This window comes from Leuciscus leuciscus (assembly GCF_965113295.1).
Source record: "Leuciscus leuciscus genome assembly, chromosome: 1".
Lineage (NCBI taxonomy): Eukaryota > Metazoa > Chordata > Actinopteri > Cypriniformes > Leuciscidae > Leuciscus > Leuciscus leuciscus.
Genome location: NC_138725.1, coordinates 26,061,680 through 26,474,179, shown reverse-complemented (window position 1 = coordinate 26,474,179; position 412,500 = coordinate 26,061,680). Strand labels below are relative to the sequence as shown.

Sequence of the window (412,500 nt, the reverse complement as noted above, 5' to 3'; positions counted from 1 at the left end):
GATCAAAACACTGTCCATTTTAATGACAAAACTTCAAATAAGAGAGAAAGTGACAAATATCGGTATCAGATTGTTTGTTCAAATTGTTATCGGCAAAACAAACAAAAAATTCTCTCAAAAAAATTCTCAAAATATCTTGTGTGTTCGACAGAAGAAAGAAAGGAAGTCACACAGGTTTGGATTATCATCTTTCACTGGTTTAGTGTCAATTCAGTTGAAGTTTATTAGTATCGCGCTTTTCACAATACATATAGTTTTATAAGAGCTTCACAGAAAATGGATGTTTCTGTGTTTCCGGGCCCAAATAAATCGAGCATTAAATCTAGAAATCGCCTTTAATTAGCCAGGAGTGGAAAACTCTGGTTTGTTTATATCTCAGTCTTCTCATGTTTCCACTTTAGTCTGATGTTAAATTTGAAATCATATATTATGTATTCATTTTATTTATTGAAAGGTTCAATACTTATTTGAATTTTAGAGAACATTTGAGTAATTCAAACTCTTTTATAATGGCCATTATGTTGTGAGCAGATTCATTTGTGATGTTTGTTTATGCAATTTTAATTATTACATTATTTTTGTTTTATGTAATATTTTGTCTTCTTGTAACTGTACAGTATGAAAGCTTGTTTCTGCTGATTTTTTTTTCTCTCAATTCTGACTTTTTTCCTCACAATTCTGAGTTTATATCTCACTATTTTGACAATTAACGAGTTTACCTCACAATTTAGATTTTTTTCCCCTCACAATTAGTTAAATATCTTACAATTTTGACTTTTTTTTCTCACAATTCCAAATTAATCTCACAATTTTGACTTTTTTCTTGCAATTCTGAGTTAATATCTCACAATTCTGACTTTTTCTTGCATTTGTGAGTTCATATCTCACAATTTTGTCTTTTTTTTTTACAATTCCGAGTTAATATCTCTCAATTCTTTTTTTCCTCGCAATTCAGATTTTTTTTCTTTTAGCAATTGTGAGCTCATATCTCACTGCTCAATGTGATATAGACTTTGAATTGCGAGAATAAATAGTAAAAATATATAGAAGACAATTGCATCTTTTTATCTCGCAATTCCAACTTTTTTTCTCAGAATTGTGGGATATAAACTCGGAATTGCGAGAAAAAGTCAAAATTGTGAGGAAAAAGTTGCGATTGACCTTTTTAATTTTTTTATTTCATGGCGAAAAGCACATCAGTGTTCTTGTAACGGTACAGAATGAAAGCTTTTTTCGGCAGTTTTACAATTCTAAATTTATATCTCAGTATTTTGAGTTTTTCTTGCAATTCCGAGTTTATATCTCGCAATTCACACTTTTTCCCTCACAATTCCGAGTTTATATCTCACTATTTCTGTGATTGTTCTGGTGTGTGTCTCCCTCTAGTGGTCATGTTGAGTGTTTGCGCTCTGCTGCTGCTGGCAGCTCCGGCGGCCCTCGGCTCCGACTCGGACACACCGAGACACCGACACGACTCCAACCTGGAGATCTGTATCCTCCTCACACACACCAGTGAGTGTGTGTGTGTGTATGAGTGTGACTGTGTGTGGTTGGTTGTCCTGAACGTCTCCCTCAGATAAGCGTCTGTTCGAGACCAAGAGGAAAGATCAGCTGAAGGCTCTGAAGAACCTGGTGGAGCTCAACGACATCAACCAGCAGTACAAGATCATCGACATCATGCTGAAGGGCCTCTTCAAGGTGTGTGTGTGTGTGTGTGTGTGTGTGTGTGTGTGTGTGTGTGTGTGTGTGTGTGAGAGCCTCAGTCTGATGAAGAGCGTCTGATCGAGTCTGATCTCTGTGTGCTTGTGTGTGTGTGCAGGTGCTGGAGGACTCCAAAGCTGTTCTTATCGCTGCTAACATGCAGCCGGACGATCCGTTTCCACTCGACGACAAAATCAAAGAAGGTGAAGAGACTCTTACTGATATTACACTCGATTATCACTCATCACTTTACACTGATGTGTGAACACTCAAAACACACACACACACACACACACCCTCTGAAATCATGTCATTTATTTGTGTAGCGCTTCATGCTGTTCAGAAATAGACAGGAAAAGCATGATTCTTCAGTCACTCGTTTCAGTCTGAACTGCAGAAGAGAATACAGATGAAACTGTCATTGATCAAAAACAAGCTGATTGTGATTACACTCGTATATCAGTACTTGCTGAGCTAAAGTCCCCAAATCAGCTCAAAGACATCATCATATTCATCAATATACGGTTTCATTTCATTATAGACTGACATCTATCAGTGTATAAACACAAGAACTGCTGTGTTCCTATGATCAATACATGTAAATGTAATATTGAGATTAATATCAACTATATAGACACACCACTGGACAAAAGACTCTCTTGTGCATTTATTTGATCAAAAACACAGTAAAAACTGTGAAATATTATTATGATATAGATCAGCAGTTTTCTATGTGAATATACAGTACGGTGTAATTTATTCCGGTGATCAAAGCATCATTACTCCAGTCTTCAGTGTCACATGATCCTTCAGAAATCATTCTAATATGATGATTTGATGCTCAAGAAACATTTATGATTATTATCAGTGTTGAAAACAGTTATTTACATTTTTATTTCAGGATTCTTTGATGAATATGAAGTTCAAAAGAACATCATTTATCTGAAATATAAGCTTTTGTAAACATTCCCGTTCAAAAGTTTGGGCTCAGTAAGAATTTATAAAAAAAATTTGGGGGAAAGAAATTAAATCAAGGATGAATTAAATTGATCAAAAGTGACAGTAAAGACATTTTATAATGTTGCAAAAGCTTATATTTCAAATAAATGCTGTTCTTTTGAACTTTTCATCAAAGAATCCTGAAATAACAATGTAAATAACTGTTTTCAACACTGATGTGAAACACTGTGTGTGTGTGTGTGTGTGTGTGTGTGTGTGTGTGTGTGTGTGTGTGTGTGTGTGTGTGTGTGTGTCTAGCGTACTCTCACGTGGTGGAGATTTCTAATAATATTTGACCGAGTTGAGTGTGTGTGTGTGTGTGTGTGTGTGTGTGTGTGTGTTTTCTCTAGCGTACTCTCACGTGGTGGAGAACACGGCGTTCTTCGGGGACGTGGCTCTGCGGTTCCCGCGTATCGTTCATCATTACTACGAGCGTCACGCGGACTGGAGCGCTCTGCTGCGCTGGGGCCTGCGCTTCTGCAACCAGACCGGCGTCTTCAGCGGAGGAGCGCATCAGCACGTGCTCACGCTGGTCAGCGCTCGGCATCATGGGAAATAGTAGCATGATGACATTATTCAGAGTCAATGAGCTTTACTTGTGTGTGTGTTTTCTTCAGATGTCACAGGAACTGGGCATCACCGAGAAATCTGCTGACTTCCTCAACCCGTATCGCACTGAACGAGACGACGTGAGTCTCTCACACACACACACATAGATGGATATTATATATTATAATAATCTAATAATAATTATATGTTATAGCGTTGATGTGATTGTCATGTTTATGTCCACTGGATTTTGTTAATAATGAAATTGGGGATTAACCAATGTGTTTTTCAGTCACTGTATAAATTAACATGTACATTAAATGTAATACTGTTGTTTTTCTTTATAATTTTATTATTTATTATTTCATTATAGCTCAAATTGAACTCAATTTAATTTCAGCATTTTCATTTTTAAAAATATTCTAAAAACTTGTTTCCCAAATATTTGAAAACATTTACAGTCTAAACTTGATTTAAATTAATTAATAACATAATCTAACCAGCTAATCAAAAACTTGATTATTTTTAATTAAATTATAATAAAATCAAACCAGTTAATAAAACAAAATAAAACATTTTAAATAAAAATTATGTTTTATATTGCAGTTCATTTATGGCTAAAATGTTATTTTCATTTAAAAAAAAAAAAATTCTAAAAAACTTTTTCTCATTTTACCTAAATATTTGAAAACATGTACAGTCTGAATAAAAATTCATATATAAATTCTAAATATGCAAAAAAAAAAACTCTCAATTAACTCAATATTTGATCAAAATGTAGTCTTAATATACTCATTTTAAATTCAATTAATAAAAATATCTAACTTTAAAAAAAACAAAAAAACATTTTAAATAACCAAAAAAAATCTAATGTATGAAAACATGAACAGTCTGAACTTACTCATTTTAAATTAAATTGATAACAAAATCTTAACTAATCAATCTAAAATGAGTTTTAATGCACTTTATTCACTCATATAAAAATATTAAAGTATTTATTGGACAAAATCAGTGTACTTGATGGGCTGTAGTGTGTAGATGGAGCCAGTAGGTGTCAGCACAGATGTTGTTCATCAGTCAATAAGATAAACTCAGATTGTGTTTAAAGTAGGGCTGGGGGAATTAACGCGTTAATCTTTGCGATTAATTTGAAATGTTTAACGCGTAAAAAAAAAATAACGCAATTGACGCAGCACTTTTTTTTTTTTCCTCGTTTTAATGATTTCCTGTTGCGTCTGCTATTAAAAAGGCCGAAATATGCCGTCCCGCCCCGGTCAGGTTTCATTCTCGGGCAGCTTTCATGAGCGGGTCTTGCGTGTGTGTGTGTGTGTGTGTGTGTGTGTGTGTGTGTGTGTGTGTGTGTGTGTGTGTGTGTGTGTGTGTGTGTGTGTGTGTGTGTGTGTGTGTGTGTGTGTGTGTGTGTGTGTGTGTGTGTGTGTGTGTGTGTGTGTGTGTGTGTGTGTGTGTGTGTCGGCGCCTCTGTCGTTAACGGCCCAAAGGCTTCAATCATGTACTAAGCACTGGAAAAGTAAAGTCCACTCAAGTAACGTGAAATTTCTCTGTTGACTTCTGTTTGCTGAGCTGGTATAGCCATGCTGGGCAACAATGGTAAAATGACCTGCTCTGATCACATGCTCTGGTAATAATAGCTTTGTAGGACTATATTTTGTTTTAATAATTAATAAAATAATAATAATAATCTGTTAAATTGATTATGTTGATTGATTATTGAAAAAGAATAATATATTGATATATTGATGTTTAATATTTTAATATAGGGCTATTTTCTGTTCCCTTTTTTTCCTGTGTTGTTTAATTAGGTGATTCTAAGTTTAAATATTGATGATTACAAGCTTGGGGGAAGCGCAATTAATTGCAATTAATTACAGAAATTGTGCAATTAATTAGTTAATTTTTTTTATCGATTCCCAGCCCTAGTTTAAAGACTTCTATATATTCTCCTGTTAAATTATCAATCAATAAACCGTAATAATAATTAGCCATGAGATTTATAGTGACTGTTTTGCTTTGGTTTCTACTTGATTGTTCTACAGTGTACATGTTTGTTCATGTGAGTCTGTGTGTGTTTCAGGTGCTGCACACGGCCGAAGCCTTCCAGAAGATTCTGCGTGAGGAAGAGAAGAGGAGGAGGAAGGAGGAGAAGAGGAAAGAGATCCGCAAGGGCCCGCGCATCTCTCGCTCTCGCAGCGAGTTGTAGAGGCGGGAGAAGCTCACACTCAATCAGGGAGCCTGTGCTGGATCTCTCACGGGCCTCGACGTGTTTACAGGTTTCACAGCGAGTCTCTGAACACTTCTGTGTTCAACTCTGTTTGATTGAGGAGGCTCTGCGTTAGATCCACTGCTGGTAATGTGTGTGTGTGGTTAAGTGCTGTAGCTCTGTACTGGGGTTAAGGGGGAGGGGTCAGATTAATGGGGTAGGTAAGAGTGGGAGGAGTTATTTGATTGGGTGGGGTCATGCCTGTAAGGGTAGCCCGAGTGGGTGTGGTCATGTATAGTGGGTGGAGTCATCAGTGGGAGAGTTAATAGTGAGTGGGAGTGGTCTAAGTGGGTGGAGTCTTCTTTGCCAGAGTGGGCGGAGTCTGTTGAGTGGGCGGAGTCAACGTGGGTTTGTGTCTCAGATGAAGGTATTTTGGACACTGCAGTGGCAGATTATTTCGATATTTAACACAAACTTGATACGTTTTGATAATATAAAGTCAGAAATTGTTTCCACACATAAAATCCATTTGTTTAGATTAAATATAAATGCTTTATTTGGGGATACCTTATAGTCTAATAAGAGAATTGTTGGTGATTTAATGTCTTTCTGCTTTCTTTTGAAACTATTATTGATTAAAGATTTGTATATTTAGCCCATTGTCTGTGTGGACGGTGTGAAACGGACAAGCGTTAATGATCTGACCTTAGATCAGAGCTGCACTGCCAGAGAAACTCTTTAACCATGAATCTGAATCAAACTGATGTCAGTGTGAATGCGGTTCTGTGCTGATTCGCTTCAGTTTGTCCGGCTGCTGGAGGGGTTTCAGACGATCGACACGCTTTCATACAGGCTTTATCGATCTGATCATGTGACTGTTAGTGGAATAAGTCTGTTCAGCATCTGTGGGAGATTATTACTGACAGATTTAATAAAATGTATTGAACAAACTCTTGCTGTTTCTCGGTTCATTTGTGCTGAATGTCTCGTGATCGTTCTTGCTCTCAACTACCAGTCAAGGATCTTTTGTAGACTGTTGTTATGTTCCCAATTTAGTCTAGGGGGTTTAAAGAGGGAGTAACAAATGATGTAACAAAAAGAAATAAATAAACGTGAGAAATCTCCTTTCCGTCTATCCCAGCTCTAATTACTTTTCACATTTATAACCAAAAGGCTACACAAGACCCATTGATTTACACCTTGTCACAAAAGGAAACTGAAAGAGTATGCTTAATAAGTTTTTCCTTTATTAAAGGCTTAACCAGTATATTTATAAAACAAACAAAGATCAACAAACAGGCAAACAAATTTAAATAATAACCAGATCGTCAGGAGAGGGCTAGGCCAAAATAACAAACAAAACAAGGGCTTCCTAAAGTTTAAACCCAGATAAATGACCTAACAAAAGAAATCAAAACTTAAAGACAGTTATCTTACTTTCTCCCTGACTAGTGAGAAATAAACAGGAGAAAAGTTTAGGGGTGGATAATCTAAATAAATTGGCGCCCGTCTCCCTACACGGTTTAATAATTTAAACTCACACAGTATAAATGGTCGTTGTACTCGGACAACAGAATTCACAACAGAATATAGGCCTAAGTTTTCTTTTCAACAGCAGTTCACACAACAACGTCTGGGATAGCTGGAGAGGGATTCCTCCTGATCACAGTTTCTTTGCTGCTTTAGGCTACGTTTACACGTGGCCGGTTATTTTCATAAACGGACATTTCACCCTCTCTGTTTTCAGAAAAGTGTTTGTTTACACAAACCCGTGTATATGCCGTCAAGAGCATGCCAAACCTGTTGGTGGCAGTGTAACGAGAAGCTCAAGCCCATGTTAGCCAATCAGAATCCCGAAAATATAGGTCGCACCTTTGACGCAGTGCAAGTTCTGTCGCATACTGTGACGTCGACTGCCTAAAACTGTTTTTCTCAGTTTACATGTTTTTAGAAATAATCGTTTTCAGAGGCGCATTCTCCGTTTGCGTGTAAACGAGGGGCACAACCGAAGGGAAATGTCTACGTTTTTCAAAATAACCATGTACGTGTAAAGTGGGCCTTATACAGGCTGCCAACAGAAAGCCACGCTCCTGCTAATTAGCATCAGCTGCGGACGATTTGGAGTGCTGCATGAGAGAGAGAGAGAGAGAGAGAGAAGGAAGGGAGAAAACAATCACTAGCACAATATAAACACAAGACTACGTCACAGGATGTAACACCCCCACCGTTAAGATTATAAATAACAAAAGTTAAAAAATAATAATAAACAGTCACCAATTCACTTTCACTATTAGATAATAAAAAAACGTCTCGGTTACGTATGGTAACCCTCGTTCCCTGAGTCCAGGGAACGGAGACGCCTCGTCGGGGGAGTTCCCCTGACGAATTGGGATCGGGCTAGGGAGACCAATTGCCTTCGAGTGAATTAAAACGAGCCAATGAACATTGGCATGCAACATTTGCATTCCGCAGCCCGCCTACTAGTGCGGGTATAAAGGCGGAAGCAAGCGCATACACAAATGCTTTTCGCTGAGGAGCCAGACGTTGTCCAGTCCTCCGCGAAGGTACAGCAGCATGGCGACGGGACGAGGTGTCTCCGTTCCCTGGACTCAGGGAACGAGGGTTACCATACGTAACCGAGACGTTCCCTTTCGTCATCAGGGAACTCCGACGCCTCGGAGTTCCCCTGACGAATTGGGATCCCTACCAAAACGCCATGGTGCTGGCCCCTTCCAGCGCCCAGCTAAGCTACAGCCCTGCAGCAGTTTCCAGAAATTTTGCGGGAGCTAGCTAGGGAATCACACTGCTGTTCCGCAAGACCCAATCAGTGGATATTGGATAACACTGGGAAAGCGTGCCCGTCCCCAAGGAAAATAATAATTGGGGGGGAACGCTGCGGAAGCTGGGGCAGCCTAGAGGAAGGCCCTCAAATACACACATGTACTAACCACGTAGGGTAGTGAAACATATGGCAGTCCTTGAAGGTAGTCCCAGTCCGGAGGAGTGAGGAGCGTACTCAACAGGGACGACAGAATGAGTCTGTCAAAGGGAAGACACGGCTGAACTGCACGTGGCAATCATGGGTCGCCGCAGGGACCACTGGAAAAAGGCACCCAGTCTACTAGCAACTCCTTACTGAAGGTAGCAGACCTGGTGCCGGCGGTCCGCAACGCCTGGCACCGGAGGGGGTGGAGGAGGAACTCACGAGGTTAGCCGTTTGCTGGGTAACCAACGGAGCAAAAAGACGCACGTATCCACTCACGGAATGGCGTCGCAAGCCGACACACCTATTCCCTCTAATTACTGGCCGTAGCGAGTACTCGGGAGGAAATAGGTTCCACACGTAGGCTATAAAACCTAGCGAACGTGTTCGGTGTCGCCCAGCCCGCAGCTCTACAATTGTCTGTTAGCGAGGCGCCTTGTGCCAGAGCCCAAGAAGCGGCAACACTCCTAGTGGAATGAGCCCGCAACCTGGGTGGGCAGGGCTCACCCTGGGACTCATAAGCCCTGGTGATAGCATCCACTAGCCAGTGGGCTAACCTCTGCTTGGAGACAGCCTTCCCCTTCTGCTGGCCTCCATAACAAACAAAGAGCTGATCTGAGGTCCTGAAGCTTTGCGTTCTGTCTATATAAACCCGGAGGGCCCGGACGGGACAGAGAAAAGCTAGGGCTGGGTCTGCCTCCTCCTGGGGCAGCGCTTGCAGGTTCACTACCTGGTCCGCGAAGGGGGTGGTAGGAACCTTGGGCACATATCCGAGCCGGGGTCTCAATATAACATGAGAAAGGCCAGGCTCGAACTCTAGGCACGATTCGTCGACCGAAAAAGCCTGCAGATCCCCTACCCTCTTGAAGGAAGCCAATGCTAACAGGAGCACTGTCTTAATGGACAGGATATTAAGCTCCACTGTCGTCAAAGGCTCAAAAGGAGGACTTTGGAGAGCTCTAAGCACTAAAGTTAAGTCCCAAGAGGGTACAGGGTGCAAATCGCAAGGTGGCTTTAGCCTCCTAGCACCCTTGAGGAATCTGATGACCAGGTCGTGCTTCCCCACGGACTTACCGACAACTACATCGTGATGTGCGGCTATTGCGGCAACATACACTTTGAGAGTGGAGGGAGACAGCCTTCGCTCCAACCCCTCTTGTAGGAAGGACAGCACGACTCTGACCGGGCAAGTTCGTGGGTTCTCCCCGTGGGAAGAACACCAGCCGACGAACAGGTTCCACTTCAGAGCGCAGAGGCGCTTCGTAGAGGGGGCTCTAGCTGAAGAGATGGTATCTACCACTGCCTGTGGCAGGCCATCTAGAACCTCCGCGTCCCGTCCAGGGACCAGACATGGAGTTTCCAAAGGTCTGGACGCGGGTGCACTAGGGTGCCCCTTCTCTGAGAAAGTAGGTCCCTCCTCAGAGGAATTGGCCAAGGAGGGGCTGTCGCGAGGAGCATGAGTTCTGGGAACCAAGTCCGGGTTGGCCAATACGGGGCCACCAAAAGGACCTGCTCCTCGTCCTCCCTGACCTTGCACAGGGTCTGTGCAAGAAGGCTCACTGGGGGAAACGCATATTTGCGTAAGTCCCGGGGCCAGCTGTGTGCCAGGGCATCCGTGCCGAGAGTTCCTTCGGTCAGGGAGTAATACCACTGGCAATGGGTCGTGTCCGGAGAGGCAAACAGGTCTACCTGTGCGGCTCCGAAGATTCGCCAAATCAGCTGGACCACCTGGGGATGGAGTCGCCACTCTCCCGGAAGGGGAGGCTGACGTGAAAGCTCGTCGGCCACATGATTGAACTCCCCAGGGACATGAACGGCACGAAGCGACCTCAGATGCTTCTGACTCCATAAGAGGAGGTGGGAGGCGAGTCGCGACATACGACGGGAGCGTAGACCACCTTGTCGGTTGATGTACGCAACGGTCGCAGTGCTGTCCGTACGGACCAGTACGTGCTTGTGTTTGAGAAGCCCTTGAGGCGACACAAGGCTAAGCGTACTGCTTGCAACTCTAGGCAGTTGATGTGCCAATGCAGTTGGGGCCCCGTCCACAGACCCAAGACTGCATGCCCTTTGTACGTGGCCCCTGAGCCCTTGGCAGAAGCATCTGCGAATACCACAGCATGCCTGGAAACCTGGACTAGGGGCACTCCAGCCCGTAGAAACACAGGATCCGACCAAGGGGTGAAGGTTTGGCGACAGTGCGGGGTGACTTTGACCCGGAACGTGCCGCTCTGCCACGCCCACCTCAGGACTCAATCGTGAAGCCAGTGCTGGAGCGGTCTCATATGCAACAGGCTGAGCGGCGTTACTGCGGCTGCGGCTGCCATATGCCCCAGGAGCCTCTGAAATTGTTTCAGTGGGACCGCTGTCCTGCCTCAAAGACCTGAGACAGGTGAACACTGACTGGACGCGTGAAGACACGAGTGACAGGGCCAGCCCGAAGGGTAGTACCTAGTACTGATATGCTCCACCCTCGAAAGCAAACCGAAGAAATGGTCTGTGTCGGGGAAGAACCGAGACATGAAAGTACGCGTCCTTCAGGTCAATCGCTGCAAACCAATCCCAGGGACGAATGCATTCGAAAATGCATTTCTGCGTGAGCATTTTGAACGGGAGCTTGTGCAGGGCCCGATTCAATACTCGCAGGTCCAGGATCGGCCATAACCCACCGCCTTTCTTGGGTACAATGAAGTTAGGGCTGTAAACCCTGACCTCATATCGGCTGGAGGGACCGGCTCGATCGCGTCCTTCGCCAGCAGGGCGTCAATCTCTTTCCGCAAGATAGGAGCATCCACTGGACGCACACGGGTGAAGTGGATGCCCTTGAACTTGGGAGGCCGGTGTGCAAACTGAATTGCATAGCCGAGCCGGATGGTGTGGATGAGCCAGTGCGACGGCCTCGGGAGCGCTAGCCAGGCTCCAAGAAACTGCCGCAACGAGCCCACCCACACCGCCGGCGTACCCGCGGAGGGGCAGCGAGGCGGAAGGCAGGGACACGGCTCCGGTGGCATTGTAGCGGTGTGGCCTGGGTGTGTGCTTGGACAACACCTACCTGCTTCCACCGGGGGACAGACGGCAGAGAAGACCCTAGTACGGTGTACATTTTAGGACATCCTCAGACCTCAGACATATGAAGACAAGGCATCATGCCTCAGACTAAAAGGCTTCAGTCATTGGACAAAACGGCATCGCGCCTCAGACTGAAAAGCTTCAGGTCTCAGGAAAAACAATGTCAGGTGTCAGGTCTCGTACAATTAGGCATCAGATGAAACAGCCTCAGACAAAAAGGCATCAGACATAAAGGCATCGGACGAAACGGACTCAGACTAAAAGGCATCGGACGAAACGGCATCAGACAAAAAGGCATCAGACATAAAGGCATCGGACGAAACGGACTCAGGCATAAAGGCATCAGACAAAAAGGCATCAGACATAAAGGCATCGGACGAAACGGACTCAGACATAAAGGCATCGGACGAAACGGACTCAGACATAAAGGCATCGGACGAAACGGAGTTTGGAGGTTCGCATTGCCCCGCCCCATGTGACATCACATGTACGCGATTCATAGCTCGAAAGAACGCTTTACTTGATACATTTCTAAAGTCTCTAAGGTTGATTAAAAACAAGAAAAGTTACAGATTCTTGAAATATTATGATGACAATACCACTGATGCATGTTTCCTCTGTGTATGTCTTTCATTTATTTATTTTATATATGTGAAGCTTTACATACTTGATATAATTTAATTCCTGTAGAAGTTATATGTCCTTTATATCCGCTTGTTATCTGATACATATTCAATAAAAGAAAAAAGAAAAAGAAAAGAAAAAAAGAACGCTTTACTTCATGATAGTTTGCCAACATACAAGCTAGCTAGTTGAAATATGTAATCTAACTTTTTAAACGTGCAAATAAAACTCGTGAAATGCATGTTCTCTTCTGTATACAACATAATTAGTGTAACATTTAATTAAAGCATATATATATATATATATATATATATATATATATATATATATATATATATATATATATATATATATATATATATATATATATATATATATATACAGTATAGGCCAAAAGTTTGGAAACATTACTATTTTTTATGTTTTTGAAAGAAGTTTCTTCTGCTCATCAAGCCTGCATTTATTTGATCAAAATGTAATATTGTGATATATTATTACAATATAAAATAATTGGTTTTCAATTTATTATACTTTAAATTATTATTTATTTCTGTGATGCAAAGCTGAATTTTCAGGATCATTACTCCAGTCTTCAGTGTCACATGTGACATCCAGTCTATCACATGATCCTTTAGAAATCATTCTAATATTCTGACTTATTATGAGTGTTGGAAACAGTTCTGCTGCCTAATATATTTGATGAATAAAAGGTTAAAAAGAACTGCATTTATTCAAAAAAAAAAAAAAATTCTAATAATATAAATCTTCTGTTCTTTACTATCACTTTTTATCAATTTAACACATCTGCTTATTGCTGAATAAAAGTATTGATTTATTTCAAAAAAAGAAATAAAAAAATGACTGACCCAAAATTACTGACCATTGTATATTGTTGTTACAAAAGATTCATATTTTTAAAACATTTGCTTCTTTTTTTTTTTTTTTTTTTTTTTTTTTTTACGTTTTATTCATCAAAATATCCTAAAAAAGTATCACAGATTATGAAAAAATATTAAGCAGCAGAACTGTTTCCAACTTTGATAATGAATCATCATGTTAGAATGATTTCTAAAGGATCATGTGATAGACTGGAGTAATGATCCTGAAAATTCAGCTTTGCATCACAGAAATAAACGATAATTTAAAGTATAATAAATTGAAAACCAATTATTTTAAATTGTAATAATATATCACAATATTAAATTTTTTCTGTATTTTTGATCAAATAAATGCAGGCTTAATGAGCAGAAGAAACTTCTTTCAAAAACATTCTCTCTGTCCTAGCGTGTATCCCATATTGTAAAGGGTTAAAAACTTTTTTTGTTAAAAAATAATTATTTTTTGTATATGTTTCCAAACTTTTGGCCTGTACTGTATGTATATATGTATGTATATATATATATATATATATGCTTTAATTAAATGTTACACTAATTAAGTTGTTTACAGAAGAGAACATGCATTTCACAAGTTTTATTTGCACATTTAAAAACTTAGATGCCATATTTCAACTAGCTAGTTTGTATGTTGGCAAACTATCGTGGAGTTAAAGCGTTCTTTCGAGCTATGAACCGCGTACATGTGACGTCATATGGGGCGGGGCAATGCGAACCTCCAAACTCCATCTGAGTCCGTTTTCGGCCATTCCTTTTAGTCTGAGTCCGTTTTGTCCGATGCCTTTATGTCTGAGTCCGTTTTGTCCGATGCCTTTATGTCTGATGCCGTTTCGTCCGATGCCTTTATGTCTGATGCCTTTTTGTCTGATGCCGTTTCGTCCGATGCCTTTATGTCTGATGCCTTTTAGTCTGAGTCCATTTCGTCCGATGCCTTTTAGTCTGAGTCCGTTTCGTCCGATGCCTTTATGTCTGATGCCTTTTTGTCTGATGCCTTTTTGTCTGATGCCGTTTCGTCCGATGCCTTTTAGTCTGAGTCCGTTTCGTCCGATGCCTTTATGTCTGATGCCTTTTTGTCTGAGTCCGTTTCGTCCGATGCCTTTATGTCTGATGCCTTTTTGTCTGAGGCTGTTTCATCTGATGCCTAATTGTACGAGACCTGACATTGTTTTTCCTGAGACCTGAAGCTTTTCAGTCTGAGGCGCGATGCCGTTTTGTCCAATGACTGAAGCCTTTTAGTCTGACGCATGATGCCTTGTCTTCATATGTCTGAGGTCTGAGGATGTCCTAAAATGTACACCGTACCCTAGAGTGTCCTGCTGCGGGCTGTCGCCTGGCGAGAGAAGGGGAGGAGACGAGGAGCGAGGCCCAAGGGCGGCTGCTGGTCTCCGTACCTTCCCGCCCAGCGGCAGACAGGAGTGACGTGACCGGGGTGGCGCCACTGCTATCTGAGAGCTGGGGAGAGGGGAACGAGAGCGGCGCAGCTCGGGGGCGGCACGCACTGCCATTCTGACCCTCTCGGACGGAGGAGACTGGTCTTATTTTACTGCCAGTCTCGACCGTGAGGGGAAACGAGGAGCGAGGCCCGGGGGCATCGAGTCCTGGTTTCCACCTCACCCAGCGAGAGACGAGAGTGACGAGGCCGAAGCCCTCACTGCCATCTGAGCGCTGGGGCCCGTGAGCGACTTAGAGGAAGTGGACTGCTCAAACTTTGGGTACCGCTGACTGGATGACCAGCGGCGGAACAGAAAGAAAATTCTCCACCCGGCCCTCCCCCGGGGGAAGGAGTGGTGATGACACGCACTCCCGAAGAGCAGAACGTCACATACTCTGGTCGCTTCTCTCAGAGCCATTTCCCTTCCTTTTGCTAGGGGGAAACAAACTCTGAGCGGGCTGGTTTTGAGGCGCTCCTGGACCACTAGTGTGGACATCGTCTGACCGAGGGCCAGCGTTGTGACTAATCACGGTCAGTCACTAAGCGCAGCTCCACCCCGAGTCAGAACTACCCACGTGCAGTGAAAGTGCAGGGGTAGTGAGAGAGGAAAAACTTCTGCAGATTTAGGCATGTTTGGCTTGCCATATTGGCACCAAAAAGCTTCCGTACCACCAAAATTTTCCACACACATCCAGGCACTTTAGAATAGCCCAGGAAAGTGTGGCTGTCAAGTCTGAACCTTCAGCATGAGAACACACCATTATAGTAGGAACTCAGCATCATTTTCAGAGTATAACAGCCCTCTCTCCGATGTAGCAATCGACATCTGTCCTCCCTGGAGCCCCGAATGAAATGCTCGGTCCCTCATGAGAAGGACCAGAACCCCATTCGAAAGCCTCGACGGCACACGGCACGCTGAGCGGCTGAAGTCTTTACGAGAAAACACACACACACACACACACACACAGACACACACATACACAAACACACACACATACACACACACAGACAGACATGCACATACTATTACTTTTTTTAGGTATATACATAAACACGCAATACAGCCAAATTACTCCACGTCATTTATTTTTGTGGAAAGCCAGTGCAGGCCTGAGCGGCGGTCATATTTTGTACCGCGATGCGGTACATCTAGTTTTTACATTCATACTCCATATTTTCTGTCTTTTTCAGGGATGTCAGCGATCAGCTTCAGTACAGATGATCCGGTGATCCGGATCCTTCTGATGGGCAGAAACGGTTCTGGGAAAAGCTCATCTGGAAACACTATACTGGGAGAAAAGAAGTTTAAAGTTAAGAAACATGAGTCTGAAGTTTGTGTGGGTAAAACACAGATCGGAGAGAAGCAGGTGTGTGTGATTGATTGTCCAGATCTACTGGATCCAGATCTGAATAAAGATAAGCTGGAGATGATGAAGGAGCAACTGGTCTCTCGATGTTCAGAAGGTCTCAGTGCAGTTCTGCTCACTGTTCCTCTAGAGGAACCTGTGGAAAATGAGGAAGAGATCCTGGATTACATTAAAGGTTTATTTGGTCCTGAAGTTCAGAAGTTCATCATGATTCTGTTCACACATGGAGACGAACTGGAAGATCTGGACGAGACCATTGATGAGCATCTACAGAAGAAAAAACATCTCCAGCAACTGGTGACTGAAGGTGGAGGAACGTTTCACTGTTTTAATAACAAGAGTAAACATGGTGATCAAGTCCCAGAACTACTGCAGAAGGTCAAAGGAATCATGATGGAGAACAGTGGGAAATTTATCATGGAACAAATGAAGAGGAGAGCAAGCATGGATGATCCTGGTGTCAAGTGTAAGTTATTTTATCTTTATAAACTACTTCAGTATTACAAACAAATGGCGGTTTGTTCACTTGTAAAAATCACTAGTATTTCATCGCACTGATCTTAAGGGAAGAATCCATACAGACTGTTCTAAAAGTATTGATCTTTCTGCTGTAGTTTCAGGAGAGTCTCCATCAGATGCGATTCCTGAGAGGAAAGATCTCAGGCTGGTTCTGCTGGGAAAAACTGGAGCTGGAAAAAGTGCCACTGGAAACACCATCATCGGCAGAAACCTGTTTGAATCTTCAGCCAGTTCAAAGTCTCAGACGAAACAGTGTCAGTCAGAAACTACAGTGAGGATTGGTAAACAGATCTCAGTGATCGACACACCTGGACTTTATGATACTGAACTTAATGAAAAGGAGGTTATAGCTGAAATAGCAAAATGTATAACGTTATCCTCTCCTGGACCACACGCTTTTCTCATCGTCATTAAAGTGGGTCGATTCACTGAGGAGGAGATAAATACAGTGCAGCAACTCAGAGAAGTGTTTGGAGAACAGATGGAAAAATACACCATGATCCTCTTCACCCATAAAGATCAGTTAGAGAAGAAAAAGCAAACCGTTGAAGAGTTTTTACAGCTCTGTGATTCAAATCTTAAAAAACTCATACAGAATTGTGAAAACAGATTCTTTTGTCTGGACAATGAGTCTTCCGGTTACCCACAATTCAAAGATCTCCATAGCAAGATAGAGAAGATGGTGAAAGAAAATGGAGGGCACTTTACAAATGACATGTTTGAGGGAACAGAGAAAAGCATTCAAGAGATTCAGAAGCAGAAACTGGATGAGAAAGTGAAGCAGCACAAACAGGAGCATAAAGGAGGCATTTTAACAGAATGGCAGAAAATATACTGGAGTTTAGTAGAGGAGTCACGACAGGAAGCTGAGCGGATTATTTTTGCTGAAGTATACATAGCTGTAGCCAAAATCATGGGGAAGTTAATGGTGACTGATGAAGAGAGAGAGAGTGCCATAAAGGAGGCTGAGAGCAAAGGAGTCAGTCGTACAGAAGCTGTTCAACTTGCAATCAGAGCCACGGGGAAACTAGCAAAACAGAAAATATGTAGAGTTCAGTGAAAAACATCAAACACACAAGACTGACAAGCTCAACTTTTTAATGTTTTTTTAATTTTTATTTTTACATATATATATATATATATATATATATATATATATATATATATATATATATATATATATTCAGATCTCAAATTGACAGTTTAATAGTTGAGCGCGAGCCTCCGTTACTAAAGTCTAAAACGTCATTTAAGAACTAGTAACGAAGGAACGTTGAGTCGCTTCATTGATGCTTGTCGTATTATGTAGAGTACAGTATTATGAGAGATATCGGCTAAACGAGTGTATTACCTGCATCTGATATAGCATTAATTTTACAGGTCGATGTCCATAATATTATATGTCCATTGAGGAAAGCGTTATGTTCGTCTTTGTTCTTCTCATGACAGCGCTAAAACAACTTCCTTGTTTCTTGTTCTGACTCACTCATAAAGACAGGCTTTGCTGCCATCTAATGGCGTAATAATGTAACTTTCACTGAAGTCCAAATCACAATCACTAACGGACCAATTTCCTAGTAGCCTCGTACATTTCATTTGTACAGAGAGTCGGGCCTCTCTCCATTGACAAGCGTTAACTTCCTTGAAGGTGGGTACTCTGTTGAAGTTAAAAACTATTGGATCTGCCCAGAGTCACTCTGGATCTGCCATAACCAATCGCTAGCGTTCGCCTTAGTCAACACATTCACCACTAACGGAGCAAGCTGGAAAATCGAACTTTTCCCGAACCCCGTGGGGAGGAGGGCCACAACATCATGGCCACCAACAAAACTCAGCAAAGACTGTTCTTGCTCCGGCTTTAACTTCTGGATATTCGGCAGCGTTGCCACAACGGACCGAATGGCTTTGGTCGCATCTTTCTCCGCCGCCATTACTTAACTACAACTCAAACTAGCGCACGACCTCAACGTCATCTTTCTCAGCCACTCCCTCTTTTCGCTGATTGGACAGGTAAAAATTGGCCAGAGAAAACCCTTGAATATACCGCAAACCCAGACGACGTATACTGAAGGAAAATTAAAATTGAGCGGAAGTACATAGGAGGGCAGAGCCAGGCTAATTCTTTATACCAGTGGTTCTAAAACTTTTTAGAGTGATGTACCCCAGAGGCATTTAACATCCTTCTGTGTACCCCCTCTCTGCAGTCACACCTTTTTCAGTAAGTATTTGCTCCATTAAATCGATTTTTCAAGTGCATTATTTCCAGTGCACCTTTATAAATACATTTATAAAATATATAATGCTAATAAATAATTTTGAAATAAAAAAAATCTTCAATAGAGAAATATGCAATGATGTTAAAAACTAAGTGATATTTTTAAATATTAAATTAAAACCACCAGTAGGTGTCAGTAAGTCACTGGGCCCTATTTTTATGATCTGAAACGCAAGTATCAAGCGCGAAACGCAAGTAACTTTGTGGGCGGATCTTGGGATCTTCAAATCTAAAATGGGTTGGTCTGAAGTAGCTTCATTATTCAAAGGTGTGGATTGCTATTATAACGGCGGATTTGCCAGGCGCGCGCCAGTAGCGGTTCACAGCCGAGGAGACCGACGTTCTCGTCAGGGCTGTAAAAGACAGAGAAGTGACATTGTATGGGGATGAGAGAAACCCACCCAAATTAGCTTCGGTTAAACAGGCGTATAAAAATTTGGGTAAATGTGTAAGCTAGATTCATGCCTATTTTTTCACATCTTCATGGACACAACAATGATTTCCCTCATGTGTTCATATTTTTCCTTCTAATAATGCATGGTTTTCTAAAAATGAAAACTGCTGCGTCTGTGTGTAGATGAGATAAGCAAAGTGCATGCGCGTTGTGCACACGCTACATTGATTATGGCCAAGCATGCGCCCTTAAAATAGCATTTTGGAAGAAACCGTACAGCACCTTAAAACATCAACCTGCGCTCTTGACACACTTCCCACATCGTTTTTCAAAAGTGTGTTAAACAGTTTAGAAGCAGATCTTCTAGAAGTGGTAAATGCTTCACTTCTCTCTGGGAGTTTTCCAAACTCCCTAAAAACTGCAGTTGTCAAGCCCCTCCTGAAAAAGAGCAATCTGGATAAGACCATATTAAGCAACTATAGACCAATCTCAAATCTTCCTTTCATAGGCAAGATCATTGAAAAAGTTGTCTTCAATCAGCTGAACAAATTCTTATGCTCGAATGGATACTTTGACAATTTTCAATCTGGTTTCCGACCGCACCACAGCACAGAGACAGCGCTCATAAAGATAATAAACGATATTCGCTTAAATACTGACTCAGGCAAATTATCAGTGCTGGTACTACTCGACCTCAGTGCTGCATTTGACACTGTCGATCATAACATACTTCTGGACAGGCTGGAAAACTGGGTGGGGCTTTCTGGGATAGTCCTAAAATGGTTCAGGTCATACTTAGATGGGAGAGGTTATTATGTGAGTATAGGAGACCATAAGTCTGAGTGGACATCCATGACATGCGGAGTCCCTCAAGGCTCAATTCTTGCGCCACTCCTGTTCAACCTGTATATGCTCCCAATGAGCCAAATAATGAGAAAGAACCAAATTGCTTACCACAGCTATGCAGACGACACACAGCTGTACTTAGCCCTATCGCCTAACGATTACAGCCCCATTGACTCCTTGTGCCGATGCATTGACGAAGTCAACAGTTGGATGTGTCAAAACTTTCTTCAGTTAAACAAAGACAAAACTGAAGTCATTGCGTTTGGAAACAAAGATGAAGTTCTCAAGGTGAACGCATACCTTCACTCTAGGGGTCAAACAACCAAAAATCTAGTCAGGAATCTTGGTGTGACACTAGAGTCAGAGCTTAGTTTCAGTAGTCATGTCAAAGCAATAACTAAATCAGCATACTATCATCTGAAAAATATTGCAAGAATTAGATGCTTTGTTTCCAGACAAGACTTAGAGAAACTTGTGCATGCTTTCATCACCAGCAGGGTGGATTATTGTAATGGACTCCTCACTGGCCTTCCCAAAAAGACTATAAGACAGTTGCAGCTTATACAGAACGCTGCCGCTAGGATTCTGAGCAGAACCAGAAAATATGAACATATCACACCAGTCCTCAGGTCTTTACACTGGCTCCCAGTTAAACTTAGGATTGATTTTAAAGTATTACTACTGGTATATAAATCATTCAATGGCCTAGGACCACAATACATTGCAGATATGCTCACTGAATATAAACCCAACAGATCACTCAGATCATTAGGATCATATCAGCTAGAAATACCAAGGGTTCACTCTAAACATGGCGAGTCTGCTTTTAGCTATTATGCCAGCCGCAGCTGGAACCAGCTTCCAGAAGAGATCAGATGTGCTCCTACTGTAGTCACATTCAAATCCAGACTCAAAACACATCTGTTTAGCTATGCATTTACTGAATGAGCACTGTGCCAATGTTCGTCCGACTGTTTGTACTGTATTTTATTTTTTATTTTTCTAAACTGTTTTAATTATTCTTATTAGGGGTTCAAGCATGAAATGCTGAAACCCTATTGTAATTGTGCTGATTTTTATTATTAGGGGTTCAAGCACGAAGTGCTGAAACCCTATTGTAATTGTGCTGATTTTTAGGGGTTCAAGCACGAAGTGCTGAAACCCTATTGTTATTGCCCTGATTTTTATTATTATTATTATTCTTCCCTAAAACGCATCGTGCAGCCCAAACCGTAAGACCTAGAGACTTGAAACTTGGCCAGATGGTAGTAGTATTGCTCGCTACTCAGATACACGGACTGAGCCCAATCGGCCCATAGGTGGTGCTATAATGACCACATTTACTAAATTGGTCATAACTCCTACATACTTTGTCATAGAGGCTCAAATTTAGCAGCACTGTGATCCCTGGCTCCAGACGAACAACCTGGCTAAAAAAATTTATATGGCCACTTTTGTCCAAAGCCTACTTTGGCGAACTAGTCCCTGGTTTTTGGTCCAATTGGAACCAGACCAGTCTAGGACAATTCTCTGGACTCTCTAGATAAATAATTATCAAAAAAAAGTTGAACTTTGGCATTTGCCTGGCTGTAACAGGGTCATTTAGGAAAGTGGATGGACAAAAAACACTCAAAAGCCTATACAACCTAAGGGAAAACACCAAACTTCACAAAAATCGATGGACATATGTGTCCTAACATGGTGAAGAAGCATGCCAAGTTTCGTGAAGATCGGACAATTTTTATTAGGGGTTCAAGCACGAAGTGCTGAAACCCTATTGTAATTGTACTGATTTTTATTATTATTAGGGGTTCAAGCACGAAGTGCTGAAACCCTATTGTAATTGTACTGATTTTTATTAGGGGTTCAAGCACGAAGTGCTGAACACCTATTGTTATTGTAAGGATTTTTATTATTATTATTTTCCCCTAAAACGCATCGTGCAGCCCAAACCGTAAATGCTGGAGACTTGAAACTCAGCCAAATGGTAGTCCTCAATTTGGGGAGAACCTATCAAAGTATGACAACGATTGGCCAATAGGTGGCGCTACAGCAAGCAAAAGTATGAAATCAGCCATAACTCCTAGACCGTTTGTCATAGACTCAAGTATCTTATATCACTGTAATCCTTGGCTCAAGACGGACAAAATGTATATCTCCGATTTCATTTCCGCCCGGAAAAATTTTCCGCCATTTTGAATTTTGTCCAAAACCTACTTTTGCGAACTAGTCCCTGGTTTTTTGCCTGATCGGAACCAAAAAAGTGCATACATGTTCTCTGGAGTCTGGTTATCAATAATTATCGAAAAAAAGTTGAAATTTCGATCCACGGTTGCTAAGGGGCGTCAAAACGTTTGCAAGAGGCGGAGCTCATTTTACTAAAATGGCTATAACTCGTGAACGAAATGAGATATTTTCACCAAACTCGGTACACATGTGTAAGAGGTCAATCTGAGGTCACAGTAAAAAAATAGCGGCGATTGGCCACATGGTGGCGCTATAACATGAAAAAAACATAAAACAGGCTATAACCACCTGACCGTTAGTCCGATTGACTTGAAAATTGGTATGCAGTGTCTTGGTCCAAGGTGTCATGTATGTCTGTGAGGACATTGGTGTATCTCAAAAAACATGGCCGCCATCGGCCAATGAAGTTTGAGCACCTATTAGACAAGGTTAACGGTGGCTGATTGAAACAAAACTCAGTGGGCATGTTCGACTCATGGCCCTAGAGGTCTGTAAGAATTTTGAAAGAAATCGACCACTAGTTGGCGCTAACAAGGTTTACGCCCTCTGTAATCACGTGGTGTTGCACACATCAACACAATATGCATATCATTTGATAGATCTGCTCATGCTGAACAACTTTGCCTCAAGAGCCACTGCTGTCAATCAAACCGTTCATTAAATATTTGCAAACATGTTAAAAACCTACTTTTGCGAACTAGTCCCTGGTTTTTCGCCCGATCAGAACCAGACCAGTCTAGGGCAATTCTCTGGACTCTCTAGATCAATAATTATCGAAAAAAAGTTGAACTTTTGCATTTGAATGGCTGTAATAGGGTCATTTAGAAAATGGGCGTGGCAAAATACACTAAAAAGCCTATAAATCCTTAATAAAAACTCAGAACTTCACAAAAATTGATGAGCATATGTGACATAACATGCTAAAGAAGCATGGAAATTTTTATGGAGATCGGACCATAGGTGGCGCTATAACTGTTAAAAAGCTTTAAAACCATATATTTCCCATGGTAAACTACCTGTATTGGCTGTAAATGGTCTTTTCCGTCTATTATGTCATGCTTGCTAAATAAAACGTAATAACTTTTGATGCTTTTGTGCTTAAAGGCCTTAATTGCTTGAACCCCGCTAAATGCTGCTTGCAGCTTTAATTAGGGGTTCAAGCACGAAGTGCTGAAACCCTATTGTAATTGTAAGGATTTTTATTATTATTATTATTATTCTTCTCCGCTAAAACGCATCGTGCAGCCCAAACCGTAAGAGCTAGAGACTTGAAACTTGGCCACAAGGTAGTATAAAAATCGAGGAGAGGTTATCAAAGTATGAGCCCGATTGGCCAATAGGTGGCGCTATAGCGCAAAAAACAAAAAAAAATCACTATTTTGCTCATATCTCAATAACCATTTGTCTCAGCTTCAAGTGTCATACATCATTGGAATCCTTGGCTCAAGCCGAACAAGAAATATAGGAGGTATTTTATTTCCGGTATGCAAATTTTTCCGCCATTTTGGATTTTGTCCAAAACCTACTTTTGCGAACTAGTCCCTGGTTTTTCGCCCGATCGGAACCAAACCAGTGCAGAAATGTTCACAGTAGTCTGAATATCAATAATTATCGAAAAAAAGTTGAAATTTCGATTCACGGTCGCTAAGGGGCGCCAAAACGTTTGAAGAAGGCGGAGCCTATTTTACTAAAATGGCTATAACTCCAGAAGTAAATGAGGTATCTTCACCAAACTCGGTACACATGTGTAAGAGGTCAATCTGAGGTCACAGTAAAAGAATCGCGGCGATTGGCCACATGGTGGCGCTATAACATTAAAAAAACATAAAATGGGCTATAACCACCTGACCGTTAGTCCGATTGACTTGAAAATTGGTATGCAGTGTCTTGGTCCAAGGTGCCATGTATGTCTATGAGGACATTAGTGTATATCAAAAAACATGGCCGCCATCAGCCAATGAAGTTTGAGCACCTATTAGACAAGGTTAACGGAGGCCGATCGGAACGAAACTCGATGGGCATGTTCGACTCATGGCCCTAAAGGTCTGTAAGAATTTTGAAAGAAATCGGCCACTAGTTGGCGCTAACGAGTTTTATGGCTCTGTAATCACGTGGTGTTACACTTATCGTCACAAAATGCATATCTTTTGATAGATCTGCTCATCCTGAACAACTTTGCCTCTGGAACCATTGCTGTCAATCAAACCGTTCATTAAATATTCATGAATATGTTAAAAACCTACTTTTGCGAACTAGTCCTAGGTTTTTCGCCCGATCGGAACCAAATCAGTCTAGGACAATTCTATGGACTCTCTAGGTCAATAATTATCAAAAAAAAGTTGAACTTTTGCATTTGCCTGGCTGTAACAGGGTCATTTAGAAAATGGGCGTGGTAAAATGCACTCAAAAGCCTATAAATCCTAAATGAAAATTCAGAACTTCACAAAAATTGGTGAGCATATGTGACATAACATCATTAACAAGCATGCCCAATTTTGTGGAGATCGGACCAAAGGTGGCGCTATAACTGTTAAAAAGCTTTAAAACCATATATTACCTATGGTAAATTGCCTGCATTGGCTGTAAATGGTCTTTTTAATCTATGATCATATAATTTTCATATAATAATGTTCAAAACTAGTGCAGTACAATTCTCTGGACTCTCTAGATCAGTAATTATCAGAAAAAGTTGAACTACTTCATTTGGATGGCTATAATTGGGTCACTTCAAAATGTGGCCTTGACCAAGTGTCCCCGAAAGCTTATATCTTTTAAGATGCTCAGATCTTCTTAAAAACAAGTCAGAACATGTGAAATATCACTCTGAACAAGCATGAAAAATTTCAGACAGATCGGACAAAATTTGACTCTATAACAGTTTAAAAAGGTGAAAATAATATGAATACAATGGCATATTAAGCCAATAAGTGGTATTTTACTGCCCCCTGCTGTTTAAAATAGTTATTTTGTCATATTGTTTCTATAATTCATATTTAGACTTTATAAAATCATTATTTTAACATTTACAATTACATTTAGTCAAAATCCATCTGTAAAAGTATTAGTGTGTGTGTGTGTGTGTGTGTGTGTGGGTGTGTGTGTGAGTGTAAGCATGCATTATGGAGTTAACAACTGATTAAACTGATTAAACTGAAACTGAGCCAATAATGGTATTCTAGTGCCCTCTTCTGGCCATTCTACTTATTAATGAAGTCTTTTGACATGTGCTTTTAAATTCATAATTAGACATTAAAAAATCACTTATATAACAATTACTATTATAACACAATCAGATTTTGTCAGTGTTCATCACTTCATTTGCACTGACACTTCACATACTTGCTATTAATGTGGTAAATCATGGTAAATCACGCTAGAAACATTGTAAATCATAGTAAATAATACTAGAATGTGGTTTATCAAGGTAAATCATGCTAGAATCCTGGTAAGTCATTCTACAACGTGGCATATAATGGTAAATCATGCTAGAACATGGTAAATCATGGTAAACTATGCTAGAACAGGGTAAATCATGGTAAACCATGGTAAATCATGATAAACTTTGGTAAATCATGCTGGAATGTGGCATATCATGGTAAATCATGCTAGAACATGGTAAATCAAGGTAAACTAAGATAAATTCATGGTAAACTATGCTAGAACAGGGTAAATCATGGTAAACCATGGTAAATCATGATAAACTATGGTAAATCATGCTAGAATGTGGTATTTCATGGTAAATCATGCTAAAACATGGTAAATCAAGGTAAAATCATGGTAAACTATGCTAGAACATGGTAAATAATGGTAAACCATGGTAAATCATGAAAAACTATGGTAAATCATGCTAGAATGTGGTATATCATGGTAAATCATGCTAGAACATGGTCTTTTCCATCTATGATGTCAGTGGTTACATGCTTGCTAAATAAATCGTAATAACTTTTGATGCTTTTGTGCTTAAAAACCTTAAAGGCCTTAACAGCTTGAACCCCGATAAATGCTGCTTGCAGCTTTAATTATTATTATTATTATTCTTCTTCTGCCGTAAAACGCATCGTGCAGCCCAAACCGTAAGGGCTAGAGCATTGACACTTTGCCAGATGGTAGTACAAAAATCGAGGAGAGGTTATCAAATTATGACCCCGATTGGCCCATAGGTGGCGCTATAGCAACCAAAAGCGCGAAACAGCTCATAACTCATAGACCGTAAGTCGTAGACTCAAGTGTCTTATATCATTGGAAAGCTGGACGCCTGACGAACAAAACGTATATCTCCGATTTTATTTCCGTCATGATAGATTTTCCGCCATTTTGAATTTTGTCAAAAACCTACTTTTGCGAACTAGTCCTAGGTTTTTTGTCCGATCGGAACCAAACCAGTGCAGAATTGTTCTCTGGAGTCTGACAATCAATAATTATCAAAAAAAAGTCGAAATTTTGATTCATGGTCGCTAGGGGGTGCAAAATGAACGTTGTGGGAGGAGCCTATTTTACTAAAATGGCTATAACTCAAGAATTAATTGAGTAAACTTCACCAAACTTGGTACACATGTGTAGGAGGTCAATCTAAGGTAACAGTAAAAAAATTGCATCGATTGGCCACATGGTGGCGCTATAAACAAAAAAAAACGTATAAACACCTGACCGTTTTTCCGAATGACTTGAAATTTGGTATGCAGTGTATTGGGCCAAGAGGCCATGTATGTCTAAAAGGATATTGGCATATCTCGAAAAACATGGCCGCCATTGGCCAATGAGGTTTGAGCACCTATTAAACAAGGTTAACGAAGTCCAATTGTTTTATGAGTTTTATGGCTTTGTAATCACGTGGTGTTGCACACATCCACACAATATGCATATCATTTGATAGATCTGCTCATGCTGAACAACTTTGCCTCAAGAACCATTGCTGTCAATCAAACCGTTCATTAATTATTCGCAAATATGTTAAAAACCTACTTTTGCGAACTAGTCCTAGGTTTTTCGCCCGATCGGAACCAGACCAGTCTAGGACAATTCTCTGGACTCTCTAGATCAATAATTATCAAAAAAAAGTTGAACTTTTGCATTTGGATGGCTGTAATAGGGTCATTTATAAAATGGGCGTGGCAAAATACATTAAAAAGCCTATAAATCCTAAATGAAAACTCAGAACTTCACAAAAATTGGTGAGCATATGTGACATAACATCATTAACAAGCATGCCAAATTTTATGGACATCGGACCAAAGGTGGCGCTATAACTGTTAAAAAGCTTTAAAACCATATATTACCTATGTTGAATTGCCTGCATTGGCTGTAAATGGTCTTTTGAATTTTGTGGTTCAGTGGTTACATGCTTGCTAAATAAAACTTTATAACTTTTGATGCTTTTGTGCTTAAAAACCTTAAACACCTTAACAGCTTGAACCCCGATAAATGCTGCTTGCAGCTTTAATTATTATTATTATTATTATTCCGCCCTAAAACGCATCGTGCAGCCCAAACCGTCAGAGCTGGAACCTTGACACTTGGCCAAATGATAGTGCTCAATTTGGGGAGAACCTATCAAAATATGGCCCAGATTGGCCAATAGGTGGCGCCATAATGACCACATTTACTAAATTGGTCATAACTCCTACATACTTTGTCATAGAGGCTCAAATTTAGCATCACTGTGATCCCTGGCTCCAGACGAACAACCTGGCTATCTCCAAATCCCGATTTGAGCAAAAAAAAAATTTATATGGCCACTTTTGTCCAAAGCCTACTTTGGCAAACTAGTCCCTGGTTTTTGGTCCAATCGGAACCAGACCAGTCTAGGACAATTCTCTGGACTGTCTAGATAAATAATTATCGAAAAAAAGTTGAACTTTGGCATTTGCCTGGCTGTAACAGGGTCATTTAGGAAAGGGGAGGGACAAAAAACACTCAAAAGCCTATACAACCTAAGGGAAAACACCAAACTTCACAAAAATCGATGGACATATGTGTCCTAACATGGTGAAGAAGCATGCCAAGTTTCGTGAAGATCGGACAATAGGTGGCGCTATAACTGTCCAAAACGTCTCTTCTTATTAGGGGTTCAAGCACGAAGTGCTGAAACCCTATTGTTATTGCCCTGATTTTTATTATTATTATTATTCTTCCCTAAAACGCATCGTGCAGCCCAAACCGTAAGACCTAGAGACTTGAAACTTGGCCAGATGGTAGTAGTATTGCTCGCTACTCAGATACACGGACTGAGCCCAATCGGCCCATAGGTGGTGCTATAATGACCACATTTACTAAATTGGTCATAACTCCTACATACTTTGTCATAGAGGCTCAAATTTAGCATCACTGTGATCCCTGGCTCCAGACGAACAACCTGGCTATCTCCAAATCCCGATTTGAGCAAAAAAAAAATTTATATGGCCACTTTTGTCCAAAGCCTACTTTGGCAAACTAGTCCCTGGTTTTTGGTCCAATCGGAACCAGACCAGTCTAGGACAATTCTCTGGACTGTCTAGATAAATAATTATCGAAAAAAAGTTGAACTTTGGCATTTGCCTGGCTGTAACAGGGTCATTTAGGAAAGGGGAGGGACAAAAAACACTCAAAAGCCTATACAACCTAAGGGAAAACACCAAACTTCACAAAAATCGATGGACATATGTGTCCTAACATGGTGAAGAAGCATGCCAAGTTTCGTGAAGATCGGACAATAGGTGGCGCTATAACTGTCCAAAACGTCTCTTCTTATTAGGGGTTCAAGCACGAAGTGCTGAAACCCTATTGTTATTGCCCTGATTTTTATTATTATTATTATTCTTCCCTAAAACGCATCGTGCAGCCCAAACCGTAAGACCTAGAGACTTGAAACTTGGCCAGATGGTAGTAGTATTGCTCGCTACTCAGATACACGGACTGAGCCCAATCGGCCCATAGGTGGTGCTATAATGACCACATTTACTAAATTGGTCATAACTCCTACATACTTTGTCATAGAGGCTCAAATTTAGCAGCACTGTGATCCCTGGCTCCAGACGAACAACCTGGCTATCTCCAAATCCCGATTTGAGCAAAAAAAAAATTTATATGGCCACTTTTGTCCAAAGCCTACTTTGGCGAACTAGTCCCTGGTTTTTGGTCCAATTGGAACCAGACCAGTCTAGGACAATTCTCTGGACTCTCTAGATAAATAATTATCAAAAAAAAGTTGAACTTTGGCATTTGCCTGGCTGTAACAGGGTCATTTAGGAAAGTGGATGGACAAAAAACACTCAAAAGCCTATACAACCTAAGGGAAAACACCAAACTTCACAAAAATCGATGGACATATGTGTCCTAACATGGTGAAGAAGCATGCCAAGTTTCGTGAAGATCGGACAATTTTTATTAGGGGTTCAAGCACGAAGTGCTGAAACCCTATTGTAATTGTACTGATTTTTATTATTAGGGGTTCAAGCACGAAGTGCTGAAACCCTATTGTAATTGTACTGATTTTTATTATTAGGGGTTCAAGCACGAAGTGCTGAAACCCTATTGTAATTGTCCTGATTTTTATTATTATTTTTCTTCTGCCGTAAAACGCATCGTGCAGCCCAAACCGTAAGAGCTGGAACTTTGAAACTTTGCCATATGGTAGTACAAAAATCGAGGAGAGGTTATCAAATTATGACCTCGAATGGCCCATAGGTGGCGCTATAGCGACCAAAAGCGCGAAACTGCTCATAACTCCTAGACCGTATGTCGTAGACTCAAGTGTCTTATATCATTGGAAAGCTGGATGCCTGACGCACAAAACGTATATCTCCGATTTCATTTCCGCCATGATAGATTTTCCGCCATTTTGAATTTTGTCAAAAACCTACTTTTGCGAACTAGTCCCTGTTTTTTTGCCCGATCGGAACCAAACCAGTGCAGAAATGTTCTCTGGAGTCTGAATATCAATAATTATCGAAAAAAAGTTAAAATTTCCATTCACGGTCGCTAAGGGGCGCCCAAATGTATGTTGTGGGAGGAGCCTATTTTACTAAAACGGCTATAACTCCAGAAGTAAATGAGGTATCTTCACCAAACTCGGTACAAATGTGTAAGAGGTCAATTTGAGGTCACAGTAAAAAAACCGCGGCGAATGGCCACATGGTGGCGCTATAACATGAAAAAAACATAAAACGGCCCATAACCACCTGACCGTTAGTCCGATTGACTTGAAAATTGGTATGCAGTGTCTTGGTCCAAGGTGCCATGTATGTCTATGAGGACATTGGTGTATCTCAAAAAACATGGCCGCCATCGGCCAATGAAGTTTGAGCACCTATAAGACAAGGTTAACGGACGTCGATCGGAACGAAACTCGATGGGCATGTTCGACTCATGGCCCTAGAGGTCTGTAAGAATTTTGAAAGAAATCGGCCACTAGTTGGCGCTAACGAGTTTTTTTGGCTCTGTAATCACGTGGTGTTACACTTATCGTCATAAAATGCATATCATTTGATAGATCTGCTCATGCTCAACAACTTTGCCTCAAGAACCACTAATGTCAATCAAACAATTAATTAATTATTCATGAATATGTTAAAAACCTACTTTTGCGAACTAGTCCCTGGTTTTTCGCCCGATCGGAACCAGACCAGTCTAGGACAATTCTCTGGACTCTCTAGATCAATAATTATCGAAAAAAAGTTTAACTTTTGCATTTTTCGCATGGGTATATTGGGTCATAAAGAAAATGGGCGTGGCAAAATGCACTCAAAAGCCTATAAATCCTAAAGGAAAACTCAGAACTTCACAAAAATTGATGAGCATATGTGACATAACATGCTAAAGAAGCATGGAAATTTTTATGAAGATCGGACCATAGTTGGCGCTATAACTGTTAAAAAGCTTTAAAACCATATATTTCCTATGGTAAATTGCCTACATTGGCTGTAAATTGTGTTTTCCATATGATCATATAATGTTTATAAAATAATCTTAAAAACCAGTGCAATACAATTCTCTGGACTCACTAGATCAATAATTGTCAGAAAAAGTTGAACTACTTCATTTGGATAGCTATAATAGGGTCACTTCAATATGTAGCCTTAAAATGAATACCATATTAAGCCAATAAGTGGTATTTTACTGCCCCCTGCTGTCATTTCATCATACTACTCCCTAATATTGTTATATAATTCATATTTAGACTTTATAAAATCATTATTTTAACATTTAACATGAAAACGAAAGTAAAACGGCATTTAGGCCACGCCCCCCCAGTACAAATTCACTCATAACTCGAAAACGGAAAGTCGTTGCGCGCTCAAATTTTTATGGTAAGGTCCTCTCCGGGCTCTTGATCGAAACGTGTCGTCGCGGGCCTCGGGAGCGCGCCCCCCCCGCGGATCGCCAGACCGCGGGACCCCCGACTTTGAACGGCCGTAGCTCCCGACCCAGACCACCCTGAACCTTGTGTGAGAGCTCGTTGGAAAGGGCCCGTCCTTGGCTAGCTTCGATTCAAATGTGGTGTAATTTGCCCTGGGCATTCCAGAGATAAAAGCCTCAAAAGACATGCCTTTGAACAGTCATAACTCCCGAACCCAATCGCCCAAAAACACCGCGATGGTCTCATTGAACAGGGCTCCTCAAGCACTATCTATGCTCTGAGGTTCAGAATTTTTCGCCTTCTGGTTCCCGAGATATAAGTGAAAAACCAAATTCCCATTCATTCATTCAAACACTTCAACTGTAAGATGTAGGCTGTAATTCCACTGTTGTCAACTAGAGGGAGCAGCAGTATTACACATAGTATTTAATCTTTTTATCAGCTTTCAGCTTTGGCCAACAAACAAATGGTTAAAGCTATTTTTTTTTTTTTTTTATTGGACTGATAATATAGATCACAATGAAATATATGAAATGGTTAGACCATTAAAATATTTTTTTCACAATAACACATCCTAAAGACATTGAAAACATATTTGTGTGTGTGTGTGTGTGTGTGTGTGTGTGTGTGTGTGTGTGTGTGTGTGTGTGTGTGTAAGCATGCATTATTGAGTTAACATGGAAAACACTTATATTACAATAACTATTATAACACAATCATATTTTGTCAGTGTTTATCACTTCATTTGCACTGACACTTCACATAATTGCTAGTAATGTGGTAAATCACGCTAGAAACATGGTAAATCATAGTAAGTAATTGATGGTCTCATTCAACAGGGCTCCTCAAGCACTCTCTATGCTCTGAGTTTCAGAATTTTTCGCCTTCTGGTTCCCGAGATATAAGTGAAAAACCAAATTCCCATTCATTAATTCATTCAAACACTTCAACTGTAAGATGGAAGCTGTAATACCACTGTCCACTAGAGGGAGCAGCAGGATTACGCATGACCTTTTCATTAGTTTTCAGTATTGGGAAACAAACAAATGCTTTAAAAAGCAATCTTTTTTTCTTTTTTTTTCTTTTCTTTTTTATATTATTAGATCAAAAAGGAATTCTAATAGACCAATAAATATATTTTCTCAATAACATATTCCAAAACATTAAAAACATATGTGCATTTGTGTATGTTTATTTCTGTGTGTGTGTGTGTGTGTGTGTGTGTGTGTGTGTGTGTGTGTGTGTGTGTGTGTGTGTGTGTGTGTGTGTGTGTGTGCGCGTGTGTGTGTGTGTGCGTGTGCGTGTGCGTGTGTGTGTGTGTGTAAGCATGCATTATTGAGTTAACATGGAAAAACTGGTTTGCTTTAGTCCAGAAAACTGGTGAAAATCATGAAGTTTAAAGTGAAAGTGAACTAATAAGTGGTCTTCTTCTGCCCTCTGCTGGCCATTCTACTTATTAATGAAGTCTTTTCACATGTGCTCACATTCATATTTAGACTCTAAAAATCACTTATATAACAATAACTATTATAACACAATCAGATTTTGTCAGTGTTTATCACTTCATTTGCACTGACACTTCACATAATTGCTAGAAACATGGTAAATCATAGTGAATAATACTATAATGTGGTGTATCAAGGTAAACCATGCTAGAATCCTGGCAAATCATTCTAGAACGTGGTAAATCATGGTAAACTATGCTAAAACAGGGTAAATCATGGTAAACCATGATAAACTATGGTAAATCATGTTAGAATGTGGTATATCATGGTAAATCATGCTAGAACAGGGTAAATCATGGTAAACTATGATAAATCATGATAAACTATGGTAAACCATGCTAGAATCACAGTAAACAATGGTAAATCATACTAGAATGTAGTATATCATGGTAAATCATGCTAGAATATGGTAAATCAAGGTAAACTAAGATAAAATCATGGTAAACTATGTAAATCATGCTAGAATCATAGTAAATAATACTAGAATGTGGTAAATTATTGTGGGAGGAGCCTATTTTACTAAAATGTCTATAACTCAAGAAGAAAATGAGATATCTTCACCAAACTCAGTACACATGTGTATGGGTTCAATTTGAGGTCACAGTAAACAATTTTATGGAGATCGGTCCATAGATGGCACTATAACTGCTATAAAAAGCTTTAAAACCATATATTTCCTATGGTACATTGCCTGTATTGGCTGTAAATGGTCTTTTCCATCTATTATGTCAGTGGTTACATGCTTGCTAAATAAAACTTAATAACTTTTGATGCTTTTGTGCTTAAAGGCCTTAAAGGCCTTAACTGCTTGAACCCCGATAAATGCTGCTTGCAGCTTTAATTATTATTATTATTATTATTCTTCCGCCGTAAAACGCATCGTGCAGCCCAAACCGTAAGTGCTAGAGACTTGAAACTTGGCCAGATGGTAGTACAAAAATCGAGGAGAGGTTATCAAATTATGACGCTGATTGGCCCATAGGTGGCGCTATAGCAACCAAAAGCGCGAAACTGGTCATAACTCCTAGACGATAAGTCATAGACTCAAGTGTCTTATATCATTGGAAAGCTGGACGCCTGACGAACAAAACGTATATCTCCGATTTTATTTCCGTCATGATAGATTTTCCGCCATTTTGAATTTTGTCAAAAACCTACTTTTGCAAACTAGTCCCTGGTTTTTCGTCCGATCGGAACCAAACCAGAGCAGAATTGTTCTCTGGAGTCTGAAGATCAATAATTATCGAAAAAAAGTCGAAATTCCGATTCCTGGTCGCTAGGGGGTGATAAATTAAGGTTGTGGGAGGAGCCTATTTTACTAAAATGGCTATAACTCGAGAAGTAAATGAGATATCTTCATCAAACTTGGCACACATGTTTAAGAGGTCAATCTGAGGTCACAGTAAAAAAATTGCGTCGATTGGCCACATGGTGGCGCTAAAAACCAAAAAAAACATATAGACACCTTACCGTTTTTCCGAATGACTTGAAATTTGGTATGCAGTGTCTTGGCCCAAGGGGCCACCTATGTCTAAAAGGATATTGGCGTATCTCAAAAAACATGGCCGCCATTGGCCAATGAGGTTTGAGCACCGTTAACGAAGTCCGATCGGAGCGAAACTCGGCGGGCATGTTTGGCTCAAGCCCCTAAAGGTCTGTAAGAATTTTGAAAGAAATCGGCCACTAGTTGGCGCTAACGAGTTTTATGGCTCTGTAATCACGTGGTGTTACACTTATCATCACAAACTGCATATCATCTGATACATCTGCTCATGCTGAACAACTTTGCCTCAAGAACCATTGCTGTCAATCAAACAGTTCATTAAATATTCATGAATATGTTAAAAACCTACTTTTGCGAACTAGTCCCTGGTTTTTCGCCCGATCGGAACCAGACCAGTCTAGGACAATTCTCTGGACTCTCTAGATCAATAATTATCGAAAAAAAGTTAAACTTTTGCATTTGGGTGGCTGTAATAGGGTAATTAATAAAAGGGGCGTGGCAAAATACACTAAAATGCCTATAAATCATAAATGAAAACTCAGAACTTCACAAAAATTGGTGAGCATATGTGACATAACATCATTAACAAGCATGCCAAATTTTATGGAGATCGGACCAAAGGTGGCGCTATAACTGTTAAAAAGCTTTAAAACCATATATTTCCCATGGTAAACTGCCTGTATTGGCTGTAAATGGTCTTTTCCGTCTATTATGTCAGTTGTTAAATGCTTGCTAAATAAAACTTAATGTCTTTTGATGCTTGTGTGCTTAAAGGCCTTAAAGGCCTTAACTGCTTGAACCCCGATAAATGCTGCTTGCAGCTTTAATTATTATTAGGGGTTCAAGCACGAAGTGCTGAAACCCTATTGTAATTGTAAGGATTTTTAGGGGTTCAAGCACGAAGTGCTGAACACCTATTGTAATTGTAAGGATTTTTATTATTATTATTATTATTCTTCTGCCGTAAAACGCATCGTGCAGCCCAAACCGTAAGGGCTAGAGCATTGAAACTTTGCCAGATGGTAGTACAAAAATCGAGGAGAGGTTTAGAGATTATGACCCCGATTGGCCCATAGGTGGCGCTATAGCAACCAAAAGCGCGAAACAGCTCATAACTCCTAGACCGTTTGTCGTAGACTCAAGTGTCTTATATCATTGGAAAGCTGGACGCCTGACGAACAAAACGTATATCTCCGATTTCATTTCCGCCATGATAGATTTTCCGCCATTTTGAATTTTGTCAAAAATCTACTTTTGCGAACTAGTCTGTGGTTTTTTGCCCTATCGGAACCAAACCAGTGCAGAAATGTTCTCTGGAGTCTGAAGATCAATAATTGTAAAAAAAAAGTCGAAATTTTTATTCATGGTCGCTAGGGGGCATAAAATGAACATTGTGGGAGGAGCCTATTTTACTAAAATGGCTATAACTCAAAAAGTAAATGAGATAGCTTAACCAAACTTGATACACATGTGTATGGGTTCAGTCTGGGGTCACAGTAAAAAAATTGCGTCGATTGGCCTCATGGTGGCGCTATAAAACAATAAAAACGTATAGACACCTGACCGTTTTTCCGAATGACTTGAAATTTGGTATGCAGTGTCTTGGCCCAAGGGGCCATGTATGTCTAAAAGGATATTGGCGTATCTCGAAAAACATGGCCGCCATTGGCCAATGAGGTTTGAGCACCTATTAACGAAGTCCGATCGGAACGAAACTCGGTGGGCATGTTCGGCTCAAGCCCCTAGAGGTCTGTAAGAATTTTGAAAGAAATCGGCCACTAGTTGGCGCTAAAGAGTTTTAAGGCTCTGTAATCACGTGGTGTTACACTTATTGTCACAAAATGCATATAATCTGATAGATCTGCTCATGCTGAACAACTTTGCCTCAAGAACCATTGCTGTCAATCAAACAGTTCATTAAATATTCATGAATATGTTAAAAACCTACTTTTGCGAACTAGTCCTAGGTTTTTCGCCCGATCAGAACCAGACCAGTCTAGGACAATTCTCTGGACTCTCTAGATCAATAATTATCAAAAAAAAGTTGAACTTTTGCATTTGGATGGCTGTAATAGGGTCATTTATAAAATGGGTGTGGCAAAATACACTCAAAAGCCTATAAATCATAAATAAAAACTCAGAACTTCACAAAAATTGGTGGGCATATGTGACATAACATCATTAACAACCATGCCAAATTTTATGGAGATCGGACGATAGGTGGCGCTATAACTGTTAAAAACCTTTAAAACCATATATTACCTATGGTAAATTGCCTGCATTGGCTGTAAATGGTCTTTTTAATCTATGATCATATAATTTTCATTATATGTTCATTATATTATAAAAAATATAAAAAAATCAGTAATTATCAGAAAAAGTTGAACTACTTCATTTGGATGGCTATAATAGGGTCACTTCAAAATGTGGCTTTGACCAAGTGTCCCCGAAAGCTTATATCTTTTAAGATGCTCAGATCTTCTTAAAAACAAGTCAGAACATGTGAAATATCACTCTGAACAAGCATGACAAATTTCAGACAGATCAGACAAAATTTGACTCTATAACAGTTTAAAAAGGTGAAAATAATATGAATACAATGGCATATTAAGCCAATAAGTGGTATTTTACTGCCCCCTGCTGTTTAAAATAGTTATTTTGTCATATTGTTTCTATAATTCATATTTAGACTTTATAAAATCATTATTTTAACATTTACAATTACATTTAGTCAAAATCCATCTGTTAAAGTATTAGTGTGTGTGTGTGTGTGTGTGTGTGTGTGTGTGTGTGTGTAAGCATGCATTATGGAGTTAACATGGAAAGACTGGTTTGCTTTAGTGCAGAAAACTGGTGAAAATCATGAAGATTAAACTGAAACTGAGCCAATAATGGTCTTCTAGTGCCCTCTGCTGGCCATTCTTCTTATTAATGAAGTCTTTTGACATGTGCTTTTGAATTCATAATTAGACATTAAAAAATCACTTATATAACAATAACTATTATAACACAATCAGATTTTGTCCGTGTTTATCACTTCATTTGCACTGACACTTCACATACTTGCTAAAACATGGTAAATCAAGGTAAACTGAGATGAATTCATGGTAAACTATGCTAGAACAGGGTAAATCATGGTAAACTATGGTAAATCATGATAAACTATGGTAAATCATGCTAGAATGTGGCATATCATGGTAAATCATGCTAAAACATGGTAAATCAAGGTAAACTAAGATAAATTCATGGTAAACTATGCCAGAACAGGGTAAATCATGGTAAACCATGGTAAATCATGATAAACTATGGTAAATCATGCTAGAATGTGGAAAATCATGGTAAATCATGCTAGAACATGGTAAATCAAGGTAAACTGAGATGAATTCATGGTAAACTATGCTACAACAGGGTAAATCATGGTAAACCATGGTAAATCATGATAAACTATGGTAAATCATGCTAGAATGTGGTATATCATGGTAAATCATGCTAAAACATAGTCTTTTCCATCTATTATGTCAGTGGTTACATGCTTGCTAAATAAAACTTTATAACTTTTGATGCTTAAAAACCTTAAAGACCTTAATAGCTTGAACCCCGATAAATGCTGCTTGCAGCTTTAATTATTATTATTATTCTTCCCTAAAACGCATCGTGCAGCCCAAACCGTAAGACCTAGAGACTTGAAACTTGGCCAGATGGTAGTAGTATTGCTCGCTACTCAGATACACGGACTGAGCCCAATCGGCCCATAGGTGGTGCTATAATGACCACATTTACTAAATTGGTCATAACTCCTACATACTTTGTCATAGAGGCTCAAATTTAGCATCACTGTGATCCCTGGCTCCAGACGAACAACCTGGCTATCTCCAAATCGCGATTTGAGCAAAAAAAAATTTATATGGCCACTTTTGTCCAAAGCCTACTTTGGCGAACTAGTCCCTGGTTTTTGGTCCAATTGGAACCAGACCAGTCTAGGACAATTCTCTGGACTCTCTAGATAAATAATTATCGAAAAAAAGTTGAACTTTAGCATTTGCCTGGCTGTAACAGGGTCATTTAGGAAAGTGGAGGGACAAAAAACACTCAAAAGCCTATACAACCTAAGGGAAAACATCAAACTTCACAAAAATCGATGGACATATGTGTCCTAACATGGTGAAGAAGCATGCCAAGTTTCGTGAAGATCGGACAATAGGTGGCGCTATAACTGGCAAAAACGTCTCTTCTTATTAGGGGTTCAAGCACGAAGTGCTGAAACCCTATTGTTATTGCCCTGATTTTTATTATTATTATTATTCTTCCCTAAAACGCATCGTGCAGCCCAAACCGTAAGACCTAGAGACTTGAAACTTGGCCAGATGGTAGTAGTATTGCTCGCTACTCAGATACACGGACTGAGCCCAATCGGCCCATAGGTGGTGCTATAATGACCACATTTACTAAATTGGTCATAACTCCTACATACTTTGTCATAGAGGCTCAAATTTAGCATCACTGTGATCCCTGGCTCCAGACGAACAACCTGGCTATCTCCAAATCGCGATTTGAGCAAAAAAAAATTTATATGGCCACTTTTGTCCAAAGCCTACTTTGGCGAACTAGTCCCTGGTTTTTGGTCCAATTGGAACCAGACCAGTCTAGGACAATTCTCTGGACTCTCTAGATAAATAATTATCGAAAAAAAGTTGAACTTTAGCATTTGCCTGGCTGTAACAGGGTCATTTAGGAAAGTGGAGGGACAAAAAACACTCAAAAGCCTATACAACCTAAGGGAAAACATCAAACTTCACAAAAATCGATGGACATATGTGTCCTAACATGGTGAAGAAGCATGCCAAGTTTCGTGAAGATCGGACAATAGGTGGCGCTATAACTGGCAAAAACGTCTCTTCTTATTAGGGGTTCAAGCACGAAGTGCTGAAACCCTATTGTTATTGCCCTGATTTTTATTATTATTATTATTCTTCCCTAAAACGCATCGTGCAGCCCAAACCGTAAGACCTAGAGACTTGAAACTTGGCCAGATGGTAGTAGTATTGCTCGCTACTCAGATACACGGACTGAGCCCAATCGGCCCATAGGTGGTGCTATAATGACCACATTTACTAAATTGGTCATAACTCCTACATACTTTGTCATAGAGGCTCAAATTTAGCATCACTGTGATCCCTGGCTCCAGACGAACAACCTGGCTATCTCCAAATCGCGATTTGAGCAAAAAAAAATTTATATGGCCACTTTTGTCCAAAGCCTACTTTGGCGAACTAGTCCCTGGTTTTTGGTCCAATTGGAACCAGACCAGTCTAGGACAATTCTCTGGACTCTCTAGATAAATAATTATCGAAAAAAAGTTGAACTTTAGCATTTGCCTGGCTGTAACAGGGTCATTTAGGAAAGTGGAGGGACAAAAAACACTCAAAAGCCTATACAACCTAAGGGAAAACATCAAACTTCACAAAAATCGATGGACATATGTGTCCTAACATGGTGAAGAAGCATGCCAAGTTTCGTGAAGATCGGACAATAGGTGGCGCTATAACTGGCAAAAACGTCTCTTCTTATTAGGGGTTCAAGCACGAAGTGCTGAAACCCTATTGTTATTGCCCTGATTTTTATTATTATTATTATTCTTCCCTAAAACGCATCGTGCAGCCCAAACCGTAAGACCTAGAGACTTGAAACTTGGCCAGATGGTAGTAGTATTGCTCGCTACTCAGATACACGGACTGAGCCCAATCGGCCCATAGGTGGTGCTATAATGACCACATTTACTAAATTGGTCATAACTCCTACATACTTTGTCATAGAGGCTCAAATTTAGCATCACTGTGATCCCTGGCTCCAGACGAACAACCTGGCTATCTCCAAATCGCGATTTGAGCAAAAAAAAATTTATATGGCCACTTTTGTCCAAAGCCTACTTTGGCGAACTAGTCCCTGGTTTTTGGTCCAATTGGAACCAGACCAGTCTAGGACAATTCTCTGGACTCTCTAGATAAATAATTATCGAAAAAAAGTTGAACTTTAGCATTTGCCTGGCTGTAACAGGGTCATTTAGGAAAGTGGAGGGACAAAAAACACTCAAAAGCCTATACAACCTAAGGGAAAACATCAAACTTCACAAAAATCGATGGACATATGTGTCCTAACATGGTGAAGAAGCATGCCAAGTTTCGTGAAGATCGGACAATAGGTGGCGCTATAACTGGCAAAAACGTCTCTTCTTATTAGGGGTTCAAGCACGAAGTGCTGAAACCCTATTGTTATTGCCCTGATTTTTAGGGGTTCAAGCACGAAGTGCTGAACACCTATTGTAATTGTAAGGATTTTTATTATTAGGGGTTCAAGCACGAAGTGCTGAAACCCTATTGTAATTGTCCTGATTTTTATTATTATTTTTCTTCTGCCGTAAAACGCATCGTGCAGCCCAAACCGTAAGAGCTGGAACTTTGAAACTTTGCCATATGGTAGTACAAAAATCGAGGAGAGGTTATCAAATTATGACCTCGAATGGCCCATAGGTGGCGCTATAGCGACCAAAAGCGCGAAACTGCTCATAACTCCTAGACCGTATGTCATAGACTCAAGTGTCTTATATCATTGGAAAGCTGGATCCCTGACGAACAAAACGTATATCTCCGATTTCATTTCCGCCATGATAGATTTTCCGCCATTTTGAATTTTGTCAAAAACCTACTTTTGCGAACTAGTCCCTGGTTTTTTGCCCGATCGGAACCAAACCAGTGCAGAAATGTTCTCTGGAGTCTGAATATCAATAATTATCGAAAAAAAGTTGAAATTTCCATTCACGGTCGCTAAGGGGCGCCCAAATGTATGTTGTGGGAGGAGCCTATTTTACTAAAACGGCTATAACTCCAGAAGTAAATGAGGTATCTTCACCAAACTCGGTACAAATGTGTAAGAGGTCAATTTGAGGTCACAGTAAAAAAACCGCGGCGAATGGCCACATGGTGGCGCTATAACATGAAAAAAACATAAAACAGCCCATAACCACCTGACCGTTAGTCCGATTGACTTGAAAATTGGTATGCAGTGTCTTGGTCCAAGGTGCCATGTATGTCTATGAGGACATTGGTGTATCTCAAAAAACATGGCCGCCATCGGCCAATGAAGTTTGAGCACCTATAAGACAAGGTTAACGGACGTCGATCGGAACGAAACTCGATGGGCATGTTCGACTCATGGCCCTAGAGGTCTGTAAGAATTTTTAAAGAAATCGGCCACTAGTTGGCGCTAACGAGTTTTTTTGGCTCTGTAATCACGTGGTGTTACACTTATCGTCATAAAATGCATATCATTTGATAGATCTGCTCATGCTCAACAACTTTGCCTCAAGAACCACTAATGTCAATCAAACCATTAATTAATTATTCATGAATATGTTAAAAACCTACTTTTGCGAACTTGTCCCTGGTTTTTCGCCCGATCGGAACCAGACCAGTCTAGGACAATTCTCTGGACTCTCTAGATCAATAATTATCAAAAAAAAGTTGAACTTTTGCATTTTTCGCATGGGTATATTGGGTCATAAAGAAAATGGGCGTGGCAAAATGCACTAAAAAGCCTATAAATCCTAAACGAAAACTCAGAACTTCACAAAAATTGATGAGCATATGTGACATAACATCATTAACAAGCATGCAACATTTTATGGAGATCGGACCATAGGTGGCGCTATAACTGTTAAAAGGCTTTAAAACCATATATTTCCTATGGTAAATTGCCTGTATTGGCTGTAAATAGTGTTTTCCATCTATGAACATATAATGTTCATATAATAATGTTCAAAACCAGTGCAGTGCAATTCTCTGGACTCTCTAGATAAATAATTATCAGAAAAAGTATAACTTCTTCATTTGGATGGCTATAATAGGGTCACTTCAATACGTAGCCTTAAAATGAATACCATGACATATTAAGCCAATAAGTGGTATTTTACTGCCCCCTGCTGTCATTTCATCATACTACTCCGTAATATTGTTATATAATTCATATTTAGACTTTATAAAATCATTATTTTAACATTTAACATGAAAACGAAAGTAAAACGGCATTTAGGCCACGCCCCCCAGTACAAATTCACTCATAACTTGAAAACGGAAAGTCGTTTCGTGCTCAAATTTTGATGGTAAGGTCCTCTCCACGCTCTTGATCGAAACGTGTCATCGCGGGCCTCGGGAGCGCGCCCCCCCGCGCATCGCAAGCCCGCGGATCCCCGACTTTGAACGACCGCAACTCCCGACCCAAACCACCCCGAACCTTGTGTGAGAGCTCGTTGGAAAGGGCCCGTTCTCTGCTAGCTTCGATTCAAATGTGGTGTAATTTGCCCTGGGCATTCCCGAGATATAAGTGAAAAACCAAATTCCCATTCATTCATTCAAACACTTCAACTGTAAGATGGAGGCTGCAATTCCACTGTTGTCAACTAGAGGGAGCAGCAGTATTAGATATAGTATTAATCTTTTTATCAGCTTTCAGCTTTGGCCAACAAACAAATGGTTAAAGCTATTTTTTTTTTTTGACTGATAATATAGATCACAATGAAATATATGAAATGGTTAGACCATTAAAATATTTTTTTCACAATAACACATCCTAAAGACATTGAAAACATATTTGTATATGTGTGTGTGTGTGTGTGTGTGTGTGTGTGTGTGTGTGTGTGTAAGCATGCATTATTGAGTTAACATGGAACACACTTATATTACAATAACTATTATAACACAATCATATTTTGTCAGTGTTTATCACTTCATTTGCACTGACACTTCACATAATTGCTAGTATTTATACCCCCCAAATTTGCATTTTCCAGTCCATGTTCTAGGCCAGGCAGTGTTAATGTGGACCTGCACAGCCGAATCAGCAGAAGATCTGCAGGTATTGTGAAGAAGCAAGCAAGGACAATAGTGAAAATGGCAGATCATGGATATAAATGCTATGTCTGAGGCTGTGCTGCGGATTTGAGAACTTTTCATTCCTTTCCCACAAAAGAGAACTGTCAACAGGCATGGTTGATGTTTACAACAGGATACCTCACCATTTTAATTCAAAGCTGTTAGTTTGCTCTTAACGGAGGCCGATCAGAACGAAACTCGGTGGGCATGTTCGACTCGTGGCCCTAGAGGTCTGTAAGAATTTTGAAAAATCAGCCACTAGTTGACGCTAACAGGTTTTACGGCTATGTAATCACGTGATGCATATCATTTGATAGATCTCCTCATACAGAACAACTTTGCCTCAAGAACTACTGCTGTCAATCAATTTGTTCATTAAATACTTGCGATTATGTTAAAAACCTACTTTTGCGAACTAGTCCTAGGTTTTTCGCCCGATCGGAAATATACCAGTGCAGTACAATTCTCTGGAAACTTTAGATTATTAATTATATAAAAAACTTTAACTTTACCCATTGGGTAGCCATAACAGGATCATTTAGAAAATGGGTATGGCAAAAAACACTCAAAAGCCTGTAAATCCTAAACAAAAACTCAGACAACTCACTAAACTGCCTTATGTGCTTAAAGACCCTAAATGCTTGAACCCCGCTAAATGCTGCTTGCAGCTTTAATTAGGGGTTCAAGCACGAAGTGCTGAAACCCTATTGTAATTGTACTGATTTTTATTATTATTATTATTATTATTCTTCCGCCGTAAAACGCATCGTGCAGCCCAAACCGTAAGTGCTAGAGACTTGAAACTTGGCCAGATGGTAGTACAAAAATCGAGGAGAGGTTATCAAATTATGACCCCAATTGGCCCATAGGTGGCGCTATAGCGACCAATAGCGCGAAACTGCTCATAACTCCTAGACGGTAAGTCGTAGACTCAAGTGTCATATATCATTCGAAAGCTGGACTCCTGAAGGTCAAAACGTATATCTCCGATTTCATTTCCGATATGCACATTTTCCGCCATTTTGAATTTGGTCAAAAACCTACTTTTGCGAACTAGTCCCTGGTTTTTTGTCCGATCGGAACCAAACCAGTGCAGAATTGTTCTCTGGAGTCTGAAGATCAATAATTATCGAAAAAAAGTCGAAATTCCAATTCCTGGTCGCTAGGGTGTGATAAATTAAGGTTGTGGGAGGAGCCTATTTTACTAAAATGGCTATAACTCGAGAAGTAAATGAGATATCTTCACCAAACTTGGCACACGTGTTTAAGAGGTCAATCTGAGGTTACAGTAAAAAAAATGCGTCGATTGGCCACATGGTGGCGCTATAAAACAAAAAAAACGTATAGACACCTGACCGTTTTTCCGAATGACTTGAAATTTGGTATGCAGTGTCTTGGCCCAAGGGGCCATGTAAGTCTAAAAGGATATTGGCGTATCTCGAAAAAAAATGGCCGCCATTGGCCAATGAGGTTTGAGCACCGTTAACGAAGTCCGATCGGAGCGAAACTCGGTGGGCATGTTCGGCTCAAGCCCCTAGAGGTCTGTAAGAATTTTGAAAGAAATCGGCCACTAGTTGGCGCTAACGAGTTTTAAGGCTCTGTAATCACGTGGTGTTACACTTATCATCACAAAATGCATATCATCTGATAGATCTGCTCATGCTGAACAACTTTGCCTCAAGAACCATTGCTGTCAATCAAACCGTTCATTAAATATTCATAAATATGTTAAAAACCTACTTTTGCGAACTAGTCCCTGGTTTTTTGCCCGATCGGAACCAGACCAGTCTAGGACAATTCTCTGGACTCTCTAGATCAATAATTATCGAAAAAAAGTTGAACTTTTTTAATTTGGGTGGCTGTAATAGGGTAATTTATAAAAGGGGCGTGGCAAAATACACTAAAAAGCCTATAAATCATAAATGAAAACTCAGAATTTGACAAAAATTGGTGGACATATGTGTCATAACATGGTGAAGAAGCATGCAGAGTTTCATGGAGATCGGACCATAGGTGGCGCTATAACTGGCAAAAAGGTTTGAAAACGACATATTTCCTATGGTAAATTGCCTGTATTGGCTGTAAATGGATTTTTCCATCTATTAATTCAGTGGTTAAAAGCTTGCTAAATAAAACGTAAAGTCTTAAATGCTTATGTGCTTAAAGGCCTTAAATGCTTGAACCCCGATAAATGCTGCTTGCAGCTTTAATTATTATTATTATTATTATTCTTCCGCCGTAAAACGCATCGTGCAGCCCAAACCGTAAGAGCTGGAACCTTGAAACTTTGCCAGATGGTAGTACAAAAATCGAGGAGAGGTTATCAAATTATGACCTCGATTGGCCCATAGGTGGCGCTATAGCAACCAAAAGCGCAAAACTGGTCATAACTCCTAGACCGTATGTCGTAGACTCAAGTGTCTTATATCATTGGAAAGCTGGACATCTGAAGGTCAAAACGTATATCTCCGATTTTATTAGCAGTAGGCAAATTTTTCCGCCATTTTGAATTTTGTCAAAAACCTACTTTTGCGAACTAGTCCCTGGTTTTTTGCCCGATCGGAACCAAACCAGTGCAGAAATGTTCTCTGGAGTCTGACGATCAATAATTATCGAAAAAACGTTGAAATTTCGATTCATGGTCGCTAGGGGGTGCAAAATTAACGTTGTGGGAGGAGCCTATTTTACTAAAATGGCTATAACTCGAGAAGTAATTTAGTAAACTTCACCAAACTTGGTACACATGTGTAAGAGGTCAATCTGAGGTCACAGTAAAAAAATTGCGTCGATTGGCCACATGGTGGCGCTATAAAACAAAAAAAACGTATAGACACCTGACCGTTTTTCGGAATGACTTGAAATTTGGTATGCAGTGTCTTGGCCCAAGGGGCCATGTACATCTAAAAGGATATTTGCGTATCTCGAAAAACATGGCCGCCATTGGCCAATTACGTTTGAGCACCGTTAACGAAGTCCGATCGGAGCGAAACTCGGTGGGCAGGTTCGGCTCAAGCCCCTAGAGGTCTGTAAGAATTTTGAAAGAAATCGCCCACTAGTTGGCGCTAACGAGTTTTTTGGCTCTGTAATCACGTGGTGTTACACTTATCGTCATAAAATGCATATCATTTGATAGATCTGCTCATGCTCAACAACTTTGCCTCAAGAACCACTAATGTCAATCAAACCATTCATTAATTATTCATGAATATGTTAAAAACCTATTTTTGCGAACTAGTCCCTGGTTTTTCGCCCGATCGGAACCAGACCAGTCTAGGACAATTCTCTGGACTCTCTAGATCAATAATTATCGAAAAAAAGTTGAACTTTTGCATTTGGGTGGCTGTAATAGGGTAATTTATAAAAGGGGCGTGGCAAAATACACTAAAATGCCTATAAATCCTAAATGAAAACTCAGAACTTCACAAAAATTGGTGAGCATATGTGACATAACATCATTAACAAGCATGCCAAATTTTATGGAGATCGGACCAAAGGTGGCGCTATAACTGTTAAAAAGCTTTAAAACCATATATTACCTATGGTAAATTGCCTGCATTGGCTGTAAATGGTCTTTTTCATCTATAATGTCAGTGTTTACATGCTTGCTAAATAAATTTTAATAACTTTTGATGCTTTTGTGCTTATAAACCTTAAAGGCCTTAACAGCTTGAACCCCGATAAATGCTGCTTGCAGCTTTAATTATTATTATTATTATTCCGCCCTAAAACGCATCGTGCAGCCCAAACCGTCAGAGCTGGAACCTTGACACTTGGCCAAATGATAGTGCTCAATTTGGGGAGAACCTATCAAAATATGGCCCAGATTGGCCAATAGGTGGCGCCATAATGACCACATTTACTAAATTGGTCATAACTCCTACATACTTTGTCATAGAGGCTCAAATTTAGCATCACTGTGATCCCTGGCTCCAGACGAACAACCTGGCTATCTCCAAATCCCGATTTGAGCAAAAAAAAAATTTATATGGCCACTTTTGTCCAAAGCCTACTTTGGCAAACTAGTCCCTGGTTTTTGGTCCAATCGGAACCAGACCAGTCTAGGACAATTCTCTGGACTGTCTAGATAAATAATTATCGAAAAAAAGTTGAACTTTTGCATTTGCCTGGCTGTAACAGGGTCATTTAGGAAAGGGGAGGGACAAAAAACACTCAAAAGCCTATACAACCTAAGGGAAAACACCAAACTTCACAAAAATCGATGAGCATATGTGTCCTAACATGGTGAAGAAGCATGCCAAGTTTCGTGAAGATCGGACAATTTTTATTAGGGGTTCAAGCACGAAGTGCTGAAACCCTATTGTAATTGTACTGATTTTTATTAGGGGTTCAAGCATGAAATGCTGAAACCCTATTGTAATTGTAAGGATTTTTATTAGGGGTTCAAGCACGAAGTGCTGAAACCCTATTGTTATTGCCCTGATTTTTATTATTATTATTATTCTTCCCTAAAACGCATCGTGCAGCCCAAACCGTAAGACCTAGAGACTTGAAACTTGGCCAGATGGTAGTAGTATTGCTCGCTACTCAGATACACGGACTGAGCCCAATCGGCCCATAGGTGGTGCTATAATGACCACATTTACTAAATTGGTCATAACTCCTACATACTTTGTCATAGAGGCTCAAATTTAGCATCACTGTGATCCCTGGCTCCAGACGAACAACCTGGCTATCTCCAAATCGCGATTTGAGCAAAAAAAAAATGTATATGGCCAGTTTTGTCCAAAGCCTACTTTGGCGAACTAGTCCCTGGTTTTTGGTCCAATTGGAACCAGACCAGTCTAGGACAATTCTCTGGACTCTCTAGATAAATAATTATCGAAAAAAAGTTGAACTTTAGCATTTGCCTGGCTGTAACAGGGTCATTTAGGAAAGTGGAGGGACAAAAAACACTCAAAAGCCTATAAAACCTAAGGGAAAACATCAAACTTCACAAAAATCGATGGACATATGTGTCCTAACATGGTGAAGAAGCATGCCAAGTTTCGTGAAGATCGGACAATAGGTGGCGCTATAACTGGCAAAAACGTCTCTTCTTATTAGGGGTTCAAGCACGAAGTGCTGAAACCCTATTGTTATTGCCCTGATTTTTATTAGGGGTTCAAGCACGAAGTGCTGAAACCCTATTGTAATTGTAAGGATTTTTATTATTATTATTATTATTCTTCTCCGCTAAAACGCATCGTGCAGCCCAAACCGTAAGAGCTAGAGACTTGAAACTTGGCCACAAGGTAGTACAAAAATCGAGGAGAGGTTATCAAAGTATGAGCCCGATTGGCCAATAGGTGGCGCTATAGCGCAAAAAACAAAAAAAAATCACTATTTTGCTCATATCTCAATAACCATTTGTCTCAGCTTCAAGTGTCATACATCATTGGAATCCTTGGCTCAAGCCGAACAAGAAATATAGGAGGTATTTTATTTCCGGTATGCAAATTTTTCCGCCATTTTGGATTTTGTCCAAAACCTACTTTTGCGAACTAGTCCCTGGTTTTTCGCCCGATCGGAACCAAACCAGTGCAGAAATGTTCACAGTAGTCTGAATATCAATAATTATCGAAAAAAAGTTGAAATTTCGATTCACGGTCGCTAAGGGGTGCCAAAACGTTTGAAGAAGGCGGAGCCTATTTTACTAAAATGGCTATAACTCCAGAAGTAAATGAGGTATCTTCACCAAACTCGGTACACATGTGTAAGAGGTCAATCTGAGGTCACAGTAAAAAAATCGCGGCGATTGGCCACATGGTGGCGCTATAACATGAAAAAAACATAAAATGGGCTATAACCACCTGACCGTTAGTCCGATTGACTTGAAAATTGGTATGCAGTGTCTTGGTCCAAGGTGCCATGTATATCTATGAGGACATTAGTGTATCTCAAAAAACATGGCCGCCATCAGCCAATGAAGTTTGAGCACCTATTAGACAAGGTTAACGGAGGCCGATCGGAACGAAACTCGATGGGCATGTTCGACTCATGGCCCTAAAGGTCTGTAAGAATTTTGAAAGAAATCGGCCACTAGTTGGCGCTAACGAGTTTTATGGCTCTGTAATCACGTGGTGTTACACTTATCGTCACAAAATGCATATCATTTGATAGAGCTGCTCATCCTGAACAACTTTGCCTCTAGAACCATTCCTGTCAATCAAACCGTTCATTAAATATTCATGAATATGTTAAAAACCTACTTTTGCGAACTAGTCCCTGGTTTTTCGCCCGATCGGAACCAGACCAGTCTAGGACAATTCTCTGGACTCTCTAGATCAATAATTATCAAAAAAAAGTTGAACTTTTGCATTTGTATGGCTGTAATAGGGTCATTTATAAAATGGGCGTGGCAAAATACACTAAAAAGCCTATAAATCCTAAATGAAAACTCAGAACTTCACAAAAGTTGGTGAGCATATGTGACATGACATCATTAACAAGCATGCAACATTTTATGGAGATTGGACCAAAGGTGGCGCTATAACTGTTAAAAAGCTTTAAAACCATATATTTCCTATGGTAAACTGCCTGTATTGGCTGTAAATGGTCTTTTCCATCTCTGATCATATAGTTTTCATATCATAATGTTCAAAACTAGTGCAATACAATTCTCTGGACTCACTAGGTCAATAATTGTCAGAAAAAGTTGAACTACTTCATTTGGATAGATATAATAGGTTCACTTCAAAATGTAGCCTTTACCAAGTGTCCCCGAAAGCCTATATCTCTTTAATGAATGACTCAGACCTTCTTAAAAAGCCAGTGAAATATCACTCTGAACATGCATGAAAATTTTCAGACCGATCGGACAAAATTTGCCTCTATAACAGTTAAAAAGGTGAAAATTATATGAATATAATGGCATATTAAGCCAATAAGTTGTATTTTACTGCCCCCTGCTGTTTAAAATTTATAAAATCACTATTTTAACATTTACAATTACATTTAGTCAAAATCCGTCCGTTAAAGTATTAGTATTGACAGTTTTATCACATCATATATTTCAAATGTCTGTATCTACAACATAATGTGTTTGTGTAGTCTTAGGTTTCTGAATAAATTCTGAATCTTCTGATTAATAGCTAACAAAGACTTTGTGAAATGTTTATAGACCATTCAAATATATTTTCATTATGACATATCCCAATAGCATTGAAAAAACAACAACAACATTTGTCTTCGTGTGTGTGTGTGTGTGTGCATGCATGATTGAGTTAACATGGAAAAACTGGTTTGCTTTAGTGCAGAAAACTGCTTAACTATATAGTTATAACTATAAATCCTAAACGAAAACTCAGAACTTCACAAAAATTGATGAGCATATGTGTCATAACCTGCTAAAGAAGCATGGAAAATTTTATGGAGATCGGACCATAGTTGGCGCTATAACTGTTAAAACGCTTTAAAACCATATATTTCCTATATGGTAAATTGCCTGTATTTGCTGTAAATGGTGTCTTCTATCTATTATCGTATAATGTTCATATCATAATGTTCAAAACCAGTGCAGCACAATTCTCTGAACTCTCTAGATCAATAATTATCAGAAAAAAAGTTTAACTTCTTCAAAAGGTGATTTTATATGAATATAATGACATATTAAGCCAATAAGTGGTATTTTACTGCCCCCTGCTGTCATTTCATCATACTACTCCCTAATATTGTTATAAAATTCATATTTAGACTTTATAAAATCATTATTTTAACATTTACAATCACATTTTGTCAAAACTCATCTATTGGAGTATTATTATTGACAATTGTGTCACACTGTCTGTCTGAGATATGGAAATTGAAAATGAAAGTAAAACGGCATTTAGGCCACGCCCCCCCAGTACAAATTCATTCATAACTCGAAAACGGAAAGTCGTTGCGCGCTCAAATTTTGATGGTAAGGTCCTCTCCGGGCTCTTGATCGAAACGTGTCATCGCGGGCCTCGGGAGCGCGCCCCCCACGAATCGCAAATTCGTGGGACCCCCGATTTTGAACGGCCGAAACTCCCGACCCAGACCACCCCGAACCTTGTGTGAGAGCTCGTTGGAAAGGGCCAGTTCTTGGCTAGCTTCGATTCAAATGTGGTGTAATTTGCCCTGGGCATTCCAGAGATAAAAGCCCCAATAGATATGCCTTTGAACGGTCATATTTCCGGGCTCCAATCGCCCAAAAACACCGCGATGGTCTCATTCAACAGGGCTCCTCAAGAACTATCTATGCTCTGAATTTCAGAATTTTTCGCCTTCTGGTTCCCGAGATATAAGTGAAAAACCAAATTCCCATTCATTCATTCAAACACTTCAACTGTAAGATGGAGGCTGTAATTCCACTGTTGTCAACTAGAGGGAGCAGCAGTATTAGACATAGTATTAATCTTTTTATCAGCTTTCAGCTTTGGCCAACAAACAAATGGTTAAAGCTATTTTTTTTTGTATTATTATTATTGGACTGATAATATAGATCACAATGAAATATATGAAATGGTTAGACCATTAAAATATTTTTTTCACAATAACACATCCTAAAGACATTGAAAACATATTTGTATATGTGTGTGTGTGTGTGTGTGTGTGTGTGTAAGCATGCATTATTGAGTTAACATGGAAAACACTTATATTACAATAACTATTATAACACAGTCATATTTTGTCAGTGTTTATCACTTCATTTGCACTGACACTTCACATAATTGCTAGTAATGTGGTAAATCACGCTAGAAACATGGTAAATCATAGTAAATAATTGATGGTCTCATTCAACAGGGCTCCTCAAGCACTCTCTATGCTCTGAGTTTCAGAATTTTTCGCCTTCTGGTTCCCGAGATATAAGTGAAATACCAAATTCCCATTCATTAATTCATTCAAACACTTCAACTGTAAGATGGAAGCTGTAATACCACTGTCCACTGGAGGGAGCAGCAGGATTACGCATGACCTTTTCATTAGTTTTCAGTATTGGGAAACAAACAAATGCTTTAAAAAGCAATCTTTTTAAAAAAAAAATTTTTTTAATATTATTAGATCACAAAGGAATTCTAATAGACCAATAAATATATTTTCTCAATAACATATTCCAAAACATTAAAAACATATTTGCATTTGTGTATGTTTATTTCTGTGTGTGTGTGTGTGTGTGTGTGTGTGTGTGTGTGTGTGTGTGTGTGTGTGTGTGTGTGTGTGTGTGTGTGTGTGTGTGTGTGTGTGTGTGTGTGTGCGTGTGTGTGCGTGTGTGTGCGTGTGTGTGCGTGTGTGTGCGTGTGTGTGCGTGTGTGTGCGTGTGTGTGCGTGTGTGTGTGTGTGTGTATTGAGTTAACATGGAAAAACTGGTTTGCTTTAGTCCAGAAAACTGGTGAAAATCATGAAGTTTAAAGTGAAAGTGAGCCAATAAGTGGTCTTCTTCTGCCCTCTGCTGGCCATTCTACTTATTAATGAAGTCTTTTCACATGTGCTCACATTCATATTTAGACTCTAAAAATCACTTATATAACAATAACTATTATAACACAATCAGATTTTGTCAGTGTTTATCACTTCATTTGCACTGACACTTCACATAATTGCTAGAAACATGGTAAATCATAGTGAATAATACTATAATGTGGTGTATCAAGGTAAACCATGCTAGAATCCTGGCAAATCATTCTAGAACGTGGTAAATCATGGTAAACTATGCTAAAACAGGGTAAATCATGGTAAACCATGATAAACTATGGTAAATCATGTTAGAATGTGGTATATCATGGTAAATCATGCTAGAACAGGGTAAATCATGGTAAACTATGATAAATCATGATAAACTATGGTAAACCATGCTAGAATCACAGTAAACAATGGTAAATCATACTAGAATGTAGTATATCATGGTAAATCATGCTAGAATATGGTAAATCAAGGTAAACTAAGATAAAATCATGGTAAACTATGTAAATCATGCTAGAATCATAGTAAATAATACTAGAATGTGGTAAATTATTGTGGGAGGAGCCTATTTTACTAAAATGGCTATAACTCAAGAAGTAAATGAGATATCTTCACCAAACTCAGTACACATGTGTATGGGTTCAATTTGAGGTCACAGTAAACAATTTTATGGAGATCGGTCCATAGATGGCACTATAACTCCTATAAAAAGCTTTAAAACCACATATTTCCTATGGTACATTGCCTGTATTGGCTGTAAATGGTCTTTTATGCCATCTATTATGTCAGTGGTTACATGCTTGCTAAATAAAACTTAATAACTTTTGATGCTTTTGTGCTTAAAGGCCTTAAATGCTTGAACCCCGATAAATGCTGCTTGCAGCTTTAATTATTATTATTATTCTTCCCTAAAACGCATCGTGCAGCCCAAACCGTAAGACCTAGAGACTTGAAACTTGGCCAGATGGTAGTAGTATTGCTCGCTACTCAGATACACGGACTGAGCCCAATCGGCCCATAGGTGGTGCTATAATGACCACATTTACTAAATTGGTCATAACTCCTACATACTTTGTCATAGAGGCTCAAATTTAGCATCACTGTGATCCCTGGCTCCAGACGAACAACCTGGCTATCTCCAAATCGCGATTTGAGCAAAAAAAAAATGTATATGGCCAGTTTTGTCCAAAGCCTACTTTGGCGAACTAGTCCCTGGTTTTTGGTCCAATTGGAACCAGACCAGTCTAGGACAATTCTCTGGACTCTCTAGATAAATAATTATCGAAAAAAAGTTGAACTTTAGCATTTGCCTGGCTGTAACAGGGTCATTTAGGAAAGTGGAGGGACAAAAAACACTCAAAAGCCTATAAAACCTAAGGGAAAACATCAAACTTCACAAAAATCGATGGACATATGTGTCCTAACATGGTGAAGAAGCATGCCAAGTTTCGTGAAGATCGGACAATAGGTGGCGCTATAACTGGCAAAAACGTCTCTTCTTATTAGGGGTTCAAGCACGAAGTGCTGAAACCCTATTGTTATTGCCCTGATTTTTATTAGGGGTTCAAGCACGAAGTGCTGAAACCCTATTGTTATTGCCCTGATTTTTAGGGGTTCAAGCACGAAGTGCTGAAACCCTATTGTAATTGTACTGATTTTTATTATTAGGGGTTCAAGCACGAAGTGCTGAAACCCTATTGTAATTGTCCTGATTTTTATTATTATTTTTCTTCTGCCGTAAAACGCATCGTGCAGCCCAAACCGTAAGAGCTGGAACTTTGAAACTTTGCCATATGGTAGTACAAAAATCGAGGAGAGGTTATCAAATTATGACCTCGAATGGCCCATAGGTGGCGCTATAGCGACCAAAAGCGCGAAACTGCTCATAACTCCTAGACCGTATGTCGTAGACTCAAGTGTCTTATATCATTGGAAAGCTGGATGCCTGACGAACAAAACGTATATCTCCGATTTCATTTCCGCCATGATAGATTTTCCGCCATTTTGAATTTTGTCAAAAACCTACTTTTGCGAACTAGTCCCTGTTTTTTTGCCCGATCGGAACCAAACCAGTGCAGAAATGTTCTCTGCAGTCTGAATATCAATAATTATCGAAAAAAAGTTGAAATTTCCATTCACGGTCGCTAAGGGGCGCCCAAATGTATGTTGTGGGAGGAGCCTATTTTACTAAAACGGCTATAACTCCAGAAGTAAATGAGGTATCTTCACCAAACTCGGTACAAATGTGTAAGAGGTCAATTTGAGGTCACAGTAAAAAAACCGCGGCGAATGGCCACATGGTGGCGCTATAACATGAAAAAAACATAAAACGGCCCATAACCACCTGACCGTTAGTCCGATTGACTTGAAAATTGGTATGCAGTGTCTTGGTCCAAGGTGCCATGTATGTCTATGAGGACATTGGTGTATCTCAAAAAACATGGCCGCCATCGGCCAATGAAGTTTGAGCACCTATAAGACAAGGTTAACGGACGTCGATCGGAACGAAACTCGATGGGCATGTTCGACTCATGGCCCTAGAGGTCTGTAAGAATTTTGAAAGAAATCGGCCACTAGTTGGCGCTAACGAGTTTTTTTGGCTCTGTAATCACGTGGTGTTACACTTATCGTCATAAAATGCATATCATTTGATAGATCTGCTCATGTTCAACAACTTTGCCTCAAGAACCACTAATGTCAATCAAACCATTAATTAATTATTCATGAATATGTTAAAAACCTACTTTTGCGAACTAGTCCCTGGTTTTTCGCCCGATCGGAACCAGACCAGTCTAGGACAATTCTCTGGACTCTCTAGATCAATAATTATCGAAAAAAAGTTTAACTTTTGCATTTTTCGCATGGGTATATTGGGTCATAAAGAAAATGGGCGTGGCAAAATGCACTCAAAAGCCTATAAATCCTAAAGGAAAACTCAGAACTTCACAAAAATTGATGAGCATATGTGACATAACATGCTAAAGAAGCATGGAAATTTTTATGAAGATCGGACCATAGTTGGCGCTATAACTGTTAAAAAGCTTTAAAACCATATATTTCCTATGGTAAATTGCCTGTATTGGCTGTAAATTGTGTTTTCCATATGATCATATAATGTTTATAAAATAATCTTAAAAACCAGTGCAATACAATTCTCTGGACTCACTAGATCAATAATTGTCAGAAAAAGTTGAACTACTTCATTTGGATAGCTATAATAGGGTCACTTCAATATGTAGCCTTAAAATGAATACCATATTAAGCCAATAAGTGGTATTTTACTGCCCCCTGCTGTCATTTCATCATACTACTCCCTAATATTGTTATATAATTCATATTTAGACTTTATAAAATCATTATTTTAACATTTAACATGAAAACGAAAGTAAAACGGCATTTAGGCCACGCCCCCCCAGTACAAATTCACTCATAACTCGAAAACGGAAAGTCGTTGCGCGCTCAAATTTTTATGGTAAGGTCCTCTCCGGGCTCTTGATCGAAACGTGTCGTCGCGGGCCTCGGGAGCGCGCCCCCCCCTCGGATCGCCAGACCGCGGGACCCCCGACTTTGAACGGCCGTAGCTCCCGACCCAGACCACCCTGAACCTTGTGTGAGAGCTCGTTGGAAAGGGCCCGTCCTTGGCTAGCTTCGATTCAAATGTGGTGTAATTTGCCCTGGGCATTCCAGAGATAAAAGCCTCAAAAGACATGCCTTTGAACAGTCATAACTCCCGAACCCAATCGCCCAAAAACACCGCGATGGTCTCATTGAACAGGGCTCCTCAAGCACTATCTATGCTCTGAGGTTCAGAATTTTTCGCCTTCTGGTTCCCGAGATATAAGTGAAAAACCAAATTCCCATTCATTCATTCAAACACTTCAACTGTAAGATGTAGGCTGTAATTCCACTGTTGTCAACTAGAGGGAGCAGCAGTATTACACATAGTATTTAATCTTTTTATCAGCTTTCAGCTTTGGCCAACAAACAAATGGTTAAAGCTATTTTTTTATTTTTATTATTGGACTGATAAAATAGATCACAATGAAATATATGAAATGGTTAGACCATTAAAATATTTTTTTCACAATAACACATCCTAAAGACATTGAAAACATATTTGTGTGTGTGTGTGTGTGTGTGTGTGTGTGTGTGTGTGTGTGTGTGTGTGTGTGTGTGTGTGTGTGTGTGTGTGTGTGTAAGCATGCATTATTGAGTTAACATGGAAAACACTTATATTACAATAACTATTATAACACAATCATATTTTGTCAGTGTTTATCACTTCATTTGCACTGACACTTCACATAATTGCTAGTAATGTGGTAAATCACGCTAGAAACATGGTAAATCATAGTAAGTAATTGATGGTCTCATTCAACAGGGCTCCTCAAGCACTCTCTATGCTCTGAGTTTCAGAATTTTTCGCCTTCTGGTTCCCGAGATATAAGTGAAAAACCAAATTCCCATTCATTAATTCATTCAAACACTTCAACTGTAAGATGGAAGCTGTAATACCACTGTCCACTAGAGGGAGCAGCAGGATTACGCATGACCTTTTCATTAGTTTTCAGTATTGGGAAACAAACAAATGCTTTAAAAAGCAATCTTTTTTTCTTTTTTTTTTCTTTTCTTTTTTATATTATTAGATCAAAAAGGAATTCTAATAGACCAATAAATATATTTTCTCAATAACATATTCCAAAACATTAAAAACATATGTGCATTTGTGTATGTTTATTTCTGTGTGTGTGTGTGTGTGTGTGTGTGTGTGTGTGCGTGTGTGTGTGTGCGTGTGTGTGTGTGCGTGTGTGTGTGTGTGTGTGTGTGCGTGTGTGTGTGTGCGTGTGCGTGTGCGTGTGTGTGTGTGTGTGTGTGTAAGCATGCATTATTGAGTTAACATGGAAAAACTGGTTTGCTTTAGTCCAGAAAACTGGTGAAAATCATGAAGTTTAAAGTGAAAGTGAACTAATAAGTGGTCTTCTTCTGCCCTCTGCTGGCCATTCTACTTATTAATGAAGTCTTTTCACATGTGCTCACATTCATATTTAGACTCTAAAAATCACTTATATAACAATAACTATTATAACACAATCAGATTTTGTCAGTGTTTATCACTTCATTTGCACTGACACTTCACATAATTGCTAGAAACATGGTAAATCATAGTGAATAATACTATAATGTGGTGTATCAAGGTAAACCATGCTAGAATCCTGGCAAATCATTCTAGAACGTGGTAAATCATGGTAAACTATGCTAAAACAGGGTAAATCATGGTAAACCATGATAAACTATGGTAAATCATGTTAGAATGTGGTATATCATGGTAAATCATGCTAGAACAGGGTAAATCATGGTAAACTATGATAAATCATGATAAACTATGGTAAACCATGCTAGAATCACAGTAAACAATGGTAAATCATACTAGAATGTAGTATATCATGGTAAATCATGCTAGAATATGGTAAATCAAGGTAAACTAAGATAAAATCATGGTAAACTATGTAAATCATGCTAGAATCATAGTAAATAATACTAGAATGTGGTAAATTATTGTGGGAGGAGCCTATTTTACTAAAATGTCTATAACTCAAGAAGTAAATGAGATATCTTCACCAAACTCAGTACACATGTGTATGGGTTCAATTTGAGGTCACAGTAAACAATTTTATGGAGATCGGTCCATAGATGGCACTATAACTGCTATAAAAAGCTTTAAAACCATATATTTCCTATGGTACATTGCCTGTATTGGCTGTAAATGGTCTTTTCCATCTATTATGTCAGTGGTTACATGCTTGCTAAATAAAACTTAATAACTTTTGATGCTTTTGTGCTTAAAGGCCTTAAAGGCCTTAACTGCTTGAACCCCGATAAATGCTGCTTGCAGCTTTAATTATTATTATTATTCCGCCGTAAAACGCATCTTGCAGCCCAAACCGTAAGTGCTAGAGACTTGAAACTTTGCCAGATGGTAGTACAAAAATCGAGGAGAGGTTATCAAAATATGAGCCAGATTGGCCAATAGGTGGCGCTACAGCGCAAAAAACAAAAAAAATTCATATTTTTGCTTAAATCTCATTAACCGTTTGTCACAGACTCAAGTGTCTTATATCATTGGAATCCTTGGGTCAAGCCGAACAAAAATGGCCTCAAGGATTTCATTTCCGGTATGCAAATTTTTCCGCCATATTGGATTTTGTCCAAAACCTACTTTTGCGAACTAGTCCCTGGTTTTTTGCCCGATCGGAACCAAACCAGTGCAGAAATGTTCACAGGGGTCTGAAGATCAATAATTATCGAAAAAAAGTTGAAATTTCGATCCACGGTTGCTAAGGGGTGTCAAAACGTTCGAAGGAGGCGGAGCCTGTTTTACTAAAATGGCTATAACTCGTGAACGAAATGAGATATTTTCACCAAACTCGGTACACATGTGTATGGGTTCAGTCTGGGTTCACAGTAAAAAAATCGCGACGATTGAGCACTAGGTGGCGCTATAACATGAAAAAAACATGAAAAGGGCTATAACCACCTGACCATTAGTCAGATTGACTTGAAAATTGGTATGCAGTGTCTTGGTCCAAGGCCCCATGTATATCTATGAGGACATTGGTGTATCTGAAAAAACATGGCCGCCATTGGCCAATGAAGTTTGAGCACCTATTAGACAAGGTTAACGGAGGCCGATCGGAACGAAACTCGATGGGCATGTTCGAGTCATGGCCCTAGAGGTCTGTAAGAATTTTGAAAGAAATCGGCCACTAGTTGGCGCTACCGAGTTTTATGGCTCTGTAATCACGTGGCGTAACACTCATCCACACAATATGCATATCATTTGATAGATCTGCTCATGCTGAACAACTTTGCCTCAAGAACCATTGCTGTCAATCAAACCGTTCATTAATTATTTGCAAATATGTTAAAAACCTACTTTTGCGAACTAGTCCTAGGTTTTTTACCCGATCGGAACCAGACCAGTCTAGGACAATTCTATGGACTCTCTAGATCAATAATTATCGAAAAAAAGTTGAACTTTTGCATTTGGATGGCTGTAATAGGGTCATTTATAAAATGGGCGTGGCAAAATACATTAAAAAGCCTATAAATCCTAAATGAAAACTCAGAACTTCACAAAAATTGGTGAGCATATGTGACATAACATCATTAACAAGCATGCCCAATTTTATGGAGATCGGACCAAAGGTGGCGCTATAACTGTTAAAAAGCTTTAAAAACATATATTACCTATGGTAAATTGCCTGCATTGGCTGTAAATGGTCTTTTTAATCTATGATCATATAATTTTCATATAATAATGTTCATAACTAGTGCAGTACAATTCTCTGGACTCTCTAGATCAGTAATTATCAGAAAAAGTTGAACTACTTCATTTGGATGGCTATAATAGGGTCACTTCAAAATGTGGCCTTGACCAAGTGTCCCCGAAAGCTTATATCTATTAAGATGCTCAGATCTTCTTAAAAACAAGTCAGAACATGTGAAATATCACTCTGAACAAGCATGAACAATTTCAGACAGATCGGACAAAATTTGACTCTATAACAGTTTAAAAAGGTGAAAATAATATGAATACAATGGCATATTAAGCCAATAAGTGGTATTTTACTGCCCCCTGCTGTTTAAAATAGTTATTTTGTCATATTGTTTCTATAATTCATATTTAGACTTTATAAAATCATTATTTTAACATTTACAATTACATTTAGTCAAAATCCATCTGTTAAAGTATTAGTGTGTGTGTGTGTGTGTGTGTGTGTGTGTGTATAAGCATGCATTATGGAGTTAACATGGAAAGACTGGTTTGCTTTAGTGCAGAAAACTGGTGAAAATCATGAAGATTAAACTGAAACTGAGCCAATAAGTGGTCTTCTAGTGCCCTCTGCTGGCCATTCTACTTATTAATGAAGTCTTTTGACATGTGCTTTTGAATTCATAATTAGACATTAAAAAATCACTTATATAACAATAACCAGGGCTGGACTGGTAATCTGGCATACCGGGCAAATGCCCGGTGGGCCGACGTGCTTTTTGGGCAGATACATCTCATACTTTTTTTTTTTTTTTTTTTTTTTTTTTTACGGCCCATAAAACTCATACATCGGCGGCCCATTCGTTTTGTTTTGTTTAATGGACGGCGCTGGGTTAGTGCCGGTGTAATGCATTGGTCAAAAAAAAAAGTAAGCGTTAGTTTTTTTTTTCCACTGACAGACCGGCCCATGAAACGCGTAGATCAGCGGCCCATTGGTTGTTTTCTTGATTGACACTGGGCTGGCCCAATCACATCTTTAAACACCTCCCCCTTTGGGCTTTGAGTGAGCGTGCAATGTCAGTGTGTATCTGTCAAAACAGTCTGAGACATGGAGAAGAAACGCAAGGAATGTGCAGAGAAATAGCGTGAAAAATAGATACAGGCCCTTCAAGCAGACGCTGTAAAATGTGTCAAAATATATGTTTTCTGCAGCAGCAGGACCTTCATCAGCTCCCGTGGCTGATGAGGAGGAAAGTGAGGAGGATCAGGAGAGAGATGAGAAAGGGTAGAGTCTGCGGTAAGCAGAACTACGTTCAAAACACTTTGGCTATGAGTGTAGGAACCCATTACCCAGTTACGCATTATTTCCACATCTGCATAGTTGACGATTAAAGAAATTTACTAGAAGTTTAAAGAGACGCGTTTTTATCCATGTTTTCCGCCAAAATAAAAGCTTGATGCAGTTACCGTCAAAATAAAAGATCATGTGCTTATCTCTTTCAAGTTTAGAAATTAGCACAAAACTAATTATGAAAGTTTTCTTTATTTTTCAGTGCATTTGTTTTACAATATATGGCTATTAGGCTACTCTCATGAGATTAATATTATAATTATTATTATGTAGTAGTGTAATATAAACAGACACTGTTACTGTTGCCTTTGGCTTGCTCAGTTGGGGATATTTTGGGGATATTTAATTTAATTTTATCAATCAATAAATTCCTCTTGAAACAAACTTTGTTGTATTATTTTAATTTAATACTGTGAAGCTGCTTTGATACAATCTGTATTGTGAAAAGCGCTATACAAATATACTTGACTTGACTTGACTAAAAAAAGTTTGATTTTTTCTTTGTTTAATTTGCACACTGAATATGGGTTGGAGCTTTTAATTTCGAACCCTCAAACTTCACCAGATTGATGAATATAACATTAAAATGCACAAAATTGTCTTAGGGGGTGCCTGCCCCCAAACCCCCCTAGAAGGACTGAGGTCCACCCACCACAGTTTTACCAAAAATCCTGTGAGAAACACTGGTATTGCTATGCCAATGCAGCTTATAGCTTGTTTTTTGGATGCATCACTGTGGAGTATAGTTCAATTGTATTAATAAATTACAATTTTGTACTTATTTCATCTGTTAACTCTCACTCGTTTACTCACTCATTACATGGCATTAGTGGTTTTAATGAATAGGAGTTGAACAAAAACATATTCAAGGGCGTGCAAAGATGGGTGGTGTTTATGATCATATGTAGTGGGCCAGTCTGGGCCAAAATGCCAGGGCCGATTTTCTGTCCCAGTCCAGCCCTGACAATAACTATTATAACACAATCAGATTTTGTCAGTGTTTATCACTTCATTTGCACTGACACTTCACATACTTGCTAGTAATTTGGTAAATCATGGTAAATCACACTAGAACATGGTAAATCAAGGTAAACTGAGATGAATTCATAGTAAACTATGCTAAAACAGGGTAAATCATGGTAAACTGTGGTAAATCATGATAAACTATGGTAGATCATGCTAGAATGTGGAATATCATGGTAAATCATGCTAAAACATGGTAAATCAAGGTAAACTAAGATAAATTCATGGTAAACTATGCCAGAACAGGGTAAATCATGGTAAACCATGGTAAATCATGATAAACTATGGTAAATCATTTATAAAAATTTATATGGCCACTTTTGTCCAAAGCCTACTTTGGCAAACTAGTCCCTGGTTTTTGGTCCAATCGGAACCAGACCAGTCTAGGACAATTCTCTGGACTGTCTAGATAAATAATTATCGAAAAAAAGTTGAATATTTTCATTTGCCTGGCTGTAACAGGGTCATTTAGGAAAGGGGAGGGACCAAAAAACACTCAAAAGCCTATACAACCTAAGGGAAAACCTCAAACTTCACAAAAATCGATGAGCATGTGTGTCCTAACATGGTGAAGAAGCATGCCAAGTTTCGTGAAGATCGGACAATTTTTATTAGGGGTTCAAGCACGAAGTGCTGAAACCCTATTGTAATTGTACTGATTTTTATTATTAGGGGTTCAAGCATGAAATGCTGAAACCCTATTGTAATTGTAAGGATTCGTAAAACGCATCGTGCAGGACAAACCGTAAGGCCTAGAGACGTGAAACCTGGCCAGATGGTAGGCCTCAATTTGGGGACAACCTATCAGAGTATGACCCCAATTGGCCCATAGGTGGCGCTACAGCAACCAAAAGTACTAAATCGCTCATAACTCTTAGACCGTTTGTCCCAGGATCAAGTGTCTTATATCGTTGGAATCCTTGGCTCAAGGCGGACAAAATGGCTATCTCAGATTTGGACGTAGGCAGGGAAAATTTTCTGCTATGTCGGATTTTGTCCAAAACCTACTTTTGCGAACTAGTCCCTGGTTTTTGGCCCGATCGGAACCAAACAAGTCTAGGACAATTCTCTGGACTCTCTAGATCAATAATTATCGAAAAAAAGTTGAACTTTTGCATTTGGGTGGCTGTAACAGGGTCATTTAGAAAAGGGGCGTGGCAAAATACACTAAAAAGCCTATAAATCCCAAATGAAAACTCAGAACTTCACAAAAATTGATGAGCATATGTGTCAGAACATGGTGAGGAAGCATGCAGAGTTTCATGGAGATCGGACCATAGGTGGCGCTATAACTGGCAAAAAGCCTTCATTCTTATTAGGGGTTCAAGCATGAAATGCTGAAACCCTATTGTAATTGTAAGGATTCGTAAAACGCATCGTGCAGGACAAACCGTAAGGCCTAGAGACGTGAAACCTGGCCAGATGGTAGGCCTCAATTTGGGGACAACCTATCAGAGTATGACCCCAATTGGCCCATAGGTGGCGCTACAGCAACCAAAAGTACTAAATCGCTCATAACTCTTAGACCGTTTGTCCCAGGATCAAGTGTCTTATATCGTTGGAATCCTTGGCTCAAGGCGGACAAAATGGCTATCTCAGATTTGGATGTAGGCAGGGAAAATTTTCTGCTATGTCGGATTTTGTCCAAAACCTACTTTTGCGAACTAGTCCCTGGTTTTTGGCCCGATCGGAACCAAACAAGTCTAGGACAATTCTCTGGACTCTCTAGATCAATAATTATCGAAAAAAAGTTGAACTTTTGCATTTGGGTGGCTGTAACAGGGTCATTTAGAAAAGGGGCGTGGCAAAATACACTAAAAAGCCTATAAATCCCAAATGAAAACTCAGAACTTCACAAAAATTGATGAGCATATGTGTCAGAACATGGTGAGGAAGCATGCAGAGTTTCATGGAGATCGGACCATAGGTGGCGCTATAACTGGCAAAAAGCCTTCATTCTTATTAGGGGTTCAAGCATGAAATGCTGAAACCCTATTGTAATTGTAAGGATTCGTAAAACGCATCGTGCAGGACAAACCGTAAGGCCTAGAGACGTGAAACCTGGCCAGATGGTAGGCCTCAATTTGGGGACAACCTATCAGAGTATGACCCCAATTGGCCCATAGGTGGCGCTACACCAACCAAAAGTACTAAATCGCTCATAACTCTTAGACCGTTTGTCCCAGGATCAAGTGTCTTATATCGTTGGAATCCTTAGCTCAAGGCGGACAAAATGGCTATCTCCGATTTGCTCGCTCTTCGGGCGCCAATTTCGAGTAAATTGCATTTTTTGGAAAAACCTATTTTTGCGAACTTCTCCTTGGTTTTTCGACCAATTGGAACCAAACCACTGCAAGAATATTCTCTGGAGTCTGACAATCAATAATCATCCAAAAAATTCAAAATTTCAATTAACGGTCGATGAGGGGAACCAAAATCTTTGATGGCACCAGGGCCACTTTTACTAAAACGGTTATAAATTGTGAACAGAAAGAGATTTTTTTGCTAAACTTGGGACACATCTTCCTGAGCTCAATCTGAGATCACTTGAAAAAAATCACAAAAATTGGCCACTAGGTGACGCTATAAAACGGTTATAACTTGTGAACGGAAAGAGATATTTTCGCAAAACTTGGGACACATGTTCATGAGCTCATTCTGAGGTCACGTGAAAAAAATCACGGCAATTGGCCACTTGGTGGCGTTATAAAATGGTTATAACTTGTGAGCGGAATTAGATATTTTCACTAAACTTGGGACACATGTTCATAAGCTCAATCTGAGTTGACATGAAAAAAATCGTGAGAATTGGCCACTTGGTGGCGCTATAACAGTGAAAAAATCATGAAAATAGCTATAAGCGCACCCAACCGTTAGTCTACTGAAAATTGGCACGCAGTGTCTTTGTCCAGGGTGCCATGATATGGCGCTTTTCCACTGCATGGTACGGTACGGTTCGGTTCGGTACGGCACGCTTTGGCGCTTTTCCACTGCATGGTACGGTACGGCTCGGTTCAGTACGGCTCACTTATGACGCATTTCCACTGCATGGTACGGTACAGTACGGCTCGCTTCGGCTCGCTTTAAATGGTACCACCTCTGTTGAGGTTCCAAGCGTACCGTACCGATACTAAAATGTGACGTGAAAACACTGCAGATCAGTGATTGGTCAGACAGAATCATCACTACCAGCGTCATTGTATTTACAACACGAGACACTAAACCCGCTAGATTTAAATAGCCAGTAGACAACAGCCAACGCTGTAGCGCCTGTTTTAAAAGTATTTGATTCAAAAAAAGAGTATAAACTTAAAAAAATAAATGGCTGAATCGTGGTCAGTGGACGAGGTGCAGACGTTCCTCTTGTTGGTTGCCGAGGAGCGGATGGGGAAACCCGGAATGAAAAATTCGCATTTAATATGATGATGTCATGGCAGTAGAGACGGCAACTATAACGATCAGTCACACCCACTTTGAAGTGGTACTAACTGCAGTGGAAAAGCAACCGAGCTAAAGCGAACCGAACCGTGCCGTACCGAGCCGAGTCGTACCACGCAGTGGAAAAGCGAAGCGAGCCGAACCGTTCCGAACCGAGCCGTACCATGCAGTGGAAAAGCGCCAATAGTCTATGAGAACATTGATGTATCTCAAAAAACTCAGTATACGTCATTGGCACAATGCCTTGAAGGAGCCTTAGAAGTTTCAAGCCCGTGTTTTTTTCACAGGAGTGACCTCCTAAGACTCCTGAATCCTTGCCGAGTCCAACAATACCAAACATGCCAGGTTTCGCCTTATGGTTTTTGTAAGTGTCATTTAGAGCTTTAAAAAATTGTGGTTATCTTCAAAGCCGTTAGTCCGATCGAGACAACAACAAAAAAACAAAGGAAATTTGAAAACATAGGTAAATAGCTAAACAATAACGCCAAAATGTTAAAATTATGATAGGAACTGAAAAAAAAAAAAAAATTTAATCCAATCAATTTCACCCATGAATCATTTTGATGCTCTCACATGTTTGAAACGAACAATGATGGATTGTGATGAAATTTGTTTTGAATTGGGACTGGCAAATCCCCGTCCATACTGTCAATGACCGTTCGCAAAGACCCGCCCACTTTAGTTACTGTTGATATGTCTGACAAGCGACGCCACTCTCACACCACACCAAGTTCTCACACAGTGAAAAATACATTGCGGATCAGAGAAAAGACTGCGCGCTGACAGACAAGTACTTTTGATATGAAACAAAGTCTCACCTTTCAAATGTAGTAATTTTTTAGAGACATTTAAACAATAAATACCGTTTTGTGACTCTTTAATGTGTCTGACAGATCGCTGTAGACTCGAGGCTCAGTTAAAGCTGCTTGTGAACTGATCATCTCTTCCTTCTAGTTAATTTATAGCATTAAAATAAACATGAATGAACATAAAAGGAATGTTGTTTTAAAGTGCTAAGACGTCAGTACACTTTGTTTTTCAAATTTAAATCCTCCAATGTTAATCTACTAACTCTCCTGACTGCTTTGTTGGACAAAATGGCGGATTATGTTGCACAAAGGAAAGCTCGGAAAATCCCGCTATAATGTAAGAGAGCATCTTTTTTATGTATTTGGACTTAGGCCTAACAATGTGTTATGGTGCGCTGTCACCAGTGTTTTTTTTTGTTGTTTTTTTGTTTTGTTTTTGGTGAGCGTAGGCTACTCCTGATTTTGTTTATATGACCACTATTTATATGAAAAAAATTTATATGGCCACTTTTGTCCAAAGCCTACTTTGGCGAACTAGTCCCTGGTTTTTGGTCCAATTGGAACCAGACCAGTCTAGGACAATTCTCTGGACTCTCTAGATAAATAATTATCAAAAAAAAGTTGAACTTTGGCATTTGCCTGGCTGTAACAGGGTCATTTAGGAAAGTGGATGGACAAAAAACACTCAAAAGCCTATACAACCTAAGGGAAAACACCAAACTTCACAAAAATCGATGGACATATGTGTCCTAACATGGTGAAGAAGCATGCCAAGTTTCGTGAAGATCGGACAATTTTTATTAGGGGTTCAAGCACGAAGTGCTGAAACCCTATTGTAATTGTACTGATTTTTATTATTAGGGGTTCAAGCACGAAGTGCTGAAACCCTATTGTTATTGCCCTGATTTTTATTATTATTATTATTCTTCCCTAAAACGCATCGTGCAGCCCAAACCGTAAGACCTAGAGACTTGAAACTTGGCCAGATGGTAGTAGTATTGCTCGCTACTCAGATACACGGACTGAGCCCAATCGGCCCATAGGTGGTGCTATAATGACCACATTTACTAAATTGGTCATAACTCCTACATACTTTGTCATAGAGGCTCAAATTTAGCATCACTGTGATCCCTGGCTCCAGACGAACAACCTGGCTATCTCCAAATCGCGATTTGAGCAAAAAAAAATTTATATGGCCAGTTTTGTCCAAAGCCTACTTTGGCGAACTAGTCCCTGGTTTTTGGTCCAATTGGAACCAGACCAGTCTAGGACAATTCTCTGGACTCTCTAGATAAATAATTATCGAAAAAAAGTTGAACTTTAGCATTTGCCTGGCTGTAACAGGGTCATTTAGGAAAGTGGAGGGACAAAAAACACTCAAAAGCCTATAAAACCTAAGGGAAAACATCAAACTTCACAAAAATCGATGGACATATGTGTCCTAACATGGTGAAGAAGCATGCCAAGTTTCGTGAAGATCGGACAATAGGTGGCGCTATAACTGGCAAAAACGTCTCTTCTTATTAGGGGTTCAAGCACGAAGTGCTGAAACCCTATTGTTATTGCCCTGATTTTTATTAGGGGTTCAAGCACGAAGTGCTGAACACCTATTGTAATTGTAAGGATTTTTATTATTAGGGGTTCAAGCACGAAGTGCTGAAACCCTATTGTAATTGTACTGATTTTTATTATTATTATTATTATTATTATTATTATTCTTCTGCCGTAAAACGCATCGTGCAGCCCAAACCATAAGAGCTGGAACCTTGAAACTTGGCCAAATGATAGTGCTCAATTTGGGGAAAACCTATCAAAATATGGCCCAGATTGGCCAATAGGTGGTGCTAATAATTATCGAAAAAAAGTTGAACTTTTGCATTTGGGTGGCTGTAACAGGGTCATTTAGAAAAGGGGCGTGGCAAAATACACTAAAATGCCTATAAATCATAAATGAAAACTCAGAACTTCACAAAAATTGGTGAGCATATGTGACATAACATCATTAACAAGCATGCCAAATTTTATGGAGATCGGACCAAAGGTGGCGCTATAACTGTTAAAAAGCTTTAAAACCATATATTACCTATGGTAAATTGCCTGCGTTGGCTGTAAATGGTCTTTTTCATCTATAATGTCAGTGTTTACATGCTTGCTAAATACATTTTAATAACTTTTGATGCTTTTGTGCTTATAAACCTTAAAGGCCTTAACAGCTTGAACCCCGATAAATGCTGCTTGCAGCTTTAATTATTATTATTATTCTTCTGCCGTAAAACGCATCGTGCAGCCCAAACCGTAAGGGCTAGAGCATTGAAACTTTGCCAGATGGTAGTACAAAAATCGAGGAGAGGTTTAGAGATTATGACCCCGATTGGCCCATAGGTGGCGCTATAGCAACCAAAAGCGCGAAACAGCTCATAACTCCTAGACCGTTTGTCGTAGACTCAAGTGTCTTATATCATTGGAAAGCTGGACGCCTGACGAACAAAACGTATATCTCCGATTTCATTTCCGCCATGATAGATTTTCCGCCATTTTGAATTTTGTCAAAAATCTACTTTTGCGAACTAGTCTGTGGTTTTTTGCCCTATCGGAACCAAACCAGTGCAGAAATGTTCTCTGGAGTCTGAAGATCAATAATTGTCAAAAAAAAGTCGAAATTTTTATTCATGGTCGCTAGGGGGCATAAAATGAACATTGTGGGAGGAGCCTATTTTACTAAAATGGCTATAACTCAAAAAGTAAATGAGATAGCTTAACCAAACTTGATACACATGTGTATGGGTTCAGTCTGGGGTCACAGTAAAAAAATTGCGTCGATTGGCCTCATGGTGGCGCTATAAAACAATAAAAACGTATAGACACCTGACCGTTTTTCCGAATGACTTGAAATTTGGTATGCAGTGTCTTGGCCCAAGGGGCCATGTATGTCTAAAAGGATATTGGCGTATCTCGAAAAACATGGCCGCCATTGGCCAATGAGGTTTGAGCACCTATTAACGAAGTCCGATCGGAACGAAACTCGGTGGGCATGTTCGGCTCAAGCCCCTAGAGGTCTGTAAGAATTTTGAAAGAAATCGGCCACTAGTTGGCGCTAACGAGTTTTAAGGCTCTGTAATCACGTGGTGTTACACTTATTGTCACAAAATGCATATAATCTGATAGATCTGCTCATGCTGAACAACTTTGCCTCAAGAACCATTGCTGTCAATCAAACAGTTCATTAAATATTCATGAATATGTTAAAAACCTACTTTTGCGAACTAGTCCTAGGTTTTTCGCCCGATCGGAACCAGACCAGTCTAGGACAATTCTCTGGACTCTCTAGATCAATAATTATCAAAAAAAAGTTGAACTTTTGCCTTTGGATGGCTGTAATAGGGTCATTTATAAAATGGGCGTGGCAAAATACATTAAAAAGCCTATAAATCCTAAATGAAAACTCAGAACTTCACAAAAATTGGTGAGCATGTGTGACATAACATCATTAACAAGCATGCCCAATTTTATGGAGATCGGACCAAAGGTGGCGCTATAACTGTTAAAAAGCTTTAAAACCATATATTATCTATGGTAAATTGCCTGCATTGGCTGTAAATGGTCTTTTTAATCTATGATCATTTAATTTTCATATAATAATGTTCAAAACTAGTGCAGTACAATTCTCTGGACTCTCTAGATCAGTAATTATCAGAAAAAGTTGAACTACTTCATTTGGATGGCTATAATAGGGTCACTTCAAAATGTGGCCTTGACCAAGTGTCCCCGAAAGCTTATATCTTTTAAGATGCTCAGATCTTCTTAAAAACAAGTCAGAACATGTGAAATATCACTCTGAACAAGCATTAAAAATTTCAGACAGATCGGACAAAATTTGACTCTATAACAGTTTAAAAAGGTGAAAATAATATGAATACAATGGCATATTAAGCCAATAAGTGGTATTTTACTGCCCCCTGCTGTTTAAAATAGTTATTTTGTCATATTGTTTCTATAATTCATATTTAGACTTTATAAAATCGTTATTTTAACATTTACAATTACATTTAGTCAAAATCCATCTGTTAAAGTATTTTTTTGTGTGTGTGTGTGTGTGTGTGTGTGTGTGTGTGTGTGTGTAAACATGCATTATGGAGTTAACATGGAAAGACTGGTTTGCTTTAGTGCAGAAAACTGGTGAAAATCATGAAGATTAAACTGAAACTGAGCCAATAATGGTCTTCTAGTGCCCTCTGCTGGCCATTCTACTTATTAATGAAGTCTTTTGACATGTGCTTTTGAATTCATAATTAGACATTAAAAAATCACTTATATAACAATAACTATTATAACACAATCAGATTTTGTCAGTGTTTATCACTTCATTTGCACTGACACTTCACATACTTGCTAGTAATTTGGTAAATCATGGTAAATCACGCTAGAAACATTGTAAATCATAGTAAATAATACTAGAATGTGGTGTATCAAGGTAAATCATGCTAGAATCCTGGTAAGTCATTCTACAACGTGGTATATCATGGTAAATCATGCTAGAACATGGTAAATCTTGGTAAACTATGCTAGAACAGGGTAAATCATGGTAAACTTTGGTAAATCATGCTAGAATGTGGCATATCATGGTAAACCATGCTAGAACATGGTAAATCAAGGTAAACTAAGATAAATTCATGGTAAACTATGCCAGAACAGGGTAAATCATGGTAAACCATGGTAAATCATGATAAACCATGGTAAATCATGCTAGAATGTGGAAAATCATGGTAAATCATGCTAGAACATGGTAAATCAAGGTAAACTAAGATGAATTCATGGTAAACTATGCTAGAAGAGGGTATATCATGGTAAATCATGCTAAAACATGGTAAATCAAAGTAAATTAAGATAAAATCATGGTAAACTATGCTAGAACATGGTAAATAATGGTAAACCATGGTAAATCATGATAAACTATGGTAAATCATGCTAGAATGTGGTATATCATGGTAAATCATGCTAGAACATGGTCTTTCCATCTATTATGTCAGTGGTTACATGCTTGCTAAATAAAACTTTATAACTTTTGATGCTTAAAAACCTTAAAGACCTTAATAGCTTGAACCCCGATAAATGCTGCTTGCAGCTTTAATTATTATTATTATTCTTCCCTAAAACGCATCGTGCAGCCCAAACCGTAAGACCTAGAGACTTGAAACTTGGCCAGATGGTAGTAGTATTGCTCGCTACTCAGATACACGGACTGAGCCCAATCGGCCCATAGGTGGTGCTATAATGACCACATTTACTAAATTGGTCATAACTCCTACATACTTTGTCATAGAGGCTCAAATTTAGCATCACTGTGATCCCTGGCTCCAGACGAACAACCTGGCTATCTCCAAATCGCGATTTGAGCAAAAAAAAAATTTATATGGCCACTTTTGTCCAATGCCTACTTTGGCGAACTAGTCCCTGGTTTTTGGTCCAATTGGAACCAGACCAGTCTAGGACAATTCTCTGGACTCTCTAGATAAATAATTATCGAAAAAAAGTTGAACTTTAGCATTTGCCTGGCTGTAACAGGGTCATTTAGGAAAGTGGAGGGACAAAAAACACTCAAAAGCCTATAAAACCTAAGGGAAAACATCAAACTTCACAAAAATCGATGGACATATGTGTCCTAACATGGTGAAGAAGCATGCCAAGTTTCGTGAAGATCGGACAATAGGTGGCGCTATAACTGGCAAAAACGTCTCTTCTTATTAGGGGTTCAAGCACGAAGTGCTGAAACCCTATTGTTATTGCCCTGATTTTTATTATTATTATTATTCTTCCCTAAAACGCATCGTGCAGCCCAAACCGTAAGACCTAGAGACTTGAAACTTGGCCAGATGGTAGTAGTATTGCTCGCTACTCAGATACACGGACTGAGCCCAATCGGCCCATAGGTGGTGCTATAATGACCACATTTACTAAATTGGTCATAACTCCTACATACTTTGTCATAGAGGCTCAAATTTAGCATCACTGTGATCCCTGGCTCCAGACGAACAACCTGGCTATCTCCAAATCGCGATTTGAGCAAAAAAAAATTTATATGGCCAGTTTTGTCCAAAGCCTACTTTGGCGAACTAGTCCCTGGTTTTTGGTCCAATTGGAACCAGACCAGTCTAGGACAATTCTCTGGACTCTCTAGATAAATAATTATCGAAAAAAAGTTGAACTTTAGCATTTGCCTGGCTGTAACAGGGTCATTTAGGAAAGTGGAGGGACAAAAAACACTCAAAAGCCTATAAAACCTAAGGGAAAACATCAAACTTCACAAAAATCGATGGACATATGTGTCCTAACATGGTGAAGAAGCATGCCAAGTTTCGTGAAGATCGGACAATAGGTGGCGCTATAACTGGCAAAAACGTCTCTTCTTATTAGGGGTTCAAGCACGAAGTGCTGAAACCCTATTGTTATTGCCCTGATTTTTATTATTATTATTATTCTTCCCTAAAACGCATCGTGCAGCCCAAACCGTAAGACCTAGAGACTTGAAACTTGGCCAGATGGTAGTAGTATTGCTCGCTACTCAGATACACGGACTGAGCCCAATCGGCCCATAGGTGGTGCTATAATGACCACATTTACTAAATTGGTCATAACTCCTACATACTTTGTCATAGAGGCTCAAATTTAGCATCACTGTGATCCCTGGCTCCAGACGAACAACCTGGCTATCTCCAAATCGCGATTTGAGCAAAAAAAAATTTATATGGCCAGTTTTGTCCAAAGCCTACTTTGGCGAACTAGTCCCTGGTTTTTGGTCCAATTGGAACCAGACCAGTCTAGGACAATTCTCTGGACTCTCTAGATAAATAATTATCGAAAAAAAGTTGAACTTTAGCATTTGCCTGGCTGTAACAGGGTCATTTAGGAAAGTGGAGGGACAAAAAACACTCAAAAGCCTATAAAACCTAAGGGAAAACATCAAACTTCACAAAAATCGATGGACATATGTGTCCTAACATGGTGAAGAAGCATGCCAAGTTTCGTGAAGATCGGACAATAGGTGGCGCTATAACTGGCAAAAACGTCTCTTCTTATTAGGGGTTCAAGCACGAAGTGCTGAAACCCTATTGTTATTGCCCTGATTTTTATTATTATTATTATTCTTCCCTAAAACGCATCGTGCAGCCCAAACCGTAAGACCTAGAGACTTGAAACTTGGCCAGATGGTAGTAGTATTGCTCGCTACTCAGATACACGGACTGAGCCCAATCGGCCCATAGGTGGTGCTATAATGACCACATTTACTAAATTGGTCATAACTCCTACATACTTTGTCATAGAGGCTCAAATTTAGCATCACTGTGATCCCTGGCTCCAGACGAACAACCTGGCTATCTCCAAATCGCGATTTGAGCAAAAAAAAATTTATATGGCCAGTTTTGTCCAAAGCCTACTTTGGCGAACTAGTCCCTGGTTTTTGGTCCAATTGGAACCAGACCAGTCTAGGACAATTCTCTGGACTCTCTAGATAAATAATTATCGAAAAAAAGTTGAACTTTAGCATTTGCCTGGCTGTAACAGGGTCATTTAGGAAAGTGGAGGGACAAAAAACACTCAAAAGCCTATAAAACCTAAGGGAAAACATCAAACTTCACAAAAATCGATGGACATATGTGTCCTAACATGGTGAAGAAGCATGCCAAGTTTCGTGAAGATCGGACAATAGGTGGCGCTATAACTGGCAAAAACGTCTCTTCTTATTAGGGGTTCAAGCACGAAGTGCTGAAACCCTATTGTTATTGCCCTGATTTTTATTATTATTATTATTCTTCCCTAAAACGCATCGTGCAGCCCAAACCGTAAGACCTAGAGACTTGAAACTTGGCCAGATGGTAGTAGTATTGCTCGCTACTCAGATACACGGACTGAGCCCAATCGGCCCATAGGTGGTGCTATAATGACCACATTTACTAAATTGGTCATAACTCCTACATACTTTGTCATAGAGGCTCAAATTTAGCATCACTGTGATCCCTGGCTCCAGACGAACAACCTGGCTATCTCCAAATCGCGATTTGAGCAAAAAAAAAATTTATATGGCCACTTTTGTCCAATGCCTACTTTGGCGAACTAGTCCCTGGTTTTTGGTCCAATTGGAACCAGACCAGTCTAGGACAATTCTCTGGACTCTCTAGATAAATAATTATCGAAAAAAAGTTGAACTTTAGCATTTGCCTGGCTGTAACAGGGTCATTTAGGAAAGTGGAGGGACAAAAAACACTCAAAAGCCTATAAAACCTAAGGGAAAACATCAAACTTCACAAAAATCGATGGACATATGTGTCCTAACATGGTGAAGAAGCATGCCAAGTTTCGTGAAGATCGGACAATAGGTGGCGCTATAACTGGCAAAAACGTCTCTTCTTATTAGGGGTTCAAGCACGAAGTGCTGAAACCCTATTGTTATTGCCCTGATTTTTATTAGGGGTTCAAGCACGAAGTGCTGAAACCCTATTGTAATTGTACTGATTTTTATTATTATTAGGGGTTCAAGCACGAAGTGCTGAAACCCTATTGTAATTGTCCTGATTTTTAGGGGTTCAAGCACGAAGTGCTGAAACCCTATTGTTATTGCCCTGATTTTTATTATTATTATTATTCTTCCCTAAAACGCATCGTGCAGCCCAAACCGTAAGACCTAGAGACTTGAAACTTGGCCAGATGGTAGTAGTATTGCTCGCTACTCAGATACACGGACTGAGCCCAATCGGCCCATAGGTGGTGCTATAATGACCACATTTACTAAATTGGTCATAACTCCTACATACTTTGTCATAGAGGCTCAAATTTAGCATCACTGTGATCCCTGGCTCCAGACGAACAACCTGGCTATCTCCAAATCGCGATTTGAGCAAAAAAAAATTTATATGGCCAGTTTTGTCCAAAGCCTACTTTGGCGAACTAGTCCCTGGTTTTTGGTCCAATTGGAACCAGACCAGTCTAGGACAATTCTCTGGACTCTCTAGATAAATAATTATCGAAAAAAAGTTGAACTTTAGCATTTGCCTGGCTGTAACAGGGTCATTTAGGAAAGTGGAGGGACAAAAAACACTCAAAAGCCTATAAAACCTAAGGGAAAACATCAAACTTCACAAAAATCGATGGACATATGTGTCCTAACATGGTGAAGAAGCATGCCAAGTTTCGTGAAGATCGGACAATAGGTGGCGCTATAACTGGCAAAAACGTCTCTTCTTATTAGGGGTTCAAGCACGAAGTGCTGAAACCCTATTGTTATTGCCCTGATTTTTATTATTATTATTATTCTTCCCTAAAACGCATCGTGCAGCCCAAACCGTAAGACCTAGAGACTTGAAACTTGGCCAGATGGTAGTAGTATTGCTCGCTACTCAGATACACGGACTGAGCCCAATCGGCCCATAGGTGGTGCTATAATGACCACATTTACTAAATTGGTCATAACTCCTACATACTTTGTCATAGAGGCTCAAATTTAGCATCACTGTGATCCCTGGCTCCAGACGAACAACCTGGCTATCTCCAAATCGCGATTTGAGCAAAAAAAAAATTTATATGGCCACTTTTGTCCAATGCCTACTTTGGCGAACTAGTCCCTGGTTTTTGGTCCAATTGGAACCAGACCAGTCTAGGACAATTCTCTGGACTCTCTAGATAAATAATTATCGAAAAAAAGTTGAACTTTAGCATTTGCCTGGCTGTAACAGGGTCATTTAGGAAAGTGGAGGGACAAAAAACACTCAAAAGCCTATAAAACCTAAGGGAAAACATCAAACTTCACAAAAATCGATGGACATATGTGTCCTAACATGGTGAAGAAGCATGCCAAGTTTCGTGAAGATCGGACAATAGGTGGCGCTATAACTGGCAAAAACGTCTCTTCTTATTAGGGGTTCAAGCACGAAGTGCTGAAACCCTATTGTTATTGCCCTGATTTTTATTAGGGGTTCAAGCACGAAGTGCTGAAACCCTATTGTAATTGTACTGATTTTTATTATTATTAGGGGTTCAAGCACGAAGTGCTGAAACCCTATTGTAATTGTCCTGATTTTTAGGGGTTCAAGCACGAAGTGCTGAAACCCTATTGTTATTGCCCTGATTTTTATTATTATTATTATTCTTCCCTAAAACGCATCGTGCAGCCCAAACCGTAAGACCTAGAGACTTGAAACTTGGCCAGATGGTAGTAGTATTGCTCGCTACTCAGATACACGGACTGAGCCCAATCGGCCCATAGGTGGTGCTATAATGACCACATTTACTAAATTGGTCATAACTCCTACATACTTTGTCATAGAGGCTCAAATTTAGCATCACTGTGATCCCTGGCTCCAGACGAACAACCTGGCTATCTCCAAATCGCGATTTGAGCAAAAAAAAATTTATATGGCCAGTTTTGTCCAAAGCCTACTTTGGCGAACTAGTCCCTGGTTTTTGGTCCAATTGGAACCAGACCAGTCTAGGACAATTCTCTGGACTCTCTAGATAAATAATTATCGAAAAAAAGTTGAACTTTAGCATTTGCCTGGCTGTAACAGGGTCATTTAGGAAAGTGGAGGGACAAAAAACACTCAAAAGCCTATAAAACCTAAGGGAAAACATCAAACTTCACAAAAATCGATGGACATATGTGTCCTAACATGGTGAAGAAGCATGCCAAGTTTCGTGAAGATCGGACAATAGGTGGCGCTATAACTGGCAAAAACGTCTCTTCTTATTAGGGGTTCAAGCACGAAGTGCTGAAACCCTATTGTTATTGCCCTGATTTTTATTATTATTATTATTCTTCCCTAAAACGCATCGTGCAGCCCAAACCGTAAGACCTAGAGACTTGAAACTTGGCCAGATGGTAGTAGTATTGCTCGCTACTCAGATACACGGACTGAGCCCAATCGGCCCATAGGTGGTGCTATAATGACCACATTTACTAAATTGGTCATAACTCCTACATACTTTGTCATAGAGGCTCAAATTTAGCATCACTGTGATCCCTGGCTCCAGACGAACAACCTGGCTATCTCCAAATCGCGATTTGAGCAAAAAAAAATTTATATGGCCAGTTTTGTCCAAAGCCTACTTTGGCGAACTAGTCCCTGGTTTTTGGTCCAATTGGAACCAGACCAGTCTAGGACAATTCTCTGGACTCTCTAGATAAATAATTATCGAAAAAAAGTTGAACTTTAGCATTTGCCTGGCTGTAACAGGGTCATTTAGGAAAGTGGAGGGACAAAAAACACTCAAAAGCCTATAAAACCTAAGGGAAAACATCAAACTTCACAAAAATCGATGGACATATGTGTCCTAACATGGTGAAGAAGCATGCCAAGTTTCGTGAAGATCGGACAATAGGTGGCGCTATAACTGGCAAAAACGTCTCTTCTTATTAGGGGTTCAAGCACGAAGTGCTGAAACCCTATTGTTATTGCCCTGATTTTTATTATTATTATTATTCTTCCCTAAAACGCATCGTGCAGCCCAAACCGTAAGACCTAGAGACTTGAAACTTGGCCAGATGGTAGTAGTATTGCTCGCTACTCAGATACACGGACTGAGCCCAATCGGCCCATAGGTGGTGCTATAATGACCACATTTACTAAATTGGTCATAACTCCTACATACTTTGTCATAGAGGCTCAAATTTAGCATCACTGTGATCCCTGGCTCCAGACGAACAACCTGGCTATCTCCAAATCGCGATTTGAGCAAAAAAAAAATTTATATGGCCACTTTTGTCCAATGCCTACTTTGGCGAACTAGTCCCTGGTTTTTGGTCCAATTGGAACCAGACCAGTCTAGGACAATTCTCTGGACTCTCTAGATAAATAATTATCGAAAAAAAGTTGAACTTTAGCATTTGCCTGGCTGTAACAGGGTCATTTAGGAAAGTGGAGGGACAAAAAACACTCAAAAGCCTATAAAACCTAAGGGAAAACATCAAACTTCACAAAAATCGATGGACATATGTGTCCTAACATGGTGAAGAAGCATGCCAAGTTTCGTGAAGATCGGACAATAGGTGGCGCTATAACTGGCAAAAACGTCTCTTCTTATTAGGGGTTCAAGCACGAAGTGCTGAAACCCTATTGTTATTGCCCTGATTTTTATTAGGGGTTCAAGCACGAAGTGCTGAAACCCTATTGTAATTGTACTGATTTTTATTATTATTAGGGGTTCAAGCACGAAGTGCTGAAACCCTATTGTAATTGTCCTGATTTTTAGGGGTTCAAGCACGAAGTGCTGAAACCCTATTGTTATTGCCCTGATTTTTATTATTATTATTATTCTTCCCTAAAACGCATCGTGCAGCCCAAACCGTAAGACCTAGAGACTTGAAACTTGGCCAGATGGTAGTAGTATTGCTCGCTACTCAGATACACGGACTGAGCCCAATCGGCCCATAGGTGGTGCTATAATGACCACATTTACTAAATTGGTCATAACTCCTACATACTTTGTCATAGAGGCTCAAATTTAGCATCACTGTGATCCCTGGCTCCAGACGAACAACCTGGCTATCTCCAAATCGCGATTTGAGCAAAAAAAAATTTATATGGCCAGTTTTGTCCAAAGCCTACTTTGGCGAACTAGTCCCTGGTTTTTGGTCCAATTGGAACCAGACCAGTCTAGGACAATTCTCTGGACTCTCTAGATAAATAATTATCGAAAAAAAGTTGAACTTTAGCATTTGCCTGGCTGTAACAGGGTCATTTAGGAAAGTGGAGGGACAAAAAACACTCAAAAGCCTATAAAACCTAAGGGAAAACATCAAACTTCACAAAAATCGATGGACATATGTGTCCTAACATGGTGAAGAAGCATGCCAAGTTTCGTGAAGATCGGACAATAGGTGGCGCTATAACTGGCAAAAACGTCTCTTCTTATTAGGGGTTCAAGCACGAAGTGCTGAAACCCTATTGTTATTGCCCTGATTTTTATTATTATTATTATTCTTCCCTAAAACGCATCGTGCAGCCCAAACCGTAAGACCTAGAGACTTGAAACTTGGCCAGATGGTAGTAGTATTGCTCGCTACTCAGATACACGGACTGAGCCCAATCGGCCCATAGGTGGTGCTATAATGACCACATTTACTAAATTGGTCATAACTCCTACATACTTTGTCATAGAGGCTCAAATTTAGCATCACTGTGATCCCTGGCTCCAGACGAACAACCTGGCTATCTCCAAATCGCGATTTGAGCAAAAAAAAATTTATATGGCCAGTTTTGTCCAAAGCCTACTTTGGCGAACTAGTCCCTGGTTTTTGGTCCAATTGGAACCAGACCAGTCTAGGACAATTCTCTGGACTCTCTAGATAAATAATTATCGAAAAAAAGTTGAACTTTAGCATTTGCCTGGCTGTAACAGGGTCATTTAGGAAAGTGGAGGGACAAAAAACACTCAAAAGCCTATAAAACCTAAGGGAAAACATCAAACTTCACAAAAATCGATGGACATATGTGTCCTAACATGGTGAAGAAGCATGCCAAGTTTCGTGAAGATCGGACAATAGGTGGCGCTATAACTGGCAAAAACGTCTCTTCTTATTAGGGGTTCAAGCACGAAGTGCTGAAACCCTATTGTTATTGCCCTGATTTTTATTATTATTATTATTCTTCCCTAAAACGCATCGTGCAGCCCAAACCGTAAGACCTAGAGACTTGAAACTTGGCCAGATGGTAGTAGTATTGCTCGCTACTCAGATACACGGACTGAGCCCAATCGGCCCATAGGTGGTGCTATAATGACCACATTTACTAAATTGGTCATAACTCCTACATACTTTGTCATAGAGGCTCAAATTTAGCATCACTGTGATCCCTGGCTCCAGACGAACAACCTGGCTATCTCCAAATCGCGATTTGAGCAAAAAAAAAATTTATATGGCCACTTTTGTCCAATGCCTACTTTGGCGAACTAGTCCCTGGTTTTTGGTCCAATTGGAACCAGACCAGTCTAGGACAATTCTCTGGACTCTCTAGATAAATAATTATCGAAAAAAAGTTGAACTTTAGCATTTGCCTGGCTGTAACAGGGTCATTTAGGAAAGTGGAGGGACAAAAAACACTCAAAAGCCTATAAAACCTAAGGGAAAACATCAAACTTCACAAAAATCGATGGACATATGTGTCCTAACATGGTGAAGAAGCATGCCAAGTTTCGTGAAGATCGGACAATAGGTGGCGCTATAACTGGCAAAAACGTCTCTTCTTATTAGGGGTTCAAGCACGAAGTGCTGAAACCCTATTGTTATTGCCCTGATTTTTATTAGGGGTTCAAGCACGAAGTGCTGAAACCCTATTGTAATTGTACTGATTTTTATTATTATTAGGGGTTCAAGCACGAAGTGCTGAAACCCTATTGTAATTGTCCTGATTTTTAGGGGTTCAAGCACGAAGTGCTGAAACCCTATTGTTATTGCCCTGATTTTTATTATTATTATTATTCTTCCCTAAAACGCATCGTGCAGCCCAAACCGTAAGACCTAGAGACTTGAAACTTGGCCAGATGGTAGTAGTATTGCTCGCTACTCAGATACACGGACTGAGCCCAATCGGCCCATAGGTGGTGCTATAATGACCACATTTACTAAATTGGTCATAACTCCTACATACTTTGTCATAGAGGCTCAAATTTAGCATCACTGTGATCCCTGGCTCCAGACGAACAACCTGGCTATCTCCAAATCGCGATTTGAGCAAAAAAAAATTTATATGGCCACTTTTGTCCAATGCCTACTTTGGCGAACTAGTCCCTGGTTTTTGGTCCAATTGGAACCAGACCAGTCTAGGACAATTCTCTGGACTCTCTAGATAAATAATTATCGAAAAAAAGTTGAACTTTAGCATTTGCCTGGCTGTAACAGGGTCATTTAGGAAAGTGGAGGGACAAAAAACACTCAAAAGCCTATAAAACCTAAGGGAAAACATCAAACTTCACAAAAATCGATGGACATATGTGTCCTAACATGGTGAAGAAGCATGCCAAGTTTCGTGAAGATCGGACAATAGGTGGCGCTATAACTGGCAAAAACGTCTCTTCTTATTAGGGGTTCAAGCACGAAGTGCTGAAACCCTATTGTTATTGCCCTGATTTTTATTAGGGGTTCAAGCACGAAGTGCTGAAACCCTATTGTAATTGTACTGATTTTTATTATTATTAGGGGTTCAAGCACGAAGTGCTGAAACCCTATTGTAATTGTCCTGATTTTTAGGGGTTCAAGCACGAAGTGCTGAAACCCTATTGTTATTGCCCTGATTTTTATTATTATTATTATTCTTCCCTAAAACGCATCGTGCAGCCCAAACCGTAAGACCTAGAGACTTGAAACTTGGCCAGATGGTAGTAGTATTGCTCGCTACTCAGATACACGGACTGAGCCCAATCGGCCCATAGGTGGTGCTATAATGACCACATTTACTAAATTGGTCATAACTCCTACATACTTTGTCATAGAGGCTCAAATTTAGCATCACTGTGATCCCTGGCTCCAGACGAACAACCTGGCTATCTCCAAATCGCGATTTGAGCAAAAAAAAATTTATATGGCCACTTTTGTCCAATGCCTACTTTGGCGAACTAGTCCCTGGTTTTTGGTCCAATTGGAACCAGACCAGTCTAGGACAATTCTCTGGACTCTCTAGATAAATAATTATCGAAAAAAAGTTGAACTTTAGCATTTGCCTGGCTGTAACAGGGTCATTTAGGAAAGTGGAGGGACAAAAAACACTCAAAAGCCTATAAAACCTAAGGGAAAACATCAAACTTCACAAAAATCGATGGACATATGTGTCCTAACATGGTGAAGAAGCATGCCAAGTTTCGTGAAGATCGGACAATAGGTGGCGCTATAACTGGCAAAAACGTCTCTTCTTATTAGGGGTTCAAGCACGAAGTGCTGAAACCCTATTGTTATTGCCCTGATTTTTATTATTATTATTATTCTTCCCTAAAACGCATCGTGCAGCCCAAACCGTAAGACCTAGAGACTTGAAACTTGGCCAGATGGTAGTAGTATTGCTCGCTACTCAGATACACGGACTGAGCCCAATCGGCCCATAGGTGGTGCTATAATGACCACATTTACTAAATTGGTCATAACTCCTACATACTTTGTCATAGAGGCTCAAATTTAGCATCACTGTGATCCCTGGCTCCAGACGAACAACCTGGCTATCTCCAAATCGCGATTTGAGCAAAAAAAATTTATATGGCCACTTTTGTCCAATGCCTACTTTGGCGAACTAGTCCCTGGTTTTTGGTCCAATTGGAACCAGACCAGTCTAGGACAATTCTCTGGACTCTCTAGATAAATAATTATCGAAAAAAAGTTGAACTTTAGCATTTGCCTGGCTGTAACAGGGTCATTTAGGAAAGTGGAGGGACAAAAAACACTCAAAAGCCTATAAAACCTAAGGGAAAACATCAAACTTCACAAAAATCGATGGACATATGTGTCCTAACATGGTGAAGAAGCATGCCAAGTTTCGTGAAGATCGGACAATAGGTGGCGCTATAACTGGCAAAAACGTCTCTTCTTATTAGGGGTTCAAGCACGAAGTGCTGAAACCCTATTGTTATTGCCCTGATTTTTATTATTATTATTATTCTTCCCTAAAACGCATCGTGCAGCCCAAACCGTAAGACCTAGAGACTTGAAACTTGGCCAGATGGTAGTAGTATTGCTCGCTACTCAGATACACGGACTGAGCCCAATCGGCCCATAGGTGGTGCTATAATGACCACATTTACTAAATTGGTCATAACTCCTACATACTTTGTCATAGAGGCTCAAATTTAGCATCACTGTGATCCCTGGCTCCAGACGAACAACCTGGCTATCTCCAAATCGCGATTTGAGCAAAAAAAAAATTTATATGGCCACTTTTGTCCAATGCCTACTTTGGCGAACTAGTCCCTGGTTTTTGGTCCAATTGGAACCAGACCAGTCTAGGACAATTCTCTGGACTCTCTAGATAAATAATTATCGAAAAAAAGTTGAACTTTAGCATTTGCCTGGCTGTAACAGGGTCATTTAGGAAAGTGGAGGGACAAAAAACACTCAAAAGCCTATAAAACCTAAGGGAAAACATCAAACTTCACAAAAATCGATGGACATATGTGTCCTAACATGGTGAAGAAGCATGCCAAGTTTCGTGAAGATCGGACAATAGGTGGCGCTATAACTGGCAAAAACGTCTCTTCTTATTAGGGGTTCAAGCACGAAGTGCTGAAACCCTATTGTTATTGCCCTGATTTTTATTATTATTATTATTCTTCCCTAAAACGCATCGTGCAGCCCAAACCGTAAGACCTAGAGACTTGAAACTTGGCCAGATGGTAGTAGTATTGCTCGCTACTCAGATACACGGACTGAGCCCAATCGGCCCATAGGTGGTGCTATAATGACCACATTTACTAAATTGGTCATAACTCCTACATACTTTGTCATAGAGGCTCAAATTTAGCATCACTGTGATCCCTGGCTCCAGACGAACAACCTGGCTATCTCCAAATCGCGATTTGAGCAAAAAAAAATTTATATGGCCAGTTTTGTCCAAAGCCTACTTTGGCGAACTAGTCCCTGGTTTTTGGTCCAATTGGAACCAGACCAGTCTAGGACAATTCTCTGGACTCTCTAGATAAATAATTATCGAAAAAAAGTTGAACTTTAGCATTTGCCTGGCTGTAACAGGGTCATTTAGGAAAGTGGAGGGACAAAAAACACTCAAAAGCCTATAAAACCTAAGGGAAAACATCAAACTTCACAAAAATCGATGGACATATGTGTCCTAACATGGTGAAGAAGCATGCCAAGTTTCGTGAAGATCGGACAATAGGTGGCGCTATAACTGGCAAAAACGTCTCTTCTTATTAGGGGTTCAAGCACGAAGTGCTGAAACCCTATTGTTATTGCCCTGATTTTTAGGGGTTCAAGCACGAAGTGCTGAAACCCTATTGTAATTGTACTGATTTTTATTATTATTATTATTATTATTATTCTTCCGCCGTAAAACGCATCGTGCAGCCCAAACCGTAAGTGCTAGAGACTTGAAACTTGGCCAGATGGTAGTACAAAAATCGAGGAGAGGTTATCAAATTATGACGCTGATTGGCCCATAGGTGGCGCTATAGCAACCAAAAGCGCGAAACTGGTCGTAACTCCTAGAAGATAAGTCATAGACTCAAGTGTCTTATATCATTGGAAAGCTGGACGCCTGACGAACAAAACGTATATCTCCGATTTTATTTCCGTCATGATAGATTTTCCGCCATTTTGAATTTTGTCAAAAACCTACTTTTGCAAACTAGTCCCTGGTTTTTCGTCCGATCGGAACCAAACCAGAGCAGAATTGTTCTCTGGAGTCTGAAGATCAATAATTATCGAAAAAAAGTTGAAATTCCGATTCATGGTCGCTAGGGGGTGATAAATTAAGGTTGTGGGAGGAGCCTATTTTACTAAAATGGCTATAACTCGAGAAGTAAATGAGATATCTTCACCAAGCTTGGCACACATGTTTAAGAGGTCAATCTGAGGTCACAGTAAAAAAATTGCGTCGATTGGCCACATGGTGGCGCTATAAACAAAAAAAAACATATAGACACCTGACCGTTTTTCCGAATGACTTGAAATTTGGTATGCAGTGTCTTGGCCCAAAGGGACACCTATGTCTAAAAGGATATTGGCGTATCTCGAAAAACATGGCCGCCATTGGCCAATGAGGTTTGAGCACCGTTAACGAAGTCCGATCGGAGCGAAACTCGGTGGGCATGTTTGGCTCAAGCCCCTAGAGGTCTGTAAGAATTTTGAAAGAAATCGGCCACTAGTTGGCGCTAACGAGTTTTATGGCTCTGTAATCACGTGGTGTTACACTGATCATCACAAAATGCATATCATCTTATAGATCTGCTCATGCTGAACAACTTTGCCTCAAGAACCATTGCTGTCAATCAAACAGTTAATTAAATATTCATGAATATGTTAAAAACCTACTTTTGCAAACTAGTCCCTGGTTTTTCGCCCGATCGGAACCAGACCAGTCTAGGACAATTCTCTGGACTCTCTAGATCAATAATTATCGAAAAAAAGTTAAACTTTTGCATTTGGGTGGCTGTAATAGGGTAATTTATAAAAGGGGCGTGGCAAAATACACTAAAATGCCTATAAATCATAAATGAAAACTCAGAACTTCACAAAAATTGGTGAGCATATGTGACATAACATCATTAACAAGCATGCCACATTTTATGGAGATCGGACCAAAGGTGGCGCTATAACTGTTAAAAAGCTTTAAAACCATATATTTCCCATGGTAAACTGCCTGTATTGGCTGTAAATGGTCTTTTCCGTCTATTATGTCAGTTGTTAAATGCTTGCTAAATAAAACTTAATGTCTTTTGATGCTTGTGTGCTTAAAGGCCTTAAAGGCGTTAACTGCTTGAACCCCGATAAATGCTGCTTGCAGCTTTAATTATTATTATTATTATTCTTCCCTAAAACGCATCGTGCAGCCCAAACCGTAAGACCTAGAGACTTGAAACTTGGCCAGATGGTAGTAGTATTGCTCGCTACTCAGATACACGGACTGAGCCCAATCGGCCCATAGGTGGTGCTATAATGACCACATTTACTAAATTGGTCATAACTCCTACATACTTTGTCATAGAGGCTCAAATTTAGCATCACTGTGATCCCTGGCTCCAGACGAACAACCTGGCTATCTCCAAATCGCGATTTGAGCAAAAAAAAATTTATATGGCCAGTTTTGTCCAAAGCCTACTTTGGCGAACTAGTCCCTGGTTTTTGGTCCAATTGGAACCAGACCAGTCTAGGACAATTCTCTGGACTCTCTAGATAAATAATTATCGAAAAAAAGTTGAACTTTAGCATTTGCCTGGCTGTAACAGGGTCATTTAGGAAAGTGGAGGGACAAAAAACACTCAAAAGCCTATAAAACCTAAGGGAAAACATCAAACTTCACAAAAATCGATGGACATATGTGTCCTAACATGGTGAAGAAGCATGCCAAGTTTCGTGAAGATCGGACAATAGGTGGCGCTATAACTGGCAAAAACGTCTCTTCTTATTAGGGGTTCAAGCACGAAGTGCTGAAACCCTATTGTTATTGCCCTGATTTTTATTATTATTATTATTCTTCCCTAAAACGCATCGTGCAGCCCAAACCGTAAGACCTAGAGACTTGAAACTTGGCCAGATGGTAGTAGTATTGCTCGCTACTCAGATACACGGACTGAGCCCAATCGGCCCATAGGTGGTGCTATAATGACCACATTTACTAAATTGGTCATAACTCCTACATACTTTGTCATAGAGGCTCAAATTTAGCATCACTGTGATCCCTGGCTCCAGACGAACAACCTGGCTATCTCCAAATCGCGATTTGAGCAAAAAAAAAATTTATATGGCCACTTTTGTCCAATGCCTACTTTGGCGAACTAGTCCCTGGTTTTTGGTCCAATTGGAACCAGACCAGTCTAGGACAATTCTCTGGACTCTCTAGATAAATAATTATCGAAAAAAAGTTGAACTTTAGCATTTGCCTGGCTGTAACAGGGTCATTTAGGAAAGTGGAGGGACAAAAAACACTCAAAAGCCTATAAAACCTAAGGGAAAACATCAAACTTCACAAAAATCGATGGACATATGTGTCCTAACATGGTGAAGAAGCATGCCAAGTTTCGTGAAGATCGGACAATAGGTGGCGCTATAACTGGCAAAAACGTCTCTTCTTATTAGGGGTTCAAGCACGAAGTGCTGAAACCCTATTGTTATTGCCCTGATTTTTATTAGGGGTTCAAGCACGAAGTGCTGAAACCCTATTGTAATTGTACTGATTTTTATTATTATTAGGGGTTCAAGCACGAAGTGCTGAAACCCTATTGTAATTGTCCTGATTTTTAGGGGTTCAAGCACGAAGTGCTGAAACCCTATTGTTATTGCCCTGATTTTTATTATTATTATTATTCTTCCCTAAAACGCATCGTGCAGCCCAAACCGTAAGACCTAGAGACTTGAAACTTGGCCAGATGGTAGTAGTATTGCTCGCTACTCAGATACACGGACTGAGCCCAATCGGCCCATAGGTGGTGCTATAATGACCACATTTACTAAATTGGTCATAACTCCTACATACTTTGTCATAGAGGCTCAAATTTAGCATCACTGTGATCCCTGGCTCCAGACGAACAACCTGGCTATCTCCAAATCGCGATTTGAGCAAAAAAAAATTTATATGGCCACTTTTGTCCAATGCCTACTTTGGCGAACTAGTCCCTGGTTTTTGGTCCAATTGGAACCAGACCAGTCTAGGACAATTCTCTGGACTCTCTAGATAAATAATTATCGAAAAAAAGTTGAACTTTAGCATTTGCCTGGCTGTAACAGGGTCATTTAGGAAAGTGGAGGGACAAAAAACACTCAAAAGCCTATAAAACCTAAGGGAAAACATCAAACTTCACAAAAATCGATGGACATATGTGTCCTAACATGGTGAAGAAGCATGCCAAGTTTCGTGAAGATCGGACAATAGGTGGCGCTATAACTGGCAAAAACGTCTCTTCTTATTAGGGGTTCAAGCACGAAGTGCTGAAACCCTATTGTTATTGCCCTGATTTTTATTAGGGGTTCAAGCACGAAGTGCTGAAACCCTATTGTAATTGTACTGATTTTTATTATTATTAGGGGTTCAAGCACGAAGTGCTGAAACCCTATTGTAATTGTCCTGATTTTTAGGGGTTCAAGCACGAAGTGCTGAAACCCTATTGTTATTGCCCTGATTTTTATTATTATTATTATTCTTCCCTAAAACGCATCGTGCAGCCCAAACCGTAAGACCTAGAGACTTGAAACTTGGCCAGATGGTAGTAGTATTGCTCGCTACTCAGATACACGGACTGAGCCCAATCGGCCCATAGGTGGTGCTATAATGACCACATTTACTAAATTGGTCATAACTCCTACATACTTTGTCATAGAGGCTCAAATTTAGCATCACTGTGATCCCTGGCTCCAGACGAACAACCTGGCTATCTCCAAATCGCGATTTGAGCAAAAAAAAATTTATATGGCCACTTTTGTCCAATGCCTACTTTGGCGAACTAGTCCCTGGTTTTTGGTCCAATTGGAACCAGACCAGTCTAGGACAATTCTCTGGACTCTCTAGATAAATAATTATCGAAAAAAAGTTGAACTTTAGCATTTGCCTGGCTGTAACAGGGTCATTTAGGAAAGTGGAGGGACAAAAAACACTCAAAAGCCTATAAAACCTAAGGGAAAACATCAAACTTCACAAAAATCGATGGACATATGTGTCCTAACATGGTGAAGAAGCATGCCAAGTTTCGTGAAGATCGGACAATAGGTGGCGCTATAACTGGCAAAAACGTCTCTTCTTATTAGGGGTTCAAGCACGAAGTGCTGAAACCCTATTGTTATTGCCCTGATTTTTATTAGGGGTTCAAGCACGAAGTGCTGAAACCCTATTGTAATTGTACTGATTTTTATTATTATTAGGGGTTCAAGCACGAAGTGCTGAAACCCTATTGTAATTGTCCTGATTTTTAGGGGTTCAAGCACGAAGTGCTGAAACCCTATTGTTATTGCCCTGATTTTTATTATTATTATTATTCTTCCCTAAAACGCATCGTGCAGCCCAAACCGTAAGACCTAGAGACTTGAAACTTGGCCAGATGGTAGTAGTATTGCTCGCTACTCAGATACACGGACTGAGCCCAATCGGCCCATAGGTGGTGCTATAATGACCACATTTACTAAATTGGTCATAACTCCTACATACTTTGTCATAGAGGCTCAAATTTAGCATCACTGTGATCCCTGGCTCCAGACGAACAACCTGGCTATCTCCAAATCGCGATTTGAGCAAAAAAAAAATTATATGGCCACTTTTGTCCAATGCCTACTTTGGCGAACTAGTCCCTGGTTTTTGGTCCAATTGGAACCAGACCAGTCTAGGACAATTCTCTGGACTCTCTAGATAAATAATTATCGAAAAAAAGTTGAACTTTAGCATTTGCCTGGCTGTAACAGGGTCATTTAGGAAAGTGGAGGGACAAAAAACACTCAAAAGCCTATAAAACCTAAGGGAAAACATCAAACTTCACAAAAATCGATGGACATATGTGTCCTAACATGGTGAAGAAGCATGCCAAGTTTCGTGAAGATCGGACAATAGGTGGCGCTATAACTGGCAAAAACGTCTCTTCTTATTAGGGGTTCAAGCACGAAGTGCTGAAACCCTATTGTTATTGCCCTGATTTTTATTATTATTATTATTCTTCCCTAAAACGCATCGTGCAGCCCAAACCGTAAGACCTAGAGACTTGAAACTTGGCCAGATGGTAGTAGTATTGCTCGCTACTCAGATACACGGACTGAGCCCAATCGGCCCATAGGTGGTGCTATAATGACCACATTTACTAAATTGGTCATAACTCCTACATACTTTGTCATAGAGGCTCAAATTTAGCATCACTGTGATCCCTGGCTCCAGACGAACAACCTGGCTATCTCCAAATCGCGATTTGAGCAAAAAAAAATTTATATGGCCAGTTTTGTCCAAAGCCTACTTTGGCGAACTAGTCCCTGGTTTTTGGTCCAATTGGAACCAGACCAGTCTAGGACAATTCTCTGGACTCTCTAGATAAATAATTATCGAAAAAAAGTTGAACTTTAGCATTTGCCTGGCTGTAACAGGGTCATTTAGGAAAGTGGAGGGACAAAAAACACTCAAAAGCCTATAAAACCTAAGGGAAAACATCAAACTTCACAAAAATCGATGGACATATGTGTCCTAACATGGTGAAGAAGCATGCCAAGTTTCGTGAAGATCGGACAATAGGTGGCGCTATAACTGGCAAAAACGTCTCTTCTTATTAGGGGTTCAAGCACGAAGTGCTGAAACCCTATTGTTATTGCCCTGATTTTTATTATTAGGGGTTCAAGCACGAAGTGCTGAACACCTATTGTAATTGTACTGATTTTTATTATTATTATTATTATTCTTCTGCCGTAAAACGCATCGTGCAGCCCAAACCGTAAGGGCTAGAGCATTGAAACTTTGCCAGATGGTAGTACAAAAATCGAGGAGAGGTTTAGAGATTATGACCCCGATTGGCCCATAGGTGGCGCTATAGCAACCAAAAGCGCGAAACAGCTCATAACTCCTAGACCGTTTGTCGTAGACTCAATTGTCTTATATCATTGGAAAGCTGGACGCCAGACGAACAAAACGTATATCTCCGATTTCATTTCCGCCATGATAGATTTTCCGCCATTTTGAATTTTGTCAAAAATCTACTTTTGCGAACTAGTCTGTGGTTTTTTGCCCTATCGGAACCAAACCAGTGCAGAAATGTTCTCTGAAGTCTGAAGATCAATAATTGTCAAAAAAAAGTCGAAATTTTTATTCATGGTCGCTAGGGGGCATAAAATGAACATTGTGGGAGGAGCCTATTTTACTAAAATGGCTATAACTCCAAAAGGAAATGAGATAGCTTAACCAAACTTGATACACATGTGTATGTGTTCAGTCTGGGGTCACAGTAAAAAAATTGCGTCGATTGGCCTCATGGTGGCGCTATAAAACAATAAAAACGTATAGACACCTGACCGTTTTTCCGAATGACTTGAAATTTGGTATGCAGTGTCTTGGCCCAAGGGGCCATGTATGTCTAAAAGGATATTGGCGTATCTCGAAAAACATGGCCGCCATTGGCCAATGAGTTTTGAGCACCTATTAACGAAGTCCGATCGGAACGAAACTCGGTGGGCATGTTCGGCTCAAGCCCCTAGAGGTCTGTAAGAATTTTGAAATAAATCGGCCACTAGTTGGCGCTAACGAGTTTTAAGGCTCTGTAATCACGTGGTGTTACACTTATTGTCACAAAATGCATATAATCTGATAGATCTGCTCATGCTGAACAACTTTGCCTCAAGAACCATTGCTGTCAATCAAACAGTTCATTAAATATTCATGAATATGTTAAAAACCTACTTTTGCGAACTAGTCCTAGGTTTTTCGCCCGATCGGAACCAGACCAGTCTAGGACAATTCTCTGGACTCTCTAGATCAATAATTATCAAAAAAAAGTTGAACTTTTGCCTTTGGATGGCTGTAATAGGGTCATTTATAAAATGGGCGTGGCAAAATACATTAAAAAGCCTATAAATCCTAAATGAAAACTCAGAACTTCACAAAATAATTAAGCTGATCTAAGAAGTCCAGAGAATTGTACTGCACTAATTTTGAACATTATTATATGAAAATTATATGATCATAATGGAAAAGACCATTTCCTATGGTAAATTGCCTGAATTGGCTGTAAATGGTCTTTTCCATCTATGATCATATAATTTTCATATAATAATGTTCAAAATTAGTGCAGTACAATTCTCTGGACTCTCTAGATCAGTAATTATCAGAAAAAGTTGAACTACTTCATTTGGATGGCTATAATAGGGTCACTTCAAAATGTGGCCTTGACCAAGTGTCCCCGAAAGCTTATATCTTTTAAGATGCTCAGATCTTCTAAAAAACAAGTCAGAACATGTGAAATATCACTCTGAACAAGCATGAAAAATTGCAGACAGATCGGACAAAATTTGACTCTATAACAGTTTAAAAAGGTGAAAATAATATGAATACAATGGCATATTAAGCCAATAAGTGGTATTTTACTGCCCCCTGCTGTTTAAAATAGTTATTTTGTCATATTGTTTCTATAATTCATATTTAGACTTTATAAAATCATTATTTTAACATTTACAATTACATTTAGTCAAAATCCATCTGTCAAAGTATTAGTGTGTGTGTGTGTGTGTGTGTGTGTGTGTGTGTGTGTGTGTGTGTGTGTGTGTAAGCATGCATTATGGAGTTAACATAGAAAGACTGGTTTGCTTTAGTGCAGAAAACTAGTGAAAATCATGAAGATTAAACTGAAACTGAGCCAATAATGGTCTTCTAGTGCCCTCTGCTGGCCATTCTACTTATTAATGAAGTCTTTTGACATGTGCTTTTGAATTCATAATTAGACTTTGTAAATCATAGTAAATAATACTAGAATGTGGTGTATCAAGGTAAATCATGCTAGAACATGGTAAATCATGGTAAACTATGCCAGAACAGGGTAAATCATGGTAAACCATGGTAAATCATGATAAACTATGGTAAATCATGCTAGAATGTGGAAAATCATGCTAAATCATGCTAGAACATGGTAAATCAAGGTAAACTAAGATGAATTCATGGTAAACTATGCTAGAACAGGGTAAATCGTGGTAAACCATGGTAAATCATGATAAACTATGGTAAATCATGCTAGAATGTGGTATATCATGGTAAATCATGCTAGAACATGGTCTTTTCCATCCTTTATGTCAGTGGTTACATGCTTGCTAAATAAAACTTTATAACTTTTGATGCTTAAAAACCTTAAAGACCTTAATAGCTTGAACCCCGATAAATGCTGCTTGCAGCTTTAATTATTATTATTCTTCCCTAAAACGCATCGTGCAGCCCAAACCGTAAGACCTAGAGACTTGAAACTTGGCCAGATGGTAGTAGTATTGCTCGCTACTCAGATACACGGACTGAGCCCAATCGGCCCATAGGTGGTGCTATAATGACCACATTTACTAAATTGGTCATAACTCCTACATACTTTGTCATAGAGGCTCAAATTTAGCATCACTGTGATCCCTGGCTCCAGACGAACAACCTGGCTATCTCCAAATCGCGATTTGAGCAAAAAAAAATTTATATGGCCAGTTTTGTCCAAAGCCTACTTTGGCGAACTAGTCCCTGGTTTTTGGTCCAATTGGAACCAGACCAGTCTAGGACAATTCTCTGGACTCTCTAGATAAATAATTATCGAAAAAAAGTTGAACTTTAGCATTTGCCTGGCTGTAACAGGGTCATTTAGGAAAGTGGAGGGACAAAAAACACTCAAAAGCCTATAAAACCTAAGGGAAAACATCAAACTTCACAAAAATCGATGGACATATGTGTCCTAACATGGTGAAGAAGCATGCCAAGTTTCGTGAAGATCGGACAATAGGTGGCGCTATAACTGGCAAAAACGTCTCTTCTTATTAGGGGTTCAAGCACGAAGTGCTGAAACCCTATTGTTATTGCCCTGATTTTTATTATTATTATTATTCTTCCCTAAAACGCATCGTGCAGCCCAAACCGTAAGACCTAGAGACTTGAAACTTGGCCAGATGGTAGTAGTATTGCTCGCTACTCAGATACACGGACTGAGCCCAATCGGCCCATAGGTGGTGCTATAATGACCACATTTACTAAATTGGTCATAACTCCTACATACTTTGTCATAGAGGCTCAAATTTAGCATCACTGTGATCCCTGGCTCCAGACGAACAACCTGGCTATCTCCAAATCGCGATTTGAGCAAAAAAAAATTTATATGGCCAGTTTTGTCCAAAGCCTACTTTGGCGAACTAGTCCCTGGTTTTTGGTCCAATTGGAACCAGACCAGTCTAGGACAATTCTCTGGACTCTCTAGATAAATAATTATCGAAAAAAAGTTGAACTTTAGCATTTGCCTGGCTGTAACAGGGTCATTTAGGAAAGTGGAGGGACAAAAAACACTCAAAAGCCTATAAAACCTAAGGGAAAACATCAAACTTCACAAAAATCGATGGACATATGTGTCCTAACATGGTGAAGAAGCATGCCAAGTTTCGTGAAGATCGGACAATAGGTGGCGCTATAACTGGCAAAAACGTCTCTTCTTATTAGGGGTTCAAGCACGAAGTGCTGAAACCCTATTGTTATTGCCCTGATTTTTATTATTATTATTATTCTTCCCTAAAACGCATCGTGCAGCCCAAACCGTAAGACCTAGAGACTTGAAACTTGGCCAGATGGTAGTAGTATTGCTCGCTACTCAGATACACGGACTGAGCCCAATCGGCCCATAGGTGGTGCTATAATGACCACATTTACTAAATTGGTCATAACTCCTACATACTTTGTCATAGAGGCTCAAATTTAGCATCACTGTGATCCCTGGCTCCAGACGAACAACCTGGCTATCTCCAAATCGCGATTTGAGCAAAAAAAAATTTATATGGCCAGTTTTGTCCAAAGCCTACTTTGGCGAACTAGTCCCTGGTTTTTGGTCCAATTGGAACCAGACCAGTCTAGGACAATTCTCTGGACTCTCTAGATAAATAATTATCGAAAAAAAGTTGAACTTTAGCATTTGCCTGGCTGTAACAGGGTCATTTAGGAAAGTGGAGGGACAAAAAACACTCAAAAGCCTATAAAACCTAAGGGAAAACATCAAACTTCACAAAAATCGATGGACATATGTGTCCTAACATGGTGAAGAAGCATGCCAAGTTTCGTGAAGATCGGACAATAGGTGGCGCTATAACTGGCAAAAACGTCTCTTCTTATTAGGGGTTCAAGCACGAAGTGCTGAAACCCTATTGTTATTGCCCTGATTTTTATTAGGGGTTCAAGCACGAAGTGCTGAAACCCTATTGTAATTGTACTGATTTTTATTATTATTAGGGGTTCAAGCACGAAGTGCTGAAACCCTATTGTAATTGTCCTGATTTTTAGGGGTTCAAGCACGAAGTGCTGAAACCCTATTGTTATTGCCCTGATTTTTATTATTATTATTATTCTTCCCTAAAACGCATCGTGCAGCCCAAACCGTAAGACCTAGAGACTTGAAACTTGGCCAGATGGTAGTAGTATTGCTCGCTACTCAGATACACGGACTGAGCCCAATCGGCCCATAGGTGGTGCTATAATGACCACATTTACTAAATTGGTCATAACTCCTACATACTTTGTCATAGAGGCTCAAATTTAGCATCACTGTGATCCCTGGCTCCAGACGAACAACCTGGCTATCTCCAAATCGCGATTTGAGCAAAAAAAAATTTATATGGCCACTTTTGTCCAATGCCTACTTTGGCGAACTAGTCCCTGGTTTTTGGTCCAATTGGAACCAGACCAGTCTAGGACAATTCTCTGGACTCTCTAGATAAATAATTATCGAAAAAAAGTTGAACTTTAGCATTTGCCTGGCTGTAACAGGGTCATTTAGGAAAGTGGAGGGACAAAAAACACTCAAAAGCCTATAAAACCTAAGGGAAAACATCAAACTTCACAAAAATCGATGGACATATGTGTCCTAACATGGTGAAGAAGCATGCCAAGTTTCGTGAAGATCGGACAATAGGTGGCGCTATAACTGGCAAAAACGTCTCTTCTTATTAGGGGTTCAAGCACGAAGTGCTGAAACCCTATTGTTATTGCCCTGATTTTTATTAGGGGTTCAAGCACGAAGTGCTGAAACCCTATTGTAATTGTACTGATTTTTATTATTATTAGGGGTTCAAGCACGAAGTGCTGAAACCCTATTGTAATTGTCCTGATTTTTAGGGGTTCAAGCACGAAGTGCTGAAACCCTATTGTTATTGCCCTGATTTTTATTATTATTATTATTCTTCCCTAAAACGCATCGTGCAGCCCAAACCGTAAGACCTAGAGACTTGAAACTTGGCCAGATGGTAGTAGTATTGCTCGCTACTCAGATACACGGACTGAGCCCAATCGGCCCATAGGTGGTGCTATAATGACCACATTTACTAAATTGGTCATAACTCCTACATACTTTGTCATAGAGGCTCAAATTTAGCATCACTGTGATCCCTGGCTCCAGACGAACAACCTGGCTATCTCCAAATCGCGATTTGAGCAAAAAAAAATTTATATGGCCACTTTTGTCCAATGCCTACTTTGGCGAACTAGTCCCTGGTTTTTGGTCCAATTGGAACCAGACCAGTCTAGGACAATTCTCTGGACTCTCTAGATAAATAATTATCGAAAAAAAGTTGAACTTTAGCATTTGCCTGGCTGTAACAGGGTCATTTAGGAAAGTGGAGGGACAAAAAACACTCAAAAGCCTATAAAACCTAAGGGAAAACATCAAACTTCACAAAAATCGATGGACATATGTGTCCTAACATGGTGAAGAAGCATGCCAAGTTTCGTGAAGATCGGACAATAGGTGGCGCTATAACTGGCAAAAACGTCTCTTCTTATTAGGGGTTCAAGCACGAAGTGCTGAAACCCTATTGTTATTGCCCTGATTTTTATTAGGGGTTCAAGCACGAAGTGCTGAAACCCTATTGTAATTGTACTGATTTTTATTATTATTAGGGGTTCAAGCACGAAGTGCTGAAACCCTATTGTAATTGTCCTGATTTTTAGGGGTTCAAGCACGAAGTGCTGAAACCCTATTGTTATTGCCCTGATTTTTATTATTATTATTATTCTTCCCTAAAACGCATCGTGCAGCCCAAACCGTAAGACCTAGAGACTTGAAACTTGGCCAGATGGTAGTAGTATTGCTCGCTACTCAGATACACGGACTGAGCCCAATCGGCCCATAGGTGGTGCTATAATGACCACATTTACTAAATTGGTCATAACTCCTACATACTTTGTCATAGAGGCTCAAATTTAGCATCACTGTGATCCCTGGCTCCAGACGAACAACCTGGCTATCTCCAAATCGCGATTTGAGCAAAAAAAAAATTATATGGCCACTTTTGTCCAATGCCTACTTTGGCGAACTAGTCCCTGGTTTTTGGTCCAATTGGAACCAGACCAGTCTAGGACAATTCTCTGGACTCTCTAGATAAATAATTATCGAAAAAAAGTTGAACTTTAGCATTTGCCTGGCTGTAACAGGGTCATTTAGGAAAGTGGAGGGACAAAAAACACTCAAAAGCCTATAAAACCTAAGGGAAAACATCAAACTTCACAAAAATCGATGGACATATGTGTCCTAACATGGTGAAGAAGCATGCCAAGTTTCGTGAAGATCGGACAATAGGTGGCGCTATAACTGGCAAAAACGTCTCTTCTTATTAGGGGTTCAAGCACGAAGTGCTGAAACCCTATTGTTATTGCCCTGATTTTTATTAGGGGTTCAAGCACGAAGTGCTGAAACCCTATTGTAATTGTACTGATTTTTATTATTATTAGGGGTTCAAGCACGAAGTGCTGAAACCCTATTGTAATTGTCCTGATTTTTTGTACACGGACTGAGCCCAATCGGCCCATAGGTGGTGCTATAATGACCACATTTACTAAATTGGTCATAACTCCTACATACTTTGTCATAGAGGCTCAAATTTAGCATCACTGTGATCCCTGGCTCCAGACGAACAACCTGGCTATCTCCAAATCGCGATTTGAGCAAAAAAAAAATTATATGGCCACTTTTGTCCAATGCCTACTTTGGCGAACTAGTCCCTGGTTTTTGGTCCAATTGGAACCAGACCAGTCTAGGACAATTCTCTGGACTCTCTAGATAAATAATTATCGAAAAAAAGTTGAACTTTAGCATTTGCCTGGCTGTAACAGGGTCATTTAGGAAAGTGGAGGGACAAAAAACACTCAAAAGCCTATAAAACCTAAGGGAAAACATCAAACTTCACAAAAATCGATGGACATATGTGTCCTAACATGGTGAAGAAGCATGCCAAGTTTCGTGAAGATCGGACAATAGGTGGCGCTATAACTGGCAAAAACGTCTCTTCTTATTAGGGGTTCAAGCACGAAGTGCTGAAACCCTATTGTTATTGCCCTGATTTTTATTATTATTATTATTCTTCCCTAAAACGCATCGTGCAGCCCAAACCGTAAGACCTAGAGACTTGAAACTTGGCCAGATGGTAGTAGTATTGCTCGCTACTCAGATACACGGACTGAGCCCAATCGGCCCATAGGTGGTGCTATAATGACCACATTTACTAAATTGGTCATAACTCCTACATACTTTGTCATAGAGGCTCAAATTTAGCATCACTGTGATCCCTGGCTCCAGACGAACAACCTGGCTATCTCCAAATCGCGATTTGAGCAAAAAAAAATTTATATGGCCAGTTTTGTCCAAAGCCTACTTTGGCGAACTAGTCCCTGGTTTTTGGTCCAATTGGAACCAGACCAGTCTAGGACAATTCTCTGGACTCTCTAGATAAATAATTATCGAAAAAAAGTTGAACTTTAGCATTTGCCTGGCTGTAACAGGGTCATTTAGGAAAGTGGAGGGACAAAAAACACTCAAAAGCCTATAAAACCTAAGGGAAAACATCAAACTTCACAAAAATCGATGGACATATGTGTCCTAACATGGTGAAGAAGCATGCCAAGTTTCGTGAAGATCGGACAATAGGTGGCGCTATAACTGGCAAAAACGTCTCTTCTTATTAGGGGTTCAAGCACGAAGTGCTGAAACCCTATTGTTATTGCCCTGATTTTTATTATTATTATTATTCTTCCCTAAAACGCATCGTGCAGCCCAAACCGTAAGACCTAGAGACTTGAAACTTGGCCAGATGGTAGTAGTATTGCTCGCTACTCAGATACACGGACTGAGCCCAATCGGCCCATAGGTGGTGCTATAATGACCACATTTACTAAATTGGTCATAACTCCTACATACTTTGTCATAGAGGCTCAAATTTAGCATCACTGTGATCCCTGGCTCCAGACGAACAACCTGGCTATCTCCAAATCGCGATTTGAGCAAAAAAAAATTTATATGGCCAGTTTTGTCCAAAGCCTACTTTGGCGAACTAGTCCCTGGTTTTTGGTCCAATTGGAACCAGACCAGTCTAGGACAATTCTCTGGACTCTCTAGATAAATAATTATCGAAAAAAAGTTGAACTTTAGCATTTGCCTGGCTGTAACAGGGTCATTTAGGAAAGTGGAGGGACAAAAAACACTCAAAAGCCTATAAAACCTAAGGGAAAACATCAAACTTCACAAAAATCGATGGACATATGTGTCCTAACATGGTGAAGAAGCATGCCAAGTTTCGTGAAGATCGGACAATAGGTGGCGCTATAACTGGCAAAAACGTCTCTTCTTATTAGGGGTTCAAGCACGAAGTGCTGAAACCCTATTGTTATTGCCCTGATTTTTATTATTATTATTATTCTTCCCTAAAACGCATCGTGCAGCCCAAACCGTAAGACCTAGAGACTTGAAACTTGGCCAGATGGTAGTAGTATTGCTCGCTACTCAGATACACGGACTGAGCCCAATCGGCCCATAGGTGGTGCTATAATGACCACATTTACTAAATTGGTCATAACTCCTACATACTTTGTCATAGAGGCTCAAATTTAGCATCACTGTGATCCCTGGCTCCAGACGAACAACCTGGCTATCTCCAAATCGCGATTTGAGCAAAAAAAAATTTATATGGCCAGTTTTGTCCAAAGCCTACTTTGGCGAACTAGTCCCTGGTTTTTGGTCCAATTGGAACCAGACCAGTCTAGGACAATTCTCTGGACTCTCTAGATAAATAATTATCGAAAAAAAGTTGAACTTTAGCATTTGCCTGGCTGTAACAGGGTCATTTAGGAAAGTGGAGGGACAAAAAACACTCAAAAGCCTATAAAACCTAAGGGAAAACATCAAACTTCACAAAAATCGATGGACATATGTGTCCTAACATGGTGAAGAAGCATGCCAAGTTTCGTGAAGATCGGACAATAGGTGGCGCTATAACTGGCAAAAACGTCTCTTCTTATTAGGGGTTCAAGCACGAAGTGCTGAAACCCTATTGTTATTGCCCTGATTTTTATTATTATTATTATTCTTCCCTAAAACGCATCGTGCAGCCCAAACCGTAAGACCTAGAGACTTGAAACTTGGCCAGATGGTAGTAGTATTGCTCGCTACTCAGATACACGGACTGAGCCCAATCGGCCCATAGGTGGTGCTATAATGACCACATTTACTAAATTGGTCATAACTCCTACATACTTTGTCATAGAGGCTCAAATTTAGCATCACTGTGATCCCTGGCTCCAGACGAACAACCTGGCTATCTCCAAATCGCGATTTGAGCAAAAAAAAATTTATATGGCCAGTTTTGTCCAAAGCCTACTTTGGCGAACTAGTCCCTGGTTTTTGGTCCAATTGGAACCAGACCAGTCTAGGACAATTCTCTGGACTCTCTAGATAAATAATTATCGAAAAAAAGTTGAACTTTAGCATTTGCCTGGCTGTAACAGGGTCATTTAGGAAAGTGGAGGGACAAAAAACACTCAAAAGCCTATAAAACCTAAGGGAAAACATCAAACTTCACAAAAATCGATGGACATATGTGTCCTAACATGGTGAAGAAGCATGCCAAGTTTCGTGAAGATCGGACAATAGGTGGCGCTATAACTGGCAAAAACGTCTCTTCTTATTAGGGGTTCAAGCACGAAGTGCTGAAACCCTATTGTTATTGCCCTGATTTTTATTATTATTATTATTCTTCCCTAAAACGCATCGTGCAGCCCAAACCGTAAGACCTAGAGACTTGAAACTTGGCCAGATGGTAGTAGTATTGCTCGCTACTCAGATACACGGACTGAGCCCAATCGGCCCATAGGTGGTGCTATAATGACCACATTTACTAAATTGGTCATAACTCCTACATACTTTGTCATAGAGGCTCAAATTTAGCATCACTGTGATCCCTGGCTCCAGACGAACAACCTGGCTATCTCCAAATCGCGATTTGAGCAAAAAAAAATTTATATGGCCAGTTTTGTCCAAAGCCTACTTTGGCGAACTAGTCCCTGGTTTTTGGTCCAATTGGAACCAGACCAGTCTAGGACAATTCTCTGGACTCTCTAGATAAATAATTATCGAAAAAAAGTTGAACTTTAGCATTTGCCTGGCTGTAACAGGGTCATTTAGGAAAGTGGAGGGACAAAAAACACTCAAAAGCCTATAAAACCTAAGGGAAAACATCAAACTTCACAAAAATCGATGGACATATGTGTCCTAACATGGTGAAGAAGCATGCCAAGTTTCGTGAAGATCGGACAATAGGTGGCGCTATAACTGGCAAAAACGTCTCTTCTTATTAGGGGTTCAAGCACGAAGTGCTGAAACCCTATTGTTATTGCCCTGATTTTTATTAGGGGTTCAAGCACGAAGTGCTGAAACCCTATTGTAATTGTACTGATTTTTATTATTATTAGGGGTTCAAGCACGAAGTGCTGAAACCCTATTGTAATTGTCCTGATTTTTAGGGGTTCAAGCACGAAGTGCTGAAACCCTATTGTTATTGCCCTGATTTTTATTATTATTATTATTCTTCCCTAAAACGCATCGTGCAGCCCAAACCGTAAGACCTAGAGACTTGAAACTTGGCCAGATGGTAGTAGTATTGCTCCGCAACATAATATAGAATTCATAGACAATTGGAAAAGCTTTTGGGGCAAACCTGACCTGTTGAAAAGAGATGGTATTCATCCCTCCTGGGATGGTGCTGCTCTTCTCTCTAGTAATATGGCTCATAGTCTTAGAGCTCAAACATGACAATCTGGGGCTCAGGTCAGGAAGCAGACAGACTGGCTAAACCGACCGTCTGCTAGCGGCCTCGCGTCACCCAGGTCAGATAAATCACATCACATAGAGCCTCTTTCACCTAGCTATCATCATATAGAGACTGTGTCTGTTCCCCGAATTTGGAAATCCAAAAAACGTTTTAACCCATCTAAGGTTAAAAATTTAATTGATGTTCAACAAATAAAAAACAGCTATAATACAGATGAGCAAATGCTAAAGCTTGGGTTGCTGAATATTCGATCGCTTACTTCAAAAGCACTCATTGTTAATGATATGATTTCAGATAATAACCTAGATGTGCTGTGTTTGACAGAAACCTGGCTAAAACCAAACGATTACATTACTTTAAATGAATCAACCCCGCAAGATTACTGTTATAAACATGAGCCTCGTCTGAAATGCAAAGGAGGAGGTGTTGCTGTAATTTATAGTAATAGCTTCAAAACCACTAAGAAATCAAGTTTTAAATATAATTCTTTTGAAGCATTGGTGCTTAATGTAAAAATATATAGTGTAAACGATAAATCACGTTTGAGATTTGTGCTGGCTACTGTATACAGGCCACCAGGGCACCATACAGACTTTATCAAAGAATTTGCTGACTTTCTATCAGAATTAATATTGACTGCAGATAAAGTACTAATTGTTGGTGATTTTAATATACACATCGATAATGAAAAAGATGCATTGGGATTGGCATTTAAAGACATTGTAAATTCAATTGGAGTTAGACAACACGTGTCAGGACCTACTCATCGTCGTAATCATACTCTAGATCTAATATTATCACACGGAATAAATGTTGATGCCGTTGAAATTCTGCAGCAGAGCGATGACATCTCAGATCATTATCTAGTCTCGTGTAAATTACATTTAGCCAAGGCTTCAAAGCCGACTCCGTGTTTCAAATATGTGAGACCTATCACTTCTGCTACTAAAGATTGCTTTATTAATAATCTTCCTGATCAGTTTCATCATCTCAGCATCCCGGATAGCTTAGAAGAACTTGATATTGCAACAGAAACTTTTAACTCTCTCTTTTCCAGCACTTTAGACACAGTTGCTCCGTTGCGCTTAAAGAAGATTAAAGAAAATAGTCCAACGCCGTGGTACAACGAGCACACTCGGGCCCTTAAGAGAGCAGCCAGAAAAATGGAGCGCAACTGGAAGAAAACGAAACTAGAGGTATTTCGCATTTCATGGAAAGAGAGCTCGATTACTTACAGAGAGGCTTTAAAAGCTGCTAGATCTGCTTATTTTTCAACCCTATTAGAAGAAAATAAACATAATCCTAGGTATTTATTTGAAACGGTGGCTAAACTAACGAAAAATAAATCTTCAAGCCCAGAAGTTTCCAAGCAACACAGCAGTAATGACTTTATGAACTTCTTCACTTATAAGATTGATAATATCAGGGACAAAATTATAACTATGCAACCGTCTACTACAGTATCGCATCAGGCAGTGCATTGTAGCCTCCCTGAGGAAAAATTTGATTCGTTCGTTGCTATAGGAGAGGAAGAATTTACTAAACTCATTAAATCATCTAAATCGACAACATGTATGTTAGACCCTATACCGACTAAGCTACTGAAAGAGATGCTTCCAGAGGTCATAGATCCTCTTCTTAATATCATTAATTCATCTTTGTCTCTAGGATACGTACCAAAAAACTTTAAGCTGGCTATGATTAAACCGCTTGTTAAAAAAACGCAACTTGATCCTACAGAATTAGTCAATTACAGGCCGATCTCTAATCTACCTTTTCTGTCAAAGATATTAGAAAAGGCAGTATCCTCACAACTGTGTTCCTTTCTTGAAAGAAATGATATCTGCGAGGATTTCCAGTCAGGATTTAGACCTTACCATAGTACCGAGACTGCTCTCGTTAGAGTCACAAATGATTTGCTCTTATCATCCGATCGTGGTTGTATCTCGCTATTAGTGTTACTCGATCTTAGTGCTGCATTTGACACCATTGACCACAACGTTCTTTTAAATAGATTAGAACATTATGTTGGCATTACGGGAAATGCACTAGCATGGTTTAAATCATACTTATCTGACCGTTATCAGTTTGTAGCAGTAAATGATGAGATGTCTCATCGATCACAAGTTCAGTATGGCGTACCACAAGGCTCAGTACTAGGACCGCTGCTGTTCACTCTGTACATGCTACCCTTAGGAGATATCATTAGGAAACATGGAATTAGTTTTCACTGTTATGCTGATGATACTCAGCTGTATATTTCTTCAAAACCTAACGAAACTAATCAATTCACAAAATTAACGGAATGCATAGCAGATATAAAAAATTGGATGACTCGTAATTTCCTACTTCTAAATTCTGAAAAAACAGAGTTTCTAATTATTGGACAAAAAACGTCCTCACGTAATAACCTAGAATACTGTCTAACACTCGATGGCTGCTCTGTTAAGTCTTCGTCGTCGGTTAGGAACCTGGGTGTGCTCTTTGATACCAATCTTTCATTTGAAAGTCACGTGTCTAGTATCTGTAAAACTGCATTTTTCCATCTTAAAAATATATCTAAATTACGCTATATGCTCTCATTGACAAATGCGGAACAATTAGTTCATGCGTTCATGACCTCAAGGCTAGATTATTGTAATGCTCTACTGGGTGGTTGCCCTGCACGTTTAATAAACAAACTACAGCTGGTTCAAAACGCAGCAGCTCGAGTTCTTACCAGAACCAGGAAGTATGACCATATTAGCCCAGTTCTGTCAAAACTGCATTGGCTCCCTATTAAACATCGCATAAATTTTAAAATATTGCTGATTACTTACAAAGCACTAAATGGTTTAGCTCCGCAGTACTTGAGCGAGCTCTTAACGCATTATAGTCCTTCACGTCTATTGCGATCTCAAAATTCCGGCCAGTTGATAATACCTAGAATATCAAAATCGACTGCTGGCGGTAGATCCTTTTCCTATTTAGCACCAAAACTCTGGAACAGTCTTCCTACCATTGTCAGGGAAGCAGACACACTCTGTCAGTTCAAAGCCAGATTAAAGACACATCTCTTTGACCTAGCATTCACATAATACATTATAGACTTCTATAATTTAATGTTAGGCTGCATAGATTAGGTCAGCCGGAACCGGGAACACTTCCCATAAATCCTGATGTACTCGTTACATCATGAGAAGAATGGCATCTACGCTAATTTTAGTGTCTGTGTTTATCCCGAGGTTTTCCTGCAGCCTGCCGGATCCGGGCCGTATCCAGATCTGACGATGGACCTTCGCCTGGACCCGATGACAACGCAGTGCTGAAGTTTCAACTAGTCTGTCCCTATGGAGGATCCCTCTACCACTCTACAGATAAGGCGTTGTCGGGAAAATTCGTTTCGCGTTCCTACCCCTAAGCGACAAAATAAAATAAAATTCTTTATCAAAATTTATAAGGAAAGACAAGTACTTTTACTTTGGCTTTTAGGCTTGGCTTGTAGGGAAAATCCAAACCTGCGTAATTTCAAATGCACATAACTATAGAACCCATTCTAAATGCGCATGTGAACGCCATCAGCGTTTCTCACAGGTTCGCGTTTAAAGTCTGTGTAGAGGGAATGGTGTCGTCTTAGCGGCCCCTAATTTAAAAACAAATGATCGTTGCGACGGAAGCAAATCAATCAAAACTAACTTTAGATGGAAAATAACTTAACTCTGCTATAAAGCCAAAACAATCTCTGTTACCTTAAATTATACGCTTATCTCTGTGAAGCTGCTTTGAAACAATCTACGTTGTTAAAAGCGCTATATAAATGAAGATGACTTGACTTGACTTGACTCGCTACTCAGATACACGGACTGAGCCCAATCGGCCCATAGGTGGTGCTATAATGACCACATTTACTAAATTGGTCATAACTCCTACATACTTTGTCATAGAGGCTCAAATTTAGCATCACTGTGATCCCTGGCTCCAGACGAACAACCTGGCTATCTCCAAATCGCGATTTGAGCAAAAAAAAATTTATATGGCCACTTTTGTCCAATGCCTACTTTGGCGAACTAGTCCCTGGTTTTTGGTCCAATTGGAACCAGACCAGTCTAGGACAATTCTCTGGACTCTCTAGATAAATAATTATCGAAAAAAAGTTGAACTTTAGCATTTGCCTGGCTGTAACAGGGTCATTTAGGAAAGTGGAGGGACAAAAAACACTCAAAAGCCTATAAAACCTAAGGGAAAACATCAAACTTCACAAAAATCGATGGACATATGTGTCCTAACATGGTGAAGAAGCATGCCAAGTTTCGTGAAGATCGGACAATAGGTGGCGCTATAACTGGCAAAAACGTCTCTTCTTATTAGGGGTTCAAGCACGAAGTGCTGAAACCCTATTGTTATTGCCCTGATTTTTATTAGGGGTTCAAGCACGAAGTGCTGAAACCCTATTGTAATTGTACTGATTTTTATTATTATTAGGGGTTCAAGCACGAAGTGCTGAAACCCTATTGTAATTGTCCTGATTTTTAGGGGTTCAAGCACGAAGTGCTGAAACCCTATTGTTATTGCCCTGATTTTTATTAGGGGTTCAAGCACGAAGTGCTGAAACCCTATTGTAATTGTACTGATTTTTATTATTATTATTATTATTATTATTCTTCCGCCGTAAAACGCATCGTGCAGCCCAAACCGTAAGTGCTAGAGACTTGAAACTTGGCCAGATGGTAGTACAAAAATCGAGGAGAGGTTATCAAATTATGACGCTGATTGGCCCATAGGTGGCGCTATAGCAACCAAAAGCGCGAAACTGGTCATAACTCCTAGACGGTAAGTCATAGACTCAAGTGTCTTATATCATTGGAAAGCTGGACGCCTAACGAACAAAACGTATATCTCCGATTTTATTTCCGTCATGATAGATTTTCCGCCATTTTGAATTTTGTCAAAAACCTACTTTTGCAAACTAGTCCCTGGTTTTTCGTCCGATCGGAACCAAACCAGAGCAGAATTGTTCTCTGGAGTCTGAAGATCAATAATTATCGAAAAAAAGTCGAAATTCCGATTCCTGGTCGCTAGGGGGTGATAAATTAAGGTTGTGGGAGGAGCCTATTTTACTAAAATGGCTATAACTCGAGAAGTAAATGAGATATCTTCACCAAACTTGGCACACATGTTTAAGAGGTCAATCTGAGGTCACAATAAAAAAAATTGCGTCGATTGGCCACATGGTGGCGCTATAAACAAAAAAAAACATATAGACACCTGACCGTTTTTCCGAATGACTTGATATTTGGTATGCAGTGTCTTGGCCCAAGGGGCCACCTATGTCTAAAAGGATATTGGCGTATCTCGAAAAACATGGCCGCCATTGGCCAATGAGGTTTGAGCACCGTTAACGAAGTCCGATCGGAGCGAAACTCGGTGGGCATGTTCGGCTCAAGCCCCTAGAGGTCTGTAACAATTTTGAAAGAAATCGGCCACTAGTTGGCGCTAACGAGTTTTATGGCTCTGTAATCACGTGGTGTTACACTGATCATCACAAAATGCATATCATCTTATAGATCTGCTCATGCTGAACAACTTTGCCTCAAGAACCATTGCTGTCAATCAAACACTTAATTAAATATTCATGAATATGTTAAAAACCTACTTTTGCGAACTAGTCCCTGGTTTTTCGCCCGATCGGAACCAGACCAGTCTAGGACAATTCTCTGGACTCTCTAGATCAATAATTATCGAAAAAAAGTTTAACTTTTGCATTTGGGTTGCTGTAATAGGGTAATTTATAAAAGGGGCGTGGCAAAAAACACTAAAATGCCTATAAATCATAAATGAAAACTCAGAACTTCACAAAAATTGGTGAGCATATGTGACATAACATCATTAACAAGCATGCCAAATTTTATGGAGATCGGACCAAAGGTGGCGCTATAACTGTTAAAAAGCTTTAAAACCATATATTTCCCATGGTAAACTGCCTGTATTGGCTGTAAATGGTCTTTTCCGTCTATTATGTCAGTTGTTAAATGCTTGCTAAATAAAACTTAATGTCTTTTGATGCTTGTGTGCTTAAAGGCCTTAAAGGCGTTAACTGCTTGAACCCCGATAAATGCTGCTTGCAGCTTTAATTATTATTATTATTCTTCCCTAAAACGCATCGTGCAGCCCAAACCGTAAGACCTAGAGACTTGAAACTTGGCCAGATGGTAGTAGTATTGCTCGCTACTCAGATACACGGACTGAGCCCAATCGGCCCATAGGTGGTGCTATAATGACCACATTTACTAAATTGGTCATAACTCCTACATACTTTGTCATAGAGGCTCAAATTTAGCATCACTGTGATCCCTGGCTCCAGACGAACAACCTGGCTATCTCCAAATCGCGATTTGAGCAAAAAAAATTTATATGGCCACTTTTGTCCAATGCCTACTTTGGCGAACTAGTCCCTGGTTTTTGGTCCAATTGGAACCAGACCAGTCTAGGACAATTCTCTGGACTCTCTAGATAAATAATTATCGAAAAAAAGTTGAACTTTAGCATTTGCCTGGCTGTAACAGGGTCATTTAGGAAAGTGGAGGGACAAAAAACACTCAAAAGCCTATAAAACCTAAGGGAAAACATCAAACTTCACAAAAATCGATGGACATATGTGTCCTAACATGGTGAAGAAGCATGCCAAGTTTCGTGAAGATCGGACAATAGGTGGCGCTATAACTGGCAAAAACGTCTCTTCTTATTAGGGGTTCAAGCACGAAGTGCTGAAACCCTATTGTTATTGCCCTGATTTTTATTAGGGGTTCAAGCACGAAGTGCTGAAACCCTATTGTAATTGTACTGATTTTTATTATTATTAGGGGTTCAAGCACGAAGTGCTGAAACCCTATTGTAATTGTCCTGATTTTTAGGGGTTCAAGCACGAAGTGCTGAAACCCTATTGTTATTGCCCTGATTTTTATTATTATTATTATTCTTCCCTAAAACGCATCGTGCAGCCCAAACCGTAAGACCTAGAGACTTGAAACTTGGCCAGATGGTAGTAGTATTGCTCGCTACTCAGATACACGGACTGAGCCCAATCGGCCCATAGGTGGTGCTATAATGACCACATTTACTAAATTGGTCATAACTCCTACATACTTTGTCATAGAGGCTCAAATTTAGCATCACTGTGATCCCTGGCTCCAGACGAACAACCTGGCTATCTCCAAATCGCGATTTGAGCAAAAAAAATTTATATGGCCACTTTTGTCCAATGCCTACTTTGGCGAACTAGTCCCTGGTTTTTGGTCCAATTGGAACCAGACCAGTCTAGGACAATTCTCTGGACTCTCTAGATAAATAATTATCGAAAAAAAGTTGAACTTTAGCATTTGCCTGGCTGTAACAGGGTCATTTAGGAAAGTGGAGGGACAAAAAACACTCAAAAGCCTATAAAACCTAAGGGAAAACATCAAACTTCACAAAAATCGATGGACATATGTGTCCTAACATGGTGAAGAAGCATGCCAAGTTTCGTGAAGATCGGACAATAGGTGGCGCTATAACTGGCAAAAACGTCTCTTCTTATTAGGGGTTCAAGCACGAAGTGCTGAAACCCTATTGTTATTGCCCTGATTTTTATTAGGGGTTCAAGCACGAAGTGCTGAAACCCTATTGTAATTGTACTGATTTTTATTATTATTAGGGGTTCAAGCACGAAGTGCTGAAACCCTATTGTAATTGTCCTGATTTTTAGGGGTTCAAGCACGAAGTGCTGAAACCCTATTGTTATTGCCCTGATTTTTATTATTATTATTATTCTTCCCTAAAACGCATCGTGCAGCCCAAACCGTAAGACCTAGAGACTTGAAACTTGGCCAGATGGTAGTAGTATTGCTCGCTACTCAGATACACGGACTGAGCCCAATCGGCCCATAGGTGGTGCTATAATGACCACATTTACTAAATTGGTCATAACTCCTACATACTTTGTCATAGAGGCTCAAATTTAGCATCACTGTGATCCCTGGCTCCAGACGAACAACCTGGCTATCTCCAAATCGCGATTTGAGCAAAAAAAATTTATATGGCCACTTTTGTCCAATGCCTACTTTGGCGAACTAGTCCCTGGTTTTTGGTCCAATTGGAACCAGACCAGTCTAGGACAATTCTCTGGACTCTCTAGATAAATAATTATCGAAAAAAAGTTGAACTTTAGCATTTGCCTGGCTGTAACAGGGTCATTTAGGAAAGTGGAGGGACAAAAAACACTCAAAAGCCTATAAAACCTAAGGGAAAACATCAAACTTCACAAAAATCGATGGACATATGTGTCCTAACATGGTGAAGAAGCATGCCAAGTTTCGTGAAGATCGGACAATAGGTGGCGCTATAACTGGCAAAAACGTCTCTTCTTATTAGGGGTTCAAGCACGAAGTGCTGAAACCCTATTGTTATTGCCCTGATTTTTATTATTATTATTATTCTTCCCTAAAACGCATCGTGCAGCCCAAACCGTAAGACCTAGAGACTTGAAACTTGGCCAGATGGTAGTAGTATTGCTCGCTACTCAGATACACGGACTGAGCCCAATCGGCCCATAGGTGGTGCTATAATGACCACATTTACTAAATTGGTCATAACTCCTACATACTTTGTCATAGAGGCTCAAATTTAGCATCACTGTGATCCCTGGCTCCAGACGAACAACCTGGCTATCTCCAAATCGCGATTTGAGCAAAAAAAATTTATATGGCCACTTTTGTCCAATGCCTACTTTGGCGAACTAGTCCCTGGTTTTTGGTCCAATTGGAACCAGACCAGTCTAGGACAATTCTCTGGACTCTCTAGATAAATAATTATCGAAAAAAAGTTGAACTTTAGCATTTGCCTGGCTGTAACAGGGTCATTTAGGAAAGTGGAGGGACAAAAAACACTCAAAAGCCTATAAAACCTAAGGGAAAACATCAAACTTCACAAAAATCGATGGACATATGTGTCCTAACATGGTGAAGAAGCATGCCAAGTTTCGTGAAGATCGGACAATAGGTGGCGCTATAACTGGCAAAAACGTCTCTTCTTATTAGGGGTTCAAGCACGAAGTGCTGAAACCCTATTGTTATTGCCCTGATTTTTATTATTATTATTATTCTTCCCTAAAACGCATCGTGCAGCCCAAACCGTAAGACCTAGAGACTTGAAACTTGGCCAGATGGTAGTAGTATTGCTCGCTACTCAGATACACGGACTGAGCCCAATCGGCCCATAGGTGGTGCTATAATGACCACATTTACTAAATTGGTCATAACTCCTACATACTTTGTCATAGAGGCTCAAATTTAGCATCACTGTGATCCCTGGCTCCAGACGAACAACCTGGCTATCTCCAAATCGCGATTTGAGCAAAAAAAAAATTTATATGGCCACTTTTGTCCAATGCCTACTTTGGCGAACTAGTCCCTGGTTTTTGGTCCAATTGGAACCAGACCAGTCTAGGACAATTCTCTGGACTCTCTAGATAAATAATTATCGAAAAAAAGTTGAACTTTAGCATTTGCCTGGCTGTAACAGGGTCATTTAGGAAAGTGGAGGGACAAAAAACACTCAAAAGCCTATAAAACCTAAGGGAAAACATCAAACTTCACAAAAATCGATGGACATATGTGTCCTAACATGGTGAAGAAGCATGCCAAGTTTCGTGAAGATCGGACAATAGGTGGCGCTATAACTGGCAAAAACGTCTCTTCTTATTAGGGGTTCAAGCACGAAGTGCTGAAACCCTATTGTTATTGCCCTGATTTTTATTATTATTATTATTCTTCCCTAAAACGCATCGTGCAGCCCAAACCGTAAGACCTAGAGACTTGAAACTTGGCCAGATGGTAGTAGTATTGCTCGCTACTCAGATACACGGACTGAGCCCAATCGGCCCATAGGTGGTGCTATAATGACCACATTTACTAAATTGGTCATAACTCCTACATACTTTGTCATAGAGGCTCAAATTTAGCATCACTGTGATCCCTGGCTCCAGACGAACAACCTGGCTATCTCCAAATCGCGATTTGAGCAAAAAAAAATTTATATGGCCAGTTTTGTCCAAAGCCTACTTTGGCGAACTAGTCCCTGGTTTTTGGTCCAATTGGAACCAGACCAGTCTAGGACAATTCTCTGGACTCTCTAGATAAATAATTATCGAAAAAAAGTTGAACTTTAGCATTTGCCTGGCTGTAACAGGGTCATTTAGGAAAGTGGAGGGACAAAAAACACTCAAAAGCCTATAAAACCTAAGGGAAAACATCAAACTTCACAAAAATCGATGGACATATGTGTCCTAACATGGTGAAGAAGCATGCCAAGTTTCGTGAAGATCGGACAATAGGTGGCGCTATAACTGGCAAAAACGTCTCTTCTTATTAGGGGTTCAAGCACGAAGTGCTGAAACCCTATTGTTATTGCCCTGATTTTTATTATTATTATTATTCTTCCCTAAAACGCATCGTGCAGCCCAAACCGTAAGACCTAGAGACTTGAAACTTGGCCAGATGGTAGTAGTATTGCTCGCTACTCAGATACACGGACTGAGCCCAATCGGCCCATAGGTGGTGCTATAATGACCACATTTACTAAATTGGTCATAACTCCTACATACTTTGTCATAGAGGCTCAAATTTAGCATCACTGTGATCCCTGGCTCCAGACGAACAACCTGGCTATCTCCAAATCGCGATTTGAGCAAAAAAAAATTTATATGGCCAGTTTTGTCCAAAGCCTACTTTGGCGAACTAGTCCCTGGTTTTTGGTCCAATTGGAACCAGACCAGTCTAGGACAATTCTCTGGACTCTCTAGATAAATAATTATCGAAAAAAAGTTGAACTTTAGCATTTGCCTGGCTGTAACAGGGTCATTTAGGAAAGTGGAGGGACAAAAAACACTCAAAAGCCTATAAAACCTAAGGGAAAACATCAAACTTCACAAAAATCGATGGACATATGTGTCCTAACATGGTGAAGAAGCATGCCAAGTTTCGTGAAGATCGGACAATAGGTGGCGCTATAACTGGCAAAAACGTCTCTTCTTATTAGGGGTTCAAGCACGAAGTGCTGAAACCCTATTGTTATTGCCCTGATTTTTATTATTATTATTATTCTTCCCTAAAACGCATCGTGCAGCCCAAACCGTAAGACCTAGAGACTTGAAACTTGGCCAGATGGTAGTAGTATTGCTCGCTACTCAGATACACGGACTGAGCCCAATCGGCCCATAGGTGGTGCTATAATGACCACATTTACTAAATTGGTCATAACTCCTACATACTTTGTCATAGAGGCTCAAATTTAGCATCACTGTGATCCCTGGCTCCAGACGAACAACCTGGCTATCTCCAAATCGCGATTTGAGCAAAAAAAAAATTTATATGGCCACTTTTGTCCAATGCCTACTTTGGCGAACTAGTCCCTGGTTTTTGGTCCAATTGGAACCAGACCAGTCTAGGACAATTCTCTGGACTCTCTAGATAAATAATTATCGAAAAAAAGTTGAACTTTAGCATTTGCCTGGCTGTAACAGGGTCATTTAGGAAAGTGGAGGGACAAAAAACACTCAAAAGCCTATAAAACCTAAGGGAAAACATCAAACTTCACAAAAATCGATGGACATATGTGTCCTAACATGGTGAAGAAGCATGCCAAGTTTCGTGAAGATCGGACAATAGGTGGCGCTATAACTGGCAAAAACGTCTCTTCTTATTAGGGGTTCAAGCACGAAGTGCTGAAACCCTATTGTTATTGCCCTGATTTTTATTAGGGGTTCAAGCATGAAATGCTGAAACCCTATTGTAATTGTACAGATTTTTATTATTATTATTATTATTCCGCCGTAAAACGCATCGTGCAGCCCAAACCGTAAGTGCTAGAGACTTGAAACTTTGCCAGATGGTAGTACAAAAATCGAGGAGAGGTTATCAAAATATGAGCCAGATTGGCCAATAGGTGGCGCTACAGCGCAAAAAACAAAAAAAAAGCATATTTTTGCTTAAATCTCATTAACCGTTTGTCACAGACTCAAGTGTCTTATATCATTGGAATCCTTGGGTCAAGCCGAACAAAAATGGCCTCAAGGATTTCATTTCCGGTATGCAAATTTTTCCGCCATATTGGATTTTGTCCAAAACCTACTTTTGCGAACTAGTCCCTGTTTTTTTGCCCGATCGGAACCAAACCAGTGCAGAAATGTTCACAGGGGTCTGAATATCAATAATTATCGAAAAAAAGTTGAAATTTCGATCCACGGTTGCTAAGGGGTGTCAAAACGTTCGAAGGAGGCGGAGCTTATTTTACTAAAATGGCTATAACTCATGAACGAAATGAGATATTTTCACCAAACTCGGTACACATGTGTATGGGTTCAGTCTGGGTTCACAGTAAAAAAATCGCGACGATTGAGCACTAGGTGGCGCTATAAAATGAAAAAAACATGAAAAGGGCTATAACCACCTGACCATTAGTCAGATTGACTTGAAAATTGGTATGCAGTGTCTTGGTCCAAGGCCCCATGTATATCTATGAGGACATTGGTGTATCTGAAAAAACATGGCCGCCATTGGCCAATGAAGTTTGAGCACCTATTAGACAAGGTTAACGGAGGCCGATCGGAACGAAACTCGATGGGCATGTTCGAGTCATGGCCCTAGAGGTCTGTAAGAATTTTGAAAGAAATCGGCCACTAGTTGGCGCTAACGAGTTTTATGGCTCTGTAATCACGTGGTGTTAAACTTATTGTCACATTATGCCTATCATTTGATAGATCTGCTCATGGTGAACAACTTTGCCTCAAAAACCTACTTTTGCAAACTAGTCCCTGGTTTTTCGCCCGATCGGAACCAGACCAGTCTAGGACAATTCTCTGGACTCTCTAGATCAATAATTATCGAAAAAAAGTTGAACTTCTGCATTTGGGTGGCTGTAATAGGATAATTAATAAAAGGGGCGTGGCAAAATACACTAAAATGCCTATAAATCATAAATGAAAACTCAGAACTTCACAAAAATTGGTGCGCATATGTGACATAACATCATTAACAAGCATGCCAAATTTTATGGAGATCGGACCAAAGGTGGCGCTATAACTGTTAAAAAGCTTTAAAACCATATATTTCCCATGGTAAACTGCCTGTATTGGCTGTAAATGGTCTTTTCCGTCTATTATGTCAGTTGTTAAATGCTTGCTAAATAAAACTTAATGTCTTTTGATGCTTGTGTGCTTAAAGGCCTTAAAGGCCTTAACTGCTTGAACCCCGATAAATGCTGCTTGCAGCTTTAATTATTATTATTATTCTTCCCTAAAACGCATCGTGCAGCCCAAACCGTAAGACCTAGAGACTTGAAACTTGGCCAGATGGTAGTAGTATTGCTCGCTACTCAGATACACGGACTGAGCCCAATCGGCCCATAGGTGGTGCTATAATGACCACATTTACTAAATTGGTCATAACTCCTACATACTTTGTCATAGAGGCTCAAATTTAGCATCACTGTGATCCCTGGCTCCAGACGAACAACCTGGCTATCTCCAAATCGCGATTTGAGCAAAAAAAAATTTATATGGCCAGTTTTGTCCAAAGCCTACTTTGGCGAACTAGTCCCTGGTTTTTGGTCCAATTGGAACCAGACCAGTCTAGGACAATTCTCTGGACTCTCTAGATAAATAATTATCGAAAAAAAGTTGAACTTTAGCATTTGCCTGGCTGTAACAGGGTCATTTAGGAAAGTGGAGGGACAAAAAACACTCAAAAGCCTATAAAACCTAAGGGAAAACATCAAACTTCACAAAAATCGATGGACATATGTGTCCTAACATGGTGAAGAAGCATGCCAAGTTTCGTGAAGATCGGACAATAGGTGGCGCTATAACTGGCAAAAACGTCTCTTCTTATTAGGGGTTCAAGCACGAAGTGCTGAAACCCTATTGTTATTGCCCTGATTTTTATTATTATTATTATTCTTCCCTAAAACGCATCGTGCAGCCCAAACCGTAAGACCTAGAGACTTGAAACTTGGCCAGATGGTAGTAGTATTGCTCGCTACTCAGATACACGGACTGAGCCCAATCGGCCCATAGGTGGTGCTATAATGACCACATTTACTAAATTGGTCATAACTCCTACATACTTTGTCATAGAGGCTCAAATTTAGCATCACTGTGATCCCTGGCTCCAGACGAACAACCTGGCTATCTCCAAATCGCGATTTGAGCAAAAAAAAAATTTATATGGCCACTTTTGTCCAATGCCTACTTTGGCGAACTAGTCCCTGGTTTTTGGTCCAATTGGAACCAGACCAGTCTAGGACAATTCTCTGGACTCTCTAGATAAATAATTATCGAAAAAAAGTTGAACTTTAGCATTTGCCTGGCTGTAACAGGGTCATTTAGGAAAGTGGAGGGACAAAAAACACTCAAAAGCCTATAAAACCTAAGGGAAAACATCAAACTTCACAAAAATCGATGGACATATGTGTCCTAACATGGTGAAGAAGCATGCCAAGTTTCGTGAAGATCGGACAATAGGTGGCGCTATAACTGGCAAAAACGTCTCTTCTTATTAGGGGTTCAAGCACGAAGTGCTGAAACCCTATTGTTATTGCCCTGATTTTTATTAGGGGTTCAAGCACGAAGTGCTGAAACCCTATTGTAATTGTACTGATTTTTATTATTATTAGGGGTTCAAGCACGAAGTGCTGAAACCCTATTGTAATTGTCCTGATTTTTAGGGGTTCAAGCACGAAGTGCTGAAACCCTATTGTTATTGCCCTGATTTTTATTATTATTATTATTCTTCCCTAAAACGCATCGTGCAGCCCAAACCGTAAGACCTAGAGACTTGAAACTTGGCCAGATGGTAGTAGTATTGCTCGCTACTCAGATACACGGACTGAGCCCAATCGGCCCATAGGTGGTGCTATAATGACCACATTTACTAAATTGGTCATAACTCCTACATACTTTGTCATAGAGGCTCAAATTTAGCATCACTGTGATCCCTGGCTCCAGACGAACAACCTGGCTATCTCCAAATCGCGATTTGAGCAAAAAAAATTTATATGGCCACTTTTGTCCAATGCCTACTTTGGCGAACTAGTCCCTGGTTTTTGGTCCAATTGGAACCAGACCAGTCTAGGACAATTCTCTGGACTCTCTAGATAAATAATTATCGAAAAAAAGTTGAACTTTAGCATTTGCCTGGCTGTAACAGGGTCATTTAGGAAAGTGGAGGGACAAAAAACACTCAAAAGCCTATAAAACCTAAGGGAAAACATCAAACTTCACAAAAATCGATGGACATATGTGTCCTAACATGGTGAAGAAGCATGCCAAGTTTCGTGAAGATCGGACAATAGGTGGCGCTATAACTGGCAAAAACGTCTCTTCTTATTAGGGGTTCAAGCACGAAGTGCTGAAACCCTATTGTTATTGCCCTGATTTTTATTATTATTATTATTCTTCCCTAAAACGCATCGTGCAGCCCAAACCGTAAGACCTAGAGACTTGAAACTTGGCCAGATGGTAGTAGTATTGCTCGCTACTCAGATACACGGACTGAGCCCAATCGGCCCATAGGTGGTGCTATAATGACCACATTTACTAAATTGGTCATAACTCCTACATACTTTGTCATAGAGGCTCAAATTTAGCATCACTGTGATCCCTGGCTCCAGACGAACAACCTGGCTATCTCCAAATCGCGATTTGAGCAAAAAAAATTTATATGGCCACTTTTGTCCAATGCCTACTTTGGCGAACTAGTCCCTGGTTTTTGGTCCAATTGGAACCAGACCAGTCTAGGACAATTCTCTGGACTCTCTAGATAAATAATTATCGAAAAAAAGTTGAACTTTAGCATTTGCCTGGCTGTAACAGGGTCATTTAGGAAAGTGGAGGGACAAAAAACACTCAAAAGCCTATAAAACCTAAGGGAAAACATCAAACTTCACAAAAATCGATGGACATATGTGTCCTAACATGGTGAAGAAGCATGCCAAGTTTCGTGAAGATCGGACAATAGGTGGCGCTATAACTGGCAAAAACGTCTCTTCTTATTAGGGGTTCAAGCACGAAGTGCTGAAACCCTATTGTTATTGCCCTGATTTTTATTATTATTATTATTCTTCCCTAAAACGCATCGTGCAGCCCAAACCGTAAGACCTAGAGACTTGAAACTTGGCCAGATGGTAGTAGTATTGCTCGCTACTCAGATACACGGACTGAGCCCAATCGGCCCATAGGTGGTGCTATAATGACCACATTTACTAAATTGGTCATAACTCCTACATACTTTGTCATAGAGGCTCAAATTTAGCATCACTGTGATCCCTGGCTCCAGACGAACAACCTGGCTATCTCCAAATCGCGATTTGAGCAAAAAAAAAATTTATATGGCCACTTTTGTCCAATGCCTACTTTGGCGAACTAGTCCCTGGTTTTTGGTCCAATTGGAACCAGACCAGTCTAGGACAATTCTCTGGACTCTCTAGATAAATAATTATCGAAAAAAAGTTGAACTTTAGCATTTGCCTGGCTGTAACAGGGTCATTTAGGAAAGTGGAGGGACAAAAAACACTCAAAAGCCTATAAAACCTAAGGGAAAACATCAAACTTCACAAAAATCGATGGACATATGTGTCCTAACATGGTGAAGAAGCATGCCAAGTTTCGTGAAGATCGGACAATAGGTGGCGCTATAACTGGCAAAAACGTCTCTTCTTATTAGGGGTTCAAGCACGAAGTGCTGAAACCCTATTGTTATTGCCCTGATTTTTATTATTATTATTATTCTTCCCTAAAACGCATCGTGCAGCCCAAACCGTAAGACCTAGAGACTTGAAACTTGGCCAGATGGTAGTAGTATTGCTCGCTACTCAGATACACGGACTGAGCCCAATCGGCCCATAGGTGGTGCTATAATGACCACATTTACTAAATTGGTCATAACTCCTACATACTTTGTCATAGAGGCTCAAATTTAGCATCACTGTGATCCCTGGCTCCAGACGAACAACCTGGCTATCTCCAAATCGCGATTTGAGCAAAAAAAAATTTATATGGCCAGTTTTGTCCAAAGCCTACTTTGGCGAACTAGTCCCTGGTTTTTGGTCCAATTGGAACCAGACCAGTCTAGGACAATTCTCTGGACTCTCTAGATAAATAATTATCGAAAAAAAGTTGAACTTTAGCATTTGCCTGGCTGTAACAGGGTCATTTAGGAAAGTGGAGGGACAAAAAACACTCAAAAGCCTATAAAACCTAAGGGAAAACATCAAACTTCACAAAAATCGATGGACATATGTGTCCTAACATGGTGAAGAAGCATGCCAAGTTTCGTGAAGATCGGACAATAGGTGGCGCTATAACTGGCAAAAACGTCTCTTCTTATTAGGGGTTCAAGCACGAAGTGCTGAAACCCTATTGTTATTGCCCTGATTTTTATTATTATTATTATTCTTCCCTAAAACGCATCGTGCAGCCCAAACCGTAAGACCTAGAGACTTGAAACTTGGCCAGATGGTAGTAGTATTGCTCGCTACTCAGATACACGGACTGAGCCCAATCGGCCCATAGGTGGTGCTATAATGACCACATTTACTAAATTGGTCATAACTCCTACATACTTTGTCATAGAGGCTCAAATTTAGCATCACTGTGATCCCTGGCTCCAGACGAACAACCTGGCTATCTCCAAATCGCGATTTGAGCAAAAAAAAATTTATATGGCCAGTTTTGTCCAAAGCCTACTTTGGCGAACTAGTCCCTGGTTTTTGGTCCAATTGGAACCAGACCAGTCTAGGACAATTCTCTGGACTCTCTAGATAAATAATTATCGAAAAAAAGTTGAACTTTAGCATTTGCCTGGCTGTAACAGGGTCATTTAGGAAAGTGGAGGGACAAAAAACACTCAAAAGCCTATAAAACCTAAGGGAAAACATCAAACTTCACAAAAATCGATGGACATATGTGTCCTAACATGGTGAAGAAGCATGCCAAGTTTCGTGAAGATCGGACAATAGGTGGCGCTATAACTGGCAAAAACGTCTCTTCTTATTAGGGGTTCAAGCACGAAGTGCTGAAACCCTATTGTTATTGCCCTGATTTTTATTATTATTATTATTCTTCCCTAAAACGCATCGTGCAGCCCAAACCGTAAGACCTAGAGACTTGAAACTTGGCCAGATGGTAGTAGTATTGCTCGCTACTCAGATACACGGACTGAGCCCAATCGGCCCATAGGTGGTGCTATAATGACCACATTTACTAAATTGGTCATAACTCCTACATACTTTGTCATAGAGGCTCAAATTTAGCATCACTGTGATCCCTGGCTCCAGACGAACAACCTGGCTATCTCCAAATCGCGATTTGAGCAAAAAAAAAATTTATATGGCCACTTTTGTCCAATGCCTACTTTGGCGAACTAGTCCCTGGTTTTTGGTCCAATTGGAACCAGACCAGTCTAGGACAATTCTCTGGACTCTCTAGATAAATAATTATCGAAAAAAAGTTGAACTTTAGCATTTGCCTGGCTGTAACAGGGTCATTTAGGAAAGTGGAGGGACAAAAAACACTCAAAAGCCTATAAAACCTAAGGGAAAACATCAAACTTCACAAAAATCGATGGACATATGTGTCCTAACATGGTGAAGAAGCATGCCAAGTTTCGTGAAGATCGGACAATAGGTGGCGCTATAACTGGCAAAAACGTCTCTTCTTATTAGGGGTTCAAGCACGAAGTGCTGAAACCCTATTGTTATTGCCCTGATTTTTATTAGGGGTTCAAGCATGAAATGCTGAAACCCTATTGTAATTGTACAGATTTTTATTATTATTATTATTATTCCGCCGTAAAACGCATCGTGCAGCCCAAACCGTAAGTGCTAGAGACTTGAAACTTTGCCAGATGGTAGTACAAAAATCGAGGAGAGGTTATCAAAATATGAGCCAGATTGGCCAATAGGTGGCGCTACAGCGCAAAAAACAAAAAAAAAGCATATTTTTGCTTAAATCTCATTAACCGTTTGTCACAGACTCAAGTGTCTTATATCATTGGAATCCTTGGGTCAAGCCGAACAAAAATGGCCTCAAGGATTTCATTTCCGGTATGCAAATTTTTCCGCCATATTGGATTTTGTCCAAAACCTACTTTTGCGAACTAGTCCCTGTTTTTTTGCCCGATCGGAACCAAACCAGTGCAGAAATGTTCACAGGGGTCTGAATATCAATAATTATCGAAAAAAAGTTGAAATTTCGATCCACGGTTGCTAAGGGGTGTCAAAACGTTCGAAGGAGGCGGAGCTTATTTTACTAAAATGGCTATAACTCATGAACGAAATGAGATATTTTCACCAAACTCGGTACACATGTGTATGGGTTCAGTCTGGGTTCACAGTAAAAAAATCGCGACGATTGAGCACTAGGTGGCGCTATAAAATGAAAAAAACATGAAAAGGGCTATAACCACCTGACCATTAGTCAGATTGACTTGAAAATTGGTATGCAGTGTCTTGGTCCAAGGCCCCATGTATATCTATGAGGACATTGGTGTATCTGAAAAAACATGGCCGCCATTGGCCAATGAAGTTTGAGCACCTATTAGACAAGGTTAACGGAGGCCGATCGGAACGAAACTCGATGGGCATGTTCGAGTCATGGCCCTAGAGGTCTGTAAGAATTTTGAAAGAAATCGGCCACTAGTTGGCGCTAACGAGTTTTATGGCTCTGTAATCACGTGGTGTTAAACTTATTGTCACATTATGCCTATCATTTGATAGATCTGCTCATGGTGAACAACTTTGCCTCAAAAACCTACTTTTGCAAACTAGTCCCTGGTTTTTCGCCCGATCGGAACCAGACCAGTCTAGGACAATTCTCTGGACTCTCTAGATCAATAATTATCGAAAAAAAGTTGAACTTCTGCATTTGGGTGGCTGTAATAGGATAATTAATAAAAGGGGCGTGGCAAAATACACTAAAATGCCTATAAATCATAAATGAAAACTCAGAACTTCACAAAAATTGGTGCGCATATGTGACATAACATCATTAACAAGCATGCCAAATTTTATGGAGATCGGACCAAAGGTGGCGCTATAACTGTTAAAAAGCTTTAAAACCATATATTTCCCATGGTAAACTGCCTGTATTGGCTGTAAATGGTCTTTTCCGTCTATTATGTCAGTTGTTAAATGCTTGCTAAATAAAACTTAATGTCTTTTGATGCTTGTGTGCTTAAAGGCCTTAAAGGCCTTAACTGCTTGAACCCCGATAAATGCTGCTTGCAGCTTTAATTATTATTATTATTCTTCCCTAAAACGCATCGTGCAGCCCAAACCGTAAGACCTAGAGACTTGAAACTTGGCCAGATGGTAGTAGTATTGCTCGCTACTCAGATACACGGACTGAGCCCAATCGGCCCATAGGTGGTGCTATAATGACCACATTTACTAAATTGGTCATAACTCCTACATACTTTGTCATAGAGGCTCAAATTTAGCATCACTGTGATCCCTGGCTCCAGACGAACAACCTGGCTATCTCCAAATCGCGATTTGAGCAAAAAAAAATTTATATGGCCAGTTTTGTCCAAAGCCTACTTTGGCGAACTAGTCCCTGGTTTTTGGTCCAATTGGAACCAGACCAGTCTAGGACAATTCTCTGGACTCTCTAGATAAATAATTATCGAAAAAAAGTTGAACTTTAGCATTTGCCTGGCTGTAACAGGGTCATTTAGGAAAGTGGAGGGACAAAAAACACTCAAAAGCCTATAAAACCTAAGGGAAAACATCAAACTTCACAAAAATCGATGGACATATGTGTCCTAACATGGTGAAGAAGCATGCCAAGTTTCGTGAAGATCGGACAATAGGTGGCGCTATAACTGGCAAAAACGTCTCTTCTTATTAGGGGTTCAAGCACGAAGTGCTGAAACCCTATTGTTATTGCCCTGATTTTTATTATTATTATTATTCTTCCCTAAAACGCATCGTGCAGCCCAAACCGTAAGACCTAGAGACTTGAAACTTGGCCAGATGGTAGTAGTATTGCTCGCTACTCAGATACACGGACTGAGCCCAATCGGCCCATAGGTGGTGCTATAATGACCACATTTACTAAATTGGTCATAACTCCTACATACTTTGTCATAGAGGCTCAAATTTAGCATCACTGTGATCCCTGGCTCCAGACGAACAACCTGGCTATCTCCAAATCGCGATTTGAGCAAAAAAAAAATTTATATGGCCACTTTTGTCCAATGCCTACTTTGGCGAACTAGTCCCTGGTTTTTGGTCCAATTGGAACCAGACCAGTCTAGGACAATTCTCTGGACTCTCTAGATAAATAATTATCGAAAAAAAGTTGAACTTTAGCATTTGCCTGGCTGTAACAGGGTCATTTAGGAAAGTGGAGGGACAAAAAACACTCAAAAGCCTATAAAACCTAAGGGAAAACATCAAACTTCACAAAAATCGATGGACATATGTGTCCTAACATGGTGAAGAAGCATGCCAAGTTTCGTGAAGATCGGACAATAGGTGGCGCTATAACTGGCAAAAACGTCTCTTCTTATTAGGGGTTCAAGCACGAAGTGCTGAAACCCTATTGTTATTGCCCTGATTTTTATTATTATTATTATTCTTCCCTAAAACGCATCGTGCAGCCCAAACCGTAAGACCTAGAGACTTGAAACTTGGCCAGATGGTAGTAGTATTGCTCGCTACTCAGATACACGGACTGAGCCCAATCGGCCCATAGGTGGTGCTATAATGACCACATTTACTAAATTGGTCATAACTCCTACATACTTTGTCATAGAGGCTCAAATTTAGCATCACTGTGATCCCTGGCTCCAGACGAACAACCTGGCTATCTCCAAATCGCGATTTGAGCAAAAAAAATTTATATGGCCACTTTTGTCCAATGCCTACTTTGGCGAACTAGTCCCTGGTTTTTGGTCCAATTGGAACCAGACCAGTCTAGGACAATTCTCTGGACTCTCTAGATAAATAATTATCGAAAAAAAGTTGAACTTTAGCATTTGCCTGGCTGTAACAGGGTCATTTAGGAAAGTGGAGGGACAAAAAACACTCAAAAGCCTATAAAACCTAAGGGAAAACATCAAACTTCACAAAAATCGATGGACATATGTGTCCTAACATGGTGAAGAAGCATGCCAAGTTTCGTGAAGATCGGACAATAGGTGGCGCTATAACTGGCAAAAACGTCTCTTCTTATTAGGGGTTCAAGCACGAAGTGCTGAAACCCTATTGTTATTGCCCTGATTTTTATTAGGGGTTCAAGCACGAAGTGCTGAAACCCTATTGTAATTGTACTGATTTTTATTATTATTAGGGGTTCAAGCACGAAGTGCTGAAACCCTATTGTAATTGTCCTGATTTTTAGGGGTTCAAGCACGAAGTGCTGAAACCCTATTGTTATTGCCCTGATTTTTATTATTATTATTATTCTTCCCTAAAACGCATCGTGCAGCCCAAACCGTAAGACCTAGAGACTTGAAACTTGGCCAGATGGTAGTAGTATTGCTCGCTACTCAGATACACGGACTGAGCCCAATCGGCCCATAGGTGGTGCTATAATGACCACATTTACTAAATTGGTCATAACTCCTACATACTTTGTCATAGAGGCTCAAATTTAGCATCACTGTGATCCCTGGCTCCAGACGAACAACCTGGCTATCTCCAAATCGCGATTTGAGCAAAAAAAATTTATATGGCCACTTTTGTCCAATGCCTACTTTGGCGAACTAGTCCCTGGTTTTTGGTCCAATTGGAACCAGACCAGTCTAGGACAATTCTCTGGACTCTCTAGATAAATAATTATCGAAAAAAAGTTGAACTTTAGCATTTGCCTGGCTGTAACAGGGTCATTTAGGAAAGTGGAGGGACAAAAAACACTCAAAAGCCTATAAAACCTAAGGGAAAACATCAAACTTCACAAAAATCGATGGACATATGTGTCCTAACATGGTGAAGAAGCATGCCAAGTTTCGTGAAGATCGGACAATAGGTGGCGCTATAACTGGCAAAAACGTCTCTTCTTATTAGGGGTTCAAGCACGAAGTGCTGAAACCCTATTGTTATTGCCCTGATTTTTATTATTATTATTATTCTTCCCTAAAACGCATCGTGCAGCCCAAACCGTAAGACCTAGAGACTTGAAACTTGGCCAGATGGTAGTAGTATTGCTCGCTACTCAGATACACGGACTGAGCCCAATCGGCCCATAGGTGGTGCTATAATGACCACATTTACTAAATTGGTCATAACTCCTACATACTTTGTCATAGAGGCTCAAATTTAGCATCACTGTGATCCCTGGCTCCAGACGAACAACCTGGCTATCTCCAAATCGCGATTTGAGCAAAAAAAATTTATATGGCCACTTTTGTCCAATGCCTACTTTGGCGAACTAGTCCCTGGTTTTTGGTCCAATTGGAACCAGACCAGTCTAGGACAATTCTCTGGACTCTCTAGATAAATAATTATCGAAAAAAAGTTGAACTTTAGCATTTGCCTGGCTGTAACAGGGTCATTTAGGAAAGTGGAGGGACAAAAAACACTCAAAAGCCTATAAAACCTAAGGGAAAACATCAAACTTCACAAAAATCGATGGACATATGTGTCCTAACATGGTGAAGAAGCATGCCAAGTTTCGTGAAGATCGGACAATAGGTGGCGCTATAACTGGCAAAAACGTCTCTTCTTATTAGGGGTTCAAGCACGAAGTGCTGAAACCCTATTGTTATTGCCCTGATTTTTATTAGGGGTTCAAGCACGAAGTGCTGAAACCCTATTGTAATTGTACTGATTTTTATTATTATTAGGGGTTCAAGCACGAAGTGCTGAAACCCTATTGTAATTGTCCTGATTTTTAGGGGTTCAAGCACGAAGTGCTGAAACCCTATTGTTATTGCCCTGATTTTTATTATTATTATTATTCTTCCCTAAAACGCATCGTGCAGCCCAAACCGTAAGACCTAGAGACTTGAAACTTGGCCAGATGGTAGTAGTATTGCTCGCTACTCAGATACACGGACTGAGCCCAATCGGCCCATAGGTGGTGCTATAATGACCACATTTACTAAATTGGTCATAACTCCTACATACTTTGTCATAGAGGCTCAAATTTAGCATCACTGTGATCCCTGGCTCCAGACGAACAACCTGGCTATCTCCAAATCGCGATTTGAGCAAAAAAAATTTATATGGCCACTTTTGTCCAATGCCTACTTTGGCGAACTAGTCCCTGGTTTTTGGTCCAATTGGAACCAGACCAGTCTAGGACAATTCTCTGGACTCTCTAGATAAATAATTATCGAAAAAAAGTTGAACTTTAGCATTTGCCTGGCTGTAACAGGGTCATTTAGGAAAGTGGAGGGACAAAAAACACTCAAAAGCCTATAAAACCTAAGGGAAAACATCAAACTTCACAAAAATCGATGGACATATGTGTCCTAACATGGTGAAGAAGCATGCCAAGTTTCGTGAAGATCGGACAATAGGTGGCGCTATAACTGGCAAAAACGTCTCTTCTTATTAGGGGTTCAAGCACGAAGTGCTGAAACCCTATTGTTATTGCCCTGATTTTTATTATTATTATTATTCTTCCCTAAAACGCATCGTGCAGCCCAAACCGTAAGACCTAGAGACTTGAAACTTGGCCAGATGGTAGTAGTATTGCTCGCTACTCAGATACACGGACTGAGCCCAATCGGCCCATAGGTGGTGCTATAATGACCACATTTACTAAATTGGTCATAACTCCTACATACTTTGTCATAGAGGCTCAAATTTAGCATCACTGTGATCCCTGGCTCCAGACGAACAACCTGGCTATCTCCAAATCGCGATTTGAGCAAAAAAAATTTATATGGCCACTTTTGTCCAATGCCTACTTTGGCGAACTAGTCCCTGGTTTTTGGTCCAATTGGAACCAGACCAGTCTAGGACAATTCTCTGGACTCTCTAGATAAATAATTATCGAAAAAAAGTTGAACTTTAGCATTTGCCTGGCTGTAACAGGGTCATTTAGGAAAGTGGAGGGACAAAAAACACTCAAAAGCCTATAAAACCTAAGGGAAAACATCAAACTTCACAAAAATCGATGGACATATGTGTCCTAACATGGTGAAGAAGCATGCCAAGTTTCGTGAAGATCGGACAATAGGTGGCGCTATAACTGGCAAAAACGTCTCTTCTTATTAGGGGTTCAAGCACGAAGTGCTGAAACCCTATTGTTATTGCCCTGATTTTTATTAGGGGTTCAAGCACGAAGTGCTGAAACCCTATTGTAATTGTACTGATTTTTATTATTATTAGGGGTTCAAGCACGAAGTGCTGAAACCCTATTGTAATTGTCCTGATTTTTAGGGGTTCAAGCACGAAGTGCTGAAACCCTATTGTTATTGCCCTGATTTTTATTATTATTATTATTCTTCCCTAAAACGCATCGTGCAGCCCAAACCGTAAGACCTAGAGACTTGAAACTTGGCCAGATGGTAGTAGTATTGCTCGCTACTCAGATACACGGACTGAGCCCAATCGGCCCATAGGTGGTGCTATAATGACCACATTTACTAAATTGGTCATAACTCCTACATACTTTGTCATAGAGGCTCAAATTTAGCATCACTGTGATCCCTGGCTCCAGACGAACAACCTGGCTATCTCCAAATCGCGATTTGAGCAAAAAAAATTTATATGGCCACTTTTGTCCTATGCCTACTTTGGCGAACTAGTCCCTGGTTTTTGGTCCAATTGGAACCAGACCAGTCTAGGACAATTCTCTGGACTCTCTAGATAAATAATTATCGAAAAAAAGTTGAACTTTAGCATTTGCCTGGCTGTAACAGGGTCATTTAGGAAAGTGGAGGGACAAAAAACACTCAAAAGCCTATAAAACCTAAGGGAAAACATCAAACTTCACAAAAATCGATGGACATATGTGTCCTAACATGGTGAAGAAGCATGCCAAGTTTCGTGAAGATCGGACAATAGGTGGCGCTATAACTGGCAAAAACGTCTCTTCTTATTAGGGGTTCAAGCACGAAGTGCTGAAACCCTATTGTTATTGCCCTGATTTTTATTAGGGGTTCAAGCACGAAGTGCTGAAACCCTATTGTAATTGTACTGATTTTTATTATTATTAGGGGTTCAAGCACGAAGTGCTGAAACCCTATTGTAATTGTCCTGATTTTTAGGGGTTCAAGCACGAAGTGCTGAAACCCTATTGTTATTGCCCTGATTTTTATTATTATTATTATTCTTCCCTAAAACGCATCGTGCAGCCCAAACCGTAAGACCTAGAGACTTGAAACTTGGCCAGATGGTAGTAGTATTGCTCGCTACTCAGATACACGGACTGAGCCCAATCGGCCCATAGGTGGTGCTATAATGACCACATTTACTAAATTGGTCATAACTCCTACATACTTTGTCATAGAGGCTCAAATTTAGCATCACTGTGATCCCTGGCTCCAGACGAACAACCTGGCTATCTCCAAATCGCGATTTGAGCAAAAAAAAATTTATATGGCCACTTTTGTCCAATGCCTACTTTGGCGAACTAGTCCCTGGTTTTTGGTCCAATTGGAACCAGACCAGTCTAGGACAATTCTCTGGACTCTCTAGATAAATAATTATCGAAAAAAAGTTGAACTTTAGCATTTGCCTGGCTGTAACAGGGTCATTTAGGAAAGTGGAGGGACAAAAAACACTCAAAAGCCTATAAAACCTAAGGGAAAACATCAAACTTCACAAAAATCGATGGACATATGTGTCCTAACATGGTGAAGAAGCATGCCAAGTTTCGTGAAGATCGGACAATAGGTGGCGCTATAACTGGCAAAAACGTCTCTTCTTATTAGGGGTTCAAGCACGAAGTGCTGAAACCCTATTGTTATTGCCCTGATTTTTATTAGGGGTTCAAGCACGAAGTGCTGAAACCCTATTGTAATTGTACTGATTTTTATTATTATTAGGGGTTCAAGCACGAAGTGCTGAAACCCTATTGTAATTGTCCTGATTTTTAGGGGTTCAAGCACGAAGTGCTGAAACCCTATTGTTATTGCCCTGATTTTTATTATTATTATTATTCTTCCCTAAAACGCATCGTGCAGCCCAAACCGTAAGACCTAGAGACTTGAAACTTGGCCAGATGGTAGTAGTATTGCTCGCTACTCAGATACACGGACTGAGCCCAATCGGCCCATAGGTGGTGCTATAATGACCACATTTACTAAATTGGTCATAACTCCTACATACTTTGTCATAGAGGCTCAAATTTAGCATCACTGTGATCCCTGGCTCCAGACGAACAACCTGGCTATCTCCAAATCGCGATTTGAGCAAAAAAAATTTATATGGCCACTTTTGTCCAATGCCTACTTTGGCGAACTAGTCCCTGGTTTTTGGTCCAATTGGAACCAGACCAGTCTAGGACAATTCTCTGGACTCTCTAGATAAATAATTATCGAAAAAAAGTTGAACTTTAGCATTTGCCTGGCTGTAACAGGGTCATTTAGGAAAGTGGAGGGACAAAAAACACTCAAAAGCCTATAAAACCTAAGGGAAAACATCAAACTTCACAAAAATCGATGGACATATGTGTCCTAACATGGTGAAGAAGCATGCCAAGTTTCGTGAAGATCGGACAATAGGTGGCGCTATAACTGGCAAAAACGTCTCTTCTTATTAGGGGTTCAAGCACGAAGTGCTGAAACCCTATTGTTATTGCCCTGATTTTTATTAGGGGTTCAAGCACGAAGTGCTGAAACCCTATTGTAATTGTACTGATTTTTATTATTATTAGGGGTTCAAGCACGAAGTGCTGAAACCCTATTGTAATTGTCCTGATTTTTAGGGGTTCAAGCACGAAGTGCTGAAACCCTATTGTTATTGCCCTGATTTTTATTATTATTATTATTCTTCCCTAAAACGCATCGTGCAGCCCAAACCGTAAGACCTAGAGACTTGAAACTTGGCCAGATGGTAGTAGTATTGCTCGCTACTCAGATACACGGACTGAGCCCAATCGGCCCATAGGTGGTGCTATAATGACCACATTTACTAAATTGGTCATAACTCCTACATACTTTGTCATAGAGGCTCAAATTTAGCATCACTGTGATCCCTGGCTCCAGACGAACAACCTGGCTATCTCCAAATCGCGATTTGAGCAAAAAAAATTTATATGGCCACTTTTGTCCAATGCCTACTTTGGCGAACTAGTCCCTGGTTTTTGGTCCAATTGGAACCAGACCAGTCTAGGACAATTCTCTGGACTCTCTAGATAAATAATTATCGAAAAAAAGTTGAACTTTAGCATTTGCCTGGCTGTAACAGGGTCATTTAGGAAAGTGGAGGGACAAAAAACACTCAAAAGCCTATAAAACCTAAGGGAAAACATCAAACTTCACAAAAATCGATGGACATATGTGTCCTAACATGGTGAAGAAGCATGCCAAGTTTCGTGAAGATCGGACAATAGGTGGCGCTATAACTGGCAAAAACGTCTCTTCTTATTAGGGGTTCAAGCACGAAGTGCTGAAACCCTATTGTTATTGCCCTGATTTTTATTATTATTATTATTCTTCCCTAAAACGCATCGTGCAGCCCAAACCGTAAGACCTAGAGACTTGAAACTTGGCCAGATGGTAGTAGTATTGCTCGCTACTCAGATACACGGACTGAGCCCAATCGGCCCATAGGTGGTGCTATAATGACCACATTTACTAAATTGGTCATAACTCCTACATACTTTGTCATAGAGGCTCAAATTTAGCATCACTGTGATCCCTGGCTCCAGACGAACAACCTGGCTATCTCCAAATCGCGATTTGAGCAAAAAAAATTTATATGGCCACTTTTGTCCAATGCCTACTTTGGCGAACTAGTCCCTGGTTTTTGGTCCAATTGGAACCAGACCAGTCTAGGACAATTCTCTGGACTCTCTAGATAAATAATTATCGAAAAAAAGTTGAACTTTAGCATTTGCCTGGCTGTAACAGGGTCATTTAGGAAAGTGGAGGGACAAAAAACACTCAAAAGCCTATAAAACCTAAGGGAAAACATCAAACTTCACAAAAATCGATGGACATATGTGTCCTAACATGGTGAAGAAGCATGCCAAGTTTCGTGAAGATCGGACAATAGGTGGCGCTATAACTGGCAAAAACGTCTCTTCTTATTAGGGGTTCAAGCACGAAGTGCTGAAACCCTATTGTTATTGCCCTGATTTTTATTAGGGGTTCAAGCACGAAGTGCTGAAACCCTATTGTAATTGTACTGATTTTTATTATTATTAGGGGTTCAAGCACGAAGTGCTGAAACCCTATTGTAATTGTCCTGATTTTTAGGGGTTCAAGCACGAAGTGCTGAAACCCTATTGTTATTGCCCTGATTTTTATTATTATTATTATTCTTCCCTAAAACGCATCGTGCAGCCCAAACCGTAAGACCTAGAGACTTGAAACTTGGCCAGATGGTAGTAGTATTGCTCGCTACTCAGATACACGGACTGAGCCCAATCGGCCCATAGGTGGTGCTATAATGACCACATTTACTAAATTGGTCATAACTCCTACATACTTTGTCATAGAGGCTCAAATTTAGCATCACTGTGATCCCTGGCTCCAGACGAACAACCTGGCTATCTCCAAATCGCGATTTGAGCAAAAAAAATTTATATGGCCACTTTTGTCCAATGCCTACTTTGGCGAACTAGTCCCTGGTTTTTGGTCCAATTGGAACCAGACCAGTCTAGGACAATTCTCTGGACTCTCTAGATAAATAATTATCGAAAAAAAGTTGAACTTTAGCATTTGCCTGGCTGTAACAGGGTCATTTAGGAAAGTGGAGGGACAAAAAACACTCAAAAGCCTATAAAACCTAAGGGAAAACATCAAACTTCACAAAAATCGATGGACATATGTGTCCTAACATGGTGAAGAAGCATGCCAAGTTTCGTGAAGATCGGACAATAGGTGGCGCTATAACTGGCAAAAACGTCTCTTCTTATTAGGGGTTCAAGCACGAAGTGCTGAAACCCTATTGTTATTGCCCTGATTTTTATTATTATTATTATTCTTCCCTAAAACGCATCGTGCAGCCCAAACCGTAAGACCTAGAGACTTGAAACTTGGCCAGATGGTAGTAGTATTGCTCGCTACTCAGATACACGGACTGAGCCCAATCGGCCCATAGGTGGTGCTATAATGACCACATTTACTAAATTGGTCATAACTCCTACATACTTTGTCATAGAGGCTCAAATTTAGCATCACTGTGATCCCTGGCTCCAGACGAACAACCTGGCTATCTCCAAATCGCGATTTGAGCAAAAAAAATTTATATGGCCACTTTTGTCCAATGCCTACTTTGGCGAACTAGTCCCTGGTTTTTGGTCCAATTGGAACCAGACCAGTCTAGGACAATTCTCTGGACTCTCTAGATAAATAATTATCGAAAAAAAGTTGAACTTTAGCATTTGCCTGGCTGTAACAGGGTCATTTAGGAAAGTGGAGGGACAAAAAACACTCAAAAGCCTATAAAACCTAAGGGAAAACATCAAACTTCACAAAAATCGATGGACATATGTGTCCTAACATGGTGAAGAAGCATGCCAAGTTTCGTGAAGATCGGACAATAGGTGGCGCTATAACTGGCAAAAACGTCTCTTCTTATTAGGGGTTCAAGCACGAAGTGCTGAAACCCTATTGTTATTGCCCTGATTTTTATTAGGGGTTCAAGCACGAAGTGCTGAAACCCTATTGTAATTGTACTGATTTTTATTATTATTAGGGGTTCAAGCACGAAGTGCTGAAACCCTATTGTAATTGTCCTGATTTTTAGGGGTTCAAGCACGAAGTGCTGAAACCCTATTGTTATTGCCCTGATTTTTATTATTATTATTATTCTTCCCTAAAACGCATCGTGCAGCCCAAACCGTAAGACCTAGAGACTTGAAACTTGGCCAGATGGTAGTAGTATTGCTCGCTACTCAGATACACGGACTGAGCCCAATCGGCCCATAGGTGGTGCTATAATGACCACATTTACTAAATTGGTCATAACTCCTACATACTTTGTCATAGAGGCTCAAATTTAGCATCACTGTGATCCCTGGCTCCAGACGAACAACCTGGCTATCTCCAAATCGCGATTTGAGCAAAAAAAATTTATATGGCCACTTTTGTCCAATGCCTACTTTGGCGAACTAGTCCCTGGTTTTTGGTCCAATTGGAACCAGACCAGTCTAGGACAATTCTCTGGACTCTCTAGATAAATAATTATCGAAAAAAAGTTGAACTTTAGCATTTGCCTGGCTGTAACAGGGTCATTTAGGAAAGTGGAGGGACAAAAAACACTCAAAAGCCTATAAAACCTAAGGGAAAACATCAAACTTCACAAAAATCGATGGACATATGTGTCCTAACATGGTGAAGAAGCATGCCAAGTTTCGTGAAGATCGGACAATAGGTGGCGCTATAACTGGCAAAAACGTCTCTTCTTATTAGGGGTTCAAGCACGAAGTGCTGAAACCCTATTGTTATTGCCCTGATTTTTATTATTATTATTATTCTTCCCTAAAACGCATCGTGCAGCCCAAACCGTAAGACCTAGAGACTTGAAACTTGGCCAGATGGTAGTAGTATTGCTCGCTACTCAGATACACGGACTGAGCCCAATCGGCCCATAGGTGGTGCTATAATGACCACATTTACTAAATTGGTCATAACTCCTACATACTTTGTCATAGAGGCTCAAATTTAGCATCACTGTGATCCCTGGCTCCAGACGAACAACCTGGCTATCTCCAAATCGCGATTTGAGCAAAAAAAATTTATATGGCCACTTTTGTCCAATGCCTACTTTGGCGAACTAGTCCCTGGTTTTTGGTCCAATTGGAACCAGACCAGTCTAGGACAATTCTCTGGACTCTCTAGATAAATAATTATCGAAAAAAAGTTGAACTTTAGCATTTGCCTGGCTGTAACAGGGTCATTTAGGAAAGTGGAGGGACAAAAAACACTCAAAAGCCTATAAAACCTAAGGGAAAACATCAAACTTCACAAAAATCGATGGACATATGTGTCCTAACATGGTGAAGAAGCATGCCAAGTTTCGTGAAGATCGGACAATAGGTGGCGCTATAACTGGCAAAAACGTCTCTTCTTATTAGGGGTTCAAGCACGAAGTGCTGAAACCCTATTGTTATTGCCCTGATTTTTATTAGGGGTTCAAGCACGAAGTGCTGAAACCCTATTGTAATTGTACTGATTTTTATTATTATTAGGGGTTCAAGCACGAAGTGCTGAAACCCTATTGTAATTGTCCTGATTTTTAGGGGTTCAAGCACGAAGTGCTGAAACCCTATTGTTATTGCCCTGATTTTTATTATTATTATTATTCTTCCCTAAAACGCATCGTGCAGCCCAAACCGTAAGACCTAGAGACTTGAAACTTGGCCAGATGGTAGTAGTATTGCTCGCTACTCAGATACACGGACTGAGCCCAATCGGCCCATAGGTGGTGCTATAATGACCACATTTACTAAATTGGTCATAACTCCTACATACTTTGTCATAGAGGCTCAAATTTAGCATCACTGTGATCCCTGGCTCCAGACGAACAACCTGGCTATCTCCAAATCGCGATTTGAGCAAAAAAAATTTATATGGCCACTTTTGTCCAATGCCTACTTTGGCGAACTAGTCCCTGGTTTTTGGTCCAATTGGAACCAGACCAGTCTAGGACAATTCTCTGGACTCTCTAGATAAATAATTATCGAAAAAAAGTTGAACTTTAGCATTTGCCTGGCTGTAACAGGGTCATTTAGGAAAGTGGAGGGACAAAAAACACTCAAAAGCCTATAAAACCTAAGGGAAAACATCAAACTTCACAAAAATCGATGGACATATGTGTCCTAACATGGTGAAGAAGCATGCCAAGTTTCGTGAAGATCGGACAATAGGTGGCGCTATAACTGGCAAAAACGTCTCTTCTTATTAGGGGTTCAAGCACGAAGTGCTGAAACCCTATTGTTATTGCCCTGATTTTTATTATTATTATTATTCTTCCCTAAAACGCATCGTGCAGCCCAAACCGTAAGACCTAGAGACTTGAAACTTGGCCAGATGGTAGTAGTATTGCTCGCTACTCAGATACACGGACTGAGCCCAATCGGCCCATAGGTGGTGCTATAATGACCACATTTACTAAATTGGTCATAACTCCTACATACTTTGTCATAGAGGCTCAAATTTAGCATCACTGTGATCCCTGGCTCCAGACGAACAACCTGGCTATCTCCAAATCGCGATTTGAGCAAAAAAAATTTATATGGCCACTTTTGTCCAATGCCTACTTTGGCGAACTAGTCCCTGGTTTTTGGTCCAATTGGAACCAGACCAGTCTAGGACAATTCTCTGGACTCTCTAGATAAATAATTATCGAAAAAAAGTTGAACTTTAGCATTTGCCTGGCTGTAACAGGGTCATTTAGGAAAGTGGAGGGACAAAAAACACTCAAAAGCCTATAAAACCTAAGGGAAAACATCAAACTTCACAAAAATCGATGGACATATGTGTCCTAACATGGTGAAGAAGCATGCCAAGTTTCGTGAAGATCGGACAATAGGTGGCGCTATAACTGGCAAAAACGTCTCTTCTTATTAGGGGTTCAAGCACGAAGTGCTGAAACCCTATTGTTATTGCCCTGATTTTTATTAGGGGTTCAAGCACGAAGTGCTGAAACCCTATTGTAATTGTACTGATTTTTATTATTATTAGGGGTTCAAGCACGAAGTGCTGAAACCCTATTGTAATTGTCCTGATTTTTAGGGGTTCAAGCACGAAGTGCTGAAACCCTATTGTTATTGCCCTGATTTTTATTATTATTATTATTCTTCCCTAAAACGCATCGTGCAGCCCAAACCGTAAGACCTAGAGACTTGAAACTTGGCCAGATGGTAGTAGTATTGCTCGCTACTCAGATACACGGACTGAGCCCAATCGGCCCATAGGTGGTGCTATAATGACCACATTTACTAAATTGGTCATAACTCCTACATACTTTGTCATAGAGGCTCAAATTTAGCATCACTGTGATCCCTGGCTCCAGACGAACAACCTGGCTATCTCCAAATCGCGATTTGAGCAAAAAAAATTTATATGGCCACTTTTGTCCAATGCCTACTTTGGCGAACTAGTCCCTGGTTTTTGGTCCAATTGGAACCAGACCAGTCTAGGACAATTCTCTGGACTCTCTAGATAAATAATTATCGAAAAAAAGTTGAACTTTAGCATTTGCCTGGCTGTAACAGGGTCATTTAGGAAAGTGGAGGGACAAAAAACACTCAAAAGCCTATAAAACCTAAGGGAAAACATCAAACTTCACAAAAATCGATGGACATATGTGTCCTAACATGGTGAAGAAGCATGCCAAGTTTCGTGAAGATCGGACAATAGGTGGCGCTATAACTGGCAAAAACGTCTCTTCTTATTAGGGGTTCAAGCACGAAGTGCTGAAACCCTATTGTTATTGCCCTGATTTTTATTAGGGGTTCAAGCACGAAGTGCTGAAACCCTATTGTAATTGTACTGATTTTTATTATTATTAGGGGTTCAAGCACGAAGTGCTGAAACCCTATTGTAATTGTCCTGATTTTTAGGGGTTCAAGCACGAAGTGCTGAAACCCTATTGTTATTGCCCTGATTTTTATTATTATTATTATTCTTCCCTAAAACGCATCGTGCAGCCCAAACCGTAAGACCTAGAGACTTGAAACTTGGCCAGATGGTAGTAGTATTGCTCGCTACTCAGATACACGGACTGAGCCCAATCGGCCCATAGGTGGTGCTATAATGACCACATTTACTAAATTGGTCATAACTCCTACATACTTTGTCATAGAGGCTCAAATTTAGCATCACTGTGATCCCTGGCTCCAGACGAACAACCTGGCTATCTCCAAATCGCGATTTGAGCAAAAAAAATTTATATGGCCACTTTTGTCCAATGCCTACTTTGGCGAACTAGTCCCTGGTTTTTGGTCCAATTGGAACCAGACCAGTCTAGGACAATTCTCTGGACTCTCTAGATAAATAATTATCGAAAAAAAGTTGAACTTTAGCATTTGCCTGGCTGTAACAGGGTCATTTAGGAAAGTGGAGGGACAAAAAACACTCAAAAGCCTATAAAACCTAAGGGAAAACATCAAACTTCACAAAAATCGATGGACATATGTGTCCTAACATGGTGAAGAAGCATGCCAAGTTTCGTGAAGATCGGACAATAGGTGGCGCTATAACTGGCAAAAACGTCTCTTCTTATTAGGGGTTCAAGCACGAAGTGCTGAAACCCTATTGTTATTGCCCTGATTTTTATTATTATTATTATTCTTCCCTAAAACGCATCGTGCAGCCCAAACCGTAAGACCTAGAGACTTGAAACTTGGCCAGATGGTAGTAGTATTGCTCGCTACTCAGATACACGGACTGAGCCCAATCGGCCCATAGGTGGTGCTATAATGACCACATTTACTAAATTGGTCATAACTCCTACATACTTTGTCATAGAGGCTCAAATTTAGCATCACTGTGATCCCTGGCTCCAGACGAACAACCTGGCTATCTCCAAATCGCGATTTGAGCAAAAAAATTTATATGGCCACTTTTGTCCAATGCCTACTTTGGCGAACTAGTCCCTGGTTTTTGGTCCAATTGGAACCAGACCAGTCTAGGACAATTCTCTGGACTCTCTAGATAAATAATTATCGAAAAAAAGTTGAACTTTAGCATTTGCCTGGCTGTAACAGGGTCATTTAGGAAAGTGGAGGGACAAAAAACACTCAAAAGCCTATAAAACCTAAGGGAAAACATCAAACTTCACAAAAATCGATGGACATATGTGTCCTAACATGGTGAAGAAGCATGCCAAGTTTCGTGAAGATCGGACAATAGGTGGCGCTATAACTGGCAAAAACGTCTCTTCTTATTAGGGGTTCAAGCACGAAGTGCTGAAACCCTATTGTTATTGCCCTGATTTTTATTAGGGGTTCAAGCACGAAGTGCTGAAACCCTATTGTAATTGTACTGATTTTTATTATTATTAGGGGTTCAAGCACGAAGTGCTGAAACCCTATTGTAATTGTCCTGATTTTTAGGGGTTCAAGCACGAAGTGCTGAAACCCTATTGTTATTGCCCTGATTTTTATTATTATTATTATTCTTCCCTAAAACGCATCGTGCAGCCCAAACCGTAAGACCTAGAGACTTGAAACTTGGCCAGATGGTAGTAGTATTGCTCGCTACTCAGATACACGGACTGAGCCCAATCGGCCCATAGGTGGTGCTATAATGACCACATTTACTAAATTGGTCATAACTCCTACATACTTTGTCATAGAGGCTCAAATTTAGCATCACTGTGATCCCTGGCTCCAGACGAACAACCTGGCTATCTCCAAATCGCGATTTGAGCAAAAAAAATTTATATGGCCACTTTTGTCCAATGCCTACTTTGGCGAACTAGTCCCTGGTTTTTGGTCCAATTGGAACCAGACCAGTCTAGGACAATTCTCTGGACTCTCTAGATAAATAATTATCGAAAAAAAGTTGAACTTTAGCATTTGCCTGGCTGTAACAGGGTCATTTAGGAAAGTGGAGGGACAAAAAACACTCAAAAGCCTATAAAACCTAAGGGAAAACATCAAACTTCACAAAAATCGATGGACATATGTGTCCTAACATGGTGAAGAAGCATGCCAAGTTTCGTGAAGATCGGACAATAGGTGGCGCTATAACTGGCAAAAACGTCTCTTCTTATTAGGGGTTCAAGCACGAAGTGCTGAAACCCTATTGTTATTGCCCTGATTTTTATTAGGGGTTCAAGCACGAAGTGCTGAAACCCTATTGTAATTGTACTGATTTTTATTATTATTAGGGGTTCAAGCACGAAGTGCTGAAACCCTATTGTAATTGTCCTGATTTTTAGGGGTTCAAGCACGAAGTGCTGAAACCCTATTGTTATTGCCCTGATTTTTATTATTATTATTATTCTTCCCTAAAACGCATCGTGCAGCCCAAACCGTAAGACCTAGAGACTTGAAACTTGGCCAGATGGTAGTAGTATTGCTCGCTACTCAGATACACGGACTGAGCCCAATCGGCCCATAGGTGGTGCTATAATGACCACATTTACTAAATTGGTCATAACTCCTACATACTTTGTCATAGAGGCTCAAATTTAGCATCACTGTGATCCCTGGCTCCAGACGAACAACCTGGCTATCTCCAAATCGCGATTTGAGCAAAAAAAATTTATATGGCCACTTTTGTCCAATGCCTACTTTGGCGAACTAGTCCCTGGTTTTTGGTCCAATTGGAACCAGACCAGTCTAGGACAATTCTCTGGACTCTCTAGATAAATAATTATCGAAAAAAAGTTGAACTTTAGCATTTGCCTGGCTGTAACAGGGTCATTTAGGAAAGTGGAGGGACAAAAAACACTCAAAAGCCTATAAAACCTAAGGGAAAACATCAAACTTCACAAAAATCGATGGACATATGTGTCCTAACATGGTGAAGAAGCATGCCAAGTTTCGTGAAGATCGGACAATAGGTGGCGCTATAACTGGCAAAAACGTCTCTTCTTATTAGGGGTTCAAGCACGAAGTGCTGAAACCCTATTGTTATTGCCCTGATTTTTATTAGGGGTTCAAGCACGAAGTGCTGAAACCCTATTGTAATTGTACTGATTTTTATTATTATTAGGGGTTCAAGCACGAAGTGCTGAAACCCTATTGTAATTGTCCTGATTTTTAGGGGTTCAAGCACGAAGTGCTGAAACCCTATTGTTATTGCCCTGATTTTTATTATTATTATTATTCTTCCCTAAAACGCATCGTGCAGCCCAAACCGTAAGACCTAGAGACTTGAAACTTGGCCAGATGGTAGTAGTATTGCTCGCTACTCAGATACACGGACTGAGCCCAATCGGCCCATAGGTGGTGCTATAATGACCACATTTACTAAATTGGTCATAACTCCTACATACTTTGTCATAGAGGCTCAAATTTAGCATCACTGTGATCCCTGGCTCCAGACGAACAACCTGGCTATCTCCAAATCGCGATTTGAGCAAAAAAAATTTATATGGCCACTTTTGTCCAATGCCTACTTTGGCGAACTAGTCCCTGGTTTTTGGTCCAATTGGAACCAGACCAGTCTAGGACAATTCTCTGGACTCTCTAGATAAATAATTATCGAAAAAAAGTTGAACTTTAGCATTTGCCTGGCTGTAACAGGGTCATTTAGGAAAGTGGAGGGACAAAAAACACTCAAAAGCCTATAAAACCTAAGGGAAAACATCAAACTTCACAAAAATCGATGGACATATGTGTCCTAACATGGTGAAGAAGCATGCCAAGTTTCGTGAAGATCGGACAATAGGTGGCGCTATAACTGGCAAAAACGTCTCTTCTTATTAGGGGTTCAAGCACGAAGTGCTGAAACCCTATTGTTATTGCCCTGATTTTTATTATTATTATTATTCTTCCCTAAAACGCATCGTGCAGCCCAAACCGTAAGACCTAGAGACTTGAAACTTGGCCAGATGGTAGTAGTATTGCTCGCTACTCAGATACACGGACTGAGCCCAATCGGCCCATAGGTGGTGCTATAATGACCACATTTACTAAATTGGTCATAACTCCTACATACTTTGTCATAGAGGCTCAAATTTAGCATCACTGTGATCCCTGGCTCCAGACGAACAACCTGGCTATCTCCAAATCGCGATTTGAGCAAAAAAAATTTATATGGCCACTTTTGTCCAATGCCTACTTTGGCGAACTAGTCCCTGGTTTTTGGTCCAATTGGAACCAGACCAGTCTAGGACAATTCTCTGGACTCTCTAGATAAATAATTATCGAAAAAAAGTTGAACTTTAGCATTTGCCTGGCTGTAACAGGGTCATTTAGGAAAGTGGAGGGACAAAAAACACTCAAAAGCCTATAAAACCTAAGGGAAAACATCAAACTTCACAAAAATCGATGGACATATGTGTCCTAACATGGTGAAGAAGCATGCCAAGTTTCGTGAAGATCGGACAATAGGTGGCGCTATAACTGGCAAAAACGTCTCTTCTTATTAGGGGTTCAAGCACGAAGTGCTGAAACCCTATTGTTATTGCCCTGATTTTTATTATTATTATTATTCTTCCCTAAAACGCATCGTGCAGCCCAAACCGTAAGACCTAGAGACTTGAAACTTGGCCAGATGGTAGTAGTATTGCTCGCTACTCAGATACACGGACTGAGCCCAATCGGCCCATAGGTGGTGCTATAATGACCACATTTACTAAATTGGTCATAACTCCTACATACTTTGTCATAGAGGCTCAAATTTAGCATCACTGTGATCCCTGGCTCCAGACGAACAACCTGGCTATCTCCAAATCGCGATTTGAGCAAAAAAAAAATTTATATGGCCACTTTTGTCCAATGCCTACTTTGGCGAACTAGTCCCTGGTTTTTGGTCCAATTGGAACCAGACCAGTCTAGGACAATTCTCTGGACTCTCTAGATAAATAATTATCGAAAAAAAGTTGAACTTTAGCATTTGCCTGGCTGTAACAGGGTCATTTAGGAAAGTGGAGGGACAAAAAACACTCAAAAGCCTATAAAACCTAAGGGAAAACATCAAACTTCACAAAAATCGATGGACATATGTGTCCTAACATGGTGAAGAAGCATGCCAAGTTTCGTGAAGATCGGACAATAGGTGGCGCTATAACTGGCAAAAACGTCTCTTCTTATTAGGGGTTCAAGCACGAAGTGCTGAAACCCTATTGTTATTGCCCTGATTTTTATTAGGGGTTCAAGCACGAAGTGCTGAAACCCTATTGTAATTGTCCTGATTTTTATTATTATTATTTTTCCGCCATAAAACGCATCGTGCAGCCCAAACCGTAAGACCTAGAGACTTGAAACTTTGCCAGATGGTAGTACTATTGCTCGCTACTCAGATACACGGACTCAGCCCAATCGGCCCATAGGTGGCGCTATAGCAATCAATAGCGCGAAACTGCTCAGAACTCCCAGACCGTAAGGCGTAGCTTCAAGTGTCTTATATCATTGAAATCCAGAGCTCCTGAAGAAAAAAACGTATATCTCCGATTTCATTTCCGCCATGATAGATTTTTCGCCATTTTGAATTTTGTCATAAACCTACTTTTGCGAACTAGTCCCTGGTTTTTCGCCCGATCGGAACCAAACTAGTGCAGAATTGTTCTCTGGAGTCTGTAGATCAATAATTATCGAAAAAAAGTTGAAATTTCGATTCATGGTCGCTAGGGGGTGCAAAATTAACGTTGTGGGAGGAGCCTATTTTACTAAAATGGCTATAACTCAAGAAGTAATTAAGTAAACTTCACCAAACTTGGTACACATGTGTAAGATGTCAATCTAAGGTCAGAGTAAAAAAATTGCGTAGATTGGCCACATGGTGGCGCTATAAAATAAAAAAAACGTATAGACACCTGACCGTTTTTCCGAATGACTTGAAACTTGGTATGCAGTGTCTTGGCCCAAGGGGCCACGTACGTCTAAAAGGATATTGGCGTATCTCGAAAAACATGGCCGCCATTGGCCAATGAGGTTTGAGCACCGTTAACGAAGTCTGATCGGAGCGAAACTCGGTGGGCATGTTCGGCTCAAGCCCCTAGAGGTCTGTAAGAATTTTGAAAGAAATCGGCCACTAGTTGGCGCTAACGAGGTTTATGGCTCTGTAATCACGTGGTGTTACACTTATCATCACAAAATGCATATCATTTGATAGATCTGCTCATGCTGAACAACTTTGCCTCAAGAACCATTGCTGTCAATCAAACCGTTCATTAAATATTCATGAATATGTTAAAAACCTACTTTTGCGAACTAGTCCCTGGTTTTTCGCCCGATCGGAACCAGACCAGTCTAGGACAATTCTCTGGACTCTCTAGATCAATAATTATCGAAAAAAAGTTGAACTTTTGCATTTGGGTGGCTTTAATAGGGTAATTTATTAAAAGGGGCGTGGCAAAATACACTAAAATGCCTATAAATCATAAATGAAAACTCAGAACTTAACAAAAATTGGTGAGCATATGTGACATAACATCATTAACAAGCATGCCAAATTTTATGGAGATCGGACAAAAGGTGGCGCTATAACTGTTAAAAAGCTTTAAAACCATATATTTCCCATGGTTAACTGCCTGTATTGGCTGTAAATGGTCTTTTCCGTCTATTATGTCAGTTGTTAAATGCTTGCTAAATAAAACTTAATGTCTTTTGATGCTTGTGTCTCTGGACTCTCTAGATAAATAATTATCGAAAAAAAGTTGAACTTTTGCATTTGCCTGGCTGTAACAGGGTCATTTAGGAAAGGGGAGGGACAAAAAACACTCAAAAGCCTATACAACCTAAGGGAAAACACCAAACTTCACAAAAATCGATGGACATATGTGTCCTAACATGGTGAAGAAGCATGCCAAGTTTCGTGAAGATCGGACAATAGGTGGCGCTATAACTGTCCAAAACGTCTCTTCTTATTAGGGGTTCAAGCACGAAGTGCTGAAACCCTATTGTTATTGCCCTGATTTTTATTAGGGGTTCAAGCACGAAGTGCTGAAACCCTATTGTAATTGTAAGGATTTTTATTATTATTATTATTATTCTTCTCCGCTAAAACGCATCGTGCAGCCCAAACCGTAAGAGCTAGAGACTTGAAACTTGGCCACAAGGTAGTACAAAAATCGAGGAGAGGTTATCAAAGTATGAGCCCGATTGGCCAATAGGTGGCGCTATAGCGCAAAAAACAAAAAAAAATCACTATTTTGCTCATATCTCAATAACCATTTGTCTCAGCTTCAAGTGTCATACATCATTGGAATCCTTGGCTCAAGCCGAACAAGAAATATAGGAGGTATTTTATTTCCGGTATGCAAATTTTTCCGCCATTTTGGATTTTGTCCAAAACCTACTTTTGCGAACTAGTCCCTGGTTTTTCGCCCGATCGGAACCAAACCAGTGCAGAAATGTTCACAGTAGTCTGAATATCAATAATTATCGAAAAAAAGTTGAAATTTCGATTCACGGTCGCTAAGGGGTGCCAAAACGTTTGAAGAAGGCGGAGCCTATTTTACTAAAATGGCTATAACTCCAGAAGTAAATGAGGTATCTTCACCAAACTCGGTACACATGTGTAAGAGGTCAATCTGAGGTCACAGTAAAAAAATCGCGGCGATTGGCCACATGGTGGCGCTATAACATGAAAAAAACATAAAATGGGCTATAACCACCTGACCGTTAGTCCGATTGACTTGAAAATTGGTATGCAGTGTCTTGGTCCAAGGTGCCATGTATATCTATGAGGACATTAGTGTATCTCAAAAAACATGGCCGCCATCAGCCAATGAAGTTTGAGCACCTATTAGACAAGGTTAACGGAGGCCGATCGGAACGAAACTCGATGGGCATGTTCGACTCATGGCCCTAAAGGTCTGTAAGAATTTTGAAAGAAATCGGCCACTAGTTGGCGCTAACGAGTTTTATGGCTCTGTAATCACGTGGTGTTACACTTATCGTCACAAAATGCATATCATTTGATAGAGCTGCTCATCCTGAACAACTTTGCCTCTAGAACCATTCCTGTCAATCAAACCGTTCATTAAATATTCATGAATATGTTAAAAACCTACTTTTGCGAACTAGTCCCTGGTTTTTCGCCCGATCGGAACCAGACCAGTCTAGGACAATTCTCTGGACTCTCTAGATCAATAATTATCAAAAAAAAGTTGAACTTTTGCATTTGTATGGCTGTAATAGGGTCATTTATAAAATGGGCGTGGCAAAATACACTAAAAAGCCTATAAATCCTAAATGAAAACTCAGAACTTCACAAAAGTTGGTGAGCATATGTGACATGACATCATTAACAAGCATGCAACATTTTATGGAGATTGGACCAAAGGTGGCGCTATAACTGTTAAAAAGCTTTAAAACCATATATTTCCTATGGTAAACTGCCTGTATTGGCTGTAAATGGTCTTTTCCATCTCTGATCATATAGTTTTCATATCATAATGTTCAAAACTAGTGCAATACAATTCTCTGGACTCACTAGGTCAATAATTGTCAGAAAAAGTTGAACTACTTCATTTGGATAGATATAATAGGTTCACTTCAAAATGTAGCCTTTACCAAGTGTCCCCGAAAGCCTATATCTCTTTAATGAATGACTCAGACCTTCTTAAAAAGCCAGTGAAATATCACTCTGAACATGCATGAAAATTTTCAGACCGATCGGACAAAATTTGCCTCTATAACAGTTAAAAAGGTGAAAATTATATGAATATAATGGCATATTAAGCCAATAAGTTGTATTTTACTGCCCCCTGCTGTTTAAAATTTATAAAATCACTATTTTAACATTTACAATTACATTTAGTCAAAATCCGTCCGTTAAAGTATTAGTATTGACAGTTTTATCACATCATATATTTCAAATGTCTGTATCTACAACATAATGTGTTTGTGTAGTCTTAGGTTTCTGAATAAATTCTGAATCTTCTGATTAATAGCTAACAAAGACTTTGTGAAATGTTTATAGACCATTCAAATATATTTTCATTATGACATATCCCAATAGCATTGAAAAAACAACAACAACATTTGTCTTCGTGTGTGTGTGTGTGTGTGCATGCATGATTGAGTTAACATGGAAAAACTGGTTTGCTTTAGTGCAGAAAACTGCTTAACTATATAGTTATAACTATAAATCCTAAACGAAAACTCAGAACTTCACAAAAATTGATGAGCATATGTGTCATAACCTGCTAAAGAAGCATGGAAAATTTTATGGAGATCGGACCATAGTTGGCGCTATAACTGTTAAAACGCTTTAAAACCATATATTTCCTATATGGTAAATTGCCTGTATTTGCTGTAAATGGTGTCTTCTATCTATTATCGTATAATGTTCATATCATAATGTTCAAAACCAGTGCAGCACAATTCTCTGAACTCTCTAGATCAATAATTATCAGAAAAAAAGTTTAACTTCTTCAAAAGGTGATTTTATATGAATATAATGACATATTAAGCCAATAAGTGGTATTTTACTGCCCCCTGCTGTCATTTCATCATACTACTCCCTAATATTGTTATAAAATTCATATTTAGACTTTATAAAATCATTATTTTAACATTTACAATCACATTTTGTCAAAACTCATCTATTGGAGTATTATTATTGACAATTGTGTCACACTGTCTGTCTGAGATATGGAAATTGAAAATGAAAGTAAAACGGCATTTAGGCCACGCCCCCCCAGTACAAATTCATTCATAACTCGAAAACGGAAAGTCGTTGCGCGCTCAAATTTTGATGGTAAGGTCCTCTCCGGGCTCTTGATCGAAACGTGTCATCGCGGGCCTCGGGAGCGCGCCCCCCACGAATCGCAAATTCGTGGGACCCCCGATTTTGAACGGCCGAAACTCCCGACCCAGACCACCCCGAACCTTGTGTGAGAGCTCGTTGGAAAGGGCCAGTTCTTGGCTAGCTTCGATTCAAATGTGGTGTAATTTGCCCTGGGCATTCCAGAGATAAAAGCCCCAATAGATATGCCTTTGAACGGTCATATTTCCGGGCTCCAATCGCCCAAAAACACCGCGATGGTCTCATTCAACAGGGCTCCTCAAGAACTATCTATGCTCTGAATTTCAGAATTTTTCGCCTTCTGGTTCCCGAGATATAAGTGAAAAACCAAATTCCCATTCATTCATTCAAACACTTCAACTGTAAGATGGAGGCTGTAATTCCACTGTTGTCAACTAGAGGGAGCAGCAGTATTAGACATAGTATTAATCTTTTTATCAGCTTTCAGCTTTGGCCAACAAACAAATGGTTAAAGCTATTTTTTTTTGTATTATTATTATTGGACTGATAATATAGATCACAATGAAATATATGAAATGGTTAGACCATTAAAATATTTTTTTCACAATAACACATCCTAAAGACATTGAAAACATATTTGTATATGTGTGTGTGTGTGTGTGTGTGTGTGTGTAAGCATGCATTATTGAGTTAACATGGAAAACACTTATATTACAATAACTATTATAACACAGTCATATTTTGTCAGTGTTTATCACTTCATTTGCACTGACACTTCACATAATTGCTAGTAATGTGGTAAATCACGCTAGAAACATGGTAAATCATAGTAAATAATTGATGGTCTCATTCAACAGGGCTCCTCAAGCACTCTCTATGCTCTGAGTTTCAGAATTTTTCGCCTTCTGGTTCCCGAGATATAAGTGAAATACCAAATTCCCATTCATTAATTCATTCAAACACTTCAACTGTAAGATGGAAGCTGTAATACCACTGTCCACTGGAGGGAGCAGCAGGATTACGCATGACCTTTTCATTAGTTTTCAGTATTGGGAAACAAACAAATGCTTTAAAAAGCAATCTTTTTTAAAAAAATTTTTTTTTAATATTATTAGATCACAAAGGAATTCTAATAGACCAATAAATATATTTTCTCAATAACATATTCCAAAACATTAAAAACATATTTGCATTTGTGTATGTTTATTTCTGTGTGTGTGTGTGTGTGTGTGTGTGTGTGTGTGTGTGTGTGTGTGTGTGTGTGTGTGTGTGTGTGTGTGTGTGTGTGTGTGTGTGTGTGTGTGCGTGTGTGTGCGTGTGTGTGCGTGTGTGTGCGTGTGTGTGCGTGTGTGTGCGTGTGTGTGTGTGTGTGTATTGAGTTAACATGGAAAAACTGGTTTGCTTTAGTCCAGAAAACTGGTGAAAATCATGAAGTTTAAAGTGAAAGTGAGCCAATAAGTGGTCTTCTTCTGCCCTCTGCTGGCCATTCTACTTATTAATGAAGTCTTTTCACATGTGCTCACATTCATATTTAGACTCTAAAAATCACTTATATAACAATAACTATTATAACACAATCAGATTTTGTCAGTGTTTATCACTTCATTTGCACTGACACTTCACATAATTGCTAGAAACATGGTAAATCATAGTGAATAATACTATAATGTGGTGTATCAAGGTAAACCATGCTAGAATCCTGGCAAATCATTCTAGAACGTGGTAAATCATGGTAAACTATGCTAAAACAGGGTAAATCATGGTAAACCATGATAAACTATGGTAAATCATGTTAGAATGTGGTATATCATGGTAAATCATGCTAGAACAGGGTAAATCATGGTAAACTATGATAAATCATGATAAACTATGGTAAACCATGCTAGAATCACAGTAAACAATGGTAAATCATACTAGAATGTAGTATATCATGGTAAATCATGCTAGAATATGGTAAATCAAGGTAAACTAAGATAAAATCATGGTAAACTATGTAAATCATGCTAGAATCATAGTAAATAATACTAGAATGTGGTAAATTATTGTGGGAGGAGCCTATTTTACTAAAATGGCTATAACTCAAGAAGTAAATGAGATATCTTCACCAAACTCAGTACACATGTGTATGGGTTCAATTTGAGGTCACAGTAAACAATTTTATGGAGATCGGTCCATAGATGGCACTATAACTCCTATAAAAAGCTTTAAAACCACATATTTCCTATGGTACATTGCCTGTATTGGCTGTAAATGGTCTTTTATGCCATCTATTATGTCAGTGGTTACATGCTTGCTAAATAAAACTTAATAACTTTTGATGCTTTTGTGCTTAAAGGCCTTAAATGCTTGAACCCCGATAAATGCTGCTTGCAGCTTTAATTATTATTATTTTTCTTCCGCCGTAAAACGCATCGTGCAGCCCAAACCGTAAGAGCTGGAACCTTGAAACTTTGCCAGATGGTAGTACAAAAATCGAGGAGAGGTTCAGAGAGTATGACCCCCATTGACCCATAGGTGGCGCTATAGCGACCAAAAGCGCGAAACTGGTCATAACTCCTAGACCGTATGTTGTAGACTCAAGTGTCTTATAACAATGGAAAGCTGGACTCCTGAAGAACAAAACGTATATCTCCGATTTCATTTCCGGTATGCAAATTTTTCCGCCATTTTGAATTTTGTCAAAAAACTACTTTTGCGAACTAGTCCTAGGTTTTTCGCCCGATCGGAACCAAACCAGTGTAGAATTGTTCTCTGGAGTCTGAATATCAATAATTATCGAAAAAAAGTTGAAATTTCGATTCACGGTCGCTAGGGGGCGCAAAAAGAACGTTGTGGGAGGAGCCTATTTTACTAAAACGGCTATAACTCCAGAAGTAAATGAGGTATCTTCACCAGACTCAGTACACATCTGTAAGAGATCAATCTGAGGTCACAGTAAAAAAATCGCGGCGATTGGCCACATGGTGGCGCTATAACATGAAAAAAACATAAAACAGGCTATAACCACCTAACCGTTAGTCCGATTGACTTGAAAATTGGTATGCAGTGTCTTGGTCCAAGGTGTCATGTATGTCTATGAGGACATTGGTGTATCTCGAAAAACATGGCCGCCATCGGCCAATGAATTTGAGCACCTATTAGACAAGGTTAACGGAGGCCGATCGGAACGAAACTCGACGGGCATGTTCGACTCATGGCCCTAGAGGTCTGTAAGAATTTTGAAAGAAATCGGCCACTAGTTGGCGCTAACGAGTTTTATGGCTCTGTAACCACGTGGTGTTACACTTATCGTCACAAAATGCATATCATTTGATAGATCTGCTCATGCTGAACAACTTTGCCTCAAGAACCATTGCTGTCAATCAAAACGTTCATTAAATATTTGTAATTATGTTAAAAACCTACTTTTGCGAACTAGTCCTAGGTTTTTCGCCCGATCAGAACCAAACGAGTCTAGGACAATTCTATGGACTCTTTAGATCAATAATTATCAAAAAAAAGTTGAACTTTTGCATTTTTCGCATGGGTATATTGGGTCATAAAGAAAATGGGCGTGGCAAAATGCACTCAAAAGCCTATAAATCCTAAAGGAAAACTCAGAACTTCACGAAAATTGGTGAGCATATGTGCCTTAACATTCTAAACAAGCATGCAAAATTTCATGTAGATCGGACGATAGGTGGCGCTATAACTGTTAAAAAGCTTTAAAACCATATATTTCCTACACTGTTAACCCTTGCTGTAAAAAAAGGCCAAATTCTGACAATATCATACCATTTTCCATTAAAACAGTAATATACCGTAGAAAACAAAACTAGCCTACAGGAATATACTGTGAATTAACAGTGCTCAAAATCGACACTCAGAGGCTGTTTTCCCAATCACACCCTATACCCTCATTCACTATTCCCTACATTAGTTCACTAATATAGTCCACTTGACAGAGTGAATGAAAAGAAGTGAGTGAATTGAGAAACTGATGAACACCTGATAAGCAGAATTACTGAAGGAGAGAGACAAACAAGAACAGAAAAAAGAGAAACACAAAAACTACAACTGACTTCCAGCAATACTGAGTGTGAAACCAGTTTACAAACCAGTTTACGATTATTTCTTTCATACATGTACAAAAGTTCTTGTTGAGAATTAACAAAGATTTAGTTAATAATAAAATTTGTTGTCACCATGATGAAGATCAGTATTTGCTTTAGTTGGTCTCTTGTCCCTTAACTTCTTACCATTCATCTCTCTCTGACTGCTGTAACAGTGAGTTTATAAAACACATTTGTTATGGCAAGAAAAAGTCAAGAGGAAGATGATCAGGTGTTTTTATTCTTTTGTGATGATGTCACAATCATCTTGGACTATCTGATTTTCAGATTATTCCTGTATATATTCATTGAAATTATGGGTATGTCATGTTTAGCATAAATCTGTGTATCTACAAAATGAAATCAATATTTCTGCTATCAGGTCTTCTGAAAAATAACAATCATATAGTGCATTCAATTTTGTTTTACTCCTGCTAGACTCAGACACACACAGACATCAACAATCAGCATATGAATCTCAACAATGGTGAAAAGTTTCATGTCGCAATGCATGCTGGGTTCCAGGATAATATAAAACTCCCAGCATGCACTGCTGCATGAATAAAAAAAAAGAAAGAAATATTGCCACCATTGTTGAGATTAATGTGCTAAATTGTGATATCTCTGTGTTTCTAAAACATAGTGTAGCTCTGTTTTTTTTTGGTTTATGCATGATGTGTTAAAAAAAGAGTCATAGCAATTTATTGCTGTAGTTTCACAGTAGTGCTAATGTAACACTTTTGATCGAGGATAAAACTCTGAATGAATAAGAACTAATTCCTTAGTGAATGAACAAGCAATATAATGATTTTGTCATCATAAGCATTACAACCACAATCATTCATAAACTGTGTGCGCACAAGTGTGACTTGCAAAAACACAGCTCAAGCAGCAAAAGAAAAATTAATGTTTTAGCATCAACATCCCAACTAAAGCAAACACTGATCTCTATAATGGTAACTTCAAACAAACATTTTCAATAACAACTTCTGTATGACAGAAATAAAGTCATACTGGTTAATAATAAGTGTAATAATGTGTAATGGCTGGAAGTCAGTCGTAGTTATTGTGTTTCTCTATTTTCTGTTCTTGTGTTTCTCTTTTCTTCAGTGATTCTGCTTATTAACAGCAGGTGTTCATCACTAATGCTCAACAATCACTTACATATTCCCTTAATTATCTCACTGCAACACTGTCTCAATGTTACTTTTACTCATTGTAGTGTGGATTTCCTGTGGGGTTGAAAGGGTTAACAGTGTAAGATAAAAAGACACACCCACAAAATGTATTTTAACAGTAATAAACTGTAAGTTATAAAACAGGTTTATACTGGCAACACTGTTGCCAGTAGTTTACTGTAAAATTAATTTTTTGGGTCACCATTGTGCAGAAGAGTAGAGCCTGTGCTTCAGTCCAGGAGAAGATCTACAAACATTGATGATATGCTGCATGTTGCTTTATTTAACAGACAGTGACTGTGTAGTTGCTGGTCCAGTGGAAATCTTTTTATGTACAATAGTTTTTTAGTGGTCTCAAATGAAAGAAGTTCACAGTTTTACTTTGCTCACATTATTAATGCATTATAAATTTTAGTTAATACTAAAATTACAGTTGGTCAATTTAAGGCAGTCGGTTTCTGCAAGTGTAATTAGTTCATTTGAATTAGAATTTAGTGCATTTTTACAGAAACAAACTAGACTACAGTAAAGAACTGTACAATTAACAGTATTTTACTGGCAACAGTGTTGCCAGTATTTTACTGTAAAAAACCCCGGTAAGGTCTAACAGTGTATGGTAAATTGCCTGTATTGGCTGTAAATTGTGTTTTCCATATGATCATATAATGTTTATAAAATAATGTTAAAAAACAGTGCAATACAATTCTCTGGACTCACTAGATCAATAATTGTCAGAAAAAGTTGAACTAGCTATAATAGGGTCACTTCAATATGTAGCCTTAAAATGATTACCATATTAAGCCAATAAGTGGTATTTTACTGCCCCCTGCTGTCATTTCATCATACTACTCCCTAATATTGTTCTATAATTCATATTTAGACTTTATGAAATCATTATTTTAACATTTAACATGAAAACGAAAGTAAAACGGAATTTAGGCCACGCCCCCCCCAGTACAAATTCACTCATAACTTGAAAACGGAAAGTCGTTGCACGCTCAAATTTTGATGGTAAGGTCCTCTCCACGCTCTTGATCGAAACGTGTCATCGCGGGCCTCGGGCGCGCGCCCCCCGCGCATGGCACGTCCGCGGGACCCCCGACTTTGAACGACCGCAACTCCCGACCCAAATCACCCCGAACCTTGTGTGAGAGCTCGTTGGAAAGGGCCTGTCCTTGGCTAGCTTCGATTCAAATGTGGTGTAATTTGCCCTGGGCATTCCAGAGATAAAAGCCCCAAAAGACATGCCTTTGAACAGTCATAACGCCCGGGCCCAATCGCCCAAAAACACCGCGATGGTCTCATTCAACAGGGCTCCTCAAGCACTATCTATGCTCTGAGTTTCAGAATTTTTCGCCTTCTGGTTCCCGAGATATAAGTGAAAAACCAAATTCCCATTCATTCATTCAAACACTTCAACTGTAAGATGGAGGCTGTAATTCCACTGTTGTCAACTAGAGGGAGCAGCAGTATTAGACATAGTATTAGACATAGTATTAATCTTTTTATCAGCTTTAAGCTTTGGCCAACAAACAAATGGTTAAAGCTATTTTTTTATTATTATTATTGGACTGATAATATAGATCACAATGAAATATATGAAATGGTTAGACCATTAAAATATTTTTTCACAATAACACATCCTAAAGACATTGAAAACATATTTGTGTGTGTGTGTGTGTGTGTGTGTGTGTGTGTGTGTGTGTGTGTGTGTGTGTGTGTGTGTGTGTGTGTGTGTGTGTGTGTAAGCATGCATTATTGAGTTAACATGGAAAACACTTATATTACAATAACTATTATAACACAATCATATTTTGTCAGTGTTTATCACTTCATTTGCACTGACACTTCACATAATTGCTAGTAATGTGGTAAATCACGCTAGAAACATGGTAAATCATAGTAAATAATTGATGGTCTCATTCAACAGGGCTCCTCAAGCACTATCTATGCTCTGAGTTTCAGAATTTTTCGCCTTCTGGTTCCCGAGATACAAGTGAAAAACCAAATTCCCATTCATTAATTCATTCAATCACTTCAACTGTAAGATGGAGCTGTAATACCACTGTCCACTAGAGGGAGCAGCAGTATTACATATGATCTTTTCATTAGTTTTCAGTATTGGGAAACAAACAAATGCTTTAAAAAGCAATCTTTTTTTCTTTTTTTTTTCTTTTCTTTTTTATATTATTAGATCACAAAGGAATTCTAATAGACCAATAAATATATTTTCTCAATAACATATTCCAAAACATTAAAAACATATTTGTATTTGTGTATGTCTATTTCTCTCTCTGTCTGTGTGTGTGTGTGTGTGTGTGTGTGTGTGTGTGTGTGTGTGTGTGTGTGTGTGTGTGTGTGTGTGTGTGTGTGTGTGTGTGTGTGTGTGTGTGTAAGCATGCATTATTGAGTTAACATGGAAAAACTGGTTTGCTTTAGTCCAGAAAACAGGTGAAAATCATGAAGTTTAAAGTGAAAGTGAGCCAATAAGTGGTCTTCTTCTGCCCTCTGCTGGCCATTCTACTTATTAATGAAGTCTTTTCACATGTGCTCACATTCATATTTAGACTCTAAAAATCACTTATATAACAATAACTATTATAACACAATCAGATTTTGTCAGTGTTTATCACTTCATTTGCACTGACACTTCACATAATTGCTAGAAACATGGTAAATCATAGTAAATAATACTATAATGTGGTGTATCAAGGTAAACCATGGTAAACTATGGTAAATCATGTTAGAATGTGGTATATCATGGTAAATCATGCTAGAACAGGGTAAATCATGGTAAACTATGATAAATCATGATAAACTATGGTAAACCATGCTAGAATCACAGTAAACAATGGTAAATCATACTAGAATGTAGTATATCATGGTAAATAATGCTAGAATATGGTAAATCAAGGTAAACTAAGATAAAATCATGGTAAACTATGTAAATCATGCTAGAATCATAGTAAATAATACTAGAATGTGGTAAATTATTGTGGGAGGAGCCTATTTTACTAAAATGGCTATAACTCAAGAAGTAAATGAGATATCTTCACCAAACTCAGTACACATGTGTATGGGTTCAATTTGAGGTCACAGTAAACAATTTTATGGAGATCGGTCCATAGATGGCACTATAACTCCTATAAAAAGCTTTAAAACCATATATTTCCTATAATACATTGCCTGTATTGGCTGTAAATGGTCTTTTCCATCTATTATGTCAGTGGTTACATGCTTGCTAAATAAAACTTAATAACTTTTGATGCTTTTCTGCTTAAAGGCCTTAAATGCTTGAACCCCGCTAAATGCTGCTTGCAGCTTTAATTATTATTATTCTTCTGCCGTAAAACGCATCGTGCAGCCCAAACCGTAAGTGCTAGAGACTTGAAACTTGGCCAGAAGGTAGTACAAAAATCGAGGAGAGGTTCAGAGAGTATGACCTCGATTGGCCCATAGGTGGCGCTATAGTGCAAAAAACCCCAAAAAATCACGGTTTTGCTTAAATCTCCTTAACCCTTTGTCACAGACTCAAGTGTCTTATATCACTGTAATCCTTGTCTCAAGACGGACAAAATGTATATCTTCAATTTCATTTCCGGTATGCAAATTTTTCCGCCATTTTGAATTTTGTCCAAAACCTACTTTTGCGAACTAGTAGAGGGTTTTTTTGGCCAATCGGAACCAAACCAGTGCAGAAATGTTCTCTGGAGTCTGATTATCAATTATTATCGAAAAAAAGTTGAAATTTTGATCCATGGTTGCTAAGGGGCGTCAAAACGTTCGCAGGAGGCGGAGCCAGTTTACTAAAATGGTTATAACTCATGAACGAAATTAGATATTTTCACCAAACTCGGTACACATGTGTATGAGTTCAATCTGGGGTCACAGTAAAAAAATCGCGACGATTGATCACTAGGTGGCGTTATAACATGAAAAAAACATGAAAAGGGCTATAACCACCTGACCGTTAGTCCAATTGACTTGAAAATTGGCATGCAGTCTCTTGGTCCAGGGTGCCATGTATATCTATGAGGACATTGGCGTATCTCAAAAAACATGGCCGCCATCGGCCAATGAAGTTGAGCACCTATTAGACAAGGTTAACGGAGGCCGATCGGAACTAAACTCGATGGGCATGTTCAACTCATGGCCCTAGAGGTCTCTAAGAATTTTGAAAGAAATCGGCCACTAGTTGGCGCTAACGAGGTTTACGCCCTCTTTAATCACGTGGTGTTGCACACATCAACACAATATGCATATCATTTGATAGATCTGCTCATGTTGAACAACTTTGCCTCAAGAACCACTACTGTCAATCAAACCGTTCATTAAATATTCGCAAACATGTTAAAAACCTACTTTTGCGAACTAGTCCCTGGTTTTTCGCCCAATCAGAACCAGACCAGTCTAGGACAATTCCCTGGACTCTTTAGATCAATAATTATCGAAAAAAAGTTGAAATTTTGCATTTGGATGGCTGTAATGGGGTCATTTAGAAAATGGGCGTGGCAGAATACACTAAAAAGCCTATAAATCCTAAATGAAAACTCAGAACTTCACAAAAATTGATGAGCATATGTGACATAACAAGCTAAAGAAGCATGGAAATTTATATGGAGATCGGACCATAGGTGGCGCTATAACTGTCAAAAAGCTTTAAAACCATATATTTCCTATAACCTATATATATATCATATAATGTTTATAAAATAATGTTAAAAACCAGTGCAGTACAAATCTCTGGACTCTATAGATCAATAATTATCAGAAAAAGTATAAAAAATAACAGTTAAAAAAGAAAATGAATAACATTGGCATATTAAGCCAATAAGTGGTATTTTACTGCCCCCTGCTGCCATTTCATCATACTACTTCCTAATATTGTTATATCATTCATATTTAGACTTTATAAAATCATTATTTTAACATTTACAATCACATTTTGTCAAAACTCATCTATTGGAGTATTATTATTGACAATTGTGTCACACTGTCTGTCTGAGATATGGAAATTGAAAACGAAAGTAAAACGGCATTTAGGCCACGCCCCCCCAGTACAAATTCATTCATAACTCGAAAACGGAAAGTCATTGCGCGCTCAAATTTTGATGGTAAGGTCCTCTCCGGGCTCTTGATCGAAACGTGTCATCGCGGGCCTCGGGAGCGCGCCCCCCACGAATCGCAAATTCGTGGGACCCCCGATTTTGAACGGCCGAAACTCCCGACCCAGACCACCCCGAACCTTGTGTGAGAGCTCGTTGGAAAGGGCCAGTTCTTGGCTAGCTTCGATTCAAATGTGGTGTAATTTGCCCTGGGCATTCCAGAGATAAAAGCCCCAATAGATATGCCTTTGAACGGTCATATTTCCGGGCTCCAATCGCCCAAAAACACCGCGATGGTCTCATTCAACAGGGCTCCTCAAGAACTATCTATGCTCTGAATTTCAGAATTTTTCGCCTTCTGGTTCCCGAGATATAAGTGAAAAACCAAATTCCCATTCATTCATTCAAACACTTCAACTGTAAGATGGAGGCTGTAATTCCACTGTTGTCAACTAGAGGGAGCAGCAGTATTAGACATAGTATTAATCTTTTTATCAGCTTTCAGCTTTGGTCAACAAACAAATGGTTAAAGCTATTTTTTTTTGGACTGATAATATAGATCACAATGAAATATATGAAATGGTTAGACCATTAAAATATTTTTTTCACAATAACACATCCTAAAGACATTGAAAACATATTTGTATATGTGTGTGTGTGTGTGTGTGTGTGTGTGTGTGTGTGTGTGTGTGTGTAAGCATGCATTATTGAGTTAACATGGAACACACTTATATTACAATAACTATTATAACACAATCATATTTTGTCAGTGTTTATCACTTCATTTGCACTGACACTTCACATAATTGCTAGTATTTATACCCCCCAAATTTGCATTTTCCAGTCCATGTTCTAGGCCAGGCAGTGTTAATGTAGACCTGCACAGCCGAATCAGCAGAAGATCTGCAGGTATTGTGAAGAAGCAAGCAAGGACAATAGTGAAAATGGCAGATCATGGATATAAATGTTATGTCTGAGGCTGTGCTGCGGATTTGAGAACTTTTCATTCCTTTCCCACAAAAGAGAACTGTCAACAGGCATGGTTGATGTTTACAACAGGATACCTCACCATTTTAATTCAAAGCTGTTAGTTTGCTCTTAACGGAGGCCGATCAGAACGAAACTCGGTGGGCATGTTCGACTCGTGGCCCTAGAGGTCTGTAAGAATTTTGAAAAATCAGCCACTAGTTGACGCTAACAGGTTTTACGGCTATGTAATCACGTGATGCATATCATTTGATAGATCTCCTCATACAGAACAACTTTGCCTCAAGAACTACTGCTGTCAATCAATTTGTTCATTAAATACTTGCGATTATGTTAAAAACCTACTTTTGCGAACTAGTCCTAGGTTTTTCGCCCGATCGGAAATATACCAGTGCAGTACAATTCTCTGGAAGCTATAGATTATTAATTATATAAAAAACTTTAACTTTACCCATTGGGTAGCCATAACAGGATCATTTAGAAAATGGGTATGGCAAAAAACACTCAAAAGCCTGTAAATCCTAAACAAAAACTCAGACAACTCACTAAACTGCCTTATGTGCTTAAAGACCCTAAATGCTTGAACCCCGCTAAATGCTGCTTGCAGCTTTAATTTCTTTTTATTATTTTAATTTCTTCTATGTAAAGCACTTTGAATTGCCATTGTGTATGAAATGTGCTATATAAATAAACTTGCCTTGCCTTGCCTTGCCTTGCCTATGAATAACATGCGCAACGCGCCACTGACTTTAGACTAGGTTTTTCCTGGTCTGTGGTGGAATTGTTTTCTGAAACTGCAAAATAGCACCAGGGAACATTTGCGCCGGAACACGCCTCCTCTTTTCGCTGAGTTAATTTCCTAATTTACCGACATGCATCTGTGGAGGAAAAAAGTCCGCTGTGCGCGGGTGCAAAATAGGAATGATACATGCGTCGGTGTACAAAGTCAATTGCGCTGGGTGCAAGATAGGGCCCACTGTCTTTATGTGAGCCATTGAGTCATTCATTCATTCAGTAACAAAGCAACTAGCTGCATTTATGAATGGGTCATTGAATCATTGCCTTTCACGATTTGTTCAAAGCTGCAGATTCGTTCACGAAACACTTCAGTGTGTAGCAGTTCTGCTGTGCACTGTTAGCAATTGATGTAATTTTTACAATAAAATTTACAACAACATATTGTATTCATGTTTTTATTGTAAATACAAATGCATGATGGGAAATTTATGGACAGTCCTGTAATTTTGTTGTAACTACACTGTAGAAGCATTATTTTACAGCCACCGCATAGCATTGTGGGATTGCTGCGATTTGAATTTTGAAATTGCGCGGTACCGCGGTGGCCAACGGCACCAGAATCAAACACTTTTGGAAGAAGCAGCTTTTGGAAGGAACACATCTCAGGTATGAAACGTTAACATGAAATCTATTTTTATAAGTCTATGGATATATTAATACCGGTCATATGAGTGGTGATTGTTTCGTTTGGTTTTATTTCAGTGACATTAGCTTCTGTGACGTTCGCCCCGACTCCCGGTAAAACAACACCATGAACTGACCGCGGTGAAGTGGCGTCTTCTTACTCAACCCATACGGAAAAAAGTTACCACATGCAGCTACAAGGTACGAGATATTCACAATTTTTCGCTTGGTATATTTCAGTAACATTAGCTAGAGTAATGTTAGATATAACGTTAGCTCAACTCGCCCCGCTCACTCCCGGGTAACGACGTTATAAACCTGAACTGACCGCGGTGAAGCGGCGTCTTCTTTAAGTTACTCAATCCATAAAGAAAATGGTAACGTTACCACATGCAGATACACGGCACTATTTTCAAGGGAAAAATAAACATGGTGAGTAGAATCGAGTAGAGCTGAGCTTGTAACGTAGCCTAACGTTAATGGAAAACAACCACCACAATGACGATAGCTCAAATAACGTTAGCCCAGACTGTTAAAAATAAGCATTAACGTTAGCCCGATCAGTTAGCTCAGGTTATTATTGCATTGATTACACGTGCTACTGGACAGGCTGTCGTAACATTATTAGGACTTCTGCTTTGCTGTCTTGTAATCGGGGGTCTTGAAGCCGTGGTTTGCACACTAGCATAAACGAAGTTTGTAGATTTTACGGTCACTGAATAAACACAAGCAAATTTTAGTTGAAATATGGGTTTTAATTAAACGACAATGCTGGTATCTTTAATTATGTGAGTCAGCTATAACTGTGAGATAAGCTGAATATAGCATCTGGTATGCTCATATGTTATAACATTACTTTGTGCTTGGCAAACCAGGTTGGAAGAGCAGTCATGTAACTGTCTGTATCTAAAATAAACTGCGCGTGCGCAACTAAATCCAACCAGCATCGTCATAAAATTATTATTTTTTCCGGAGCCTGGGTTCTGTTGAAAAGCTTTCAATGCTCTCTTTGTCTTCAGAAAAGGCAGCAAATTATCAGTAGTATTAAAATTAAGTTAACCATTTTGTTTGTCTCAAATTACATGTGGCTGCCTGGCAGACTATATGGACTAAAATAATAATAGATTTTTTATTTGGTATTTGTGTAATTGGTAATACATTTGGTAATGTTTACGTTTTTTATTCCCTAGCCTAGCCCTCTGCCACAGCTGCTGATATCCAGAGAGAGAGAGAGAGAGAGAGAGAGAGACCTATCCAGCACACCTTGCTAAATTGTGCAAGGTATATTCTTCCATTATTTTATAGAGTAGTTCACTTTTAAATGAAAATTACCCCATGATTTACTCACCTTTTATTATCATATTGTGTTAATGCATTTCAGAAGAGACACTAATAGCAACAAGTGTTCATAGAAGGAACAGTTGTGATGGGGCCCAAATCAGTCTTTTGAATGGAGTGGCTGAAACCTTCGCTGCTTACTATGTGTTCAACATGCAGTATCCTAAAGACGCCTCAGGGACTTTATACAAAGGTATGTTTAAACTGTTTACACACTAATAAAGAAAATTAGGTAACACTTTACGGTAAGGGTACATTAATTATCATGAATTCATGTATAAATTCATGCATGAATTACGCATTCATTCATGCATTAATATCTCATGAATCATCAGGAAATAACACAAGTTCAACGTTTTTCATTCATGACTTCATGAGTGAACAACACCTTAATAAAAAAATTTACTAAGATGAGTATATCATCATGAATTATGATTTATTACGCATGATCGTGATGCTTTTCTTTGTTCACAGTTATGCGACCATTAGCACATTGTTCATCAGTGTTTCTAAGGACCAAAGAAAACACTGTGAACAAAGAAAACATCATGATCATGCGTAATAAATCATAATTCATGATGATTTACCCATCTTAGTTATTGTTTTAATTAAGGTGTTGTTCACCCATGAAGTCATGAATGAAAACGTTGAACTCGTGTTAGTTCCTGATGATTCATGAGATATGAATGCATAATTCATGCCTGAATTTATACATGAATTCATGATAATTCATGTCCCCTTACTGTAAAGTGAATCCATCATTCTCATATGTAACGTCCCATGAATTATTACCTTATTACCAGTATTGTTAGGTTCTATGATATATTCTATGCAATGATGTCAATAGATAGGTTTCCATCCAATTAAAACATAACTTTTAAACGCATTCGTAAAAATTTGGCAAAAAAACCCTCTAATTGGAGAGCATTTCAATCAACTCTGTTATGCGAATTATAAATGGTCACGCACCTAGGAGTCGTGAACAGCTGTGGGATCAAAACGTAAGGTTGACAGGGCAACTTGAAACACCTGATATAATTGCAAAAAATGCAAATTTGTCAATCCACATAGAAGTTTTTGTTCACATTAGAATATTTTATGTGAATTTTAACCGTTTCCAGTCAGGATTTCTTTTTCAAATGGTTAAAATGTGCATTAAAAAGTTGGATGGAGACCCACCTATTGCTGTTAAGTGTCTGTTCTATAGTAGAGTTGGTTTTCCCCTGCAGGACATAATTTGTGTAAACAGAAGAGACTGACGGACAACAGTTTAACATTACAACTTTCATTAATTCATTAAATTAAATTGTATGGTTAAAGTTGTTAATGTTAAATAAATACATCAAAGTCATTTTATTTTATGAGCAAGTAGGTTACTTATGTTTTTTACACAGTATTTGTCATTATTTAACAGATATGAAAACTTTAACTTTTTTCCTCTCTCTCGGTTTTCAGAGCTTTTTGTGGAATCCACTCCCAGACGGGCAGTAAAGCCGAGAAGAGACACAGGCTCAACGCACCTGTTTGCACCCTCCTAAGAAAACTGGACTTTGAGTTGATGGGATAGTAACATGAACAACTTCCCCTATGCAGTTCAAGTCTGGCTGGACACCTTTGTTCCATATCATCGTGTTCCCCCTGACGATAGGCTGCCTGGACGTCTGGAAGTGAGCTTCTTCATTAAAGGGATACTCCACTTTTTTGGAAATAGGCTCATTTTACAACTCCCCCAGAGTTAAACAGTTGAGTTTTACCGTTTTCGAATCCATTCAGCCGATCTCCGGGTCTTTAGAAGAATGTCAGAGTTTTTGGTCCCATTGACTTCCATAGTATATATTTTTTCCTACTATGGAAGTCAATGGGACCAAAAACTGTCTGGTTACTGACATTCTTCTTGGTCCCATTGACTTTCATAGTAGGAAAAAATATATACTATGGAAGTCAATGGGACCAAAAACTCTGACATTGTTCTAAAGACCCGGAGATCGGCTGAATGGATTCGAAAACGGTAAAACTCAACTGTTGAACTCTGGTGGAGTTGTAAAATGAGCCTATTTCCAAAAAAAGTGGAGTATCCCTTTAAAAGTAAAATTTTGTTTGTGTGTGATAAAGTGGATACTTTTGTAATATGTATTTTTGCACAGTTTGTTAATAAAAAAAAAAGAAAATATACCATTGTTGTGTTTTTAATTGGCCAATACGGAAAATGACAGCTTTTTACTTGTAATATTTATACTTGTAATGTTTTACAGTATATTGATTTGTCCTGTGAAATTACAGGAAATTCCTGGCTACTGAGTTGCCGTAAATATAACATTTTGCTGTAATATTTACAGTATTCTATCCTGTGAAATTACAGGAAATTCCTGGCAAATACCCGTAAATTTACATGATTATTGTAATTAATTACAGTAGGGATGTTGTATTAAGTATTACAATAACAGTCCTGTATACTGTTTACAGTAAATTTACGTCAACTATTAGCCAGGAATTTCCTGTAAAATTACAAGAAATTTCTAACAGTGTGGCTTTCAGTGGAACTATTATTTAGTTGCAAAATAGAGCAAAAATACTGACTACTGTTTAAAATGAACCACTTAATATTACTCTTTCGTTTGTTGAAATGTATTAAATCAATGTTACATTTGCAATGGTGTGGATATTCGAAAACGTTGCATTCTTGCTCGTATAATATGATTAATATTAAAAACAAGAACTCACACAGGGTATGTTTTTGTATCAAAGAGAGTCTTAAATCGATCTCTATCGACCTATCGATAGGTCTGTGTCTATATTTGTTCTTCATGCTAGTAAGTGCTAAAACCCCATTTTTACAATGGTACATTGTCAAGATTTGCAGTAATGTAGCGTGATTTTCCACGCCTATCAACCTATCATTTGCATGCTGTTTGTGTGAATGCAGTCAGTTTTGACCGCAAAAAGATGAGGTAATTTGATTGGATGTCATGCATTTACGCCATTTTACCTGATAGAAATACATGCTCAGTTTTAATGTTATTTTAAGGTAGGGTAGAATTAAATGAACGGCAAAACTTCGTATTTTATTCCGTGTACCCCAGGGGCATTGCACATCCCAATTTGAGAACCACTGATCTGTATCAAACATGGCATATTATTTATATAAAAATATATTTATTGAACAACAACATTTAAATTAACAATAGCCATTATAAAAGATGATAGGAAATAAACACAAGCAAACAATTCAGCAGCAACCAAATAGAGCCTAAATATAAAGTTATGAAACTTATTTTTTTTGCTCTGGAACAAGTAATAGATTAATAAGATCAAAGATTGCCAGTTTGACAAACCCCAAACAAATTGTATCTCATGTTTAACCACTATCTACATAAGAGCCAGTGGCAAATTCCTGAAGGAACGCCCGCTTATGGCCTGGAGCTCATATCTGAGAAAGCGTCTAAACACATTGTAAAATAGGCAATATGATTATATATTGGTCACATATTTGAGGTCTATATATATGTGTGTATATATCATAGACTGTAAAAAAAATATGGACGTAGTGTGCGTGACGTCACCCGTATGTTTCTGAAGAGCATTTTTGAAGCCCAAAGTGGGCGGAGTGGCCGTCGCCATCTTGGCAGCGCGTCACTCCCATATAACCGAAAATGGGCAAAGAGACGCTAACAGACAGCAGACAAACGGCTAGTAGTGACCGCAGCGGCAATCCACCTGTCACTCAGGTGGACACACCTTTACATTCACCCCCTCACAGTTGTCATGAAGGGCAAAATTAGCTATATAGACCAAAACCACTTTTTCTTCCAGGTTGTAAACTTATTTTCTTCTGCTGTAAAGTTGGGCATTTTAACATGGGGGTTTATGGGATTGACTCTTTTTTGGAGCCTGTCTCTAGTGGTCAGTCGATGAATTGCAGTTTAAGTCAAGTTAAGTATGTTGGATTCAAGAGAGAGGTTGCCGCTTCGTATTTATGTATACAAACGTGTGTGTGTGTGTGTGTGTGTGTATATATATATATATATATATATATATATATAGGACTGGGAGAAAAAATTGATTAACCTAGGTATCGCAATTTTTTTTTTTTACGATTTTAAAATTACAGAATCGATATTAATTCAAATTAAATTGCTTTATTTAAGTCCTTGCTTATAGGTGAGGTTGACAGAAGTTAGCCACTTTCGTTTCAACAGAGGATGAAATGTGTCGTTATCTTTGAGTGTTGAGTGACATAATATCCCTTTCAAGTGGACGTGTGAAAGCGTCGTGAGACTGAACATGCTGAGAGAGAGATAAGACAATAGAGCTGCACGATTCATCTTTAAAAGACTGTGATCTCGATTCAAACACCCACGCAATCTTCTTTCAATTCGTCTGTCTATTAAACTTTGACAAAATCATATCGCATTCAAAGCTGTGTTGGCGCTGCCGCTGACCCGGAGAGAGTTCACAAACAGTCTTTTCAACCTCATAGTATCATTATTTCTGTGTTATAGTTCAAATTATCATAGAAGTACTGGGATAAAAGTTTAAAGTTCAAATATAAACACTGGTGTCTACGATAGCGATCAAAATAGAGTAAATCAACTTTTAATAGAAACTTGGCGCTTAAAATAACGCATTTATCGATTACATTGTTTCGCCACTAGGTGGCGATAAGTGACTGTTAAAAAATGTATTTGTTATTAGCCGCGTTTCCACTGTCGGGCCAGGGCCGGGCCGTGCTAGTGCGTGTCAGGGCCAGTCGCGTTTCCACTGTCACTTCCGGGGCTTGATCGGGGCTTACTCGGGGCCAACGGCCAGGATTTCTGGCCCGTCGAATACCTTGGACCAGAGCGGGCCAGCTCGGGCTAGAGGAGTGGTTACGAACAGAGGCGGAGTTCACCTGAGTCGGGAGACGGCAGCGCCGGATGATTCTGTCAGCATTAAAGACTTTTAAAATAATTTAACTCGCGTTCATGTTTGAATGCCTTGTGTTTGAGATGCAAAAGACTATGCGCGCTAACCATTACCATAGTAAACGCTTGAAGATACGCATAGTAAAAAAACATTGTGAACGCTTGAAGAAATCAGACCAATCATAAAGGCTATCACAGTCATGTTTTTATTTTATCTGTCAGTAGCCTACGTCTCGTCTCATTATACCGGACTATCATAAAATAAAGCAACTTTTTTTTCGGGAGCTTCCTCTGTTTCTCTGACGGAAAATATCTGTATGGGAGTCGAGAGAGTGCTAAAGCTCCTCAGGTCGTATTTTTGGTGGCATATATTTGTAGAAATTATCATTCTTTCTAAATGAGTTGTAAATATGTCCTGTAACTAGGCTACCAGATAAACAGTAACAGACGCGACTGAAGAAGTAAGTGTGTCCTCTTTCTTTTGTGAAATAGACCTAACGGTAATTTATTTCTGAGTGACTAATGTGCAATTTTGACATAAATGAATTCATTATGATCAATGTATCACTTTTTATTGTAAACCTGTGGTAAAACATCGATGCTTGGGTTTTAAATATTCAAGTAAACAACAAAAATGCCAGCAAACGGCCGCTTTTATCATGTTTGTTTTCAACGCTGTTTCCAGTGATTTCTGATTAGTTTTCTGATAAAACTTCCATTTGTTGGTGAATGGGTTAGTGTGACGTTGTTCCAGAGAGGCGTGTTACGGGCGTGTTTTAGTGAAGCGCTGTGGAGCTTCTGGCCCGACAGTGGAAACGCAGGCCCGGTGCTATTAGCCCGAGGCTATCAGCCCGGCACGGCCCGTTTAAAGCCCTGGCCCGGCCCTGGCCCGACAGTGGAAACACGGCTATTGAATCATTTATTCAAGAGAATGTAGTACTTGCTGTAGCCTATGATGCTTCTGAAATAAGTCAGAAAGATGTGATGAATTGTTTTTGTAAATATGACTCATCTTATATTTCCCCATGGTCTAGTGTTAAATTTATATATATATATATATATATATATATATATATATTGAATCACAATTCGTTAAAAAAAAAAATCACAATACATCGTATCGACACCCGAGTATTGTGATAGTATCGAATCGGGAGATAGGTGTATCGTCCCAGCCCTAATATATATATCCTCCTGAGACCCAGAAAAAAAAACGTTTTTTTGAATGTAGTCTATGTCCTCTAGTCTAGTGGACGCCAGGACTAAGTTGTTTAAAAAATAAAATGACATGAAATTATATACATAGGCAAAAACAATGGGATTTTTTTTTCAATCACCAATAAATTTTAGGGTTTCAGGATTTTTTCAACCAAAATGTGTATAAAGATGATTCTCAACTATGAAAGAAATAACGGAATGAATTGATACACCATTTTACTTTATGCAATATGTGGGTAAAATGGCCATAAATTAATATTCCCATTCAATGCAATGTATCTATAAACTGTATCTAATGTGCACATTAATGTGTTCTTGGAGCAACATTTAATGAAAAAAGAAGTGTAATAATTGGAGTAATAATTGGCAACATTTTAATAATAATATCTAATATTTCATAGGAATATTGATGTATAATTTATTTCCATATTCACTTGTTGTGTCTCCCAAAATGCCTGATAAACATGATTTAAGTCCTGATGTCCTCTACAGTGGACACGTATGAAATGAATGCCCTGTTTTGTAACAGGAAGTATTTTTTTATTTGAAACCCCTTAACATTTTCCTGAGATGTTGGTTTATGAAATACAATTTGAAAAGTAGTCCAATTTAAATTATAATTACAATATATTAACATATTTCCATAAGAATGCTACATTTGATCACTAAATTAATGTCAGACATTTTTAAAGACCAAGGAGAAGTTGTTTTCATGGTGAAACCTCCAAACATTTGGTATCCCTGAAAAGTCCTGAATGTGCTCTTTACAGGACACCCAGGTTGTGTCATGTGACATGTATGATGTCAGAGAAATTCACTAAAATATAATGTCTATATAGACAAAAGTCTATATATATCCCAGGAGGATATATATATATATTCTGTATATTAAAGGGATAGTTCACTTTGAAATTAATTTTTGGTATGTTTTAGCTTACCTCAAGGACATCCAAGATGTCGGTGTCTTTTTTTCCGCAGTAGTTTCAATTTTTATATTTTTAGGTCAAACCGTTCTTGTCTGTCAGTCATATAATGCAGGTCTATGGTCACGGTCTCAAAACACATGCACAGAGTCCAAATTAAAACAATTCCCCGTCGTCCAAATTAAACAATTCCCCATCGTAAGTACACATTGATGGCCTAAGACACGAAACGAGCGGTTTGTGTGAGAAAACGAACAGTATTTATATCGTTTTTACCACTTATACGCAGCCATGTCGAAGTGATCTGATCTGACGTGTGCGCAGACTGGTGCATAGACATATACACACTAGATGTCGCCTTGTCTACGGCAGTTCATTGAACGAATGTCTTTAAGGCGACATCTAGTGTATATATCTATGCACCAGTCTGCGTACACGTCAGATCAGATCACTTCGACATGGCTGCGTATAAGTGGTAAAAACGATATAAATACTGTTCGTTTTCTCACACAAACCGCTCGTTTCATGTCTTAGGCCATCAATGTGTACTTACGATGGGGAATTGTTTAATTTGGACGACGGGGAATTGTTTTAATTTGGACTCTGTGCATGTATTTTGAGACCGTGACCATAGACCTGCATTATGACTGACAGACAAGAACCTAAAAATGTTCTTGACCTAAAAATATAAAAATTGAAACTACTGCGGAAAAAAAGACACCTACATCTTGGATGCCCTTGAGGTAAGCTAAAACATACCAAAAATTAATTTCAAAGTGAACTATCCCTTTAATGCTTCTTCATAGGCATCTGTTGCTCATAGAAGTATTCTGTACTGTAATGTTATGCAATGTTGTTTTGCTTGTTTGTTTATATTAGTTTGTTCTGCTATAGCCTATGTCATGTACAGAATGTTTTGTGATTGTATGATGAGTTGTTCTTCTGTCATCAGTATTCAATTTGTTTTACTGTTACCTTTGTGACTGAAATATCAGACTGATTAAAGTTTATTGATCAAACTCCCATGATTCATTCTCTGCTTCGGTCTGGTGTTTTTGTGCATTAGATGTGTGCTCATCATGCATGTGTTCAGGTCCGGTTCTATGGGGCGGTGCTAAAGGGTGCTAAGCATCTTATTTCACCTGAAATAAAGTCTGTGGTGAACACAAGCTCAAGACACTTTCACCTTTTGTTCTATGACATAAAATACAATCAGTTTTACCCCACTCATGATTTTTTTTAAGATGTTATGTGTCTTGAAAAAGGTGGTTGCTAATAAATGTCTAAATAGGACTACAGAGGCTGTCGAGGAGATTAAACACGCCGAACAGATAAACTCAGTCCGTTTATAACTGAGCTCTTATAAACTATTCTAATTCAAACTTTAGACATACATTTTTTATTTCAGGATTCATTGATGAATAGAAAGTTCAAAAGAACAACATTTATTTGAAATATAATCTTTTGTAGATTGTGTGGGGTCAAGTATAGTGGGTGGAGTCATCAGTGGGAGAGTTAATAGTGAGTGGGAGTGGTCTAAGTAGGCGGGGTCCTCTTTGCAAGGATAGACAGAGTGGGTGGGGTAAATTATAGTGGGTGGAGTCATCAGTGGGAGAGTTAATGAGTGGGAGTGGATACTCCCACTCAAAAGATTATTAGAGAGTTAATAGTGAGTGGGAGTGGATAATCCCACTCAAAAGATTATTGAAATGCTCTTATGGGTGGTGTTGGAGAATTTCCCTTGTCTCATGTAAAAGTCTGAATGCTGTAATGCCAAGCAGAAAATGGGTCACAAGGATAAGAGAATGGAAAAGTACCCAAAAATCTGTAAATGCAGGTGTTGGGATGCACTGGAAAAAAAACGTCTCGGTTACGTATGTAACCCTCGTTCCCTGAGTAGGTTACGTCGGATGACGACGAATGGGGTTTCGCTTAGAAATCCTATCACCTTTGAGTATATAAAACGAGCCAATGGCAAAGAAATGCCATCCCAGATAGCAACATTGTTTCGGCCCAGATCCGGCCCACATCTGGCACTTGTGGAATGCGGATCTGGCCCACATGCAGCGTGGAATGATGGCACTTGGGTGGCCCGCTCCTGTTTGCCAGATCTGGGCCAAAAGCAGGCCATAGCAATGCCACATGTCAGCCAAGAGCAAAGAAATAAACCAGAACTGGACCTTATCTGAGCCACAAAATCTGTGTATATTAAATATGGAGTCATCTCAGCCTTAATAAGCCTGTTAACAAGCAGAATCACTGAAGGAAAGAAGAGAACAGAAAAAGAGACGAGCAGAAACACAAGAACTACAACTGACTTTAGCCACAGCCTTAGATGAAATCAACTGAAGAGAAAAGAAGACATTAAATCTGTGAAGATCTCAGTAGAGGAGGATTAAACAACTCCACAAACAGCATTACCAGCTTCACTTATTACTAACCAGACTGACTTTATTTCTGTCAGACGTCTACAAAAGTTTTTATTGAGAATGAACAGAGGTTTAACTCTAATGTGTTTCATTTGAAGTCACCATAAGAGTGACTAGTGTTTCCATTAGTTGGGCTCTTAACTCTTATTTTATCTTTTGTCTTATTTGGCTGTTGTGACAGTGTGTTTGTCAAACACATTTACAGCAGCAAAGAAAGCTAAAGTGAAATGCGATCAGGTGATGATGGTTACCTGTTGATGGTTTTATAATCATCATGAAATAACCTTTCATTGATGTCTTTGGAATCTAACAATTGTGTTGATCCATTAATATCTTCATATCACAAACCCTGTGTTACTGCATAATGAGATCTAGCAATATTATAACAGTCATTTTAAAGCTTTTATCAAACATGAGATAAAAATTAGCTTAAGCTGACACACACAGATATCAACAATCAGCGTATGAATCTCAACAATGGTGACAATCACAAATATTTTGATAAAAAGAATAATTCAGAACATCACTGAAAAGCTACTAATTCACAACAGAAACAACAGCAACATTTTTTTATTTTATTATTTTAATTTAATACTGTGAAGCTGCTTTGATACAATCTGTATTGTGAAAAGCGCTATACAAATAAACTTGACTTGACTTGACATGTTGCAATGCATGCTGGGAGTTTTGTACTATGCTGGTACCCAGCATGCATTGCAGCAAAGTACTTTTGATTGTCACCATTGTTGAGATTCATACGCTGATTGTTGATGTCTGTGTGCGTCTTATTAAACAGACTTTTTGGTGCTCAAGTTTGTTAAAGACTTCTAACTTGTTATAATATTTCTGGATCTCATGCTGCAGTAACATAGAGTTTGTGATGTGAAGATATTAATGGATCAACACAATTTTTAGATTCCAAAAACATCAGTGAAAAAGGTTATTTCATGATGATTATAAAACCATCAACAGGTAACCATCATCAGCTGATCTCATTTCATTTTAGCTTTCTTTGCTGCTGTAAATGTGTTTGACACACACACACTGTCACAGCAGCCAAAGAAAGACAAAAGATATAATAAGAGTTAAGATCCCAACTAATGGAAACACTAACCACTGTTATGGTGACTATAAATGAAACATTAGAGTTAAAACTCTGTTAATTATCAATAAAAACTTCTGTAGACGTCTGACAGGAATAAAGTCAGTCTGGTTAGTAATAAGTGAAGCTGGTAATGCTGTTTGTGGAGTTGTTTAATCCTCCTCTGCTGAGATCTTCACAGATTTAATGTCTTCTTTTCTCTTCAGTTGATTTCATCTAAGACTGTGTCTGAAGTCAGTTGTAGTTCTTGTGTTTCTGCTTGTCTCTTTTTCTGTTCTCTTCTTTCCTTCAGTGATTCTGCTTGTTAACAGGCTTATTAAGGCTGGGATGACTCTATATGTAATATACACAGATTTTGTGGCTCAGATAAGGTCCAGTTCTGGTTTATTTCTTTGCTCTTGGCTGACATGTGGCATTGCTATGGCCTGCTTGTGGCCCAGATCTGGCAAACAGGAGCGGGCCACACAAGGGCCGTCATTCCACGCTGCATGTGGGCCAGATCCGCATTCCACAAGTGCCAGATGTGGGCCGGATCTGGGCCGAAACAATGTTGCTATCTGGGATGGGTCTGCGGAATTTGCATAGCGTAACTCCGCCCCACCGCGTGGGTATAAAGGAAGTACGCCGGCAACATGCAGATATGTCTTCGCTGAGGAGCCGAGACTGAACTCAGGTGTTCCAGCGGTACAGCGGAAGTAGCAGGGAGACGTAACGTCTCCGTTCCCTACTCAGGGAACGAGAGTTACATACGTAACCGAGACGTTCCCTTTCGTTGTCACTCCGAGTTACGTCAGATGGCGACGAATGGGGTTCCCAGTGTAATCACGCCACCTCTCGACTGTCTTCCAGTGCCCTGCGTAAGTCTGAGCTCCCTGTCGTGAGACAGGCACGGACGAAGGACTCCTACTTAACACAGGAATACCAAGGTACACTGGGAAGCATATCTCAGTGGAAATATGCAATCATGCCCAACCCGAAGGGGGGGGACTTGGAATACACATATGACCCCGAGGGGCTGCATATGGAGAAACACTGGGGTGTCCAGCCGCAGGTGGAAAATTTCAACCCCAGGGGTGGCAAGGTGGCTTGCCGAGGGAAAGCCGAAAATGCCTGCAGGTCCCCTACCCTCTTGATGGAGGCCAATGCAACCAGGAGCGCTGTCTTCATGGACAGAAACTTAAGCTCCACTGATTGCAAAGGCTCAAAGGGAGCACTCTGCAGGGCAGATAGTACCACTGCGAGGTCCCAAGAGGGAACGAGAGGAGGGCGAGGAGGATTCAGTCTCCTCGCTCCTCTCAGGAACTTGATGACCAAGTCGTGCTTTCCAATGGACTTACCTTCAACTGCGTCGTGATGTGCGGCAATGGCGGCAACATACACTTTCAGGGTGGAGGGAGACAGCCTTCGCTCCAACCCTTCTTGCAGGAAGGAAAGCACGACACTGATCGGGCATTTCGTGGGTTCTAGACGTTTAGAAGAACACCAGTTGACGAAGAGGTTCCACTTCAACGCATAGGCATGTCTCGTGGACGATGCTCTAGCGGAAGTGATGGTAGCTGGTGGTAGGGTACTCAAACCTGCCTCGTCCCGTCCAGGAGCCACACGTGGAGGTTCCAAAGATTGGGACGAGGGTGCCATAAGGTGCCCTGTCTCTGAGAAAGCAGGTCCTTCCTCAGAGGGATAGGCCAGGGAGGGGCTGTCGCGAGGAGTACTAGTTCCGAGAACCAAGTGCGGTTGTGCCAAAGCGGGGCAACCAACATTACCTGCTCCTCGTCCTCCCTGATCTTGCGCAAGGTCTGCGCAAGAAGGCTCACTGGGGGAAACGCATACTTGCGGAGGCCCCGCGGCAAGCTGTGCGCCAGTGCATCCGTGCCGAGCGTGCCCTCGGTCAGGGAATAAAACAGGTCGCAGTGGGACGAGTCGTGGGAGGCAAACAGGTCTACCTGAGCGTCCCCGAACTGGCCCCAAATCAGCTGTACTGACTGGGGATGGAGTGTCCATTCTCCAGCGAGAGGCCGAATCCGAGACAGCTCGTCGGCTGCAAGGTTCAGGTCTCCTGGAATGTAAATGGCTCGAAGCGACTTCAGATGCTTCTGACTCCATAAGAGGAGGTGGCGGGCGAGTTGCGACATACGGCGGGAGCGCAAACCACCCTGATGGTTGATGTACGCTACTGTCTCGGTATTGTCTGATCGGACTAGTACGTGCTGGCCCCTGAGCAACGCACGGAAGCGGTGTAGGACGAGACGTACAGCCAGCAACTCGAGGCAATTGACATGCCACAGACGCTGGGGTCCTGTCCAAGAGCCCGCGGCAGCATGTCCGTTGCACATGGCGCCCCAGCCCGTGGAGGAGGCATCTGTTGACACAACAATATGCCGGGAAACTCGTTCCAAGGGCACTCCTGCCCGAAGGAAACTGAGGTTCGTCCACAGGGTGAAGGTACGATGGCAGGCCGGAGTTACTGGAACCCGGAGCGTGCCGTGATGCCATGCCCACCTCGGGACTCGATCGCGAAGCCAGAGCTGAAGCGGTCTCATATGAAGCAATCCGAGCGGCGTAACTGCGGCTGCGGATGCCATATGCCCCAGGAGCCTCTGAAAAAGTTTCAGTGGAACCGCGCTCTTGTCTTAGAACTGGCGAAGACAAGTCAGCAGTGACTGCGCGCGCTCGCTCGTAAGCTGTGCGCACATGGCGACTGAGTCGATATCCATACCGAGAAAAGAGATCCTCTGCACGGGGCAGAGTTTGCTCTTCTCCCAGTTGACCCGAAGGCCCAGACGAGCTAGGTGCCGGAGCACTAAGTCCCCGTGTTCGCAAACCTGGTCTCGAGAGTGAGCTAGGATCAGCCAGTCGTCGATGTAATTCAGGATGCGAACCCCGTGATCCCGAAGGGGAACAAGGGCTGCCTCGACGACCTTCGTGAAGACGCGAGGCGACAGGGCTAGCCCGAAAGGGAGAACCGCGTACTGGTATGCCTGCCCCTCGAAGGCAAACCGTAAGAACGGTCTGTGTCGAGGAAGAATGGGGACATGGAAGTAGGCGTCCTTCAGGTCGATCGCTGCAAACCAATCCTGTGGCCGTACGCACTCGAAAAGGCGTGTGGCTGTGAGCATCTTGAACGGCATCCTGTGGAGGGAGCGGTTCAAGACGCGCAGGTCCAGGATCTGTCGTAACCCACCGGACTTCTTCGGTACAATGAAGTACGGGCTGTAGAAGCCGGACCTCATTTCGGCTGGAGGGACAATCTCGATCGCACCCTTCGCCAGTAAGGTGGCGACCTCCGCTCTCATGACAGGGGCATTGCCACCGACCATAGTGAAGCGGACTCCCCTGAAGCGGGGAAGAGATCGTGCGAACTGAATCGCGTAGCCGAGCCTGATGGTTCTCGCGACCCAGCGGGACAGACTGGGAAGCTCTAACCAAGCCTCTAGAAACTGTACCAGTGGGGTCATGCGGACCATAGACGTACCCTCGGTGGTGCAGCGAGGCGGAATGACCGGCCCAGGCGTGGGTGGCATAGCGGCCCGGTGCGGGGGCACGGTCATTAGCCAGAGGAGGCCAGGGGAGGACCAGCGTCCCACGGGGGCGTGCTCTGGCAGGGGTCTGGCGACAGAGGGGGACGAGAGTGGTGAGGCTCGAAAGCGGCGCGCACCGTCGTCCGAGAACTCTGTGTGCTCAGAGATGGGGGTGTTAGTTCTTTCTTTGACCACATTAGGGTGCTGCCCGTCCGGAGACGAGCAGCGGGAATGGGACAACCAAGGATTCTCCCCCGGCCCTCCACCGGGGGAAGGAGCGGCCCTGCTACCGGCTCCTGGAAAGAACTCAACGCCATCTCTGAGCAGCCCGTCTCAGGAGCGCCGCTTTGCCTGGGCACGGGGCGGGAGAGGGCTGTGGCGCCTTCCTGCGGTTTCCTCTGCGCCGCGGCCCGGATGGAGGCTGCTGCTGGGGCCAGGCGGGAGGGAGGGGAACCGTGGGAGGGCGCCCTCGGCGGCGAGCAGACTGAGGCGCCTGTACCGACGGCTGGGTGGAGGCAGCAGCTGGCCGTCGGGGCAGGACATGTTTGAGAGCCTCAGTCTGCTTCTGGGCAGCTGAGAACTGCTGGGCAAAGTCCTCAACTGCCCCGCCGAAGAGGCCAGCCTGGGATATGGGGGTGTCGAGGAACCGGGTCCGCTCAACCTCCCGCATATCGGCCAGGTTGAGCCACAGGTGTCTCTCCTGGACCACGCAAGTGGACATCACCTGACCCAGGGAGCGTGCGGTCACTTTAGTCGCTCAGAGAGCGAGGTCGGTGGCGGCACGCAGCTCATCAAAGAGCCCTGGGTCAGTCCTCCCCTCGTGCATGTCACGCAACAACTGGGCCTGGTAGACCTGCAGCGTCGCCATGGCATGCAGTGAGGAGGCTGCCCGCCCCGCAACTCTGTAGGCCTTCGCCACAAGCGTGGAGGAGAACCTACAGGCCTTGGAGGGGTGCTTAGGATCACCGCGAGAAGAGGCACTCTGAGGACACAGTTGCATCGCAACAGAGCGCTCAACTCGGGGAACCCCAGTGTACCCTTTAGCAGCCCCCTGGTCGAGAGGAGGAAAGGCGGAGGAGGTCGCCGAACGATCACGGGAAGACAAGGGTGCCTTCCAGGACCTCGAGACCTCCTCATGCACATCCGGGAAGAAAGGCATTGAGGTTGGACACCGACGAGGGTCAGCGGCCGCGCCCAAAAACCAAATGTCCAGCTGCGAGCGCACTGGACCAGGTGGCGGGGACCACTCAAGTCCAATGGCCGCGGCTGCCCGGGAAAGCATAGCAGTCAATTCAGGATCTGACTCGGACAATGCTGGCGCACCCAAGGGTGGCACCACAGCCGAATCATCACTTCCCACTGACTCTTGCCCACCTTGTGATGCTGCTATCGACATCTCGTCTTCCTCTGGGGCGCCGAATGAGACCCGCGGTACCTGTGACGGCATCGCGGACTCATGCGGCACACTCAAAAAAATTTTTTTGTCTAAAAATAAGATTTATGTATTTGAATTGCATAACAAATTTCCATGCATTTGGATTACATAGTTTTAACATAAACCAATCAATAATCTGAATGTGATTCATATTTTTAAGTCATATCTAAATGAAACAGATAAGATTTATGTAATTGTATTAATAAACTGAATGTGATTTATATTTGTCAGTCGTATGTAAATGAAACGGGTAAGATTTATGTAATAGTACACAGAAAAATGCCCATGTTAAATGAACACTGCTCAGTGTTCATATGTGTGCACACTACAGAGTTAAAGCGGTCTTGAAGTTAATGAGATAATTAACTGATGATTGAGCATTAATTATGAACACCTGCTGTTAACAAGCAGAATCACTGAAGGAAAGAGAAACACAAGAACTGACTTCAGCCACAGCCTAAGGGCGCTTTCACACTGGCAGTTTAGTGCGGACCGGGGCACGGTTCGCATGAAAAATCGTTAATGTGAACGCTGTCATCGGACCCGGGTGCGCACTAGAGTACCGAACCCGAGACTACCTGGAGGAGGTGGTCTGAGCTCGGTTGCTCCCGAACCGTGGTGCGGTTCGCGTTAATGTGCAAGCAACACGGACTCGGGTGCGCGCTTGTTCAGGAAGTATAGTATCCCGCGCATGCGTATCACTGTCGATATCATTGTTTGATTGCGTTTGCGATGACGTAAGATCACTGCAAACGCACCTGGGTTCGATACAACTAATTGAGTGTGAAACCACACCAACGCTGCGGGGGGCGCCGGGAACTAGCGCACTCGGGTTCGGACCGCAGCAAACGAACCCAGTGGAAAAACGCCTTTAGATTGACATCAACTGAAGAGAAAAGAAGACATTAAATCTGTGAAGATCTCAGCAGAGGAGGATTAAACAACTCCACAAACAGCATTACCAGCTTCACTTATTACTAACCAGACTGACTTTATTTCATTTCCGTTTTAATGAAAACAATAGGTGTATTTTTAAGTCACCATGATGGTGGTTAGCGTTTGCTTTAGTTGGACTCTTGACCCTTGACGTTTTAATATAAAAATTCTCTGGCTGCTATAATTATGTGTTTATAAAACACGTTTGTTGCAGCAAAAAAGCCAATAGAAAAAGAGATCAGGTGATGTTGGCTGTTTATTGATGATGATGACAAAGTCATCATCATGTAATTGCCTGATTCGCTGATCTTGTTCAGTGTGTAATGCTTTGATTATATAGGACTTGTGTTTTTTTTATTTAGTTTTATCCATAACAGAAGCCATTTGATTTTACAGCATGAAATCTATCAAACAATATACTTTTTTTTTATAGTTAGTGCACAAAAACCTTTCATCTATGGCAATACTTAAACTCACACAGACATCAAGAAACAGCATATGAATCTCAACAATGGTGACAAAAGCTACAAAAATCCTGATGCATAATTTATTAATGCCGCAATGCATGCTGGGAGATATGGGTGAGTTTTGATTGGTTGTACCCAGCATGCACTGCAGCATGAAGCATTTCATTGATTGTCACCATTGTTGAGAGTCATACACTGATTCTTGATGTCCAAGTAATAATGTAGAAAGTTTAATGCACTAAATGTTTTTAAAATTCTTTATGTTATTTGATTAACTGTTGGATCTAATGCTGTCAGGTCACACAGCTACTATAAACAATTAAAACAAAATCACATAACCCCAATAATCAAAGCATTAGACACTGAAAAAGATAAATGATTCAGGCCACAATATGATGATTACACCTTCATCAATAAACAGCCAACATCAACTGATCTCATGTTCTCTTGGCTTTTTCGCTGCAACAAATGTGTTTTATAGACACATAATTATAGCAACCAGGAAAAAATTACATTACAGAGTCGAGGGTCAAGAGTCAAACTAAAGCAAACGCTAACCACCATCATGGTGACTTTAAAATATAACTATTGATTTCATTCAAACGGAAATGAAATAAAGTCAGTCTGGTTAGTAATAAGTGAAGCTGGTAATGCTGTTTGTGGAGTTGTTTAATCCTCCTCTGCTGAGATCTTCACAGATTTAATGTCTTCCTTTAGCTGTGGCTGAAGTCAGTTGTAGTTCTTGTGTTTCTCTTTCCTTCAGTGATTCTGCTTGTTAACAGCAGGTGTTCATAATTAATGCTCAATCATCAGTTAATTATCTCATTAACTTCAAGACTGCTTTACCTCTGTAGTGTGCACACATATGAACACTGAGCAGTGTTGATTTAACATGGGCGTTTTTCTGTGTACTATTACATAAATCTTACCTGTTTCATTTACATACGACTGACAAATATAAATCACATTCAGTTTATTAATACAATTACATAAATCTTATCTGTTTCATTTAGATATGACTTAAAAATATGAATCACATTCAGATTATTGATTGGTTTATGTTAAAACTATGTAATCCAAATGCATGGAAATTTGTTATGCAATTCAAATACATAAATCTTATTTTTAGACAAAAATTTTTTTTTGAGTGCACACATACGGGTTGCACAGAAGTAGAGGGAGGGGTGGAGCGCGGAATAGTCGGCGCTTTGTTCCACACCGTAACCCTCAGATCACCCTGGCCGCCAGCCGAAGTACCAGCCCTAGAAGAACTGGTAGATCGAGGTGCGGATGAGGGGACTCTACCACTTACGAGGTCATTGAGTCTCGATCGCAACTGCGCGATGGTCATGTTCCCGCAATGGGAACATGAGTCATCCACAAACGCTGTCTTAGCGTGGTCAACACCCAAACACACAAGACAGCGATTGTGCCCATCAGAGTCAGACAAAATACGACCGCAACCAGAAGTGCACGGGCGAGACATCTTTAAAAAGACGTGCCACGCGCAAGCTCTTTTGTGAAAGGAGAAGCTCTACAAGTGCTGAAGCGACCAGGGAGATGAACACACAAACACTGGCAAATCACTGCACAGATAAGCAGGGAATGTGCACTCGCTGGAACTCGCTGTCACACCAACACCTGGAGAGAAGCTCGTCTCGAAGAGTGAAGAGATGAAACTCAGGATTTGGCTGGGAGTGAAGTACATCAACTTGGCTCCAAAGCGAAAACATATCTGCATGTTGCCAGCGTACTTCCTTTATACCCACGCGGTGGGGCGGAGTTACGCTATGCAAATTCCACAGACCCATGGCATTTCTTTGCCATTGGCTCGTTTTATATACTCGAAGGTGATAGGATTTCTAAGCGAAACCCCATTCGTCGTCATCCGATGTAACTCGGAGTGACAACGAAAGGGAACATGTTATATAAGATGTTTTTGAGATGTTCCACCAATAGAAGAAGGTCTAGGGGGAGATGTTTTTAATGGTGGCAAGGCCACAAGGAGTGACAAAGAAGAAGAGATAGATATGAGGGTGCCCATTGGGCACCTCGAGATAAAAAAAAACACTGGCCATTGTAACCTCAGATGACCAGCTGGCTTCTCACTTTGTTGCTTGTCAATAAAGTTAATTCTTCTGACCTGGAACTTCGACTCTGAGAAATTTCTTTGAGACCTGAACCAAGGACTTTGAATTTGCCACAACAGTGGTCGCCCTGCACGCTTATCAAAGATCTGCTCAGTAAAATAGAGAAGATGGTAGAAGAAAATGGAGGGACGCACTTCACCAATGACATGTTTGATGAAACAGAGAAACACATTCAGGAGATTCAGAGAAGGAACCTGCGTGAAAAAGTGCAGCAATACAAACAGGAGTACAAAATAGCCAATCCAACAGAATGGAAAAAAATATACTGTAGTTTGGCAGATGAGTGTCGACGAGACGCTCTGAAGTTCATTGTTGCTGAAATATGCGTAATCGCTGTTGCTCTTCTATCGAAGAGAGCGTCGACACACAGTCCTGGTGGTGGTTCTCTGGAGGCTGTAATCAGGGCCATGGGGAAACTACTAACACAGAATATGTGTGTAATTCATTGAGAAAACTCCATAATCATAAAATATACAAGCCTATATACAAGCTCCAGCAAACTGTTGAACATTGTACATAAAACTGTTTAAAATGTTGTTTAGAATTTTGTATTATATTGTTGTCTTTATTGATAGCTTTTGATAAGGCTAATGTGTTTTACACATTCCATGTACTTAAAGTGTATGGAAGCTATTCTGCCATGGATTGAAAAATAAAAAATGTAATTACATATTTTTATCTCACAATTCTGGCTTTATAACTCGCAAATCTGACTTTTTTTTCTCCGAATTGTGAGCAGGGTTCCCATGATTCTTGAAAGTACTTGAATTTCAGACACATGGATTCAAGGCCTGGAAAGTCCTTGAAAACAAATACAGGTCCTTCAAAGTGCTTGAATTAAATTTGAAATAAATTTTGTTTAGTAGAAAGTGCGTATAGGAAAAAAAAAATTATGTATTCATTTTAAGAATGACTATATTAGTTAGTTTAGTGAGTAAATGTTCGCTAGGAGTCTGGATACAATGAAATGCTAGCCGGATAGCTAAACTCAGGGGCTTAGCAAAAATTATAAGATGCCCCCCTTACTACTAGAATATTTGGTTTGGGATTTTTAAACATTATTGCTAACAGTGTTCGAGTGTTTTCCGTTGCAGTGATAACATGAAAATAATACAACAAAGTTTGTTTCTAGAAGAAAATTGCGTCATCGTCCACCTTGCGTAAGGCAGGTCAATAATAGTGTTTAATATTAAATGTCCCCAACTAAGCAAGCCAAAAGCCAAGGCAACAGTGGCAAGGAACCAAAACTCCGTCAGTGACAGAATGGAGAAAAAAACCTTGGGAGAACCCAGGCTCAGTCGGGGGCCAGTTCTCCTCTGGCCAATGAGCTAACAGTGTATGATTATGATCCAGGCAGCATTACAGGTCAGAAGTCAGATTGGTCGTGTCGATGAGGCCTTCACAGGGCTGATGAGGCTGGCACTTCAGGGATGCATCATGGATGGATGTAGGTGCAGGTCCACCATCTGATCTGGATACGGCTGGGGTCTGGCTGACTTCAGTAAACAGGGAGGGACTGGTTGACACTTCAAAAAGAATAAAAAAGAAGCTAAAACGAATAAGAATGAACACAGTATTAATAAAGTATATTATATTATGTATAGGCAAAATATGAACGTAATGCTTTGAGTTCATATTCTGCGTACTTGTATATAAGGTGTGTAATGAATTTGTTCTTATATCACTGTCTTAAATGCATTAAAGTCACACTAATCATTTTTGCTCATTTACAGGTCACCTGACGTAGATGGCGCGGTGTGTTTGGATAAAATACGAGACAGAGTTCTTCATTAAACTCATAAAAAACAAAAGTATCAAGGGAATACTGGATTCTAAACCACAAAGAAATGGCACAATTGATCAAGATCTTGAAGCAGAAATGAGGGAGAAACACCCAGAAATATGTGGCGCTCACAGTATAAGAGTCTGTCCTTGCCATTAATGCTTGGATACACGCCTACGTCTTCTTCCATAATAATAATGGCTAGTGCAGTGGCTGGGATATAGCCTTCGTAAACCTACCAACATCAGTCGCCATGATTTTTTTTAATGACTTATAGCGAAAAAAAAATGGAACCGCTGTCATTTCGCAATAGTTTTTTTATCGTCATTTAGAAAATATCGCAAAAGTTTTGTGCAAATCTGTAATGTAAACACGCCTAGTGTGAATGCGGTTCTGTGCTGATTCACTTCAGTTTCTCCGGCTGGTGGAGGGGTTTCAGACGATCAACTCGCTTCAAGATGCTTTCATACAGGCTTTATCGATCTGGTCATGTGACTGTAATGCCGAGTTCACACTGCACGGTTGTCAAAGTAGTCGGGTCACTGTTCTTTTCACACTGCACAACTATCTGGGGTAACATTCAGTTGCTGATGTGTACACACTACACGATGGATCGGCGACGGGTTTCACACTGCATGACATTACAAAAGAAAGAATTGCAGAGAACTTCTGTCTGGTCCGCAAACTACGTTTCACAACCAAACACACGCGAGAAGTGATAAGGAAATAATGCGAGATCACGCGTGCGTGAGATCGGAGTTCTCGCACGAGATTGAAATTGTTATTAAAAATAATAGCCTGCAAGAAGCTTGCTATCCAAATTGTCTGTGCGCTGATTTGCAGCGACAAGGAGAAAAAGAAAAACATTATGCAGGAGGAAATGGTTGGGGAGACGAGGGGAGCAAAGTTTGTGTGTTCTGCTAAGAGAGTTGGGGGTAAATAAATAATTTTGCAATGTGCTGCTGGTCAAACAAATGTTTGTGCTTTGTTTCTATTTGATATAATTGTAAATATATATATATTAAAAGATAGATATATTGTATCTAATATGCCCTGTATCTTGCGCTCTCATTGGCTGTAGGTCATTGGTGATGTTGTTTTCAGTCAGAACACATTCACAGCAGGATTGTGAATCAGGTCCAGATATTTAGCATGCCAAATATCTCACGGGCGTTGGCGACTCGTCTGCGATTCTCTCAGATCGCGTCTTTCACACGATCAAGCGATTGTCACGCTTGAGCGAGCACCAATTTGCCTGTGATTTCGGACATTTGTCGGAGAGCAAAAATCGGGCCTAAAATCATTCAGTGTGAACTCGGCATTAGTGGAATAAGTGTGTTCAGCATCTGTGGGAGATTATTACTGACAGAATTAATAAAGTTTATTGAACAAACTCTTGCTGTTTCTCGGTTCATTTATGCTGAATGTCTCGTAATCGTTCTTGCTCTCAACTACCAGTCAAGGACCTTTTGTAGACTGTACTAAAAAAAATAGTAATGTGCAGGAATCTTCCACAGGAAAAACAACAGGAAGAGGATGTAACTGCAACAGGGAGGAGCAGAACAGAAATGAAACTAAAGCTGAACAACAAGATGTGTTTTATGCAGATATGATGGCACTATAAACCATTGCAAATATATATCAAGATGTTTTTATGATGTGAATCGCATTTGTTTCCTGTGAAGTGTTTTCATGGACTTGTGATCGGTCAGATCCAGGGAAGATGGCGACGGCTCCAGCAGCTTCTGGTAAGAGACCGTCTGATACACTGTGTGTACATTAGGGATAGTTTCGTTTAGATGGGGGGAATATTTAACTCTAAGCAGTTCATTTTGGATTGCAATTGACTTATTGTTTACTCTAAATAAAAGTTTGGTGGGGGGCAGTATTTGTAGTGCACAAGAGAATAGTTTTATAATCAAGATTAGTAGCAAAGCCAAAAACCAACAGAAAACAGTTTGAAGCAGCTCAAAATGTAAAAACTGCACATTAAGTAATAAGTATTACCTTATTGTTGTAATAAAATGTTCATAATGTAATTATTTTCAAAAAATGTAATAGTCACCATTATTTATATAGCGCTTTTTACAATACAGATTGTTTCAAAGCAGCTTTACATTGATAACAGGAAAATAATGTAACAAAGTTTGTTTCTATACTGCAAAAACTCCAGTATTAAATTTAACTCTCCTGTGAGTTTATTTGACTCCACACTCAAGAGTGTTATAAGTAACACTGAATCAGTGTTAAAGTTAATGAGATAATTAAGTGAATAATTAAGTGATGATTGACCATTATTGAAGACACCTGATATTAGCAAGCAGAATCACTGAAGGAGAAAATAATCACAATTGTAAGCCACCATTACGGTGATCAGTGTTTGATTTAGTTCGGCTCTTGACCCTTAATTTTTTTTACTTTAGATTTTGTTTGGCTTTTGTAACTCAGTTATAACATCCAGATGAACAAAGAGAAAAGGTGATCAGGTGGTGTTGGTTATGTTTTAACCTAATCATCATTTGACCTGAGTCACTGAACTCATTTAGAGCCTAATCTCTGACTTAAACGTATATTGTTGATTACTACAGCATAATATACAGAATTTTCAATATAATCCAAAGAATTTCTAAAAAGTTGTTCTGAAAAAAAAAAAAATATATATATATATTAGGCACACACAGACATCAAGATTCAGTGTATGAATCTCAACAATGGTGACAAAAAGAATATTCAATTAGGAAAAAGAAATTACTAAGACAATTCAGATCATAATTTATTCATACCGCAATGCATGATGGGAGCCATGAATGAGTTTTGATTGGTGGCACCCAGAATGCACTGCAACATGCTTTATTATTGTCACCATTGTTGAGATTCACAGGCTTTGATGTCAGTGTGTCTAAATGAAGTAATTTTCAAAGTCTTTTGATCAGAACAACTTTTAAGAAATATTTTTGCTTATACTGAAAATGCTGAATATCATTTGAATCACAGGACTGCTGTAATCAACAAAGTAAACCCAACTCTCTAAATGAGTTTTGTGATTCAAGTCAAATGATGATTATGTCAAAACATAATCAACACCACCTGATCACATTTTCTCTTTGTTCATCTGAGAGTTATAACTCAGTACAGCAGACAAACTTAATCTAATATTAATAGTTTAAGGGTCAAGAGCCCAACTAAAGCAAACACTGATCACCATAATGGTGGCTTAAAATTAAATTTGATTTTCTCCTTTGGTGATTCTGCTTGTTAAGATCAGGTGTCTTCAATAATGATAAATCATCACTCAAATTAATCACTTAATTAGTTAATGAACTTTAACACTGCTTCATACTTTAACACTCTTGAGTCTGGAGCCAAATAAACTCCCAGGAGAGTTCATTTAACACTGGAGTTTTTGCTGTGAGAAAATAGAATCATATTCCAGCTTAAGTAAATTCAGTGATGGTTTATTTTTGTTGTGAAAAAGTTATTAATTTAGTTCATTTATACGTATGTCTGGGGGAATGGATTGCCATGCATCAGTCGTTCGATGGAACGTCAAATGTGACTGTAAAATAGGTCTTAAACTTATATATAATGTCATAATGTCAATGCACTTGAATCAATGCAACTTGACCTCATTTTTTACATTCATACTCCATAAGGTCTGTCTCTTACAGAGATGTCGGCGATCATCTCCAGTCCAGATGTGATCCGGATTCTTCTGATGGGCAGAAATGGTTCCGGAAAAAGCTCATCAGGAAACACTATACTGGGAGAAAGAAAGTTTAAAGTCCAAAAACGTAAGAAGAAACAAGAAGCTGAAGTTTGTGATGAAGTAACTCAAATCGGAGAGAAGCAGGTGCATGTGATTAATTCTCCAGATCTACTGGATCCAGATCTGTCTGAAGAGAAGCTGGAGGAACTGAAAGAGAAGCTGATCAAACTATGTTCAGAAGGTCTCAGTGCAGTTCTGCTCACCGTTCCTCTAGAGGAACCTGTGCAAAATGAGGAAGAGATCCTAGATTTTATCAAAAGTTTATTTGGTCCTGAAGTTCAGAAGTACATCATGATTCTGTTCACACACAAAGATGAACTGGATGATCTGGGTGAGTCCATTGATGAGCATCTAAAACACCAAGATCATGCAGATCTTTTGCGACTGGTCACTGAATGTGGAGGAAAGTTTCACCTTTTCAATAACAAGAGAGAATCAGACCGTCAGATACAAGAACTCCTGCAGAAGATTGAAGGAATGATGATGAAGAATGGAGGGAAAGTTATCATAAGAAGAAGAAGAAGAAGCAGCAAGGATCCTCCTGATATCAACTGTAAGATGATTTGTTATAAATCAGTTCCCTAAATACATGCAAGTTATTCATTAAATGTAAATGTAACTGATCATAAATGCAGTTGGATTTTAATTCAACAGCACATTTATTTTATTTGATGTTTCTGTTGTAGTTTCAGGAGAGTTTCCAGCTGAAGATCCAGATGACACTGATGTGATTCCAGAGAGGAAAGACCAGATCAGGCTGGTTCTGCTGGGAAAAACTGGATCTGGGAAAAGCGCCACTGGAAACACCATCATCGGCAGAAACGTGTTTGAATCCTCCACAAGCTCAATCTCTCAGACGAAACAGTGCAGCTTAGAGACTATGGTGAGGTTTGGTAAAGAGATCTCCGTGATCGACACACCTGGACTTTATGATACTGAACTCAGTGAGAAGGAAGTTATAAACGAAATGGTTAAATGTGTAACGTTCGCTTCTCCTGGACCGCACACTTTCATTATTGTGATTAAAGTGGGTCGTTTCACTGAGGAGAATAAAAAAACAGTGGAGAAACTCAAAGAAGCATTTGGAGAACACATACTAAAATACACCATGATCCTCTTCACTCACAAAGATCAGCTGGAGAAAGAAAATAAAACCATTGAGCAGTTTCTACAGGAAAGTGATCCAGATCTCAAAAAACTTGTAGAGAGTTGTGGAAACCGATTCTTCTTTCTGGACAACAACTCTGCCAGTTTCCCACAGATCAAAGATCTGCTCAGTAAAATAGCGAAGATGGTAGAAGAAAATGGAGGGACGCACTTCACCAATGACATGTTTGATGAAACAGAGAAACACATTCAGGAGATTCAGAGAAGGAACCTGCGTGAAAAAGTGAAGCAATACAAACAGGAGCACAAAATAGCCAATCCAACAGAATGGAAAAAAATATACTGTCGTTTGGCAGATGAGTGTCGACGTGACGCTCTGAAGTTCATTGTTGCTGAAATATGCGTAATCGCTGTTGCTCTTCTATCGAAGAGAGCGTCGATACACAGTCCTGGTGGTGGTTCTCTGGAGGCTGTAATCAGGGCCATGGGGAAACTACTAAAACAGAATATGTGTGTAATTCATTGAGAAAACTCCATAATCATCAAATATACAAGCTTATTGGGGCTCCAGCAAACTGTTGAACATTTTTCATAAAACTGTTTAAAATGTTGTTTAGAATTTTCTATTATATTGTTTTCTTTATTGATAGCTTTTGATAAGGCTAATGTATTTTACACATTCCATGTACTTAAATGTATGGAAGCTATTCTGGCATGGTTTGAAAAATAAAAAATGTAATTACATATTTTTATCTCACGATTCTGGCTTTATAACTCGCAAATCTGACTTTTTTCTCAGAATTGTGAGCAGGGTTCCCACGATTCTTGAAAGTACTTGAATTTCAGACTAGGGCTTTGACTCTGAACTTCATTATTCGAATATAATTCAAATATTTAAAGAAAATAATGATATTCGAACGAATATTAGGCAGCCTTTAATATTCAAACCTGTTATGGGCATTATTTTCCATAAATGTGTTTGCTTGTAAACGTTGTTTTCAATTCAGATTCTGAGGCTTTTTCACGCCTGGTGAAGTTGTGAATCGCGAGTTCATTAGCAAGGCTATTATTGGCCATCTGCTCCTGTAGGTGACGTTAGTGTTCTGGTTAGCGCCTATTTTGTATACCAAAACAATGGCCGTGCCAACGCCTACAACAACCACGCCTGACGAGGAGTTCGAAATCTACACTCCTGACAATTTGAAAAGCAACGTGTGGTGCTACTTTTTTTTTTTTTAAAGAAACAGGGAAAAATCATGAGTAAGGACAAAGTCCATTTTTTAATAATAAAATAAAAAACAGTCATGACATTGTGTTTTATTTCTGAAAACATCATTGCCTGCCAATTGACATTGACTGATACACTGCCCTCTGGTGGACAGAACATATACAACTTAAGTTTGAAACCAATATAGGTCTTACTGAAGTCATTTTAATGGTCAAAATATTATTAATAAATATTTGAATATATTCGAATATTAATATTAATAAACAAACGTACTTCGAATATGATTTTTGGGCAAAAGTCAAAGCCCTATTTCAGACACATGGATTCAAGGCCTGGAAAGTCATTGAAAACAAATACAAGTCCTTAAAAGTGCTTGAATTAAATTTGAAATAAATTGTTTAGTAGAAAGCGCATATAGGATTTTTTTTAAAATAGCACCAGTCAAAGACAGAATGAATCAGTGCTAATGATTGTGGTATAAGGTAGATGGAAGAAAACCTTGGTGCGGAGCCCTGCATGAACCTATGACGCAGAGCTAATTATCAGGCCAAATGCCAGGGAAGTGCCAAATGAGTGATTTTTCGCTCAGTATTGATCCATATAAGAACTGGTTACTGAAAGTCTCAGCAGATGTATATTTAGTCAAATTGGACGCCATGGGGGAGTCGGCACTGCAAAGTCAAGCAAAATGCGGAGGACATCAACAGACAATGAAGAGTCAAGCAAACGGTAAATATAATCTCATACAGTTGTATATGTTGTATTTAACTATAGCGGACAAAAAAAACAATGTATTCATTTTAAGAATGACTATATTAGTTAGTTTAGTGAGTAAATGTTCGTTAGGAGTCTGGATACAATGAAATACTAGCCGGATAGCTAAACTCAGGGGCTTAGCAAAAATTATAAGATGCCCCCCTTACTACTAGAATATTTGTTTTGGGATTTTTAAACATAACTGTTCGTTCACACCGCCGCCGACTTGAGCTTCCAAAGTTACCGGAAGTCATTCATTTTCAATGGAAGCTGGCTTCTCTCAGCTGCAAGGAGCGTCAAATCCATCGGCGTCGCGTTTTGGGCGTTTTGAGCGTTTTGAGCGTCAATCTGAAAGTTGAAAGTATCTCAACTTTATGGTAATGAGCTATGACGCGGTTCAGCGGCAAGCAGCGGCAAACGCCAGCAACCAATCGGAATATAGACGTCCTTCGCGCTGGCTGATTCCGGAGAAACATACGATGTAAACTTTCGTTCCTACCAAAACATTAGTTCCGAGAAAATGGAGGAGAAACTGATAATCGCTGTTGCTGGGTTTCCTATCATTTATGATATGACGTTATTTTCATATAGGGACCAGTTACAAAAGAGAGAGAGCCCCGGCCGCGTGCACGCACTCACCTTCACCGTCTTCAAACAATACATCTCGCTCTCTCTCCCTCGCGCATATTAATCAAAAAAAAAATTTTCCCGACCAAATGTGACCAAAACGGTAATAAAAATGCTGTCATTATAAAAGGTTCCTAGTGTCAATGTATTGCTTGTTTTTTTTTCTGTTTACATTTCATGGTGTGACATAGACTTCAGAGCGGCCAAAGCGTCAACAAGCTTCCCCGTACTTTTTTGACAAGCGTCCTTGACAGGGCGGCCAGAGCTTCTTTGCAGCTCAAGTCGGCGGCGGTGTGAACGTACAGTTATTGCTAACAGTGTTCGAGTGTTTTCCGTTGCAGTACTTCCCCTTGATTTTGTACTGAGCGGAGTTGGACATTTGAGCTGTCAAGTGAAGTCACCTTTATTTATATAGCGCTTTTTACAATACAGATTGCATCAAAGCAGCTTCACAGTGATAACATGAAAATAATACAACAAAGTTTGTTTCTAGAAGAAAATTGCGTTATCGTCCACCTTAAGTGAGGCAGATCAATAATAGTGTTGAATATTAAAGGGATACTTCAGGATTTAGCATTTAGCTTTGTATCAGTAGAAAACCTGTAGTATTTTCGAACTACCGTGCTTTCCACCCTCATATCCCCCTGAGACAAGAGATTTATGTATTTTTTGTCTGGAAAAAATCCTCCCATGATGCAAAAATCTTTTTGGCCAGAGGCTAAAGACTACAGCCAGTAGTAGGGGCTGTCCCGCATGTCTCCCCATAGAGGGTGGGATCTCACTCACAGAATGTGCACAGTGTCAGCCGTCTTTCTTTGGAAGCTAAGCTAGCAGGCTCTTGATCTGTGGAGAAAGCTGAGTAGTAGGGGTTACAATCCTCTTTTTCCCGGACATGTCCGGCCGCCGAGATCGTCCAAAATGTCCGGGATTCGGCTTTTGCTTTCTGCAGTCGCCATTCATTGTTTACATGCACACCTTTTGTTTCAATCTAACTGAATTCATTCCGATTGGTGAATCTGAATGTAGTGTTTACATGAACGCTAAGACAAGTGATCGGTTGATGTGCGTTTTAACATTGCTAAAAAAAATCCCGCTCCTCTGTGAGAGATAAGAGACCAGTGCGTCTCACAGACAGTCTTTGACTGCAGCGCGTCCTGCTCATCGGTAATCACGCCACCAGCCTCGCGCCGTTCTCCCGCGCCCCTCAGCCTCGTCCTGCTCGCCACAGTAAACATAATGAATGGCGACTGTAGAACGCAAAAGCCGAATCCCGGACATTTTGGGCGATCGTGAAGTCCCGGGCAGACTCGTCACGGAGACTCACTAGTAGCCTAGCCTTGTTGTTTAACTGCGTGCTCTCTTACCGGTAGGCGTGGCTTGGGAGTGGCAGCGAAGCAAGTGCATTCTGGGAGTTGTTGTCTTTCATCCACATAAGCTAAAAAATAAAACATTCTTTCTGTCCCTCTGCATAGAGTACACTTGACTTCCGACCTGATCTGTGGAGAAGTATTTTTGGGAGTTTGTCCATTTTTGCCAGTGGATGGGGTTACTGTCTTCTTGGGTAACAATTTGGCTGGAGGTAGAGTCTGGTGAGAGGTGATCCCACCTCCTGAGGTAGTGCCTATTCCAGTCACTGAGAACTCCGATATTTTACATCAAAATTTTCCTGAAGTATTCACAGCTTGTGTTGTGACTCGTGCAAGTAGTCGTGAGAAGTAATTTGAGAAACAAGAAGTGTCAAAATATGTTGTGCCTGGTTCGTCCACCCTTTCACCTACAGTATTTCTCATAGGGAGTTGGTAGATGTGCAGCAGGAAGACCCTGAGTTGCAGAAGTTGTTTCATGCTGTTATTTCGCCTCAGGAGGTAAGAAGTGCTGTTAGTGGATGTTTTATCCAAGATGAGATGCTTCTAAGGAAGTACGTTCCCTGTAAAAAGGATTTACTGGAGGAGTGTATAATTCAAGTGGTGGTGCTGAAACAATTTCTAGACGTAGTATTATAACATGTACATGGTGAGGTTGCTAGACATTTAGGAGTAAAAAAGCCCTATGACCGAATTTTACAACAATTTTATTGGCCCCATTTGAAAAAAGACATTTCGTCTTTCATCAGAACGTGTCGCACTTGCCAGGTAACTGGGAAACCAAATCAGCTGTTGAAACCAGTGCCTTTGAGTCCCATAGCTGTTACAAGCAAACCGTTTGAGCACTTAATAATTGATTGCGTGGGACCATTGCCTCCATCTAAATCAGGGAGTGCATATCTGTTGACCGTGATGTGCCAGGCAACTCGCTATCCCGCAGCCTATGCCATCCGAAGAATTACCACCAAAGCAGTTGTGAAAGCTTTAACTCAGTTCATATCTATTTTTGGGATACCTAAAATTATTCAAAGTGATAACGGTACTAATTTTACGTCTCGTATGTTTGCTGAGGTTTTGAAGGTGCTTAAAGTGAAACACAATCAGTCGAGCGTATATCATCCTCAAAGTCAGGGTGCGATTGAACGGTTTCACCAGACTTTGAAGTCACTTTTGCGTGCTTACTGTGTGGAGTTAAACCATGACTGGGAGGAGGGTTTACCCTGGCTATTACTTGCTGCTAGGGAAGTACAGCAATACCCCTTTTCCACCAAGGCAGAGCTGGTGCTGGTTCGGAGCCAGAGCCTAGTTTCAAATCGGTTCTTTGTTTTTCCACCGCCAAAGCACCAGCTCCGAACCAGTAAAACTGGTTCTTAAGTAGCACCAAATCATTGCAGGGTCTAGAACGGAGCCATGAAAGAACCGCTTGCATCAGAGGCTGGGGGCGGGGTTACCGTGGCCAACAAGACTGAAGAGAAACTTGTGACCGCCATTTTTAAATAGCAGCTAGTCAAGCTAATAGCAGCTCGATTATAATATCCGTCTATGTAAGTTACGGCGAGCTGCACGAACGCATTGGATTCGCCGTGTTTGGATGCCGATTTATTTTCGCAAACCCATGAGCATCCATAGTAACGCAACGTCTATTATTGTTGATGCCTTGTTCGAGATGCATCGGAGCAGCGTGGACCGATCAGAGCTGCGGGAGTGTTTGGAGATCATACGACTCCTTGTGCTTTTTGATCGCTTTCGCAGTGCTTTGATTTCATGTGCTGGTCGTTCTGCGAGAAGCCGATGCATCTCAAACAAGTCTGGTGTGTTTGTGTTTGGCGCTGCCGCACTAGCGTTGCTGGGCAACATGATACGTATGCAGTGACGTAAGATATAGCTCTGTTGTGGCTCTCTGGCCGGTGGAAACGCAAACCGGTTCTTAGTAAGCTCGTCAGTCGAACCAACTCAGAACTGGCAATAGCTCTAGCTCTGAACCAGCACCCGGTTCTTGTTGGTGGAAAAGGGGTACAAGAGAGTTTGGGATTTAGCCCAAATGATTTAGTTTTCGGTCATCGTGTACGTGGACCTCTTTCTGTTTTGCGTGAGGGACTAGGTGAGGAGGATCCTCCGCAAAATTTGGTAGAGTATGTGAATGGTTTTCGTAGAAGTTTGTTTTTGCCTGGATTGAGTGCACAGAAAAATCTTGCTGTTGTGCAAGAGAAGATGAAGAATCACTTTGATAAGCATGCTGAAGTCGTGTTTTTACACCAGGTGATCAGGTGTTAATTTTGTTACCGTCTTCTGGGTCTCCTTTTTGTGCTAAGTTTACTGGGCCATACACTGTTCTTCGGAAACTGTCTGACGAAAATGATCAGGTTGCAACTCCAGATAGGTGAAAATCTAAGCAGTGTTTCCATGTAAATTTGCTTAAAGCTTATCATTCTCGAAATTCTGAAGTTCAACCTACCAAATCAGTTGCTCCTGTTGTCACTGCTTCTTTTGAGTCTTATCAACCTTTTGTTGAGGGAGGAGAAGATATGGTTAAGGAGGATATATTTGTTCCTGAAGATTGTGTTTTGCTAGCTCGATTAAAGAATTCAGAGACTCTTCAGAATTTAGATGCTCTGTTTTCACATTTGACAGAGGTTCAAAATGAAGACCTAACCCAGTTGTTAAGGGAGTTTCCTGGCTTGTTTTCAGATGTACCCACTCATACTCATCTGATACAGCATGATGTTGATGTGGGAGATGCGCAACCTATTCATCAATGTTTTATAGGGCTCCAGTCAGTAAGCGAAAAGCATTGGAATCTGAAATTCAATATTTGCTTGAGAACGGAATAGCTGTTCTGTCGTGCTCAAGTTGGGCTTCACCTTGCTTGTTAGTGAGGAAAGCAGATGCAACTTATAGATTTTGTACTGACTATCGCAAGCTAAACGCCATCACTAAGCCTGATGTTTTTCCACTTCCTCGAATGGAAGATTGTATAGATCAAGTGGGTACAGCTAATTTTGTGAGCAAGCTAGATCTTCTTAAGGGGTATTGGCAAGTGCCGTTAACTCCTAGAGCCAGAGAAGTAACCTACTTTATTACATTTTCTGGATTATAATTGTACTCTATTATGAGTTTTGGGCTACAAAATGCACCTGCCACCTTCCAGAGATTGATGAACCGAGTGGTATTTGGGCTGGAAGGGTGTGCAGTGTATTTGGATGATGTTATTGTTTTCAGTGATACCTGGGAACAACATTTAGTTCGCCTGCGAGCTCTTTTAACTCGGTTGACTGAGGCATGTCTTACAGTTAACTTGGCCAAGTGTGAGTTTGCCATGGCTACTGTAAGATATTTGGGGAAAGAGGTTGGCCAAGGTAAAGTGCGTCCAGTTCAGACCAAAGTTCTTGCCATTCAGCAGTTTCCTTCTCCGTCTACCAAGAAAGAACTCATGCGTTTTTTGGGGATGGTCAGTTATTACCGGGGTTTCTGTTAAATTTTTTCAACCGTGGTTTTTAAGACCTTAAGAACTCAGTGAAATTTGACTGGAGCGAAAATTGTCAGAGAGATTTTGAAAATGTTAAATTATTATTGACCACTGCTCCTGTTCTAGCTGCCCCGAGGCTGGATATGCCATTTAAACTACAGGTGGATTCCAGCCAGGTTGGTGCTGGAGCTGTCTTATTACAGACAGGGGAGAATGGTTTGGACTATCCCATAAGTTTCTTTTCTCGTAAGTTTAACACTTATCAGAAAAATTACTCCGTGATCAAGAAAGAGGCTTTATCGTTCATTTGGGCACTTTAGTTCTTTGATGTGTATGTGGGGGGAGGAATACCCGTAGAGGTGTTTTCTGATCATAATCCTCTAACATTTTTGCATGCTTTACAGTCGCAGAGTCAGCGCTTAATGCGTTGGATTCTCTTTTTACAGCCCTACAATCTAATTGTTAGACACATTAAAGGATCGGATAACGTAGTGGCAGATGCGTTGTCCCGTGTTCCTGATCTGATCAATTAAGTGCAATGGTTGTTTCTGTTTTTCTGTGCTCTCTTGTCGCCTTAATTTGCTTTCAGGATCCAGATTGCTGGTGGCAAGGTGGGGCAGTGTAGGAGAATGGAAATAATTGTGAAAATCATGGTTGTACTGTGATCAGAGGTGGTATAACAATGTGTATAGAAATCAGATTTTTGAGTTTATGGTGCTGGGTTTTTTTTTTTTTTATCCGATTTGTAACGGATCTCTTTTAAAGGGGTGTGTGTGACGGTTCCAGTGAGTAACTCGTTATTTCTGAGTTGCAGGTGATTGGCTGAAGGGAGTGGTTGCACACCTGAATGTAATCACGACGCTCTATAGAAGAGATGGGAGCGTGGGGCTGTTTTCGTTTGCTCTGTATCTTGGGTCTCGTGTCAAGAGGCTTTCGGAGAACTCATGAGATGTGAGGGATATGGGAGATCACCACCGCCTTTTGTTCCATCTCCTTTGGGATGGTTGTTGTTCTTGGAGGTTTCATGGACTGAGAATGGTTGGACTGTTGTCTTTCATAAATGCTACACCTTTGCACATATCTGCTGACACACTGATTACCATTTATACTGATCTTTAATGTTGTTCTGTCTCATACTGATAAATAAATTCACTTATTAATTGGCTGTGGTGTGTGGTGACTCCCTTATTTTGTTGCAATTCAGAAGAGATCGTAACATTATGTATAGGCAAGCAGACAAAATATGAACGTAATGCACACTTTGAGTTCATATTCTGCATACTTGCATATAAGGTGTACGTACTGAATTTGTTCTTAAATCACAGTCTTAAATGCATTAAAGTCACGCTAATCATTTTCTTTAACTGTTTTCTACAAGAGGAAAACGTGTGTATCCGCGTACATCATTATATATGATATTTTTAGTATCTTGAACTCTCCCACACTCAGATAAATGACACAGTGGGCATATAGCGCCCTCAGGTGACTTTTGATAATACTGGATAAATACCTTAGTTGCAGGTTTTTTTTTTTCTTTTTTTTGCCAATTACCTTATTTATATCATTTCACTCATTTGCAAAATGTATTTATAATATTATCTCTATATTTTAATGTTTTTAATAAATCAAGTAATGATTCATAAAAAGGAAAACTAAAACTTAAATACTTTAGTAAATGTATGGATACACTGTAAAACCCAACAAGTTAAGCTAACTCATTTCATTTGAGGACACCGATTACAATCAATTAAGTTTATAAAAAAAAACAATAGTTATGAGTACCCTGAACTTATTTTAATCGAGTCCACTAAAACAAGGATATTTCTTTATACACAATTAAACTTTACACTGCATTCAAATATGATCACATGTGTGCGGCTTCTCTCCAGTGTGGATCCTCTCATGTCTTTTCAGAGTTGCTGACAGAATGAATCTCTTGTCACAGTGTGAACACTTGTAAGGTTTTTCTCCAGAGTGGATCATCTCATGTGATTTCAGATGTGCTGACTGACTGAATCTCTTGTCACAGTGTGAACACTTGTAAGGTTTTTCTCCAGTGTGGATCCTCTCATGTGTTTTCAGAGATGATGACTGACTGAATCTCTTGTCACAGTGTGAACACTTGTAAGGTTTTTCTCCAGTGTGGATCCTCTGGTGCTGTTTTAAACATATCTCTGTAGTAAAAGTATTCTCACACTCCAAGCACATGTACTCTCTCACTCTCTCGCTGTCATGAGTTTTCTGATGTCTTTGTAAAGATTTCAGCAGTGAAAAACTCTTTCCACACACAGAACATATATGTGGCTTCTCCTTCGTATGGACTGTCAGGTGTGTCTTCAGGTTTGATGCTACAAGAAATGTTTTGCCACATTGATCACATGTGAACGGCTTCTCTCCGGTGTGGATCCTCATGTGATGCTCAAGATTTTGTTTGTATAGGAAACTCTTCCCACATTGAACACATGTAAACAGCTTCTCTCCAGTGTGAACTCTCATGTGACTCTTAAGATTATGTTTGGTTGTGTAACTCTTTCCACACTGAGTGCAGGTGAAAGATTTATTGGCTCTTATTTTCTTTGAAAATTTCTTTTTAGTCTTTGAGCGAATCAAAGGTTTTTCTCCAGGTTTGACATGATGTTTCTCCTCCACTTCACTCAGTTCTTCACTCTCCTCCGTCACTTCACTCAGTTCTTCACTCTCCTCCGTCACTTCACTCAGTTCTTCACTCTCCTCCTTCACTTCACTCAGTTCTTCACTCTCCTCCTTCACTTCACTCAGTTCTTCACTCTCCTCCTTCACTTTCATCAGGTCTGAAAAAAAAAAATAAAAAAAAAAAGTTTAATTGCATTTTCAGTACATCAAAATTCAAAGACAGAAATATGATTATAAGGTGAAAGGACATAAAGTGAGCCCTAAAATATTCCCATCATTTTGATGAGTTTTTATAAATTAATTATGCATGTCCCTGAAAATCTCCATGAATGAGGAACATGGATCGTCCAATTATTACTGTTAAAACATTATAGGCACAAATCCCATGTTTCTGTCAAGAGAACTATTACAAATATTTGATCAATGACACACTTATCTAATGTAATAAACACAATAAACATATACAACAGTGCCATAACGTTTTCAATTCAAGAACTGTTTTTCTTTTTAAGCTGAACTATTGTTTATTATAACAGATGACATCATAAACAGCAGGAGATTTAAAGGTGCTCTAAGACGTTCGAAGTATCGTCAAACAAAACGAAGGCTAGCTCTACCCTCCCTCCCCCTCATCCTGTCCCCTCCCCCAAAAATGTTTCAGCCTAAATAACATGACATCGCTTAGAGCACCTTTAATAGGCTATATTCAAAATAATGCACAGATCTATTTTGAAATGAACAATGTTTTGTACTGTATGTTTAATCCCGGCTTAAAGACATAACTGACTGAGTTTACATTAATTGTGCATCATGAAAGCATTTTTAAATGCAAGAACATTTAACCGCTTACACAGAGATGATCACTCTTCACAAAGAGTACGTTAGCATTTGAAATCGAAAACAGCCTTCTGTCATTGAGTTTCATATTTTTAATATATAATCGCACTGTATTCCCAACGACATAAATTATGCCTTTATAGAGCATTTTTAAAGGGATACTTCAGGATTTAGCATTAAGCTTTGTATTAGTAGAAAACCTGTAGTATTTTCAAATTACCATGCTTTCCACCCTCATATCCCCCTGAGACAAGAGATTTATGTATTTTTTGTCTGGAAAAAATCCTCTGATGACGCAAAAATCGTCATTTTGCGTCATCTGAGGATTTTCTGGCCAGAGGCAAAATACTACAGCCAGTAGATGGCGTTGTTCCGCATGTTTTCAGCCCGCCCATAGAGGGTGGGATCTCACTCACAGAATGTACACAGTGTCAGCCGTCTTTCTTTGGAAGCTAAGCTAGCAGGCTCTTGTTCTGTGGAGAAAGCTGAATTGTAGGAGAAAGCTGAGTAAGTAGGGGTTACCATCCTCCTTTTCCTGGACTTGTCCGGCGGGCGAGATCGTTCAAAATGTACGGGATTCAGCTTTTGCGTTCTGCGGTCGCCATTCATTGTTTACATGCACACCTTTTGTTTCAATCTAACTGAATTCATTCCGATTGGTGAGTCTGAATGTAGTGTTTACATGAACGCTAAACAAGTAATCGGTTGATGTGCGTTTTACCATTGCTAAGAAAATTCCCGCTCCTCCGTGAGAGATGCAAGACCCGGCGCGTCTCAGTAATGACGCCACCGGCCTCGCACCGTTCTCCCACGGCCGTCAGCCTCGTCCTGCTCGCCACAGTAAACATAATGAATGGCGACTGTAGAACGCAAAAGCCGAATCCCAGACATTTTGGGCGATCTCTAAATCCCTGGCAAACTCATCACGTAGGCTAGCCTAATAGCCTTGTTGTTTTCAACTGCGCTCTCTTACCGGTAGGCGTGGCCTCCTAGGGCAGCGAAGCAAGTGCATACTGGGAGTTGTTGTCTCTCATCCACATAAGCCAAAAATACATTTTCTGGCTTTTCTCAGTCTAGAAAGCTCCAAATTCAAAAATTTCTTCACATTTCTTCTACTTAAATGACCTATTTTAAATACACATTCATCTTTCCAGAGGTGAAGTATCCCTTTAAGGAAAATACCATCAGGGGTCAGGAACGGCTCGTGAAGGCTGGAGCGGCCGGTTTGTTGGACCGCTTCAGCTGAAGGCGCTTGTGAAGGCGCTGGCGGGGAAACGGACGGCCGCGGGCACCCCAGACCGTATTTGGTGGGGGATGAGCCGGGTCACTAGTAGGGAACTCAGCCCTATGAGCAGAACGTTCTCGGGTTGAGAAGGGGGAGGGTTGGAGTCTCTTGGCTCTCTAACCCTCCTAGGCATAAACTGCCTGAACGCGGCCGACTGAGATTTAGCGGCACAGATCTTCTCAACCACCGTGTTGACTGCCCCCCCTAAAAGACCAGAGTGGGAGATAAGGGCGTCCAGGAGAAAACTCTTATCCCTGTCTCGGATCTCCGTAAGATTCAACCAGAGGTGGCGCTCTGCGGCAACCGAGCCCACCATAGAGTGACCCACAGCCCGAGCAGTGTGTTTGGTGGCTCTTAGGGCCAGATCTGTGGCTTTGCGAAGCTCTTTGACAGCTTCGGGCGTCAGTCCATCTGCTTCATCCATGTCCTTCAAGACGTCCGCTTGGTAGGCTTGAAGGATGGCCATGGTATGCAGGGCCATGCCTGCCTGACCAGCCGCCATGTAAGACTTTCCAATAAGGGAGGAAGTAGTTCTACACGCCTTGGAAGGAAGGAGGGGATGCGACTTCCAGGATGGTGCAGACGACGGGGCAAGGTGGTTAGCCAGCGTGTCCTCGACCGCTGGAATAGCGTAATAACCCTGCTCCACAAAACCAACGAGGTTGGTGAAGTCAGCGGCTGCCGCATTAGTTAAGTGTGCGGAGAAAGGCTGCTTCCAGGATTTGGAGATCTCATGATGCAGATCACTGAAAAAGGGCAGCTTTCTTCGCTCTGGCCTAGAATTAGGGCCACTTAGGAACCTCTCGTCGAGTTTGGATGATTGAGACTCGCGGGGCTCATCAGGCTAGTCTATAGAGAGCTTCTCCGTAACGCGCGACAGCACGTCAATAAGCTCCGTGTAGGCCGGAGTAGGCCGCGTGTCCTGGCCGCTAGGCGGGATAACGTCATCAGTCAAAGCAGGCCCGAAATCCTCGGAGTCGGAAGCTGCAGTGTAAATAACGTCATCCAGACCGAAAGAAACCGAATCGCGGGCTCCCGGGCTGGGGCATAAATAATCATGCGCGAATTCGACAGCGCCACGTGTGTGCTCGGGAGAGGGAGGGAGAGAAAGGGCGAGGCCCGTCTGCTCGTACTCAATATCCTCAAGCTCAACATCCGAGCCCCAGGTCACGGATCCACGAGAGGCCTCAGCAGTCTCGGGAGCGCGACGGGGGGAAACGAATGACTCCTTCTCAAACACAGCGAGTCTACAGCGGAGGGTTTTGAGAAGGAGATTTGTCACAAAATGTACATTTTGATACAGCCTCACGCGCATGCGAAAAACCCATACATTAACACACTTACTGTGAGGGTCGTCGTTCCAAATAAAACGAACGCATGGCGGAGAGCAGCGTCGATAATCCATGACACTTCACTGTAAGGAGAACAGAGTTCCACTTATACCAGTCGCTGAAGTGTCGAGACGAAAGCTTTAGTTGAATTAGAAAATTTGGGCTCAGAAAAAAAAGAAACGAAGGGCAAGAAGTTACCGCTTCGTGAAGGCAGAGAAATCTGAGGAGAAGATGGCACGCGCGCGTTTATCATGTGGAGCCAGCTTTGCACGAGCGCCATCAGCCAATGAATTGGCGTGATTGTATAGGGCTTCAGGCAATCGGCACATCCAGAGGATATCCCACTGCGCTATCCGCAGCGTTGAGTGAACCTATGAAAGAGAACAACGCAACAGGAGCATGTTGGAGGCTTGATCTGAACATGTAACATCTCAGGTTTTGTATGCAAAAAGAATTATTGAGCTAGCCATTTGGTTTCAGTTTCTATCGGCTCTTAAACAGAGACACGCAAACGGGAGCGTCGGTCTTAAAGGATTAACACTGGGGATTTAAAAATGTTTGGTAACATGGTTGCAAAGAAACGTGATCCAGTTATAAATGTAAAATAAAACAGCTAAAATATTTAGTTGGACCTGATGTTGACAATAAATATAACAATTTCTCAAACCTCCCTTTACTGACCATTTGTTTTAAAAAACAACAAAAAAAACAAGTTCTTCTATTTCATAGTTTACCTGTTTGTCTAAATGTGATGAAGTGCTTGAATCTTTCTAACATGAATGTTCTTCAGCATCATGAATGAATGAAGAATAAACACCAACCTCTTTGTTCTTCAGGATCTTCAGTGTGTTTCATTCTGCAGGGTTCTGGATCACTCATGTTCTCACTTTCCTCTTTAATAAACTCAGTCTTTACAGATATCAGCTCTTCCTGATGCATTGTGCTCATCTTCACTTGTAGCTGATGGGAATATTCCAGCATTTATTGGAGAATTGCAGTGGGAGGAGCTTCACTGACCATGTGACTGATGTGGGAGGAGCTTCACTGATGATGTGATTGCTGTGGGAGGAGCTGATCTGCAAAAATCAAAGTTATCAGTTACTGAGTTTGTTTTAATACTAAATTACACATCTAAGCATTTATGTCTGTATCTCTTAGGGCTGCACGATTAATCGTATTTTAATCGCGATAACAATATCTGTCTCCCACGATTAATTAACCATAATCGTCGCGATATCTCACAAAACAAACATTGTAGGGTTGCAGTGTTCGTTTTCCTTATGGGTTTAACTTGCGAGTGTACGGATGATCAACTGCGTCACATGTCTCACGTGACAGTGTTTAGATTTCAAGCGCTCTCTCATGGTGTAGCAGAAGTTGGCGTCAAGCGATAAGCTTATAGTCATTCAGCTGAAATAAAAATAATGACAGAACAACAAGATGAAGGTGAAGAAGTGCGTTCGTTAGTTTCTCAAAAAGGGGTCATACTCCATTGTTTGGAAGTAGGGCTGTCACGACGTTAGAATTTTCACACCACGGTTATTGTGGCCAAAAGATTTCACGATATCGATATATCGCAATATCTCTAGAATGGGGGAGGGGGGAGGGGGGAGGGGGGGGGGGGGGTGGGTAGTTATCAGTCAAATACATTTTTACTTTGTTTATATAGTTTTTCTTTTTTACACAACAAACATAATCAAACAAACTCAATCTATGGCAAATTTTTGTGAAGGAAGACAAGCATGTGAAGTTTAGGCCTATCTGGTTTCAAACTGAAGTGAAACACTGTCTGAATGTTTCCTGAAGAACTGAAAAGCTCTTAAACCTGTTGTTGCGCCGGCGCCAATAAAGTCATGCAGATAGCAGATTTGAACAAAAAAGATCAAGTGCAAATACAAATACAAAAATAAGATGAGTAAAGAAATGTTATATATGATCACAGAAACCCCCTGTTAACAGGTTAATGTCACGTTTCCCAATCCATGACTAGTAAAATAATCGCAATTTACTCTCTGTAAAATGGTGTAATCCGCAGGGTGATGGACACGGAGATGGGTAAAAAGGTTGGTGGCTACACATTCTGCAGATTGGGTTTAAGGGGGTCACACACTGGACGAGAAGCGCCGCGACATGTGTAGGACAACTCGAGGTATCGCACACCAGACGCGCACTTTCTCAGTTTATGGCCAGCAATATTCTTATGTTTAAGGACATTATGAAATTAAGATAATGTCTGTACTATGTTATGATTGTACTGTACAATTAAATACAATAGTTGCTGAGTCTGCGATCTGAACACTTTACCTCAGAGCATCCGTTAACATCCGTTAATGAATTGAGAATCTCACCTGAAAATCCGATAACATCAGCAAATTTCATTCAAGCAGCTGATTTCTGTGAATGAATGTAAAACTAAATGTATGTTGCAGCACAAGGTGAAGTCATTAACGATGATTTGAGACAAATATAATTTGCGCTATGTGTCGAGGCCGGATTTTGAGCCGTTGCTGGGTGCTGTGGACAGATGCCGAATTGCACCGCCGGTGTGTGTACACTCATAGAGAATAATGTGTTCGAATTTTAAAGACGTGCGCTTCTCGTCCCGTGTGTGACCCCCTTTAAGGAGATTTTTTCTTTGAAGCCGAAGAACACCCATACTGGCGAGCTTACTTTTTTTTATATTTCACTGTAGTTGCGCGGGCACGGGCGAGCGCTGCGTCGTCTTTTTATTTGATAGGTGTCCACGGGTGCAATACTGCCACCTGAGAGGTCAGCCAGGTACTGGCGCTGGAGTATTTATGTGTCATGTTATCATAAGAGTCCTGTTAATTTTAAACATTGTGGTTATCGCCAATACCGGTATATTGTCACACTCTAAATTAACACAATGTCGATATTTCATGCTTTGAATATCACGATTATCGTCAACACCGGTATATTGTGACACCCCTATTTGGAAGTATTTCGGGTTCAGTGAAAGGTTTTGGAAAATAATCTAATTGCGATTTAGTTTTACCAATCTTGCGATTGCAATTTAATATGCGATTATTTTTTAAGCTCTTTATCTTTTCTATTATTCAACAAAAACAAGCAATAAATCATTGTAAAATAGGGAAGGGAATCTTTAGGCACCTCATGAGCCGATCAAATTTTTTTCTTGAATTGATCTTATTAATAAAACTTAAAATATTTAATTACATAATTATAAGTAGGCCTACTTATAATATTACACATTAAAAAACCAAATTAATACAATTACATGTTAATAATTTTAACAAATATAGCTTCAAAACAAATAACAAAGAGGGGAAAAAATATTACAAGCAATAAACAAAGAGTGCTTTCAGTATTTAAGAGTAGGCTGTCTGAACGTTTTCATTTCTTTTGAAATTATAAGATGTGGTTTGTCCTGTCTGTTTAATAACTTAATATATAACTGGGGTGGTGGTGGCGCAATGGATAAGACACATGCCTTTGGTGTGAGAGACCCGGGTTCGAATCCACTGTGAGACACCAATGTGTCCCTGAGCAAGACACTTAACCCCTAGTTGCTCCAGAGGCGTGCGACCTCTGACATATATAGCAATTGTAAGTCGCTTTGTATAAAAGCGTCAGCTAAATGAATAAATGTAAATGTAAATGTAAAATGTATAACTGACTGTGTCACATTAATTTCGTGTCATAAAAGCATTTTGAGATGCAAGTACATTTAACCACGTAGACGGAGTCGCTCACAGCCGCATTCTCAAACGCTCTTCGAAAAGCACGCGTGAGTATTTGAAAGCAGCTTCTGTCGGTGATTTTCATATTTTTATATATAAACCAACTGCATTCCAAGACATATGATGCCTTCGTAGAGCATTTATAAGTAAAATACCGGTGGGCGAGACCGCGCACTACAAAAGTAACATCACGCAGACCGCGCGTCTCTCATATCTTGTGCAATGAAGCCCGCGAATGTCCTTGTAATTCGCTTCAAGTTTTCTGAACTTTATTAAAGATTATTTCTCGTAAGGTTCGAGTGGTGTCGTGTGTGTGTGTGTGTGTGTGTGTGTGTGTGTGTGTGTGTGTGTGTGTGTGTGTGTGTGTGTGTGTGTGTGTGTGTGTGTGTGTGTGTGTGTGCACGAGAGACAGAGGAATTAGAAGCTAAAAACAGAATACGGTTGTTTATAAAGCACACGCATCATCACGTATCTGTGTTTAAAACTAAGCTCAGACATAAATCTGAAATTATCTTAATCGATACAGAATTGTTGGAGAGAATTTATAACACAATATCACATAAATTAAGCATAAACTGTTATTTCATGTAGCCAGGCCTATATTCGTAGCGTGCCAAGTTGATGCCCCAGACTGGTTTACTCTCGCGTGTCACGTGACCAGACTGTAATCGCAGCTTTGCGGTATTAAAAAAAAAAAAAAAATTTTTTAATTATTCGCATTTCATCATATCGCGATATTATCGCAAATGCAATTAATCGTTCAGCCCTATACGAGTCCTATGCAAACTGTGCTCCTGTGCCGTACAGACGTCGCAAGGTAACACAACAAACCTCCTCAACCACCTTAGAAGCCACCATAAAGTACAATATCAAGAATTTCAAAGGTTGAAGGCACAAAAAGCTGCAACCACAAAAAATCCCCAGCCTTCTACAACACAGACAACAATAACGAGGGCATTGCTCAACGCAATACCATATTCACCTTGCAGCAAAGACACACGGAAATAACAGAGGCGATCACGTTTCATTTAGCCAAGGATATGTGTCCAATAAACACCGTAAGCAATGAAGGGTTTAAAAAAAATTATTGCCACACTTGACAAAAGATACAGCATACCCTCACGCAACTCTTTTTCTAACGTTGCTCTGCCTGGGCTGTATGCGAAACGCCTACTAGAAATAGAGAGAGAAATTCTAGGTGCTGAATATTTTGCTGCCCCAACCGACTGAGCTTGAATGTTCATTTTATTGACAGCGAGTTTGAGATGAAAAGCAAGCTTTTGCAAACTTTGTTTTTCCCACAAGACCATACAGCGGAATCCATTGCAACGGGCCTCAAAGAAGCGATTTCTGCATGGGGGTTTGCTTGAGGAAAGACTCGTCTGCATTACAACGGACAACGCAGCTAATGATTAGGGCAGCATCTCTGAATAACTGGACGAGACTACATTGCTTTGGACATAGACTTCATTTAGCTATTGGTAAGTTGTTTTAACATTTTCCATTAATATTATAGTCTAACTATTTCACTCAATTTAAAGATACGACACCTTGCGTCATACAGTATATTCAGCATATTCTGCCAAATACAGTGCAATCACAGAGATTTAAAAGTTTAAGATTAAGCCAGCGATATTTGGCTGGTCGTACAATACTATATATGAACGTATGTGCACCCAGCAGAATTTAGAAAAAAAGCAGTTTACTCATAAATAGTCTCATGTAGGTACATAATTTGTTAAACATTTTAAAAAAATTGTCACATTAAAATGATGTTCTATTTGTTAGCATTAAAATGCATTAGGTTTCATGAGCTAATGATAAGTAATAAATCTGGATCAGTGTTCATAATTCAAAAAGTCATGTTTTCACAATGCATTAAGATTAACAAATATTAATCGTGTTAAAATACCAAAGATTTATTTCTGTTTAAAAGTTTTGCAATAAGCAAACAAGAAATTGTCAATGTACTTATAGTTAAACAACCAAAAATATTTTAAAATAACACATTTGGGCCTTTTACTATTTTTACTTGTAGACTTCATATGCTTTTGGCTTGACAATAAAAGCATATTTTTTGTGGACAAAAAAAACGCCCACAAAACCTCGCACAATACAACTTTAACATCATAGGATGTCCTGTTACTTTATCCTCTACAGTAAAAGACCTGGGTGTTATACTCGATTGCAACCTGTCTTTTGAAAATCATATTTCTTATGTTACAAAAACAGCCTTTTTCCACCTTAGAAACATTGCTAAGCTACGTAATATGCTATCAGTTTCTGATGCAGAAAAGTTAGTTCATGCATTCATGACCTCGAGACTGGATTACTGTAATGCTTTATTAGCTGGTTGTCCTGCATCCTCAATAAACAAGCTACAGTTAGTCCAAAATGCCGCCGCTAGAGTTCTTACGATATCAAGAAAATATGATCATATAACACCGATTTTATCATCACTGCATTGGTTACCTATAAAGTTCCGTATTAATTACAAGGTATTGCTACTGACTTATAAAGCCCTAAACGGCTTAGCTCCAGTCTATTTAACGGATCTTCTATCGCCCTATAATCCATCGCGCTCTTTGAGATCACTAAATTCAAGGCTTTTGGTCATACCTAGGATATCCAGAACCACCAAAGGAGGGAGAGCATTTTCACATTTGGCTCCAAAACTCTGGAATAGTCTTCCTGATACTGTTCGTTGCTCAGACTCGCTCTCCCAGTTTAAAACTAGATTAAAGTCGCATCTCTTCAGCCAGGCATTCATATAATCCTACAGTTCAAACTACAATCCGGCCTCTATCCAATGCCAGAGGAGAACTGGCCCCCGACTGAGCCTGGGTTCTCCCAAGGTTTTTTTTTCTCCATTAAGGCACCTGATGGAGTTTTAGGACACCATTAGGTCACTTGATGGAGTTTTTCGGTTCCTTGCCACTGTTGCCTTTGGCTTGCTCAGTTGGGGATATTTTGGGGATATTTAATTTAATTTTATCAATCAATAAATTCCTCTTGAAACAAACTTTGTTGTATTATTTTAATTTAATACTGTGAAGCTGCTTTGATGCAATCTGTATTGTGAAAAGCGCTATACAAATAAACTTGACTTGACTTGACTTGACAATGTTTTTCTGACAATTGTTTTTCTGCAGAGAATGCTGTGAAGGATCCAAGAATTGACCGGGCTGTGGGCCTCTGTAAAACGCTGGTGAGCACCTTTTCCTACAGTAAGAGGGAGTTTTTAGCAGGACAAAAGGAGCTAAAGCTCCCAGAGCACTCACTGAAAACTGAGTGTACCACTAGGTGGGGATCATGTCAGGCCACGATAGAGAGAGTCATTGAGCAGCAGAAGGCCATTGCTCATGTCCTGTCCTCTGACAAGAAGTTGTGGCACCTTATCCCAACATGGCAGGACATGGACGTGCTAGAGGTGATCAACAAATCCCTGAAGCCTCTAGTTGAGCTTACAGATGCACTCCGTCTGCTGAGAAGTACGTCAGCGTGTCATTTGAAAGGTAAATAAAAAATATAGTGACCCACAAATCCAGGCTCGGTTGGACATGGCATCGACTATAGATCCACGTTTTAAGATGAGTTACACCGCTGAAGACAACAAAACATCAATACAGGCCAGACTGTGAAATCAGAGATGAAGACTGAGGCAGTGACGGTAATAAAAAAACAAGTGCTGCACTGTGATCTATACAATGATTTGAGACTCCTAAATTTGTTTCTATTGTCTGTTTTTATGTGTATGATGCCTTCCCCAGAAGCACCAGAAAAAAACACTGAGGAGGATGCTGAAGCTGGATGCGCTCCGAAGAGAAATATGACGTTAGGAAGCTACTTTAAGACAAGCCTTGCCACCTAACAACCAGGAACTATGTGTAGCTTGTGAGCTGCAGACTTACTTAGAGTCATGCAACCTGGATAGTGAAGGGGACCCACTAAAATGGTGGAAGGAAAATGAAAAGGTCTACCCAAGGCTTTCAAAAGTGGCAAAGAAATACTTGTGCATACCAGCCACAAGTTGTCCTTCAGAGAGAGCTTTTAGTGTCAGGGGGAATGTTGTTACTTGCTTGCGGTCCTCCCTAAAGCCAGATCATGTTGACGGACTTGTGTTTCTAGCCAAACACCTGTAACATGTTTGCACAAATATGTAAGCCTATCATAGGATAGGGAAAAAAATGAATAATACGTTTTTCACATTGTAGTTTTATTCAAATTTTATTCTATTTCCATTTGGCATGTAAAAGAGGCCCAGTTTTATTTTTACCTGAGTTAAACATTTTCAGTTTCAATACAGTGACTTGCAGTATTTATGTTCTGTTTATAATGTGTGTTTTTTTTTTGTTTTTTTTTTGGCCGTAAAAAGCAATAAACATACTGAAGTGAAATAAAAGTTCTTAACTAACATAATAATCGTGAGTAAAATTTTGTGCAAAATAATGGTGATTATAATTTTTCTTGTTATCGTGCAGCCCTAGTATCTCTATTTAGATACCAACAATTACCCTCAGTCTGCTGACACCAATGAAATGAGCTTTAAGTGTCAATTTACAGGAGATCTGAAGACATCAGCATAATAAATGAGGTGAAACCAGGAACTATTGTCATGAAATAAAGTGTGTTTTCAGCAGATCTGTTAATATTGATGAGCCTCAGACTATCAACACTCATTCAACAAGCCATTCAGGATCATCATCAGCAGATCATCTCACTTTATTCTGAGTGTCTGCCGTTAGAAACACATTATTTGAGTCAGGATATAGCCTATGATAAAAGCCTATTATCACTGCTCTATTGAAAGATGACACTGTTATTTCTCTCAATATGACATGAGTAAAACATCAATAATACAAAGACAAACACTAATGTCACTCATCTTCAAACACTACAGCAACATAACTATGAACTGAAACATGGTTTGATTTTATGATAACTACTGACAATCATCATCATTTATCAAGCGACGATAATACTTTTTGTGCGCAAAAAAATAAAAATAAAAATAAATAAGCAGTGCTTCTGTGTTGTACGTCAAACGCGTCACACACATGACCAGCGTTGGCCAATAATGAGCCTACGTTCTGACGTACAACCCAGAAGCGCTGCGCTATTACACTACGTGAACTCACTCAGAAGAACATCAAGAGTTGAAGAAAGTCATTCTTTTTTTTTTCTTTTTTTTTTTCACACATAAAGTATTCTCGTCGCTTGATAAACTTATGATTGAGCCACTGTAGTCACTTGGACTATTTTAAACATAGTCTTAACTAACTTTCTGGGCCGGCAAGTTTCAATTACAGAGAAGCCTATGAAGGAGTGAGACAGCTCTCAGATCTCATCAAAAATATCTTAATTTGTGTCTTACGGGGTTGGAACAACAGGAGGGTGAGTAATTACTGACAGAATTTTCATTTTTGGGTGAACTAACCTTTTAATTGTTCAGTTGAGGTTTATTTGTGAACTTTATTACTCAAGTCTCTTATTTCACTACACTGTGGCTGCACTTGGTGTTTTTAATGGACTACTTAGATTGAGTATAAGTTACTGTTGCACTTTCATATTTAAAAACTGAAATGCATTTTATTTAACAAAATAGTTTCTGGAATATTATTCATATATAGTTTTTATATTCCTAGATGTATTTGTTGCACTGTTTCTTATACAGTTATATTGTACAAATAAAATACCCTTTTCAGTTTAGTGTTAGATTTGTGGCTGTGGCTAAATAATATATTACTGTCAAATGTATGTCAGATAGGCTAATACAAATACTCTAGTTTATCTGTTTGTATTAATGTGAAGAGGTTATGTCTACGACATACAATAATTCTATCATTATTTTACTACAGGAACGTTACATTAAACATGGTTCTGTGTAAACATTTTCTTTACTGTGGTAAACCATGGTTAGTCTCGTAATGTGCTCATAGTTCTGACTACATTTATTTTGTAGTGTGTGTGTGTGTGTGTGTGTGTGTGTGTGTGTGTGTGTGTGTGTGTAAGAGAGAGTGATGATAAAATAATCCCTTCGAGGATTGTAATATGAGTTAGAACGATTGTATGAACTTGTTTGCCTGTTTTAACCATAGACAGTATATAAACGGTTTTAACATAAACAGTAGCATTAGCATTTGCAGTAACTTAGCATTTACAAATAACAGCGTAACGTTATATAAAAAGAATGAGACATCTACAAAAAAACATACCTCTCTGAAACGTCCTGTAACAGCCGTTCGTGCGCAAGTTCTACTCGATTCCTCTCCACTAATATTCTCTAAGTCTGATTCAGGCTGAAATTGACAAGGCAATATTGACGCCTGTGTTTTCAATACACCGGAGCACATGCAACTGCTGTTATGGTAACGGACGTGATGTTTCCGGACAGCGTGAACTAGGCGGTTAGCGAATCACAACACACTGGGCCAAGCTGACCAATCAGAGCCCGTTGTGTATTTCTTATAACCAGATTGTTTTGCGAGGAGGGAGGGATACAGCTGTGTATAATAAAGGTAAATTATATGAAAAAGAATGCGTTTTTTTTTAATGAAGCATGAACACATGTTAGACTACACCACATAGCCTAAACACATTAAGCCTTAAAAAAAAGCTGATCAACCCTTTAACAGAGATGCTGAAAACACTATATTTTGTAAGTCTTTAAGGCTTACAGTGCTAATTTGAACCAATAATAGGATTAAAAAGCAGAAGGAGAATGAGCATTTAGTTACCAAGGTTCAAATCATACCTATCTCAGCCTTTCTCAAACTTTTTTCAGTCAGGGCACCTTTCAAAAGTGCATAAAATCTCAAGGCACCCCAGTGTAAAATATAATTTAAAAACACTGCATAACCCAAATGTAAATGCAAATTTTATATATATATTTATCTAAAATGAATTTACAATTTTATTAATCCGATCATATTCTAATATTCTGGCTGACCCGCCAGCGTGAGTTTTTCAAGGTGACCGTTATTTAGAATGTGTCACTTTATGGTTTCCATGGTGACGCGTCATTGCTTGTCACGTGACACACCGCAGCAACAACAGAGATGAATGAATGATGATCTGCTTTTATGTCATTTTTCCTTTTTTATTCAAAATATTCACAAATTTGTTAGATATGGCATGAAATATCTGATATTCCGATTGTCAAATATATGCAAGTGGAAGTGTTTTGTTTTTTGAACACAATTATAACAATATTAAGTAAACAGCATGTTTATTGCTTGGAAGTAGCTCGATCCGGTTTAGCAATTATCATGTCGTCCTATGTTATTTAGCATGTTTGGGCGAATCGGTGGGCGGTGTCGGTACAGGATCCGTTCCACCTAACGATCGCGTTAGTTGAGCTGTACGCGTGATGGGCGCCGCCATGTTAGTTTGTGCCGCAGACGCAGTTCAGAGAATCGGATCTGTTGGATTTACAACAAGTGAATTCATCCACTTCTCCCGAAATACATAAAAGTAAGTGGCAGGTGAACTGGGAGAAGAATAGAGTAAACTTTAAAGTTACTTACACAATGTGTATCTGATATGAATAAAACTAATTATAATGGAAAGGATTATTATTGCCTCTTCCTTTGACATCAGTGTGTATTTTACAAACTCTAAATGTATTGTTTTTTTTTAGTACTTATGTCTGAAACCTAAAACAAACATTATGTGGATGAAAACACTGAAAAGTTGTGATATATGACCGCTGAGCGCGCCTGTCTCTGGCTCAGCGTCAGCCAACGCGCGAAAGCACATTTGAATTTAGCAGTTGATCACGTCATGCACTGACCGTTCTAATCACACCGGTGCTCCAGGGACCAGCCTAGACTGATCACACCGGTGTGAGCGTACGTGCGAAAGGGTTAAAAAGAAGAAGAATGTATTTATGTAAATTCAAATATATTTATATATGAAATGTCCGATTTTTTTTTTTTTTTTTTAGCCTACGTAATTTTTTGGCGGCACCCCTGACACAGTCAGGGGGCACCCCAGTGTGCCGCGGCACCCACTTTGAGAAAGGCTGACCTATCTGACCGCTACCATTTTGTCTATTTAAATGGAGAAAAATCGATCATAACTCCAGTAAACTATGGAGTGCCGCAGGGATCTGTGTTAGGCCCTCTGTTATTCTCAATATATATGATGCCACTTGGAAATATTATAAGGAAACATGGAATTAGTTTCCATTGTTATGCTGATGACACTCAAATATATATTTCATCACGGCCGGATGAAAACGCTAAATTATCCAAATTGACAAGAGTGTGTTAAAGATATAAAAGATTGGATGATGCGTAATTTTCTTTTATTAAATCCAGACAAGACAGAGGTAATACTTATCGGTTCAAAAAAACGCCCACAAAACCCAGACATCCCAAGTCTCCCGGAAGTTCCAGGAGTCTCCCGCATATTGATAGCGGCTCCCTGATGCCCGCAAATCAGTTAAAATCTCCCGGAAGCAAGAGCGCGCAAGCGTAGCGCGCGCACGGCAGAGAGAGGGAGCGAGAGACCTTGCGTGTGTGTGCTAGTGTGCCTCGGGATTTTATCTCTACTCTCGACCCGAATTCATCAACTCTCCCCGAATTTAATCAGAAACTCTGGAATAGTCTTCCTGATACTTTTCGTTGCTCAGACTCGCTCTCCCAGTTTAAAAATAGATTAAAGTCGCATCTCTTCAGCCAGGCATTCATATAATATTTTTAATCTTACAGTTCAAACTACAATCCGGCCTCTAGTTCATAAATGCCAGAGGAGAACTGGCCCCCGACTGAGCCTGGGTTCTCCCAAGGTTTTTTTTTCTCCATTAGGTCACCTGATGGAGTTTTAGGACACCATTAGGTCACTTGATGGAGTTTTTCAGTTCCTTGCCACTGTTGCCTTTGGCTTGCTCAGTTGGGGATATTTTGGGGATATTTAATTTAATTTTATCAATCAATAAATTCCACTAGAAACAAACCTTGTTGTATTATTTTAATTTTAATATGAGATTTTGGTTAAGTGTTCACGGAAGAGATGAGTTTTCAGTTGTCTTTTGAATGTTGTCAGGGATTCTGCATTACGGATGAGGGTGGGAAGATCATTTCACCTGCATGGAACCGTGAATGAGAGTGTTCTAGAGAGTGATTTTGTGGCTCTCTGTGATGGTGTCACAAACAGTCGCTCTTTGACTGAGTGTAGGCTTCTGGCCTCGTAGGAGACTTGTAGGAGCGAGTGAAAGTAGGAAGGAGCTGAGCCTGTGGTAGATATGTAAACAAGTGTCAATGCCTTGAACTTGATACGAGCAGCGAGTGGTAGCCAGTGCAGAGAGATGACGTGGGCCCTTTTGGGATCGTTGAAGACAAGATGAGCTGCAGCATTCTTAGTCATTTGTAGAGGTTCAGCTGCACATGATGGAAGTCCAGCCAGAAGAGCATTTTATCGTAATCAAGCCTAGAAATAACCAGGGCCTGGACGAGAAGTTGTGTTGCATGCTCAGTTAGGAAAGGCCTAATCTCCCTGATCAGTAGTTGTCGTCCGATTCCTAGATTTAGTCCTATGGTGACCTCAGAGGTTGTGGAAAGGTGTCTTTGTTGTTGCATATCTATGCTCCTATACAGGACCTGCATAGAACATCCAATACACACACAGAAGCACTAAGGAATCGCAGTTTCTCAAAGGTTGAAGAGGGCCTGAGCATGAAAGAGGTACAATTCTGTAAATCAGGTGAAGTCACGTATAGTTGGACCCCTGTAACCTTAACTCGTCAGCTAGAAACATATAGACAACACATGTTGAGGTTTACATCAGAATGTACCCTAAAACAGCTGGTTAACACTCACAGTAAACATATGATTAAAAGTATATTTGAATTACTCATTGAATATAGAAATCATTTATGTAGAAATGCTTATCCTTGATTATTAATCACTCATTACATAATGTAAAGCACTTTGAATTGCCATTGTGTATGAAATGTGCTATATAAATAAACTTGCCTTGCCTTGCCTATACATTGAAGCAGCAGTGGATTCAATCCAACCACTTCAAAGGGTACTGTTGGTAGTGGAAACGGTGGCCGGATCAGGGTTTACCGTCCTGCTTCGTACTGTACTGTACAGTCCCGTACCGCTTGGTGGAAACGAGCCATAAATATAAATAGCCTGTCTTGTTGGCAAATGCTATTTACACTAACGCTACCCACAGATGTCTGACTGGACCACACAATATTCAAAAATACATGTGTAAATTCAGTATCTACAGTGGCGTAGGCTGTAGGGAGTGTGGTGTGAGGGGAAGTACCTTTTGCCAAACTTGCTTGTCTCCGTTTTCTCATCACATATCAGATTGGAAAGGCATTTATTTTCAATACAAAAGAAGAACATATTTGAAAAGTTTTAATATTTTTAAAAAGAAATTAAGTCCCTTCTTTTCCATTGTTTTTCTATGTAAATATGCACTAGATTGACGTGTATAACTGTTGCGCTCGCTTCTTTTGCAGCATCTCCCAAATGGCATGACATTTTAAAAACACGTCACTCAATAAGGTAAAATTTTAAAAAAACATCTCAATACCTTTTTTCAAGTTTTTCTGAAATTCCACTGCCCATATAGCCTGGGAAAACCCAGACAACTTCCAGCAAATTTAGATTTGCTCTGCAAGTTAGTCTGGCAAAGAGCTCATTCAAGCCCATTTCTAATCCGTCGAAATCGCGGCACCAATTAGAAACGTTGAAGCGGGCTTTACACGATGACGATCACTCTGATTGGTTTTAGAGCGACGTCCATTGGTGAAGCACATCAACTTTTAAATGCATTATTATATTCAAATTGCAAGCACATGAGGACAGTCTCCATGAAAGACCCACTGGCCGATGAACGTGTTACTACATTTCTCTCTGAAACGGTAGGAAATTAAATTAGATTTAATAGAGGATTTTAACTGAATATGATTGACAGGGCAGTTTAAGTATGCATGTGACAGATCCATCCAATAAAGATAACGAAGTAGTATGTCCCAAAGCTTGCCTACTTTTTTGCTACACATTCAAAAGGAAATACCTTTTCTTCACAAAAAAAGTACATACTTTAAGGGCGTTGTGTAACTTGGGACGCAGCATGGCTTTACACGATGACGATCGCTCTGATTGGTGACGCCCCTTTGGAAAATTTGTTATTAATGAAGCTTTGCCAGACCATAACTCAGTTACTACTGAGAATGGTCTGGTTTTAACCAGGCTACTGCCCATATCTTGCGTTTTTCATTTACATTTATGCATTTGGCAGACGCTTTTATCCAAAGCGACTTACATTGCATTTCAAGGTACACATTTACATTCTTATCAGTTCTTGCTTTCTCAAGTGCCAATGCTCTACTGTTTGAGCTATAGGAAAGCCACAGGGAAAGCCAAGTTTAGTTTGCTTGTAGAGAGAGCCGGCACTGTTCTAGAAACATTATTATCCAAATTATTTTGCTTTTTAGAATGCACATCAGCTTTCCTTTCTCTTATGACTGTATTCACCTTTAAATGTGTTTAATAATTGTTGATTTTCAATGTACTGAACTGAGAGTATGAAGGTAATAGGATGCCATAAAGAATCGCATGCACAGGGTAAGATTTGTGAAAGTGTATAAGTTTGCAAGCGTAAATTAAATATGCAGAGAAGATCACACCACACACAACAGTCGCCAGAACACATCTTTATCTTTATTTGGCTCAGGAACGCTCTCATTGCCGAAATGGTACTTTTAATGCACACATGTACATGTTAAATAAATAAATAAATAAATAAATAAATGGGGATCTGAATAAATCTGGCGACTGGATTTTTTATTGAACAATCATTGTTTATAATCAACAATTAGTAATTTTTTTTTACTAATTGTTTATTGTATAACATTTTTGTATAATTTATTGTATAATACATTATACATTACATTATATTATTGTATAATACAAATTTATTGTATACAAAAAAAGTTTATTAGTAACAATCATTTATCAATCAGATAAGAGTAAATTGAGAAATTTTAACCTCCTCACTTGCAAAACGTCTCGGGTTACAACTGTAACCCTTGTTCCTTGAGAAAAGGAATGAGAACTGCGTTGCATGACACTTTGGGGGAACGCCCCTCAGTGTAGCGATTCTGAAGCATGAATGAAACCAAGCCAATCTTGATTGGTGTTGCATCATGACGTAACGTGTGACGGCATATGCGGAAGCTACAAAAGGACGCCGGCGCTCACAGGCAGGGGAAGGCGTGGCGAAGGGACGTAGTTCTCGTTCCCTCTCTCATGGAACAAGGGTTACAGTCGTAACCCGAGATGTTCCCTTTCGAGGGATCTCAAACTGCGTCGAATGACACTTTGGGGGAACGAGTACCCAATATGCCACAACGAGCCCTGCTTGTCCGAGTGTGAAGCTGCGCACAGGCACACTTAGGACAAGAGCACAAGGGTGCCAGGCATAGATGGAATGTCCAGGCTATAAAATCTAATAAAACTGTGAGGGGTGGCCCATTCTGCTGCATTGCAGACTTCTTGGATCGGGGCCCCTAAGGAGAGGTTAGAGGACACCATGCCTCTGTTTGAATGAGCCCTCACGGCCAAAGGGGAAGGCAAACTGCACACCTGGTAGGCCATAGATATAGCTTGAATGATCCAGTTAATGATGGTCTGCTTGGAGGCGGGAAGCCCTTTCTCGGGCGACCCAAAACACACTAGCAACTGGTCTGACTTCCTCCATGAAGAGGACCTCTGAATATATACTTTGAGCGCTCTGACAGGGCAGAGCAGATGAAGTCTCTCCTCATCCGCCATCACGTGACGTGGAGGATGAAAAGCCTGCAGGACTGTAGGCCGTGCCACATTGGATGGCACCTTAGGCAAATATCCCGGCCTGGGATGTATGATGGCTTTAATGTCACCTGGAGCAAACTCCAGGCAACCATGAGATGTAGAGAGCACCTGAAGATCTCCTACCCTCCTCAGAGAAGTAATGGCCAACAAAAAAGCCACACTTTTAGGGAAAGGTTCTTGGCCTCAGTCGACTCCAGAATTTCAAAGGGGGCCTCAACCAACCCTTTGAGAACCAATGCCAGGTCCCATGTGGGAATCCTGAGCCAGGGTCTCATCCTCCAAGCCCGTACGACCAACTGCTGTCTCCCCAGAGGCCCATCACCCAGGGGGGCTGGATGTGTGAGGGAGAACCACAGTGGACAGTGAGTCGTCTCTCGAGATGTAAATAGATTTAATTTAAAAGAAGATAATTTAAGCTATATGCCGGTGTGTCTGTATACCTCTGGGACTGAGTATTCACTGAGTTACAGTTCATTTTCGGACGCATTTTAGAATGGACTTCACTGGCAGAACTTGCATCGTGTTTATTTTTCTGTATTTGGCAAAAAGCACAACACTTTGTTTTTATTGTGAGTATACAAAAAAAAAAATAGACGCTTAACAGGATCGAATGATGTATAACACTTATGTAAGATCAAAATCAACAGAGTATTTTGAGTCTCTTTTGCACTGATAAGACAAAAAGCAGATCATGCCGGCGTGATTGCCGACCCCAGGGTGTTAAAACTAAAAAATCTTCCCAACTAGAGTCCCCCCAATGAATCTCAGCCACTTCCAGTCCTGGATCTAACAGATCTTCATGTGTATCTTCAGCTGACTTTTAAAAGTGAAGCTCTTTCCACACTGATCACACATGTGCGGCTTCTCTCTGCTGTGGATCCTCTCGTGTGTTTTCAGATTTGATGACTGACTGAATCTCTTGTCACAGTGTGAACACTTGTAATTCTTTTCTCCAGTGTGGATCTTCTCATGTGTTTTCAGATGTGATAACACACTGAATCTCTTGTCACAGTGTGAACACTTGTAAGGTTTTTCTCCAGTGTGGACCGTCTCATGTGATTTCAGATATGATGAATAATTGAATCTCTTGTCACAGTGTGAACACTTGTAAGGTTTTTCTCCGCTGTGGATCTTCTCATGTTTTTTCAGATTTGATGACTGACTGAATCTCTGGTCACAGTGTGAACACTTGTAAGGTTTTTCTCCAGTGTGGATCCTCTCATGCGTTTTCAAAACTGATAACTGACTGAATCTCTTGTCACAGTGTGAACATTTGTAAGGTTTTTCTCCAGTGTAGATCTTCTCATGTGTTTTCAGTTGTGATAACACACTGAATCTCTTGTCACAGTGTGAACACTTGTAAGGTTTTTCTCCAGTGTGAATTCTCTGGTGCAGTTTTAAATGTTGAGCTGTTATAAAAGTCTTCTCACACTCAAAGCACATGTACTCTCTCACACCAGTGTGAGTTTTCTGATGTCTATGTAAAGAATGCTGCACTGAAAAACTCTTTCCACACACAGAACATGAATGTGGCTTCTCCTTTGTATGAACTGTCAGGTGTGCCTTCAGGTGTGATGACACAATAAATGTTTTTCTGCACTGATCACATGTGAACGGCTTCTCTCCAGTGTGAACTCTCATGTGACGCTCTAGACTATGTTTGGTTGTGTAACTCTTTCCACACTGAGTGCAGGTGAAAGATTTCTTGGCTCTTCTTTTATTTAAAAATGTGTTTGAGCGACTCAAAGGTTTTTCTCCAGGTTTGACATGATGTTTCTCCTCCTTCACTTCACTCAGTTCTTCACTCTCCTCCTTCACTTCACTCAGTTCTTCACTCTCCTCCTTCACTTTCATCAGTTCTTCACTCTCCTCCTTCACTTCACTCAGTTCTTCACTCTCCTCCTTCACTTCACTCAGTTCTTCACTCTCCTCCTTCACTTTCATCAGTTCTTCACTCTCCTCCTTCACTTCACTCAGTTCTTCACTCTCCTCCTTCACTTCACTCAGGTCTGAAATGAAAGAAAAAATAATTTCATTTTTAGTACATCAAAATAGTGAAATGTGAAAAGAGAAATATGCAGTGAAAGGACATAAAAGTGAGCCCTAAAATATTGTAATCATTTAGAAGAACTTTTCTAAATTATTTGCACGTCCTTGAAAATCTCCATGAATAAGGTACAATGTTAATAATTGGATAAATGAAACTTAACTAGAATAATATTAAAGGTATAGCGGAGGATCTTTCCAAATTTTAGATAAGACCCGCCCTCTCCACTTTTTGAAAAGTTTGATTGATTCACCAGAATGATTGACAATTAGGAGGACCAATAGTATAGGTTACCCACCAGGAAGTAAAACATCCTCCGCTATACCTTTAACCTAAAAATATACATCAATAGGGCCATAATACTGACAACAACTTTTAGATTGATATTCCTTTCCCTTACTGATAAGCTTTTTATTAAGTCTGGTTGATAAAGCCAACATATCTATCTATCTATCTATCTATCTATCTATCTATCTATCTATCTATCTATCTAAACTAAGACTCTTAGCCATTTCAAACTACTTACTTTTCTAGTTGTTTAAAAAAAAAAGATGCACAGAGTGTGACGTCAATTCATGACAACTGAAGAACTTTGCTTGCTGTCTAGACTGACAGCGGCTTTAACTGGTTTTAAATTAACAATTTTATTAGCAATTTTATTATCTGTGTCCTACATGTTTCATTAAAACCGGTTACTTCTGACATGATTTTCCTCGTTTCTTAAATCCTTTGAGAAATACAACTTTATCAGCAACTATAATGCAGAGTTTGCTTAAGTTATGATTACAGTCCTGTCAGCCATTCTGAAAAGATAATTTACTTGATACAGTTTAATGTTTATTGCTTAAAAAACAATGTTGTAAACTATGTTGAGAAATGTCTAACATTTTGTTAACATGGTAGCAAAAAAAGAAAAAAATTGTGAACCAGAGCTAAAATTATATTTAATTTGACCTGATGCTGACAATCAATTAGAGAGTTTCTCAATCCTCTCTTTACTGAACATTTGTTGAAAATTCAGTACCTATTTCAAAGTGTAACTGGGTCAATGACGTGACGTAGTGTTGCACGGTGCACCGATACTTCAAAAGTATCGCGATTCTCGTAAATTAAAAACGTCACGATACCTAAATTTATTAGTATCGATACTTCTAATGGCCGGTTCAGATTACACGATTTTTTTGTCTTATGCGCTAGTCACTGTGTCAGATTACATGATTTTGACTCCTAAAATCGTGTCGTGTCGTGGACAAGAACCATGTCAGACTACACGTTTCTTCCAGACCAGTCATCGCGTGCCGTCTTTGAAGACGCACGTGAAGGCGAAACTAGTAGCGCCTGACTTCCGGAAACGAACGTAACAAACAATGGATGAAGCGGCGATTTTCGTATTGGCTGTCTTGTGTTCAGAAAAAGATAAAAAAAAGAAAGAAAACCCGACAATGGACACGTTCCTGGATTGCACGAAGAGGACAGTATGGACTGTCAATCCTTCAAAGAGAACTTGAGGTAAAATATAGCCTGGGAAAACCCAGACTACTTCCGGCGAATTTTAATTCTCTCTCCAGGATAGTCTGGAGAAGAGCCCATTCAAACTCATTTCTGTGCCGCCGAAATCGCAGCACCAATCAGAAACGTTTGGGGAGGGATTTACATGATGACGACAGCGCAGCGACGCTGAAGGAGATTTCGTTACAAAGATGGATGCCGCCGTGGAACATCACTCGTTCGAATCAGTTATCGCGTCTGTTTTGAGCGATTTAAACTTACCGTTTTCGTTTAAACCGGAGCAAAGAACAACACTCGAAGCATACGTCATCTCCTTCATCGATCTGATCGCAAAGACCCGCCCTCCTTAGTTACTGTCGCTTTGCCCGACAAGATACGCTGCTCTCACGCCACACCATGTTCTCACGCAGTGAAAAATACATCGCAGAGCAGAGAGGAGACTGACAACACGCTGACAGACAGGACAGACCAGGTTACTTTTCTGTTACTTTTGATATTAAACATATTAAACAAAGTCTCACCTTTCAAATTTGGTAATTTTTTTTAAGAAATTGAAACGATACATACCGTTTTGTGGCTCTTTAATGTGTCTGACAGATCGCTGTAGAGCATCAGTTAAAGCTGCTCATGAACCAATCATCACTTCCTTCTAGTTCATTTATAGCATCAAATGAACATGGGAAGGATTGTTGTTTTAACCGCGGAAAGACGTCAGTACACTCCGTTATTCATGTTCAAATCCTCCCATGTTAATCTGCTATCTCTCCAAAGAGTATAGAAGTTACTTCTATACTCTTTGATCTCTCCTGACTGCTTTGTCGGACAAAATGGCGGATTATGATTGGTTAGATCGCCTTTGGTTTCAACTGAGAAGGGTCTGGTTTTAACCAGGCTAGGTAAAATATGTTTCATCTGTAAAATCTAGTCTATGCACACACACACACACACTTAAACTCACTCACATAATACACACACATAAACTCACTCATTCACACACACTCTCGCTCGCTCGCTCATTCACACACACTCTCGCTCATTCACACACACTCTCGCTCGCTCGCTCATTCACACACTCTTGCTCGCTCGCTCATTCACACACACTCACGCATTCTCACTCGTAACACACATACATAATCACGCTCACACAAACAAGTTTATCTATAGCGAAGTACAATTTAATGAATGATTAGCTAGCTTAATGCTAATTCCAGTCAGTTAACACAGTTACTCACCGGGTTGCTGAAGTACTTCTGCTATTTTTCGCCAGCATTTTTCTTTTTTAATTCTGTCATGGTACTCTCTCGATGAAACATCATACAGGCAGGAGTACTGTTGCCAGAGCTCCACGAACCTTTCCTCCATTTCATAATTCCACTTAGCAACACCATCGTCTCTATTTCGTTTCGGCATTTTTGAAAGCTGTGTATCTAAATGCGTCTGTGCTCCTATTGGTCAATGTCACACGTGATAGAACCCGTCGTGGAGGACCGAAATTTTTTTTTAACATGCTAGTCTTTTTGTCGTGGTGTCGTGAAGCATCGCAGACGCAACGTAGGCTGTCACCCGCCATGACACACTATACGAGATGAAACGATCGAATCTTGCGTCCCGACGCCCGTTGTCGTATACGAATTCCCACGACACTCTAAGTCAAACGGATCGTGGCAAAATCGGGCTAAAATCGTGTAATCTGAACCGGCCATAAGAATGACCGCGTTCCAGATGTGTATGAGACGCATTTCATGTTGGTGTGTGCAACACATTCTTCCAGTGCCTCCCTATGGACTAGAGTGCGGATCGGGCCAAATTTTTCTGTCCGAGCCCAGCCCGCGTCCGACAGAGCAGTAACCGAACCCGACCCAGCAGTAACCGAACCCGACCCGAGCCCGAGAGGCATAAAGATATATGTCCGAGCTAGACCCGAGACCAAGTTAAAATCCCATTTTTTTCCCACATACTAATGACACATACATGTATGTTTGTTTGTGTGGAAAGCCCGCTTTTATTAAAGGGGTCATATAATGGTACATGCACTTTTACAAGTTGATTGTACTGAAATGTGTGTTGGCAGTGCCTGTACACAACCATCATAAAATGATAAAAATCCATCCAGTGTTTTTTTTATTTTTTTTATCTCCTTATGTTTTCCAATCTCTAAAATCAAGCCGTTCGACCTAGTGACGTCACACGGTCGGACGCCCCTCCCACGATTTGTGATTGACAGCAGCGTTTCAACACAGACCCGCCCTCGCGTCATTGTTGATACTCACTGGAGCACTGTCTATGAGCAGAATGGCATCTAAGCGATTGTTGTGTTCTGTTCTTGGGTGTAATAACAAACACAGCAGTCATTTTGATGTTCCTAAATCCGAACCGCTGAAGACCCAGTGGCTGAGTTTGTTTTCGAAGGGAATATTCCCCACAATCAACGTCAATGCTTTCATGTTTAATATTTAATATTAATATTTATATTAATCTTTGCAAATTGCTAGCTGCACACTTCACTTCACTAAACGGCTGTTTACACTCAGGGTACATTACGGCATGTTTTCTATACACGACGTTGTCAATATAAATCATAATCCCACGTTTATTATGAACAACGCGTTATGGTCATTGTGTTACAAACAGTGTGCGCACAGAACAGAGGGGTGGGGTGAGCAAAGCTCATTATCATTTAAAGACACATGCACTTAAACAGCATTCTGAAAACAGAGCTGTTTTTGACCAGATCAAATGAGTGTTTTCTTTCAATACTAATGAGAATTTTTAATTAAAGTATATTACAAACTTTTAATTTAGACCCTAAAAGATCATATTAGCTTGTACAAAAATGGCATTATATGACTCCTTTAAGCAACTGTAGGAAGGCATTCGGAAATGTCAACAGGATGAGTGCATCAGCGCGCACGGAGAAACAAGCGCACTTAAAGCAGCACTCAGTAGCTTCGGGATTTCTTCGCTGTATTCTCGCTTTTTGCTCGCAGGTTTCTCTCTAGAGCTCCCCCCACAGCTTCGGAATATATATTTGACAACACTGTTGTAAAAACTCGTTGGTGATTCTCAGACACCAGAGGCTATAGATCAACGACATCAAAGCAGAGGGGACATTCTTTAAAACGTCTTCTTCATTCGGGTTCGGACAGTGTGAGGGCGCGCAATAATGACAGCATTTTAGCAGATTTCTTTTGGCCGTAAAGCAATTGTTTACATCGCGAGACCTGATATCACGCGAGACTCCCTGACGCGGCGGCCGGCGGCTCGCCGGCTCAAAGTTGCAAGTGCGTATTTTCCGCTCACGGGCACCAGGGGGGTGCGAAACGACCACCATTCAACCCGAAATAAGTAATATAACCATTCCAATGACTCCGAAGCTGTTCAGTTAAGGTAAAAAAAGTTACTTAGTTCACCTTTAAGGCGCGCATGCACGTGTTTCGTTGTCACGGCTACATAAACAAATTTCCGCACACAGAAAGACAGATGTTATGGTAATATTTTACATGTATTTTAATCACAAAAATGAACATTTGCATCAAGTGAAAGCATCAGGCACATTGGCTACCTACACAATTACTTATTAAGCTGTTTTAAATTTAAAATGTTCAATGCCTTATTGCGCTGATTTGACCGAACCCGACCCGAACATAATTTCTAAATATCTGTCCGAACCCGGCTCTGCCCGTCGGGTATCCATCCTCTACTATGGAGATCTGTGTTTTTTCTCCTCACGCACGCAGCAAAGAAGCTGCAGCTGTCATGTGACAAACACTACAGCGAGATGGCTGCATGTGCGAGCACAAGTGATACTGTGGCCGCCGGGCCACGACTGGTAGAAAAAGATGACGCGAGGAGTGAAATATGGGAGTACTTTCCATATCGTATAATCGCTGTTCATATTTTTATTCAAAGTTCAGAATCAAGATAAAGTTATTACAGGTAACTCTTATGTTTCTTATGATAACTGAGATAATGCTGCTAAATTTATTTTTATTTTTTACCTTGAATGTCATTGCTCAATATTTTTTATATTTTTATATTTCATTTTTGTTCAAATGTTTAATATGCTGTTCATATGCTCATTTATTAGTGTGTTATATGATTAAAATGTTGTCCCGGTTTTAAAATAAAGCACAGCAATGATATTTGAGAGTGTTTCTCCCTTTTCAGAAAAAGTATTGAAAGAGTATCGAAATCGCAATTCTTGACTTGGTATCGGTATCGAAACAATATTTTTGGTATCGTGACAACACTACGTGACGGGTCATTTTTTTGTCCAAAGGCCTTAATAATAATAATAATAAAAAAAGATATATATATAACATCCAAAGTATGTAAGGTAGTACAACTTGATCTCTTTTACTGAATCCAAAAGTTTTTAATTATATTTTCTACATATAAAGGTATTTTCATTGATGTCATTCAGAGTAACCAATATAAAGGGCTCCATTTTGGATCAAGTCAATGTGGTCAATAATATGTGACAGGATGTGACATCATTCCGACACCTGCAAATTAATTAACTCTCTCTTAACTATTAGAAAAATTCATGTTTTCACTTGCTCATACACATGTCCCCAAATATCAGGTCATTTTTGACCCGGTTGTACAACCGCTATAAAACAATGGATAATGTTGTAATATTTTAAAAACTTTTACTAAATATAAAATGTTTGATTGTCCTTTTGGTAGCTAGATAGCTAACTAACAAGCTAGGCAGCTAGATATCAGCCTGTTAGCATTGAATGAAGATTTTGTCATTCGTTATAACCAAAAGAGTCATTCAGTTAAACCAAAATTTTGGTTATAACGAATGACTTACTGGTTGTATTGAATGACAGCAATGTATGTTGGTCATATTTGGACATATTTGGAATAAATAAATACAACTTTTTTTTAATAGAAAATGTGCAGAGTATGTGCAAAGTATATTATTATACAATTTAAAATATAATTTTGACTGAATTTTTACCTTTTTTATAGATTTATAATTAGCCTATATCACTTCTGGGCAAGGATCAATGCTGATCCTGTTAAAAAAGAACAGATGCTCGCCAAAAGAAGGGAAAGGTATCATTTGTTTTTATTATTTATATTATTATATTCAATAATATAGGTGCCTGAAAGTACCCCATAGACATACTATGGTGAAGGGAATGGCCAAAAAACCTGGATTGTGCATGTTTATCCTACTATGGTAGATTGCATAGGGATTTTGTATTGAACATGATTTTGCAGCACAGTGTCATAGAGACAAGGGGGTGGGCTCATTTTACTCAGGCAATCAATCAGTCTTTCAAGATCATCATGAAGCCATTAAGCCACACCCTAGCGACCATTAAGAGCACCCTAGCAACTGTTTACATAGACTGCCATTGTAAAAGGCCCAGAAGGATATCTTTGCAGCACATTGTCATAGAGACAAGGAGGTGGACTCATTTTACTCAGGCAACCAATCAGTCTCTCAGGATCATTGTGAAGCTATCAAGCCATGCCCTAGCAACCATTAAGAGCACCTTAGCAACCCAAACAGAGAGGGATATCTTCAAATCCGAAAAATGTTCATGAATCTATAGCCTAGCAGCTCATTGTTTAACAATTTAAACACTTGTTCCGAGACCAATTAAATGCTTTAATGTTTTAGGGCCCTATCTTGCACCCAGCGCAATTGACTTTGTACACCAATGCATGTATCATTCCTATTTTGCACCCGACACACAGCGGACTTTTCCCTCCACAGACGCACGCCAGTAAATTTGGAAATGAACTTGCACTCCCAGGGGTGGTTCAGCAAAAAGAGGAGGCGTGTTCCGGCACAAACATTCCCTGGTGCTATTTTGCCGGTTTAGAAAACTATTCCGCCACTGACCAGGAAAAACCTAGTCTAAAGTCACGTTGCACATGTTATTCATATGCTATTTTAAGGGCGCATGCTTGGCCATAATCAATGTAGTGTGTGCGCAATGCTCTCATCTACACACAGACGCAGCAGTTCTCATTTTTGCAAATCATACATAATTACAAGGAAAAACATTACCACAGAGGGAAATCATTGTTGTGTCCATGAAGATGTGAAAAACAGGCATACATCTAGCTTACACAATTACCCAAATTATTAGAGGTCGACCGATAGTGGATTTTACCGATAACGATAGCTAGGTTGGGCCATACTTGCCGATAACCGATTAATCCACCGATAGTTTTTCAAATTGATTCTGGATAAAAAAAACAACATAACACTCCAAGTAAAACAGTGCTGAACTTTATTATAAAAATAATAAAACTGTATTGAACCATGAAAACATGCTAAATGAAATAAATATATAAATATGAATAAATATTGAAGTCAATAAAAGACATTCATTCAAACTGAAACAAAAAGTAATACTCTAAATAACAAATAAAACCAGTAACATTAAAATTTTACTGTTTAACTGTTCTTTTTCAAGCCAACTTAATGAATAAAAAAGTAACAAAATTTGATCGGTATAATATTTGAGCAATACAATTGCACCTTGATCATTCATGTTAGTTTGATAGTGCATTAACTATGGTTAACAAATAAAAACCTTAATTTAAATTTATATATTGTACTTTATATAAATTAGTACATGTTAATTAACAAATAATGAACAATACTTATACAGCAGTTATTAACCTTAGTTAATGTTACATATGGAATTTTACTGTAAGTGTTATCATTTCATATAAATCCAAACAGTCATGCTTAAAGATGGCCAACTTTAAATATATACAACGCCAGAGCATTGAAATGACATAAATATTACATGTAGTCTCACACTTTTGCTTCTATGATTATAAACACTTGATGATTATCTAATCAAAATAACAAAATATGTATTAAAGTGATGATGAAAAAATAACCGAAATCGAATGCTTTTCTGATTTGTTTATATGTTTCTGTCGGCTGTATGAACATATCAGTTTGCTATCTTACGTCTCTAGCTTTAAATATGCAACTTCTCTGCATATTTAATGCATAAAAGTGACCAGCTCGATATAAACTAATGCAAATAGATGGTAACAATTGTGACATTAAACATTCGGGTCGGACGTTTATTTTTGTCAGTGTTTTAACCGCTTGAGGTACTAGCGTCCTCTCAGCCTCGAAGGCAAACAAACATATTGTTGTGCTGTTCTTTCTCTACTAATGCAGCATTTAGTCAACAAATTAATCACTTTATAATGATATGACAAAATGTACTGTATACATAGGCTACCTTTTAGCTGTCGGTGCATTAAACACGCATCTGATGTCAGCGCTCTCCACGCAGCGTGTGCTCTCAGTGCAGCACGCAGCATCACGTGTCGAAATAAACAACACGAGGCATCAGCGATAGTTTTTATTACACCTCTAGAGGCCGCTCTTGTACTGCATGATGCCAGCAGAGCCTTCTCAGCTCTCTCTTACTGTGTAATGAATGACAGCGCGAGCTTCTCAGCCGCTCCAGCAACGGACAACCAGGAAAAACTATCGTTATGTATTTTTGCCGATAACGATAGTTCCACCAATCAACTATCGGTGCCGATTCATCGGCAAAACCGATTAATCGGTCGACCTCTACAAATTATCATACGCCTGTTTAACCGAAGCTAATTTGGGTGTGTTTCTCCATCCCAAATGTCACTTCTCTGTGTTTTACGGCCCTGGCGAGAACGTCGGTCTCCTCGGCTGTGTTCAACCGCTCCTGCGCCTGGCAAATCCGCCTTTATAATAGCAAGCCGCCATGGAACAAGCGCGCCTGCTCTTAAAGGGAATGTGAGATGACGCTCTGATTGGTTTATTTCATGTTACGCCCCAAACCACACCTATGAGTAATGTAGCTACTTCAGACAAACCCATTTTAGATTTGCGTGGGGCGCAAGAGTAATTTATCCCGCCGGTATAATAGCAACAGTGCCCAAGACCCGCCCACAAAGTTACTTGCGTTTCGCGCTTGATACTTGCATTTCAGATCGTTAAAATAGGGCCCCTAATGTTTTAATTAATATAATTTGCAATACGAGTTATAGCCTATGTTCATTCCAATATCAAAATGTTGGATATCAAAATGTTTTAATGTTTGAAGTACTTTTTTACTTAATATTACTTTACATTACTTTTTTATTTTACATTAATAGCCTATTATATTAACAATATTGTTAATATATATTAACAATAAAATGTGCTTTTGAAGCTATTTGTCTCTGTTTATTGTCTTAAATATTAAACATCAATGTCAAATCAGTTTTTTTCATGAATAATTATCTGCAAATTAATAATTTTAGATATATTCATGGTTAAACAACCAAATTACTTTTTTGGTGACAAATTTTGTCCATCTTGTAAATAATGACAAAAAAACAGTGTTAGTTGATTGTACAAACCACAAAATCTTATTGTTTACACCTAGGTAAACTAAAAAATTGTTTCAAATATAGTCTCCATTCTATTTTTTTACACTTTTAAAAACCTTATTCGTCAATGACCCAATTGCATATCTAAAAGTGATGAAGTGCTTGAATGTTTCTAACATGAATGTTCTTCAGCATCATGAATGAATGAAGAATAAACACCAACCTCTTTGTTCTTCAGGATCTTCAGTGTGTTTCATTCTGCAGGGTTCTGGATCATAATGATAATGTGAATGCTGTGGGAGGAGCTTCACTGATGATGTGAATGCTGTGGGAGGAGCTTTACTGATGATGTGATTGTTGTGGGGGGAGCTTCACTGGTGATGTGAATGCTGTGGGAGGAGCTTCACTGATGATGTGAATGCTGTGGGAGGAGCTTTACTGATGATGTGATTGTTGTGGGAGGAGCTTTACTGATGATGTGATTGTTGTGGGAGGAGCTTCACTGGTGATGTGAATGCTGTGGGAGGAGCTGATCTGCAAAAACCAAAGTTATCAGTTACTGGGTTTGTTTTAATACTAAATGACACATCTAAGCATTTATGTATTTATCTCTATATAGAAACCAACAATTACTCTTAGTATATTCACACCAATGAAATGAGCTTCAAGTGTCAATTTACAGGAGATCTGAAGACATCTGCATAATAAATGAGGTGAAAACAGGAACTATTGTCATGAAATAAACAGTGTTTTTAGCAGATCAGTTAATATTGATGAGCCTCAGACTATCAACACTCATTCAACAAGCCATTCAGGATCATCAGCAGATCTTCTCACTTTATTTTGAGTGTTTGCTGTTAGAAACACACATTATTTGAGTCTGGATAGACGATAAAAGCCTGTAAAACTGCTCTATTGAAAGACAATACTGTAATTTCTCACCATCTGACACGTATAAAAAAAATCTGTATCACAAAAACAAACACTAATGACACTCATCTTCAACCATATCTATGAACTGAAACATGGTTTGATTTTATGATAACTAGGCTATGTTCATTGTATTAATAAACACCTGAAGATTCACACAAAGGAGAAGATTCATTAGTAATATTACAGCAGAAAAGATCCGCCATATACCCACTAGAAAAGGCCAAGGATTTCCATATACCCACTTAAAAAACCGGGAGGATACGTAACAACTTCGTTTTGTGACAGAACTTTAACACTTTCATTCATAAATTCACCCCGTCTGTGTTTGCGAAGCGACGGATAGAATCGCGGAATCCAGTCACAAATGGAACTTGCTATATAAAGCAGAACGTCACGGAATTAGGCTATTTTTGAATGAATCAAAAGTAGGGCTGTACAATGAATCAAATCTCGATATGGACGAGTGTCTATGAATATTAAAGGAACACTTCGACTTTTTGGGACTTTAGCTTATTCACCGTATTCCCCAGAGTTAGATAAGTCCATACATACCTTTTTCATCTCCGTGTGTGCTGTAACTCTGTTTGACGCACCCACCGCTAGCCTAGCTTAGCACAAAGACTGGATGTAAATGGCTACAGCTAGCATACTAATCCCAATAAGTGACAAAATAACGCCAACATTTTTCCATTTACATGTTGTGATTTATATCATATGAGACACAGCCATTTTTTAAACGTTTAAATACTGGGAACTATTTTCTCAGAAGGCAAAGCACTGCTACTTGGGCGGAGTGATGCAAAAAACTGAAAAATGAACATATAGGCTAATTATAGAAACATGACATCTCAAATAAAATAAATCAATATTAAAAGAATAAATGTCCAGAATACAAAATAATTATGTAAATATAAAATAATTGATATCAAAAGGAGAGATTTTGCGTGAAATTAATAAATTAAATACACATAAATAAATTAATAACACATAAATACTACATATATGTGGATACCAGCACATGTAGGCATACAGGGAAATGAGAACGTAGATGGATTGGCAAAAGAGAGCATGTTGACATTGAAATTAAATTGTCAAAATCAGAAGGGAAGAGTCTAGTGTGGAAAAGGGTGATGGAATTATGGCAATATCAATGGGATCATGAAATTAAGGAAGACATATATGATTCAAAATAAAGACATTGTAAGAGAGATGACAAATAGAAGGAAAGAACAAGTTATAATAACAAGACTTGGGATTGGGCATTGAACATTAAATTGAACTTAGGACAACATGTGACGAATGCCAAGAGGAGGAAACAGTCAGCCACATTTGTATGTCATGTAGAAAATTTACACAAGAAAGGCAAGAGTTGAAACATCATTTACAAGAAATTGGTATAGGACAGTATGATGTAAAAAATGTATAAGAAATAAATATTTGTTTTATTTTTTAAAGAGGACTGGACTGGAAAGACGAGTACAAGTATGAGGTGACATGATAATTGACAGCAGATTACAGTAATGCGACTTTTTGGATGCCAACTGCCATAAAACACAGAATAACAGAAGAAGAAGAAGAAGAAGAAGAAGAAGAAGAAGAAGAAGAAGAAGAAGAAAGTTCACACCGGTTTGACAAAAGGTTTGTCCTGAAAGATGGAGCAGTTCACACTTTAAAAGCAGAAGCTGTTGTTTATGGACCACAACCTGTAAGTGCGTTTTATTCTCTGTTGATGTGTTTTCCATCGCTAGTTTCTGTCGTTTTATTTAGCTATGTTGTAGCAACGCTGTTTCAAACACATACAAACTTTATTTTAATCCCACCAGCGAACTTTGAATGTTGGTGTTTATTAGAGCTTTTATGTAATGTTTACCCACATGCTCGCTTGGCTACAGGATCGTTACGTTAAACATGGTTCTATGTAACGTTAAACTTTTTTTTCTTTTTTTTTTTTTTACTGTGGTAAACCATGGTTAGACTCGTACTTATAGTTTTGAACAGATATTTGGCTACATTCGTTTTGTAGAGAGAGAGAGAGAGAGAGAGAGAGAGAGAGAGAGAGAGAGTGCTGATCAAATAAACCCTTCGAGGATTGTTGTAATAATGAGTCAGAACGTTTGTATGAAATGCATGAACTTTTTTGCCTGTTTTAACATAAACATTAGCATTTGCAGTAACTTAGCATTCACAAATAACAAGTATATAAAAAAAGTATGAGACATCTACAAAATAACATACCTCTCTGAAACGTCCTCCGTTCGTGTTTATAATGCACTGGAGCGCAACTACTGTTATGGTAACGGCGTGACGTTTCCGGACAGCGTGAACTAGGCGCTTAGCGAATCACAACACACTGGGCAAAGCTGACCAATCAGAGCCCGTCGTGTATTTCTGAGGGAGAGGCTTCTTATAACCAGGAAATCATAAATAAAAAAATCAGATCGGTTTACGAGAAGGGATACAGCGGTGCAGAATAAAGGTAAACTAGATGAAAAATAATGCGTTTTTTTTAATTAAGCATAACACCACATAGCATATTCAAGCCTTCGAAAAAAAGCTGATCAACCCTTTAACATATGTTTCAGTATCTTCTAGATTGTACATTAGGATACGTTAATATCTTTATTAAGTTCAGCACAATTCTGTTCAGTTTATAAGCTGTCAGATGAGACAAAACATGTTAGAACACACTAGTAGAGAAAGAAAACAAAAAATAGTTGGGTTTTTTTTCTGTTAAACTTTTTTTATTTTCATAGAATGCACTTTAAATTCAACATTTTCAATATTTGCTGATCTTAAACTTGTAAAATGTAAAATATTAATACTGAACATCAATGTACTAACGGAAAAACCTGTCAACTCTGTTATGGATAATATGGGTTGACGATAACAGAGTTCACATTTTCCACCATTTCGTGCTTTAGCTCAAAAAACTAACCTCAAACCAGATACTACATGACATGTCTAAAAACAGAATTGTATGGGGTTTCGCCATATTATCGTTTTTTAAAAAGTGAATGAGAGATTATCACAATAATAGATTTGACAAATAATTTTTCTACTATTGGTGTATCCTAAACATTTTGTACAAATTAATGAGAGAAGAATAATGACATACTTCACTGCTTTCCAGAATTACCCGCCAGAGGAAGGGATATCCCTTGGTCCAATCACATGCTTTTTCTACAAATGCTTTGGAGGTTGTTTTATTTTATTTTATATATGGGTGAATGACGGATAAGGATTTAAAATGTATGTACAGTAAATGTGTATGTAATGCAATGATATTTACACATTTCAAGAATGTAATTAACCATTTTTTTTGGTGAATCAGATCTTTTTCCCCATGAAAATGTCATTCCTGGGTAACGTAATGAATTTTTAAATGAACTACATTTCTACCATTGTTGGCATATGCAAATGGACTGATCTCCATATTTGGAGCTCAAAAAACAATTAGTGCTTGGAAAACTACATTTTAATCACAATTAATATAATCAGTTTGGGATTTCATATAGACATGGGCTCATTTTTGGCTGCTGATAACTCAAAATTCAGGACCGAATAAAAAAAAAAACCTGGAAAATGTTTAAAAATGTTTTCCAATAAAGTAAATAAGACTTGTTTTATCATTAACTCAACAATAAACAGAATTGTGTAATCTAACACACAAATATGGGTTCAGTTAATTGCCCGTGTCATTGTTAGCCGGAATGACATACTGTTAGCCGGAAGGACATTCTGCAATGTTTTTCAGGATTACATTTATTCATTTAGCTGACGCTTTTATCCAAAGCGACTTACAATTGCTATATATGTCAGAGGTCGCACGCCTCTGGAGCAACTAGGGGTTAAGTGTCTTGCTCAGGGACACATTGGTGTCTCACAGTGGATTTGAACCCGGGTCTCTCACACCAAAGGCATGTGTCTTATCCATTGCGCCACCACCCCAGGATTACCATAAAAACCATCCTCAGTATCATTTTTCTTTCCAACACTCAAACTTGAAACAAAGTAAGAGACATTAATGATTTAAAAATCTGTAAAATTTATAGTAAATCTGTAAAATGATAATGCTTAATAAACAATGGCCAAGGGTATAGTCCAACACATCATACAGCTAAAACATTTAGGGCCCTATTTTAACGATCTGAAACGCAAGTATCAAACGCGAAACGCAAGTAACTTTGGGTGGGTTGGGTTGGTCTGAAGTAGCTTCTTTACTCATAGGTGTGGTTTGGGCGTAACGTGAAATAAACCAACCAATCAGAGCATCATCTTACATTCCCTTTAAGAGCAGGCGCGCTTGTTCTATGGCGGATGGCTATTATAACGGCGGATTTGTCAGGCGCACGCCAGGAGCGGTTCAAAGCCGAGGAGACCGACGTTCTCATCAGGGCCGTAAAACACAGAGAAGTGACATTGGGGATGGAGAAACACACCCAAATTAGCTTCGGTTAAACAGGCGTATGATAATTTGGGTAAATGTGTAAGCTAGATTATGCCTATTTTTTCACATCTTCATGGACACCACAATGATTTCCCTCATGTGGAATATTTTCCTTGTAATAATGTATGGTTTGCAAAAATGGGAACTGCTGCTTCTGTGTAGATGAGAGAATCAAAGTGTATGCGTGTTGTGCTCACGCTACATTATGGCCAAGCATGCGCCCTTAAAATAGCCTCTGAATAACGTGCCACTGACTTTAGACTAGGTTTTTCCTGGTCAGTGGTGGAATTGTTTTCTGTAACTGCAAAATAGCACCAGGGAACGTTTGCGCCGGAACATAGGGCTGTGCCGGTAAACTTGACAACCGCACCACCGCGGTGGCTGAGTAGTACCGGCGGTGGTTCGGCAACAAAAAAATGCTGTTTTACATTAATATTATGACACACAAAGCTTTGTTTACAAAATAAATAATAAGTTAACAATTAAATGTTATATCGCAGCCATGGAAAAGTTTGAATTCATGACGAATGATAGAGTTGTGCGTGAGCCCATAAATGTAAACTTTGTAGGCTTTGAATTCTGGTTTGCGATCTGGTCACCCGATTATCAGCGAATTAAAAACTATTCCATTAGTTATTCCATATAGAATTGTCTACTTTTAAACAAAACAATGCAAGACGAAAATAAACCGACTAGCCTATGCTTATGTATTCCGTATGAAATGTGCATTTCTCTCTATAGGCGCGTTCACTGCGAAGATGACGAGTCAGCATCGTCAACTTCATCTTTGCAGCCCGACACTGACACACACACACACAAAAAAAAAACACTTTATTAATAAACAATTCAAATGTCTCCTTGCTATATTTGACACATTCATAATCATTACTTTTGCCGATTCTTTGTGACAGCTGTTATGTGCCTTACTGGCAGCGTCACACTCCGGTTACATGAACGCATCACCGCATCAGCACCAGAACATGGAGATTTTATTTTAGAGAATAATCGCACAACATATTAGATATTCTATAAGTAAATCAACTAATCGAATGTTAAAAAATCGTGACTCATCCCTGCATGGAATTAGGCCTGTCACGATTATGAAATTTGGCTGACGATTAATTGTCTAAAAAATAATTGCGGTTATGCCGATTAATTGTCAGTTTTAGAGCTTTGACGATTAATTGTCTGTGTTAGGGCTTTGGCAATTATGCTGATTAATTGTCTGTTTTAGGGCTTTGTGCTTCATTCATTAAATAATTGTGATGAATTTAATCCTTTGTAAGTTATCATTTTGCAGTGTAAGTTTACAGTTAACACCTTTAAATATTAAATAAATAGGCTATATTCAATAGCTATGACAATTTGTTTATTAAACTTAGTGAGTGTATAAATCAGCAGCAAAAAGTAATTTTTGAAAACATCTGCACAGTAATTTAATAAAATCTAAACATGTTAATAAAAACAAATGTGCACAAACCATGATAATATGACACGCTTCAAAACAGAGCGGAACAAAGCGCGTATGCGCATCGCGGGTGCAGAATGATGTGCTTAATGCAACATGGAGTCGCAGCGATGCACAAGTGCGCATTTAAAAGTTCACGGCACAAAGCGAAGAAATGTCGAGGGCACAAATCCTAGTGTATATCAGTCCAACAGTTTATTGATCATTTGTTTCTTCACAGTTTTAAACTCCAGTTATTGTGCGTCTGATGCCAATTCATAGTCCTTGTGCTGTGTAGGCACACGGTAGCGAGCGAGTCATTTAGAAACAGCAAAAAACTCCAGCAAAATAAAGTCATTTTATGCAAATCCACAGCCCTTTATCTACAGATCAAGCATTATAACGTCAATGTCACATTGGAGAAAGTTTTACCGTGTATCCAGTCGTAACCGGACGACGCGCGCTGTTTGAATGCTGAACGGAATGATTGACAGCTGCAGAGTTTGAATGCTGAACGGAATGATTGACAGCTGCAGATGAGTTTGTGAACTTTAATTTAACAATGTAAATATACTACTGTCCCTCACATTAAGCTATGGAATGGCTTCAGATGACTTTGAATATATTGCTAGAAAACGTAATTAGTGCTTGACTGCTTGTCTATTTATTTTGGTTCATGACTCCCCCTTGTGCCGTAGGTCTATAAAAGAGCGCAATAATCGCGGTTGTCTGAAACAATCGCGGTTAGATCAAATAATCGCGATCAGACGGTTATTTAATTATCGCGACAGGCCTACATGGAATCTCTTGTTTCTTTTCCCATATCTTCACTCGCGTCTCATCCATTTCCGAAGGGGACTATAAACGTTTCTTCCTTGCTTCGCTTTTAATTAGGCCTATTCTTTTCGTATTCTTTACTGTGGTAAAGTAGAAAAAACTCTGTTTGTGTGGAAATATTAAACGAATTTTTTTTTTTTTTAAATAGATTCAACTTTATTATATTATGCAAGTTAACAGTATTTACTGATATTTATTTCAATGCTTTACAGGCTTTAGTGTGTTGTTTCTTTGTTTTTATTATTTATTTCAAAACAACCCCCCAACCACCGCTACACCGCCGGTAGTTGGCCCATTACCACTGTGGTGGTAAAAAACTGCCACCGTCACAGCCCTACCGGAACACGCCTCCTCTTTGCGCTGAACCGCCCCCAGAATAATTATTAAAGACATCGTTAAAATAGTCCAAGTGACTACAGTGGCTCAATCTTAAGTTTATCAAGCGACGAGAATACTTTTTGTGCGTAAAAAACAAACAAAACGAACGACTTTATTCCACTATTCATTATCTTCTCCGTGGGCCTGAGTGAATTCACGTAGTATAACTGCTCAGCGCGTCTGTGTTACACGTCACCACATAGGCTCACTATTGGCCGACGCTGGTCATGTGTGTGATGCGTGTGACGTACAACACAGAAGCGCTGCGCAGTTAGGCCTATACTACGTGAATTCACATAATATTATGATTATGCTTTGGACACCAGAATTGACACGCCACGTCACTGACCCATATAACAGAGGTAACAGAGTTGACCGGAACGTAGGGACAGACACTAAATCTATTTTTTTATTAATAAAATTACAAATTATACAGAAAATATATATTCTATGCAATTGTTTATATAACTTAATAGAGTAAACACAAAACGTATTTGAAAATTAGACTTAATTGTTTCATGATAATTCAAGTTGAATGTATGAATCAGGAGGCAGAGACAGTCAATAATAGTTGGAGTGATTTATAGTGAACTCTGATTTATAGTTTCTAATAAAGTTGTATTTCTCATAAATTATAGAAGTTATTTATATTTATTGAGATTATTATTCTTATAATAACTTTAGTATCCGGTCAACACAGTACAGTTTGTGTAAAAACTGTAGAAAGAGCCCAGATGATGTCACTTCCTGGGTGCCACAATTTTAAGAAATGCTCTGTTTTTGAAAGGAGGAAAATCATGTGAGAAGTAACAGGGATGAGAGAAACATGTAGGACACAGATGTACTAATAAAAAAATTGTTAAATTAGAACAAATTAAAGCCGCGGTCAGTCTAGACTCTCAGCATGTGAAGTTTCTATGGACACTGTACCCAGATAGCAAAATTGTGTTGGCCCAGATCCGGCCCACATCTGGCACATGTGGAATGATGATCTGGCCCAAATGCAGTGTGGAATGATGACACTTAGGCGGACCGCTCCTGTTTGCCAGATCACCCTTGCAATAAAGGATGGTAATAAAGGAAATAAATGATTTCCGTCGTTGGGCCAATGGGTGGTCTTTACATCAGCCAAGAGCAAAGAAATAAACCAGAACTGGACAGTATCTGAGCTAGCCTGGCAAGCCAGACCCACATCAAGATGTTGGGTCTGGGAACTCACAATTGGCGCGGCTCAATCCGAGGGGCGGGATATATGGTTGTCTTTCAAATTCCCTCTGCACGCAATAGGATAACGCTACAACCAACCAGAGTGTTTTCCCACCAGCGGAGCTAGTTGATAGATTAAACTTTTGCCGTATCTGGTCGGCAAAACTATGAACACATCTTCCTTCTTAAGAATGACTCAAGATCCGTTCTTTGTTCTTTTCTCAAAGAAAAGTTTAACTCCAAGTCCTCCAGAGACCAGAGACCTTCGAAAGACCGCTGTTTCTTTGTTTTCAAGTTGCAGGGAATTGAAAAATGAATAAAAAAGTACAAAAATCCACAGTATAATTATTTAATGGCAATTAACCAATTTTTAGATAATCAGTTTCCTCTAGGGATGTTAACGATTAATCGACGATCAATTAATTGTCGATAATACATTTAATCAATCAAACTTATCAATCATCGATTAAGCAGGTTCATGCGCGTGCGACCGTGCGTGCTGCTCAACCGCAAAACGTAGCTATAGCGAGCACGCCGGAGTTATGTTTGGGACCATTTTACACCTTCATCATGACTATAAGTTTGCGTGTGCATTCACAGCCTTTTGTTTTGTGCAAATATAAGTTGTAATGTTGTGTTTATTTTGTGTAGGCCTAACGTATCTATATCTGATTTAACTCGTATAGGATGCATTTGGTTAATAATTAATGTAGTAAAGCTTACGGTGATCCTCTTCAGTTTCAGCGCGCACAGCTCAAACGGCAATACACGACTAATAATGACTATTGGACTGTCATATTACATAACATTATAAAGAGAAAAATATTGTAATAAAATATTGTGAATTATTTGGGATTTAGTTGCAATTTTCAGTGCGTTGTTCCAGGAAGAGCATGTCCACAACAGTCACATATTCCAAGCACACATCTGAGGCGTTGGTGACTTTTTTCATTAGTCGTTATATTTGATCAATCACATTGAAACATTTTACAATCCTACTAGCCCTTTATTTAGATTAAAAACCATTCTCATTCATTTGGTGAGGAACATAGCGTTTTGTGCAGTATATTTGTTTCAGGAGAGGTAGCCTATATCTTCATTTGACTGATCTAAGGAATGCCCTCTAATTTTACTGTCCCCTTCCTCAGACCAAGGGGGATTATAAGTGCTGCTGCTAATGTTTCAAGTTTTTCATATAAGTAGTTTACCAGATAGATTATAATATGTAAGCTTAAAGGGTTAGTTCACCCAAAAATGAAAATTCTGTCAGTAATTACTCACCCTCATGTTATTCCAACCGCGTAAGACCTTCGTTCATCTTCGGAACACAAATTAAGATATTTTTGATGAAATCTGAGTGCTGGATTCACTCCTCCATAGGCTGCTAGGTGGCCCAAACTTGCTGGCCCAGAAAAGTTATTAAAGAGATCGTTAATATAGTCCAAGTGACTACAGTGGCTCAATCTTAAGTATATCAAGCGACGAGAATACTTTTTGTGCGCAAAAACAAACAAAAATAACGACTTTATTCCACTATTCATTTCCTTCTCTCTGGGCCTCGTAGTGTTTTTGCGCAGCGCGTCTGTGTTACACGTCACCACGTACGCTCACTATTGGCCGACGCTGGTCATGTGTGTGACGCGCAGCGCAAAAACACTATGCGAACCAACTAGAGGCCCAGAGAGAAGGAAATGAATAGTGGAATAAAGTCGTTATTTTTGTTTGTTTTTGCGCACAAAAAGTATTCTCGTCGCTTGATATACTTAAGATTGAGCCACTGCAGTCACTTGGACTATATTAACGAATAACGATCTCTTTAATAACTTTACTGGGCCAGCAAGTTTGGGCCACCTAGCAGCCTACGGAGAAGTTATCAGCTCTCAGATTTCATCAAAAATATCTTAATTTGTGTTCCGAAGATGAACGAAGGTCTTACGCGGTTGGAACAACATGAGGGTGAGTAATTACTGACAGAATTTTCATTTTTGGGTGAACTAACCCTTTAATATAGTGTAGGCTAAGCCTACCCATATAGATTTGTTTTTAAAATGAATTTTATGTTGCTTAATGTTTCACATGCAACAGGTGAGCCAGTGCACAATTCTTTTTTTATGTATTTTAATTTTCTGTGCATAATTTATTTTGTTAAACTACTTAAATGCCATTATCTGTACTGATCCCAACTGATACAATAAAACAACAATTGAGCAATATGACCAGTGTTGGGGAAGTTACTTTTAAAAAGTAGTGTTTGCTCGTTACTTTTTTGAAAAGTAATCTGTTACTTTACTTAGTTACCCCCTTTGGAAAGTAACTTTTTACGTTACTCGTTACTTTTACGTTACTTTTATGTTGCTTGACTTTGGGCAGAACCCAATATCTGTTCCTAATTGTGTAGACATAAAGTTATACTATGGAGGACATAACAGGTATTTCTTTTGTGCTCTTTATTATAAAAAATAGTATCAATTTCAGAAGAAAATTAAAGGAGACATATCATGCTTTTAAATTGTTCCTTTTTACATATAAATCATACATTTGTAGTCTATATAAAGCGGAACTGCAATGCTTGGGTCTGAATTCCTCATTATTATAGCTCCACAGGCCCCTTTTTTACCCCTTTTCTAATGTGCTTCTGAAAGCAACTCGTTTTGGTGCGGTCTCTTTAAATAATATTGAGACACTTCATACCCCGCCCCCTCTCCAGGTTGTAGCGGTGACACTCGGTTCAACTCCACCCCGTTCGGCCATTTTTGTAGTCTGGTAGCAGAGATACGATTATCTAGCGCACAGAAACTTTTATACACACGTTATTAACAAAATGTCAACAACGGAAGACTTGTCCAGCCAGCCTTACATGTTCGAGCCAGAGCCGGAGCGAGATGAAAATGAAGACGACGAACCTGCAGAACAACGTCTTCATATGGATGTATCGCAATGGTGTGTACTGTATTTACACATGAAACTTTGGTCTTCCGACCTTTTACCACCGTGTCGATTTATTTTGATTAATATGTGCGAGGGAGAGAGAGCAAGACAGCGTCTAGTTTGGAGACGGTGATGTCTTGTTTACACTTTCGCCTGGCTCTGAAGAGAGAGAGTGAGCGCGCGCGCGACCGGGTCTCTCTCTCTGCTCGTTCTTTCAGTTAAACATTCTCCTGTCACAAGCGCGGCAGTTCATCTAAATTAGACGGTGTAATGAAGCGTGTGGGTTACTACATCCAACAACCGAACATTTTAACTTACCCTCTCGTAACTTCTGCATCCTTTAGCTTGGACTACAAAATTGCAGCGAGAAATAATAATGGCGGATTGCTGGAAGTGTTGGGCCGGAAGTCAATGTCCTTATTTGGCAGTTCCGCTGCAAATACTGTGACGTGATAGTTCAAAAAACGTCATAGATAACAGAAAAATCTGAACCGGTTGAAAAATATGACCAAAACAGAATATAAAGATATCAACGAAGCACCTGAAGAGAATAATTTCATCTTTTCTGTACTTCTAAACACTCCAAATATACAACAAAATGCATTTAAGGGCTAAAAAAGTGCATTTAGCATGATATGTCCCCTTTAAAGCTGCAAGCAGCATTTATCGGGGTTCAAGCATTTAAGGCCTTTAAGCACATAAGCATTTAAGACATTAAGATTTATTTAAAAAGGGTTAGGTTAGGTTTATTTTAACCACTGAAATAATAGATGGAAAAGTCCATTTACAGACAATTTACCATAGGAAAAATATGGTTTTCAAAGCTTTTTAACAGTTATAGCGCCACCTATCGTCCGATCTACATGAAATTTTGCATGCTTGTTTAGAATGTTATGGCACATATGCTCACCAATTTTCGTGAAGTTCTGAGTTTTCATTTGGGATTTATAGGCTTTTTAGTGTATTTTGCCACACCCTTTTCTAAATGACCCTGTTACAGCCACCCAAATGCAAAAGTTCAACTTTTTTTTGATAATTATTGATCTAGAGAGTCCAGAGAATTGTCCTAGACTGGTTTGGTTCCGATCGGGCCAAAAACCAGGGACTAGTTCGCAAAAGTAGGTTTTGGACAAAATTCGACATAGCAGAAAATGTTCCCTGCCTACATCCAAATCGGAGATAGCCATTTTGTTCGCCTTGAGCCAAGGATTGATCCTGGGACAAACGGTCTAAGAGTTATGAGCGATTTAGTACTTTTGGTTGCTGTAGCGCCACCTATGGGCCAATTGGGGTCATACTCTGATAGGTTGTCCCCAAATTGAGGCCTACCATCTGGCCAGGTTTCACGTCTCTAGGCCTTACGGTTTGGCCTGCACGATGCGTTTTACGAATCCTTACAATTACAATAGGGTTTCAGCATTTCATGCTTGAACCCCTAAAAAGTCCTGCTGTGTGCGGCAACTTCTCTGTTTTTATTCTCAGCCGGCTCTGCATCATGGGGTAGAGTGCAACACTCCGTGATGAGCAGAGCGCACGTGCCGCTTCTCTCCGCTCCGCTCCCCCATCCACCGAACTTTAAATTTCGGCAATGTCAAGGCAGCCAATAAAGCTTCCCTGCTCTCCAACACCGGTGCGAATCGCGTCTTGATAGCCTAGGACAAAATGATATAGAAGACATAAGCTTTAGTTTTCAGACATACGACTCACTCTATCAAGGGAGTATGAGAAAAAAAAATAGATTTTGAGAGAAAAAAAAATATTTTGTTTAAAAGTACACATTTCAAGCTTTCTATATATTTCTCAGGTCTGTGAGGCAAGTAGCTTATCTGAGTTTCGGTTCATTTACAGTAGCCTATGAGACGTGCTCCAGTTCACGCGCTGGTGCCTCCATGTAATGATTAGGCCTATATTGCATGCTATATTACTTATTTATTAAATTCAGGCAATTGGTTGATAAAACATTGATTAAAATTAAGATACAATTAATACAAAATGAAAATCACTTTAAAGAAAGGCTTTCTACAAAAACAAACTTAATAAAGTGGTCAAAATCATGTATACCCACTCCATTTGTCTCCCGATATATTGCGCAAAATTATGTTCTTACTCATGCTTTTCACTTTTCATATAATCAACATAGATAAAATAATTTTTTACACTTATTTTATTTAAACATAAATATGAAACTAAATAGTTTTCTTTAAAGAAAGGTTTTCTACAAAAACAAACTTAATAAAGTGGTCAAAATCATGTCTACCCACTACATTTGTCTCCCGATATATTGCGCAATTTTTTTAATTTAATTTTATTTAAACATAAATATGAAACTAAATTGTTTTCTTTAATGACTAGGATGCAACAATTAGGCCTGTAGCTACTAACTTTCAGATAGGCTATTACGAATTGGCTTACCAGTACAATTACACCCGGTAGGTCTGCTGTCATCCTTGACAGTCCATTTTGGAGTGCGAGCGTCCTTGACATCAGGGTCTCCAGGGTTGGTAGAAGACTACCATAGTAACAGTTCTCTTCAGTTCTCAACCGTTCTCTTCTCTCAAGCGCGCAGCTGAGGCAGTGTCGCTGTCAAATCTATCAGTGGGAAAAGTAACGTTGCGCCGAATTGAAAAAGGAACTACGTTTCATTACCAAATTTTCAGTAGTAGCGCGTTACACTACTTTTTACCCGAAAAAGTAGTTACGTTACTGTAAGTAACGCGTTACACACAACACTGAATATGACATGCATTTTTATTCAGTATATAAGCAATATTTTGCTTTTTCTGTTGAAGACACTATTGATACCATGAGAAATTTACATTCTCAGGAAAATAGCCGCTTATCAATTAATCGTTAATCGATCGATAAGGTCAATCAACTAATGATTTATGAATTAATCGATAATTTGCATCCCTAGTTTCCTCAAATGAAATGAGTTAACTCGGATTTTAATTCAGTGCATGGTATTATTAACATACTGTAAAGATTACAGTAAAGAACTGTAAATTCACAGCTGCTCTTGTTTTGCTGATTTTACAGTATAATTGTAGTTTATGATTTATGGACTCTTGTAAATTTACAGGTTTACTGGTTACCGAAATTGCCAGTAAGTTTTTGTAATTTTTTTACAGTGGGAACTCAATGGAAGGAGAAGTATAGTGTGGCCGGCCCTTAATAAACTAAAAAGTTAAGTAACAAAAAAAAAGTTTGTGTTAAAATATGACAGTATTGTATATTTTAATGACAATATCACATTAAATTATCTTGTTATTGATCACATTTATTTAATAGTTCTCACTACATAAAGATAGGATGTCTGCCTATAATGTTTAAAAAATATCAATATCCCTCATTCATGAAAAGTTTCAGGGACATATAATTAATTTACAAAAAGGCAAAAATACAAAATGTAAAAAGTGATTACATCAGGGCTCACTTTTATGACTTTTCACTTCATATTTCTCTTTTTGATTTTTTTGATTTGCTGAAAATGGATTCAAACTTGTTTCTTTCATTTCAGAGCTGATGGAAGTGAAGAAGGAGGAGGAGAGTGAAGAACTGAGTGAAGTGAAGGATGAGAGTGAAGAACTGAGTGAAGTGAAGAAGGAGAGTGAAGAACTGAGTGAAGTGGAGGAGGAGAGTGAAGAACTGAGTGAAGTGAAGAAGGAGAGTGAAGAACTGAGTGAAGTGAAGGAGGAGAGTGAAGAACTGAGTGAAGTGGAGGAGGAGAGTGAAGAACTAAGTGAAGTGAAGGAGGAGAGTGAAGAACTGAGTGAAGTGAAGAAGGAGAGTGAAGAACTGAGTGAAGTGAAGGAGGAGAGTGAAGAACTGAGTGAAGTGGAGGAGGAGAGTGAAGAACTGAGTGAAGTGAAGGAGGAGAGTGAAGAACTGAGTGAAGTGGAGGAGGAGAGTGAAGAACTGAGTGAAGTGAAGAAGGAGAGTGAAGAACTGAGTGAAGTGAAGGAGGAGAGTGAAAAACTGATTAAAGTGAAGGAGGAGAGTGAAGAACTGAGTGAAGTGAAGAAGGAGAGTGAAGAACTGAGTGAACTGAAGGAGGAGAGTGAAGAACTGAGTGAAGTGAAGAAGGAGAGTGAAGAACTGAGTGAAGTGAAGGAGGAGAAGGAAGAACTGAGTGAAGTGAAGAAGGAGAGTGAAGAACTGAGTGAACTGAAGGAGGAGAGTGAAGAACTGAGTGAAGTGAAGGAGGAGAGTGAAGAACTGAGTGAAGTGAAGAAGGAGAGTGAAGAACTGAGTGAAGTGAAGGAGGAGAGTGAAAAACTGATTAAAGTGAAGGAGGAGAGTGAAGAACTGAGTGAAGTGAAGAAGGAGAGTGAAGAACTGAGTGAACTGAAGGAGGAGAGTGAAGAACTGAGTGAAGTGAAGAAGGAGAGTGAAGAACTGAGTGAAGTGAAGGAGGAGAAGGAAGAACTGAGTGAAGTGAAGAAGGAGAGTGAAGAACTGAGTGAACTGAAGGAGGAGAGTGAAGAACTGAGTGAAGTGGAGGAGAAACACCATGTCAAACCTGGAGAAAAACCTTTGAGTCACTCAAAGACTAAACAGACATTTTTAAAGAAAATAAGAGCCAAGAAATCTTACACCTGCACTCAGTGTGGAAAGAGTTTCACAAACAAACAAAATCTTGAGCGTCACATGAGAGTTCACACTGGAGAGAAGCCGTTCACATGTGATCAATGTGGGAAGAGTTTCACGGAAAAAAAAAGTCTTAAGTGGCACATGTTAATTCACACCGGAGAGAAGCCGTTCACATGTAATCAATGTGGGAAGAGTTTCACAACCAAACATGGTCTTGAGCGTCACATGAGAGTTCATACTGGAGAGAAGCCGTTCACATGTGATCAATGTGGGAAAAGTTTCAGTCAATCATCACCCCTTAAAGAACACATGAGGATCCACACTGGAGAAAAGCTGTTCACATGTGATCAATGTGGGAAGAGTTTCACGGAAAAAACAAGTCTTAAGTGGCACGTTAATCCACACTGGAGAGAAGCCGTTCAGATGTGATCAATGTGGCAAAACATTTCTTGTGCTTGGAGTGTGAGAAGACTTTTACTACAGCGATATATTTAAGACGGCACCAGAGAATTCACACTGGAGAAAAACCTTACGAGTGTTCACACTGTGACAAGAGATTCAGTCGATCAGAATATCTGAAAACCCATGAGAATATTCACACTGGAGAAAAACCTTGCAAGTGTTCACACTGTGACAAGAGTTTCAGTCAGTCATCATCTCTGAAAAGACATGAGAGGATCCACAGCAGTGAGAAACCGCAAAACCTTGTTTAAAACAACTTGAGATACTGCGATCTAAATCCTGTGTAAGTTCAGTGTAATTTCCATGTGTGTAGTATTTAGTTTGATCAAACTCTTCAGCTGTGTTCTTGTAACTCTTCATCTCGTCTCTCTCTGCTGTGATCATGAAATACTGCAGTATGAGATGATGATGAACAGAAGAAGACAAACCAGCCTGAGACTCACAGTTATCAAAACCATCACCACACACCAGCTATAGGTGGAGATGGAGTGATTTGACTGTGACTAACTTACACAGAAGAGATGTTGTTGCTCAGCATGTGGCAATTACACTGAACTAACACTGGATTTAGATCGCAATGTCGCATCTTTGAGTGATCAACTAGAAAAGAATGCTTTTAAACAATGTTAATACGAATCCATTCCAGTGTCAGTAGTGTATTTTTCATAATTTTCTTTATCCTTGCTGTTTTAAAAAGTGCGTGTGTTTCTGTTCTAAAATCTGTGTGCTTTAGATGGGTTTTTCATCTCCATGGAAGAGAAGAGCTGGTCTGATAGCTGACTAGGACTGTCACAATTACTCGTTTAAAGTTGAGTATTCGATTTAAAAAAATCCTCGATTGTAATTTACCCGTGTCGAGTAACCGGCAAAATACCAGAAGTGTAATACATGCTAGAATCAATATATACCGCATTATTTTACATAATTTTCTAAGGCTATGTGCTATATTAAAAACATTTAATATATTATAGTGCTATTGTGAACTCACAAAGGCTGTGATTCAGTTAAATAAATATATGCGCTGTTTTTTTTCCACAGAGAAGCACAGCGCTTTAATTATTTACATGCGTGCAGATTACATGTTAAAATGACCTCAGCTACATTCACAGTAAACGCTCCTCCACGCAAACTCAGTCTCTGGGCCTGTTTGTTTAGGTTTTCAATAACGTGCGTTTTGGAACGCAAAAAGTCGGACGAGGTTTGTGTTTTTGCATAGTTGTTATCATTCATATGTGTGGAGCGTCTTGGAATTCTCATGCTGTGAGTTTGGGTTGCTTAACGTTCATCTGGGAACGCAGTCTGTGCCGTTTCACAAGATTTGTAATGTAACTCATTTGTAAATCTACGCTAACACAGGAGAATACATACATATCGTCGCTGTCCGATGAAAACCGCGTATGTCCATTTTGCCGATTTTGAGATTTTTCGACGGATAGAATGTCCAGGTTCATTTCCGTATACAGTATGCTTTACATATCTAAATGACCAATGAAAAGTTGTGAAATCATGTCATCTGATTTTCACGTATATCCATTTGGTGTCAAAGCTGTCAATCACGCCGCGTATCTCCCGCCCTGTGGAGGCATCTCGCCGGTCTAAGCGTCTCTGGAAGCTCAGCATTGGATAGCCGAATAACTCTGTGAGGTAAAGTATCAGCAAACGTTTGTTTTTGACAACTGTTCAAGTTTATTATATATTCGCAATATATTCACAACTGTTATTTACCGGTAAATGGTCTAGACGAAGTAATTGTCACTGTTTATTGTGGAGATGTTCACGCACGGGTCTGTTAACTTAAGCAATACTTTGAAGGTAGTCTAATATTTTTCTGACTAATAAATTACTGACACAGTAAAGGGTAGAATTAAATAAAGAATAACGAATTTTAAATAAAGAAAAACGAAATTTAAATAAAGAAAAAAACGAAATTTAAAAAAAGAAAAATGAAATTTAAATAAAGAAAAATGACATTTAAATAAAGAAAAAACGAAAATTAAATAAAGAAAAACCCGAAATTTAAATAAAGAAAAACTAAATTTAAATAAAGAAAAACTGAATTAAGTTAAATTAAAAACGAGATTAATTTAGATTGATAATGGGTAAAAAGGCTAATAGCCTACATGTTGGGTCCGTGTATTTTTTTGTACATAGCATAGCCTACTTTGTTATGATTTTAGTATCATAATGATTAATAAATGCACGCACAATTATCCGTGAACTTGATTTGAAGCCAATCTTCAAACAACACTTGTGTGTGCAAAATGCAGAATTAAATGAATGTGCAGCAATTTGTACAAATAGAGTCTGTAGGTCTACTATACTGTTAAAAGTATGAAAAGTGAACAGCACGAGTAATAGGATGGACAATTTGAGACGGGTCAAACATGATTTTGACCACTTCATTAAGTTTGGTTTTGTAGAAAACCTTTCTTTAAAGTGAATTTCGTTTTGTATAAATTGTATCTTAATTTTAATAAATTTTTCATCAACCAATTGCCTGGAGTGGATTTAATAAATAAGAAGCAAATATATAGCAGACAATATAATCATGGAGGCGCCCGCGCGGTCACTTGCATTGCACGTTAACTGGAGCGCATCTCATCCTAACTTAACGAAACTCAGTGTATGCCTCACACAGACATGAGAAATACATCAAATACACAAAGCTTGAAAAGTCTTTAAACGAAATAATTCAAAACGAAAAGAAAAAGGCTCTCTAATTATGTATGATTATATGATCATATAGCCTAGCCTATTTTGTGAATTGTTCATTCCCGGTTGGCACACATTTTGCTGCCCTTACAAAAGTGCCGCTCTAGGCAATTGCCTAGTTCGCCTATATGGACGCGCCGGCCCAGCAATGAGTGTTGATTCATTGTCCCTTCATAGTTTGCAAGAGACATTTAATAAACTGAGACGTAGGCTATTTAATAAACTGAGCGTAGCCTATTCATCTGTCAATATAAAACGCGACTTGGCCATTCTAATTAATGATCGGAAGAACGCGTATCGACCACCGTTACTGTAAAATATGCACGTATGTCCATTTAAACTCGATTTTGGTCAAATGTGGATTATATCATTACACTGGCAAGAATATGGTTACATTTAAAGATGCCGTACAAAGTATGACAATGCTACGTTCAACTGCTTTTGAAATTACAGTGTTTTTTTCACTTCCTGAAAAGTAACCGTTTTGGACATACGTGAGTTTCATCGGGCAGCGACGATATGTTTCTAAATATACAAATTGTTGTTCATCACAATTTCAAAATAAAAGTTTAACCCCTCGCTCTGAGTTTGCATGTTTTGATGTGCACATGTTCTATTTTAATAAATTACAGTGGCTGTTGCATGTCTATCATACAAAGGGGATCAAATATTAAAGATTATCTGGACATTGAATAAAATTTTGTTTGGTCAATATTAGACAAGGATTTGGTCATGACAGTTTAAAAAAACGCATTTTTCCATCTTAAAAATATATCTAAATGACGTCATATGCTCTGATTGACAAATGCGGAACAATTAGTTCATGTGTCCATGACCTCAAGGCTAGATTATTGTAACACTCTACTGGGTGGTTGCCTTGCACGCTTAATAAACAAACTACAGCTGGTCCAAAATGCAGCAGTTCAAGTTCTTACCAGAACCAGGAAGTATGACCATATTAGCCCAGTTCTGTCAACACTGCATTGGCTCCCTATTAAACATTGTATACATTTTAAAATATTGCTGATTACTTACAAAGCACTAAATGGTTTAGCTCCGCAGTACTTGAGTGACCTCTTAACGCATTATAGTCCTTCACGTCTATTTCAAAATTCCGGCCAGTTGATAATACCTAGAATATCAAAATCGACTGCTGGCGGTAGATCCTTTTCCTATTTAGCACCAAAACTTTGGAACAGTCTTCCTAACATTGTCTGGGAAGCAGACACACTCTGTCAGTTCAAAGCTAGACTAAAGACACATCTCTTTGACCTAGCATACACATAACACACGAATGTTAATTTTGGTTCGCGTGGCTACGCCAAAGTGATACAATTCTGCATTATACATTTTAAAGTCAGAAATAAGCTTTATTGAGGGTTGGTTTGTAGGAAAAGGACTACACACCTGTGCACATATATTTAAACGTGTATACCTATGATGTTTTATAAACTAAAATCGTGAGGAGCACGTTCAAATAATCAATCCAATCTACTTGTCATCAAACAATTACTATGTCTACTCTATCAGCATGAGAAGAAGCATATATATATATATTCACTCTGTCAACTCACCTAACATTCCTTGACAGTTTTTCAGCATCCCTCCACCACCCCGACTCCTCACTCTTGGCTCATTCTTTTACAGCTAGGAATACGGGGGGAGTACTCTGGGTTCGGGCCGAATACCGAGCCCAGAGCCCTCTCCTCGGACAGCACGCCAAATACTTATTTGTAAGTGTGAACTCGTGAAATAGACTGAACTGTTAATACGCGTGTGCACGCCATCAGCGTTCTCACAGGTTCGCGTTTTAAAATTTGCGTAGAGAGTTTTCTGTTAAAACGGTGTTGTGTTACTGGCCCCTAAGTTAATAACTAATGATCTTTGCGATTGAAGTGAATCAATCAAAACTAACTTTAGCTGGAAAATAACTTTATTCTAGAGCTGCTATAAAGCCAAAGCCTGTTACTTTAATGTCCTATTATCGCTAACTATTAATTGATTGAATTGACAGAAAAGGTACTATATTTTTTATTTATTGTTTAACTCTAGAAATTATTATCCAAATTATTTTGCTTTTTAGAATGCACATCAGCTTCCCTTTCCATTATGACTGTATTCACCTTTAAATGTGTTTAATAATTGTTGATTTTCAAAGTACATGCGCAGGGTAAGATTTGTAAAAAGTGTATATAAGTTTGCAAGCGTAAATTAAATATGCATGCGTAAGAGAAGATCACACCACACACACCAGTCGCCAGAACACATCTTTATCTTTATTTGGCTCAGAAACGTTCTCGTTGCCGAAATGGTACTTTTAATGCACACATAGATGTTAAATAAATAAATAAATAAATGGGGATCTGAATAAATCTGGCGACTGGCTTTTTTATTGAACAATCATTGTTTATTATCAACAATTAGTAAAAAAAATTACAAATGTTTTAATGTATAACATTTTTGTATAATTTATTGTATAATACATTATATTATTGTATAATACAAATTTATTGTATAAAAAAAAGTTTATTAGTAACGATCATTTATCAATCAGATAAGAGTACATTGAGAGTCAGCGAGAAGCTCATTTGATTGGCCACATTAGAAGGTGGACCCGCCCTCCTCGCTTGCAAAACGTCTCGAGTTACAACTGTAATCCTTGTTCCTTGAGAAAGAGAACGAAAACTGGGTCGAATGACACTTTGGGGAAACGCCCCTCAGCGTAGCGCCTCTGAAGCATGAATGAAACTAAACCAATCTTGATTGGTGTTGCGTCATGACGTAACGTGTGACGGCATATGCGGAAGCTACAAAAGGACGCCGGCACACAACAGAGTTAGCTTCTGTGATAATGCAAGCGCTTCCAGGCAGGGGAAGGCGTGGCGAAGGGATGCAGTTCTCGTTCCCTTTCTCAAGGAACAAGGGTTACAGTCGTAACCCGAGACGTTCCCTTTCGATGGAACGCGAACTGCGTCGAATGACACTTTGGGGGAACGTGTACCTACTATGCCACAACGAGCCCTGTCTGTCCGAGTGTGAAGCTGCGCACAGGCACACACAAGAGCACAAGGTTGCCAGGCGTAGATGGAATGTCCAGGCTATAAAATCTAATAAAAGTGTGAGGGGTGGCCCATCCTGCTGCATCGCAGACTTCTTGGATCGGGGCCCCTAAGGAGAGGGCTCTAGAGGACGCCATGCCTCTGTTTGAATGAGCCCTCACGGCCAGAGGTGAAGGCAAACTGCGCACCTGTTAGGCCATGGATATAGCTTGAACGATCCAGTTGCTAATGGTCTGCTAGGAGGCGGGAAGCCCTTTCTTGGGCGACCCGAAACACACTAGCAACTGGTCTGACTTCCGCCATGAAGAGGACCTCTGAATATATACACTGAGAGCTCTGACAGGGCAGAGCAGATGAAGTCTCTCCTCATCCGCCGTCACGTGAGGTGGAGGATGAAAAGCCTGCAGAACCGTAGGCCGTGCCACATTGGATGGCACCTTAGGCAAATATCCCGGGCTGGGATGTATAATAGCTTTAATGTCGCCATGAGCAAACTCCAGGCACCTATAGATCTAGAGAGCGCCTGAAGATCTCCTACCCTCCTCAGAGAAGTAATGGCCAACAAAAAAAGCCACCTTTAGGGAATGGTTCTTGGCCTCAACCAACCCTTCGAGAACCACTGCCAGGTCCCATGTGGGAACCCTGAGCCGCAGGTCTCATCCTCCAAGCCCCACGGAGTAAACGGACGACCAACTGCTGTCTCCCCAGAGGCCCATCACCCAGGGGGGTTGGATGTGTGAGGCAAAACCTCAGTGGACAGTGAGTCGTCTCTCGAGATGCAAATAGACCCACCTTTACTGGGACGAAGATGCTCTAGATGCAATGCTCTCTTTTGTCTGTAGGCGGAGGAGCTGGCAGATGGCTGCGGCTGCCCAATGGGTGCAGGCTTCTTAGGTTTGGAGCGGCGAGGGAGATATTGTCTGAAGGCTGCAGACTGTTTCTTCACCTCCTGAAACCTGTCGACGACTGTGTTTACAGCATCGCCGAACAGGCCAGAAGGCGAAATCGGGGCATCAAGGAGGAAAGCCCTGTCTTTCTCCTTGATGCCCGACAGATTTAACCACAAGTGTCTCTCCGAGACCACCATAGCCACCATTGAACGGCCGATAGCACAGGCTGTTTCCTTGGTGACTCGGAGAGACAAGTCTGCAGCCTTCCTCAACTACGCAATATCCTCCGAAGTTGGACCCTCGCCCTCATCAATATTCTTAAGAAGGTCAGCCTGGTATGCTTGTAGTACTGCCATAGTGTGCAGACTTGCACCAGCCCAACCCACAGCCATATAAGCCCTGCCCACTAAAGATGATGTGTCCCTGCAGGGTTTAGTGGGCAGCACCGGGGTTTTCAGGGATGATGCAGATTCGGGGGATAAATAAGTGGTAAGCGGCTGTTCCACCCGAGGCATCATCCAATAACCGCTCTCCCGCGCCCACAAAATATGACTATAATTCAATACAGGGGGGTTGGACACGCGGGAAGAGTGTGGTTTGTTCCACGATTTACACAACTCATTGTGTAAATCGGGAAAGAACGGTAAACCCTGGTGATGAGGTCGCTCTCTGTGCTGCAGGAAGCGCTCGTCCAACTTGCTTTTAATAAGCGATTCCTGCCTCTCTTGTGGCCAACTAATATTTAAACGGGCCACTGCACAACAGACAACCTCCACCAGCTCCTCATATGCAGGGACATGGGGTGGCGAGTCATCCCCAAAATCCCCACCTTTGATGCTGAGCACGTCTACTTCCTCGGAAGTAGAAAAGCTCGTGCATCGGGTTCTCCACTCGCGCGGAAGAAGCCGCTGAGCGGGCTTCCGCGCGAGGAGGCAGAACGTCGGAACTGGCAGAGGAATCCCGAGAGCGTGCCTCAGCAGTCTCGAGATCCCCTGCCAGATCCATCTGCGAGCCCCATGAATGATCCTCACTGAAAATGGCCAGCACACAGATTGATAATCTTTCACAATCCTCGCAAGCAGCCCCCTCGCGTACTGCGACGCAACTGTACAAATCGGGTTATTTCGGGGACTTTTTTCCCCCATGCACACAACAAGTCATTCAAACATTTGCAACAGATTTTTTTTTTTACACAAATGTTGGTTTTAAGGGATGAATCTGTTTTGCAGATCCTGGTCTGTTGTTTTCAGTTGCAAATTGCTGTTCACAGGCCTGCAATGCTTTTGGCCGTATTTGTGCGTCAAAAGTGTAAGCGTGGAAAAATGGAAGTCAGAAGAATACAGATCCTACTTATGCAGCTTCACAATACATGCATTACACTTACGAATAACAGTAAAATGCTTGAAAGGCGTTTTACACTTGAAAGGCGATTTACACCTTTACAAATCTCTTGCGCATGCAAATTTTATTTATGCTTGCAAACTTATGCACACTTTCACAAATCTTGCCCTGTGCATATGATTCTTTATGGCATCATATTACCTTCTGATGAGAACCATCTAAAACATTCTAACCCAAGGACAAATGTATTTAAAATGTTTGTTTGACCTGTTCAATTCTGTATGCACAAAATATGCAAATTCTTTGACAATGTGTCTTTAATTTGGCCAAAATCAAACAGATAATTTTGTCCAAGTAGAGATTCTGTTGAATAAATGTGTTTGTGCCACAGAAAATTCCTAAATGTTGTTGTCTTGATAATTAAGAAAATATTGTTTGCAGGAAACATTAAATTAGCCTGTTTAATGTTATTATAGATTATATCATATTTTATATTTAAGAACATCTAGTCATTAAACAGTATTTGTGTGGTTTACAGACACTATTGCATATCGTGATTAGAACAAAGAACTTAAGAATAAAGAACTTACTACAATCCTCAGCTGGATCCGTTGCTCCTCGAAATGAAACTAAACCGCACTTCTGAGGTATATTTCCCAGGATTATTATTACGATAGTATTATTCCTCACAGCGAAGCAAGACCACGTAAACTGCACGTAAAATAAACTTGATGTGTTTTATCCAGCTGATGAGGGCGTTGACATGTTTGCATGGATCGCCTCAGATAATTTGCGTTTGAATAGCGCGCGCTCTCCGTGGGCGTGGTCACATTAACACTTAATGAGATAAAATGAGAACCACTGACATCTCTCTCTTTTCATACAGATTTACATAAACTGAGAATATTAGTTTTTTATAAAATTTATTTCATTTAAAAGAAGATAATTTAAGCTATATGCCAGTGTGTCTGTATGCCTGTGGGACTGAGTATTCACTGAGTTACAGTTCATTTTCGTTTTAGAATGGACTTCACTGACAGAGAGAAGGCAGAACTCGCCTCATGTTTATTTTTCTTTATTTGGCCAAAATCACAACACTTTGTTTTTATTGTGAGTATACAAAAAAAAAATAATAAAAAAAATAGACACTTAACAGGATCGAATGATGTATAACACTTATATGCAAGACTTATATACTCGACAGAGTATTTTGATTCTCTTTTGCACTGATAAGAAAAAAAGCGAGCAGATCACACTGGCGTGATTGCCGACCCCAGGGGGTTAAAAGTAAAAAATCTTCCCAACTAGAGTCCCCCCAATGAATCTCAGCCACTTCCAGTCCTGGATCTAACAGATCTTCATGTGTATCTTCAGCTGACTTTTAAAAGTGAAGCTCTTTCCACACTGATCACACGTGTGCGGCTTCTCTCCAGTGTGGATCCTCTCATGTGTTTTCATATATGATGATCGACTGAATCGCCTGTCACAGTGTGAACACTTGTAAGGTTTTTCTCCAGTGTGAATTATCTGGTGCTGTTTTAAATTTTCAACTGAAATAAAAGTCTTTTCACACTCAAAGCACATGTACTCTCTCACACCAGTATGAATTTTCTGATGTCTACGTAAAGAATGCTGCACTGAAAAACACTTTCCACATTCAGAACATGAATGTGGCTTCTCCTTTGTATGAACTGTCAGGTGTGCCTTCAGGTGTGATGACACGAGAAATGTTTTTCTGCACTGATCACATGTGAACGGCTTCTCTCCAGTATGGATCCTCATGTGCATCTTAAGACTTGTTTTTAGTGTGAAACTCCTCCCACACTGATCACATGTGAACGGCTTCTCTCCAGTGTGAACACTCCTATGCGCATCAAGATGATGTTTGTATGTGAAACTCCTCCCACATTGATCACATGTGAACGGCTTCTCTCCAGTGTGAACACTCCTATGCGCATCAAGATGATGTTTGTATGTGAAATTCTTCCCACATTGATCACATGTGAACGGCTTCTCTTCAGTGTGAACTCTCATGTGACGCTCTAGACTATGTTTGTTTGTTAAACTCTTTCCACATTGATCACATGTGAATGGCTTCTCTCCAGTGTGAACTCTCATGTGACACTCAAGATTTTGTTTGGTTGTGAAACTCTTTCCACACTGATCACATGTGAACGGCTTCTCACCAGTGTGAACTCTCATGTGACACTCAAGATTTTGTTTGGTTGTGAAACTCTTTCCACACTGATCACATGGGAACAGCTTTTCTCCGGCGTGGATCCTCATGTGAACATTAAGGTATGATGATTGCCTGAAACTCTTTCCACATTGATCACATGAGAACGGCTTCTCTCCAGTGTGAACTCTCATGTGAAGCTCAAGATTTTGTTTGGTTGTGAAACTCTTTCCACACTGAGTGCAGGTGAAAGATTTATTGGCTCTTCTTTTCTTTAAAAATGTCTTTGAGCGACTCAAAGGTTTTTCTCCAGGTTTGACATGTTGTTGTTTCTCCTCCACTTCACTCAGTTCTTCACTCTCCTCCTTCACTTCACTCAGTTCTTCACTCTCCTCCTTCACTTCACTCAGTTCTTCACTCTCCTTCTTCACTTCCATCAGGTCTGAAATGAAAGAAAAAATAATTTCATTTTTAGTACATCAAAATAGTGAAATATGAAAACAGAAATATGAAGTGAAAGGACATAAAAGTGAGCCCTAAAATATTGTAATAATTTAGATGAACTTTATAAATTATTTGCATATGTCTTTGAAAATCTCCACAAATAAGGTACTATGTTAATAATTGGATAAATGAATAATGTTAACATAAAAATATACATCAACATATATGTTGAGTCAAGTATATTTGTATAGCGCTTTTCACAATACAGATTGTATCAAAGCAGCTTCACAGTACTAAATTAAAATAATACAACAAAGTTTGTTTCAAGAGGAATTTATTGATTGATAAAATTAAATTAAATATCCCCAAAATATCCCCAACTGAGCAAGCCAAAGGCAACAGTGGCAAGGAACCGAAAAACTCCATCAAGTGACCTAATGGTGTCCTAAAACTCCATCCGGTTACCTAATGGAGAAAAAAAAAACCTTGGGAGAACCCAGGCTCAGTCGGGGGGCAGTTCTCCTCTGGCATTTATGAGCTAGAGGCCGGATTGTAGTTTGAACTGTAAGATTATATGAATGCCTGGCTGAAGAGATGCGACTTTAATCTAGTTTTAAACTGGGAGAGCGAGTCTGAGCAACGAACAGTATCAGGAAGACTATTCCAGAGTTTTGGAGCCAAATGTGAAAATGCTCTCCCTCCTTTGGTGGTTCTGGATATCCTAGGTATGACCAAAAGCCTTGAATTTAGTGATCTTAAAGAGCGCGATGGATTATAGGGCGATAGAAGATCCGTTAAATAGACTGGAGCTAAGCTGTTTAGGGCTTTATAAGTCAGTAGCAATACCTTGTAATTAATACGGAACTTTATAGGTAACCAATGCAGTGATGATAAAATCGGTGTTATATGATCATATTTTCTTGATCTCGTAAGAACTCTAGCGGCGGCATTTTGGACTAACTGTAGCTTGTTTATTGAGGATGCAGGACAACCAGCTAATAAAGCATTACAGTAATCTAGTCTCGAGGTCATGAATGCATGAACTAACTTTTCTGCATCAGAAACTGATAGCATATTACGTAGCTTAGCAATGTTTCTAAGGTGGAAAAAGGCTGTTTTTGTAACATATGAAATATGATTTTCAAAAGACAGGTTGCAATCGAGTATAACACCCAGGGCCCGTATTCATAAAGAATCTTAATGCAAAGAGTAGCTCCTAGTGACAAAATTCTAAGAAAATTCTTAGAAATGTGGGCGTTTTCTCTTGAAATTAAAGAAAAAATCCTAGTAAAGAAAAAAGTCATTCAGAAAGCATCTTAACTCTTAAAAGAGCTCTTAAGGTCAAAATTGTTAGGAGCACGGACGAGGACTTTTAAGAGGCTTAAGAGTTTCTTTAGCAGAGGAGAAAATGGCAGAAAGACGAAGAGGGAGAAGAAATGTGTTGCAGACAGTGAATAACAGTGAGTTAATAAGACGCTATAGATTAGATCGTGCAGGGATCATGTTTGTGACTGATCTTATTAGAGACACGCTAACATCTCCGACACAGCACAGAAATGCCATAGCGCCAGAAATGAAAGTAATCACTACATTACGATATTTGACAACTGGGAAAATTCCATGTTTGATACATTAAAACCAACATTCAAACCACCACTTAAATAGACATGCCAGCAATCAGTGTAATTGGAAAGAGTGGAACAATTTTTATCATTCTAAGCCAAGCAAATACCTTATAGGAAATTAACAGCATGGTAAATAAAAAAAAAGGATTTATATACACATATATAATGTGTGTGTGTGTGTGTGTGTGTGTGAGAACGGTCAAATAGGAAAAATGACGCATGTAATTTCAAGGTGAAGGCTTAGAATAGACCCTATACTTAAAATCACTTTTTTTTCCCTTCTTGGACAACCAACCAATCACAGTCTTCAAAAGATTGTGTCATACATAGCAACGGGGTCAACCCCGCCTCCTCACTAAGATGAAAGTTTTTGTCTTTTCCTTACTCAGAGTTGCTCTCAGATCGGTCCCGAATCGCTTTTAAGCTAAGACTCCTACGTAAAAGTTTTTAAGCTAAATTAAGAGTTTTCTTAGAGGATTCTTAGAATCTTTATGAATACGGGCCCAGGTCTTTTACTGTAGAGGATAAAGTAGCAGGACATCCTATGATGTTAAAGTTGTATTGTGCGAGGTTTTGTGGGCGGTTTTTTGAACCGATAAGTATTACCTCTGTCTTGTCTGGATTTAATAAAAGAAAATTGCGCGTCATCCAATCTTTTATATCTTTAACACACTCTGTCAATTTGGAAAATTTTGCGTTTTCATCCGGCCGTGATGAAATATATATTTGAGTGTCATCAGCATAACAATGGAAACTAATTCCATGTTTCCTTATAATATTTCCAAGTGGCATCATATATATTGAGAATAACAGAGGGCCTAACACAGATCCCTGCAGCACTCCATAGTTTACTGGAGTTATGATCGATTTTTCTCCATTTAAATAGACAAAATGGTAGCGGTCAGATAGGTATGATTTGAACCAGCTTAATGCTTGTCCTTCAACACCAGTATAATTTTGTAGTCGATCTAAGAGTAATGTATGATCTATAGTATCGAACGCAGCACTAAGATCAAGTAAAACTAGTATTGAGATACAGCCTTGGTCAGAAGCTAAAAGTAAATCATTTGTGATTTTAACGAGCGCAGTTTCAGTGCTATGATGCGGTCTGAATCCAGACTGAAACTTTTCCTAGATATCATTTTGTTGCAAGAAAGAACCCAAGTTGAGCGGACACCACTTTTTCTAATATTTTAGACATAAATGGAAAATTTGAAATGGGTCTATAATTTGCTAGATTATTATGATCTAATTGTGGTTTCTTAATGAGCGGTTTTATAACTGCCAGTTTAAATGTTCTTGGAACATGACCTAAAGATAAAGACGAGTTAATAATATTGAGGAGAGGCTCTTCCACTACAGGTAACACTTCTTTCAGTAGTTTAGTTGGTATAGGATCTAATAAACATGTTGTTGTTTTAGATGAAGTGATAAGTTTATTTAACTCTTTTTGTTCTATAGTTGTAAAGCACTGTAATTGTTCTTGCGGGGTGATAATTGAAGCTGAATTATAAGGCGCAATTGAAGATTGAACGTTTACAATTGTGGTTCTGATGCTTTCTATTTTCTCAGTGAAGAAGTTCATGAAATCATTACTACTGAACTGTAACGGGATATTTTGTTCGGGTGACGTCTGTTTATTTGTTAGTCTAGCCACGCTATTAAATAAAAACCTTGGATTGTTTTGGTTGTTTTCTATTAGTTTGCGGAGGTGCTCAGCCCTGGCCGCTTTTAGGGCCTTTTTATAACGTGACATACTGTCTTTCCACGCGATTCTAAAGACCTCTAAATTAGTTTGTTTCCATTTACGCTCTAAAATACGGGTTTCTCTCTTTAAAACATGCGTAGTATTGTTATACCATGGTGCTTTAATTTTCTCTCTGACCTTTTTTAATTTAGTAGGTGCAACCACATCCAATGTTCTAGAGAGAATGGTGCTCATAGTGCTAGTTAGTTCTTCTAGTTCATCTGTTTGTTTGGGTTCAGGCAACAGCTGAGACAGATTAGATAAGCAATTTGAGAAATTATCTATGGTGGATGGGAGGATTGTTCTGCCTGGTTGATAACGCGGCGCCGCATGACATATTACAGCAGTACGTAATATGCAAGTTACCATGTAGTGATCAGTGACATCATCACTTTGTGGAATGATATCTATATCGGTTGGATCGGTTCCATGTGATATAATTAAATCGAGTGTATGATTAAGACGATGAGTTGGTCCGGTGACGTTTTGCTTGACCCCAAATGAATTGAATAAATCTGTAAACGCAGCCCCTAACGCATCATTTGGATTATCTACGTGTATGTTAAAATCTCCAACAATTATTGCTTTATCGACATTGACTAATAGGTCTGAGAGAAAATCTGCAAACTCTTTTAGGAAATCAGCGTAAGGCCCTGGCGGTCTATATACGGTAGCCAAGGCTAGAGATAATAGGGATGTTTTTCTAACATCTAAGAGTGTAACATTTAGTACAAGTACTTCAAATGAAATAAACTTATAACCCGTTTTTTGATTAACATTGAGAATATCTCTATAGATGGTTGCAACACCGCCACCACGACCAATCAGACGGGGCTCGTGCTTATAACAGTATCCTGATGGAGTAGACTCATTTAGACCGAAATAATCATTTGGTTTAAGCCAGGTTTCAGTAAGGCAAAGTACATCGAAGCTATTATCTGTGACTATTTCATTTACAATAACTGCCTTAGGTGTGAGTGATCTAATGTTTAGAAGACCTAGCTTTAGAAATAGTTTTTGTTTACTAATAGCAACATTTTCTGTTTTAATAACAATTAGATTTTTCCTAGATCCTGCAGTAGATTTATTATTTGATCTCACTAAACGAGGAATAGACACGGTTTCTATGCAATGTTCTACACTAGTATTTATATCAGTTAAATTGGTGCAGCAGAGACTATGATTTGGACTTTTGGTTACTAGACAAAGGGTATTTAACATTTTGGAGATGTTATCCGACAGAAGATCCGCTCCAAATCTGTTTGGGTGTAAGCCATCAGCACGGAAAAGCCTAGGACGCTCCCAAAACAGATTCCAATTATTTACAAAGAGCAGTTTCTGCTCATTGCACCATGACATTAACCATTCATTTAGCGCAAATAATCTGCTGAACTTTTCATGCCCTAATCGGTACGTGGGAAGCGGTCCTGACACAATGATCGTTGTTTCAGGCGATGTTCTGCGTACCGTATCGATCAGATTCCTGAAGTCTTTCTTCAGAATCTCCATCTGGCGCAGCCTGATGTCGTTCACTCCCGCGTGCAGGACCACAGTTCCGACGCGCTCGTCACCGTTCAGGATCTCGGGAACGCGAGCAGCGATTTCAGAAACACGAGCACCAGGAAAGCAGTGACTGTGCACCTTACTTTTACCTAATGTAGCGTGTACGTGCCGAATGATGGAATCACCGATGATCACAGCATCGCGTTCTGTTTCGTGAAGAGGGGAGAAGCGGTTTTGTGTGGATAACTCAAAAACCAGGAGGGTCGGAGAGAGTCTTGGTCTAAACCTGACTCGCGTCTTCTGCTGCGGAACCACCCAGGCTTCGTGGTGGCGTGTTGGAGCCGGAGTGAACGAGACCATGGCTGATCGCGACCGATGCTGAGGAACGCATGGAGTAGACGCGGTCGGAGTCAGCGGGTTAGTAACGTTAAACACTGATTTCTGTGCATCGGCGCGTGATGTTTCAAGAGCTAAACACCGGTCTCTCAGCTCGGCCTGTCTCAATAAAAGGTCGTGGATCTGTTTCTCAACAGCTTCCAGCTCAGACTGCAGTGCGTGCAGCTCAAATGTGTCCTCACCTGCACCAAAAGGTAGACTACTTACATCTGATATATTCGCCATTTTAACAGATGGACAGTGAGTTAGCAACGAAGCTACCAGTGATGCTATCAATATTAATACTAATTTATGACTGAAGTCTTGGATATAATCCGGGGTTTTTTTTGTGGTAGGGGTGTAGAGTAGACGCACGATAGGCGGAAAAATTTTTGTTTGTAAGTGAGTGTGGAGAAGACGCGTTCAGCCGTGATCCACTGGAGTAACCTTTAAGAGTATCCGGAGTTGGATCACTAATAGGCTTGAGACGCGTCTGCTCAACAGTCCGCGTTGTAACTTTGAGGTTTGAGCAGTAGTGCTTCTCAGTGAGGAAAAGTAGAAAATGTTCGTTGTAAGTGAGTTTAAAGAGAAAAATCAAGAATTATAAATCAAATCGATAGAGCTCCAAAAACAACAACGCGTGCAAAATGTGCCATTTTGTACAAAATAAAAGGTTTTCGAAACAAAATTCCTGGTGAAAAATTAAAGTAGACTAGTGCGATCAACAGTGGCAATTTTCTTCAGATTTTATTTAATATTTCCAAAATGATTCAAAAATAATGTTTTTTTTACTCAAAAAATGAGATGCCAACTCTCAAATAAATGAGGCCTACGATTAATCAGATGCAAATATAAATATAAAACCAGTCCTAATTGAAAGAGAACAAGTGAACAAAAAGATTGAATCCAATATTAAATGATAATATAGCATAACAAGTGTTTTATAAGCTATTTTTTGTAGGCCGGTCATTTTTGACCGGAAACCCCACAAGTGTGACAATGTGCCATTTTGTACAAAATAAAAGTTTTTCAAAACAAAATTCCTGGTGAAAAATTAAAGTAGACTAGTGTGATCAACAGTGCCAATTTTCTTCAGATTTTATTTAATATTTCCAAAATTATTCAAAAATATTGTTTCTTTTCTCAAAAAATGAGATCGCTACTGTCAAATAAATGAGACCTACGATTAATCAGATGCAAATAGAAATATAAAACCAGTCCTAATTCAACGAGAACAAGTTGACAAAAAGATTGAATCCAATATTGGGTGAAAATATAGTATAATGAGAGATTTATAAGCAATTTTTTATAGTCCGTTCATTTTTGACCGAGAACATCCCGGGTGTTATAGGGTTGTGAACACCACACAAGGGTTAAAAAAAAAAGATGCACAGAGTGTAACGTCAATTCATGACAATTGAAGAACTTTGCTTGCTGTCTAGACTGACAGCGGCTTTAACTAGTTTTAAATTAACAATTTTATTAGCAATTTTATTATCTGTGTCCTACATGTTTCATTAAAACCTGTTACTTCTGACATGATTTTCCTCGTTCCTTAAATTCATAGCATTTCTTGTAAATATAAATCCTTTATGAGAAATACAACTTTATCAGTAATATAATTCAGAGTTTGCTTAAGTTATGATAACAGTCCTGTCAGCCATTCTGAAAAGATAATTTACTTGATACAGTTTAATGTTTTATTGCTTAAAAAAACACAATGTTGTAAACTATGTTGAGAAATGTCCAACATTTTGTTAACATGGTTGCAAAAAATAAAATACAAATAAAATTGTGAACCAGAGCTAAAATTATACTTAGTTTGACCTGATGTTAACAATCAAAAAGAAAGTTCCTCAATCCTCTCTTTACTGAACATTTGTTGAAAATTCAGTACCTATTTAATAGTGTAACTGTTAATCTAAATGTGAAGAAGTGTTTGAATCTTTCTACAGGGCTCCAGACTAACTTTTCCACTGGTTGCACTGGTGCTACCAACTTTCTCAGTTGGTCGCACCAGCACATGATTTGGTCGCACCAAATTGTTTTTTTACAACATGGAATTAATCAATGCATGCTGATGAATAGTTGTCCTAATCTACATACCCTAGTTTTGCACTGATGTAAAAAGACTGACAGTAACACAGGACCTCATGTTGGCAAAATGTTTTAATCTTTTAAATGAAAATCATTAAAAAAAACAAACAAAAAAAAAAAACACCACGTATGTTTTTTAATGTTTGATTGTATTTTATTTAGTACTGTCAATCGATTAAAACAATTAACTAGCCTATTCGCGATTAATCACACTTAACATTAAAGTTTTTAATTTATTTTTATATTGTAATAATTTCACATTTAATCTCCAAATTAATGTAGAAACAACATAAAGTATATTTTAAATATTTGATCTTTTAGGTAGGAAATATACATAAATTGAATAAAGTTACCAAACACCTCTCAGTCTTCACTGTAATTTTCTCTGACTTTTTTCTTTGATTTGATTTTTTTACATTAATGTATCACAGAAGCGGGTTTATTAGTCAAGTCAAGTCAAGTCAAGTTTATTTGTATAGCGCTTTTCACAATACAGATTGTATCAAAGCAGCTTCACAGTATTAAATTAAAATAATACAACAAAGTTTGTTTCAAGAGGAATTTATTGATTGATAAAATTAAATTAAATATCCCCAAAATATCCCCAACTGAGCAAGCCAAAGGCAACAGTGGCAAGGAACCGAAAAACTTCATCAAGTGACCTAATGGTGTCCTAAAACTCCATCAGGTGACCTAATGGAGAAAAAAAAACCTTGGGAGAACCCAGGCTCAGTCGGGGGGCAGTTCTCCTCTGGCATTTATGAGCTAGAGGCCGGATTGTAGTTTGAACTGTAGGATTATATGAATGCCTGGCTGAAGAGATGCGACTTTAATCTAGTTTTAAACTGGGAGAGCGAGTCTGAGCAACGAACAGTATCAGGAAGACTATTCCAGAGTTTTGGAGCCAAATGTGAGAATGCTCTCCCTCCTTTGGTGGTTCTGGATATCCTAGGTATGACCAAAAGCCTTGAATTTAGTGATCTTAAAGAGCGCGATGGATTATAGGGTGATAAAAGATCCGTTAAATAGACTGGAGCTAAGCCGTTTAGGGCTTTATAGGTCAGTAGCAATACCTTGTAATTAATACGGAACTTTATAGGTAACCAATGCAGTGATGATAAAATCGGTGTTATATGATCATATTTTCTTGATCTAGTAAGAACTCTAGCGGCGGCATTTTGGACTAACTGTAGCTTGTTTATTGAGGATGCAGGACAACCAGCTAGTAAAGCATTACAGTAATCCAGTCTCGAGGTCATGAATGCATGAACTAACTTTTCTGCATCAGAAACTGATAGCATATTACGTAGCTTAGCAATGTTTCTAAGGTGGAAAAATGCTGTTTTTGTAACATATGAAATATGATTTTCAAAAGACAGGTTGCAATCGAGTATAACACCCAGGTCTTTTACTGTAGAGGATAAAGTAACAGGACATCCTATGATGTTAAAGTTGTATTGTGCGAGGTTTTGTGGGCGGTTTTTTGAACCGATAAGTATTACCTCTGTCTTGTCTGGATTTAATAAAAGAAAATTACGGGTCATCCAATCTTTTATATCTTTAACACACTCTGTCAATTTGGAAAATTTTGCGTTTTCATCCGGCCGTGATGAAATATATATTTGAGTGTCATCAGCATAACAATGGAAACTAATTCCATGTTTCCTTATAATATTTCCAAGTGGCATCATATATTAGTTTATTAGGCTGCTGTCGCTTTAAGATCTGATGCATACAATGCGGATCTGGATCTGACACGCATTCCGATGTTGTCACAACTCTTAGCGTTCATTTAACACTTTTTAACTAATTTAATACTGTGCTTACGAGGATACTCGACAAAGTGAACATTTTGGCATACTTTTGTGTGTTTTTGTCTGTTCAAGCATGAAAGAGAATCCAATGCCGCTGCGCGCTGTCTGAAGCGGCATTCTGTGCGCATGAGTCCTGTGTGTGTGTGTGTGTGTATCACACGTTTATATACTGTGGTATTACACAGAGAGGAGATTTACAGACAGCGCGCCGCCAGTACAGATTTAAGTTCTTATTTTTGTGTTTTAGCACTTGAATTGTTTATTAGCACTTGAATGAATGATAGCGTGATAAAATACTATAGAGCAGCCAATGGATGAAAGAAAAAAACTGATGCTGCATTAATTACGTAAAATATTTTTAACGCGTTTAACTGAAAAAATGTATCGCATGCGTTAACGTGTTCATTTTGACAGCCCTAATTTTTGTATGATCAAACATAAACATAATATGTATTTGTTATATTCCTTTGCTCACTTGGTTCCTCCCTGTCCGCACCTGTGCTCTCGTCATCAGTTGTGTCTGAGGCTGTATGCTGGCTCGTTGGCTTGTAATTCCTGAATTCCTAATTGGCGCGTTTCACCATCAGTGTGCAATGCGCGTGACGTGTACGCTCGTTAATAAATAAACTGCAAGTGTCTTGCGGAAGAACATTGTAGCCGGAGCTACTTCTCTCCGTTATGGCGAGTCACGCAGGCACTGGGGCAACTCCGCAGCCGAGCCGACCCCGGGATAAAATAGAATATAAACCCTTATTATAGGCGTACCGTAGTGATTCAGGATAAGTCAAAAACACGGTTTGGAAAATGGATTCATTCATGATGTACTCGTTCATTTTGAACATAAGTTACGGACTGCAGCAGCTGCTGATACAACGGCGTTCTGTTGCGCATGCTAAATTGAACTGAGTAGTACATGACCATGCACTCGCACAAATGCGGCCACATAAAATTTTAAGTTCTAACATGAATGTTCCTGGCATCATGAATGAATGAAGAATAAACACCAACCTCTTTGTTCTTCAGTCTCTTCAGTGTGTTTCATTCTGCAGGGTTCTGGATCACTCATGTTCTCACTTTCCTCTTTAATAAACTCAGTCTTTACAGATTTCAGCTCTTCCTGATGCATTGCTGCTCGTCTTCACTTGTAGCTGATGGGAATATTCTAGCATTTATTGGATAATTGCAGTGGGAGGAGCTTCACTGATGATGTGCGTGCTGTGGGAGGAGCTTCACTGATGATGTGACTGATGTAGGAGGAGCTGATCTGCAAAAATCAAAGTTATCAGTTACTGAGTTTGTTTTAATACTAAATGACATCTAAGCATTTCTGTCTTTATCTTTATATAGAAACTAACAATTACTCTCCATCTATTCACACCAATGAAATGAGTTTCAAGTTTCAATTTACAGGAGATCTGAAGACATCAGCATAATAAATGAGGTGAAAACAGGAACTATTAGGTGTATTCGACATCGGCTGTGGCTGGATGTATCCGATTGGCGAAGAGTAGCCGCGTGCAGGCGGTTAGGAGCTGCAAACGGAGACGTGAAGTCGGACACTTTCTGGTTCTCGTAGTGACCGCTCACGTGGTGTGCGCGTACTTTACCACAGCTGAAGTGAAATAAATGCAATATTTGCCAAATAATACACAGATGTTTCAGAGACATTTTCATTCAATACTTTATGTACTGCTTCATACAGCGTCTGTTTGAACAAGAATAAAGTTCAACATAAGCTACTATCAATGAAGTGGAGTCTACGTTTTTTAATCAGTTTTAATTTGATAAACATGACACAATACAACATCGCAAAGACATGAAAATAGTGTTTACTGTTATAAAAAAATGATTTGTGAGCTTTAGAGGAACTAAAGGAGTTTGAATAAACACGAAACACACGTGATCGTTGTCATGCGGTGAATCCGGCCAATCGTGGAACAGCTGTGTCGTCATCAGCCCTCGTGCAGCCGCTCTTGAGAAGCTGCGCTGGCTGAGTTCTCCGGCTACTCTCGAAACGCTCTCGCGGTACTTTGATGGCACACGTCACAGTCACGTGGCGTCGGCACTGTATCAAGTCGGACAAAATTTCTAACCGGCATGCACTGCTTCAAGTCAGCCGCCGATCGGTCTGCGCAGAGCTGCATGAAGTCGAACAAGCCTAGTGTCATGAAATAAAGAGTGTTTTCAGCAGATCTGTTAATATTGATGAGCCTCAGACTATCAACACTCATTCAACAAGCCATTCAGGATCATCAGCAGATCATCTCACTTTATTCTGAGTGTTTGCTGTTAGAAACACATTATTTGAGTCAGGATATATGACAAAATCGCTATTTTTAAAACACTAAGAAGGCTCGACACAACATGAAACTTTGCTGGAAGTATCACCAGGGGCTCTACACATGAACTCCAGCATTGAGAACATTGTTTGTGTACACAAATTTACTAAAAAGAAAGATTTTGAACAACTCACTGTGTTTCCATTCGCTGGCATTTTGTCAGTCAAAAATAGTCGATCTCCGAATGCGAATGAACTGACTCTGAATTTAAGTATTGTTTCTTATATGAGGATCCTTTTTCAAATACAAGGTCAATACTGATTTTCACTAACTTCAAAACAACAAATTATCCGTGAATTTCTATGGAACTAAGCTTTAGGAGCTTTCCATCTTTACTCTCCTCCCTGTCACATTCATTACTTCACCGGCACGGCAAGCAGATGATACGAGTTATCAGACAAATGGAGAAACTGAATAAAAAAAAGTTAATAAACATTGTAAGAGAGTTTATGTCAGAAAGCCACCAATTGGAAAATATTACATTTACAGGAGAGATTTGGATCGCTTGACGCATGACGCAAACTTGCCTTGCAAATAAGGTGTAGTTATTAATATCTATATGTGATGGTTTTCTTATCTCTCAGGAGTAACAGCTCAGCGAGTGTTAATGCCACATGCCTGCTTCTCTGTCATTTGCCCATTTGACATTTGAATGAGATTGCTGTCTGTCTACATTGGGGATGAGAAACAAGCTGAACGAAGTCGGATGTGGATTTAACAGTTGCTGGTGAAGAAACGTTATATGTATATAAAGCTTTCCAACGCAAGCTGCAGAAAATACGATACATGTGTGCTCCTAGCAAACTTGTTTTAAACTTGGACAATTACAAGGCCAGTTGTTTACCTGTAAAGAATTGCTGCATTATAATGACAGCCTCAAACTCTTAAGACAGCCCCAATGACAGGGACAGTATAAAAGGCTTTGCTCCTTGTTTCTGAGCGCCGCAATTTCGGTTGAAGACCAACACGCTTTACAATTTTTTTTTCCTTTTTTGTACTTATTGTCTTTGTATTATTCAGAATTTTTCTTAAGTAAAACGAAACCATTCTGTGGAGATTCAGAAAACTCTCAAGAGTGATTTTTCCTAGAAATATATTTCTTTTTGATGTATTTTGGGGGATTTTGATACGAGCAAACGCCCAGAGAAACAGATCCAGGGCAGTTAAAGGACACCGCCGAGGACCCTGAAACAACGTCTAGCATCTTTAACCTACAGGTAAGGGCAGTTTATAATTGCAACAGGTTGTGGGAATGTTTTAGGATGGTTACAGCGGTATACAAATATAACAATGTTCAACTTCAGACATATGTGATGGAGTAAACTATCTCACACTCAAAGACAGCCCGTTCCAGTACTGGGCAGTCAATCAAGTTCGGTTTCCCACTCTTCAAGTTTCTCTGTGGCCCTGGTAGCAGTGTGGACAGTGAGAGACTGTTCAGCACAGCATCTAACATTGTGGATGCAAGGAGAAACAAGCTAGAGGAGAGAGAGCAGAAATGCTAATTTTCCTAAAGAAGAACTTGCCATTTATATAATAATTGTGAGCAATACTAAGTTCCCACACCAGTTTGTATCCTAGTTTAAGTTACTTGAAATATGTAAATTTTCATTCAAGGTTTAATACTGCTCTTGTTGAATCTGAACTGTCTTGTTCATTTGAGGTTTATTTGTGTTCTCTATTACTCAAGTCTCTTATTTCACTACACTGTGGCTGCACTTAGTGCTTTAAAGGACTACTTAGATTGAGTATAAGTTACTGTTGCACTTTTTTGTGTATATCAATTTAATTTTGTGTAAAAGTTTTGTATTAAAAAACTAAAAATTCCTTTTATTTAACAAAATAGTTTCTGGGCATTAATTTTTAAAGAGATTATTTTTTTAATATAAATTTGTTTATATTCCTAGATTTATTTGTTGCTCTGTTTCTTATACAATATTGTAAAACTAAAATACCCTTTTCAGTTTAGTGTTAGATTTGTGGCTGTGGCTAAATAATATATTACTGTCAAATGTATGTCAGATTATACAAATACTCTAGTTTACTGTATGTATTTGTTCATGTTTTATCAAGGGATAAGTCTGAAACACGAAAAACATTGTAAAAAAAGAACCTAAGAGGAGGAGATATATTGAGAAGTTAAATTTTATTGGTCTATGTCAGTGCCCCTTTTCCTTATCCTTCCTTTTTTGGGGGGAAAAATTATCCGACTGAACGGCCCAAATACCCTGATATCTACAAATATTTGATCGAATCACCAGGGAACAGCATCATTTCACCTAGGATCAAAACACACACTGTTACTGAAATAAGGGGACAAGTTAGCTATTAGAAAGCTATATTAGCTATATATATATATATTAGCTATGTGTGCAAGTAGCTGTAGCTTGGGCCAATTGGTTGCCTATTTGTCCAAAAGCTTTCTATGTCAGATAAATGCTATTATTTACCCATTCTTCCTGCTGATGCTTCACGTCTAATTGCCTGTATCCACTTTTGTCTCCTTAAAGGCTGGCTTTTACAGTTCGGAAGCTTATCAAAACTTATTTCTGGGTTTCTTAGCTTGTTTGCTGTACACCTTGTCACACGGCAGCTTTTAGGCATTTTTCTGTCTTTTGTAATAAGTCATAAATGACAAGGAGACAGCCTCTTGCAGTGCAAAATCAATGGAGACTGTTGGATTGTTTTCCCCCCCCGGTGGGCGTGGTCTTCAGATTATGACGCGTTGCGCTCTGTCTCTATAGCGTCTTCCAATCGACACTTAATAACCTTTATACTCTTGCGTCTTCAGTTGACAACTGGCCGAGTCTCTTTCTCTAACTTACTTGCATCCCTAAACTGACCTGCTGCGCAGCAGAAATGAACAGACAGGCATCAGCAGATGTCCTCTAAATGCTTTAATAATGGCCGGGAGAGTCTTCGAGCAGTTCTCAGAGAAACTCTCCCAAGAAGAATCAAGGCCGGAGGATCTCAGACAAATTCCATTGAGAAAATCCCACCAACTAAAAGAATACAACAGTTTATATAGTATGGCATAAATGTCAGGCTGCATTACATAATTTCCCCACTATTTGATTTGTTCTTCATATGCAAACCCCTCTGTTACTAGGTAAAGCAAACTTTGTTTTAATGATGACTTAATTTGTTAATCACAAGATTCTAACAGACTGTCTAGTTTCATTTCCCAAACTATGTTATTTATACACACACACACACACACACAAAACACACACACACACACACACACACACACACACACACACACACACACACACACACACACACACACACACACACACACACACACACACACACACACACACACACACAACTCAAAGTCACAAGGTTTCCATTGGTTTCGTACAGTACATCCTGTTCAAATGTTAGATGTTAAATAAGGTTATGTTAGAAACATGGTTAGTTTAAAATTTCCACGACAGTAGACAAGGGAAAAATATTACATGTGGATCCCAGCACATGTAGGCATACAGGGAAATAAGAACGTAGATGGATTGGCAAAAGAGGCAACAACAAAAAAGAGCATGTTGACACTGAAGTGAAATAGTCCAAATCAGAAGCGAAGAGTCTAGTGTGGAAAAGGGTGATGGAATTATGGCAGTATCAATGGGATCATGAAAGTAAAGGAAGACATCTATAGGCTACATGATTCAAAATAAAGTAGGCATTGTAAGAGAGATGACAAACAGAAGGAAAGAACAAGTTATAATAACAAGACTTGGGATTGGGCATTGAAAATTAAATGGAACTTAGGAAAACATCCCACAGGTCAATGTGACGAATGCCAAGAGGAGGAAACAGTCAGTCACATTTGTATGTCATGTAGAAAATTTACACAAGAAAGGCAAGAGTTGAAACATCTTTTACAATAAATTGGTATAGGACAGTATAATGTAAAAAATATATATATTCTAAATATATTAGAATGTGGAAAAAGTGAAAAAGGAAATAAATATTTGTTTTATTTTTTAAAGAGGACTGGACTGGAAAGACGAGTACAAGTATGACGTGACATGATAATTGACACCAGATGGCAGTAATACAACTTTTTGGATGCCATCTGCCGTAAAATACCGAAGAAGAAGAAGAAGAAGAAGCAGCGAGTTCACAAAAAGTTTGTCCTGAAAGATGGAGCAGTTCCCACTTTAAAAGCAGAAGCTGTTGTTTATGGGTCACAACCTATTTTTTTACAGTCTATGGTCACAACATGTAAGTGCTTTTTTTCATTCTTTGTTGATGTGTTTTTCATCACTAGTTTCTATCGTTTTATTTAGCTATGTTGTAGCAACGCTGTACAAACTGAAACGTTGAACGTTGGTGTTTATTAGAGCCTTTATGTAGTGTTTACCCACATGCTCGCTTGGCTACAGGAACGTTACGTTAAACATGGTTCTATGTAAAAAAAAATACACCGGAGCACATGCAACTACTGTTATGGTAACGGCGTGACGTTTCCGGATAGCGTGAACTAGGCGCTTAGCGAATCACAACACACTGAGCCAAGCTGACCAATCAGAGCCCGTTGTGTATTTCTGAGGGAATTTAATAACACATGTTAGACTGCATCCCATATAATAAACACAATTAAGCCTTCGAAAAAAGCTAATCAACCACCCCTTTAACAGCTGCTGAAAAGACTAGATCTTGTGTAAGTCTTGAAGGATTACAGTGTTATTTTGAACCAATAATAGGACCAAAAAGCAGTTGAGGGAGAATGAGCATTTAGTTATCTGACTCCAATATAAGTAATCTGACTCCATTGAAGTTATTGTTGTTCTTTAACATATGTGTCAGTATCTAGATCGTACATTAGGATACTTTAATATCTCTATTAAGTTCAGCACAATTCTGTTCATTTTATAAGCTGTCAGATGAGACAAAACATGTTGGAACACACTAGATCAGTAGTATGTAGTGGGAATAAGTGTGTGTGTCCTGTGTAGCAAATGGCACAGATGTGTGTTAGAGGTGTAAGAGACACATCAGTCCTCAATCTGCATAATGACGAGTCCCTGCATACATTAGCATACTGAGATGATGAAGGCCATTGTCCCACGTTTAATTCACATGTATACTTCTAAACTGATAACTGCTGTACTAGGGCAGTAAATATAGTTCTACTCATTTCACGTCAATAGTTCCTGTTTTCACCTCATTTATTATGCTGATGTCTTCAGATCTCCTGTAAATTGTGTGGTGAGATCTGGTATTTATCTCACCTCCTGAAGAACCCCAAATATCAAAGTAGCTAGGTAGTCTTTTGCTGTCAGGTCAATAGGATTAAATCCTCACTAGCTTGTTTAATCTATACCAGTAAATCTAGGTGTGTCCCTACACCCTCGTGAAACAATAACAATCATTGACAACTAGACACATCGATCAAATTCATGCTTACCCTCCAGCAGAATCTTTCCTGGAGCCTTCGTTGTCCTTGGTCTTGCAAGATATAATATAATGCTGTGTCTATTACTTATAGAACTAACTTTGTAAGCTGAAGTAAAAATGAACAGTGTTTGTCTTTATAAAATAAAAATTTATTTGAACAAAAGATAAAAATACTGGTTACACAATAATTAATATTTGTAGCAAATCATCAAAAGGTTACAGGTTATAATACTTCAGGCTATTTACCTTGTAAGCAGTTCAAGCAATAGATGTAAAAAATAACTTGTTCTCATCCGAGGTTTTCAAGTTAAGATAATACAGCAGAGCAATATAAGCACAAAGAATCTCAGTTAATAAACTGAACTGGAAGAGAGCTGATTTCTCCCCAGGGATGCAAACGACATCAAAATAAAAAATGCAACATCCAACAGTCAAATAAAGCAGTCATATTTATAGGGAACTGGGTTATATTGTTCCTATGCAGTTTCTTGGGTTTTTTCCAGAGGAACTAAATCATGTGACATCAACCTTCTATTGCCTCAGTCAAGGAGGCTTCTGGTGTGGACATTGTTCCCCATATATGGGCATTCTCCCGTCCTTTCTGTCCTCTGCGCTTCGGGCCTCTGTGTAAGTGTGTGCGTGTGTATGTGTCTGGAAGTGTGTTTGTAGGTTCAAAATATCTATCAAAATTCAAATAATTCCCTATAATTGACACCTTAAGCTCATTTCACTGGTCTAAGACTAAGGGTAATTTGTTGGTTACAAATATGTACGTTTTTCTGACTATTATTAATATTTATTTTTTAATTTACAATACATAATTTGTGTTCTTTTCTGCATTTCTATATATAGGCCTATATTTTAATTAGCGGTGGGAATCTTTAAGCACCTCAAGAATCCGATCCGATCCTGAGAGTCACGATCCGATTACTATTTTTCTTATTTATTAATTAGTTTACCAACTTGAAAACCTTAAAATATTTTTTTATTTAATCACATATGTAATTATTAGTACTTTTTGAAATATTTACAATTGGAAAATGAAATTGAAATTAATACATTTTAAACTAATATAGCTAATATCCTGTGCAATCAAGCCCGCGAATGTTCTTGTAATTCGCTTCAACCTTTCCGACCTTCATGAAAGATTATTCTATGGAAGGTTTGAATGGTGTGTGTGCCTGTGGTTAAAAACTAAGTTCAGAATCGATCCAGAATAGTTGGAGAGAGAATCGCGATGCTTCCGAGTTTAAATTTTTTTCCAATTGTTTTAATGGGAGCGCCGCATTTTTTAAATGGTATGAGCGTAATGAGGCACTGAGCGTATATTTAACGTTCAAGCGATGAACGCCCAGCGTTTTTTTTACTGGTTGCCGAGAGTTGAAGAATGTTCAACATTAGGTAAAACGCAGCACTCATTACTGTCACTTTTTACCCAGCCTTCCAATCACAGTGGAGGAGGGGCGGGACTAACATCACACCGACCAATCACCACATTCTGCTTGTACAACATCAACAGATTGACAATACGGATATTCTGTATCATAACAAGCACTGAAAAAACTAAAACTAGCGTTTTTAGCACAGCTTTGGTGGACACGTGGCCTTAGTAATAAAATAAGTTGTGAATAAGCATCAGTTACTTTACAATAGACAGACAAACAGGCATAAATGCTTAGATGTGATATTTAGTACAAAAACAAACTCAGTAACTGATATATTTTTGATTTTGTCAGATCAGCTCCTCCCACAGTGGAATTCATCATCAGTGAAGCTCCTCCCACAACAATCACATCATCAGCGAAGCTCCTCCCACTGTAATTCCCCAATAAATGCTGGAATATTCCCATCAGCTACAAGTGAAGATGAGCACAATGCATCAGGAAGAGCTGAAATCTGTAAAGACTGAGTTTATTAAAGAGGACAGTGAGAACATGAGTGATCCAGAACCCTGCAGAATGAAACACACTGAAGATCCTGAAGAACAAAGAGGTTGGTGTTTATTCTTCATTCATTCATGATGCTGAAGAACATTCATGTTAGAAACATCCAAGCACAAACAGTTACACTACAGTATGAAATGGTACAAAATGTTCTTGTTTGTTTTCAACAAATGGTCATTAAAGGTCATACATATTATTTTAGCTCTTTTTTTGTTATATTTATATCTGGTTCGACAATTCTTTGCAACAACGTTGCCAATATTGTAGACATTTTTCAATATAGTTATTATAATTATAATTATTTTAGCAATAAACAGTTAAGGCCAAACTGTATCAAGTACATGAACTTTCCAGAATGGCTGACATGGTTGTAATCATAACTGAAGCAAACTCTGAATTACAGTTACTGATAAAGTTATATTTCTCATAAATTATAGAAGTTATTCATATTTATTGAGATTATTATTCTTATAATTACCTTAGTATCTGGTCAACACTGTACAGTTTGTGTAAAAACTGAAAGAATGGATTGAGATTATTTTCTTGTCCTCCCATCATGCAGTAGAAAGAGCCCAGATGATGTCACTTCCTGGGTGCCACAGTTTTTTTAAGGAAGGAGGAAAATCATGTCAGAAGAAACAGGGATGAGAGAAACATGTAGGACACAGATAATATAATAATAAAAATAGTTAAATTAGAAGTTAAAGCCGCGGCCAGTCTAGACTCTCAGCATGTGAAGTTTGTTTTTACACAAACTGTACAGTGTTGACCGGACACTGTACCCAGATAGCAAAATAGTGACGGCCCAGATCCGGCCCACATCTGGCACATGTAGAAAGATGATCTGGCCCACATGCAGCGTGGAATGACGGCCCTTGGGCAGACCGCTCCTGTTTGCCAGTTAGCAGGCCATAGCAATGCCACATGTCAGCCAAGAGCAAAGAAATAAACCACAACTGGACCTTGTCTCAGCCACAACATCTGTGTATATTAAATATGGAGTCATCTCAGCCTTAACAAGCATAATCACTGAAAGACATAGAAATCACCTGAAGATAAAAGAAGACATTAAATCTATCAAGACTGGACTAGATGGGACTGGTCACAATATTTTCATATTGTTGCCCTATTGTTGATTTGATTGCTTCTATTGTAAATATTGTATTTATTTGTAAGTTGCTTTAGATAAAAGCGTCTGCTAAATGATTAAATGTAATGTAAATGTAATTGTAACCACCCCAAACTCTTGGTTCTCTACTCGACCAAAGATTTCCGGTGGGTCAAAAACCAAGAAGACACTCAAGTACCCAAAACTTTTTAGATTACAATTTTATTTGTTTAGACAATCATAATATTAAAATCCAGGGGGGCAGCAGGTTAATGCAATCATGACAGGTACAATTCAACTCAGATACTTGTAGTTAATGATAACGCTCTCGGTTACTAACGTAACCTCGGTTCTCTCTAGATGAGGGAACGAGTGTTGCGTAAGCTAGCTTACGCTACGGGAAAAAACCTTTTCTCGAGAATACTGAAGCCCAAAAATTATCCTTAATTTTTGCATAAGTTTAAAACACATTGCTGCATAAGCAGACCTAGGCAGAGCGGCTCGCGCGCCTATTGGTTGCTCAGCAGCAACTGCTGCAACCTATCCAGGACCTGCTCGTGACGAAGCACCAATGAGGGCGCGGGCGCCCGTGCGCGTCACGTCCCGCCAGAATGGGCGTGGCTACAGGCTATAAAAGCAGGCCCGTGAGGTTGTTCTCTGGTTTTGAGCTACCAGAAGTAGCACAAGCACGGCAGGGTTACGCAACACTCGTTCCCTCATCTAGAGAGAACCGAGGTTACGTTAGTAACCGAGAGCGTTCTCTTACGAGAGTACTCTCGTGTTGCGTAAGCTAGCTTACGCTACGGGAACCCAATGTAAAACGCCGTGCGTGCTAGAGAAGGTCCACATGCACGTTCCCAAGGGCATGTGCCCGGGGACAAACGTAAGTGGTAATGTCTGGGCCGATGAGGGTTGGGCCCAGGGAGAGATAACCATTCCAGGGTGTGGGAATGGGTGCTTAATACAATAGAACAGCCAGGTACATCCGTGGGCTGAACTAAGAAAGATAACACTGCCTGTCAGCCACCTGAACCCGAAGGACAGGTGAAAAACGATCACAGACAGGAAGACCTGGTCTGTCGATCTGGAGCCTGTGTATAACACAAACCACACACAGTCTGTGTCGATCTGCAGCAAGAGCGAACAGAGCTAGTATGTTAGACTGACAACAGTTTAGCCTGTAGGGCAGGCACCTCCAGGTTATAAAACCTGATAAATGTAGACGGAGAGGCCCAGCCCGCCGACATACAAATATCATGGAGCGAGACTCCGCGAGACCACGCCCACGACGAGGGCATGCCTCTGGTGGAGTGCGCTCTGACGCCCAGAGGGCAATGAAGGTTCTTAGACCTATAAGCCATAGCGATAGCGTCAACTATCCATCTGGACAGGCTCTGTTTCGATGTGGCTAAGCCCTTAGTGCGGCCACTGAACGAAACGAAGAGCTGCTCTGACTGCCTGAAAGCATCAGACCGTTCGACATATATTCTCAGCGCCCTGACGGGGCAGAGAAAATTCACATCGTCCTCACCCTCAGATCTCGGAAGAGCTGACAGTGAAATGATCTGTGATCTGAACGGAGTGGAAAGCACTTTGGGGACATAACTGTGCCTCGGTTTAAGGATGACTTTAGAGTCATTAGGCCCAAACTCCAAGCACGAAGCACTCACAGAGAGCGCGTGAAGGTCACCCACTCGCTTAACTGAAGCGAGAGCCATGAGAAAAGCGGTCTTCAGTGAAAGATACCGCAAATCCACAGACTGAAGGGGTTCAAAGGGTTCACCCTTCATGGCTTCCAGGACCAAGGAGAGGTCCCAGGCTGGAACCAGAGGGGGCTGAGGAGGATTTAACCTCCTAGCTCCTCTTAGGAACCTAACAATGAGGTCGTCTCTACCCAGTGACCGGCCATGCAAAGGTTTTGTAAACGCCGCAATGGCCACCACACACACTTTGAGCGTGGAGGGGGACCTGCCCTCGTCCAAAAGCTCTTGCAGAAAGGAGAGAACCTCTGCAACGCTACAGCGCTGTGGGTCTAAGTTTCGGGCCGAGCACCAGCCGGAAAACACTGACCATTTAGAGGCGTAGAGCCTTCTCGTAGAGGGTGCTCTAGCCTGAGTAATTGTGTTCAACACTGCCGCTGGGAGGTCAGCGGGTACCCGTTGATGGCCCATGCATGCAGGGCCCATAAGTCGGGGCGCGGGTGCCAGATCGCGCCCCTGGCCTGGGAGAGGAGATCTTTCCTCACCGGAATCGGCCATGGGGTCGTGCTCGTCAGTTGCATCAGCTCTGAGAACCACACTTGATTCCTCCAGAGCGGCGCCACGAGGAGCACAGAGCATTTGCTCTCCCTGATGCGCTTGATTACCTGTGGTAACATCGCGATCGGGGGAAACGCATAGAGCGGACGGCTGGGCCAGTCGTGGGCCAGCGCATCTCTCTGTTTCGTGAAGAATACTGGGCAGTGCGCGTTCTCCGTCGACGCAAAGAGGTCAACATCCGCTCTGCCGAAGATGTCCCATAGTAACTGGGCTATCTGAGGGTGCAGGGACCATTCCCCGGGGGGAACGTTGTCCCTGGACAGCATGTCTGGGCCCACATTTTGGGAGCCCGGGACATGTGACGCTCTCAGTGAGCGCAGGTTGTGATGGGCCCACAAGAGGAGGCGTTCCGCCAGCTTGTGAAGGCTCCGTGACCTGAGACCGCCCTGGCGGTTGATGTATGACACCACTGACATGTTGTCCGTGCGGACCAAAACGTTGTGGCCTTTGAGGAGGGGGAGAAAGTATCTCAAGGCATTTTCGACCGCTTTCATCTCCAGACAGTTTATGTGTAGGCGCCTTTCTGAGGCTGCCCACAGACCAAACACTGGTCTGCCCTCGTAGAGGGCGCCCCAACCTGAGTTGGATGCGTCTGTCGAGATTACTTTTCGTCTCGAAGCCATGCCCAGATCCACTCCTGACTGATACCAGTCTGCCGCCTTCCAGGGATTCAGTGCTGTGACACAGTTCTGAGTTACCCTGAGGCGAACGCGGCCAGCGGACCATGCTCGCAGCGGGACCCGCGTCATCAGCCAGTGCTGAAGCAAGCCCAGCTGAAGCACTGCCGAGGCCGAAGCCATAAGACCCAGCATCCTCTGAAAACGTTTGAGAGGAAAAATGCTGCCGGTCCTGAAAGCTGCAGCTGAGCGCTGAATCTGCAGCGCGCGCTGTGACGTCAGCCGCGCTGTCATTGACACAGAGTCTAAGTCTGTTCCCAGAAAAGAGATTCTCTGGCTGGGAGACAGTAAACTCTTGGTCCAGTTGATTTGGAGACCCAAATCCCGTAAATGGTCGAGTAATAGAGCCCTGTGCGCTATTAACTCTGACTGGGCTAGAATAAGCCAGTCGTCCAGATAGTTCAGTATTCGCATCCCCCGTTGTCTCAGGGGAGCGAGCGCTGCATCCATGCACTTCGTGAATGTACGGGGTGCTAAGGACAGACCGAACGGCAGGACGGTGTACTGATAGCTCAGCCCCTCGAAGGCGAATCGCAAGAAAGGCCTGTGATGGGGCGCTATTTGAATCTGAAAATATGCGTCTTTCAGATCCACAGAGATAAACCAGTCCCTCGGGCGAATTTGCGCGAGAATCTGACTGGTCGTGAGCATTTTGAACGATCTCTGCATAAGGGCTCTGTTCAGCCGTCTGAGATCTAGGATGGGTCTGAGACCGCCATCCTTCTTTGGAACGAGGAAATATCTGCTGTAAAAACCTGCCTCGCTCAGTGTGTGAGGGACGGCTTCTACGGCTCGTTTCTCTAACAGTTTCGCAATCTCGGCGCGAAGTAGGTGTGCTACTTCGCTGTTCACCGTGGTTTCGACCCTGGCTCGAAAGCGAGGGGGTCTGCGAGCGAACTGTAGTGAATAGCCTCGTTCTACTGTGTTCAGTACCCATTCTGACACGCCCGGCAGCTCCCTCCATGCCTTTATGTGAAAAGCTAGAGGGCGAATAACGCGCGGGCTGTTGTCGCTGTGTGTGTGTGGCACATATCTCACAGCGCCTGAGAGAGAGCGTGCGCACACACATAACACAGCTCGTGTCTGGTAGAGGGTGATTTACACACGGGACACGTTTTGTGTTTATTGACGGGGGCTCTGAATAAGTGCTTATCACAGAGCAGCCCTTGTTTGTGTGTAGGGATGTACAGCGGCCACCTTTCCCACATTCAAAACACACACGGCGCGAGCCGAGTTTATGGATATGGGCCGTGAATGAGTGTGAGTCACTGAGTCGGCCGTGTTTGTATGTAGGCGCGAACACTGTGGAGTGGGCACATGACCTACATTTATAACACCATCGGCATGAGCCGGATAAACAGACAGAATGCTCTTTCTGTGATTTATTTGGGCGGCCGTAAAAACGGCCTTTGGGTACAGGCGAGCGTGTTGTGTAACGGGCTCGTTGGCTGTGAAATACACATCTCCAGTCACCTCTGCTGAGGGAACTGTGAGAGCGAGGCGCGCTGATTTTGATGGCGGTCCGGCCGCAGCGGGACTCGACCATCTTCGTCTTCCTAACGCGGTCAGGAAGACTTTGAGGGCTCTGCCTTCAGCACAATCTTGGACCGGGGTCCCCGAGGGGGAGGCGGTCTGTGGCGGCTGGAAGAGCGTGAGCGCTGGGAATCCCTCGGCTGACGGCGCTGTGAGGCTGAGGCGCTGATTTCCGGTTGGGCGGCTGTTTAGAGCGACCCGTAGCGGAACTGGAGCGCTTCGGCAAGAAATGCCGCATAGCCTGGGAGGTTTTCAGCCGGGCCGAAGAGACCGGATGGCGCCACGGGCGCGTCGAGGAAAGTGGCTCTGTCAGACTCCTTCATGTCGGACAGCGTTAACCACAAGTGTCTCTCGGTGACAGTGAGAGACGCCACATTCCTCCCGATAGCCTGAGCAGCGGACTTAGTGGCTCGTAGCGCTAAGTCGGTCGCGCTCCTGAGGTCATTAAAATTCTCAGGGTTCGGGCCCGCCTCGTCCATTTTACGGAGAAGGTCGGCCTGATAGACCTGAAGCACGGCCATCGTGTGAAGTGCGGACGCGGCTTGACCGGCGGCGGTGTAGGCGCGACCGATCAAAGCCGAAGTAGTCCTGCAGGCTTTGGAAGGCAGTGAAGGATGAGACTGCCATCCGGCGGAAGGCGGGCAGAGGTGCGTGGCTACCGGTTCCTCGACCGGAGGAATGCAGAGGTAGCCCTTGTCTTTCGCGCCGTCTACTAGAGAGAGGCTACGTCGAAGAGACAGTAGAACGCAGCCTGGCAGAAAATGGCGCCTTCCAGCTCTTAGTGAGCTCCTCGTGGAGCTCCGGAAGAAAGGGGGCAGGCCTCGTGTGAGGCGTCGAGCGGCGGCCTGGCAGAAAGCAACTGTCCAGCCTGCTGGGTGCAGGCTCGTCAGGAAGCGACCAATCGAGGCCGAGGTCCTCCACGGCCTTGGTAAGCAGGCGAAGAAGCTCAGCGTCGAACGTAGACCGCACACCGCTCGATTCCTGAAGAGAAGGGGCGGGGTCCGGAATGGAGCCCGACCAGCCTTCGCAGTCAGAAGCCAGGATAGAGCAGCTGTCCCCTTCTGCGTCATCTCCCCCCGACTCGATATCCACAGCGGGCGGCTGGCCGGCCGTGATAGAGGTGGGGGATGCAGAGAGCGATGCACACGGGGAGAGATCCGGCATGCAAGCGCTCGCGGCAGATGCCTCCGGTGTTCTCTGTGAACGGCGCTTTTTACGGCGCGGCCCAGAAGAGAGAAGCGGAGGGGCGGGATCCACGCTGAAAGATGCTAGGCGAGCCCGCAGGGTCGCCATAGACATCACTTCACATTCCGGGCAGCCGCCCAGGGAAAGGCGTCTTTTAGTGCAAGCGTGTGTAACGTAACACGCGGTAAAGAAAAGGATATTCGGCGCCGGATAGCGCAGCAGGAACGGCAGAGGAAGCGGTGAGATGGCCGGCTTGAAGCTCGTCCCGCTGAAGGCTCTTCGACGGCGCAGCTTCTCCGGAGAACAGCGAGGTGAGAGTCCACTTCGCTGAAGAGTTGAAAAATCAGAGAACAACCTCACAGGCCTGCTTTTATAGCCTGTAGCCACGCCCATTCTGGCAGGACGTGACGCGCACGGGCGCCCGCGCCCTCATTGGTGCTTCGTCACGAGCAGGTCCTGGATAGGTTGCAGCAGTTGCTGCTGAGCAACCAATAGGCGCGCGAGCCGCTCTGCCTAGGTCTGCTTATGCAGCAATGTGTTTTAAACTTATGCAAAAATTAAGGATAATTTTTTGGCTTCAGTATTCTCGAGAAAAGGGTTTTTCCCGTAGCGTAAGCTAGCTTACGCAACACGAGAGTACTCTCGTAATTGAACCAGCAATAAGTTAAGACATCAACAAACAGGATAATATATTCAGTACAGGGTTTTGGCGGTTATTAAATACATGCATTAAATACATTTATGTGATCACCTCTCATGCATAATTTCATTGCTCTGCAAACCTCAAAGTCATTAAATAGGCTACCACACCAATAAATACACACACCAAAAATCAATCAGGACAGACCATCCATACCACTCATGCTAAATACGTAGCCGTCGTCAATATACAGTATGGCATATGGGAGATAATAACCTGCCCACCCCCTTACTCACACACGCGCTAACTTTACACACAAATGGCGCCGGGTGACCAGTAGTTTCACACATAAATTAGGGCCTCCCCGGCGAACAAGGCAATACCAACACGTACGTCAACAACCAATACAACAGTAAAAAATAAGAATGTACTGCTGGCTTCCTTACCCGCTACCGGACGTGGGTTACCGCGTTCAAGGAACTCAACGGCGGCCGCCAAACTTAAGAGGGGAAAACCTCAGCAAAATGTGTGTTTTTTTTCACACCTGGGATCCCCCGCGAAACGGTTCTCATTCGCGCTTGAATGAGTCCCTCCCAGTCGATTCGCACGCAAAAACCGAATATTCGAATGCAACATACCTTTATAGTTTTGATCTCGGATTGCTAATGCAACACAGGTATTTCTCTCCCCCAGCACTTAATGAGGAAAACACGGTGGACGCTACTAGTATCGCCACTCCCCTTATTTGGGATGAGCAGCTTGCATCATCTCAGCAGAGGAGGATTTAACAACTCCACAAACAGCATTACCAGCTTCAAGTTACCTTTATTTATATAGCGCTTTTTACAATACAGATTGTTTCAAAGCCGCTTTACAGTGATAATAGGAAAATAACAAAGTTAGTTTCTGTTCAGTTCAGTTCTAATATAGTGGTGACAATGCAGGCAGGTCAAAAATATTGTTGAATATTAAGTGTCCCCAAATAAGCAAGCCAAGTGACAAAGGCGACAGTGGCAAGGAACCAAAACTCCATCAGTGACAGATATGAAGGATAAAAACCTTGGGAGAACCCAGGCTCAGTCGGGGGCTAGTTCTCCTCTGGCCAACGAGCGAACAGTGTATGATTATGATCCAGGCAGCATTACAGGTAGGGCTGAACGATTTTGGAAAATAATCTAATTGCGATTTAGTTTGACCAATATTGCGATTGCGATTTAATATGCGATTATTTTTTAAGCTCTTTATCTTTTCTATTATTCAACAAAAACAAGCAATAAATCATTGTAAAATAGGAAAGGGAATCTTTAGGCACCTCATGAGCCGATCCCTTTTTTTTTTTCTTTAATTGATCTTATTCATATTCGTAAAATATTTAATTACATAATTATTAGTAGGCCTACTTATAATAATTACACATTAAAAAACTAAATTAATACAATTACATGTTCATAATTTTAACCCATAACTTCAAAACAAATAACAAAGAGGGGAAACAAATATTACAAGCAATAAACAAAGAGTGCTTTCAGTATTTAAGAGTAGGCTGTCTGAACGTTTTCATCTCTTTTGAAATTAAGATATAACTGACTGCGTCACATTAATTTCGCGTCATAAAAGCATTCTGAGATGCAAGTACATTTAACCATGTAGACGAAGTCGCTCACAGCCACATGCTCAAACGCTCTTCGCAAAGCGCGCGTGAGTATTTGAAATTGAAAGCAGCTTCTGTCTGTGATTTTCATATTTTTTATATATAAGCAAACGTACTCGGTTACTAACGTAACCTCGGTTCTCTCTAGAAGAGGGAACAAGTACTGCGTAAGATATCTTACGCTAGGGGAAAATCCTTTTTCCGCGAGATATTGAAGCCAAAAATTATCCTTAATTTTGTAATAATGCAAAACGCGTTGCGGCAGCATGCAGACATAGGCGAGGCAGCTCGCACGCCTATTGGCTGCTCTGCGGCAACTGCAGCAGCCTATCGAGCGAGGCCTGGTGTGACGCCAGACCCAATGAGGGTGCTTCGCGCCCGCTGCGTCACGTCCCGCCGAAACGGGCGTGGTCTAGGCCTATAAATACCGCTCGCAGGCAGCTATTATCTGGTTTTTCATCATCGAAGCAACCAGAGCGTGTGCATGCACGGCAAGATACGCAGTACTCGTTCCCTCTTCTAGAGAGAACCGAGGTTACGTTAGTAACCGAGTACGTTCTCTTACGAGAGGTCTCTTGTACTGCGTAAGATATCTTACGCTAGGGGACCCAATGCAAAACGCTGTGCATGCTGAGATCTGACACCAAAGACCCAAGGGCGAAAGCCCGGGGTTCATATAGTGCACAATCACCCAGGGAACTCACAGGGAGTCCGGGAAGAGGGAGGGGCGAAGCGGCACTCTTCCACATTTGGCAGCGTCGACTTAGACACGAATTTCATCATACAGACAGGGCGGGGTACGGCCTGAACTGATGGGGAAACGTGGGTCTTACACAGTTTGCCCAGGCACATCTCGTGCTATTGCTTTTCACTGTCGATCATCGAGCTGTGCTCAGTAGACGCAGCATTCTGAGCTGATAGCATCAGGTCAGATAATACTGGTTAACTTAGACCGACAGCAGCCTGGCCTGCAGGGCGGGAACCTCTAGGTTGTAGAACCTTATAAATGTAGACGGGGAGGCCCAGCCTGCCGCCGTACAAATATCTTGCAAGGCAATCCCACTCGACCAGGCCCACGAAGAGGCCATGCCTCTCGTGGAGTGCGCTCTGACACCCAACGGGCACTGCATGCCCTTGGAGGCGTATGCCAGCGCTATAGCATCAACTATCCATCTGGATAGGCTCTGTTTCGACGCGGCTAGTCCCTTAGAACGCCCGCTAAACGAAACAAAGAGCTGCTCCGTCTGTCTGAAAACAGACGAGCGAGACACATAAGCTCGTAATGCCCTGACTGGGCAAAGGAGGCCCGCGTCTCTTTCCTCATCAGGGACCGGTAGGGCTGACAGGGAGATAACCTGCGCCCTAAACGGTGTGTTGAGGGATTTTGGAACATAACCGTGCTTAGGTTTGAGTATAACTTTTGAGTCATTAGGCCCAAATTACATGCACGTCGCGCTCACAGAGAGCGCGTGTAAGTCCCCTATGCGCTTCACTGAAGCGAGAGCCAGCAGAAACACAGTCTTGAAAGACAGGTGTTTCAGATCAATTGACTGCAAAGGCTCAAATGGTCCACCTTTCATGGCTTCCAGAACCGTAGAAAGGTCCCATACGGGGACTGAGGGAGGTCTGGGAGGATTCAGTCTCTTAGCCCCTCTAAGGAAGCGGATGACTAAATCGTTCCTTCCTATTGACTGACCAAGCGTTGTTCGAGAACGCTGCTATAGCCGCCACATAAACTTTGAGCGTGGAAGGGGTCCTGCCCTTATCCAACAGCTCTTGTAGGAAGGAAAGCACCTCCGTCACTCCACAGTCTGTGGGTGACACGCCACGGGCTGTGCACCAGCCCGAAAACACTGACCATTTTGAGGAGTAGAGCCGTCTCGTAGACGGAGCTCTAGCCTGCGTGATCGTGTTTAATACTCCCTGAGGGAGTTCAACATGTACCCGTTGATGGCCCAGACATGAAGGGACCACAATTCCGGGTGAGGATGCCAGATCGAGCCGTGGGCCTGAGAGAGGAGGTCTCTCCTCACTGGCACTGGCCACGGGGCAGTGCTCGCTAACTGCATCACGACTGGGAACCAAGGTTGGTTTTCCCAGAACGGTGCTACAAGCAATACTGAGCATCCTTCTTCCCTGATCCGCTCTATCACCTGAGGCAGGAGAGAGACGGGGGGGAAAGCATAGAGCGGGCGGCGGGGCCACACATGAGCCAGCGCGTCCCTGCTCTTGGAGAAAAATTCCGGACAGTGAGCGTTTTCTTGAGACGCGAACAGGTCTACTTCCGCTCTGCCGAATTTCTTCCACAGCAGTTGGACTGTCTGTGGGTGTAGAGACCATTCGCCTGCCGGAACATTGTTCCTGGACAGTCTGTCTGGTCCTATATTTAGGAGCCCTGGCACGTGCGCTGCTCTGAGCGAGCGCAGGTTGCGCTGAGCCCATACCAGGAGGCGTTCTGCTAGCCTGTACAGGTTCCTGGACCTGAGGCCGCCCTGGCGATTTATGTAGGACACCACAGACATGTTGTCCGAGCGGACCAGGACGTGGCGTCCTTTTATCTGGGGACAAAAACGCGTCAGCGCGTTGTCCACTGCCAGCATTTCGAGGCCGTTTATGTGCAGGAGCTTCTCCCGTTCCGACCACTGGCCGAAGAACGGTCTGCCCTCGAGCAACGCTCCCCATCCCGAGGTGGATGCGTCCGTGGACACCACTCCCACCCTCGAGGAAGTCCCCAGGCTTACACCTGATTGGTACCAGTCGTCCGCTCTCCAAGGTTTCAGAGCTGCGACGCACTTCTGATTGACCTTGAGGCGAAGCAGACCGGATGCCCACGCTTGGGCATCCGGTCTGGACACTCTTTTTATAATGTCCAGCACCCACTTCGAAACCCCGGGCAGCTTTGCCCATGCGTCTGCATGAATAGCTAGGGGTTGAATACGAAGCGCGCTCCGCTCGCTCAGCGATGGAGAAGCTTCGGTGTGCTGTAACACAAGTGTCGCGCTTGTGACATTTGAGGCATGGGGCGCGCTGATAACAGCGGGCAGATTGCCCGCGCTCGACTCCTCTGCGGTGGTCAACCGCGAGGGGGAGGGCTGGGCGGGTCCCGTAGGAACTGTCATGTCTATGTGTGGATCTGGGCGCGGGACAGTGGGCACATTTATCACACCGAAAGCATTGTTCGCTTGAGTGAAGCGAATGCACGCTGGTTTCGTTTTTACAGAAACCGTGAGACATGCATAACGTGGTGTATGCGGGCACTGGGTAGTGGGCACATTTACCACGTTTGAAGCGCAACCGATCTGAGTCGGTTTTATGTGCGCGGGCCCTGTGTGACAGGCTGTGCTTGTGTGTAGAGATGGGCACTGGGCAGTGGGCATTCTTACTACACATGAGACACCATCGGCCGTGGCCAGGACACCAGAAAATACACTCTTTTGGGGATTTATCTGGGTAGCCGTGAAAACGGCATTTGTGTGCAGGCAAGCGGGTGACAGAACCGGCTTGTTGGCTGCAGAAAACACTGGAACAGTCACATTTGCTGGAACTGGACGAGCGAATAACTTTGGTGTGAGTCCGGCCGCAGCAGGACTTGAACACCGTCGTTTTCCTAGGCGTGCTAGGACGACTTCAGGGCCTCGGGCTTTACCGCAATCCTAGGTCGCGGGCCACGCACGGTGGGGCGGCGGCTGGATGAGCGGGAGCGCGGTCTCGCGCTTCGGGCCTGGCGGCGCTGCGAAGTGGCGGCAGTGGACGGTGGCTGGGGCTGTGAGCTCTGTGCAGACGGTTTCGCACGGCCTGCTGCAGAGCTGGAGCGCTTCGGGAGGAAGTGCTTCATAGCCTGTGACGCTTTCTGTACCTCTGCGAATCTCTCCGCAAAATCCTTGATGGAGGATCCAAAGAGGCCCGTTGGAGAAAGCGGGGCGTCGAGGAACGCGGCCATTTCTGAGAGCGTCAGCCACAGGTGTCTCTCGGTCACAGTGAGAGAGGCCATACTCCGTCCAATGGCCTGTGCTGCGGACTTAGTAGCACGGAGAGCGAGGTCCGTGGCACTCCTTAAGTCCGGCACGCAGATCGCGTCAGGTCCTTTCTCATCCAGCTTTCGGAGGAGATCGGCCTGGAAGATCTGTAACGTGGCCATGGTGTGCAGCGCTGACGCAGCTTGCCCGGCGGCGAGGAAAGCGTGGCGGAGCAAGCTTGACGTCGTGCGGCAAGCTTTAGAGGGTAGGGCCAGCTTAGCGCGCCGTCCAGCGGAGGGCGGGCATAAGTGGGCCGCTATCGCCTCTTCGACCGGCGGCAGCGAAAGGTATCCCCTGTTCTTGGCATCGTCAACTGTAGAGAATGCCAAAGAAACAGCAGGACGCACTCTAGCTGAATAGCTACTCTAGCTGCGTTCCAAGACTTAGCGACTTCTTCGTGTAGCTCAGGAAGAAAGGGCGCTGGTTTGGACGCAGGTGAAGCGCGCTCCCCAGGCAGGAAAAAGCCATCCAGCCGGTTGTGAGCGGGCTGCTCGGGCGAAGACCACTCGAGGCCGAGGCTCGCCGCGGCCTGTGCGAGTATCCGCATGAGCTCCGTCTCGATGGATGCTCTCTTGCCTGACGATGTGCGGGCAGGGGGCGCGGGATCCTCAGAGCCCGCCCAATCCTCACTGCCTGACGCCAGGATAGAGCAGGAATCATCCTCTCCCAGCAGGGCTTCCTCGTCAGCGATGTCGACGGAAGCGGCGGCAGACAGCGGCCGCTGTCCGTCAGGAAGAGAAGCTGACGAAGCCGGTGAAGCAGGCGGGCGAACCGGCGAGCTTTGGCGGCTGGGGGAAGGTTCCGGGACCCGCTGGGCACGGCGCTTTTTACGGCGCGACACCGCGGCGGGCGGGGGAGCAGTCTCGGTGAAGAAAGCCAGGCGAGTCCTCAGAGTCGCCATGGTCATCAGCTCGCAGTGAGGGCAGCCGCCGTCAGCGAGCGCGAGAACGGCATGTTCCTCACCCAGGCAGGAAACGCAAACAACGTGGCGGTCCCCGTCGCTGAGTGTGGCTCTGCACGAGCCGCAGGAAGGCATCTTGAAAAAGACGCTAGCTCTTTTAGAATGTGTGTCGTGGCGGCGACACACACACACACACACAGAGTACAGAGTATGAAAGGATATAAGCGCCGGAAAGCGCAGCAGGAAGGCAAGGAAGGCGGCGCGGCCAGCGACTTCAGTGACTCGTCCCGCTGAAGGTGCTCTCTCTCAGACAGCGCGGCTTCTTCTCCAGCTCCAGCGATGCGTGTGCTTCGCTTGAAGGATGAAAAATCTGATAATAGCTGCCTGCGAGCGGTATTTATAGGCCTAGACCACGCCCGTTTCGGCGGGACGTGACGCAGCGGGCGCGAAGCACCCTCATTGAGTCTGGCGTCACGCCAGGCCTCGCTTGATAGGCTGCTGCAGTTGCCGCAGAGCAGCCAATAGGCGCGCAAGCTGCCTCGCCTATGTCTGCATGCTGCCGCAACGCGTTTTGCATTATTACAAAATTAAGGATAATTTTTGGCTTCAATATCTCGCGGAAAAAGGATTTTCCCCTAGCGTAAGATATCTTACGCAGTACGAGAGACCTCTCGTAAGAGAACTGCATTCCAAGACATTTGTGCGAGACCGCACACTACAAAAGTAACATCACGCAGACCGCGCGTAACTCTTGAGCAATGAAGCCCGCGAATGTCCTTGTAATTTGCTTAAACTTTTCCGAACTTTATTAAAGATTATTTCTCGTAAGGTTCGAGTGGTGTCGTGTGTGTGTGTGAGACAGAGGAATTAGAAGCAAGCAGAATACGGTTGTTTATAAAGCACAAGCGTCATCACGTATCTGTGTTTAAAACTAAGCTCAGACATAATCTGAAATTATCTTAATCAATACAGAATCGTTAGAGAGAATCTATAACACAATATCACATAAATTAAACATAAACTGTTATTTCCTGTTGCCAGGCCTATATGCGTAGCGTGCAAAGTTGATGCTTCATCTGCAATACAGACTGGTTTACTCTCGCGTGTCACGTGACCAGACTGTAATCGCAGCTTTGCGGTTAAAAAATCGCATTTCATCATATCGCGATATTATCGCAAATGCAATTAATCGTTCAGCCCTAATTACAGGTCAGAAGTCAGATTGGATCATAACATTCAGAATATTATCCAGTTCCATCTTGTAGGGTTGAAACGATTAGTCGACAGTAAAAAAATGTCGACAAAATATCTTTGTTGTCGAGTAGTCGTTTGATCTCACGTAACCTAATGTAAGGGCCTGCAATATCGCGATGTGACCGCTGCGGCGCTGTAGCGCTAGGCTGTAATGCAGCCCTTACTAATGCCATTGCGGTAGAAGAAAACAGCGCGAAATATGAAGGAGTGCAAACTAGATAGGTGTGTGAAAGTTTCACAAAACTTCAAACCAAGAATGCTGTCGTGTGCAATACATGCAAGGTGGAACTTGCTTTTCACGGGAGCACAACATGCATGTTGAAGCACTTAAAAAGGAAACACCCCGGCACGAGAGGAGCTGGTGAGAGGTGAATATTCTCCAGCTGGACCTAAATAACTAGCAGTAAATCTCTTTATTAGAGAATGCAATACAACTAATAATAGTAATAATATTAACAATAATAATATAATTACACATAGAATAAAGCTTGATCGAGCTTAGGAGTCAGGGCTTTTTTTTATTATTGTAACACTATTAGGTATTACGGTCTTATCACTTGCCTGTATTTTGTTCCATATTCATGAAGACTTACAAAAGGAGATGTTATGAAAAATATCATGACAGTTACTTTTTTATACTGTAAATTAAAAGGTGAATGAGAATGTCTCTGTCAGCTCAATTGTCATGTCAATTTTTATTTTATTTTATTGTATACTTATAATACTTGTTTGCAGATAAAGTTTGTCTGTAATTCAGCTGATTCATTTTTGTTAATTTTTTTCTATTGAAAGAGAACAGAATATTTAACCAATGCTTAGAGAGCATTTGTGTGTGATTTGAGTTGGACAGAAATCTGAAAACTTAAAGAGAATGACCTGTTTAGTTGGCTCAAAGTTCATTAAAACAACCATTTCAAAAGAAGAACGTGATTTTATTTTTTTTATATTATAGTTAAAATATGTATAACTCAGTGTTTTAACTAAATGAAAAAGCTGAATAATCGTTCCAAACTTACTGATTAGTGGGTGAAATAATCGACGATTAGGTTATTAATCGTTCTAATAATCGTTAGATTAATCGATTATCAAAATAATCGTTGTTGCAGCCCTACCATCTGGTTGAAGATTGGAGTCATCACACTGGTATGGAGATGAGTTTAATTCGATGAATCATGAATGACTTAATGTAGTTAAACTGAATGTACGAAGGAAACTGCTGAAATAACTACAACATAAATAACACTGAAATAAGTGTGCGTGGTTTATCTATCTATCTATCTATCTATCTATCTATCTATCTATCTATCTATCTATCTATCAATCAGATGCGAATTAAAGTTCGTAATCGTTAATATAGCAAAAGTAGACACCCGGCACATTTTCTTTCAGAATCATAAGGAAAATGTTCAGTATAAAGAGAACAAAGAGGGCTTTTCTTACTATTCCATGAGGAAAAGTTAGTTAAGGTTTAGTTGGGAAAGTTCATGGTATTTTTAGTCTCACCATGGAAGGATGTTTAATGTACCAGGAACACTTTAAGGTTATGTATCCATTAACACTAAAATAGCCTTTTTAAATCTTGGCTTGAATGCATTTCTACAAATGCAAATTTATAGGCTATTAAAATATTTTTTTTATAACAATAGATTCATTAAAAAAAAACATGAACTAACATTAAAGGGATACTCCACTTTTTTTGGACATAGGCTCATTTTACAACTCCCCCAGAGTTAAATAGTTGAGTTTTACCGTTTTCGAATCTATTCAGCCGATCTCCGGGTCTGGCGGTACCACTTTTAGCATAGATCATTGAATCGGACAAGACCATTAGCATCTCTCTCAAAAAAATGACCAAAGAGTTTCAATATTTTTCCTATTTAAAACTTGACTCTTCTGTAGTTACATCGTGTACTAAGACCGACGGAAAATGTAAAGTTGCGATTTTCTAGGCTGATATGGCTAGGAACTATACTCTCATTCCTGTGTAATAATCAAGAAACTTTGCTGCCGTACCATGAGTGCAGCAGGCGTAATGATATGACGCAGCGCCTGAAAATAGGTCTAATAGGTAAGACAAACTTAGTCCCGGTCACGTTGGAAGTTACCGAGCTAGGGACTATTTTCAGGCACTGCGTCATATCATTACGCCTGCTGGACTCATGGTAAAGAAATCTTTCTTTCTTTCTTTCTTTCTTTATTTTATTTATATAGCACAATTCATTGCAACTGCAGTTGCACCAATGTGCTTTCCAGAGATATAAATATTTAAAAATAAATACATAGACAACATAACACAAAAACAACATAAAACAACTACAGATAATTTTGACTCAATGCCCAGAGGAATTAAAAGCCTGAGTTAATAGATGAGTTTTTAACAATGATTTAAAACTCAAAATAGTCTGAGCCAATCTGATGTGAACTGGTAACAAATTCCAAAGTTTTGGGGTAGCGATCGAGAAGGCGACCCCTAAGTTTTAATCTAGATCTTGGAATCGTTAAAAGAGACTGATCGGAAGACCGCAGGGATCTATTTGATGTATAACGTTTCACTAAGGAATCAAGATATGTGGGTGCCAAACAATTTAAGGATTTAAAAACAAACATTAAAAGTTTATATCCTATACGGAAACGGATCGGCAACCATTGAAGTGAGTACAAAATTGGTGTAATGTGCTCTCACTTTCATGTACCTGTCATTAGCCTATCGGCCGCATTTTGGACTATCTGCAAACGCGCCAAGAGTAGGCTATTACAGTAATCGAGCCGGGAAAAGATAAAGGCGTGGATAACTTTCTCAAGGTCATTAAAAGAAAGCACTTAAAATTGTATAGAAGTCTCAGATTAAAAAAGCAGGATTTAACAACATTATTTATTTGCTTATCAAATTTGAGTTCTTTGTCAAATAGTACGCCTAAGTTCTTCACAAACGCCTTATTGTACTTAGCCACAGGACCAAGAATAGAATTGAGAGAAACTGAATTTTCAATTTGTCCAATTAAAAAAATGTGTTTTATTATCATTACGTTTCAGATAATTAAAAGCCATCCAGCTTTTTACGTCAAGCAGACTTAAAGCGTTCTTGTTATTCTTTGAATGGCAGATAAATCTGCGTGTTGTCGGCATAACAGTGAAAAAAGACACCATGTTTATTGAAAATAGATCCCAAAGAGAGCATGTATAACAAAAACAAAAGGGGAGCAAGAATGGACCCTTGAGGTACACCACAAATAAGTGGAGCTGAAGTCGACAAACATTCGCCAAGTTTAACTGCAAAACTACGGTTTCGTTAGATAGGACTTAAACCACTGAAGGGCCATTCCTCGCACTCCAACATGGTGTTCCAATCGAGAGACCAATATGTTATGATCCACTGCATCAAATGCCGCACTAAGATCTAATAACACCAAAATTGTTGAGGATCCCGAATCAGCACTTAATAGAATATCATTATGAGCCTTTAAAAGAGCAGATTCTGTGCCGTGTTTTCCCCCTCCACTGCGCGTCGGACGGTTCACGCCTCGCTGTCGTCCATTAATACCTGACAACGGACACCTCGTCGGGCATTAAACCTTACTTATGTCCTCTCACTTCATATTTCTCTTTTTGAATTATTTTTTCTTTCTTTCATTTTAGACCTGATAGAAGTGAAGGAGGAGAGTGAAGAACTGAGTGAAGTGGAGGAGAAACATCATGTACAACCTGTAGAAAAACCTTTGAGTCGTTCAAAGACTAAAAAGACATTTTTAACGAAAAGAAGAGCCAAGAAATCTGCAAGCTGCACTCACTGTGGGAGGAGTTTCTCTACAAAACATAATCTTGAGATTCACATGAGAATTCACACCGGAGAGAAACCACACACATGTGATCAATGTGGGAAGAGTTTCACACAAAACTCACATCTTAAGAAACACGTGAAAATCCACACTGGAGAGAAGCCGTACACCTGTGATCAGTGTGGGAAGAGTTTCACACAAAAAGTAAATCTTAAGGAACACATGAAAATCCACACTGGAGAGAAACCGTTCACCTGTGATCAGTGTTGGAAGAGTTTCACACAAAAAGTAAATCTTGAGGAACACATGAAAATCTACAATGGAGAGAAACCGTTCACTTGTGATCAATGTGGCAAAACATTTATTAAGGCATCAAACCTGAAGACACACCAGACAATTCATACGAAGGAGAAGCCACATACATGTTCTGTATGTGGAAAGAGTTTTTCACTCCTGCCAACTTTACATATACATCAGAGAACTCATACTGGTGTGAGAGAGTACATGTGCTTTGAGTGTGAGAAGACTTTTACTACAGCTCAATGTTTGAAACAGCACCAGAGGATTCACACTGGAGAAAAACCTTACAAGTGTTCACACTGTGACAAGAGATTCAGTCAGTCACACCATCTGAAAACACATGAGATGGTCCACACTGGAGAAAAACCTTACAAGTGTTCACACTGTGACAAGAGATTCAGTCTGTCATCATCTCTGAAAACACATGAGAAGATCCACACTGGAGAAAAACCTTACAAGTGTTCACTGATTTAAAAAACAAAAAACCTTGTTATGTGTTCTGTGCTAGAATAACTGAGACTTGTTACAACACCTCTTGCTGGTCTGATTGCTTCTAATGTTCTCCTAATTTTTTTAGTCACTTTGGATAAAAGCTCCTCCTAAATGATAAAATGTAAATGTATGTTGTTCACATGTAATCAGCCACATTCATGTTCTGTATGTGGAAAGAGTTTTTCACTTCTGCAATCTTTACATACACATCAGAAAACTCATACTGGTGTGAGAGAGTACATGTGCTTTGAGTATGAGAAGACTTTTACTACAGCGCAATGTTTAAAACTGCACCAGAGGATCCACACTGGAGAAAAACCTTACAAGTGTTCACACTGTGACGAGATTCAGTCAGTCATCAAATCTGAAAACACATGAGAGGATCCACAGTAGAGAGAAGCTACACGCGTGTGATCAGTGTGGGAAGAGTTTCTTTATTAATTTTCAGCTGAAGCCAGGGCTCGACATTAACGCTTGTCCGAGACAAGTGAAAGAGAATTTTGCTTGCCCGACCTGAGTAGCCTGATTAAAATGTCAGTAATAATAAATAAGTAAGTGTAAGTGGCGATTGATAGTGGTGTAAGACTGGTGCCAAAATGGCTGAACCCACTCAATCACGCTTGAATAGTCAAGTCACCTTAATTTTTTTATAGCTCTTTTAACAATATAGATTGTTTCAAAGCAGCATTACAGTGATAATAGGAAATTAAAGTAACAGAGATTGTTTGGCTTTACAGCAGCTCAAGAATAAAGTTATTGTCCAGCTAAAGTTAGATTTGATTGATTCACTTCCGTCGCAACGATCATTAGTTATTAACTTATTGGCCCAATGCAATCCGGCCGCTCATTAGCACAAAACATGCCTGGTGGCTCGAGAACGCAAACCATGAAATAGGTTCCAAAATTTATAATACAGAATTTTGTATTGCTTCCGCGTAGCCATTTGAACCGGAATTATCCCAACAATGCTTTATCTGTACAGTGATAGAGACTAATTGACACTTCAGGAGTGCGTTGACGTCGTGTCCAGGCGCAGGTCCTTCATCAGATCTGGATATGGCCTGGATCAGGCGGACTGCAGAAACCTCGGGATAAACAGAGAGACGCTCTGTTAATTTGAAAATGAAAATTAGTGTAGACGCCATCCCTCTTATGATGTACCAAGTGCATCGGGATGTATGAGAAGTGTTCCCGGTTCCGGCTGATCTAAACTATGCAGCCTAACATTGAATTATTTAAGTCTATAATGTGTTATGTGTATGCTAGGCCAAATAGATTTGTTTTTAGTCTAGCTTTGAACTGACAGAGTGTGTCCGGCTTCCCGGACAATGTTAGGAAGACTGTTCCAAAGTTTTGGTGCTAAATAGGAAAGGGATCTACCGTCAGCAGTTGATTTTGATATTCTAGGTATTATCAACTGGCCGGAATTGTGAGATCGCAATAGACGTGAAGGACTATAATGCATTAAGAGCTCGCTCAAGTCCTGCGGAGCTAAACCATTTAGTGCTTTGTAAGTGATAAGCAATATTTAAAAATGTATACGATGTTTAATAGGGAGCCAGTGCAGTGTTGACAGAACTGAGCTAATATGGTCATGCTTCCTGGTTCTGGTAAGAACTCGAGCTGCTGCGTTTTGGACCAGCTGTAGTTTGTTTATTAAGCGTGCAGGGCAACCACCCAGTAGAGCATTACAATAATCTAGCCTTGAGGTCATGGACACATTAACTAATTGTTCTGCATTTTTCATTGAGAGCATATGGCGTAATTTAGATATATATTTTAAGATGAAAAAATGCAGTTTTACAGATACTAGACACGTGACTTTCAAATAAAAGATTGGTATCAAAGAGCACACCCAGGTTCTGAACCGACGACGAGGACTTGACAGAGCAGCCATTAAGTGTCAGACAGTATTCTAGGTTATTATGTGATGAAGTAATTAGAATCTCTGTTTTTTTTTTTTTTTTTTAGAATTAAGTAGTAGGAAATTGCTGGTCATCCAGTTTTTTATATCACCTATGCATTCCGTTGATTTTGTGAATTGGTAAGTTTCGTCAGGGCATGAAGAAATATAGAGCTGAGTGTCATCAGCATAACAGTGAAAACTAATGCCATGCTTCCTAATAATATCTCCTAAGGGTAGCATGTACAGCGTGAACAGCAACGATCCTAGTACTGAGCCTTGTGGTACACCATACTGAACCTTTGATCGATAAGTATAACGTATTCCACTGAAGGCAAGTTTGAAGAGAACCCAAGTGCAGTTTATTTACAAACAAAATCAAACATGAAACAAAAGAATGGCATGGCATGAACTAAAAAACATTAACATAGAACAAGATATAAACATGGACAATACTCTTACCAACAGAGGTTACAGTGAAAACAATACTTGACAAAGACACATGGCAAAACATGAGAGCTTAAATACACAGACTAATTACAAGACAAAAGAAAACTTGTGAACAATGATCAGACAATTAACCAATGAATAGACACATGGCAGGATCACATGACAAAAGGAATCACATGACAAGACACAGTCACAAGACACATGGCTGCATTCGAAACTGCATACTTTCCTACTATATAGTAGGGGAAAAGCAGTAGGCGAGTGAAAAAGTAAGTACGAATCCTTATTATTCATAAAAGAATAGGTGAGAATTACCTGGGTGACGTAGTAATTCTCGCGAGATTCCGACGTGCGTTCGAATATGCCTACTATATAGTAGGAGAAAACAGTACGTGAAAGGAGTAGTATGTTCGAAACATCAGTATTCACAAAAGAGTAGGCGAGAAGTTCCCGGATGATCTACTGCTTCTGCCCACATTTTCGAGTGCTCAACCGATGGATACTTTTCTATCCCAGGAGGCCACGCGAGAGGATACGTCATAATCGAACATCGCGGAGATCAGCGACGCGGGTGCTTTCAAATGTGAGTAAACACAGTTCCTTGTGTTAAAATCGCATGTGTTGAACTACTGTAGAGTAAACTGTTGAATTGTTGAAGGTGTAAAGACGTTAATATAGTATAGTTGTGATTTTGCTGTAAAAACACGTTTTATTATGTATAGCTATCAGGGGAGCTCCAGTAAGCACACGTTTACGTCTCCAAAGTGGATTTACATAAACCATATAGATCTTAAAGACGCTCATTTTAAATGTCTATTTACATCTGACAGGAAAATCTTCTAAAAGTATTGCAGATGAGCACATCACAACATGAAATAGACATCTGAGTGATGAATGTGTGCTATTATGTAAGAGAATTCACTGTTGTCAACACTGCTTACATTAGATAAATGATCTGTAAGGAAGGTAAATAAACAAATCTATAAACATAAAGTTCTATATTTTATTTGTACTTTTGATAAATTGAGGAACATTTATGTTGGATAAAAAGTGAGTTAACACATCAGCAAAAAACCTCAACGTGTAAATGTAGTATTGAGCTCATAAATCATAGAGGTAGCTTGAATCTTGTCTCTATTGGATAAAGCAAAGACCGAATTTGATGAAGCAACAGGTGAATAGCTATTTTTGGCCCACTGTGCTTTGCTCTGTGACAGCAGTATCAAGAAAATTCCCAACTGTAATTGCTGTGTCTGTGCCACATTTATTTTTATGCTGACTGTGGAGTAAGATTTTAAATAATCGCACACACTTACCATTAATTAACAGCTCATAGAGAGCCTTCATCCTTTCAAGGCATTTTTCAGAATGGTCTGACAGCTGCCATTTTAGCTGGAGGACTTGTGCAGACCAGGTTTTCTGCTTCTTCGTTTTCTTTCCAATGAAGACTATGGCCTTGTACCCCAATGTGTTTAACATTTCGACCTTAAAATAAATATATATATTATATAATATATACATAAATATAAGCTATTATAAATGTCTGAAATGTGGGCTGTAATTATGTAAATAATAACTACAGACATTAAACACATACCAAGACAGATGCCTCATCAATAACATGAGAGGTGGTTTTTGTTTTTGTTTTTCAACCACGTCTCCTTTCTGGCCTCAAATTTCTGATGTTTTTTTGCCAGTCTCTGCTTTCTTGGCTGTACCGACTGGCAATATTTGCAGGTCTTGGAGGCCACACCAATATCTGCTTTGCAGGTCACGCAGGTTGTTGTGGTTGACCCTCGTGGCATCTTACAACTAGAATATAAAACAATCAACATTTTTATAACCAAAGTGACAAAGGAACTGCATTATTTAAGTGTTACATTACAAATGTTTGTAATTTGGCCTACTTCAGCATTATCAGTAGTGTCAGACATCAACACTTCATGTGTGTTTCATATTTTCAAACACGATACAGCACGAGATATCGTTAATATCGATATAGTTTATTTTGCATTTAAATAACTATACATTTCTGCCCTTGAGCCGCCAATTCGTTTTTATGACCTGTGTGCCAGCTGTTGCAGTGCATTGTGGGATTTGCAGTATGAGTGAGTGATGGGAGTGCGATTTACCGCGGGCCATTAATAATAGACGTATGAAATGATCCGGCCACGGAAAAAATATCGATATATGACTTTTAGTCCATATTGCACAGCCCTACTACCCATACTCCATAGTTTCTATGGTGTAAAAATAAAAACAATCCCCCATTGAACAAAACAATATTTAAAGTCTGATGCCAAAAATGTGTTTGACATCCCCTCAAACCCCTGGAATGCCACAAAATTAAGTATTTACAACTTCCAATTTTAGGGAAAACCCTGGGTTAAAAAAAAAAAAAACTACAACTCCCTAGACCCCTCTTCAGTACTTGTGTTGACATCAGCACCCCACAGTTGTAGTTCCTCCGTTTTAGGGTCGTGCTAGGGTTGTGAAAAAATATATCTACCCAATATATCAAATATCACACACTGTCTAATAAATAATTATACTGCATGTATATGATCTATGCTAAGAAAAGACAAAAATGTTTGTTTAATGACGATATTTCAACTAAAACAGGAGACCAGCGCGTCAACCGCTCTTCTCACGTGACGCAAAGCGGACTGTCCTCATCTCCATAGTAACGGCCAATTTTGCTACTTCCGCTATCAAAAATGTAAAAAAACCCACATATTTATTTTTCATAACTGAAGGCGTGATTATTAAAACCGTCATATTTGACGTCAATCTACTGTAGTGCTGCGTTATAAAACATAAATATCTTTAAGACAAGAGATATTTCATTTTCCACTTTTCCGTTTTTGTTTTCCCGACAGGAACCTCGAGAGTCACATGATTGCAGTGGTGTCAAAAGTACACACTTTTGTCACTCAAGTAGAAGTATAGATACTGGTGTTTAAAAAGACTCTGGTAAAAGTGGAAGTATCAACTCAACCTCTTTACTCAAGTTAAAGTGAAAAAGTACAGGCTCTAAAACATACTTAAAGTAAAAAAGTATAAAGTAACCCTAATAAAAAAAATAAAAATAAAAAAACCTTAACACTAGACTTGGACCTCGTATCATTGACACAACTGTTAGAAATAGAAGCTTAATTTAACAACTGATTAGTGCTACATGGATCCCAAGACACGGTGAAACATCAAACAAAAACATAATACTATCAAAGACAACAAACTTGATGGGCATGTTTTCCTCAAACTTTATTGGAATGCAAATAGACTTTCAAACTGAGGTAGTAATATTCAAGACATACCCTGGCCGGCAAAACTATCAGAACATTATTTTAGCAGCAAATGACTGACTTGAGTGTCTGTGTATTAAGGAGTGTGCTTGTCAGTGCGTGTTAAGGAGATAAATATACTGCATACATTTGAGTGTGGGTGGACAAAAAGAGAGACAGAGACTTCAAACTGAGACTTCAAACCTATACAAAAGAAACTCCTTCAAAACATGGAGTACTGTATACAGAGAAACACTACCAAAAACAAAAGCAAAGTTTTGCACATGGCACTAGGAGAATAGGAGAGTGCAAGAATGTACATTTTGTATGTGCAGTGAGTGTATTTGTGGCAGTGGTATACATCTTTGTTGTGCATTAATCCCTGAGTCCCATCAAAAACTTGGGAGTAACTTACTAAAGCGTACCCTAGGTACATATCAAAACAGTCTCTGAAGCCTTAAGTGCTTGACTTGGGACTTTGTGCAAGAACAAAAGTGCATGTCAGTCCATGTGGAACAAAAAGAGAGTGTCTGTTGGTGTGACTGTGTGTGTGTGTGTGTGTGTGTGATTGTGACTGTGTGTGTGTGTGATTGTGACTGTGTGTGTGTGTGTGTGTGTGTGTGTGTGTGTGTGTGTGTGTGTGTGTGTGTGTGTGTGTGTGTGTGTGTGTGTGTGTGTGTGTGTGAGAGAGAGAGAAAGAATTATTGTAATTATGCCAGTGTGATGTACATGTCCATAATTCCCTTAAACAAACAGGCTGTAAAAGTGGACAAATGCTACATATCAAAACAGTCTCTGTAGCCTGAAGTGCTTGACTTGGGACTTTGTGCGAGAACAAATGTGCATGTCAGTCTGTGTGGAACACAAAAAGAGTGTTTGTGTGTGTGTGTGTGTGTGTGTGTGTGTCTGTGTGTGTGTGAGAGTGAGTGAGAGAGAAAAAGAGAGGGAGAGAGAAAAAGAGAGAGAAAGAGAGGGAGAGAAAGAAAAAGATAGAAAGAAAGAAAGAAGAAAAGAGAGTGAGTGAGAGAGAAAAAGAGAGGGAGAGAGAAAAAGAGAGAGAGAAAAAGAGAGAGAAAGAGAGGGAGAGAAAGAAAAAGATAGAAAGAAAGAAAGAAAGAAAGAAAGAAAGAAGAAAAGAAAAGGAGAGAGAGAGAGAGAGTGAGAGTGTGTGTGTGTGTGTGTGTGTGTGTGTGTGTGTGTGTGTGTGTGTGTGTGTGTGTGTGTGTGTGTGTGTGTGTGTACGTCAGTGTGTGTACGTCAGTAATCCTGTGTTTGTGTATGACAGAAAGAATACATTGACATACCCTATACAATCACCAGAACCTTCTGTTTAGCTTCAAAAGAAGCTGGTTTTCAAAGTTCTTAGAATCAATACGTGCCCTTTTTGGTCTGAAGATCAGTCCTGCTGAACTAAACAGTCTCTCGCAGGCTGCTGAGGCTGGTAGTGCTGTGTTAAGCCTCAATGACAGGTTGCATACTGCCGGGAAAGACTTAAGTATCTCTACTGTATCACCTGGGCATCCAAGGTAAGTCTCCAGCTGTTTAGCATTTTCTTGGGAACTGGTCTGTTTGATTGCAGAAAAGAAGTCCTCCTCCTCTGAAGAATGGGAGCTCTCACCTTGATTCTCCACAGTTTGGTCTTTCAAGTAACTTTTGATATAGTCAAGGCCTTTGAAATAGAAAAACAAAATTAGGACCAAATTGAACCATGGAATTGGATTACAACATTGAAATTACAACACTGAAAGATGGCACAATGAGTTTGATCAACTTCATATGGCTTACATAAGGACACAGATTGCTATTTGGATTGCTTGGTATGTTAGAGATGCTTCAAATGCAGAACTTTCCTCTGTTAATAGCATAAAGCAAACAGTACAACACTTACCAAGTTTTATGATTTGTTCATCACTTGTCCAGCACGTCTTGAATTTGGGGACTAGAATAGCCGCGGCTATCAGCTCCGGATCTTTAAGCATTTGTCCAAATCGTTTTTCAAGTCCTGCTAAAAGTGCATCAATCAATGGCCTACAGAACTTGGAAGAAATGTGAAGGTGCTGGAGCTTAGTCTTGAGTAGGGTTATTGTAGGGACCAACCATCCCATTTGCACATTGGTCTCTCCCTGAAGTACGTCAAGAGCCTTTGCAACTGGGCTCATAGTCTTTGCATATTCGGACAGAAAGGCAAGCTCGACAGGAGTAAACCTGTTCAAACAACAACAACAACAAAAAAAAACAAAAAAAAAAACATCACATTTATTTCATGGAACAGCTTCAATTGGAAGGGCCTAATTCTTAAAAAAAAACAATCATTAGAGACTACTTTTAGGAAGTTGCACTTGTGTTACAAATAAATAACATTTGTGTTTTACAGTTTTTCATATATAGAAATAAATAAATGTTGGCAACCACATATAGTTCAGCTTTTAAAAAATTAAAAAGGGCAGGTACATACATGGGTATCTTCAGTGCACTGCAGACAGCTGCAATGGCCCGTTCTCCATGTTCTCTGGCAATTCTCACAATCCTTTCCACTGCTAAGAAAAGGGAGTTCCATCTTGTTGCATTTGGCCTCAAGAGCTGGAGTTTGCAAGTCTCCTCAATGATCTCTGCTGCTGTGGTGGATCTTGCACTTTTATTCCACAGACTCCAGCACTTTGAGAATGTTGAGCGTGAGACCCTTTTGTAAACATTGTTAATATTTGCCTCCTCAACATCAGTTGTTGACACCAAGTTGAGAAGGTGGCAGGCGCAGCGATGGTGTTTCGGAAGCTGATATTCCAGGCTGTCGTCCTCATCCAGTATGGCTCCAGCTTCAACAAACTCCATGCTCTCAGTGCTATCCTGCTCTTCATCATCAGATTCATCATCAACACCCTCATCATCATCTCCTTTACCGCTCTCTGTTGCTAAATTGTTATTTTCATCAGTCTGACCATAAACCCTAAACGCTTTTACGAAATTTGAGCCATTGTCAGTTGTGGTGCGGGTAATCTTTTCACGGATATTAAATTCGCTGTGGATATCGTTCAGAGCACTGGCAAGGACAGCAAAAGTATGTGAACCTTTAAGCTGTCTGCAGGCTAGGGCAGCGCAACATCTCGTCATAGTCTGGGGGTCTATCCAATGTGCTGTGACACCTATGAATCCACGCCTGTAAGCTGTCCAGCAGTCAGTTGTAGTGGCAATGAACTGAAGTTCACTTAGAGCGGTTTTCAGATTGTTTTTCATTTCCAGGGAAGCCTTCTCTACTTTGTTCACAACAGTGTTGCGTGAAATCACATTAATATTGGGCTGGAGAAGATGTACAAGATCTATGAAACCCTGCTGCTCAACTACATTAGGTGGGTGAAGGACTTGTATGATAAAATGGAGGACTGATTTATCCAAACTGGCCTGGGACACTCTTCTGGTTTCCCATAACTTAGCTTGCTTGGATGGGGGGCTTTCATCTGGTGCTCCTTCTGGCTTTCTTCTTAGGGCGTTTGAAGTGAAAGTTTTGTATCTCTCCAGATGATTAGGGTGTTTTCTCTGTGGAAAAATATGCATCATTGAATCATTTACAAAAACACACATTATCAACCTGATATACTTTTTTTGTATATCTGGCTACATTTCTCCCTGTGCTTTCCAATTAGGACGGCCACCTTACCCCACACTTCTCATCTTGACTAAATAAAAAAAAAAAAAAAAAAAAAAGCATTAAATTGGGTGAGGAAATGGAAAGAATAGGCATGACCTCAAAGCACTGAATTTAAACCGAAACCAACAGGGCCACTCAAAACAAATGTGACAAAGGGCTGATATGAATAGCACCTAACCTAACTAACACATTTCTTGTGGGTACCACTGATACATACTAGGGGTGGAACGGTACACAGAAGTCACAGAGACAGTTCATACCTCAGTTCAGACATCACGGTTCGGTACAATGGAGGGAAAAGCAGAAAGCTTGTGCATGTCTGTACCACCAAAGGAAAATAAATTATTTTTTTAAAATAAGTTTTATTAATAAAGTAAAGGCATAGAACCAGTTTATTTGTAGTGCACTGACAATAGTTTTATATAATTAGTTTATTAAAAAATATAAAAAGACAAAAAGACCTTGAGATAAGTAATTTTGTACCTGAATGAATAGAAAATTAATTTGCTACATTTCAGATTAATATATTTGTTTTCCTTAAAATGAATGAACAGTAACTTAAACACTTTGCCGTTTGATTGATAGCCTGTAAAATGACGGAGTATGTTCTTAAGTTTCCAACTGTTTGATCGCGCCCGCGCCTCTCACACACACGCATATAAGTAAACTCTCTCTCTCTCTCTCTCTCTCTCTCTCAGCTACAGATTAGGTGTCCGTAAAGAACCCCCGTATCTAACAGTAGGTCCGCATTAGATTAATTAATTTGCTCGCGAGTTTTATTCATTTTTATACCGTGTATTCTCCGTGTATATTCATGCACCGACCCGTGACTTCCGTACCGTTTCGGTTCAATACGAATAATACATGTACCGTTTCACCCCTAATACATACTGAGTATTAATAGCTTAGTATTACAGGGTTTCCCGCAGCACTTTGCAGCAACACACGCCAGCATATTTTCAAACATGACCGAACTAATACAGGCTAAAACTGCTAACTTGGGACTCTTCAGTAGGCAACTGCTAGCCCCAAAGCATGTCTCGGCATGCTAGCCAAGCCAAAGCAGCCAAAGCAAACATTGTAAATCGACCAATATTAGCCTAGGCCTACTCTAAAATGAATTAATATAATAATAACAAAGAAAACAGCTTACCTCTACATGTTTCTTCAAATTGGAAGGCGAGTTCTTGAAAGCCAAAAGTACATGGTTCTTTGGTTCACAAAGTTTGCAGTGCATTCTCCACGAGTCGTTTTTGCTCCCGATGATTTCGAACAATTCTTTGAGATAAGGCCAGGGATGTGGAAGGTTTTGCTGGTCCCCATCACTAGAACTACTACCAACGTTCTCGCCTGTGCTTTCAGACGCTTCGGACATTTCGCCAGACATCATGCTCTTGCCAACTGAATCTCTTTCTGACACATTTGCCGCGGACGCGGTTTGAACGTGCACTTCGTTTCGTGCCATGCGCAGAAAAGATGGACAGCCCACACACCAATGACATCTCTGAATGTTGTGGGTTTCTGTGCCTCATCCAATGACGCTCGAAATCAGTCTATCTGACTTTTTATTTGATTTTTTTTTTTTTTTTTTTTGAAACTAGAGTAACAAGCTTGTTTTTAAAATGTAAGGAGTAGAAAGTACAGATAATTACGTTTAAATGTAAGGAGTAAAAGTAAAAAGTTGGCAAAAAAATAAATAGTAGAGTAAAGTAAAGATACCTAAAAACTCTACTTAAGTACAGTAACGAAGTATTTGTACTTCGTTACTTGACACCTCTGCATGATTGAGACACAAAACAAAACATAGGCAAAAATGTAACAATCACACAGTTTGCGAAAGAAGTGACATTTCCCCTCCAACACTATCTTTTTAACATTGGTAGGGCTTGACAGCTGTTATGCCTGCCTTATGCGCCTGCAGTCCTAGTTCCTTTTGTCACAACTTCACAGGTGTGTGTTGATCCGAACATGGTAAGCACATGCATTACCAATGTCTTCAGTGTGTCATACTTTTGGGGACAAGCCACCCAAAAGGCGCTCAAAAGCCTTCAGCACCACGGAGAGCAGCCTTAATGTCACCAGTGGCCTGGATGTCAATCAGTTCGCTGTGATTGGCCGCCTCGTTCAGTGGCAATCACCTTCCCCACGTTAGCAGTTGACAGCCTCATGAATATGAAGCCTAAAATATAGGTTAACACTGACAAAGGCTAAAAAATAACATACATTTCAAAGGCAAATTGATATATGAAATAATAATATATTACTTATAGGATACAATATTCATTTTAATTTTTCAAGAGCGTCTGGCCCTGATAGTGTCTGCCGAGAAAAGTTCTGGCCATTGGACAAGTGTAGTTGATGACCCCTACTTTAGAATATAGGCCTAACACTTACTACAGACTTACTTGAAAGGAACAACTCACACAATGGGATAAAACAGGAAACTGACTTAAATGAAAACTATTCATGAATCAAACAAAAGAGACATGACTATAGTTGAAACAACAGTTCACTTTACTGGGTGAAATTAATAAAATAGGCTTTCTAGAGCTAAGAGACTATGCCCTGTTCAAAATAAAGACTATCTTCAGATAGAGGTGTGTGTTGGTGTGAGAGAGAGAGAGAGAGAGAGAGAGAGAGAGAGAGAGAGAGAGAGAGAGAGAGAGAGAGAGAGAGAGAGAGAGAGAGAGAGAGTGTGAGAGTGTGAGTATTAATATACTAACATGTGGAAACATAAGCTGGAATAGCACACTGTTGGAGAGAGTAACAATACAATAGGCTATGTAAACTACAGTAGGTACAGCATATACAAACTATACACAACTACAGTGAAGCTATGTAGGGATGAGCAATACATTTCAAGCAAAAATGTAAGGTAATTTATCATGTTTGACAGTTGTGAATCACCAGTGATTGGGATGGGGCAGAGGATGGGGACTAATGGGCTAACATAATGGGTTTTTACAGTTTCAGAGGAATCTGCAGTACATGCTCTAAACACAAAGAAATCTTACAACAGCAGTAAAATAGCCTCAGGTTTCACACACAAGTTATTACAGCACTAACGTTTGGGTTCAACACAATGTGAAGACATCTTCTTAGAGTCATACACCATCTCCCTAATAACTACTCTCCCAGTTCCTCATGGAAGTATTCTCTTCAGAGAAGTCATCTAAGGACTATGTTTGCAGTCCAAGAATACTTTTGTATGTTGTGCACGCTGTAGCCAGTTATGCTTCAACTTCACGCAATCTTCTCTTCAGCACACAGAGTAGTCCCTCATGTCCTTTCTCCCTCTGTACTGACTGAGAATGTGACATTAAAATATAAAGAAACGAGCCAATGGTTACCAGAGAAGCAAATTGAAGAAAAAGACTATTTATTGTCCTTACATTTCCCATTGGTGTCTTCAGTAAGCTAAAAGGTAAACTCTTCAATCAGTCCAGCAACACTCCTCATGTAGTCCATGTGCTGCTTGACTTCGCGAACCACAATAACAACTTCTTTCAGTCTAGCCAGGAGCATTACCTTGTCAAAAAATTTTTTTTCCCCGCTCCATATCACCATGACCTGCAATACATTACAAAAAAGTGTTATCTTACAACCTCCTATAAAAATATTGGGACAGAAGATATTTTGCATGCTGTACAACTACAATAGAGAAATAAGCCCTGACAGGATGAGATAGAACCCCAGCACTTCGCGAAGGGGTTCGATCACATCCATTTACAAATTACTGCATTCTTTTTTTTTCTTTTTTTTTTTTTTGCGTATTGCCCAGTGTCTTAACATTTTTTACATCAGATTCCATATTTACATCAAGATGAGTGCATCAAACAATTTGTATTCAGTGCATTTCAGAGGAAGTACTTACATTCCCATGGCCAGGAGTAGTTGTCCACAGCCAGGAGTTCATTGGGAGGAGGCAGTTTTTCAACTTCCCCCACAGTAGCATTGTGGTCATTGATGGCAACTTCCAAGGCATTCTTCTCAACAGCAGTCTTTCTTCTCAGTTGATGCCTTCGCTTATTCCCACCTACAATGAGAAACACAAAATGAGTGTGCATTAACACGATGACTACACAAAAGCACCATACAAAATAAGACTTCACAATATGCATGTATGTGTTATGATTATTGTGACAGATGTTGTGTGATAATTTTTGCATCACAAGTTTCATTATCATTTGAAAAATTGTGAAAAAACTTGGGAATTTTTTTTTTCCGGAATCTATTTTAAACAATCATATTTAAAAAAAAAAATAGAGTACAAAATTGGTAGGTCAGGACATCTCTGAACTTTGCAGAAATATTGGAACTATTTGTATATTGCACTCAACCTTATTATGATTTTGACAGTTTTTCCCTGACTTGTAGTAAACCTACTTCAAAAGATGTTTTTTTTAATTTTTATAAATGGCTTTGCTATTTTTGCTATGTATAAATCAGTAGTGAATAAATTTTTTCTCAAATTTTCATTACTAGTGGCCTTTTCTGCTCCCACCAGACTGACGATACAGCTGAAATGTTCACTGTTTGATGCCAAAATATAGCCCGTCGATGGTCCTCTGAAGGACATTTTGGATTGTTGCTCCTTTGGACGACAACAAACAAATTAATTAATGCCCATTTCAGTTTACAATCAGTCTCTTTTCAGATCCCCTGTACAAGAGCAGAGCCAATGATTCTATAAAATATGCCATCAAATAAAACATTTTTCAAAGTACCTGAGGTCCACTGCTGAACATCAGACACCCACTGCTGGACTGTCTTGCTGTAGAGATAACTCAGCGGTGAGTTTCTCCAGGTCCTTTGTTGCCTCTGCAATCCTTTGTAAAGTCTGTCCGAAAGAAATATCCGTGTTAACAAAGGCTGAGACACAATTTAAAAACAAAAAATGTAATTATACATATTTGCCTAATTATTACCTTGATGACACTTTTGGCCAGTGTCTGGTCAAGGTTTTCTGCCTTTCGCTTGTTCCAGCCACTTGCCTGGATTGTTAGCATGCCTGTGCGAACTTGACACACAATGTATGTGCAGTAATTTAGGTTCACAGTGAGGACCAAAGGTCAGATACTACATTGATCATTCTCTAATATTGTCACATAAACCTGGAAATAATCATACACTTAGTTAACGTGTCAAACTAGTCCTGACTAGACAGTTGTTTTCTAAAGGAGCACCTATGCATGGAACTCTAAAATGCAAAGGCCGAGCATCAATGTTCAAACCCCTTGGTCTCAATTTGGACACAACTATACATGAAAAATGCTTACCGGCTTTGACATGTACTTGGAACATATGGCTGCTCGGGAGAGGAAGCTGTTAACATGTCCAACCTCCTCCCCAATAGTTGTTCCAGCTCCTTCTTGATTGCACCAAGAAGGAGCAAATATTTCTCCACGGAACATATTCAGTCCCTTCAGCAAAACCCCATGACGGCAGACAGCAACTGCAACACCTTCCTCGTCTAGTTTGCTCGTGCTGCGGTTCACTGACCCGCATCACATCTCCCTTTCCCTGGATTCTTAAACAGATGAGGGCAAATACAGACATTTACACAGTTACATTTAACAAAATAAGCTGTAAATCATGGTATTATGGCATTTGATACAGTAATGCCACTCTATTGGCATTAAATATAAACCAAATAATGTAAATTTAGACCATATAAATTTAGCTTACATGTCCAGTTGTTCCATGGATGTAATCAACAAAGGAGGACACCTCAGAACCCATCAGGTCTTGAAAGAAATATATAGATGTGGGCTAAATTTACTGTATACAAGTAATTTGTGGCTCACTAGCATTTTATTGTACATGAATGTTACACACCCTGGTTGGCTTTTGAAACGATATAATTTGCAGTTACCATCCACTGCAACTGCCAACATGGAGGGTGTTGCATGCAGGGCACTGAAAATGCAGGACCTGAGACAGCTTGTCAACCTCAAAGTTGGCATAGGCCCATTTGAGGACACACACTGCATTGTGTCCCCACATATCTTACAACGCTGAGAGCAAAAGTGAAAAAACAATACAAAACAAAACAGTAAGTAACTGTTTCGAAGGTTGGCTTCAGACCGTAGTCATGACGAAGAAAGGGCTCTGTCAAGAAATATGTGCTGAAACTTTGGGGATTGTAAGAACAAGTCCTAACAATGAATCAGTTATTTAAAAGGTGACCCAAACAAGATAACTTAAATGATGAGTCCACTCACTCGCCCGAAGAGTTTTGTACGACTCTCGAGCATGCTGACAAAAGCTTATCTCGACATCCCTGGGGTAGTGATTTTTAGATCCTCATACGTGGTGAACAAGTCCACCATGTACAAGGTCTCAAAATTGACAGTTGCTGGCCAATAACCACTTTCAACCAAATCACTTATGGTCACTGGCAAGCTTTTTCCCCAGGAGCAGTTTACTGATGGAAGGAAGAGGTTGTATCTTCCTGAAATTTCAGAAAAAAACAATTCTCTCTTATGAAACACAATATGAAAAAAAACAAAAAAACATTACCATTCATTCCAATTAAAATAACTGGCTTTCCCTTGGAAAAGCTTGTTTGCCCAGTGGAGCAGTCACAGCAGGGAGGAAACGATTGGTAACATGCAATCTAAAAAGCAGAATTAGTTTACATATTAGAGTAAATGAAACCAAAAACTCAACAGTGAGGGTGTTGTTTCTATCAAACAAAACTTCATCCAGCATACCCTTTTCATGATAGGAGAATTTCCCTCCCTCATACTGCTGAACAAAAGTGGATGGCGGCAGGTGTTTGAAGAACCCCTCAACCTAGATGCTCTGTTATGAAGCACCAGGGCCTCATGTGTGGAAAGGTCACAGGCTGTGCAGTAGAGTGATCGTGGTAAACAGTCCCTACACATCACTACTGCAGCCTTGTGTCCACAATGATGGCAAACCCCCTCCTTGGGCTTCTCAGATGACAACATATTGTTCACCATGAAGGGCCTCATTACTGTCCAATTCTCCAGAGAGGAAGTTTACCTGTTCCTCCAGTGTGATGGGAGAGGTTGTTCAGCGCCACTTCCCAAGAGGTCTTGGACATCTTGAACGAGGGAGTCTGAAAATGAAAAGGGAAGAAGGCAATGGTAAATCTGGGCAATTACATTACAATTACCACATAACAAATGAGGAAACAAGTATTAAGGGGGGAAAAAACGAAATTTTCGATGGTATATGATAATATGTAGTTCATTCAGTGTTATTTGTGTAAATTTTACATGAAAGACCTATAATCTTCTTATAGCATGCTCTCTCTGCCATTACAACAATAACAGGCTGTTGTTCTTGTGTTACTAGAGCACATACATCTTCAAGGTTAAACCACAGTGACATTTGTTGGTCATAATGTGACACTACAGATACTTTTTGCTTGGGTTCATGAAATTCCCCACTAAACTACAGCTACATTAAACTCCAGGATTGCATAGATAGAATTGACAGCCTGTAACCACCTGGGAATTTTGACTAGCCGGTAACAAGTTTTGAAGACTCGCGGTGGATGTAATGGATTTGCTTTCTCGCCGGTTGTTTGACATGGATTTAAACAGGGTTCAACAAAAGGTAGGCTCTAAATTACTACATTCCTTCTGCTGGTGTATAATGGGTGTGTCGTTGCGGCTCCAACCAACTCGCGTAGTTTTCAGTCAGTGGACTGTCATTGGCAGGCGAGAGCTAGCCTATGAGAAGCATATTTTATTTCAGTTGTACATGTAGCCTTGCATTATGGGCTGTGAATTAAGATATCCTACAAGCCTGCTCCAATGCAGCGCTTGTTAGGGCCCGAGCACCGATGGTGAGAGGACCCTATTGTTTCTGCTCCGTTTATTATTATTCTTCTCCAAAGTGAATCGCTTTTTGGAGGGCCTAAACATGCTAGAAAATTCATGAAACTTTGCACACGCTTCAGAAGTGGTGAAAATGTACGTGTGATATGGTTTTCAAAATTGGGTGGGGCAAAATGGCTCAATTGGTGCCATTTCCCTAGGAGCACTATCGCGCCGGCGCGATAGGCTTGTTTTTTTTCAGATCAGTGCAAAAGAAACTAAAAATACTCTGTTGATTTTGCAAATCTTACATGCTTGTGTTGTACATCAATAAAAACAGTTAAATATCTTTTATTTGTGTACACTCATAATAAAAACAAAATGTTGTGTTTTTCGTAAAACAAAGAAAAAATGTGAAACTCATTCTGAAACGCCAAATGACCTGTAACTCAGCGAATGTTTGTCACATAGACTTGAAAAGCATGTCTATACAACGCTTGGAGTCTCTAGTATGTAAATTATTTTAAAAACAAATATTCTCTGTTTAAGTAATCCGTATGAAAGCAGCGGCATGTACAGTTTCTCAAACGCGTCCTAATTAAACGTACACTATGGAATTTTTTCTCCACTAGGGGTCGCTAACATATTTACAATAACAAAGGCGTAGTTTGATGACGCAACATTTGCTAAGAATTATGGATCTTGTCGTCAACGTCAAGCCGACCGATCTAATAATGTTTATGGATGACTGAATACATCGACGCTTTTATCATGACTGTGATATGAAGCAGTTCGGGGTTGCTAAGAGACAGCTATCAGCTCCACACGCGACGCGACTCCCGCGGATTTAAAAGGAATATGGACATCTCATTCTACCGAACTACACGCAAGTGCAGAATTACAACTCACAGGTCAGTTTATTAGACAAATTAAACTTGTGAGGTAACGCAGCACTGTTTCACTTGGTCTACCATTACACTATCACACTAAACTGCTTTTGAATGTGTTGAAATGTATGTGTTAGTTTGTCTGTATGAGACTAGCAGTAAGCTAGATCAACATTAGAATAACATACAGATCATATTCTGACATTTTATCATTGTTGAACTATATAACATTGATTAGTTTTATGTAAATATGCTCACCTGTTTAATAAAGTACATGTAGAAGCGGTCGAAGTCTCGGACGTGGAGCTCTCGTTTATATACTGTCTATGGGAGCTCTAGGCATCTCGAAAACACCGCGCTGATATTGATTCTCAGTTTAGTTCTCCTTTTTTATCCAAAGTCTGCTTGCCATGGTCCATAATGTTTGAACGAAAAAACAACAGCGTGCAGATAGACATTGCGAACTACAGTGGTCCACGTCTGTCGTCTTGGTTACTATCAGAGGGCTCTGGTTCATAGCTCTGGTTACCATGGCAGTACAAGCGGAAACCAGGGACAACGCGGATATGACGCCATTGACTGCGACAAAACGGAAATAAAGAAACGTGCCGTGTCTTCGAATTAAATTAAAATTTCTCCTGGTTTGAAAGTTGTTGGAAACAGTCGGGATAATGTAAGTACACAACTAAAAAATATATATAACATAGATATAGTGATTTTTGCTATTTTTAAAGCAAAAAATTACATATTGTGCCTTTAACTCTAATGTGACCACGCGCATGAGCGATTGACATGCAAATGATCCACTCTACGAACGCAGTTCTGTAAACGCCCTCATTACATCAAAACAAAGAATCAGAGACTTCGGTAACTTACTCTTCTGCTTTTCATCGAGTTTGGAAGACTGTGTTTGTGCTGTGCTCTGCTGTTTCACTTGGATTTACCTCAGAAGAATTAGAAGAACGCGATTTGAAGACAAGAAAGATGTAAGGTAAGAAATTCTTAATTATTAGTTTATGTTATTGTTGCATAAACTTCACATTGCAGTTGAACTGTTGCTAGATATAAGGTGAATATTATAATATTTAGACCCGTGTTTACTATACTGTGTTTGTGGATATCTGCTCAAACGTAGATATGTATAATATGGTAACCATAATGTTTAATATTTTGTAGCGCGCCGTGCGTTTCATGTATCATATTTTGGAGCGCGCTCTGCGTTGAATGTTTCATATTTTGGAGCACGCTCTGCGTTTGAATGTATCATATTTTCTGCGTTTGAATGCATCATATTTTGGAGCGCCTCTGCGTTTGAATGTATCAGATTTTGGAGCGTGCTGTGGGTTTGAAAAGCAAAACGCACCAAACAAAGGCTTCATGGTTTTACTCTAATCTCATTTCATATCATCATAACGAATGGAAACATTTGAAGTAACATATGATAATCAATATATTTTTTCTCTAATGTAGTTGTTACTGAAATCTTCTGGAAGATTTATAGGCTGTTATTGTTATTATTATTATTTTATGCAGCACTGCGTTTAGCCTATAGCCCTATTCGGACGGGACTAGTTTTCCAAACGACGTTTGAGTTACAATTCTTATCAACCTACGTCTGTGATTTCATGTACAGATTCGGACGGGACTAACATCTCCGTGTTTATTACCGAGGTAGGAGTGTCTGTGTTTTACATGTGGGCATTGCAGAAGATCACATGTTCAGAATTTACACGTTAGGTAATTAAGTGCAGAAATGAAAGTAATCTTACCTGAAACTGATATTACAGTAACGTTAGCCAGTCTTAACAGTTTACATGATTTGGCTCTTCTTGTTGATTTCATTTTTGTATTTCTTCGCAGTGTACCGAACACATCTACATCCATTATCGGTGCACAAAAAGCAGAAACTTGAATACCGGCGCGATAGCGAGAGATTGTACGGTAGTTCACGTTGACCAAAACACACAAGAAAAAGCGTTTTGGAAAAAAACATTTTCGGCAATCACAGACATTCGCATTCGGACGGGATTAGATTTCTCTGAGGACCGCCGAGTTTGACGAAAAACAGTAGGTAATTTGCTCTGGAATTTTTACAGAGGTCGTGTGAGAAAAAGACAGACATGGCAGATTGGGACAGGATTAATATCTCAAAGTATGTCTGTGAAACAGAAATTTCTCTAACGTCCCCCTGTGAAACTAGTCCCGTCCGAATAGGGCTTATGCCTACAAGGCACAACAAACCTGGTGTTCATTATACATTATTGGAAACATTTGTGTGTGTATTCTGTGAATTTTAAAAAGCAATTTTAACCAGAAAAATATAAAATCTATTCCCAAAATCGTGCAGCACTATAGTTTCTCTTGATATCAGTATGTTTTTTTTACTGGGACCAGATGCCACTGAGTCTTGCTGACTTCAATATTCACATTAGTCTCTGTACATGAACATGGTACAGTGAAAATCAAACACTTTGGAAATGAAAGGTATGTACAATGTTTTTAGGAATGGCACAAAGGTTTCTTTCTTTGGATCATTGTTTTCAATAATGTGCTTTTTTGTCATTTGTTGTGTATCTTTGGATTATGTTGCGTTGTAAATAAATCCAAACAATCTAAAAGCCATTCTTTTTTAAATCTCCTCATTCTTTGTGCAAGGTTGCTCAGAATGATAGGGCCTGATAGCTCCTAATAGGGCATTAGGGGTGGGTCTTTGTCTTTCTCAGGTGTGAAAGCCATACATATTAATTATGTGATCACGCCTCTTCGCATAAAGCTTTCTTACACAAAATTTTAAAATCAATATATTGTCTTTTCTGAATGAGCGGTAACGCTTTAGATTACAGCCCGGAAAGTACTGTGTAATTACGCCGAAATTACAGCGTACCTTTCGGTAACTATAGTGTACTTATAAAGTACATACATGTAATTATAAGGGAACAATTTATAATATTAGGGGAATAAAGGGGTAACAACCAGGAAAAGTACTGTGTAAGTACACAGGATTTACAGTGTACCTTTCGGTAATTATAGTGTACTTATAAAGTACGTAGCCTATGTGTAATTATAAGGGAACAATTTATAATATTAGGGGAATAAAGGGGTAACAACCAGGAAAAGTACTGCGTAAGTACACCAAATTTACAGTGTACCTTTCGGTAATTATAGTGTACTTATAAAGTACGTAGCCTATGTGTAATTATAAGGGAACAATTTATAATATTTGGGGAATCAGGGAACCAGGAAAAATACAAATAATATGCAGTATTTCATAACTAAGGGCTAACTATTTCAATATTACATGGTATGTATGACCTATATGCTAAAAACTTGGAAAATTACAAATGATTTATACAGTAAGTAATTCATAACTTCGGGCTAACTATTCAAATATTACATGATATGGCCTATAAGCTACATGCAAAACAACAATCTTATGTTTGAGAGCAATTTAGCGAGAACACACATTCACTGAATTGGCTCGATCACACTCCTCTCCACATATAGCTGGTGTGTGGTGATCGCACTGGCTTCGTAGTACCATGGCTGCCGTCGCATCATCCAAGTGGATTCTGCAAACTGTGGTGATTCAGAAGAGACCTCTGAAATGGTTGTAAAGTGCGCTGGGTCTTCATTCAATCATAATCATACACCATATCTTTTTGGAATAATACATAGGTATTAAACTATATTTAGGACTAGGTATTTTTTTAACCACGGGGTACATATTCTATCATTTCATGATGCATGATGGAGATTACTGAACAACAAAACTTGAAATTCAGGGGAATGAGTTAATGAGTTTCTGCTATGGTTTTATTTAGAATTTTTAATATAGGTTACTTACCTTAAGAAATAAAAACAGGAGTACAGGATTTTGTTGGGTCATCAAGCAAAATTAAAAATAGGCAAGGCAACTATAGTGAAAACAAGGCAAGCAAAACAATATACCATTGTTTTGTGTTGTTACAGTGTAAGTCACACTTGTTACCCCCTTGTTTCACGTATAGTTACAGAGTAATTACAACATCTGCGGGCTGTAAATTAAAGTGGCACTTGTTACCCCCTTGTTTCACGTAGTTACAGAGTAATTACAACATCTGCGGGCTGTAAATTAAAGTGGCACTTGTTACCCCCTTGTTTCACGTAGTTACAGAATAATTACAACATCTGCGGGCTGTAAATTAAATATAAAGAAACAATATACAAAAACTCTTTACACAATGTTTACATTAATATCGGAAAATTACACTAGATGTTAAGAGATCACATGGCGATCTCCTGAAATGTCCGCATAATGCACGCGGAACCACAAACGTGCGTCTAATATATACATTTTAATATGATACAAACACAAAGTATATAAAATAACAATTATATTCGAAAAACTTACAAGCAAAGCTTCTCTGGACTTTACACGACAAACTGGAATCGGAAGGAAAGAGAACGCGATCTCTCTGCTGCGCAGAACTGGAAAATGGCCGTTGAGCTTTGCGTGATTGTAGCTATGAAACATAACAAATAAAGTTTTTCCAAGAGAAGTTTAACTAAACCTATGGCAAACAGCGCCATCTAGTGGCGAAAAATTATTAATGTTAGAAATGACATAATACTCCCCGTCTGGTATTAAGCATAATGCCATTCTTGAATTCTCAACCAGTGAATATATATTCACAGGGTAACTTAACACATAAGCAAAACAACCTCTGTAATAGGCCTTAAGATTGATAGGCCTACATGAGTAAAAATGTATGAGCTTTTACACAAGAGTGTCATCTCCAGCTGCTATGAGTCACTTTGAGAACGTTTCAGCATTTAATTTGATACAAAAATAGGCCTAAATAAATAACAATACAAAACTTTTATTCACTACAACCCGCCAAAATAAAAGTTTGGTTTAACGTTAAGAAATTATTATATAAATAAGGTAATATTGCACCGTAGAATCTAGCCTACTTCTCAAAGTAATAATAAAAAATATATTAAAACTAATTACACAATCACACAACATATTGTGTGATTGTGAAAATCGTTTTAATCATTTTAAATAATTATATCATTTTCATTATATAGCTAGACCTAATAAAATATTTTTATTTATTTAATTTTTTATGTTTTAATTTTAACAGTAGGCTAAACCTTTTTTGTGCAGCATTGTTTGCTAAAATAAAATAAATAAAATAAATTAGCCAATTATATTTTCATTTGATTACATTTTAAAATATTATAATTTCATAATGTTTCATGCCATTTGATTACCCCCGTTTCTGATAATAAATTTGTATTAAATCATAAATCCAGAAATATTAAAAGAAACTCTGATTGTGTCATAGGCTATAGCTACAATCTGTCAATCACTTCACTCAGAATACAAATCTCTTCCCGCAACGAAACGTTCCTGCTGCTAACTGACAAAAATGGAGACCAAAATGCGTTTTATGTCTTCAGGTGCTAGCAAATGAAGCTATGAAGCCCGCCAAATTGAAGCGGCATCTTATTACAAGGCACCCACAATATAAGGACAAAACTAAATATTTTTTTCTTCGAAAGAGCCAGGAATACATCCAACAGAAAACGCGGATGGTAAACCTGGCCACAGTTTCAGAGAAAGCACAAAAGGCTTCTTATTTGGTGGCTCAACGGATTGCTAAAGGTAAGAAACCACACACAATTGCACAAGAACTGATACTTCCAGCGGCCGTTGAAATGTGTGAAATTATGCTCGGCACAGAAGCAGCTAATAAACTGAAAGCTATACCTCTCTCTGATGACACCGTGAGGAGAAGAATTGAAGATCTCTCAGCTGACATTCTGTCACAGCTACTGGATAGATTGCGTTCCTGTGAGCATTTTTCTATTCAGTTGGACGAATCAACTGACATGGCCAGTGCGGCTCAGTTCATTGTTTTGGTTCGCTATCCATGGCAAGGGAAGCTTTTGGAGGACTTTCTGTTCTGCAAGGAGATGCCTGGCAGGGCAACAGGTGAGGAAATATTTAGAATACTGGATGCTTTCATGACAGAAGTGGGACTAAGCTGGGAAAAATGTGTTGCCGTTTGTACCGACGGTGCGGCGGCGATGACAGGCCGAAAAAGTGGGGTTATTGCACGAATAAAGACTGTTAACCCGAAGATTATGGCTACGCACTGTATGCTGCATCGGCAGGCGCTCGCATCCAAAAGCATGGGACCTGACCTTCACTCTGTTTTGAACACAGCTGTCACTGCAGTTAATTTTGTGAAGTCAAGAGCATTGCAGTCACGCTTGTTCGGACAACTTTGTAGGGAGATGGACGCAGGGCATGACACGCTACTGTATCACACAGAAGTGCGATGGCTGTCACGTGGTAAAGTTTTGCAGCGCGTGTTTGAACTACGCAGTGAGATGTCAGTATTTATGAGAGCGGACAAACCCGACATTGCAGAGTTTTTTTCGGACCCGGAGTGTGTTGCCAAACTGGCATATCTTGCCGATGTATTCAACTTGCTCAACAGTCTAATGCCGCTTTTCCACTGCATGGTACGGCTCGGTTCGGCTCGGTACGGCTCGGTACGGTTCGACTCGGCACGGAATGGTTCGGCTCGCTTCGCTTTCCCATTGCGTGGTACGACTCGGCTCGGTACGGCACGGTTCGGTTCGCTTTAGCTCGGTTGCTTTTCCACTGCAGTTAGTACCGCTTCAAAGTGGGTGTGACTGATCGTTATAGTTACCGTCTCTACTGGCATGACATCATCATATTAAATGCGAATTTTTCATTCCGGGTTTCCCCATCCGCTCCTCGGCAACCAACGAGAGGAACGTCTGCACCTCGTCCACTGACCACGATTCAGCCATTTCTTTTTTTTAAGTTTATACTATTTTTTTTAAGCAAATACTTTTAAAACAGGCGCTACAGCGTTGGCTGTTGTGTACTGGCTATTTAAATCTAGCGGGTTTAGTGTCTCGTGTTGTAAATACAATGACGCTGGTAGTGATGATTCTGTCTGACCAATCAGTGATCTGCAGTGTTTCCACGTCACATTTTAGTATCAGTACGGTACACTTGGAACCTCAACAGAGGTGGTACCATTTAAAGCGAGCCGAAGCGAGCCGTACCGTACCGTACCATGCAGTGGAAATGCGTCATTAAGTGAGCCGTACTGAACCATGCAGTGGAAAAGCGCCAAAGCGTGCCGTACCGAACCGAGCCGTACCGTACCATGCAGTGGAAAAGCGTCATAAACCTTTCTATACAAGGAAGCTATGCATCTATCCTGGAAGTCAGTGATAAAATCACTGCCTTCATGGAGAAAGACAGAGTTACAGACATGTTCCCCCAACTGACCGAGTTTCTCCACACAAACAATCTGTCTGTTGCTATAGTGAGAGAGGTGGTTACCTCTCACCTCACTGCACTGAGCAAGCATTTCAGCTCATACTTCCCAGATGTGAACACAGATGCCTGGGACTGGGTGCGAGATCCTTTTGCCCCAGATGCAACAAGTGACCTTACTGGTAAGGCAGAAGAGGAGCTGTTGGACTTATCCTGTGATAGGACACTGAAAGTCCGATTTCAGCAGATGCCTCATGCAGACTTTTGGCCCACCCTCTCACATGAGTATCCTGAACTCACAGCTCCCCTTTCCTACCACTTACCTATGCGAGTCATCATTATCAACTTTGGCTGCAATAAAAACTAAGTACAGGGCTCGTTTGAATGTGGAGAATGACCTTAGAGTCTGCCTGTCATCCATCTCTCCAAGAATAAACAAAATTTGCTCTGAGAGAGAGGCACACCCATCTCATTAGTTCATGTTAGCTCATCAAACTAGTTACTGTAAAAATGTGAGACTATAAGATGCAGACTAATTACTAGGATGTGTTCTGCAACAGTGTTAATTCTGTTATGATTTGTTGATTGTTCTGCCATTGATATAAGGTGCAATGAGTTCATTATTTTAAAGTTGATGCACGTAAAGTAACAATACATAATTTAAATGCTATTTTAAAGGGATGGTTCACCCAAAAAAAAAAAAATGAAAATTGTGTCATCATTTACTCAACCTCAAGTTGTTCCAAACCTGAATGAGTTTCTTTCTTCTGCTGAACACAAAATAAGATATTTTGAAGAATGTGGTTAACCAAACAGTTACTGGTACTTAAAAAAAAACAAAAAACCTATGGAATTCAGTGGGGTCCATCAACTGTTTGGTTACCGACATTCTTCAAAATATCTTCTTTTGTGTTCAGCAGAAGAAACAAACTCATTCAGGTTTGGAACAACTTGAGGGTGAGTAAATGATGACACAATTTTCATTTTGGGTGAACTATTATTTTAATGTAACATGTTAATGTTTTAATTTTAATCTAGGGAATTTTAATGTTTGGGAAAGCTTTTAAGATAAATTACTTGTGTAAATGCTATTGAGTCCAAATAAAATTTGAATAAAAGACCCACTGTTTACAAGTGGTATTAACATGATTTAAACTGAAATGTGTTTCTGTTCTAAAAAGTTTTTAGGGTGAAAAAGATTACAATGCAATTAATTCCAATGGCATTTAAGAGTACAAATAGTTTTAAGCATATTAATCACAGTTATTGTTATGAGGGGGTCCTTGGGCATTTTTCTCCGCTCTAAGGGGTCCCTGGTCCCAAAAAGTTTGAGAACCCCTGCTTTACACAACCCGGGATATAGAAGAACTCCAAGGCGAAGTCAATCAACCTGTGTGGAACCAAGCCATATACGTTAGCCAGGTCCAACCAAACCACTGCACATCACTCTTCTCTCTCTTTGCATGGTGGATCTGATCCCATATCAGAGAAGAGTGCTCAATGCACCCTGGAAAGCCGGGGATTCCTGCCTTTTGGCAGCCTGTATCTATGTACCCATTTTCCATGAGAAAGTTGGTAATTCTCTTTGCCAGAGCGGAGAAGAAAATCTTTCCCTCTACATTCAACAAGGTAATGCTTCTGAACTGGCTGATGGTCTGGGATTTCTGCTCCTTGGGGATGAATACACCGACGGCTTACTGCCACTCTGCTGGAACTTGCTGCTTCCTCCAAGCTGTTTTCATTAGCTTCTACAGTGTCTATTCGGCCCTGGTGCTGATGCTGACCTTGCCTTCTTGATTACCTCCTCCACCTCTCGCAGCTTAGGTGGAGAACTGTCTAACGGTAAAGTTGGGGGGACTGGGCATGGCACATACCCCGGAGAACCAAGCTGTGATGTTCGCTTGTCGTCACTGTACTGGTTCTAAATGTATTGCTCCAGCTCCTCCTTACTGACGTTCAACTTGCCACTTCTCTTCTCGTCCAACAACTGCAGGGCATACTTGAAGGGATCTCTTTCTTCTCTTCCTCCTCCTTCTAATTCTCTCCACTCTCCTCAACCTGGTGAGGCTTTGTCTGACCTCGTCCCACAGCTCCTTCAGGCCTTCCTTCTCCTGAGATGCAGCCTTTCTCCAGTTCCGACGGAGCTGGCGCCTTGCTTTCCTGGGCTGTTCGATCTCTCTCTCTCTCTCTCTCTCTCTCTCTCTCTCTCTCTCTCTCTCTCTCTTCTTCCTTTGCCTGGGGCTATGGGCTCTTTCCTACTGACCTCACCAAACCCCTCTCTGCATGCCTCAAAGATAATGGCCCTCATTTATCATTCTTGCGTAGAAACGGGCGTATATGTTGGCGTAAGATTATGCTTACACTCCTCTCACCGCCTGATTTATGAAGCTGTGCGTACCTTTGAAATCCAGGTGTACGCAATACCTGCCTTTGATAAATGCCGCGGCTGAAAACGATCGTCATTAGAATAACACGCCCCTATATATTCAAGTCTCCGCTTCCCCCACGCCCTCATTTTACGCCATAGACACACGGAAGACGGCAAAGAAACAATTAGCATTTAATTTCGTATCACCTCACATGTATTGGGGTGTACAATAGTGATGATGATGTGATGTAGAGTACCATTCATTCACATTAATAATTGCATGACAATTTGTAATATTCTTATTATTATTATTATGGTTTTTATTATTAATGACGCTTATTGTTATTTAGAAGAAGAATGTCATTATTATTATTATTATTATTTGTATTATTATTATTTAAAAGAAGAAGGTAATTTTTATTATTTTGTCAGTCTGAATTATTTTTTGGTCATTGAAAGCCTTTCATTACAGCACCTGCCGGGCCTAACCACCGTTTCAAAGAATAGTACGACGGCGAGCGCGTCGAGTATAGAGTATTACCAACGCATTCTCATCCTAGGGCGTCATATTTGGGGAGGTGCGCGCGCAGTCTGCGGAGACTCGCACTGCGGAGCCAGGCGAAACGTCAGGTAAACCGCACAGGCTCGCAACTGAAGGAATACATATGCCTACAAATCAAATGCTTTGGTAAAGTCACACAAATTAAACATTGAAGTCCATGTTGCACAAAAATAAACACTGAAGTTTATAATTACTATATTGTTTTTTTTTTTTTTTTTTACAGTGGGTCATAATATATCATATCTTTTAGTTTGTCAGTGCGTTTTGTGGTGTTAGGAATTGTTTTTCTGCGCATTTCCACACTAACTCAAAACGTGCGTACACCACCTCCTGAGCTGGCGTAGGATTTGAGCGTGCCGTACGCCAACGTCCATATTGATAAATCTCAAAGTCACCGTGGTTTTGGGTGTACGCCAGGTGTACGCTGGAAATTTGGTGTACGCACTTTTGATAAATGAGGGCCAATGTCCCCAACCTTGTTCAGTTTGCTCTCGACGCTCCCTCTCAATGCCAGCTCCAACAATTGGCTTAAGTCAACATCTAGACTCTGCCATGCCACCCGATCATTCACTTTTTGGCCATTTGATCTTGTCGCACCTACCTGGCTGCTTTGTTACCAGCTTTGTCATGTGTGCCTCTGGTGGGCTGGTGTCCTCGTGTTCGCGGGGTACCTTCTCCATCAAGGGGTTTCCTTCTGCCATTTCAGGAGACTCAGCACCAGTGGATCCTGCAGCACTGTGGTTGCTCTCCCGGCTTCTGGACCCTGTCGTCTGACCTGCTTCCTGAGCTGTGCGAGGTTGCTGGTCTGCCTGCTTCGTACTCTTCATCTTCCCTTGATGGATATGCAGCCCCCTGATTGACGTCACCTTCTCCCATCCACACGCACACTTCCGAAGGATTTTATTGTTGTCGTTATTCTATCCTTTTGTTACCTTTTGATCCGTCCTTGTGGGCCCATCCTCCACCCCGCTCTGAGGGCCCTCAGGCTGTTTACAACACTGTTAATTAAAATAACTTGTCGAAAGAACTATTGTTTTAAATAGATAGACAGTAAGGCTTGAGACCTGACTTGGACTTGGCATTTAGGGACTTGTGAACATGTCTGCTGCATATCAAGGGTGAAACTATTAATAATGTAGACAGACAGCAATCTCATTCAGTGTCAGGCATGTGTGTGGTGAAATATCATTTATTAGGCATTTCAAAGCTATATTGATAAAAATTGACAATAACAATGAGTTGGTGATGGTGAGCAAAGAGTTTAATCAATCATTTTTGGAAGCAAATACAAACATTAAGTACAATTGAAAGATTCATGTCTCTTCTTCAGCTCCTGAACCATGAGAGCACAAGAACACTAATGTGTTCATTTAAAAAAACTACTGCTTTCCTTTATAAAAGAGAACTGAGTGATAGAAATTCATTAACAATAAAAGTCTGATGTGTTTATCTCCAGTGAATCATTTCATGTGTTTCTGACAGACTGAATCTCTTGATGCAGTGTTGTATTTTCCAGTGTGAATTTTCTGGTGGTCTTTCAGCTCATCTTCTGTAGTAAAGGACTTCCTGCACTGAAACACACACCGCCGTGTCTTTTCTGAAGAAGAATTACAAATTAATCTTCTCCTTTGTGTGAATCAGTGAAGCTCAATGAAACTGTTTACCGCACTGATCACAGTTAAATGGTCTTTCTTCAGAATGAGAAGCAGATGTGATTTTAGAGCGAAAGCCTGAGCCGCTTCTTCCCAGTGTGAACTCTCATGTGAATCTTCAGTCTTCATGTGAAGCGTTTTTTACACTGAGGCACATTTTTACCTTTTGTTTTTCCTTTCTTGTTCACGTCCGTCAGGTCTAAAAGAAACATTAAATCAAGTGAGATTTCAAATGAGAGACAAATGTGAAATGAAAAGTGAAGCTCTAAGTCAAGATCACTGATGAGTTCAATAATCATTTTAATCCCATCATATCTGGTCATCAACTGCTGTGCACAATTATGATCTATTTTAATGTGGATGATTTGTGTTATAAATCACTAGTTTGGTCATGAAACTCTAGATGGCGCATGCTTGACATGTAAACTGTAAGCAATCACATAGTTTCCAACGTCTTTCTAACATTAACAGAGGAAGAATCTGGAAGCTTCTCGTCTCTGTATTCTTGATAAGCACCAGAGCAAATACAAAAACATGAACTGCTGTTAGAAAACATGAAAATACTGTTTGACGTTTTATCTTCACCATAATCGGTAATGTCAGAGAGAAATTGCTGGGAAATTGCCAGAACACGACCCGGGATTGATTCCGGGATCGATGCCGAGTTGGGGACCTAGTAACATTGTTGTGTTCAGTTCCGGAACGCGCACTGTGTGAACAAAAGCCGTAATCAGTGCCGTGTCGTAATGATGACGCTGAGGCCAGAATCGTTCACGCAATCGTAATGCGCAAGTTTATGATCGAATCAGAGAAAAAAATTTCCCAAGCGTAGTTTCTCAAGAGAGAAATCGCAGCTCAATCAAACTTAAGACGCTGCTGAGAAATTACATGTCACATCGATGCCATGTGTCTTTACAGGAAGTGTGTGAAAGCACTGACTGATTCCGGAAAATCACTGGCAGTGTGAATGAACCAAAATCAAATGAACCCGGATCAAATCCCGGGTCACTTTATCTGCGTATTTTCCGGAATCTCTGTGTGAAAGGGGCTTAACTTACACAGAAGAGATTTTGTTTCTCAGGACATAAAGATGAACTACTCACCGTGATCTCAGACTGCGGTGATGTGGTTTCTCCACTGCATGGATCTTCATGTGTATCTTCAGCTGACTTTTAATAGAGAAACTCTTTCCACACTGATCACACGTGTGCGGCTTCTCTCCAGTGTGGATCCTCTCATGTCTTTTCAGATGTTCTGACCGATTGAATGTACTGTCACAGTGTGAACACTTGTAAGGTTTTTCTCCAGTGTGGATCCTCTGGTGCTGTTTTAAACAGTTCTTTGTAGTAAAAGTCTTCTCACACTCAAAGCACATGGACTCTCTCACATCAGTGTGTATTTTCTGATGACTTTGTAAAGATTTCAGCACTGAAAAACTCTTTCCACACACAGTACATGAATGTGGCTTCTCCTTCGTATGAACTGTCAGGTGTGCCTTTAGGCTTAATGCCCAAAGAAATGTTTTGCTGCACTGATCACATGTATACGGCTTCTCTCCAGTGTGGATCCTCTCATGTGTTTTCAGAGTTGATGACCGATTGAATCTCTTGTCACAGTGTGAACACTTGTAAGGTTTTTCTCCAGTGTGGATCATCTCATGTGTTTTCAGATGGTGTGACTGACTGAATCTCTTGTCACAGTGTGAACACTTGTAAGGTTTTTCTCCAGTGTGGATCCTCTCATGTGTTTTCAGTTGTTGTGACTGTCTGAATCTCTTGTCACACTGTAAACACTTGTAAGGTTTTTCTCCAGTGTGAATTCTCTGGTGCCGTCTTAAATATATCGCTGCAGTAAAAGTCTTCTCACACTCAAAGCACATGTACTCTCTCACACCAGTATGAGTTTTCTGATGTCTATGTAAAGATCGCAGCTGTGAAAAACTCTTTCCACACACAGAACATGAATGTGGCTTCTCCTTCGTATGAACTGTCAGGTGTGCCTTCAGGTTTGTTGCCCCAAAAAAATGTTTGCCACATTGATCACATATGAACAGCTTTTCTCCAGTGTGGATCTTCATGTGTCGTCTCATGTGAACCTCAAGACTTTGTACGTATCGGAAACTCTTCCCACACTGATCACATGTAAATGGATTTTCTCCAGTGTGAACTCTCATGTGAATCTCCCGACTTTGTTTGGATGTGAAACTCTTTTCACATTGATCACATGTGAACGGCTTCTCTCCAGTGTGAACTCTCATGTGACGCTCAAGATTAAGTTTGTTTGTGAAACTCTTTCCACATTGATCACATGTGAACGGCTCTTCTCCAGTGTGAACTCTCATGTGAATCCCAAGATTAAGTTTGTTTGTGAAACTCTTTCCACATTGATCACATGTGAACGGCTTCTCTCCAGTGTGAACTCTAACATGAAGCTCAAGATTATGTTTGGCTGTGAAACTCTTTCCACACTGATTACATAAGAATGGCTTCTCTCCAGTGTGAACTCTCATGTGAATCTCAAGACTTTGTTTGTATGTGAATCTCTTTCCACATTGATCACATGGGAACGGCTTCTCTCCAGTGTGGATCCTCATGTGAATCTCAAGTTCACGTTTGGCTGTGAAACTCTTTCCACATTGATTACATGAGAACGGCTTCTCTCCAGTGTGGATCCTCATGTGAATCTTAAGACTTAGTTTGTATGTGAAACTCTTCCCACATTGATCACATGAGAACGGCTTCTCTCCGGTGTGGATCCTCATGTGAACCTCAAGATTACGTGTGTTTGAGAAACTCTTTCCACACTGAGTGCAGGTTGTAGATTTCTTTGCTCTTCTTTTCTTTAAAAATGTGCTTTTAGTCTTTGAGCGACTCAAAGGTTTTTCTCCAGGCATCTCGGATTCTTTTTCTCCAGGTTTTCTCATATGATGTGTCTCCTCCACTTCACTCAGTTCTTCACGCTCCTCCTTCACTTCACTCAGTTCTTCACGCTCCTCCTTCACTTCACTCAGTTCTTCACGCTCCTCCTTTACTTCCATCAGGTCTGAAATGAAAGAAAAAAAAGCTTAATTGCGTTTTCAGTACATAAAAATTCAAAGAGAGAAATATGATTATAAAGTTAAAGGACATAAAGTGAGCCCTAAATTTTTTTACGTTTTTATAAATGAATTATGCATGTCCCTGAAAATCTCCATGAATGAGGAACATAAATCTTCCAATTATTACTTTTAAAACATTATAGGTACAAATCCCATGTTTCTGTCAAGATAATTATTAAATGATTTGATCAGTGACACACTTATCTAATGTAATAAACACATTAAACATAAACAACAGTGCCATAATGTTTTCAATTCAAGAACTGTTTTGCTTTTTCAGCTTAACTGTTGTTTATTGTAACAGATGACATAATAAACAGCCGGAGATTTAATAGGCTACATACAAAATAATCTATTTTGAAATAAACAATGGTTTGTACTGTATGTACAAAAAAAGGTTTTTAAAAAATGAATGAAAAAAAAGTTGTTAAAAATTGTTATGAAAGGACTTCCGGTATGGCGCGGACGCGGTCAGCAACATAAGTTAGAGGCTCCCAGACGGTCTTACTCCCCCGAAATAAATACTGGTTATCCAGATAGGAAAAGTTGTCATTTATAGAATAAAAGGGGGAAACAAGAGAATGACAAAAGGAAGATCGCAACAAAACCCGTAGACGATAAATCCCTGATTGGAAGTGGAGATACTGACGACGGTGCTAGCAAGCAAGCTGACCACGAGGCTATGGAAGCTATCCAAGCTAACATTATTGCCGAGATAAAGGCGGTCCGTTTGGACTTGAAAAAAGAATTTACCGAAACAATGGGGCCACTAAAGAAGGAACTGGTGGACTTCAGGGAAGACTTTAGCCAGAAGCTAAGCGCTATTGTTACTGATTTAAAAGAAATAACTAACAGAGTCGAGAAGACGGAGCAGAGAGTGGCTTACATGTAGGAGCGGGGTGCAGAAAACAGTGAGTTGCTTTCCCATACTTTGGCGCTCTAAGACAAACTACAAGCCCGGCTGACGGACTTGGAGTCGCGCTCACGCAGAAACAACATACGCATCCACGGGATCCCAGAGGGAGCCGAGGGGAAACAATGAATGTACAGGAGTTCTTAGAGACATTTCTTAAATCTGAGCTGTCCCTTCCCGATGTCACCCTCCCTATACAACATTGTCACCCTCGCTATACAACATTGTCACCAGTCCCTTGGAGCCAAACCACCACAAGGCGCTAACCCGAGGTCTATGGTTGTCTATTTCCTGGAGTATAAAACCAAAGAGCTGGTGCTTTGCACGGCCAGGAAAAAGAATAACATCCAATACGACGGGAGAAAAGTGTTTTTTGAGCAAGATTACCCAACCTAAATAGTTATGAAAAGAAAGGCTTACTCCACCATCAGAAAGACGCTTAAAGAACAGGGGCTCCGTTTTCAGACTCTTCACCCAGCAAAACTCAGAGCCGGGACCCCGGCGGAAGATCGTGCTACACCCGCGGCGAGAGGGAGACAACCTCCCTGGGAAACAGCAGATGCTACATCACGTCGTCACTGGGATGCACGCATGAAACACTTCCAAGAGAAACTAAAGGGATTTCGATGCGACGAAGGCGCTATGAGTGACTGAGTAACTTTTGAAAAGGCCGGTAAGAGTGTAGCCTACCATATTTCTACGTCAAACTGTATCTCCGGGAGGTAATATGAGAATAGGCAAATTTTCCCATTCATGAAAGCTTGAGAAATGGAAACTGACCACATCTGGGAATTTATGTCTGTTTTCTCGATGTGGACTGTTCTGATTTCAGGTGATCAGAGATTTTGGTCCACGCTTAGAGGGGCCCCTTCCAGATGTAGAGCTTCCCCTCTTGTTTTGGAAGTAGAATGCACACTTCAGAGATGGAAGTCACTAATGTTAAGCATTTGTGTTTATGTGTTAAGTTTCATTACGATTCACAGACAGAAGTTCATTTGTTCAGGCCTTCCAGGGATGCTTAAACGTCTTGGTAAAAAAAAAAAAAAATCATTCTCTACTGACTGAAATGCCAAAATAATCACCCTTAATGTAAACGGATTACATAATCCTATTAAAAGAGGTAAAGTAATTGCCAAAATGAAAAGGGAAAAACAAGACATAACCTTCTGGCAAGAAACACATCTTTCAAATATTGAACATGAAAAGTTGTGGAAAATGGGTTTCAAAAACTCATATTACTCCTCCTTTGAAAGAGGAAGTGTGAGGGGGGTAGCTATACTAACTTCAAATAATGTAAATTTCCAGTTCTCCTCACAGACAACTGACAAAGAAGGGCGGTACTTACTGGTCAAAGGTTTTATTGACCACAAAGAAGTTACATTAATGAATGTCTTTAGACCACCAGGACATGATAAACAGCTGATCAACAAAGTATTTAATATGATCTCTACGGAAACATCAGGTGTGTTGATATGTGGGAGGGACTGGAACATCCAGCTACAGCCATCCTTGGACTCCTCAAATAGAACAAAAAATATAAGACCTGAAGCGTTATATATGTAAAAAAAAAATGCTTAAAGAAATAGGAATGATAGACTTATGGAGGGAACTCCACCCATATGATAAAAATGTTACTTTCCCCCCCCCCACCCTCACTCCGCGTACTCAAGAATCGACTATTTTTTTGTGCTAAATGTAGATAGACATAGGATCATAAATTGTAATATGGGGTAAGAGACATTTCCGATCACGCAGGGGTGTGCTTAACATTACATTTAGACAACAAGCCCAAAGAGACTCGGTGGAGACTTAACACTAGCCTTCTGAATGACCCACAGTGTCAAAAGTATATAAAGACAGAATTTAAAGATTGTATTACCCATAATGATAATGAAGCAGTGTCTCCTAGTACATTATGGGATGCTGCAAAAGCTGTTATTAGAGGTAAACTCATGATGTGGTCGGCCCAGAAGAAAAAGGAAAAAGAGAGACAAATTAAGGACCTGATTGAAAAGTTTAAATCACTGGAGAGTAAGCATATGGAGTATAATGACACCAGTATTCTAAATGACATAATGGAGTCTAAACGAACCTTAAACAACCTATATGAAAACCAAGTAGAGAAGAGAGCTAAATTAATTAAAGGGGTCATATAATGGTATGCATTTTTACAAGTTGATTGTACTGAAATGTGTGTTGGCAGTGCCTGTACACAACCATCATAAAATGAAAAAAATCCATCGAGTGTTTTTTTATTTTTTATCTTCTTATATGTTTTCCAATCTCTCAAATCAAGCCGTTCCCACGCCCCTCCCACGATTGTTGATTGACAGCAGCGTTTCAACACAGACCCGCCCTCGCTCGTGAGCGAGCTGTCTCTCAATATTCCCCACGATCAACAGCAATGCTTTCATGTTTGCGCGAATCATTTCACCAGACTGCTTTATAAACGAGAACATTGAAAAAGGTATTAGCTCCTGACTGAGTATGTGTTGTTTATGTGCCTAATGACTGTCATAGTCTCACAGACTGGTTATTTTTTAAACAGATCAGTAAAATGTTAGTGCTTCAGCCCTGACAGTTGTACCTAACACTGCATAGATAACGTTACGCATCACTGACAAGCCTACATTTACCGAAAAAAAGTTTTTCATGACCATTAGCTGTAACATCAATCTGTCAATAAACTAACGTATACATCAGTAAACACATAGCGTTCGTATCTCACTACTCTACCCTGCCAGTACATACAAAGATAGATCAAAGTGACATTACGTTAACCAACCATTCAGAAACGTCCTGTTTTCTAACTCTTGGTTGCATACGGTTGCACAGTGTCCTCAGAGACTCCTGCTGCCATTCTTCAAAATATAATTTACCCTCAACTGTTGTCAAGGCAACACTCCACATGTGTTGTTGTGGCAAAACGCCCACAGAACAGAGGGGCGGGGTGAGCAAAGCTCATTATCATTTAAAGACACATGCGCTTAAACGGCGTGCTGAAAACAGAGCTGTTTTTGACCAGGTAAAATTAGTGTTTTCTTACAAAACTAATGAGAATTTTTAATTAAAGTATATTACAAACTTTAATTTAGACCCTAAAGAATCATATTAGCTTGTACAAAAATGGCATTATATGACCCCTTTAAACAAAATTTCTAAGAAAATGGCCCTAAGTCTAAGAAACTACTTGCATGGAGAATACGGAAACAACAGGCTGAGAGATTTATACATAAAGTGAAAGACCCCAGGACCAATGAGATGCATCATAATTTGGAAGACATACAAAATGCCTTTGAAACGTACTACACAAAACTGAGTCAGCTATCATATCATCCTTTCTAACATATTTAGATTTACCATCTATAGCAGGGGTGCCCAATCCTGCTCCTGCCGATCGACTGTCCTACACAGTTCATCTCCAACCCTAATCAAACACACCTGCCTTGAATTTTCAAGCGATCCTGAAGATGATAATTGGTTGCTTCAGGTGTGTTTGATTAGGGTTGGAGATGAACTGTGCAGGACAGTCGATCGGCAGGAGCAGGATTGGGCACCCCTGATCTATAGGGACAGAGCAAAACAAAATAATTACCCAGGAGATAATAGACGATGAAATAAACAAGGCAATATCAAGATTGAAAGCAAATAAAATGCCAGGTGCCGATGGGTACCCATCAGAATGGTATAAAAACCTCAGGGAAACAATAACACCAATGCTTAAGGATTGTTTAAACTATGTTCTGGGAGGTGGTGAGACCCCGCTGTCCTGGAGACAAGCAGTAATCTCAGTGATTCCTAAAATGGGTAAAAACAAAACAGACTGTAGCTCTTATAGACCTATATCAGTTTTAAACATAGATTATAGATTATATGCGTCAATACTTGCAAAAGCGAAGATGAAAGGTTGAATATATGCAAGACACAATCTACCACCTCTAGGTCAGGTCTGTGGAGGGAATTCACCTGGACAAACACTTTAAGATTCGTTATAACCCCCAATATAAAGAAATCACAGAGCAACAATCCTGAGCATGGTCAGTGTTGGAGAATGTGTGGTAATATGTCTGCTGGTCATTTTCATATCTTTTGGGAGTGTCTTATTATTTCTTTGTATTGGGTAGAGGTGGTGACGGAAATAAGGTCAATAATCGGCTCAGAGCTTGAGTTTAATTTTAGTGTTATGCATTTAGGAAATCTACCAACAGGGCTGAGAAAGACAGATAGATATTTGTTACAAATACTTTTAGCAGGTAGCAAGAAAGCAATAACTAGGAAGTAGAGAGTCCCCGACAATTGCTGAATGGATAGAAATAGTTTGGGAAATGTATGTTATGGAACATTTGACTTTCTCTTTGAGACATGCCAGGAGGAAATGTGAAGCACATTGGAAAAACTGGATATCTTATCTGAATACGTGAGATGTACCTTGTATATGTTTTTTTTTTTTACATGATGTTGAGCATTTCTGTTAACCTATGACAATTATGCCTGCTGCCCCTTGGTCTGTCTGTTTTTTTTTGTTTTTTTTTTCAGTTTTTTTTTTCTTCTAAAATCCACACACACAAAAAAGAAAAGAAAAAAAAAGAAAAAAAGAGAAAATTGTTATGAAATTGTTTTATAAAAATGCAAATAAAAAATATCTTTTAAATATTTTTATTTTTTAAATATGGGTTGTATGGGTTGTATTAATACCTCAGTAATAATAATAATAATAATAATAATACATTTTATTTGTAACGCACTTTACATCAATTCAATGACCTCAAAGTGCTACAATGCACATAAAACAACAAACTTTATACTTTAAACTTTAAAACTAGCATAAAAGGAAAACAGAGACATAAAAATTGCACTTTTAGCCATAGGCTTTTCTAAAAAGATGGGTTTTAAGTCCTGAAGCTGAACAAAAGGTGCGATCGCCCATAGTTCGAAGCCTTGTCCTCAGAGGCTGGAGGAGGTTGGCCTGTCCAGAGCGGAGATGGCGTGAGGAGGAAAGGGGGGTGATGAGTTGTTTGAGATATAAGGGGGCAGTGCCATGGAGGCACTGGTGGGTCAGAAGGGAAACTTTGAATTCAATCCTGTACTGGACAGGAAGCCAGTGCAGGGATTTGAGGATGGGTGTGATGTGGTGGTACGTCCACACCCCCATCAGGATCCTGGCAGCAAAGTTCTGAATGTACTGCAACTGCTGGATGTTCTTACTTGGGATCCCGATGAGGAGTGCGTTGCAGTAGTCCAGCCTGGAGGAGACAAAGGCGTGGACAAGTTTTTCTGCATCAGGGAGAGTGAGTATGGGGCGAAGTTTTGCAATATTCCTGAGGTGAAAGAAGGAGGTTTTGCAAAGCTGTTTAATGTAGGCCTCATAGGTCAAGTGAGGATCCATTCTAACACCAAGGTTTGTGACTGAGGATGAAAGATGAATGTCGTGGCCGGAGAAGGTGATGCTGGTGATGGTGGATGACCGGGTCTGGTGTGGAGTGCCAACAAGAATGGCTTCCGTTTTGGAACTGTTGAGTTGCAGAAAGTTAGCCATCATCCACGCCTTTATCTCCTCCAGGCAGGTAGAAATTGTGGAAAGGGCTGCAGAGGGGTTTGGGTTTGTTTTGATGTAGAGTTGAGTGTCATCAGCGTAGCAATGGAAAGATATTCCATGCCGGCTGATGACATGACCAAGGGGGAGCATGTACAGCGTGAAGAGGGTGGGGCCAAGGACTGATCCTTGAGGGACACCACAAGTGACAGAGTGTGTGTCCGATTTAGCACCACCCAGGGAAACATACTCTGTTCTGTCCGTGAGATATGATGTAAACCAAGCCAAGGTAGTATCAGAGAGTCCAATGGAGGAGTGGAGGCGGTGTAGAAGGATATGGTGGCCCACGGTGTCAAATGCTGCAGTGAGGTCGAGAAGGATGAGAAGTGATGGAGATCCAGCATCAGCCATCATCAGTAGGTCATTAGTGACCCTGACCAAGGCAGTTTCTGTACTGTGGCCAGAGCGAAAACCAGACTGGAACTTCTCATAAAGACTGTTAGTTATGAGGTGGTTGTGGAGTTGGGCAGAAACTACCTTTTCCAACACCTTAGACAGGAAAGGGAGGTTGGAGATGGGGCGGTAGTTAGCAGGGACTTCGGGGTCAAGGCTGGGCTTTTTGAGTAGTGGCTTGATGACTGCTTTTTTCAGAGACGTGGGGACATGGCCGGACCGAAGAGACTGATTGATGATATTGGTGATCATGAGACTTATTGCAGAGGAGTGACTTTTTATCAGGGCTGAGGGAAATGGGTCCAATTCACAGGTGGATGGCTTCATCTTCCTTAGCAGGACTTCAATCTCATGCTGAGTGATATCCATGAAACAGCAGAGGAGCTGGGTAGTCCCAGAATGAGGGTCAGTGGATATTACTGGGGGGGGTAGAAAAACTAGGGAGAAGAGGGGGGGGGGGGGGGGGAGGCGGGGGAGCAGATACAGCGGGGGAGTGGAGGGCGGGGCGGGGGGGGTGGGGGGTCTGGAGAGAAGGGAGCGTATCTTTTCTACTTTTGTTTTAAAGAATCGGATGAAGCTGTTGCACCGCTCCTGCGTGTTATCTAAGTGTAGGGGAGTCTGGGGTTTGAGGAGATGATTTATAGTTGAGAAAAGTTGCTTGGAGTTTCCAAGGCTATTGTTGATTATGTGGGAGTAGAACCGGGACCGTGTGTCACTGAGGGACTTGCTGTAGGCCTTCTGATGTTCCCGGTAGGCTAGCTTGTAAACAGCGAGTCCTGAGTCCTTGAAACGCCGTTCGAGGACACGCCCTGTTCTCCTCTGTAGCCGCAGCTCCCTAGTGTACCAGGGGGCTGAGCGTGTGAAGGTGACGGTTCTGGACTTGACTGGGGCATGGTGATCCAGGAGTGAGCTGAGTGATGAATTGTAGAGATCCACAGATTTAGTGACTGAAAGGGGGTTTGCAGCAGAGAGATGGCGGAGGTCAGTAAACAGGGTGACTGGGTTGATATTTGTAAGGTTCCTAAAACTGATTTTTCTGCTGGGCTTACTGATGGGGGACAGAGTGGGTAGCTCCAATGAGATGGCCTTATGGTCGGACATGCCCAGATCGTGCACCGAGAGATTGCTGATGGAGGTAGAGTTGGTGATCAACAAATCAAGAGTATGGCCTCTGGAGTGTGTTGGGACATTGACATGTTGGGTGAAATTGAGACTGTCAAGAAGATTATTGAATTCAGCTACAGAATAGGAAGGGGGGTCGTTTACATGGATATTAAAATCACCAAGTATGATGATATTCCCTGGGGTTGTGTAGAGTGTGGTGAGAAGATCATGCATCTCGGAAATGAAAGCTGGGTTCGGTTTGGGAGGGCGGTAAATCAGGAGCATTGTAGTGACAGTATGGGGAACACATTCACTATTAACTACAACTTTTGCCTCAATAAACTCCTAATTTACTGCTTATTAATAGTAAGTGAGGTAGTTTTTTTTAGCGTTTCAGTTTAGGTATGGCATGGGATATATGGTCATACAGAATATGGCATTAATATGTATTTTCCCCAAAAAAATTACTCTAAAACTGTGAGAAAATCAACGCCAAGCAGTGTTCCAATTCTGAGGTTGATATCTCAAATGAGCTTCCACTAGATGAAATGTGTCTCATTCATTTCCAGTGCACTCATTTTTGACCGTGAATAATTCGAGTGTGACTATTATTTTCAGGACCATTTAATCTTTTTTAATCATGTCCATGATTTGTGTGTGTGTGTGTTCACAAAGCAAATGGCCAAACCTTTACCAATTGAAGGATTGTTTGTTTCTTATTAACTTTAGTCAGATGTATTTGTAACCTTTATCAACTGGGTTAAGATTCTTTGAAGGCCGACATGCTAACATCGCTGCTGTAGAACTGTGCTACACTACTACCTTCAGTAAACTCTTCTCCCCACGAGAACTCTGGTCAAGCTTACTTATTTGATGTATTAGAGAAATCGAATACATTGGCAAACCCCCAAATAACCGCTCAACCACATAAAGAAATCGAGCACAAGTTTGGTGTCTAGTGATGCAGAGTCGCTCTCCTCCTCACTGGAGTGTGTTTGAAATCTGAGGAGAGACTCGGAGACTCTTCTGGTTTGTGTTCTTTAGTGACAGGAAAACCAATAAATAGGTTATGTTTACATCCCTGTCAGCCATTCTGGGATTCAAGCTTATTTACTTAATTGAGTTTACTGTTTATTAGGGCTGGGTAAAAAAATATTGATTTCTCGATTTTAATCAATTCTCATTTTTACGAACCGATTTGGATTCTTAAATCCCAAGAATCGATTAGTCTGTTTTCAGTTGATGAATGAACGGAACATTGTAGCGCACATCCCATCCAATAAATCGCAATCATTTTTAGTCTTTGTTACTTTTGGTATGAAACAAAGTCTAAGGTTTGAAATTATGTCAATTTTATTAAAAATATTCAAAAAATAAATACCATTTTGGTATTTATTTTTAATGTGGCGTGACAGAAGCTCTTTAATCTCAGTTACAGCTCAAAATAAACATGAATGGACATCTGAAGGTGTGTTAAAAGATACAGTAAAACTCATCTAAACATGAAACATGTCTCATGTAATCGCTTAATTAGTGTTTCAACTAGGGCTGAACGATATATCGTTATCGTATCTATATCTAGATATGAACTTTCAAGATATTACTATCGAAAAAAGCAACGATATAGACGATATAGATTTCCCCTCTCCGCGCTCGCCCTGCATACAACTCTGGCAGTCACAACAAACATCAGTTTTACGAGTGCCCTTGAATGCACCGCTAAAGCCAGCGCGCACACACTACCAGGGACGTGGGAACTATATTGTGAGAGGGGGGGCGGCGTTTCCATGGTGACGCGTCATTGCTTGTCACGTGACACACCGCAGCAGCAACAGCGCTGAATGAATGATGATCTGCTTTTATGTCATTTTTCCTTTTTTATTCAGAATATTCACAAATGTGTTAGCTATGGCATGAAATATCTGATATTCCGATTGTCAAATACATGCAAGTGGAAGTATATTGTTGTTTAAACACCTTTATAACGATCGCATTAGTTGAGCTGTATGCGCGATGGGCGCCGCCGTGTTAGTTTGTGCCGCAGACGCAGTTCAGAGAATCGGATCTGTTGGATTTACAACCTCTAGGTTTACAACACGTGAATTCATCCACTTCTCCCGAAATACTTAAAAGTAAGTGGCTGGTGAACTGGGAATAGAATAGAGTAAACATTGAAGTTACTTACACAATGTGTATCTGATATGAATAAAACGTGTAGAATTATAATGGAAAGGATTATTATTACCTCTTCCATAGACATCAGTGTGTATTTTACAAACTCTAAATGTATTGTTTTTTTAGTACTTATGTGAATTTATATGTTTGAAACCTAAAATAAACAGTATGTGGTTGAAAACACTGAAAAGTTGTGATATATCACAGCTCTGAGCGCGCCTGTCTCTGGCTAAATTCAACATTTGAATTTAGCAGTTGATCATGTGATGCACTTGATCGTACGCTCCAGGGACCAGCCTAGACTGATTACACCTGTGTGATCGTACGTGCGAAAGGCTTAAAAACAATACATTTTGTGACACAAAATTTTGAAATGTAGGCTTAAATCAAACACATTTTAATTCAGATTCTGTATTTTTATATATATATACAGGGCTTGACATTAACTTTTTTGCTCACTAGCCAATGTGGCTAGTGGTTTTCCAAAGTTACTAGCCACACAGCATTTTTACTAGCCACATTTTTGTTTTTGTGAAATTACCTTTTAAAAGTCGACTATGGCGTGCTAAAATTTACTTGAACTAGATTTACAACCCTTTTAAATGTAAAACCACTGTACACACCCAAATCAAGACTACACAAAACAGGTCATTATCATTAGCTCTGATAAGGTTGTGTGTAAAGCTCCTTTTTAAAATTAAAACCATGTATTATATTACATATCGCCACATAGCTCCACCGGCATACACTGTGCATGTAATACTCATTAGGGCTGTCAAAATTGCTCAAAAATGACGTTCGAATATTCTTTCAAAAAAAAAACACATAGCCTATATTCGAACTATTCGAACATGGTTGCGCATTTTGTCAATGACTCGCATTACGTCAATAACAGGGCAAATTAATACAAAGAGACATAACTACTTGTATAGGTAGTTTATTTGTTTAAACACATTTGACAACGTATTACCTACACAAAAACAAGTAAATCAACTAATGGCCAAGACAAGACCGCAGACCTCACTCTCGCTCGCTCACTCGCAGGCACTCTTTCTCTCTCTCTCTCTCACCCTCACCCTCATGCTGCGTTCACACCAAACGCGAATAGAGCGTCTGGAGGTCTTGCGGCGCGAATGAGGCGTCACGCTCTCTGTGCATAACGGTTTAAATGAACAACAACAATAAGCAAATGTTGAGTGCTGATCAAGAGTTTTGTGCAAGCAATTTGAGGTCGCGACTCTTATATAGCAGGCTTCATTCAGTGATTGAAACAAATATTATTAACAATAATTGAAGTTTTTAGCCTATATAACCGACATTGAACGCTCCGAGCGAGCTGTGCTGTGGTAAACATGGAACTTTTCCTTGACATGAAACGGTAAATAATCAAACCAGTGGAAGCCTGTAGTGCATGAAACTGCTGTATCTAACCTACCTTATTCATGCAATATCTATTCAGTCAGTACAGTAGCCTACACTTTAGTAATGTTTCTGTTTAACGTTAACGCTTCTTCCTGTTATTTTAAAGATTTAAATCCTTGCCGCCAAGACGCTCCTCTGTCGGTTACAGATTGAAAGTGAAACTTAAATCTGTCACGCAGACTCGGGGTGTTTGGATTTATTCACGCACGTTAAAAAATATTATATATATGATCAGGCAGGCAGCCTGCCCTCAGGCAGGCCATCCCTCAGGCAGCGCGCCCACTCGCAAAGCAGACAGCCGCGCCTCTGCTACCGCAGGCGTTTTTCCACATCCGAATATACATTTTCACCTTCGAAATTCTGTTTTTTAAAACTATTCGAATATATATTCGAATTTAGAATATTCGTTGACAGCCCTATGGGAGTTGTAGTATCACACTTATTTCAGATGCCTTTTGAAAAGACTACAATTATTCAACCCGCCACAGTGGCTAGTTGGAGTGACTATGTTACCCGCCACGAGCAAAATCCACCCGCATTTGGCGGGTTGGCGGGTGTTAATGTCAAGCCCTGTATATATATATATATATATATATATATATATATATATAAATAAAAACTATATATATATTAGGGGTGACCCCAAATAGTCGAAGATTCGATGCTTCGATTGGAGGAGCCTGATTCGACTACCGATCTCACGGTCGAATCTTCGCAGAGGTGTTATGAAACGAGGATCATGCCACTTTGGCAAAATGAGGGGCGCTCAATGTCTGATTTCACATAGAACTACCGGTTTTCTGTCAATACGTTAATATTCAGCCTATTATGATAATGCTGTATATAAAAATGTGCAAAGAAATAAGCTTTTAATAAATATTTTTTAACGTGCGTGAATAAATCCAAACACCCCGAGTCTGCGTGACAGATTTAAGTTTCACTTTCAATCTGTAACCGACAGAGGAGCGTCTTGGCGGCAAGGATTTAAATCTTTAAAATAATGTCTGGGATAAGAAAATATAAAGTGTGGATGTACACCGTCAGAAAGGATATTCTCCAAGGCTGGATTTAGCATCAGGATCATGATCGCACTTCTGCCGGCCAACGTTAACAAGTTTCACGTTAGAATGTATTTTATCCGCGCGCACAATTTGAAAAGACTCCAGCGGACACAGACAGAGTGAAAGACTGGATTTGTTCTCTCGATCAGGTAACGTTAGGGTACAAGTGATTTCAAAACTTTTCAGATGGTTCTAATTTGATTTTTGGATGCTGTGAGTGTGAACATTTTTAGCTAAAAAGATTCTGCAGTTAAAAAGACAAAGTTGAAAATTCTGGCTACTATCCTTATTTTAATAATTTCTTTATTTTAATTTTATTTATTGATCTGTCAGGGTTATCTAATCTAACTATTTGTGGCTTGTGTTTTGAATATATGTTCCCCTGCACTTTAGGCATTTTGCACACATTTGCTCATCTTGTGACTTGATTCTGATTTATTTCGTTTTGCATTTTTATTTATTAGAAAGTTATATTCTGTTCTAATTTAATTTAGTAAATTAATTGTTTATTTTTTCGGTTTATCGATGTTGTGGTGTATAGAGCCTGCTCGCACAGGTAATTTAGTCGATTTAATTTGATTTGTATGTGAAATGCAAATCCTGTCTGTGGCCTTTCTGGAGTTATTTATGTTATTTCTTAGTTTTATTGATCCAAAATGTTTTTATACATTTTCTTCTATATCTTTGTGTGATTTTCTGTCCATCGCGGCTTTGAAATTTTAAAGCCCCGCCCCCATACACATGATTCGACTATTAGTCGACTATAAGCAAGACATGACAATTCTGATTCGACTATGAAAATCCATAGTCGGGGACACCCCTAATTAGGCATGTGCCGGTATCAAATTTTCATGCTGCGATTAATTGATTGAGCTTTTATCACGGTATACGGTATCATCACGATATTTTAATTGCCCAAGAGAAACGGATGGATTGGGGGGGGGGGATGTAGAAAAAAAACAACTTGCATCACAATAGGTGTAATTGTAATTGTCAAAACATTTGGTAACTAAACAGAATTTTACACAATTTTCACGATTTCAATTCAATTCTTGGGATTTGATTTCAATCTTGATTCAATATTGACTCTTTGGATAAATATTAGGTAGGCTACATGGTAATTTTTCTCAAGAAAAAATATATCTCACATAATGCTGTAAACATACAGAGAGCCCTGTCAGCTGGTATTATTAAAGGTTAAAAATTAACAAATTAAATATAATTTGGATTTCATTATAATAACAATTATGACACAAGTAAAAATATAATACAAATGTGATATAGTGCACATATTTAGCAAAATACTCCTCTATAGCTATTTTTTCTAGTCAACTAACGTGTTGGTCATTAAATGGCTTTCCTGAGGTAAATGTAACGTTCTGTGACATAATTGTTCACCTGCAGTTTTATTGATCTTTTCGTGGTTGAAAAACACTGATTGATCGATATTATGTATGAGATATAATACCTTTAGGTAAGTTGTACTGTATCTTTAAATAAAAAAGTTTACTTGAACTGAGATCGTCGATCGTCACGTCACATTTACAAGCACCAAAACGGTATTTATTGTCTGAATTTCGTAATAAAATGGACAGAATCTGATAGATGAGATTTTTTTTCATATCAAAAGTAACCTGCTCTGTCTAGTCTGTCGGTGTCAGTGTCCTCTTTGCTCCGTGATTTATCTCTGCGTGAGAAAATGGATGTGTGGCTCGAGAGCGTGTGAAAAGAGTCTCACGCTGAATGCGTAGAGATGGCAGCCCTGCTTTTAGAAGAGGGATAAATCCTTTATTTTACTGTCTATGGATAAATCGTCGGCAGCGTTCCTCCTTCCGCCATACTTCTTCTCCATGTGAGGATTCATTACATTAGACTAGGGTGCGCCCTGCGCCGCATGCACACAGTGCTTCTTCATGTGGGGATTGTTTACATCAGAGTGCGCACGTGTTTCGCGCAGAATATACGCAGTGTTTAAGCGGTTGATGGAAAATAAGCTAATGCGCGTTCTATAAATATAAATTCTGATCTATTATTTTTCACGGTATTCTGAAGTGCCCGCGATAACAATATCGTGCATATTCATTACCGCGATTTATCGCATTACCGAATACCGGCACATGTCTACTAATATATATATACATATATATATATATACACACATATATATATATATATATATATATATATATATATATACATATAAAAACAACGGAAAACAAAAACAATGAACAAACCCTCCCCCAGCTGCCTGACCCCGAGAGGGGCGGCCGCCCCCCCCAGCCCCCCCTGTTCCAACGTCTATGCACACTGTACAGAGACAGCGGATAAATTAGAAAGAAAGAAAATGAGTGCGGGAGATAATGCGGCCGGTGGCAGTGCAGAATCTGACTTGGTGCCAAAACATAAATCATCTTCCATAATTTGGAAGTATTTTGGATTCAGAAACGATGTAAACCAGAGTGACGTGTTGTGCAGGTCGTGCTTAGCAAAAATTGCGACTAAGCAAGGTAGCACAACGAACATGTTTCACCACCTGAAACAACACCATCGCGTGCTGCATGAAGAGTGCATGACAATGAGAGAAACACCGGGGACTTCTCAGTCATCCCAAAATAAACCAAAGCAAAGTTTGATTGCTGATGAATTCAGTAGCGTTACGCCGTACGAGTCGACGTCCACCAGACATAAAGAAATTACAGATGCTAGAACATACCACACTGCAAAAGACATGGTACCTGTGTACACTGTCTCAAAAGAAGGCTTTAAAAAAATGGTTTGGACGCTGGACAAGCGTTATAAAATACCATCCATTTTAATCAAGTGGCCATTCCAAAACGTTATAATGAGTGTAAAATGAGTGTTGAATCCGAGCTCCGTGAAATCGATCATTTCGCCACAACCACGGACCTGTGGTCGAGCCGGACAACCGAATCATACATAAGTTTAATGGTCCATTTTATTACAACAAACTTCGAACTCAAGATCCAAGATACAAGACACAATAAATCAGTGTCAACGACGTCCCCATCATCAAAGCCAGACTGGTGTCAGAGATGAAGATGATGGAACACAAGGTAAAAATAATGGTTAGAATGGAGTAAATGAGAAGAGTTCCTTCCATTTAAATGCATTATCTTACATTTTAGTAAATATTTAAGTTTAAATTTAGCTGAATTGTGTTGTTCATACAGTAATGATCATTCATATATAAAACTAATTAAATTCTTTTTTCTTGTTTTTTTTTTGTTTTTACTATTTTCTAGCATTCTGTTGAGTGCAGAGAGACCAGAGTGGAAGAAGTTTCACCCCCACCCACCAAAAAGGCTAAGAAGTCGTTGGGAAGTTTCTTCAAAAGATCCACCGCAAGTGCAACAGTACCAATCGATCCCACTGCTGCCATAGAAGCCGAGCTGAGTGCCTACATGCAGTCCCCCACAATTGACAACGACGAGGACCCCCTTCTGTGGTGGAGATTAACTCACAAAGTCAACTTTCCCCTGCTCAGCAACATGGCAAGAAAATACTTGTGCATGCAGGCCACCAGCTCTCCCTCAGAGAGAATTTTTAGTGCATCAGGCAACATTGTGAGTTATCAGAGGTCCTGTCTGAAGCCAGACATGGTTAACAAGCTAGTGTTCCTGGCAAAGAATCTGTAGAAGTTGTGCTGCCTGTAACTACCTCTGTTCTGTTAGTAGCAAATGCATTTTCTGCATACAGTTATGTGATCTTTTGAAGAATATAAATGTTGTTGCACTTCAATGCACTTTCAATGTTCCACCAGCTGCTGCATTTGTTATTTATTGTTAAAGCAGAGCTGCAGTAAAAGGTTTGATTTGTAATTAATTTTTTTGGTAATTTATGTTAATGTTGATGACTTGTTCTTAAAAATAAAACTATGCTTTCCACATTTTTTTGTATTATGATCTTTTTATTTTTCTGAGAAATGCTTGGTTTTCACCGAACCCGTAGTCATATCGTATTGTATCGATATCGAGATATCTGGCATGAAAATCGAGATATGAAATTTTGTCCATATCGTTCAGCCCTAGTTTCAACCACGGAAAGACGTCTTGTAAACAATATGTCTTGTAACGTCACATCTACCTCAGAAAAACCATATTACACCCCCATCACGCTCTAGGTGGATTGAAGACGCCTTGTGAATGACTTTCTCTTCACCGGCCCAGTACATGATTCTCTACAATCTGGAAGCCCTGTTTAGCATACGTACAGACTCTGTCATCTTTAATATGTCTGATTAACCCTTTCCATTCCAGATAGTACTTTGTAATTGTACATTGATGTTTAGAATTCAGTTTTAAGTGCACTTAATACTTTGTTGGTCTGTCTCAGTATTTCTCAGTTTTTCATTGTTCTCTGCTGATGAGAATGTATTTAGATTTATTTTACTACTTCCTTTTTTTTTACTTTTTGTCCTTTACCATTTTTGTTATTATTACTTATTTATATCTGTTTATTTATTTATTTGGTTGTTTACTTATTTTCTTTATGTATGCATCATAAAAATTATAAATAAATCATACAAAAAAGAAAACCATATTCAGTGACCATAACTTGCTAGTCAGCTAGAAAATTTTATTCTAGAGGAGCATTTTCATAAATATATAAATGCACCACATTACATATGCATTATAATTTTTAATGTTCGATATTTAATGCATGTTTGAATAAATCAGTAAAGTTTTTGTGACAGCCACCATAGAAATGTGTATATTTAAAGGTAGAAATATGATTATGTAATTGTAAAGTTAGTATAACTTTACTATTATAAAAAAAAACTTCCTTGAATGTAATTTAAGTGTTTGTATACAAATCAGTAAATTGTAACCTTCAATATTAAAGTAGTGAAGTACCAACTGACTCCCATGTGTAGTTTACAGCATTATTTGAGAGATTTTATTTCCTTGAGAGCATGTACTTAATCTGATATACATCAGTATATCCAAAACAATCGAAGCTCAAGCTTGTGAATAGATATTTAATCAAAACTTGTGTCAATACCCAGCAAACTATATTGAGAAATGTCAAAATGTTTGGTAACATGGCTGCAAAAAATGTGAGCCAGTTATAAATGTAAAATAAAACAGCTAAAATATTTAGTTGGACCTGATGTTGACAATCAATATAACAATTTCTAAAACCTCCCTTTACTGACCCTTTGTTGTAAACAAACAAGAACACTTACCATTTCAGTTTTACTGTTTATCTAAAAGTAATGAAGTGCTTGAATGTTTCTAACATGAATGTTCTTCAGCATCATGAATGAATGAAGAATAAACACCAACCTCTTTGTTCTTCAGTATCTTCAGTGTGTTTCATTCTGCAGGGTTCTGGATCACTCATGTTCTCACTTTCCTCTTTAATAAACTCAGTCTTTACAGATATCAGCTCTTCCTGATGCATTGTGCTCGTCTTCACTTGTAGCTGATGGGAATATTCCAGCATTTATTGGAGAATTGCAGTGGGAGGAGCTTCACTGATGATGAATTACAGTGGGAGGAGCTTCACTGATGATGTGATTGCTGTGGGAGGAGCTGATCTGCAAAAACCAAAGTTATCAGTTACGGAGTTTGTTTTAATACTAAATGACATTAAAGCATTTATGTCTATAGCCGCGTTTCCATTACCCTTCAAATTGCGCAAATTGAAAATACGCTCAATGGAAACACGTCAATTTTGCAAAAACTCCCATTTATCGCAAAAAAGTTTTTACGCTCGCATGAGGTGGTTTTTCAGGCAATTTGAAAAAGAAATATTTCGCAAAACTGCAATGGAAACAGTTTTGCGCATAAACAGTCACCTGACTTAGAAGGCGCGGTGTGTTTGGACAGAATACGAGACGGAGTTCTTTGTTAAATTCATAAAAGACAAAAGAATGACAGAAATACTGGATTCTAAACCTCAAAGAAATGCCACAATCAAGACCTCGGAGAAACCCAGAAACACTTCATATGTGCCGCTCACAGACACAGTATGGGTCTTTCCTTACCATTAATGCTTGGATAACACGCCTACGTTTCCTTCCATTAATAATAATAATGTCTAGAGCGGTATGTGGCTGTGATATATATATATATATATAGGCCTATATAAACTTACCAACGTCCGTTGCCATGATTTTTGGAATGACTTATTGCAAGAGGAAAAAATTACGTTTTAGTCGCATAACATTGGTTAATGGAAACGCCGCCATTTCGCAATCGTTTTTTATCGATATTTAGAGAGAAAAAAAATAAATAAAATAATCGCAAAAGTTTCGCACAAATCTTTAAAGGGTTAGTTCACCCAAAAATGAAAATTCTGTCAGTAATTACTCACCCTCATGTTTTTCCAACCGCATAAGACCTTCGTTCATCTTCGGAACACAAATTAAGATATTTTTGATGAAATCTGAGAGCTGATCACTTCTCCATAGGCTGCTAGGTGGCCCAAACTTGCTGGCCCAGAAAAGTTATTAAAGAGATCATTAATATAGTCCAAGTGACTACAGTGGCTCAATCTTAAGTATATCAAGCGACGAGAAAACTTTTTGTGCGCAAAAACAAACAAAAATAACGACTTTATTCCACTATTCATTTCCTTCTCTCTGGGCCTCGTAGTGTTTTTGCGCAGCGTGTCTGTGTTATAAGTCATCACGAATCACACACATGACCAGCGTCGGCCAATAGTGAGCCTACGTGGTGACGTGTAACACAGACGCGCTGCGCAAAAACACTACGCGAACCAACTAGAGCTCCAGAGAGAAGGCAATGAATAGTGGAATAAAGTCGTTATTTTTGTTTGTTTTTGCGCACAAAAAGTATTCTCGTCGCTTGATTGAGCCACTGTAGTCACTTGGACTATATTAACGATCTCTTTAATAACTTTTCTGGGCCAGCAAGTTTGGGCCACCTAGCAGCCTATGGAGGAGTGATCAGCTCTCAGATTTCATCAAAAATATCTTAATTTGTGTTCCGAAGATGAACGAAGGTCTTACGCGGTTGGAACAACATGAGGGTGAGTAATTACTGACAGAATTTTCATTTTTGGGTGAACTAACCCTTTAATGGAAGCGCGGCTTATCTCTCTATAGAAACCAACAATTACTCTCAGTCTATTCACACCAATGAAATGAGCTTCAAGTGTCAATTTACAGGAGATCTGAAGACATCAGCATAATAAATGAGGTGAAAACAGGAACTATTGTCATGAAATAAAGTGTTTTCAGCAGATATGTTAATATTGATGAGCCTCAGACTATCAACACTCATTCAACAAGCCATTCAGGATCATCAGCAGATCATCTCACTTTTACAGCGTGTTTGCTTTTAGAAACACATTATTTGAGTCTGGATACATGATAAAAGCCTATAAAACAGCTCTATTGAAAGATAAGGGTGTCACGTTCCATCGAAATTAATGCTCAATCTCGATTATCAAATCAAAAAAATTGGAATCGTCGATGCTGCCACGCCCCATACGTCACGTCACCTCGGCTTGCCTGTAATAGGTAAAACTCCTTGGCTGTTTCTCAATTCCAAGAACGCAAAGAACAGACTTGCGTTCTCTTTGAGACTGGTCTTGCCAGGCGACCTTGAAAGAACGAACTCGGAAGGACGCGAGAACACAGAACGCATCTTTATGAGAATTGAGATGTGCTGCGATGCTGCTTAACTGACCATCTCGGCAAATACAACACAACATCACAAACATATGTCACAACCTTTTAAACATTTCTCTCATATTATTATAGACATTGTTTTCATAGTTTATATCTTTTTTATTGTACCATGTGTATTTATGAGTAGCCTATGTGTTAACTATGTTTTGTCAATGTTAAGATTCTTTTTAATATGCCAATAAAAATACTGCCGCTTTCTTAAGGTCTTTATCACTTTATTAAAATGAAGCAAAAGAGACCGACAAATGTAAACTTTCACGAGCTGTCACGTATTTCGAGCTTGCAGCGGGAATCTCTTAAGTGAGAACGAGAAGTTTAAAGCTTACAGCCTTCCGTACGTCGACTGCCCGCAACGTCTTCTGGGATTTTTAGCGGTTCGATTCTCTCAAGTCTGCATTTGATGCATCCTCGATATCAAGGACACATCCGGGCACTTCATGCGTCCTCTGTACTTGCGTTCTTGAGTATTGGAATTGAACTTCGACGGTTGATGATGACGTAGTACGAGAACACAAGGACACAAGATCACTGAAGAACGCATATTGAGAAACGAGAATATTGAAGCCTTTATTTTAAAACGCATTACAGCTGCACAGCGAGAGCATCATAGCTCGTCTGAGCGAGCTGATTGGCTGTGCTGCGGCAACTGCACGAACCTATGGCGAGTTAGCAGTGGCGTGCGGTTCAATGAGAGCGCTTAGCGCCCTGCTAACCTCGAGCGCGCCAATTTGGACGTGGCTGAAGTGTATAAATTCAGAGAAAACTCGCCAAAGGACTTAAGTTTTAAATCGACTTAAGTGATGTACCAGATATGAGCGAAATAGCATGGCAAGGCAACGCAGTACTCGTTGCCTTATCTCTAAGGGAACCGAGGTTAACGCAAGTAACCAAGTACGTTCCCTTACGAGAACGTTCTCTCGTACTGCGTTGCAAACGCTGTGGGAACCCAATTTAAAACGCCGTGCTATTCGCCTGTGACTGCTCTGAGAAGTCCAGGGAGCCCCAGGACTATAATAGGTGATAGGTTATATTGTTTAAGTTTCCAATTGACTGAAAATATAAGTTATTGTTACATTATGTTGTTAATAAACGTTTTAAATTTGACAATGTAGTGTGTGGTACATTGCGAACAAAGGTCAGATATTATTATATTGCATAAAAGTCTAAAAATAGCATAGCTTGTGCTTTCAATTATTATTATTTTTTTAATCGAGAATCGAATCGAACCGTGACTTTAAGGCCCGTACACACCGGGACAAATTTCGCGCGCGATATTCGCCGACGTTTAACGCCTCGTGACTAAACAAAGGGCGCCAATGTGAGTGTGCACACCGACGCGAAAAACGCCACGCGTAAAAGCGTAATTTTTTTTTAAACACCTCGGGTTTGTTTTTTTGGTTTGACGCGCCGCGTCAAAAACTATCCGACCAATGAGATTGGCGCTTTTGCTCACATGTCTGGAGCTTCTGAAGTTACAGTAAAACACAACTTGGGGGCGTTCAAACATAAAACGGTCTTGCCAAGCACACATACGTAACAGCGAAGAAGATATACGCCAAGTAGCGTCTACACTGCCCATAGACAGACACTGCCGGGAAGAAATGACGAGGAAGATGCAAGGCAAGATGAATGTAGAGCTGCTGGTCTCGTTGGTGTCGGAATAAAGAACTATATGACAAATGCGACAGCGACTACAAAAATCTTGTTAAAAGAGAACTGTTATGGAGTGGTATTGCAGAGTATAGACTGTTATGGAGTGGTTTTGCAGAGTAACTGTTATGGAGTGGTATTGTATTTCTGTTTTACATTAAAGGGTAACTAAACCCCTGGTCAGAGCCTGACTCCACCCACTGGCAATATTTGAAAAATGCTGAAAAAGTAGGCAGAGCCCAGTGGAGAGGGGGTGTGCATCTGAGACGTATCTCTCTGTAGGCAAGGGCGTGGTTAGCTGGTACTCTCTGACATCAGAGTGTACCACAACTTCCAATAGGAAAATTCAACTGCAGTAGCCACTGTTCAACCTGAAGAGGGCAGCACTCAGATGTTTTTACACCATATTTTGTAAAATTAAAACACTTTAAACACAAATGTCAAAAAAACGACTTGAATCAATGAACAGCACTAATAAAGCCCCATTCTTACAGATCATTAACTAAAAAAAGTTGGTTTAGGGTTTAGTTACCCTTTAAGCACCATCTAATGTCAGGGAATGAATTTGCATGTTCACTCGGCTCATCGCCAGCGAAAATCGCTTGGGTGTGAACACAAAAAACGCGTTGAAAAACGCTGGCGAATAACGCGCGCCGATATTCGTCCCGGTGTGTACGGGCCTTTAGAATCGAAAATGTAATCGAATCGAGGATTTGGAGAATCGTGACACCCAAGACATGGATAAAACATCAATAATACAAAGACAAGCACTAATGACACTCATCTTCAAACACGCAACATAGCCTAAGTATGAACTGAAACATGGTTTGATTTTATGATAATTAGCCTACATTGTATTAAAGCAATTAGATCTCTAACATGTAACAGTTTTTATGTGCAGAAACTGACAATCATGATTTATCAAGCGACAAGATACTTTTTGTACGCAAAAAAACCCCAAAAATAAGTAAATAACCAAATAGTTGAATAAAGTCGTTTTTTTGTTTTATTTTTTCCCGCACAAAAAGTATTCTCGTCGTTTGATAAACTTATGGTTGAGCCACTGTAGTCACTTAAACATTGTCTTTACTAACTATCTGGGCCGGCAAGTAAATCATTTTCATTTTTGGGTGAACTAACCCTTTAATTGTTCAGTTGAGATTTATTTGTGTACTCTATTACTCAAGTCTCTTATTTCACTACACTGATTGTAGTGAAAGACTGAGTATAAGTTTCTGTTGGACTTTCATATTTAAAAACCGAAATACCTTTTATCTAGCAAAATTGTTTCTGGAAAGTTTTAAAGAGATTTTTTTTCCAAATATTATTAATTTATAATTATTTATATTCACAGATTTATTTGTTGCACTGTTTCCTATACAGTTATATTACAAAACTAAAATACCCTTTTCAGTTTAGTGTTAGATTTGTGGCTGTGGGTAAATAATATATTACTGTCAAATGTAACGTTATGTCAGATTATACAAATACTAGTTCACTGTATGTGGGCCAGTGACAAATAAGGTTTTCAACTGATAAAAAATTCAAAAAGGTTAAAACTGCACATCAAAGTAGTTATTATCTTTATGGGGGTGTTTTTTACTTATTACTAAAATCTCAATTTTAAACAATGTATTTTAAGCGGTTTAACTGAGAATCATGTGACGATCGACACCAGTCAAAATGTCATACGGGATAACGTTAATGCATTTTCTAAATATTACGATATTAAAACTTTTCAAATCAATAATACTTAATGAATATATAAAGTGATGCAGTAAACAATATTTGGAGCACAGAAAAAAATGTTTTGCACAACAATTTTTTCTCATTATATTGTGATTTCTTTAAACGTGACCCTACTTGTTCAAGTTCTTTACCCACATTTTAACACTGCAATGTGATTTAAAATGCAAAATGTCTGAAAATGTTTTACAGGACTTGGGATCATGTTATTATTGTTTCCTCAACTCCATGAAGTGAAATTATGCATTTCAGTGGAAAAAAACAGCGTTATCCCGCCTGACTTAAGTTGTTACTCGGTATGACACCATATGAGTTAACACATGAATTGTCATTTTTACAACACTTAATAATGTTCATAAATAATTAATGTTTATGTTATGCAATGTTTTTCCAAGGAAATTAATTAGGCTCCACTGTAAAGCAATACAGATGTGGTTTTCAGTGTGTAAACTGTTACACACAAACTCAGTGTGGTTTCTTCCCAGATTTGGCAAGTATACAAATACATTTAAACATTTTTTCATGTTTATGAATATCAGAACAGCACAACTTTTCAACATTAGGTTTAATTTAGTACTGAAAAGTACCGTGAATCATTTTATTGATGATCATAGTCACTCTACATCAATATTCATAAATAATGTAAAGGGTTAAAGTAGGCGACCTTCACTCATTTCACTGAACATCATTTATTTGAACAACAAATTTACAAAAGCATGTAATTGAACAACATATTTATAAAGAAAAATCGTATTAATGGGTTGAAGTACCTTGAATCACTAAATTTCATTAGTTTCATTAAATGAACACTACATTTTTATAGACTTAAAGGGGCTGATTCCCCAATATGACAGGTTGGACAATAATTAAGTGTAATTGTAATTGAATATTATTATGAATTATATAATTTGCTAATATTTAACTAAACAATGTTAATGATATGTTAATATCACAATTTTAATGGAAATTATACAAATTAAAGCTGAAAACTGTACAATAATATATTGTCAAACAGAAAGTAACTGTTATCCTATATGACAAAATTGTTATCCGGTATGACAAAACTCAGTTTAAATCTTAATCGGGCAGTATTTTTGGCTACCTATAGAAATCTGCAACCTTTACCTTCAACTTCCAAATATGTAAATTCATGCTAAATAAACATATTTACATAAAATCCACATTATATATGTTATTTTAGCGTTATCCCATTTGACACAGGATTTTACTACATAGTATGCTAGTGAAGAAAAAGGGTAAGTTAAACACATTTTATGAAAGACATACTTTCCTTTCACCATTGTTTGGGGGTCCATCAGGGTCTTCCTGATTGTGTAACATGCTGTCTCACATCGTGTCAAAATAAAATTCACAATAAAATTGCTCCAGTTTGCTTGTTATCCCGGATGACATTGGCTGACAACCAGTTTTGGGACAGAATGCTCCAAAGCATAACAATCAACTGGATGTCATATTCTTTGTAATATTTAAATATATTGTTGTCAAGACACATACAATAATGCCTGTGGCAGAGATGATAGGGTTTATTCGATTTTTTACAGTTTGTTTGGCTTTTTTGTATGTCACTCTAAGGTCCGGACAGTTATCCTGTATGACATTATGTGACTATAATGTCTAATAATTCTTACACTTTGTAATACCCTCAATATATGTTTATATCATTTGATAAACAGAGATCAATAGATTCAATAAATGTGCTTTTTATTAAACATTTCCTTATTTTGACTTCATAAAGGGGTTTGGACATCAAAATTGCACGTCACGTCATTGGGCCACGTATTTGTTCATGTTTTATCAAGGGATAAGTCTGAAAAACACGGCATAAAATAATTATATTATGGCTACAGGAACGTTATTAAACATGGTTCTGTGTTTAACATTTTCTTTACTGTGGTAAAACCATGGTTAGTCTCGTAATGTGCTCATAGTTCAGGGCAGATATTTGGCTACATTCGTTTTGGAGAGAGAGAGAGAGAGAGAGAGAGAGAGAGAGAGAGAGAGAGAGAGAGAGAGAGAGAGAGAGAGAGAGAGAGAGAGAGAGAGAGAGAGAGAGAGAGAGAGAGAGAGAGAGAGAGAGAGAGAGAGAGAGAGAGAGTGTGAGTGAGAGAGAGTGTGTGAGTGAGAGAGAGAGAGAGAGAGAGAGAGAGAGAGAGAGAGAGTGAGTGTGTGTGTGTGTGTGTGTGTGTGTGTGTGTGTGTGTGTGTGTGTGTGTGAGAGAGTGATGATAAAATAATCCCTTCGAGTATAGTAATATTATGCGTTAGAACGATTGTATGAACTTTTTACGTTTTAACATAAACAGTAACATTAGCATTAGCAGTAACTTAGCATTTACAAATAACAGCGTATATAAAAAAGTATGAGACATCTACCAAAAAAACATACCTTTCTGAAACGTCCTGTAACAGCCGTCCGCTAATATTCTCTAAATCTGATTCGGGCTGAAATTAATAAGGCAATATTGACGCCTGTGTTTATAATACACCGGAGCGCAACTACTGTTATGGTAACGGCGTGACGATTCCGGACAGCGTGAACAAGGCGCTTAGCGAATCACAACACACTGGATCAAGCTGACCAATCAGAGCCCGTCGTGTATTTCTGAGGGGAGGCTTCTTATAATTTTTTAAAGAAGCATGAACACATGTTAGACTGCACCACATAAACATAATCAAGCCTTCGAAAAAAGCTGATCAACTCTTTAACAGCTGCTGAACACTATATTTTGTAAGTCCTGAAGGCTTAGTGCTATTTTGAACCAATAATAGGATCAAAAAGCAGTTGAAGGAAAAAGAGCAGTTAGTTCTTAGTTAGTTATCTGACTCCAATATTTATCTGATCCATTTAAAGATTTATGTTCCAGTATCTAGATTTTACATTAGGATACCTTAATTAAGTTCAGCACAATTCTGTTCAGTTTATAAGCTGTCAGATGAGACAAAACATGTTAGAAACCACTAGATCAGTAGTATGTAGTGTGCATAAGTGTGTGTGTGTCCTGTGAAGCAAATGGCACAGATGTGTGTTAGAGGTGTAAGAGACACATTGGTCCTCAATCTGCATAATGACGATTCCCTGCATACAAAAGGGGGTCGCACACCGGACGCGCAGCGCCACGTCTTTAAAATTCGAACACATTATTCTCAATGAGTGTACACACACCGGTTTATGTTTTCCTCTTTCCCTTTAAAAATGTTTGCCTTTCAGAACCTTAGGAAATGGACAGCGGCCGACACGAACACACACACCTTACTTGATAATAAAGCCGTAAAGTAGGCTATCTTTCAACTCAGGACAGCGCCACTTCTCACAAATACAGACAGGATTGGATTTGGAGATGAAAAGTTTAACTGACACGTAACCGCAATCAGCTTCGTGGGAAATTAAGAATCAATGTCACACAAGTCCACACAGTAAAAATTTGATTTGTTGACTCACCATTGCGGTTAATTCTTCAGGAGGAACGTGTCTCTGCGTACAGCAGTGCGCTTGATGAAAATATCAGCGATGATGTCCAGGTCCTGCTGTCGAGCCACTTCTTTGTGAGAGTTTATTATAACGATGTGATTTAATCGGGCTTGCCCCATTGTTGACCATATATATGTTTTCAGTCGGCGCATCCCAGAAAATGACCTCTCTGAGCAGCAAGATGTTACAGGGACAAGCTTTGTGACTTCTGGTAGTAACGTTCTCAAGTGCTCGCCATGAAGTCATATACATCTTGAAGAGTTGCAAGATGAACACCTTTCTGTTTTGTCCAAACACATGTCTCTATGCAATGTCAGCCTGCTTCCATCCATATCATCCCCATAGAACTAGATGCTGATGCTGTATCCATGACCTCAAAGTACTGCTGTCGGTACATTGCCTCTGGTGTTTGAAAACTGTGTGCCGCACCTCCACTGTCCAATCGCCGTGGGATTCTTCTTAGTCTGGGCACATTTGGGCTATCCAAGTCAAGGACGTGCGCTTCTGCTGTAGTATTTTTCCAAAATTCTTGGAATCCTTCACTAAGACACTTTATGTCTTCTCTCAGTGTGTCAATAAACTGCCAATCAAATGCCCAATAGCTTTCTGTAGGCGCAGCTGGCTGTTTTGAAGTGCAACATTTGACTGTTTCCATGCGAGAGAAGAATTTCAGCATGAGTTTCAAGGAGAAAAAGGTGCTAAATTTTAGCAGGTGCGTTAGAAGACGTGCGTTTGCTTTCCCTCCTGCCTCTCCCCTTTTTTTTCAGACAGGTCCTCCAGAAATTCCAGCAGCACACTGTAGTTGGATGCAATAGATTGTAACAAGGCCGTTTTCAAGGTCCATCTGGTAGGGCACAGAGGTCTAAGAGATGAAGCGTTGTCATCTTGAAACTCCTTGAACAAGGCCAGTAGCTTTGGTGAATTTCTGAAGAGTGTGACCAGGTCACGTATATTTGTCAAAAAGTTGCGTCATGCGGGAATGTTTTCGGAGACATCATGCACAACCAAATTCACAACATGTGCAGTGCAATGGATGTACTGTGCTCAAGGCTCACATGCGAGCCTGCAGACCTGTTCGAATACCGGACACATTTGATGCGCCATCATAGCACTGTCCTCTGCATTTATTGACTGGCAGGGCGACTCTCATCAGAATGTCTTTTAAAAGCTGAAAAAGTGTGTCTGCTGTTGATTTTGATGTCTCATAAAATCCTAAGAAACGTTCTTCTGGCTCCAGATTTTCAGTCACATAACGTAAGCAAACAGACACTTGTTCTTTGATTGTACTATCAGTTGTCTCATCCATAATTACAGAGAAAACCCATTTACTTCTCCAATTACCTTGCTCAAGACATCATGAACCATCATTTCAATCATCTCGTTTAGGATGTCATGAGAGAGCCACTTGTTCTCCTGACGAGCCAGCCATGACTTTAACTTTGGGATATCTTCAGCATGCACATATATCATCTGCATAAAATTGGACTCTTGGTCAGTTTTTCCTCTAATGGCCACTCCCTGACAGGAAAGAAATTGGAGAGTAGAAAGAATAGCCAGCAAAGCGATTCTGGCATCAGCCATCTGCCTTTGTTTACCAGCAGAGAGCGAAGCAGCAACATTAACACCTGCATTAGTAGCTGCCATAATGCTAACGGCAGTTCGAATTATAACAAACACAGCCCTTTTAATCTTTCATTTTCCCCTGTTGTGCCATTTTTCAATACTCTTCCAAACTAACCATACTCTAACCTCAGTGTGTTTGCCTATCGTGGTTACATTCACTGTCGTGTATTGCCACCTACTGGATTTACCAGGTCACAACACACTTCAGGTAATTTTTGTAGCGGAGCGAAATGGACGATGAAAAACTCATCAATGAAGTAGGGAAATACCCTAAAATATATGCAATAAACCACAGATTTTTTTAAAGACAACACAAGGAAGTCAGCAGCGTGGAGGAAGATTGCCGATGTCATCGGATTTTCAGGTAAGACTCTCTAATTATGTTAACTTACAACCTGAGGTAAAATGTTCTGTGACGTTAGCAACGACTGTACTTAATTGTACAGTAAAATAACGTACAGTACAGACATAATTTTAATTTCATAATGTCATAAAATAACAATATTTTTGACCACAAACTGACTATAATGATATTTCCATAAATAAATCTTCATATGTTGAATTAAGACTCCAATAACCTGCCTCAGTGCACCATAGGAATATTAATTGTTAAAATTGAAACCAATAGCTTAAGCAACAAACATGTAACATCTTTGTTTTATTGAACAAACAAATCATATCATTAGGTATAAGAAATGTTGAAATTGATTTGTAATAATTCTAATAATTGATTAGTGCTAATCTAATAGTAATGCTAATCAAAGACTAAATTATGAGGTAAGCAAGCATACATTAAGATATTAAGGAAGTGATCAATTCTAAAATCAATTAAATTGAATACATAGTTAAACTTATGGTGACCAATAAACCATTTCATTCTGCCAAGATACATGTCCCTCAGAGTTGAAATAAGAGCAGAATTTGTCTCGAACTGTGTAGGCCTCTGTTGGAACAGTGGAAACTGTTTCCACCAACAGTGGAAATGCTCTCCATCGATTCAGTAGTTGTGGCACTGGTATTCAGCCACCTCTCTACTTCCATTGGCTTGAGAAGAAAGTTGTGCAGGATGCAAGCTGACAAAATAAGGCTGTTTATTTTGTCAGGGTGTATGTTGATCCTTCTATGCAGGATCCTCCAGCGAGATGACAAAATGCCAAAGGCATTTTCTGCTACATTGCGTGCTCGAGGCAATCTGTAGTTGAAGATGCGTTGTTGTGTAGACAAGTCCTGACCAGGGTAAGGCCAAATCAGGAAGGTTGTTAATGGGAATGCTGCATCCCCAACAATGGTGAATGGCATGTTCCCCAGATGCTCTGCTCCTGGAAGATGCTGTTCATCTGGCACCTCCGGCTTCTTTGCATCTAGTGCCTGCCCTATGGCTGAGCCAGCAAAGACACCCCCATCGCTTGACCATCCATACTGTCTCACTACATCCATGACCATCCATACTCACTACATCCAATATGGACTAGGCGGAAGCGATATTCGGCATCAACAACAGCCAATAATACTACAGAGAATGTTTTTTTTGTAATTAAAATAAAGGCTGCCTGAATGTGGTGGTGCAAAGAGGAGAATGTGCTTCCCATCTATCGCTCCAATGCAGTTAGGAAAATTCCACCTAGTTGAAAATTTTTATTAGGTGTGTATCCATCATCCGCCTGTTAATTCCTGCACATGTGTCCTTGATAGATTTAGAAAAAAAGAAAAAATGGTATAAACTGTATGCTCTTGTTTGTCTCTCTTTTTCTCGGTACAATCAATAACGTTGACTTCGACAACTCTGTGGATGGATCGACCCATGAAGGTGATTTAGAAACACAAATGACTCCAGAAGAGGAAAGTCCAGTACCAGAGACAACAGGGACCGAAAGTGAAGTTTCAGGATGGCCACAGAGACCCAAGAAAGAAAAAAGAGACCCAAAAAGTCCAATCACACAAATGAATGAAAAGCTTATTGGCAACTTATGACTTTTTAGCAACACCAACAGTGCCACCAAAACAGCATGACGGAACTGAGCTTTTACTTTTAAGCTTAGCACCAATTAGGTTCTTGGGAAAAAGGGAACATACACAGGCAAAACTAGAGATGCTACGTATCCTGGATGACCTGGATGTTCAGAGTCAGGCACATCATGGGCAAGGTGTGATTAGCTACTGTACCACACAGGACCACCACTGTTTGGTAGCTGGAATGCTCCAAATTAAAATATTGTCCCACCCTCAGCTTTCTCAACATACCATATTCATATAGTTCAATGAGATTGGTTGATTGATTTGGGAATTGTTAACCAAATCCTGTTTTATGTTAGATTACATACAGATATTGTTTTTTATTATGGTAGTATGTGATGTTTGGACCCACCCTAAATTGTATGTGGAAGCTGGCTAGAATGGTCAGCAATTGTTACTATTATTAGAATTATCTAGTTGTACATTACTGTGTTATCTTGACATATGGCTCACATGGTAACATCCATTAAATGAATTATTGTTTTGAAAATAATGTCTTCATTCTTCCAACATCATAATAACTGTAAACTGTAAATCAGATATAAATAGGTTATATAGAAAATTGCTTACCGCAATGTTACTGCAAGTTTTTTCTTTTGGCCCAATCGGTGTCCGGTAATTTATTGACATCCCTGTGATGTCAGGTCCAATAACTGACAGCAGATCCTCCATCTGCTCTGCATTCATTCTGAAGTACTGCTGGTGCTTTTCTGGACTTAATTTCAGCTCCTGAACAAGGTGGTGGAAAGTGGCAAATTTTTTGCCTTTTTTCATTTAGAGGGTGTACCCAAATTCAATTGCCTCTATTTTTCAGTCTGCGACGTAAAAGTAGCAGTACAGCAGTTTTTTTTTGTCAGCCAAAATTGTATCTGTTTGGGAAGAATAAGACAAACAGGGCATTCATACAAAAAAGTCTTAATAGGTTGTGTATGTAAATATGACCAAATGTAAATATGACTGTTGAATAGTGTATAATTTAGAAGTGAATGTTCTTTTGTACCATAAAGTATTAAAGAAAAACTATTATTAAACTAAAATATAGTACATTCATCGTTCATTGTAAGAAAAACGTTACTTGTGACAGAGAGGAGTATGAGTAACCCCTAAATGAATAGCACAAGAGGGTGATACGTACCTTGTACGTAACTGGCATTATATATAACATTATTTTACAAAGAAATAATATATCGCCAGTTATGTATAATAAGATAAACAAGAATATATCAAATAACTCGTTTGGTTTAATGCTTTCACCCGAGTTAGCAAGTAAACACTATTGTATTATGTAACATAGTTGCCTAGACAACAGATACAACAAAACAATTGTTGATACTTTTACTTAATTAACGTTCAAATGTCAGCTATTATTCAATTAACATAAAACAACTAAATAATAAATAAAGTTAAATCTCACCCATCGTGCAGCTCTTCTACCAGGAGTCGATTCAAAATTGAGTTTGCGTGAATAGAATGTGCGCGTCCGGTGTGCGATACCGGACGTTGTCCTTGACGTGACGTGACGCGGCACCTTTTATTACTTACGGGCACGTGTCGCTTGTTGGTATCACTCACAGAGGAAAATGGCAGCACATCCTGCAAAATACTCCGAAGCTCCCGTGTCCCTCATTATCGTTACTGGAACTTTTGTCTCTTTAGTCTGTCCCATTACATAAAATTATGTTGTCATCTGAACTTGTGAATGGAGAAGTGGTGATTGGAGTGCGTCCATCATTACCAGTGGAGGGGGTGGATATATTCCAGGGAAATAATTTGGCAGGGGGTAGGGTTTGGCCTGTTACCTCCTGTGGTTTCATCTTTTCCCCTTCCAGGTCCTGATGAGAGTAACAAGAACTTTCCACAGGTAACTGTTCCACAGGAACTTTCCAAGAAGGTGATTTTAAGTATAAGCCTTCACTTTGAAATTACATGCGTAATTTTTCCTCTTTGACCGTTCTCACACACACATTTACCATGCTGTTTACCATGCTGTTAATTTCCTATAAGGTATTTGCTTGGCTTAGAATGATAAAAAATTGTTCCACTCTTTCCAATTACACTGATTGCTGGCATGTCTATTTAAGTGGTGGTTTAAATGTTGTTTTTAATGTATCAAACATGGAATTTTCCCAGTTCCCAAATATCGTAATGTAGTGATTACTTTAATTTCTGGCGCTATGGCATTTCTGTGCTGTGTCGGAGATGTTAGCGCGTCTCTAATAAGATCAGTCACAAACATGATCCCTGCACGATCTAATCTATAGGGTCTTATTATCTCAGTCATCCATTGTCTGCAAAATATTTCTTCTCCCTCTTCGTCTTTCTGTCATTTTCTCCTCTGCTAAAGAAACTCTTAAGCCTCTTAAAAGTCCTCGTCCGTACTCCTAACAATTTTGACCTTAAGACCTCTTTTAAGGGTTAAGATGCTTTCTGAATTACTTTTTTCTTTACTAGGATTTTTTCTTTAATTTTAAGAGTAAACGCCCACATTTCTACAAATTTTCTTAGAATTTTGTCACTAGGAGCTACTCTTTGTATTAAGATTCTTTATGAATATGGGCCCTGATTCTTTGGGTAGACCAGCATTTTCCCTGCCTGATGACTTTTCTGTTTCCTCTTCTGATTTGATCCAGGAGCAGAAACTTGATTCTCTCTCCATAAATTGTTTGAGAGTGTGATGTCTCCTGATGAACTTTGGCATGTTGCTCAGAGTTCTCTTTTGCAGGATGGAATGTTGGTGAGGAAATGGATTCCTCATGGAAGTGACTTTGCTGGGGATCCTATCTTGCAGGTGGTAGTTCCAGAGAAATATCGATCATTGGTGTTGGAGATTTCACATGATAAACTTGCTGGACATTTAGGGGTAAGAAAGACTTATGACAGAATCCTTCGTAATTTTTTTTGGGCCTAAATTGAAGAAGGAGGTGTTAAAGTATATCAAGACATGTCATACCTGTCAACTAAAAGGCAAGCCGAATCAGAAGATCAAACCTGCTCAACTGTTTCCTATTCCTGTTGTTAGTCCACCTTTTGAGCACTTGATTATCGATTGTGTAGGCCCACTGCCTAGATCAAAATCAGGTAGTATTTATTTGCTCACTGTGATGTGTGCATCGACTTGGTACCCTGCGGCCTATCCCCTCCATACGATCACTGCAAAATCGGTGGTGAAGGCCTTGACTTAAAGGGATAGTTCACTTTGAAATTAATTTTTGGTGTGTTTTAGCTTACCTCAAGGGCATCCAAGATGTAGGTGTCTTTTTTTCCGCAGTAGTTTAAATTTTTATATTTTTAGGTCAAACCGTTCTTGTCTGTCAGTCATATAATGCAGGTCGATGGTCACTGTCTCAAAGAGCATGCACAGAGTCCAAATTAAAACAATTCCCCGTCGTCCAAATTAAACAATTCCCCATCGTAAGTACACATTGATGGCCTAAGACACGAAACGAGCGGTTTGTGTGAGAAAACGAACAGTATTTATATCGTTTTTACCACTTATACACAGCCATGTCCAAGTGATCTGATCTGACGTGTACGCAGACTGGTGCATAGATATATACACTAGATGTCGCCTTAAAGACATTCGTTCCAATGAACTGCCGTAGACAAGGCGACTTCTAGTGTGTATATATCTATGTCTTAGGCCATCAATGTGTACTTACGATGGGGAATTGTTTAATTTGGACGACGGGGAATTGTTTTAATTTGGACTCTGTGCATGCTCTTTGAGACAGTGACCATAGACCTGCATTATATGTGACCTGATCCAGCAAAATGAGTCACAGTGACCCAAATTTCAAAATTGAGATTTTGGTATTAATGGAAAGATGAGACCATACGCTTTCAAATGATATCCTTGTCAAAGGCATACCTTGAATGGTTGTAAAGATATACACATTTGAATTATGGTCGTCTGTCCTCTTTTTCAAATTGAAAACCTGAGACAATCGCTTTTAAAGGGATACTTCACCGTTTTTTCATATTAAACTATGTTATTCCCTTAACTAAGACGAGTTGATACATACCTCTATCGTCTCAGTGCGTGCACTAAATCCCTCTGTCTTGCGGCGAAACTTTGTTAGCCCAGTTCATTTAATATGGGCCAAGCAGAGAAGATACCAAACACCTCCACGTTTTCCCTATTTAAATACAGTTACTCGCGTAGTGTAACTCGACCTAGGACGGTGACACAAAACAAAACGTTGCGCTTTTCTAAGCGTGTAAAATGGATAACTATTTTGTATGGCGGAATACCATTGCAAGTGCTTGTAAGCACTTCGACTTGGCGCAGTAATATCTTCACTAGAGGGAGCGGGGGCCGGTGAGAGGATTTTTCACGAGTGAAGATATTACTACGCCAAGTCGAAGTGCTTACAAGCACTTGCTATGGTATTCCGCCATACAAAATAGTTATCCATTTTACACGCTTAGAAAAGCGCAACGTTTTGTTTTGTGTCACCGTCCTAGGTCGAGTTACACTTCGCGAGTAACTGTATTTAAATAGGGAAAACGTGGAGGTGTTTGGTAGCTTCTCTGCTTGGCCCATATTAAATGAACTGGGCTAACAAAGTTTCGCCGCAAGACAGAGGGATTTAGTGCACGCACTGAGACGATAGAGGTATGTATCAACTCGTCTTAGTTAAGGGAATAACATAGTTTAATATGAAAAAACGGTGAAGTATCCCTTTAAAGTTTTTTGCCCGTTTTTTGTTGATATCTTTCAAAATCCATTGCATTTAAAGGGATGAACTATTTATTGTACAGCTTAATTTGACCAAAGACATTAATATATGATATTATGCCAGGCTGAAGCTCAAATTATTTTAAAGTTTTTATTTGAATAAATAATTTAAAAGGCACTTTTACAAACATTTACTAAAATCAGAAAGATTGAACAGAGGTGCTACAGTTTTGCTTGAGAGAGGGGGTGTGTGTGTGTGTCTCTCTCTCTCTCTGTGTGTGTGTGTGTGTGTGTGTGTGTGTGTGTGTGTGTGTGTGTGTGTGTGTGTGTGTGTCTGTTTGTGTGTGTGTCTGTGTCTGTGTGTGTGTGTGTGTGTGTGTGTGTGTGTGTGTGAGAGAGAGAGAGAGAGAGAAAGTGAGAGAGGCAGAGAGACAAGGAAACAGAGAACAAATAATGTTAGCCTATGCAATCATATCTTTGTGTAGGCTAGATGACAACAACAGTGTAACATATTCATAACGGAGATACCAACAGTTAAATATTGGGTTAAAATTAATCAAACACATTGTAATGGATTCTCCTTGCAGATAAATACACTCACAGAATAATTGCACTCACTCACATCCATACACGATAAATACCACAGGGCTTTCACTTTCGCTGTAGCTGTCATCAGAGGACACGTCTCCAGATCCAAAACAATCACTGACTAGCCTTAGACACTCTTGATGACCAGCAGCAGAGCTTAGGTTAGAAGCCTCCAGTGAGTTCAACGCTTTTGGCGAATTTTTGGCGACTTTGCTCTCTTTTGACAGCGACATTTCTCAAATTAATAATATTTAATCTTTCTGAGGAGATCTGCTAGCTTGTTTACATAGCGCTACGAGTCTGACAGGAGGATGGCTGGACCAATCGCGTGCCGGTCAGTCGAAACGGGGCTTCCCATTGACAAATGATCAGCGTTTGTGTACATTTCTAAGCTTTTTGATTGGTTCTATACAACGTGTAACACCATATTTGGAAAGCAGAGACGTTTGAGGGGATTCCCGGGAAATGCTCAGAGGTGACGAGAGGAGTTGAGAAAAGCAATATTCATTTCCAGCGAATTTAGTAAAACTTTGTAAACTTTAATAGTCATTTAAATACCTTTACTCAATTATCTGGACTACGAAACTTTAGGTAATTATTTTTGAATGTCTGTTCTTTGAAATTTAGCACAAAAAAATAAATTAAATTAAAAATATTATTTCATTGTTTTTCCACATAATCGGCCCATATCTTAAAATGGAACGTTGCGACTTCCGACTCATTTCGCCAGATCGGGTCACATATGACTGACAGACAAGAACGGTTTGACCTAAAAATATCTAAATTGAAACAACTGCGGAAAAAAAAGACACCTACATCTTGGATGCCCTTGAGGTAAGCTAAAACATACCAAAAATTAATTTCAAAGTGAACTATCCCTTTAATTCATTTCTATTTTTGGCATTCCGAAGATTGTGCAAAGTGATCAAGGTTCTAATTTTACGTCTCATTTGTTTTCACAGGTTTTGAAACTGTTGCACATTAAGCACAATAAAGCTAGTGCTTATCACGCCCAAAGCCAAGGGGCTTTAGAGCGTTTCCATCAGACGCGGAAGTCCTTACTGCGTGCTTATTGTACAGAGCTGGGGGGTGATTGGGAGCAGGGATTGCCGTGGTTGATGTTGTCAGCACGTGAGATAAGCCAAGAAAGTACTCGTTTTAGTCCCAATGATTTGGTGTTTGGGCACACCGTTCGGGGACCGCTGGCTGTGCTCCACAATAACTGGACTGAAGGTACACCACCTCAGAATTTGTTAAGTTATGTGAACGACTTTAAGCGCAGATTGTATGAAGCGGGTAAGATGGCAAAAGAACAATTGCATTCTTCGCAGGGACGTATGAAGTCACTTGACGATAGGCCTTTTTCACAAAAATGGCCGCCGAGACCAGAAGTAGGGTAAACTCTTTTCCGGTGAAAGTAGCAGTAGCAGTCGGAGGACAAATGCGGAGACTAATGCTGCGTTCACACCAAACGCGAATATGCGTCTAAATTCGCGCCTGCCGCGTCTAGTTATACGCGTGACCACTTTGTGTTCATTCGCGCGTCAAGAGCGAAATCGACGCGCGTAAAAACAAAAGTTTGAAGCGAAATTTACGTGCGTCAGAGGCGAAATCCAGAGGTGAAAGTTTCGAAACCCGTTGGCGGCCATCTTTTTTAGATGTTTATCGAGCATTAGCATTAGCATTAGCATTAATCGAGAGAGTCACCTGAAGAAACCTGTCCTGTGATTTTTTTTTTGACGTTTTTTTTTTTTTTTTACACTAAATTGTGATTGTTGTCTTTACATTATATTAATAATGTTTCATATAATCTAGAATAGATATGAGATACAAAATGAGTATCTCTCACATATTGAAATCGAGTTTTATGTTTGCTTTGTTGTGCATTTTAGTCATATTACAAAATAATTTGAGGCCAAACATAAAATAACATTATAAACTGTCACTTCACCACGTGACAGCAGCAAGCAGGCTCCTGATTGGTTAACGCGGCGCGAATTGACGCAGAAGTTCCGATTTTTCAACTCGGGCGGCAGATGCGAATTCGCGTCAAACGCGTGAATGCACAAATAGCACTAATAAAATCATTCACGCTTAAAGGGATAGTTCACTTTGAAATAAATTTTTGGTATGTTTTAGCTTACCTCAAGGGCATCCAAGATGTAGGTGTCTTTTTTTCCGCAGTAGTTTCAATTTTGATATTTTTAGGTCAAACCGTTCTTGTCTGTCAGTCATATAATGCAGGTCGATGGTCACTGTCTCAAAGAGCATGCACAGAGTCCAAATTAAAACAATTCCCCGTTGTCCAAATTAAACAATTCCCCATCGTAAGTACACATTGATGGCCTAAGACACGAAACGAGCGGTTTGTGTGAGAAAACGAACAGTATTTATATTGTTTTTACCTCTTATACACAGCCATGTCGAAGTGATCTGATCTGACGTGTACGCAGACTGGTGCATAGATATATACACACTAGATGTCGCCTTGTCTACGGCAGTTCATTGGAACGAATGTCTTTAATGCGACATCTAGTGTATATATCGATGCACCAGTCTGCGTACACGTCAGATCAGATCACTTCGACATGGCTGTGAATAAGAGGTAAAAACGATATAAATACTGTTCGTTTTCTCACACAAACCGCTCGTTTCGTGTCTTAGGCCATCAATGTGTACTTACGATGGGGAATTGTTTAATTTGGACGACGGGGAATTGTTTTAATTTGGACTCTGTGCATGCTCTTTGAGACAGTGACCATCGACCTGCATTATATGACTGACAGACAAGAACGGTTTGACCTAAAAATATCAAAATTGAAACTACTGCGGAAAAAAGACACCTACATCTTGGATGCCCTTGAGGTAAGCTAAAACATACCAAAAATTAATTTCAAAGTGAACTATCCCTTTAACGCGCCAGACGCTCAATTCGGCGAATGAGGCAAATTCGCGTCTACCGCGCCGCGCTAAACGCCTCATTCGCGCCGCAAGACCTCCAGACGCGCGTAAACGCGTCTTACCATTGACTTAAAGCCACAATATGTAACTTTTTTGCTTTAAAAATAGCAAAAATCACTATATCTATGTTATATATATTTTTTAGTTGTGTACTTACATTATCCCGACTGTTTCCAACAACTTTCAAACCAGGAGAAATTTGTAATTTAATTCGAGAAACGTCCCGTTTCTTTATTTCCGTTTTGTCGCCGTCAATGGCGTCATATCCGCGTTGTCCCTGGTTTCCGCTCGTACTGCCATGGCAACCAGAGCTATGAACCAGAGCCCTCTGATAGTAACCAAAGCGACTGACGGTAGTTCGCAATGTCTATTTGCACGCTGTTGTTGTTTCGTTCAAACATTATGGACCATGGCAAGCAGACTTTGGATACAAAAGGAGAACTAAAACGAGAATCAATATCAGCGCGGTGTTTTCGAAATGCCTAGAGCTCCCATAGACAGTAAACGAGAGCTCCACGTCCGAGACTTCGACCGCTTCTACATGTAACGTTACTTTATTAAACAGGTGAGCACATTTACATAAAACTAATCAATGTTATATAGCTCAACATGATGAAATGTTAGAATATGATCTGTATGTTATTCTAATGTTGATCTAGCTTACTGCTAGTCTCATACAGACAAACTAACACATACATTTCAACACATTCAAATGCAGTTTAGTGTGATAGTGTAATGTTAGACCAAGTGAAACAACGCTGCGTTACCTCACAAGTTTAATTTGTCTAATAAACTGACCTGTGACTGTGAGTAGTAATTCTGCACTCGCGTGTTACGTTAGTTCGGTAGAATGAAATGTCCATATTCCTTATATGATAGCTGATAGCTGTCTCTTAGCAATCCCGAACTGCTTCATATCACAGTCATGATAAAAGCATCGATGTATTCAGTCATCCATAAACATTATTAGATCCATAGATTAGATCGGTCGGCTTGACGTTGACGACAAGATCCATAATTGTTAGCAAATGTTGCGTCATCAAACTACGCCTTTGTTATTATAAATAGGTTAGCGACCCCTAGTGGCGAAAAATTCCATGCTGTACGTTTAACATTGAAATCACTCGCGCCAGACGCATATTCGCGTTTGGTGTGAACGCAGCATAAAAGCGTCCAGTCCTGTTGCGTACCTTTTTATGTTTGCACTCATAGAAGAAACAACCCTATTTATAATTGCACAGCTTTCCTTGTGACGAAATGTTGAAAAAGCGCTGGATTTGGGCTACACCGAGAGAAGAGGGGCACTTTTTTGTGTGTTATGCACTTCACGGAGGATGAAGTCCGTGTAATTTACGAGTCTACCAGAGTCTGGTCATAGATATCTTACACCTCAGGTTGTGCTTTGCAGGTTTTCATGGAGCAACTGGGGAGAAGTTAAATCACGCCAGACACAGACGGCAAAAAGACGTGTCTGTGGTGTGAAGGAGTAAGCAGATGTTGAAAATGGAGTGTTGATGGCGGTTCGGAAGTGATGCCCTGACAAAACATGTTTATATTGCACTTGATTGTTATCTGATTTGCACGTCATGCACTTTTATTTATTATTATTAACTGTTGGCAAATTAAAATTGTTTGTAGAAGTTGTTTTCTGTAACTTTCTTAAAAATGAGTGAACACGGAGCAGTTTTTCCGTGAGCGGGACTGGAAAACCCGGAGTGGATCAGGAGCGGAGTGTTAACAGAACGCTTAGAGTGGAGAGAGGAACGTGCTTTTGCTCCACTCCAGGCTTTGATCACATCCCCCTAAGCAGGGTGAATAGCCCCGTCTTTCCCATTCAAACTAAAATTAAGACATTAGGCCTACACTATTTGAGAAATGTAAGCATATTTACAGCATTAAAATGATGAACAGTGAATTTAAGATATAAGGACAGGGGGGAACCCTGATATTGATGGAAATCCGTCGTATAACGTTACTCTCGTAGCGACTGAGTAGCAACTTTAATCCCTGTATATATTATGAACAATTTTTTACAGTCTATGATTATGAAGTGTATTATTGAATATAAAATTACATACATTATGATATATTAGTAAATATATGTCTCACATTTTTAAATATATGAAAATTCATTATGTATTATTCAATATATTGTAATATTAACACAATATATTATTCTGTATATTTTCAAATATACTGTTAAACCATTCAATCTATTGATCATTCATATAGGGAAATATATTTTCTTTTCATAAGGGGACCCGACAGTAAAATGTGATTTAGTAACATCATGATTTTTTAAAACATGTAATATCACTCACTTCATTCATGTTTTTAGTCTAACCATTTTTTAATTATTTGCCTTAATTTCATTATTAGACCTACTAGCAACGATAGGTCAAATTCACTGTAAAGATGTACAATTCTCAGTTTCATTCATGGTGGTAACATCGCTAGTGGAAGTCGCTAGTGGAAGATTGCTGCAATCTCCGGGACAAACTAACACTTAATAACATGAAATTTTAACAAAAGCCACTAGATTTCAAACATAGCCTACAATCAGACATCATTTCAATTTATGTATTTATTTTGTTTAGCTATAGTAAGTGTGAGCTTAGTAGCCATCAAGTGCCATGCCATTTAAATGAATGGAACTTTTTTTTATGTAAGCAAACATCAAGAATAATTTGTAACCTTTGTCCAATTTCGATCTTGTCACAGCTCCCTGAAAACTATCAACAAAACGGACAACATCTGCTATTCTTACTTTTGTCAGATATATTAATGACAGAGAAAACAAGCTGTTCACAGTCCATTTTGAGAATGAATGCTGATCGTAGCGGGTGGCGGCGCGACCGGAAGTATCGCTACCCTACTTCCGGTCTCGGTCGCCATTTTGTGAAATAGGCCTATCGGCAAACTGAGAAACGACAATTTATGCCTGCCGATCAAGTGTTGGCTCTGTTACCTGTGGAGGGCTCACCATTTCAACCTGGTTTACTGGTCTGTATGTAGTGGTGAAACAAGTTACTGACTTAAACTATCTTATTGCCACCCCAGAGAGAAGGAAGTCAACACAGTTGTGTCATATTAATTTGTTGAAGCCCTATTATTGTCGTTCTCCTAAAGCGTTAGAGACCAGAACAGATGTGAAACCTGCACTGGTAGTTGAGAGTACTTCACCTGTTCCTTTGGAAGAGGGAATTGGTGAAGGGGTTTCTTTCCCCGAGGATATGGTGCTGTTGGGACGTCTTAAAAATTCAGAGACTCTTTGCATAAAAATTTCCATAAAATGTTGACCCATTTAACAGAGAGTGAACGTGTCAACTTGACTGCTCTTATTAATCATCATGTCTCTTTATTTGGTGATGTACCGTGTACACATTGGGCGGAGCACGATGTTGATGTTGGGGATGCTGAGCCCATTTGCCAACATTTTTATCGTGTGTCCCCAAATAAACTCTTACATCTGGTTGCTGAAGTTCAATATATGCTAGATCATGACATTGCATGGCCATCATTTTCCAGCTGGGCATCCCCCTGCTTGCTTGTCAATAAATCTGTTGGAACTTATCGGTTTTGTACCAATTATAGGAAAGTAAATAAAGTGACGAAACCAGACTCCTTTCCACTTCCTCGTATTGAGGATTGTGTTGATCGGGTTGGGGCGGCGAAATTTGTAAGTAAGTTCGATCTGCTCAAGGGCTACTGGCAGGTTCCGTTGACAAGAGATCTCTTCCTTTATTACATCTAAGGGGTTATTTTCTTATAATGTTATGAGTTTTGGTCTCAGAAATGCGCCTGCAACGTTTCATCGACTTACAGAGGTGTAAAAAGTACTCAAAAATGTTACTCAAGTGAAAGTACAAGTACTGAGGGAAAATTTTACTCAATTAAAAGTAAAAGTATCTGGCCAGAATCATACTCAAGTAAAAGTAAAAAATACCACATTCAAATTGTACTTGAGTATTAAATAAAAGCAAGAATGAAAACTAGAGATTCTTGTTTAAGCTTTTAATCTCTAAAAACATTAAGTGAATGAACCACATAGGCCTACAAGGTTTTATCCTGCTTTAGAACTGTTTGTATTTAATTGTATTTATTTATCAAACTATAAGACTACTATCTAATGCCAGTATGCAACATTCTTTAAACAATCCACTAAACATGCTTTTACCACAAAAAAAAAAGAATTCGCTAAGGTACGGCCATGGGTGCTCCTGGTCCTGTGGCTGATTTTGGACTGTGTTCGCAGCTGAATCACATTTTCTTCCACTGATTGACCATAGACAGTATATAAACTGGACACAGCGACCCCATAGATTTCAATGGAGAAAAGTGAAGCAAATTAGAAGCACTCACTTCCTGATGGCTGAGCGTACTGTGCAGACTCAAACTGAGTTTGACGACATAGATGTGACGTGAGCAACCTGTCTGTCTTCTAGTAGCTGTGCCAAGAGAAATCTGAATCATTCCCTTCCGAAACTTGCAGAGACGGAGAATGTCAGTCAAATCAAGTCAAATTTTATTTCTATAGCACGTTTAAAAACAACAGAGTTGCACCAAAGTGCTGTACAGAGCTACAGTGTGCAAATAAAAAGCATTAGAAAAGCTAAATACAATACAAATAAAAGCATTGAAAAGGCAAAATACAATTATAGACACGTTACACCCGATACAATCCATTTAATAGATCAAATAAAATCAATCAAAAGCGACTTAATTAAAAGCCAGAGAGAATAAATACGTTTTAAGAGCCGATTTAAAACTGGATAATGACGGAGCAGACCTCACAGCGAAGGGCAAACTGTTCCAGAGTTTAGGTGCCGCAGCAGAGAAGGCCCGACCACCCTTGGTTTTACAGCGAAAGCGTGGGACAGTTAAAAGAAGCTGATTACAAGACCTAAGAGTTCTTTGGGGAGTGTACAAAGTCAGAAGGTCTGATAAGTATTTTGGTGCAACACCTGATAGCGCCTTGTACAAAAAAACTGCAATTTTAAAATCGATTCTGAACTTAAACGGAAGCCAATGTAACATTTCTAGGATAGGTGAAATGTGATCTCTCTTTTTTGTACCGGTCAAAAGTCTCGCTGCAGCATTTTGAACAACTTGCAGGCGAGAGATTGTAGTTTGAGGCAGACCACAGTACAGGGAATTACAGTAGTCCAGCCGTGATGTAATGAAGGCGTGGATTACAGTCTCTAAATCTTTTGGAGACAAGAAATGTTTTACTTTTGCAATCGATCTCAAGTGAAAGAAGCTGCCTTTTACCACTGAGCTGACTTGTTTTTCAAAATTAAGTGCCGAATCCAATGTAAATCTGAGATTCCTTACATGAGGTCGAACACTGACGGGGAAGGAACCGAAATTAAAATTAAAAGTAGATGAGGAACTAGATGGGCCTAAAATCAAAATTTCGCTCTTACTTTCATTTAATTGTAAGAAATTATTTGCCATCCAACATTTGATCTCCTCAAAACAGTCACACAGTGCTTCCAGGGGATAAGACATATCAGTTTTTGCCGGTAGATAAAACTGTGTATCGTCAGCGTAACAGTGGTAGGATATCCTATGTTTCTCAAAAATGGCACCCAGTGGCAACATATAGAGTGAAAAGAGAAGCGGGCTTAAAATGGACCCTTGGGGCACACCACAAAGTAGGGGAACAGGTGTAGAAGTAAATTTCCCCATATTTACTGAGAAGGTTCTGTCTTTGAGATACGAGGCTAACCACTGCAAGGCAACACCCTGAATGCCCACCACTTTTTCCAATCGATGCAGCAAGGTACTATGGTCGATCATATCAAAAGCAGCGCTTAAATCTAGTAAGACAAGCACTGCGTGCAATCCGGTGTCGAGTATTTGCAAAAGGTCATTGTTGACCTTCAACAAAGCAGTTTCTGTACTGTGCATAGATCTAAAACCAGACTGAAAAGTATCAGGAATATTGGATGTACTGAGATAAGTATTCAACTGGCAATGCACGACTCTCTCTAAAAGTTTAGAAATAAAAGGCAACTTGGATATAGGTCTAAAATTATTGAGGAGAGATGGATCCAAATGGGGTTTCTTAAGCAGAGGGTGAACTACAGCATGTTTAAAACTAGCAGGGACAATTCCGGTCGCTAAAGAACTGTTAATAATATCTGTTACAGCTGGGCACAAAGTTTCGAACACTTCCTTAAAGAGACGAGTAGGAACAACATCAGACTCACAACTGGAACATTTTGCCTTAGAAACAATATCAGCCAGCTGAGAAGAGGAAACAGGATGAAAACAAGTTAGTGAATCGATTGGTGAACAGTTCAAAGGTGGATTATATATTGCTGGCTTAATGGAACCCTTGATCGTCAAAACTTTTTCATTAAAAAACTGGAAAGTTCTCACATGTTTCTCGAGATGGAACAAGAGTAGGGGCTGGTAAGGGTTTTAGCACAGAATCAATTGTCTTAAACAGCATTCTCGGCCGATTTGCATTTTCTGTGATGAGTTTTGAGAGGAATTTGGATTTTGCCTCTTTCACTGATTTTTGGTAAGTGATTAAGCATGCAGTTAAACATTCATATGAAATTTGAAGTTTATCTTTTTTCCACTTTCGCTCTGCCTTACGACACTCTTGTTTAAGAGAGTGAGTAAAATAATTTAACCAAGGCTGTGTGGGGCCCTTTCTCTTAGCTTTTCTGGGCTTAAGGGGAGCAGCAGCGTCTAAAGAAATGGAGCAGGCTTTAGTAAAAACCTCCACCATCTCTTCAGTATTTAATATGTCAAATAGGATGTCATCCGCAAGGTTGGCCTGATAGTATTCGGAAAATAAGCTGGCAGTAGAAGGTTGGATAAAACGAGAGTAGTTCAAAGACTTTGAGCGAGTTGAGGTGGGAACAACACAAACAGATTCAAACACAATTGGCAGATGGTCTGAAATAGCACTACTACTCTCAGATTTGTTACGGGAAAACCATGTGATAACACTAGATCTAAAATGTGCCCCAGATTATGAGTAGGGCTAACGACTGATTGTGACAGGTTAAAAGATTCAATAAGGCAAGAAAATTCTTTCATCAAAGGTTTAGATGGACAACAAATATGAATGTTAAAGTCTCCTAGAATCAACAGCCTATCACAACGGGATACAATATTAGAGAGAAACTCAGAGAATTGTTGGATGAAATCTTTGTTAAATTTAGGGGGCCTGTAGATCAATGCGCATAATACAGGACTCCCTATGTTAATTCTCATTAACTGTACTTCAAAGCTTGAATACACATCCGTTTGCAGTTGATTGTTTTTAAAATGATTTTTAAAAACAGTAGCAACACCCCCACCCTGACCGGAAAGTCTTGGAGTGGTAAAAAAGGCACAACCCGGGGGAGAAAGTTCACCAAGAGATGAGAAATCATCCGGTTTCAGCCAGGTTTCAGTCACAAATAGAAAGTCCAGTGAGTTTGTAGTGAAAAAGTCATTTAAAATGAACGATTTATTAGATAATGACCTCGCATTTATCAAGGCCATCCTCAGTGTCTGAGATTCTGCTATTTCATTATTTGGAGATTAAATCTTGATAGAACAGAGATTCAGTGGTGGAATGTAACGAAGTACAAATACTTTGTTACTTTACTTAAGTACATTTTTCACGTATCTGTACTTTACTTAAGTAGAATCAATAGTGCATACTTTTGACTTTTACTTCGTTACTTTTTGCAGCAATTATTATACTTTCTACTCCACTACATTTCTACAAAGTTTCGTTACATTTTCGGATCAGTTTTTCCCCTGCCAAAATAGGGATTGAAAAAAAATCTCAATGTTTTCGGTGCTGATCGCGTTGGTGGCGCTAACAATAAAGCACCTAAAAGCTGTCACAAAGAACCAGGAAAAGTAATGAAAATGTCAACTATAGCAAGGAGACATTTTAATTGTTTATTAATAAACAAGTGTTTTCTGTGTCGGCTGCAAAGATGAGGTTGACGATAGGCCTACTGATACGCGATCTTCGCAGTAGTGAACGCGCCAGAGAGAAATGCGCATTTCATACGGATTATAAGCAGAGAGCAGTCGGTTTTCTTTCGTTTTGAATTGTTCTGTTTAAAAGTACACATTTAAAGCTGTCTAAAGATATATTTATCAGGTCTGTGAGGCAAGTAGGATACCTTATACGCTGAGTTTCGGTTCATTTATGAGACGCGCTTCAGTTCACTCGCCGGCGCCTACGTGTCGTGATTATCTATTTTCTACTATATTTACTTATTTATTAAATCCTGGCAATTGTTTGATGAAACATTGATTAAAATTGAGATACAATTAATACAAAACGAAATTCAAATTTAAAAAAGGCTTTGTGCTTTCTGTTTGAGGTCTCAGTGAAAGTTTTAAAGCAGTCTTTTAGTGCCTTTCAGAGCGGTCACGTCTGTAACATTGTTTTTTTCCTCATAAATGGGAACACGAAAAATAAAATAAAATGAATATGTTATGTTCTGTGGAGAGCCAACCCTTCATCCGGTGGGTATTACTTTTGGTTTGCGCAGTGTAATTCACAGAATTACAAAAAAATATTTTTCTACCTAAAAGTTAAATATTTTTTGTGTCCCGTAACGCATGTGTAGCCTAGGCTATTTCCCATTAAATATAAAACGCATACTGATATTTTTCAATATGTATTAAATGCATTTTCTGAGAATTTATATTTCAAGTTTTTACTGCAAATGTCCCGTTTATAACGATGGAATTGCCAAATATTAAATAATTTATCCTCAACTAGTTTTGTGGTGTAGGTATACGTATTGTATAATGTTAACTTCAAAAAAGGGGTGTGTCGCGATTCTGCCTTCTCACACCGCGACACAGGTTCGTAGATCTGAGTGTAGCGATTTCGGATTCATATTGTTACAGCCCTAATTATTATAATATAGACATTAAGAGAATAAATTGTTATGCAAGTACTTTTACTTTTAATACTTAAAGTACATTTAAAACATAATACTTAATACTTAAAGTTTTCATTGTGGTACTTCTACTTTTACTAAAGTAAATATGTCTCTGGTTATTTGTACTTTTACTTAAGTACTGAGATTCAGTACTTCCTCCACCACTGCAGAGATTTAGCGGGTTTACTGACCGTAACTTTGCGACTGGCTTGGAGGAAGGCCAACAGGATGAAATTACTGGAATGACGTCATTGAACAGAGAAGTGAACTGTGCGTCTTTATAGAAACTGCACCGGGATCCTCGTGGATATATCGAGGACTGCGCACAATTTTCAAGTGAGCACAGTAATTATAAATGTCCACAGGAAGACAATATGTTGAGTTCAGTTTATGCAGATCCAGAGATGAGTAGAAAATAGCCATACTTGTACAGATATGATAACCAAGAGTCGAAACAGCAGTGTAGAAAAGTACATTAAAACAGCTGTGACATGCCAGAGCAGTGAGCAGGAAGGACAGCATCCTCTGTAGCGCCACCATCACCTGGTCTATGTCCTAACGTCTGTGAGGCCGCTGTTGTAATAGATGGCCGACGAGTAAATCGAGCGATATCCACAGCTATCCGATCCTCCAGCCGAAAGGCAGTAGCATCCCAGTCCGCAGCAGGACCGTCTGAGCGCAGAGCTGAGTCTATGCAACTCTTCCGCGACAGGCCGATGGTAAGATAGATGAAGAGTATGCAGGTGGATCAGGAAATCCCGCGATTTACGGCCGATCCAATGTTGCACTCACAAGTCAAACTCTTCCGCGGCAAGCCAATGTTGATGGAGATGAAGTGTTGGCAGGAAGTTCGGGCGATCCCCGCGATTAACAGCTGATCGTCCAGCTGAGAGCAGTCGATCACAACCCACCGAAATCCATCCTACACCAGCCAGTAAGTGCCAATCCTCATCGGAGGAAATATAATTTTAGCGGACGAAAGGCCTTCAGGTAGAACAGGCGCTCCCTTGAATCCAAAACGGATAGCTCAAAATTTAAATATATAGGTGCACACACGTGAAACTGAGCAGGTAGAGCAGCGGCAGTCAGACACGCCAGCGTACGCTCTAACCGGATGTGAAGTTGGGCTGAGTAATGTGAGTAGGAGGTGTCCATGAGCTAGGAGCAGGAGCACATTTATGGCTCTCTATGGGCTTCTCCCTTGACTTTATTGGACTTTATGCCTCAAGTCCCCCCGATTGACTTCGAGCTCCTCCTCCTGTCTATACGGTAATTTCCAGAGAGTCGCGTGGTTATGACGCAATCGTTAGCCTATTTTTACAAAAACTGCTTCTACGGGCCATAACGTAAGATACAAGGCAATGGAGCCTTTTATACATTGTTGTGTTTCTTTAGAAATAAACAATGGACAAATGGAGTTTTTAAAACCTAATTTCCACCAGATGCGGAACGGCTGCGGAACGGCTCCGCTGCGTGACAGCTCCGTGTTCCGTCGTCCGTCAATACCCACCAGGTCCGGATTTGTTGCGCAACGGCTGCGGTCATGACTGACAGCTGACGTCACGAGGCCCCATGTAATCTCGCGAATTCTGGTCTGATCGCGCGATATGTAGTTTCTATAAACAGAACTACCAAACCAATCACTTCTGCAATAGTTTTCCACGCTGCATCCTTTTTAATGTTGTCCTTATAAAAAGGATGTGACGGGTCATAGATGATGGGTTGATTCTGTACCTCAATAATCAGCATTTCTTCATCCATCGTGTCAACGGGGTTAAAACTTCAACAAGCCTGTCTCCGCCCATTATGACGTTTTCAAGGTGTAGTGTAGGGAAATATGAGCGCGGTGTATTTTATTTTGAAAATTAAACGGATCTTTTATTTTGTTTCTGGCTGTTCTGTTTTGTCACTCGACTTCCTGTCCTGCGTACTCTGCCCTGTAGTGCTGCGGAGCGCTCCGGCATCCGGCAAAAATAGAAGCTCTGCGTATCTGCTACGGAGGGCTGCGGATTGCCGGAGTCGGAACGCAGCTGTACCGCATTCAGTGGAAATACACTCATTGACTTTAATGGAAACCTATTGACTCCGCCGCCGTGCCGGAGCCGTAACGCAGCCGGTGGAAATTGGGGGTAAATGCCTCGAGATGTTAAGTTATTTGCTGTCAAAGTGAAGCAAAAATGAATGGGACTCAATGGAATGCTAACAGCAGGTGATGGCTTGTTAGCAAATGGGTGGCCCCCGGGGGTGGTACGATTTTCGGCTGCTGGATTGACCCCCTGTGATTGACTGTTATAATTTCTCTAATTTCCAGGTCAAGCTGCTGTGCATTGTGGTAATAGATGTGACATGACGTCAGTTCCAAAGGACCAATGAACATGCGTGACCAATTTGGTGAAATGTGAAAACGAATCTTATTGGCAGAATAAATGACATTTAAATTAAACTGGGCATCAGCGCAATTCAATTGGTTTGGTAATAGCAAGGGAAAATAGAATCAAGTGATCTCGCAGAAAGACGATTCTCTGCCGATCCATCAATCAATATTGCATGATGATAATTCCCACCTTACCGTGATGGTAAACTTCTGCGCTCTGTCTCATAATACATTTATGCGTCAGTTTATTATATATGATATCTGCATTAGGTCACAATAGAGTGAGTTTGAGCAGAAACATTGTATTAAGTTTCTACTCTTTCTACTGTGTTTTGTTTTTTAATACCACTTAGTCAAACAGCTTCTTGAATGGAAACATTACATTTGACCATCATATTCATTGGCGTTCCTTATGAAAAGAAAATATATTTCCCATTTATGAATGATCAATATATGGTTTAACAGTGTATTTGAAAATATACAGAATAATACATTGTGTTAATATATTACAATATACTGAATAATAAGGAATTGCCGCTTTTCATATATTTAAACATATGTGACAATATATTTAGTATATCATAATGTATGTAATTTTATATTCAGTAATATACTTGATAATATATAGATTTTAGATATAAAATCTATAGATCACGTCCAGAAAGTGTCATGGTTGTCTCAAGTGTCTCTCTTCCCGTGTGTTTGTGTGTGCTTGTGGGTGTGGCCGCTGATTACCTCAATTATCATCAGCACCAGCTGCGGTCTATTAGCCATGCCTTTATTAGCTTATTGTCTGCTGTCTTGTATTGTTAGATTGTTGTTTGATGTCAAGTCCTGTTTCCTGACCTCTTAGCCACTTCCTGGATTTTGATTCTGTTCCTGAGAGTTCCTGGATTCCTTTGTGGATTATTCCTTCCTGGATATCTGTGAATTGTGCCTGATAGGGATGGGGAAACGAAACCTTGTGAATCACGTAGGCTTTCCCCTGACTGTTCAGGGAAAAGATTCAAAGCTTTGAGAGTGTCGGGAACAGCGCCATCTGGTGCTTATTTAAAATAAAGCAGCCAGAAGCCTGTGTTACAAGCTCTGGCAGATGAAGTAACCACAACACACTCCATAGTTTAAATGTTATGTGTACAAATAAAAGCCTTTTTTTTTTTTTTTTTTGAAACCATTTTGCAGAAAAAATAAACAATTACACGAAGTTCAATTTTCACACAGAGTTTGTATTTTTCCTTTGCCTCACATGACAAATGACAAAAGATTGAATGAAATCAGACAGGGAAGATTGCTGTTCAAGTTCAGTTCAAGATTTAAAAAAGAAAAAAGAAAAAAAAAAAAGCCATGAGAGTCCTTGATTCACTAATGTCTTAAAGGTCCCATGACATGCTACTTTTTGTAGGCTTTAATATAGGCCTTAGTGGTCCCTAGTACTGTATCTGAAATCTCTTTCCAAAAATTCAGCCTCGGTGCAGAATTATAGCCACTTCAAGCCAGTCCCAGAATGAGCTTCCTTCAGACAGGCCGTTTCGGTGTCTGTAGCCTTAAATGATAATGAGGAGGAGAAAGGCGGCGCAAGGTGGAGGGTGGGTGTGGCCTTGACCATCTTGCGCAACGGTACCGTGGCGTGCATGTTTACGTTGGATATAGCAATGGCACGAAGACACGCAGTCTTTCAAGCATTTCAGTTTGACCCAGAATCTGATCCAGATGGAGAAGCAACGGATGAAGAAGTTGCACCTCAGCGGCTCCAGCAGGACGTTTCCGAATGGTTAGTTAAAAAAATTATGTCTGGATACGGTACTTTATTCGGATGGTTTACAGTTATCATCATGTAGCTAACGCTAACCTACTGTTGCCTTTTCATGAGAGATCTGTAACGTCTGTAATTTATCTTATTACAATTACATCAAGCTCTGCGATCTTGAAATGCGGATATCGCGCGCGCCATATAACCAACAGGAAAACGGTTATCCAAATAACAAAGAAGTGTACAACACTCACGTTACAGTTTGTGTATTCACACACATAAACTGCATAGCTGCATAGCTAATGTGACAGCCACATTCTACGTGTACCAATCTAGGTAACCATAAACAGTAAAGCAACACACTTATATCATTAGTTGACTTAACGTTACTTGTCCGAGGTGTGTAGCTGAGCCAAAGAGAGTGATCCAGACTTTAGTTTCAGATGTTCAGCAAGCCCAGCTCTGTATTGACCCTTCAGTGTTCATTTGTACATCCAATTATTGAGCAATTGTTATGCTTCGCTCGCTCAAAAGCCATGATATCTCTCGTGGACAAACTAAAATCGCGCGCGCGGCGTTCCTACTTCCTAGCGCATTTTGTCATGGGCGGAAAATATATTCTCTGGGCGGGCAAAGCAGAGACAGGGGAGGTAACATTTCCTCCTTATGACGTCATAAGGAGGAGATTCAAGATCAGCGCGTATGAGCCTCCATTTTCTCAAAGGCCAACATGACATCATGACTTTGCGTAAACATACACGCCACTTTCAAGTCAAAAGTGGCCTGTTATCTATACGCATTTTGAGCTATCCGCGTGTATGTTCACGCCGAAACGAACCGTCATCTTCTACGCCGTTAAATGTCCGAGCGAAACGGAGCAAAATGTACGTGAAATAATCATGTTGGTCCCCTTTGGAAAACGTGTAGATGTCACAGTTTAACAGCCTCAGACGTGAGTCTTAAAACTATAGGCTACAATTATAAAGAAAAACAACAGACAGACAGTATAATCACAATAATTTATTTAATGAGAAAATGTCAAAATCGGTACCAAAAGTTGTTCACGTGACGATGTGTCGCAGTCCTCTCTGGCAGTGGTTTTGTATGAGGTAACAGACAGAGCAGAATTTAAGTTATTAATTCAAATCCATGAAAACGTTAATCCGTCTTCGGTTCGGTTCGCTCTGAGTGAGGGCTGCGCGGCAGTGGCAGTGCGCGCTTCATTTCAAATGTGAATGTGCATGACGCAATTTGTGACGAAGCAGGCGAGGCGAGAGCCAATGAGCGTTTGATATTACTGCCGTAACCATAGTAACCTGTCGCTTCTTGAGGGCGCAATTTTTGAATTTGAATTCATAACAAGCGCGGGGTTTGACGTTTACGGTCAAGATGACGATTACTGGATAAAGGGCTGAGTTTGGATCTTTTTCTTGCAAATAATATATGGATTCTGAAGGTTTGGATTACATCAAGCTAATAAAATTGGTGTATTTTGTGAATCGATGTTGTGTTGTAAGGTTAGTATTATTATGGTTCTATAGGAACCATAAATAAATTATTGTTATTATACTCGTCTGTCTGTTGTTTTTCTTTATGGTTGCCTAGGTAGTTTTAAGAAATGGTTATGGTTACCCAGATAGCCACTGGACGCTGTAACGGAACAGGGCCGCAACCGCAAAACGATAGAGCCGGGTCTGGCCCGCATCCGCCTCACGGACTCGTTCCTGAGTCCAAACGCACATCGGGCCGAAGCCGTTTCTGGTCTGTTTTTAGGGGTTGTTGCGGATATGTGCCAGCGCCGATCCAGCACCGCCTGATCATCCCGTTACAGATGCGTAACGGGTGCGTGAAACGATTCCGCCTACCGGAGCTGTGCCGGATGTGTTACGATTCCACTTAAATCACCACTGGATTGTCCTTTTGCCTTATTTTCGGCATTTTTGTCAGTTAGGGTATCATAGTAACCTATGCTACCTAGGCATACATAAAGTTATTTTATAATAATGCTCTGTCTATCTACAGTAATTATCTTATATAGTTTTTCTGTGTAAAATAACTATGAAGTTATGTATAAAAATGCAATAAGTACATACATTCAAATACAAAGTTTGTATATTTACAGTTTTAATTTTTGGTCAAAGTTGTGAAACTAGACCTGCAATCTCTAATTAAGTACTTAATAATAGCAAATGTACAGTGAATTTCTGTTAAATTAACTAAACATACAAGTACGGAATACCTGCACACTTACAGTATTCATTAAACAAACACTGAACATCAAGATACGTGAATGATAGGAAATACAAGCTTAGTATAGAATTTAGAACATGTAAAAATATCCACATTAAAAGGCAATTGCTGTATACCTTTATACTCTAATATAACTTGTTTTAAACATTTACAATTACATTTTTTCCAAAGTGACTTAAAATTAAGAGAACAATAGAAGCAACAAGTGCAGTGACAAGTCCCAGTTAGTGTAGCACAGTGCACAAATTATTTTTTTATTAAAACAAAGATTTAGTATTATTGGGTCAAGTGTTTATGAAAAGATGGATCTTTAGCAGTTTCTTGAAAATGTGTTGAGTTGGGCAGGTCATCCCACCAGCAGGGAACAGTCCAGGGAAAGGTCAGTGAAAGTGATTGTGTGTCTCTTTGGGATGATGGCACCACAAGGCGCCGTTCACTTGCAGAACACAAGCTTCTGAAGACACACAGATCTGAAGCAGTGAGTTTAGGTCTTGCTGCAGCATCTGGATCAGTTGCAGAGGTTTGACTGATGCTGGAAGAGCTGCAATAGTCCAGTCTGGATAGAACAAGAGCTTAGACAAGGAGTTGTGTGGCTCCGATAGGAAGGGCCGGATCTTTCTGATGTTGTATAAGGCAAATCAGCAGGATCACACAGCAAGGATGGTTTGGCTGAAACCATAAGCAGTTCTGTCTTGGCAAGGTTGAGTTGAAAGTCATTCATCCAGCAAGAATTTTCCATCAGGTAGGCTGAGATGCAAGCAGCAACCATCAGATCCTTTAGCTGGAATGAAAGGTAGAGATATGTGTCATTAAGTGATAGGAAAAGTCATGTTTCTAAATGAAAAAGCCTAGTTACGCTACCAACAACAACAAAAAAATTAAATAGATGGGTGGAATCTAACACAATCGTGGTCTTACTGTAGTAAAACCAAACCTTGTGCTGTGGCCTCACAAGGATCAAATGAATATTCACATGGGAAAATATAGTATAAAACAAATTACATTTTCTGCCACTTTTAGTGAAATCATATGGAATCAGAAGACTCGGCCATTACAATATTTTAAATTACTTCTTCCCATACCTTGTTTGCCATGATAATTCTGCTTTCCACTTGACCTGAAATCACAAAAAAAAAAAAAAAAAAAAAAAACCTCAGTATTACATTTACACATGTAAGAATATGTTCCACTGAGACAATGCAAAACCTAAACTGACTATGATCTGGAAGCTGAGCAGGAAAGGCTAACAGTGAAGTTTTGAGCTGAGACACCTAACCTTAGGGGTGTAAGTTAACTGTCTGTTCATCTGGATCAATGCAATTTTCATAACCAATGATCAAAAGTATCCTATGAAAAAGGCTACTATGATGACCCCAGGCCATCCAAAATGTAGATACGTTCATTTCTTCATCAGAACACAAACATTCTATCAACTTTTATTTTATAAGCCTAATATATGCACATATATGCATTCTAGATAGCTACGTGTTGGCAAGCAGATGCAGCCAGAATATGCAATTTATCATGTTGTGTTCATATTCTAGTCTCATGTGCTTTCCTGTATCAAGTACAGTATTTACTGAATTCGTTTTCTTAACAGTCTTGAGATAACGTTAGCCATGTTTAACCCTTACGAAAATTAACTATGGTTTAACCACAAAGAAAAAAAACAAGAAAAAAAACATGGTAGGCCAGCTAGGCCTATTTGTTTTTGTAGTATAACTGTGGTTATTAAAAATGGTAATAAAAATTGGTTAGTTAAAACCGAGGATATTTTTTAAGAGAAGAGTTTTCAGCTTCCAGACAGTGATTCAAAATGTCCCGCCATTTAAGAGATTGATTTACTGACAGATACTATCGCGTATTAACGAAGATTTTATTCACAATTAAACGGACTTTGATATGTATAACAAGTCTACGAAAGCTTGTTTTAGGTCTTTTGAGGTGTGGGTTCAACTGATCTTTCTTAAAACAGATGGAAAATGTAAAGACGCATGCTACATTTTCAGTGTTTTGCCCTCCAGCTCTCGCCAGTTATGACAGAACATAATTTAAGAATGCTAACGTTAGCTTGAAAACTGTAAACGTAACACAAATGTAATATAAAATATCGTTCACATGTAACTTAGTATATGAGACTCTTACCTCAGCCGGTGATCGGTTGGCATGATGTCCGCTGACGAACAAGGCTCACAGAAAAGGGTGTTATTTCCAAAGAATCCAAACGGACTGACAGACAACAGCTCCTGCTCACGGCTGCTCTTGACGAACACGATTGCTTTGAACCACTGTTGATCTCACAGTCTACTTCACGAGAGTAGACTGAATTCAAATCTCCCGCTTGCCCAAACTCGATCCTGATCAGCTAACGTTAACCGTTGTGGGCGGGAGTAAACAGCGGAAAAGTAATGGCGGCGAATTTGAATCTGCGTCATCTCGCGCGCGCGCGCGCGCACTCACACACACACAAAGCCCTGAATGTGCAGCAACGGCAAATGCCTTTTATTTGCAAATATTTGCTGTATAATGACAAAACGGTAAAAATCTGTAAAAAAAATACAGTGTGGTTTTTTTTACAGTGTGTGCTGTAACGGACCTGTTGCTGTATAGTTTTTAAACACTGATAATATTGTTCAGCTTAATGACAATGCATTTATCTCATGCTCTAAGATAGAAAAATAAATATGCAGACAGGTAACCATGTTGTTTTGAAAATGTTTATTCCACGGAGTTCTTCACACAGTTTGAGAAAAGTATTTCGGATGTGGTCCACATCAGGTAGTCTCTGTCAAAACAGTGTTGGCTCAAATCTGTTTTGCAGATATGGGCCAGAGCAGTTTTTAGCCCTTTTTTAAATGCAGTCGGCTCAGATATGTATCACAGATTCGGGCCACACCAGTGTAGCCTATGTGAAAACAGTATCGGCTCAGATTCATATTGCAGATCTGGACCAAATCAGTGTCAGACACAGCTAATGTCTTTCGGTTACCTATGGGAAAAGTGATCTGGGCCAGATCTGTAAAATGATATAAATACTGAACTGATGGCAGTTAGATTGTTTAAGCTGAAACCTCTGTCTGGCACGGATCTGGTTCACAATCAGAAAACGTCTCTAAGATAGAAACGGAGGCAAGGGGCTTAAAACGGATCCGTGCCAAATGTAATTGCTATCTGGGTAGGTTTAGGGGTAGGATTCGTGGCTCAAACTATCTTTTAATGCCATATTGTTCATAAAAATGCCATTTTCCTACATATCTTTTATCATTTTAATATTGTCCATAAAATGGGTATGTTTAGGTGTGGGAGTAGAGTTAAGGGATCTTACATTTATAATCTATACAATGGTATAGGAAATTGTACAGATATCTTCAAGATATGGCAAACGTGGGCGTTAAACTGTGACATCTAACGTTACACGTTTTCCAAAGGGGACCAACGTGATTATTTCACGTCTTGTCGTGATACCGGGGAATCGATATTTTTTTTCCTAGGATGGTAGGAGAAGATTAACCCCAGTGACGGGTAGGTTTAGGGACTTTTAGGGAGTTGGGGTAGGTCATACAGTAATGTAACGTTAAGTCAACGGCGTTGATAAACACGCTGAAAAGCGATTATGCGTGTTGATAGCACGCCAAAAATGGAAATCGAATTGGCGTGTCATACATACGCCATTTCATGAGATCAGTCTGCAAAGGCAGAGAAAGATAGCAAAAGCTCGATTTACACCGATTGAAATTTCTAGAAACTTGGGGACCATATACAGGCTAGGGGAACTCATATTAATGTTAAAAAACCTCAGAAAGTGAAAATTTCATGTCATGGGACCTTTAAAGTTAGTTATTTTTTTCAAACTCAGTTTTTCCTGTTCAATTTCAACCAAAAGAAAATAAATGTAAAAAAAGACAGAAAAAGAAATAATCCAAACAAGTGTTTGGTGTATGGGTGTGTGCATGTGTAATGAGCGTGTATGTGTGTGTGGGTGTGTGTTGGCTGCGTGAGGCAGTCTGTGTAGCGGCCGCAAATCCAGGGCCGGGGAAAGAGTTTGGAGACTTGGCGTGAGGTTAAAGGGATAGTTCACTTTGAAATAAAATTTTGGTATGTTTTAGCTTACCTCAAGGGCATCCAAGATGTAGGTGTCTTTTTTTTCCGCAGTAGTTTCAATTTTGATATTTTTAGGTCAAACCGTTGTTGTCTGTCAGTCAAATAATGCAGGTCTATGGTCACCACCTCAAAGAGCAAGCACAGAGTCCAAATTAAAACAATTCCACATCGTCCAAATTAAACAATTAAACACGAAACGAGCGGTTTGTGTGAGAAAACGAACAGTATTTATATCGTTGTTATCTCTTGAACACAGCCGCGTCCAAATGATCTGAGGGCGCGGGCGGGTATAGATATATACTATAGAATTCGCCTTGGCTACTGCAGTTCATTGGAACGAAACCGTAGCCAAGGCGATATCTAGTGTATATATCTATACCCGCCCGCGCCCTCAGATCATTTGGACGCGGCTGTGTTCAAGAGGTAACAACGATTTAAATACTGTTCGTTTTCTCACACAAACCGCTCGTTTCGTGTCTTAGGCCATCAATGTGTACTTACGATGGGGAATTGTTTAATTTGGACGATGTGGAATTGTTTTAATTTGGACTCTGTGCATGCTCTTTGAGGTGGTGACCATAGACCTGCATTATATGACTGACAGACAAGAACAGTTTGACCTAAAAATATCAAAATTGAAACTACTGCGGAAAAAAAGACACCTACATCTTGGATGCCCTTGAGGTAAGCTAAAACATACCAAAATTTTATTTCAAAGTGAACTATCCCTTTAAAAGATGATGGACATCAAGACTAATACCTGAGGCAGGCGAACCAGGCTGGATTGTGTTGCACCAGGCAGGGGAACCATGCAGAGCTCGATTTCTCCGTCACTTTGGCGATCGCACCCAGTCAGCGCATGCACAGAGATTCCAGCAAAGAATAGCAACGACGGCCTTCAGGTAGCGTGTGTCCCTCTCCAATAACCTACACGTTTTTTTGTTTTTTGTTTTTTTTCACTCTCCCTCTGCCGTTTCTAGCTCTCTTTTATATTCAATTTCCTCATTGATTTCCTCATTGAACAGAAATAACTCCAGAAAGGCCACACTGCAGATTTGCATTTCACATGCAAATCAAATTAAATCGGCTAAATTACCTGTGCGAGCAGGCCAGCCTACAGCACAACATCGATGCACCGAAAAAATAAACAATTCATTTACTAAATTAAATTAGAACAGAATATACCTTTCTAATAGCCTAAATAAAAATACAAAACGAAATAAATCAGAATCAAGTCACAGGATGAGGAGCAAATGTGTGCAAAATGCCTGAAGTGCAGGGGAACATATATTCAAAACACAAGCCACAAATAGTTAGATTAGATAACCCTGACAGATTAATAAATAAAATAAAAATAAATAAATTATTAAAATAACGATAGTAGCCAGAATTTTCAACTTTGTCTTTTTAACTGCAGAAACAACAATAAATGCTAAACTGGAGTCGCAGTCTTTTTAGCTAAAAATTAGAACCGGCTGAAAAGTTTTGAAATCACTTGTACCTGATCGAGAGAACAAATCCTGAAAGTCTTTCACTCTGTCTGTCCGTTGGAGTCTTTCAAATTGCGCGCGCGGATAAAATACATTCTAACGTGAAACCCAGTCTATGCGTGAAACATGTTAACGTTGGCCGGCAGAAGTACGATCATGGTTTTCCTGATGCTAAATCCAGCCTTGGAGAATATCCTTTCTAATCGTGTACATCCACACTTTAGATTTTCTTATCCCAGACATTATTAAAGATTTAAATCCTTGCCGCGAAGACGCTCCTCTGTCTGTCACGGATTGAAAGTGAAACTTAAATCTGTCACGGGGTGTTTGGATTTATTCACGCACGTTAAAAAATATTTATTAAAAGCTTCTTTCTTTGCACATTTTTATATAGGCCTACAGCATTATCATAATAGGCTGAATATTAACGTATTTACATAAAAGCTAGTTCTATGTGAAATCAGACATTGAGCGCCCTCATATAGCCAAAGTGGCATGATCCTCGTTTCATAACGAAGATTCGACCGTGAGATCGGTAGTCGAATCAGGCTCCTCCTATCGAAGCATCGAATCTTCGACTATTCGGGGTCACCCCTAGTGTGGAGTCAATGAGTCTCTCAGATAAAATGCACTCGGGAGTGGACAGGCGTTTGGAGTGATCAAAAATATGAGGCAAGGCATCGGGTTTGATGTTTTTGGAACCTGGACATATGAAAGAACAAAATCAGGAGTTGAGTCTTTTGCCGGATCTGATATATTCCAAGTTATTGTGATCGTTCCAAACGATAAAAGGTACCCCCGACCCTTCTAACCAATGGCGCCACTCCTCCAACGCTAACTTGACTGCCAACAACTCTGTTACCAATGTCATAGTTACGTTCGGCGGATGATAGATGATGGGACAAAAACGCGCAAGGATGCATCTTGTCTTCTGTGGAAGAGCGCTGGGAAAGAACCGCACCTACCCCCACCTCTGACCTCCACCACGACCTGAGGTGACGGATCAGGGGCTATCAAAATGGGAGCTGAAACAAAGCAGCTTTTAAGTTTGGAAAATGCAGCTTCGGCTGCCCCAGACCACCTGAATGTCGTTCTGGAGGAGGTCAAGGTGGTCAGACGAGCTTTTAAGTTAGCTGAAATTGCTAATATAACGGCGATAGAAATTGGCCAACCCCAGAAACCTCTGTAGGGCCTTACGGGAATCGCTTAGTTCGCTTATAGGGAGAGCCGGCAGTGTTCTAGAAACATTATTATCCAAATTATTTTGCTTTTTAGAATGCACATCAGCTTTCCTTTCCCTTATGACTGTATTCACCTTTAAATGTGTTTAATAATTGTTGATTTTCAAAGTACTGAACTGAGAGTATGAAGGTAATATGATGCCGTAAAGAATCGCATGCACAGGGTAAGATTTGTGAAAGTGTACACAAGTTTGCAAGCGTAAATTACATTTGCATGAGAGAAGATCACGCCACAAACGCCTGTCGCCAGGACACATCTTTACTGTTTCGTCATTTGGCTCAGAAATGTTCTCATTGCCAAAATGGTACTTTTAATCCATAAATACATGTTAAATAAATAGATAAATGGGGATCTAAATAAATTTGGTGACTGGTGTGTTTATCGAACCATGTTTATTGAACGAGACAGATGAGAATAAATCGAGAGTCAGCGAGAAGCTCATCTGATTGGCTACATTAGAAGGTGGAAGACCCTCTTCACTTGCAAAACTCAATGAGTGAGAGAATCGTGCCAAAACTGTAAGCGCAGCTAAAAGAAAGACGCAACTGTACAAATCGGGTTATTTCGGGAACTTTTTTGCCCCATGCACACAACAAGTCATTCAGACTTTTACAACAGTTTATTTTTTTACGCGACCAGTCTGTTTTTGCAGTTCCTGACTCTGTTGTTTTTCGGTTGCAAATTGCTGTTCAAAGGACTGCAATGCTTTTGGACGTATTTGTGCGGCAAACGTGAAAAAAAGAAAAGTCAGACGAATACAGATCCTATTTATTTTGCGCCAGCATGAAGCTGCAGCTTCACAATACATGCACTACACTTACGAATAACGGTAAAATGCTGCAAATATTTTTTTCTTACACTTGAAAGGTGATTTACACCTTTACAAATCTTCTCTTGTGCATGCAAATTTAATTTACGCTTGCAAACTTATGTACACTTTCACAAATCTTACCCTGCGCATATGATTCTTTATTCTGATGAGAACCATCCAAAACATTCTAACCCAAGGACAAATGTATTTAAAATGTTTGTTTGACCTGTTCAATTCTCAATGCACCACGTATTCCTACTTATACCATGGTCTGGGTGAATACTCGATTCTGATTGGCTGCAGGGTGTCCGTTAAAAAGTGATAGAGGACACCTAGTAAAAGAGATCTGGTGAAACTGACTGTTTACCGTTCGAAATTAATAAATAAATGCGCTGGCTACTAGGGCTGGACGATTTTGGAAAATAATCTAATTGCGATTTTTTTTTACCAATATTGCGATTGCGATTTAATATGCAATTATTTTTTAAGCTCTTTATCTTTTCTAAGTACTTCGGGTCGGCTGCGAACTCTCCGAGGAGATGCCGATGTCGACCCTGCGGGCTCGACTCGCCTTGTTGGACCCTCCTCCTGCCTCCGGACCCGGATGCAGTAGCTGAGCGCTCGCCGGAGCCCCTCCCGCGAGCCTCGCTATCTCCTTCTCCCCCCCACCTCCCGACGCGCAGCGGCCGGCTTTCGCCCGCACTGCCGTCGCCTCAGGGGATGAAGCAGACAACGCTGCTATCATAGACAGCTGCTTACCCCCCTCTGTCAAGCCGCGCAAACGGCGCCGCTCACAAGGGATGTCAGAAACGGACGGTCTCGGGCTATAGCTTCCTTTACGTTACAAAAAAACGTAAAGGTTTTTTTGGGTTGCAGACCCTCTAAAGCGCTCAAACACTGGCCGTGTGACAAATGTAAGCCCTGCGCCCGCTCACGAGTGCGCGCACTTACTAACAAACACGATACCCCTCATGCCGCTCTCGCGACACGGGTTTTTAACAGCGAAATGTGCCCCATCCATAAAGATCGAGCCGTCATACGCTGGACAGCCAGTCACTACTGTCTACCAGCCCCCATGTTCAAGCACCGGTGGCGCGTGCGCCGCCCCATCTTCTCTGATACAGATTCCCCATCTCGCGCAGTTCGCCGATCTGAACCCAGAGACCATTCGACCCCTAGCTATGCGTGCGGAAGCATGGGAAGCTATCCAGGGCATGTCAGAATGGGTGCTGAACACTATAGAACACGCTATTCACTTCAATTCACTCGCCGTCCCCCGCGCTTTTTAGCACGGACGGAGACAAGAGTGTATTCAGAAGCAGCGCATCTGCTTCATGCAGAAAATAGCAAAGCTGCTGCACAAAGGGGCTATAGAACAGGTCCATCCTTCTCTGAGCGAGTCGGGCTTTTACAGCTGTTGCTTCCTCGTACCCAAGAAGGACGGAGCGCTAAGACCTATTTTAGATCTGAGACATTTGAACAAAGCCTCATGAGACGGCCGTTCAAAATGATCACAACCAGACAAATCCTCACGCTGGCAGCCGAATGGTATCGCACTGGAGTGACGATGGGAGCGATCTCGCACCGGAAGGTTGTCTCGACAGACGCTTCCAACCAAGGTTGGGGAGTGCTCTTCGAAGGCAGACCGGTCTATGGCCGCTGGTCAGACCAGGAGAATCTCCTTCACATAAACTGTCTAGAGATGCTCGCGGTCGAGAAAGCGCTCAGGCACTTCCTCCCAGACCTCCAAGGTCACCATGTTCTAGTCAGCACGGACAATACATCTGTAGTGGCCTACGTGAACCGCCAGGGCGGCGTCAGATCCAAAATGCTCTGCACCCTGGCGGAACGCCTCCTCGTGTGGGCTCAGCACTCACTGCGCTCGCTGAGAGCCGCGCATGTGCCTGGGCACCTGAACGAGGGTCCCGACAGACTGTCCAGGGACAATGTTCCCCCTGGGGAGTGGTCCTTGCATCCCCAAACAGTCCAGTCACTGTGGCGCTGTTTCGGCAAAGCGAAAGTCGACCTCTTTGCGTCAAAAGACAACGTTCACTGCCCAAAGTTCTTTACGAAGAACGAGTGTTCCCCTTTACGAAGAACGAAGAACCCACTACATGCCTTCCCGCCGGTCTCTTTGTTGCCACAAGTCATCAGGAGAACCAGGGAAGCGCGCCACACGGTGCTCCTTATAGCCCAGTACTGGGAGAACCAGACTTGGTTACCGGAGCTAATACAGCTGGCAGACACAGTCCCCTGGCCGATTCCGGCGAGAAGAGACCTTCTCTCTCAAGCCCACGGCTCGATCTGGCATCCCCATCCAGAGCGCTGGTCTCTGCATGCATGGAGACTCAACGGATACCCGTTGACCTGCCAGAAGGGGTTGTGAACACGATCACCCAGTCTAGAGCCCCCTCTACGAGGCGGCTCTACACGTCTAAATGGTCTGTGTTTAAAAGTGGTGCACTGCCAAGGGGCTGGATCCACAAGCATGTGGGGTATCGCAGGTATTGGTTTTCCTTCAAGAGCTGCTGGACACGGGCAGGTCCCCTTCCACGCTCAAAGTCTATGTTGCGGCCATCTCAGCTTTTGCCGGTTCGGCGCTGGGCCGCGCATTAGGAAGGAATGAGTTCGTCACCCGCTTCCTTAGGGGAGCCAGGAGGATGAACCCCCCGCGACCCCCCTCGGTTCCTATGTGGGATCTTTCGCTGGTCCTAGAGGCCCTGAAAGCGCATCCCTTTGAACCCATAGAAACTGTGGATATGAAATACCTCACGCTCAAAACCGTTTTTCTGATAGCTCTGTCTTCAGTCAAACGTGTGGGAGACCTTCACGCGTTATCCGTTAATTTGTTAGGTTTTACAACCTGGAAGTTCCTGCCTTGCAGGTGAAAGTTTTATCAGTCTAAGTCACGCGTAGGCCGGCCCACTGTCTGTGTGCGGGCTACTGCGGTTGATTTAGCTCTCCTGGTTGAGCTGCATTATACAAGGGTTTATCAGCTCAGACCGGCCGTGCCGCTCTGAGCGCCCTAGTGTGTGCTTATGTACTGCGCTAGCCATTCTATTGGCCGCCCGGTTCCCACTCATCGTGTTCCCCGGACTTCCCCTGGGACTCATTTAGTGGATGCTGGGCGCGCACGGCGTTGACAAGGGAGTTCCCGTAGCGTAAGCTAACTTACGCAATACGAGAGAACCTCTCGTAAGAGAACGCAATCGGTTACTAAAGTAACCTCGGTTCTCTCTAGAAGAGGGAACGAGTATTGCGTAACCCGCCGTGCTCGCGCCACGAGCTCATTCGCTTCAGCGACAGAAACCAGTGAAGCAGCCTCTGAGCCTCGCTTGTATACGCTAAGCCACACCCCCTCTTTCGCGGGCTGTGACGCATGAGGCGCGCCAAGCGCGCTCATTGGACGTGACGTCACGTCTAAGGCTCAGCGATAAGCTGCTGCAGTTGCCGCAGGGCAGCCAATGGGCACACTAGTAAGCCTGCACTAGGTCTGCGTTTTTTCTAATTAAAATATGAACTAATGTTTTAAAAATGTGTTATTTAGCAAGTGACCATGGTATAAGCGGGTTAATGCCCTTTGAGGTGTCCACTGTCATGTATTAATGGACTTCGCTGCGCGTCGGACGGTTCACGCCTCGCCGTCGTCCATTAATACCTGACAATGGACACTTCGTCGGGCATTAACCCTTACAGAGTGTATCTTTAATTTGGCCAAAATCAAACAGGTGATTTTCTCCAAGTAGAGATTGTGTTGAATAAATGTGTTTGTGCCACAGAAAATCCCTAAATGTTGTTGTCTTGATAATTAAGAAAATATTGTTAGAAGGAAACAGGAAATTAGCCTGTTTAATAGTATCATAGATTATATCATATTTTATGTTTAAGTACATCTAGTCATTAAAAGTACAAAATCTTCCCAACTAGAGTTCCCCAGTGAATCTCAGCCATTTCCAGCCCTGGATCTAACAGATCTTCATGTGTATCTTCAGCTGACTTTTAAAAGTGAAACTCTTCCCACACTGATCACATGTATACGGCTTCTCTCTGCTGTGGATCCTCTCATGTGTTTTCAGAGTTGATGACTGACTGAATCTCTTGTCACAGTGTGAACACTTGTAATGCTTTTCTCCGCTGTGGATCTTCTCATGTGTTTTCAGATGTCCTGACTGATAGTATCTCTTGTCACAGTGTGAACACTTGTAAGGTTTTTCTCCAGAGTGGATCCTCTCATGTGTTTTCAGAGATGATGACTGACTGAATCTCTTGTCACAGTGTGAACACTTGTAAGGTTTTTCTCCAGTGTGGATCCTCTCATGTGTTTTCAGATTTAATGACAGACTGAATCTCTTGTCACAGTGTGAACACTTATAAGGCTTTTCTCCAGTGTGAATCATCTCATGTGTTTTCAGAGATGATGAATGACTGAATCTCGTCACAGTGTGAACACTTATAAGGCTTTTCTCCAGTGTGAAACATCTCATGTGTTTTCAGATTGGCCAACTGACTGAATCTCTTGTCACAGTGTGAACACTTGTAAGGCTTTTCTCCAGTGTGAATCATCTCATGTGTTTTCAGATTGGCCAACTGACTGAATCTCTTGTCACAGTGTGAACACTTGTAAGGTTTTTCTCCAGTGTGAATTCTCTGGTGCAGTTTTAAACAGGCTGCTGTTGTAAAGGTCTTCTCACACTCAAAGCACATGTACTCTCTCACACCAGTATGAGTTTTCTGATGTGTTTGTAAATATGACCGCAGTGAAAAACTCTTTCCACACTCAGAACATGAATGAGGCTTCTCCTTTGTATGAACTGTCAGGTGTGCCTTCAGGTTTGATGACCCAATAAATGTTTTGCCGCACTGATCACATGTGAACGGCTTCTCTCCGGTGTGAACTCTCATGTGAATCTCAAGACTTTGTTTGGTTGTCAAACTCTTTCCACACTGATCACATGTGAACGGCTTCTCTCCTGTATGAACTCTCATGTGACATTCAAGACGTTGTTTGGTTGTGAAACTCTTTCCACACTGAGTGCAGGTGAAAGATTTCTTGGCTCTTCTTTTCTTTAAAAATGTCTGTTTAGTCTTTGAGAGACCCAAAGGTTTTTCTCCAGGTTTGACATGATGTTCCTCCTCCACTTCACTCAGTTCTTCACTCTCCTCGTTCACTTCCATTAGGTCTGAAATGAGAGAAAAAGAATTTAATTAATTTTTTAGAACATCAAAATTCCACGAGAGAAAAATGAAGTAAAAGGAAATAAAAATGAGCCCTAAAATATTGTAATCGTTTAGACTAACTTTTATAAATGATTTACATCTATATATATATATATATTAGAGGTGGGAATCTTTAGTCACCTCACGATCCGATCCGATTCCGATTCTGGAGGTCACGATCCGATTCCAGATCGATTCTTTATCTACTTTTCCCCCCTTATTAATTCATTAGTTTACATAAGTAATTAAGTACTTTTTAAAAAATAATTAAAAATTAAAAAAAATAATTAAAACAGTTGTATTTTAAGAATTTTAAACTTATATAACTTCAAACCATACAAGCAAGTAGCAAATAATAAAGAGGAGCAAAGAAACATGGCAAACAACAAACAAAGAGTGCTTTCAGTATTTAAGATTATCTGAACATTTTCCATTCAAGAACTGTGAGTGATTTTTCTTCATCGTACTTTTGTATTTTACTATGACATAGACTGCGGGAGATCTATTAAGCTGCATTCACGCTCAGATCTCTTTTGAAATATAAGAAGTAATGTGGTTTGTCCTGTCCGTTTAATCCCTTAAGACATAACTGGCTGTGTTTACGTTCATTTTGCACAAGTATATTAAACCACTTACACGGAGTCGCACAGCCGCTTGCGCGAGCAGTCTCGTACACAAACAAAGCGTGCGTCAGCATTTAAAATTGAAAGCAGCCTTCTGTTAGTGAGATTCATATTTTAAATATATAAGTCCACTGCATTCCAAACCACATAAATGATGACTTCGTAGAGCATTTGTAAGGAAAATACAGACGGGCGAGACCGCACACTTTAAGTGTAACATCAAAACAAGCGCGCGTCTCTCACAGTGCATCCTGTGCAATGAAGCCTGTGAATGTCCTTGTAATTCGCTTCAACCTTTCCGAACTTTATGAAAGATTATTTTACGGAAGGTTCGAGTTGTGTGCGTGTGTGAGGAATTGTTAGCAAGCAGAAGACGGGTGTTTCTAAAGCAAACTCAGCGTCATCGCACATCTGGTAAAAAACTAAGCTCAGAATCGATTCTGAAATTGTCAGAATCGATCCAGAATCGTTGGAGAGAGAATCGCGATGCATCGATGGATCGATTTTTTCTCCCACCACTAATATATATATATATATATATATATATATATATATATATATATATATATATATATATATATATATATATATGTGTAAGGAATAATTGACTTCAGGCCGTTGAATTATTTGAAAAATAATGCACACCCGAGGTGGTAATGCGGTCATGACGCGGAGTGGCCGTTACACCTCGGGTGTGCATTATTTTTCTAATAATTCAACGGCCTGAAGTCAATTATTCCGCTTATACTACAGTTACCACACCTCGAAACATTGTTCAGATTATGTATTTCAAGACGTTTGTAAAGTTGTTGTCATTAAAACGCTCTTGTATGTAGGACTAATTTCTTACACATCTAATCCCATGCCTCCGTTGCTAATTCCAATACGTAATTTTAGAGTTAGTAACGGAGGTTTGAGCCACTGATAGCAGACTAAAGGCCCTTTCACACTGGACGCGATTTTGACGCACGAATCATTCGCGCAATGGTTTTATTTTTCGATCAGCTGTCTGTGTAATGAGTGCTTCCACACCGAACGCGAATGCGCAGAGGCGAAAAAACGACTTTTATTTTATTCGCTTCGATGTCGATTTTTTTTTTACTTTTGCGGCGACAGAATAGGCTTCAGCCAATCACATACTACAAGGACAACGATTTGAAAGACAATGTGTGGCGTAGCATTGCCAACCAACTCGGTTATCTTTACTGTGAGTTTGTTGTGTGATAGTTTTAGTCATATAGTCCTGTGCTGTGTAGGCTAGCAGGCCAAACTACATTTGGGATAGAAAGCTAACACTATTATCGTCAAAGATAGAGACAGAGACCGTGTTTACTTTGAACACGTAACAAAATGTAGTGAGACTATTTAGGGCTGCTTTTAGTATACTATACATTCTTTGTGTGATATCTACAGTTTCTAGTCGAATGATTTTTAACTTACTTACTTCGTGTGTTACATGTAATGTGTAGTTACATTACAAAACGCACTGTGTTTAGTTGAAGACGCAAAAAACAAACAAAAAAACTGTGCACATAAGCATACTCCCCTTCAGACTCTCTGTTCTGTAAGATTGGGTGCACCCAAAACCTTCTTTTCTGTCTTTTAAATAAAATGAAAAGCTCGTCCTCACTGGATGCTATGACTATGACTGGATGATGATGATGATGATGATGATGATGATGATGAAGTGTCCATGTTTTCTCAGCTGTCGGTGCGATTCGCGTGAAAGTTTGGGAATGTTGAAGCTCTCTGAACGTCACAGACGTCGCAAATTCGCGTCGCGGCTGATGTGAATGGTTTTGATGCGAACTATTCGCACACGAACTATTCGCTTTTTCGTTTCGCTTTTTCGTTACGCATCCGGTGTGAATGGGCCTTAATGGTGGGGACACACGGCTAGCTGACACATTCTCTGACTGTTTTCATCGACTGCAGCAGATTTTAAACACCGACTTTGAACACAGACTGAACGCGCTGAACACGCGTTTGGGCATGATCAGTCATAAGTAGCCAATCAAATAACATTCATAACCGGCCTTAAAGTGTGTCCCCGGCTTTATGCAGTTATTAGAGAGAGATGTTGCAATAATGAGACAGAAAAGCATGTGCGTCAATATTATTATTTATTAATTCAATTCGTTTTAATTTTTTCTGTTATTGACAGATGACAGTAGACTAGCCAAATAAATGAAACACAAAGCCCTTTTAACAAGTAGGCCTATCAATAATTATTTATTTGTTAAATTATCTGCAATAAAAATCCGTGCTGCAGGACTATCCATTTATTTAGCCTATATTCAATTTAGTTTTCTATTGATTATAGATAGGACTCTATACTTTATTTATTAAAATTAAACTGCATGTTTCCATTGATTGTGAAGCTAGACATTGAAAATTGCAGATCAAGCGCATGGGGCTAAATGCTTTTTCTTGTTATGAATTGTATCCTATTTTCCGTTATTACAATTGACTACGCGAAGTGATATGGAACTGTAATGCGGTCAAGACCTGCCTGGAACTACTTTAGCCGTGCGTTTCCCTGAAAATAATGCACACCTTAGAACGTTTGTCAACCAATCAGATTCAAGCATTCAACGGCCCTGCAGTATAAATATATATATATACAACATGGCCATAATACTGACAATAACTTTTAGATTGATATTCCTTTTACTTACTGATAAGCTTTTTATTAAGTCTGACTCAGAAAGCCAACATACTGAAATGCTATCTATCTATCTATCTATCTATCTATCTATCTATCTATCTATCTATCTATCTATCTTTTAAAACTACTAAACTAAGACTCATAGCTATTTCAAACTTAAAGGGCTTTCTCAAGCAACTTTTTTTTAACCTAGTTAGTATTTGTTATTTAGTTTATCTGATTGCTTTTGTAGTTGTTTTGAAAAAAAGCAAGCAAATTTTTTAAAAAGAGTTTGACATCAATTCATGACCATTGCAGAAATTTGCTTGCTGTCTAGACTGAAAATTAGAGTTTGCTTAAGTTATGATTACAATCCTGTCAGCCATTCTGGAAAGTTAATTTACTTGATACAGTTTAATGTTTATTGCATAAATAACAATGTTGTAAACTATGTTGAGAAATGTCAGACATTTTGTTAACAATAACATGGTTGCAAAAAATTGTGAACCAGTGCTAAAATTACGCTTAGTTTGACCTAGGGGTGTCCATGGTTAACCGATTAACCGATTAACCGTTAAAAATTGCGTAACCGAGTGAAACATTTTGCTCGGTTAAGTGGCGTCAATGGCGTGCATTGAATTTAGTTGTAATACATTTTTGCACCACCAGAGACCGCCAGAGCGCTCCCAGACATTTGTAATGTCCACAAGAAGAAGTCATGACCAGTTTTCTAATATGAAGCGGGCAGTGGTGTAGTGGTAAAAAAAAAGAGGTGGGTAAACTATAAATTCTGGTGGACCACGACGTGGTCACCCGGTAAGGTGGGCCACTGCCTACCGGTGTATGTGTATCTTGATGACATCGCTATAGGCTATCATTTGATGGTATTACCAAGGTGTTGTAGTATAACCATCAGGACATCAGTGATGTGTAAACTGAATTTGGCAACAATACAGTGAATTACAGTGCAGTTGTTGAATATTGTTCACAAAAATCATATATTTACAATTGTATATACAATTTAAAATATATTTTTCCCAAAATAAGTGTTGTAGTATAACCATCAGAACAGCAGTGATGTGTGAACTGAATTTGGCAACAATACTGTGAATTACAGTGAAGTTATTGAATATTGTTCATAAAAATCATACATTTACAATTGTATATACAATTTAAAATATATTTTTCCCAAAATAAGTGTTGTAGTATAACCATCAGGACAGCAGTGATGTGCGAACTGAATTTGGCAACAATACAGTGAATTGCAGTGCAGTTATTGAATACTTTTCATAAATAATAATCATAAAAATTATGCAAAAAGATATTTATACAAAATAAGTAGGGATGCACCGAAATGAAAATTCTTGGCCGAAACCGAAAAAAACGAAAAAGAGGAAACTAAGGCCGAAAACCGAAACACCGAAATAAATTATGCCAATTATTAGTACCATTGCATTTATGGCTATGACTGTGTACTAACTTTACTATAATCAAGGCATTGCATAAATTAATATTAAAGTTTCAAAGAATAAATCAATTAAAATGTTATGCAAATATTTATTTAGCACATTGCAAAGTATAAAATTAAATGTTTAACTTGACCCCACTCATGTGTACATTAAATAATAATGTAAAAGCCTACTGGCCTGCAGAAAGGTTTAAAAATACAAATGTTCTCTCATAAAAACAAAGTGCATTTAGGTCAATACTGCCATAGCCCATAATAATATCTGCAGCTATATGCTCATGGACGTGAGTTGCAAAAACCATAAACAGCTAAGGTAAACACACACACCTCTGATAAATGACGGCTGCTCTGCACACACACGCAAGGTCTCTCGCTCCCTCTCTCTGCCGCGCGCGCGCTACGTATGCGCGCTCATGCTCGCTCGCAATTCCGGGAGATTTAAACTAATTTGCGGGCATCAGGGAGCCGCTATCAATACGCGGGAGACTCCCGGAACTTCCGGAAGACTTGGGATGTCTGTGTTTTGAAAATCGCTGTCCGTGGGTAACCCTCAGATATATTGAAATACGTCCACACCGCAGATATGTTGCTTCAGACAAGCACGTGCAGGTCGCGGTATCTGCTGTTTGCGTCATCACAACATTTCGGCCGTATTGTTTCGGTGATAAAAGTCTTTCGGTGGCCGAATATTCGGTGCATCCCTAAAAATAAGTGTTGTAGTATAACCATCAGGACAGCAGTGATGTGTGAACTTATTTTGATGACACTATAGTGTGTGACAGTGAAGTTATTGACTGTTTTCGGGTTTTGCACTTTGCAGACGGTCCCTAGGGATCTGTCTCTCTGCCGCCTGCGCATAGAGATCAATGTATTTTGTCCACTGTGAGGGAAAGCTCGTTTTGAGAAAAAATAGGTTGTAGCTGCTTGTCTACATACTACGATTAAAAAGAGGTGTTATTTGTGTAGTAACAACATTTAGCTCACGAGTTATTGACCCGGGAAGTTCGAATCTGTGAATTTTCTGCCAACTTTACTCAACTCGGCGCGCTGCGCTCTCTGCTCCGTGTTTGCGCGCTGCGCGTTCTGCTCTGTAGTTAACGGCCCAAATGCTCAAATCACGTGCCGATCGGCGATCACGCACTGGAAAAGCAAAGTCCGCTCAAATAACGTGAAATTTAGAGGTGGATAAACGCACTTTGGAGGTGGCCAAACGCTATTTCCAAATTTTGGGAGGTGCGTAAACGGCGTTTACGTGCGTTTAGCCTCCACTACATCCCTGGAAGCGGGCAAAGAAAAGCACAGCGTGGGAGCACTTTAAAATCGAGAATGACGGGGCAAAATGCAAGTATTGCAATGCAGTGCTTAGATATACTTCAAGTACAACCTCGTTGTTGTACCATCTCAACAGCCAACACCCGGGCATCATTATTAGAGAGGCGGCCGCGGAGCCTGCGAGTACCTTCGCCCAGTCTACCATCCCCACGATGCTAGCGCAAAACATGTGCAGTGGTGCTAAAGCCGAATCCATAACACAGGGGATTTGCAGAATGATTGAAAAGGACATGATGCCAATTAGAATGGCGGAGGGCGAAGGCTTTAAAGAACTGATGAATATTGTTCAACCCCGCTACAGCATTCCCTCGCGTTCGGCAATCACACGCCGCATTGAAAAACGATATGAGGCAAAAAGAGATTCGCTCAAAGAAGATCTACAGTCACCTGATGTAGTTGCCATCACTACGGATTGCTGGACTGCTCTAAACACGGAAAGTTACGTAACTATTACGAGCCATTACATTGACGAAGATTGGGTTTTAAAATCATTCGTCCTTTTAACTGAAGCCCTGCCCGTTCGCCATACAGCTGATAACCTAGCAGAGAATTTAAGGGAGTCCGTGGAAAAGTGGGCTCTTACGGGACGAGTGATTGCCTGTGTGCACGACAACGCAAAAAACATTGTGGCTGCTGACAGAGGCGTTGATTGGCATTCTGTGTCATGCTTTGCGCATACGCTTCAGCTAGCTATAAATGACGGATTTTCTCTTTTTTTGAACCGCGTCATCTCCGCTGCTGCAAAGCTTGTGAGCCATTTCAACCACAGCTCAGTGGCAACAAAAGCGCTTGAAACAAAACAACAACAAATGAAACTGCCACCCCGCAAACTAATACAGTCCTGTAAAACCAGGTGGAACAGCGTCTGTGACATGTTTGGCGCCTATTAGAACAGCGGTGGGCAGTTACTGCGGTGCTGTCAGATCGCACTGTAACGAAAGCTCAAGATGCACGGATTTTGGAGTTAAAGGACGCACACTGGCAGCTTATTGAAGATGTTGTGCCAACTCTAAAAGCGCTCAAGTGTGCAACTACAATTATGTCAGCAGAAAGGGAAGTGTCCATCTCAAACACCTATCCAATCACCTTTGGACTAATAAATGCAAACCTACAAAGCGAAGGCAACGCGCACAGGGTTCTGGTGGAGTTTAAAACTAAAGTCTGAAACTCCCTGTCTGAAAGAATGAAGGTAGGTACCAGATGATTATTGATAATTTCACTAAGTTAAAGTTTGCATGTAGTAAAGTCTAAATACGTGTGCGCAGGTTGATGAGCCGGAGATGTTGTCATCCCTAGCAATGACTGCGTGCATGTTGGACCCGCGCCATAAGCATCTCGGGTTCTTATCTCCAGAAAAAAAGAGCGCTGGCAAATGCAAAACTCTGTAGCCTTGCAGCAAATGTTCCGTACAATGTACCAAATGTAACAGAAGCCGTTACGCAAAGTGTAGAACACAGTCAAGAGGAGGCGCCCGCGGCCCAAGCACAAAGTGCCAAAGACAGCGCAGCCACGGCGATGGCACTCATACTTGGCGAAAACTACTTTTCATCAGCCCTCACCAGTTGTGAAACAGAAGTCAAAAACTTTCTTAGCGACAGTCCCATTGGCCTAGAAATGAGCCCCGTGGACTGGTGGAAACTAAACGCCAGTCGATTTCCCAGATTGGCCAAACTTGCTAAACAGTATTTGTGCATACCTGGCACATCTGTACCTTCAGAGAGGGTGTTTTCGGCAGCTGGACTTACAGTAAATAGACTGCGCACCAGTCTCACTCCCGATCACATTGACATGTTAATATTTCTTAATAAAAACTAAGCAATTCGAATAGAGCAGCCTGATTTAATTTGGTGCCTAATTTGGGTAATTTTAATTTATTCCCTGAAAATGCAGAATGCAAAATGCTCCGTGTTTGCGCGCTGCGCATTCTGCTCTGTAGTTAACGGCCCAAATGCTCAAATCATGTGCCGATCGGCGATCACGCACTGGAAAAGCAAAGTCCGCTCAAATAACGTGAAATTTAGAGGTGGATAAACGCACTTTGGAGGTGGCCAAACGCTATTTCCAAATTTTGGGAGGTGCGTAAACGGCGTTTACGTGCGTTTAGCCTCCACTACATCCCTGGAAGCGGGCAAAGAAAAGCACAGCGTGGGAGCACTTTAAAATCGAGAATGACGGGGCAAAATGCAAGTATTGCAATGCAGTGCTTAGATATACTTCAAGTACAACCTCGTTGTTGTACCATCTCAACAGCCAACACCCGGGCATCATTATTAGAGAGGCGGCCGCGGAGCCTGCGAGTACCTTCGCCCAGTCTACCATCCCCACGATGCTAGCGCAAAACATGTGCAGTGGTGCTAAAGCCGAATCCATAACACAGGGGATTTGCAGAATGATTGAAAAGGACATGATGCCAATTAGAATGGCGGAGGGCGAAGGCTTTAAAGAACTGATGAATATTGTTCAACCCCGCTACAGCATTCCCTCGCGTTCGGCAATCACACGCCGCATTGAAAAACGATATGAGGCAAAAAGAGATTCGCTCAAAGAAGATCTACAGTCACCTGATGTAGTTGCCATCACTACGGATTGCTGGACTGCTCTAAACACGGAAAGTTACGTAACTATTACGAGCCATTACATTGACGAAGATTGGGTTTTAAAATCATTCGTCCTTTTAACTGAAGCCCTGCCCGTTCGCCATACAGCTGATAACCTAGCAGAGAATTTAAGGGAGTCCGTGGAAAAGTGGGCTCTTACGGGACGAGTGATTGCCTGTGTGCACGACAACGCAAAAAACATTGTGGCTGCTGACAGAGGCGTTGATTGGCATTCTGTGTCATGCTTTGCGCATACGCTTCAGCTAGCTATAAATGACGGATTTTCTCTTTTTTTGAACCGCGTCATCTCCGCTGCTGCAAAGCTTGTGAGCCATTTCAACCACAGCTCAGTGGCAACAAAAGCGCTTGAAACAAAACAACAACAAATGAAACTGCCACCCCGCAAACTAATACAGTCCTGTAAAACCAGGTGGAACAGCGTCTGTGACATGTTTGAGCGCCTATTAGAACAGCGGTGGGCAGTTACTGCGGTGCTGTCAGATCGCACTGTAACGAAAGCTCAAGATGCACGGATTTTGGAGTTAAAGGACGCACACTGGCAGCTTATTGAAGATGTTGTGCCAACTTTAAAAGCGCTCAAGTGTGCAACTACAATTATGTCAGCAGAAAGGGAAGTGTCCATCTCAAACACCTATCCAATCACCTTTGGACTAATAAATGCAAACCTACAAAGCGAAGGCAACGCGCACAGGGTTCTGGTGGAGTTTAAAACTAAAGTCTGAAACTCCCTGTCTGAAAGAATGAAGGTAGGTACCAGATGATTATTGATAATTTCACTAAGTTAAAGTTTGCATGTAGTAAAGTCTAAATACGTGTGCGCAGGTTGATGAGCCGGAGATGTTGTCATCCCTAGCAATGACTGCGTGCATGTTGGACCCGCGCCATAAGCATCTCGGGTTCTTATCTCCAGAAAAAAAGAGCGCTGGCAAATGCAAAACTCTGTAGCCTTGCAGCAAATGTTCCGTACAATGTACCAAATGTAACAGAAGCCGTTACGCAAAGTGTAGAACACAGTCAAGAGGAGGCGCCCGCGGCCCAAGCACAAAGTGCCAAAGACAGCGCAGCCACGGCGATGGCACTCATACTTGGCGAAAACTACTTTTCATCAGCCCTCACCAGTTGTGAAACAGAAGTCAAAAACTTTCTTAGCGACAGTCCCATTGGCCTAGAAATGAGCCCCGTGGACTGGTGGAAACTAAACGCCAGTCGATTTCCCAGATTGGCCAAACTTGCTAAACAGTATTTGTGCATACCTGGCACATCTGTACCTTCAGAGAGGGTGTTTTCGGCAGCTGGACTTACAGTAAATAGACTGCGCACCAGTCTCACTCCCGATCACATTGACATGTTAATATTTCTTAATAAAAACTAAGCAATTCGAATAGAGCAGCCTGATTTAATTTGGTGCCTAATTTGGGTAATTTTAATTTATTCCCTGAAAATGCAGACAAGCATATTTGGTCATTTTATTTTTGGGGGATTTTTATTTAAAAAAAAGAAAAATGTGGGTCTATGCTCTTGTGTTTTAATCATTTCAATCAATTTTTTATTTAATTTGCCCTTTGTTGCAGTGTAAGCTATAGGCACAAAACTCACCTTGTTACTGTTAAAAATGGGTGTAGATAAATGTTGTTGTTGTACGCATTTATTTGACTGTTTCTTTGCACAAAGTTTCTAAAACAAAGTGTGCTATAATATGACTGCATTACATTCTAGGGCCTTGTTCACAGGCCGCGAACGCAAAAGTCATTGACCTACTTTAAATGCGCTGTCCTTACCACTGCATTTTATTTCTATAAATTAATTTTGTTTCAAATGTGGTCCAACCAGTTATTAAAGGTTTTAAAAATGAACTACCCCTTTCTCGTGTGTCTGTATCGCGGGGTTGCGGCGCGCACACGCACACTATGGTTAACCGAGTATTAACCGCTAAGGGCCTCGGTTAACGGTTAATGAAAAACTTGAAAACGTGCAGCCCTAGTTTGACCTGATGTTGACAATCAATTAGAAAGTTTCTCAATCCTCTCTTTACTGAACATTTGTTTAAAATTCAGTACCTATTTCATAGTGTAACTGTTAATCTAAATGTGATGAAGTGCTTGAATGTTTCTAACACGAATGTTCTTCAGCATCATAATTGAATGAAGAATAAACACTAACCTCTTTGTTCTTCAGGATCTTCAGTGTGTTTCATTCTGCAGGGTTCTGGATCACTCATGTTCTCATTGTCCTCTTTAATAAACTCAGTCTTTACAGATTTCAGCTCTTCCTGATGCATTGCTGCTCGTCTTCACTTGTAGCTGATGGGAATATTCCAGCATTTATTGGAGAATTACAGTGGGAGGAGCTTCAATGATGATGTGATTGCTGTGGGAGGAGCTGATCTGCAAAAACCAAAGTTATCAGTTACTGAGTTTGTAATACTAAATGACATTTAAGCATTTATGTCTATAGCCACGTTTCCATTACCCTTCAAATTGCGCAAATTGAAATTGCGAATTGAAAATACGCTCAATGGAAACACATACATCTTGCAAAAACTCCCATTTATCGCAAAAAGGTTTTTACGCTCGCATGAGGTGGTTTTTTAGGCAATTCGAAAAAGAAATATTTCGCAAAACTGCAATAGAAACAGTTTTTACGCATTTACAGTCACCTGACTTAGAAGGCGCGGTGTGTTTGGACAGAATACGAGACGGAGTTCTTTATTAAATTCATAAAAGACAAAAGAATGACAGAAATACTGGATTCTAAACCTCAAAGAAATGCCACAATCATAATAATGTCTAGTGCGGTATGTGGCTGTGATATATAAACTTACCAACGTCCGTTGCCATGATTTTTGTAATGACTTATTGCAAGAGGAAAAAATTACGTTTTAGTCGCATAACATCGGTTAATGGAAACGCCGTCATTTCGCAATAGTTTTTTTTATCGATATTTAGAAAAAAAAATTTAAGAAAAAAAAACTTTTTTTTTAAGAATCGCAAACGTTTTGCACGAATCTTTAATGGAAACGCGGCTTATCTCTCTATATAGAAACCAACAATTACTCTCAGTCTATATTCACACCAATGAAATGAGCTTCAAGTTTCAATTTACAGGAGATCTGAAGACATCAGCATAATAAATGAGGTGAAAACAGGAACTATTGTCATGAAATAAAGTGTTTTTAGCAGATCTGTTAATATTGATGAGCCTCAGACTATCAACACTCATTCAACAAGCCATTCAGGATCATCAGCAGATCATCTCACTTTATTCTGAGTGTTTGCTGTTAGAAACACATTATTTGAGTCTGGATACATGATAAAAGCCTATAAAACAGCTCTATTGAAAGATAAGAGTGTCAAATCGAAATCGATCAAAATTAATGCTCATTCTCGATTATCAAATAAAAAAATGGAATCGTCGATGCTGCCACGCCCCATATGTCACGTCACCTCGGCTTGCCTGTAATAGGTAAAACTCCTTTTCTCGAGAATATTGAAGCCTTTATTTTAACCCCCTGGGGTCGGCGGTATCGCCGGCGATACCAGCTCGCTTTTTTTTGATCAATGTAAAAGAGACTCAAAAATACTCTGTTGACTTTGATTTTCCATAGGAGTTTCCTACATCAATCGATCCTGTTAAGTGTGTATTTTTTTTGTGTATACTCACAATAAAAACAAAGTGTTGTGCTTTTTTCCAAATAAAGAAAAATAAACACGAAGCGAGTTCTGCCTTCTCTCTGTCAGTGAAGTCCATTCTGAAACGCGTCCGAAAATGAACCATAACTCAGCGAATACTCAGTCAAACAGGCATACAGACACACAGGCATGAAGCTTGAATTCTCTTCTTTTAAATTAAGTATTTTTTATAAATAACAAATATTCTCAGTTTATGCAATCTGTATGAAAAGAGCGAGATGTCAGTCGTTCTCATCTCTGCTAATTATTTTTAATGTGACCCCGCCCACTGAGAGCTTGCGCTATTCAAACGCAAATGACTGAGGCAATCCATGCAAACTGTGAACGCCCATTTCAGCTCGAAAAAACACATCAAGTTTATTCAGATCATTGTACTTATTTACACCGTCTCGCGGCGCTGTGAGGAATAATACTATTGTAATAATAATAATGGAAAATGTACCTCAGAAGTGCTGGTATTTCGAGGAGCAACAGATTCAGCTGAGCTGAGGAATACTGTAGTAAGTTTTTTTTTTTTTTCATTCTCAAGTGAATCGCGTTTCTGTGTGTGAATGAATGAACGGCAGCGATGCACGCCGTTTACCACAACTCGCATAAGACGGTTTAAATTTGAATCGCGTTTCTGTGTGTGAATGAATGTTTCGCTTTTAGCAAACTGTATTGCTATAGGCCTACTGAGTAAAAATCGACTGAAATATGTTGAAATAAAATGTATTTGTATAAGCAACGTATTAAACTGCAAATTAACATTTATATTTCTTATAATAAAAACGAAATACCTATGTTACAGACATATGAAATACAACATTTCGTTGATTAGTTTTGGATAGATTATACATTTTTACTGTAAAATATCTGCCACCTCAAATAAGCTTTTGTTTGCCAATTTTTGATCATGTGTTAACAATTATATGCCCTAATATTTCATAAAAACAACATTACAGTCAGGCGAAATATGAAAGACAACATTTTGTTGACTAGATTTGGGTACAGTTTTTACTGTAGAATATACTGCCACATCAAATAAGCTTTTGTTTAGCAACTTCTGCTCATATGTTATATATATATATATATATATATATTATTATTATTATTATTATTATTATTATTATTTTTTTATTTTTTTTATTTTTTTGTCAAAAATAAAGTCATCAACTAAGATGTTAGCTGTTCCAATGTTGGCTTTATTCAAACTAATGAATACATATGATAAAATGTAGGCCTATAATAATTTTTTTACAAAGAAAAGAGTACACTTTAAATATTGTTGAAATTGTAATTATTGTTGTAATTGTAACCTTTTTAATAAAATAGCTAAACATATTTACAATATAGATGTAAGCAAAATCTTTAATGGTCAATATAAGTCTTCTAAATATATATTTTGTCCTTGCATTCATTCTTGGCTCAGTCAGTGTCACACCTGAATGAATGGCTCATTATGCAAGTCATTACGCATAATGGGTGGGACATTGTATTCTCAGGTGTAAACCACCCCTCCTTCACGCCCCCCTCACATATTGGCTTTCCAAGCAAAACCTGTTTTACACAATTTAAATCAATGTATTGTTTTTTTTGTGAACGATAAAGCAAGACTAAGAACTCGAAGCGACAAGATCCATTAGTCAAAAGTCTTGTGGACACATATATTAAGTATGAGTTTTGTGGTCTTATTTCAGCAACTTTCATTTTTAGTTTTTTCAATAACCATGCATAAACATTATTCTCTTAAAGATACAAACATCTACATGTTGCTCACATATTATGGTAGCCCTGTTTGTGCTATATAGAGTGAATTTACACCTTTGCCATTAACATGTTTATAAATAACTGAAAAAGTTATTTATAATTTATAAGTTATTTATAGCACACATGTCAGGGCATGTCAAAACATCCCAAGGGCCCCAAAAACACCATAGACCCCAGAGGGTTAAAATGCATAGCAGCTGCACAGCGAGAGCATCATAGCTCGTCTGAGCGAGCTGATTGGCTGTGCTGCGGCAACTGCACGAACCTATGGCGAGTTAGCAGTGGTGTGCGGTTCAATGAGAGCGCTTAGCACCCTGCTAACCTCGAGCGCGCCAATTTGGACGTGGCTGAAGTGTACAAATTCAGAGAAAACTCGCCAAAGGACTTAAGTTTTAAATCGACTGAAGCAAAGTACAAGATATGAGCGAAATAGCATGGCAAGGCAAGGCAACGCAATGTTCCCTTATCTCTAAGGGAACCAAGGTTACGCAAGTAACCAAGTACGGTCCCTTACGAGAACGTTCTCTCGTACTGCATTGCAAATGCTGTGGGAACCCAATTTAAAACGCTGTGCTATTCGCCTGTGACTGCTCTGAGGAGTCCAGGGAGCCCCGGGACTATAATAGGTAATAGGTTATATTGTTTAAGTTTCCAATTGACTGAAGATATAAGTTATTGTTACATTATGTTGTTAATAAACGTTTTAAATTTGACAATGTAGTGTGTGGTACATTGCGAACAAAGGTCAGATATTATTATACTGCATAAAAGTCTAAAAATGGAATATCTTGTGCTTTCAATTTTTTTGTTTAAATCGAGAATCGAATCGAACCGTGACTTTAGAATCGAAAATGTAATCGAATCGAGGATTTGGAGAATCGTGACACCCAAGACATGGATAAAACATCAATAATACAAAGACAAGCACTAATGACACTCATCTTCAAACACGCAACATAGCTTAACTATGAACTGAAACGGGGTTTGATTTTATGATAACTAGGCCTTAGGGGTGTGCGATATGACGATTTTTGATCGTGGACGATTAAAATGTCTCCACGACCTGCTTTTTAAGAAATATCGTAGTATCGTGCATCTATCAGTTGCTGTTCTGGCGCCTCTGTCAGTCTGTCCTACTGAACAACGCGACGTATATTCACATAAAATGTTAACGCAGCGGAACGGGACACTGCAGTTCACAAAAGTTCATAATTTGCATGTGCAATAATTGTTGGTTAAACATTTAATTTGCGTGCTGATGCGCGTTTCTCAGTGCGTACGTTAAGTTATACATGTGAATCTCACATGCACTAAAAGCCTGTCTATCAGCGCCTGGATACTAGACTAGGCCTAAGTTATATTTCGAGTCTTATTGTGCTAATACTATACACAAGGTTTACATAAACAAAGTCGGTTATGTCTAAAGTGAAAGCAAACTTGAGAAAACTGAGAGAAAATCTGCTTGTCAAACGCGTTTATATTAGACTCGCCGCGCGCAGTTCTTAAAGAGACAGTAGCAATAGTAAACACGCTGCCGCTTGTCCTTAAAGGGATAGTTCACCCAAAACTAAAAATTCTCATTATTTACGCACTCTAATGTTGTTCCAAACCTGTATTAATTTCCTTCTAATATTTTTCTAATATTAATATTTTGAAGAATGTGGCTCAGTAACTTTTATTTTCAACAGAAGAAACTTATTCAAGTTTAAAACAACTTGAGATAGTAAATTATGACAATTTGAATTTTTAGGAGAACTATACCTTTAATGTTAATAAAACAACAAAATGCAAAGAGAAAATCACTCACTGCTCTTGACTGATCACTTTAATGGTAGCTTTAATAAGTATCAATGTATAATTTATACAGTGAAGTCTAGGCTATGTTTTGTTTTATTTTAATTTTTGTTCATTTAATTACTTTCTTCAATGCTACTGTTAAATGCACCTACTGTAGCTGAAAACATAAAGCACTGTTTATTTAATTTGTATATTAAGTTGTGTATGTGTAATGTGTATCTTTGATCTTAATATTTAATAACAAAGAAAATAATGACAAATATTTTTATCTTCGCCCCGTCTGCCATTCTTTTTTATTTTATATTTTGTTACCTAAGGCTTTGTTTTTAAAATATAGTCATTAGTTTGGCTGTAATGCTCAGTCACAAAATAGTAAAACAAAGCAACAACCAAGAATCGTGATAAAATCGTGAATCGTGATTTTTCTGAAAAAAATCGTGATATGATATTTTTGCCATATCGCCCACCCCTACTAGGCCTACATTGTATTAAAGTAATTAGATCTCTAACACGTAACAGTTTTTATGTGCAGAAACTGATCATCATGATTTATCAAGCGACGAGATACTTTTTGTACGAAAAAAAATAAAAAAAATAAGCAAATAACCAAATAGTTGAATAAAGTCGTTTTTTTGTTTTATTTTTTTTTCCCGCAGAAAAAGTATTCTCGACGCTTGATAAACTTATGGTTGAGCCACTGTAGTCACTTAAACATTGTCTTTACTAACTATCTGGGTCGGCAGGTAAATCATTTTAATTATTGGGTGAACTAACCCTTTAATTGTTCAGTTGAGATTTATTTGTGTACTCTATTACTCAAGTCTCTTATTTCACTACACTGATTGTAGTGAAAGACTGAGTAGCCTATAAGTTTCTGTTGGACTTTCATATTTAAAAACTGAAATGCCTTTTATCTAGCAAAATTGTTTCTGGAAACTAAGTTTTAAAGAGATTTTTTTTTTCCAAATATTATTCTTTTATAATTATTTATATTCATAGATTTATTTGTTGCACTGTTTCCTATACAGTTATATTACAAAACTGAAATACCCTTTTCAGTTTTAGTGTTAGATTTGTGGCTGTGGCTAAATAATATATTACTGTCAAATGTAATGTGTGTCAGATTATACAAATACTCTAGTTCACTGTATGTATTTGTTCATGTTTTATCAAGGGATAAGTCTGAAACACGGCATAAAATAATTATATCATGGCTACAGGAACGTTACATTAAACATGGTTCTGTGTTTAACATTTTCTTTACTGTGGTAAAACCATGGTTAGTCTCGTAATGTGCTCATAGTTCAGGACAGATATTTGGCTACAT

At 40.0% G+C, this 412,500-nt stretch overlaps 10 protein-coding genes and 1 long non-coding RNA gene across 30 annotated transcripts in view; 6 read left to right on the top strand and 5 right to left on the bottom strand.

Annotated features, from left to right (window-relative positions):
• ccdc134 (coiled-coil domain containing 134) overlaps nucleotides 1-6,417 on the top strand; it is an 8,069-nt gene extending 1,652 nt beyond the window's left edge. The window contains exons 2-7 of the mRNA XM_082174713.1: nucleotides 1,387-1,491; nucleotides 1,577-1,698; nucleotides 1,820-1,904; nucleotides 3,051-3,232; nucleotides 3,318-3,389; nucleotides 5,342-6,417. Of these exons, the coding sequence (XP_082030839.1) occupies nucleotides 1,392-1,491; nucleotides 1,577-1,698; nucleotides 1,820-1,904; nucleotides 3,051-3,232; nucleotides 3,318-3,389; nucleotides 5,342-5,467 (687 nt within the window). The 5' untranslated portion in view covers nucleotides 1,387-1,391 and the 3' untranslated portion in view covers nucleotides 5,468-6,417. The remainder of the gene's footprint in view (nucleotides 1-1,386; nucleotides 1,492-1,576; nucleotides 1,699-1,819; nucleotides 1,905-3,050; nucleotides 3,233-3,317; nucleotides 3,390-5,341) is intronic.
• A 9,247-nt stretch (nucleotides 6,418-15,664) lies between these two features.
• On the top strand, nucleotides 15,665-239,968 carry LOC309499726 (GTPase IMAP family member 7-like; the record flags this gene model as incomplete). The annotated part of the gene is made up of 3 exons (XM_082171147.1): nucleotides 15,665-16,304; nucleotides 16,453-18,900; nucleotides 233,670-239,968. The coding sequence occupies 2 exons, from the start codon at nucleotides 15,665-15,667 to the stop codon at nucleotides 17,415-17,417; spliced, it is 1,605 nt and encodes a 534-aa protein (XP_082027273.1). The 3' UTR covers nucleotides 17,418-18,900; nucleotides 233,670-239,968.
• Nucleotides 182,956-187,235, top strand: LOC309499666 (GTPase IMAP family member 8-like). Of its 2 annotated transcripts, none has more exons than XM_082171031.1 (3): nucleotides 182,956-183,366; nucleotides 185,272-185,937; nucleotides 186,071-187,235. In XM_082171031.1, the coding sequence occupies exons 1-3, from the start codon at nucleotides 183,342-183,344 to the stop codon at nucleotides 187,015-187,017; spliced, it is 1,638 nt and encodes a 545-aa protein (XP_082027157.1). In that variant the 5' UTR covers nucleotides 182,956-183,341; the 3' UTR covers nucleotides 187,018-187,235. The 2 variants fall into 2 exon arrangements, with proteins under 2 accessions (XP_082027157.1, XP_082027158.1); XM_082171032.1 differs by having other exon boundaries at nucleotides 182,958-183,366; nucleotides 185,287-185,937.
• On the bottom strand, nucleotides 190,624-210,157 carry LOC309501607 (uncharacterized protein). Of its 3 annotated transcripts, none has more exons than XM_082173748.1 (4): nucleotides 209,975-210,156; nucleotides 207,780-207,895; nucleotides 200,859-201,113; nucleotides 190,624-196,742 (listed from the first exon to the last, which is right to left on the bottom strand). In XM_082173748.1, the coding sequence occupies exons 3-4, from the start codon at nucleotides 201,016-201,018 to the stop codon at nucleotides 195,787-195,789; spliced, it is 1,116 nt and encodes a 371-aa protein (XP_082029874.1). In that variant the 5' UTR covers nucleotides 201,019-201,113; nucleotides 207,780-207,895; nucleotides 209,975-210,156; the 3' UTR covers nucleotides 190,624-195,786. The 3 variants fall into 3 exon arrangements, 2 of the variants coding, with proteins under 2 accessions (XP_082029874.1, XP_082029875.1); XR_014206956.1 differs by lacking the exon at nucleotides 190,624-196,742 and adding an exon at nucleotides 200,293-200,408 and having other exon boundaries at nucleotides 209,975-210,157; XM_082173749.1 differs by lacking the exon at nucleotides 207,780-207,895.
• Nucleotides 217,109-231,753, bottom strand: LOC309501095 (uncharacterized protein). Of its 5 annotated transcripts, none has more exons than XM_082173076.1 (3): nucleotides 231,678-231,753; nucleotides 228,733-229,043; nucleotides 217,109-218,607 (listed from the first exon to the last, which is right to left on the bottom strand). In XM_082173076.1, the coding sequence occupies exons 2-3, from the start codon at nucleotides 228,764-228,766 to the stop codon at nucleotides 217,385-217,387; spliced, it is 1,257 nt and encodes a 418-aa protein (XP_082029202.1). In that variant the 5' UTR covers nucleotides 228,767-229,043; nucleotides 231,678-231,753; the 3' UTR covers nucleotides 217,109-217,384. The 5 variants fall into 5 exon arrangements, with proteins under 5 accessions (XP_082029202.1, XP_082029203.1, XP_082029204.1 ...); XM_082173077.1 differs by lacking the exon at nucleotides 231,678-231,753 and adding an exon at nucleotides 229,995-230,321; XM_082173078.1 differs by lacking the exons at nucleotides 228,733-229,043; nucleotides 231,678-231,753 and adding an exon at nucleotides 223,565-224,660 and having other exon boundaries at nucleotides 217,109-223,080.
• LOC309501701 (uncharacterized protein) lies at nucleotides 230,520-298,876 on the top strand. Of its 5 annotated transcripts, XR_014206980.1 has the most exons (4): nucleotides 230,523-231,147; nucleotides 274,999-275,254; nucleotides 294,125-298,060; nucleotides 298,256-298,876. XR_014206980.1 is itself a non-coding variant. In XM_082173866.1 (3 exons), the coding sequence occupies exons 2-3, from the start codon at nucleotides 275,095-275,097 to the stop codon at nucleotides 295,036-295,038; spliced, it is 1,065 nt and encodes a 354-aa protein (XP_082029992.1). In that variant the 5' UTR covers nucleotides 230,520-231,147; nucleotides 274,999-275,094; the 3' UTR covers nucleotides 295,039-296,970. The 5 variants fall into 5 exon arrangements, 4 of the variants coding, with proteins under 4 accessions (XP_082029992.1, XP_082029990.1, XP_082029991.1 ...); XM_082173866.1 differs by lacking the exon at nucleotides 298,256-298,876 and having other exon boundaries at nucleotides 230,520-231,147; nucleotides 294,134-296,970; XM_082173864.1 differs by lacking the exons at nucleotides 230,523-231,147; nucleotides 298,256-298,876 and adding an exon at nucleotides 231,937-232,639 and having other exon boundaries at nucleotides 294,125-296,967.
• On the top strand, nucleotides 231,879-248,447 carry LOC309500306 (uncharacterized protein). Of its 2 annotated transcripts, none has more exons than XM_082171876.1 (2): nucleotides 231,879-231,918; nucleotides 244,203-248,447. In XM_082171876.1, exon 2 carries the CDS (start codon nucleotides 244,208-244,210, stop codon nucleotides 245,702-245,704), a length of 1,497 nt encoding a protein of 498 aa, XP_082028002.1. In that variant the 5' UTR covers nucleotides 231,879-231,918; nucleotides 244,203-244,207; the 3' UTR covers nucleotides 245,705-248,447. The 2 variants fall into 2 exon arrangements, with proteins under 2 accessions (XP_082028002.1, XP_082028001.1); XM_082171875.1 differs by lacking the exon at nucleotides 231,879-231,918 and adding an exon at nucleotides 243,825-243,868.
• Nucleotides 254,799-273,832, bottom strand: LOC309500804 (uncharacterized protein). Of its 5 annotated transcripts, none has more exons than XM_082172544.1 (4): nucleotides 273,509-273,831; nucleotides 273,273-273,368; nucleotides 266,529-266,784; nucleotides 254,799-256,357 (listed from the first exon to the last, which is right to left on the bottom strand). In XM_082172544.1, exons 3-4 carry the CDS (start codon nucleotides 266,644-266,646, stop codon nucleotides 255,087-255,089), a joined length of 1,389 nt encoding a protein of 462 aa, XP_082028670.1. In that variant the 5' UTR covers nucleotides 266,647-266,784; nucleotides 273,273-273,368; nucleotides 273,509-273,831; the 3' UTR covers nucleotides 254,799-255,086. The 5 variants fall into 5 exon arrangements, with proteins under 5 accessions (XP_082028670.1, XP_082028671.1, XP_082028672.1 ...); XM_082172545.1 differs by having other exon boundaries at nucleotides 273,273-273,313; XM_082172546.1 differs by lacking the exon at nucleotides 266,529-266,784 and having other exon boundaries at nucleotides 273,273-273,313; nucleotides 273,509-273,832.
• A 7,956-nt stretch (nucleotides 298,877-306,832) lies between the features above and the next one.
• Nucleotides 306,833-317,979, bottom strand: LOC309502904 (uncharacterized protein). 2 transcript variants are annotated; one of them, XM_082175524.1, is made up of 9 exons: nucleotides 317,407-317,979; nucleotides 316,480-316,592; nucleotides 311,348-311,423; nucleotides 309,616-309,866; nucleotides 309,265-309,356; nucleotides 309,064-309,176; nucleotides 308,819-308,930; nucleotides 308,211-308,372; nucleotides 306,833-307,906 (listed from the first exon to the last, which is right to left on the bottom strand). In XM_082175524.1, the coding sequence occupies exons 6-9, from the start codon at nucleotides 309,082-309,084 to the stop codon at nucleotides 307,869-307,871; spliced, it is 333 nt and encodes a 110-aa protein (XP_082031650.1). In that variant the 5' UTR covers nucleotides 309,085-309,176; nucleotides 309,265-309,356; nucleotides 309,616-309,866; nucleotides 311,348-311,423; nucleotides 316,480-316,592; nucleotides 317,407-317,979; the 3' UTR covers nucleotides 306,833-307,868. The 2 variants fall into 2 exon arrangements, 1 of the variants encoding a protein (XP_082031650.1); XR_014207428.1 differs by lacking the exon at nucleotides 308,819-308,930 and having other exon boundaries at nucleotides 316,480-317,979.
• Nucleotides 317,980-323,733: 5,754 nt separating this feature from the next.
• Nucleotides 323,734-354,340, bottom strand: LOC309498414 (uncharacterized protein). 3 transcript variants are annotated; one of them, XM_082169148.1, is made up of 5 exons: nucleotides 354,149-354,340; nucleotides 345,972-346,225; nucleotides 327,936-327,949; nucleotides 326,011-327,905; nucleotides 325,155-325,616 (listed from the first exon to the last, which is right to left on the bottom strand). In XM_082169148.1, the coding sequence occupies exons 2-5, from the start codon at nucleotides 346,129-346,131 to the stop codon at nucleotides 325,307-325,309; spliced, it is 2,379 nt and encodes a 792-aa protein (XP_082025274.1). In that variant the 5' UTR covers nucleotides 346,132-346,225; nucleotides 354,149-354,340; the 3' UTR covers nucleotides 325,155-325,306. The 3 variants fall into 3 exon arrangements, with proteins under 3 accessions (XP_082025275.1, XP_082025274.1, XP_082025273.1); XM_082169149.1 differs by lacking the exon at nucleotides 325,155-325,616 and adding an exon at nucleotides 323,734-325,106 and having other exon boundaries at nucleotides 326,011-327,949; nucleotides 354,149-354,330; XM_082169147.1 differs by having other exon boundaries at nucleotides 325,156-325,616; nucleotides 326,011-327,949; nucleotides 354,149-354,337.
• A 51,990-nt stretch (nucleotides 354,341-406,330) lies between these two features.
• LOC309503835 lies at nucleotides 406,331-411,784 on the top strand. Its single transcript, XR_014207886.1, has 2 exons — nucleotides 406,331-407,451; nucleotides 409,571-411,784. It is a non-coding gene; the product is annotated as an uncharacterized lncRNA (long non-coding RNA).
• The last annotated feature ends 716 nt before the right edge of the window (nucleotides 411,785-412,500 follow it).

What these genes read in the sequence shown, in the direction of transcription:
- LOC309499666 (XM_082171031.1), top strand. Translation starts at nt 183,342, where the DNA reads ATGGCGACGGCTCCAGCAGCTTCTG. An exon ending in GACGGCTCCAGCAGCTTCTG is followed by an intron (nt 183,367 to 185,271) that starts GTAAGAGACCGT and finishes ATACTCCATAAG; the next exon opens with GTCTGTCTCTTACAGAGATG. An exon ending in GGATCCTCCTGATATCAACT is followed by an intron (nt 185,938 to 186,070) that starts GTAAGATGATTT and finishes TTTCTGTTGTAG; the next exon opens with TTTCAGGAGAGTTTCCAGCT.
- LOC309501607 (XM_082173748.1), bottom strand. Translation starts at nt 201,018, where the DNA reads ATGCTGGAATATTCCCATCAGCTACAAGTGAAGATGAGCACAATGCAT. An exon ending in AGATCCTGAAGAACAAAGAG is followed by an intron (nt 196,743 to 200,858) that starts GTTGGTGTTTAT and finishes TTTTTTTTTCAG; the next exon opens with ACCTGATGAAAGTGAAGGAG.
- LOC309501095 (XM_082173076.1), bottom strand. Translation starts at nt 228,766, where the DNA reads ATGAAACACACTGAAGATCCTGAAGAACAAAGAG. An exon ending in AGATCCTGAAGAACAAAGAG is followed by an intron (nt 218,608 to 228,732) that starts GTTGGTGTTTAT and finishes CTTTCATTTCAG; the next exon opens with ACCTGAGTGAAGTGAAGGAG.
- LOC309500306 (XM_082171876.1), top strand. Translation starts at nt 244,208, where the DNA reads ATGGAAGTGAAGAAGGAGGAGGAGAGTGAAGAACTGAGTGAAGTGAAG.
- LOC309500804 (XM_082172543.1), bottom strand. Translation starts at nt 266,646, where the DNA reads ATGCATCAGGAAGAGCTGAAATCTGTAAAGACTGAGTTTATTAAAGAG. An exon ending in AGAGACTGAAGAACAAAGAG is followed by an intron (nt 256,358 to 266,528) that starts GTTGGTGTTTAT and finishes CTTTCATTTCAG; the next exon opens with ACCTGATGGAAGTGAAGAAG.
- LOC309501701 (XM_082173864.1), top strand. Translation starts at nt 275,095, where the DNA reads ATGCTGGAATATTCCCATCAGCTACAAGTGAAGATGAGCACAATGCAT. An exon ending in AGATCCTGAAGAACAAAGAG is followed by an intron (nt 275,255 to 294,124) that starts GTTGGTGTTTAT and finishes CTTTCATTTTAG; the next exon opens with ACCTGATAGAAGTGAAGGAG.
- LOC309502904 (XM_082175524.1), bottom strand. Translation starts at nt 309,084, where the DNA reads ATGTTCAGCAGTGGACCTCAG. An exon ending in GGGAGCAGAAAAGGCCACTA is followed by an intron (nt 308,373 to 308,818) that starts GTAATGAAAATT and finishes TTCTCATTGTAG; the next exon opens with GTGGGAATAAGCGAAGGCAT. An exon ending in CTACTCCTGGCCATGGGAAT is followed by an intron (nt 307,907 to 308,210) that starts GTAAGTACTTCC and finishes AATGTATTGCAG; the next exon opens with GTCATGGTGATATGGAGCGG.
- LOC309498414 (XM_082169147.1), bottom strand. Translation starts at nt 346,131, where the DNA reads ATGCTGGAATATTCCCATCAGCTACAAGTGAAGACGAGCACAATGCAT. An exon ending in AGATACTGAAGAACAAAGAG is followed by an intron (nt 327,950 to 345,971) that starts GTTGGTGTTTAT and finishes CTTTCATTTCAG; the next exon opens with ACCTGATGGAAGTAAAGGAG. An exon ending in CACCGCAGTCTGAGATCACG is followed by an intron (nt 325,617 to 326,010) that starts GTGAGTAGTTCA and finishes TTGTTCACACAG; the next exon opens with TGCGCGTTCCGGAACTGAAC.